Source organism: Rhinolophus sinicus, chromosome 16 (genome assembly GCF_057876585.1).
Source record: "Rhinolophus sinicus isolate RSI-liver-muscle chromosome 16, RSI-T2T, whole genome shotgun sequence".
NCBI lineage: Eukaryota > Metazoa > Chordata > Mammalia > Chiroptera > Rhinolophidae > Rhinolophus > Rhinolophus sinicus.
Window position 1 is genome coordinate 137719022 of NC_142516.1, and position 576716 is coordinate 138295737.

Sequence of the window (576716 nt, forward strand, 5' to 3'; positions counted from 1 at the left end):
TTTCCATAGGTCAGTTTAAAATAATTACATTTGTTGTGACTGAGAAATATTTGGACTTATTTCTTCCATCATCTCTTGTGTTTCTGTTCATCATGATTTTCCCTTTCCATACCCTCCCTTCTTCTACTGGATAGACAACACTTCTTTCTTCTCTACCTTTCTGGTTTAGAAGTTATCAATTGTATTCTTGTTCTGATGTAGTAATTTTACATTTCTTTTGTTACATTTACATTGTTGACATACATAAGCTTGTTATTGCATCTTCATCATACGTAGGCCATACTCACTGCCTGCCTCATTCCTGCTTTACCACATGCTTGCCATACTGTGCATAGATGAGCAAAATAAAACACCACAGTGCTGGGAACTTAAGACGTAAGGGATTTTGTGCTTTTACAGATGAAGGCAGATAGCGAGAGTTGCTGACATTTCTTTAAACTCCGTCCACACAATAAAGAATTCTGATTTTTAAATTTCATTTACATTAGCAGAAAAAAACACAGTGACTGAAACATGAGGTTTTAAAGTGCCTTTATGAGGAAGAGATCACGAGAAAAGGTGGGCAATTCCAGGCTGAGAGGGCAGGAATGGTGACTGAATAATCAATATATTAATTAAATTACAAGACACGTCATTTTTCAAATAACTTATACACCAGAAGGAAAGCTGCCAAGTCTTGCACATTTTCTGTCTTATTATCACACTCTAGAGAGGTCGGGCTGGCACGATGGCCTTGCATGTGGTGGTGGGTGAAGAAGTCTGTTGGCCTCGGGCTGTAGCAGGGCCTGGGGCTCATGGAGGGCTGTAAAGTGACACATTTCCAGCAGCATGGAGGCTATAAATAGATCCCTTACATTGGATACATATGTACACACATTGACATATATACATACATATAAAAATATCTGCCCCAACCAGATACAGAAAGGAAATGTTTCCAAAGAACAGAATTTGTTTTCTGAAACACAAAAAAAGGTAAAACAGAAGAATTTTCTTTCCAGTTCTGTTTTGATTTGAATAAAATAAACTCTGCACCTTTAAATGTCTGTATTCAGGATGATTCTATACAGTATACACAGGGTGATTTTACTCTGTAGCCAGGCAAATGCGGCTGGAAAGGAGGCAGAGGTGCCTTGAGCTCAGGTTTTCACTAAGCTTCTTGTGACATCATTGGTTCAGATGATACCCTGCAAAAACTACATCTTTATTTATTCTTTATAAACAATAAAAAAATCCTAATTCAGTGAAGCTTGTTAAAAAAACCAACAGTCCTCATTTTTTTTTTTTTTTGTAGAAAAGAAGGTTAGTATTTTAAATTATAGCTTAAATTTTCTTTCGAAAATTAACTACACAAGTAAAGGAATTTCCTTGGTTTCTAACTGCTTTTGTGTGTAGAAATGCTGCCTGATTTTATTGAGTGCTGGGTTTTCATTCACCTGTGACCAGGTGGGCTTCGGAGAGTGCCGTCGATTTCCACGAGAGAGTCCCCCAAATCATTCAGCGGTACAATAAACAATGTGCTGTAATGTAAACCCCGGTAACAAAAAAATAGTTTTATATCAAATGCAGTATCAAATTGTCATTTCATGTAAACACAGTGATTCTTGGTAAAGATTAGAGGCCAAAGTACCACAAAAAATGGCCGTGGGATTAATCTTTGCTTTAAAAAAAATTTGTAAAAGACAAAATAGTTCCCCACCCCCCCCTCTCTCTTCAAGCTGTTGGGTCAGTGAATCGGTCACTTCTTTTGGAAGCAGTCCCACAATATGCATATTCCTGCAGAAAGCACCGGACCAGAAATGTCAGAAACCAAAGCAGAATGGCTGGGACCGGCTCCTCCCTGGCTGCCTGGCAGAGGCTGGAAGAGACATCCCCGCCTCGGGGCCCTTCTGCACAGGTGGTCTATTGGTCTGCCACCCACCCTGTCCATTTCAATTTTCCGAAGAAGCTTGGTGTAGAGTCTTCCCACGGGAACTGGTTTCAGTGCCCTGGGAGGAGGCTGGCATGGAGGCTGGAGAGAAGAATGTTCCTGAACCTTTCTTCTGAATGCCCCCACATCCTGTACCTTGAGGTTCTGTGGGCAGCGGGCAGCTCCTTGTTTGGGTCTTGTCAGGGTCCTCCTTTTCCAGGGCTTCTTAGAGCACCGTCCCCTCACCAAACTAGGTAAGCCCAAGCAAAGGAAAACTTAGAGATTCATAGGCTGGTCTCCTGCACTGGGGGCCCGGCTGGTGCTACCCCTGCAGGTCTGCGAGGGGAGCGCCGCAGCTCTCGCTGCAGCTGGAGGAGTTGCTCAGCAGGGCGGACCCTGTGCTGGACTCTGCGGGAAAACCAGGCGAGAACGGCTTCGGCTCCATACTTGCACACTCAAGCCCCTCTTTCTTGTTAAATAGGCTCAGGCCTGTGAAAGCCGGTAGGCTCAGGGCACAGCCAGTGTGGAGCGGGGTGTCTTACCTGAGCTGCTCAAGCACTGCGCTGAGCTGGATTTGCCGAGGAGCGTGGACAGGCTACTGGCTGGCACCCAGCCCTCCTTGCTGGAGGTCAGGTTCCTGACATACCTGCAAGGGGTGTGGGCTGGTCAGTGGCTCCAGCCCACATGTCCTGAGTAGCCTGGGCATGTGGGCACCATGCGGCATCTTACCAAAGGCCGTCATCACCCTCCTGGACCACCTCCACCATGTCTCCGCTTCTCACAGCAAGCATGTCAGGGCCTCCCTTCTCATCGTCCACCACGATGGTGTATTTGCCCGGAACCTGTGAGGGGAAGGCACAGTGCATGAAATGCACGAAGCCCTTTGCTTCTATCCCCGAGGCACGGAGCACAGGCCACAGCGGCTATCCAGCGACAGGGAAGGTCCTACGACAGTGGGCTTCGAAGTGTCCGGCAACAGGAGAAGGACAATGAGCCCTTTGTCAGGACCCTGCCATGTGTGGAGCGTTTGGTGTGACTGTCACCTTAAGCTGGGAAGGTCTCCTAGTTATAAGAAGATGCTAGGTCTCCTATTGTGACCACACAAAAACACCTGCTCAGCCAGTGCCCTCAGCTTGTTCCTGGGGGTCTGGCCTTGCTCTGCAGTTCCCTCCACTGCTGCCACACTGGCTTTGCTCTGCAGTTCCTTCACGCTGGTCTCAGACACTCCAACCATAGCCCTTGGCCCCAGGATCTTTGCACCTACTGTTCCCACTTCCTGGAATACTCTTCCCTACTTGGCCTTCTCTCTGAAACGGCAGCCATCCATCCTCACCTAACACGCTATATATTTTACTACTTTATTATTATTATTATTATTATTGCTTTGCCTCCCTATAGAGGAGATTCTTGTCTATTTTGTGTCTTCAGTGTCTCACACAGTAGATGCTCAACATGTATTTGTGGACAAAGCTCCATTGTGGAATGTGGATCCTGGGAAGAGGAAGCTATTCTGACAGAGTGTGGGGGCAGCTCAAGCCTCACCTGGCAGTAGGAGAACATGTGACGACACGCGGCTAGACTGCAGGATGGGCTGCAGGGCTGCAGGGTTTGGAAGCTGGGAGATAGAGGGTGAGGGTCCTTTTTCCTCATTGCAGCCACTATGCCCTTAGGATGACCTGCACCAGCCCCTAACTGGCCCTGAGCAGCCAAGATCATGTCCTCCTGCTACACTGAGAACAGATCCAAACCCCCATCAGGGCCTGCCTGCATCCTGCCCTGCTCTTCTCTGCCCACCAGCCTCAGTTTCCCTCTGCTGGAAACGCCCAACACCCAGGCTCATCTGTGCCCCCCGTGTCCCCATGTCTGGCTTTTCCCACCCTCAGGCCTCCTTGAGAAAAGCTGCCCTGACCACACTGAGACTCCCTCTCTGTTTCATCCATTCATCTGTGTCTGCCCCTCCAGACTCTGGGATGTTCTGTTTGCTGCAATAACCCTGGTGCTAGAACAAGGGCAGCACTGAGTGTGCGATAAATATCTGTTGGTATAATCCTGACTCTAATGACTTAATATGTAAATAGCTTCTCCCTGCTGCTCGTTAAAACAGCACCTTGTTTAGAATGAAAAACCATACTTAGGACAGTGTTATTCTCTTAAAACAATGAGCTAGAAGTGTATACATAGCTTTAAGGAAACTTATGAGAGCACTGTATTTATCTGAAGGACAAATCAGGGTGTGTGCACTATTCCCTTTGAAGGACAGCCTCCCTCTGTGTGGTGGTCCGATGATGGTGAGCCAACAGAGAGGAGGGGGCACAGAACCACAGGGAGCCCTGGCCCCTGAAAGCCCTCCCCACAGTGGCCATGGGAGCTGCAGACCACCACAGTGGAGCTTCTAGAGCTCCCCTTCTTAAGGAACAGCAGCACCAGGCCCAACACCCAGTGGGAGCCAAGATTACCTACCAGCTTCCTGAGGCCCACTCCGCCTTCCTCCTCCGCGTCCGAAGAATTAATCAGCTCCTCGGCACTGGACCAGCCATCGTTGTCCTCAGGGGCCTCCAAGGGGTGAGACGTTTTGCTCCAACCTGAGAGGTGAATAGGTTCCAGTGAGGACCGCCCTCAATGACAAGCCTGTCCGAAGATGGTCTACAGAAGTCCCAGGAACCCCTGCAACGTGCTGCCTGTGTGGAGCCTACCCTTCCCAGGAGCTCATAAGACTTTGCAGGACACACCGCCAACTTCCGAAATGCCTGCCACGTTTGCTTCAACTGTGCAAACAGTCCAGAGAGATGGGATCAGAATACCTGCTTCCATTGCCAGGCCAACCAGGGGGAGGAAACGAGCCCCCAGCCCCTCCATGGATGGTTGTGCACTTATCTAGCAGGCCCTGCTCCTTCCCAGAGGAGGAGACGCACTCTCCCCCAGGCCCCCTGCCTCCCAGTCCCAGAGGAGCACGGAGACTATGAGAGACGACTAGCTGGAGACACCACTAGCCACCTATCTGTGTTGGAGCAAACATGGAAGGCAAGGTGTTTTCAATGAATGCTTGTACCATCAGATCAGGCCAGGAGAAGAGCTCCTCACACAAATGGCTGAGGCTTACTAACAGCATCGTGTGCCAGGCACACTCTTAGCCCTTGATGTGTGAGGCAAGGGGACTGTGATCCTCATGGAACTGGTGCTAATCACACATCTGAACTTCCGAAGGCCATGCGGCAAAGTTGGGATCCCAACCCAGGCCACTGGGCTGCAGAGCCAGCCCATGTGAGTTCTAACCACCTCCACTGGCCAGAAAACGAGGGGAAGAAGGCTTTCTTCTGGACTTTGCAATACATATAAATATATATTCCTTCAGCGGCATCTCTACTGCCATGTGTCCCCAACGAGTAGCAACTGTATTTCCCATTTGGGGGGAGAACGCAAGTAAGTGGTGGGGAGAAGCGAGATGATGAATAAATACAATAAATGCCAGTAATAAAGGAACAGGCCAAAGCCGTACTCCTTTGATCACAGCCATCACACAATATTAAATGTCATTTCAACAGGAAGCAAGCAGATCCGGGAAATAAGCAAACTACTTGGGCGGTCTGGGCTTGGGCACATCTAGTGCCAAGCTACATTTGGAAGCATGACTTTTCCTGAGAAAGAGAAGGTGCTGGGTGTGAAAACTATGGCAAGTCAAGTGCAAAATGCACAACCCCTTTTATGAAGTAGGGGATGCAAAGGCGCAAGCTGTCTAACGAGCCAGTTCCCAAGGCTGAGAATTTTTAAGGTTGGCAGTGAAACACTTGTGTTAAAGAGGCATTAGGAAGCCATCTTCATCGTCCTAGAAAAGGGAGCTGGAACCCAGAGTCCCCATGAGGCAGCAGAGCAGTGAGCCCCAGGAAGAAAGCATGTGTCTGCACATGTCCTCAGAGCTGAAGAAGCCAGCAGATGCCAGCAGCCCCGAGAGCCCCTTGAAACCCCCCCTGCACAGCAGGCCAGGCCCAGCAGGCCAGGAGAGCCTCGGAGCTTTGCTTGCCTGAGGCCAGGCGCTGGGGCGCGGGAGATGTGCTGAGCACAGCCCCGTTCATGCCACTACCAGGCTTGTGTCTGTGCAGCAATTGGGGACTGGGAGTTTCCAGCTACAAACCATCCAATCTCACCTGCTTTGGGCACGTCTGCAGTTGTCATACAGTGTGGGAAGCTAAGACTGAGCACTGGGCAAGGACCCTGGGGGTGCCAGTGCCAGGTAGACTGGCTACAAATGTCTTCCCCCACCCTGCCACCTACAGTAGGGTTTCTGACAAAAGAGAAGCAGAAGTCTGAGGACCCTGAGGACGGGAAGATGAGGACTGTTCTATGGGCAGAGCAGGCAGCACTGCCTGACCAACAGACCTTCTGTAAACTTTCACTTGAGAGAGCAGTGTGGCTGTGTTTGTGTTATGGGGAACTCAACAACTCTGCCCTCTGGTGCTTGCAGAGAAAAGAAGGTTTTCTAGACTTAGCAACGTTAGGCCTGTGGTTGCTCCCTTCTCTGCTGGGGAGCCACTGGGCGAACCCCCTTTATCAGGCTCCAGTAGCGCCCCTGCCTTAAAACAGTGTAACAAGAGAGCTAGTGGAAAACACTGAGACCCGACTGTGCCTGAGGCCCCAAGTGTGGAACAAGAAAATGAAAGGGTTTGGCAGCCTAACAACCACAAATCAGGACAGCATCCCTCTTGGTCCACGTAGGAGTGACTGCAGGACATTAGGCCAAGGTGGCCATGAATACGGTCACCTCTACTTCCTGTAAAATAGTACTTGATATTAATATTGAGTAAAACAAGAGGCTGATGACGTTTTTCAGGAAGCAAACACTTAAGCCTGGGCAAGAGCGCCAGCCAGGGAGGCCTGAGTTCATCGTCACCTGCTGTAGACTGAAATGATCAATGATGAGGGTGCGGACGACTGGCTGCTGAGCCCCAGGCACTGGGCTCAGGGCTTTCACACAAATCTATTGCGACCCTGCAGGGTGGCCTTATATTCATTTTACAGATGAGGAGACGAGATTGGAGAGTGACACAACTTCTAAAAAGCAGTAGTGCTAAGCAGCATTTGCGCTGCCTTGGGCCATGCTCAAGCCCACATTCGGTACTGCCCCTCGGCCAGCCTCTTTCACAAGGGAGAGGCCTCAGGCTTCTCTGGGTCTTCAGTAGAAAACATGTAAGGGACAAAAATAGCCCCTCCCAGGAGACTTGTCCATGGGAAATGACTCTTCCCAAGCACCAGGGGCAAGCCGGATGCCAGCCACATAAAGCCTGTGGGAGAGGGTCCGCAAGCCCCTGGGTTCTGAGCTGTCATGCCCAGGGGCAGCAAGAGGGTTGCAGTCTGGGTCCTCGGCAAACGGAGTATTTGAGACCAGAGCAGGCCATGGGTGACTGCTGGGTGGTCTCTGGCGGTGTGTGTGGATGTTGGTTCAGCCTACATCTCTCCTACAGCTCTCGGGAACCTTCACAATTGTTTCCAAAACTCAGGAAGATGCACAAAGTGAAATCCTCTCTGAGAACTTGAGACTCGCAACCTGGGCCAGGGAGTCTTTGGGTTTCCCTGGGCGGCAGGGGTGGGGGACTTCACTCTGCGCTGCTATGTTCTGTGTTTCCCCAAGAAACATCGAGACAAACTGGTGAAGTAGATGGTGCAGGGGACTTGAAGAGGGATGCACTAATGCCTACACAGCTGCTGAATAATAAGGCCCAACCCAACCCAACACAACCCAAATGCTGGCCAGGTGTTGGCGGCCTCTAGTGGCCAGTGGATAGTTCTGTAAGTTCTGGGCGGACCTGGCGAGAGTTCAACCGAGAAGCCTGACATCATCACGGTATCTGTTGCCAGAGCATCAAGCTTTTGAACAAAACAGTGAATTTGCTTCTGGCTAGTAGAGACCTATTTCATTCTGCATCTTAGATGACATGTAGTACCAAGACAGGCAGCGTCCCTAACTGGATGGGTAAATGGATGGCAGGCTATCTCCAGAAGGTTGAACCACTCTACCTCGTAAACCAAAAGGCGTTGGATCGCTCTTTACTTCATGTCGCTTAGCTTTTTTGTCAGGACTGGTAGGAGAGGCTGCAGAAGAAGGGAGAGGCAAAAATATAACAGGAGAGAGAGAGAGAGAGAGAGTGAGGAACTGCATGCAGAGCACCGAGGCGGCCATGAGAAACACTGAGTTCATGCTGAGATGGGACACAAACATTGAATGGCCTAATTTCCACTGATTCAAAAAGCAGCTTTCTGAGGAATCCCACAGGTGAAGGGAGAGCCCCAGGAAAAACACGATGACACCCATGTGCCGTTTATTCTAGCAATTGGTTATCATTGTTTTACGGGGCCACCCCTGGGTACATTTTCTGAGTTCTACATAAAAGTATGCAGAGTATACACACTTTCCATACTTAGCAAAGTATATAAACCAGAATTTAACCCTTTTTTTCAGTTTGAGGCCAACTAAAAAGTATTTCATAAATTAGGAAAAAAAAAACCCTCTAATTTTCTGGACCAGTGTCTGGACCAATGAAAAGAACCCGAGATAACACTGGGTTTTAGCACTTGGTGGGGAGTCCTATAACCCCACCTGGAACTTCAGGGTTTGCTTCATGAGTATCTTGGAGTGTTTCCCTCCCATGTAGTTCACTGCCAAGGAGCACTCAAAGGTGGTCAAGCTTTTAGAGATCACCAGCCAAGGGATCCTTCATCTGCCTGCCCAGTGCACTAGCAAAGACCCCTAGACGTTAGCTGACACCAGCAGGTTTGCACTCTGGCAGAGGAGAGTAATTGTAGCCAGAAAGGTAATGCCCACAGAGACCTGACTGGAAAAAGCAAGAAAGGGGGAGGGCGGCGTGGGAGGAGGTGGACCAAAAAAGCAAATGACAAGTCCAGTTTCTGAGCATCCTTCATGAGAAAAGCTCACCTCCATCTTTTCAAAGAAAAGAGAACTTGGGTCACATGGTATAACAGACACACCAGCGTCAGTAAAATATGAGGGATTCAGTGGAAAAATGCTTCTGAACAGCTGCACTTGGTGATGAAGCAGGCAGAGGCGCTTCCTGAGACCGTCCTCACAAATGATCACCAGACGAATGGATGACAGACATGCCACCACAGCGAGGCACATGTCCAGAAAACGATTTTCGGCAGGTGCCTTTTACCTTTCTGACCTTTGAGGTTAGCAAAGCCCTGCAGAGTAAAGCGCTTCTTGGAAAGTGCAGAGCTTTCTGAGGTAGAGCTAGTGACTGTGTCATCTACAAAGGAAGAGAAAGGGACAGTGCGGAGGGCATCCACAACCGGGGTGGCTCTGGGGAGGGTGCACGTCAGGTCACACTGGGGCTCATCGCTGGGGCTAGGTTTACCGGACTGGGGTACACACTGACCGTGAGGCAGAGGGGTTCCTCTGGGAAGTTCCAGTGCTCTGTGCAGGGCGGGTGGGAACCCCTGAACTCTTTACAAGTGCTTCTTTGTGCTGATGGGAGGCTGTGTTTCCCTGATGTGCTCTCTACACCCGGCTCGGTTGCTGCAGACACCCACCTTTGCCCTTCTCCGGGGGCTTTGTCAGCGACGCTGAGCTCACATAGCCTTCCAGGCTTAGGGGATCCGTTTTTCTTTCTTCCAACTTTTTGATGTTTCTTGTGTTCCCCTTCGAGGGACTAAAGACATCAGACACATTGAAAAAGAAATAGTATGTTGTCTGGTTAGTTTTTTCAAAACTCTTCCTGAGGATCTGAGGCCCCTAGACGTCCCTGAATTCCGACTCACCCTTAAAGCAGCGAGTCTTACTGACACAGGGTGGCCAAGCATTTCCTGATTAAGCCAAACAGACCCAAATGAGAACAAAAACCACCTTTCTAGCCATCGAGTAGGAAGTGGTTTTGTTGTGGTTTTTTTGGGGGGTGGTGTGGGGTGGAGGAGGTCTTTCTCTTTTAAAACTATTTTTCTATGGATTATTGATTTAGACCGTATCCTGTTCTAGGAATGATTACAGGTCGCTTATATAAGAAGCAGAAAAAAGTAAAGTAAAATAAATAAATAAGTGAATGAGTGAAATAACAAAAGAAAAATCAAGGCAGAAAGGGTACGACAAAGGTCACTTGAAGGCCAGTGTCAAACACGCCCTGCGTCTGTTGCATCGTGGCTCTGAGCCCCCACTGACTGATAGCCCCTGTCTGCGGCACTACTGCCACTGAAATGTCGGCGATTAACTGTGGTCTGGAGCCGCTTCGCATCATGCACTGATCATCATGGGAAATAACCCACAGATGGAAAGTAATGAGAGAGCTGTTGGTGACTGGTCTCCGCTTGGGCGGGGGCCGGTGACACCCATCTTTGAGGCGGACTCGCTCGGACTGACCCACCAGCCTGTGATTCCAGAGGAGAAGCACTTCAGGGGGCTCTGGGTGAATGCAAAGTCACCCCAATGATGTAAACTCGATGGCACCTGCAAATTCCTACTTGTGCCTCTTCCTGATACAGCGTGTGGTGTTTCAAGTGCATGAGTCCCTCACCTGGTGTTGGACGACGCTGGCAGAGGCAAACTCTGGGACTGCTCCAGAGCCCTGTGCTGGCTGGCTTCTGCGAGGAGGAACAGACCATGATTAGCGGAAGAACTGGGACCCGACACCGTTACTTCAAAATGCTATGGTATCTCAGACAACTAAGAATTGTGAGGTTGCTTTGAACATACGTAAAAATGCCCCTGGAGCAAAAGCAAAGAGAAAATAATGGCTGAACACATTCTTACCTCGACAAGCCTGCAGCTGGCTGGTCAGCACTTTCCGAATCTCATTCACCCATGCTGCTTTAATCTCAGGAGTTGGTGCCTATCCCCCAAAACAAACGCGAGGAGGTAAGGACTCCCATTCCCTAAAGACACACACTTTGGTATTTTACTCTTAAAACGTCTAAGGACAATCTTAGGAATCAATAATGAGAGCACTGCACATGAGAAAGGAGACGGGAGTAAATGCTGGCTCATCCCCTTGCTTCGGGACTTCCCCCACGGGCAAGGGCATGAGTGGACAGGGCCCAGGGCACTGCAACACCAGCCAGTGGACTGACTACCAGGCCAGTACCTTTGCTCAACCAGTGACGGCTGACTTAGTGGGTAAGCCCTGTGGCATAAGCTGCTCCTAAAGAGTAAGTTTCTCTGTGAAGTGGCCACACATCGTTTCAGGTGATAAGGACAGCGGGAGTCTGAAATCTCACAAGTAGACTCTCAACGTCCAGGGTGCGGGAGGCTACAGGAACAGGAACCACGGCCAGGGCTCTGTCCTGTCTCAATACAGTGTGTGGGGCCTGACGGGTAGTACCAGGTGGACAGCTGAGCTCTGAAGGTGCTGGGCTTACAGAAGCCAGAGCGCTGGCCCACATCCTTGCCTTAGCTCTGTGGGGCTCTGTGGGTGTGGCCGTGCTGGTGTGGGTGTTGAGTTGTAGACAACTAAGTGTAGTGTGCTACAGGGTTGCCAGAGAGCCCTGGGCCCAAACCATCAAGTGGGTCAGAATTTTGAAGGCAACCAGAAGAGGCACAGCCTGTGCTGGGTGACTCCTTCATGGGGCACCTGGGGTCTTGCACCTGGGGGCTCACGAATGCACTTATAGCCCCACCCACCTCCTGTCCTCACTGTGATGTGAGGATGGGGGAGGCCTCAGAACACACTTCCCACCAGGACAACCCATCCATGGGTGTAAGCATGGCACAGGCTTGCTGTGCTCCCCTGCACCGTCCAGGCACACAGAGGCAGGGGCTACAGGAGCCTGAGGCTGTTTTTCTGGAAGGACACTTCTAGCACCCCTAACTTGCGGTGCTTCCCTGTACTTCATCCTGGGTTCAACTCAGGTTAAAGACAGGCCAGGGCGTCGCCCCCAAAGGAATAGTGGTGCTCCTGGCCGCCGGGTGATAAAACACTGTGGAAGATTCTAGACACCAACTCTCACTAGAAGCTTTTCATTGCAATCTAAAAGAGACGTGAGGAGTCCCTATTGCCTGGGCAGAATGATCGGGGACCAACCTGTATGATGTAAACTTCCTCTCTGGCGTTGTACCAGATCTCAAACTTCTTCACATCCCCCTTCACATTCTCCGTTATGCCGACGGCTGTCATCTGAGAACACAAAATAGGGAGACAGGTGTTAGTCTGGGGCTGGGGGCTCAGGACACCAGAGATCCCAGACTCTCACATCCAAAGGTAAGAGGCATATGCCAGAAGGTGGACGTTGTGACCAAGGCTCAGCTACAACCTGGAACGGGCCCCTGGTCCGTCTCTTCAGGGCCAGCACCAGGAGGTCTGCAGCTGCTGGAAACAGGCCTTACTCACATTTAAGGACTGCTTGTAGCTGTAGGACGGGGCTTTCTCGTACCCTTCCCCATTTTCCTCCCTCTTCTTGCAGAAGAGCACGGCCTTCTCGTGCAGGAACAGATGTCGCTGCATGGGCTTGAACCTGGCCAGGTCCTTCACCTTGCTGTGGCCCTTCTTGTGGTCCGTCCAGACGCTGAAGGAGCCCTGCATCAGCAGCTTCCCCAAGTCACTCAGATTCCCCTACAACGTGTAGCAACATGAGGTGCATTTAAAGCACGGAATGAACATGGGGGGTCTTAAATGCACGTTGCTGAGTGAAAGAAGCCCGTCTGGGAAGGTTGTATGCCGGGTTCCAACTACGTCACATTTGGGAAAAGGCAAAATTATGGCGATAGTAAACATGTCAGTGGTTTCCAGGGGTTGGGTGGGAGGGGGGCAGGGAGGGGTGAACAGGCAGGGCACAGGGGACTTTTAGGGCAGTGAAACTACTCTGTAAGATACCACAATGGTGGACACATGTCATTACACATTTAGGCCAACCCACAGAACGTACAACACCAAGAGAGAACCCGGATGTACTCTATGGACTCTGGGTGATAGTGACGTGTCAGTGTTGTTTCATAGATAGCAACGAATGTCCCACTCTGGTGGGAGTGTTGATAATGGGGAGATTGTGAGTATGGGGGCAGGAGGCACGTGGGAAATTTCTGTACCTGCCTTTCAATTTGCTGGGAACCTAAAACTGCTCTTAAAATAAAGTCTATTAATTAAAAGAAACTGAGAATGATGCTGAATGGACTTATAGAGAGGTAAAAAGAATAAGTTGACCTGATAGGGGCTCACAGAGAAGAAAGTAGAAATCGGACATTTATGCCCACTTGTTACACATCGTCAGCCTATGAGCAGCATCAGAGAAGACAGATTTACACCCACTTCCCGAGTGATGCTGACCTCAGGAAAAGACCAGGAATGAAGAGGTCTTCAGAGATGCACCTCAAAGGGGTGAAAACTTCTTGGTTTTCTCTACCCGTTGGCGAGCCCTCGTGCAGGCCGGCCCCAACCCCTTGAGTCAGACTGGGTTTTAATGGATTCCAGGTGACACGCACGCACATGGAAGCTCAAGGGCGTAGCTCTGCACTGGTGATGGGCCGGTCCCAGCCCGCTGTGCGTCAGATCCCCCCACCAAGCTGGCTCGTTTGCACCACCTGAAAGCTGGGGGACGAAGGTGGGAGCACCCTCTGCGGTCCTTACATCGTAGCCTGTGATAGCAATGAGGTGCATGGAGTCGTTCACGGCCTTGAGGATGCCCAGGATGGAGCTCAGCGCCTCCTGCAGATCCTCCGCCCCCTCGCAGCTCTTGCTGTATTTCAACATTTCCTGGGGGTCGGGGGGGAACGAGGATGTGTTCACACACACAGCTGGACATGGACCCCCAGCCTTCCCTTGAAAGCTGCTGGAATCCCAGTGCCCTGTCCCCAGGCCATGGGTGGCCCTGAACATGGACCCTCAGGACACATGATGTGGTTTCCTGCTCAGTGGTCACCAGCAGGGACAAGAACACATACACATATGGACACACACCCTCCTGGGGCATGGGGTCTTCCTAGGGGCCACAGGCCTCAGAGCAGCTCAGGAAGCTGCCTTCTCACTTCCCGAAGCCCCTGTATCCCACCCCACAAAAGCCCGGATGCTGCATATCAGGGATGTCCCCTGAGCTGCACACTGAGCTGAGCTCAGCAAGTGCAGGCCCTTTGAACACCCCCACCAGGGTCAGCACCCTTGTTGCAGCTCTGACCCCGGCAAACTTAGACTGAGCCCCCAGTCTCATATCTCCCCACTTCTAAACTGGTTCCTTCTTCCTTGCAAATCTGACATCCCGAATGAACATCTGACTGTTACAGGCACCCTCTTCATATCCATTCAATTGCTCACTCTGGCCCATGAAGCTGCCTCTGCTGGGCCCACAAAGATAATGGACACAGGAGAGGCCTTGCCAGGAAGACCGGTGAGGGAGCACAGCCCAGTGTGGGTGTGAAGACCCTCTGAGCGTGTGCTCCGGGGGGTGGGGTCTGCCCGTATGCGCACGTCACTGTCCCTGCCCCAACAATGGCCAGTGCATAGTAGGTTCTCCACAAAGGTCTGTGAAGAGCCAGGCCCTTGCAGAGATGGGAAGAAGCTGACTCAGAGGCCAAGGTGTTAAGGGACGTCTGGGGCAGCTGAAACTGGGTGGGTGCGTGGCAGGAGGGGATGATAACAGTGAGGCGGCTGCAGGGCAGCCAGGCTGGCAGCAGGGCTCCAGGGAATGCGCGGCCAGGCATGGCTGCCCGGGGTCTCACCTTGAGCAGCAGCTGGTACTTGGTGATCCTCTGGACTGGCTTTAGCAGGTAGGAGTCCAAACTTAGCTTGTGATCCAGTTTCTTCTGGCATTCCTGCAACCACCGAAACCTCTGGTTTACACAGTTTTCATTATTCTTTGTTTGAGAGTCAATTAGTAAAGGAGATGATACTCTAAAGAGGGTTCCATAACATACCTGGAAAAATGGACAGTCGGAGCACTGTCTCCACAGGCTCTCGGAGCGGGGTTTGTTTTGGCAGTACTTCTCATAGATCTGGAACTCCTCCATCTGGACCCAGGACAGAAACCATGTCACAGTGCGCCTCCAAGGTGACCGTCATTGCAGCTCATGGAGGGCTGCTCCCACTCCCGAGTCACACCGCCCAGGGCTGGCCCTGCTGTGGAAGGACGCATGACACCTGGCCCCCGGCCCCTGGCCCCTCCGGGACCAGTCTGACCTCTTCCTGAATTCCTGTTCACCCCCTCCATCATGCCTCAGGGATGCATTAATCCTGATATCTCCTTTTATACAGATCAACTCAATATAGCTGGCTTTTGCCATAGGAATAACAGACTAAAATTAACACGGGGCTAACACAGACTTTCTAAAGAAAGAATCTCCAGAGTTTGGCATACACAGTAGTACTCAAACTTGCAAGTGCATGAGAACAGGCAGGCTTGTTAAAACAGACTGCTGCCCCCACAGAGGTTTTGATTCGGCAGGTCTGGGGTGGGACCTGAGAACTTGCATTATAACAAGTTCCCAGGAGATACTGATGCTGATGGCCAGGGGACCCCCTTTGAGAACCACTGACTGACGGCAGGATTGCGCCTCCCCAGTTCTCAAATAGCACTGGGAAGCATTACCGATGGCCGGGCTGGGCTAAACATCAATATTGTTCCTCCTTTTCCTCCCTTCTGACTCTTCATACCAATTCATTATACCAGTCTCAGACTCTAGGTTATTTTATAAAAGTGACTTAGTTTTACTGCTGTGAGTAAGCTTCACTTTCCACATTGTAAACGAGCAGTTCATGGAGGTCAACCTAAGAGGACCATGTGGACTTTGTGGAGAAGACAGGGGTCCCCTGCATCCGGCTGCCCTTCCCTGCTCCCTAAGTCTCTCCTCATCCCGTGCCCCTCATTTAGCTGATTGTCCAGCCCTAGAAGGAGGCAGACATCTACCATTTCAAAGAGGAGAAAAATAAATACGGCTTAGCGAGCACAGATGACTTGTCCAATGTCAGCTAGTCAGTGAGGGAGCCTTAACCAGGACGGGATGAAACACAAAACAAAATAGCAGCATGAGAAAAGTTCAGCTTTATCTAACACTTGTAATTAAAACTTAGATGCTTTACAATTTGGGCATATCTCAAAGTTTAAATTTTATAGTTTTTCTCCTTTTTGAATTAGCTATTGGGCTTTAGAAAAAATGGTATTCTTTCAGCCCTACCAAAAAGTGTCATGTGATCTCAGCCAAACTTGGAACATTGGTACTTTGTCATTTCAGTTGGTAAGATGGGGACTGTGATAAAATTTAAAGTTATGATTTTACGTAATAGTAATTTTAGGAAGTAAGGCATGGGAAAGTATACATTTAAAAAAAACACATACCCTTTCTAGGAAACACCTTCCAACCAGCTCTGGGCAGTCTATGTAGTTTTCTAGCTCCCTCAGGAATATTCTAGACAAAGAAAGTTTGCATTAGGTCGTATGATAAACAACCTGCATAAGATGGCATCTATAACAAATTAACAGCTGTTATTTTCCAGACAACTTTCATTCCTAACTCTGGACAGCTCAGGAGGTTTTGTGTGTAAGAATACCTAGTCTGATTTCAGGGACCTGCAGCCCACACCTGTCACTCCCAGGGTCCTGACTGCACCAAACTCTCCGGTTTAAATAGACGTGGCCCCATGCATCTCTTTATGCTTCTGATGTTGGCATTCGCACAGAAGTTAGGATAGCTCCTCTTTTATCAGCACAGACATGGTACAAAGAGTCCAAAGGCAGACAGACAGAAGCATCTCCAGGCTCTGGAATCCCAGCCCCTACAACCCATGTGCTGTGTCAGTTTTCTGCAGACGTCCTGCTCTGCCCCCAGGACCTTCCCGCATGCAGTACTGTCCCTGAGTCATGTGCCGAATTTCCCTACGTTTCTGACTTGCATCAATCCATGGGGTAAATCCCACTGGGAAGGTGAAGCTCCCTGGGGATCAGTTCACTACACGAGTCCTGCAACCAGTGCCCAAAGGCTGGCCAGAGCCACTAGCATGCCCAGGGACCAGGCCACCCACTCATTTTAATTCCCAAGGGAAGGCTCCTAGGTGGGGTTCAGTTGTAACCCGGTGCCTCCTTTATCAATGGGCAGTTGAGAGACACTAATGACAGTGGGGAGACTGGAGATGGAATTCCCGAGTGCCCTTTGAAGTCCAGAGGAGGGTGGGGCCTGAGTCACAAGCTGCTGGGCTCCCTGGCCCTGGACAGCACTGGGAAGGGGTGGGCTCACAGCTGGCCATTTTCCAGGACACACAGGCATTGAAATCCTCTGCTCACCTCCCTTCACACTTATGTCTGCCTGCTCATCTCCTTTCCCATGAGCTCCCGCAAATTTCGAGGAGACACTGAGGGTAAGCAGCTCCAGAAGGACCAAAGCACAAGGAGGCTGCAAATCTCTCTCGCAGGGAGAGAACAGGCAGGAAAGGAACTGCTAGTGTTGCCACCCTTTTCAACAATGGGATTGGGAACAAAACCAGCCTTGCTAAGTGGCGTGGCTTTAGGTGCCACCCCAATACGCCAAATGCACACACTTGGGGGTGGGGTGGGGACTGGCTTCTGCTGGACCTGAAGGACAGGGAGAGGCAGGAGGGGCAGGCTGCTCCCACACAGTCATGCTGTCAAAACTCTGAGGCATCTCCCCACTGCTGGTGGGCGGCCCATTTGTAACCTACCTACCCCCGGTGGAGAGAACTTGTCCCGGGTACATCCCACCAAACTGCTGCTTGGTCTGTGGCCCCTCTGCAAGCTTATCCCCCCTTGAGAGAGGGAGGACGAGACAGTCTCCATCAGCACAGCATGGCCCAGGGGCTGTTTTGGTTTCAGCTCCTTACAGGTGGCTGCTTTAGAGGCGAGACATCACTGAGTGTGATCAGAGGAAGGGTCTCACCTGTTATGAAAGTGGTAAATTTCTTCCATGTTTCCAAATAAAACATCCTTCTTGTTTTGCAGGCCTGTTGAGATGAGATGTGTCATTAAAGGATTATCCATCTCAGCAGCGTAGCCCTGTGGAAGAGGAGAGAAGTCAGGAGGGAAATCGTGAAGCGCTGCTGACAGACCTTCAGGCCTTTTTAACAGCAGCTGAGTCTCCACAGTCCCGAGTGGGCGCCCCTCGGGGTGGGTGATGCTGTCTTAGGTTTTGGAAAGTGAGTACATCTTGTACTTATTCAGTGACCATTTCTAAAGTGATCGTCTGGACAAGCACCACAAAATATGAATGAATTACAAACAGTACCATTTTTTTTCTTGGGGGGTGGGGGGGTGAGATTCTTTCTCCTTTATAGCCTTTTCAAAATTCAGGCATAACTTTTATGAAGCAAATCTTATGTGCATACCTTGGTGAATTATTTATATGTCTACTCCCTTGTAACCGACATCCAGATCAAGATGTAGAATATTCCAGCACACAGACGCGCTTCTGCCATTCTCAGGCAAAAACCCACCACCCAGCCTGCAGCCTGCACTCCAGCCTCTCCGCGCCAGACGGGCTCTGCTTGCCTTGGACTTCCTGTATAGGAACTGTACACGCTGCAAATCTGCTCTGATTTCTCCTGCTCACCATTATGCTCCTGAGGGTCACGCATAGTTCCATACAGGAGCAGCTCTGCTTTGCTGTAAATACTGTCCCTGTGCAAATCCACCTAAATCTACTTGTCCCTTGTCCCACTGATGGGTATTTGAGTTGTTTTGTTATGAGTCAAGCTGCCATGAACCTTCATTCACATGCTTTTTGGTGGACACAAGACCACAGAGGGTGGGGGAAGCCCAGTCCATGGCCCACTCCCAGCGGTCCCCCCCAGCTGCAGGCTCACCTCCAGGACACAGAGCAGCTCCTCCACGTAGACCCGCTCCGTGTCAAGAAGCTCGTTCATCACGTGCCTGTGAATGGGTTGCACGAACTTATTATCTAGAAGCAGATTCCCTGACCATCTTCCCTGATTTGGGGCCACCTACACAAAACGAGCTCTGATTCCTGACGCATGTCTCAAGCCTCCCTCTCTTCCAGGTCATGGCTCTGAGTCTCCTCACCCCTGCAGACTGAGCCTTGTTTGTTTCACCAGCTGCCCTTGTCTCTCTCCCAGGAAGAGCCCCTCCTTGCCTGGGGAAGGCTGCATCCCTCTGGGAGGCATCATTTTAACTGCTCCTGTGCCGTCACCACACTTTTGCATATAGTGTGGTGCAGTGGTGATGGGTGGAACTAAGTGCCGGTCATGTTATGGAGTCCCAGAAGGAGTGTGGGCTTGCAAACCAGCTCAGATCTCCTTTTATGGATGAGGACCACCTTTTAACTGCCTACAACTATGCATCCCATTTTAATACACAGGCACTGGAGCCCAGGGGGTTGTTCCTGGGTTGGGACCATTGAGCATGGTCAGTTCTAAAACAACTGTCAGCACTTAACAAGGCCTTAGGCTGTGTTCAAAGAGTCTGAGCTCCTCTAGGGGCTGGTGGGGGTCAGGGGCCTGGGGCCTCCCACTCACCACAAGCTGGAGGTGAGTGCTTCTCACTTGGGAGGAGAAAGCACAGTGGGAACACAGAGTGGGGGATGTCCCGGGTGGGGGACTGAGCGGGGCGCTGAGGTCCAAGCAGTGAGCGGGCCCTCAGCATTCTGAGTACTGATCTCAGAGTGCGTAGACACAGGAAGGTGACAGGGTGCAGGCCACCTTTGTAGAAAGATGAATGGCCCAGCTCGGAGGGAAGCTGGGGTTCTATGGTGAAAGTGACTACCAATCCTGGGAAGGATGTTGGAAGTGCCTTTCCTGTCAAGTCCAGAGTTCAGACTTCATCAAGCATTTGTGTTTGGGGACAGACTCAATTCCAGGGTGGACTGTGCAGGACACCCATGGTACCTGCTGTGAAACAGTCTAGGTGTGAGGTAAGAAGAGCCCCAGCCAGGGTGAGGGCTTGAGAGAAGAGCAGGGAGCAGGAGGGGTGACGAAGAGAGAAGTGACGCCCAGCCAGGAACCAGGAAAGGCTGGAAAGGCTCCTGAGCAGTGGGAGGGACCAAATCCACTGAGGGGACAGGAAGCTGGATCAGGGGACGGTTGGTTACGTAGCTGATTCTGCATGTGCGACCAGAGGGCCTGGGTGGGCTGAATCACACTTATTTTCTCACCCGGGCTTGGAGAAAGGAGAATACAAGCCATTTCAAATCGCTGACATCCTGCCTGAGGATCCAGGGGCAAATGTGGCTTTTCTAAGGAAAACCTAAATTTCTCTTGGTTTCAGATGTAGACATGCCAAATGGACAAGTGAATGCCGCGTCTGTCTGTACACTGCACGACACATGCACGTGTGTGGACCTCACGATGCCTGCTTTGCTCCCACTTTGTGGCTTTTGGGTAGAGGCTGGAATTTTTCACCAACTTTGGCTCGTTTCTATTCAGACTATCCTGGCCAAAGGCTGAGATCTGGGTGGGTCGTACTGATGTAGGGAATTTTTCTGTGTGAGTGAGTGCTGGGATCGTGTCTTGTGAAACCAAAGAATGGAAGCATGGACAAAGGAGAGGGGAGGAATTTTAAGAGGAGAATTTATTAAAAATTGAAGAAATGCAGCTCCCGCGCGGGAGGGGGTTCCCGAATGGGATGTCCCCTGACTGAGGCTAAAGCTCTTACTGTTATACTTTCCCTTGCCTCTTTGGGGAAGGGGAACTGACGCCTTTTAATGGAATTCATCTATTTTTTTGCCCATCCTGAAGGGATTAATGAAATAATCCATTCCTATGTATCAGAGCTGCTCCATTTGTCCAGCCAAAATTTATGAGATAATTTATTAACTTCAAGGTTCTGTTAACATTTTATCCTGGAGTGAATGAGTTACTTCAGAACCTGGGGTTTTAGGATATGGCTGTCTTTTGTTTATTCTACCAGGGACCTTCCTGTCTGCCTAACAACATGCTAACTAACCTGTCTCAACTGAGCCATTCAGTGGTGCCTGGAAAGGCAGCGCACCCACCTCCGCAAGATGGCCAGGCTCTCCTCCTCATCCCCCGTGGAGCTGCTCCGGCCCTGTCGGCTCTCACTCATTTCACTCTGGGGAGAGAAGAGCATGCATTGCATTTAGATTTCAAAAAGAGAAGGCACAGCCTAACGTCCTGACTTTAAGACCCGGGAGTCCACGCTCATTTCCCAACTGGGATCAGATCTGAAATCTGAGGTCCTGCAGGATGAGGAGGGGAGGATGGATGCAGCTCACTGGCCCATATGTGGGAGAGGGGCTGGGGAGAACTGGGCTGGGTGGCAGCCAAGGAGGGTGAAGTGACCAGGAGGCAGTGGGGCTTGGGGCAGTGCAGGGTTCATGCCAGGAACAGTGGGGCCTCACCTTGGCCCTCCTGTAGGGCCCTCTACGGACTGCGTTGCCCTCAGAACTGTTGTTCTCAGAACCTCTCCGGATGCCTGGTTTGGAAAAAAAGAGGAGAAAGCTGGGTGCAACTTTGTATTTTACTGCATCGACAGGGGAAAAGCATGTCCAGAGTGACCAGAATTTTTTTTGTTTTTACTTTCGGAGAAAAAAAGCAAGCAGCCTAAAGAAGGGTGAGGAAAGCACAGCATAAATGAAGAGCAAGAAGATGGGTCAGGAGGTGAGGTAGGGGGTACAGGCTGGAGTTAGTTCACATCCACAGAGGGGCTCCCAGCTCCCAGCCCACGGGTGGGGGATGCTGGAGGGAAGGGGGTTTAAGGGGTTAGGGGATGGCATCTGGCAATTGAGGGAAGAACTTTGTGACCAGGATGTCTCTGGTCCAGGAGGGAGGCCTCCAAACGGGCCAGAGAACGATGTCTTCTCAGACCCCGCATGCTGGGGGTGGGAGTGTTTGGGGACAGGGAGGGGACAGGAAGGAGTCACTGGGAAACGGTGCAGTGTCTGGCTCAGCCTTAAAGAAGGACTTCGCTGGGGGAGATGTAACGAGGGGCTGTAGCCAATTGACTGCAGTGCCTGGCGGGCAGCTGAGGCATTGGACACACCAGAGAGGCTTTGGGGCTGAAATTGGAATTGTGGGGGAGAGAAACTACTTTGGCAGGAGCACTGAGGACAAATGGGTAGGGGGAGAGAATGGAGTCAGGGTAAACAGGACCAGGAAAGTCCCTTGACCGTTATTCCAGTTCCAAGGGCCACACACTTTGCCACAACCACTCAGCTCTGCTGTGCTCAGTGCAGAAGCAGCATGATGAGAGTAAATGAATAAGCAGACTGACTGCTGATAAAACTTTATTTGCAAAATTAGTGATGGCCTCTGGACTTGGGCCCACTGTGGAAAGGAAGGAGGTGTCCCCCGGAGGAACAAGGTGTGCCTGCACATACCTGGGGAGGGGCAGGGGGACTTTGTGAGCGCCTCTGGCCGGGGGGCCACTGGCTGCACAGGCCTCGTCTGCTTGGCTGCCAGCTTCTTCAGGCTTGCCTGTCTCCGATGAAACATCTCTTCCATGCTCTCTTGCTTCTGGAAGACCTTCTGCACGTGTTTCTGAGGTGAAAGGGTATGGCGAACTAGTTAGCAAGATGCCTTATAATTGTCGGCGTCCCCAATTTAAAAACAGAAAGATCATGTGTAGACCAAGTGCTAGTGACGCAGCACCTATCACCAGTGCAGCAATCCTGCACTGGCTCCACTCGCTATGGAGAGGGAGGGGGGAACCCCACTACAGAATGAAGGACGCTAGCCTAGAGGAACATCGGCTGGGAGGGAGGGACATGCTGCCCTCTCCAGGCACCTAAAGGCGGTCTATGGAAGGGGCTGTAAGTACACTTGTGGGCTGCCCCAGGAGGTGGGCTGAGAACAGCTGGCCGAGAGTGAGGAGTTCTATTTCAGCATAATATTGAGAGAAGCACGCAGGAAGCAGGGCCCATGGAAATGGCTACTTCATCAAGAACATACCCCTCACAGGGAGTGATCCCGCAGGAGGTAAGAACACAACCTTTTAAAGGAGGCATAAAAATAATTTCCGCATTGAAAGAAAACTTGAGCCAGATAACCCCCCAACTCGACATTTCTCTCAAATGCCTAGTATCGTCTGAGAATTCATTAAATGCTTCTTTCGAACATCATCGGAGTAACTCCCCACCATTCAGGACAGGTGAGCTACAGGTGAAAAGCCCGAGTTGGCATACCATTAGATCTTGGGTGAGGATGGGTTCGTAGTCCTGGTAAATTTTATTGAGCTCCTGGATCTTATTTTCTGCACCGGTCTCCAAAAACTTCTCAATTTCTTGGAGGGCGGCCTCAGCCCCGTCCTGGGACTGGCACTTGTCCACAGGCTGCGAGGCCAGCAGGTAAATCCCCTCATCGCACCATTTCATGGACTGGACACGTGAAGCACAGCAGAGGGAGAGAATGGCACTGTTAGAAGCTGTGTCTTGGCTCTGTTTGCTGGGGCCTGTCAGCTGTCTCACATACAGTCTGCTGATCCCTACACGTTGGGAATATCTGCAACACTGCACCATCCTACTTCTGCCGTTATATGCAAAGGAGTCCCTTGGAGGGAATGCAGTGTTGTATAAACGCCAAGCAAACTGCCCAGGACTGGACTTATTCACACACAGAGAGAGGCAAAGTGCAGTGAGTTAGTTGCTGCAAGTGAACTCTAGAACACAGACAACTATGTCAGGACATGACCATCTGGGCCATAAGAAAGGTGTCCAGACAGCAGGGTGTGGGCCAGTTTCTAATCTATGACTGTGGTACACCCCACGTGGCGGGAGCTGGCCACTTGGGACCAAGAATCAGGCTGCTCATTAGGGGCGTTGGGGTTGGGGGGTCCTACCGCCTCCAGGAGACCATGCAGCTCCAGTGACTTGTGGAGTAGCCCCCTCCTCTGCCCAACCTCTGCCACAAACTGGTCGCAGAGGTGCTGCAGCTCATGGCACTTGGGGCGGATGGAGTCCACGGCGTAGTGCTTGTTGTCGATGAGCTGCTCACCCTCCAGGGACAGGGTGCGGGCCCGTTCCACGGCCACCTGCAGAGACAGCAGCCCCAGAAACACAGATCAGCTTATGTTCATTAAAGCAAGCAGGGCATTATTTCCTGAGTGATCTGTGGGGCATGGGGGCGAGGGTGGGTGTGGGGGTAGGATGTGAGAGTGAGGGTCAGAGGGGGTGGGCCAGGCAACCATCCCTCCACCTGCCAACGTCATTTGGGGCTGCGGGTTTCACTCAAATGGCAGGAAAGCCCAATTCCTGTGCCTTCCTAAGCAACTTTGGTGACACCACAAGTACCGCCTCACCAGGCCGTCTCCCACCCACACCAGTCCACGTCCTACTCCTTACACTGGACTTCTCCTCAAAGCTGGTAAGGTCCTTCAGGAGGTGTTCCACATGTGCCAGGCTGTTGCCCACATCTGTGAAGGTCGCTATCTTCTGGGCCAACACATCTAAGGCAGCTTTGACCTGAAACCCAGGAAGGTGGGGCGAGAGAGTCGGGCCCATGTCAGAATAGCCACAGCTGAGCAGTGAGGACATGGAGACAGGACCAAAATTGAGATAGAAGGGAGGAGAGGGAAAATCCAGATCTACCTCCAGAAAAACAGGACTAGAGGGAAACTACCTCAGCAAGAGCATCTACAAAAATCCTATAGGCAACATTATACACATACTGTTGGTGAAAACAATGCATTCCCCCTAAGATTGGGGACAAGACAAAGAGGTCCACTCTCACAACTATTATTCAAGTGGTAGAAGCTCTAACCAGTGCAATAAGGCAAAAAATAAAAACAAATAAAAATATAAACAAACAAAAGGCATAAGGATGGAAAAGGAAGAAATCAAACTTTCCGTTTGCCCATGACCTGATTATCTGTGTAGAAAATCCCAAAGACAAACAACTCCTAGAATAAATATGATTGGCAAGGTTTCGGGAGTCAACATAAATATACAAAAATCAATTGTACTTCTATATATAGCGATGAATACATGGGCACCAAAACTGAAAACTGAATACCATTTCTAATTGCTTAACAATGAAACATGTACGTGTGAATCAAACAAAACATGTACTGAATGAGTATGCTGAAAGGAAATCTAAATAAATGTTGATACATATTGTGTTTATTGATTGAAAAATTCAACTTAGTTAAGATGCTGATTCTCTTCCAAATAGAGGTTTAACATAATTCCTATCAAAATCCCAGCAATTTTTTTTGTAGATACAGACAAGATTATTTTAAATTTACATGGAAAAGCTAAGGAACTAGAATTTTGAAACAATTTTGAAAAAGAAGAATAAAGTGGGAGGAATTAACCTACCTGATTTCTAGACTTATTATATAGCTATAGTAATTAAGACTATATGATATTGACGCAGGGACAGAACACAGACCCAGAGATGACTCCCCAAAATATGCCCAACTGATTTTTGACAAAAGTGGAAAAGTAATTCAATGGAGGAAAGATGGTCTTTTCAACAAATGCTACAGGAGCAATTGGAACTGCAGAGACTTAAGAAATGAAACTTGACCTAATTCTCACACATTATACAAAAAGTAACTTGAGATGGATTAATGGCTTTAAATGCAAAACTATAATCTTTTATGAGAGAAAGCTTAGCAGAATATGTTTTAGATCTAGGGTTTAGATCATCCTTCAAAAATACAACCCTTCAAAAGAAAAACTGATAAACTGGACTTCATAAAAATTAAAAAGCTTTGCTCTGTGAAAAACCTTGTTAAGAGGATACAAGGAAAAGCGACAGACTGGAAGAAAATATTTCCAAACCACAAATGTCACAAAGGACTAGTATCTAAAGTATATAAAGAACTCTCGAAACACAGCAGTCAAAAACTAAAAACCAAAACAATCCAGCTGAAAAATTGGAAGTAGTAATAGAGACATTGCACTGAAGGGGATATACTAATGACAAATAAGCACATGGAAAGATGTTCACGGTCATTAGCCATTAGAAAATGCCAAACAGAACCACAATGAGATATCACTGCACACCTGTCAGAATATGTGCATAAAATAAAAAATACCACACCAAATGCTGGTAAGGATGTGGGGAAGCTGCATCACTGATACACTGCTGGTGGGAATGTAAAATGGTACAACCATCTGGAAACAGTATGGCATTTTCTTAAAAAGCTAAACATGCAACTACCATCTGACCCAGCAATTGCACTCCTGAACATTTATCTCAGAGACATGACAACTTATGTTCACACAAAAATTTCTACATGAATGTTTATAACAGCTTTATTCATAATAGCAAACACCTGAAAACAGCTCAGATCGCCTTCAGTGGATGAATGGTTAAACTGTGGCTTGTCTATATCACGCATACTGACTGTTTAGGAATAAAAAGGAACAAACTGTTGGTACATACAAAAACTGGAATGAATCTCAGGAGAATGATGCCGAGTGTAAAGAACCAATCCTAAAAGGTTATGTACTGTATGATTTCATTTGCAGAACATTCTTGAAATGACAACATTATGGAGAATGGAGACCAGATTAGTGGTTGCCAGGGCTCGGGGGTGGGGGTGGGAGGGAGGTGGGTGTGTCTATAAAAGGGAAACACAGGAGATCTATCTTTGTGGTGATGGAACATTCAGTGCATTGACTGTATCATGGTCACTACCCTACCTGGGATGCTGTGCTTTAGTTTGGGGAGACTTCACCACTGGGGGAAACTGGGGGAAGAGTACGTAGGATCTCTCTGAATTATTTCTTACAACTGCACTTGAATCTACAATTTTCCCCAAATAAAACATTTGATTGTCTGAAGAACCTTCCTCAGTCCCCAAAGTAAGGAAAGACCATCCTCTCCAGATGCTCCCAGGGTGTGTTGGTCACACTGGCCAGCTGGTGCTACTTCTCTGGTCTGAGTCAGGGAGGCTGCTTCACCTTGTCTCCTGAGCTGGAGCCCGTGCCCCTCTGTAACAGTGCTCAGTGAAGGCTGCTGAACTAGAGCCCACCTTTTCCAAAAGGTGATACTCATGACTCTTTGAGGAGGCCTGGAACTGGAGGCTGGCCCCCACAGGACTGTTCACTGGTCTTCCTCACCTGGCACGTAGATGCTGCCTCGCGACAGCTTTACCACTGAACTCAGTGCGGTCACTTATTTCCGTGTATTTATGATTCCTCCTTCTTGACCAGAGAGAAGTGTTCTAAGGACAGGAAAAGTGTTGTCATGACGTCTACGTTGCCCAGCACCAGGGCTAGACCACAGGGAAGTCTCAGCGTATGTATTCCACATAAATAAATGATTAACAGTCTTCTGGTCAGTCGGCCATCTCTAAGGCTCTAACACAATGATGGCACATGCCTTTGATATAGCCCTGTTGTACTGAATCCAAGGACGGACTGTATCTTTTATTTTTGTATACCCAGGGCCCATGCCAGCACATAGTAGGCACATGTTGGAGGAAAGAACATACAAATGACCATAAAGGGAGAACAAAGGCTCCTTGGCTAATTGACGAATAATGCAGAAGGAAGTACCTGCCAAGGAACAGATTGTACATAACCTTTTGTATGTAATGATTTACTCATCAATCACATATTTCAAGGTTTAGTTCAGCTTGATCTTGCAGCTCCATATGGCTTATCAAGACTATTCTGCATTGAGCCATAGTCCCCTGGGTAACTTGGTTTTCAGCACTGGGTGATCCGGCCACATAGTGGCTTCCTGCACCCAGAAAACCAGGTGCCCACCTACAGGTCTCTGCATGCTCTGGGCTACTCACCTCTCGGAAATCCTGCTCGAAATGCCGCAGCTGCAGACACTGTTCCAGTTTTTGCTGATGTTTTGCCCAAAACTCATCAAAGGCAGCCTCGGTTTCATTTAGCTGGGCCAGGAGCCTAGGAAGGAAGAGCGGAACCTGTGCTGTGAGTGGGAGTAGCATGTGGCGGTGTGTGAAGAATCACCCCTGCAACATGAAGTGGGGTGGGGCTCTGTCTTCACGCAGCCTTCCCAAGACCCTCACTTCCTCTTATCACAGGCACTGCAGCACAGGATTTGCAGGTGGGGTTTCTTTAGGTCCCGTTAACAATGAGAGGGAGAGGCATGTCAGAGGCATAACTGTAGTCTGTTTCCCTGCCTCACCAGGCCTCATCACGCTGGGACGTACTGACACAGCCTCTTGGGGAGGGCAGCTGGATGAGCTGCTTATTCATTTTTAAAAGGTCAAGATGGTAAAGGTTGGGGCTTATTGTTTATAACTTTGAGTCAGAGGTAAAGGAAGCAGCAAGTTACCACAATGCACATGCAGGTGAAGAGCTGCAGGCCCCCATTCACTGTCACCATGTCCAAACCTGAGAAGCTGTATGTACCAGACACCGTGCTGGACAAGTGTGAACTGATTTGATCCCACACCCATCCTGTAAGACGTGCTCAGGTTAGCCCCATTGTGTGGAATGGGACAGGAAAGTGAGCGAGTTCAGAAGCTCTACAAGCTTGAACAAGTCACCACTGTTCTCCTTTAAATGTCTCCTCCATGCTTGTGAAAAAAGAGCGATTGCTCTAAGAAACCTTCCTGCCCAGAAAAGCCGCTTTATTTGGCATTTGGAAGAAAAACATTTCAGTGGTAAGGACCCTGAGTTCTGCTTGCTTCTCTTTCGAATGAGGAAACGGAGGCTCAGAGAGGTGACAAGCCAGTTGGGGTGGGACCTCCTGCTCCTGCTTGTCTGTCACTCTGTCCTCAGCCTACGGCCTCTCGTTTCTGCAGAGACCAAGCACCTGAAATGCACCCCCCTACCCCCAGCAGCCCACGGCCCTCACCTCTGCACGGTGGTCTGATTGTCCAGCTGGTCCTGGTTCAGGCTCTGCTCTGGGCTCTTGACTAGAGGTTCTCGGATGCTCTCCAGGATGCTCTGCCCCTTGTCCAGGGCCAACCTCATGTCCTCCTGCGGGAAGATCACAGCACCTCTCACCCCAGGTCCACCCGCACCCCGGGATGCTGTCCAGGTCGGCGAGAGCGGTGGGCTTCATGGGGCATCCCCCCTGCGAGGGGAGTGGGATTGTGACGATGAGAAGGTGGGCACAGCATCAGCCAGAGCGAAATCTTCCTAGGCCCTCTGTGCTGACCTTTTGCATCTGTGTTCCACTTAGGACTGGGGAAGGAAGACAGGTGTTGGGGAGACTCCTTTCCCTGTGACCAGGGCAGAGCTAGGGTTACGGGTCACTCAGGGGCAGCAGGATAAGGTAAGACAGTAACAGGACACCAGACCGCTATATGCCTGCTTCTGCAGCTGTCCTCATTGCCAGCAGCAAAAGGGAGGGAAGGGTTCTCTTCTTGGCGTGGGTGGGGGGCAGTACCTGAGGACCACCAGCGGGTCACAGCCACTGCTTATTCAAAGCCTGCAACATGCAGATTGGGCCGGGGGTGTGACAGACCCTGGGAGCACCGACAGACCCAGGGAGCACCGCTCCCTCAGAACACATTTATCCAGGAAGTGATAGTACCTCCAGGAGTACAGTGACTACTGTATGAATTTCAACCTCTCCGAGTCAGTCCCCCATGTCTCTGCCTGCTGTCTATGGGATCCCAGGGGTCGAAATCCTTTTTTGGTTTACTAATAACAACAGAAACACCTAGATGGAGGGCCTTGCAATCCAGACAGCTCGGGAGCTTGTTCAGCGAGAAGCCGCCTGTGACGCCTTGCTTTAGTCAGCTTCCACAAGTTACTCAAGCCAACCGCGAGGTGTCTGTGTTTATACTGGTAGTATTCCTTACCCTGCTTCCAAAAAAGGAACATGTTTCAGTTCTTAAAACAGAGGTTCCCTGGCTCATTAGCATCAAAAGGCATCTTTGAGGCCTCTTCGATTCTGTCTTACCTAACGCCGCCGACATCGGCTTTCTCCCCCACTGTCTTGCAGGCGGGACGGCAGACACCCCCCAGAAGATGCACGTACCTTCGCTTTGTCCTTCTTCTCCATGTGTGCGCAGAGCACCGAGCTTGTCGATTGGACATCATTGGGCAGTTCCGTTTCGGCCAGCTCGGTCCCAAAGGACTGCAGCATCTGAGCCGTTTGTTTGACCATGAGGGCGAAACTTTCGATCGCCTTGGGAAGAGGGAAAACACCATCACCAAACTGCATGCACCACACCCTCCTGCTGCCTGAAAAGCACCACCAAGGACCAGTCGGGGCATCTTCAGAGGGGACAGGGCCACAGCAAGCCCGATCTACATAAAATAAATACCTTCCCACTGGTTTCTTAGCCTCACGACTTCTTCAGAAACATACCAGACACTCTTTACATACGCTTTCATCACCTAGAGTCATTCTATGCTTGAGGTCTCTCTCCTTGTTAAGAGAGGTGTGAGTGCTGCAAACTACAATATGGGGTTTCTCTTTCTTTCTTTTCTGTCTCTGAGCCTGGAGAAAGCCACTCCCAAATTTATTACTCATGTTATTTCTTTGGATGACTAAGGTCCACTGAGACCATCTTCTCATTCTTGGGGAGAAAACTTGGGTTAACATGAACATGTCTTTGGAAAAGGCAGCATCGAAACGCAAAAACAATCCTGGTAAATTAGGGATTATTAAGAAGCACAACCCCCACCAGAGAGTGCAGGGAAGACTCACCGTGCGGTGACACAACCACCTGGTGTGGCAATAATCCAGGGTCCCACCCAGGTCCTCGGTCAACTGGGATTTGTCGATGTAACCGTGTAATTCTGGTACTGAGCTCAGCATTATGACCTAGAGGAGAAAGAAAAAACGACCCCATAAAAAGAACGCCCAGCAGCTGGAGGGAGGAATTGTTCTCCTGCTGGTTGCTAAGGGTGGCGGTGTGGACAGAATTCACTGGCTTTGGATTGGGTTTAAATCCCAGCTCTACCACGTACTAGCTGGTTGACTTTAGGCAAGTTGCTTATTCTCCCTGTGCCTCAGCTTCCTCGTTTGTGAAATGGGTATGTGATGACTGATCTTGCCAGATGACAGCCACCAAAAATACATAAAACCCTTGACAGAGCTGGGCACGCAATGGACCTCGGGCATCTGATAGGCATTTAGATGTAACTCTGTCCAGGGGAGCTCAGCACAGTTATCAAACAGTGCTCTGACTCGAAAGCAGATCATTCTGTACCTGTTCCTGTTGAAACCACGTGAGGTCATTGCAGGCATAGAATCAGCTCAGCACCCTTAGTTGCACAGCTGCTTTTAGGGGTGAGCATGTGGTTGTGGTGACTGAGCAAGCTCTTCCACACAGGACAAGTCTTTATTTTTTAAATATTTTTCCTGCCCTTTCTGAGGTCATTCTGTCCATGAGTTTTGGATAAAAATATAGCCTTTGCTTTGTAAGCTGTCACACAGATACTACAAAATAGGTCTTCAGAGGTTTAGCCCAAATGTTATTCGAAACCACCTCATGTATTATTAAATACTGTATTAGTTTAAGGCAAGGTTCTCCCCTAGGTGATTCTGCCCCCCCAGGGGACACTTGACAATGTCTGGAGACAGTTTTGTTTGTCATGATGTTAAAGGTGGTGGTGCTGGCATTTGTTGGGTGGAGGGCAGGGGGTGCTGCTAGATCCCACCATGCACAGGACAGCCCCACCACAGAGAATAATCGTGTCCAAATTGTTACCAGTGCCGACATTAAGATCCCCTGATTAAAGCATAATCATTTAAAAAATAGGATAAATGTCAATTTAGAGTAGAAAGGGTTCTCAACAGAGATGACTCTGCCTCCATTCTCTCTTTGCTCTTCTAACAAAACTATTCATGTACTGCCAAACAGCCCTGCTTCATGACCAGCCTGACCAAAGACTGGTTGATTAGGCAATCTAAGGATTTAAGTCACCTTCCTTTATGATTTTTGTATCTCCATTAATGTCTTGTCCATGCTTCATATATATATTTAACCATGACAGAAAAGGTGCAAGGACTCACCGGTTTTCTTAACATTTTCTATCTAGCGCTGAGTTCAACACACAGCACCAAAACATTGAGCAGGAATACATTTTTAACAACAGCATTCAGATTGTGCTTTCTATAATTCTAAAGAATGATCTAAAATGGGTCAGTGAGTTGAAGATGCTGGCAATGATTTTTGTGAAACCGGTTTTTGACAACTCACTAATTTGGCCCAATAGTTATTTTGCTGGGCCGATGCCAGGGAGCTCCCCTTTGCTGAACCTGCCCTGTGTCTGTCTGGCTAAAGTAAGGAGATGAGGTAGGGATCTCCATGCAGAGCCGAGAGCCACCCAACGCTGCCAGCAGCTCGGAGTTCTCTCCACAGGTCTGGGAGATACTTGGACCCACTTCTCTGGCCCCTCTATTGTCCCCAGGGACTGGCAGAGCCCAGCTGTTCCTCATAGGAGGTGGGTGACGGTGCTCAGCAGGTTGGGCTCTCTTGTTTTTCAGCTTGACTTTGCTGTAAGAATGTTCTAGACTTGTGGCTCTGATGAAATGCCTGTACTTTTATGGGGTGATCCATCCAAGGTCATGCTTTGCATAGTCAACTGGAGGTGGAGTGTGGCCTGTGGGAATGAAGGCTCATACGGCTCCTGGTAGCGTAAGAGGGAGTACAATTTCCTACTGAGTTGCTTGGGGCTTTATTTATGCCCACAGCTCTGAGGTTAGCACCTTGACAATTTCGATTATCATAGATGGGCGAAGAATGCAAATAATTCAGTTCTGCCTACAGAGCTAAAGCAGGGTATACTTACCGGTACCTTCATCTTAAAGTCATCTCTATTGAATTTGAAAGCCAGGTCAGAGAGAGTCCTTTGGAAAAATCCTGTTGGGCGCAGAACAAGGACGAGCTGCAGGTTTGCTGGGAAGGATGCCTGTAAGAAAACAGAAGGACAGGAGCACTGACGGTGGACCACTGCAACTGCTGAGCGTGGGGTCCCTGCACACCTGCAGCTGATTGCACAGTCTATGTGGAGAAGACCCAGCTTACTGGTCCAGGCATTTTCAACATGGCAATGTCATACTAAGATAAAAATGGTTACAGAGACTAGACTCTGTGAGAGGCATCACCATTTCTTAAAGGAAAAGGAAAAAAGTCACAGTGCTTGGGACAACTATACTATGCTGCTTATAAACTTAAAAGTCAAAAGCTTATTATACTTGCTATAGACTGAAGTGTGACCCCTAAAGTTCATATATTGAAGTACAAACCCCCAGGGTCTCATATGTGACCTTGTTCAGAGACAGGGTCTTTACAGAGACAATGAAGCTAAAATAAGGTCATTAGTGTGGATGCCTCACCCAATATGACTGCTGCCCTTATAAAAAGGGGAAATTTGGACACAAAAAACGCACAGGGAGCGCACCATGTAAAGATGAAGGGAGAAATGGGTGATGTGTCTACAAGCCAAGGAATGCCAAATATTACCAGCAAATCACCAGAAGCGAGAGCATGGACCAGATTCTCCCTCACAGCTCAAAGGGAACCAGCCCTGCTGATGCCTTCGTCTGGTCTCCAGACTGGGAGGCAATATATTTCTGTTGTTCAAACCATCCAGGCTAGCAACTTTGTTATAACAGCCCCAGGGAACTAAGACGCGTGTCAAATAGAAACAAACTATCTAGACATATATATGTATTACCTAAAAGAAAGATAAAAATAAGCTTATACCCTAGAGCACACGCACACACAAACAGATAAAATTATATAAATATGTTTGGTTACCAGCTCTGCTTATAAGGAATGTGACCTTGGGCAAGTTACTTAACCTCCCTGTGCCTCGGTTTCCCCATCTGTGAAATAGGGAAAACAAAATGTCTTCCTCACTGCATACTCTTGAGGGTTAAATGCCCTGACGCATGTGCAGTGTTTAGTATAGTGCTCGCACAAAGTGCTAAAAAATGTGGTGATGACAGATATATAGTAAGAGGCTATTCTAGATGCCAGATTATTTCCAGATGTTGAAATCCAGGAAGACCCCATTACTAAAACAAGACATTTTGAAGCAAGTGAATTTGATTTCCAGAGAACTAGGCTAACTGCACCTAAAATATAGTATGTAGAAAAGAATGGCACAGCTCTAAGGCCAGAAAGGGATATGCCAGTACAGAATGGAAGACGAAAGCCAACTCACCACAGTATCTTGGCTAGCAGGTTATTCCTGGGTCACACCAGCATGGTCTCAGCAAGATTGGCAGAAGTGGCCCTCAAGAGCATGGAACTGGGGAGCCCCCCCCATCAGGTACCAGTGGGTGGCCCATCTGTACACCAGAACTCACCACATCTGTGGCTGTTCCTGGGCTACGTCATAAGGTTTAAAACTGCCACCCACTTACTGGTGATGCCCACACTGTCTGTGGCCTGGCCGCTCCCTGAGCTTCCATCCGAAGGTCCTGGATGCCTGCCAAGTACCTCCGCCATCCTCTAGGAACATTGAGGGTGGCGCTAAGACTTCAGTGAGTAGGGCACATACCCTTCCAGCCTGCAGCCCCCTAGACATGCCCTCCCTCCATGTTTGTGTCCCCCCAACATGTCTGTATGCCACTGTCACTGCCCGGGAGCACAGGGACCACGTGTCCTTGGTCGCCAGCACCTTAGCAAGTGCTTGCTAAGTGTCTACAGCTGCGTGGACAGGGAGGTAAGCTGAGCGCGATCATGGGGTGCCATCTTCCCAGCCATGATCTCCACATTCACCCACGATCACCTGCTGGCCCGGAGCTGGGCCTGGGTGGGGTTATTCTGAGGCAGACAGGGTGTCACTCGGCCTTGCTCCCTGTGTCCCACCATCACACTCTCTACTTGGACACAAACCTCTCTACATCCTGTGGGGAGCACACAGTGCAGCATGGACATGTGATTGCCCAACACCAGCCCAGGAGGAAACTGAAAAATGTACCCCAGTGAGCAGTGGTCTCTCCATTGGTCCTGCTCCCACTGACTCAGGCCAACACTCATAAAGTTCAACTCCTTTGAGTGGGAAGGAAACAACTCAGAGAACCACACGGAGGGTTGGAAGTCCTAGGGTAGATTCTGGGTCACTTATCAACAAGCAGACTATGCAAACCTGTCACCACCATTTGTGAAAGTGGCCACCACTATTTAAGGAAAACCTCTTTACGAAAGTCTCTTTCTGGAGGTGACAGTGAGTCATACTTTTCTAAATTTCAATATTGTTTTTATCGCCCTGATTTACACCTCATGGCGGATGTGCTCTGTAAGGATGACAGTTGGAACTTACGTGACAAACTACGCCCTTGTCCTTCTTCAGCGATTTCACTTAGATTAATTCAACCCAGGTGGCAAGAAAACTCACTGGCAGTGGAATTCACCCACCCCATCCCGACAGGAAAGGCACCAGCCTTGCAAAGCCTGGGGCTGGAGACTGATGCTGGAGGTGACAAACAGTTCATTCTCCTCCTTTTCTTTGCTTTAGTTTCCATTTCTTTAAGTTATTGCATCTTTATATTAAAGAGCGTAATTGTAAGATCCTAGCCAAGTGAGAAGGCCTTAATGATATACACAAACATGTATTTTGAATATAAACAACAGTAAATTAAAATTTCTCTCGGTTGGAGCCAACCATATGTATTAAAAGCTGGAGACAATTCCAAAATAAAAACTTTATTTTAAAAATAGAGGTAATTAGATGGAGGATTTGGGCTGAAGGCTATCAAACAACATCTTTTTGTGACTTACTCATTAATCGAGTAATCATAAAATGATTATAATAGGTTTCTATGTAATATGAAAGCAATATCATTTTCTGGGGCTGACACTGATTGACTTAGGGACCATGTGATAACCACATGAATATAATTTGGAGATAGAAAAAGAGGAGTTAACTGGCTTCTGAATTAATATTTTTGGAGGCTTGTACAATGAAGCAACAACACAACTAAAACCAATAAAATATAACAGAAACTGTGGGGCTGGGGAGCTTTGGGGGATGATGTTTGAAACCCTCCCCAAGTTCAAGTAATTTCCGTAAGTCTGCTCACAACCACATTTATCCAGGCTGACATTATATGCTTAATGTCAAACGCAGCAGCTGAAGCCTTACCAATGACTTCTGTCTCATAGTAGACAGAAAAAAACACACCCCACAAGCTTGTGTAATAAATATAAATCTGAAAGTTTGTGTTTTGGTGTTAAGAGATTAAAAAAAAACAAAAACACAAAACACAAAAAACCTCGGAGTCTGAATCGGAGAAGCTGAGCAGAGGCCTCCCGCTCCCAGGGCTGCTCCTGAGGAGGTTTGGACGAGAGCACTAAGGATGGAGCATCTCAGAAGACCCCGTCGGTGAATAACGGTCAGCTTATCATAACATCATTAAGAAAAAGACATTTTAATGAAAAAGAAGTGGGAAGGACATAATCTTTGGAAGAAGGACAATCACTAAACTGAATACGCTCAACATTACAAAACTCGCACTGCCTGCTCTTCGTTCTAGAATGCTCTGTGTGGACCAGCACTGCCCAACTGGTGTGCCTGGACCCCTGGTATGGGGAAGGAGTTCAGCCTTGGAGACAGACCCCAGCCATCCTACTCCATCAGTAGATGACAATAGCCCTTTGAAGCCCAGTGTCTCTACCTGCTGTGCAGGGACGATAAGCACAGGGAAAGCGGGAGTGAAACTGCACGTGTAAAAGCCTTCTCCAACAGAGCCTAGGATTCAGGAGGAGCTCATTATTACTGGACTCTGTTCCCTTCCACCAAAGTGGGTTCAGGGTGGTGCTATGCATTTCTGCTAAACTATGTAAGTATTTGTTCAAAGCAAACCCGTTCTGAGAAAGCTTAGCTATGCAATAGCTGGAGCTGGGCCTCCCGGCTGTGCACTATCCATTCTGGCTCCCAGGCCCTGCGGTGAGGGCAGTGCCATGACCCCTCCGCTCCGTTGGTAACCTGCGCTCCACCCCCTGACCCCTTGGAAGGATTCACAACCACTGGCCTCCCACCTTCACTGTGTCCCGAGGGGCATGCTGATCGCCCCCTCTGCCAGGACAACTCTTCCTTCCCTTCTGACTTTTGTTGGTGTCACCTCTGCCGAGAAGCCCTCCTGGTGCTCACACTGCCCCTGTCTTCACCTCCATTGGGTGCTGGCCAGCCTGTGCTTAGACCTCTGGTAACTGGCACACAGTAGGAATTCACTGGCATTGTTTAAGACAATATGATTTTGTCATATATAGTATATTTACTGGATGACCTGAAAATCCTGAGTCCTTCAGATACTTCATTTTGTTCCCTTTCTGCACACACAGACAGCTTTGACTCTGGGAAAAACCAGAGTTCTGCTCCATGCAAAACGACTTTAACCTCAATTTTCTTCAGCAGCATGTGCTAGGATATAGATTTAGCTTGAATTAGGCTAGCTCTAAACATGAATATGTACACTCTATTACAAACCCCTCCAGTGCTAACACACACACATACACACATACTCTCACATTCATACTTATACACATACATAGCAGATGTGGATTAAAATTTGAAATGGAATCCTAGAAGAGTACAGTTAAATAGTCACACAAGTTACCTATATCCCAGGAGAGTACAAACTTTGAACTGACTCTTGGACAAAGAGTGAGGTTTGAATTCTCAGCTTTGGGCCTTGTTTCTCCCTGTGTCCACTAGCTGAGAGCATGGTCTGTGACAGGTCAGCACACACATCTCCCAATGCCCTGTCAGAGCTGATGCACACTCTTCTTGACAAAAGCACGTAAGTCTGATTTTAGGGACATTGGACTTTGGCTCCTGCAATGTCCTATTTTTCTATTCCAAGCCAAGCTGAAGGCATCCAAACAAGAAAAAAGAACAGCCCAAATGAAGGGAAGCTCAGCTCATGAGACAGCCCAGACGGTGGCTAAAAACAGCCCCGAGTAACATGGCGTTATGTAAGCGCTGAGCCTCACTGGGGTGTCCAGACACATTGGAGACAAATAGAGCCTCTGCCACGGGCTTGCCTTTGTCACACCTGCAGCAAAGTGGCCTGGGCGCCCCAGGGAGTCACGTACGCAGCACCATCCATGCATGTGCGAGTCCTCCTGAGGGCACTGGCCCGGCTGATGCGAGGTGCTGGTTTTCCCAAAACCCCCCTTGGACGAGAGCACTGGCCAGATGAAGGGGCCTGTCTGGGCACACAGCCCAGGTGATGGCATCAGTGCACCAGCTCTGCCCTCCCCACTCCCCGGCACGGGGACAACTGTGCCTGCACTGTTTCCCGCCTCTTGGCCCCACTGCAGAGCCATGGTGGAGATTGGACCCGATCCCGGGCTGAGATGGACACGTGCACAAGGAGGGCAATAGGGCCTGGCCCACAGCGTCCTGACCACCCCTAGGACCTTGGCACTATCTCAGGCACCTCCTAGATGCTTGTCTGGCATCTCTGCGAATAACTCTTAGCACAATGTTCTGTCAACTGTCTGCACACACTTGGCTGTACACTTCTTGCTGACACCCCATTTATATGCCCAATGCTTTGCACAGTTCCAGCCACAGGCAACGTCTCAAAAAATATGTTGAATACATGAATAGAATTTTTGGCATTAATATGATCAGTAAATTCCTATAACAAAAAGTATTGGAGTTTAAAGAGAATTTTCGACAACTGTGCTAGGAAAATGCTAACTTCTGGGATTTCCAAACCAGTGTTGGATGACAGTGAGACTTACAGGAAAAAGGATCAAAAAACAAAACAAAACAAAACAAAACAAAACAAAACAAAACAGAACAAAACCCTATATTTTTATTATGTAAGACAAAACAAAAATTCATTGACCTAGATAATAGTTTAGGGGTTACCAGAGGGTAAGGGAGAAGGGGGGCTCTAGAAGAGGGTAAACGGGGTCTAATATATGGTGATGGAAAGAGAACTTACTCTGGGTGGTGAACACACAATGTGAGATATAGATAATGTATTACAGAATTGTACACCTGAAATTTATGTAACTTTACTAACAATTGTCACCCCAACAAACCTTAATTAAAAAAAAAGAATCAATGCAAACATAAAAACTCAAACACCAACTTTTCAGTTATGATTTTCGCAAAACAAAGTTTTCAAGGTGAGCCAGATCACTTCAGAAATGCATCTGATCATGAACTTGATGGTGAATAAAACTCTGATTATATTTGGCAACTCGAGAGCTTGACACAGACAGCTAGGACAGGATGGCCCTGGACCACACTGCTGAATTGCAGGGGGATCTGAAGGATTACTTCTGCTTTAAAAAATAATGTGTCTGTTTCTAAAGACGCAATCCTGCATGTGGGGACCCTCTTGTTTCTAACCAGGAGCCACAGATTGACTCGAGAGACATTTATGGCGAACGTGTCTCACACAGGGCCTGGGCTGAGTGCCCGGCCGCACGAAGATGGATGGGGCTTGGCCTTGGCTTTAAGGAACCCATGGTGTGCAAACAAAGAACGACTGTGCACCTCCATGAAGCAGAGGCAAAGCAGGAGACTCTCACGGGAGTGCTGCTCTCCTGGGAGGCTGGGAGAGGGGCTTTAGAAGAATGAAGAGAAGTCACTGGGGTGAGGGCATTCCAGGGAGAGGCATGTGTGCAAAGGCGCCGCCAAGAAGCACTTTCCAGCAAAGATGAGAGGCCTGGCCCCAAGCACGTCCATGACAAAGAGGTCCATGTGGTACCAGTATGTCTCAGCGGTGATTTAAATCAGTGGTAGGTAAATGTGACAGGACTGGATGGATAACTCAGATTTTAAAACATTTTTCTCATAACATTATTACTTTTTAAAACAACCACATACTTAACTAGGAACTTCTTGGTATCCAACCCAGGACATTTGTTGTAAATCCATTGTGCATCTGACTCAAGGTTTCTTACAATTTAATTCTTAATGTAGCCTGCCATGTGACATCATGTGCAAATTTATTTCAAAATTTAAAATATTGAAACTGTTACATCAGCTATGAACTGTTGATGGCATATCAACAGTGCTTTGCAAGTTTCTGGGGAGTTTAAAATAAAGGAAAGCTGATTAGAAAACAGATGTATTTCTTTTGAAACACTCTGAAGTGCTTTGATTTGTGTCACATAAATGATGTCATGAGAAGTGTGTGCCAGGTGGGAACAGGGAATAGGAGACATACTGGGGCAGTGCAGGCACAAGCTTTATAGAAAGACAAACATGGGACCCAGCAGCCCAGGAATAGGTTTGCACCCAAAATGATCTAAGTTGTAAGAGCCAGAGCAGATACTGAGCCTTTAATTATTGTTAAGATGCATGAATGAGGCAGCCCACAGGGAAGGAATCAATTCTTCCACTCCACCTAGAACCACAGCACGGCAGCCTCTCAGAGGCCAGGAACCAAAGATGGTTGAACGCAATACCCAGAACAAGAGGCTAGGAGAATTTCCCTGTCAGCGGTTAGGTTTTAAAGAAATGCTTGGGAACAGCAGAGCCACCACAGCCGAGGACCCCGGTCACAGTCACTCTGGGTAACTAATTCTGCTTGCCAACAATCACATTTTTCATGCCTTTGGCTCCCGGATGCGAGCGTGGGTGAAACTCAGCATGGTGAGAAGTGCTCCTCGGTGGAGCTCGTGAGTGGGGGTGGAAAACAAGATTCAAGGGCTTTCTGCTTACTTAACTCTTCCCCTTACATTATTACTGCAGGCTAAAACCAGCCATAGCGACAACCACAGACCAGCTGCTCTTCTGCCCTGGAGGGCAACACTCAGTCTGCAAACCAACCCTACAAATGTAAAGATAAATTCCTTGGCAGTGGGGATTAGTAAATGCCGGAATGGGTGACCAAGGAAGGGCAAGGCATCTGATTTAGTCATAAAACTAAAGAATAAATAGCCCATTTAGAAAGGAGAAGATCACTTAGAAAAAGCTATTCAATATAATTTCAAACTTCTAGCCTGAAGATTCTCTATAACATACTCTGCTGGTTCGGGACCTTGTGCTGCATTTGAGAACAAACACAGTGAAATCCTGAGCATCTCACACACTTGAGATGGTCAGAAATAAACCAGCTGCTGGAATTGTTTTCAAATTATAACAGGCCCCCTAAGAGTTAACTCATTTGAGCACACACACACACATGCACGCACGTGAGCACACACATGCCCTACCTCCTGGAGGAATCCAAAAAGGTGGGGCTCCCAACACCCCTTGGCCCAGCCTCAGGCCACCCCGGGCTGGTGCCCTGAGCTGGCTGCACACCACGGCTCTTTGCTGCCCAGGGCTACACGGGCCAGCCAGAGCCCAAATTGCCACCCAGGCAGACAGGTCACGAGAAGAGAAACGCTGCTGTCACCCAGCCCAAGAGAAGAGTAGGTGGGAGCACCACAGAGCCCAGGCACCGACACTTACTGCTATTCGCAGGACCGATGCCTTCACTGAGGTCCATTTGTCCTGCCTTCGGTCTATGACCAGTATGAATCCGATGCCAGCATCTTGTAAGCTGAAACGAGGAGGAGAGACATCTGCATTTAGTGTGTGCAGCAGGAAGACAGGCTTTCATGTAATCTCTAAGAAAACCTTATAATAAAACGATTCCTCCTATAATCCTTATTCCACTTCTGCACTGCAAGGTAAAACGCTTGCCAAGTAGGCGTCTGAGCAGACTGCAGCATTTCCATAAGCCTCATCCGGGCAATTTCCAGAACTTGCTCTTATCTAAAGATGGACAGATATTTTCTGTGTGTTGCTTATTTCCTTCCCAGCCTAACACCAACCATCTCACAAGGAAAAGATCAAGCAGAACCCTTCTTTCCTGGAGCTCAATTCTCGTTCTATATCAAGAGCCGAGTCATTTTCCTTTCTGGGTTGACCAGCTGGCTGAATCCTCCAAAAGAAGTTTTATGACCCACATATCACGTTACTCCTAGCATCTGAGGTCCTCGTGTTTGTCCACGTTAGAAAATCACTCTTGATGGCATCGCTACAACTTTGGGAGAAAATCCCCAAGACGTCTGAAGGCTCAAAAACATCTGTTGGAAATGGGAGGGGAGATATGGCTTCTTGCAACAGCAACATCTATGATAAAGATAACACTGAGTCGCTGTGTAATGATAACCTCCGTCCCGACTTAGCCTAATGCAGGAGCCTGAGTCGCAGTGCAGAAGCAAGGAGGTCCGCTTCCGTTGGCTAATCTCACATCCAAGCCAATTATGTAATGCCAGCAGCTGCCACTGCCAGCCAATCCATGCAGAAGCGAGAGAGGGGCAGCCTGAGGCACTGACTGGCATCGCTAATTTCCAAGTCTCTGAACCTATCTAAAGGAGCCACTCCTGGGTTTAAAGGAAAACCAAAATTATGTGGAACAAATATAAATTATGCACTCTGTGAAAGTGCAATGCCTGCTATAAACGTTATGTAATAAAGCCAGAGCTGTCATAGCTAACATCTTTTCCTGACTCTCAGATTTAATGATGGTGATGGCGACATACAAAATGCACACCTGTGTGGGTGTCTGCACACACCTGTGAGAGTATGTGCTGTTGATTCTCTGTTCTTGTCCACACTTGATGATGAAGAACCCTACCAGTTTATAGTAATCTGGTACAACGACAGCAAAGGACTTAGAGTAAATACACAAATCAACTTCAGCTTTCATTGAAAATAGCCGTTCTGCTGTTGATACTAGAGCCCACGGGTGCACGCACAGCGAGAAGTTAATGATTCTGTTTCATAGCTCTACGTGGTGCCTCAGACAGAACTGTCTTCTGAGCTGGCTTAGTTCTTATGGAGGTAAGGATTTTTTTGTACATCATTTGAGTTTCAGTGCCAGGAACCTAGAGTCACAGCTGTCTTGCTCCCCACTACACCCCAGCAGCAAGTGCTCAACACAGAGGGCCAGCCAACTTGCCTGATTCCGGCTGGGCAGGTCAGATAGGAAGGTGAGATGGAACAGAAACCCTAGTCCCTGGGCCCAGACTCTTCTTCTGGGAGGAGGGGTTTCTTTGTTCTTCAGTATTGCTACTGGCCATCCAACACACTAAAAGCTTGACAGCTATTCTTCCTTTTACCTCATCACAACCATATGAGGTAGCTGAGAGATGAGGCACAGAGGGGTTAAGTCTTTTGCCCAAAAATCACACAGCTGGTGAGCGCAGATCGGGTGAACCCTATGGTCTGGCTCTGAGTTAGGACTCTCAGCTGTCTGCACGCTGCCTCCCAGGGCAAGTCTACTCTGCAGAACAAAGTAGCTTCCTCCTGCCCCTCCCATCTATGGACTGCATTCTAACGCTGGGCCAGGCAGGGGCTTCCTCAGGAGACCCTGCACCACTTCTGGGTATCGGGGGACATGCTGAGGGAACCTGGCCCGAGAAGCAGACAGCAAAGATGCCCACACACCAGAACCCAGGAGAACTCTCCTCTGTGCCCCCCTCCTCTTGTCTCCTACAGCATTTTGGGAATGCTGACTCAGAAGCACATAGACTTAACAAACAGAAGGCATCTTATGTCAGGATGTAGAGACCCTTCAAGCTTCCCATGTGCTCTCACTGCAGCCTCAGAACAAGGCCGTGTGATTTGCCCCATTTCCCAGCAGCCCATAGGGTCCCATCGCTCCATCAGCCATCACACTAAGGGGGTTCTGGATCTGCCCACATGAGTGAAGGACCCAGAGCTCAAGAAGCCCTGCTTCTGCTACACCCCCTCCCCACTCCCACATCTGTGACCTCATATGCCCAGGGGACAGGGCGGCTCATGCTTGGATCTCAGCAGAAGCTGCCCACCCTAAGGTTCCTTGTGTGCCAGGCCTTGGGCGGATTGTGCTGAAGGTGGTGGCAGTAGAGTAAACAGGGAACAAACAGGGAGTTCAGAAGCTGGCAGCCACATCAAGCGTCCTAGTACCCTGGGCACACATGGCCTGCAAAACACAGATGTTGGCCTCTAATCTCGAAACACTTGGATTGGAGTGCTGCCCTGGCCAGCTGCCCAGCAGCTGAGTGAGGCCGATGAGCTCACTTTTGGCGTAAATCATCAAGAGGCACAGAACTTGAATAAAGTCTCTTTCTGGGATTCACCCTTTCACTGGAACCCTCTCTATCACCTCAGGGCTTGCTGGCCGTGGGCACCCATGGGCCTGCTAACTCCACCTGGGGGGCCCTCAGAGTCTGGTCCGCTGTGGGTCCAATCTCCCCATCACTAGGTGGGAGAAGTGAGCAGCATGAGAACAGTCCAGAAACAAGGGCTGGGCGTCCCTGCCAGTGAGTGAGGTCTTTTGTCACCCGGCATCACATTTGTCTAGCTCTAGGCTGAGCTGCATCTTGTTCCCTGGAACTGGTAGGAGAGTGTGGGACTCAGTCCCTCCTCCCCCACTCCGGTTTAGACCCAATTTATCTCAGAGCAGGGACAGGCGGAGACACAAAGAGAAACCAGGATGACAGAGGAGGAAAGGCATTCACGGAGAGAATAGCCCTAGCGGGGAGAGACGAGGGACGGAGGGGGTGTGAGGAAATGGGCCCACAACGTGCCTGCTTCTCCAACTGCAATGTGCATCCAAGACTCATGAAGGATTTGTGAAAACGCTGATTCAGGCTTGGGAGGCCAAGGTGGGGCCCACCTTATTGCACTTCTAACAAACTCCCAATGCTGCTGAGGCTGCTGGTCCAAGGATCCCACACCCTGAGTGGCTAGTCCCACAGACAAGCCCTGAGGACTTCCTGTGCTGGGGAGACATGCTATGTTTGAGTGCTCCGAGCTTCTGCCCAGAAGAAGAGCCGGGAAGGAGGCTGGGGCACCTGCGGTGGCTGCGAGACACCTGGCACCGTCAGCAAGCGAGGATGGGAAGGAGGGGGGTGGTGGGCAGCAACAAGCCCACTCAGGGTCAAGGCTGGGGAGACATTCAGGTGGAGTGGAGCAGGGCCCCAAGGATGCAGCAAAGAGGGCAATGTGGGGCTTTGGAGGTGGGGCATCAGTGTCATGCCGGAGAGCGGACAGAAGTGCTGACATTAGTGATGGGCCAGGGCTGTTTTTGGAGGAGAGGCCCATGGGAAGAAGTCTTGAGGGACTGGAAGGTCACTCCCTCTCCAGGCTGAGATAACTGGGGAGTGGGAGGTCATACCTTGCCCACACAGCCAGGAGGCGCCAGTTCAGGACTGGGCTTCACAAACCCTCTTGCTGGGCCTAGCCTCAGCCCCCACGCCTGTTCTCTTCCCCTTCTCAAGGAAGCAGGGCTTTCAGGAGACAAAGAAAGGAATCCTAGTTATAGGAATAAACAAAAGCACCAGTGAAGTACAGAAACAGGTGAACGCGTGAGGAGGAACTCGTGGAGCAGAATTTAAAAATGTGTTCTGACCAATGGCGCCCTCTTGTGGTTGGAAGTGAGTCCCACATGTGACGCAGGCAGGCACTGGGAGCCTTATGTGGGAATATGGAGGGTAGGCCAACTTTCACCAGCTGCAATGTGGTTACAGTGACTTCCGGGGAGGCTGCCACCCTCTCTGAGACTGGACATGGCTATATGTCCCAGTCATCTGTTGGGATGTATGTGTGGGAGTCGCGCCTGGCCCAGGGTATCCCGAATAGTCTGAAGGGTTGGGAGCCCGAGGATCTAACTCTCAATACACTAATCTAGTGCTCAAGTGTGCCTTTCTGGTTTCCTAAAAACCAGGATGACAAGACAGTCTTAAGACAGCCCTGCCCTGGGGCAAATCCTTTAATGCTGGGGTGTTTATCTTCTCATGAGCATGTGGCTAATTCCTGCTCAACCTGCACTTTTAAGCCTGGGAGGGACCGTCACACAAGAGGGCCTGACAGGCCGAAGGTATCGCAAGGGATTCACTGGTATCTGTGGCCACACTCTGCATGCTTCTGAGTCTTGGGCCCTCTGTGAGAGCCCCCACCCCAGGTTCCCCTGCCACCCCACTGCTGCCCCAGGCTGGAGGGTTGGGTGGCAAGCGGCTGACCCAGGTGTCTGAGGTTAGCTGATGCTGAGGCTCAGCGGGCTTTGAAGTTACTGCACTCCTCCTGAGCGGACAAGAAGAGGCTGCTCCGGAAAAGCGGCCATATTTAACCCCAAGTTACAGAGAAACCATGGGCTCAACTCTGCCTTTCTTTTAGAATTAGGAATTAGTGGTCTCACTGCTTGAAAGATCTTAGCTATGATTACCCAAACCTCACCGGAGAGACCCGGAATGGGCCTTGCCCTGGGTTCTGTAGCTGGTTTGGAGTATACCGGGAAGGAACCCTGTAACGCCAAACCACGTCTGTCCTTCCTGTGTGGCAGGGAGAGCTTTTGGTTCCCTCAGATCTCTGGTAGCCAAGAGATCTGATGTGTTGCTGCAGAAACTCTGATCTTTCCAGGAGTCAGCATCGCTCCAGCGGTCTGCCCTGAGAGCCGAGTCCGCTGACCCTGACCACACACCCCACGAGGGCTGCATCCTGTCTGCCTCCGGCCACGCCTAGCCCAGACCTACACACAGCATGCCCAAATGAATGAATGAACATGGGACTGACCAAAGCTTCAGCCCTCCTCTTCAGCGTGTCCACACCTACAAGGCCTCTGGTTTTGTCTCTGCCCGACCCTGAAAGGGAGCGTGCCACCACGGTACTGCTCTGCTTCCCAGATTTCTCCAGCCCCTTGAGGGTGGTGTCCCTTTGTTCCCGTGCTGAGAACCCCAGAGTCTGTGTCTCCCTGCTGATGTCAGCCAGTCCCTTGCCTGGGTTTATTCCCTTGATTCCCCATCTTCAAGGAGCATCCAAAGCCCTCCTTCCAGCCCCACTGGCTTTCCAATCTTCCTTCCATGAGCAGTGAAATGACCTCCTTCGTTGGAGTTACAACTATCCTTTAAAGAAGTTCAACTTGTTACTATTGCCACTGAGAGTTTGAACCAGTCTATAAAAATGAACTCAATCGCACAACTTGCAGCCACGGACTCAGAAAACCAGCCCAGGCAGCCAGCTTGCCATCTAGAAGTCACACTTATGGGAAGTTGACCACTATCTGCCACAACAATCCAGAAACAAAACAACTACCCCGTAGCAACTGGCCCCTGAGAATCCGGACGTTTCAATAACTGCAGCTTCGCCAACCTTTGTCCCTGTCTGCAACTCAAGGCCAATCAGAGAAAGCCAAAAATGCTCCCTAACCATGCTGTACCCATATGTCTTTTGCGGGTGCGGTAGCTGCTCACTAGGGCGGGACCGGCCGTCGGGGGGTGGACATGGACCTGAGGGTCCAACATAGCTAAGCCAGGTCCGTTGTCCTGGAATGATATTTTCTGGAATGTAAACATCAACAGGTAATAGCAAGCTAGGCAGGTGTGAACCCATGGCTCCAGGTGGGTCTCACTCCACTCTATGCCCAGAGCTCATGGCTCGAAGCTGGAGGACAATGAGGAAGCCTCTTCCCAGTGTGAAAGGACCATGGTGATACTGGGTGCCCTGGTGAGTGTTCTTGGAGCCACCTCTAACAAGACCTCTCAACCTGGTGCCGGGACCAGGACCGGAGGAAACAAGGCCAGTGATGGGGGCGAGCATCAGGCCAGGGTGTGCTCTTGCAGGAGGCAGTCACAAGCTGGCATCCATCCCAGACTATCCCTGGCAGGTGGTGGGACCGGCATCAGGTGGAGCTTGTCCATCCATGACAAGGTCCCAGGGTCCCATGGGAGGGAAGGTCCAGCTTCCCTTAAGGGCTGGGTAGGATGTCAGGGCCCTGGCCAAGCAGGTGGGTCCTGAGAGCTGGGCCAGCTCAGAAGGGCCAGGAGATGGACAGGGCCAGGCAGGCAGGTGGCTGGGTGGGGGTGGAGGCAGGAGGGGCAGCATGCAGGGGATGCTGCAGCTGGAGAGTGCGGTACACATAGACGAACTTGCAGAACACACGGGTTTTGGCTTTAGGCTGGGCCCACTCTCCCCTTCCCGGGCCTCCACCTGACTGTATTTCCTTGCTTTTCTCTCTCTTTTTCATCCCATATTTTGACACTGGTCTATAAAAGTTAGCAAATGTTAAAAAGACTTTCTTTTATTTCTTTGTTTTCCTTTTGTTAGGAAAATGCTGTGGCCACGTTTCTCTCTGCCCCTGTGATTTATCTGCCTGGGTTTAAATCCTGTGACCCTGAATATGTTTCCTGAGCATCTGATTCTGAACATTTCTTTACTGGCTCTTTCTTCTCTCTTCTTACGATTCAAACACTTAACCTATTATAATATCATTTGTGCAATATGTTTATCTTAACACTGATCAGCTTTCCATCCCAGAAAGCAAAGAGCAAGAGAAACATCAAATGCTTAGGGAAAAAAAAAGAACTCTCCCACACACGGTCATGTATAATATCTGTTCTCAAAGTTACTTGCAATCCCCGATGGGGCTGGCAAGTCAGATGCGTACAAGATGAGCTGCAGATGAGAGGGTACCAGCCAAGGAGCCCTTTGTCACAAAACAGTAGCATTACCTCTCTTCTTCACAACCCAAACAGAACAGTCCACTTTTTAAAAAACAAAACAAATACAAAGTGACTTCTCTAAAGAGCCTGAAAACATGCATTTTTATGTTCTTTATATTCGAGTTGTTTTTTTCCGTACCAATAAATATAAATTTGGGGGACAAAAACGAACGAAGAAAACCAAAACTATGATATCCAGGGGAATCATTATGAACGTACTTGGAATTTGTTTGAACCCATGAATGCAGAGTAGGAGTGATAATATTCGTAGCCAATGAAGAGGTCAACACACATACCTGGCCCTGGGCTACTCAAGCCTACACAGGGCAGGAGGAAAACGGAGTATTTTACCTATTTTTCAAAGACTTTTCTAATCGAGCTAAAAAACATAGCTTCCTCCACCAACAGATGAATGGATAAACAAAATGTGGCGCGTCCACACAATGGAATACTATTTGACTTACCAAGGAAGGACATTCTGACACATGCTACAGCATGGATGGACCTTGAGGACATTATGCTCGGTGAAACAAGCCAGTCACAAAAAGACACACACGGTATGAATCCATTTCTGTGAGGTCCCTAGAATTATCAAATTCGTAGAGACAGAAAGTAGGATGGCAGGTGCCAGGGGCTGGGGGAGAATAGGGGGGTGAGTGTTTAATAGGGACAGAGGCTCGGTTTGGGAAGATGAGAAGGTTCTGGGGATCTGTGCACAACAATGTAATATACTTAACACCACTGAACCACATACACCTAGAAATGGTTAAGATGGTAAGTTGTATATTATCAATATCGTACCACAGCTTAAAAAAATGCTATAAAAAACAAAACGAACCACCACATACATTCTTTAAATACGTTAAAAGAAATGAAAAGGTGCACACCACTGGCCAGTTCTTTGTAATCATGGAGTGGACTGCCCCCCGGGGGCATAAAGGCACCACCTTGGGAAGTCAGATCTAGGCTGAGGACCTTCTGGAATCTGCTCATTACCTGCTTTGGGTCCGTGCTCAGCCCCAGCTGTCCACCTTTAGGGCTCCTGCTCCGAGCACAGGTCCTGGACGTGGCAGCCCTTCCTCCTCCGTCCTGACTCTCCGCTGCTCACCTGCAGCCCGGGGCTTATCTGGCTCCTTCCTCCACCAGGACCCGCCTCAGGTGTCTCCTCTCCAGCTGGAGCTGAAACTCTAGCTGCACAGGCTTCCAGGCGAGCTGTGTTTCCCTCTCTGCGTCATCCCAGCCCCCGTGGCGTAGATGAGCTAGCAGGGGCACCCGGGGTGGCAAGGCAAGGGCTTCCCAAACCCCAAGCAAACACTTCCACAAGTTTCCCTCACTACATACTTAGAAATGGTTAAGATGGTAAGTTGTATGTTATGAATATTTTTCCCTCACAGCAAAATGTCATTGTTTCCAAGTAAGACAAGGGCCGTGGTTTCTCCTCCTGGGCAGGGGATCAGGTTAATAATCTCTTGGCCTTCCCTCCATAAATAAAGGGCATGGCTGCTGTCAATGGAATACCATCCTATCACAGCCCACGTGCTCCAACAGATGGAAACGTTCTACATCTGAGCTGCCCAATACGGCAGCCACTGGCCACATGTGAATTGAAATATGGCTGGCCCGACCCAGGGAACGAACTTTTATATTTATTTGGTTTTACTTGTTAAGTTTAAATAGCTATGTGTGGCCGGTGGCTCTCGTACTAGACTGCAGTGAGAGAGAAAGACCATTACACCAAAGGAAGAAGACTCGAGGAGATGGGCAGCTGCTGGCTCCCCCAGGAGAACATGAGCTGTAGAGACAGGACGTGTGTGCAGGAGGTCACCGCAGTGAGCAGGGTCACTGAGCTCCCAGAGGTTCAGACTACGTGGGGCCATGGGCTGAGCAAAGCCACTGGACAGCAAATGGCAAGACTGGCCCTTTACTTTCTAATTATATGGGCGGGAGGGGGAAGGATCACCCAGCCAGAGTGTCTGAGGACTATTACAAATGGGATCACTTTCAAGCCATCTGATCTCATAAACAGAATGCAAAACCCAGCTAGGCTGGGAACATGGCTGTTCATCACAGCAGGACCCTGAAGGGAGCCGGTGAGGGAAGGACCAACAGGCTCAGACTCGGTGTGGTAGGTCCATCTACACCAGAGGGTGTGATGCAGCCACTGAAAGAATGAGGCAAAAGGTGCTGCCTTGAGCGATGTCCATGAGATCCTGTGAGCTAAGAAGAGGAGGGTTGTCATGTGACGTGTGTGCTGCCCCGTTTTGGAGGAAGCATGTGAACAGGATAGAACAAAGTCATGATTTTTCCCAAACTGACAGAGTTAAGAGTTAATGCTCTGAGGGAAGGAGGCAGGAGGTAAGGTGGAAGCTCTTTTCCGTGTGTATATTATGAAATGTGTGCATTCACTCACACATTTTTCAATCTTTATATTGACAATTCAATTGGAGATCATACTGGCAGTGAAAAGTAAGGTGCTTCCAAGGGCTGAGGCCTGGCTGGCCTGAAGCTTACATAGCTTGACGGGCAAGCACCTCTTGGAATAAGCAGCTCAGGCAGCTGGCAATGGGAGAGTGAGTCAGCTTGGTTCTATGGTTAGTCTTAGAATTAATACATTAGAAGTGCTCAGAACTCTTGACTGGGAGTCAGACTACATTACATTCCTGTACCATTCCATGTGCATCTGCCTTTCTCTTTCACATGGGCCGTGCAACCTGGGTACGTGTGTGTGCCTGCATGTGTGTGTGTGTTTATGCACGTGTGCCAGTGCGTGTGAGTGTACGTGTGGCCTGTGTGCATGCATGTTTATGTATGTGTGTTGTATACGCACACCTGTGTGCGGAGGTACCCATGTGTGCATGCCTCTTATCAGGGTAAATGTGGCCTATCATTGAAAACCAACTGGGAGATGAGATACTGTCTCCCAAGCAGCTGGGTGATTTGAACCCTGTCCATGGAAAGTCAACGTCATTGTCAGCTTCAATTAACACAAGGAGCTGCTGAATTGTATTTTAATTGGGTTGAGGCGAGACTGCAGCAGTAGAGGAAGGTGATCCTCTTGATATTATCTCCCAAACCTTGGGTAGAGTAGGTGGGTGAAGCCCCCAGAACCTACCACAGGGGAAGGTTCCTGCAGGATTGCCGAGTGGAAATGCAAGGCCAGCGCTGCTATCGCTGTTTTGCAAAGAAAAGCCAGAAATCTACTATCTCAGTGTTGGCAGCCCTCTGCATGTGTGAGCGCACATGTGCGTGTGTCTGTGCGTGTCTGTGTGCACCATGTGTGCATGTGGGTGTGTGTATACAGGGAGGACTCCATTCACAGGGAGGGACAGGATCAGACTGAGTTTGAAACGTTCCTTTTGCCACCGTGTAGGGTAAGAGGAGATAGGGAGGTGGGGGGGGCGGTTGGAGGTTGGAGGTGGAGGAGAGATCCAGGTTCCCGGAGTGGAGGGACGGAGAGGTCCTGCAGCCTCAGCATTCCTGCCCACTGCACGGGCTCCGTCATCCCCACCGCCATTCACTGAGTACTGGACTCACACGAGGTGCACAAAGAAATCAAATGGTTTGTGTAAATCAAATGGCTAAGTGCAAAAGAAATCACATAGTTATTGCTCTTGCTTTTTTGTTGTTGGATAATGTCCATCAGCATCAACATGCTGTTATTTCTCTCACCTTAAAAGAAAATTGTGTCTGCCTCCCTCTCACCAGCTAACTGACCTATTTCTCTGCTCCTCTTGGAAGCAAAATCCTGGAAGGAGGTGTCTCATCTACTGTCTCAGATCGCTCTCCTCCCATTTTTATGGAATTTACTCCAATAAGCATTTTACTCCCCACCCTTCACTGTTAGCGTTCCCAAAGGCCTGTATGTCGTGAGAATCCCACTGAATTCCTCATTCTCATCTTATTTCACCCATCAGTAGCGCGACCATATAATGTACTAGGACACTTAAGAGGGAAGGGGGCCACAAGTAGTTGTAGGCATAGCATGGCCAGTGACCTCTCGACCTTTTGACCTATGGCATGCCCCCACAGAGCCCTACAGGATCTGGGTGGTACCCTCCTGGGACCCCAGTTGGGGCCAATTCCCCCTCCTCACCCTGTTGCATTTCCTCTTCCCACTGACTTCCTCCAGCTAGAATACCTGGGCCTCCCACTGCCCACCTCTAGGTCCTCACCCCCCAAATGCCCACAGTTCCCAAATCCATACAGTGGCTGGGGGCTCACCCCAGAGTTCCAGACCCCCCTCACATTACCCAGAAATACCAGCCCTCAACCCAAGACGTCTCCCTGGACATGCAAGTGACATCCCAAACCTAATATGACCCTCCTACCTGCACCTTCCTTTCTTGGGTGACCGTCCTCAGAAAACCATCAGTCAGGCCATCTCTAATTCCTCCCTCCCCTCCTCTTCCCTCCTCGGGGCGTTTGTGAGGACTTGTCCGTGAGGAGGCCCCCTCGACTCCTGTAAGTCAGCTTCTCATGGGGGCGTCCCTCTTACTGCCCCTCCTGGCATCCCTCCTTTCTCTCTCATGCCCCCTTTTTCACAGTCCAACCCCTGTGTACCTCTTATTTAATTTACTGAGAATGCAAGCAGCAGGGTTTTATGTATTTTGTTCACTGTTGGGTTTATATTGCCCAGCACACAATAGACAGAGACGGGAAGAACTGGCCAGAGCACCTTCCCCTGCCTTTCTCTCCGTTGTGTAACTGTCCGTAGGGAGGTCACAGGGCCGCTGTCCGGGGCCAGGCATGTGCTTCACTGTCACTTGTTCTCTCAAGTCCGTGGGGTTGCCCCCACCCAGGCCTGGCAGATGATGGCAAACAAGCCCCATTAGGAATTGCAAGGGTGTAGGCGTCTGAGCTGTAAAACCCAGCCCTCTAACCACGGCGAGCGCTCAAAGGGACATCCCCATCGTGTGGCCACATTGGCAGGACGCCAGCTGATACTCTAGCTGATACATCTTACAGTCCTTCCATGTTCCTTTTACGGAGTCGTTTTTCAAAAGACAATAATTTGCCTCATAGTCACATATGTCTGATACATCTGGATGAAGACTGCCTGTTTCAGTGCAATATTTCACAATGTTTGGTAACTACTAATCAAATGTAATGGCTAAAATTGGGGCTTCCGTCATTTGCATTAATAACAGAAGGCGAACTAAAATCAGCCCATAATACATTTTTTTAAAAGGATAAAATCAATGCTTGGTTAACAACTGTAAGAGTCGGTATCTCTTAGAAACAGTCTTCAGGAGAGATTTGTCCATTTAATGCGCATTGACATTTAAAAGCACATACCTGGTTCTAAATTTCACTCTTTCTACTGAGAGGTTGTTCGGGCTCAGCAGCAGTTTGGAATAAATCCTGTGCCAATGACCTGCCTGTGTGAGGAGTTTTTACTTTCTAGAAGAAGCCCGCCTAGCTCCTGACTCTAGTCTGTTTAGCATGGATATTTAAGAGGACTGGCTGCAATGCTGGTTGTGTCCACGAGGTGGCAGTCCTTTCTCCTGTAAATGAGGGTGTGTGTGTGTGGTGTGTGTGGTGTGTGTGTGTGTGTGTGTGTGTGTGTGTGTGTGTGTGTGTAACAAACCCCATTAGGAATCGCAAGGGTGTAGGCATCTGAGCTATAAACCCCAGCCCTCTAGCCACGGCGAGTGCTCAAAGGGACATCTCTTTCTCTCCACAGATTCCCACAGGAGAATGAAGGGATTGCCCCATATATGGGTGCTGCTCAACAGGGAAGCAGCCCGGGGGCCACTGCAGATACTTCTGGGCATGTCAGTTGTATCTTCACCTTGCAACCAAGCTGGTCCCTTGTCCTGAACACACAGATGCAGGGAACCCTTGCTTTACCTACAGATACAAGATTTTCTCCCCTACATTTTTAATGTACACTAAATTCTCTAGGAATGCTTAGCTGTGTGAACCGATGGAAGACTGCACTTTTGCCTTCTTTAGAACTTCACCAAAAATTATTCCCTCTTTCAGAGATGATACCCTCAATGGCACCTACCTCAAGGTGCTGTGACTGACACATCACCCTGCAGGGCAATGGACTCAGAGTTTTACACACAGGTGCGGGAGCCTGCCTGACCCTGGTGGCTTCTGTGTGGCCTGCCCGGACAGCTGCACGCGTAACACCTAATTCCTTTTCTCTGTAGGTCCTTCATGTTAGTTGGGCACTGCAGCTGTCTTTTGACACGATGGATGTATTGTCTACTTTTATTTTTTAATTTGGGAGTTTTATTTCTGGCTGAAAAGAGTGCTTTGGACCTGACAGGTACAGATCCATCACTCCAGCTTTTGGGCTTTTTAATCATTCTCAGTGGGAAATAATATGAATAAAACGCACATAAACGAAAGCCCAATCAATACACACACCCCTTTTCCTGGAAACAAAGCCCTTGGGTATAGGCTTCAAGTATTCAAACTTGCCTTATGGCCACTTTTATAGCACCGTGTATTATAAAGTAAAGATAACATGCAGTAATTCCTCAGCTTTCAAAGGACAGGTTGTGCTTCTTGCCCTCTGATCTTGCGTATATTTTGTACATGCATTCTTGGTATCAGGGTTTTGAAAGGCTCCCTTCTTTCTATTGGGAATAAGAACCCTTAAAAAAAATAGAAGAACAGAGAAACAAAGGCTGCTCATTCTAAGTGAAGGGAGATCAGTGTTCTCAGTGAGGGATCACAGGATAGCCTATATACCTCCCGAGGCAGCTTGGCCTCCGTGAATTTACTTTATTTACCTGCAAATGAAGTGTATTTATCCAACAAATATTTACCAAGTAGCCATGTACCCACTCTCAGGGACCTGCGTTCGAGGGCAGGCACAGAGCAAAATCAAGTTGGAAAACAATGATAAGCCCCATTTCAGATAAGCCCCATGAAGCAAACACGCCGGATGGGCAAGGGGTCTCGGGGTGGAGGAGCAGTGGGCTTGACGGAGGGCCTTCCTGAAGAGCTGGCTTGGAGTATGAGTGTCTCTGGAGACCAGGCAGAGGAACAGCAAGTACAAAGGCCCTGAGGTCAGATGGGCTGAGGACCAGCAAGACCAGCAAGGGTGGTGACCCCAAGGGGAGAAGATGGCACCAGCCTGGAAGATCCAGAGAGGGCATAGGGAATCTGGCTGCCCCTTCCCAGTGTCCTGTCTGCTTGTAGTCTGGGAAGAAGAAGGTGCACCTCTGCGTCAGGCGCAGAATGTTGAGTGTTGACATTTCCAGATATAGTTCCTTGACCTTTTGAAATGTAAGAGTGACCAGAAAACCTGAGTTTCCATCCATAGGCAGGGAAGGATTCACCCCCCTGAACCCATCTTATATGGGCAGTGGGAGAGCAGGGAGAGCGCCCTTGTAACCCCTTGGCTCAGACAGGTCACTGCAGCAAGGCTGCTCTCTCTGGGCACCGACTCCTGGGCTAGCCACTGCCTCGGCCAGGGTTCAGGAATCATGACTATAGGTACAGAGATGGCCGTGATGAATTTGAATCTACAGGATTTTTAGATGCCTAAATTGGGGTAGGAGAACAAGACAGAGAAAAATGAGATGGACAGTGAGGAGGCCCTGACAGGTTCTTGAGCCACTCTATAAAAAAAGATTGCGAAGCACGCGTGAGTGCTGAGCTCTCTCAGCTTTCATATATAGCCTCTGAATTCCTCAGATTCTATTCAGTTACCATTCAGCAAAAGTGAAGTATGCAGCTGAATGACTCCATGATGTTTTCTAAAAAGGAAATGAGTGGAAGGAGGTTCAACAAAGAGAAGATACTCCAACGTATAGCTCAAAGGTATAAGGACCAACAATAGCTTTGACACTTGAGAAGTTCATAAACTTAGCATTCAGTGTTCAATTGGAGATGTTACTCAGCTCCATTGCCTAGACTTTAGAGAGAGGCCTGGGGCCAAGGGGCCGAGGGCGGAGGGACAAAGGCCACTGCCTCTCCTGGATGTGGAACTGCCCTCCACACCTTGGAGATGGTCCCCATAGGGGAAGCTTAGGACATTGGTGCAGAAACCCACCCTCCAGAAGACCAGCCAGACTTCACAGGGTGTCCACAGTCAGCTGCCAACCACAGCCAAGATCCATTTTCTTTTTACATCAGTTCAACTTTTTCTTCCCTAAAACCACTGCTAAGTGCATCATTTCATGCTCAGATACTGCCCTTTCTTCTTGTTGGTTTCTTCCTGCTAGCATGTCCCTGCCACCAGGGGGTCCTATAGCATTTCAGCATCCCCCTGCTGGGCATACTGAGTGCTGGCGCATTGTCCTAGGTCCACACCCAAGGACACCCCTCTGTCCTACCACACGGGGGACTCTGAATCTTCTGGGCACTTTCTAGATAGATGTGTGATCTTACTTTAGTGATGTCATACCTGAGGTCCAGTGGCATCATCTATAGAATGGGCAAGACAACCTCCTTCCTGTCTCTATGATTTTGAGTCAAGGGAGAAGATAAATGGAGATGCTTTGCAGCATGGCAGGCCCCAGCGTGAAGCCCATCCCTCTGCCCCTAGAGGGCGCGTGGCCAGCCAGAGGGGACCTTTAAGAAAGCTGCTCAGCAACCAGGGCTTCGGCTGCCCCTCCTGCCTCAGCTGGGCTGCCCGGGGCCTGGTACACTGAGGTGGGTACTGAGAGAGAAAGGACGATGGAGATGGTGACTACAGACCCCACACGGCTGAGCCAGGGTGCATGTCGCCTACCTTTCTGCCAAGTGACTCACTGCCACGCTTGTCCAGAGGCTCTCCCAACTGACCTGACCTCCCTTCCCCCACAGGCCAGGTTGCTAGAAGAATCTACACCTCCTCCCCACCCCAGCACTGATTGGTGACCAGTCATTACCAATTGATAGTTTTTATATGACATGTAGTGGTTGCTCCAACTTGCAGTTTCAGTCTGTTTTCTAGATTAGACTAATTCAAAGAGCGCTAAGTTACCCAAATTCTGAAACTTGCCCTTACAGCTGGTGAGGAATGAAGAGTGTTCCTGAGTTCCTATGCCGCCATGCTTAGTTTTTGCTAGTTAATCTCCCCACACTTATGTCTCCTCGTACTTCACGCAACAGGAGGAAGGAAACATCACCTGCAAGGTTGTTCCCATCCTTACAGAGAGTGTTGTACACTACACCTAAACAGAAGCTGTAGCTCCTGTGTCAGAGCATGAGGTGACATCCTCACTACTTCTGAGGGCCGGGTCCCAGGCCTGGAAGGTCACGACCACCTCTGCAGTGAGGCCTCTCTCTCGTGGAAAAAGCCCCTCCCAGCATTGCCTTGCTCAGCTAATGGAAGGCTGGACACTATCTGTGAGGGAGGAAACGTCCCCTGGGTTCAGTTGGACCCTAGGCAGTGCAGGTTGGAGCTGGACACCTCCCCCAGGTGAGGGGAAGGATGCCAACTCTGAAGCTGGATCACCTGGATTCTGATCCAGCATCTTTCACTGCTCAGCTGCGTGACCTCAGGCAGGCTCCTGAACTCCCCTCAGCCACAACCGCCTTATCTGACAAATGCCTAGGCCCTTCAAAAAGCCACTGGGGGACTCAAGGAGACTCGTAAACCTCTGTAAAGAAGCAGCAACACGCACCTGGGGATGCTGGTGAGATAGGTCATGACATTCTGGAACTCCTTGTCTGGGACGTCACTGAAGGCTGGGTAGTCCGGGAAGGTGATGACAGGGCTGCCGTCCTGCCCCCGCCCACCTGGGGAGAGAGCAAAGGCAGCATTTGGCACCAGTGGGCATCGGCGCCCTCTCGTTGTCAGCAGAATGTGACAGCGAATATTTCACTTAAAATTGAGGATGTGTTCCTCAACGTTATATTTTTTATTATGAAATAAATGCATGCTTATTGGAGGAACTATTTGGATTGCACAAAAACGTGAGATGAATTAAAAATAATCACCCATCATTTGGTACCATGCCTGTGCCTGGGCTTCTGGACATGGACGATACTCTCTGCCATAGCATTCAGCACATTTCCTTTCATATCTTTTTCAGTGCATTTTTTACATAATGGAGACCATGTTGAATATAAAGGTGGCGTTCTGCCTTTTTCCTAACATTGTGAACTACCGTATTTCCCCGAAAATCAGACCTAGCCGGACAATCAACTCTAATGCATCTTTTGGAGCAAAAATTAATATAAGACCTGGTCTTATTTTACTATAATATAAGACCAGGTTTAATGATACAATATAATATAATATAACATAATATAATATAATATAATATAATATAATATAATATAATATAATTAATATAATATAATATAATACAGGGTCTTATATTAATTTTTGCTCCAAAAGACGCATTAGAGCTGATTGTCTGGCTAGGTCTTATTTTCGGGGAAACAGGGTAGTTTTCTGTGCTTTCTAAATGATTTAACCGTGATTTTAAATACTGCATAACATTCCATTCAGGCTGTGTCCTAAGGACTCCTAAAACCCTGTGTGTGGTCATTTGGTAGTTGCTCCGACGTTCCACTTGTTAGACTATTCCATTCTGAAGGGCGTCACCCCTTCAGCATTTGAAGGCAAAGCGAGGGTACAGGTGGAACCAGAGGGGACCCTTCCAAGGGAAGATGCACCTGAGGCATTTCAAGAGGAAAAATGGAAATGGTGCAGGAGGAATCAGAAACCGTGGCCAAGTGTGCGGCTTGGGACCTGGGAAGATGAGCGCAGCTGCAATCCAGTGGGGCAGTCGGGAAGGGGTGAGTTTAATCCCGTACATAGTTGATTTGAATTGTCCCACAAGGAAGTGAGAGAAGTAGCAGAGGCAGCAGGAGGTGAGAAGAGACAGGAGTCGCACAGGCTTGGGCTCCAGTCTGCCTGCTTGCCTGTGCCCGGGGCGGCTAGACATGGACGCTGCTCTCTGCCACTGCTGCCTCCAGGGATGAGGTCCATTTCTTTTCCATTAAACCCTCGCAACCTGTCTGGTCCATCGGATATGGCAGAATGATGGTGCATAACTCCCAAGGCTGGGCCGTAAGACACTGAAGAATCTACCCTCCCTGTTCAGAGTTCCCTCTTGGAGATTGGTCTTCATGTAAGCATCCAACAACCCTACATCCACCATGCAGGGACGAAGCCCAGGCACTGCCAGGGAGGCAGGGGCAGGCGATGTGAGGGGACCGAGGTGCCACATGTGAGTGAAGCTCCCTGACGTTCCAGTCAGCCCCGCAGGTGGATGCAACCAGACATCTCATCGTGGATTTCCTGATGGATGGGAGGTAAGATGGAGGGAAGGAGGACTCCCTCTGGGTTTTGCTTGAGCGTTTCCATGAGCTGTGATGAAAACTCAGGATGGTCCACGTTTGTTTCAGACATTTAAGCTTAAGATGTCGTGTTTGTTTTCTAACAAGTTCCCACAAACTTGGCAACGTAAACCAACACCCATTTGTTAGCCCGCAGGTACATAGCTTAGGAGTTGTGGCTTGGCTCATCCAGTTCTTGAAGGCTGAAATTCAGGTGTTGGCTGGGCCTGTGGTCTCACCTGAGGCCAGGCTCGTCTCCCAGGGTCATTCAGGTGTTGGCAGAATTCAGCTCCTTCAGTTGTAGGACTGAAGACCTGGCGTTCTTACTGGTGTTAGCCACTGTCGCTCTCAGCCCCCAGAAGCACACATTCCTGGCCAGGTGGCCCCTCCATCTTCAAGGCTGGCACCAGGGGACCTCTGTAAGATCAATCCCTAATACTTGCAGTCCCTCCTGCAGGAGGAGCTTGGTCCCTCTGAGGGCTCAGCTGATTAGGTCAGGCCCACAGAGTAAGATCTTACAGACAACTGATTTGGGACGTTACACCTGTAAATCCTCTCCCCAAGTCTGGACTGCGTCTGAATAACAAAGAGAAAGTGTGTCTGGGGGTGCGGGGCATCCTGGGGTTCTGCCTCCTCCCCAGATACCGAAGAGGTAACCATGCGATGCCGAATGGCTGTTGGGATTGCAACCTGGAGTTGGGTCAAGGTGATGAGGTTGGGTCAGCAGAGCACTAAAGCCATGCGCCTTCTGGGGTCTTGAAGGGGCATGAAGAAGCTGGGGAGACACGAAAGAGCTGGCAAAGAGACTGCAGCACCTTTCCTAAGTGTTTCGCTATTGTCAGTCATGACCCATACTGTCAGGGGATTTTCAGTTCTCCTAAGGATACCTAACGTTTTCTCTCCTTCTTCCACGGTGACCACTTCATGAAAATCAATGAGCCAACTCATTATCAACTCCCAGAGGCTCCATTTTCCTGCTCCCAATCTTCAGTTTTCATTGAGGCCCATAAACCCCAGAGCTATCCCTTGGGTCCGTGCGTTGGGGGACAGGTCAGCCAAAACCATATGGGCTAGCCTGAGCAGCAGCTCCTGGCACTCCGGAGGCCAGGGCAGCCCTTGCAGGGCAGGGCTGGTTCTAGGGATGCAGGAGGGAGCCGCAAACTGCTGGCCAAGGGGAAAAGGCCAACTGCAAGAAGGGAGTCAAGAGGAGGGCAGAGGTTGAGCACCTTCATTCTTGGGAGGCCCCTTAACCGCCAGCATACGGAGCATGTGCACGTCTTTCTCCCAATCGGCCTGGGCAGGAGGCGTGATCCACACAGCTCAGAGGATGACTTGCAGGTGGAACCATCACGCCCTTTGCAGGTTCGGTGCACCAGCACCATGGGGAAGCTGGGGCCAGGCACCAGCTACAGGCAGGCAGCACAGCAGGACGCACAGAGGACGGAGGCAGAACCTGGACCTGAGAGGAGGGCGGCAGCCAGGACAGGGCCTGGGGATGCAAAGCTACCTGGGACAGATCCGAGGGCCAGTGCCAGCCCCTTGCCCACGTTGGGCACACTACAGGACTTCTTCTCTCAGAGGATGGAGCTGCAGAAGCCAGAGTTGCTCAGTGAGGGAATACCCGAGGCTCTGGATGCAGGAAGAATGAGGTGAACTGTGCCACACCATCCTGTTCGTACTTTACCTGTCGCAGGAAAGTTCTGGATTCTAGGAGACTGAAGCCAGTAATTCTTGGGGCTATGCCCCTCTCAGCACCCCAACTGACCTCTGGCTGGCTCCTCCCATGACTGCTTGCCAACTAGCACTGAGCTGCCGGCTTCACGCATTGTGACCGCAACTCTTGGGCCCTCAGTGAAACCAAAAGCAGGCTGCATCAAACGGATTGTCCCCAGTTCCCACCACGTGGAATAGGACCACTTAGGTCATGGAGAACTGAAGGGAGGCCCACCAAGCGCTGTACAGACACCTGCCCCCATTCTTCCCAGCTTTCAGCACTCACCGGACAGGTAAGCGAAACGCTTCTTTAGCTGGTCCTGGATGTCGGCAGCGCAGAGCGGGGTGATGTCCTGGTGCATGATTTCATCTGGGGGGAGAGCAGATGGACACACCTGTCATTTGGTGAACACTCTTCCTCACCCGCTACAAGTCTGGATCAGCCCCGTGCAGCCACACACATTAGCAGATACCTGAGGGGCCAGCGGTCACATGCCTGGAAAAAGGAATTTCAGTTTCCAATATGCAGAAACCTTTGTTTCTCAGAGCACAAAAAGCTGTGTGCTGGGTGATTCATCAATATTTAAAACGTGGTGTGTGTCAGAGGCACAGAGAAAGGTAGAGAAAAAGGAGGGAGGGAGGGAGGGAGAGAGGGAGAGGGGGAAGGCAGGGCGGCGGAAAGGGACATACAGGCACAAGGGGAGGCATGGGGAAACGGGGAGGGCTGGGAGCTGGAAGACTGACTCCTAAGACCAGTAGTCAGTGAGCAGCACCGAGAACAGACACGCTTTGTTCACTGAGTCTCCACCCACGTCTTTTGGAAGTGGTCCAGGCAGCTCTTGGGGCCTCACCTGTTGCCTATGCAAACACTTGCTGATCAGCAAGGAAACCTGGTTACGTAGTGGGTCCACAGCCTCTGAACACACCTGTGCGTGGGGCCTCACCACCTGCCTAACAATGAGGCTGAGAAGGGTGTGGAGGCAAGCCCCTGAGCCTGACGCTGACAGGAAACACGGTTTAGCAGGCTGCAGGCTGCAAGCGCTACAGCAGGGGTCTGCAGTCAACTGGCGGCACCTGCAGTCACAGCCTGGAGCATCCACCAGAAGTCAGGAGGTTTTGTAAGACTCCAGGGGAAAACCCGGAGACGGACTGAAGATGTGAGGTCACTGCATAGCGAGCGACACTGGGGAGTCGGCAGGCAGACTAAGAAGATGGGTGTGCTCTGGGGGTCCTTTGCATTTCTGAGTCAATGCCAGGCTGGCGATCACATGAACTTAGAGCCAACGTCTTATGTCACCAGACTCCAGTTGTTCAGCAAAATCTGCAGTTGTGAACATTAACACAATTTCTCTAAAGAGACTCCCCACTCATGTTGATGCCCTGCAAATGGTTAAATTAAAAGGCCAATTTTTCTACCCCCACTTTAAGACCCAGGCCACGAACAGCCTGGAAATAAGGGTCATGTAGATCTTTTACCCTGAAAATTCCAGTGGAGGCAGCAAAATATTATCTGCACAGATCAGCCTTAAATCCTGTTCTTCTGGTCTTGCAAACGAGCAAGTGTAAACAGGTGACACAATTAAACACACAGGCAGCTCCCATAGATCCTGGCTGTGTCATCTGTGGAACTGCCAACCACAACTGGCTGGCCCTTCTACTCTATTTTGAAGAGGCAATGACCAGGGCCAGGGCCACTGGGCCTGCTAGGGGCCCAACAGAGTGATGGCAGCATTTGGGGTCAGGAAATCAACAATAGTAAATGCTCATCAAACTCAAAAAGTCAGGGACTGCGCTGGGCCTGCCAGGGACAGCTCGGTGGCACGGAGGCTATTCCCCAGTATACACTTAGATGTCTCGGCAACAGCTTTCTTTTGTGGGAGAAAAACAGGGTTAGAAACAACTGCTCTAAGAGAACCTGGAATATATATTTTAAAATTCCAGATGAGGTGATTTAAGGCTGTCCATACCTCATTTTTTTTTCTTTTTTTTTTTTTTAAGGAGGGCACAGCTCCTCCATGTGGGGACGGAACCGGCAACCTTGGTGCTATCAGCACCATGCTCTAACCAAATGAGCTAACCGGCAGCCCCCAACATCTCTTGTTTGTTTGGAATGCATGTTAGGTGTGATTCATACGGCAGCCTGGAAGTTTCGATTTTACATAGCTTTTTTCCTTTCTCAACAGGCAGGCAGGAAGAACGGCACTACCAAATATAAAACCTGTGCTACCTTGCCTCAAATCCAACCTCTGCAAACCTAGGAGAAGCACATTATTGAAACAGAGACCACTGGGAAGGAAGTAAGGACCCCCCTGAAGTCTGGAGACATTCCAGGAGCAGTGGAAACCAGCACAGACACTATGAGCAGGCAAGTTATTTAACAAGTGGGGACCCAACGTCAAAGATGGGCCGGAGAGGTTCCCCAGATCTTGCTGTGTCTTGGAGACATCTGCCTTGGATCTTGACATCTCTTGCCAGGACTCAACTTCACCAACTCATGAGGAAAGAAAACCATGAGGGTCAAGGCCTCTGACGGTGGACATTCCTACAGTACTTCTTAGATCTGATTCTGAATGGCAGAGGCTTCAAAGTAGCACTTCCTCTTATGAGCAATCTCTCACATTCCTAAGCTTGCTTACAGACACCACGGGCTGCGTGTTCTCTGTGCCCAGCTCACCTTGATGGTGGACAGCTTTCCCACATACTAGAGACAGAGGTGATATTACTGACCATTCCTATTGTTCTGTAACAGAGTGAACTCCCACTGGCTGGATCGTTGTCAACGTGAATTTGGTCCATTGTGGGACATCTATGAGACCTCCTCACCTACCCTCCTCTCTGGGTGACGGTTACCCTAAGATTCTTAGAGTTCCTCAAATGGACCAAGGTCCCTCCAACCTTAGGGCCTTTGCATGGCTCTGTCCCCTCTGTAATGCTTTTCCCATCTCTGTCTGCCAGTCTAATCTCACTCAATTCCCAGCCGAGAAGACACCTCTTTAGGGAGGCCTTTTGCCACCTGCGAGCCAGGGCATGGGTCTCACCGCATCCCACCAGCCCCACCGTGCCTACCACTCACAGTTGTCCTACGCCTAGGGCTTGGCCCAGGGGCTCCTGTGGAAGGAGCTAAACGAACATGTATTAAATGAATGTAGCAGGAGGAGAACGGGAGAAAAGACTTCCCAGATCATTACTTAGACTCTTACTAATTTGACAAAGTTCTTTCTGGCTCGCACATAGGCTGGTTCCAGATTTTCTAGTCAGATGCAGTCCGCGTGGGGTGCAGAGCCCACAGCCTGCTGACTACTGCAATGTGTTATCCTGCAGCCGAGCTCTGGAAACCAACACTTGTGAATTTTATGGGGCAGAACTAACTCTAATACTGTACCTTAGATCAAATGCTCCATTTTAGGTTTGAAAAATGGGGTTACTGTGTACACAGAGCCTGATGGAAACCGCATGACGGTATGCTCATACAAAGGGGCAATCTAAGTCATTGACATCTTAAATGGTCACTGGCCACTCCTCAGAAAGCTGAAAATAATTAAAAACATTGCCCACCTGGGATTAAGGCACATGATTTTTATTGTCTGTCATGTGATGATTTCTGTGGACCACAGGCTCTGAACATTTTTGTAAATTTTCATCCTTCCTGCAGCTTTATTCTCATTCAAGGACAGGGCAGTTTTGCACTTTGTGCTGACAGTTTTTCTTCAAGATCCTTGTCCACTGTATTTCATTTTGTAGGAGAGTTACACTGTGGCCACTGGTTCGGAAGGAAATGGAGATTCTTGGTGGTGACATAAGAGAGCCTCAGCCCCACAGTGTCTCCGTCACCGTGTGTGCAGGTCGCTGCTCCAGTGTCAGACGTCTGGGACAGGAAATGGGGTCACCCCACCCGCCAGTTCAATAAAAGGGTCAGGAAGGGCCCAGCTCCTCACAGACGGTCTCTGTAAGAGCACAATGCCTTACAGATAACTACCCGTTTCCAACATTCCTGTCTTGGCCCAGACATAAATGGAGAGACTCCCAGGCAATTATCCCATCACAAAGTCACTTTTGAGGAGAAAGGTTAAGAAGGGCCTTGAGTCAGAGGGGTACAGGGTGGGAGAGGACAGTGCTTCTCTTCCGATCCCTGACCCCCTGTGGTGGGGACAGGGGGGAGAGGCATGGGGGTCCACAGGCTGATGTGGCCTCTCAGTACCAGATCTGGGAGCCCATCTGGAAAGGCTGCTCTCTGGTGTGTGGCAGGGGACAAATGACCCGCTTACTCCTTCAGTGGGAATTACCCTTCAGCTCACAGTGTTTTAGCCGTCCTGGGACCCAGCTCAACTCTAGACAAGGACAAAGGAGGAGAAAACCCAACTGTTCAAATATATTCACACAAAGTCATTACCAGAATGCTACCTAGTTTGGGCAGCAATCTTAGAGTCCAGGGGTGGGCATTATACTTTTATCTTTAGATCTGTTCATTCTCACACAATTAAACGACTGCAGCAAACTTCCTTCCTCTTGCAAATTGACTCAAGGATTTGCTGTTATTTTAGGATAGCAATTTCCTAACGGAGAGTGGGCCACTTCTCTCCCATTCCTGTTGACTTGAACGGGCATTCTGAGCCTCTGCTCTGCTCACCAGTGGCCACCTGAGATGGAGACAAAACGTGGCAGTGACAAGGGCTAGAGCAGATGTGGAGCTTGCTGGGAATCTGAAAATCCACTTAGAGGTGGAAAATGGCCCAGGTTAAGGGAGCTCTAGTGCACTAGAAGGGGCCTTGAAATCAGGTTCAAAGGCTGGTCCCTGCTATTCACTAATGACTTTGGACCTTGCTCAAAGGTAGACAGGAGCCTAAGCAAGGCTCCTAAAAGGGGGCCAGCAGCTGGTGAGAGGCCCTGGGCTATGTAGTCTATTACGTGCTAATTTTCTTATTTATATCTGGCTGCAAGTCCACACCCAAGGCTTGGTTTATTTTCAGTCAAAATAAAACAGTGCTGTCGTTTCAAAGTCCAGGGTGGAGAGTCAAGTGGGGTTATTTCACCAATTTACTTGGGTGGGATTCCTATTTCACCAAGCCCACCCCAGGAATCTCCAAACCAAGAGCAACGTGTATGCAGAAGAAACAAGAGAGGCCACTGGCTCCAATCAAGCCCCATTTGGAGCCCTGTGGGTCAGGGTGGAATGGATGCCTCACCCGCCAGCTGTCGTGTCCTCGTGGTTGGGACAGGAGCGACATCTCCATTTCTATTTATAATCTACGTGGAGGGCCCTGTGATCTAGCCATTCGGTGTTTGAGATCTCTACTGATCTGCGCATCTGAATTCTCACAGCACATGCTGGATATTGTTGAAAGTGATTTGTTACTGAACTGGGCATATACACTTCACGTCGTGTACTAAGCATCGTTAACTCACTCAGTTCACCAAATGTTCTCCCTGATTTCCTAATCTCAGAAAGTGAGTCCTGACAAAGTTTAAAATAAAAGGCCCCATATGCTTGACTGAAATTGTCACCAGGGAAAAGCACCTCCGGTTCACACACATCCACTTGGCTGAAATCAGGAAGCAGAACAAAACAAGCGGGAGCCATCGGAACTCTCCTGTGTGGGTGCCGGGGGTCAGTCCACCACCCAGAATGGCTGGAAGCCCGGTGGGACCACAGTGTACACTACCGTGCGGCTGAAGGTGTGCACACTGGGGGCCCAGCGAACCTCCTCCCAGGAAAGTCTCCTGGCCTGCATCTGTCAGGGCTGTGTTCCCACACACTCAGTGCGCCTGGAGCTCAAGCCTGTGCAGGAATCACCTGGAAGCCTCGGTAAGGCACACACACAAAGAATCCTCATTTGGATGCGTTGGGTACTTTCTATCCTGTCCTGCCCCAGGCTGTCTCCAGAGAGCCTCAGCATCCTCCTTAACACAGGCTCCGGGCAGCCGGTCCAAGCGTGTGGAGATGGCAGGCAGGCTAAGGCCAGCACGCTGCCCTGACCTGTGTCAGACAGTAAGCAGTGCTCACAGCCCTCCTGCCACCCCAACCAGTGCGGAGCGTTTCTCAGGGGCCCCAACTCCCACTGCTGGGGGTCCTGGGCTCAAACTCTCAGAAGCTCATTTCCTGGCACATTCTGCAGAGCCCGCTTCCACGTGAGAGAGAAAAGGGCTCCGCAGTCAAACTTGGGAAGCACCACAGACAAACCTCCCAGCATGGAGGCTCCAGGAAGGCTGGCAGTGCTACCACCCAAACTTAAATGGTCACGGACTTTGGGGAAGTGGGGGGAAGGGTGCACATAACACCTTCTAACTCCTGCAGAATTAATGTTGAAAATAATGTACTTGGGGAAATGCTACTCTAGCTACTCCTTATCAAAACAAAGAAAGTCTTAAATGAAATTCCAACCCAAACACTCACTGAGCCAATGGCACAGATTAAAGTAAAACAAACAAAACAAAACAAACAAACAAGAAAAACCCCCAAACCCATCAAGGTCTTAAATCAATCAAGAAAGCAAGACCAAGACCAGTTGGCATAATGGAAAGTACAAGAGAAAGGTAAGAATTTCTTAAACTTCTGGGCTGTCTAGAGCAACTAAATTAACATTTTAATTGGTTCACATAGAAAATCTTTAATTATAGTAGAAATAGCAGTCATAGTACAACTATTACTAAAATACTTTTTATGACTAAAAAGAATGTCCCTTTTATGTATTAATGCATTTAATTATTGCAACAAACCAAGAAGTGGGAACACTATTATCCCATTTTTGGATGAGCGGACTAAGGAACAGAGAGGTCAAGTGACTTGCCTGAGGCCACACAGCAGAGATGAGGTATGGAAGGTGCAGCAGCTCAAAGGACAGGGCAAGGATGTCAGTCAATCTGAGGCAGCATCAAGGTGGGTGGCTCTTCGGGGGTGGGGCTTAGCAAATGGAGATGCTAAGAGGGGGCACTTCTAACTTGAGGGGAGGCTTGGCTTTGCAGGCAGCCAGCGTGGAGAAGAGCTCTAAGTAACTGGGAAACAGAAGCTGGGCATCTGGTGACTTACTCACATGACGTAGAGTGGATTACAGTGACAGCACATTGCAGGGTCCTCGCCGTGACATGTGATTTTGTAAGTCCCTCACCCTTGCGTCCGTGGTCAAAGAAATAGCATTTAGCAATAATCAGAAGCATTCTAAAATCATCTCATCGTGATTTTGTACCAATTCTTCATTATTAAAGTCTAAGTAGAATTCTGAGTCAAGATCGTAAGCTGCGGACAGAGAGGAGAAGGCTGTTGGTGAATGGGGATTGCCCTGGCCAAGCTGGTGGACTGCGACTGCTGCAGCTCGGGGTGGGGGCCCCACTGCCCAGAAAGCCAGCAGGACACAGACAAGCAAGTGAACTGTAAGTGTCTTTAAACCTGAACACTGACTGCACATTGTCCCATGGTTCACAAAGACATGCTGTCTGCAGAATTACTCTCGCCTCTGTGCAATCTTCTCTGAGTCGCTTTAATGAGGGATGGGAGCCCAGAGCCTGCATTTTCCTTTGCTGAATCAACTTTTATGCACAGGGATTCCTGGTTTCCCAGGAAGTGGGCCAGCACTATGGAGGCAGTCAGGGCTGTGTGGGCTTGGGAATGTTACTTAACCTCTCTGACCTGGTCTTTGTCTGTAAAATAGGGATAGGATAATCATGGCATCTAGCTCCTATGGCATCTAGCTCCTAGGGTGGCTTGTGCATGCAGTGAACACTTACAGCAGGGCATCTGGCAAATATTTAATTGTTACTAATGCCCGGGATGGACAGTCTGTGCTGTGCCCTGGCCAGCGTCATGTCACCACTGCAGTTTGACTTTGGTTTGATTTTTTTTTTTTTAAAGCCATTTCAATCCAGCCAAGGGCTTCTTCAGGACTCCACAAGGGGAAACCACGCTCATAGCACCACTAAGATCTTTGCCTTTTTCCTGGTCCCTTCATGAGTGTGCAGCGCTTTCCACTAATCACACACCATGCCGCACCAACGAGCTACAGGAAAGCAGTGGTGACTTCAGCCAACTCCCATCTTGTCAGAGATTAAGGACACATGCAAAATGCAAAACAATGCTACTTCTCTCACACATTTGTTTGTTCTGGATAATTGGGTTATTTTTCATTCAAAAATGCTAATTATGCTACAATAATGGATTTATCGTGGTTGTTTTTATGTAATATTTTTAAATTTTCTGTTTTAATTTCTAATATGGTAAATAACCTAACACAAAGCTTTTTGCAATCCTCAGTAAATACTCACAGAGGAAAGGGGCTGAGACCTAAATGTCCAAGAACTGCTGTCTGGAAGGGACTTGAAACCCAGGTGGGCTCCCTCTCACGGGAATACGAGACTGGGGAGGCAGGTCCTTCCGGAGTTTGGAGACTTTGGCCATCCCTCTGGTCTTTCAACTCCCTGCCTCTCCTGCAGTATGAACACCAAGCTGGTTCTGCTGCCTCTGGGCACAGTTCCTCCAGGGGGCTCAGCTCTAGCCACACCACCACAGGACTGGCTGCCACAGAGGGGTCATCCAGCCAGGGGACTTCGGCACTGTACATGTTCGAGGCAGTGGGCTTCAGGCTGCACCTTCTGAGCCGTGGGTGCCAGCAGGGAGCTGTGTACAGCTGCACAGGACGCTCATTGCACAAGGATCGCTGAGCAGGGAGGTGGGTGAGATGCAGCCCATCCCCTGCAAGGAGCATTCCCATGGGGTACAGACCCCGAGGACCTTTGACATCTCAGAGGCATCCCCAGGTGCCAGGAGGAGAAGCCAGTCCTTGCTGAGCTGTGCAGACGTGCAAGGCTTTCTCTGTCTCTTTCTTCCCCTCTTTTCCCTCTTTCCCTCTACCCATGGGCACTCTAATTCTCGGACTTCTAATGCTGGTCTTGCTCTGATGGCTGCTGAGTGAGCTGACACTGACCTGCTGCCGGCCCTGCTGGACAGGGACACATCAGCTGCCACATCCTGGACTAGACGGCTGCCCAGAGACGCAGGTCCAGAGTCCTGTGGGAGGGGCAGCAAGAGACCCAGAGGATAACAGGGTTTCACATAACCACGTTCTCCTTGGGGCCTTCCTGCTCAGTGCCAAGCACAGCCTGGGGTCACGGAAGGACTGGAGGCTGGCATGAGGCTGGGAGCCAGCAGCTAAGGGGCTCCTGCTCCCTCCTCGCTTTCCTGGGCAGGGTCTCCTGAGGCCAGTCCCCAGCCGGACGACTCTGCCCTCCTGAGTTTGATGTGGTTTCAGCTCTGCTTTTCTCTGTTTGGGGGCATTCTAAGGGGCTGCTGAAGAGTAAAGCTTCCGCATTTGAAGTTGAGGGAGCCGGTGCCTGTAGAGTCTTATTTAGGGAACTGGTTGTCACATGCTGGGACAGAACTGAGGTTGGATTTAGGACAAGCACGGCCATGTTCTCCTGAGCCTGAGGGTCCCCCGACCTTGGCTCCTTTTTCTCCTCAGCAGCTTCATGTCTGTTTCTTGGGTGGGCAAGACACGCTCCCTTGGCCCCTGGACCAGCCATGAATAGGCGCCTCTGTGCAGCTGCTGGAAATGGGCGAGTCCTCGAGGGGGAACATGGCAGCACTGCTGGAAGTACTTCTGTGAGCTCACTCCATCCTGTGAGGACCCTGAGGGGTGAGGCTTCCTTAGCCTGTTTCAGAAACTAGTAAGGTTGAGGTTAGGGACTCTCAAAAGCAGCTCAGGCCGTGCAGGTTGGAGAGTCTGGACTCGAGCTCACACCAGCTGAACAACCAAAGCCTTTGGAAGGCCACTCACCGAGGTTCTGGAAGCTCATCGGGCGGCAGTGCCATCAACACCTGACTGCTGGAGGCTCCCAGCTGATGGTGTCTCCCCAGCAGTCAGGACAGGGCAGGTTGGCCCAAGTAGGGTGAGGCTTCCCACAGCACAGAAGCTGCCATGTCCAACGAGAGAGATGTCCAGGGCGCTGTGTGGCCTGATTGTTTTTACTAAACCACCCCATTTATTAAACTTTTCCCTGTGTGGTCATCATGAATGCTGGGGCTGTTACTTCCTGAGCTCACAGTTTCTGTCTTTGTTTTAAAGACTCACAAAGGCAATCAGAGAAATGGGTGCAAACAAGGACCCAAGCAGCAATGTTAAATGCAGGTCTGTCTTGTACTTGGCACCCAGCACTAGGCAGATGGCGACAGAGAAGCTGCCGTATGTGGATGCTAGGCCAGGCCTGACAGCAGGTGCAGCTAGAAGCACAGTCCGGCCACCAATGGCCACAGGCTCTCAGAGCTGTGTCAGCCTGCTCAGGGCTGCAGCATCCCAACCCAGGGACTCCCCTGAGCTGTAGATGAGAGGAAGCTGGGCTAGAGGTGCACAGGGGAGAAGGCACCCGTGGGAGCTGGCCTTCTGAGATGCTACATCACTTACTCCCCAGTTCTTCGGTGCCAAGTTCCTTTGCAGTCATAGAGCCGGGGTTCTGGGCTGCGTGGGTACAGGGTGGGTACTGCGCTGGGCTGACTGAGTACACTTGGACAAAGGGACCTTGGGCCCATAGAGAACCAAGAAGGGACCTTCTTACCAAAGCCAGGGCCTCCGTTACACCCATACCATAGTGGCCCCAATCAGGCCACTGTCACATGCCCTATCCTTCCTGGAATGCTCCCCTGGCCAGCCCACAGGGTTTCAAGCTAGCCCTCACTTCTCTAAGAACCTCCCTGCATCCGGTGCCTGTCCCGCCCACAGGCCTTTCCGATCCCTTCCACTCAAACAGCACCAAAGGGAGAAGATGATTCAGCCAAGGATGGAAGACAAGGAATTTCATGGGAACTGTTCAGGTTGAAATTCCCAGGCCAAGGGTCTCATTTCTGTTTAGTTTATTGGAGGGCTGAGTTCCTTCCGTGGCTAGGGAGCACCGTGTACAGGTGTGTGGGAGCAGGCACTTGGAGCTCACTGGTGGCCCCCCACAAACGCCACACACGTGGCCAAAGAGAAGCCCGCTGAGGGACTTGGGGAACCTGATGTCCACACGGCTGCGGAAATGAAAAGTAAGTACAAAGAGGCCCTGAAAGGGACGGTTAAACAGGTCTGTTGGCCACGCTCGGGTGAAACATGTATCTTTAGTTTTCTGTAGCAGAAGACCTGAAGTCTGATGGTGGCATATTTAACACCAGACCTATTTTCATGTGCAAGTATTGGGGGAGACGGAGGCAATCATAAAGCTAAGCAGCACATCGTTTGCTTTTGGAATCATCAAAGCTCACCCCACCACAAAGCATCGCAGCAAAGTCCCAGCTAAACCAGAGTTCTGAGGCTGTGCACCTGGGAGAGAATTAGGTGCTGGCCCCTGGCCCAAGCCGAGTGGCCCAGGGAGGACAAAAGGCCAACAGTCAGGCCTATGAGCCCATAGCACAGCCACGGGGTGTCACTGAGCTCCCCCTGCAGAGGCCTCTCTGCAGAAGCAGCCCATGATGACACCTGCAGAACGAGGTGAGGGGTGGGGTGGGGCCAGGGAGTGGTAGGGCCCAAGGAGGGCACATCAGGGTTTGAATTTATTACAAGCTACTATGTATGGTCCATTTTCAGTGCCCAGAGCACGTGGAGATGGGAGAGGGTGGTTCACAGAGACCTGCCAGGTGTCCGCAAAGCTAGCAAAAAGCTGGGCAGACAGATGGGCCAGGTAATGTGGAAGGAGAACCAGTGGGACCGGGAGGGCACACACTCAGTTTGTGTTGACGAAAGCCCTCTCCAAGCTTGTGCATTACTTTGAGGGTCAGCACTGGAAGTCTCAGCATGAGATACCTATAAACCTTTTATTATCGACAACATTCGTCTCCATGAACTTTCTGCTCAGTCCCAGGAATGGGTTTGATACTTTACAGGAATCAGCTCACGAGGCCCTGACAAGCCCACAGACATGACACCATCACGAGTTTCTGGCCGAGGTCACAATGCAGTGGGGCAGAGCTGGCTTGGCTGACACCGGCTGCAGAGCCAGCATTCCCCACGACCCCCGAGGATCCCCCCCAGTCCTGTAAATGGAGCTGGGACCTATCTGTGAGAGAGGGGTTCCTGTGCATGAACCAGCCTTAGAATGCCAGACAGACAGTGGGATGTGTCCTCCTCTGCCAAGCCCCACATGTCACCTATCACACTGTTCTTCCAAAGGGCTAAATATTAACAGGCGACCTAAGGAATTAAGTCATGTTTCCAAACGTTCTTTCTCCTTAGGTCCATGGGCCTGAGAGAATCTGGCTAACTCAGTGAAACTGTCACTTAAATGCACTTGCCCACCAACTGAAGTCCCTGGAGAAAAGAGTAGACCTTATGAACAGTACGGCCAGACTTGCACAAAGCTGAGCTGTTTTGCTCACAGCCCAGGTGACAACTCCCTGCAGGGGCTCTGCTCCTCCTCTGAGCACCTCCCCTCGGTGAGCAATTAGGCGGAACCTGCAGATTACACTGCTTGTGTTTAGTCCATACGGGTGGAGACTTCCTGAACACGGCGCCTGCAGTCAGCCAGCAGAGGTCAAACATGCTATCCACAGGGGTCGGGGTAGGGTCCAGATAAGGACACCACTGTGGGAATTCCCGTCCCCAGACCGACGACAGGGAATAGGGTTGCCCACTGTGGCCGTTCCAAGGGCTCCTTTGGGCTCATGCTGGCCTGACCTCTCCACAGGGAGGAAATGCTAAGTGGCCAAGCTGGAAACAAACAGGCCCAGGGAATGAACCTTAGCAGACTTCTAGGGGTGGGAGGATGGAGAAGAAAGCAGCGAAGACACTAGCGCGATTCTAAGTCTGTCCCACAATCACCAGTACATACATGCCCTTCACAGTTAAACCAATGTCTCGTTCCCTCTTCAGAAGCCATACATTTTGGGTTGCAGTAAAAGCAAATAATGTGAGCTGTTGAGTAGTGTAGGCAACAGCATGGTGGCCACCCTCACTCTGGTTCTGGCCTGAGCTTCCTGCCATGCCAGGCCCCCAACAGCATGTTTTACCAGCTCCCTGCTGGGTCCCTTCTGGGGCTCAGCCAAAGTCTCTGAGTTCCACAATTTCATGTTCTGAGGTGTCTGCATTTCTGTTGCCTTTGAAGTAGCAGTTATGGCTTACACATCTCAGACATATACCACACATGCACACACTACATACAAATACCACATATACCACATACACAGACACATCAGACACACAAATACCATGCAGGAACCCGCTGCTGTTTTGGAAATAAAGGAGAGTTTTCTGATAGCTTTTTTCTTTTCTTACCCATTCTAAAAACAATCACTTGTCAACATTAAAAAAACAACTCCAAGATCAGGGAAACCAATGCAAACCGTTTCTATAGACGTCATTCCTTTCTGCTTCCGAGGGGCAGAAGGCATGCTGGGGCTGGTGTTCTTCCATCTAGATCTGCCCTCAGAAAGCCGCTCACAGAATACACCACACGAGGAAGAACAGAGGTTCCCATCACCAACACCAAGTTCCTTCCAGGAACTCCAAAAGCTCTCCGAAATTCTTCCCCAAACTCTAGGTGTGCACATTTATTCCCACGCTCTAAGTACCAAAAATTCTATAACTCTAAAAAACAAACAAGTTGCATTAACCTTCCTCAGAACATTCCCATGAAACAAAAACAATGCCACACAGTGTGGGGAAGGTCAGGCTGCTGGAGTGAAGGGGATGATGAGAGGGTGTGCTTATCTCATCCTAAGCCTCACCCAGGTGGCCCCCACCACCGGGTTCCTCCCTGCCAGCCAGACCGGTGGCACAGAGCAAAGCAGGGGCACAGGCCCGTCACGGATGCTGCCTGACCTCGGAGCCCCCACCCTGCTCAGGCACACGCAGGAGACAAGGAAAGACATATAGGGTATGAGAGAGGGCCAAAAAGAGGGAGAGAGCCCGAGCGAGGGAGAGAGAGACAGAGAGATAAAGAGAGAAAGACGAGACAAAGACTGAGAGAGGAGAGGGATGGAGAAGGGGCACGATGCAGAGGAAGCTGGCGGGGTTAGGGTTTGGCAGTGGCAGGTCATGCACCTCTGTCAACCTCATGGATTCCATGAGCGACAAGCCAGGGGACATCTGAGCCTGGAATGAGATCGTGGCTCAAACTTGCCATCTTACTCAGCTAGTGTTCTCGGTGGCCTTGGGCATAGTGAACAAGCCTGTGTTCTCACCCACATGACTCTCATCTAATCACTAGTGTGCTCTGGGCCCAGCTTTTGACAGGCCAGGTACCAAACTTCCCACCTGGCTCCCTCCCCCTCCAGCTTGAACAGAAGAGACTAAAGGAGAAGCCCACGAGCTTATTTGTAAACAGCAGGTGCTATGGAAAGTCAGTATCCAGTTACACAAAGCTCTGAACAGCCACAGAAAAGTGTCCCACCTCTGGAAGTATTCTACAGTATAACTGAAAGATTGAGTATCACATGCACCGACAACTCTGCTGCTTCATAAATCTAGGAATCATTCCTTTTTGGTGGGAAAATAGCAAATTGTTGTTAGAGATGGGGAGAAAGCCCTCCAACCCTTAATTAGACCAAACTCCTTCAGGACATTTATTCAAAAGCACATTTATCTTAAAAAAAAAAAAAAAAAGTACGTATTACAAAAACACGGAGAATTTTTAAAGGAAAGGGTTAAAACTAGTATTTCATTAGAAAAACAAATGGACATATAAAACGATGACATATGGCCACACTTAAGAATTCCCCACCATGAAGTACGTGTGATCGCTGGACGGGAGAAAGACATCTGGGAGGCTTTATAGAAAGTGTTACATGCTTGTGAAATTTCTAAAATTCCAGACAACAGCTATGTTTTGAGGAAGCATTCTTCTTAGAGGTCCTTCAGCATCGTCACTACGATACAGACTTCAGATACGAAATCAATCACTATGCACAAGTGCTTCTGCTCTGGGTTTAAACGTGAATGACCGAGATTTTCCAAGGGGCCACCTAAGTAAGCATTCATAATCTTCTGAATCTTAACTGTTGGGAAAATTCATGTGCTCGGCCATTATTCACACACTCAGTCTCTTCATCATAAAACTGGAAACTTCAGGTTGTTGCCACTGATGGCTAAGGTTGAACCAATTCATTAAAATTTACAAAAATAGGTATTTTATGAATTATTCGTCAATCCTTGGCAGACCGTCTGCTGGAAAATATACTTATGAAAAATTTCTTCAAAACGAGTACTACTCCATCCTTAGAAATGAAACAAGGAAACCCACGCTGTCCCCTCTCCTCAGGCCCAGGGCAAGGTCCCTGCTCCAGGGTCTTTGTTCTCGTTCTCCATGGGGGGGTGTGCCTACCCTTCAACAGAGATGGGAGCAGGGATGACAAATGAAGACCACACAGCACCACCCCAGGACAGGCCCCTCACTGTTCATGGGCTTAAACAGTCCAGTCCGGAGTCCTGCCACCCAGAGACCCCTTTATTGCTGAGCACTGAGGACGGGGAGCCGTGGGACAGTGCGCTCGAGGGGTCACTGCCAAGGACCAGTCCTCGCACCCCCCAGGCCCTCGGCTCCCTTCCTGTGCACCATAAGTCTATGGAAACGCCGGAACAAAGGAGCCCCCACGAGCGTTCGTTCATTCCAGCTTCCAGGGTGAGCATGGCGATTGTGTATCTTTATTCTAAGAGCAGGGACACCTCAAAGCAGGGAGGGAGGCCAGGTGGCCACAGCCCCAAACCAGCGCCCCGTCAGACACGCCCCCACCCCTTCTACCTCCACAGGCACCACTCCTGCCTGGATACCTCTTACAAGGCCAGACAGAGCCCTGATCCTCTCTGTAGCTTGTTACGTGGGTGACATGCAAAGCCATCCCCAGAAGGTCCCCCAGCCTCTCTCTCTGAGCACTATCAATTCGCAGTGAGCGCCAAAGCGCAGGCCAGACGCACCTGTGCTGGTCTTCAGGAGGAGCCACAGCCCGGAGATGTCCTGCGACAGCAAGGAGATGAGGCTTAAGGTCATGCTGTCGCCCGCCAACGCGCTGGCGTCAGGAGGCGGCGACCTGCCTCCCGGAACGCCCGTCCTGGGCGCACAAAGGAAGGCTGCAAGGCTCCATCTTTGGGCTGGCCACCCGCCCCGCAGAGGAGACTTGGACCCCTGGGGCTCTGCAGGGCCGTCTTCCCAGCCTGCTCCCCCAGGGCCTCGGGTTTGCTGTCCCTGAAGCAGGAGCTCTGCACGGCCGGCTGGCTGGCAGCTCACTGATTCTGCCAGAGGACGGTTAACTGTTGAGACCCCAGCAGAGCTTTGGCTGCTGCAGCAGCAGCTTGAGCCCTGAGTCGCCCGTCCAGACCCTCCCTGCAGGAGCCCCGCGCTTAGCTGCTGTCAGTCCACTAAGCCTGGCAAGGACCAAGGGGCAGGGTCTGGACCTTCTGGCCCCAAGACACCTCACTGGGGATGGAGACGCTGGAGATGAGCTGGAGAGCAGTGCGCTTAGGTGGCTGTGTGATGCTGCTCTTCCATGTCCGTCTGTCTGTGAGTGCCTTTGAAAGCTGTGTGCATGCACACATATCCATGAGTGCCAGCAGATCCTCAGCAGCCCTGACCACAGAGCCACCCTGCCCCGCGGGGGGCTAAGAACAGAGAAGATGTAATAAGGGGGGACCCTGCCATGGGTGGGGATCCCTGCGGAGCTCATTAAAGTACAGGTTTTGATTCTGTGGGAGGGATGGCACAGAGATTCTAACAAGCTCCCAGATGACACTAGCCTACAGAACCTGAGGGGCTAAGGGGTCCGGTGCTTGACTCCAGTGCTGGAGCCAACACACCTGGAGAGGACGGTCCTTTAAGCTCGACCAGGGATTGGTTTTGGCTTACGCATAAGGGCGGACACTGAGCAGAAGTGTTTGTATGCATTGCAGGTGTTGTTCCTACATCTGCCATCGGCATATAATGTTGTATACTCTTTCCTCCCTGCCTGGGCCCTGGGCAGAGACGCAAATGGAGTCCATCGAGTGGTGCACGCTCACGCTATTGGGGGCGCTTGTCACTGCAGCGGCAGCTGATATACACCCCAATCCCCACCTCCCCTCTTCATTCCTGTCACGTGGCTCTGGTTCTGACCTGGTCTTTGCTAGGTAATTACAATTGTTTTCTTTCTAATGGCTCCTCTTCAGCCTCCCGCCCCTAACGTTGGCAGATGTATTTTGCAATCACAGCTCTTACAGTTGCCTCAGGGATTGGGAACCTCTGGACATTCAAGCAGATCAGGGTGCAAGCCCTTAGGGTGGGAGGCAAGGCCCTTCACAGCTCCGCTTCTCCTTTGCAGCTTTTGCCTGCATTATCCTACCCTCCAGGTCCCCCAGCTCTTAGCACAGGTAGGTCCCTGTCAGGCTGAGCACAACCTTCTCCTGAAAACTGCTCAGGGATGGCCCACAGAGACCACGACAGCCCACATCCAACTCTGCCCTTTTGCTCGGTGGTCCTGGTGAGCCTTGTACCCATGGCACTGGGCAGGACTCCCAGTGCCAAGGGACCTCGAGCATGTAGCATGGTGGTAGCACCCTTGGCATGAGTCACGGACAGCCAAAGAAGATGACTGCTCTGAGAAAGATGTTATCAGACCCAAAGCTCTTTTACCAGAAGGGAAAAGGGACCTCACTTTTAAACACAAGGACAAGAGGTACCACGTGACAGAGGAAGGGCTATGGTTACATCCACTTAACCATACGTCTGATTCCTCCCCGATGTCCCCAACTCTGTCCCACTGTGGTCTGTCTGTGGGTCAGACCTCGTGTCCCCTGGCACACAGCAGACGCCCAAGTTGCATCAAGCCGCAGGATACGTTATGAGGAAGGTGATGGCAGCCGCAATGCTCACTCTCATTTAGACCAGAGGCCATCTGCACCCACGAGGGGAGGTCAGCCGATCTGTGTGCCACTATGCCTGCTCCTTGTGGAGGAAAACTCACTTGCACCGAGTCTGTGAAGCATTGCCAAGGTCCGGCTTAGTGCTCTTGGGGGGCTCTTCTGGTGGACAATCCAAGAGCACATCAAGCCTAGGCCAGAAAGCGGAGTCACACATGCTCCTGGGAAAGCCATGGGCTTGGGGCCTGGCCTCACCTGTTCTGGCTGTCCTTTCTTTCGCCTGTTCTAGAACGACTCCCTTGGAACACAGTAAGGTCTAGTCCTCCCAGCAGCTCCTGACTGCTGGTGAGCCTTTCTAACACAAGGGCTTGCTTAGCTGGAAAGAAATGATAGACAGTGTACTTCACGCAGAATAAGGCTTGTTTATTTATTTGAGGGAATGCAGCAATTGGTCAAAATCTGTGGTGTGTAGCACACAGTCTCGGCAACACCATAGTTTACACACACACCGTGCAAAGGACTAGTACAAGTTGGCCCAGCCCAGAAACCTGCAGCCTGAGGTGTGTGGCCTCCCCCAGCTGCACCCTGACTTCCAGCCCAGCAGAGCTCAAATATTTACAGGAAAAATCGCATTAACCCTTCCTCGTACAGAGATGTAACAAAAGCTAAGATATCAGTCTCCTCATGGTCAAAATGGTGTCCCCTCAAACCTTAGAAAAATATTTGTATAACTTTAAAATAGGCTCTGGACCCTGAATTATGCAGAGAGCAGAACCACAACATGGCAGTGCTGCGTGCTCTCTACGCATTCTCTGCTGGGTGACAAAGTGGGAGGAGCCAGCCTTGATTCACAAGGTGCGCATGCCCTTATTTGCTAAGGCTTTTCCTCACCACCTGGCCTTGTTTCATCGTCATGGAAACCAGGTGAGGCAATGATCACTGCTCAGCAAAGCCTCCCACAGTAGGAGAAGCTGGCCATGCTGGCCGCTTAGTCTTACCCAGGCTGTGGGCCCAGATACTACATCTTCCTCCCGCTTCCCCACCCCCATGTCCTCCCATGTCCTCGAGGACCTTCTTCAGCTTCAAGATCGTCACAGCTCTGGTCCTTCCTACCCCCAGCTGCTTCCCCTTAGATAGTGATGCTCCTTGGGGTTCTGTCCTCAGTTCTCGTGTCCTGCTGGCCCCGTTCACTCAGGGGCGAATGAATTGTCGCTGCTCCCAAGATCAACCCCCTGTCATAGGATAAAAAGCAGCCTTTCTGGGGCAACATGCAGGTCTGCAGGCGCTAAGCAGAGTGGCTGTCCTTCCACTGGCCTCGATCCTCCCCAGCTCCATCTCCCTATTTCCAGATGAGCTCCAGACGTGGAGCATGGCAGTTACCCCTAAGAGAGGTGTGTTGGTGCCTCTCCATCCTTGGGCCATGTGCCACCATGACATGAGGGACCCAAAGGAAGGGTGGGCGGCCATCACAGAGAGGGCTTGGTGGGGCAGTGCATCCCCAGGGGCAAGGTCTCAGCCCACGCAAGCACCTCAGTTCCACGTACTAATTGAGTAACTCGGCAAACCATATAGTCCAATTTAAACGAATGCTCACTGAAGAATCAAGTGGCCTAAGAGAAGACAAGATGGACTAATACAGCAAGCACAAACGAACAAAAGGTAATGGGCAGTCCGGTCGAATCTGGCAAGACTGTGCCCTAAACAATAAAAGTTGTCCAGGACAGTGGGTTTAATCCTAAGTGAAAGAGCAATTGCACTTTCCATTGAAAGCATCTTCCCAAATAGATAATATTAGCTGTGCCATTTATAAAAACGCATGCACGTGTTTTTTTTAAAAAAAAGAAAACTTCATTGAATAGTTGAGTGAGTTTTGAACCCAATAAACATAAACCCATTAAAACACAAAAACTTAACACCTCCTACTTTGCAAAAAAAAAAACAGATTAGCATTAAGAAAGATATACATTTCCTTGACATCAGGGAAAAGGGAAACTCACTAGCTGAATTTCTACATAATCTGCATAATTGCTAAAGGAAACTGAAAACTAAGAATCAAGGTAGAGAACCCAACCCATGGTACCTGCTCCCGTTTCAGCCATGATGGCTATGAAAACAATTTCATTAGAACTGAAACACGTTAAATGTAGAATCTGGCTTTGATTCATCGTATCAGATGTGGAAAAACTATGAATTTTTTTGAATCATACGACTCGCACTTAAAACATATTTTTGTCATGAGGGTAAAAATGTTTTTCCGTATTATTAATTGAAAAGCATTATTATTTAACCTCTTATCATTTAAACATCTTGGCTCTTTGTGTGTACAGTTGCCCCTTGAACAACATAACATGGGTTTGAACTGCTCAGGTCCACTTACAAGCAGATTTTTAAAAATAAATATGTGTAGTACTGTAAATGTATTCTCTCATCTTTATGATTTTCTTAATAACACTTTTTTCTCTAGCTTACTTTATTGTAAGAACACAGTATATAATACATATGATATACAAAATATGTCTTAATTGACTATGTTATCAGTAAAGCTTCTGGTCAACAGTAGGCTATTGGTAGTTAAGTTTTTGGGGAGTCAGAAGTTATATTTGGATTTTCGACTGCTTGGGGGGCTGAGGTTAGTACTTCTAATCCCGTGTTGTTCGAAAGTCAACTGTATTTCACAGTTAGCAGAGTAGTATTTGCACGTAATTTATAAGTCGTCATGCATGGATGGGATGTACACAGATAAGTTTTCCTGATAGAAACACATAGTCCCCAGATGTACAGACCAGCCCACATTCTCCTGTGCGCGCTTTCTCTGGCCTCTGCCTCTCCGTGCACTTTGCCTGGTGAGTGAGAGCCCACCAGCAGGGCACCACAGTGGTTACAGACCCCGAGGCTGGGCCTAGACCAACCTGCCTTTCTGAGAGGACCATCATGTCTTCTTTTTCTTGAAGAGGATTCAGGAATGGAAGCCAGGTCAAACCACAAACAGTCTTGTAGCACTGAGCGTTCTGTCTCCTCACTTTGCAGACTTAGTCCCCCATCCCTCGGAACCCCCATCCCCCCGCAGGTCCCTCCTGGCTTGAGGGTCTGCCTGGGCCCTGGGCTCCATGAAGCTCTTTCTTCTGGATTCCTTTACCTGCCCCCTGAGGTTTTTTGTTGTTTTTTTGTTTTGGGTTTGAAGTCTGGACCACAGTCTCCTGTAACGGCGGGTAGGGGTCTACCTGCCCTCCCATGTGCTCCAAACACATTGGCCCTCAACACCTGTTGACAGGCTCTGGACTCATGGAGGGGTTGTCACACCAAAGGCTAACATGGCTCTTCCTCATCCTCAAACCCAAGACAACTTATGCCCTCTTGGCCTCGAGTTTACAGTGAGCCTGAGAAGAAGGGAGCGTGGGCTTGCGGACCTGAAGCCCTCTCTTGTCCCATCAGAAATTCATGACAGGCCACCACAGCGGCTGTGTGCCTGGTTACATGGACAAGTTGCTGCTGTGGTCAGAGCCAGGACTGCAGTTGCCACCTCCTCTGCCCCCTGGGTTTCCCCTGTGTGCTTCCCCCTCTGCCAGAATTTCCAGACCATGCACGGCCTTGCTTCCTCTGAGCACGCACATCTTGGAGTCACAGACTTCCCGCGACACTGGGATCACAGACGGCTGCCTGGGGCCGTGCACTGGGATACGGAGCTCCATTGGACTTTTGTCTGTGGAGGCTAAGTGGCCAAAGGCACTGGGGAAGGTCTGAGCATCTTTTGTGCGAAGGGCTAATTTCTGTTTGGTTTCCACATCACTTACCATTATGGGTAGCCCAAGACAGGGACACCTGAAATCGACTGTCCCAGTCACATTATCCGCACAGCAGCAAAGACACATCCATCCACCCGCCTGGCACTGGCTGTGGCAGTGCAGAGTCTTGGTCACAGCACCAGGGCCAGGCAGAGCCCATGCTGGGCCATGCCCCCTCCCGAGGGCAGGCTTGTTCTCTGCTATCTAACTTCGAACTGATTCTGGTAGCCTAGCAAGTCTGGTGAATAAAGGCACTGATCAGCCTCCAAGACAGTGCAAACCCAAACTCCCCATCAGGTCTCCAGACACCTCGTCCCCCAAAGGACCCGTCCCGGCCCCCTCACCCTCGCCCCAGCTCTAAGCTGCCCCATCCTCTTACTATCACTCAGTTTTGTGTTTTATTGTACTTTTGTGTCCTGTTTCTCCCTTATTTTATGCATTAAGGTTTCCCTTCTTAATCGCAATAGTGATTAATGCTTTGGGATTGGCTAGTGTGGGGACTCAAAGTGAGCTGTGGGAATTATGCCACTTACATTTATTTTCTGTTTAGTCCTTGCTTTTCTTTTTGCTTGCGTTTTTGTATTGTGAATAAAAAATGTGTATGGAGGTTATACTGGGGGTACACACTAACGTATTACTTGGGGGGTACAGAAACATGAGGACTGAAAGATGGCCAGAGCGCGGCGGTTAGGCCCGGTATAAGCCAGTGAATACCTGACAACTTGGATGGAACTCAACACGAGGGGCCCAGGACCCCCTCCCACAGGTCCCAGAGCAGAAGCGTCACCCACAGGGGCTGTGAGCAGGGCCTCGGCGGCCCCGTCTGGGGGCCAAACAGAGCCAAACAGGAAGACTCTCTTTTGCCTGACTGGAAAAACAGACACACGAGCTCCAGATATCACCTCTGAACAATGAGCTTCGCTCTCCTTCCGGGCAGGGCCGGGCACCCAAGTGTTTATCGGAACCGACCCATCATTCCCCACCTCCCGGGCAGCAGGAACAACTGCTCCATTTGTTCCACACAGCTGCGACCTAGATGGAAAGGACCTGGGCAGGGAGCAGCGTTCTCCTCCTCCTAGATCAACAACTTCATGTCACAAACCCAACAAATCCAGGTGTGTGCTGTGGGGTTGCAGACAGCAAACACAGCTGGAGCCTTAGGTTAAATAAAATGCCACCATAGCCGGATTTAGGAGGGTATAGAGCAGTATCATTTGCTTTTCTGCGCTGGACCACCGTGATTTTGGTCTCAGGCCCCACGGAGACTCTCAATAGAAATTCTGGATTCTAAATCTACCACTAAGCTGTCTCAGTGTCCTCAACAGAGAGGAGTGGAGCAAGATGACCTCACACTCCAGGGCTCATACTTGTTGCTCCATTCACAGAAGTGGTAGGACTTTGGCCATTTGACACAGAGAAAGGTGGCCCCAGGGCTGGACCCTTGCAGGGGCCCCAGCCCACACCTGAGACATAGAGGTGGGGACTAGCCTGAGCCAGGGTGCCAGGTGTGTCTGAAGGTCTAAGCAGGAGTTTCGTGGGGGTGGTGGGAGAGGGAGGACCAGCTCAGACTGCAGGCAGGAGGCTCGCCCATGCAAGCCGACAGGCGGAAACACGGACAGCCCTGAGCGTGCAGGTGGGTGGGTGCCGCCAGGTGTCGGTGCTCGGGAGACCTGAAGGGAGGGGGGAACCAGATCTAGGTGCTGGGCTCAACAAGAAACCTGTGCCCAAGGGCCCACTGGATCCACATCTAGAAAGAGTTCGGGGACACCGGGACAACAGAGGGAGGGGACGGGTGTGGCATTGGGAAGACCCCTTAGGAGGGACATCATGCTCTCATCTAAAGCTATTTTCCAAAATGAGTTTCATATCACGGAAACAAGGGGAAATTGTAGTACAGCAGTGTCTGGTCCACGCACAGCTCTGCTGCACACACAAAGCCCAGCAGGAAGCAGCTCAGGGTCATCAGTTATGATCCAGGGCTGGTTGCATTGTGGGTACTTTGGAAAACTCCATCTTTATTTTTACAACTCTCCAAAGCAGACGTGTTATTTTTGAACATCATTTACCTTTGTGTTACAGCATCTACCGTGTTTTCCCGAAAATAAGACCTAACCCGACAATCAGCTCTAATGCGTCTTTTGGAGCAAAAATTAATATAAGACCTGGTCTTATATTATATTATGTTAGATAAGACCGGCTCTTATATTATAGTAAAATAAGACCGGGTCTTATATTAAGTTTTGCTCTAAAAGATGCATTAGAGCTGATTGTCAGGCTAGGTCTTATTTTCGGGGACACAGGTTAACTAAAAGGTGCTGAGAGGCTCGGTAAACTTGAGGATTCAAGAGACATCTGATTACATTGGGAAAGGAGGGAGGCATGACCCTGCAAGGAAAATGGGAGATTCCGTGGGAAAAGCATGGGAGCTCGATATAGCTAAGATCAACCCAGAGCCATGTGAGGACAGAAGAAAGCCTATACGGTGTGGCCGGATTTGGGGCTGTCTGAGATGCACTTGAGGGAATGTTCCGGTATTGCCTTGTTCGTGTGAGGTGTGCCCAGGTTTGAAGGGGCTGTGGGCCATGCCTGTGCTGCCTCAGAATCGCCAGCCCTGCATGTCCAACATCAGCACATGCTGCTCCCCATCCATCTCGGGTGACACAGAGAGGGTGTTCTCACCCTCTGATTCCCCCTCCCCCCCACCCCCACAACCCTAGGAGGAAGTGAATTGGGCTAGGATCTGAGCCAAGATGCCTCATGCCAGCTGGCAATGGGGTCGGAATCTGCTTGCCCCCTCTCAGCTGCCTGCTGCTATCCCTCCTCAAGTCACCAGGTGAAGAAACAACTTGGCCCCAAGGGGGGGGCTGCTGGCATCTGGTAGCAGCCCCAAAGTGACTGAGACAGAACAAAGCTAAAAGTACTAGTGGGCAAAATCTAGACCAAACAGGTGACCCAAGTTTGGAAATATGACAAGAGTCATGATTGCAGTGCTGGTGGTTTTGGAGCCCTGGCTGCAAAGGGCTCTGTCTTAAGCTTTCCGTGTCATTTTTCCTTCATTCCTTTAAGCACGCGCTCAATAGGCAGTGGTTTACCAGCACTGCCTGGAGCTGAGAGCCAAGTGCCTGGGTTGAATCCTAGCTGTGCACCTCAGTGAGCTCATCCGCAAAGTGGGGTGATGGTGCCCACTCACAGGGTTATGAGGATACAATAAACCTGGGCTTGGGGCACAGTGCTGGAGACCCAGGTGAGCAACCGAATAAAGCTACGTGCTGTTGAGGATGAGAAGAGCTGATACAGAGAAAAGCTCCATATATGTCAGATGATGTTATGTGAAATGGAGAGAAATGATGAGACCAGAAAAGCTGACCAAGAGTGAGGGACTGGGGAGTGTGTGTGTGTGGGGGGGGGACGGGCAAAGGGCAGGGAGCATCCCTGAGAACTGATCTTGGGCAAACACCTGAGGGTCTCAGCAGCTCTACAAGAAATGTGGCATCATTCCATTTTATAGATGATAACACTGAGCCCCTTGCTTCAGCTCACAGTGAGGAAGGGGCCGAGCCAGGATCTGAACCCAGCAGGCTCTGGAGCAACTTCCAAGGCACACCTGGCTCCATGCCAGTAGACCTGGGTCATGTGGGCTCTGACAGGCTACCTGCAGCCTCTTCTGGGCTGCATGCAGGGGGAGGGGGCACCAGACCTCAGGCCCCTGATGGAGGCGATCTCAAGGAGAGGGTTGGCACCTCAGAGAATATTCTATGTTTACGGCATGACTTTCTCCTGAGATGACAGGCACCGCAGTGGGTCTCACCAAAGGACTTGACCAGCAGGGCTGTGGGGTCCACTGGTCACTGAACAGGGCCTTACTCACGCCCCTAGCCAGCAGGATGAGACAAGTGGGGCTGCCATAGGTGAATTAAAATATTTTTGAAAAATGTCTCTGCCCCTCCGATGCTTTTACAAGTACAGCTTAGAGACTCACATTGAGAACCCCACCTTGGACCTCCTAGGCAAGACCCAGAGGCTTCGCTTATCTGTAACACTGCTGCTGCCCCACAAACCCTTCCAGTTCAGAAATGCACTTGATTCTCATTGTCCACACCTGGAACGCTAGTGTGCTTCATTTATCAGGGGGGAAAAAAGGTGGTGGAGAGCTGAGTATGCTCATCAGAAACAAGGTGCAGAGTTCTAAGGATACATCTCAATGCCAGGCCTGGTGATCGGTCTTTTCCTGTACCCCACTGGGGGCCACCAGGGCCCCAGACAGAGATTCCCCGATTTCAAAGATTCCCTCTAGACTCTCTAGAATCCCTGCAGTTGAGTCTATTCTGGGTCAGGATTCTTGTTTTGCCCTACCCTGCCACCCCAGTCTATATTTCCTCTTTCTCTCTCCGTACTGCACTCCTCTGGTCAACCATACACTGTATTTTCCTTCACAGACCTGATTCAACCCTTTAAAGACCATCCTAGTCTTGGCCCCAGACTTCTTTGTCCATATTATTTATTGTTGTAACCAGGCCAGCTTATCTTTCCTGGGAGTTGAAGCTTGCTTTCCCTTATCAGCGGTGACAGAACATGCTGGATAACTAGCAAGTACTAAGAGCAAGTACTGTTCCGACACTTAAGTACATAGAGTGGGGAATCTCGATCACCACGCTCGAGGTCCAGGAGACTGTCCCCACGAAAGGCATCTCATGCCCCATCCTGGGCGTGGACGGCCCGACCATAAACCCCGGCGAGGAAGTGACTCCACTTCTAGGACTGAAGGGATTCTAAGGAACCATCACCTCTAGAACATCCAGGAAAGGTTTCTTCAAGTTGGTTAATCACCTTGGAAAGATCTTTTATTCCAGCAAGTTTCAAAGGCTCTGCTTTTGCTTTCAGATACATGTGAGATGTGCAGATGTAGAGGCAGTTCAGGGCAGGGCTGGCCATCGGCCTCTAGGAAGTCAAAGGTTCCCGTGGTTTCCCAAGGCAGGTGATGGACAGACTGAAAACAGGCGACAAGGTAGTAGCTTCCAAATGGTCAGTCTGTCGTCTTTTTTTAAATCAAGCTTTTACTTAGAGATAACTGTGGACTCACACGTGATTGTGGGAAATGAGCAGTGAGATCCTGGGGACTGACTGTCCTTGGTGGCAACAGCTTCAAAACACAAACGTGTTGTCCTTTTATGACCAGCCCTTCGTCCCTCCAACCCCCACCACTTCCTTTGCCTTTTAAGTGAACTTGTGTTTATTTTGTTGCTGTTGTATTTTATGTGTAGTTTTATGTCAAAGGGAAAATCACTAGTCAAGCAAGCTGCTGGGCTCTCCAGCGTTCTCCACTGTCCTTATTCACCTTCAGCTCCAAAGAAGGTAAATACCGTATTCAGCCAAACAAACACATCTTTTGGATTGAAGCAACTTCCAATGCATTTGTAATGTCACCCGTGAGGCTGACCTTGTACCTGTCCAGACTTACATTCCAGCTCTCACAGACATTGCGGGTTCCAAAATGGGTCCTATCACCTAATATCCTCCTCTGATATCTGTCTCAGTCATGGCACCACCGCCCAAGCCAGATGTCTGGGAACCATCCTTGATGCTCTCCCTCCCTTCCCCTACAAAGCATTACCAAGCTCTGTCCTCACCCCCTAAAGTCTCTCCAGTCACTCCCTACCCTTCTCCTGCCACGGTAGTTCAGAACCTCATTATCTGTGACCTGGATTGTTCCAGCAGGTTCTAAGTAACTGCTTCCCCACCTCTCGTCTCTCCCCACCTCCACACTATTTCGACATTTCCTTGCCAAAAGAGAAGCTTCATTTGATATCTCCGCTGAAAGCCCTCAGGTCTCTGGTTAAAAGTCAACTTCCGGGACCAAAATCCCCCACCTGCGTATCTAGCTACTGGCACAGCCACTTGGAACCACGCCATTGTTCGTATTAACACATATGTTCCTTTACCTGGGATGTTCCCAACCTGCTGTCTCTGGGTCACCCCTCCCATGTCATACTGGAACCAGCAGTGACCACAAGCCGCTCCAGGACCAGGAGCTGCCCTGACCACTGACCTTTACGGGAGCTGAGCTCAGCCATGATGCTTCGTGCACGTAGGTGAAGCAGGAGCCCAGGCTGCCATGTGAGCGGTTTGGGATTTGCCCCGGGGCCCAAACCCGGTGCAGACAATGTGAAATAACCACCATTTGTTGGCAGAAAGCATTTTCTTTCAACTTGTTCAGAGGTCAAATATAATTTAAAACTCAGTGCTTTTAAAATCAGAACGTTTTAGATGTTATGCTGATTTATAATGAATATAGATGTCCTAATGCAGTAAAAAACAATTGATTAATGGAATGGCTGTGAAATGTTAAGGAGAGGGGTAAATAAAGTAAGTGCCATGTGCCCCCCACAAGCCCTGGCAAAAAACAAAAAACACAAAACACAAAAAACATAAGCCAGAACATTCTGTAAGAGTTTCATAAAGAAGGAGATGTGGCTGAGACAGTATCTTCCGCGTCACTATTCAGCTGGCTCAGTTAACTAATCAACACTTGCCTTCTTGCAGTTGTGCTTATTGCCAAAATCTACCCTCGGGGGACAAAGTCTCCACCATGAACAGAGGCCAAGAAAGAGCAGCTGGAGTGTGTCCCAAGGTGGCTCTATCTGACAGAAGTCTGACGGCCGTGTGCCCACCATCCTTGGGACAGAGCACTTAGGGCGTGTTCATACTTGGTCTGTATCACGCAACAACTCAGGTTAGGCACATTCCTAGGTACACTTGGTTTCTATTAGTAAAAAGGTAATACTTCCTTATAAAGAATTATTAATATTTTAAATACAATGAGAAGATGACTAAGGACTGTACAAAAAAAGGAACTTTTAACAAGAAATGGTACTCATGACCTGAAATCCCAAACACAGGCTGAGCACGGCGGAGTGGGCATGTGGCCGGGACCAGAACAAACCAAATCCTGACTTACAATAAGTTATTTCTGGTAACTTAAGACATGAGGAGGTCTCCTGACTCTGGAATTCCTAGCATCCCTCACAGGACATGGAGGGCAGTCTGCTGCAACTCCAGGTCTGATATGGCTGAAAGACTGGGCATGAAAAGCAAAAGTCTCATGAATGTTTTAGAACGTAAATTTCAATTGCATTCTAAACTGTAGTAGTTAGGACGACTTTTTCACCTAATCCATTTACAAAATCTGATAGTTTTTTGAATGCTTAACAACTTCTGATAAAATTTCCAACATGCTAATGAAATCATGCTTTAAAAATATTCTGGTTTTTTTCCTCCACAGAATGAGTAATGCCGGGAAAAAATGTTTGAAAGGTGATTGTGTCATCAGGAAAATACCCACCCCCCAAAAAAAGGGGAATTAGATGTGAACTCAAAATTAACTGAAGAGGAAGGCAGGGAGGCTAGTTTTCTTAGCAGCATTTTTAAGGAAGTTCCATGCAAACTCCCAGGCTCACTTTCAGATTTAGTTCAGACTGTGCTGCCTGGAGCAAACATACCTCCAACTCAGGTCTCTGCAAGAGAGCAGCACACCCCTCTCTGGGGTCAGCCATCGGGTGGGGTGGACCCAGGTGCCAGACCTTGTTGAGGGTCAGATGGCTGCCAGGGGTAGCTTCTCAGAGGGTTTCAAAAGCCCTGTTTCAGGTCAGGCGCTGTCCCATTGATTTCTCTCCCCAAACTTGATTAATATCCCAGACAGGTTCTCTTAGCTCAGTTGTTATCCATCCCAATTGTTCACAAACAACATAGATTGATTATTACAGTTTTCTCTCCAGCACCAAGCACAGCCCTGACATAGAGTAAGACACTCAGTACCTGCTTCTGAATGAATGAATGAATGAATGAACAAAAGCACTTCTTGGGTCCTTTAAATCTTTTGTTAATTCCTTTGTTCTTAGCTAAATACAGAAAATAGTTTACTTTTCTAAAAATTTTGTTCCTCTATATAAGTGATGGAGAGTACTCTGATCACCTCTTTCAGATAACCTTAGAAAATAAAGGTTTACCTGCAATAGTAGAAATATTTCACACGCATTTTGAATGAAACTGCAAATGGGGTATTGTCAGCCCACTGCTTCCCGCCTCATCTAGCCTGGCAGTGTATTTTTTTATATTTCTCGAGGCTCCATATGCAGAATGAGCATTTGTGTTGGTTTTATTTTAACACGTTCTTTACTTTCTCTTCTTGAAAAACCATTCTCCAGAGATGTAGAAAGAGTAGTTTTCCTGAACCCAACCTTTCTGATATTCTAAATATTAAATTTAGAATATAAATTTCACAACAGATTTTTAAATTAGTGTTGCCAACACATTTTAGAAATCCTAGTGGTCTTTCAACATAAGACAGTGATAAAGAAGGGTGTTGTCATTCGTGCTGTTTTCAGGATGGATAAGGTTTCCTACCAATCTGAACCATGATAAGATTGATAAATTAAAAGGAGAACATTACTGAATTATGAATCTCTTTGCATCTCACACAGAGCCTACAAGAAAGGACCCCAGACGTTGAGCTTTATCTCCTGCTCTATGTAGAACGTCCGATAAGGGTCTCCATGGAGACGGCTGCCAGTCAGTGTATACAGCTCTGCACACACATATGCAAAGCCATCAAGCATATTCAAAGCTATCCACACAGGGATGGCTGACACACACCTGTTACAGGCTCAAAGGAACAGATCCCAACTCCTGCTCCAAGACGCCAGATGCAAACATGTGGCCTTTCTTTCTTGTTCTTTCATTTTTTTTAGATACACATTTTTATAACAGTAGCACCGCACCCCAGAGGTACTAAACAACCTTTTCTTCTCACCATGTAACATCAGGGGGAAAAAAATATAGTAGATAAAGAATATAAAAAGTATCATGTGTCCTGGTCAGAATCAGCCATACCCACATAGCAAACAGTATATGTGCAGTCAGATGTTACTCATATTTTCTCTGGACCATAACAAACTAGGCAGTGCCAGTAAACAGTCACGGAGTGTCCGCTCAGCCTGGACACGAACCACACACACCTCCCTAAGAAGAAGCTTCCCACCCTCAATGCATTTTCCTGAAATTTTCTGCTAGACACAGACTCTTAATTCACAGCGATCCGCCTAGACCCAGCCCTGCTTAGCTTCTCTGAGGAACACAAACACAGTGCCAGCAGCCAGATTTCAACTAACTGTGGAAAGGGCTCACATTTGGGTGTATCCCACCCCCTACTCTTCAGCATCTCTCAGAAACCAGTTATTAGGACGATGACAACAACATAGCACTACTGGTGGCCATCCTGTTAGTGCTCCTTACACAGACGTCACACTTTCATCACACACTCACCGACACCTATATTCTTAATACGACCTCTATGGCATCACCTTAAACGGCCCATTTGAACAAGCACTTGCATTTGAGCAACACTCTGACTTCAGGCTCTGAGGCTCCTACCTGCTGCCGATGGAGGGTCCTCCTCCTGCCCTTCCAAGCGGAGCAGCTAAGCTCACTAAGATATGGGACTCAATCTGTGAGATTTCACAAGGTCATTTCACTTCCTTGTTTTGCGACTCTGACTCAATTTTAATTTACCAGTCAAGTATTTTTAGTCAAATGGGGAGAAAAGGGCACCCAGCTTGTGCCTCCTGGTCTTGTGGCAGCTGTTCTCTGTTGGAGTTCCCTGTCACGTGAACGGTAGTTCTGAGAGAACCAGAGGGGAATTTGGACATTAAATAAAAATAAAAGAAGAAAAAGATTGAGAATCAAAACAGAAAACTGTGTTGCCCAGTATTAACTTCATGCTGGGTGGGCTTGGGAGGACCCTAGTCTACGTCCTGGGGAGCCCATGACCCACCCTGGGGAGGCCGGAGCATCTGCCTGTTGGTGCAGGAGGGACAACATTCAGTTTAGGCAAAAGCACTTCTAGAAAGTGCTAGAAGAGACGGGCAGAGAGAGACTTCCTTCCAAGACTATCCAACCTGGACCAGATACATGTCAGAGCCCCTGGCCCCCCCCCCCCCAGACCACGTGAGCCCCTATGTTGGGCAGCACACTACTACACCCAGGGTCCTATTGGGAAGGGCAGGGGCTGTGGCCCAGAGAAATGGTTGGGTAAGAACAAATCCACCGAAGTGAGTTCACAGGTATCCAGACAACACCTGAGCACCTGTGCACCAGAACCAAAGGTAAGGCCATTGAAGAACTGTTCCTAACTCTGTGATCTTGAGTGTCTAAGACCACTATGGCCACAGTCCCGAATCCCACGGACAGGCTGTCCTTGGCTCTCGTTTGAGAGGATGAGAGAGCAAGTGAAGGGAGAACCTTTGAAAAGCCCTTTTCTAGTGGCCCCAGGCGGCGCCACAGCTTATTTTCTTACATTGACCACAAGCTCTTGCTGCCATTCATGGAGTCCCCCAGCATCTCTGAGAGGACCCACGAAGGCACGAGTGTGAGAGATGCAGGGCTCAGGGTCAGGGTGCAGGCATATCTGCTCCAGCTCTTGTCTCTGTGAAGCAGGGGAAACTTTTTGCAGGCCAGCGTAGCAGCGAGGGCCTGGGGCTGAAATGACAAAAAACTGGGGCTCAGCTGGCCTGGGGCTGAAATGACAAAAAACTGAGGCTAGCACTGGGCATACAGCCAGTGCTCAGACAGCAGTGGCATCTGTCTTTCAACAGGTGGTCCCGTGGGGTTGGGAGGAGCTGGCATCTTTGCTCTGATTTTCCCATGTACTCATCTCCCCTTATGTGGTTCTTTCCAAAAATGCTTTAGTACCAATGAAGTGTCCAAAAGATAACTGAAATGGTACATTTTCACAGCCCCCAAAAGTCCTTTCCATCTGTTCTTACATTTTAATGCACCTTTCAAATTCTCAGACTTTGCCTCTGAGAGGTGTGCTCAGTACAAAGTGCACACCCCGTGGAGACCAGAAGTGGGAGTCGGGGAGACCAGCCCCGCTCCAGGATAGAAGAGTGCATGGTGGTCCCCTCTAATGGGCTACATCCTCCAGCCCCCAACTAGCATTGGACCAACGCAGGAGAAACAGACACAACTCACTCCTCCAAGTGTTTCTATGGCGTATTTAAGGTTATTTTGTCCAACTGTGGGTTTAGCCCAATCACTGACTTCAGAACTTAATCTCCACAGAAGCTTCAATTTCCCTGAAGGGAAAAGCATGTTATTGTTTTACAAACAGATAAAGAGGCCGCCTCAGATCTCCTGGGCAGAGCCCAGGTTTCCACCCCTGCCCTGTGCTGAGGCCAAGCTCATTCCCCTTTCGAGGTTCTTCACCAGTGCGGGACCATAGGTTCCCGAGAATTCTCACCTGCCAGCGTTCCTCTCTGCTCTAGGCCAGCCATCCTGGCCCTCAATTTCTGCCCTCCCCTGGGGCTCCTCTGGTGGGCTCCACTGCCAAGTTCATCACCTTCCCTGCATCTTCCCCAATTAGCCGCTGACCTGGCTCCCATCCTTGGTGTCCTGTCACGGCCATGACAGTAACAGGAGCAATTGGGAAGCATAGCGAACCCACTGGTCTAAGCTGCACTCTTCAGTCTCCCGTCAGCACCCACGCCCGCTTGCCCAGTCACCATGGGTCACTCCTGACAACCCTCCAGGACAAGCCATGTGAATTCTGACAACTACTAACGGACCCTCCAGTGTATACAATGGGTGACACTGACATCAGAGAGTGATACAAAGCTTTATAAATGGCAAAGTTCTAAATCTGATGATTAAAACTCAGAACAAGGGGCCAAAATAAAATGCTGAGGAAACACCCACAGGCTCCTTTCCAGCAGGACCAAGTCCTGGCCACGATGACGTCAAGGTTCTTACCACAGAGAAGGTGGGATTCAACTAATAAAGAAGCAACATCCCCCACCACATTCCAGGAGACTTCCTGAATTTCAAGATTGAACGAAGGCACCCCTTGCCAGACAGGAGACTTGCTCAGCCTGCGCATGGTTGTGGGGCTCTGACAGGCCTGTGCCTGGGAGACCGCCTGGGATTTGCAGCTTCCCGGGAAGCTGACAACGGACACAGCTTTGTGTCATTGAACTGTGCTTAACCGTACAAGGCAGTCAATCTTCAAGTAAGTCACCAGGCTTGCGTCACTGTGTGAAGGGGATAATCAATACCACGTAGTAATGGCTTTTGTTCTGTTTTGCATTTTACACGTGATCCAGCTACAGCTCTGATGAGCTTGGTGCTGGCTGAGCTCTCCCCTCTCAAGTTTAGACTCGCCATGGAGCTTACACTTGCTAGCCAAAGGGAGATCGTTCGCCTTTGGTAGCTGATGACACGACTTAGAGTCATCTAATAAGTTTGGGTAAAAGGCTCATTTACTCATAATCCCCATTCCCTGAGCTATTCCAGATTACAAGGGGATACAGATTACACGTGAGGCATGAAGACATCCTCCCATGCCAACACAAGAAATCTATAAGAACCATCTCCACGTAGCACAACCCAAGTAACTATCACATCAAAGCAATGGCCATCGCAGCCAGAAGCCCTGACTGTTCCCAACATACCTCCTATGAGTGCCCCAAAGGGATGTTGCCTTTTCGGGACCCAAGGACTCACCCTCAGCAACAGAGAGCAGCCAGGAGCACCACTCAGAGTAAATGTAGTAGTTTTTCATTTCAGACACGGAGATTCGGGCAGCATTTCTGTCTCCCATGGCTGAGAAGCACACAGGGAGACACACTCCCCTGCATTCAATCCTGCTGTCATCCTCTGGTTACCCATTAGCCATCCTCCACTGAACTTTGCTCCCTAAAATGTGCATGAAGGACCAGTTGATTTTTTACTTTCGTTTTTACCCATGAACTAGAACAAGATATTAAACGGTGATTACTCTCCTGCAGGCTAACATCTGCTCACTCCACCCTGCTCATTTACATACAGACTCCGGCCTGGCTGGCCAGGTACTGCATGACTGAAAGGAAAAGGAATGTCTGGGCCCATCTTGGACTCAGTTCAAGGCACAAGGGACACCTCTGCTGGCATGACTTCCTTGTGCTTTTAAGCATGCAACGAGAAGATCAAATACAGCTATGTTCCACACAGTCTGGGGAGAGAAGCATATTTGCTCAAAACATTAAATCAGACAATGCTGTTTAGAATGACTCCACGTCACTACCTTCTTCCACCTGATAAAGTCTAATTCTCTGAAAAAAAAGAAAGTTCAATTCTCTAGACACAAGTGAATTTGTCGGAACAAACAAAGGTGGGGCCAGTATTTGTTTCAAGGAAGATGAGCAAAGTGGAGGTACAGGCACCATATTCTAGTGCCCCTCTCGTCCCTTCCCTGCTTTTCCTTCAAGGTCTATGTATCTCAAACAGGTTTAGGGTGTAATGCATGTGCCCCGACTTTCTTTCGGAGCCCAGAGAACTCTTGAGCCCCCTCATACCGAGTAGCAGCTGGCCCTGCCCTGCCCACCACATGGTCTGAGCTCTACGGAGACAGTGGGAAAGATTTCCTCTGACTCCAAGCTCAGAGATCAAAGCAGTGGGCAGAGTCTATAACCCCAACCGCAGGCGCCCAGTGATAAGTCCAGTTACACACTGGAGTCCAAGTTACTTAGACAATGGGGCCGGGGGGAGTGGGGGGAGGGTTATGGGGGATGGGCCTGCAGCCCCAGGGCTCCTTGGGGCTGAAACCCCACCAAGGCCAGACACCTCAGCTCCCCAGCTCTGTGCCTCCTCCAGCCTAAGTCAAGCTCTCCCCAAGCGAGCCTGACAAAACAGCAAGTTTGGGTTAGGAAACCAGAAGCAGTGACTTCCACTACACTGCCTGAAATTTAAAATAAAATAAATACAATAATATAACCAGATTTCTTCAGATCGTGAAACTTCTTCTTACAATCAAGTTGACTAGCAGTCCTAAGGAAATATTTCAATGGAAGTATTTCTCCTCCAAATAAGTGCACTTTAAATAAAACAGCATGCTCTCTTCTTGTCTTTTCAGGTCTCACCAGCTCATCTGGATGTTCCATAAAGTCAAAGAGAACAACAACGGTGAGGATAAGTACTTCCCCCCTGCTTTCTGTAGCTCCTGGAAAGATGAAAACCAAGCTTGCAGGAGTGAATGCTGTTCTGGGCAAGACCCAACGGATCCGATGGCCAAGGGTCAACACATGCTTGTGCTCACCTAAAGCTACTTAAAGGAAACCTGGGGCTTCTCCTCAGGCATCCTCACCTCTCCCTTCTGGGTTCGGCACAGACATGGGCCTCTGCCTCCCAAGATCACAGGAAACATCAGCCCCACAGCCTGTGATCTGGCATTCAAAGCAGGCCATGTGTTATATGGTTCAACTTGGCACAGACAGCAGCTCGTCTCGCTAAGTCGCAGGTCAGATCCCCACCTTAAGCAGTCAGCTGTCCTGGAACAGTCAGAGGAACCCAAGCAAATACTAGAACCATGCTATTGCCTTGGCCTACTTGGGAAAGGGCCTCACCAAAACTTAGTGTTATGATTTCAACATTGTTCGGTGCATTGATTTTCCAAAAGAAAGGAAACATTCCAAAGATGTCACCCATCGAGTGATCCAATGTTTCCAGTATGCACAACTGAGCTATTGTTTTCTTCCCGAATTCCTTCCAAAAGAACCTTTTCTTTTTTTTAAACATGCGACCTTGGAGCCAAACATTTTTCCTTTTTACATTAGCTACCAGGAAGCTCAAAGGGAAATTTCGTGCTTATCTGCAGTGATCAACTGACCCAGTTGCCTCAAATATATTTATTTGCTTCTTTTAATTAATTCTGGTTCTGTTTGAAATTGTTCACGCCAACTGGAAACATGTTTCTAAAAGGAGAATTTTTCAATTCTATGTAAAACAATCCATTTTCTTGGCTTGTTGGAACTCAGTCCCAAATGTACTGGGGCAGAAAAGCAGTGCCCACTAGGCATTTCAGCACCCACTGCAGGTAGTAATCTATTTCTGAAAGTATGGCAGCTCCTTGTAGGACATATCAGAGGTGACATTCACAAGTTATCCCAACTTCCACTTAATTAATGGATAGCACATCCCTTTCTGGTTATCAAAGAAAACTATTATCTTGCAACTATACTTTCTCCCTGTACTCTCCACTTGCAGTGGGAAGTCTGGCGGTTGGATCATCTCCTAACCTGAAGACGCTTCTTTCAATGTTCAACCCAAGGAAAATGGCTGCAGTGCCTGGGGAGGACCCAGAGCCTAGCTTGACACAGACATGCATGCACAGATGGGTTTTTGAGGAAGGAACCAGGACAAACTCACAGGCAGGGAAGAAAGCCGAGGCTGACTGCTTCTCTGGGAGCAAGGAAAAGTTAAATAGCAGGAACCTGAGAGCTTGGTCGCTGCTCTGCAGGTCGTGGGGATTTAACCAGGCAATGCCAGGCTGCACTGGTGCAGGGAGGTTGACAGGGCTGCAGGAGACACACTGACCCAGGGCCTCAAGTGTCAAAGTACTTAATTGCCCACAGTCCACATCGGGTCCTGATTATCAACAGGCAGAGCAACAGCAATAAAGCATCTAATAAATACTAATGAGTAAAAGAGAAGCCATTCAAGTCAGATACCGTGTTTCCCTGAAAATAAGACCTAGCTGGACCATCAGCTCTAATAATGCGTCTTTTGGAGCAAAAATTAATATAAGACCCAGTCTTATTTTACTGTAATATAAGACCGGGTCTTATATAATTATATTATTTTAATATAATACAAGACCAGGTCTTACATTAATTTTTGCTCCAAAAGATGCATTAGAGCTGATGGTCCGACTAGGTCTTATTTTGGGGGAAATACGTAGCACCCTCCTTGTTCATCATTTCTGAAGAGGCTCAGGAAAGACCCTAGCACTGTTGGCTCCCATTTCACAGTGAGGGGACACCTCGGGGGGGGGGCCCTATTTCTCCCAAGGGGACACCCATGGAACACTAGATCCACTTGCCCAGGCCACGTGGCTGATGAGTGGGGTACAGGCTCAAGCCCTGCACCCTCCCTTTCGAAGACTCTGGGCATCAGGATAATAATTCAGTCCTTTCACAATAAGGGGTCCTCGGTGCCACCCTAACAGAGCCAGAGCACAGCTCCCCCATGGCCAGGATGGGTCTGGTCAGGGGACCCCTGCCTAACGCGTGTTGAGTGCACTTCAGAAAGCAGGCTTGGGAGGAGGATGAGAGAGGCACAATGCAGTCTTCACACCCCTGGTGAGTACTGGGCAGGCCGAGGGTCCACACATGGCCCCTCCTAACCACTCCCCGCACTCTGCGTTAGGGCAGAAGTCAGTGGACTCCGTGAGCAGGTCAAAGCCTTGTTATTTTTAACCCTGAATCATTTGCACTGATGTAGCTGAGCTCAGAACCACAACCAAGGAGCAGAAGCAGTCAGGCTTCGTGTGTGAGCTCCGTCCCCAGCCCAAAGGGAAACTGAGGGAGGCTCTCCTGACCACGTCTGAGTCTACCCCTGGGACCGCCAGTCACACCAAGGCCACACACTCAGCCCTGCCCAGGAGGTGCCGCTGGTGAAGGCCTCAAAACGTGAGGGCAGGGAAGGTTTCACATAGGTTTACTGGGCCCACACCGGGCTTCTCTCATCCTCTTCTCAACGCTAAATAGTCAGCCCCAGGTGGGCTTCTCAACGAGAGAGAGAGAGAGAGAGAGAGAGAGAGAGAGAGAGAGAGAGAGAGAGAGAGAGAGAGAGAGAGAGAGAGAGAGAGAGAGAGAGAACGCCATAGGGTCCCCAAACCATGGAGACGCATGGTGCTGGCTCTAAGCTGTTATTTTTGATGTCTTGCACATCACAGACATTGAGGGCATCTGTCCAGGGAACAGATACCACCCTGTCACCCTAACAATTCCTGGGATCACAGATCAGCTGCTGCCCCAAGTTCAGCAGCAAGCCTCACATTTATAGGCCTGGGAGGCAGGAACAGAATGATTGACAAGGCTCTTTTCTCCAACTCAATCTACTTAGAATATCCCCGCTCCTTTGGAAGTTAATTTGTGAAAACATTATTTTGAGACCTGTGAGAATTTCCATGGTGCTGTCTGGCTGAGCAAATGCTTAAAACTCCAATGCCCTTCTTCTAGTAAAAACAGTGCCATTCAGAGAGACACTCACTCAGAGGCTGCCTGCGTTCCTTGGCAGGTAACCGCCTGCCTGAGCCTGGCTCACTGACGTCCAGCTGCAATGGCAGACAGGAGCTCAGATGCTGGGGCAGGATATGAGACGTCTCCATTCCAGTCCCCCACCCACAGGATACCCGTCCAGGCAGCAAAGGTGCAAGCCTAACTTGCAGAGTGTGTTCCCTTTACAAATGTGCTTTCCTTATGTCTGCTCCACTGTCATCCCAACCAAAGCAGGGACATTTAAGTCCAGATTCCTCAGAACCAGAAGACAAAATAAATCAGATAAAACTAGAGCCAAAGTGTGGCTCTAACAAAAACTGCCCAACACTTCATTTCTGACCTTTTAAAAAAGTCTTGCTGGTGGCACACATTTTTTAGTGAAAGAAACATACAGGGAAGTGCCCACCTGCTAAGAGGATACCTGGAGCCTGTCCCCAGGTGCCTTATGGATGGTACCACCCCACCCCGCCTCACCGGGTTGTAGGCGCCTTGAGGTCCCCCGGCGCCTCCAAGTCAGCACACAAAATCGACGCAGGAGGCTCCCTGTGGGCCCCCGTGATGCTCCCCTCTCGGCCATCACGTCGTCTTTCCACCAGGGAAACACAGCAGCAGCAGTAGAGGCTTCGATTCTTCAGGATGGGCTCATGCAAGGGCCAAATGCAGGCCCTGTGTCAGAGCGACGCAGTTTCCACTACTTTGCCGGCACCAAGGACGTGGCGAGGGCACCCGGGTGCTGCTCTGCACGCTGAGCTGGGCACACGACCTCTAGTGACCTTGGGTTTACCAAGGCCGGAGAAAGAACAACAGAGCGACAAGCCCGTTTCCAGGAGTCCCTGACCTCCAACTCCTCACTCCGTACTGACCGCCTGTCCCGACCGCCTGTACCAACAGTCCACTTGGGCAGCTCAGAACCTGCCTTCTCCCTGACCTGCCTCCTGCTACCTGCACCAGGAGAGACCTACTCCCTCTCCTGCGCTTGCCTGCCTTCCACACCTCACAGGACAGGCAGCGGGAGAAAATGCCTGTGCTATCAGGGAAAGACTCCTGCAGAGTGGGGGCAAGGCCTCACCCTGCCAATCTATTTGCAAGTTCTGGGCGTTTCCTTCCTTAGAAAAGGGGGCTTGTGCTGGCTGGATCTCTGAATGTCAAGGAGCTGCTTCGACTGCCCAAGCCAAAAACACCTTCTAAACGAAGGAAGTCTCAAGTTCAAACAAACAACTACAAGGGGGGAAGGAGGGAGGGGAAGCAGCCCCAGCCTTTCTTGAAATAAACTGGAAGTTTCAACGTCGGTTACTCCTGTCTGCTGTCCAGCTTGGGAGAAAGGAAATGATAACACTGCTTTGCTTGGCAAGCCGACACTTTCCACAGGGAGATGCTGAACCCACCCCAAGCCCAAAAGCTCCAGAGCCTGGTGTTCATGTCACTTCCCAGGGGGTGAGCATTCAGGACGGCCCAGTGACAGCCCAGGCTGCTCCTCTTGTCCCAGAGCTGCTGCATGCCAGCTTCACGCTGGGCACAGTCTGGGGTTGGAGATCCTCACCCCTAACTTGCCAGGCGGTCCATTTCAGTGCCTATGCTGAAGGTCACAGAATAAGAGAGTGACAGAGGGTTAGCATTTAGGTCTATCTGAAAGACCACGCTTTACCCCCATGCGCCAAATTTGCCCTTTTGTAAACCAGTGTGATTACAGCAGGCATTCCTGGTTGGCAGCATGAGAATGCACTTATTTAATTTCATTCTTTCAGGGTGCACCACTCCTCCCATGAGTGTTCACAGGCTGTGGGAACCCTGCTACACTGATGTGCCCTTCCCGCTGGAGGATGTGAAGCGAGGAGACAGTCTTGGTCCCAGGACTATGTGCTGTTTCAGCCCCTAAGAGGAAGCATCTCTGGTATCTGTTTTCAGCTTTCCACAAAACTGTGATTCCACCCAGCGCTTTCCTTGATTGTGGAGATTTGCATTTCTAAGCACTAAAGGTGTCAAGAGTGAGAAAGGGCAGGAAGACCAGGGGCTACCTCCACTCCCCCACCCTCCAAGCCTACCTGTTACCTGAGGGTACAGCATACTGGCCTCTGAGATCACTGCAAGAACTCAGGGACTGAAGCCAGCTTACTCTCTGAGCTGCATCTGTAATGAGCTACAAGAAGAAAACCATGCACAAAGCCTAGAAAGTCACTGTCAACACTTCCTTCACCCAGAAGCAAAGGAAAACCACCACAGATTCAAAGCATCGGCAGCCCGTGCTGTCAGGCACTGGAGTTTTCATTTCTGCGCCTCACATTGGCTTCCAAGCAGAGGCCAGTCCCAACACATAATCAGGAGGAAACAGATGGTGCCTTTGATGTGGCACATCCAGAACAAGTCCTCTTCCCAGACCAGGGAACCGACACTTCCACTTAATTCAATCCACAGAGCCCTAGCAAAAGACACCCGGAAACGTGATTGCTACATATCCACAGAGGCAGCTTGCCACTAGGGGATTACTAACTGCAACGAGCTGTCCGCCGTGCATTGTTTCTGAGGCTGGCACTGAATTTCTCTCTGTGTGTCCTTCCCTTCCCCCATGTAAGCGTTATGATATGCAGATAAATTTGTGAAAATTTGGAATGTCAGGGCCATTCCCTGAACAGCTAATAAGTCAGAACACACACATGTGCACACAGGCAGATGGTTTATGATTTAATGTGTTCTTTCCATCAGGTGGGTCTAGGTTAACCCAATTTCCCCTAAGTCTCTAAATATGTCTTAAGGATGTTACTAATTAAAACCGTTCCCAAAAGTCAGTTCTGAGATAGGAACCTCACTCACAATCTGTAAGCTTCTTCGTCTTGTACGTTCGCTACCTCCGGGTTTGGCAAACATCATGAAAACTCGATGGGATTTTCCCAACAGTCGGTGGGCATGGCCTCCTCTAAGCTGCTTGATAGCTCCCCAGTGGGAAAAAAACAAACAAAAGCACTTGAGGTCCAAGTTCTCCCTCACACACTGCTGGCCCACCCTCAGTGTGCTGAGTGAGGGGAAGCTGAAGGAATCAGGCCACTTGAGAAGTGGACTGGCTCTTTTTAGACCCCAGGAGTATATTTTATATGATATGGCCTCAAGCTATGGTTAATTTCATATCAATAAATGGCATGATTTTTGGCAGTAAAAGAGTCTTAAATCAATCATGTCAGGGGAGCAGGGAGTTATTTAGTGTAGTAAGACTACCAAATGAGATGCTGGGTAATTGAAAATTCAATTCTTCCGGGGCTGACACAGGCCGGGAAGCAGTAGCCTGCTGAAACGCTGCATTGAGGCTGCTGGCCATGCTTGAGGACTCAGGTACAAAAAAGCGTTTTCTCTCTTTTCAAAAAAACCATGTACAGGAAACAGTACATGGTGTGCACGTTCAGTGGAGTTGCACGAGGCCAGTGCACACAGGCGCAGAAAGCCAGCACCTGAGGGGAGCTGGCCCCGCCCGGTAGCCCTCCCTCCCACAAACAAGTGCTGCTCCGACTTCTCCTCACTGTGTCCTTTTCCTGGGTTTTTGGCTGGACCTGATGCCCCTGCCCTCCCCTCCTGTGTGTAGATGGTTTGTTATCCTTGTTGTATAGTCTCTCCCATGTCTGGTAAGCACTGAGGTCCACAGGTAGTCACACACCTGATGACCCCTCCCGAGTACCAGCCGTATCACCTGACAGTGCTCTCAGCTATAACCTCACAGTCCTACCTGACGGCGGTTCCTGAAGGAGCCACACTGCCAGTCACTCCTAAACTGTTCAATGATTAACAGGGGCCTTCGAGTTGAGATGCTTCTTCTCATTTTTAATGACAACATCTTCTCTCTAACAAAGACAGAAAGCTCTGGGAGCTGGGCAATTGAGATAACCTGTAAGATACCCTATAGTTCTAAAATTTTGAGGGCCTCTGTAATACAGGAATAAAACCACCAATGGTGAAACAGGTCTTTATAGAGTCTGGAACTGGTTACTCTTAAAAATGAACTTTTTAAACGATGGGCTTAATTTTATAAAATAAAGGATACATCCCACCTGACCAATCTGACAATCTCTAGAGATTATGCCGAAGACATTACGCATTTAGAAATCTATTAAAACATAGATAACAGATGACATGATGGTTTAGGTCTTTTCTAAACTGTGTTTGCAATTATCTTTCAAAGATACAGATTGGGACGTGGCTGGGCCAAATTTTAAATGAAGGTTTTCCCTATGCTAGGAATAAACATGGAGTATGTGAAATGTTTGCTTCTACTTTCCACGTGAGGTTCTAGTACTTAGGAAGTTAAGCAATGGTTAGTGTCTGGAGATTGTTCTAGATCCAGGCAGAATATCACTGTCACAGTCTACCAGGGTGGGCCCACTTTGTTTTGTTGGCCTGGCTTTATCAGGATGGCGCACAGCAGACTCTCCCTAAGTGTCCAGTGAATGAATGAATGAACACGTCCCTATGAATGAGTAATCCTGCCAATACTAAGGACTGGGTTTCAGAAGGAAAAAAACAGTAAAAATTTTAGTTCACTCAGAATTATTAGAGGCATAAAATCATAAAATTGATAAATCCGGGAGACCTAACATCTACATGCATTCCACAACTTTCTGTATTTTTTTATCATTTAAATATCACATGACATGTTCTCCCTTCTTAAGGATCCAGATATCAAAACACTTAAAAAAATTTTTGTCCGTATACATATAAGTCACAAGATGTAAAGTACGGCATAGGGAATCTAGTCAGTGGTACTGTAATAGCTATGTATGATGTCAGAGGGGTAGTAGACTTGGTGGGGGGGTTATCACTTTGTGAGGGGTGTAGATGTCTAATCATTGTGTTGTTTTGTACACCTGAAACTAATTTTAAAAAAAAATAAAGAGCTAAACTCTCCTGGAATCTGAACAATAGACTTGGGGCAAGAGGTAATTCTATTAAAAATGTAACTTTCAAAGAAATTTTTTTCTGTCTTTAAAAACAAAGCATCCTTACAAAAGTGAAGTCATACTTGGGACATTAGTTAGTTCACCATCCCTAAAATTTACAAAAATATCATCAATAAAACTTAATATTAGTTCTTTCCTTTGGTGAATTAAGTGCCACAGCCATGGGTATGACTATAAAGATGAGAAAATCGTTTTCATGCTTTGGGGATTGGATTCATTTCTTTAATACTATTAATAATGAAATAAAGCAAAAAACAACAACACCCCAGAACATTTGATGAAAACCCAATTTAGATAAAGAAAAACCACTTAATCTCTAAAATTAAGAAAGAACATCAACTCTTCTGTATTGTCAAATTTACAGCTTTACATTTTCTTGAAAGTCTCCTCCCAAAAGTTTGATTTCTCTCAGTATTTGTGTATCTCTCGGGATTTGAGCTGGGACAAAGGTTCCTCTGAAGAAGAGAAGAAAGCACTGTACTTTGAAACTCCTTCCTAAAGAGCTATGTGCCCAGAGCCAGCGGAGTCTCTGTATAATTTACCAGCTCCCTTCGGAGAATCCCATCTACATAGTGTATTCCCTCACATGTCCCTTCCTCTCCAAGCCACACACTCTCAGACACTTCCTTTTTCTTCTCATTTCCCTGGAAAATCCTCACATGCTTTGTTACTGGGATTTTTAATCAAATAATACAGTTAATATTATTTGATAATAATAATGGCAGCAACATGTGCTGAGTGCATGAGCCAGGCACTCACTAAGCACATGCATATGTGACAAAGGCATCAATAAGCATTTGCTGAGCTTCCTGCCTGTGGGCCACTCTAAGTGCTTTTCATATGCATTTAAGTCACTTGCTCTTCACATCAACCCTATGAGGTATGTACTGTCATGGATCCACTTTATAGATGGGGAAACAGCATGTCGGCACCACAGGTGGACAGATGGCAGAGCTGGGGTTTGAACCCAAGGTTGTGGCTCCAGTCGGTGATTTCAATCTTTATTTAATAGTCAAACTTGCTCTCTACAGTGGTGCTATTGTTATCCCCCAACGCAGAAAACCTCATTCCCTGTTTTATCTAAATAGTACTATACGTTTTAACTTTAGTATTTAATTAGAATTCGAATTTAGACAACTAGATTTTTGGATGTGTATCAGACAACTGCAATAGCTTAGAACATTTTGAAAAATACAACACATATTTCTTTCTCCAAAACCAGAGGTACAAAATGAATGTGACCAAATAACTTCTTAGTTGATCAGACATATAGGAGTGTGAAAATACTATTTATAACAGTACAAATCCAGCTTCAAAGATTAATGATATGTACTTACATAGAGATGATAATTCTGGCAAAGAGGTGGGTTTAGCCAGATAGAAAGAGCTTCCAACCATGGCTATCCCTGTACGTGGGTCATAGGAGGAAACAAGCAGGTATTTGATGAGCAGCCTTACCGTGTAGAATTAAGTTGCAGAAGCCTACATCTGGTTAAACTGTGAATCAATGGACCCTAAGGGACTGTTAAAATGATTCTCTTCTAGGGAAAATATGTTTATCAAGGATAGCACCCATTTCACTAGTAGCTGAGGCTTGGAACGCTTTTTGTTGCAATGTTTATTAATTGTTATTAATTATATCAAAACAAGGGTCTCTCAGGTCATGTTCTTTTATATTTACTAATCCCTGCTAGTCGGATTCTGGGGAGAATTCTCAGTTATTAAGCTGGTGCAGATGACTGACAGCAAAGGTTCTCTCTCCAGGAACGCCTGCCAAAGGAGCTGCTAAGAACACATGGACTGAGTAAAGCCTGCAGCAAACCTGCCACCCTGAGTGGTCTCTGTAGACGCAGCACCATGTGGTCCCCAGGGGGAGGCTCACAGGAGCCTAGAACATGGTGGTTGTTCTTGTGGAGCTCCAAATGTAGTTGGGGGGACAAAGCTGATCTGCGAAGCAATTAGCAGACAACTGCTGCGAGCAGCATAGAATGAAATGCCACACGAGGGTTAAATGGCAATAAGTGGAAGCCTGGGAGAGCTGACTGATCCAGGAATTGTTTCTGGGAGGAGGGAAGGTGTGTACTGAGCTGAGAGGTGGGAGGGCATTGACAGCATGACTGTCATTTGGAGACACTGGACATAGGCTGGCCAAGGAGGGCGACACGGCAAGAAGCATGTTAAGTGTATGGATAGGGCACCACCAACACAAGACCCACTTAAATCAAAACAGTTTTATGTTTGTTTGCTTGTTTGTTTGTTTTGCTTAAACAAAGGGATAATTAACAAGCAAAAGCAGAAGAATGAATGTGACTGATTTCTACAAATCCAAATTAAGCTTGGTCTCTTCAAGATGCTTAAAGCATGTTTTGTTTGGAATTGCCTTCAAGGTCCCCATTATGCAGCAGGTCCTCAAGCATATCACTGAGTACAACATAGGAACTTAACTCAAGATAATGTAGGAACTTAACTCTTATTTATATCCATAAAAAAAGTCTATGATAAAATTGGTTCCACTATATGAGGTGTGATCAAACAATACAGTGAATGTTTAAATAAAAAAAATTTATTATAGTAAAAGACACATTGCCATTAATCCCCCTCAACATTCTCCCCCTCACTTCAAACACACTTATCCCATGTTCTTGCCACTTTCTGAAGCAGTTCTGGAAGTCCTCTTCCGTGAGTGTCTTTAGTTGCACTGTCATGGCTGCCTCTATGTCCTGGATTGATTCAAAATGTTTACCTTTCATGGTCATTTTGACTTTGGGGGAGAGCCAGAAGTCACACAGTGTCATATCCAGTGAATAAGGTGGATGAGGACACACCATAATGTTTGACAGAAATTGCCGTACCAGAAGGGATGTGTGACATGGAGCGTTGTCATGATGGAGGATGATGTACGGCACACTTTCAAACACACCTTCTCTCAACCACAGCTCATACCCTACTGTCTATACCGAACAAGTTGAAACTTGTCACACACTGTTACTAAGGTTTGATGTGTCACTTCCCATATAGGAGATCCCTGCCTTTCTGTTGGATGGCACTCCACAGCAGCATTCACTGTATTTTGTGATCATAACAGAAAGGCTCCGTGTTACACATCACTTCTGATACGGCAATTTCTGTCAAATAAAAACATTACAGTGTGTCCTCATCCACCTTATTCACCGGATCTGGCACTGTGTGACTTCTGGCTCTTCCAAAGTCAAAATGACCATGAAAGGTAAAAGTTTTGAATCGATTCAGGACATCAAGGCAGCCACAACAGCACAACTAAAGACACTCACGAAAGAGGACTTCCAGAACTGCTTCAGAAAAAGGCAAGAATGATGGGATAAGTGTGTTCAAAGCAAGGGGGAGTATTCTGAGGGGGATTAATGACAATGTGTCTTTTACTGTGATAAATTTTTTAAAATTTAAATAGTCACCGTACTTTTTGATCACACCTTGTACATCATTTCACGTAAAGTCACAGAACCTATTGAGGACATTACGTGAGGCCTTACTGTACTCTAAAGTATACTTAGTGTCTATTGAATACCTCTCTTCAACCACCAACAGTCCTTTTAATGAACAGCTGATGCTCATTTTTTGTATGTTCATGAACATGGAAATCTCAGAGACATTCACAAAATATCTTGAGCAGGGGTAATAATTTTAAAAGCCACTGAATCTGAGCTTCCAGGGCCACTGCACGTTCCCAGCTGGGCTCCCTCTGAGGCAGGGACTCCACTAGGGCATACCAACTCCACTTCCACAGCCTAGGGCCATGCTCACGAGGTACTCCATTTTTGGAGTTCTCTGGAAAACTATTTCCTTTCATTCAAAAGCTACTCAATGATTCACTGCTCTTAACTCTACTGCGTGGATGCCAAGAGAACACCTCTAGTCCTACTCCCACCAGGCAGTAGCTTGCATGCTGAATGGGCACGTACGTGTTTCTGGCAGGTCTTCTGTTTCCCAAAGTCAAAAAGAACATTTCAATATCTGTTTTAAAAATGAGAAGACAATGGAGTAACCCCGAGGCCTGCCATTCTCCCTTTGGATGGCTGGTTGTCCAGCCAACTATTCAGACTATACTATCTGTATTAGTCAGCAAGTGCCACACTAATGCTGCATAACAAACTGCCCCCAACTCAGTGTCATATAAATAGTATTATTATCATGTTCACAGCCCTGTGGAGGTGGTTCTGCTCCACATTTCTCATTTGGGACCCAGGCTTGGGGTGGGGACAATGGCTGCCCTGAGCATGTTTTCACAAGGGATCACTGGGGAGTGGGAAGGGACAGCCCACTGTGCAAGCACATGTGAGCATCAGATCTGGCAAAGCCAGTCACATGGCCAAGTGCAAGTCAAAGGGGGACACATACTCTGCCCTTAGTGGAAGGGAGGGGAGAGTGAGTGCTTGCTGAAAAGGAATCCAAATAATCTCAGTATGCTACAGTCACTCTCCTCTTTGTTCATGAAGGTCAACATAGGATGTAAAGAAAGGCTTTCTTACACTCCAGACACCAAAATATGAAGTTCCTTTGACTTTCACTCTCACACTCTCATAAAAATAGTTACGTTTATTGTTAACTTTGTATATCTTTGTTGGTAGCTGGAGATAAATGCTTTCCTTTCTATGGATACACAATTTAGTCAACCATTTGTACTTTATTTGTGAAAGTCAAGGTAATTAATTAGTAGCTCCTCACGTACACATTTTCTCTTTGAAAATCAGAAAAGTATGCACAAATATTCTATCTTTAGGTGTTTCACCTACCTGCCACAACGCTCAATTCACATTAACACGTGCTTTCTACACCTGCTAGTTTAATACACAGGAGAACATTTATGTGCCAGGCCTGGGGATGTGAAGTCACAGGGCATTGTTTAGACTCAGTGAGCCAATGGATGTGGCAAAGGAGCCACCAAGTAGACAAGTGGGGACAGCACCATGCCCAGGGTTCTGGGTACAGAAGCACACAAATAACAGAACCATGTGGGCAACGGGCCAAGGTGACCCCTGAGCTGGTTCCTGAGGGAGGACCTAGCATTAGCTGAAGGGTGAGCACCAGTGGGCACAGGGTGCCCGCCCTCTTTCCCTTTTGATTCTGTCCCTGAAGTCCACCGAAGGAGGTGGGTGCCCGGCTTTCATCTTCCCACCAACCTGGGCCTTGGCACCCTCCCAGCACCTGTGCAGGCCTCAAGCTTGGGGCATCAGAGTCACCTGGCTGGGGTGGGCCCGAGAATCTGTAATTCTAACAAGGTCTCAGGTGATACCTGGTTGAGGAACCATAGCCTGAGAACCCTGTGTTAAATGGGGGAAATTAGACACACATCCAAAGAATAATTCTAAAGAGGAATAAATCACTAATTGCATCCCACAAGCTTCTTTCTGCTCAGAATCTCCCAAACTCATTCCTGAATCCCTGCTAACAAGATCCATAAAAAAATTTCCTGTGTGAGGTGCTTATTTTTAAAAGTTTTCATAGTCACACCTATCTAGAAATCTAAATGACACATTACAAAATATTCAACAACCCCTCACCAATGTCTATCTCACTTGTTGTATGATGTTTTTCCTAAAGGGCCTCAACAAGTTTTAAAAGTAGATTTGAAAAAAAAGTCCTAAGGATTCTATCACTGAGGCAGAAGACAGCAGGCATAGGGGCGGGACTAATACATCCAATGGAAACCATGCTGGACGGATTTTAATTTTGCTGGATGCTGTAGTCCCTGCATCTGAAGCTCTTACGTGCAGTGTCATGAACATTTCTGTGCAGAAATGCACATATCCCATGCCCCCTGGCTGAGTCACCCTGACAGGTGCAATCAGGGGACCTGACTGCTCTGCCTCCGAGGATGTCCTGGGAAACTTCTTATCTCCCAGGACTGAAAGCCCATTCTGATGCTCTGGTCCCTTAGCTCCCAGCCTGCTGCTCTGCTAAACCGAGTCTCAGCCACACACCACTTTCCCAGGAAGGGCTTATGGCCAGAGAGTGGAGAGCAGCTGGGTGGTTCAGGTGACAGCAGACAGCCAGCACAGTACTCTTCCTTTCCTCTCATTGCCCTCGTCCAACTTGGCCAGCCCGACCTTCAAAACATGTCCAGGACCCCAATGCCCACAACGCCTGCCACCTGCATGCCCACCACCCTGGTTCCGGTAGCCATCCAACTTCTGAACTTGGACTGGGCAATGGCCTCCCTCTCCCATGGCTCCCTCCGCCTTATCAACAAGCAGCTAGATGAGCCTTTAAAATAGGTGAGATCATATCACAAATCTGCTTAAATGTCTCGAAGTTTCCGATTTCCCTCAGAGTCTGAGCTGAGGTTGCAGCTGTGGCCCACAGTTTATGTGCAATCTGGCTGTCATGGGCTGAACAGGGTCCCTCCAAAATTCATATGTTGAAGTCTCAATCCCCAGGACCTCAGAATGTGACTATATTTGGAGAGAGAGCCTCTAAAGACATGATTAAGTAAAATGAGTTCATTAGGGTGGGCCCTAATCCCCTGTGACTGGTGTCCTTATAAGAAGAGGGGATCAGGACAGAGACGTGCACAGAGGGACTACCCTGTGAGGACCCAGAAGGAGGATGGTCATCTACACGCCAAGAAGAGAGGACTCAGAAGGAAGCAACCCTGCTGACACCTTGATCTTGGACTTCCTGCCTCCAGAACTGTGAGAAATAAATGTGTGTGTAAATCTCCCGATTTGCGGTACCTGTGTTACAGCATCCTGAGCTGACTAGTGCGCCGGCCCAAACCCCTCTGCTCCACTCCAGGCTCCGCCCCACCAGCCACCCTGGCCTCCGTGCTGTGCCAACCTCACACACCAAGGGCTTCCAGACCCCATAATGCAAACACGAATAGCTGCATTATGGTCAGAAGGATCTTCCAAAAGCTTGTATAAATATTACACAACATATTCTTAGGGTGTGTTTTGGCATTTCTGGGTTAACTGTTTTCATATATTAAACGAAGCAGACCCTTCACAGGACTGACAGGGGTGCAGGGTGGGGGCTGGGCTCCTGACAGAGCTGTGGGCCTTGGACTGGAGCAGAGCAGGGGAAGGGGAAGGACAGCCCCGGTGATGCCAGCAGCAGGGTGTGGACATCATGGGGGCCGGAGGGAGTGGGTGAGCATCACCAGCAGCCCTGGATGCAGAAGTGTCACAACAAGCCCTTCCAGGGGGAAGGGAAGGAAGCCAGATACCAGCGCTGTCCTAAGTATGACAGGAGCCCTCTGACAGGAGCAGGACACATTCTAACATGAGACCAGAGCTGACGAGAGGGCAGAACTCGAGGGCAGAGCTCTCCACGGGCCAGCGATGGGGGATGACACAATGACTGAGGTGGACATTTCTCTGGTGTCATTGTTACTGTCTTAACGGAACCCTTTGGGTCTGTCCTGTCCCTGGCGTACCCACAGAGGGGTTCCATTAAGACAGTAACAATGAACAGTTACAGAACTGAACAGTTTCTTTAGGAAAAACCCAGAACACAGAAAACAGAATCTCCCTTAGAAGAGCAGACTTACGCAGGGTACAGGCTCCCTAAATCAAAGACAAGAACGTGGCTATATCATCTCCCTCACAGAGTACTTTCTACATATTTGGGCTTGTTCTTCTATGTTCTTTCCCTTTCTATCCCAAATCTGTTTATGCTGCCAAGAATCTTCACCGATCAGGCCTGTCCTAAAAACAATGTCCGTTTTCCGACTTGAGAGTTTTCTAGCAATCTCGGCAACAGAGCTTTCTAAGTCTCACTTCCCCTTGCAATTGAATATGGACACGGCACACAGAGAACACCATTATGGGACGGTTCTGTTTTTTAACAGGACTGTGGCAGAAGGCTGAACACTAACGACTCAACTGTTGCTATAATGATGGGACGGGGACAACATCCCCATCTCCTCAAAGTGGCTGAGTTAGCAACTGGAAGATCAGTTGAAATTTGGCTTCTTGGATTGTGTTAAATTCGGTGTAGGAGATGAGAAGATGGGACAGAATGGATGGGAAGGAGGATGTTTGGTCCAAAGAGTATGAGTACCATGGCTGAACTGCAACCAGAGGAGTGAGGCAGGCTCGTCAGCACCCTTCCCCCACACTCATGTTTCGATGCAAACCCAGGATTTGTTCCTTCAGCATGTAAAGAGCTAAACGTTGTTAGTCTTCATTGGGGGAGGGGGTATTAAGAATTCAAAATATGATACAGCTTCCATTTTTATTGTCTTGTATACAGCCTCATCCATTTATCCCTCTATCCATCTATCTATCACTCATCCACTCATCCATCCTCCATTCATCAATGACAAGTGTTAATATTTTGTTCAAGGTCAATTAATGGAGAAGGTGACACAAGATTTAAAGACTCTTCTACTGCAGTGGTTCTCCATGTTGGGTTCTTGGACTAGCACCATTAGCATCACCCGAACCGTTAAAAATGTAAATTCTCAGGCCCTGCCCCAGACTCCCTGAATCAGAAACTCTGGGAGTGGGCACAGGTATCTGTGAGGACTCTCTCCAGATGATTCAGATGCTCTAATTTGAGGACCACTGTTTTGCATGCGGAAAATGCTTGAATCGACTAGATCCATTAGCATTTCACCCTCAAATATGTATTGCTTTTGCACCGACAACTGCAAATATAAAGAGAAAAACCCAAATCATGAAAATGCTGGAAAAGGAGCCCTGCCACATAGGAGAGGAGCTTTTGCCACTGGAAAGTGCTCCTGGCTTTGTGATTAAAGATTCCATTCAAGAGTATATAACATTTTAAATTCTCAAGGTCAAGAGATACTGGTTCACAGACCACATGGGCGGCATGCTTTATCCTCCTTTACGCGCAGACTAACCTAGATAATGAATGTTCTGGACGAGTGGGAGCAACATATAAACCTGAAGTTAAAATAAAGCAAGTGGCAGCATGTTTGGACAAGCAAAGATCAAATGCCTGTCGGTTCAGGGTGGAACCATGGAGGGTCTCGCTCTGTGCAGCCGAAATAGCCACAAAGCCCTGTACAAGACCACACCCTCAGCTTTAACCCTGTCGTAAACAGGCCAGGCCCCCTGCTCTGAATTACTACACCAACCTGTCGACCAACCTCCTGGTACCACCAGCCCACATCTGCCACTGATCCCAAATCACCCTGGAGGCAGAGCAACCCTATGACCTCCATGTAAACGCCATTCTGCTACAGATAAGGAATTTCTTCTGAGGAAGTAGTTTGGATTTAGACCTGAATCGGTGAGTAGGTTTCCATCGACCTACATCGCCATCCCCACATGAGAGTCTGTAACATGCCCCATGCTCAGTGTGTGGCACTGTGTCAACACCACCTGGGATACAGCCCTACAGCCCACATCATGTCTCACAGCCCCCACTCAGTCGTGCCTCACACACAGCATGAGTGAAAAATGGATTTGTGCCCAAGGAAGAGGCAGTGTGAACGGGAGAGAAGCAGGGAAGCTGGGCATGTTGACCTGGATTGAAAAGCATCTTGGTAAATCTGCAACTGCTCGTAGCACAGATGTGTCAAAGGACACACATCTGAGAGTTTCTGTTTAGAATGAGACCATGGTCAAGATAAGGACCTGGCTGGAAACACGCATTCAATGAGTGGTCAGTGTCATTCCTGCTGTTTGGAGATAGCCTTTTTACAATTCAACATGCACATGTGTCTTTTGGAGCTCAAGAAACAAAACCTCCATCCTTAAAACCTAGGGTATGACATCACTCTTGGAACAGTTCCTGCTCTGTAATTCTGACTCCAGGCCCAATGCAGAGAGTGTGAAGAGCAGGAGGGTGCTATCCCTGCACCCCTCTCCCCCGTAAGTGGGAGCCCTCCTGTGAATCTGCAGGCCTCCGTGCCTTACCTCAGCCATATGCCAAATCCTGCACCAAGCAAAACGCGACTCACGTTTCAGAAAAAGGGAGCTACCTTTCTAAGAATAAGAGGCCAGATGGCAAAAAATGGCTTTATTTTCTTTTGACCCATATACAATAAATCCAGTAGCTTTAATCATGAAAATCACCATTAAAAACTGAATGTCTCTAAAAGTCTTGGTTAGACCATCACACACAAAAGATGCTTATGCTGATATAATCATTGCTCTGGTCTCAAAATCCATTGGGGGTCTTCCACTTATGGAGAGAGAGAGAGAGAGAGAGAGAGAGAGAGAGAGAGGAAAGAAAGACTACCACGCCTAAATCAAATTACTGACAAAATCTAATCTCTCAGGAAAGTATTTAGACAACGAGGTAATGGTATATAACATAACATATGACAATATCAGACAAAAATTTGGCAACTTACTTTTAATGACATATGATTATTTCCTCTTCATTTCAAGGAAAACTAGTTAATGCCAACTGTTTTCCTCCTGCATACTGCAGCAGGAAAACTCAGATGTGACTGATTGAAAGCCAATAGCAAGACACCGCCAGCTCAGTATTTTCTTAAATCTAAACGAATCCATTCGCACTGCTCCTAAAAGCTTATTTTAAGTAATCGTTTAATTAATACAGAAAATGAATGTCCAATGATGCTATTCTCCCACTCCTTACCTATACCATTTTCAAACACTGGTCTTTAGGTGAAATTATATTTGGTGAAGAAAAGAACCACCTGATTAATCCAGATTTTTTACCCTCAAAATGAGCTTCTGGTATCTCTACTATCCCTACACCAGGCTCTCAAAGCCCTTGGCTCTCAAAGCCCTTGGCTCACATTATTTTTCAATCCACAAATATGCATGCTTTCTCCATTGCTATGGTTTCAAATGCAACTAAAATGCAGGTTGTATGAGCAGATTTCAGACAACAGCTCCACATACAAAACTGGGATCTCCTGGAAAGCCTGTGTCACCAATCTGCAATTATTTTAACTATCCTACGCAGAATAAAATCATGCTGACGGTCCATAGAAACCTATCAGCTCCCAAATGCCCATCATATCTGCTCTTTCCTGTTATCACTAATAGGGGAAAAAAATGAAGGCTGTTATACAAAAATTAGACACATTCAACACATGATGTCAAGCTTAAGAACATGTAATTCAAGGCCAGCAGCTCCTACCAGTGCGCTTGGAAACCGCATTTAATCTCTGCACCATTTCTTCCAGGGCCATCTCTTCATTTCTCAGCCAAAACCTCATCCTCCCGCAGAACAAAACGATTCTCTGCAGCTGCTTTCCTCTGCACCAGAAGGTGCTTCATGGGTGGGGTAGTGTGAGTGGGGAGGGGGCGCGGCTGCGAGGCTGGGGGTGGGGGGGTACGGTAGTGCCTTCCTTCCAGGGATTGGTCCCCAGCCCCGCCAAGGGGCGCGCCCTGCGCCAGGGTGGGGGCTGCTCGGCGGAAGCGGAAGCGCGCCCGCCACGCGTACTCCCGCGGCCACCAGGGAGCTCCGCGTGCACCCCTGCGGTCACCTGGAAGCCCCGCACGTGCATTTTCAAGGTCACCAGGGAGCCCTGCGTGTGCACCTACTCCGGTCACCTGGAACTCAAGTGTGTACACCCACCGATCGTCTGATAGTCCCGTGTGTGCACCCCTCAGAGACCTGGGATTGCAGCGCTACCCCACGCAGAGACGCAGCCCAGCCCACCCCTCCCACTCCCTGTCTCTGCGCCCTCCGGGAGAGGAAAGAGCAGCTTGGGGGGTGGGTGGCCAGGGCGCCCCAGAAACTGCCCGCCCCGCTTTACCTCCAGCCGTCCCTGGGCAGGTGCAGAGGCTGCAGCAGCCGAGCGCACCCTGCCTATGCCGCCGCATGCCGCCCGGGCCGCCCCAGGTCAGTGAGTCCGCTGGTCCGTGGTGGATCCTCGGGTGGCCCGGCCGCTCCCGCAAGGCACCGCCTGCCAAGGACGCAGGCGGCGAGGGAAGCGCGCGCCGCAGTCTCTGGCCCTCCGACCTCACCATGGTTGGCACGAAGCCACCGTGTGCATTCTACACCTCAGCGCCCTACCGATGCGACTCGTGTGTGCAGGGCTATGGCTGCCACATCCCAAGGACGTGCAAGAACACAGGTGTGCACACTGGGCCCTAGATGAGGCCTCGCCTTTTCCAGGGGGCTTGCCATCCTTTTGTGGTTGGCATTACAGGTAGCATGCCCTTCCTTGCAGAAGTATTTAAGGAAGAAATGACCATTTCCATGAATGGTTTGGGAAATTCAACCAAGGAGTGGCCGAGGTTCAAACTCTCACTCATGGCAATACAACGTATGTGCCCACATCCTGGTGTGGTGACTGTCAGGCCCTGAGCTGGGCCCAAGGGATGAAAAGATGAAGGTTACACAGCATTTGGTCTCAGAGAGCGCATGGGTCTGGGGGACAAGGAAGATCTGGAAACAAATCATTGCAACATGAAATGAATGTGTAATAACCATACATGGAAGGTGTGGGGTAAAACTAAGAAATTGCTGCCTTTTTTTCTTTTTCTTTTTCACATCAAAACCCATTCAATATCAGCAGTTTTGTATGATTCAAAGTAGAGCCCAATGAGGGGAGGGGTCTGGAAAGGTGTCACCACAGGGCAGACAGAGAGCCTTTCCCTTGTGGACAAAAGTCTGAGGTTTGCTCCTTGCTAAAGCAAACCCTAGCTTTGCCGATAGCCACAGGAGCCATTCACAATCACTAATCCCTTCCCCCCATCACAACCAGCTGCTTCCAACTTCAGGAAGGCCCATCACCTGGCAGAGTCCTAAAACACAGGCCCTCCCCTTCCCATCTGCCTTCCTCCTACTCCAGAGGCAATGACTCCCACACTTTTCCTTGACACCCACACTTGTCCTCCGCCAAAACTAACCCCAGGCCACATTCCCTCAGGCCTCCTCAGACACACCTGGCCAGGACATCCCCTCTCCCAGGCATCTCCACCTCTCTTTGCATGGTACCCACCTCTTGCGGCACAGAAGTATACTCAAGTGCTCAGACTTGGGGTGCACTGGAATCCCCCAAGGGCTTGTTAACCCAAAAGGCCAGAGTTTCCAATACAGTAGGACTGGGGCACCAGGAATGTGCATTTCCAACAGCACCCCAGGTGATGCAGCTGCTGCTGGCTCACACTTGGAAAACCATTCACTGTGAGAGTCTAACCCATCTCTAAACCAAAAGCAAAGCAAAGGCAAAACCTTCTACCCACTCTGCTCTAAGACTCCCATTCTCCACTCACACTCTCAGCTTCTTTCCTGTCATCCACTCTGTCCCCTCAAACACTTCTGGCTTGTGCCATCTCAGCCCAAGCTGCTAACTCCAGCGCAGCGTCAGGGTTGAGTCTGATGGCATCTGTGATGGTTGTTCATATGTGTCAACTCGGCCAGGCCTCAGTGCCCAGATGTTTAGCCAAACACTAGTCTGGCTAGACCCTTTGAGGGTATTTTGTAGATCTGCTCCCTAATGTGGGTGGGCCTCATCCAATCAGTTGAAGGCCTTAAGAGAAAAAGACTGACATCCCCAGAGGAAGGGGGAATTTTGCCGCCATACTGAATTCAGACTCCAGCTGCAACATCTGCTCTTTCCTGGGTCTCCAGCCTGCAACCTGCCCTGCAGATTTCAAACTTACCAGCACTCACAATTGTGTGATCCAGTCACTTAAAAATAAATCTCTCTGTCTTCCTCCCACCTACTTTCTCTCTCTCTCTCAAATCTTTACTCTCGCCTTAAATTATGGCACAAATGGTGCTTTCTATAAAAATCATTTAATATTTGCCTTAAGTATAACAATCATAAAAATACCACCAGAGTTTATTGAGCACTTACTAAGTTCCAGTGACCCTTCTAAACTCACATGGTATGAATTGATTTAATCTTCACAAGGATCTAGGAAGTAGGCACTATTTTTACCCCGTTTTACAGAATAAGGCACAGAGAGGTTCAGTAAGTTGCCCAAGTTTACACAGCAATAAGTGGCAGAGGCAAGATTCAAACTGAGATGTGTATAAACACAGACCTAGAATACAACTGTGTGCTTCAGGGAAATGTCATATCTCAATTGGAATGTCACCCCCAATGTCTCTTACAGCTAGATAGGGACAGTTAGGAAAGGTCCCAAAACTAACACAGCATAAAGAATCTTAGCCCAAGTGTCCCAAGGGCACAGGCCTGTTTTCCATCACTCCCTTGCCCCTTCCCAGAAAGGAGAAGCAGAACACGATTGTTCATCCCTCTGAATGAGGCCAGACGGTGCCCAGGTGGGAAGGTGGAACGTAACGTTATACCAGGATACCAAACACATCCTCTTAGCAACTGTTCCGGAAAGTTAGCCATGAAAGGGAGGTGAGAAACAGGAGAGCTGGAGGGGTATGCAGGTCAAGTTCTGAGAAACCAGGAGCCCTGGGGAGCCCGCCCTCATGAGACAGGTGGGGGAGCTCCGGAGAGGCAGGGAAGGCAGAGATGAGCCATTGTGAGAGGTAACAGGAGACAGCAGCATCCAGGCCTAGGTGCAGCTGGATGCTGGCCATGGAAAGTGAGGACGCATGTATTTCCTGCACGGCCTTATCCCACATCAAGGGCGGGGTGGTGCAGCAAGGAAAAAAGGGAGACTTGGAAATGACTCCCTGAAGAAATCTGCAACCATTAACAGCACAGCCTCACTCCTGAGCTGGGGAGTGGAGCAGGTGTCGTGTCTGACAAAAAGCTTCCTGGAGCGTGGGGAACTTCGGGAACGCACCTGTGACTCCTGAACAAGTTTGTCCTCGGTGCTGCGAGCCAGGCCCAGGCACTGGTTCCAGGGAGCAGGACCGAGCAAGGCAGGTGAGCTCCCTGCCTTCTTTGCGTTTCCACTGTGAATGGGGGCCGGCCACTAGCAAGGATGCACATCCCTGACGACAGGTGGTGAACAAGCTGGTGACCAAGGTGTGTCCACTGGCACAATTCCTTTGGGAACTGATGTGAAGCTGTATAACAAAGTCTGAGAGATGCACAGCCCCTGTTCCAGCAATGAGCTCTGTCACACGCACGCCCGTGTCCATAGATACCAACGTCTGCATAGTGCCACTTACAACTGTGGGGGAAGAAGGGGAGAGGAAGGGAAAGGAGGAAGAGCGATGTAATGCAGGGTCTCTGCTCCTGCTCCCTGCACAAGAACGCAGGATATGGTGAGGCCAAAAAGGAACACCCATGGAGCCATGGATGGGGGAGTCATACCACTATATTCTCGCAGGCGACTGGGTTGGAGACACAGGAAGCAGGAGCCACACGATCCGCTTCTCTGCCAACCTCACTTGCTAACTGCAATCCACAGTCTACTTCTCTGTCACCCCCCATAGTGTAGCCATGGCAGTTATATCAGTGGCTAATTGCCTAACTGGTTACAGCTGATCACCAACTAGTCACAGCTGAAGGCCATCTACTACTCGAGTCAGCACCTTTCCACCTGAGGCCAAGAGCCTGGAAACTGCTCTCTGGGGCTCTGTCCCCACAGCGGGAAGGGAGGAAGAGGAGATCCAGGGAGAAGCCAGGGAAGGGGAGGAGAAAGGGAGGGGGAAAATGAGGAAAGACAGAAGGAGGGGAGAGGAGAACTGAAGACAACACAGGCCCACCAACAGTGGACTGGATACATAAGGTGAGCTGTGGTCACGTGACAGGAAACCATGCCGCAGTAGAAACAAGTGGTTTACATCACTTGAACTACAACAGGGCATTGCAAAGAGTATAATATATGACCCCATTTACACCTAATTCAGGAACAGGCCAAACTAAGCTACATAGTCTTAGGGACACATGGCGTTGGTTCCCCAAATCCTCAGGCAGGAGGTGAGACGGTCTGAGGGGAGGGACTCAAGGGGCCGCAGAGACTCTGACTTCCCTTGAACAGGCATGGGGTACAGAGAGTCTAAGGATGTTATAATACATTTTTACATGATACAGAGGGAGCTGCAGGGCTCCTCCTGAGGGGGAGCAGGGAGTCTGGGCCAGGGGTCTTCATCCCTTAGTCCCTGAGGACACAACTTCAACTTCACAGAGGGGCGGGGTCTGGAGAGAGGTGAGGGGCTAGGAAGAGAAGAAAACGGACCAGGGACTTAAGTCCTCAGGTGTGCTGGGCAGTTACTCTAGTCTCCAGGCCACTGGCCATTACTTCCCACTCCCGCGAGTTGAAGAGTTGAATGCATATAAAACCCTGAAGAGCATCTGAAAGCAGATGGCTGATGAGGTTTAAAAAAATAAAAGCCAAAGAACCATTACCTCCATCTCCTCCTGTGACTATGACACTGCCAGGCATCAACCCCCTGAGCTGGAAGGAAAGCTGAGTCATATCGTACAGGAGAAAGCTAGGACTCCACTCAGAGGACAAAGAACTCCAGAACTTCACATCCCCCACAGCATGTCTGGGACGACAGCACTGCATGTGGACACATGAGACTCCACACAGCGTTTCACTCACCAGAGCTGCTGGGAGGCAAAAAGCACTTTCAAAGTTAATACCTGTGCCCTGGGCATAAGTTGGTGCTAGACGCTAAGGGGGGTACAGCCAGTGATCTGGCACCTGGCTGAGATGTTCTAGAACTTGGTCCCAAGGGCTCGCAGAGATGAATCCTTACACACATTCAGGATGGGATGGGTGAGTGGATGTATACGATAAACTGAATCTTAGACCCAATGTACTTGTTCTATGTAAAGTGACACATACCCTGCAGAAGGGAAAATTAACATCCTCGATGCTAAATTAGTGTTGGGAAACTTCCAGCCCACCCAGCTAATTAGACAGATTGCTTATTCATTTCCCAGACCTCTGTTTGCCTCTTCTCTCCAGGCGTGTTTTGACACCTTCCCTGGTTTGTGCCCTTGTGGGATGGCGGCCGGGAGAGCAAGCTGGGCTTGCGGCATCTGTGCAGCAGGAGCTTCCTTCTGTGCAGTCCTCTGGAGTTGATGTGAGGAAGTGACTTCTGATGCTCAGAGAGGGGGACACTGCATGGCTGTCCCTGTGCTTCACCAAGCCCACCTCAGTCCCTGACTGCTGGCTGCTGAAGAGACTAGGCCCCAGGACAGGTCACCCCTGCTGAGTTCCTACAAGCATCCCCTTCTCCTGCAGTTGCCATACACCCCGCTCCCACACATCCTGGAAGCCCCAGACCTAGGATGGACCCTCACTAGTGGGGTTCCTCCCCTCTTCTCTCCCTTCCAACATGCAGAGGACAGGGGGGAGCACACCCCCCGATGAAACATTTGCAATCCGTCTATCTGAAAGGGGTTACTACTCAAAATATATAAGGACCTTATACAACTCAATAGCCTAATAATAACAATAACAATAATAATAATCTAATTAAAAAGTAGGCAAAGACCTGAAGAGACATATAAATAGCCAACAGGTACATGAAAAGGTGCTCAACATCGCTAATCATCAGGGAAATGCAAACCAAAACCACAGTGAGATATCACATCACACCTGTTAAAATGGCTGTTATGAAAAAGACAAGAAATGACTAGTGGTGGTAAGAATGTAAAGAAAAAGGAACCCTTGTGCACTGTTGGTGGGAATGTAAATTGGTGCAACCACTATGGAAACCTGTGTGGAGGTTCCTCAAAAATTTAAAAATAGAACTACCATATGATCCAGCAATTCCACTTCTGGGTATATAGCCAAAGAAATGAAATAACTATCTCAAAGAGATATCTGCATCCTGATGTCATTATTTATGATAGCCAAGGCATGCAAACAACCTAAGTGTCCTTCAATGGATGAATGGATAAAGAAAATGTTACACACACACACACACACACACACACACGAACACACACACACATACACACACACACACGGCGCCAAAAAAAATGTATACAAATTCTAAGAAAGGAAAACACATTAAAATTGTAATAATATATACTGATAACAAAAGATGAATGCAAGTTACATGTATATATTTTTTTGGCACCGCCGATATAAATATATAAATATAAATATGAATATAAATGTAATGGAATATTATTCAGCCATAAAAAGACTGAATCTTGCCATTTGTGACAATATGGGTGTACTCTGAGGGCATTATGTTAAGTGAAAGAAGACAGATCTCACTATATGTGGAATATGAAAAAGCCAAATTCAGAAACAGAGAGTAGAATGGCAGTTAGCAGGAGCTGAAAGGAGGGGGAAAAGGGGAGGTGTTGGTCAAATGGAACAAACTTTCAAATATAAGATAGAAAAGTTCTGGGGACCTAATAATGTACAGCATGGTGACTATGGTTAGTAGTACTATACTGTACATTTGAAAGCTGCTAAGAAAGAATATCTTAAATATTGTCACCTTAAAAAAAAGAAATGGTAGGGCGGCCGATGGCTCAGTTGGTTAGAGTGTGAGCTCTGAACAACAGGGTTGCCTATTCGATTCCCACATGGGCCAGTGAGCTGCGCCCTCCACAACTAGATTGAAGACAACGAGCTGCCATTGAGCTGCTGGAGGGGCGGCAGGATGGCTCAGTTGGTTAGAGTGTGAGCCCTCAACAACAAGTTTGCTGGTTCAATTCCCACATGGGATGGTGGGCTGCGCCCCCTGCAACTAAGATTGAACATAGCAACTGGACTTGGAGCCTAGCTGTGCCCTCCACAACTAGATTGAAGGACAATGACTTGGAGCTGATGGGCCCTGAAGAAACACACTGTCCCCCAATATTCCCCAATAAAAAAGAAAAGGAAATGGTAACTATGTGACATGATAAAGGTGTTAACAAACCTTATTGTGGTAATCATTCTGTTGGACAACTAAGTTCGCAAACTCATCCTAGAAAAAGTGCTACACACCTCATTGCTGAATGTCACTATGGTCACCTTCAAAGTACTCCCCTTGGGAAGTTATGCACCGACACTAGCGCCTGGTCCACCCTTCGAAGCAAGTTTGGAACTCTTTTTCTGGAATGGCTCTCAGAGCTGTGGTCACATTACTCTTGATGTCCTGAATGTTATCAAAATGTCTTCCTTGCAATATTTCCTTTCTCTTCGGGTAAAGAAAGAAGTCAATGGGGGCCAGGTCAGGTGAGTAGGGAGGGTGTTTCAATACAGTTATTTGTTTACTGGCTAAAAACTCCCTCACAGACGGTGCCAGGTGAGCTGGTGCATTGTCGTGATGCAAGAGCCATGAATTGTTGGCGAAAAGTTCAGGTCATTTTCGTCTAACTTTTTCATACAGCTTTTTCAGCACTTCCAAATAGTAAACTTGGTTAACTGTTCATCCAGTTGGTACAAATTCATAATGAATAATCCCTCTGCAATCAAAAAAGATTAGCAACAGTGTCACAACAAGTTCACGAACTTAATTGTCAGAGCTTCATATATCCAATTATCATGTTGTGCACCTTAAATTCACACAATGTTACATGTTAATCATATCTCAATACAGCTATGGAGGAAAAGAGCACTCATGAGAGATGGCAAAAAAGGGGCAGCCGCCCAAACAGCGTTAAGAGTTCCTTGTTGATGAGGTTTAGGGGACACAGGTCTGTACAGGCCATCGGTCTCGGAGGCACAAGGAAAAGGTGGCCACCACCAGGGTCAGCCAGAATTGGGGTCACAGTGGGCAGGCCTGGCCTATCACCACACGTGGTTCCCACCCAGTGTAGCGCACAAGAGGCAGGACCGGGGAAGATAGCCAGGCATGTCAGTCCACATGTGTTTGCATGCTCGCACATGTGTGCACATAGAACGTGTCTTCTCTCCCTGCCCCAACAGGGAAGACACTGGAAGGAAGGTGGTCCGTGAAGAGAAGCCCCACCCCCCTATCCCAAGTCCTGTGCCCTGCAGGGGCAAATGGGGTGGAGGAGGAAGAAATCCAGATTGAAGATTTTTAATGAACAGAACTGAGCCTTAGAAACTAAACTGAAGCTATTTTAATGATGAAAAATAACAGACAAGCGATGAAATCAGAATAAAATATCACCAAGACCCCCTCTGTTAGGGTAACAAGAGGGGCTATTCTGGGCACGGCCACATGCTCTGGATTCCATGAGCGGTCAGGGAACTGGTACAGACAGTGTCCTACTCACGTTAGCAGGTCCCAGCTGTGATGTCGGAGAGAACCAGGAATGGAGGCCCCTCCTGACCAGAGGCCGTCCTTCCCCTTGCTTTGCTGTTTCAGGAGCCTGTGATGGGCTCTGAAATGCCATTCCTGAGCTCAGCAGAGCCCAGACCCCAGAGATGAGGAGTGGATGTGCAGATGGTGTCATCTTATAAAAATCCGTCATGAATTCTAAGAGGAAATGCAAAATCAGTGTATTTCCCAATGTGTCACAACACCAGTTATACAGGAGGAAGGCTGAGATGCAGCTTTTGTCATTTACTGGGGATTGTTTATGGAAATTTCACAGAGGTCACCTGGCAGGCCATAAATGACCTCTAACTAATTGGGACAAGGACGCTGCAACACAAGAGTGACCTTTCCAAAGGAGTGACCCTAACTGGGAAATAAAAAGCCTCATGAGTCTGAGTGACGCTCTCAGGCAGAGAGCGGGCAGGTGGAAGGGGGAAACCCATAACTGGGCTCCTGTTCTGCTGAGAAGAGGGGGGCCAGGGCCTCAGGAAGGGGCAGGGCCGTGCCAGGCCTGGGACTCCACCCCATTCCTCTCACTTTCCTGGGGTTCTGCATTTATTCTAATTACGCCACCAAACTGGCTGCAGCCCTGACACATCCCAGCTGTGCACCTTGAGCGAGTTTTTTGGGGGTGTCAGACCTGTGCACCTCCTTACGAGCAGACTAGCCTCCAAGTCAGAAAGATTTCACATGACAAAAATGCTCATACAAGCATAAAGCAGTAAATGAACACAAAGTGTAAAGTGACCTTTTCACACTTGCATATTAGTGCCCGTCATATTCTGTTCGAGCTGCTATAACAAAATGCCATCGAATGGGTGGTCTGTAACAACGGAAATTTATTTCTCACAGTTCTGTAGGCTGGAAGTCTGAGGTCAAGGCGCCCACATGGTTGGGTTCTGGTGAGACTCCCCTTTCTAGGGCCTTCTCCCCACATCCTCGCGTGGCAGAAGGGGTGCAGGAGCTCTGTGGGGTCTCTTGTATAAAGGCACAAATCTCATTCATAAGGCTCCATCCTCAGAACCTAATCACCTCCCGAAGGCCCCACCTCCTCATACCATCACATCGGGCATGAAGATTTCAACATGAATTTTGGGGAACACAAAAATGCAAATCATAGCAGTGCCTACATTTATTTTATGTTATAACAATGGAACAGTAACATAAAATTACTTCATTCTTTGATTTATGACTTTAAGCCATATTTTATGTCAAACATCTAACAGACTAGATCTTCGGAAGAGTCTGTAGAAGTTCTGCCACTTTTCTCACCTGGGCACACCTGAGAGCAGGGCAGCACCCAGCACAGCCAGAAGACCCCTTGGCAGGGACGGTGGGAGACCAGGCACTCCATTAAGGGAAGGGAAAGGAGAAGCAAAGAGAACTTTAACATCCCTGGAAGTTTAAAACTACGCGCCCAAGTAACCCCGGTCGTCGTAACCAAAAAGACAGCCAGCCCCTCCGGGTCCCCACCTGAGCTGCTGCCATAGCTTGGAACAAGACAGGAATAGCCTGTGAACCCAAGCCTGTAAATGACTGAGAAAACCCTTGTAAGGGGCTGAATGAAGGTCCCCAAAGACGTCCCCATCCTAGTTCTCAGAACCTGTGGATGTGTTAGATGTGTTACCTTACGTGGACAAAGGCATAATTCGTGAAGACATAATTCGTTGAGGATCTTAAGATGGGGAAATCATCCTGGACTATTGGGGTGGGCCTAATGTATCACAGGGTCCTCAAAAGAGGATGTCAGGAAGGTCAGAGGCAGAGAAGAGATGTACCCATAGAGCAGAGGTTGGAGGACTTGGGGCTATGAGCCAAGGAATGTGGGCGTTTCTAGAAGCTGGAAAAAGCCAGGAAATAGACTCTCCTCGGGAGCCTTCAGAAGAAACCAGCCCTGTCCACACCTGGGATTTGAACTTGTGACCTCCTGAACTGTAAGGTAATAACTGTGTATTGTTTAAGCCACTGTTTGTGGTCATTCATTACAGAGGCAACAGGAAACTGATGTAACCATGCACACAGAAACCTTGAAGTCCCTTCTACAGGACAGCGCCCCATCCCACCCCCTGGGAGAAGAGCCTGAGCGCCCACCCCAATCCAAGTTCCCTGTGAAGCGACGAGAATGAGCAGGGGGCCATGAGCACCCACTGAAGGGCAGGTAGCAGGAACAGCGGTACCTCTGGACAGGGCGAACACAAGGCCTGTCACACACACTGCGGCATCAGTAAGAAGAGCGAGTGAGTCTGCTGAGAGACAAACAGGCTAAACATTTCAATTGTTCACCTCCCACCATGTAAATATTTGTGATTATTCAGAAAACCTAGTGAGCGTGCGTGTCCATTCCTAATATTTTAAATCTGATTTTATAGTCTTGTCGGGGAGTGGAGGGTCTGACCCAGCGTCACATGTGTGCTCCTGAATAACACAGACCTGCTGCCCAGGTCACTGCAGCAGTGCGATGCCATCGTGCGTGTGTGAATTGTAAGGCATTATTCACTTTTTAGGTTCTGATGTCCCTCTTGCCAACGGATATTCTGCCCCTGTCTATGTTAGGAGAATGAAATAGTCATTCTCATCATGAGAAAACAAATGAACTGAAAACAGTGGCGAATGCCTTTAACAGCTGATATTTAAGAAAACAATGGGCAGCTTCCTTCATCATCTATTGTCCTGTGATCCTGCCTTAGAAAGCCCAGCAGCTCTTCCAGGGTGACTCATCTACCTCCTGCAGGAGCAAAGGACAGTCTGTTCTCAAGAAGGAACAGCCCCCCCACCCGCCCCGGGAGGAGACCCCAAACGTGTGAGGCTGTGCCAGGGGGCAAGGCATGTGCAAGCCCTCCTCGAGCCACATACTATTCTTAAACAAAGGATGCTCTGATATCACCTCAGGTCCAAGAAATTCTACATGAGAGCCCCAGATGACAGGAGACACACACACACACACGCGCGCGTGCGCATAATACGGGCCTAAAAACACGAAGCTCTCTATAATTTGGAGATATCATAACTGGACTGCTACTGATTCAGAAATGCAAGCATTAGGTCCATCTCTGAAAACAGCACGTTTTCGAAGAAGATGAGCACCAGGGACTCCTAGAAAATGCCTCTGTGCTGACTGGCTGTCCTGTGACACCTGTAAATCACATGGCGGCACATGTGTGAGCAGCAGGGAGCCTGTGGGGTGAAGGCTCTTCTCTTTGTGCAGTCCAGTAAGAGCTCTCCAGACTCACATTCATAGAAAATCACCACTGATCCTTTGCTCTTTGTTTTCCTTCTCTGGGAGGTTGGCTTATAAATAAGGCTTCAAATACATCACAAAACTGTCAGTCCACAGTGTATGATAAAAGGAAGAGGCAGGAGCCAGTGTCACTCGGCAGGCTCCGATGTGAGGAGAAACAGAGGCACACTTCTAAAATGTGCATCGAAGGACAGACCGTGACCACAGCCTCTGCTGTGAGGACCAAGGATCGGTCTCCACGGGAGCTGATAAAAATCCTGAGATGTTATATAAATGCATATAAAGTCTGATAATCTAACAGACAAGCACACTATGAAGGAAAACCTCGTGTGCAGCATGTCCTGTGCTCAGATAAATCAAAAACAGTGTGAGGTTTTAGGCAAAACATGCTTGGCTTCCCAGGAGACCTGGTCTGAAAGCCAGGCCTGGGACACACCTGGAACCCCGGATTCACAGGGATGGTCTCCTTTCAATCCAATGGCAGTCGATGCCGACCAACAAGAGTAGGGCAGCAAGATGTGAAATGCAGGGCTTGCCCTGGCTGTTTCCAGGAGCCAATGCTGGATCCCAAACATGGTGCCCTGAGGACAGTCACCTGTCCAGACCCCCACTTGCTGTGATCACAGGGGCCAAGTGCCCATAAACAAAGTGATATGATTGAACAGTGTTAGAAACATATCAGATGTTCTATTATATAGCAACTGACCCCTTCTAAAAAACTGAGGATTCAGAATGTCATTACAACTCAACTCTGTGGAAGAGCGTTTTCATGTGCCTTTTTCAGGCCATATATTTTGATATTTAGCTATCAAAATAGGGTCCAATGTATAAAACAAGCTTAGTCTGAAAATACAGTTTTCAAAAGGCAAAATGCTTTAAAGCTAACTTTGACTGCTAATATTCTCCTCACGTTATCTGAACACGAGTTTAGGTTTTCAGGGCAGACCTGTGCCTCCTCAAATCAGAGCAGCGACTTTTGCCCCGGGGTGGCCACACGGGCACGGTGCCACTTGCTCTCCATGTGTATTTGGTCATTTGGGTTCCTTGGTAATCATGCCTCCTGGGATGTAGGAAAAATTCATCAATACACTGTGGTTTCTGCACTTTATTCCTTCATTTCAAATACTTTCTAAGAAACCAGATGAAACTAGAGTAAAATGTAACCGTTGGCTTTGAAGGATCTGGCATTGATCCCACTGGGACTCAATGCAATATCTAAAGTCAAGTCTGGCAACCTGGGTTGATTTTATTCTCCACAAAGTGTCGGGGGATTTCCTGCATGCATATATTTAAAAGGCCCACACATTCAGGATGTATCTACGTGTTTACGCCCCAACAGCAAGTCTCTGATCCTGGGCCTTCAGGGTGACATTCACATACAGAATGCCAAGTGCTTGAAAGCACTCTCTGTGGCCCTCGACCAGGAGGCTGTGCCTCGTAATGGGGTTCAGAGTGTGGGTTCCAGAGTCAACTACCTGGGTTCAAATTCCAGCGTGGCCACCTACTAGGTGGGAGACTTTGACAAGGTTATTTAATGGTTCTCTGCATCAGTTTCTCCATCTGCAAAATGGGGGTCACAAAGTACGTAGTCCTTGGGTTGTTTTGAGGATTACATACGTGGAAATGATTATAACAATGCCTGGCGCATGGTAAGCATTTGGTAAATATTAGCCAATGTTATAATAGTCAGAGAATCAGCCCGTAAAAGCCAGAAGGGACCACACAGTCTAAACCCAGTCAGACCTATGGCCACGTCCCTAATTTTCAGAGTTTGTTCGGGACTTCCCATGGCAATCTGCAGGGACCCAGTCCTCCCTCCCACTCCTGACCTATGAGACCCAAAGACTTGAGGTTTTGCCGTTTTCGCTTTGCTGCAGATTTATTTATCCAGCACCTATTGGAGCCGCTATTTCTGTGGCTCAGATCCTAGCCATGTCACCCTTCATTTGCCCCTGACTTGCGAGGTCTGAGGGTGCAAGACCCCAAGACTGGCACTGGCCAGGTCTCCACAAAGATTACAGCAGGCAGATGTGACAGAAAAGCTGGGTCTCCCAGAATTGCTCCTCTCCTTACAGAGCAAGCCAGAAAATGCAAGTACCTGCTGTTTGCAAAGCAGTGTACAAAACACTGCAAAGCACACACAGAACACAGCAGACACCCCAGAGTATTGTTCTCCTGAGTCCCAGGGTCTCCACAACCCCCCTAATTAAACCAGAGTCCTGGGGGCCCACCAAGGGGGAGAGACTCAGCCCAAGGAAAACAGTCGTTCAGGGGTGATCATTTGGCCCCAGTGGATGCTTAACTTTATGGGATAATGGGGTACAAGAGAAAGTAAAAAATAAGTGGTTCTACTAACATCTTTTAAATTTTTTATTTCAATATTTTCTTTTAAAAATAGCTTTATTGCGATATAATGGATATACAAAGAATTGCACCTATTTAATGTGTATAGTTTGATGAGTCTGGACCCTCGCCACAATCAGAACAGACATATCCCTCACGTCCAAATGCTTCCCTCTGTCCCCCAGGTTTTGTGGCAAGAACATGAGGTCTACCCTCCTAACACATTTTTACGTGTTAACTAAAGGCAATATGTTGTCTGTCAAATCGCAAGAATTCATTCATCTTACATAACCAAAACTTCATACCAATTGAACATTCCCCTTTCCTCGTCCCAGCAGCCTCTGCAGTCACCATCCCACTCTCTGCTTCTATGAGTTTGACTGTTGAATAACTCTTAATAGAGGAATCATGCAATGCTTGTCCCTCTTTGTCTGGTTTATTTTACTTAACACAGTGTCCTCCAGTGTCCATCTATGTTGCTGCAGATGGCAGGATTTCCTGCTTTTTTAAGGCTGGACATCTTAGTGAGGCGTTGAAAGCACTGAAACCAACATAAGAATATAGCTGGGGGTTTTGGGAAAGGGCCACCTTCAAAGCAGTGGCCTTGGCCACCTCCCACCTCTGGGAGGTGTCAGCAGGAGGAGGGAGCTGGGACACTGAGAACAGTAAGATGACCCAGAGCCCCAAGGCCAGTCCTAAAGGAGCTGAGGAAGGAGAGAGGGAGGGAAGTGGGATTCAGCAACAATATGTGGGCAGAGGTGGAGAAATTTCATTCTTTTGTTGCCACTATGTTTGAGGCTTGGGAAAACTAGTATTATAGGAAAATAAAATATGATCCCTAGCTCCAAGGTACTTACAATCTCATTGGGTGACAAGACAAATGCAGAAAACATTCAGGGATGAAAGCAAACTGAAGTAAGACTTCAGTTACATTTAGAAGATTGTCAAACAATGTTCAGAGAACATCAGGGAAGAGGGCTCAGCCTCCTTGGTCCTACCCTGTCTTTGTCTGTTCCTGTCCCAGCCCCGTGAGTCTGGGTGCAGCTCCTCCAGCTGGAAGGCTTGGGCAGGGAAAGCTGCAAAACAGAGATCATGGCAGTCCCTGGTGATTGGGGCCTGGGTGGGCCAAAAAAGGGACATGTACCAATAGACCAGCTCAACCTCCCTCTGGAGACCACAGCTGGTGAGACCTGCAGGGGAGTCTCTCCCACGGCCATTTTTTATCACTGAACTTTGTGCAGAGAGAGCATGTCCTCTTCCTCAGAACGCCCACACCGCCTTTAGGGCACGTGGCTCAGTATATACGTTAGTGTGAATACCACCTCTCAGTCAATGGGCTCCTTCCCTTAGGCTGCTGCCTGCCGATCCTCTCCAGGGACCCAGAGGTGAGCTCCCTGAGAAGAGGTGGCCGCCTTCATCTGATGGAACCTGGGGGAGATGAACACCAGTGGTTAATACTTCCACAGATTGCAGTGTCAGATGGCCAGCCATTCACCACATTCCTACAGGAAATCAGTGCTGGAAAGGTACCTTCCGGTTCACCCAGAAAGCATCAAATAAGTGCAAACTCCAAAACAGGGCTCCCAGCAAAGTGTGGCATTATGTTTACCTCCTGCAGTGAGCAGAGATGATTTCAGCTGTCACTGAGAGGGGTTCGCTCGGAGCGCTAGCCCACAGGACAGAGATTCACCTGTGAGAAGCATACCCAAGTAATACCCATATTCATACTTGCCCCTCCTAAGTATTAACTGCTCTTTGTAAAAACAGAATTTATTTAAAAAATGGCCATGTAGCTGTCACCTGCCTCATTAATTTTCACACTGAGTGCTCTATGCCCCATCTCCCTCTGGCCAGTGGATTTGGCATTGAAGTGGAAAGGAAACTGGTAACAATAGAGCCACTGATGGGAATGATAACGCAGTCTGTAGCGCGGTGTAGTCCCAGTTCTGACGCAGATTGCTGTTTATAGTCCTGCTCCGTGTGACTTCAGTCCAAAACAGTAAACACTGGAGACCATGCCAATTTATAATTAGGAAGTTGACTTATTACTCTGTTTAGAAAATTAATAGTAACAAATTGAAATTCGATTTTATCAACCTTTTCAGATTTTCCTACCAATATGCCCCACAAACAATCCACAAAATGCCAAACAAGGTCAGGAGAAGGGAGGCACCATCATTGAGGTGCTGCAGAATTTGGCTTCTCATTGAGCCCAGAAGGTCAGGCGCTGGTATGTGGGAGACTTAAGTATTTTGAAGTAAACAGAGCTTCCTCCCTTTTCTCCCAAAGAGGGATGTGGTTAGCAGGAAAGGATGATGCGGTAAGTGCACCATCGCTGATATGTCCAGAAAATAGAAACTAGGGAACCTGGGTATGTGCAGGAAGCACACCCACCGATACCAACTGAGGTGCTGGTCACTCAGGCATGGGGAGAGGGCAGGCTTGGCTTACGTTAAAGCTCCAATTGATGCTCCAAAAGCAAGAGGATGCAATATGCATCTACTGGCACTCACCAGAATCGGTCTGTTGCCTTCCGCCTTCCTTAGCCTAGCAGCTGAATATTTAAACACACCTGATTTAATTTTAGAAATGTCATTTATTCAAGCTTTAACTTAGAGGCAGTATTTTCCAAGGCTCAACACCAACGTCACTGAAATTGAGTTAACCTACCTTGACATCTATTTAAACTTTTAGATCTGGACCTATAAATCTGTAGCAGTATTTATTTTAAGCCAGTCAAGGTCATAGCTATCTAAAAGGAAAGCTCCTTTTCCCTGTCTTTCCCACACAAACTCGATTCTGTGAATTGGTGAAACCCTTCCATTGCAGCCTGTATGTGCAGACTTGTTGGCAGTGAGCTGTAGCGCTTTTCAGTGATCTATTTCTTATTGATTGTGATGTGGACCAATTTGTCTAAGTTGTCAAATATGTGTATAGGGTTATTCATAGCCTGTCCCCTTATTATGCTTTCACTGTAGAGTCTGTGGTGATATTTCCTGTTTCATTGCTGATAGTAATTTTGTCTGCTCTCCTTTTTCAGACTTGCTAGATTTGTCAATTTTATTGATCTTTTCAAAGAACCAGGTTACCATTTCATTAATTTTATTTATTGTTTTTCTATTTTCAGTTTCATTAACTTCAGTTCTTGTCATTTATTTCTGCTTTTTCTTTGGGTTTATTCTCCTTCTCTTCTTTTAAGTTCTTGAGGTAGGAAGTGAGATTACTGATGTAAGAATTTTCCTATTTTCTGATGTATACGTTTAGTCCTATAGATTTCTCTCTCAATACTGCTTTAGCTATGTTCCACAAATTTTGATATGTTGTATTTTCATTCAGTGCAATATATTTTAAAATTTCCCTTGAAGCTTTCACTTTGGCCAATGGATTATTAAGAAATGTGTTATTTACTTTCCAAGTGTTTACCGATTTCCCTGTTATCTTTCTGTGCTTGATTTCTAGTTTAATTTCCATTGTGATCAGAGAACATACTCTGTATGATTTTAATTCTTTAAATTTATTGAGATTTGTTTTATAGCCTAGGTTGTGATCCTTCTTGATATATTTCCCGTGAGCTCTTGAAAAGAATGTGTATCAGGCTGCTTTTGGGTGAAACACTTTATGAATGTTGATTAGATCTTATTCGTTGATGGTGTTAATGAGCTCTTCTATATCTTGGATGATTTTTCTGCATAGTTTTATCAATTTTTGAGAATGGACTGTTAAAATCTCACTATAATTATGGATTTGTTGATTTCTGCTTTAAGTTCTATTAATTTTTGCTTCACATACTTTTCAGCTCTGTTATTTGGTGCATATACATTTAGGATTACTATGACTTCTTGGTTGGTTGACCTGTAGATCATTATACGATGTCCCTTCCTGTCCCTGGTAAATTTTCTTTGCTCTAATATCACTTTATCTGATATTAATATAGATACTCCTGCTTTCTTTTTATTAGTGTTTACATGATATATATTTTTCCATCCTTTTACTTTCAACCTGCCTAAGCTATTATGTTTGAAGTGAATTACTTGAAAACAGCATGCAGTTGGGTGATATTTTTTGATCCACTCTGCCCATCCCTGTTTCCTAATTGATATATTTAGACCATTTACATTTAATATAAGTTGATATATTAGGGCTTAAGGTTGTTTTCATTTCTTTGCCTTTCTGTGATTACTGTAACATATTTGAAAATTTAATTTTGATTTTGTATTGTTTTTGAGAATATCTTTTTGCATAGCTTTTTAAATGGTTACTCTAGATATTACATTGTAAATACATAACCTATCACAGTCTACTAGTGTTATCATTTGACCAGTTGAAATGAAGTGTACAACCTTTACTTCCTCTTATGTCCCTTTACCTTAACTGATTTATAAAATATTTGTCTTAAATATATTTCCTTTACATACATGGAGAACCATAACATATCAGTGTTACAATATTAGCTTTAGCCATCAAACATAATTTCAAAAACTCAAGAGGACAAGGAAAGTCTATTGTTTTTACCCATATATATATATATATATATATATATATATTTTTTTTTTTTTTTTCCATGTTCTTTCTTCCTTCCTGATGTTCCAAAGTTTCTCTTTTCATCTTTTGTGTTTATTTAGAAAATTTCCATTAGTCATTCCCTTTAGGGTAAGTTACTAGCAACACATTTTCTTACATCTGAGAATGTCTTGATGTCTCCTTCTTTCCTGAAGAATATTTTCATTGGATATAGGATTCTGGATTGACTGTTGTTTTCTTTCAGTACCTGAAAAACATTGTGCTCCTTTCTTATGACCTCCATGGTTTCTGATGTGAAACCTGCTGTCATTGAATTGTTTCTCCCCTAAAGGTAAGATATTGGTTCACTCTCACTCTGACCAATGTTTTTCCTTTGTCTTCAGCTTTCAGAAGTTTGACTATGATAAGTCTTGGTGTGAATCTGGGGGTAACTGATTCTAACTGAGGTTCTGTCAGGTTCTTACATATTTAGGTTTGTGTCTTTTGCCAAAGTTGAGCTATTTTCAGCCACTATTTGAGTACTTTTCAGTCCACCTCTATCTTTTCTCCTCCTATGACTCCAATAACATGACTGTTGGGTCTTTTGTGAGAGCCCAACAGGTCCCTGAGGCTCTGCTCTTTTTTTTAGTCTATTTTCTCCCTATTGTTCAGATTGCACAACAATTATTGTTTTATCTTCAAGTTTACTGATTCTACTGATTCTTCTGTCCTTTCTTCTGTTGTTGAGACTATTGATTGAGTTTTTTACTTCAGCTATTGTATTTTTCATTTCCAAAATTTCCATTCTCTTCTTCTCTATATCTTCTACTCCTTTGCTGAGACTTTCTATTTGTTTCCTTTTTGAAGCATGTTTGTAATTGCTCAGGGAAGCATTTTGTGATGGTTGCTTTAACATCTTTGTCAGATGACTCTACCACCTCTCTCATCTCAGTGTTTATTGTCTTTTTTCATTCAATTTGAGATTTTCCTGGTTCTCGATATGACAATTAATTGTCAATGGACATTGGACATTTTGTATTATGAGACTTAGGATCTTATTTAAATCTTCTGTTTTAGTTGGCTTCCTCTGGGAGCTACAACAGGGAGGGGAAGTAAGGGCACCACATTTTTACTGCTAGGTGGGGATAACAATCCAGGTGACACTCAAGGACTCTGTCACATCTGAGGTCTGTGGGAAGGGGGGATTCCTTGTTACTGCTGGGAGATGGTGGAAGTCTTGGCTCCCCACTTGGCAGCCACTGATACCTCCTGTTTGGGAGGCTTCGGGGTTCCTTTTTCTACTCCCCATGTATTTCCCCTGCCACAGTGGTAGGGGTGGCCTCATTACCCCTGGGTAGTGACAAAAGTCCTGATTCCACTAGGCCTCCTCTGATGTCACCCCAGTGGAGAGGGTGGGTGAAAGCCTAGGCCCCCAACATGGCTTCCACCCACCAAGTGTCAGTGTTAGGGGAGGGGTACTATTACCATCCAGCGGGTATGAAAGTTAGGCTCCAGACATGGTTTTCTCTGCACCGCTTTGTGGGGTGTAGGGGGCCTCATACATTCTCTTCATGGTGGAAGTCTAGGCCCCACACTCATCTTTGGGGCCTGAGTTGGATGGGGCTACAGTGTCCCTGTGGTGTTTGGCTAGGATACAGCAGGTATTATCTAGCATTTTTCTGTCTAGCTATGCTGCCCCTTCCCTGGTCCTTTGGCTAAGAGAGCAGGCTTTGGTTTGGAGTTTTGATTTTTTTTCTATGTCTATTGGTGTTCCCAGATTTCCAGCTTCTCCAGCACCCAGACTAGGGTGTGTGATGCAAAAGAAAATTCTGGGACCTGCTACTGTGAATTTCCTTGGGCCCTGATCCCTGGCTGGTCGCCTCCTTCTCTCCATCTCTCAGATTCTTTATATGGTTTCTTTTTTTCTTTTCATATATAAAGTTCATGGTTTGTTGTTTTACTTAGTGAACCAGATATTAGGGAAAAGTACATCTGCTCCCTCTTTCCAGAAGTGGTCTTTCTTGGATTAATTTTTAATGTTATATCATGGCACAAGTATCCTCTTAGCAGCTCTTCTGACTAAACGAGTTCTAAATATACACCTAAATCTGGCTCTCTGGTTGAATTCATTCAAAAAGAATTCCTGAGACCACAAAGGATGCTGGTGTTTCAGTTTCCCACATAAGAGGGAACTGTGACCTTGAGGAAAACTCTGACCATTTTCATAGCAAAAATCTCAGGAGGGTTGGAGGACACAGACACAGAGTTCTAACCTCCTCTGAGCCCTCTGGAATAAAACAGCAACTTGCTGTTCTTATTTCTATCTCCAGTGTATTGTCATGTTTGTTTTGCTGTAGTAGACAATGCACATCAACATAGGTTTCAATAATTAAATCAAGCAATATGTGGGATCATAAGGCATCTTGCCAGTAATTATGCTTATGTGGGTCACAACTATATCGATTTTATTTATTAAGAAATTAAAATTACTGTAGTTTTTATCAGAAAGGGAAGAAAAATTACTTTTAGGAATATCTAGTGGAAGATCTTGGCTAGTTTTAGTTCCAACAAGTGGGCTAGGTAACAAAATGTTGCCTACACAATATTTGACATTTGGCTGATAAAACCAAAAAAGTAATTAAATTTTATCAAGATTCATCAAAAGTGCTAGAATTTCAACAAATACAAATGGAAAAGAGTTTTCAAATTTCAAAGAGAAATCTCCCTCAAACCGTGATACCCTGGAAGGGAGAAGCTCACCCAGTGATGGATGAACTCAGGTTTTTTTTATAGTAAATAGCCAACAATTTTCTGCCTGGTAAAAACTATATGAAAGGCACAAGAAGAGTCCTAAATAACACCAGTAAATTTGAAGAATAAAATGCATGGTAAATATCTGTGTCGCAATGAGCCATGGCCTCATCAATTCACCCATCGATGCTTCATTTTTGTAAGTCTAAGGTGGATGTTAGTACCAACCCAATCATGGATTTTAACAGCCTCACTTACTGAGAATAAAATGTGCCAGACATGCAGTGGTGAGAAAAACAGTTTTGGAGTTGCTGCCTCAGCATTTTATAGCATGACCACCCTGCTCACATCCAGAGTCTGGATAGGCCCTGAGCTTAGGATTCCTGCCACAAGTTCCCACTTTGCTTTTTCCAGGGCACCGTTTAAAATACCCACTTGGAGTTGATCCTGTGAAAAGTTAGTGACCTCCGCCCCAAGCACCTTATAAGTAATAGGCACTCATGGCTCTCTATCTCCTGCTCACTTGTGATATAGGATGGAGGACTGCCCTTCCCTTGGCTCATTGCACCTTGTTCTGAGATTTGTAAGTAATAAATCTTGTGACTACTTCCTTTATGAGTGTACTGAAACTGTACCCTCAAGCAAAATGACTCACCTTCTCAAAGTGGGAGCTTCGATGTTGAGGGAGCTACCGACCAACCTAGTGTGCATGGCTTGTGTTTCCTCATTTAGCAGGTCATAATCTGCATATTCTTAATTTAATATACCAGCTATGGGCCCCCCAACACCCATGCTTTATCATCATCCCGTTGAAACAGGACCCTTACACTACACGACACCATCCCCAACTTACAGATGCGGTTTTACCTCCTTATGTTCATCACACGCTATCTTCACACTCGCCCCAGGTTCTTCCTGCTCAATAAGGCAGGCAGTATGCGCAAGGTCAAAAAGGTGGTACAGAAGGTGAGACAGTTCCATCGCTGCAAACCCATCACTACTTCTTCAAACAAATCTCATGGGAAAAGATCCCAAAGACAGTGAAGCAGAATCACTTCCTTACATAATAGGCACTTAAAAAAAATACACTTTAATTTTTAGAGCATATTTAAGTTTACAGGAAAATGGAACATGGGCCAACCTGGTGGCTCAGGTGGTTGGATGGAGCGCCATGCTCCTAATGCCAAGGTAGCTGGTTCGATTCCCACATGGGCTAGTGAGCTGTGCCCTCTACAGCTAAGATTGTGAACAATGGCTCTCCCTGGAGCTGAGCAGCTGGAGGTTGGTATGAGCTGCCGTGGGCTACTGTGTGCTGCCAGGAGCAGCCACTGGCCAGCGTGAGTGGCCGGCAGCCAGTGAGAGCGGGCCAGCAAGACCGGCCGCGAACTGCTGTAAGGCCCACTGCTGAGGCAGTGGGGGAGCGCAAGGCTCGTAATACCAGCATGGGCCAGGGAGCTGTGTCCTACACAACTAGACTGGGAAACAATGGCTTGAACTGGAGTTGGCGGGGAGGCGGAAGAAGGGGAAAAAATAAAATAAATAAAAGAAAATAAAGAAAAACGGAACAAAAAGTAGAGAGTTCCCATATATAACATTTCCCCCTCCTCCACACAGTTTCTCCTAATATTGCCATCTGGCTGTAAGTCAGCTGGTGCCTTCCCAGCCCTGCTCCCCCACTTTTCTGCACTCCCCATACTCGCTGCTTTGTATTCACTGAGCCCCAAGCCCCTGTGCCACTTGCCCTCACTGCTCCTTTACCCTCTTCTCACAGTATGGATCTGCCCTGCCCAGGGTCCCACTCCCCCCACCGGGCCCCACTCAGCACCACCTGAACCAGTGCTCTGGTCAGTCAGGGCACCACACCCTCCAGGGCCCCGAGTCCCTGCACACACCATTTTCCTCGAATGCAGTTTATAGTCAAGATAACAAATGGCTGTAATATGAGCATAAACGGCATCGCATCGATTTTCTTCAGAGCCACTTCTAATACAGAGTAATTTCTAGGCACCCTCGAGGACGCAGCTAATGATGACGCCAGCTGCGTTATGCACTAGGCCTAAGCCAATTTCACTAACGTCTTTGGTAACTCCATCTCTCTCACTAGTGTTTTTTGTAACCCCATCTTTTTGGATAAATCCTTAAATTCTTTGATTTTTCTCTCTTTCTCAACCACTCCTCTCCAAGATGGTGTCTGGGGAAGGAGAAGAAAGGGATGTTTGTGCTGCTGCCCTGCGACTTCTGAGGGTTCTGCACTAGACTCAGAGCCCTGGTGGACCCTGAGGGTCTGTGTAGTGTCAGGCCCTCCGAGACCCCTCTATGGAATGCTAGCTCCCACCCACTCATTTCCTGGTGGCCACCATCCTTTAAACAGCCCCACTCGCCCAAGTCATACCAGTGCACCCACTCAGAGGCCTTGGAAAACTTCCAGAAGTCACACTCAGGCTCTCTCGCTGCCTGGCCCTGTGACTGTCCTGCGTTGTTTGGGGATTCCTGTGATGTGGTTCTTCCCAGCAGAGGCAAGCTGGGAACCTACCTGACACGCAGGGAACTCGGCCTCCTGTCCCACTTGCTCCCTCCATCTCTTCCCACAATACCCTGATTCCACCCCACCCCCAATGCTGCCCCCAGGGGCTTCCTCCCACTCCTAGGGCCCTTTTGCAGACCGCAGCCTAGAGAAGCAGAAGACGTGTGCTGTGGGGTGCACGGGTCTGCAGGCACACGCTAATGCTAGAAATGTACTGTATTAGGAATGTACTGCCTCTCTTTCATGTTCTCCATGAAACAAATCTCCTGAGAAAATCCATGTTTGAGTTTACGTGCCCATGGGTACATTCGCATAAGCTGAGGGACATGCAGCTATTCACATGTGCAGGGAGGCCTGGTGCACAACCAGCACGTGTCCTGCATGTGTCCTTGGCACATTAGGATACTAAGCTCAAGCTGCTTTTCACCCAGGGCCATTCTGACCCCTAGGGGACGGTTTTGGTTTTCACAAATTGGGGTGCTACTGGCCTCTAGTAAAAGCTGGATGCTGTGGAACACCCCACAATGCCCAGGATGCCCCCCAGCAATGCACAATCCAGCCAAATACCCATCATGTGGGGTGAGACCTGAGCGAGAAGCCAAGACACAGAAGGGGCCTAGTGACATGTATCCAGGGCATACAGAGCATTCCCACAATTAACAATAACAAGATAGATGTCCCCACTGAAAAATGAACAGAAGGTCTGGTAGACATGTCTTTAAAGAAATAAACACATGAAAAGATGCTCAATGTCATTAGTCATCAGGGAAATTCATATCAAAACCATAGTGAGACACCATTTGACACCTACGAGGATGGCCTGGATGAAAAAGATGGACAATAACCAGTGCCAGCAAGGATGTGGCGAAATCAGAACCTTATACACTGCTGGTGGGAATGTGAAATGGTGCAGCCACTGTAGAAAACAGTGTGGAAGTTTCTCCAACAGTTAAACCACAGAATTACCATAGACAGAGCAATTCCACTCCTAAGTATAGACCCGACAGAAATGAAAACATACTTCCACATATAAACTTGTACATGAATTTCAAAACAGCATTATACATGATAGCAAAAAAAGTAGAAACAACTCAAATGTCCATCAACTGACCAATGGATAAAGGGTAGTCTAGCTATACAATGGAATATTATTTAGCCATACAAGGGGTGAAGTACTGATATTTGCTACAACGTGAAGGAATCTTGGAGACATATGCTAAGGGGTAAAAGCCATACACAAAAGGCTGCATATTATATGACTCCAATTATATGAAATGTCCAGAATATTCAGACAAAACCACAGAGACAGAACGTATATTAGTGGTTGTCAAGGGTTGGGGGAGGGAGAATGGGGCATGACTGCTAATGGGTATGGCGTTTCTTTTGGGGGTGATGAAAACGTTCTAAAATTAAATAGTGATGAAAGTTGCTCAGCTAGGTGAACAGACTAAAATTGTACATTGAAATGTACAATTTAAAAGGGTGAAATTTTATGGTATGTGAATTATGCCTAAATAAAGCTGTTATTAGAAATAAAGTGAATGGCAGACCAGACAATCTATCCACATACACAAACACACACACACACACACACACACACACACACACACACACACACACACCCCAGCCCCTCCTGGACAATACCAAGCTCTCTCACAAATCACTTTTATCTACTTTCCCTTCAATAATCCAGAAGCTGACTGAGATACACACGAGAACTCTGTGCTCATTGAGGCGTCACCCCATCTGAGAAAGGCAATAATTCCTAAACGGAATGTTCTGTGCACTTACTGTTTCTACACAAGCCTGTACCACAAGGCTTTCTGGAAATCTCTCAGGCCTGGACGAGCACTTTTCTAGATCTTCCAAATCGTATTCTTCTAAAATGTCCACATCATTTTGACATATCATATCCTTTACATTCTTCAATCCTAAATATAGAAGGGAACAATAAAACCTCTCTCACCGCTGTGCGGCCCAGACTTTGCCTGCTCAGCAGCACCACCTGCTGGCACATGGGCGTGGTCTCAATGGAAAAGACCCCGCCCACCAGGCAACTGCTCAGTCTTCCCACCCACATTAGGCTGGTGGTGCCTCACAGCTCAATATGCAAAACTGCATGGGGAGGGTCCCACGTGAATTTTAGGTTGTCCATAACTGCATCAAGAACTGCCCATCCTCTGCACCCCTCTAGACGTCACTGGAGGTAAAAATTTGGTCACATGTATCTGAGCCTGGAAACTCACTCCACTTTACACATAACCAAACAGCATTTTGCCCAATTATTAACACACACTGAATTTTCTTACACAGCAAATTATTGTGCCAATCAAAGTGAAAGTGTACCTTGATTCTTAAGACCTTCATCCAGAGCTTTCTGCCATTTTAGAAAACTCCATGGCCACATCAATTCTGTGTGTAGGTTTGGTCACCAACATCCACACTTGCCCAGCCTGCACCTGTGTTCATTCGCGGTGTTCCACATACACCTGAGGACTTCAGTACGCCTTCTCTGCCTGGGGGCCTGCCAAGCACTTACATACAGAAAGATGTTTTATTGTACTTTGCTGTCTTTCTTTCTATGGGTAACATAGATGAGGCATACTATTTCTTTTAGATTGTGTTTAGGTAGACATATAGCCTATGAATTAAATTTCAGAAGATGAAAGGAGACATTGCTACCAGGTGTGTTGTAGAAAGGGTGCTGGGTCTGATGTAGGGACCACTATGTAGAGCCCTCTGTCATACAAGGCCTTTTTCAATTCTTCAATTTTCCAGGTTTTGGACACACACTGGGGTTGTGCTTTTCAACCACCTCTTTCATCTTCGGAGCTTCCTAGAGGCGCCAGCTTCTCTTTCAGCTGTGCTACTGTTTCTTTCCAACACTTCCCCTGGCAGAGCGATTAGAGGCCCCTCACCCATGACGGCTTAGGGAATCTCACAGGAGGCAAGAAGGCCATAGGGGAGTAAACGTGCCCAGGCAGCCTGTTCTGCTCTGTTGAGATTTCCTGAGGGAGTGCATTTGCCTACAAGAAACTTGCAGCCACTGTAGTCCACTTTCTACAAGAGATTTATTTCTATGATCGAACAAGGACTCAGGTTGGTAGCCCAGAGCTGGTGAAGCAGCTCTACCTCAGCTCCTCCTAGCTTCTCACTCAGCCATCTCAGTCTCTTGCTCTGGTCCTCACAGCCACAAGATAGCTGCTGCCTCTCTCACCATCTTGATTCCAAGCTGGGGGAGAAAGAAGGAGGAGGCCCCAAACCTCTCCACGTGGGACTCTCCACATGGAGTTTTGCCTAATAGAGCTGTCACACGCCCCCTGCCTAAAATGTGGGTGGGAAGACTGAGCAGTGCTATTGGATGTGTAATCATCACCAACAGGAAAACAAAATCCAGGTGCTGCTGGAATGAAAAGGAGCGGATTAATAGGAGCAGGCAATTGCAGTTCTGTCCCCCCCACCACTTCCCTTGGTCCCAACCCATAGGGATGGGAGGACGGGCATATTTCGTGGGCACCCCAAGGTCATTGCCATTGCAAGGACACAGTTGTAGCTCTGCCCTTTTTTCTCCTAGTTAAAAATGAAGTAAAAGTCTATGCCTTTAAACACCGCATTTCAAACAAGTCAATATGTTTTGCCTAACTGTTAATGATAACAACAGTGAGAGAGTAGGCCCCCACTGTCTGCCCCGGTTAATTGTTTAACTTTGGTGCATGTGTATCACAGCACCAGAACTGCTGGCTCTATCCCTGCGGGAAACAACTATTAATAGCAACTAGAACACAGAGCGTGTGTGTGTTCCTTAGCCTTTGGTTTTATGGACTCCACTCATTCCCGAAGTTACCTAGGTCAGCAACTTTCCCCACCCCTTTCACTGAGGTTTTGTCATACAGCTATAATGAGTTAGTCTCTTGTCACAGTCTGCACTCCTTCCTGGGATCTCCTGAACTTCTAAATGATTTTTTTTTTAATTTGTACACATTAAGGTTCACTCTTTGTGCTATAAAGTCTGATAGGTTTTGACACAATGTCATGCATCTATCATTACAACATCATACAGAATGGTTTCACTGCCGTATAATCTATGCTCATTTCTGTTCAGCATTGAATAAAATCATTGTCTGGATGGACCACAGTTTATCTATCCATTCACTTACTGAACGGTATCTTGGTTGCTTCTAATTTGGGCAACTATGAATAAAGCTGCTACAAACATCCGTGTGCAGGTTTCTGTGTGGACATAAGTTTTCAGCTCCTTTGGGTACATACCAAAGAAGCACAATTGCTGGACCATATGGTACGAGTATGGTTAGTTTTGTAATAAACCACCAAACTGGCTTCCAAAATGACTGCACCACTTGTAGCCCCACCATTGCCATTCACTCCCAATGAATACGTTCCTGTTGTTCTGCCTCAACAAGTTTCAATGTACAATGGGAAGAACAAATGTCATAAAACAGGGGTCACCTGAGAAAAGGAAGGATTCACACAAAAGAAGGAAAACTAATTAAGTCACGGGTTGCGAGCTAAAGGACCGGATACAGTGACTGTGCCAGGCCCCTGCTCCAACTCACACCCATGCTATGATTCGGGTTCCCAGTTTCCCTTTGTACAGGTGAGAAAACTGAGGCTCAGAGGTGCTAGGCAGGTGCTCTGCATACCCAGGTGGTGACCACAGCAGGCCTCAGAAGCTTGTCCACTGCTGATTCTAACACTGTTGTGTATTGCCTGTGAAGCAGAGATAAACTGCTTACTTCCTAGATTTCATCAAGGAACATGAAGAGTTAACCTGGAAATGAGTTTCAAATCAACTCCTCCTTGTTTTTTCCAGAGTGATTTTGCTAATGTATTTAAGAGAAGGCGGAAATGGCAGGCTTACATCCCCGGTGAAAGATAAATTGCTTTCTCCCATTTCCTGGCCGCTAAGCGGTAGGGCTCCAATAAGATCAGACTGCTGACCGCATCCTGCAGCACGTTTCAAGTTCAGCACTCTGTTGAAAAAATAGCTGAGTTGCTGTGGTGCTACAAGGATCGGGGGAACAGAGTCATATGAAGGACTTCCATGAATCCAGAATAAACACTTCAGCTTACACAGAGATCCAGCTGCGATTCATGGCAAAACCAAAATCAACTAACGATGAAAACTCCATTCGGAGGCAAGAAAAATGGATATGGAAAGACTTCATTCCACTCACTCTCCTGGTGAGACACACAGTGGAAACATATTTCAGAGGAAAGACAGACTGAAGCCTTAAGACCAAATCCAGCTGAGCCTCTGGTTTGCAACTGCAGTAGCGGAAGTTGGGCAAGAGGATCTGGGCCGAGGTCTTTCCTAGCACTAACATTCTCAGCGTCCGTCCTGACAAAGGCTGGTTAGTGTCTCTTGGTTCTATGTCCGCGGGGGCCAATCTCAGCAGCCACCTTGCTGAGCAGGAGGCCAGGAGGGAGTGAGCATCTTCATCCTTTAGGTGCCCAGAAAGGCCACTCGACACAGAAGCCTTCCTGAGAGGGGTCTGACACACACACACACACTTCCACTGTGGGTAACAATCATACAGCTTCTTCTAGAGACTCTCTTTTTTAACATATGGTCCTTTCCCAGTGCCAAAACCATGCCCATTTCACTTGTGGCTCTGAGTCCTACACACGCCCTTACAACAGGCAAACTAAAGAGTTTCACGCTGCCTATTCTAGCGATTAAAAGAAACTAAAAATGTCACTACTCCTATAAAATAAATACTAGGAGCAGATAGTCATCATGACTTTTTCTGAGGAGGGTAAAAGCACCATATTTATTTGAAAGGTCCGGAAATAGTTCCTTTACATTCAGGTCACGTCTTTGCAAGCCATATTAACTGCTGCATGCCCAAACAGAAACAACCTCTATGACTATTTTCAGGGATGTAATCAGGCACATTCTCACACACAATTAATTCTGACTGTGAAGAGCAATGACACTGCAGCACTTAGGAGACAGAGAAACACAGTAAGTAGGGAGATCTCTACCATGCAAGTTACGTTATAGAAAGATTTTCTACAAATAATAGAAATGTCAAATACATACAAAAACAGCAACAACTATGTATAGTGCCAGGTGGGTACTAGACCAATTAGGGGACTCACTGTATAATTTATATAAATGTCTAACCATATGCTGTACACCTGAAACTAATATAAAATAATATTGTCACCTGTAACTGAAAAAAATAATTTTTAAAAGTCATATATAATTAAAATATGAAATATGTATATATACAAAAATAGCAAGAACACTGTAATGAATGACTGCACATTTCATCAGTGCACTGATTACTTATTACTTCATATGCATCCCACCAACCGCTGCCACCACAATTCATTTAAGGCAAAACCCAGCCATCACTGTATTTTCACATGTAAATCGTTCAGTACATATTTCTAAAAGGCAGTGACTTTTTATAAAATATGAACATAATACAACCAATAACACCATGGCCACAATAATTAATAGTTCTTCAGTATTAAATATCTAGCCAGTGTTCTCCTATCTGTCTTTTCTCAACTCAATGTACCGGTATTTGTTTGCACTGGATCCACATGCAGGCTGGTCCAGATACTGCAGTTGGCTACTGTTTCTCTGGGGGCCCTCTGGATTTATGGGTTCCCCTTCCAGTTCTTTTTCTTTGCAATTTTTCTGTTGAAGGAACCAGGTTGTTGTTCATGTAAATGTTCCCACAGTCTGGCATTTGCCAATTACACGCCGCCAGTGGTACTTATCGTGTACCTCTGTTCGCGGTATTTCCTATAAATTGTTGGTTAGATCTAGAGGCTTGTTCAGATCCAGTTCAGCTTTCTTATTTATTTACTTTTTTTGCAAGAGCACCTCACCTAGGAGGCATACCTTCAGACTCTCCCTTTGTGTAATGTCTTTCCTCCCCCACTCCTGTCTCCCTGCATCTGCTTTGAGGTGAACCTTAAAGCAATACCTTCTTCGTTTCCACTCATTTTTGAGGTTGTACTTTATCTGCCTGGGCAGAGAGCCACCACACACCGTACAGTGTCCCTCAGCCTGGATGGGGCTCTTTTCCCTCCATCTATTGAATGCTGTCCACCCTCCAAAGTCCAATGGAGTGCTGGCCATTGTACGCCACGCTCCCCCCAACAATTTCCCCCCGCCCCCTACCGTGAGGCTGCTTTCCTGGTGAACAGCTGTCTGTACTCACACAGCATTTATCCAATTCTGGCCTGTTCCTGACATCTGTCTGTAGGCAACTAGGCTGTAAGTTCTGGTCATTTTATTTAACGACACCCCAAGAATCTAGCTCAGCTCAGCCTAAGAGACACATAAGTGCCCATAAATGCTGGATAACTGACCACACACACATGTGCAAGCAGCAACATGCATATATCACTTTTTACAGCTAATTGCTGGGGTAAAGTTTTCTTCTGTGGTTTGTACCAAAACAAGAAAGAAAACATTATTTTTCCATTATCACCACAGAACTAACTAAAGAGTCAGTATTCTAAAGACTCAGTTCCCTCCTTTCTACTTCCCAAAGCACAAATCTGCATATTCTTTCCTCTGTAGGTCAGCGAGATACCACGGGGCTTATTTGCAGACCCCTTTCCCTTAAATGCCCAACTCTCCAGGTATTGTGATTATCTACCCATGTCTAACTTCAGAAAACAGAAAAAGTCGGAACGGTGAAAAAATTTATCATAGTAACTTCAGATAATGGAAAACACGGCATTTCATGGAAAGGCATGAAACTACTTGGCGTGTCTCTTTATCTAAGAAGAGAAGGAAAGAAAATGATTCAAAATGCATAGTTCAGCTAAGCCTTGGTAGTTGAGGGAGGAGAAATTATACAGAGAAATCTTCTGGTTGTTGGGTCATTCAAAGCAATGAGAAATATAATTATAATACTGCATCTCAAATATACTTCATGGTCTACTTAATTTAATAAATAAAAATTATATTTTAGAGTTATAGATGGTGCTAATAAAATGAATACTATTACCAAAGAATGCAAATGAAAAAGTTGTCTAGCTAAGTATTGAGATTAAATTTTCAACTAGCTAAAACAAGACTACAAATACAGATGGGAAAAACAAACACATATATGATAATGTTTACCATCAAAATTTGCATAGTTTATATGCTTTCTATTTTTTCAAAGCATTTCAAAATATTTCTTTTCAAAGTAAAACAGTGGCTCCTAACATTTTTTATTAAAAACTGTCATTTTAGTATAAATATTGCAAACTCTTAACCTGATAGTCACCTTTTAGAATATATAATTTAGAAAATGCCTGAAGACTAAAAGTTGTATTGCACAATTTCATATCTTTTAGATGAATTTGAATTAATCCAATTGTCTCTAGCACACTAAGCGAGAATCACAGAATCATACATGGGACATCGAGTCCACAACAGAAGCCAGCACAGAGATCTGAGATGCCTTTCACAGAGCAGGAGGGTGCGGAAATAGTCTGAGTCTTCATTCCTGATATGGAGATACTCACAGCAAAAAGGAGAAAGAAAAACCACATGTGAAAACAGAACCTACAAACTACAAATTGAATGAAAATACTTCCAAGTCAGAGAGAGGGAAGCGGCAAAGCTGGGCCTGGAAAAACATGAAGGGACACACAGCAGATCTTTCTCCCTCACAGAGGGAGAGAGCCAGGCCTGAGAGGTCACTGCCACCATAGGCTGAGGCAGAGAAGCCAGGAAGAAAGCCACAGAAGGTGCCAGAGGGGCTGGGTCATCAAAGCCCTGACAAACCACTTCAAGGACACTGGCTTTTGGCTTTTGACCTGAGTGAGGTGGAGCCATCGGAGGTTTTGGAGCAGAGATGGGGCCTGATCTAATGCTGTGGAAAACGCCCATCCACTGGCTCTTTTGAGAGATGGCAGTAGGGGGAGACGAGCATAGATGCAGTGTGGCCTATGAGGAAGGTATGAAGGTGATCTTGGTGAGACGAAGGTGACAGCCTGGGGAAATAGACCAGGGCAGATGGTGAAAAGGCGTGGATTCCACATCTATTCTGAAGGTGCCATCAACAGGATTTCCTGGCAAAGTAAATGTAAGTGTGAGAGAAAGCACAGTCAAGGTGATAAGGTTTATGGCCTATGGAACCAAAAGGAGTGAGCTGCAGTGAACTAAGACAGAGAAGGCTGTGGATGAAGCAGGTGTGGAGTGATCTATGAGTCATCCAGGTGGAGGTGTTCAGGGAAGAGATCTGGGCTGGAGATATAGACTTGGGCGTCACTGGATGTAGATGGTACCAAAAGTCATGAGACTATGAGATCACTAAGCGATTGAGTATAGACAGAGAAAGAAGGTTCTAGAACTGGAGGAATAATAGCACCTTTGAACTGATATGAACTCAGTGGAGAATGAAGACCTGATGATGCAGGGAAGATAAGGGGGGACAGCTATGGCAATAACCTAGAGTAGGAAGAGGGGGTATGGGGGCACAGGTGGAGAGACTGACATGAGAGAAAACCCTTGTAGCAACAGTTAGAAAGGCAGTGGTGGTACAGAGTGAAGGGGTGAGTCGATGGGCAGGAGGTGCTCTTATGACAGATTCAATTCTCTCTGTAGAGGAGGAAACGGGGTCATCCACAGGCGAGAGTGAGGATGGGGAAGAGGCATTGGGACTAAGGAGAGAAAAGAGGGCTGAGCTGCCATTTGGCAGAGTGGGGTGCTAGGCAGCCTGCAGCAATAGAAAAAGATTGCCTGAGGCGTTGAGGGCCCACTGAGGCTCATGATCATGAAGTTAAAATCAAAACAGTCTGCCTGGTCGTATATTTTGTATAGCTTTATTGAGACCTGATTGACACACATGATGTCCATCTTTGTTTCACCAGGTACAAGCATGGACTAGGCAGAGAGATGGAGTCAACCAGGGTCTGGTTTTGCCACGCTGGTGACGTGAAGCAAGAAGATGTGCGAGTTGAGGGGTACACAGGAGTGTGATGCCTGAAAACGGACTGAATACTGGGTAAGAAGGGGAGAGAGGACATTATGAGGGTGAAGGAGGGAAAAAATGGTAAGATCAATAGATTCATTCCATTATTTCCCAAAAGATTGAATGGAAAAAAAAAAATGAATCAAGCAGGAGCTCAAAAGATTTTTAAAGAAGAAATAAAGTACAAGAAAGAGAGACAAAAGCAGACATGAATGAATTAAAAATTGGAAAACTAGTAGAGCTAAAGTTAGAAATAGGTTTCTATAAATCAAAACAATAAGATATCCATTAGCTAACCCAATCAAGAAAAAGGTACAAATATTCAATTAAGAAATGAGAGGGGAAATATAGTCTTGAAAGAAGAAATGGCTTAAAATTATATGCAATTACTTTGTGTAATTGTGCAATTGTTTGAAAACCTGGGTAAAAAAGGACAATTTTCAGGGAAGATATAACTTATCAGCGCAATTTCCATGGAATAAAGTTGCCAAACAGCTACTCCTTCCAAAAGCACCAGACCCAGACGGTTTCAAAGGGGGATTCTACCAAATCTTCACAGAATGGGTCATTCTAACACTATTTGGAATTCTACCAAACCCTAATAGAATGGATCATTGCACTAACACTCAAGGTATAGAAAGAGGACAAATTTCAAGTTCTTTTTATGAAGAGAACAACGCATTGATACCAAAATCTGACAGACACCGAATAGAAGGAAAAAAAACTATAGATCAATCTTACTGATAAGTACCAATGTAAAAATTCGTAAATAAAATGGTATCAAATATTCCTACTCCTTATGTGTGGGCTGCACATAGCAATGTGGTTCCAAAGAGTACAAATTGGAAGCCAGGGGCAGTAACCATAGAGTGGAGAAACTGGACAAACACAACCTCAGCCATGTGATCAAGGTCAACATCCACAGTGACGAGTCATGGTGACAACATGCACCCCTGATCTGATGTGATGAGAAGGGCACGCTGCCTCTGTGGTCTTCCCCAAAAAGCTCATAACCCCAGTATAACCATGAGAAAACCATCAAACAAATCCCAGTAGAAGGGTAGTCTACAAAATACCTGACCAGTCCTCAAAGCTGTCAGAGTCACGCAAAACAAGGAAACTCTGAGAGACTGTTAGAGCCAAGGGGAGCCTAAGATAACAAAATGTCATGTGGGATGCTGGAACAGAAAAACAACATCAGGTAAAAATTAAGGAAATCTGAATAAAGTATAAACTTTATTAAATAATATATCAACATTGGCTCATCAATTGTAACAAATGTATCATCAAAATGAAAGATGTTAATAATGGGAAACTGGGTATAGGGTATAAGAGAACTCTGCACTAGCTTCACAATTTTTCTGTTAATCTAAAACTATTCTAAAATGTCTATAAAATAGAGAATTGTCAAATAGCTAATTAGGTTGGTCACATCTGAGATACAGAATGAGGTCAATATATATGAATGGACATGGAAAGACTTCCAGGACATATTATATACCAATATGAAACTGTATCGTAGGTAGGTAGGTAGGTAAGTAGGTAGGGAGGAAAGGGTATTAAATAGAATCCAGCACCAGATTAAAAGAGTGATATCAAGACTGACTGGGGCTTATGACAGGAATGCAGAGAGGAGTTTGCAGAAAATTAAATATGAAAAAAATCATTAATATATTCTCTCATAATATAATATCTAAATTAAAATGTTATGATCATCTCCACAGACACTGAAGAAGCACTTAATAAATTCAACATTTATTCTTGATTTCAAAAGTGCTCAATAAAGGAAATTGATGGATATTCTAATATGATACCTACACACACACATACATGCACATATTCATACACGCTAAAATACCCATCTTAGCCCAAAAGCCAGTATAATATTGAATAGTGAAATCATAGGAGGCATGTTCACCAAAACTTAACTAGACAAGGATGCTTCCTATTACCACTACTATTTAATATTGTTCTGGAGATATTGGACAATGCAATTAGACAAGGGACAGAAATCAGAAGTATAAAAAACTCAACAAGGAAGAAATAAAACAATGATTACTCGCAGATTTGTTTATACAATTATGTAATTAAACAGTATGAATTTTGGTTCATGTGAAAACAAAAAGGTAGCATGAATGGCCAGGAAAGCTTGGACACAAAGTAATAAAGGGAAATGATCAGGTATGAAAACATGCCACAAAACCTCAATAATTAGTGAGGTGCCGGAAAATGAAAGGCAGAGAGACCAATGATACAAAACAGAAATCCCAGAAACTGACTCAAATGCATATGGAAATTTAACATATTTTCATGATGATATCTCCAATCTGTAGAGTAAACACAGAGATTTTAATAAATGACATTAGGACCACCAGACTAGAAAAACAAAGCTGGATCCACACTTGACACCATACAACAAAATAAATCCAAATGGGTCGAAGGTTTAAGTGTAAACAAAAGCAAAAATGGGTGATTCCTTTATAACCTTGGAATAAGAAGGCCTTTTAAAATTATGACTCAAAATCCAGAAGCCACAAAATACTGAAATTCAACTACATTTTAAAAATAGCAAAAAGGAAAGTTAAGACAATGACAATCTGAGAAACAATACTTTCAACTCAAATCACAAGGGCTAATCTCCCTAATTTATAAAGAGCTCCGAGAAACCGTTAAAAAATTAACAACCGTTAAAAAAAGTGGGCAAACAAGAAATATAAATAACTTTAAAAAAATGAGAAAATACTCGATCTCATTTATAAGACAAATGCAGTTTAAGCCCAAACTTAGATAACTGTTTTCAATTCTCAGACTGGCAAATACAAAACACAGAAACTGGCTCCCATTGGGGAATCTCTACAGAGAGCCACTTATGACTGCTTGTGGGTGAAAAATGGTAACTTTGAGCAAAATTATCGGAAAGCATTTGCTCCTGACCCAGCTTCTAAGAACCTGAGATCCATATACCAGTACATGTACAAAATGACAGATACAAGGTCATTACTGCAGTATTGCATGCAGTAGCAAAAAAATGAAAAGAATGACAACATCCACCAATGACTGATGAGCTATGGTATATCCATGCAAAGAATTATCATGTCACTAAATAAAGAATAAGGATGGTCTTTATTGATATGGAACTATCTCCAAAATACATTAAGTGGGAAAGAAAGGTTCAGAACAGTATTTGTAGCATGCTACTTTTTGTATAAAACAGGAGAAAGGTAAAAATATAGCCATGTCTGCTTGTATTTGCATAAAGACCCTGGGAGGTACACGGGATCCTGAAGTGACTGCCCATGGGGCATAGAACAGGCATGTGGTGACAGGGTCAGAGCAAGAATTCTCATGTCATACCTTTTATATTGCAGACGCTCCTCCACTTATGATGGGGTTATGTCCCAGTAAACCTATCATAAGTTGAAAATATAATAACTCAATAATGCGTGTAATACACCTAACCTACCAAACATCATAGTTTAGCTTAGCCAATCCTAAACGTTCCTAGAAATTAGCCTACATTTGGGCAATTATCTGGAGTATCATCTCAAGAGTAATTGGCTTCCTTTTCTTCTTTGCACCAGAAGCAGGAGACGCATATGGGCTTTTTGTAGACATGATGAGATGCGAAAACACAACACCCAAAAAATGCTGGCAACATAGTGCACTGGGAGGATCGGCCGTTGACTCTCCTGATTGACTTGCTGACTGAGAGCTGAGGCTCACGGCCACTGCCCGGCGTCACGAGAGAGTACTGTACCGCATCTCGCTAGCCCGGGAAAAGGTCAAAACTCATATGTTTCTACTAGCACATTGCTTTCGCATCATCATAAAGTCGAAAAATCTTAAGTTGAACCATCATAAGTCAGGGACTGCCTGTATTTTGAATTTGAACCATAGAGATCTTTACTATTTATTACAAACCAAAACACAGGAAAAAAAAAGAAGGAAAGTAAACGGGAAGGGGGTACAAAGGAACCCAGTCTGGTTCCTAGGGAGAAAAGACTGGAAATGTTGAAAGAGTCAGTAAATGAATCTAAGAATTCAGTAAATGAAACTAAGGTTTGGACTTGGCATAAGTACTGAGTGGGGAGTCCTGACGGTCTCTCTCAGCAGCAGGAAAATAATACAATCCAAAGTTCTATATGTAGAGCGATTGAGAAATAATCTGCAATATTCAGAAAAGAGAAGACTTATTTTAAAAATAAATGTCTTAAAATTCCTACATAGTGTACAAAACAATACAAAATTACAATATACTGCAATACACTGTGATTAGCAGTTCATCTTCTTCCCAAGCTTAGGGGTCTGAAATGCCATGTGAAACCATTCTTACCTGAATGAACAAAGATCACATTTGTCCCCAGAACAAAGGTGCCGGCCACATTCCACAAAGGTCGGTATTAAGGTAATCTCAGGAGATCTCTGCAAATGAGACACTGTAAACCTCTGTGTATCTCTAGGCAGATTTTTGCTTTGCCAGGTGAGCTGAGCCATGTTAAGAGAGCTGAGCTCTGTTAAGAGAGCAGTGTCCAAATCTATCAGGTTAAAAGAAAGCATAGTGAAGGAAAGCATATATATTATCTGCCACTTATACAAGAAATGGGAGACATAAACATACAGGCTGATATTTTAAAAACACACACAATAGAATGATGCCTCAAAAAAGAAAAAGAAAAAATAGGTTACATCAGAAGGAAGGTGGAAGCAGGAAGGAGCAAAGGTCCTGGACGTCTCTAAATGTGCCTTATTTGGCTTTTGAAATGTGTTAAGTATCTTACATAATTACAAAACAAAGTAGAAATTTAAAACCACAATTACTGAAAAATAAAAATAAAGGAACTCATTTATAGATTTGGTAGCATAACCACACAGAGAGGATTTCAAGGGACTTCAAAATATGGTTATATATCTCCCAGGTGAGATATATCCCAAGGACCTTAGAGGCCAAAAATCTAAATTCCAAATTCCTCAGGAATCATGTTATTTGTGACAGAGTGGGTATTGCGGTTCTGATACTATTGGATGTATATGTGTGAAACAGCAAATGAACAAGTATGTTGCTGTCACTGGAAAATGGGATTTGGGACACAGGCACAGGAAGATAAAGATTCAAGATCTAAGCAGTCCTAAAATTGAATTGGAAGTATTAGAATGAACTCATATAGATGCTTGTCTTTTCTCGACCCTCTGTGAAGTATACCTTGCACATTGTAAAATGCACTCATCTAAGTGTGCAGTTGATGAGTTTTGACAAATGTACATATACACTTATGCATCCACCATCACTAAAGAAATAGAATATATCTATCCCTCAAAAAAGTTCCCTCATCACCTCTGCAGTCACTCTCCAACCCCTGTCTTTGACCCTCAAAACCACTGACCTGCTTCCTGTAAGATTAGCTTTCCCTTTTCTAGAAATTCCTGTACGTAAAGTCACACAGTAGGTACTCTTGTGTGTCACTTCTTTTACTCACAATGTTTCTGAGATCCATCTGGGTTGTCGCATGAATGAGTAGTCTGTTAGTTTTTGTTGCTGAATAATATTTCATTGTATTGATAAAAGTAAACTGGCATCTTAAGATGACTAACCATAGAGCTGGGAGGTCCATGGGCAGAGCTAGCCTCCCTATTACGCTCTAGTCCTGACTTCCTGTTAAAACTTTATGGTTCCAACTTCCAGGAGAGGGATTTATACAGGGGGCAATCTTGGAAGAAGTCACTTCTTTTTGCACGTGGGCAGCTGGCCAGAGGTGTGCGTCTTCACACTGCCATGGTGGTTTTGTCTCTTTCTTTTCCCGAAAAAGCCCTCTTTTGGTGGACTACCTGGAGAACTATTTTGTCTAGTTGACAGTATGAATTCATATACATGTAAAAACATATTATATATTCTAGGCCTGTCCACTGAAAAGGCGTAGAAGCAATGACCAACCCAGTGTCAGTGGGTGTTCAGGTGCCTCGCCAGTACACTTCTCAGAGTAAGAAGATGGCCTAGGTCTCCTGAACCACATCGAGTGTACTCAGAAGTCAGCATAAAGAGGTTCTCAAGGCCTTCAAATGGGACGATTTCAGCAATAAGAACAGCGGTGATGAATTTAAAACTGTAAAATATCAAAATAATTGATATTTAAAATGATATTTTAAAAAACTCTCAACAATTCCCTTTGGAAGTTGCTAAGGAACAATCTCATTATTCTGGAAACTAGTGAATAAAAAGGAAAAGAATCAAGAATTTATACTGTCTCGCCTATGAACTATATAACTCAAGGTAACAGTTAAGGTTTACTTTATTAGGTAAATTCCAGCTAATAAATAACAAAGGAATGATAGAATGAGAACGTGCACAACTCTTAAGAATTAACAGATCTACACAGTGATCACCAAGGGCTGCCAACATCCCCCAAAATAGACAAGCAAACAGTCACATACTTCTTGGATGAAAGGGCACCACTATGACATTGAAAAATAAGAGGTTCGGGTTCTCACAATCTACCAATTTATAAGAAATACAGGGAAAAAGACACATGTAAGTGCTGTTCTGTGGTGCAATAACCCCCAAACTCCACAGAACAAAGGACATGGTCATTTCAACAGTTGAATTACAAGGAGGGGTCACCACCAACTGTGTGGCACGACCACCTCCATGGCCACATGACCCTTGATGATGATGTGGTAGAAATGACTGTTGAAGGGTAGCAGACCATGCCACCCCAAAATATGCCACTTTGGTATAAGGACTATTTTGAGCTGAAGGCAATAGATAAGAAGCACATACAAAAAAAGCTCTGCCCTCTCTTCTTTGCACAGGTCTGCCTTCCCCTTGTGACTGAGGAGAAGCATCAGGGCTGCCTGTCTCCACTTTTCCACAGCTTTACTAATACTTAGCCCTTCCCCCACAGGCCATCAGCAAAGTTCCAGAAAAATTACCCTTGAGACATTTTCCCTTCAAAATTGCTGGGTGAGCTCCAGCCTTTGGGAGAAGTGTGGGTACAGTCTGAGGTTGTCGCTCACGATGGGGACAGTTCCTGCAGAAACAGCACCTGTGTGAGTAGCCTGCAGGGGTGGGGACATGAGACCTGTGAACAGGGTTCAGTTCAGGATAGGGGACAAGTCCTCATGCCTACAGGGTGCAATCTCACATCATGTTTCAGGAAACGTTTATTCTCACAGAGATAAGAAGGTTCCCCGAGCAGAAAAATGGAGAAAAACAAATTACAAATATATAGTAAAATATATTTATATTTCAGTCCATATCTTAAGTCTTTTATCAAAATGACACATAACTTTCATTTACAGAATTGCTATCATAGTACATTGTTTATGATACGATAATTGGCCGTTCCATTTCTTATAGCATAAGACATGGGAGAATTACCATGCTAACAACTAAATAATTTCACCAAACCCCTAATACTGTGATTTTGCTTTTCCCCAAATATTCATCATCATAAATAATGACTGTGATGAATATCTTTGTTCATGAATCTCTGTGACAATTTTTTATTAATTCCTTAAATTTCTACAAGTGGAGACTGTGATTGAAAACAAAATATTTGAAGATTTTTTTTATCCACATCAGCTGTTTCCCAATACAGCTATAAGGATTGGCATTCTTACCAGCCATGGGTTTTAAATTTTTGTCCATAAAATGGAGACAAAAGAGATCTCCTTGTTAAATTTACATTTCTCATTTCCATTTATTTACAGTATTTCTTTTCGTTATGGTGGTGGGTCATCTCTGCAAGCCTCGTAATTAACTTTCTCCTAAGGTGTTCATCCTGTTGATTTTGCTTTGTAAGAAAGCTGCATATGTAAAGGCCATATCTTTTGTCTTGTGGCAAATTTTTTCTAGTTTTTCATCTACAGCTAATCTTCTTTAAAGTGATGTCTGATGTACAGTTTTAATGTTCAGGCAATCAGATCTCTTCCTTTTCTCTACTTCCCTCAAATCATTCAGTAGAATCCATCCTCTTCGCTAACAGAATCACTTGCAAGCAACCATTTGGAAGGGATTGGCCACTCAATTTGGAAGTATTTGCTGTTCAATTTGACCTATCTATCAACTGCCCACCCTATGTGCTAGTGTAATCCCTCCCAAATATTTCCATGATGTGCACATGGAAGATGGAAACATCTGCACAGACATGCGGGTGAGCAGTCAGGGTTGTCCCAGGTGCCCGCAGAAGGCCGAGGGGATCAGTTCCTCCGTGCGGCCTAACCTATGCTGGGCACAGTGGCTAAGAAGTCTGCTGTTGTGGACACAGGGCGAAGGACATACTCTCTGTCCTCAAGCTGCTCAGTGATTCTAGACACGCAGGCACCCAGCTTGCTAGAGGTGAAAACAGTACGAACTCCGTCGGAGTCTAGGACACCCTCGGAGCAGTGACTGTGAACAGTGATCACAGGAGGACTGCTTCAGGAACTGGGGCTATTTTTGTCTATTTTGGACAAATGGGCCAGGTTTTACCCAGGAAATAGGCAAGGCAAGAGGGAGGAAGAATTTCTACACAGTGGGAATGGTTCACACAAAGCAAAGACCATCTCCCCAGGTGACCCGCTCAGCACAGCTGGGAGAAACTGGAGGAACAAGCAAACAGTGCTAGGGTTTGGCATCTTGTTGACTCCGCGTGTTCTCCACTAATGCTATACTGACAAACACGCTTTCTGTGGAGGAGAGTTTGGCCCCTTGATGACCTTAATCATACGGCCCATGTTATAAAGCACACAGTTAAGTTTTTTGATAAAACGCTAACAATATCACTGCTGCTCCTGGGCGTGCTGCAGAAGCAGTGCTGGTTTCCAGAGACGGGGATGAGAAGATTTAGGGCTCTCAGAGCTGAGTTGCTTTCCAGGCATCTTCAATTCACATGAGGAGTGTTTGTCCACTGGACCAAAGTTGTTATTTCTGGTTCTAGGTAATATGTCACATCCATTTTAATTAACCATGAGAAACACCAAGTCAATTCCACTGGAAGAGTCCATCTAGATCTTGGGAGACCAGGGGACTCCCTGGAATCTCCAAATGCCTTGCAGAGGTAATGGGGGGTTGATCCACTCTAAGCCCTCTCACCTGAGACCTGGAAAGTCGCAGCACCTATGCCCACCTTCTAGCCCGTCACCTCACTTGGCCCTGGCCTTAGCCGTATAAGAGCTGCTATGAGAAGAACACCATTCATGCTTCCAGCATAAACTAGTAACACACCAGCTAGTCCCCAGTCATTTGTAAATTCACGTGCAGTGAAGACGTATTCTTCAGAACTCCTACTAGCTTCCTTAACAATACAAAAAGTCCAAGTAAAAAAACCCAGGGGATGAGGAAAGGTTAAAAATTAGAATCATTTAATCATTTATAGCAATACTGCAAGCTCTGTTTCCACAAACAACATATTCGTCTTTGACAATGTCCCACTTGGGACTCATAAACCACAAAGACAAGACTGACCAAGTGCAGTCTGCCAGGGCTGTTCTTACTTTGTTCTGCCTTTCTCGTGTAGTGTGTTATTGGAAGGGCTGCTTCCCAGGACAGCTTTGCAATATTAGATGGCAGACAAAGAAAAGGCAATGACTCTCCCGAGAAAATGACATGTGCTTTGGAAGACAAAGAACTGGGGAACTACAAATGTAATATCTATCATATTATGCACAACTCGACCCTTATGAGGCCGCAATCACTGCGATTCATTTATTCTACATTAAGCTATGATTACAATCCATGCCAGAAACACTGAAGATAATCAAAAAGCCAATTTCCTTTCAAGCATCAGTTTCCTGTGGTCATTTCTGCCTTTCCCAAAATACGTTTCCAGCCCAAGATAATTGTTTCCGCCAACCCCCCTGTGAGAATCTCTCAAAATGTGAATGCTATCGCCACATAGTTTTCAAGTCCCCCTTTTCCTCCAGCTCTTTCCAAACCCCAGCTTTCTCCAGGTGGACACATCCACATCTCCCAGCCCCCTCCCCAGAACCCTGCCCAATCTCACATCATAATGCATTAAGGTATTAGGTTCAGCCACATGAACTTACCAATATACAAAGTTTTTTGACTTGTACATGTAAAGTTCATGATTCAACCTAATATTTCAGATGTTTTCGTTTACTTTAAACTCAAGTCAAGGACTGCATTTTATTTCATTTTATTTTATTCTATTTTTAACCACAGAACTGTGCCCAGTACCTCTTCAAGTGTGATACTCAAAGGTTTGTTGGGGAAAAAAAAGTGTTGTCCTCATTAAAGACAACATTGACTGGTTAGAAAAGATAGAACTTTTTAAAAATTAGACATGCATTGCAATGGAATTCTGAAAATAGAAAAGCGCACCTGTGCCACCTGACAGGCTGTCATAGCCACTGGCACTAGTTCTGTCCCTCCACCTCTGCTGTGACAAGGAAACTGCTAATCATTATAAGTACGTCTTCTTGATCTCTCACACTCAAGTCTTAAGATGACAAAGGGCATTCAGAAAACATGAACAAAATGTTCTCAGATGAATGCTTCCTTGCGTGACCTGTAGCTGCTTTGGTGCGGTGTCTCCAGCTGCTGCTGGAGGAACAGAAAGGCAAGCCAAGGACTGCAGTTACCATGGACGTCGGGTCTCCCACCCTGTCCAATGGGGGATGTGGACGCTTGTGGAGCCAGAGGCAGACCGGAGCATTCACCCACGCTAAGGTGCAAAAGGCACTGGTTACTCACCCAGGATCTGGCGTTCACATACAAAGCTCCACATGAAACCCAAACAGCAAGGAGTCTGGACAGCCAGACACCCTTTAAATCTCGCTGAAATGTACTGTGTGTGCATGTGCGTGAGCACGTGTGTGTGTGGTTCTGTAAGCATTCTGCTGGTTAGAAGAGAAAGAACAAATCACCGGATGGTGATATTCCTGAACCGAGACTTCCTGGGGCATGCTCTGACAGCACTGTCCTGAGCACTGTTTGCTTATGGGAACCTCACAGAAGTCCCACTGGCAAGGTGCCACTCTTACCCACATTGTGGGGAGGTTGCACGACTCGCCCATGCTCATGCTGTTGGTGAGTGACAGTGACAAGCCAGAATTTGAATCTGGGTGTTCTGCTCTCGAGTTGTGTTTCTCATCACCACACACTGATCCCATACTCCTCAGCCAGGGAGACACAGTTAAATTAAGAAATGATTCAGGGAGTCAGGTTGGTGATAGAGGTTTTCAGTTTCCACCACAGGTCGACTCCATCACAGCCCTCAGACATGATACCCAGGAGATTCACTGGGGCGTGGGAAAGCCGACCGCTGCTGGATTCCGAGTTGTCATGGGTGGTTAATGTCCAGCCAGGCTGAGCAATGGAAGACTAGATAATCTTCCAGCCATAAAAGTTAGTGATAAATAGGGATTTTCACACTTAAATCGTCCTCTTGCTTAAGGAAGCAGCATGCCTCCTCTGTAAGGGCAGAAGCACTCGGTTTTGGGCAGCATTTCCCTAATGACTCTCTCCTCTGTTGCTCTCCCAGGAAGTGATCATTTCACTACTCACTTCATTTCTCACAAGGAAGCATACCAGAGAACCCATACCTGTGCCTGGATAGTAAATGCGAATATTTGTTGCCGGAAAGATGTGGTTCTCCTGTCAACTTTATTTTTGGCTTTATTTTAGCCTTTCACTTGCCAACCATCACTGACAAGGGAAGTGACAAAAGTCCAGTTTCTAAATTGGCAAAACTAAACACAGATATTGGTAGAGTGACCACGCTGGAATGCAACCAGCTGCCCAGCCAGCTAGACACAAATAGCTAACGGTGTTTACAAGTTCAAGGGTCCGTCAGCAGAGTCGTGGCTCAGAAGCACAGGGTCTGGGGGCATTTACAAGACGCCCCACCAGAGCCTGCATACAAATACCAGACATCCAAACATGTCACACCATGATCCTTACCCACAGATGCACATAACAGGATAAAAACCCTGGACACAGCCCTGAGCGGGTGGTCCGGGGACTACAGCACACACAGTCTCACAACAATGCTTCTGCCCAAGAAACCCAACAGTCCAGGCTGATTATGGCAAATGCCAACTTAGGGCAAGGCCGAGAAAGGACCAGAGTTAGAGTGCGAAGGAGTGTTATGGAAGGGCCCAGAAAGCCTCTAGCTACTTAATGTCTTTGGAAGCCTGCCTGGTTCTGATCCAGACCCAAGTGGACCCTGTGGTACCCAGTCAGCACACTCACCATTGGATTCACACCTTTCCTCAGGTGGTTGGTGCCCGCGCTTACCTTGTCTAGCGAAAATAGTGCTCTCAGAGTCAGTTTGGGAAGAAATGGTAACAAATAATCAAATGCAGGCAAAACTAAGAAGAGGGAGCCAGCCACTTCCTTCCATTAAGAAATGTACAAGAGCTCTCAGATTAGCTGGGAACAGGGAGAAAAGCACCCCCAGACCTGGATTAAGGGGTCAGGCTGAGTTCTGAGGAGCTTGGAGTCTCTCACTACAGTATGTGCTGCTCATTCTGTCCTTTGGGCACGGGTGACTGATTTGGTGACCAATAAAATCTTCATCGCCATCTCAATATGACAATGCACCCAATCAAACAAAGCTCTTACATTTTTGAAAACTGAACCAAATGCTAGGAATAGTTCCCTTCAGGTGCATTGGGCTTTGTTTAAAACTCACTTCTCGTGATCTTTCACCAGCCAACCACATTTTAAAACACTCATTTAAATAACACCAGAAATGCAACTCAGCAAACATCTTGAGACTGTCTCACCTAGGCATGTCAGGTAACAGCTTCCTGAACTCTGCCCACCCTTAGCAGACCACCAGGGAGGCCGTGCAGCAAACTGTTTCCCCAGATCTAAAACACATCAATCTCCTATAAGGACCAGAACGGCTAAGAACAAGACTTTTGAATCCAATTAGTAGTAAGAGCTTCAAGATCAAAATGAGATTTAAAACTGGCCCCTACCTGTGGTTGTCCCCTCTAGTTGATCTTGAACAAGCCTGATGACATCAGATACATCAATCTGATGATCACTTTCTTCCGTTTTGGCCTCATTGGATCGTCTCAGGGAAGAACAATCATTGCTTCCAGTTTTCTTGCACAGGATAAATCTCCAACAGTCAAACATGAGTCTGTAGTGTGAAAAACAGATTTTAAAAAGAAAAGGAGGTCACACTGCCAAATGACATCAGAGTTGTTTCTTTGAACAAAGCAAAACTAGATAGAGCCTTTAGCAGCATTTCTTCTGAAATGGATCTAGTGTGTTTAAAATTAAATTCATTCTTCTTCAACGAATTTCTACTGTATCAATGTTCAATTAGACAAGCAACCTTTTTAAAATATAATATTGAAGTAAAATAAAGGGTTGCATAAGCAAAAATATTATTTACTTCTGCTTAAGAGAAAGAAAAACCTAGATTTTCCCCTTGACATTTAGGCTCTTGTTTCAAGGATATAAAAGCCCCTGGTTCTCCTGGTTTCAATGTCACAGTCTAATTCACTGAACTGGCAACCTTTCAAAACCACTGCTGATGGCTTATTCCGATTACTTAAGAACATTTTAAATCCTCTAAGTAAAGAATGTCCTCTGAGTTCCAGAACAAACTTTAAAGTCTTATTCCTCCAGTGAAAATTTGGCAAAGAAACTTAAATCAAGTTTTTTGGAAGTAATCTTGAATTTAAAGAGATAACTAGTTTATCTCAAACAGAGGCCATCTGAAATCATTTGCTGGGTAAACATTTCACCTTCATTAGGTAATTACTAACTACACTTCTTTGTACTTAGTCTTTTAGCATATTTATGGTTCATTATTATTTCCCCCTGTTGGCTTAATACCTGGCAGGGCCCCTTCTTTAAGAATAAAGATGTAAATAATTTGACTTGAATGAATTTGACTTGCAGCTCCATAAGCAATTTCACCTTTCCATTTTGCTGTTTACATTCTGTTTTATCCATTTCAGATTGGCTTTTGTCCCTGCCTCAAGCACCACCCTAAGGGGAAACCCTCTTTGCCCCTGAGAGGAGAACACTCTAAGATTAGAAACGCTTGCCCTTGGGCCACTGTTCCCCCACCTTCCCCTTTCATTCCCTTCAGTGGAAGCCCTTCTCTGTCCACTCCTCCCGCCAAGGTCCTCCCTGACCCCTGGTCACACGATGCCAGCCTGTACTGAATGAGGTTTGCAGGTCTGGCAGCCTTCCAGATGTCCTGGCAGCTTCATAAGCCCCCCAGTGCTGGCCGCCCCTAGGGAAGGGTTCCAATGTACCACCTACATGACAACTGCGGCACTGAGGCACGGTGATCATTTCAGGGAGGAAGGAGCCACCACAGGACGGGTGGACAGTAGTTCAGGTCCCAAACACTTTGGGGTGCCACCAACTCCACACCCGTCCCTAACAAAAAAATATCACATTTCTCCCACCCCCTCCTCTTCTGGCCAAAACACACAACTCCCCTGGACTTCACTGCCTACAAGATGCACCCATCTCTTTGTTTTTATTACTGATGTTGGCGGTCAATAACTTGTTTGTTACCCGTATGTATCCTTCATGTCACTTTTCCAGGCATTTCTTATGGACCCCTATAACCTTTCCTTAAACGTTCTTGCACAACACCATTCTAAGGAACCTTCACAGAGAAAATGGGAGGTGAGCCAGATCCCACACCCACTCTGCTCTGGCAGGACCTCGCGCCTCAGTGTCACTTGTCCTTGGTTCCTGCTTCATCTTTCCAAGAAAATCAGACCACGCCTGGTGCTCCAGGAAGGGCAGACTGTCGAGCACAGCCAGATCAGGGTCTAAAGACTTCTGATTGATGAAGTCTAGTTTTGACATTAAAAAACAGGAAGAAAGATTTCCTTGATTAAACACAAAACAAAAAGTCCTGTTTGGTCCTCTTTTCTTCCAAATTCTACTGGGAGAATTTCAAACACGAGCAGGCTGATTGTGATCTTAAACCTCCAGAAGGGAAAAAGAAAAGGCCCAGTGTGTGCTTGCACTTTTGTTCCCACTGGCCGGGATCTCCCCACAGGTACCAGGAGATCTGTCTATTACCTGAGCCCTGCCACCAACCCGAGAAGGGTTCCTGCTGTTTCTGTCCTCTACTCGGCAAGATTTTGCAGGTATCAGTATTCACTCTGTCTCAAGATATGATTGAGAAGATCCAAGGTTTGTTTTTAATTTAGTTTGTTCTGAAAAACAAAACAAACATGTCTTTCACCTCACTTGGCTGAGGCCATCCCCGCTTTGGACAGGACAAGGTCTAGGGCACCTGAGACTGCTGGGTTTTGCTGAGGACAGCTGGAGCCAGGGGCCTGGGGGAGGGGAAGCTCCTGACCCAGGCTCCCTCCTTCCACTAGGATTTTTATTTTTCTGTTTCATGGCATTCCAAAACGTGAAGGATGTCGGATTTAAAAGGGTTTAAAACAACCCTGACACAGGTGCAGGAGAGAGGGCAGTTTCTCCAACAGGGGGTTTTCCACAGTTAGTATAACCCCAAGGGCACAGAGCACAAATCCAGATGTCAGGCCCATGTGGGTTGCCGTTAATATCTGCTCACATTAAAAACTCTCAAGACTGGCATAACCCCAGAGCAGTAAACCATGTCAATGCCCTTTGAGTGTTCTGTTTTCCACTGAAAATGCCCTGCTAAGCAGCTAGGACTGAGGTGAAATGATAGCAGGCCCAAGTCTGGTCTTTGACTCTCTCGAGAGCGCCAGGTGTCTTGCACTAAGCACACAGGTGAGAACTCAGTCACTGGGTAGCTGAGACTTGGCCAAGTACAGTGGGAGATCCAAGTCAGCCAGCTGCATCAGTTCTTCCCTTTGTTCAGCCAACATTCCCAGAGCACCTGCTTAATCTACCTCGGTGCTGAGGGCTTGTGCATCCCCCCTCAAGAAGATCAGAGTCCCAGGAGAGCCGTCTGTACATAGGCCAGAATTCCACGCAAACAAACACCCGGACTCAGTGGCACGCATGCTCTCGGCGCAGTCACAGGGCCCTAGGAAAGTTCGATGAAGGGAGGCGTGGGGGCTGGTCCAGCATGGTGCAGACTTGCACTAACAGGAAAGGAATTGTGTTTAGTGTGAAAATCTGACTTTGCCTGCTTCTCAATTGGAGCTGAAATACTAGAGAAATGCATTTAAATAGAAATATCCCAACCAGCTGCATCGTTGGCAACCATAACCATTGCATTACCAGTTATGAATAGCCCAGATTGAAAACATAGTCTTACCATCCAAAAAAAAAGGGAAGGTGGCCCTAGAAGTAGAGCTCTCAGTGAGGGGGGAGGTGTCACTACTGTCTCTACTGGGGTGAGGAACCCAGCTGCTTTCCATGACTGTTTTAGGCCCTTATCCTTCCATCTCCACCCCTTCCCTCTATCTCCACCCCTGCCCCTCTATCTTCACCCCCACCCCTCCACCTCCCCATCTCCACCCCTCAGTCAATTCTACCCCTCACACCCATTTTGTGTGGACAAACAGGACCTTTTCCTTCAGGAGTCAGTCCTGTTCTGCGTTCTTTCTAACCCTAAATTCTGAATAAGTAGACAAGTAAGAAGGGAGACAAGCGACTGGGCGGTCCTGTGAAGATGTGAGATGCTTGCCAGCGGGTCCTCTCATTGGTGTCCACATCATTACTTTCTTATTAGATTTGTTCCGAATTTTGTTTCAACTCAGTAATTTGAATACCGTTCTTCACATTCTCAAGAGATTGGGCTGAATGGTCCCCAACAGTGAGCTACAGCCAATACTTCACCTGACTAGTCCCAAAGGTTACCTAACCTGGTGCAGGCTCTTCAGATGGACACTTAGCGGCTCCATAGTCACCTCCACGGAGCTATGTGGAGACTAGTCCTTTGGGTTCCTAAGAGATACTGGGAGGTTCTGGGGAGGGGGTGGGTTTCCCGTGGATTCCGGAGCTGACTAGGGCTGCCATGATGCTTGACGAGTCACTTTCAGGATAAGCCTCTAACCACAAAGTCAAGATGTCCAGCCCTCCATGAGTGGCCGGCAGCCAGTATGAGTGGCCAGCAGCCATCGTGACTGGCCGGCAGCCGGTGAGAACTGCAGTGAGCTGCTGTGAGCAGCCGACCGACGACTGGTGACCAACTGCCTCAGCCGGGGGGAGTGCAAGGCTCATAATACCAGCACGGGCCAAGGAGCTGCGTCCTACACAGCTAGACTGAGAAACAACAGCTTGAACCAGAGTTGGGGGAGGGGGGTGGGAAGCGGAAGAAGAGGGAAAAAGAAAAAGATGTCCAGCCCTCCAAATGTCCAAGAGTTCCTTGGTAACCCTGGAGTGACACGTCCCCCCTCACCTTCTTTTACATGAAGAAGCCAGGAGGAAGCATGGTTATGTAGCTGTCCCAAAGGGGAAAGTGCTACAGACAGGCTACACCAGCACAGAGCCTGCAAAGATGCTACAAGCGACTGGACGGTCCTCAGGAGAGTGCTGTCCAGGCCCTCTTCCAGCCACTCCACAATGACTATGCCGCCAAACTCCACCCGGCCTTCTCTGTAAGGCAGGCCCTTGTCCCTCAGAGGTTCTTTCTGTAGGTGTTTTGATAAAGACATATCTGTCCCCATCCTCTACTGCCCTTTCTGAGGGAGAAGAGTTGCTGAGTGTCACTGGTGCCCACTTCAGAAGCGGGTTCTGGGCCCACCTTGGTCAGGTTCTGGGCACTTGGGACGCCCAGGCGCCTGCATTAGAACAAGCAGCCTATGAGATTCTGCATGGAATTGCTGGCTTCTCCCTTAAAAATTACTACGAAAATGAACCTGCGTGTCCTAGGGCACTCAGCCCGGTCTCCCTGCCAGAAGAGGGCTTCCCTAACATTCTCGTGAACTTACATAAAGGGTGAAATGGAGGGAATTTAAGAGAAAGAAGCTAAGCTTTACACAGAACATTATATTTCTGTCATTGTTACTATTACACTTCTAACTACTTCTTCCTCCAGGAGCCTCTTAAAATCATACCACATCAGCTAAATTGGGGGCACATGCTGTCAATCAGTAGCATTCTAGGCCAGTTTATTTCCATCAGTCAAATACTCCAGTGTCCTTTATTTCAATTTCAGGCTTCCCCCCAAGTCATAAATGTTAATTAAATAATCTAACGACAGAGTCCTCTGCTTTCGAAGTGACCGTAATTTCTCTTTGGGTGGCCCAGATGCTGCCTTTCCAAGATAAGTGTCCAGATTTTAGTTAAAGTCTTCACTACAGGAGCCTCAACCTCAGAAAGGGTGCATGTCAACTAGAAAGTTGATCTTGGACCACCCAGTTACAACAAAGCCCAGCAGTGAAGAGGGAGGGAGGGGGTGGAGAGACTCAAATGCAAGAGAGAGACTGGATTTCAGGCTAAGATGTTCTTCCTGCACTGCGCTCTACAGATCCAGTCACCTTTACAAGTTACTGTCCCCTTCCTAATTGTTCTTACAGGTCTCTTGTAAGAAAACCTTGCTTCTACCACTCTTTCAAAAGAGAGCTACCCCAGAAATTGGGAGTATGTAACATAAAGGGGGTTTTAACTAAGCTTTCAGTTCCCTAAGCCCACCCTTTTAGCTGCAGGCCCCTTTGTACAGTACTTCACAGGAGCCTTTCACATAAACCACCTGTTTTCATAACTAAGGTAGCCAGGGTAGGCATTACCCCATTTCAAATAAAGCAAAACTGAGGCATAGGTGTTCTTGACCATAACTGCACCCAGGAGTGTTAGGTTCTGTTTAGTCAGGACCTGGAAGAATGCAGCCGGTCCAAAGGGGGGAGCTGAAAAGCTAAGGGGGTCCGAAAAAAGGGCCGAAAACCCTCTTTTCCTGTTGGTCCCATTTTACCAACTCATTCTCACCACCCCACCCAGGACTACAGGGCAGGACTGTTCTTTGTCCCCCATAGGTGTAAGGAGACGGTGGTGGTCCCTCTGGGGGACAGCTGGTCAGAGGAGGCTGGGGCAAACCTTAGAACTCAAGAAAATGTCAGTGTGTGAATTCAGGTCTCAAAGCCAGCTTTAGGCCAGTCGGCCCATCAGATTTGCATATTAGAAGACCCTCTAGTGCAAGGGTTTCTGGAACCGCCTGCAACCCCCCCACACACACCTACCTGCCAAGTGGGGTCTACTGCCTGTCTGGGAGGGGGCTGGGGACACTCCACCACCAGTAGCCCTGGAGGGGGGTGCAATTCTATTTTTGTGGCTGGGCCCTGCCACTCCCAGTGGTCAGACATCCTGGGGCCTCCCGGGCCATCCCCTGCACATCCTGCCTGTGCACTCATGGTCACCTTAACCCCTTCCCTGGCCAGGGCTGGAAACCAGTGTGTTAGGGGCATCGCCTGACCACAAGCCTCTGGATAGGGAAATTTCCAGTAAAGTTAAGACCACTTGCTGGGGGTGGGGAGGGGAGTCTCCTCTGGGTTACCCTCCACCCCGGTGGCTCATATTTAAGTGATTGGTGCTACACAGGAGCCAAAGGGATGAAGAGTGATTTTAAAATCATGGGGTAGGAATAACCTCGGAGTTGAATGATAAAAGCACAGTCTCATTTTTAAACTGCAGGAGTCTTCTTTCTTTGCCCTTTTGGAAAGCAAAGCAGCTATACTGCAGGCCACCGCCCTTCTCACTGCTGAGCTGGGGGACCTGCCAAGAGGGGCAATGGCCAGGTCACCTGGGAAGTAGACTGTCCGGACACCTGTCCCAACACCTGATGCATGAGCAGGCAAGATGGTCGGGAGAGCCTGGGGTGTGGCTGCGGGAGGTACCGAGGGGACCCCAGGAAGAGAGGGCCCCCTTGGGTGACAACCTGTCGGGGTGTGAGAGGACCCCCTGCCGGTGACCATGGAGAGGGGCGTCTGTGCACGTGGAGCCCGCAATCCACGGCCCGGATGGTTCCGGGACACCTTGGGGAGGCGCCCTCTGGTCCGGGGTCCCCCCAGCAACCAGGCGCAAGATGGAGTGGGGCGGGGGGGGGCAGGCGATCCGAGACCGCCCAGACCACACTCTGTCCGCCTCCCAAACTCCCTGTCCGCCCCACCTCCTCCTGCCACCTCCCACACACCCCTCCCGGCCCCGCACACCTGGCGGGGCCGCGGGACCGTCCTCCCAGCGGTTCTTGGTCCTCGGTTCTCTACGCCCGCAGGTGCCCGCAGGTGCCCGCGCGCTGACGCCGTCGCCTTCTCTGGCAGTGGGGCGGGGGGGGGGGGGGGGGAGGGAGGGGAGGGAAAAAGGGAGAGGAAGAAAGGGGAGGGAAGGGGGAATTCAGGGGGAGGGGAGGGGGAGGAGAGGGGCAGGAGCGGGAAGGGACAAGGGGGAGGGGAAATGGGGGGTAGGGGCAGGAGGCGAAGGGCGTAGGGGAGAGGCGGGGGCAAGGTGGGCGGCGGGGACTGAGTAGAGGTAGGAGGGGAGCAGAAGCCGGGTAGGGGAGAGGGAGAGAGTGCGGAGGAAGGGGAGTGTAGGGCTCAGGGCAGGGAGGAGGGGGAGGAGCAGGGCAGAGGAGAGGAGGAAGGGGTAATGGTCTGGGAGAGGGGCAGGATGGGGAGGGGTAAGGAGGTAGGAGAAGGGGGCGGGGTGGAGGGCAGGAGAGGGAGGAGTTGGTGGGAGGGGCGGGATCGGAAGGGTTGGGCAGAGAGAGCCCGTGACAGGGAGGCGGGAGGGGGCGGGCCCCCCAGCCCAGCCCAACCCTCCTCTCTCCGCCTGCCGGAAGACCCACCACCACCACCTTGTCAGCCTAGAGCAGCAGGGCAGGGGTCGTGCCAAGGGGCGGGTCTCCTGCCCCTACACTTGGGGTCATGCCAACCCCGGACACGGACTGCACGACCATAGAGGCACAGGCTGGACGTGGGGGTCTGCTCGGGATTCTCCCTGGCCCCTACCCCATATCCTGGGACTCACCTGCAAAATGGGGGCCCCACCCACCCTCCTAAGGGACCGGGTCAGAGTTGGCCAGAAGGGAGACTGTGAGTCCTCTCCGGGAACACCATAGGCCTCGATCTTCCCCTGCTCTCCGAGACTTCCCAGGAGGAGGAGCCTGCTCTTCACCCTCACCTGTGCGGGGTCCAGGCCACCTGGAGGGCTGTCCTCGGGATCTAAGGAAGCAGTCGCCACTACGCGTAGGTCAAAAACCGGGAAATCAGGGCTTCTCATTCTATTAGTACTATGGCTACCCATTTTCAAGTCCTCGGGCATGAGGTAGGCAGTAACTCACTGCACCCCTCGATATTTATTCAAAAGAACGTCCCTGAGAGAGAAGCACGCAGGACCCTGTGCCGCGGAGCCGCCGACTACTTGGATATTAACTTTGGAATACGTTTGCAAGACAAAGAGAAAAAAAAAAAAGATCCTTTTTACTTCTTGGGTCTTCCAAGATCCGGGGAAATAGAAGTTCTTGATTAGAACTACAACAAACAAACAAACAAGCAAGCAAAAAACCGCGGTGGTATAGAAATACTAAAACATTCAAATGTTGACCTAGATATAAACTTTATTTTAATTGGGTTTTTAAAATGTCTACTTTCCGTGGGTAAAAGTGGGCAGCCCTTTTGAATAAAACAAAAATGGAGTTCTGCCAAGAGGGAAATAAATATAAACCCAAAGGCAACTCTAAGTGCAGGACACACCACCTCGAAGTGTCACAGTGATGCTGAAGCCCCGCCCAGGGGATGCGCCGACAATAACTTGGAGGCAGTAACTGACCTGGTGGCAGAACTTTCCTCCTCATGGTGTGGTCCCTGACCGGCTGCACAGCGTTGCCTGGGGGCGTGCTCCCTGGCACCCGAATGTGCACAGTGGGGCAGCTCTGCAGAGCAGCCTGGGCTCTCACTGCCTGGGATGCTGTGTCCCAAGCACCATGCTCTCCTGCGGTGGAGGTGGCATGAAAACAGGTTCCTGAGTGAACAAAGCCGTCAGGATTCACTGAAGAAGGGGGCGTGCTGGACTGGAGAAGTGGGGTTATTTAAGGGGAACAGGAAATTAAAGAGAAGGGGAACTCCCTCAGCCCAATAGTTTCTCTCACAGAATGGCCCAGGAGGCACTTATAACTAGAAACACCCCTAAAAGCCTGGTGGGGGGCTCGGGGAGAGTAAGAACGGGCCAACGTGGTGTTCCTTACCTTTTTATTTAAAGACCAAGACCTCATTTCCCATGACAGCATCAAAGACCCCCTGGTAACACTCTCTTCAATGGGCTATATTAAATATCATTTAATGGAGCAATAAAGTCCAAAGGAAGGCAACCCATGGGGCCCGCCCAGGAGGCGCTCTCTGCAGGATGTGCAAACCGAGAGCACCACTGATGCAGAAAATGAAAGGAAGTGACCAGTGACTAGAGCCTTGACCCCAGGAGGAGACTGTGTGCAGGCTCCAGGCTCAAATTCCACAGGCATAGACTCCAAACTGAAACTCATTCTGCCACAATGTGAAGATTCCCACTCAGGACCGTGAATAATCATCTCAGCTATACACCCCATGAACTGCCACGGAACTGGCAGGCAGCTCCATGGGAACTAACAAATCACAGTGCGTCTTTTCTTCTCCATGAACCCTTATTGCTTTGGGACATGGTCACCAATGCAGTGAAAATACAGACAAAATCCCAAGATTTCTGTGCTGTTCAGAAAATGTTAGAGCTAATTCTAACGTTGGGGTAATTCAAGAGGAAATGAATTCCACCAAGAACAAAGCCAATTTCAGCTTATCACTGTCTTGAACAGCGCCCTGCTGGTGTCTGGCTTGTCATGGCCAGATGAACTCTTTGTGACTCTCTGTGGCTTTCAGGGTTACTGAAGCCCCAGTGAGGCTCAAGGAAATTACCATCACAAAGGGGGTTCTAAAAAGTGCACCTGAGGAGCAGAAACCTAAGGGACAATTCACATGAGGGTATCATGCTTGCGGAGAAGAGCATAGCTTTTCAGAGCACATGATGGGGGCTTGGCACATGTTCTGAGCTCTATCCTGAGAGGTGGAAATTGCAGTTTGCCTGCTGCATGTTCCATATCAATTGTAGAGACTTATAGCAAGCACATTGCATTTAGTACCACCTGGAAGGTTGTGAGAATGGATATCTGTGGTCCCTCATGGTTGGAGTCCTTCAAAGCCATCCCTGTTTGGTCACTGTGCCCAGTAAAAACAATTGAGGAAGATTCATTAGCCTTCCAAAGTTCCCCCAGTTTCTCTGACTTAGTGTTTGAAACTTTACCGTTTGAGATTAAATCCTTTTCGTAAAGCATTGCTCTCAAAAAAAGTCTATAGTAAAAGAAGTAATAACACCTTAGCTGGTAAACACCTCCCTGCTCTCCAAATGAGGCAAAGAAAAAGGGTGACAAGACACCCTTCCTCACCTCAGAGAACCTAAGGGGCACCCTTAGTGTGTCTCAGACTCTGCCCCACCATGCTGGGTCCAGGGTGGGGAGGGGACAAACTGGGACATGTGGGAAGCAAATTAAGGAGCCTGGTTGTCTGGAATGCTGAGGTGCCCTGAGGGGCCATCCCTTCAGGAGGAATTTTATTCAGGCAATGACATGGTCCCAGGCCCCACTCTGGACACAGGGCATTCACAGGGAGCAAAGCATAGTCCCCAGTTTCATGGAGCTTACCTCCTAGTATCAAGTTGGGCTGTGAACCCAGGCAAGGCAGGGGAAGAAGACAAGATGGGATCCTGGGTGGTGGGTGGGTCCCTGCCGCCCTGGGGAGGAGGAGATAAAAGCCTGATTTGGGTATACTGAGAAGAGGACGGCAAGCAAGAGAGACAGCAAACATAGCCACCTTTCAAAGATTTTTAAAAAGAGAAATGTGAGAAATGTGTCAGCAGCTGACAGGAGACTTGTTTCTGATGGACACTCTGGTGCTGACAGGGATAACTCACTGCAACTGAAGCCACAGCCCAGAAACGGAGAGATCACTTACCTACCAAAGAGCAACTCTTCTCTATTAGGAGACAGAGTGATTTGTGAGGAAATTGTGCAGCCATGAGAGACGGGTTACATCCTAATTTCTAGCCTTCAATTTCACATGAGGCAATTTCACTCTTCTTCCTCAATTAGGTTCTGCATGTCAACAAGGGGCCTTCCCAGGCTCGGGGACCCAAGGAGGACTTGCATTCCCAGGAGGGCCAGATGGAAGTCCTGGCGAGTAAGTACCCCGTGCAGCTCCCTCCAGGTGGAGGATGTGAGCCAAGGTGGAGTGGAACCTTGCCCCTGGTGAAACACCTCCCCACCCACTGCTATTCACCTCTTCACATGGACCCTGCAGGCACAGCCTCTGTGCTCGCCCCAACTGCCCTAAAGCTGGACTAAGTATCCCAATGATTCCCCCAGAACAGTTTTATGGGTTGAATTGTGTCTCCCCCAAAAGAGACTAACCCCCAGTGCCTCCGAATGTGACCTTATTGAGAGACAGGTTCTTGATAGAGACAATTAAGCTAAAATAAGGTCATTAGGGTAGGCACCTAACAGACACGCACAGGGAGAACACCATGTGAAGATGAAGGGAGAGATGGGTGATGTGTCTACACATCAAGGAATGGAATGTGTACAAGCCAAGGAATGCTCAGGGTCACCATCAGAAGCTGGGACAGAATCTCAGAAGGAGCCAACCTGCCAACACCTCGACTGGGACTTCAGCCTCTAGAACTGTGAGACAATTAATTCCTGTGTTTAAGCCACCCAGGTTATGGTGCTTTGTTACAGCCTCCCCAGGAAAGGAACGCAGTGAGCTAGCAGGTAGCTTGTTTTATGTCCCTGTGTCAATAGTGCTTGTGGAAGATACAGATTTATTTCCACGTAGGGTGGTTACTTCTGTGCTGCCTGATTATTCTTTTACACTGTACCGTTCACAGTAGTTGTTTCCTCTTGCCTGTCATACGACAAACTACACATGCTGACAATAATAGCAAGGTCTCAGGTTTGATATATTTAATGTCATTGGTCAATACTTTACCCTTCATTTGCCCCAAATCACATATATACTTTTTGCTTAACTAGTTTATAAAGATTGAGGAACTACAATTTTCATAAATGAAACAAAATCTTAGCTAATTCAAACATCATTTTTTTGATATTTGACTCATATTTTGAGGCTCTCTAGTAGGTCTTTTGAAAATTCTAAAGGTATTAAAACTGTCTGAGATTCTCAAGAAGACTTGTTTATTCTTACTTATCTTAAAACCCTTTCCTTTTCTTTGAATCTTGTAAAAAAAAACCACACAAGTGAATAAGAGCATTGATAAGTGAATTTTTCTCAAATTCTGATTTTGTGTAACGAATTTTAAAGGATAATATATACTTTTAATAAATAATACATCAAGGAATATATATTACTCACTAAAGTTTGAACAAATACATTAGGACAGCACCTGTCCAAAGGCCCCTACGTGATAAGGTACGATTGTTCTGTGGCTTCCAGGGTTTTGTGATTTCTCGGATCTTGCTGATGTGTCAGCACAGCAAACAAAATGATGTAAGGCTAGAAACAGGGTCCTTTGAATAATGTGCTGTGGATGTTGAGTGTAAATTTCTCTGGACATTGAGAAGCAAGTGTTTACTCCAGATGGACTAGCTTTAGCTGTGACACCTGTTTACTAATTGTGGGATTTGATGGCTTCAGTAAGTAAGAAATTCTTCATTTGAGTCATAGATGATGGGTTTCTCGGGTTTCTATCGGGCCTTTGTCAGGCTTAAGACTCATACATGTATCTCAATGATTGTTACTGGTTCAAGACTCGTGTGCCCCATACTTTGAAAGGCCAAAAAGTCAAGTTTTGGGACAAGGAAAGGTTTATTGGTTGAGAAGCCAGCAACTGAGAAGATGGGAGACCTAATAGTGCCTCAAATCCATCTTAAGAGAGCCCAGAATTCAGGTTTCTTTTATGTGAAGGGAAGGGAGAATGGGTGTGGCAAGGGGTGGGATCCAAAGAACGGGGTGGTGGTGGGGAATCTCCAAATCTGTTCCCAGTAAGTTCTTGATGTTCTTGACCCCTGCTCATCTGAGTTGTCCTGAGATTCCTATAAATCTTTGATAAACAGTCATGGCTTTGCATATCTCTTCCCATCTGTTCAGGAAGCTGTTTTGCAGAATTCCTCTAGTCAACTGAAGGATTTTCCTGAAGGCCCTGGGAGAAATGCAGTCTAGAATTTATGGTAAGAGTCAAACAGGGGAGAAGGAAAAGGATTCTACCCTGTTACATGATGATGGTGTTGGCTGTTTACACTGCCAAGCTTCGTGCCAATGTGCACTCGGCTCATCCCATTGGCCAGGATTAGTGTGGTCACATGTTCAAGTCACCTGCAGCAGGTGAGGACTGTGGACAACAACAATGTGCCAGCGGCACTGGACCCTGGATTAACCTGTGGCATTTACTTCCTGTTGCAGGCCTGGCATTTTGTAGAGTTCTGTGTTGGATACTGAGGTTTGGTCTGACAGCAAAGGTCACCCATTCAGCACGTTACTGAGCACTTGCTGTGTGCTTGTTTCATGGCATCCAAGGGCTGGGGAAAAAGTCCCAATTTAGAATTGCACATAGGGGTCTGGACTGGCCCCAAGGAGGCAACACCCCGAGCTGAACACAGTCAGCTTTCAAGGAAGGAGACAGTGGCAGCCTCGCCTCAGGGAAACCGTTTGTGGGGATGCTCAATCTAGCTCCACCCTTGTCACCCAGCAGAGTCAGAATCCCAGGAATTAGGACCTGGCCTCAGGTTTTGTGGGGTTTTTTTGAGGTTAGTCTTCAGACCAGACAAGGAGCTAGAGGGGGTGGCAGCCAGCAGGCGGGGAGGGAGATGGTTACACAAGGGGAAGAGGTGCTGGGCTGGGGTAGGGGCAAAGCCATAGACCCTCCAGAGCCAGGCGGGGTGTTCCTGGGGTGTTTAGGCAGCACCCAGGATCTGACTGGGTGGGGAGTGGTGGCTTACAGAACTAACTTGCTTTCTACTGTAATGGAGTTGGGTGTGACCAGCAGAGCAATGGAGACCCATGTAGGGCCTGAGGAGCTGGAGGGGAGAAGAATCTAGATGGAAAGGGGAATTTAGACCCCAGATACGTGGCTACAAGTGGGGGTCTCTGGCAGGATGGTCAGGGAGGGGAGGTGGGGATGGACAAAATGTTAGGAAATCTGATCCCGAGTTTCCTCTTCTGTGTGGGCCCCTGAATCCACAGCTGGGCACAGCTGAGTACAGGGGGACTCAGGGAGCCAGCAGCGGCAAGTAGGGCCCAGAAACCACCTGACCCCACACATTTCCAGGGGAGCTGTTCCCACAGTATGTATTCCACTTTATCCTAAACAGAAACACTGACACTTTAACAGTGCTTTACTCTGTAGCTTGTTAGCAGATATTTAAGTCCAACTTCTCTGATTTTCTTTCTTTATATAAAGAAAACTAAACCAGACATTTTTTCTTGTTTATTGCAAGCAGATTCAAGTCTCCTTAGATAATCTGCAGAAAAGTCCAATATAATTAATATTAACTCATACTTTATCTACAGAAATAAAAGTTAAAAACAGCATACAAAATAAACTTTACAGAAGTGTAAGATTTGGTTTAATTCACAATTTAATTTTTCAAAGCAGGTTAATGAACTATCATCAATTAAACATGACTGGAGGATGATTTATTACCTTAAATGCACCTACTATATTCAATAATTTAAAAATAAATTCCAGTATTTGTGATGATAATTATAGATACCATTCATATTAAATACATTTTTGAAGATTCTCATTTATTACATTACATAATCAATGGACATTTCAAACGGCGATGCAACACACATAATTTTAAGTCAGAGACAATATATGCATATTAAAATTCTGTATATTTTGATAAGGTAAAAAATAAAGCTATAGAAACTGATCTTTAGATTTTTTTCTGCAAAAGTAGAATCACTTTAATAATACTTCCAACACATATTCATTAAAGCTTTTTTATAGACAATATCAGAATGATTCTCATTCCCACTCATCTACCCTCTAGCTTAAAAAAAAAAAAGAATGCAATTGACAACAGATATTTTTTCCTATATTTAAAGTTACAAATGGGAAACTTCCAAAAAAATGTAGAATGCAAGAAACTGCATACTAAGCTGTTATATTGAGTTGTAAAATAAATAATATTAATTTTAAAATAAAGTTGAAGTGGTTGCATTAGGTATTACTAGTCAGTGCAAAACAGATGAACGTAGTGGTTTTTAAAAAAAGGCCAGAAGAAAACTTCCTTTAGTTTGCACTGAACATTTGATCGATGCCCAGCAATTTACAAATATTTATAACGGTACGTGAGAGACATTTTTGTAGTTAAAGCTACAAAATCTCACCAGGCAAAACTACAATCTATAAACCTGTTATTGCAGAAGCTGGTTGTTTTTGTTCTCCTTCCCTAGTTCACTGCCACCACCAAGTCTTATGGGACCATGCCCTTCCGGGTGTTACCTGGTCTGTGTTCACCCTATTGAATCAAATGCAGAGGAATGGGTTGATTTGGGTTCCAGTAGGAGATGCCAAAAGAAGGACGCCTTTTCTCTTAGCTGCCCTGGCAGAGACGCTGCATCCAGGAAAGTCCAGATGCTACGTGTCCTAAGGACTGAGCTTTGAAGAAGTGTCAGTGGGGGAGGGAGAGCTGGACATCCTGAAAAGGAGGAGCTTAGGCTAGGGTATTGCCTGTAGCTTGGGTCATCCAGCCGCTCTGCTTCAGATCCTGGGGCTGCCCTGTTAAGCTCCAGCGTCCTGCCTGGACACTGGACATGGAGGTCCAAGGAGGCTTATCTTCCCAGAGACACCTCACAGGGTCCCCTTAGGAAGGAGGCAGGGATACTTGGGGCCTAGGGAATGTATTACTTGTATGTGTGCATGCTAGTTGGCACACATGCACGTGTGTGGCTGTGAGTGGACATGGAGCTAAAAGCAAGAGAATGCAACATGGTCAGGACCACTCATCCTTGCCTTATACATGACTTGCTGTTGGGATGGAGTACAGGTGAGGAACCAGATATTCAAACCAACATGGGAAATTATGAGTTAATAATTTATTAATGTGTAGTCATGAAAAAGGTTTTCAAAACTAAGAAAAATGCTTAAAGTTGACATTACTTGCTTTAAAGTAAGATGAAGGCAAGTAAATACTAACTATTGTAAGGTGAAAAATCACACTAATACCTGAGTATCTGAATATCAGAGACATATCTGAAATGTCATTTCAGGGGGGTCCTTTTCTTCCTCCTTTTATTTTATTTTTTATCTCATGTCCCTTATCTATTTCAAGTGATCAGGCACAGTCCCTTCATTTTCCCAACAATTTTTTAAAAATCACTTTGGAGCATGTAAAGTTTTAGTGACTTTCATAATGAGACTTGAATTATCAGAGGTAAGTGGTAACTGTCAATATAGGTAGAAAGAAGATACTGAACCATCAAGCCAGAAGCTTCTGTTTTAAGGCTGAAGGATAAAAATTAAGAACAAAACAAAAAACAGATGAAATTGTAATGAACTGGGAAGAAGAAGCATAGCAAATTATCATACTCTAAACATGCCTATTAACTAATCACTGCCACCAGAAACACCAAAAAAACGAACAGGTGTAGAGAATAAAATCAAACCTGAAAATTCACATTCATCAGGTACTGAGACATTCAGCTAAAACTCTCAGCAGAATTTAAAGTGGCCAAAATTTCATCAACTTAAAAAAAAAAAAAGTTTTAAAAACATACTTTAAAAATTAAGTATGGTATGTTAACAAATAAATGAATAAAAGAGATATAAACAGCTATGAAAATACTTTAGTGCAAAGGCAATTTTAAGTTTTCTAAAAAAATACATTACAAAGAATTTGTTAACTAAACATACAGAGAATCTGTCCCCCTATAGGTATTACATTTATACCCATATTAGGTTCTTAAAAACAGCTGTAAAAATGTACACACCATTGTTTGCAGGGCCTATTGTGGAGCAGAAGGGCCAAGGGCTGCCACCACACACAGATCATGGGGACATGAGTGACAGGAGGACAGGATGGGTACTGCAGGGTATGACAAGGCGGACCCTCAGGATGGAAGTGGCGCCCGCCTCCTTCTCTGTCTTCCTCTAAGCCAAACATTCATTATCCTGGTCTTTGGTATGGCGTTTATACTTCACCTTATTTTATCCCAACTACTCTGTGTTCACCGTTCTTGCTGTTAATTCATCCCCTACTTCAACTCACTGTTTTAGCTGAAACATTACAGAATGAAATTGTGAAATTTGCACTTCTAAAAGTATCTAACATCAAGCATCTCTGAAGTAGATATTCATTGTTCACTTACCAAATTCCATAGCACGAAATCCGGCAGTGGACAAAGTACCTGCTTTTAGTTGAGCTTCGGGTGATGCTTTTCTCAAAAGGCATCAGTTTTAACATCTGAAGTTTGAATCTCAAACTGAAATGTCTTCATTACGGACCATTAAGGCTATGTCAAATAGGTTATTTCTAGAAATATAAATACCAGTACAGAAAAGGGACAGGAACTTTACAACATAGCAGCCTTCTCATGGTTTACCCACCCCAAAGAAAACACTGGACCGCACGCTAAGACAAGCAGAGATTTAACAGAAAACTCAGAGCAAGGTTTGGTCAGCGTTACGAGGATGGCAGCAGTCTAGGATGGCGATATTGCTTTTTGGAACAGGCCATCTCGCCATCAGACAAATGTTGGCCTGAAATAGATTTTGGAAGACGAACACCGCACCTAGAGGCCACCTCTTGATCAGGACGTTGAAAGGGTGTCTGACCATCACAGCCAGATATCAGTCTCGGACAAACCCATAAAATAAATATTTCCCAACAATAGTAAATAGATAAGCTTAATCCTTGGGAGTACGATGCAACTATCTCAAAAGTTGTACTGGGCAAGCTTAAATGGACAGTATTACCTATTCCTCCCATGTGAATACTCTTTTTTTTTCCCCCTCCACAGAGGCAGCTAGGAGACGGGAAAGGAGCAGACATTGAAACACTCAAAGATACCCCCAAAACATACAGGAGTAACACTTTCCTCAGAGAAACAAACTTTGAATCAGACACAACCCCTAAAATTCACTTCAGTATGTGGAGGGCTCTGAACAAAAGCAATAGCATGGTCTGCGACTCTAACGGGAAATGGATGCATGATTATTTGAGTGTCCGTGCCAAAAGCAGAAATACCAGAGGGCTCTGGAGAAAGGAAGTGCAGAGGCCAGACCCATCTGTCCCATGGTGAGGGCAAGTCACGTCTGTGCTTAAATGACGGTTGGTGGGTGTGACTTCCTCTCACTCGGAGCTAGACTGCCAATATCCAAGCAGATGTCCTCCTCAGGTGACGCATGTGGCGGAGATGATAACGGAGGGTCCAGACACAGACCCTGACCTGGGGCGAAAAGGGCCTCCATACATGGTCGGATGTACCAGGCCCTGTGCATGTCCTTGTTTTTAGTAGCCCAACAAAATGCACAAAGCTACCAGGCCTGCAAGAAACGACAAAGCAGTGCTCGATCCAACTGCCAGCCTACATGCTCCAGACAGATGCTGTTGCCCCTTCCTCCTCCTTTTGGGGGCAGAAGAAAAGCACACGCGTGCACAACACACACACTTGAGGTGCGGTTCTTAAAGGCTTAAACTGGTGATTTGTTCGCCAGCTGTCTCCCCACAGGGCCCATGGGAGCAGGGTCTCCAGCTGGGATGACAATGGTTGTCTGAGACACCGGCGATGGGAGGGAGGACCAAGCACTCCTTGCTCTCTGGGCACGGTACTGTCACCTGTTTGGAGCAGGGGCCTGGGTGCGCGGCCGAGAGGCTGGGGCTGTGCAGAGAGGCAAGATAGCTGACTTCTGAGAGGTGGTACTGACTCTGTGTGCACGTGCTCTGTTGGAGAACAGAAAAGAGAGTCAGTCCCAGGACCCTCCACGAGAATGCCATTAACACTGATCTAATGCAACCACTGCCATCACTGCTTTGGTCATGGACGCCCATTGCAGGACACCAGCCGGAAGGCATCCATCTCATCTGAACTGTGACACAGAGGCAGCATGTCAACCATGCTCGGGCTACGAACATCTCCCTTTGTTAGTTCCATCGTCAGGTAAAGACAATGTTCATAAATATGCAACGGTCCCAGAGATTACGTCAGTTTGATTCCTTTAATGTTGGAGTGCTAAACCACCCCCCAGACACCAGGGTCCACGTTGCACTGACGGGCTCACTGTCTCCAGCCTACACGTTTCTCTATTCACACAAACGTGGTCGGTGTGGTGTTTTATTAACAGCCCAAGGAGACCGGTGACATGGCCTTGACATTGTTCAATTTAACAGGCAGGGAGGGAATAAACTGTACAGGAGAAATCTATTTTAAAGGCATAACCATTCCAAGCATGCCTACTTTTGGGTAGAAAAGATGGACGTGCTTGTCAAACCTGAGAAACCTAGCTCAGAAGGCTTTGTGAACGTGGTTGCATTTGCTCTCCTTGTTTTTCAGGCCCAGACACAGCTCTATGTTTCAGCGGGTAGACAACAGTACATCCATACCAGACATCTGCCTGGGCCAATCGATGTTCAAAGCAAATCACACAATATTCCTTTTTTTTTAATTTCCAAATGTGGGCTTTCCTGATAGACCTTTTAGGTGAAACTTTTTCCACCACCAAGGACGAGGAATGAGATTTGTTCTGGCACAATAAGCACCGAACACACCAGGCGAGGATTGCCACATAAGTGCACGTGGAACCACGTTCATCACGGCATGTGTACATGTAGGGGATGTGCACACATCCACACGTGTGTGTGTGCATAATACTCAACCATATGCAGTCCAACCACTTTCAAGCAGGTCACTTACCTGGGATAGTAATACACATGTGTTTGCAAAAAGTGTTTCTTTAGTTTAAAAAAAAATGAATCTTTGTTATCGAAAATGGCACAGCACAGCAAAACTTTGGAGGAAAAAACAGACAGTTTGAAAGGATCACAGCACACCCAGGAAGCCTGCCAGGCGGCATGGTGGACGCTGTTACCTATCCTTGGGCTAATCACGCCTCGGCCCCGGCAAGACGTCCTTCAGAAGTGGCCTGTCCGTGCTCGGCGCGGCATCGACCGCTGTTTTGAGATTCGAGCTCTTCTGCAAGGCGAGGAAAAACACTGAGATGGCTGCCACATGGGGAACCGAGAGAGTTCTCCCAGCTGGCCGAGGGCAAAATCCAGCCACGCAGCTGGGATGTAGGAGCCAGCGCCCACAAGGGCCGCTCACCAGGCCCCTCAGAATGAATAGGGCACGTTGGATTGATGTGGAATCTGTGCAAAGCTCAGGGCAGCAGATTGGGCACAGGGCTCTCAGTGTGGGCACCTCCCAGGGGCTCTGCTGCCGGAAAGAGATGGTCTGCCTAACAGTGTCCTCCATGTGAAAAAGAGCCAGTGCAGAGAAGATGGGCCGGGCGGGAGAGCAGGGCCTCCGCTGGAAGGGCCTCCTGACACTTGCTCCCCACACAGCCAAGGCCAGTCTCTGTCAAGAGCACAGGAAGCGCTTCTAGAACCCTGAAGCTAAAAATCCTGCTGCTCATCTGCTCGAGTGCCACTGACGAGACAGCTGTGCTGCCATCCCCTCAGACAGCTGTGCTGCCATCCCCTCAAGGTTCCCTGAGGCGGCGACAGTGTGCCTGCCGACCTCCTCCTGCTGTCTCTCTCTGTCCTGCTGCCCGTCCCTTTCCTTGTGTTTCTCCCTCTCCCTCGGCCCCGTCCCTGTTCCTCTGTCCCCATCTCTGTCCTTCAGTCCTGTCTCGAGTCAAACAGAAAAGTCCTGCCCAAGACCAGGATCCTGATGGCTGTAGGTCAGCGGTGCTGGGCGTCTGAACACTGAAATTTTCTAGTCAAACCATATTAGTTTCTCAGTAAAAGGAAGAAGGGATTTTAAAAAGGTAAAGAACCACAAGGTCTGAATTGCAGAATGTCTTCTGCAGAGCAGAAGGAGAGCTAAACAAGAGGTGGAGTTGCTGCCCTTTGCAAGGATGGGATTATATGTAATTCAATTATATGTAAAAATTAACATAGGGATATATATATATATACTGGTGCCTGTGATGTTTTACTTTTCAATAGAACAGATTAAAAGGAAAAAAAAAACCCATCCATTTCATGTACAATATATTCCACATAAGGACTAGTTAACTGTTTATTCCTCCAAAGTTTCGCAGGAGTCCAGTAGTTTTATAGCAACACAAGCATTCACCTTGTGCATGCCAGGGGCATGCTGGCTGCAGGGACTTTGTGTGAAGGTATGGGTGTGGGGATACCTGTGGGTCACACCCCATGTGGCCATAGAACGCTCAGTGACAACCTTCTCCAAGCAGCTAGAGCCTGACTTCTGTAAAGGTACAGAAGCAAATTGACCCTTAATAAACTGCATCGATCATTAGAGTATTTATTTTTAGCCCAGAGCTGGCATGATGGAATGACTTTCATAAGCACCTCCTGTGACTTATTAAAATGTTCCTAATAATTCCATCCTAAATGTTTTCAAGTATGTAAACAGTGACATGAAGTTATGTAACTTATTCTAACAAGTTCTCATGACACCAGATTAGAAAAGTTTTGATTGCCAATAATTACTTGAACTGAAAAAAATATACTAGCCTGTTAGTTAAAAAATAGTATTCAAAATGTATAGAGGATGAGCTATTATTTAAAAAAAAAGAAAAGCTTTTTTTTCTTGCTTCAGGCATTTTCCTATTAAACAAGCTGCATTGGTAAAATAGTAATACCAAATGTGTTTTCAAAGTATCATTAATTTGGGGGCACACATAAATGCAGTATTTAGGTACATGAACATATCACTGGAAAACAGATAGAAAACATTCCCTAGACAATGCTTTGTCCCTGAAATCTTGGCTCTGGATGAAAAGGCTTTAATCTCAGGCAGCTGCCACAGAGAAAGAAATGCTGTGCAAATAGCCCTATATGGCTGAGAAAAAGGCCACTACAGCCAATTAAAGCAAAGTAGAAGGCTTTTTGTAAAAACAGTCAGGTTAAAGAAAAAAAAAATTAAGAGAATTTGGTAAAACATTTGACCCCAAATACATCTCTCCTGGCTTTGTCCACAGTCCAAGTGGCTCTCCTAAGTCTCGCCTTTTCTGCAGTGCTCTGAAGGGCCCTGTGCACACTTCACCTTGGAGGCCTCAGTTTCCCTGTCTGCAGAATGGATTTATAGAGGTGAGTGTGAGTGAGGAGGTCTTGCTACTCCTCCTCTATGGGCTGTGGAGAGAAGGACGGCACTGAGGTAACATTGCTCACTCAGGGGCTCGTGTGACTTAGGAAGGGCCACACCTACACCTTCGTGCGTAGGGGCCATGAATTTTAAAGGCAGCATAGCCTGACCCTCTGAGCAGGGCCTGAGTGAGGACGCAGCCGCCTCCTTGAAGGTGGGATCTGTTACTTCCAATGGACGCTGAGAGAGAAACACTGGTTAGTGGCATTGATAGAAAACACAACCCACGTGCCTTTTCCACCTCTCCAGGTACAAGTTATCCCTGGATTTCCTGGTGTGGTGCTGGTTATAACAAACACACGAGACATAAACCCCCAGAGTGTGTTGCGTTCAATAGCTCTTGATATTAAAAGTCAGCCCTCTGTTGTCCTGTGACTATAATCCCAAACATGCAAAAAGACAGAAAAGCATCACCTTGTTTCTTCAGAAACTCAGACTGCTGGAAGTCTGAGAAAGCATAAAGATGGTGGACTGCTCAACAGAAAGGCACTGGTTCTTAGTCTGCCAGTCCCAGAAGGTTCAGGAGGGACCATGCACATCATTAGACAAGGTGGTAGTGGTTATTTTGGCAAAGAGGTCGAAGATGGGAGGGAACGAGGAAAGGAAAAGAGAAACAAGAGGAGACTGTGAGTCTGGTTAAATGCCAACAACATCTTCCGCACAGGTTGAGCCCACACAATGCCAGCACATTCCTAACAGGCTTAGCGTTCCCGCCCCCACCCCCACTCCCTGTCCAGGGACTCTCACCTGGAGGGCAGTGCGCCCCTCCCATTCCTGCGGTATTTCTCCTCCTTGCCACCAAAGGGAAAGGCTAAAGCCCTGCAAACATCCCTGTCCCATACCACTTGTTTAGGGTGATAACTTGAAACAATTCGCCGTGAAGTTGGACATGTGCACTCTTGCTAATCTCCTCCTGAGTTTGTGGCAGCACTGACTTCACACACACGGCAGGTGCATAACGGAGGGAATCACTGGGAGCTGGTGGCACTGGCTTCCACATTTTAAATCAGTCCTAGAGTTCTAAGAAAGCTCACAACTGGATCCCACTCAACTGCTGAGATTGCTGGAGGTGGGCAAACGCAGTACTCGTTCCCTTTCCACTCAAACTCCAGTGGAGGGCCACCTGTCTTTCGTCCCTAACGCAGACCAACAGAACTTGGAGATGGAGACCTTTGGGGCCATCTGAGCTTTCCAGAGTGCCTCATCACTGCTCCCAGAATGTGACTCATCCTCTTCTGCCTTACACCCTCCCCACGACCTTCACCTGCACAACCACCTGTGCTCTAGGAGGAAGATATGCAACCTGCAGGAACAGCCCCTGCTATGGTTTCTGCCCCCATACCAGGATCCTTCATTCTCTTTACTGAGATTCTGTACCTTCATGGGCAAATCACAAGGGTGAGGAGACAGGGGATGTGCCCTGAGATTGCAGGGGTGAGGGGATGGGGATGTGCCCTCCCTGACATTGCAGGGGTGAGGGGATGGGGATGTGCCCTCCCTGAGATTGCAGGGGTGAGGGGAGGGAGGATACACTCTCCCTGACATTGCAGGGGTGAGGGGATAGGGATGTGCTCTCCCTGACATTGCAGGGGTAAGGGGATGGGGATGGGCCCTCCCGGAGATTGCAGGGGTGAGGGGAGGGAGGATACACTCTCCCTGACATTGCAGGGGTGAGGGGATAGGGATGTGCTCTCCCTGACATTGCAGGGGTAAGGGGATGGGGATGGGCCCTCCCGGAGATTGCAGGGGTGAGGGGAGGGAGGATACACTCTCCCTGACATTGCAGGGGTGAGGGGATAGGGATGTGTCCTCCCTGAGATTGCAGGGGTGAGGGGATGGAGGACCTGCTCTCCCTGACATTGCAGGGGTGAGGGGATAGGGATGTGCCCTCCCTGACATTGCAGGGGTGAGGGGATGGGGATATGCTCTCCCCGACATTGCAGGGGTGAGGGGATGGGGATGTGTCCTCCCTGAGATTGCAGGGGTGAGGGGATGGAGGACATGCTCTCCCTGACATTGCAGGGGTGAGGGGATAGGGATGTGCCCTCCCTGACATTGCAGGGGTGAGGGGATGGGGGACATGTACTCCCTGAGAACTCTGAGAAGGGCGAGAGTGGTTTCCAGAAGTTCCAAGTAACACCTTTGGGCATTTTGTATATCTCACTTACCTGAATCCAGAATTCAGCTTATCGGCCTCAATTTGGGAATGTGGAAAATAAGTAGCCCTACTAATGACCAGAATTTCCCAATATAAATGGTAAAGTTTTGAGCCAAATTCAACATCCTTAAAAATAATGCAATTTTACCATCAAAGTAATGATTTAAAAAATACTTTTTAGATTTACACAAAAATAATTTGTCTTTTGTATTGGCTTAATCTTTCTCAATCTTTTTCTTATTTCAACTGTCTAGCTGTTTTGGTCTTAACATTGGTCATCTTGAATTTGACCTAAGTTAATGTTTAAAATCATATATCGTGAAATCCATTTGTATTACTTGGACTGATGACATTTCCAACTCAAACCTTTTATGCTGGCCTTTATAATGATTAGTTCCCACTCGGGGCCTGGGGAGCTGCAGCGCCCCACGCTCTGGCGGGGAGCAGCTGGGTACCTGGACTCTCTCTGTGGCGCTGGGCCACAGCTGCTTGCACAGGACCTTCTTGAGAACATCAGGAAGGAGACTGACAGTGATGAGCAGGATGATGGCCAGCCAGGCAGGGCCACTGGACAACATCTGTATGAACACATAGTACATCCTTTGATAACTGAGGAATGGCCTGGAGCATTGAGGGAAGAAAAAAAAACAACACGATGGCAGGTCAGAGGTCATCAGGAGAAACACTGAAATCTACTGTTTTCTCTGTGAGCATGAAGGGCCCATTTATTCTGGCAGTTTTGAGTTTTGGCACCGATAATCACTGGACAAGCCATTTAGCCCGCCTTGAATTATTCATATAAACAATGGGATGTAGAGCTTCCCCTATAATACTGGGGTGTTATGAATGGGAAAAGCAGGGAGGAATTCTATGAAGTCATCCCAAAGGGAAAATAAGTCCATGAAGTTCAGTTTCAGAATAACAAAAAAGATTTAAAAAGATTAAAATAGGTGATTTTTAAAAATCTCAGAATCACAATGGCTATTAACATGAAGATATACAAGTGTTCTGATCAGCAGAGGTAGTTAACTACCTAAAGCTTATGCCATAAAACATTTAAAAATTTTTTTATAAAAATACAGAGCATGAAATGACTTCCCTACCAGACAAATCTAGAAATGAGAGACAATATCTAGATTGGGCTCCATGAAAGAAGTTGAAAAGGATGCAGCAAGTCATACGATGCTGAACTTGAGTCATACAGTTTCACAATTCCTAAACCCTATGGCCCAGGAGGTAGTCAGAAGAGTTTTCATGATGCAACCTTCCTCTTACACAGCCACAGCTTCAGAAAGTTCACTAGAACTTCAGGGATTTTTAGCTTGGGGCAGGGTTGTTGGAAACCCACCAACCCTTAGGTAGTTTTCCTGTATTTCCCCGTCTCAAAGAACATGTAATGCATGGCATTGGTCACTAGGGGGTAGTAATGGAACAAGAGCTTGAGTCATATCAGCTACTGCCCACACGGGCACAAGTGATTAGAGAGGTTTCTCCTTCGTTTTCAGAGGCTGCCTATGTTTCCCAGAAGCTGTACTCAATATTGGAGACACAAAACGGAGAGAACATTGTGTCTGGCCTCATGTCTGGCCAGGCCTAGGGCGAAGACAGCACACCCCGTTGAAGGGGGCACCACCTCCCAGGTCATGGTCCTTTGGTACCATGGAGAATGAACGAATGCTTAAGGGATGAGGTGCACCTGCCCCGCCTGAAAGGCAGTTTGAGGGAAGCATTCAAGAGAGCAATGAACCACCACGTTTTGAAGAATGAAGAAGAGCTCAAGAGGTAGGCTAGCTGGAGAGGGCATTCGTGGCAGAGAAAACAATGGGCAAAGGCATGCTTGTGATAGTAACAGAATAGATGTGAAATGCAGCCACTTCTTGCCCTCATCAGGACTGAGCAAACCAACATCATTTCTTGACTGCTTTATTGCAATAGTCTCTAAACTGGCCGTCCTGTTTGCTTTCTACTCAAAAGTTCATTTTCAACACAGCACCCACAGTGATCTTTCTAAAAGAGCAATCAGACTCTGCCATTCCTGTTTAAAATCCTTGACAGTGTCCCTCTGCTGTCAGGTTGGAGTTGAGGTCCTACATGGCCTATAGGCCCAGTGAAGCTGGCCCCTACTTACTTCTCCAGTTAGACATAGGACACACTCTCCAGTCCTTCCACCTGCCAGGGCCCTGCCTCAGGGCTTTGCACGTGCAGCCTGCCTCAGCTCAAGGCCAGCTCCACTGGCCTCTGTGTCCATTTTAACATTTATAGTGTGTAGAGAACGTGGTTGTTGGGAAGACTGAATGAGACATGCCGTCAAATACTTAGCCCCTGCCTCATCCTTGAAAGCATTTAATATAATGAGTGTGGCCTATGATGATGATGATGGTGCTTTTCTCCCAGGTTTTAGTTTAAGTAATAACTTTGTTGAGAAGGCTTCTCTGGACTTTGATCTGAAATAGGTCCCTTGCTTTATAGCATCTGGTCTGTTTCTCACTTGTCACAAGCCTGATTAGTTGTTACCCAGCATGTCTCCCCCAGTGAGTTGTGGGGTTAAAGGGACCACATCTGTCTTATCCCCCTCTTAGTACCACAGGCCCTGGCACAATGCCTTGCGCACAGCAGGCATTAACAAATACATCCAGGAAAGAGGCTGTACAAAAAATGTGTGTTTTGAAGCCTTGATGGAAGATACAGAAGGTAATAATGATTACATAATAGGATCAAATTCATACCAGATAATTCCTCCCCAGAGGAGGGAAAACACGATGTAAAAGAGCAGTGACCCCCAGATAACAAAATGGTTGATCCAAGTCCAGTAGTGTGTGTCTAACGCCAGCTAAAAGGAAGAAAAAGCTGGTTAGTAGTGGTATTACCTTGGCATATCAGTATGAGCCATGCCAACTAGGAAAGAAAGCCAGAAAATAACGAAACAAACAAACAAACTACGATCGCCTTAATTTTAGCCAAAATGCCCAAGTGAAACTGCTTTGGAAAAACAAAACTTTATTCTTCCAATGGAGACAAAGAATATGCGATGTCATGGTCCTTGGAATCACAACATTCCTAGTAACTCTCACCCGGATCCTGGGGAAATGCACCCTGGAAGTGTTTCTCCAGCAGGGAGGACTCGGGGGCAAGAGCTTAAGGTGTTGGCTATATTTTATGAAGGAAAGCACTTTTGGATTTCTTTTGTATCACTTTTTAAGACTCAGGTCGATAGGTTTGGGGATTTTCATAATGATATCTCATATAAAATATGACTTTAAAAAGCGCTGAATATTCCACAATACATTAATTTGTTTCAGTTAAAGTATATTTTGATTACACTAAGAGAGGGCTGCTCTTGCCAAATAAAAGAATTCTAATCTGAATTCTCTTGTAAAGAAAAGGCTCATTCCTTCATCTACCTTCTGTGTAATTCTGGAAGTTCCCATATTGGGTTGCCAGGGGTGCTGAGTCTGTGTTTGACCCCTTTAAATGGTGACCTGAGTGGGCCCAGGAGCTCACCCGGGCTGGGTGCAAGTGTGGATTTGGAATTTGGTATGGATTTGTAATTCAGGGGTGGGGAGACATACACACGCAGGGGATAACTGTCGCTAAACGAAGAAACATCAAGGTGAGAGAATTTACCTTTAGTGTGACTGTGAATACCATCACAGTGAACACCAGTGTCCCGAAGGTCCAGTTTCCAAATATCTGTGGGGACAGAGTCCAAGCAGTCCGTTAGTACATATTTTTCCCCTTTCGCACTCAAATCAAGAGGGTTAAAGAATATATCTCATTGTTCTTGCATGCCAATACTTCAAACCCCAAAGATACAGGGACTTTGTCTTGTTACTACAAAGTGAAAGGAGGTGGCAGTAAACACTCTGGGGCCCTCAAGGTCCCCTGGCTTCCTGGCACCACCCCCCAGGGCCAGGACAGTGACTCCATGGTGGGAACAGAGCCCTTCCTACAGTGACCATCCTGTCACCCTTGATATTGGTCCCCTCGGTACTCTCAACAAAGAGCGGTCCTAATGTCACAAACTGAGAGCAAGGAAAATACCGAAAAGCTGGTATTATAATACGCATGATGCTAGCTCTGTTCTATTTCACGTTTCATGGAGAAGAGACATTCACCCGATTACCTAGCCCTACGCCTTCTGTACATTCAAGAAGAAACTCAGTAGAGTTTGTGTCTGTTCTCTTTTGGACTCAACTCAAACACCCGCCTGCCCTGGAAGGAAAGCAACTGCAGAACATTTTGCTAGTAAGCAATGAGAGAAAACAACCGCATCACGTATGGGCACAGCAAGGATGGGGCTTTCCTAGGGAAAATCATAGGAAAGGGAGAAATGAAGACAGATAAGACAGAGCTACACGAAGGCTCCCCACAGCCAATCTGATGGCCAGAACCACAGACATGGCTACAGTCCCAAAAGAGGGGGCAGGGAGCAGGGTTTCAGGGCGCCCCCTGGGGACTCTGGCAGGATGCAGGAAATGGCCATGTGGTGAAAGTACACAAGAGTCAAATCATGAAAACGTCACATTTCTCAACTACGGACAAAGACACAAACAAAATAAAACACCTACTACTTGAGACTTCTTTCTCTTAGGGGAAAAAATCAGTTCTGTCTATAGATTTTATTCTATAAGATTCTTCAAGATTTCTACAATAAGAATTGATCTACTTCTGGGGCTTCAGATTCTGTGAACCATGCCTCTCAGAAAACGTTCCTTGTACTTCTTTAAAATAAAATAAAGCTTTATTTCACAAAGAATTAAAGAGACGGAATACAAATGGCTTCCTTTATAGTTAATTTTCCACCAGAGGAATACGCATAACTACATATAACTCAATTCCAGTGACTGTGTAGGCAGCCCATCTTATGACATGTTTAGTGAGGGAAGAACGACTACAGAATTCTAGAAGAAAAACTAAAGTTTTAGGACTTTGTAATAAAGACACACTTCTTAAGGACCCCAATCAACGTCTCTTTTTCACTTTTTACTTCATCACCATGATCAAAATCGGGTTTTCATCACTCAGATTCACATATACCAGTGACTCTCTAGTGTGGGGGTGCGGTGGGGGGAGGGTGTGTGGTGTGATTCTGTCCCTTGGAGACACTTGCAATGTCTGGAGACATTTTTGGTTGGCACAACAGGGGGAGGGGTGCTATTGGCATCTAGCAGGCAAAGGCCAGGGGTCTGCTAACTGCACAGGGCAGAATCACAACCAGGAACTCTGCCCCCCCAAAGGCCATAGTGATCAGGTTGGGAAACCCCCACAGAAAGTGTTCTCTCATCAGTGCTTAACTCTGGGGCAGGAAAATTCTATAACTCTGAGTTCCGTTGCAGTTTGGCAGGAGCCTACAAAAATGCTTGGCCAGTAGTGTGCTGGAGAACCAAGTGGCTGTTTTGTTTCACAGGAAGCTGATGAGCAGCTCTGAATCCCGTGTGGGCACAGGCAGAGGGAGCTGGCAGCAAGGCCCTCCCTGCCCTGCTCTCCACTTCCTCACACCCCAGGCCTGCCAGTCTGCCACCCTTGCTTGGAAGGAAACATAGAAATCTTTTTTAAAAATGTTAGACAAAGCAAAATGTGGGAATGGAGCATGCCTAGCAGAGTGGTAGGATATTACCTACAGCATCACAAATCAGAGACAAACTTTCAATCGCTCCAGTGGCTTATTTTTCTCTCTCCCTGAGGGCAGGGGGTGCTTCCCTAGGGCACTGCTGAGTTTCTTCAGATTTGGTAGATTATGGTAGACCTGGGATCACAAATCTGGCCTCCTAGTTCCTAGTCCAGTAAACCGCATGGGCCTCAGCTATAATTTTTACAAGTGAATAGTAACAAAGCAGTTGAACCCAGAACTGAGAATTTTGGTTAGAACCCTGGGCAATGCTCACTATCTGCTCTATTGTCACTTATGCCCTCCAGCAAGGTATTTCTGGCTCATGAAGATGGACAAACATGGTAACATTTCAGTAAGCTCCTCTTAATTTCCTCATTTGTTTTTAGGGAGTCCTCAGGCTAATTGCTAATAGTCAAGTTGTTATTAAAATCGTTTGCCATTATTTCTATGGATTTTCGTGGTGGGAGGTGGGATAATTCATTGGGACACTAATCCCCTTTCTCAAAGGGTTGTCCAGAGGGACTATCTTTTTTCCAAGTGACATCTGTTCCCCCCCACCCCCCATGAAGTTCTGTGTCTGATTTCCTAACCTAACAGTGTATTTCCAATGGGAATTCCACTAACTTGATAGCCTCATTCAGATGATAATGGGAATTAGTAGAATGTCTCTGGGACCTGCAACTCCACCAGATCTAAGCAAGTTTAACCCCCTCGCCTCACATTTCTTTCTCTCTCTTCCGAGGATGGATATTTTGCAATAAATTTTCCTGCTCATAAAAGCACTACAATTCAGGACAACTTAATTTTTATGTGTAAAAATATTCCGTGACAAACATGACTTGTGTTTTCTCAAAATTATGGCCATAATAAACACCTACCACCTTCCCTTCATACGCTGTTTCCATACTTCTCCCAAGTCTGCTGGAATAATTTGTTCTTGCCACAGTTGTGATTACTCATAGCTCCGCTATCTCGATGCTTACTTGACGTCTATTATAACATGCTCTAAACTTGCAAGTGTTCATTTAGGAATATCCTGCTGTTCAACAATAATAATTACTGTCTTAGTATTCTCATTTGAGGAATAATTATGGCTCATGATATGTGTGCAGAAAATGTCCCAGTAGTGAATTTCTCTTTTTCAAAAGTTATCAGTGATTCTATTGTTCCCTCAATACTGTGTTTGATCTACAAACGTTCCTCTAGAATGATTTAAGTCTTTAAAACCAGCGGTCCTCACATACTGCCGATCAATAATAGAACAATGCAATCTAAACTATACTACCAAGAAGATGCATTCTTACTTGTAAGGAATACCATCAGAAAGTGATAAATATTATAATCTCGAAATTGCCCTGCTACCTTAGCACCAAGGGCATCGCTCACCTGAGACTGCCTCTTCTTTATTTGCTTTTTGTAGGTTTATTTGAATTACTCCAGAACCAGCCCATGATACCATTTTTAGTTTTGTAGGTGATCTAACACTCTTACCCCCCACCCTCAAACAAATAAGAATTTAAGAATCAACAATCCAGAATGAGACAGGCTCCTTCTGGAGATGCTGAGGCACAGTGGGAGGTCTAGAGCTTGAACACCAGACATTGCTATGGAGTGGCCTTGGGTCATTCCAACCTCCTGCAGCTCCTGTCCACCTACACACAGGATGAAAGTATCCACACTGGGTCCTTCACAGACCTGTAATTAGGGATGCTATGAGTATTATTCATCTTGTTCTTACAACTCTAAGTTGTTAGGTTATTTAACTCCTAAAGAGCGTTAGTGAATTGGAGTAAATTTTACCTCTCAAGTGCATAACCATAGACAACACCTCACATTAAATACCTTATTTGGCACCAACTACCCCGTGTGCTGGTTCATAATGTGTCTCAGAAGCTTTTCCTATGACAAGATACACATGATATGTGTTGAATCTTTGCCGTGACAGGCTAGCAAGCAGAATGAGGGCTCTCAAAGCTCTTGTCCATGAGACACAAGGTATTCATTGGGCTTTTCTTAGCTGGAATGGTGCAGGCCAACTTGTATTTTTTCTATCATTGTTCCTCTTTCTGTCACTGTTTCAAATTCTAATGAACAGTTTTGTCCAATAACAGATGAGCAAAGGCATGCAAGTAGTAATTGTGGAGGACATAAAAGTGTCTCAAAAAAGTATCATCCTAGAAGTTAGCATTTAGGGTGTGTGGGGTTTCAGGGCACCCTTAAGGAAATAGGAGATAAACAAGGGATTGATGGAAATCCTTGGATCACGTGAAGGACTTCAAACCGCCACTGCTGGATGGAAGTTTGGTTGGAGATGCATCAGGGCTGCAGGAATTTGAGCAGGAGGAGGAGATGCTGCCCTCATCGCATTGAGAAGGCCTCACTACAGGTCTGCACCCCAAGACCACACTGCACCAATCAACCAGCACTCCCATTTCCATGGTGCACGGGTCAAGCATGCCTTTTTATGTATGTCCTTTTCCCCACTTACACAGTCTTCTAATGATACTTCTTGAGAAATACCTGTCATTTTACTATGTAATACTGAGATTAAAACAAGAATTAGCAAGGACTAAAACACTCTAAATTTTACAAACATCCTGGGTTTGAGTGATAATTACCTGACCTTGTACACATTCTTTAATCTGTCTGAACCAGTTTCCTTAATTTTAACACCATGAAAATGTTCAACTGAAAGGACGATTGTAATGAGAGAGGATAAGATTTGTGAATGTAAACTGCAAGTAAAGTGCTAGATGAATGGCACTGGTTTCGGTATTGTCATACTACCATCATCCTGGAATATCAGTCCTCAGGACACAAAATTTTAGTTCTTTTTAAGATACACGCAGGATGCTTACTCAAAGCATAACCTGCAAGGAAATCTTATGAAAGAAACACAAGAGTGATAAGATAGCGCTCTTTAACTACGTTTATGGCCTGGTGGCATCCAGCTATTATTCAATTCAAATAAACGAAGACGAAGAATAAACTCTGGAATAATGTACAGCTCGTGGAAGAGTGAAATAAGATTAAAAAATTATCCAGATCAATTCAGTGAAAATTGGTTTAAATGATAATGAAAGCCAACAGTACCTTTTAGTAATGAGAAGTAAGAAACAAATAAATGGGTGAGCAAATGGCACGAGACCTATAGCAAGACTTTCCTGTTTCAGTCCAACAGTTTGAAGGGATAAACAGTATAGGAAAACAAAACAGGGAAAAGAGAGGTGTTCTGTCGAACAGGAAATGAAATAAACTTCTGTTTATAAGTTACCCTTTTGCGTCAACGGTAGTGTTTATTTGTATGGCCAAGGTTAAATACTGTGACATTGAGGTAGGGAACAATTCGGAAGCGTACCCCATGTCTTTCACAATTCTCTCAGGTAGCATAGGTTTGCCACATTCAAAGCAATGCTCCCAGCAGGCCACACATGCCTGTGTATGTTGCCTCACATTTAAGGTAAAGGGAAGTTCAAACAAGCCAATTTAGAAAACATCAGTGATTCAATTGGCAATCCTGACATGGAAATTCAGAGAGAAAACACCAAGTACAAATGATCAAATGTACACAGACTTCTCTAATACAACTTTAGTTCTACAGGAGGGAAAAGGCAGCAGCAGCTAAGAGTATTTCTACTGACAAAGCACACAGAAGAAGTCACATTTGAAAATATTTTCGAGAAATATTTTATCTAGAATGCACTCCAAAAACATAGAGAGGACACACCCACAATTGTCTTACCATGTGTGTGTTGGTAGTCATTATCTGAGAGTGGGAAGGAAAGCAAGTCGCAAAAAGAAAAAAGCAAGATACAAATAAAACAAACCCTAGAAATTATGCAAATAACCAGAGAGCTGATGTCTATAAGAAACTATCAATCAACTTATTACAAAGGAAACAGGTAACTTAAGCACATGTGAAAAAATGCTAAAACGTGTTAAATACAAAAGTATTTCTCATGTTAAATAAGCCATGCCTGAACAATCTAACTGAACCACTAGACAAATAGCTAATGGTGAAATATAAGTTACAAAAATAAAGTCTGAAAACCCTCAGAAGGGTATTTTTTTTCTATAGTCAGCAGAGCTATGCAGAGCAGGGTATTTACTGAAATACCAAGCCCTTTAATTAAAGCAATTTGGTAGCGTAGATACCCAACTATTGGGAGTCCCACAGACTGTGCTGAATGACTGCACTGACCAATGATCGTACATGATTTGAGGTTTATTCCCAAGCAGCCAAGTCAATAAGATCCAGTTCGTACTAACCTGTCCATTGCTGGTCACTGCTGTATTTTCAAACAGGAAGTAAGCACCAAAGAAAAATACCAGAGCGTCAAATACTCCTAAGAATGTCCAGTAAATGAACACTCGCCAGCGGAGTAGAGCGTTCTTGGCGATATCTCTGTGTAAAGAAAAACGTGAGAACACAGTGGTTGCATTCCATTTAAACTTGCCTCCCTCAGTGACCTGGCCATCTCCACAGTGCTCTGCAGTGACCATCGTCGCCCCATAGGGGCCTCTAAGTCACTGGAGAGATTCTGTGAGCCATGATCTGGTTTCCCCCAAGTAGCAACGTCTGACAAAACATCCTACAAACTGTAGGACAGTATCACAACCGGGGTACAGCACCGACACCATCCACCCATCTTATTCAGGTGTCCAGCTTTACAGAATCTTTCTGTATTCTCTTACAATTACATGTGGATCTAAAATTTTCTGAAATAAGTTTAATTTAAAAAGACACACACAGACACAGACACAGACACACACAGACAGACAGACAGACACACACACACACACACACTCTGAATCTGCCAGGGATCCTGGAGTACAGTTCTGAAATAGCAGAAAAACATCTTTTCCTTATCAATAGAAAGTACCTTTTGGCAGAAAAGAGCCCATGAAAATCAGATGTGTTAGTTTTTTTTCCTCACTAAAGAGAACTATTTGATTTTAAAAGGATAATGTAGGCCATAAATCCACTGGGGTCACGAGGGGACAGAAACTCTTATCCCCGGTTCTTTCATAATCATCAAAAAGCATGCTAAAATACTAACTGGTTTAGTACGTGCATTTCAAATGCAACATAAATCTTCTATCTAAATTTGAAGTATATTCACTTAAATTACATTGCTTCTTGCTTAAAGAATCCAATAAAAGCAAGTGTATCAGCTGACACTGAACATTTCTAGTATTTAAATAATTCAACCATGCATTTATTTGAAGGACTCACACTATGGCTACCTCATTACTTTCCAAGCTTTAAAGCAAGTGTGTTTCGGAGGCTCAGTACCTGTAGAGGGACGGGTCCCTCTTGAGCGTCTCTATGCTGACGTGCTGCTCCATCAGGCTGTACAAGAGAATCGGGAGGGAAGTGAAACTGATGTTGTACAGTGTCAGGTAGGCGGTGTCATACAGAGTCTGCAGGAGGGGAAAAAATCAACTGAAAACAACACCCATGCATCCTGATAAACTTTTTTGATGTTTTGTTAAATGTATACATTTTTTAATTTGCAAAGATCTCTAAGCATGAGCATTCTGAAACATACAGAGCCATCTTTCTACAGATTTAGAAGGACCAGGACAATTTTCAAAGCTTCATGGTGTCACCTAGTCAGGATTAAAATCACAGCAGAGAGAAGGCTCGACTGTGACCCACCCCATTAGGCCACTGCAAACTTGCAACAAAAAAAGTTACATAAAAGTTTGCAATTTTGATCACCATCTTCAAGCTTCAATTTCCCCCAGTCCCAGACCCTTTAGATGAAAGCAGTTGGCCCACAGTCCATCTGAGCAGGACAGGAAAGCAAGTGAGTGATGGTGAAGGAGTGCTCTGAGGGGCCCCTTCTCTCATCTCCTGTCAGATGGCGTGCACTCCTCCACTCAGAACACTTGAATGTGTCAGAAGCCAACGGTGAGACACCCAGGAGTGGAACTCAGATGTAGATTCAACCCTTCCTCAGGGTTAGAAAGTCCAACACAGCTCTCCCATGCGGGGAGGGTGGAGAGGTGGGGGGGTGGCCGGGGAGGCAAGTACTGGGCACATCACTCACTGAGCCACACAAGAGAGCCTGCAGTCAGAAGACCTGGGCCCCTCCACACTGTTCCTTCACCCTGAGACAGGGTTGCTGAGGGCAGTGAGTGAAGGACACTTGGGCCTTCCTGGCCGTCCTGGCCTTACACCCCTGCAGGCTGCTACCTCCTGCCTCACCCCTCCCCCCCCCCGGGACTGCAGCCACCCAGATGTGGGAGGGAGCTAAGACTCGGGGGAGCTTCTGACATCAGACATTAGGACTCACCTGTTGTGAAAACCCACAGAAGAACTGGTATAAAAACTGAGGGAAAATGAAGCAGACATTCTGAAAGACAAGTCACAGTCCTGTTAGTTCAAGGGCACATGGTAGGAGGCATCTAATTCCCAAGAGGTTGTCCAGGTGACACTACTTTATTTGGGGAAAGTGACTCAAAAGTGTCCTACGTTCTCAGAAGGGCAGGCAACGGGCTTTGAAATTGTTCTCTCATTTTAATGTATCTACAATGCACATGTGACCATGTTCTGGTCACTCTGAGAACAGACAAAGTTTGTTAAAGAGAAATGAGGAGGCAATGTAGGTGTCAGTATAAACAGAAAAGAATCAAATTGCATAATGAATAAGGATTTATTTCAAGGAATTACAAAAGAATGCCCTTCCTCATTCATTTTACAACTGATATTTTCTTATTGGTTCCACAATAAATTGTGTGTGTGAGAAAAGTGCTAGAATTAACCCCTTCCTTGCTGACAATTACTTCTATTTTTACATAAATTGCTTTTATAGCATCAAGGCATCTGTCAAATGTGTCATTCCATCATGTCCCTTATGTGCCACTTAAACAGTGATAAGAGCATGGAAATCCTTCCTACCTTATAAAAGAAGTATTGCACAAGCTCAGATATCCTAATGTAGTAAAAATGCCCATGAACGAGTAGCATCTTCTTCAAATGCTTAAATTTAGGTATTGCATAGTCACTGTTCCTTGCAGCCTGACGACCTTCCTTTCCAATGATACCTGTAAGAAGGGAATAAATGTGCTGAGTACATCCTTTGTCAACACTACTCAAGTGAAAACAAGAATAAGCAAAACAAGGTTAGATCAAGTCATTATTGTGAGAGGTCTCAGTCATGAGTGTACTGAATCACAGATGGTGTGCTAAATGCACCATCTATGATCCTGCTTTGGCTGCATCCTCTTCTTGTCTAGCTGAAGCGATAAATCTCGGTTGCCAAAACATGCAGAGACTCAAAAAAGAAGAGGTTTACCTATGCCCACATGGGCTTCCAGAATCATGCTGACGTCATTTGCTCCATCACCAATTGCTAACGTAATAGGGTGCTCTTTTGAAAGTTTGATCAATTTAACAATCTGGAAAAGAAATAAATGGAGAACTTATCTTCTCTGTTTTATTTTTGCTCAGGCTATTCATTCATTAGAAATAATAACAAAAAAACGTAGTCAAGAAAATTGACTTGCTTAGAGTAAATTTACTATATTCAATCTATTTTATCCATATAGGATAAAATATTTTTTCATGTTGAAAGCAAAATAAAATAAAGTAGCTAAGGTATGATTAAAATGAGATAATTTGAAAAAGGCTGGTAGGCAAATTTTGAAGATAGAGACATGAAATATATAAAGTAGTTTTCAGTTACTGCTATACTGACGTATTTAAACATATAGGAGAAATACATTCAAATATATAGGGGAAAAATCTGAACACTGTATTCTATTAGAAGAAATTGCTATTCCAAACTATTTGGTATCAAGCGTCTACTTTTAAAAATAAACTGTTCTTAATGCTACTTTAATTTTCAAATTTGTCATGTATGCAAAAGTAAGTCTGACAATTCAATGGGATTAATAATTTCCAAATGGTCAGTCCAAAAAATATATATATTTTTCCATTTATGTACCTAAGTGTAATGGTTCAAGATATGATTGAAAAGATGAGGGAAAATGCATGGCTTGCCTTCTTGTTTCAAGATCAGAGATTGAAACGAAAATTAATTTGCATGAAAGGTTGCTAAACTCAGTTAAGAACATAAAAAAAGTACCATGTAGCACATGAAGATCAAACATAATATCCTGAAACTGCCATTCTGGACATAATTACATAAGGTTTATATAGAATCATACACATAAGAGGGAGGATAGGGAATAAAACCATTTTTGTCCCAGTCAGAATGTACGTGAATTTTGCAGTCTCGCCTTGTCTTCACTGAGAATTACCCAGGGCAGATCCTGCAGCTATATTTTTAGTGACAATGCCACTTAACAGATTAGTGTAACACATGTGCAGTGATGCTAAAAACAAGCTCTTTGTACATGGTTTTCACTGGGTCAGTCTGAGAAGTTATGGATTTCTTTCATAAACAATTCATGAGAAATTGGTCTAGGGTATCTAACATGTGGTTTAACAAAGTTGGAAGTTTTGCAGGTTTACTAATATCAGAAAGACAGCCATGTTCACGTACGTATTCCATAATGCTTTAAAACATGTTTTTCCACAAGAACATGGTCTAGTGGGTAGACTATGAGTTTGGAGTCCGACAGACGAAGCCAAATTCCTACTGTCATTTTTCAAATGCATCTTTTAAGAAAAGTTGTCCCAATTTTTTGCAACTTAGGTATACTTCTTTCATAAAATTAGCATAACGTCAGTCATCTAACAAGGTTACTTGAAGGTTCAATGAGCTCCTAGCTATATCTGTAACTCACATGCAATAGGTGCTCAATAATGCTAGTTGCCACCCCTTCCATCTTTACTATTGAGTCCTATAAATGATTATACCTGTGTGTTATGGTTTTATTTTACAAGAGACGTCAGACAGGGGCATGTCTCCTGGCCTTTGTACCATAAGGGTCTTCCATTTAATTCAGTTAACTCTTACTAATCACGACAAGCAAAATACTATCCAAGTTTTAAATTTCTATCCTTTTTGCTTCTATTTACAAAAGATGGTAACTTGTTAGATTTCAGAAAAAAAATAAATCAGAGGTTGTATGAACAAATGAATGGTTTTCAATATTTAAAGAGCCCTCAATCACTAGCTAATTACAAGTGACAGGAGTGCAGACCTGGGCCTTCTGCAGAGGCGCCATCCGGCAGCAGAGCACAGCGCTGCAGTTCCGGCAGATTTCAAGGAAGAGTTCTCTGTAGTTGCTGGAGCTTCCATCTTCTCTGGGTTTCATTATTAAAGACAATGCAGCTCCATCAATAATTAAACCATAGTCTTGCATATCTGTTGAAAGTCTGTTAGATTATACAAATCACAGAGATTACTCAATAACTAAATTTATAGATCTTAAAAGACTATATAATTTTTGTTTTGGTTATCTATAGATGCTACAAATCCATGACCAAAGGGTTAAAAAATGAGTACAGTAGCTCTCCTTATCCATGGGGATATGTCCCAAGACCCCCAGTGGATATCTGAAACCGTGAGTAGTACCGAACCCTACATACACAATGTTTCTTCCTATACATACATACCTATGATAAAGTTTAATTTATAAATGAGGCACAGTAAAAAATTAACAACAATAACTAATAAAATAGAACAATTATAGTAATATAGTGTAATAGGCCAAAAGTTACGTAAATATGGTCTCTCTTTCTTTCTCTCGCTCATGGATACACTGGACAAAGGGATGATTCATGTCTTGGGCAGGACAGAGCAGGACAGCACGAGATTTCATCACGCTACTCAGAATGGTGCACAATGAAAACTTATGAATTGTTTATTTCTGGAATTTTCTGTTTAATATTTTCAGACCATAGTTGTCCACAGGTAATTGAAACTGTGGAAATCACAACTGCAGATAGAGAAGGACTAGTGTATTTCTTGTTTCATCAATAAGGTCTTTTCTCCTTTCACTTAGGCAAAGCAAACACAGAGTCCTAACTATGGATTCACGTGCGGGTCCCAGTGCTTCTCAACAATAAGGAGAGCATTTATCTTGCAGTCTAAAGAGTTCAGTCATTATTCCCAAACTTCCTGGTCACACTGGGCAACCTCAGTTTTCACGTTTACATCTAATATCTCACATTCTGCCTGAATGACCAGAGTTGGGAAGAACATAGTCATAATATATCTCTTTGCTATGTTTCAAAATTACAAGGAATATTTCTAATCCCCAAAAGTAATGCTGCAGATCAGGTGAAGGGAAATAGCTCTGTACCAATTACAGATAACTTAAAATTTGCATATGATTAAAGAGCTGCTTGTGCTTTACCTACACTAATGAAAATCCAAAAGATTCAAATAAAATCTAATCTTAGATCATGCATCTAACAAGAACAGCATTGATAAAATGTATCAGAATACATTGTTGAATATTCTTGGAAAAGAACAACTCTTGGGCACATACTGTTTGTCTTAACAGCCAAACAACCATGCATTAATATTTTCCTCCCTGGTCTGGCAGATGCCCTGAAGAGTGTCTTAGAAACAGATGAGAATTGTCCCATCCACAATATTTTGTAAATCAATCAAGTCTTTCTACATTCAGCAGTTTGAAACACACACAAACACACACACACACACACACACACACACACACCCCTTTCTTATGCATACACTCTTGCGAAAAAAGACATGTTATAGTTCCTTAAAAAACAAAACAAAACAAAAAAAACTTTGCTCATGTTTCCGGTCACTCTAACATGCTGATAGAGTTACTGATGCAGGAGGACAGAACCACATTTCCAGCAAGGGTGCTGAGGCTCAGTCCTTGCAAATGGAGGTCACTTCAGTCCTTCTGAAAACATATTTTGCAGCAGGGAAAGAGGGTGTTGCCTACCCTGAGAGGTTGTCCCTGGTTAAGCTGCCACTGTAGCGTAGGACAGTTTTGCTCAGCTCAAACAAGACATCATGTAAACTCTGCTCCTCAATTTTCTTGGTGGTTAGCTCCAGCAGCTGTGTGTTTCTCCTAAAGAGTTTGCAGGCATAGCAGGTGGCTGCTGCTGTCTCCATCTTATCTCCAGTGAGAACCCAGACTTTGATCCCTGCCTTCTGCAGAGCCTCTATGGTGTCAGCAGCTTTTTCCTGGAGCCTAAGGAAAGCAAAAGCAAAACACAACATACATCAGGGCTGACAAAGGCAAATCAAAATAAACAACTTCAGAAACTTGTGATCTAGTAAAATATTTTAGCCCCATAAAATTAAAAAGTGCAATACCGTTTGCTCATGATTTTACTGAATAATGCCTGAACCTGTTTTCAAAATGTACTAATTTTTTACAAAAAAAAGTTTCCTAATACCAAATAGATAAATACGGATAAAATACTAAGAAGTAAATGGCTGGCTTGCATAATCGCCATATGCCAGCACTGCAGTTTTCTGTCTAGCTGGGACTCACTACCTGGAATGGATTTTAGGCAATTATAAGAAGGACCACACAGCCAACAACGAAAAAAGTCTTACTCAGGGAAAACTAAGATCTGCAAAAGAGGTGGTCAGTAATATCCATTATCTTTTCTTTTGGTATAAACTGTTCAATGTTGCCACTTATCCAATTAAAGCCCAGGTGTCTCTAAATAATGTAAAATACCGGTAATGCTATGTAGTTGTGATTCTGTGACTGGCTAACACACCTCACAGGCTGACCATGTGTCAGATGTTGAGTGAAGCATTCTGTGCACGACATTTCATTTTTACAACCAACTTAAGGGGTGAGGACTTTATTATCACCCCATTTTACATGTGGAAAACCCAAAGCTTGCAGAAGTTATAAAACGTGTCTGAGGATAAATGGCTCTCTTGACATTGGTCAGGTTGTCTCGCTATTCGTGGAAGTCTGGCGTCATATCCAAGCTTGCCTCATTTGGGGGACCTGCCATTTTTTCTTGATTTTTAGAGTCTTAGGTTTTGATAGGTGTGTTGGAGTAATGTCGTGTGTCTCTGCCAAGCATTGAATAAACGGAATGGATTCAAATTCTAACTGGAATGATTTTTAAATTCTTGGATAAACCTCCTACATAAAAGTCTGGAGATCACATAATCATAGTATTCTACAGATAGAAAAAAAAAATCTCTAATTTCATCATTTTTTTGAAAAAAAGGAAACTGAGGTCAAGAGTGGTCTGCAAAGATGCTGGCTAGAGATTTTTTAAAATACTGACAATTTCTGGTTTCTTCCTGGGAAAACATGAATTTCAGGCGTCTCAGTCATGAGAAGTAAAACATCATCCAATCACAAGCTCCCTGTGATATTCCTTCACAGACTGTCTCTTCCTGAAGCAAAACAAACCCCCTTTCGGTATAGTTGACACGTTTCCTCCTGAAGCATCCCCCTGTGGCCCACGCTGTCATACTGCACCATGCTTTGTTTCTGGAGACAAGGCATAGCGTTCGCTTTACCGGTCCTCCACGGCGGTAGCACCAAGCAGAATAAGATCTTTCTCAATCTGCTCATAGGCTTCTGCTAATTTCTTTTCTCGATCTTGAAGTGCCACCTTGGCAGCCTGCAGCAGTCTACAAATGCCTTCATATTCTTCTTGGATGAGCCTTTTGTAGGCAACACACAAAGTCCGAAGCCCCTCCTGTGGGTTACAATGCGTTTCACAGTGAATTCAAGTGTCAATTGTGCCGAAATGTTATTTTTCAACAGCTTTTTCAATATCTGCTTTCTTTAGTTAGAATGACTAACTAAAGAATTATAAAGCAACCTATCCTAAAGATGGTTGGTCAAATAAATGAATTATTTCTATCCACATTCAATGTAATTATTACACATTATAAAAAATTCAGAACAGTAGCAGGGAAATAAATAATAAAATCAGGGCCATCAAAAGGTAAGACTTTGTTCTTTTCGATTGACAAATAGTTACATTTTTTTTTAGGACAGTCATGTGCAATTTTATGAACACTAAGTGATAATTCTAAAGTAACATGTTTTCCACGGAGGTTTGTAATACAGTTTGATCTTATTAGTACTCACTGAAGGAAAACGAAGCAAGGTTATTTATCAAATCTATTGGATCCACAGAAGAGTGCAAGAAGAATCTAAGAATAACAAATTCTCTACTCTGTAGGATCCTAATTCTGGATGTCACAACACACAGAGAGTGTGTAACATCAGTCAGTGAGGCACAAGTAAATTGGACTTTCAGAGCCTTAAGGGGCCATACACGGAGCACATTCATTCTGTCAATGTATTACGTTAGTTTGGGCTTTTAATAATCGGAGTGTGCCTGTCCCTTCCCCCCTCTCTGGAGGGACGGTCACAGGGAGATGATCTTCTGCCCCCTCAAAGAAAGTGTTATCAGATTTCCAGGGGCCGAGAGGAGGCTCATGACATAATCTGAAAGAAATGAGCACCTTCCCCTCATGAGATGCAGGTAGACAGGACGCCTGAAGCCATCTTTAATGTCAGAAAGCAAGTCATTAAAAAGAGCTAAAAGACAAGTCTAAACCTAATTATAAGGGAAAATGACCACACAATCAGGAGACGTACCGTGGATTAGAAAGTCCGTGCTGCCTGTACCCACTTCTGCAGAAACTTCTAGATTAGGAGACATAATGCCATACTAATATGCGATGTAGAAACACTGAGTTTTAAAGTCTAGATTTTTCTGAGGCACAGGCAGCGGTTGTTTAGACAGCACACACTGAATTCCAGTGTTGGTGCATGAATTTCCTTTCGTTCAGATATGACTTTCCTCGGAAAGAATGGGAGGGGTGGATGGGAGACCCTAGGGGCAGAGAACATCCTCCCCCGTCCTGGGCAGAGATCCCAGGGGTCCACAATGAACATATTCTGTCTAGAGCCTATGCTGCTTAACTCATGTGGTTATCAGTGCGGCCAGTGTCACACAGCCACCTGGCGACAGTGGGACGAGGCCTCGCTGTCATTTCAGACGCTGTTTTGAAGTGACTTGTAGATGATTCAGGGGTAACCTTCTACACCCTCTCTTAAAACTCATCGCCTGTAAATGGACTACCTTCTGTACGTGTACACTTAAGTGCTTAAAAGAAGTCTTTCATCTTCCATGCCAACAGGCTCCTCACCTCTGTGGGTAACGGAAATTAGTGACATTATTACTTTCATGATCCCACACACAAAAGGTTCAATCATCTTAAACCTGCAGCTTATTTATTAATTCCTGCTCGTTCGACGGCAGCTGCTTTGTTTGACCAGTAGGTGTTACCAGGCATTTTAATAAGAACTTGAAGCCAAAGGATTTTCACTACAGCAACGTTTAATAAAGTGTAAAATTGTAGTAGCTGCTGCAGGCAGGCATGGTCTCAGGATAAAAAGGGTGCCTCTGGGACAATAGAAAATTTTAACGCTATATGTTTAGAGTAAAGCAGGGGACCGTGCCAATGAAGAGCCATACAACTGACTTAGGGGCTGATGTGAACGGGAGGAGGGTGGTTCTGTGTCAGAGATGCACACAGCCTGTCCCAAACCCACAACAGACCTTGAAGAGAGGAAGCTGGAGCCCTGGGGGGTCAAAAGCTCAGATGTGTTGACCAACTTAACAGTGTTGCCGAAGTTATAGAACAGACTCAGCTACATGCTTCAGAACGAGATGTGGGAAGAAAACCAAATAGGGAAAGTCACAACGAAAAGCCTAAGTGCTCACTGATATTTTTTAAATCAATCACTAAAAATCCTTCAGGATAAAGATCTAATACAATCATCACAAATGCGCTTATCATTTGAACCCCCTAAATGTCAACCATCCAACCTACGCCCCATCTCAAAATAAACACATGCCAATAGTCTTCTGAATAAATGTTCTGGAAGGCAGTGCACAGATCAAGAATACCACCTGTGTGGAAATCAACAGGGGACTTTTCCAAGCTCTGTACATGTGGCAATTCTGACTTCTAAGTGTATCTTAGGGAACAGAACATGGCATTCTCAGTCAGGAGGTTTGCGCGCCCAAAGCAGGAGAACAAGTATGATGTTCGTCCCCTCAGCCCCCCATCTCACCACAGCGTTGCGTTCCACTCGGGATCGGATCTGATCAACTTTGCCCTCTATCACTCGGGGAAATATTGAAGAATCTGCTCCTTTGCAAAAGAGATAAATTTCTCCTATAAAATGAGAAAAAAAAGTTGTTTAATTTAATCATAATATGGGGAAGACTAAATTCTTTTTCAAATTATGCTGTTATTAAGAAACAAATACAGGGTTACCAGTGCCGAGACTGTGGTATAGGAGATTTCAATTGACTGGTTAACATGCAAAGTCAGGAAAAAATTAAATCTACAGATTACCCCAAAGCTTCAGTTGATTCCTGCACCTTAGAAATCTCACAGGAAAGCCAGGAAAAACACTGGCTCTTGAGTGTCCTTTTGTCACATCTACTCTCTCTCTGGTTAGAAGAGGAGGAATAAAATGACCTTGGGACCAGGGAGGGGGTAAGGGAATGAAGGGTGTGGATGACCCAAAAGCGGAGACAAGAATTTGCCGAAATACTGGGAGGTGAACATCAGACCCCATTAGAACGTGATGCACCTTGATGCAGAACACGGCCCCTAGGTCACCCTTCGCATTAACGAGAGTTCTAGGAAATGTCTTTTATCATTTTTGCCCCACACCTCAAGTCATGTCCCAATTACTTCGCACGTATTTGTGCTGTAGAGGTGTGCTTGTCTTCCTCAAGATGAAAAGATTGTCTCTTCCAGATAAGTAGGGGGAGATTCTCGAGTATGTGACACATAGGAGAACAAGATGAAAGGCACCAGCAGGGACACAACAGGCCCCTGGCATGCAGGGGCTCCTTCTCTTTCAGTGAAGAATCTTCTTTCTGGCCTGCACAGTCATGTGGCACTTTGCCAGGGGAGTTTTGTTTGTGTTGGGCTCACACCACGGTGGTCCGTGACAGCAACTGCAGAGCCAGGAGAAGAGGAACTGCCACGGTGACTCACGTTGTATTCTTACTTTGTCTTCAGATAGAAAGCTTGGATGCTTGAATGCTGAGCTCCCTGGCCTGCGGCTGATTCCTAGAAACCCTAGATGCTGACGGCCCTCCGAAATATATCCCGGAAACCAAATCCAGAGGCACCGGGACAAGCTGGATATTGTTCCATTGTAGCCAACTCCCTCAGGTGGGGTGGATCAGGAGGGGCTGTTGGGAGGCACATTCCTGGGGCGATGGCTTGTGAAATCGCACCAGTTGGTCTGCACCGGAAACCTGGAACAAAGGTCCGGTGCAGGGGAAACGTGTGCAATTGTGTAGGCATCTTCTGGAGATCGTATTTCCTGCTCTGGTAGATTTCTGCTCAGTGTTGCTGGGCCATGTTCCCAGTTCTCTCCCAACCTTTGCTCAGCCATAGCTTACTTAGCTCTATGTCCTGGCGACACAGACATCACTGGATTCCATCTTTCTGGCCATATGTTGACATTACCCTTGGTTTAATTTTAGGACTTGCATGAGCATAAATGGTCAGCTAGCATGTGGAGCCTACCTTGGCTTATTTCCTTGATACCAGAAAGAACTAACTTCTGTGATATACACACAGTGAAAACATTTAAAACACAGTACCATTTATGCTCATGCAAGTCCTAAAATTAAACCAAGGGTAATGTCAACATATGGCCAGAAAGATGGAATCCAGTGATGTCTGTGTCGCCAGGACATGGAGCTAAGTAAGCTATGGCTGAGCAAAGGTTGGGAGAGAACTGGGAACATGGCCCAGCAACACTGAGCAGAAATCTACCAGAGCAGGAAATATGATCTCCAGAAGATGCCTACACAATTGCACAGGTTTGTGACCTGGGGCTCTTAGTCATATATCAACCAGTCTGATGTCAGAATCCATTCCCGACTATCAGACATTTTTTCTAGCCAATGCTCGTTAGTTATTAGATACAGTTTAGAACAAGAATTGTAGTCCAGAGAATGTAATGATATTATACATTCTTGAACAATAATACATTTTCTTTCCCTAGGAAAATCATGGATGACTCATGGTAATGGCTTGTAAATGGCTTAAGTTTCCGACTGTCTCAACTTGTCAATTCCTCTATGCCCACTTTAGATATGAGAGAAATTCAGCCTTAAGATGGGTGAGGAGAAGCTTCAGCATAGAAATATCCAGAGTATAAGACAAAATTTAATCTGCAAAGGACTAGAGCTGACAGTATTTGGCACCAGCTTTAGATTCTGCTTTTCCAGTTTTGTAAACAAGCAAAAAGCTACTCACCCAGGGCGGTGCACACATGGATGATGTTATAGTAACCTAAAACAGTACACAGGTGACGCAATCCCACCTACAGCAGCACACACAGGTGACGCGATCGCACTTACAGCACCACACACAGGTGACGCGATCCCACCTACAGCAGCACACACAGGTGACACAATCCCACCTACAGCACCACACACAGGTGACACAATCCCACCTACAGCACCACACACAGGTGACACAATCCCACCTACAGCACCACACACAGGTGACACAATCCCACCTACAGGAGCACACACAGGTGACGCGATCCCACCTACAGGAGCACACACAGGTGACGCGATCCCACCTACAGCAGCACACACAGGTGACGCGATCCCACCTACAGCACCACACACAGGTGACACGATCCCACCTACAGCACCACACACAGGTGACACAATCCCACCTACAGCAGCACACACAGGTGACACGATCCCACCTACAGCACCACACACAGGTGACACAATCCCACCTACAGCACCACACACAGGTGACACAATCCCACCTACAGCACCACACACAGGTGACACAATCCCACCTACAGGAGCACACACAGGTGACGCGATCCCACCTACAGGAGCACACACAGGTGACACAATCCCACCTACAGTGCAGAATGCTGTGGGACTGAGGCTCAGCTCTGACTGCTACGTGAAGAGCCCTCAGAAAGAAAAGCAAGGTGTTAACTGGCTGCAGCGGCTTATGGTTTCCAGGCTCCCCTAAAGGAGTCAACCCTCCATTAGGTTGTAAAACCAGGGCAATTTGTGTCATCTCTGGGGATGTGCTACTATGTAGTAAACAACTTGTTGAGTTGTTCAAACTTCTATTAAAATTAACTGATGGAGTGGCCAGTTCAGAAGGCATGGCAGTCCCGTCGTAAGCCCGGCAGTTCCTCAATGATGCCTTAGAAATATGTAGACTTCTGCTCATGGAAGGGATCTGCTAATGATGTGAATGCCTTGGGCGTAAATGCTCCTATTCCAGCTTTTGGGATGGACCTTTTTGATGGTAAATGGAGGTTGTTTATGAAGGTTCCTGGTATCTACAACCAGCAGTTCAGAAGAATGCATAGGTGGGGCAGAAGACCATGTGTGGGTAACTGATGCATCACTTCCTGAGATTGTAATCAGTACCGCAGGCTCAGGAAGGCTCCGTAAGCATGATTCAGCTCCTAGACTTCACATTTGTAAGGGGGAAGACGTCCCAAGGCAAAAAGATTTCCACAATTTAATGCCTTTCTTCTGGATAACTCTGAATGGCTTAAACTCTCAGGAGAGTGTTTCATCAGTGCACGGTAGAGTAACTTTCTGCATTTGGGTGTCAGCACATCTGAATTTGATTCAAATGCCATGGGGTATATGCTTCCTGTTGATCCTACAGGCGAAATCTCTGTTTCCATGTGTATGGGCAGCATTTATATTATAAATTATTTTGTGCCCCGTGACACTTAGTGCAAGTGTCATTGGCAGAGCCCACTCATGTTCACCACGTTTGATAACCTAGTTTAGAGGTGCAGGAAGCACACAGATAAGAGAACCAGCTCTGAGAGTTAGCACAGCTCCCAGAGCAGCCAGAATGCCTTTACCAGGCTCATTATGCAGCACATAGAACCCAACTCCTTGGAAAATGACTCACAGGGTGCTGCTGAAAGGTATGCCGTCAGCAACCTCACAATGCCTTCAATGGTTTTAGAAGAATGTCACGCCCGGGTGTCATGCGGGGTCTCTGCTCCCGCACCCCGCACAAGAACACAGGACATGGTGAGCCCAAAAAGGAACACGCACAGAGCCATAGGTAGGGGAGTCATACCACTATATTCTCACTGGCGGCTGGGTTGGAGACGCAGGAAGCAGGAGTTACACTGTCCGCAACCTGCCGTCCACTTCTCTGCAATCCGCAACCCACACTCTGCTGTGGTAACTGCAATCCGCGCTTGCTGGCTCAGCCACCATCCTCTTGCTAGCCCCCATTTTCTGCTAGCGTAGCCACAGCAGTTATACTAGTGGCCAATGGCTCACTGGTTACAGCTGACGGCCAACTAGCCACAGCTGATGGCCATTTCCTAACTGAGCCAGCACCTTTCCACGTGAGGCCGAGAGCCTGGAAACTGCACTCCTGGCTCTGTCCCCACAAAGAGAAAACAAAATATAGCTGGTTCCACCAGAAGAAAGCCAGAATGGCTCTGGTTAAGAAAAACTACATTGTTTACTTCCCATTGACATGAAAATCTCTCAGCGTGAGTGTTAGATAGCGGCTGACATAAAATTCCCCAACATGCCCTCAGATCACTATTTTAGGCTGAGTCTGTTTTGTTCCGGTGTAGTGGCTGCATTTGGTTGCTCACCAGGCAACTTTCCAAAGAGATAAACACAGCCTGGTATTGCCCGGTTTTAAGAAACCAAAAAGTATAAGATCCCACGTCTCTTGATAAAATGCCATTTTGAAATTGCATCAGTAAATTAAATTTAGCAGTATTTACTGAGCACTCAGTAGGAGTGCTGTGGTGAGTATATTGTCGAGAAAAATAATAGATTCTGCATTTAGGATGCTTTCAGACTAGCCAGGTCAGAAGACGAACAAACAGCTTATCTGACTGAGGCAACCAGGAAAGGCTTCTTAACCAGGTGTCCTTGGATAGGTGCAAACAAGCAAGAGGGCCTTCCAGGTGGAAAGTCCCCACCGGGTAGTAGGCCTCCAGGTGGAAAAGTTCTCACCAGACAGAGGGCCTCCACATGGAAAGGTCCATGCAGAGCACATTTGGGATGGCCTGGGAACGACAGATGGGAAGGCAATTCAGGGCCTCAATCAAAGACCCGGGCGAGGAGTGGCTGCCTGCTGCAGAACAGCAGCCCCCAGGGACAAGCAGGACAGTCTTAGGAAGGTAGCAGGATGGGAGAGAGGCAGAGGCTGCAGGTGAGAGACCTTCAGGAGCAGGTGCTGTGTGAGAAATGAGAGGGGGATAAAGGCAGACTGCAGGACTTTAGTGGAGGGGAAACCGAAGGTGACTAAACCTGCCAGCCTGAGGTGCGGGGGGGGGGGGGGGGGGGGATGGGACCAGGAGGCGCTAAGGGGCTACGTCACCTGTCACTGCTGTGAGAAGTTGTGTGACTTGTACTTGGGGCATCCATGCTTTTTTAGAAAAAAAGAATCAATGGTTCAAACCTTAAAGCTCCTAGAGAATGGAAGCGTCAGAATAAGACACAACCACAATGTATAATTTAAGATATGGAAAGAAAATTCCTACCTGTAGCAGATCTTACAATTACACTCATTCTCCTTCTTACTGAGTCAAAACTCAAAATTTCCAGCAATTCAAACCTGAAACAGAGATTAAAACTTGTTTTGAATACCCAATTGGCTCCTTACGTCATGAAATCTGGGTACTTCTCAGCCTTTCCACAGCTGAATGTCTGGGGTAGTCCTCTCCCTTCCACACACAGTCCTTAAAAAAAAAAAAAAAAATCCCCTCCTTCCACACTCTACCCCCCACCTCTCCCTGGAGGACATGGCTGTCAAGCCTCTCTTTGAAGGAGGAATCTGGAAGTAGGGCGGTTTACTCCACAGACAAGATGATGGAAAAGTCTGGATTCATGTGATTCGGTTCCTTGCTGCTGGCACCAGCACCCTGTGGGGAATGGAGGGAAGCCAAGCCCAGGCTCCCACCATTCGCATTGCCTGTCTTCCCCTGTCCCACAGCCCAGGGCACAGAAGCTCAGGGGGTTGGTTCACTAAAAACACATTTCTTATGCGCTAATTCACTTTCCTAAATTCTGCTGAACACAGACCCACAGGTTGTATCCGAGTCCTTTAAGTTGATAAAAATCATTATAAAAAGCAAAGAAGGCTGGTATTTAATCAGCTTGTGCAGATTCACTATCAGAAGACTCATGATTTCTGTCTGGTGTTTGAAATATTGAAAATAATTCAGCCACCCCTGACACTACCTCTGAAAACTCTAGGGTCTAGCGTCCCCAGCCGGCAGCTCGGAAGTGACTGTGCAACTTCTGCGATGTCAGTCCTCGCTCACAAGCTGGGAAAGGGGTTCAGAACAGGCCTCCCCAAGAGGTGCCACTTTGGCATGTGAGTTCTTTTGGCCTGAAACTCTTACCTCTCCCTTAAAGAATTTCAATTAGACGCCTTGCCCATAAAAACTTTATGGGCAAACTTCTAATTATTAAACATCTGCTCTTCTTATTGTCTTCAGAATGACCTTCCTCCCCTCTGAAGCCCCAGGGCATCTTATGTCATCCTGAGCTCAGAATGTCACATGTACCTCATTTTCCCTTTCTGTCTCCGAACCTCTCTTGGATGTGGGGTTCCCATATATACACATGTAATTAAATCCGGTCATTATCTCTTGTTAATCTGTCTCATGTCTATTTGATTAATAGACCAGCCAAAAGACCCTAGAAGGATAGAGGAAAGTTTCTTCCTCTCCCACACTGGTAACAGGGCTCCCTGTGAATTCCTCAGCACCACTGCAGTGTGTTATAATTTCAGGAGTGATCCCACCTGCCTTTTCAGTTGGAAACCAGAGCCTGACAGCAGTAGTCACTCTGCCGCACCCCTTCCCCCGTCCCCCGCAGTGACCTCATAGATCCTAGAAGTCCCCAGCACTGCAGGGAGGAGCTCTGGCTACGCCCCTCTAGGACCCAGCAGGCAGATCTGGATTCAAGGGGCTCACCACTCCCACTAAGCTAGGGGTTTATTTTTCCTAAGAAGGAAATTTTAAAATCTAGTTTTCTTGAGGCCATGATCACTAAATCTTATGCTCTTTACCACCTGTCCTTGCCTATATCTATTTCAGCATATTTATGTTTATTTATAAAGAAGAGATGGACAAGCTAATCATCTGAATCAAAACTCAAGATAGACCGTTTGCCTCTGGGAGCAGTACTTTTAGACAGACAGTTCCTAAAAATCAAAAGTATATGGGCAATAAAGACTTGAAAAGTGAAACCGTCCAATGTCCAGCTGGTTAGGCCACAGCGTAGTTCCTCACACTGGTTTCCAGAGGACACTGCTCCATGGCCTGGGAGCCGATGCTCTGAACACAGGATTCTGTGCTACCCTCTGGGGAAGGTACTTATTCCTCCGCCTCATGGAAAGTCAGAGTGGCTGGGGGCGTGTTAGAATGTACTAGAAACTTTGAGAGCTCATATAGTAAACCTGATTTTAGGTGGCTTAACCAAAAGCCTATTTGATGATGCAACACCATCCCACCGGCTGTATTCTAACTGTCCAACTCTTAAATTTCTCTAGACATTCTTGGGGTTGTTACTGAGAAGAAGTTATGGGAGGAATACAGAGAATATTTGGTTTTTCCCCCAGTGAAAAAAACTTCGTAAAAACAACTATTACCATCACAATTTAATGTATAGTAGTACCCTTACCTTTCAATGTCATTGTCCCTGTTTAATATCTCCATATAATTGTCCTTTAGTCTTAGGTATGTAAAACCAAGTCTGCAAAGAGAAGGCAAATCCAGCAGTTAATTTGAAATTCTGACATTCCTTTTTCATAGAATACTTCTGTTTTACATTTGGTAAAGCTTTCTCTTCAAAAAAGAAATATTTCTGGTAAAAGAGAGCTAGTAAACTAAATTGTAAACTTAAGAAATTTATTCACTATCTCAAAAAAATTCTCCAAGAACCAACAGAATTTCTGACTTAGCTCACCCTCTCAAGCACCACATTGATGACGTACATTCTTACTGGTAAGTGTTAACAGGTCTCAGAAAGACAGTAGCAGGTCTGTGGATTAGTCCCTGTCTTTACTGACCCATTTTTACTTACTGATCAGTGGGGGTTGTTTGGTAGACGTTACATGTCAGAATTAAAAGGACACAGAGAAACTGTTAATCTCCAGATCAATTCTCATTTTACTTAGATGGACTCTACAGCCCAGAGCAGGCAGCCAGTCAACCAACGTCTGCAGAGTACTTAATCTATAAAACACACATCCACTAGCATACACGTCAGGTGCTATGCAGGTATGTGCTAGTAGTGCAAGGAAGAAAAGGGCATGGCTTCTGGACTCAAGGAGCTTACGGATAATGGGAGGTGGAAACACATCCTTTTAATACAGCACGTAGCCATAATAGTATGAAGGCGCTATAGGACCATGTGGACAGGGCATCTACCTGACCCAGGCAGGAGCTGGTGGGGCAGCTGAGGGAAAGGCTTCTTTCTTGGAAGGTGAGTAGAAAGACAGGCAGGACAGCCTGCCCTAACTTCTGATACCTATGACTAAATGTGGTTCAGTTTCTGAACTCTCGTTTTCCAAGAAGAAAGAAATCTATCTTTGAGAAATCACTCCTATGCATGTGTGGATTTATACGTGTAATAAAGGCCCACAGCGATACAATTTACATAACTGAGGTCACTATTCAAATTGCATGGGAATCACATGTTAGTTTAGTCAACAATAAAAACATTGTTGTACTCAGATGAGAGGTGTTCAAAGTCCACTTATCCAGGATAGTAAAGAGGGAAGATTAGTACTTTTAGTATTAAATTAGAATTGTAAGCTGTGAGAATTGGAAAAACATTTCCCTGACTTGAAATTATGCCACATTCTGGAATATTTAAAGTATTTTTCCAAGTTTGCTTAAAATGTCATATGTCATGAGGCAGCAGGAACTCCCAATAAAGACCTTGAAAGAGGTGCAAGAAGCACATAGACTTAATACAAAGAAAGTGAAGCTAACAGTAAGGAAACCCCAGTATGCCGGCTTCATCCCTTTCCATGCTGTGGGACTTTGGGAAAGTTGCTTGACATCTCTGGGCATCAATTCTCTAGGATAGATGAGGAAGACTTGTTGTAAGGGTGGTTAGGATGGTTCGCATCTTTATAAGCCTGTGATTATTGAGAATGGCGTCTAACTTATCGCGGAGGTGAGGAAGAAAAACTACCCATATAAGACAGTGATAAAGACTCTGGCAGCAGGTAACAAGGTGATTCTAACACCATGGCAGATTGTGTTCAGGACGAACCCACCTCCACCAACATGAGGTCGAGGAAACACTGAGCACAAAGGCAGTACCTGCTTAGCCCACCCCTCAGCAAGCATCCCGGGAACACGGGACTGACTCAGGACACTTCTAGTAGGAGTCCAGCAGGAGTCCATGGTGGGGGTTTAAAAGGACTCCGAGATCAGATCAGCACACCCCTCTCATCTTATACAGACTTGCATGCAGCCAGAGACGTACCTCTGGACACCCTCGACTAAGGCCACCTCGTCAGGTGAGGACGATATGTACACACAGGATTTCCCCGAGTCTGGTGACTTCCTGGGCCCATCCACGTCATCGTCATCTTTCACCTGGATGGTGTGGCATAGACAAAGGGCCCGGAAAAACAGTTCTTCTCGCTCCTATAAAAATGCAATACAAAAACCCACACATCCATGGAATAGCAGCTTAAAGTAGAAGGAAAATAAACAGAAGACAATAAACAAACAATAAAGCAGGACATGCAGCTTTTAAGGGTTAGGAAGTTTTAGTTTTGCCTTCGGTGGTCAGGAGGTAGAGCGTAACTGTGGCTTTGGTTCATTCTTGAGCACTTCTGCAGTAATTGCGATCAAGACCACTGGGCTATGAAGACGGAAAGGAAATGAATGTTTAGGGAGGTGAGGCAAGGGGTTCAAGGTCACAAGAGGAGAACCCAGGGGTACTGACCTCAGACCAGCTGAGGCAGTACTGCAGGGCCTCTGGGAGCCTGGATTCCCTCGGGATTCCAGAAGGATTTCCCAGGGGTCCTGGGATGCCCCTGTGCCTAAGGGGGGCAAGCAGGGCCAGAATGGCATCACATATGCCAGGTGGAGAGAGTTCCAACAAGTGGCAGGAGGGTGCAATGTCTGTGGAACGCCTCCGAAAGGCCACTGACCACCTGCCCCTGCCCTCTGAGATGGGGGTGAAACAGTTTTTGTATCAAAATGACCTGAAGTAAACGTAGCTGGAGATACGGTGTACTGGGTCCCAAAAGGCTGTCACCACACAGTCCACTAAGGCAACCTACCCTTGGTGCCCTAGGCGACTCCACACAGGGCTCTGCAGCCACCAAGCGTTCTGGAATGGTCTCCTGGCTGACCACTGACGAGACTCACGGTCCCCTCCTGGAGACGCTGAGATTTGGAGTCACAGTGCTCCGTGTATGTGTGTGTGCACCCACGTGTGTGTGTGTCCATGTGTACGTGTGTGCGTGCAGTGTACGTGTGTCTGTATGTGTGCACACACAAGAGGGCATGTATGCATGGGGTACATCTATGTGTGCACATGGGAATGTGTGGGGCACGTGTCTCTATGTGCTCACACGTGTGTGAGCCATTGCACATGCAGTTCACTTTGCTCACAGCCCACTGTTTGCCTCACTTGTCTTCGTTTTTAAAGCTGTTCCGAACTCGATGTGACTGGCCAGATCTACTGGTGGGAAATGGTGGCATCTCACCATTCTTCTGACTCCAGTCTCTAGAAAATGTGTGTCTTTTCCCTGGATCCCAGAACAAGAGATGACACTAGGCTATCTTGTGAACTGGGACCCTGACACAGTGTGGCGGTGATGGCCCCTGAAGGGAAAACACCTGCTGGGAGAGCAGCCACCTACCCTCCCACTGACGCCCGGGGAAGAGTCAATCATGTCAATGCCGGAAGCACCAGGGAGGACCTGCCCATTGCAGATGACGTGCGGCACGTAGACGTGGCCCTCGATGCAGCACTCCTTGAACTCCATGTTGTTCTCCGTGAGGGTGCCAGTCTTGTCTGTGAAGATGTACTCCACCTGTGGACACAAGACTGGGCTGGGTGGTCTGGCCAGGAACTCGCTCAGCCTTCTCAGACAGGGAGAAGGAGCAGCTCACTGCCTCAGACCCCAGGGCAGCCATGATTCCTAACATGAATGTTTTCCCCATGAGATGGACTTCTAGAGGTCTTACCCCAAACATACTCGTTTGCTGGGCTGAACTATATGCGTGCTGGATGATCCATCCTCCCCCCGCTTTTGAGTGGCCCACAAAGCCTGACTCAGGGGGTGGAGAGGAGGCCTTTCTCGCATCAGAAAAACGGTGGTTTTACTTTTCTCTGGATGCGAAGCGCAAAGAACATGGTGTCTCAGTCACCTCCCCATGGAAGGAAATGCTGGGTGGAGCCCTGGGGGTGGGAATAGACCTAATTCTTATGTAACAGAGAAATCAAGGCTATAGATAGGATTAACTTATTCTAAAGGTCTGGGAGGTCAAAAATCACAATACCATTTAAGGTTTTGAAGCTAAAATCCAAACAAAAGAACAAAACAAATTTCAGATAGAAAACTGTGAAAAGTGTAAAAACTACATCTAATGTTAAACCCTAAATTTAAATAAACTTAGGTTACATATTCCTCATGGATAACTGAAAGAAAGTGGGGGATTCTGGAACCTGTGCCACACGGTGGGGAGGTGGTTGGGAGAGCATGTATCTCCCGCTGTCAGACACCCGGGGGCCTGAGGGGCGAGGGTGTTGGGGGCCCAGTGTGCCCGTCCAGGCTCAGCACCTCTAATACAAAACTCCAGGAGACAGAAAGGAAGCAGAGTTTAACAGGATAATACAGTACTGAAGTGTAGGAAGCAGAAAAGACCTCTCCTAAAACCAGCTACTTGTTTTTCAGTGTGTCTTTTCACTTAGGCCTCTCAGCAAAATGTCTTTTTTGTCATAAATCCCACAGCAGAAAATGCCTTTCCATGTGTGCTGGGGTCTAACAAGTAAATTATAAGTAGAAAGTAGTGCCCTATGAATTTTTTTTTAAACAAGCTGCCATCCAAAAACACTTGCCCAAAACTCTGCTGAGCCTCTCCTCATGGTCTGGGAAATCAGCAACATGAATAAAATCTGCATCCGTGATATGTTGTTTGAAGTAAACGACACCCGACTTTTTTCAAAGTGAGGATCCACAATAATAATGAATATGTCACAATGTCTCCTCCCCTAAAACAAGGCTTTCCACAGATCTTTGGAGCTCCTGTGTTATAAAGTCACTCTTAGATTTACTCTGAGTAAGAATAATTTGCTGCACTGACTATCACTCTACATTTTTCTTGTTACAGAAAAAAATTCTTTCCTCCACGAATTTCTCAGGAATACACAAAATATACTGTGTATTATTGCAAAGGATATGAAATCCACAGAGGTAAAAATATTCCAGTACTGAGCAACCAAACTATGATTTGTGCACTGCTGACAGAGACAGTATTCCTAGAGGAATGCATTGAAAGTCAAACTCAGCAGCAAGCAACATATTATCTTTTAGTAACAAATATGTTTGACCCAAGGAGACAAAAGCAATATGAGTATAACCACCTATTTACAGACTGCTGTTTTAGGACCATAAGGGAGCAGATTTCAGCTACTAGTCTAAAACAGCTGTTTACAAAAATACTCCTCAAAATTTCTTCCTGCTAAAAAAAGAATAAATCCGTGGATACCAAATGCCCTTTCCTGCAACATAAAGGCTGGAAAAGGGTTAGACTAGGAGTAGTGGGAAGGGCCCCACTAAAGGCCAGAGAATCAAGGCAAGATCAGGGGGCAAGGTCAGGGGGCCAGGCCTCTCCTTAGCTGAGTTTGGGGCCAGGAAGACAAGGGTGAGCGGGGGCTCTGTCCTTCAGCCAGGTGGGGACTCCCCCTCCCCAGGCAGTTCCATTATATACTATGGTGGGTGCCTCATTTCCATTATCTTATTATTATGCCCATTTTACAGACTGAGAAGCTAGAGGTGCAGAGAGCTCAGCCCACCTGCCCCAGGCCATGCAGTTGTGGAGCAGGATTTCAATGTAGGTATTTTGAACTCCATAATACAGCAAGCTATTAAACTCCCTGAGGTCTCACTTTGCTCATCTTTATAAGGGGGATAACTGCCTCTCTGTGAGAACTGAGAAGGAATCAGGCATCAAAGCCAAGTGCAATGCCTATGTAGTAGGTACTCAATAAATGTTAGCTCACTTTCACCCCTTCACCCCGATTCACAGTATTAAAACCCAGAATGAGTACCACTTAGGCCATGGATGAGCTTATACCAACCCGTCGACGTAATTAGTTTTGCAAAACTTGTAAATATAAAAGTATTACCAACTATCATACAAATAAAGTTAAAAAAGAAAAAAAAGGACTGCTGTTGTCTTTCACCAGTTATAGGTTATATCTCTGTGCATGAATTAAAATGGAAAAGTTGTCATTTCCCCATCTGGATGATTTGCCTGCATGATACAAATCATTTAGAATCGAGATACCTGGGAACATAAAATGGAGGGACTCAACTGTCAACGGATTATGAAAGACAATTCAGGAGACACACTGACCTGTCCTAACTCTTCGTTTAAATCCGAGGTGTTAACCAGAGGCCCTTCGCCCATTTCCTCGTCAAACATTTCTTCATCCCAGGTGATGAAATATGAGCCGAGGAACTTCTGCATCTCCACGGTGACATACATGGACACAGGGATGATGTAATTGAACAAAACCATGAAGGCCAGGAAGTCTGTGAACGCCCTGAGAAACTGAGAGAACACTGCATTATTTCCTGCACCCACGCACCAACACCAGAACCATTTAAAACTTAGGCACAAATACACAAGTGCAATTGTGAAATACAAGTATTTCAAATCCAAACATAAGGCTTATTTGGGGGTGGTAGCAGCCATGGGTTACTCGTCTGTCACCTGATTTTAGTGCTGTGATGGGCCTTACGCTGGGAGCAGGCCAGCATGTCTGCTCTGCAGGGGGTAAGGATTAAATCACCTGTTAGACAGGCACATTGTCAGGAGACAGGAGACCTCCCCAAGTGTAGGCCAGCAGGAAACTTTACATTTTGAGTATTCCAAGTTTCCTTTGAGACTCTGACAAATGACCAACTGACTTGGTAATAATCAATAGATGCCAAAAATATCAGTCTGTTACAAATGACTTTTTTGTGTAGATCTGTCCTTATCTTCAAGCCATTTAGTTTTATGGGAGGCCCAACTGAACAGAGGAAAGAAGCAGGGACCCTAGTCTGGATTTGCACAAAGCCTCACGCTGTACTGAGTGAACATGGGAGTGGGTTTGCACCTGGCACAGGTCTGGACTGTGGGCCCAGTTAGAAAACTGTTTTAAGTAGAGGAGATTCAATGAAATTATTTTATTAATAATACACTGGTTGGGGGAAATACTTTTGATAAACATGGCCAACTGAATGGGAATCCCCTTAAGGAAAAATGAAGCCAATTCTTACCCTAATTTCCATATTATCGAAATTCTGTTTTTGTTTTTTTCTTATACTTACCATAGGCAAGTACCATTTATCTCACAATCATTAATGAGCTTCACCAAGCATCCTCTAAATATGGGACACTGCACTGGGTTTTGGAAACACCAAAGCATTTAAGGGGTATCCTTCTAAAGTTACTATGGGAACCAATATCTTTCCAGACTTCTATATTCAAACACACAAAGAAGGCAAGAGCAACCACTATATACAGCTAGAGAGGCAACTGATACTTTCAATGTCAATGAATACATTATTACAAAAATTTAATCAATCACAACTTCATCATGTTCTTGTACCCCATTTTCACAATAATGGCCTCCGGGGCATTTGTGATCACTGCAAAGGGAATCACTTTCCATACCAGGTTCCTCTGTCTTTCTGATTCGGTTTTCTGATTATACCACGGCTCATCTCGGAATGGTTCACTCTGCCACACATATTTCAGGACTGTATTTATCAGTGCTTTACTGATTAGAATGCAGAGGTACACAATGAGGAATACATTCATGGATCTAAAACACAAGACAGCGATGGTTACTTAGTTATTGCTTCCTGAAGAATCTAGAACTGTGCCTCATGTGTCAAGCTGAACACATTGCGAAGAAGCAGGTTAGGAATCGCACAGCAAAGACATTTAAAGACCCACCCCTCCAATCCATGGACACAGTGAAACTGCAAGCTCATTTCTATCTTAGTCCACTCTGTGGTCACTGGTGTGTGATTCTAGAGGCCACAAGGGAAAGAGCTAAGTAAAGGGAAAGTTTTGTAAACAGGAGAGAACTCTACACAACAACATTGCTGACATGGGTTTCTGCATGGTCTAGGAGTCTATCGTTTAAGGAACATCCAGAAATCAATTTCTTCTAGTATTAAGCATCAACCAATGAGTTCCAAATTTAGAGATTACCGCCACATGAAGGAAAGAGGGAGGGAGGGAAGTTAACACTAAAGAAAATGTCCTCTGTATAAGAATAATGTTGAATCCTTAGCCAATATCTTAGTGTATTTTGTAAAGGGGTGATTTTCTAATACCTGTCTATGAAAACTATTTGCCAATGTAGGCATCTGGAAACAAAGCATTCTTGCTTATAAAGAGCCGAATCTCCATTTTCATATTTGATGCAGCCATAGATGGACAGTGATCCAAGATCACATTTCGAGATCAACTTACGAAGAGCAGGCAAAAGACACCTTAACAGTCTTCCCCCAAATTTCTAAGTAGAACATAACTCTTTGTGAAATAATTTGTAACCGCTCAGTAGCCACTTTGAGTCAAGGATACACTTTAACAAGAGGCAAAGATGAGAAAATTCCAGGCCACGTTTTCTTACAAATTCAACTCTCTCCTTGACTTGTTATTATAAGGATTTTACTGTTTAATAAAAGGGAGATTCTGTGCTCTCTGCTAATGCTTTCCTTAGTAAAACACATGGTATTCAACACCCAAAGTTCAGAGTGACCCTATTTTGACCTTTTCAAGAAATGCTCTGAGGAGCTGCTGGGCATCTGCAAATGACTTGGAAGCAGGACTTTGGGGTGTCCACAGGAGGGAGCTTCGGAAGTGGGCTGAAGATGTGTGGCCATTAACATCCCCAGAAGGTAGGAGTCGATCTAAATAACCAGCTCTACTGTCTATCTAGACACCATGAAGAAACTGTTAATAAGGCCAAGAGGAAAATGTTTTCATATCTAGAGTGGTTTGTGATAGTTTTAAGTCACAGATTTTTCTACACTCTTCAAAAAATGGGGGACTGAACCTTACTTTTCTACAGCAGATCGTTTCTGGGATTTTGATTGATAATTTAATGCCATCTTGGTTTCCATGCCCGTGTAAATAGCAACACCTATAAAGTAGAAGATTAAATGTCAGAACAATAACACAATTGTATTTTGCCTTTGCATAGTAAATAACACACAGCTATGGTGAAAATGGAATTTTCAATAAAACAAATCATATTTTTCATTTCACTAGGCTAGCTAGCTGTTCATAAAGAGCTACACAACAGGATTCTTTAGACTAAAGAAATTCTTTTTTATTTCCTGCATAGAGAACAATCTGTACTTTTTCTAAAGTTCAGATTTTAATAAGTTGGGTTTTCCAACAATAGGACACATTTGTATATTTTTAAGTTGTCTCATTTTAATTAAAACATCAAAGATAACCCATCCCCAGAAGGGAGACACTAGCAAAGAAATACACCCTCTAAATGAAATTTGCTACAAAATATACTGTGTGAATTCTTCCATGGATTAACTTTATAGGTACTTAATATGCAAGCAATATCCTCAGATGCCATTGCTTGAATGGATTGTGGTTATACATCAATACTGTTTTTCTTAGGCAGAATTACCTCTGCCATGAAGTCCACAGTACCTCAAAGCACAAGAGGTGCTTTCATGGTACCACTGTGGATTTTAACTACTTAATGCACCCTTAATTTTAAGGCGATTTTAAAATAATTTACTGGTTAAAACATTTACCGAAGATTTTCTCGGTGTTCTTTAGCGTGGCTCCTCTAAGAAGCAAGTTTTCCGATCCTAATGGCCTGCAAAGGTAAAAATGACCAGAAACAGGGCAATGGAGAAATCAGGGGGAGGCATACCACAAGGCGAAATCAAGTCATTTGCCTAAGAAACTTCATTTTAAGAGGAAATCATCTAAACGTACATTTGCTTATATTTAGATTAGAAAATTTATCCTGGGTCCAGGTAAAGATGTGTAGTCTTTGCCTGTGGGAGCATAACCTGCTCTGCTGGAAGAACTCTGCAGAGTTCCAGGTTTGCGAGCACCTGCTATCCCGGGGCAGCACCTGTTAGGAATACAGGTTCCACGCCCCACCCCAGACCTACTGAGCCAGATCTGAAGGTTTTAATAACATTTTACTAGTGATCTCTTGTGAGGGTGGTGGGCTGACAAGTGGGGTCTCTGAACAGTATCATCAACAGCACCTGGTAACTTGTCAGAAGTGTCACGATGACAGATAAACCAGAAACCCGCTCCACACTGGCCTCAAGTTTGAGGACTGCTGGACTGGAGGACCCCCAAATGTTCTGGAAAATTGAAAGAGTGGTGTCTTTGACACATGTGGCTTCAGCTGTTTCTACCACATCCTCAAGGAGACCCAGGGCATCTCATGTAATATAGTCATACTTTAAAGATGAAGGCTGGGATACTCTGTATGCATTTATAAACACTGGCAGTCAAGTCCACAAAGGCCATCTGAATGCAGGCGGCCTATAAATCTGAAACAATCCATGCATTGCTATTTTGAGGGGAAACAGGCGACAACCGAGGAATTTCTAAATCATTCATGTAAGAACAAGCACTGCCCTAAACACTCACTTAACACTCACTACTAGTGAGCAACAGACAAAAATCTCTGCCTAGGGGTTCATATTCTAGTGGTTCCCTTTGCTGATGAGGTCATAATTTCTTCTCATTTCTCAAGAGTAAAAGAGTAAAAGAGAAATGAGAAGCAGAATTCAACTGTACACATTTTGCTATTGGAATGATTTCCCTTGGAAGGGAAAGGAAAAGAGTTGATAATGTTTACTGAAGTTTGCTTTTTTTCTTCGTTAGTATATTTACCTTCCTTTTACCATAGGAGGTTGAGAACCTACTGAACGCCAGAAACTTAGAATGTGTTCAGTACATTTAGCTGATACAGCTCAGGACTGTGCTCAGCAGAAGACGAGAAAGAAGGGGCTGCTCAGAGTGGAGAGTTGCCCAGGTCACACCTGACCTGACGTGTCTGCCCAGGGCCATCCAATGGTCTGTCTCCACACTCATTCCTCAGCCTGACAACCATGAAAGACAGAGCTACTGGGCCTGCACACTGGCTGTCTGGTTGTGTATAAGTACTGTCAGCCTCTATGAGCAACACTCTTACCATAATTTATGTTGAATGTGCTTATGAAAACAAATGGCCACTTTAAAAAGTGGCTCTGGGCAGTCTAAAAATAATTTACTTAAAAAAGTACTTTGCTTCTAGTTTGGACAAGAGGATGAAGAAATATGACCCTCAATGGATTAAGAACTTGGATATATAATTCATAACTGTCCACACCATAGATTTATAAACATCTTTAACTGCCAAAATACTGAAAGTGTGCTGAATAGTATAAATACTTAAAAAGTGAAACTAGAATTGCTATCAAAATACAAAGTATATTAATAGTTATCTTCTCAAGCTGCTCAGCATTAAACTTCATCGAAATATAAAGCTGAAAAGTCTGCAGTGTTTCCTTTTTCAGATTCATCCCATCAGCAATATGAATCAATCTAAATCTACTTACTCGTTCAAACACTAATTCTCATAAGACACAAAAATGCAGGTTATTTCTCCAAAGTAATTACAAATTACCTGTAGACTAATATGTATTTAGGAAAGACCATGGCAATGCCTCCATAAATTCTGAAAAGCACCTACTAACTAGCTGATGGATAATGATAAAATCATGCTAAGAAATGCACAAATTGTTTCCTTAAAACAAATCATTTCAGGAGGCTTACCTAAGTCTAGATGAAATCTAGAGCCAAAAGTGTGTCCCAGTAATGATTACGAGTAGATTCATACATTCTAATAAAATGGCCTCCAAGTCAGAAATCTTCCAACTTCATAGTTGAACACATACTAGTCTATAAATTACGAAAGTGTATCTCTAATGGGGGAAACCACACCCTCTTCCTTTGCCTTGGAATTGTTTGATGGGCTGCTGATCTTTCTCTGGTTTGAAAAGACCCTCAGCAAAATCTTGTGAGAGCTTCATTAGTTTGTTAACATGTACAGCTGTACACACAAGAGAAATCAGAAAACACTAGATACTGGACCTCTGGGAAAGCTGAATTCTACTTACACAGCCCAACAGAACAAGACCAATGAAAAACTCTTATCAGTAAAAAAAAAAAAAAAAAAAGAAAGAAAGAAAGAAAGAAAAAAAAAAAATCACTTTTAATTTAATAATAAAGAAATGACAATCCCCCAAAGTGTTTAGAAGAAGCACGGCGGCTCACCTCACCGCGGGGTCATTCTGATCGTTGTAAACATTTATGCGGCCCACAAACCTGGAAATAGAAATGTGAGGTCACTGACACGGCAGCAGCATGGGTGGGAGAGGCAGACCAGAAGTGCCCTGTCCTATACCCCCGCCTTCCTGTTTCTAAGAAATAAGAAAATGTGCACCCACGACCTGGGATTCTTTACTCAAAAGTACATCGGTGTGTGGCTAAGCCACTCTACCGTCCTCCCCCTTTTCTTCTTGTGCTTTCTGTTCTTAGTAGCCCATGACTTAAAATGATTTTCCTTAAAATCACTTCCTCACAATACAGAAAATGATTTTTTCTTCAACAAATTTAGTTCCATTAAGCCACTTCAAAAGTTTGTATAGATAGCTACAGAACTAAACGTTGCTGGACTGTGAAAATAGGTTAAGTAACATATTTAACTCAGTCTAGTTTTTAAGCAGTGGTGTACATTTTCTTCCAAACAATCATGCTGCGAGACTATTTGGGGTGGAGAGCGAGAACAATGTGTAGGGGACACCAATCCAGCTTACTTGTAGAGGTCGGGCTGGGGCTGTTCGCACTCAATGGTGGCATGCAGGCCATCTATATCTTCTTCAGTATGAAATCCCTTTGTGTCTTGAACTGCATAATGTGTCTACAGATTGACAAGAAACATGAATTCACAACAAAATGAGCAACACAAATCTAACAGCTGGTACCTCCAAGCCTAGGGCAGCAACAGCATCGAATTTTTTGTGCATCTAAATAAGTCCAATTACAAAGCCTGGTTAGCATATGAGAGAAGTGGTATAATAAAGAGATTGCAAATGTTAAAAAGTGATAGAATTATAGATAATGACTGTTCTTCCTATACCTACTAGGTGCCAGAAAGTTTTCCCATTCTCACCTAGTGTTCGCAACTCAAAACTAACTGCAATGCTGGGAATTCTTCTTCAAAACTGGACACTTAGACTTATCTGTCATGGTGATGACTATCAGTTAAGGGAGCAAATTTTAGGAGCTAAAATATTCCTTTTTGTTTATACAATGCCCTACTGCTTACAGAGAGTTGTCATCAGCATCGGAACTGCCCTCGGAGGACACTGTTTGGGGTATATGAGCTTTCTGCACAGCTACTCACTTCAGCTGAACCAAGGCCCCTCAAACCTTAATGTTCATCAGAATTCCCAGGAGGGCTTGTAACTGACTCCTGGGCCCCACCGGGGATCATGTTAGAAATGCAATTCTCAGGCTCCAGCCCCGAGTTTCTGAGGCTCTAGTTCGGAGGTGGGGCTCGAGAATTGCATTTCTACATTGATTCTAGGTCATGGCGCTGGCTGGGACCCTGTTTGGAGAACACTGGCCCAGGTAGTAGGGATAAGCATGAACAGGCCAGCTCGTCTTGGGAGGAGGAGAGAGGAAAAAAACACTCACGCATGAGGACCGGGTGAAGGAGAACACATCTCTAAATCTCCTCTAATCTTTCTGTCTAATGATCAAGTGTTGGACAAAGTGTGTAATAAATCAAAACAAATACGAGATATAATCAGGGTAGCAACAGCAGCAGCAGCAGCAGCAGCAGCATTTATAACATTTCAGGAGGCATTATTGTACATCGAGCACTTTGGGGAATTTTCTAACTATACCCTCACAGGAGTTCCTGGAAGACAGGCTTGCCCCCATTTTAGGAATGTGAAAACTTCAGAGGGGTCAGTGCCTGCCCAAGGTCACACAAGCAGAGCAGTGAACGTGACCAGTGCAGGAGTCCAACTCCCCCACTCTGCGTTTGAGGACAGAGCTCAGATCAGTCCAGCCCCTAAACCACACCAAAAGCACAGAAATGCCGTCAGAGGGCACACATTTGAGATGCTGAGCACCACACACAAAGGGCTGAAGTGGAACATGGATCCTAACATCTGCCAGTTCTGGACCAGGGTGACTGCCGTACACTTTCACCCTGAAAACAGTGATACACCTGGAGGCCTGGAATATACGTTCACTAGTGATGTAGGGACATGGTTGAGCTGCAACATCCCTCTCGCAGGAAGGGGTTCAGAGGGCAGCCCACCACCAACAGCGAGGGTATACATGGCTCTATTTATTTTGATTTATTATACATTTGATTTGTCCGACACTTGATTATTAGCGAGAAAGATAAGAGATTTAGAGATGTTTATTGTCAGGAAAGACGGGAACATAACCTCCCCACACTCCAGAGACCAGCAGCAGGTTACAGTGAACACGTGACAACCAAACCAAGGATTTCCATTCCCAGAATTACTGGTGCTTATAATTGATTGTGCCAGAACGTTAACTCTCTTGGGATATGCTACATAGAAATTGTGAAAGTAAATAACTCCGCCCCAAAAAAATCCCACAGGGATTTATACAATGATATCATGAATTATCCATAAAAGATTAACATATCTGGTAGTGTTTTTGCAAAGAAAATTTCTCTTTCCATCCTAGAAATTGTCTACAGTCATAGGTATTGCTAAAGCACTGTTTTAGAGTTGCAGTTTTGTGAGCTAATGCCTTAGAAATGGTAAATTTGAGTCATGCTCACTTTTAGAAACTCCTTAGAAGCTTTAGCTTTTTTAAATAATGAAATCCTTAAAATTAATAGTGATATAGTCTATTCTTTCATGATTGTTAATTAAAATTTTGTAGCATGAGCTACCAGTACAGAATTCCATACTGAATGTCAGAAATTAATTATAATTTCAGATACTAAGATATTTTAACAAAAAGACACTCATTGAAGTAACAGCGAGGAAAAATCCAGACTCATGTGTGACTTTTCACATAATTCCAGGGTAGTAAAGACACTAATTTTGACTAGTAAAATGAAAACTTTCAAAATTCTAACAATCTATGCATTATATCCTTAATTTGGTACCTCTGCTAAATGACACAACTAAATAAACTACATGAAGTTATTTCTGTTAACCTGAGATGATAGTTTGTTACAGACACTGATAGTGGGAAGAGAAAAGGAAAAAATAAGGAGAAAGAAGCAAAAGTCAAAAAACAATTTGGCCGGCACAACGCCCTGGGTTTTTTACTGTAGTCACTGAAAATACTGAGCTTCCAAACATGGTATAGTTTCTGGCCTCCCAAGCACAGATGGGGATGGAAAGTAAGGCCCTGTACGGGGTCTCCACTAAAAGGCATATTACTTTGTGACTCGATTCTCCATCTAAGCTGGCAGTTGTCACGTGGCAGGTCCCATCTCCATGGCTGCTGGAGAGGAAGATCAAGTCACAGGGGAAGGTCTCATCCTCCTTGACCATGACGATGTCCCCAACCTGCAGGACAGACAGACAATGCCATTACCTGAACACTTCCTCTGTGTAGTGGCGTTTTCTTTGCCTAAAGTATCAGTCAATAATGACATATATCATTATGGCATTTATTAACAGGAGGATATATGGACGTAAATAAGACTCTAGAGAAAGGTCATTTCCCAGGCATTCCGCCCAAACAGAGGACAGACCAGGTGAGGTTTCAATGTACCAATTTTATATCCGGGAAGCATCAAAGTGCTTTATGATTGAATATTTTGCAATGGAAACATAGACAAACAACCATAACAGGATTATCTTTGATTCAGCCCAAGCAGGATGAGTTCAAGTGTCTCATTAACCTGTCTGAGTGGAAATTATTACTGCACGGAGGCACTGAACAAAAACTAGGTGTTCTATAAACCAGGTATGGGAGTTCTAAGAGCTGGCCAAACAACAGAACCAAGACACCATCCAGATGACTCGAGCATGACTAAGAATAAAGCAGAAGTGGCAATCACATTGCAAAAACTAAAGTAAAAAAAAAAGTAAAAGTGAGTCACAGGATGTTTATCATATGGATTTTTAAGTAAGATGTAATCATCACAGTTTTTGTATTATCACCAAAAAAGGCATCTAAACAACCTCCCAGAAAGGCTTTTTTTTTTGTCTGGTCATGACTTTGGACTGTGTGTCTGGAAGGTATTTAAATGACCATCAAAACTCCAGAAATCAGGGTGACTAGCTAGTGGGTTCAAAATCCTTCCAATCACTTGGATGGTCTTGCTGCTATTTGCAAGACCCTCCCGGAATCAGGACATCACCATGCTTCTGTCTATACAAGTGGGGTTCCCTGTCACACCCCATTATGGTTCCAGCTGAGTGTCTGAGAACTTAAAATCAGAGTGTTCTTCTCCAAATAGACCTTTGGGTTTAGTGACATTTCTATCAAAATCCCAGCAAAGATCTTTGTAAATACAGATGGGCTTATTCTAAAATTCATGAAGAAAGGTACAGGCCCTAGAATAGCTACAACAATCTTGGAAGAATGACATGGGGAGTCACTCTGCAGATCTGAAAGCTTCTTATGCGGCTGCAGTAATCCGGCTGTACGGGTACTGGCAAAGGACTGGCCCAGAAACCAGTGGAACAGAACAGGGAACCATGCAACTGACCCACACAAATATGCTTCCTGACTTTTGATGAAGGTACAAAAGCAATTACATGGAGGAAGGATGGCCTTTCCAACAAATGATAGTAGAGCAATTGGGCAGTCATAGGCAAAATAGGAACTTTGACCTAAAGCTCACACCTTATATAAAAATTAATTCAAAATGGATCATGAACTTAAATGTAAAATGTAAAACTATAAACCTTTTAGAAGGAAACCTAGGAGAAAAACTTTGGGTTGCAAGGCTAGGCAAAGAATTCTTAAGCTTGACACTAAATGCACAATCTATAAAAGGAAAAATCAATAAATTGGAAAAATTTTGCTTTGTGAATACCCCATTAATGGGTTTCTGAAAAAGGACTAGTCTCCAGAATATATGAACTGTCAAAATTCATCAGTAACAAACCTCAAATAATACAGTTAGAAAATGGGTAAAAGACACGAAGAGCGTTTTTCACAGAAAAGGATATACAGGTGGCATATAAGCACATGAAAAAATAATCAACATAATTAGCCACTAGAGAAATGCAAATTTGAACCACACTGAGATATCAGAATGTCTAAAATAGAAACCAGTGCCAACACCAAGTGCTGGTGAAAATGTAGAGAAACTGGGTCTCTCACACATTGTTGACAGGAATGTAAAAAGGTACAGCACTCTGGGAAATTGTTTGGCAATTCCATTGAAAACTAAAAATGGATTTACTCTATGACCCAGCAATTCAACTCTTGAGCTTTTATGCTAGGGAAATAGAAACTTTATTCACACAAAAAACTGTACACAAATGTTTATAGCTTTATCCATAATAGCCCCAAGCTGGAAAATACCTAAATGTCCTCCAGCTGGTGGATGTAAGCAAACTCTGGTCCACTCCGCACCATGGACTCAGCAATAAAAAGAAGGAGCTACTGATTCACACAACTCGGGTGAAACCAAGGGAATTAGGTTGAGTGAAAGAAGTCAGTCCTAAAAGTTTGCAGACTATAATTCCATTTATGTAATGACATTCTTGAAATTACAAAATCTTAGAGATGGACGAATTAAAGGTTTCTTTTCTAACATCCTCCAGCACCCTCTGTAGTCATGAGCCATTAGGGGCCACGAACGACCATGCCTAGTGTTGCAGCGACAGCCTGATCTTTCTTCCTCGTCTCCCATGGTCAAGTTAGACTCCTGTAGTTAGAAGAGGCCGGATACAGAGCAGACATCTCCCACAGGAGATCGATGCATTAAAAATTCAATTTTCTGCTGGTAGACACTGTTTAGGTCTATTTTTAAAGAAAGAGATGTTGATTAAAAGTTACAAATTGCCAGTTATAAAAATAGTTATAGGGATGTAAAGTACAGCATAAGGAATATAGTCAATAATATTGTAATAACTATGTATAGTGCCAGGTGGGTACTAGACGTATCAGGGTGATCACTTCACAAGGTATATAAATGACTAATCCCTACGTTGTACACCTGAAACTAATATTGTATGTCAACTGTAATTGAAAAATAATTTAATTAAAAAATGTATGGAAGACTTTGCGAAGGAAATATAGTTGTTCAAGGAAACTGCATTTAGGACCTGGGGTCTGAAGCAGCCTGGTAACATGTGCATGGGGTCCCCACTGCTATTCCCACAGCCATGAGGCCCGTGCACCCAGCCCCTCACCTCCCTGACCCCAGGACCACTAGGAAAATACTGCCAATCCAGGCTAACCAAGGGGAAGCTCATTCAGAATTACTAAAACACCTAGACAGTAAAATTTATAAAGCAAAGAAAATGTTGTTTAAAAAATTAATAATACATACAATAGTGTGTATATACACATAACAACTGGAACTAGGTTCATAAAGATGGATCACACAGTGATAACATGTTATCAGGTTTCCTGGTGGGTCCTGGTATCCTGGACCCTGCCCTTCTCCTGAGACACCCACTGATCCTCAGACTACCCCCTTTTTCATGGCTTCAGGGCTGTGCTTGGAAGCAGAGGCCCACTTTTCTTTCACTGCGCACAAGAGCTGGCGACCTTCCCATAGCAACTTCCCGATGGCCCCACCACGATTTCTGGCCAAGAAAGCAGCCCGGAGAGACAGCGAAGCTGCCAGATAAGAAGGGAAGGTGCGTGGGGGAAGAGGTGTGTGGGGGAAGAGGTGTGTGTGGGAAGACAAGGGCAGGAGAAGGTGGCAGGAGGAGGGCGGTTGGGCTCTCTCCCTAGACTCACAGATAAACGTTACTCTGGGATAAACTGTGAAAATCACACTTATCGTTTGTACACATATAGGTACTTCTAAATGGCTAGTGAAGAACGTATGAAAGTAATCCACTTAAATAAACACACATTTAAGGACAAAATAAAATACCAGTTATGCCAATAATTCATCGGAAAAAAATGAAATTGCAACCTTCAGTGAGGTTTCTGACCCAATTTCCATAAATTTCCAACTAGTGGAATTTATATTAATGTGATTTTGCCTTGTTCTAAAAGAGAAAGTTGTAGCGATTTCCCTGTCTTGACTGGTTGGTATAATCGCATAAACAACCTGGGTAGGGGTGCTGACAGTGAGAAAGTTCGTGTGTGTGGAGGGAATAGGAGGTGTATGGAAATCTCTATAATTTCTGCTCAATTTTGCTGTGAACCTAAACATGCTCTAAAAAATAAAATGTACGAAAACTTTAAAAATAAATAAAAATTAAAAGAAAAAAAAAGATAGTGGTAGACTCTTGCCCGAAGTGAGAAATATTTGGGGGAGAGGAGGTTGGGCCTCAACCCAATGGAAAAACAATGATGGACAACTGTTTTGCCAAAGAAAATAAAACAGTTACATTATTGTTGTTTTTTAATTGGTTTTGGTTTTAAACCAGTTAAATGTATCAGTTATTACTTACTCTCAGCTTTCGGCTCTGCTTCCGAACCAGCTTGCCATGCTGGATGAAATGCACAGGGCACTGGTTCATGGCATTGTCTGCTTTATGGCGAAGCCAGTCTTCATAGCCCTAAAAAATAAAAAGTAAAAAATTAAGAAGAATCTCATGTGATGGAACAAGAGAATCGTGGAAAGTCCATCAGCTCTGAGCCAATCCCTCTGGACTTTGCTGGAATGGAGAGCGACTGTGGGGAAAGTATGGCCAGCCTCAGCTTCTTGGACAAGCACGGTGGCCAGAAGCCCCAGAACCCCAGCCATGCCCGTGAGTAGGTCTAACCATAGTAAAACTGTGTCCATGAGAAGGAATAGCCACAGTACAACCAGAAGTCACCTTTAATTCTTCTTTTCCTCACACCCAGCAGCTACCCACCGGGAAGTCCTGGTGCTTTTCCCTCAGTGCATCCTCAGTCCCCCACTTCTTCATGTCCCCGGGCCACCCTTCTGTGGGCCTCCAGAAGGCCAGTCCTCCCTGTGTTCTCACACTTGGACAGAACAGGGACATGACTAGCCCTGCCACTGCTGGGAGCCCGACTCCACACCATCTAATGGAGGCTTCCCAAATTTCCTCCTGTCAGGATATGTGCAGAATGGCCATTCTCAAGTCCATGTGGTGACCATGCTAGGATGCTCACTGCCAGGGCCATGGCCTGGGGTCCCTGGGGAGCCAGGACCTGCTCATGCCCTGAGGTCTGGGGTAGGGGTCTTCCGGTTCCCCTTCCTCTGGACTCAGGCCCTTGCTTCACCTGGTTCTCGGTTTAAGTGAGTGTGTCAGAGAGGCCCCAACTACCGGCACCCTGCTGCCCCCCAATGCACATGCATGTACATGTATGTGCGTACGTGTATACATGTATGTATGTGTGGGTACACATGCGGATACACATGGGTTCTTGGTGTCTGCCTCCCTCACTGGAATGTCTCTTGTTCAACATTATCATCTCTAGGGAGTCCAAAAGGGCTTAGTGTATGGCAGACGCGCAATACTTATCTGTAGAATAAATGAATAAAGGATATGTGCAATGCAGGAAATTCGAAAAGAAACATATTTTCTAATGATCTGTCTGGACTGTGTTCCACCCAATTTTTCTCAGTCTCCTGGCTGGTTTTCTCCTCTCTACTCTGCAACTCAGTGCAGGAGGATGCATTTTTGAAAACAAAATTAAGACAGAAATAAAAGAATCAAAAATAACTTTTCAAAATTAGTTTTTACCAGTTATATTACAAAATATTATATGTTCTATGGACAAAGGAAATACATGTATCACTCTCCAAAAAAAGAAACTAAAAAAGTCCTAATCCTATCACTCAGTAAAAACTCTTAATATGTAAATTATTAATACATAAATATAATTATGTATAAATATAATTCTAGTCCGTTGGGGTGCATTTTTGCAAAATTAGGATCACACTGCACATACTACTCTATTTTGTACCTTCGATATATCATGGATGTTTTTCCAGGGCAATTTGGATTGCTTTAAGGTTTTGTAGTTATAGGTATACTTTGATAAACATCTTCACAATTATATTTTTGTGCAAATCCATGATATATATTTAGTATAGATTCCCAAAAAGAAAATGTCTGAGTCAAAAGATGAATAAGACTTTTAGGCCTTTAATATGAACCAAGCAAAATTCCTCAAGAAACCTCGAACCAATTATATTTCCACCAGCTGAACTTAAGTGTTCTACCTTGAAAAGCACAAGACAGCCTACATATGTTTCCTGACTATGTCTTTTATTGGATCTGGCAGCCAGAATCTTAGCAAACAGAGTAAACTGCCTGATTCATTTTGTGACACCCATTATAAGCTTTACAGTTCTCCACGCACATATGCATTTTACGAACTGCAACAAACATTGGAAATTACCAATATTGGCTGTTCCTATGTCAACTCAGACACTGGCTCAAGCCCTGGAAAAGCAGCCTGACCCAATTCTCATAACTAACAACTCTGCTAAATCCTTTTGGTCTTAAATAGGCACAATTTCAAATTCTTTCAAATTTTAAATTCTTTCCCCATACTCTTTCTGCCCAAGACTTTGGAGTTTTCTAGATTGATTAACATGCCTTTAGGGTTGGGTTTATTTCGAGGTGATAGTGCATTTGAGTTAAGGTTGATGAATTATGTCTTCTCTGTAATGTTTTCCAGCACATGAAAGGGAAAACCAGGTGCCTGAACAGCTGTCTACATCTCCAGATGTGATCACATATCTGTACCGTCTGTAGGTAGCAGATCCTTTCAGTTAAGACAGTGGAGGACATAGACAGGGTAAGCAACTCTTCTAAAATCAGACACCAGCTTTGGTTGATTCAGCATGAAAACCATAGTTTCTTCCTCAAACTCACAGGGCACCAAATTAATAACTACATTATACAATCTCTATTATTTTAACTCAAGTGTCAATCTAAAATAGTTATAAAAATGAATTTCTAGAACTTAGGTAAATTTTCTGTGAACTAGCTGAAACAAACCAGATTGCTTTGGAGAAGAGGAGGTATATATATATCAAACGTATATAACAAAGGTAACAATCTTCTTTCTTTGTGAAATTCTTACCTGTTTGATAGCTGTGACAGTAATGACAAAGAACAGTGGAAGTCCGCTTGTTACTGGACTGGTGGGTGTATCAATAATCAACTGCAATTAAAAGAGAATTGTGGAGCCATTTTCAAACACATGTATTAGTGACTTCAGACAGACTGGCTGGAATGTTACACCACCACCCAACATTTGCGTTTACTTATTTTGAATTGCTTTACTGTTACCCCACGTTATCCCACCGCTAGAGATTAATTAGATAAGAAGTAAATCATCCTATTTTACTGTGGAAATGAGGACAGTTCTCTTTAATTAAGGGACATGCTTAAGGAAACCACACTGACATGGCAAAGACATAAGTCTGACACCAGTGTGCATTTATTTTAATTTACTACTCTGCTTCTGGTGCCACACTTTAATTACATTATTTGGATAAGTTAATCTTGGGGACATTTTAAAAGTCCTTCAAATATATTTTGTATGATTGAGAAAAAATAGATCGCTGTTCTTAAAAATACATCTGACCTATTGTTTCCTCATTCATCCATCACTGTGGTTTTCACTCTTTCTTTCCTTCTCTCTCTCTCTCTCACTTTATGCTTTCTCTGGAGCATCTACGCATACTTAGGAAGAGGATAAATGTAATAGTGCTTAGCTTGGCGGGTGAATTTCTCCTAAAGATTAGGAAGGTCCTGACTGCCCCTCCAGAGCTAGAAGATGGCCAGAACCAACTCAAAAGCAGAATGTTCATGTGCATGTTTTAGCTTACATGTCTCTCTGAACCCACACACTTGTCCTTGAAGGAAATAAATGAAGGAACTGTAGATAAGGGGCACCCAGTCCTTGCTCCTTCTTAGCAGCAAACCATAGTTAATCACCTGAGAGGAAAATGTCACTTATTTAGATTTATATTTGAGGCGATACAAAAAAGATGACTGGCCTTACCTGTACCAGAAATATGATAAGAAAATAAAAGTTGGCTATTCTTCTGAATTGTTCAAATAAATTCTTGGGTATGAAGTTCCAAAATGTGTACTGTATAAAAGAAAAACAAAAAAGTGTCATTTTTATCACGTTTGACTTCTTGTATTACTCTATTGAGTGATCTCAAAGTACAAAATGTTTAGTTTTAAAAACAAAGCCCATAATTCAAAATTTAAAGTGTTTGTAGACATTTTATCAATTTGTTGACCACAAAAACAAACTTGTAACAGAGACTGTGTGTGCCAAAAGTAGTACATGTGGGGTACCTAATTTTAGATAATCCAAGGTAATGCAAAGTAGCTTAATAATAGTTTTATTATTAAAATGTCTTTCATTAAATATAAACCTATTGTTATACTTAACTCAAAACATACATGTTTAGTATTTTTTCTTGGTTGTAATTTCTTTGTGGAAGGCCCATGCTGTAGCTTCAACATTAAGCTTCGTAATTTCCACAGAATAAATTACCACAGTAGGTTATTCCACTGATTATTGATGTGGTCAAAAAGAGTCTTATAAATTCCTCATGATGTATGATAAGAAAATTGAAAACCCAATGAGATAATTAAACATTCATGACTGTACTGATATATCAGTAAAATATGGAGAGAATAAAATAAAGTGAGCATTTTATTACATATACTGTATAAGAGCTGAAAAACTGATAATGGTGTGCCAATTGTACATTTTGCATTTTTGTTAAAAGGTAATATCTATTTGCTTAGACATGTGGGTCACAATAGAATGTAATACTCTGTGTATTACAAAGTATAATGTAATACTTTGACCTATATTCACCTATCAAGTCCTACTTTCTATTGTGATACAATCAGTGGAACAATGCGTAATACTGGAAATCACTAGTATTGAGCCACAGACGTGGAATAAAATGGGTTTTCTTTTTGCTATAAGGAAACTGAGCAGTTTGAGTCGACCAGAGAATCTCCTTTTACTGTAACAGACATTTTGAGGAATGTTGAATTATATAAGACAATTACTATTCCTGGCATTTCTTTCAGATCACAGAAAACTTGAGCCAAAGTCTTTGCATTTGTTCTCTGTGTTTCAGCCCTGAGGTCAGAATACCTCATGAGCAGCTGAGCTCAGTTTTGCCCACTCTCTTCTTTCCTGTGTATAAGTCACCCCTGGTTCTAGGTTACTTACTAGGGGTACGGCTCATGACAAAGAAGAAAGCAGTCTCGCTTGGTCTACCTTTAGTCATGTGGTGAAAGAAAAACTCTTAAGAAAAAAGCCCTGGGCGCCGTGCTTCTTTGCCAGCTGCCAGAAAGTAAAATGAGAGCACCTGGAAACCGGCCTGAGGCCTCGGCTGTGATGCACGTGAAAGTGGATCCAGTACCACAGTTGTGACTGGGACCGTCCTGAAAATGTGCTGGGGGCCGGTCATGATCTCCTGGGGAAAGTAATCAACTCGCATGGAGTTGAAGTTTCTCTTTCATTTCTAATTAGGAAATGAGGATGTGAAAAATAGAAAGTGATGCCTATGTGCTGGATGAATGATGTTAGCAAGTGAGGGAGCATCCTGACGATGGGTTGGTAGGAGAAGGTGTGCGGGCACGGGAGAGGAAGTGCTGGCCTCGGGGTCAGACCCGTGGCTAAGGATCAGCTCAGCCCCTTTGTTCTGAGGCTCAGTGGCTTCAGGACGAGGCTGGATTGAATAAGTAATCGTGGCCTCACAGGGTTGTTTTAGAGCGTAAATGACATGATAGACTTGAACACCATTAAGAATACTGCCCATATCTACTTGGAAGAGGTTAATTTCCCCTCGCCAATATTCAAAAGTAATTCAGCTTTTTGGAAGGTATGGAGTGACAGTACTCTTTGAGATTACTGTTTAATTTTGTAGCATCCTAGGGCAGAGCTGGGAGCCACATGAATTTTGTGCCCAAAAGTACAATTCTGTGAAATCGATCAAACAGGGCTCCATTGTTCTGGAGTCCAGGATGTGCCAGCACCGTGAGCTCAAGCAGGCCTGGGGTGGGGAGCTCTGCGTGTGGCCAGAGGAAAGGAAGGGACCTGCTGGGGAGTAATTTCTTGGGTTTTCCTTCTTCTACCAGACACCCGCCTAGTGTGTCTCCCCCCAACAGGAAATGGAACTCAAATCAATCACTGATCAATACTGTGCTTCTATGGCACAGGTCAGACGTTTAACACAGTTAGATTGGTCTTTTCATCCCCCAGTATAACTACACACATGATAAATGCTTTCACAACCCTTTGATTTAATAAAATCAGATTTACTGAGCATGGGCTTCTATTTCTTATCTGGCAGTCTTTTCTTTTTAGGTAGAAATAAAAGTTTTCTTCCCAAGAAAATATAGATACGTTACCACAAACATATTCTCCAAACCTGCTTGTAAACTTATGTTTCACAAATTAAATCGTATTTTTCATATATCCTGAGCTGTTTCTTAAATGAAAACAATAACAGGCTCCAGATTTCCACTGCAGTTGATCTAAATCAATGCCACTGTCTAACCAGCTACCACTTTAGATTTGAAATCCTTAGCTTTCTGAGGGCCCCTTCCGAACTGAATTTGGTAAGCAATAGAGGTGATATTATACATAATTTTTCCTTGAAATTACACACCATCATCTACTTGGAATGATATTAAGCCACTAATCCCGCCTTTTTGAGGAATAAAGGTCACTGCCCGCACACACATGAATTCAAGAGCACGGTCCCCTCTCCACTCTGAGCTGAAATGAAAGTCGATGAGTGCTTTATGCAACATTCAACCCCTCTTTTGTGGAGACTCAGCCTGACCTGCCACCTGAAAGGATATTGACTTAATTCTCTTAGTTCCTCCTGTAGAGCCTCCTGGTACGAAGGGAGTTTTCCTGAGAAGAAACCGTTTTGAAAAGGCCCTGCAAGTCTGTAACAAAACCCATCCTTACAACCTCCCCAGCACGGGGTTTCCTTTGTGAGAAACCCAAGAGGCTCTCGGGCTCCAGATCATGTAGGGCAGCTGGAGACAGGAAGGTGCCACCGCAGGAAGAGAAAAAAAGATACTCCAGACAAAGGAAGAGAAAAAGTGGTGAGTTGCAGCATGAGGAGATACGACAAGGCATCTCAAAATCAGTGTTGGCTACTGACTGTGGGAATATTTGAAAGAAAAATAGGAAAATAATAAATTGGCTCTAAAACTTGAATCAGATAACACAGAGGTCAGGAATGGGATCTAGAAATCACTGATTTCATTTATCTCCCCCAGCATTGACAGGGGCTTTAAGAGTAAATAATGCATCCTTCAGCTTCCAGCTATATTCTACCAAATATGTACATCAAGAAGGCCCTTTGACAGCTGCAATCAACCAGGTGCTTTGTGTTTCAGAAGTTTCCTCCATGAAGGCTTGTATAGAACTTCCCATATCTGCCTGAAGGAACTGCAACTGGGACTTTCAAGGGCCAGGCTTTGTCCCCAGAGGTAGAAACCCACTCCACAGGGATTTGTATCAGTGGCTGAGGTGCGTTTGACAAACGTCCTACCCAGTCTAGACATTGGGCAGTGTGGGGAGGTTTCATACCCCATCACCTGTACCCAGGATTCCCGTCCTGAAAAGTTCACACATAGCACAGAATTTTCCTGTTTTTCAGTGCACTTCTCATTTCTTGATGCATTCGTACTGCACAGGAGTAGATTTTTAAAAAATGTTTTTCACAGAAACAAACTCATAGATACAGAGAACAACTGATAGGTGTTAGATGGGAGGTCGGTCGGAGGGCTGGTTTAAAAAGGTAAAGGGATTAAGAAGTACAAATTGCCAGTTATAAAAATAGTCACAAGGCTGTAAAGTACAGCATAGGGAATATAGTCTTAAAAAAGTTTTTTTAAGAAATGCTTTAGAGATTTGTTTCCTTTTCGGCTACACTAGGGGGTTGACAAGAGTACCTGTTAGCATAGAAATCATCTTTAGTGAGCTCTACTTGAGACTATCTGAAATCTATAAATGTCATTATTGGACAGACCTGTTTTTGGATGAGGAGTTCCTCCTCATTTTATTTCTCCTTTCATTTATCGTATCTGGGTAACCACGAACTATGTTTGTTTGGTTGAGATTTTGTTAATGAGCAATTTACTTACCCACGTTGCGTTTCTGGAGATTAAAGCAGCTATTATTATTATTTTACACTGCAGTTTTAAAATAAAATAATTCTGTTTAGAAAACTGCCTTTTCAAGTATTTTTAACAAACATGAAGCACTCTTTGATAGCTCACAGAAGAATGAGGTAGGTCTGGCACAGCAACCTACACATCCCAGCCACTCGCGTGTGAATTAAGTAGGTCCATCACAGATCTACACACGTAGTAGTGACCCCAGGAATGTGTGCATGCCTTCATGCACTGAAAGGGAAAGTTCTCCATAACCTGGAAAGCCATCATTCACCATTTTGTCAAAGCCAGCTACTAAATTCTCCACGCTATTCTCAAGAAGGAGTTACCAAGTCACTCTTTAAATGCGTAAAATATTCACACTCATTCCCATTCTCCTGTCAATGAAAACAAAGCACTTTGTTGAAATGATAACATTCTAATTACATTTCTTCCTCTTTGCATCGATTGCATCTAATTGACTCTGACATGTATTTGGTGTTTCTGTTTATACACACCCTCTCACTGGTGATATCTAGCATCATCTTTATTTTACAGATGAGGAAACCCCAGCCTGGGGTGGTTCATGACGGGCGCGTGGCCAGACAGCAAATAAATAAGTAGTAGTAGTAGGATTTGAATGTCCTAGAGTTCAAATTTGACACTGTGTCCATGACATAATTAAAAGAGAAGTGAAGAAAATGTGCTGTGACATCTTGGCAAGTTTGAATAGTGTTTTGGGGGATAATGACTGCATAAGCCCCAAGTTAATTGTAATCACAGCCATTAGTTGGGAGTGGATAGTGGCCACAGCAGCAGTTCTGGGAGCAGTGTTGCTCACTGCTATCAGAAAGTTCCAACGTTCCCCAAAGGGGTTCTGTTAGGAAATTAATAAACACTCAGACAGAGGGTTACCTTGGAGGAGACTATTCTGTTGTCTGGGTACCTCTGTGGAATGTAGGCCTCAGCACCTGGGGGCGGCTCCTTGTGTCCCACGTAGATGGTCCGACTGTCCACCCAATTCTCTTCTCCAGCACACTGTGGAAAACAGAGTGGCGTTAATCCAAGTGCCTGAGACTCTGGGTGTGAAAGTTCTTCCCTGAAGTGTTGGCTTTAACACGTGTCCTTATTACAGAAACCTGTGCTGGCCGACTTACAGTGGAGTCATGGGGAAGAGCTGGGCCCCACCTTCCAAGGTCAGAGTCACCCTAACTTTACTCAACCTTCATGGCTTAAATTCTTCAGATCCCTGACCAATTCTTCAAGGAAACAGTCTGAGCGGGCTGTATGTACTCCCAGTGAGAGCTGAGGGGTAGCCTTGAAAAGCTAATTTTCAGTGCAAACAACACAGGGTGGGTTCGTATGAAAAATAGTATGCAGTAGCAAAACCTTAAGACTTCCAAAAGAGAAAAGACAATGATGGTTACAAATTTGTGGCAAGGTCTTTAATGAAAGAAGAAAGTAAAACCTTGAGTTCAGAATAGAAAGACTATTCAACCATTTCAGGTATCTTCATCAATAAGGCTTTCCTAGAAAGAGAAAGGACATCTTTGTTCTACTCAGAGTATTGTACACATGAGGCATTAAGTAAATATCTTCTGACTAGAAGAATCTTTTAAAAACACTCAACCAGACCATAGGCTATCAGCACTGAAGTGTCCAAGACACTTTAGTTACTGATGAGAAAGTAAAATGCAGCCTCATATAGCCGCCCCAGCATGGGGTCTTAGGCCCTCTCAGACTGGCAGCCCCAGCACGGGTGCTGGGCCCCTCTCAGACTGGCAGCCCCAGCATGGGGTCTTAGGCCCTCTCAGACTGGCAGCCCCATCACGGGGTCCTGGGCCCCTCTCAGAATGGCAGCCCCAGCATGGGGTCCTGGGCCCCTCTCAGACTGGCAGCCCTGGCATGTAATCCTAGGTCCCCCTCAGACTAGTAGCCCAGCATGGGATCCTGGGCACCAGATCTCAATTCTTCTAAAAGAACACTGAGGACATCAGTTTGTCTGGGGTCTAATAAGCAGTGCTGAAAAGGAGACAAAAACCTTCGTATTTGAAGAGAAAGTCCGTGTGAGGGAACAGGAAGAATGGGAATCGGAGCCAAAGATCTGGCTTATTGTCGCTGAGACAGTCACGTGCCTCAGAAACGTTGGCTTTTCTGAACTTTAACTTCATCATCCACGAGGGAAGTGACAACACTTTACTCAGAGTTATTGAGAATGAACTGAGGCAACAAAACAAAACACGTGGCGCTGCTCCCAGCCTGGCACAGCTTCCTTCTTCCATCATCACTGTGTCTACACCTTTGTAGCCTCAGGGAACCCTCATTTTTTGAAGCCAAATAGGGAAACAAACAATCCAGCATTTCTATTGTTTTAAGTTATTATAAGTCTCACATTGCCTTTTTTTTTTTCTTTGTTGTTTATACTATCACCTCCTAGGCTCATCTACCACCTTCTTTGGGGATAAGAATGCTTTTCATGTGTGTCCCGACCCCACATCCCAGGCCCAGCACATTATCGACAGTAGCTGCATTTTTGCATATTTCCTTAGTAAGTTGCACCCACATAAAATTTTGTTAGGGTCTAGCTTTGCGAGACAGTCCATGTAAACTAAAGAGCAAATCAGTCTTTGTAACTCTACCCATGCTTCAGAGATGCCCGGCAGGGACACAGGAAATGGCACAAGATCCCTGGGACAGAGCGGATATGGCCACTTCCTGCCTCACTCTACAGGAGCCAATGCTTCTTTCCCGGCACGAACTTGGCACAACAGGCTCCTCCAAGGAGGCTGTTGCTCTGTGGTAACAAGGTGACCAGCTCGGGTCACCAGCAAGCTTGAGCCATCCCTCCTCGGCTGTCTCACTTCCCCACGGCCCTGCCCTGCTGCCTTCCCGTTTTGGATGAGGCCACCAGTGAGGGATGTTGACTTAAAAAAACCTGCGTAAGAGCTTCATAAATAAACCTCTGGAGACGAAAGTTAAGAAAATAGAGAAAGTCCTTGACTTCCCTTTATTGCTCAGAACATAGCCAAACATGTGCTTCTCGTTCTTGTGGATTCAGGAAGTTACATTGAAAAAGAACATATAATAAGTGAACCAGATAAGGCATAAAAATATAAATTTTAATACAAAAATAGAAAATGTTTCTCCTAAACTTCAAAGACAGCAGTTGGCTTTTAGCCCCAGTACAGACTCTGGAAGCGCAAATCTGCCTCCGGGCCAGGCCGTGCCCATTCCTGGGAGCTGGTGCTTCACGGGCACGTCCGACCCACGGCAGAAAGGACCCCTGTCTCTATGGAGGTAAAGTCAGAATGAATTTTATTAAGTCCAATTTATATTTTTGATACTGTCTAATAGATGCTTATTTTTTTTAATGTAATTACTTAACACCTGAAATATAACTCAACAGCGCAGTGTCATTTTAGTAATATAAGTCAGAACACTATTTCTGCCTGTGGGACAAGATCAGAAAATAAACTGGACACCAACATGCAATGGGACTTGCCTAAATCATCACAACAAAAAATTCATTTGGGAATGAACCATGTACTCACTAAAGGAAAGCTAAACCCTGTGTAAGAAAGCTGCCTTCATATTATTCGTTGAGGATAAAAATAGAAGCAATAACCCAGAGGCTCCTTGCTTCTAGGTATTAACTTGTTACCACTCAATGAACTGAAATGTCAGGGAAGCCACGTTTCCACCTGACTTCGCTCACTGCTTAGTCAGCATAACAGAGCCCAAGGAGTGAGAGAGGAATTATACTTTCTGAGGTCCTAAAGCTACCAGATGATCTTCCACATGGCACTGACAGGCAGGAAATGTCTTTGGGTTTAGATTAAGACCAAGGTGAGTGCTGTGTGTTGTTCTCTGCACGAATGTTTGGTTCTATTACATTGTTTTGTACACCTGAAACTAAAAAAAATATATCTATGCAAATAAATAAATAAATAAACAAATAAAAAGGCTAAAATTCAATATTCAAAAGGTATAGAAAATGCAACAAAAAGAACACTCCTGGAGGATGCCTGGAATAACCACCAAGGTTATAATTATGCCTACACAGTTGTGCGTGTGTCCTGCTGCTACTGACTGGCTCTGCGACTATGGACAAGTGACCCAACATTTCTGTTAGAATTTCATCAATAGTAACGTGGAGGGATTAGTCTTGATAAACTTTATGATTCTTCCAGCGCTAAGATTCTAGTTCTCTGCACACTTAGCAGTGAAAACAAATTTATGAGCCCCTATTATTCAATTTCTTAGTCTAGCCAGTCTTGAACCAAATATCAATGAGACTATCTGCTCGCAACCTATGGTGCAAACAAAATGGAAGTTATGCCACACATAGTTCTAAGAACGAAGATGTGGGTCATCATGAAATCTCCCAAGGGCAGGGAGTTGGAGATACCAGCCTCTCTTTCTACGTATTTGTCTTGGATAGTATGGGTGATACTGCCCAACGAGCCCAGTGTGACTCCCACTGTCCGATGGCCAGAGATGTTCACCAATAGCGCAAGGCTGACACCAGGCTCTAACTGGTCTTCCTCAGCTAGAAGACTTCCTAAGGGCTCACTATAGCACAGGTGTCCAGACCTCATCAAGAAGGCACCTGACATGCGCGCTGGAAGGCTGGCATCAAGTTCTAACCTAAAGCACAAGTCTAGGCTGTGGGAATGAGGCTGAGCACTCAACTGCTTCTAAGATTCAAATTTACCTATCAACACACCCTGAGCTATTCCCAGAGGAGGTGGTGGAGGGGTTCCCATTGGGATTGACCAACCCACCCTTGGCTAACATCGTTAGTTGGTGGTGAAATGCAAATCAAAACCACCAGGGGACACACTTCATACTCATTAGGATGGCTATAATAAAATATAATAAAAATGATGGACAATAACGTGTTGAGGAGGATGTGGAGAAATTGGAACTCTTATATATTGCTGAAATACAAAATCGTGCAGTTGGTTTGGAAAACGACTTGGCAGTTTCCTCAAAAAGTGAAGCACAGAATAACCATATGACACAGCAATTCTACTCCTAGGTATATACTCCCCCAAATGAAAACATATTTCCACATAAAAGCATGTACATGAATGTTCATAGAAATCTTATTCATAACAGCCAAAAGAGGGGAACAACCCAAATGTCTATCAACTGAAGAATAGCTAGATAAGGTGTGGCATATCCATATAACGGAGTATTATTCAGCCATAAAAAGGACACATGCTACAACATGTGTGAACCTTGCAAATGTACGCAAGTGAAAGAAACCAGACAGAAAAGGCCATATGTTTTATGACTCCATTCTTGTGAAATGTCTAGTTTAGGTGAATCCATAGAGACAGTGTTTGCCAAGGGCTGGACAAGTGACTGCTAATGGTTTCTTTTTGGGTTGATAAACATGCTCTGGTTTGGAGGGTGGTGATGGTTGCACAACCCTGTGAATATATTCCAATTGAGACCAATGAATCATATACTTTAAGAGGGTGAACATTACAGCATGTGAGTTATACCTCAATAAAAATATTATAAATATTTTTGCTTAAACGAATGGCATATGTGGTTCGCATGCATGTGAAGTAATTATTTCTCATTCTAGAAACATAATGGGTAATGTTTACACCAAAAGATCATATAACTCACTTGTATGACTATCATTAGATAATTCCTCTCATTTTTAGCTTGCCTTTGGTTCAGTTACTTCAGCATTTTTTGTTTGTTTGTTTGTTTGTTTGTTTTTCTTAGAGGGAGACGTCATTCTTAGGTATCCAAACTGCTAGAAACTCAGGCATAAAGCTCTTCCTAAAATCTTTTAGAAAGTGAAATACCCATCAGGAGACATGACCAGATATAATCTCAAACAAAAGACCTCTTGTCCATAGTGAATAGTTATTTTTCTTATCTATTAATCCATGAGCAAATGAAAAATTACCTCAATGAAAAATGAGGATGTGTTACTGACTAAATCAGTGACTTTTTAGTCTAACTCTGAAAACGGTAGGCTTTGATGGGGTCCTCTTAACATTTCTTGCCTAGTAGAATTGGATGGAAGAACAGTTTGCAGGGACTTTGGAAGTTACCAAGCTGGACCATCTCATTTCCTAGAATGACTGAGCGTGTAGAGACTTTGTCTTGCCAAAGCTCAGCCCTGTTACTGACAGGCACGAGCATGTTGGTAAAAGGTCTTCCCAAGCTTCTGGGTGAGCTCCACCCACTTCACCACCTGCTCACTGCCCACAGAAACATACATTTTTGCTAAAGGTGTATGTGTGGGGGTAGGATGCTAAATATGTCCATATGTTTCATTTCCATAATACATACAAAAGATGCAGTGCCAAAGAACTGGGGGACAGAAAAATGAACCACAGCGAGCCTTACAGGCAAAAGGTCTATGACATGGACTCCATCGTGTCACCCTGCCTTCTTGGCCAGGGGAGCCTCCTGGAAGAAATCCATGCCTGGAGCTGGGCAGGGCTGGGGTGAAGCTAGTGCACAAGAACGAGGTCGCTGGAGAACCACGTGAAGAATAGAATGAGGTGGCTCACACCACACGAAGGGCCAAGGAGGAGGACGTTACCCTCTACCTCCCCTCTCCTAACTAGTGTGTGCTCAGGAAACATGGCGCCTCATGGGATGCCCACGGCAGCCACCTTTCCAGAACAAGGGAGGATAGCTGCAATTGCGTAAAACAGGAGCTGGGGAGAAAATGTCACTATAACTCATGCTGACACAGCTACCCGTATAGCCTTCAGGGTTACTGCCCTTCATCCTGTTTTTCTAAAGATATTTTTGACATTTGGGTTGATCCATTGCTGCCTGAAAAACAGTCTTCCTGACAGGTAGGGTGCATGTGTTGGTGGCCGAGGAACTATTCGGAGTACAAAGGAAGCATCAACTGTGAGGGAATGCTCTCTAACATTCCCCATGTCCCCCTCTGCTCCAGTGACACTCAGGCTCAGAAGATCTATGGCGTAATGCTCCAGTGTGTGCCGAAGTGTTCAGTTAAATATTAATTCCCGCTCTCCCAAACCTCTGAGACTGGGACTCGGAACTGCTCACCCTCCAAGTCACTTGACTGATTTTCTCTCTTTAAATAGACTTGGTATAAACTTCCTCTTGACAGAGAGTAATACCAAACCAAGAAGCACCATCAGGGAGGCCTGAGTCATAACAGGAAAATGTCATCAACAGTTAACTAGCAAAGTGGCTTAAACAGGGTCCAGTGTCAATCAGCTATTTTAAAAAATGAGTGACGATGCTAGTCTAGGCCACCACGTGACCTTACCCACAACTAATAATAAAGTACTAACAGGAGCAAAGCAGTAATTCTGGGAGGACAGGAAAAGCTGAGGGCACTAAAGACTTGGCTGTAAGTAAGCGCTTAATCCTGGTGGATAAATGGAAGGATCTAGGCTCTGTTCTGTCTTTAATGTAAATCATCCTTTTGTCCAGCATATCCACACTGTACACACTACCCGTCCATTAGTCATTTAGTAGCTGTTTTGGTTCTCAGATCAACTGCTGTGGTATTACAGTGCTTGTAGTCAAGTAACTCTTACTTAATAATGGCCCCAAAGGGCAAGAGCAGTGATGCTGGCAATTTAAGAGAAGCTGTAAAATGCTTCCTTTAAGTGAAAAGGTAGGTGTGTAGGCAGAAACATAGCATATACAGTGTTCAGTACCACCCATGGTTCCAGGCAGCCACTGGGGGGGAGGGGCTTCTTGGAACAGGTCCCCCTTGGATAAGGGGGGACTACTGTATTTGACTGTCTGGCCGGTCCCATGTGAGAAGTGAGGGTAAACTATAGGTGGTCAGTGATTAATCCTGACCTTTCTGGTCTGGTGGAGGGTGTGGGTGAGAGCTCCACTGTTGGTTCTGGTCTGGCAGGTGTCAGCAGTTATTTTTTCTTTTTTTTTTATATATTAGTTCCAGGCGCACAAGACAAAGTAACACTTAGACGTTTATCATTTATATCCCTCACACTGTGTGAACCCCCCTCTCCCATCCACTATCTCTCCAGGTGTCAGCAGTTTTTAAAAGTAAAGGTAAATCTGAGAACCAGACAGGAGTGAAATTAGCTTTCATAAAAGTTCTGTTAAAAACGAATCACATTAGGATTGTTGTGTTCTGTTTCTTGTAGGAGGCACTGCCGCTGCCTGGAAGCCCGGGGACCCTCAGCACATCGTGGATAGGCTCTGACCTCTCCAGGAGTCGGGAGGGAGTCCCAGGCTCTCTGCTTAGAGCAGGAGGAAGAAACGACCGGCAAACACGGCCTTTGAGAGTCTGCTTTTCCCCGTGCTTCTATTGTCTAACTTGCAGTGAGGAATATTAGTTATATCATCCCAAGAGATATTATTAACACTCTTGACAAATCTTAATGTTTCAAGGGTATTTGCATCCTGCTCTGAGCCAGACAAAAAGCAGATCATGTATCCAAATTATAAATGCAGGGTTATTTCAGCTATTTAATTTTAAATCTACAAACTGTCAAAATACATAAAACTGCCTACCCATTTCTCTCAAAAGTAGTGTCCGAAACCAGGCAGAAATCTCAACAAACTGTTTCTATCCTGTTTGCTTTGATACATGTACAGGTAAGAAAAGATCACTGTCAGGGCACAGACTGGACTTCACAGAAAAAAGTACCTGAAAGGTGCTAAGCCAGCAAGTCTTTACATTCGCAGGAGTTCAGAGTGATGAGGGAAATACTGCAAAAGCTACAGGGCAGAAGAGGCCACTTCTGCTTTGCCTGGCCATCTCTCCTCAGGTATGGAGAGAAGGGCAAAATTAGGAAAGAAATGGAGTGGCCTGGAAAGGCTGGACTGGTCTAGCGCAGACTGGGGCACATGAGCTGAATCGGAGAATCTTGTAACCATCTTGGCCCCGTTCACCCAAGCACTGGCCCTGATGCCCTCCTACTCACCTTTCAGCCCCTCTTCCACCCACTCTGTGAAACCTCCCTTTCTCCCCAGAGCAGTAAGTCACCATGCAGTGCTTCCCCAGGGGAGCATGCATAGGGAGGAGGTGTTTAGAATCTCCACATGGCTGTAAAAGGGGGGTACAGCACTCTACCCCCAACATGCATCATCTACAGAAGTTGTCCTCACTGTGCAAATACATCTAACATCAGCAGCTGCGACCCAGAGAGCTCTGCAGATGTGAGAGATAAACTTCCTCCCACTGTGGAGTGATGCAGATTAAAATGTAGAAGACAGACTCATTAACCTAAATGCTGTCTCCCTCTTCCAGGGCCTTCTCTAGGATCCCATCACCCAGTTCTGCAGGGAGCTAACTCCACAAAGCATCAGTTTCCCAGTACCTCAAAGGGCTCTAATCTGGGGGTCGGGGGAGCAGAAGGAAGCCCCGTACCTCAATAAAACCCAAGAGGTGATGAGAAACTGTGCCTGACACCCTCCCAGGAGGTTAGGGGGCTCGGGGGTGGAGATGGCCCTGCAGGCCTTCACCTCCATGTTCCTGGGGATCACAGATTTCTGCCAAGACACAGGGAAGCTATGAGTTAAGGCTTTGCCTATGTGGTCCACAAGGACATGTGGAAGGTCCCTGTTGTTCCATGGGTAGAGCTAGTCCCCAACAAACATACTCTAAAATAATATTGCTAATAAGGGATTTGTAGCTGGGATATATAACAGACTGTCACAATTCAATAATAAAAAGACAAATAATGAGAATTTAAATAGCTATTCACCAAAGTTCCACAAAGGGCCAATGGCACCTGGAAAGATGCTCCACATCAACAGCCGTCAGAGAAACGCTCACCACACCTGGCTGAGGGGAGAAGCCAGACACAAAGGGTCAGATACTGTTTGATACCAGGCACATCCACAGACACAGAAAGTGACTTTTTGGTTGCCGGGGGCTGGGTCGGGGAGGGACTGCTAATGGGTACTGCGTTTCTTTTGGGGGTGATGTTTTAAAATTAGATCATGGTGATGGTCTCATAAGGTGGTAAATAGACTAAGAACCATTGAATTGTACTCTTCAAACAGGAGGATTGTATGAAATACAAATTATATCTCAGTAAAGCGGCACCATAGCTCTCTCTCTGCCCATCCGTTAGGTCCAAGCATTTCGCATCATTTGTTTCTGAGGCCTTACAGCCCCCACCTCACCCTGGGTCGGGGCAGCAGCACCTCCCTTCACTGAAGCTGCTTTTACCTTCCTGCTTCTCTCCCCACAGCAAGGCATGGCTTTTATCAGAATGCAGGAGTCTCTCCATTTTAGGGAAACCTTATAGCATTTTGAAGGTTCGGTTTTTAATATAGAGCATTTCTTAATGGATAAAACTGACTTCAAAGCTTTTCCAAAGGAGTACGCCCAACAGTGGAGAAACTTGAAATTTTTACACCCAAAGTACCATGGGATAAATACAGCTGAGAGCAAACGTTAATAATATCCTCACCTCACTGTGGGTGTAAGCCGAGGGGAATAGCGCACTTCTGTTGATAGACCGTGTCTATCAATTGTTTTAGATGCAATGGCTGTGCTCTCCCCCCTGAACTGCAAAGCCAAATAGTCAAGAGACGAAGAAAGAGGGATTTCACAGGTGTCTCCCCCCTTTCTCTGCCTCTCCAGGAAGGACAAGATTCTTCAGAATTTAGAATTCACTCAGAAAATGGCTGTTACCAAAAGGAACCAAGTCTCAGCAGTCATGGTTTCACCAATTTTGCCATCAACCTTACCAGGATTTGGGGGATGGCTGCCTGAGCATAAAGTTAAAAAGCACACAAGGACAAAAGAGACTTTTAAAAATATGTCTGAAAATCCATTTTAGCCAGTGTTAGTCACCTAATGGAAGTTTTGCATTTCAGCTGAAACAGACAAAACCTATTAGCTGTATAACATTGTGGGACTGGAACCGGAACACAAGCATGTAATCTAGCCTCGAATTACTAGATCAATTTTTATAGAGGTGGTTCCTCCCAACGACCATTTTTCAAATTTACAGAGATCCAATGACAAAGCAGTCCCTTGTTCTGGTGTCTGTTTATAGCTTTAAAAGGCAACATTTCTTGTTCGATGGGTAAGAAGACAATATAGGGCTTAGGTGTTTCTAAAAATAGGCCTTTTTCTGGCTCCCTTTTCACAAACAGCTCCAGCATTCTCGTGATGAAGACAGAGGTGACGCTGGCTCCTTTTGTCCTCCCAGCCCGCATTCCACACATGTTGTCTGAGCGAGGGGGGGTTTTATTATACCTGAGTGAGGCTGCTGTAAGCCTCACTCAGATGTAATAATATAATACAAAGGGAAACCTATGTGTTGATAAGATCAAAGTTCTCTGCCATGAATCATCAGCCTTTCTGGTGTCCAGTAAACAAGGTCTGGACTTCAAGGCTTCGAGGCCTCCCATGGAGAAGCCGAAAGCCAGGGTGTGCCCTCCCTTCTGTCCTCACTGGACCTGAGCCCCTGGCATCTGCTGGTGCACAGGAAGAAAACCTCCCCGCACTCTACTCACTCTCACCATAGTCAATGGTTAACAAGTGGTTTTTTTCTTCCCAGACAAATCTGGGGCATTTCCAAGGCTCTCGGTGGCATTTTTCTGCCATGAACATATTTTTAACACACAATCGTTTGGAACACACAAGCACAAGTGGTGGTCCACTTCACTTGGAAACAGTGACTATCTGGAAAACATGAAACACCAGCTGATCTAAACTGTAATTTACTGGGTCCAGAACCAAAATAGAAATATAAATTCTCACCACACATGACCTTTAGCTGATTCTGGACTTGCCTCGTTCATGGTAGTAGGAAGAGACTCAGAGCTTCATAGAAGGGTTCATGGCCAGGGGGCGTGTAGAGATTAGAGGAAGGGGAACCTACGACTCAAGAAACTGTAGAGCCCGGAGCTGCTTGGATGGGTAAGAAACACTGAAAACTGACTCCCCCAGTTCTTGTGAAATGCATCAGGAGCAAAAACAACACCAATGTCATCCAACTCAATCTATGTTTTTTGACAAAAATAAGTTTCCAGATGAGGCAGCATATGAAGAAGCTGCCATCTTTCGTGCAACTTTAACGTGAAAATCACAGGGCAGTGATCAAAAGGAGAGGCTTTTCCATCCTGGGTTTCCCACTGCGGCTCTGAGCGACTCCCTCACAATGGGCTTTATCCCTGCATTTCCCACTGTGGCTCTGAGCGACTCCTGAGCGACTCCCTCACAATGGGCTTTATCACTGCATTTGCAGACATGGAGACACCACCGCCTTTGCCACAGGTTATCAGAAGGGCTCAGAAGCCTTGCCACAGAGAAGGCAGCCTTCTGCTAAACTCTGTAGGTAAATCACCTTTCACCAGCTACTCTGCTTGTTCTACCGAGGCTCGGCTCAGCTAGAACACCAGGGACAAGGGTGGGATTCATTGTGTGCTGGCTCAGTCTGGGGTGGGTCATGGGTGGGGAGAATGAAGAGAGGAACGGGGTAGTACCCCTACGTAGGAGGGGCAGCGCTGAGACTAGCTCAGGAGACCAACGAACCTGAGTAGGGGGCATGTTCCCAAGTCAGGGAACCAGGGCCTGTTAACAAGAATCAACAACTGAAATCCAAGCTGACATTAAAAAGTGGGGGTAAGGGGGAGAAGATGGGCCAAAGTGGGTGACCAGGTGGTAAAACAAAAGATTCTAGGAGGGGAGACAAGGTTTACAAATATTGAGAGGCCTCTAGAAAGAACCATACAATGAGGTATTAGAACTTGAGGCCAGCTCCCCTGCCCCAGGGGTCAGAGAGAACCCAGCTGGGCCCCAGCCACAGAAGAAAGCCCAGCATGGAGGCCACAGTGCCCAACTCCAGGCCCAATATCAAGGACACAGGCCACTGCTGTCCAACCCTGTTGGTTCCATCCCCAAAGAGAAAGGGACATAGAATCATGAATCATGATGAAATAATTACTATTTTTCCATGAGCCAGAGGCTAAGGGCTCCATGGCCCATAAGGCATCACTGTGACCCTGTGTCCCCAAGAGCTTCAGAAGGGGCCATGGAGGTCGGAGTCTCAGCAGTCCCACACTGGTGGTCAGCAGCAGTGTGCTGGCACTGGGGGCATCAACACTGGTGCTGTTTGTGAAGAAGGAAAAGGCACGGGGACAGAGACCAGGTTCCAAGGAGGACAGCGGAGTGGGGTGGGCAAACTACTGGGGCCTCCTCCACTTCCTACACCTCCCTCCACCACTTGCTAACCTGCACCTAAAGCTGTTCACTCCTCTCCACGTACCCACCCCCCAGTAACACCCCATTCATTATGACAGAACTATATCCTGGTGTGTCTCCAGCTATTAAAATTGCAATGCAAGTTCAGTAGCTTCTCAATAGTAAAACGTGGATAAAGATACTAGAACACTGACAATCCAAATAAATTGGCACAGGGGTCAGCAGAAAGCATCGCATTTAGGACGGTGGATTTACATCACTCAGCAGGAGAGATGCTCAAATAACCAAGTATCCAAGCCCGCAATTCTTCATAAGGCGCTATAAAAACTGTCACCCAGGAGGTCGATGCGAAAACCATGTGATTTCTATATTTACTTCCCACTAGTGATTCTCTCTTTCCAGAGATGAATTAGCCAGAAACTAGGCAAACTTAGCCAATTCACAAACAAGAATATGTTGGTATACATGTAGGCTTTTAACAGCTGAAATTATATACCTTCAACTGCCTTGTAGGCATATTTTCTAAATATTGAATATATATCTAATGAAGGCAACTGCAGGACTGAGTCAGGAATTACGGCACACTGTTTAGTGAAAATACTGACAAATTGGATAACAACATACACAGAACAGCTTCAGCAATCGTGGTTCAGCTGGCTGGCTACAGGGAAACAGGCTGCCTGAAATCCGGCATGAATCTCTGAAATCAAAGCTAAGGCTCCATTTGGGGAACATAACTGCATTGGAGCCTGAGGCTAAAGTCAACCCCTCGTCACCCAACCCCACAGAGGCCTGTGCCTTGGGACTAGGAAGGTGACCAGCCAAAGGTCACCGCAAGTACTCGGACCACGGCTGTGCTGATGGTGGCAGAAAGCAGAGGTGAGAGCAGAGGGAACTACTGGAGGAGGCTCTCCATGCGACCCGCCTCTTTTGCCTGAATGCGGCTCCCACCGCGGTGCTGTCATGGGCCATCCAGGGCCAAAAGCCAGAGTGAAGGGAAGGACAAGGGATGAGGCAGAAAGGGACAGTCCCAAAAAGCAAAGCTGGGTCTGGAAGGGCTGAGACTCAGACAACGCTGAGGGGACAGGGCTTCCTGAAGCCACCTAAGTCACCCAGAGAGCAGTGAGCTGAAATGTCATGGCAAAATTACAGTGAATATCTGCCAGAGTTAATGTTCATTTTATTAACATAATAAAATAGTCCATGAAACATTTCCAGGCCTCAAAGTTCATAGATTTCGACTAGATATTAACAAAATACAAGCTCACTGTCCTCAAGAACGTACTCTGGTCACTCCCCCCCCCCCCCCCAGGTCAAGTGCTCCCTATGGCCTGCAGAGAGAGACCGGAAGGGTCAGTGAGAGAAGCTTCCAGAACAGGAAGCTGCAGGCCTGGAGGGATGGTCAGCAACTGTCCCCTTACCTCCGCAGGAGGTGAGACTTAGTACGCCACCTCACAGACAGGTGTCAGGTGATCATAACAAAAGTAGACACCTCACAGAGAAAGAAAGCCGAGTTCACTCTCCCCACTGTTACTCAGTGATGCTCTAATCTTTCTGGTCATCCTGGGGAGGCAGCTGTCCGGCCTCCAGGCAACAAAAGATGAAAACAGGTAAAGCATAGTCAGAATGGCTCCTGGGTCTCAGCTCGGACAGAACTCATAGGCGGAGACAGAGATGCGATGCTCGCCATGGGGCCATCCTAGACACAGCAGCTGGGGCCTGCACTGTCTTCCTGAAAGGCCATGGGGGCAAATGGGGACCACCCGTTCCCGGTCAGCAGGTCCAGAGGGACAGCAGCAGCATGAGGAGTCGTTATGGAAGCCAGGGTTTCGGGAGATGGTGGAGCAACATCCTCACAACGGGCTCCCACAGCCAGTTTCCTCAGCGCGTCACAGTCCTACCAAGAGCAGAGCTCTTTGGGATGAGGGTGACGACGCACAACCTACAGTCTGGCGCTCCCCATGAGCAGGCCTCCCTCCTGTGGGCCCCAGGACAACTGCTTCAGGGCTGGCCCCACTCGTGGGCACTGATCCTTAGGAACAATGGGGTTGGGATGCAGGGGGCACGTGTAGCTGCTGCCTCTCTGTTGGGAGAAGCCACCCCTGGGCCTGGGAGCCATGCATCTCATGTAGGCCTCCAGCCCACATGACAACAATGAGTAAAAATGTATAAAAATGGTGGTAAATGGGTGGCCACACAAAGATCCCCCCATCCCCCATGCCCCAGGCTCTATTCCCTGGTGCTACAGGGGCAAGTCCTGTGAGGAGGGGCCATGAGAAGCTATGTACTGCAGAGCTGGCCTGACATAAGGTTAGAGTAAAACGCATCTCTCCCCTGACTAAGGCCAACGCTGACTCGCCACCACAGGTCTGGAGCCACACCGCTGCCAAGTACCTCAAAGAGGCATGGTTAGCCCCGGGTGTCCCGCCAGAGTCAGCAAGTGGCTGGATTTCAAAGCATATGAACACAGGAAACAAAAAGCATGGTTAATGCACTGTGTTCCTAGAACCTTCAGTGTACTAAAAATCATTGAATAAAACTTTGTGTTTACCTGTGAAGTGGAGTTAGGTTCTGGGTTTAGATAACTATAAAGGTGGGGTAATTTTCATTATCTGAGCAATCCCACACACTGCAGGATGTCAAACATCCCTGCCCTGCCTGCTCATTGCCAACCACTGTGACAACCAAAATGCCCCCCAAATAACTAAAACTCTCTAGGCAGGGAGGTCTGGCCTTCTTTGAGAACCGCAATGGCGGTTAGCACCTGGTTCTCCCTCCCCAAATCACAAACAAATATAATTAAGAAGAACAGCACATGTGCACTCACTGATTGGCATTCCTGCTGTGTGCTCCCTCCTTCTGGACTCTTCAGTGACCATGGGAAAATAGTGATGGAGGCCAGTGAGAGGCCAGCGATGCGTTTCAGTCCCGGGAGCTAGGACACTCTCAATGTGAGTTGTATAGTGCTTGCTTTCCTAGCTGCCTGTTTTCCCACTTCATAGACCTCCTACCAAAAGGCTGAGGGAGCCAAGACCCACAATGCTGCTTGGAGAGTGCCCACTTCACCCTGGGCACCCCACAAAAACACCCCTCAAAAGGCAACATCCTACTGTCTCCTGATGGGGACTGGCTCCTTGGAGAGCTGTTTACTCAAGAAAGTAGATGGTGACACTTACTTCTGGAGGAAATAAGATCAACGAGAGTGAAATTTAATGCTCCGATCTGAAGTGAAAATGGCCTAGACATTTGTATGTGAATTCACATTTGTTTATAACTATTGAAACATACTTATTAGGAAATGTTTTAACTAAAATAGCAAATATAACCTCAAGATTAGAATCAATCCCAAGGCAGAGAGTCTGCTGTCATTGTTTCTAGTGAATATTAGAATGTGTTAAATCTGGATATGCTACTATCCCGGGAACTTAGAAGTAGGAGTAATATTGCTGGCCAAAAGAAACCAAGACAGGTGACTCAGAGAGACTGGCTCCCTTGGGCCTGAGTGGCAGGCGGTTTTAAATCTGTACCTGTTGGTACAGACTAATGGCACAGCAGAACAGGAGCAGATGTAGAGGTGTTTGCCACGAAACCCTTCATAGCCCAGAGACCTGCTATGACTTACGAAGATTTCAGGACTAGCTGGCAAAGACAGGGCTAGCACCCAGGTCTCTACACAATTTTTAAAGTGATTTTCATGATACAGTTTTTCATTTAATCTATAATTCCTCTGATGGAGGTGGCTGGCTGCATCTCCTACTTTCTGGCACCTCCCTTACAATGATAAGAATGGTTTCTTTTCGCAATACACATCGTAGATTTAAAAGTATACAAGACTTTCCGAAATACTTTTCTGGCTATGTGCTGAATGCTTTCTGAAGTTATAGGAAATAAAATGGAACCAACTGAAAAATGCTTTCATTTTTCTCTCTTAAGAAGCTACCAAAGTGGGGACTCGACAGGGATTGGTGACTGTCATCTCTGTTCTGGTAAAGATGGGGAATTGTGCAATTTGTCATCCTCTTCAATTAAGAACCCACCCTTCCACTCTGCCCTGGGGGACTATGCCTGGAATGTGAGCCCAGGCAGGATGCAACAGCAATACTGAAGTGGAAAAACACAGGGCAGGAACTGAGTAAGAGTGGTGAGGATGTGGGCAAACATACTGTGGAAATCTCCTACTAGTTAAGGCAATCTCAGCAAGAGGGGAAATCAGAGGAAAGCAAGCTTCAAAGCAAAGTGAGAGGGGAGGAGCTGTGTACGGCCCTAGGCAAGTCACGTGTGCGTCCTGGACAGAATCACTGATCAGCTGCCTTCAGGTTTGCACATTCTGTTAGACCGTGTTTGTAGGCATATCCTTTTGCCTCTGATATTTTGAGTTTTGTGATCCTAAATCAAATTATTCCACAGGCTGTGTCATTTGATCATAAAATGGGTGTGAAGTCCACTGCGTTACAGTGATGAAAGTTTCCAGAAAAGGACCCAGAAGTTAAGCCAGACTAACCACTCCTGGATACTCCGCTTGTGTTACACGACCCAAAAGATCCCATCTGTGGCTTTCTCTTATCTCCAGGTAACAAAATTACTGAACAACATGATGAAAGATTTGAACTACTGTGAGAGACTGAAGAAACACGTTCTCAGTTTTGCTGAATCGAGTGCAGCGCAGTTGTACGGCTCTATCTATCATGTAGTTGACTCTGATGAAGACCTGGCAGTTTCTTGCATTCCAACTGACAATGGCCTTTCGAGTCATAACCATAATCTCAGAAACGGCCTTTCAGTTTTAGCAGCAACAAGAGAAGGATTCCAAGGCGGGAGGGGTGCAGCGATCACCACTTCTGCTGGGATTTTATAAATGCAAAAGTAGACATGACAGGAAGAGGCTTGAGGATTTTCCATGCATTTAAATTCTATGGTAATATACTTTTTTTTTTTTAAATAAAGAAAAGTACCTAGGAGCATACCCAAGTTGGCGGATGTTAACATTTATGACGTCTGACTTAGTGTTCAAGAACTAACACATCACAGAGAAAATCCCCGATTTTCCTTCTTCAGCCCCTTCTTGGCTGATTTGGTTCACTCTCGTGAACCATGAGCTTCATGTCATTTAACCAGTTGTTCTGTTGGTTTTCTTTTTCCCACAGATTCATTGTTCACTATAGGTGACAGACATTGATAATTTAGGTAAAGTACTGCACATACCTCGTCCCTGTCCGTCACTTCTCTTTTAATTTTCATAATCTTATCACACAGAAGTTTTACACTGTGATGCAAATTTACCGATCTTTCTGAAAACACTTCTTATACCTGGATATTTTTAAAGGACATATTATCTGACTTCAGCTTCTAGGTGATATGACTTTGATGCCTGATTGTCCAGAGGAGGTGACAACTCTGAGAGAACAATAAAGTCTCAGCAAGACAAGTGACTTGCCCAAAGTGGCATGTCTAGGGCAAAGCCCAGGGGTCTGATTCCCTGTCCATGTCCCACTAGTCAAGGATCAGATGTACTGTCCCAGTTGGTCAGGTCCAGGAGTGCTGAAATAAGATTCTAAGGAGTCTAGCTGTGAATAAATAAATAATTAGGGAAGAATAAAAAACTTTCATAAGTGTTAGTTTTCATGATCTTGATTAGATTAAAGCTCCTTGATAACAGGGATCATATTTAATGTTGGTATCTAGCTTCTACCAGAGTCAGAAACTCAAATACCTGCAGGGCCAGGCAGGTAGCTAAGTGAGGGAAATGGGTGGGTGTCTCCAAAGGCCAGCAGCAGTCCAGGGGCAGCTGCAGGGCCACCAGCTGACCCAAGGAGTTTCAAGGCTTTTTTGAAAACACAATAGAAGGAGCCATGATATTTGGCCTGTGGGCCACACCTGGCTGATGAGCCAGCTACGTGTCTAACATGTAAGATACTTTGGTACCATCCCAGCACCTGTAACTACTAAAAAGACCTGTGGAATGAACTGATAAAACATTTACTACATAAACAATTAACTTTCATGCTTCCCAGGCCACAATATTTAATTCTCAGGTTGATTTTATCAAATTTATCTCAAAGCAATAAATATTTATTGGCAACGCTGGGATCACTACCATCACAACTATCTTAAGCAAATGTGATTCCGAACCTGGAACTTTGAGTCCCTGAGTGAGAAGGAGTAACTGTTCCAGTTTTGAAGGTGTGTTTAATGTGTGTGTGAACTGGCTGACCAAAAATTAGGCAGGTATGTTTGAAATAGAATCTTTGTAAAAAGGAATATTGGAAATGACAACTTAACAACCTGGTTGTAAAGTAACATTGATACGAGTTGTGCAGGTTTCCATCTGAAAAATCTGTTCTACTTAAACACCCAAAGCTCTGGCGGCACTGAATGAGCCCACGGGGCAGCGTGTAATTCTGCACACACCGGGGATTCTGCGGTCAGTGTCTGCCCCACTCAGTGCCCAGCACTTGTGGGTCTCAGTCCTCATTTGTGAAATGGATGGAAGCACAGAAGCTCACACTGAGAGCAACTTCCTTTGACATGACCCTCATGAGTTCTAGATAATTAGATAAGAAGTGACTTTGTTCCCACCTTCTGGACCGCATACGTGGAAGAGATTGAGAAATGAAAAGGCTTGTGCTCTGATCACAAAACCTTCAATGGGTTCAGGCTCGGGGATGACCTACTATTATTCAACATCATGACATCTTTACATTTCTCTTCCTTTAAAACCCCAAGCTGCATCTGTCACAGAGGCGTATCGACAGACGGCTTACTGTAGTTCTTACCAAGCTGATGATGACAGGAATTAGTACAGCATATCGATTGAACAAGGTTTTGTTTTCCGTTGTACACATCTTTTTAAGTGAAAAGCAACTCACATAAAAAATGCATAACTTGTTCCAAGTAGGTTATTATAGTCCTCTAAAAGAATAACTTATGCAAGATTCTTTTTTCAATTGACACGCCATTAATTAAGAATTTGTCATTTCAGAACTGATGACATTCTGTCTGCTTGACAAAATAGAAACAAAATGAAGTTGCTCCTAAAAAACATAAAATAAAATAAAAGCTTACAAAGCAGGTTCCAAAACACTTCCAGATAATCTTGGAAGCATTTAACACAGAAAAAAAAAAAGATAAGGAATGCCTATCTCTGATTTTCACGTCAATAAATCAAAGTAAGTTCTCTGAGCCAACTTACTTCATGATGACAGAGACATTTTATTGGTATAGAAGTTCAATGAACTGTTAACATCAACTGAGAAATCGGAATCATGCCTGGCTTGAACTTCCGCGTTTCATGAATCAGGTAACTACATCCATAAACTTGTGTATGTTAGAATTTCAACCATTTTAATACATTTTTGCTATCAGTTTACTGTAGGTCTCTTGAGTGTATCATCAGAAGTAGCTATACTCCACAATGAGGTACCACTAACATAACACAGAAGTTACAATATGTCCACCCAATAGAGTATTATTCAGCCATAAACAGGAATGAAGCCCTGACACAAGCTACAACATGGATGAACCTTGAAGACATTACGCTAAGTGAAAGGAGTCAGACACAAAGGCCACATATTATATGATACCATTTATACAAAATGTTTAGAATAGGCAAATCTACAGAGACAGAAAGCAGCTTAGTGGTCGGGGACTGGGGGAGGGGAGAATGAGGAGAGACTGCTAATGGATGCAGGGTTTCTTTTGGGGGAGATGAAAATGTTCTAAAATTAGATAGTGGTGACTTTCGTACCACACTGTGAATACCCTGAAAAACACTGACTTGCATACTTTAAAAAGCACGTGAGTTTTATCTCAATAAACCTGATATATATATATATATAAAGAAAGAAGTGGGTGTACTATAAATTCTGGAATAGAAATGAAAACCCATCCTTGTTTTTTGCAGTCTATCCAAATTCAACATACAGGTAAACTTCTCGTCATATCCTTCTTAATTTTGTAGAATTACTGAACATTTTGGCATGAAGAAGGCTGCTCATATAACAGTAGTTACGTGAGCTTCCGGTCACTGAGACAGCAATACAGCATGCCTCTTAAAGGAAAGAAGCAGAAGGCTTCCCTGCTCACCCACTGCGGACATGCGCTCCAAAGGCTACCCTCAGCTTCAGCTTCCGTCTGGATTTAATCTCTCCCTGGGCAGCAGCTCTTCTCTCCTCCTTATAACATCCATCATCTGCTTCTGCTCCCATTACTTAACCACCCGCTCAACTTTCCTACAAGACTTTAACTCTTTGTGGCAGCATTTGGGTCTAATTCTTCCTGGAACAAATCCTCAACTTCCTCTCAGGACCTTACAGAGGATAAAAAGGAAAAGGTGTGAAAGTACAAACGGCATATTTTCATTTTCACTAGAAAGAGAAGCATCTGGTATTATATTATGGGGGAGGAAGAAACTTTCCTCTACCCTCCTAGGTTCTTTCAGCTGATCTATTAATCAAATAGACATGAGACAGAGTAACAAGAGGAAATTACCAAGTTTACTTACATAAGTATGTGTGGGAACCCAACATACATGAGAGAATCCAAGACCCTACATACATGAGAGGTTCAGACACAAAATGGGAAAATGAGGTGTACGTCATATTCTGAGCTAACGGTGAGGTAAGATGCCTTGGGGCTTCAGAGGGGAGGCAGGTCATTGCAGGATAATAAGAAGAGCAGAGGTTCAGTAATTAGTAGTTTGTCCTGCCACAGAGATAGGTCAAAAAAAGTTATTTCTCGTGATAACTCTTATCATGGGCAAGGTGCCTAATTTACATTTTTCTAGGTAGTTAAGGAGGGGCAGAAGTTTCTCCTGAGCCTGCAGGGCCTCTGTTGCCTTTGACTCAAAATAATCCGCATACCACAGAGGCACATCTCAGGGTGACTTGTTCTGAACCCCTACAATGTTTACTCAAGGAAGTGACAAAGCATACATGTTTTGTATTGAGCGAACGAATTTGTTTAATGATTTGTTTTGCATTTTAGCCAATAACTTCTGATGCCTTCAACTAAGGGGTTAACTTGACTTGAGAATCTGAATGAAGGAAAAAAGGACAAAGGAGGAAGAGAAAGAAGGGAAAGAAAAAAGAGAAGCACTTCATCACGAGAATGTCGTGGGTTATAAGGGACAGGAGTGACTTCCTTGAAATTTTCTTCCAACTTCAACTACCAAACTGAACATTCTAAAGCCCATTTTTTCACCAATTGCTGCCGCTGAGTCAGTTTGCTTTTATGAAAACCATGCACCTAACATAATGAGCCATTTCAAGATAACGCATGTGAAATTTATAAGATGTTCTTCGAGTGTAGTTATTAGGGTGATTCTTTGATTTCACATATGAAGAGCTAGCATGACGGAGTTCAGAAACGTGAAAATGTGTATTGATCAATTCATCTCATGTCATATGTCTGTAGAAAGCAAAGGCTGAAATTTAAATGAGTTCATAGTGTGTGTCCATGTTTGTCCAGCTCTGATGAGAATTCCAATGAGTAATGTGGAGCTGGCTGCAGGAAACACTTGTACGGTAGCACTACTACACTGGAAAGATTTACAAGCCAGTTCTCTGGGAAAACCACCAGTGTCCAGCTGGTTTCTATCTACCCTAACCCAGAGCTGTGAGAGCTACACGGCAGCCCATCATTATATTATATTTCTACATACAGATGCAACAGACGCCCCCAAGAGCATAGGTAACACAAAACATAGTAAAAGAATTTGGAAGCAATACATTTTGAGTGTTTACTACCTTTCTTTTCAATATAACTTATTTAAATATGTTTGTATTATTTTGTAATAACAGTTCCTAAGACTCCTGAACACATACGTCAGCCCAGGCCAGCCCCAGCACGCCTTGAGCTCTTTCCATTGTGGGGGATCTCAAGACTAGAGGATCTCTGAGAAGTTTACGCTGCTCTGAAAAGGCTTCCATGAGGGCACATCATTCCTGGGACGCTGTAATTGATGACTGTCAACTTATATGACAATACATAGGATTGATCACCTGGAAGGTAGAATCCGCAGAGCGCACAATTTTAATCCCTCACACTTAAAATAAAAAGGAAGCCACACAGTACAGATGAGTTGAATGAGTAAGGATGTCTGGCACAATGCCTGGCGCATGGCGGACGCCCGACAATTATTTTCTGAGTGAATAAATATACACATACTGCCTCAATATAGACAAATTAATGCTTTAACTATACTGGACAACAATCCCATTGTGGAAATAAAATATTTGAGAGAGTTTGGGGGTCTTACTCTAGGTATTAACTCTAGATTTAAATGAAGGGTACTCACAAGTAACATTAACACTAATAATAACTATACCAGACATTTACAAAACATTTTACAGTTTGCAGGGCATTCCTATGCATTATCACATCTGCACCACATAGTAACCCTGAAAGATATGATCTTGCTTGCTGACAGGGGAATTGACAAACAATCTAGGAAGATGAGCCAATAATCTTTGTTACCATAAACTAACATCAAGTGCTCCAGCCTCACAAGCTAAGTCAGGAATGCCTTCATCACCCACCAAGACTCATTAAACAGCTGAGCGTCTGCTATGGAATCCACACTGTGTGGACAATACATCCATGTTTAGCCTTGCTTTAAAAAGTCACACCGAATTCTAAAATCATAACCAGAGCTGCCATTTTGAGTGCCTAGTAGGCAGCCAGAAACTTTAAATTCCAACCTTTGCAACAATCCTGAAGGGCAAGTACTTCTTGTTCTTATTACAGATAAGAATCTGCGGTCAGAGATGATGTACAAATATTGCACAAGCCCCTCAGGGAGCTGCTTGAGTTAGATGGTAGGTACATATATGTTTATTATATCCTCTGTATTTTAACTTTTTATTATAGATATTTTCAAACATAAACAAAAAAACTTTTGCAGGGTATAGATGAAACAAGACGGGCCATGAGTTAATTACTGTTGAAGCTGGATTAGATTGGGTTCATTATGCCTTTCTCTTTTCTCTCTCTCTCCCCCCCTCCCGCCCTCCCTTCTTCTCCCCCTCCCCCCCTCCCGCCCTCCCTTCTTCTCCCCCTCCCCCCCTCCCGCCCTCCCTTCTTCTCCCCTCCCCTCCCCTCCCCTCCCCTCCCCTCCCTCCCTCCCTCCCTCCCTCCCCTCCCCTCCCCTCCCTCCCTCCCTCCCTCCCTTCCTTCCTTCCTTCTTTCTTTCCCTCCCTCCCTCCTTCCCTCCCTCCCTCCCTTCTTTCCTTTCTTTCTTTTTAAGGAGGGCGCAGCTCACAGTGGTTCATGCGGGGATCAAACTGGCAACCTTGGTGTTACGAGCACCACTCTCTAATCAATTGAGCTAACTGGCCACCCCAGATATTATTTCTATATTTGAATTTTTTTCATATTAATATTTTACCTGTTATTTTAACTGCTGTATGACATTCTATTATATTCCATAATTTGCATTTTAATTCAAAATAGTAAAGAAAAACACATCTCAAAAATTACTTCAAAATCTAAAATGCTTTTCTACTAAGAGCATAATGTTCAATAAGGCATTGTCAACACCAGCACTAGAGACATTTTGGCCAGTATAACTCTGTTGCGGGGTCTGTCCTGTGTGTTGTGGGATGTTAGCAACGTCCCTGGCCTCTGTCCACTAGACGCCAGGAGCATCCCCCAACTCTGACAGCAAAATGCCAGATGTCCCTTGGGTGGCAAAATCTCCCTCCGTTAAGAACGGCTATGTTAAATATGTGAGTATTATGAAAACTTTTAGATGATGGACCATGTAACCTACATGTTTACAGAATATAATTTTACTCCTCCATTTGTTTTTTAAAATTTGGTTTAAAAATTTCAGCCACATGAACAAATTAGTCACTTTTCCTAAAGCATTTCTGCCTCTGGATCCATGCATGATTAATGAAAGCTCCATTTGATGATTATAGTTCCCTTTGTACATATATTAACAAACTAGCTTCCTGATTGTTTTACAAGAAAATAATTTTGCAATTTGCTATTCAATACTATTCAACAACTATTTACTGTACAAACCTATTATGTTTTAAGGACTACCCTTACTTCTAGGTCAGCTCATTCTCAGCCACAAAAATTGCAGCCCTTCACATACTCTGGTATTTCCTTTCTCCAAACAAGTGTCTACAAAAATTAATTTTGAAGAAGACAAAATGTCAATGGTGTTAAATTACCAGTTTTTGCCAAACTGCGTTCCTCAGACTATTTGTGGCCCACAAAGTATTTTTCACGACCGCCACAGGAATTCATCCTAGTCCTGTTGTTTTATTTTCTATCTTATCGTCTATCTCTTGTTACAAAACTTTGGGTGAAAAAATGAAAAGACAGGGTCTTAGCTTCAAGCTTATCAGTGACCAGGACTTCTAGATCATCTAGTATATGTAAATAATACACACTGTTTCTCAATCTGCCTGACTAACTCCAAAGGAAAAGGCCCCCAGAGAACCCCTAGGAAGGCAGCTGCCAAAAACCAGGTGGAAGAGTCCCAACACACAGCAACATGTCAGATGTTCCTGGAAATCCTTGATGTTACACTGGCAACTACTACATTTCTCTTTAGCAGTTTTAGGATGGCGAGAACATATTGTGGTTATCTGTGATGGAAAGTAAATGCTAGCATTCTACTATTATTTCAGACGATTATACTACATTATGGTATTTTGTTTGGTAGAGACATGTGGTTTATACCATTCAGAAGGCAATTAAATCTGTATGATCAGAACATCTGACTAAAATTCCTCATTAGTTTTCTCACATAAAAATACACAACGATTCATCACGGAGGGGTGTTTAACGATGCACATGATGCTAAGAGGAGGGGTGGGAGAAAGGAGCCGACATGGAAGGGAGAGTCTGCATTCCAGACATGAAGCTCTGCCTCTGACACACAGGGGCTCCACAGCAAAGGAGATTTTCCTAAGCCCCCACTCCCTACTTCTAGGAAGGTTGAGCAGATTTAGAAACAACATGGTACTGCCATCCATGGCCTTAAGACTGCTGACCCCCAGCATTGAACATTCTGGAAGACTGCTGTAGGGCTGGCTTCTTGTTATTATTCAGGTCTTTGCTCAAATATTTCCCTTTTCCCAAATGCACTATGTAAAATGGCCTTTCCCTCCCTCCCTACAAGCCTACCTTCATTATCCAGGCTTATTTCCTTCTCAGTGCTTACCATATCGGATATAGCTGTGGTTGTTGATATTTTTACTTATCTACTGCCTGACTGGCCCCGCCCGAATGAGTGAATGAAGGCACCTGATTATCCCCACTGACCAGCACACAGCCAGGCACAGCAGGCTCTCAAGTAATACTCGTTGAATGAATGAAACCAAAAGACAAATGATAACTCACTGCTGATATAATTAAACACAGAAACAACCATTATTAATGACAAATATTCCTCACATTTGGACATTATGTTTATACATAGCACTTCTTCAGATTTGTTTTCCTGATTATACCCTGTTCAATTTGAAGACCAGTTCGTAGAGCGCTGGCTCTTTCACCAGCATTACAATAATCGATGAAATCTACACTCCTCCCAATCAAATAAATCCAAACACGTTCCCATAATAAAATGGAAATCTAACCAATCGCCTTCAACCACACCATAGGGAATGCACAGCCATAGGGAATGCTGTGCATGTCAGTGTATAATAAAAACCAACAAAAAATTCTCCCTTTACAGCCCAGCCTGACATCTGACACCCCCTGGAGAAAGGCGGCCTGCCAGAGTCACGTACAGGCTACATCACCAAGATACAGGGAAAGGCCTTAACACCTAGCTGTCATCCATACCATAGACATAAAATTCCTCTGAGAGGAGTCAGACCTTTTATGACATAATTAGACACAAGGTTCAAAGTAAAATGCCCTGGGAAAGGCATTAACGTATGTTAAATATCTTCCTAGATAATGAATGACTTTATGACTGTGGAAAGGAAAATGGTCCCATAAAAGCATGTGGCCCCCCAGGGGTCATAAAAAGGTTATTATTTGGCCACATTATTTTAAAACTAATATTTCAAACATATATTCTATAAATTTTAAATATTTTTAAAATATACATACCATGAAGTAGTATATATTGTGTATATATTGACATATGTATGCTACTTTATGTATATTAACATATATACATACATGTTCAGTTATACACCTACATACACACCATAAAGTCAAAAGACAAATGAAAAATTGAGAAAATATTTGTGACATGCATATTAGCCAAAGGGGTAATTTCCTTGATACATATAAAAAGAGCTCTCATTAATCAAGAGGGGAAAGAAAACAGCCCATTAAACCAATGATAAGGCATATTAACAGGCTATTCACAGAGAAAAAAATACTGACATTCAACATTAAAAAAAAATGCCCACACGGTTCATAATTACAGAAATGCTAAATCATAACATCGTTGGTGGGAGTATCCACCCATCAGCCCCTTGGGTGGGAGTTTAGCAGTAAACCAACAACAAAACCCACGCCTTTTGACACAACAGATTCACACTGATACATGTGCTGTATAGATATGTTGACAGACATGTACTAGGGAATGAATGGCCCATTGATAGTGGAGAACAAGCACCCTTGCTTACATCAGTAAAAAACTGTCCATCAAAGTAGGTGGGAATGGACCCTGGAACTGTGCTCCTTCTCTGAGACTCACTAGCAGTGTCGAATGGGTAACTTTCTTCTTTGTTGTGCCTCAATTCCCATCTGCAAAATGGAGCAATAAGGCTACTCTACCTCACAGAGTTGTAAAGATTAAGGACTAGAAACATTGTGGTACAGAAACAATCACTTTATAAATGCTAGTTGGATAATGATAAATAATAACAGTTATCATCATCCTCATCATCTTATTTGTTATAAAAAAGGCAAAAGCAGCACAATGTCCTGACAGGCAGCTTCCATTTCCAGACACTGCTCCAAACTTAAAGTAGGTCTCAGTATTCCCCCCAAAGAAAACCTAGTCCACAAGATACCAGATAGCAAAGCAGATTGCAGTACCAAAAAATTCACCAGGGGTTGAAGGAGGATTGCAGTTTCCTTCCTGAAAGCACGGCTGTCCGTCCCTATTGCAGTTGTCTCCTCTTCCCATCCACAGTGTGGGAGAATGGGGGGTCCTCTTCTCCCTTCCTCACAGAGTGCCCATCTCCTTAGAAACCAATTTCTCCAGCTTTCTCTGATTAAGATCTAGGTTCCGTATTTTCCCCCAAAAAACACACAAATTTGGTGTGTTTGTTTTCCTTTTTGACTTCTGTATATCTCCTTTGCCCATTTTTTATCAATAGGGCTCATAATACTTTCTCAACAAGTTAGAACTCTTTTCATGAAAATTTTATTAAGCTTTCGACCAATATTATATTTTATGAGAATACTGTTAATTCAAGAAATAGTTATTCAATGGTGAAAGATTTTTTAAATAAGTGTTATTAAAAATGCTGCAAAAGGAGAAGGGAAGGGACGTGATCAGGAAGGACCCCCGGAAGCTGTAAAAGTATTGATGATAATCTATTTATTAAGCTGGATGTTTGTGCTATTGTTATTCTTAAACAGTATGTATACATTACATATACTCTTTTGTATGCATGATATATTTCATAATAAATTGCTTACAATTCCTGCCTCCAAAAATGCTAAAAAAAAGTATTGCATCAGATATAGAAGGCTAGGGTGACAAATTCCAATGTGCTCGTAACTGTGATGCTGCTGCCATGCCGTGGGGCTTCCAGGGGCTGGGGGCACGGGGCATCAGCATCTTCGTACCTGGCCTCACCCACTTACCCAGGACATTGAACAAATATCACCACTCTTGAAAAGCACTGCCACAGGGGGCAGTAACGGTTGTCCTTAACAAATTTAAAGTTTAAAAAGAAACGACCTTGAAGCTCTTCTAGCAATTAGAGCTGACCACATACTGAAATTTTTATGGTACAAATACCGAAGATACTGACCTAGGGGCAGTATTTTCTGCCTGATAAAATGGTTTAAAAATATTTTTTACATGATCATTGTAGCTGGAGAGCTGACAACACAATTATTCATTCCGATTAACAAAAATAAGCATAAATTCCCATAATTTTTAAATCGCATTCATACTCATGATTACTTCTCAGAATAAGTATGTTGACTACATGACCATCAAAATTAAAAGGAAGCAAAGACCCATGTTGGTTTGGGAGTCCTGTAATAGCTTCTAGCCTCTACCTATAAATGTTTCATATATTCATCCTAGCCATTCGATTTTGTCTTATCCTTTCTTTTTGCACACAGTTCTACTTTTTTTTTTCATTTGCAAAAAGCTACAAAGGCGCTGTGAAATGCGCACATAGTGCACTCTCTAAGAACAGCATTGTTTCTTTGCAACACTGCCAAAAAAACGATTTGCCTTTGCCGTATCTTGGCATAATCGGTCCACATACTGAGTGGAATGAATCCTTGCCAAGCAATGGCGTGGTGCTCCAGGAGTCTGCATCAGCCTGCCGTCTGCGGGGACGGCCTGCACAAAGGCTTCCCTGCCACCATCACCCTCAGTGTCTCCTTTTCTGCCGGCCCCTAATCAGGGACTGGGGATCAATAGACCCTTCCCTTGCTCCCGGACCAGTTGCCTCAAAGATCCATTTAGTCTCAAGCTTTAAATATCACCTATAAGTGAATCACTCCCAAATCCACACCCTGGTCCTGACTTTGAACTGAGCACTTGTTTGCTAAGCGTCTCCCTGTCAACATGTGTGGCAGGGATCCAACTTCCTACAGTCAATCCATCCAGAGATAGTCTCGCACCCCTCCCCCAATCTTGTGAACACTCGGTGCATCTTACAGCACGTAACCATAATCTAAGACCAAACTTATTACTTAGGTGCTTATTTTACATCTAGATCAGTGGTTTTCTAACTTGGAGGCACATCAGTACCACTTAGGAAGCTTAAAAACAGAACAATATCAATATAATTCAACAACAAAAAAATTGCCTAATCAAAAAATGGGCACAGGACTTGAATAGACAGTTCTACAAAGAAGATATACACATGGTCAATAAGCACAAAAAGATGTTCAATAGCACTAATCATTAGAGAATCCAAATCAAAACTGCAATGAGATGGCATCTAACACCCTTAGGATGGCCGCTATAAAAAACAAACAAGCAGAAAATAACAAGCGTCAGCGGGATGTGAAGAAAGTGTGCACTGTGGGTGAGAATGTAAAATGGTACAACCACCATGAAAAATAATATAAAAGTTCTGCAAAAAATTAAACATATAATTGCCGTATGAGCCAGCAGTTCCACTTCTGGGCATATATCTCCAAAAGAGATGAAAGCAGGATCTCAAAGAGATATTTGTACACCTATGTTCATAGCAGCATTATTAACAATAGGCAAGGTCTGGAAACCCAAATGTCCATCAATAGATGAATGGATAAAAATGTGGTCTATCTATACAACAGAATATTATTCATTTTATAAAGGAAGGAAATTCTGACACAGGCTACAACGTGGATGAAATTTATAGACATAATGCAAAGTGAAATAAGCCAGTCACAAAAGGACAAATATTGTATGATTCCACTCGTATGAGGTCCCTAGAGTAGTCAGATTCATAGAGACAGAAAGTAGGAAGGTGGATGCCAAGGGCAGGGGAATGGGGAATTTAGTGGGGCGTTAGTGTTTAATGGGTACAGAGTTTCAGTTTTACAAGATGGAAAATTTCTGGAGATATGTTTGTTGCATACCAGTGTGGCTCTAGTTAACACTACTGAACTGTACACTTAAAAATGATTAAGATATTAAGTTTTATGTTATGTGTTCTTTACTACAATTTAAAAAATTATTAAAAGGAAAAACAATGCTTGGGCCCTGTTTCTCAGAACTTCTAATTTAATGGGTGGGCCAGGGCAGTTTTTTGGTGTTTTTTTTTAAAGCCTCTTATATGATCTTAATGTATAGCCATAACTAAGGACATCTGTAAATCATAAACAAAAATTTTAAAATGTCTCTTTAAATAAGGGATATTTATTTACTGCATATCTTTTTATCCTCTGCATATTGGGATACACACTAAGTGCTCAGGTCTTATTAAACATTCACAGGATTCCACCAACTCAATAAAAGAATGAATGATTAGCTGGGCAGTAATGACAGTCTATGTTTTAAAACACTGGGCTAAAGTCATAAATAGCTAAATTCTGTGGCCAATTTACCTCAAGACCATTAAATGTTTTTTTGGTTATCCAGTGCCCAATTTCCCCATCGGTAAAGTAACAATGCTGATCTGTTACTAGTCTGTGCCGGGCGCTGATTCAAGCACGCTCGGACATAGTCTTCTTCTTTTCATTTCATAGTTAAGGAAACAGAGGCCTGGGGAGCCGAAGTAGCTCATCTGCAGGGGCAGTATTGGAACTCGAGTCTCCTGACCACATGCTTTAACTTGGGGTCATAGAACAGTCTCAAGAAACAATAAAGTTTAACAGAAATTAGCCAAAGCCAGTGCTACGTAAAAGCTCATTTTTGTTTTATGTCCTTTTTGTTTTTAATTAAGGAGGAAAGAAAATGAACCTAGAGAGGACAATGAGTGTGCGCTGTGATCACAACCTGTGTGTCCAGACCAAGGCAGGCCATACTCCTGGGGGACAGAGCTGACATGGCCACAACCACGGGTGTGTGGTTCTGGAGGAAAGGCAGACTAAGATGCTGCTTGAGGGACAGCTGAGGGGTCACAGCACCTTGCCAGCACCAGGGCTGGAGACTGCCGATGCCACAGTCTTGTGTTCATGCACTGTGACATCGCCCGGACACGTCCCTTTAGTAAACAGCTTGCTGGACGTCAGCTATCAAACCCCCCCGCAGATCCTCTGTAGGCTTCTGATTAGGCAATCTTAGCTTCCTAAGTCTAACCCAGTTAGTGTTTACTTCACATCCAAGTAAAATATCAAAAAGAGATTTATATCATCACAGCTTTTTCATAAATTTAACCCACTGATTGTTGTAAACATGGTTCAAGGGGAGGTCAAAGGAAAGTACTTGGAAAATAGTATTTCTGTTGTCCTTCTATCAGCTTAACAGTAATCTTTCCTCCAGATTAAACCTGCCTCTTTATTACTATTTGATAAATTACCAAAATCATACTTTTCAATCACACTCCTTTCATTTGGTTTGAAACACTGCAATTTAGGATGACTGTTTCAGGTGTAATCTTACTTATGTTAAAGAATTTTAACTTAGACTCTACCTTAGGCTAAAGCTGATTCTATATGTTAAAATTCATCTTAAATTTAGCAGCACCAGGCATGTCCCTTACAGGGTGGACTTAAAGCTCTATGCGTATTGGGAAAAGGACAGCCTGGCCTTTGTGTTTCCTGCGATCATTTAAATTTAAAATGGTTCCTGATGTTTTCTGTAATTTAACATGTCTCTAACCATAGCTGAGTATGTGGGGGACACATCACACTGCATTTTATTCACCAGAAGGATGACTAAGAGTCAGCCAGGTGAAAAGGTGTGGAGAAATGCGTATTCCTGGCAAAAGCAAAATATCTGAACACAGGGATATGAGGAGTGACTATAGTTCAGTGAACTTCACAAGTGTGGCAGGTCACTGGATGAGGGCAGGAATGGTAAGCAGGAAACCAGCTAGGAGTGAGGGCTGTAAACTATTAACCACAAGGACACTTCATCACTTTTATAATCCCATCAAATGGGGAGACTCAAGATTAAGGTCTTTTATGTCTTGAGACGGACTGTACAAAAAACTATCCCTAGTTTTTCAGAGGAAAGCATAATAAATCAAAACAGAAAAGAAAAAAAACAACATGCAAATTATACCCAAATCAGGTTAAAGTATAGAGATACTTCCTGGTTCTACTATTAATTTTCTTGCCAATTGACAAACTGTGCCTAAGAAGAAGGCATCTTACTTGAAAGAGGCAAACAGCAAAATTTTCCTTGTTTGGAGGTCTGGTTCAGTTTGGTAGTATTATGACTAAAAAGACCACTTTCCACACCAGCCCAAACATATTTTTAAAATGTGAAAACTCACTTCACCCATAACTTGCACCATTGGTGCAATCATCCCTAAATACTCTACAAACACACCACCCCCTTTCTCTTTTAGACACCTGGTTAGAATCCTTGGGAAATTCCCCCCAATTAAAATAAACCCTCTGGATGATTGATGGGCCTATTTTTAAACTCCAGGATAGAGGGAGCGGGGGACATCCTGAGACTACAGTAGATACACAACTACTCATTTTTTTCCTTACACTATACAACTTAGCTTAAACTATTTTCACAGGCTCCTCAGCAGGAAGGAACCTGCAGCATAGGTAGAAGTAGTCATGCTCTGGAAACATCTGCAGGGCCTCCTTCAGCCTGTTCCATTTTCTGACAATGGGCATTATTAGCACATTAGTATGTAGTGGTGAAAACACAGTCACCTTCATGAGGCAGACATCCCACAAAATCTATGCACTTCACCAGGATGAGCAAACGGCAAAAGGATGAGATCACAACCACGGTTGTGTTCCTTTGAATCTTCTCCCGAAGAGCCAGAGCCAACTCATCACTGTGCTTCTCCAGAAAACCTACTGCATTTGTAAAAACTGCCGGTAATCTCTCCGTTATTTACTATGCTACTTAAGCTTAAAATCTAATCAAGTTTAGTAAGTTGTATTTATCAGTCAATTCTTGAATGAGTTTCTTTCCCCCTCTCCCAGTATACACAATGAGGATTTGAAACAACGCCATGTTCTATAAACAGAAGGCCACGACATTCTCCAGGATCAGAATCCAAAAATGTTCCTTGTGATTTCTAGGCTGAAAACATGCACTGGAGCCTCTGAGATGTAGCTACAGGACAGGGGCACATCATGAAGGCCAGCCATTATATGTGGAATATGTCATCAAAATAAAATAAAATAAAACAAAGTGAGTCTGGTAGTTCATGAGAAAGGAAGTTGTTATTATGCCCCACGGGTAATTGGCATAAATAATAGGCTTCCTATAAATTATTGTAATTAGCATCATTTTTATACCAGCAAACAAAGTTTTAGTTTTTCCTTTTCTCACTTTTGGTTCTCTAGCATGTAAAATTAGTGCTAATGTCAAGTTTACCCTAATACCCACAAATATAAACCAGACACTGCAAACTGCCATAAGCCTCTACGGCATGGGAACCTCTGACATCTCTGTGCTAATGCCCCGAAACCCCGAAACCCGCAGGGCTTCTGCGCCAAGACTGTCCCCAAAGGAGAGTCCCAGCAAAGGATGTCTTCCTCCAACTGATCCATTTTCTAAGCATAAACAAAGTGCTGAAGCTGGTGTTTCAGATACGCCCTGACGTGGGATGCAATGCCAGAGTGCCATCTTTTGCAGAATGTGGCTGGCCCAGTCAGTGTGACTCTGATGTCAATGCCACATACGACAGTTGATAATATCTAAATGGGCCTGCAAATATTTTTTAAAAAATCTCTCCTCCGCCCTAACACCATCGAGATCAGGAATGAGTATGTCTGCTTCCAAAGTGAGGCTGAATTCTGTGCATAATGAATACATGCTACATCCTTGTTCGCAGGACAGCTGGGAGGGACTTTGCCGGGAAGGGGACATCTTCATTTTTTCTCCCGTGGACCCAGAACAGCCTCTGGGACAAGAGGCTCAAGTGTTTGTTTAACTATTAAAAGTAAGACACCACCCTCTAGCTTCTGAGGCTGCCTTCAACCCTACAAAATCCTACATGCTATACAAGTCAGAGGGAGAAAACGTGCGCACAAAGCTGCGAGAACCCCACCGCCTCCTCTGAATGAACAGGATGGACAGGAGAAAGCACAAGGAGCACTGGGGATACCATGACCTTAGGAGCAGGGCTCCTGCTGCTTTAGGAGGGTCACCCCGCCCAGCTGGATGCTCCAGGAAGGGAAAGCAGAGGCCGTGCAGGGACACAGGGCTGTGCTCGGAGGGTGTGAGGTGGAGGCCCACAGGCTGACAGTCTATACGACTGGCAGTGGCTGGGAGCAGAGGGGACTCAGAGGTCTGACTCTGTCTTCCCGAGGAGCATGAGCATAAGAATCAGTTGGAGAGGACCTTCCGAATATGTCCACCCTGGGCCCTGGATAGTACCAGGCCGACTAGGGCACGTTGTCTGTGAACGACCGGAGTCCATGACCAGGGTGTGTGCGTGCACACTTCTTCACAGCACAGGAGAAGGCCAGGCTGACTGCTGGGGCTCAAGCAGGCCAGCATGTGGATGGGGCTTCCTGCCTGCTCAAGAACGCTGGGCCACCGAAACCCTCCTGCTGGCTCCTCTCCTCACCTCTGCCAGCCTGGGCACCTGAACGGCAGGACAGGACTCCAACCAGCACCCACTGCCCTTCGCAAGTGGCAGCCACCCCAAGAGCTCTCACCTGCCTCAGAGCCTGGCGAGGCTACCAGCCCCCCACAATAGCTCCTGTCTCCCTCCCCACTACCGCTCCCTCCCCACCCCACCGCACCCCACACTATAGCTCCCAGTCCCTCTTCTCCCCAATCCCGACCCTCCAAACTTATAAGTCCTGTGGAAACATAGTCCAAACATTGTTTCGGCTTGCTATTCTTAAAAACACTGACAAACAAAAAGACAAACTCCCATGTAAAAATCATTCAATCCAGTGCCCTCTTTTCCTTATTTGGTTCTCAAACAAGTACAAAATCTAGAAAACACACTTAAAAATGCATCAAACCCATTTTTGATAAATTAAATTTCATCCTTGATAATGTTCAGTGCAACATGAGGCAAGCAGCTGGAATGGGGATTGATCAATAATACATCAGGTGATTCCAACAGTAAGTGCCTTCATTAATAAAAGCAGCTCATCTTTCATAAACAACCAGCGAAACTTGGGCTTCTGAGCAGTATCTCTGTGTGTTCTACGGTAACAGGAAGTCATACTGTGTGACATATGGGGATGAGGAGACAGGTGGTGACAACATAACCCACTTACGCTGAAAATGAGTTCCCAGGGAAGCATGCCTTATCTGCTGAGATATACAAAACCATTTCTTCTCTGTGGAAATCTTTTCCTGCAGCTCTGGGCTACGATTCACTTTAAAAGCTCCTTCTAAAAGGTTACTGAACGCCCCAGTCATGCAAAGGATAAAGTGGTTTTATCTTAACTTTACAGATATTTCTGTTGGAGGCCAGAGTCAACTCAAGAAAGATTCACATTAAAGGTAGTTTTATCTGATATTATTAGAGCTGAAATTTATTTTACTGTACTTAGCCACAAAAAACTTGCATTTCCATGATAAGAGTATAAAATTTGCTCATAAAAATCCCAACAGCATTGTCTTTTAGATAACTGAAACTTAGGGTAACGTTATTAATACAGTTAATGCTTAGCAATTATAAGGCACTGTACATGTATAATTTATTTAATTTCTTACAACTTTGTGGAGTTTTCAAAAATAATAATTATTACTATCACTATGCTACTCTTAAAAGAGGCATATTAAACATTTTAAGAGCTTATTTATGCAAAAATCTGGCCCCACAGCCTTTACCACCAACTATGCTGCCAGAAACATAAATGATGGTATCTTTTCACCACTTTGCTTTTAAATTATTCTTATAAAGATAATAAAATCTTATAGAAAGTCTGGATATGAAAGGCAAATGACCCATAACACTATACTAATATATATTTATTTCATTTTTGCATATTTCTTTTGTCTTTGACTATATTCATACATGATATAAAGGCAATTTTGCAGCTTAGTTTTTTAATGCTACTGTTTTAGAATAAACTTAATAGCAAATTGGGAGAACAAAGCTTAAAATACCAAATTCATTGTATGTTGAAATACACAGTGTATAGTAGGTTTTATAGCTTCAGTTTCCATCTTTATTCTCATCTCAGCCCCATAGCTGCAAATTCAAGAGTGCATGTGTTTACCTGCTAAACCTTATCCTTACATCTTAAATAACTGCAACAACTTAAATTTGTAAACGGCAAAACCCACAGGGAATGCGATAAATCCTAAGAATTCTTCTCTGGAACGACACACAGTGAATATGATGTTATTTTAATTCTAAAAATCCCCCTTCTTTGGATTCTCCAAGAAAATGAAGTATTAGCTAGCAAAAACTTCTAAAGTTAAATAAAGTTCAATATAAATAGAGTTAAATATAAACCACACAATTTACAGATAATTTCTGAGGGACACATTTTTTTTACTTAAGTAGTGCACTGCTTAGTTTTTCCTATGAAACGTGTGTCATGGGGGAAACTAGACTTAAAGAGATGGCAGTCTTTTCCACATCTAGAACAGGCTTGAAAACCTTAGCAAGCGTTCGGGACCTTCCTCCAGCGAGCCAAACTCTGGAATATCTCCTCAACATGGTGGGACGGAGTAGGCAGCATGCCAGATTGTTCACGCAAGGCTTCTTTCTCTCCCAAGGCCTTACGAGCAGAGCTCCAACCTTGGTGGCTGAGATTCAGCGCCTGGTCGGGGGCACCCAGCCTGGTCCAGGACAAAGCCAGCACCCATGCATGCCGGTGGGTTGGCTTCAAAGCGATTCCTGCCTTTCCCACTCCAGCAAACACACTCAGTGTTCCTGGCAAACATTCTCCTCCTTCATCTGAAAACCTCCTCCAGGACCAGGCCAGGCCATCTGCTCAGCTAGCCTTCTCCTCCCTCTGTCACCCGAGAAGACGTTCCTACCAACAATGGCAGGAGTTGTTTGATGGCCACCTCTTCTCTCTCCCTACTCTCTGTTCTCCTCATGTTTCATCATCCCTTTGTTGATACACAATGCAAATGCCACACAAGTTTGTTCAATGCTCAGTGAAAAGACGACTGAATGCCCTTCTGAGTTGCTAATACTTTGAGTCACAAACGGACGTGATTGGAACTATTACCTCAAATCACACATTTTGGAAAGCTGGCCCTGACAAGCTGGGAGAGCTCTGAAGCGCTTGGACGGCCATTTGGTTCCAGGAAGAAGTAGAAATGGCTGACAGTGAGTACCTCTGAAGCTCACGCAATAGCTTCAAATGGCCAATCTTAGGCCATTTAGAAAGTTCTTAAAGATCGTACTTGAAGCAGCATTTCCTGGCACTGCAGTAGCCCGGTTATGGAGAATATATTCAGGAGCCCCGCTGATCACTGTAGAACCAAACCAGTACAACACTAGAAACTGCTGCCACCTGACCCCTGCCATTATTCTCAACACCAACCAGAGTGATCTTTTAAAATTAGATCTTTTACAGTTCTACTCATTTCATTCCTTTCCCCAAATCCCCAGGGTTTCCCATCCACTCAGAGTAAGAGTGACCTCCCTGACCTCACTGCCCATGGCTCTCCTGGTCACTCACTGCTGTGGCCACATTCCTCACTGCTCACCCTCCAAGGCCATGGCACATGCTGTTCCTCACCTGTACCACCCTCCGCTCAAACGTGTCCAAAGCCCTTGCCCTCCCCTCAAGTCTTTACCACCACATCAGCTCAGTGAGGCCAGCCCTCACCATCCTCTTTAACACTGCAACAGCCCCCTAAAGCCCAGCATTTCCCAGCACCTGTCCCCACTGGAGGTCTCTCTATAATACTGATCACCATATGGCTTACTCTATATTTTAATGAACATTCCATTGAAAAGTTACTTACATACAAGCACCTGTCCGAGCTGTGCAGCCCAGCCTTCAGCTGGGTACCCAGACCCGGATCAAGAAACAGAACATCACTTCTGCTCCAAGAAGCCCCTCCTACTATTCCCAGCCTCTCCCACCAGAAGGATTGGCATCATGACCTCTGCGCCTGGTTGAACTTCATATAAACAGGGTTGTATAATGTGTATTCCTTCTGTAGGGCTTCTTTACTTTAATCCTAGGTCTGTGAGAGTCATGCGTGTTTTTCATTCATTTTATTTCATGTGTATATGCCACTGTATGAACATGTCATGGATTATTATCTGTTAACAAATGTCTGGGTTGTTTCCAGGTGTGTATTTAACTTTACGGGATAGTGCCAAACAGTTGGCCCAGTTTATACACTCGCTATGTGTAACTTACATAACTCTCTCTATGTAACTTATATGTAAGTTCCAATGGCTCCACATCCTTGCCAACACTTGGTATTGCCTATGAGGTAATCTAAATAATTGACTTGTTTACTGTCAGTCTCTCTCTAGAATGAACACTCTATCAGGTGTACACCATTAGGGCACAGATTTTCAAAATATATTTCCAATTATTTGTCAAGTATACTGATAGAAAACGTGCACACTCAAATGATTATAAACATTGTTTTAACATGCTAGAAACCAATCAAATTGTAATTTAATTTGTGTTGCCAGGTTAATATCCTTTTTTTGTACACATCTCAGAATAGAAATTTTTTAATTGTTTGTAGCTTCACACTGATTTTTTTCTTTTTTAATTCCAGTAAACTACTTCAAATCTTTCCTGGAAGGAAGAAGACTAGAACTCCTAATTAGCAGGCTTTTTTCTTTCACAGACTGCCCCTCCTAGCTGAGTGGTATTTGTGGCTTATGTTACTTATATATTTTTTCTAGAAATTGAGGAGAAGCTAAAATAATGCTCAACTATTGCAGTTGCTATCTCAGGAGGAAGCCATGATATCCCATAAAACACACTCTTTCCTATAAAATTAGCTAATACTTTTTGTGTTCTTACTATATGTTAGATACTATTTAACTGTTTTACACATATTTTCTTATTTAATCATTTTAAGATTCCCATGAAGAAGGCATTTTTATAATCCCCACTTTACAGACAAGAAAACTGAAGCTAATAAAAAACTAAATAACTTACCAAAGGTCAAACATTTGCTAAGTGATACAGTCAAATTCAAACTCGTTAGTTGGATGGGGCGCCAAGTCTGCCCTCCATCCACACTGCTCTTACAACCAGCATCCGAGTACCATGGTTCTCATGGAAACAACTTGCAATGCAAGGTGTGGTCCACCTGCTCTGTGCATGCTTCCATCAAAGTGCAAGGACAAACATACAACAAGTGAATGGATGCATTCAGGCAAAGGCAAGCTTCACCTGCACATATCCAATTTAGCAACCATCCTAACATTTGGGTACACTGTTTACGTTTAGGAATAAAGGCAACTGTTAGGTGATTTCAAGCAGCTGTTAGAGAATTAAACTCAATGCTTCTCTCAAGGTTCTGGAACTGTTTGGACTGCATTTACAACTACTCATCTGTGTCAGCAAAGATTTTCTCTATACAAGCAACCAAAATAAAGCCTAGAAATAAAGAGACTGACTCCAACAGGTGTCATAACCTCTGTTTACAAATTTTGGGTTCATTAAAGTCTCACTTCCCCCACTGAATTTATAGTAAGCAAATGTTAAAACTTAGAATTTATACATTGATACAAATGCAATAGTTGGAGCAGAGGTTCTTTGCCAAAAGCCGGAGGAAATGACTGCTCTAGGTTCTCTAATATCTAGCCTTGCATGAATTCAGAGAACTAGGAAGCAAAGTCCAACAGTCGTGGAGAGGGTGCCATGACTTTAGCATACTCAGAGAAATCAACTTTTATCTAAAGAAGAAAAGCTCAATCGGAACATTTTGGTAACATTAGCAAAATCACAGTTTAAGATATTTGGATTTCCCAGTGTCCTTTTATAATTAAATCTCCCTTGAATGGAAAAGTTTGTTTTGCCAAATAAGTGTATAGAATGTCTCATCAGACCCAGACGGACATTTTTTTTTTTTTAACCATAACTGCCAGAAAACAAAGAGCTAATGTTAGCAACTGTCTGCTAACATTTTTTTCTTAAATGTCCTGCTTTATGTTGCATTTAATTGCATGAGCTACTTCAAATTCTTCCTGGAAGAAGGAAGACTAGAACTCCTCATCAGCAGCTCTCTTTCCGCAGTCTGATCTCCTTGCCAAGCAGCATCAGTGGCTCATACCACTTCTACCACATTCTGAAACTTGAGGTCTATTTAGAATAATGCTCAGTGATTGGGGTTACTAGCTCAGGACGAAGCCCGTACTATCCAAAAACACTCTTGATGATGTTCCCACATTCAACAAAAGGGGCAGAGTGTGCCAAGTGCATGATATAGGAGAGTTTTTGTTATGTCAAGAAAAACAAAGTGTCATTAACAAAGAGACAAGTACATATTGCCATTCACTTTGAAAACCACAAAATTATAAAAAGGAAACTACATAGAGAAGTATTAAAGTCTTGGGTCCCATTTCTTACTAATATTTACCATATCAGTAAATTTACTTTTAGTGCAAGACAGCCAGGGTTTGGCTGTTCAAACGGCCTGAAGTTGGACCCATGTTTGATGGCTGAGGTTACAGACTAGGCATTTGAAACCTCTTCTCTGCACAGACTCACGTTTTTAGTTTGCAGATTAGAATAAGGACAAGAAATTGTACTTTCATCTTAAACTTCTGTTTACTACACATTCCTTGAAGACAAACCTATTTCAGTCCAGTCCAGATATATATAATATATATCTCAGATTTTCTAAAGTAGGCAATTGATTATGAACTACAGAAACCTCAAATGGCTGGATGAGACATAGGCTGAGAGAGATTCTGGCTGGGAAACAGAGCTGTGCGTTAAGTAACTGTATTGTACTGTTGTGGTAAGAATTCTGAAATACAGCTTCCATCTTTGCTCAGAAGGCATTTCTCCTTTATTTTGTGATAAAGCTTATTTTAAACATTTTATTTAAGTAGGAATGTATAATAAACACAACAATCCTCCCATGAGAAAATATTGTTTAAAAGCCTACCTACTTCCTACATTTCCTCACAACAGCAACCAAATTTAGAAAAATCCCCTGTAACACGAGCTTGCGCTACTCAGCTCTGATTCCAACCCTTCATTGAGTTCCCAGGCTTATTAATCTCTTACCATTTGACATATTAGATTTTTTTTCCTAAAGAACTCTGCTCTTTGGATGATGCATTGAAACCCCAATGGTCTCTAGTATCAGATAAAACCCTGTTGTGAGGGTTGGTTTGTGAATAGCTACTTATCCTAATGGAAATCTGTGTAAACAAACCAAGAAATATTTATAAACTTCTACTTGAAAATTTTACAGCAATTCCCCTCCAAATATTTGAAGCCCCCCCTCCCCTTATAGAATTACTTACAAATATGTGATCTGACCCAAGCCTGGGTTTATCAGCTGGGTCCAGAGGACAACTCTGTGTTAGGAAGAATTCCAGTCCCCTGAGGGAGAACCTAAGCTGACTTCCCCCATTGTGAGCCCACCTCTGTAACTCCCCACCCCAAACCCACCTCTATAACCCCATCTACAAATGCCCCACTGGGAACTCATCTCTGTAATCCTGTCCACCCCATAGCTGCATGTGGGCTCTCTCCAGTGTCTTCGCTATGTCTAATCGTCTGGGAAATGGTTGTGCGCTCCATCCCTCTTACTTTATTACTAGAGACCAGTGATGTATGAAGAGTGAATTTCTGCATCTCTTGACGGAGGATTTAGTCGACATCACACTTATTACATGGTGGGACCAGTACAAAATTATGAAACATGTGCTCTTGCTCTGAGAATGAACTGTCATATATCAGAAATTTGCCATCCTCATCTTCCCTCAGCAATGCTTTTCCTCCCACAGGCTTCAGTGGGCATCCCAGATCTATGCGTGTAAAGACAATATAATCCAGTAAAGAAATCCCAAGACCTCATTAGGAAGGCTCCCAAGGTTGCCATTAATGCAGAGACCCAGCAGATTGGACCCTGAGGCAGTGCCATTTTCCTGCAGTGTCCTTCCGCCCTGGTGTGGCCGGCTGAAGGACAACCCCACGTTCCACTGTCCACGTTTATGGCCACTGAGGTTTCCCCGCAGATTATCTTATTTCGCACGTGGGAACACTGCTCTCCACAGCCCTCAGGAACTCACGCTTCACATAGAAACAGAAGATGAGAAACGAGATGGCCTCTGTATCCTGCCGCCAGAGACCCAAATCTATTAGAATTAGGCTTTTCATTTTCTGAAGTATGAACGTTGACCAATGGAGAAGCATGGATTACTGTTTTACCTAAAGTATTTGCCAAATCATACTTAGGAGCTATTTATGAGTGATCATTTTTTCCCAATTTGCTTCAAATCAGATTCTTTACTGATCAAAAGAGCTGTTCACAAGAGTTTCCAGACTAGCAGCTTCCCAGGTTTCTTTTGCTGCCTTTCTAAGAAGCGGTGAGCCAGCCTCACAATTTCCTTAAACCTCCTGTGGAAGGGCGGCCTGGGGCCTCACAGTGGCCTGACTACATCAGCTAAAGATAGCAGGATAACTAAGAATAGCTGAGTGCTGTGGCAGTCCCTTCTGACGTTAGTCACTCATACACGCACTGGACTCTCCAAAGGCGGGTGCGGCAGGAGGTGAATAGACTCATGTGCCACTTCAGTGAGATGAGCCCAGGTGAACCCATGAAAGCTGCAGAGAGGAAAATGTGAGTTATGAAAAGTGGCATCTGATTAATAACGGAGTAGCGTGCCACAGCAAGTCGTGCGCAGAGACTGGAGGAAGAGCCACATCCTGGACCATCCTAGATGCTACCCTAACAATGATGTCTTCAAATCTTAAGATCTTTGTCACTCAGGGTCTTAAGATGGTTGGACTCTATCCTGGACTTCAAAAGGGAAGAAAGTCCTTGCTTTAAATCTATTAAATAACATAGCACTCCAAATGCTGGCAGTGTGAAAACCTGCTTTAGCCAAATCTCCCCATCACTCAAACATGTGTGTGTACCTGCCCATCCCTTGGCATCTGGGGGAGGCTGCGGTAGAACCTGGAGCACAGGCGGCCTCCGGAGGGAGACTGGGTGGCTGGAGGACAGAGGCGAGAGGGAGACTTTCACTGTATGTTCTTTCACATTTGAATTTTGAGCCATATGTATGTATTATCCATCCAATTAATCCAACCAATCAATATGGATATCAAGATAAAAGATGAAGAAAATGAATACCAGAGGTAAGCGATAACTAATACCCATTTCCCCAAAAAATAAGACCGGACAATCAGCTCTAAGGCGTGTTTTGGAGCAAAAATTAATATAAGACCGGGTCTTATATTATGTTAGATAAGGCCCGGTCTTATATTATACTAAAATAAGACCAGGTCTTATATTAATTTTTGCTCCAAAAGACGTATTAGGGCTGATTGTCCGGCTAGGTCTTATTTTTGAGGAAACACGATATTTTTAGTTCAAGCACCACGGACACTGATGATGTTACACAGGTAACAAGAAGGGGGGTGGACTCACCAAGTTCATGGGCCAACAGCCCCCCCTTCAGTTTAGGACAAAAGCAGGAGACTATTTTATAAATACAGTTTATTGGCACATAGCCACACACACTTGTTACATATAGTCCATGGCCACTTTCCTGCAAGACAGCAGAGTCGGTTTGTTGCACACTTAGTCTTTAGGGTCATTAAACCGATGGAGCAGTTACTATATGCAAATTATTCTATAAGGCGCTTAGGTAAACTGAGGTAAGTGCAGATGCAGATGGTCCACTCCGGTTGCTGCATGGGGGGTATGTGAAAGGCAGCAGGTAAGAAATAAAAACAGAAAGGTAGATTGCAGTGAGACGATGGAGGGAGGGCCTTGATGCTTAATGCCAGCCTAAGGCAGCTGGTAAGGAGGGGGAGTAAGAAACAGCCCTCAATGTGGATCTCATCTCCTCCCCAGGAAGCCTTCTCTCACCTGCTCCTCTGTATTCTTGGGCTTTCTACACTCACCATGACCCAGAAGCCCACATGTATTGGAATCACAGAGGTATCTGTCTGCCCCAACCTGCTCCCTGGCTACCATCTTTAAACAGGTCAGCTCCCTGAGACGGGTGGGGGTCCAAGTTTTCTATAACGGTCAGTGGGTTGAAGCAGGGGTGGAGTTCAAAGCATCCACCAGAAACCACGACTGCCTGGTAGGAAGGGATACTGACCATCAATTGCAGACCAACTGGAGCCCGGGCCCAGAGGTTATGTCACAGTCCAGAGCAGAAGCAGGACCCTGCCTGGAGAAGGATAGTGAGAAATACAGGAGGGCATGAATGGCCTCAGAAGGTGGCATGAAATAAGGGAAAACAAATAATTTTTGGCAACAGCAAACCTCGGATTTAGTGCTGTCCTGGTTCCTAGCACAATCTTCAAAGCCCTTGGAAGTTTCTGTGTGGCAGGAGTGTCTTTTGTTATTCATAACAGGACCCTTTGAGCACACCTCCTCGGGTAACTCACGTGGGCCCCTGGACAGTTTCAGGGCAGGGGCTCGCCACACACTTATTACAGGGTGGAACTATCACCTCGTCTCTCTTGGAGGGCAGAGGGTGGAGACAGAGCTCAACCAAGTGGCCAGTGACATGCTGAGACCCTAGTGAGAAGTGTGGGGAGCTGCCTGGTACATGGACACATCAAGAGCTGGGAGGGTAACAGCCCTGACCCACCCACAGGGAGAGGGCAGGAGCTTGCACTCCTCCCAGAACCTCCCAGCATTGCTTCCACTTGGCTGCTGCTGACTTGTCTTTTAAAACAAAACTAGAATTGTAAGGATTGCACTTTTAGTGAATTCTGAGAGTTGTTCTACTAAATTATCAAACCTGAGGTGGTCATGGGAACCCCAAATTTATAGCTGGTCGGTCAGAAGTACAGGTGCCCGAGACTTGCAGCTGGTATCTGCAGAGGGGGCAGTCTTGTGGGACTGAGTCCTAACCTGTGGACCAGATCGGTCTGTGCTAACTCTGGGTACTCATGTCCGAACTGAATTAACTGCAGGACACCACTGGTGTTGGGGAATTGGTGTTAGAACAGGCTCCCCTAGGTATGACACCAGATGCATGACTCTGGAGGTGCAGCCAGTTGGGATCACACCAATAGGCCACATGATGGGCTTTTTTATTATATTAAATGGCACATCCCCACAAAATGCTAAGATAGCGTATGTAAACGGGATTCTCTTGGAATCACAGGGACTTGGCAGCCTCCGGGTGGTAGGCTGCCAGAGGTCCCTGGTTCCTCCGCAGTTCTGGAAAGCAGTGGCCACCTGGGATAGGGAGCTCAGGTGTATGCCAGTTTCAGTTAACCCAGATGTCAGCTGCCTAAATATTCTCAACAACTCCAGACTTTGGGGTCAAATTGTCCGAGGACATTTGAATTAAAATGACTCAATCTCCCACCCTTTACATGGCAGGAGGTCATGGCGGCCCCTCATCACCTTGTAGGGTCTGGGGTGGGGGCAGGCATCACACCACTCCCGGCAGCCCCCACACTCTTTATCACCCTAGACTCTTAGCTCTAACCGGTGACTCCTTCTTCTGCTCACATTAATCTACATTTGCAAAACAACCTTTTCACCACCACTCATAAGGCAACACCATTTTGGGGAGATCTGGAGATGAAGTAGGGCGGAGGTGGACCTGAGGGCATGTACCCGATGTCTGCTTTATGATGTCTTTCCGCCATAGCTGACCATGGGACTCGTCTCGGCCACCTCTGCCCCTCCAGCCCACTCTACCATCTTGTAGAACCCTACTCTCCACCCCTGCAGCCTGAGTCCCTCATTCTCAGGTCTTACCTCCTGTCCTTGACTTCAAGTCCAAAATCATGGAAACTTGTTTTAAACAGTGACTGTCGTGGTGGGGTGCCAGCCTGGTCTCCAGCCTTAATCACCATTTACTCCCCGTTTACGCCCCCTTCACTCCAATGTATGTAAATGCACATGTGATAAGATTTCTGTCCTCAGTCCACAGGGTTGTCTCTGTCCAACTTCCTTTCTGCTTGTTTTCCCTAATAGTGATTTGAAGTTGTTCTAGGGGGGACCTTTTTATCAGATTGATTCAAAGACAAAAACAACAATAATCCACAATCTTGATATCCACAGACGATTACTAGCTGACATTTTGGAGTATAATTTTCCAGATTTCTTTCTATGCCTATATTTACATGAATCCATAAAAAAAGCATTACACTAAAAATGGGATCAGGTTATACATACTCTTTGTAATATTTTTTTTTCACCCAACATAGTATGAACTTTTTTCCACATCAATAAATCTAAAGCTACACCACCTTTTTTTTAAAATTAATTATTTATTTATTTTTTATTAAATTTATTGGGGTGACAATTGTCAGTAAAATTACATAGATTTCAGGTGTACAATTCTGTATTACATCATCTATAAATCCCATTGTGTGTTCACCACCCAGAGTCAGTTCTCCTTCCATCACCATATATTTGATCCCCCTTACCTTCATCTCCCACCCCCCACCCCCACCCCCCTTACCCTCTGGTGACCACTAAACTATGGTCTTACACCACCTTTTTAAAGGACTGCATAGTATTCCCTTGTATGACATTTCAATCCCCTATTGATAGAGATTTGTTGCTTTCTTTGCTATAGTAAACAATGCTGCAAGGAACATTTTAATATGATCATGTTAGTGCACTTGGGCCATGATTTCCTGAGGTTAATTCCTAGAAATGAAATGGAAATATTTACTTTGAATCAAGAATATATTTTTTAAAAAATAAATGGAATTATTACCACAGCCTATGTGTGAATTAATCTTAGATTTTTAATAGTGTTTCAAAACAAAGTAATAAATAGGAAAATTATTTAAGAAAAAACAAGATAAGAGTCTGTTTATTTTGACTGTCTTTCTGAAAGTTTATACACCTGAAACAGATGATCATAAAATGACCTGGCTGTGCATCAAAAGGACAGACTCAGGCCCCAGGCCTGCTGGCCCTCCCACCATTTGCCAAGACAGCACATAGACAAACACAGATACAGTTCAAATAGGCTTAGGCTGGCGACACAATGTCTTCTCTTCTTCTATTAAAACCAATGTCCAAGTTTTAAGCCTCTTTCATCCCTTAAAACTCTACTCTAACAGACCAGCCTTTCATCCACCTGCTCTTGAGTGCTGAGTGCTAATTCAAAACCCAGAGAACAGGGTCCCCTGATAAGCTCCTGGGAGGAAGGTTGCAAGAGCCTAAACAGACCCAACATCTCCCCACTCCCCAAAGTCTACCACACACAACTTGGAGGTAAGACCCTGGCTAAAGGCAGTGTTAGGGGTTCAGAACAGGCCTCCCCAAAAGGTACCACTTTGGCATGTAAATTATTTTGAGCTGAAGGCAACCAAGACCCTGCAGGCTCCCGAGAAACTTCTACCTCTCCCTTAAATAATTTAAATTAATATCGTGGCTCCCTCTGAGTGTTCCTGAGCTGTGGTGGAACGAAAGTAGGGTAACTACCAGGGTCACACACAACCACTAGTAATGCCTTCTGTGGGCTCACACTTCAGCTCCCAGAGCAGCATACAACCCGCAGGAGGGGCATGGTTGGGAGGTAACCTAAGCCCTCTTCCCATGAGATCTGGGGCCTTTGGGCACTGCTGTGTGTGTGCTGGTGCAGGCAGGGCTGCGGGGCACAGGGAACGGCCCTTGTTAGCGCTGCCAAATAATTCATTGCAGGGATATTAGGGAACGTACAGCATCTCCAGGAGGTTGGAGAACCAGGCTAAGAAAACAGAAAGGCCATGGGGAATTCTGGCTGGAAATTATGCCCAGTCTTTATATCATCTACCCAGTTTTCGAAGTCCAAAGAAACAGCTCGTGGACCTCCCTCCAAGGCTCATCCTGCCCCAAGGCTGCTGGGGAGAAAAAACCCAAACACTAGGACACATCCAGCTCTTCCTCCATGTACATGATTTCAGTACGAACAAAGGGACATGCACAGTATTTCTAAGAAGAGATGCTTTCCTGTTCTGCATTCTATCTCTCACAGATGGACACCTCCCTCCCAAAGCCTCCAAGGTAAGGAGCAATAACCAGACAAGGAGACCTTGGAGTTTCCAGTCCCTTGGGCACCAACCCAAATTTCACAAAGCAACAGAAAGCGAGCAAATTAAGATGCGCAAAGCAGCCACACTTGTGCTGAAAGAGCACACACACAGATTAAGGTTGCATTTGGAGAAAAATTAATCTGTAAAGAATTCCCAGAGAAAGAGAGATTTTAATCAAGTGTAGGAAGAACAGATGGGGCAGTGCTGTGGGGAGGAGGAGAGCAACCAGGTGTGGAGGACACACAACCTTACAAAGCTAAGACGCATGGACCCAAGTTTTCCAAGATCCTGCCTCTTTCATAGATTTAGGGCTGTGCCAACACATTCTTCTCGGGTAGTTTGGGGCAACCTGAGGGCACTGGTCCTTTCAGGAAGTTTTGGGTCCGTAAAAATTGGTGCAGGGAACAACCCAAGTGTCCACTGATGATGATGGATAAACAAAATGTGTGATATACATACAATTATTTAGCTTTAAAAAGGAAGGAAATTCTAAAACATGCTGTAACATGGATAAACTTTGAGGACATTATGCTAAGTGTAAAAGACCAGTCACAAAAAGGATAAATAGGACAATAAGGACAATAGTGTTATATGACTTATATGATGTACTCGGACTAGTCAAAAAAATCACAAAGACAGAAAATGAAAAAGGTTTCCAGGGGCCCTGAGACGGGGATTAGGGAGTTAGTGTCTAATAGGGACAGCGTTTCAGTTTTGCAAGATGAAAAAAGTTCCGGGATGGGTGGCAGTGATGGTTGCACAATACTGTGAACGTACTCAATGCCATTGATTTTTATCTCATAAAATGGTTAAGATGGTAAATTTTATATTATGTATATTTTACCACCATAAACAAAATATTGCTGCATAATCATGTGGTTGGTCAGAAACTACGGGACAAACAGCGTCGGTGGTCTGCAGCCGTCCTTGTGGTCAGGAGTATTCCACGTTCATATTCTCTTGTGTCTTCATCAAGGCTTTATCACACAGAATGCTTGTTGTACTATAAAATCATGCAAAATAAACATAGGAAGTGAGGCTAGGAAAGCTACTTGCCCAAATGAGCAAGCCAGGCCTTCCTTACCCCCACCTCTGCCCATTCCTTCCCATCACCACTGCCCCTGAGGGCTTAGAGATGGAGGACGGGGAGAGGCTGTCTCAACTACATCCATCAATGCAAGAAAACCACCACAAGCATTTCGTCTGGTTGAGATGAGAACATTCCCCGGAGGATCTCTAAGGCTCCTGTGGGACAACTGAACCCAGAAGATGCTCCCTAATGAGTCAGAGATGAGGGCTGGAAAAGGCAGGGGAAACCAGACTTATCCTGAAGGAAGAAGGGAAATCAAGGGGAGAGGAAGCAGGGGGAAGAGCCAGAGAGAACGCACAGCTGAAAGAATGAGATGAAATTAAAACTACATCCATCTCATTTCGCTCTTCCACTGTCCTATACCAGCCAGCCTGGCTATCACTTTTTCATCAGCATCCCTGCCTTTCTTTTTCCTCTGTTGGTTATACCCAAACGGATATCTGATTTCATTTCATCCTTATCAACAGTTAGCTGTCAGCAAAAGATTAAATGGCCAGAATGGGATCTTCCCACAAGCTGAATGGAGAATGAAATTTCCATTCTGCCTGAAACAATGGGAAGCTTCGAAGCCACAGCATTAAACAAGAGTGAAAAACCTAGATGGGAGAGGGGTGCGGATGAGGGAGAAGGTGAGGGGATTAGAAAGCACAAATCGGTAAACACAATATTGCCACGTGGATATGAAAGACAGTTTGGGGAATATAATCAATAATGTTGTAAAGATTTTGTAGGGTATCTGATGGACACTTGTCTTATTAGGGAGACCACTTCATGGATGGTGTAGATGCCTGATCACTGTGTTGTACACCTGAAGCGGAAGCTGAACAATAATGAATGTCCACTATAATTTAATATATAGTCACAGGATATGAAGCACATTGTAGGGAATAGAGTCAACAGAATTGTCATAGCTATATATGATGTCAGAGGGGTAGTAGATTGGGGGAGAGGGGTTATCACTTTGTGAGGGGTATAAATGTCTATTACATTGTTTTGTACACCTGAAACTCATAAAAAAAATTTAAAAGGTAACAAAAACAAGAACACTATCGTCTTCTTCTAAAAGATAGACATGACAACACTTAAAGAATACTACAAAATGTCATTTACATGGCACACAAATTCGTTTTATTTGAATATGCCCAATAATGTGAATTCTTACATTCACAAGAACCATAAAATTTTTAAAAATCGCTGCACTTCACAGATATCCATACAGCTTTGTAAACTTTGTGTCATATAATACTACGCAGAACACTAAAACAGATGAATTTATCACTATTATAAGTTCACTGAAATTCCATTGACCTTGTTTTGAACTTTCAAGCATCCACTCACATTAACCAAAAATATGCCTCATTCAGATAATCAAACAGATGCCAACTCTGGGTCTATTCATGCACTGAGTCGCAGGGTGGTACCAGAAAAACCACCCACTTCTGACATGTTACAACAGTAAAGGCACACCTGGGTGTGTGTTTAACACCAAGCCCCAAACAAGACTCAGTGATAGGCGCCTCTTTGTTATTTTGTCCAGTGGACATAAGAAAAAAGCAGAAGTGGTCACTGTCTGGCCAGAACCGGTCTTCAGCCTGACTGATTTCACTCCAGCCATAGAGGCGAGTGATAGAAAAAGGGTTTTAACCTCAGTTGGGACATTGGGCTGGTCCATGAAGGGGGGCTCCAAGGAAAAGAAAGTTGGGGGCCTGTGACCCCCAGTTAATCAGCAGCAGCATTTGCAGCAATACAGATAAGGCCTCTGCTCTGGGCCTGTTCTTGTGTATCCCTTTCTTCCCAAATCACTCTTTATTGGCCAAACTGTGGAATCTAGCTGAGCTTTCTAATGAAGGTTTATGCGGTGTCCATACAATGAAGGGAAAAGGACCTGCCCTGGAGACAGGCCAGCCCCTGCCCCCCTATTGCCCATAGGTGACCTAGAGCTGGTGGGCTACGCATTCTGGGCCTCCCTTCGCTAAGTCAGTGGTCTACGACACCACCAAGACAGGAGAGCTGCAAGAAACCAGCCTTCACACCCTGATCCCCAGCTAAACTGTGAATGAAGCATTTCATGCATTTGGTTATATTTAGAAAGCAGAGAAAGAAATGGGAGGGGACACATACACACCCTCCCTTTCAGTCTGTTCCTATCAATCCAAAAGTTGTATCTGACTTCACACATTTGGGCTGTCTCCCAGTTCCTGGAGACTCCACTCTCTAGTAAATTCAAGTCTGGAATTCCATAAAGCCAACTTCCAGCTGCTTCAAAAATGAAAGTGAAACCTCTAACCCCCGAAACAGGAAACAGGATGCAGTGACAAGTCATTTATGAGCAAGTTCGGGGGAGTTTTCCTTTTCCTTTCCTTCATTGTGTTTCATCAGGCAGAGTTGAAATTTAACGTAAGTTAGCTTCTGTCCCTCTGAGTTTTTATTTTAAACCAATAACTAACTTAGGGAAAATTTTCCCCTTGACTACTTCAAGTCACTTTTAAACCACAAAATGTTACAGTGAATACTAAATTCTAAATTACAACAGTATGGGAAAAGCAAGGGGCTCTGGTTTAGGAAGAATTTTGAGAACCCCAAGTCCAAGGCCTGCTTACAACCTACCATTCTTAGTCTGGGTGCCAGGGTCCTTCGAAATTCCCACCTGGCGCTGTGGGTCAGGTTGTGTGAGGACCACAGGAGGGGAGGCGGGAGGAGAGCTGCTCCCCGCTACAGGCTAGCGTGGGCTGGCGTCACACGCTCCTGGCCCCCAGCCCCAGCCTCCCACCACCTGCTACGGGCCCACGGCAGAGCACTCAACCCGGACTGCAGGCGAGCAGGATCAGGCTGTGACACCTGGAGGGAAAATGGCCAGCGCTGGCTGAGCATCAGCCCAGGGCTGGGCACCGAGTCAAAGGCGCCATTATTCCGTGTGGCCTGCTCTGTGTGCTGGCATGCTGACGTGGCACACTTCACCTGACTGAGCATCTGTTGGGTACCTTCTCCTTCCCCGAAACACAAAACGAGCCAAGCTCCACTCTCCCAAATCGCAAGCCACAAGTGACCTCTGACCCCAGCACATTGAGAACTGAGTCCTGCTTGAATGACGTGGGTGCCTCAGCATTCCTGGCACAAAGCAGCATGACAGTGCCCACCCTCTGCGTCTCCTGCTGTCACCCCCAGCAAGGCCTCCTGGCTGCCCTCCACCTAGTCACTGCCCCCCGAAGCCCCAGCCTCCTCTCTCAGAGCTCCACCACTCCAACTGCTAATCACCAAGCATCACCAGGGTTTGTACCAACAAACCATAAGGGTGACAGCTGTGCATGACTCGGTGGTAATCAAGCTGCCATTTTGACCAAACATTAGAAGCAAAGACGCGTGTAGGAATTACCCTTATGAAGGAAGAAGACTCACTCCACAAGTCACGCGTATATGTAGACCGCTTGTTCCCAGTGCTAAATATAGCTAGTCTAGCAGATATAACTTGAATGGCATGTCCCTGCATGTCTGCAAAGAAAGAATCTGGAAAAATCTTTGCAAAATGATGACCGTTGACTACTGATTTAAAGCTGGTCTGCCCCATTATGCAGATGAAAATGTTGGATGCTGAGCAAGCAGAACAAATGCTGCCCACGTCCCTCTTATTTCCATGTCTCCACGCCACCTCGACTCCCAGCTCAGGGGACTAGCACAGCGCCCAGGACAGGAGGGCAGAGGGCAAGGTGTGCCGTCTAGAGGAGTGGGCCAACACAGCCTCCAGTGGGCAGCTCCAGCCAGGAGGGGCACAGAGGCCTGGCTGTGGATCCATGTGGGCCATGGTGGCAGCAGCCACTTGCCACAGAGCTATCAGGGGTGACCAACGACAGTCAACTTCTGCCCAGTTCCACCCCCTCTTCCTTCCCTTTAGGTATTTGATCCTAGTAAATATTCTGCACTCTGAACTCCCTCTTAGGATCTGCTCTTAAAGCCTGGCCAGAGGGACTTGAGGTTAAGACATGAACCAAATTGCTCTCTTCCTTGGCCCAGCCCATTAAAAAAATAAAATAAAATCCAATATACATGATCCTAAATTCTGGACATGACCCCGGCCCCCAGGAGTTCACAACACAGACAGGAAGTAAGTCATTCGCTGAGAAAATGACCAAAGGTACGTGAATTGTTTGTGGCAGGGTTGGGACAAAAAAAGAAAAAAAAGATCAGTGCTATGTGCCAGCCCCATAGTGAAAAGACCACACCCTGAGTGAGGAACCAAAGGTTCTGCATGTGCAAGATGCTGTCTGTGAGACGTAAAAATATTTCTGAATTTGCAAGGATAATAAATTGATAAAAAACCAATGTCAACCCATTTTTTTAATGAACTAAAATTATGAGGGTGCTAAAGAAAAGTCATTAATACTCTTTTTTATTTCTAACTTTTATTTTTCTGTCAACTCCAAAGATTACCTGCCAAATACGGCATCTAGCCAACTCACTTTTAAACTGCTTTTTTTTTAAATGAGCCAAACTACTTAAGAGCTATAATTATTCAAGTTACAATTGAATTTCTTGTTAATAAGTCAAGAACTTATAAAAGGGACTTGCAGCTTTTGAAACCATGCAGTTTTCTGAAAAGCAACAGCACAATTTATGAAATCAAAGAATTATTTCAGTTTATGAGCAAAAAAACCCTTCATATCCCCTTTAGAGTAGAAGTAACAGGAAATCGCTCCTCACAGAACCAACAATTTTACAGAAAAAAAACATTCGCAAATATAATTTTAAATTTAATTAATCTATTTTTTAGTGATTTTTTAGATACTAAAAGAATATATGTTATAAATCAACTGAAAATAGAAAACGTATGCAAACCAGTTAGCAGAATAGAGCTTCTGGAAGAAAATGTCACATAAAATGCTCTAATTCTTATTTCTTATAAATGCACTTAGGAAAAAGCCAATGCAACTTTATACAATCATTAAACAAACTTATCATCATGACTGTATTATTTGACTGCACTGCCAACTAAACATAACTTTTATGATATTCTGTCTCTTATTGAAGAATTACTTAATCTAAGACAAATTTTTTCAAAGATTTATTCTCTTGTTGCTCTCAGACAAGCACATATTAAGTAAAACATAAAGCTCAAATGAATCCTCACATTCAGGTATTTAACGTAATAAAACTTACCATCACCAATTATTTAAAAGAAAAAAAATCCCTCCCACACGGGTACATTTTCCATTAAAATTTAATTAGTGCTTAGGTTTCAATAAGTCTTCTCATGACCCTGTTAAGGTCTTTTTCATTGATTAAAAAAAAAAAATGGTTCCAAAAAAGCAAGACATACAATATCAAACATAGAATAAGCTACTTAAAATTGCCCATAAATCAGTTTCTGTTTGGGGAAGATGGAAAAGTTCTGGAGATAAATAATAGCGATGGTTGCATAACAATGTGAATGTACTTAAAGCCACTGAATTATACACTTACTTATAAATGGTTAAAATGGTAAATTTTATGTTAAGTGTGTTTTACCACAATAAAAAATTTACCAATAAACCAACCTATTGTATATTCATTCAATAAATCAGCACATCTTTATAATGTTATAAATCATCCTAATTTACCTATTATGCAACATTTTCTTCATTTGGCCATATAATTTTAAAACAAATTTAAAACTTTATCAAAAAGCAACACATATAACATAGACCATATTTTAAGCAATGAAATTTGAGGGGTGGCAATGTGCTCCTATTACACAAGATGTTAAGTCACACCTTCCCCCCCATTTCTGTGCTCACATCCCCTCTGGCCACCAGTCCCCTGGCCCCTCAGGCCCTGTGTCCTCCTCCATCAGGCCTCAGTGGGCCCAGCCCTCAAGTTTCCTCTGCCTGGCATCATTCCCCTTTGCCCCTGGGCCCCTCAGGACCTGGCTCCTGTCACCTTCTCAGGGAAGCCTGTCCTGACCTTCTCTACCACCCCCATACTTCTCCTGATCCCTCTTCCCATCTCATTTTTGTCTGCAGCACTTCCTAACACCTGGCACGCTGTGTGCTCATTTATTCTCTAATCATCTACCACCAAAATGCAGTCTCTAAGAGAGCCAGGATGTTTGTGCATCTTGCTCCCCACTGAATCCCCAGTGCATACAGCAGGCACTAAATAAATATTTGATGAACATCAAATGTGGATCACCTAGGATGCACTAAGTACATCAAATACTTTTCTTTACAAGACACTTGATGGGTTTACCCCTACACAGGTTCTTCAATGCCAAGAGGTAGCATATTTTATTCCCATTTTACATTAGAGGACTGGTGAAATGAGTTAAGACACATCAGCAATGAGGACTCAAAGAAACTAACCATGACAATCACTCCAGCTTTCTTCATATGCATGTTGCTTTCAGGTTTATACAAAAGTTGGTTATTACGAAAAAAAATGCATGTATATACTTCAGGATTATCTAATATTTTAATGGTTTATATATATTTATTTGAATCAAAACAACTACTTCCTAAAGAAAAAAATAATTTAAATTATTCTACATGCATAGAATGTATCTGTTACTTCCAGATATTTTATCAGGTATTTTATCTAAAAGTGACAGATAAGTCTAGGTCTGGTTACCCTCAAATTACGTATCTTCTGCACCAATGATGTGTCCAGGATTTTGTCACCATACTTAGGCTTTAGTGGGCAATCGCTGAGACCCTCTTGAAAAAATCACACAAAAATCTAGATGATATTCTAATGGCAGAACTTCATTGTCTCTAATCCTTTGCTGAAAATAGGTTGGAGGAAATCCTCTTTTCTCTGAAGCAGGCAGATTATGTAATGCCCAGGAAGTGGCTAACTCCTTCCCAGATAGCCTGAGGTCTGTCCAAAGAGAAGGGAGGAGCAGACAAGCTGCCCCTGTGCTTGGAGCAGGAGTAAGGGAGGGAGGACACCAACACATCAATCTCAGACTCACATTTCCCAAAATATGAACTTGAGATCTTCAGTAACTGCATCCTCAACTTCAGGATTTCATTTTGCACAGACAGTTCAGATAGGACCGTTCTGTGAGGTAGAAGAACTCCACTGGGTCCTGTGGCTTTAAATAGTGTCATGATCATTTATGGTTTCTATTTAAGGCTGGAACCACTCCGTCTTGCACTGGTAAGCAAAGTGAGCGAAAAGTATCTGGAACTTTTCCAACAACCATCAGAGGCCATACTCCTGAAAAGGTGATAATACCTTAGGATCACTTCTGATATATGCTTATAACAGCACAAGCAATTATTTCATGGAAGATAATGACGCTGTGATTATTAAAAATAAACAAACAAAACCCTGACATGGAGAGGAAGACAACAGTTGGTTTGGGAACTTACAGACTGCCATGAAAATCCATGAAGTTACAGATGTGTGGGTAACAGAGTGAGGATATGGCAGGTTTTGGTTCCACTACCAGAGATAACTAGAGAGATTAACAACATCTTTCTATTATTGCAACTAGTAGTTCAAGTTCAACTTCCTAATTTTGCCAAAAGTAAAATGTCATCCTGTACAAAGGCAGGCCAACAGAATAGGAAGTACCTGAAATGCAATTCCATTTACTAGAATTGGATCACTACCCAGCAGCTTCCTGTTTTACTAAGCAGACATGTCCAATCCAGTTACATGTCATACACTGTGACATCTGTCCCATCAACAAACCAGCCACTATGGATTTGGATTATAATAGAAAACCCCAAACAATATGTTATATATAGCCTTGTTTTAATACCAACCACCATTCTCCTACCAGCCCCCACGTAGGGGAAAAAAGAGAAGGATCAAAAAGAAAAGAAAATACATACAAATTTAGATCTGATCAAATCATGGAAACTCTGGTCTATTATACTTAATAATTGTCCAATCACCTAAATCTGCTTCACAATTTAAAAAAGCAACCCATTCCCATGAAATATTCATTTCATTTTACTTTTGTCTTCCCAGATTTTGTGGAACATCTGTTTTTGTATTTATTTCATAAAAAAATAAGGAAGCAATGTGCTTTTTCAAATCTCCCTCTTTGATATTCCCCACTTGTTTGAATATTTACAATCTAAATAGTTCCTACTTTAATTGTATACTATTATGGACTGAATTGTGTTCCCCCAAAATTCTTATGTTGAAGTTCTGGCACCCAATGTGCTGTACATGGAGACAGGAATTTTAGGAGGTAATTAAGGTTAAATGAAGTTATAATGGTGGGGTCCTAATCCAATAGGATTGGTGGCTTTGTAAGAAGAGATCTCTCCCTCTCTCCTTCTCTCCCTGCCTCCCTCTGCGCACACACACATCTTGAAGCAGATGATGGTGATGAATTTTAATTTCTCTATATTTCACATCTTAAGGCGCCAAAGAACACTCCTTCCTGAGTTTACCACTTGTCCATTAACTTCTGCCTTCACATCCTCCGAAAAAGGCTACGGCAATTTGAAGGTAGGCTGCTCCCCTCAGCAGTTTACCTAAATCTAATCTCATGAGGGGGAAAAGCAGGTCCATACAACTACACCGGGGGATAAATTCCCCAGCAAAATAAAAGGGGTAGAGGGATTTTAATATAAAGTGAACAGTCTAGTGAACTGTGAGTGAAAAGGGACACTCTGAATTAGTATACTAGGACAACAGCATAAACTGGGCTGAACTGGGCAAACTGGGCATATGATTGTCCTCAGCTGTAGATAAACCCTTTACAGGATGCAAGCCAGAGTGGACAGGACAAGGGTTAGAGTTGGACAAAGGTCCACCCCCATCCGCTGCGTGGAGATCATTTCCTTGGGCAGAATAGCCATGGCGCTCCTTCACAGGGTTGTTGTGAGGGATTAAGTGAAAGATTATGGATGAAACCCTTGGAAAGGACCCAGTGCATCAGACACCAATGATTACCAGTTCCCTTCTTCCTCTGAAAGGGCACCATGATGTCCCCGGCTGCTTCGGGGAGGTACCTGTAAGCACAGTAATCAGGGGCTCTTCCACAGCAACCCTTTGCTTCACTCCCTTTTGGGGGGCACGGGGAGAAGGGCCAAGTAGACCAAGGCTAGAGATGCTGTATTTGCCAGGGTACACATTCCCCCTTCTATGTTAAACACAATTCACTGGTCAAAGAGTCTTTTTTACAAGTAACAATACCTTCTCCTGAAATTCTGTTGTCTTCTAAACCAGGAAGAATTACCTTCTTTTCATTCCCTGAGCTGAAAAAAATTACCTTTGTCACAAGAGATACACAAGAAAATGACGACCCCTTCTTGAGATATTTTTATGGCCCTTTACAATGTACAAATTATTTTCATGTACATGAGTTCATTTGGTCCTCATGACCCAAAGAAGCAGAGACAACAAATGCCATTAGTGTCATTTTACAGTTGCCTCTGGGGGTTAAGTGAATTGCCTGGAGCAGAGGTGGATTAGAGGCAGGGCTGCCATCCAAAAGGCTGCTGGCGCCCCAATCGAGAAGACCATCACTGGACTGAATCTCAAATAAGGCACTGGTTAACTCTGGCCTCTACCAATGGTATTAGCCATGAAACAGATGTTGGTCACAACACAGCAGAAGTGAAAATTTGGAAATAGAGCTATCTAAATTAGCTTTATCCTTAGAGAATGTCGAATTCAATTGAGTTATGAGTGCTAGAAAAACTGAAAGGAAAGACAATTGCAAATAAGTATAAATATGTTACTAACAAATTCCTGATTGTAAACATAAAGCGAGAAGTATATCATTTTTAGTCATAGAAAATGAGTTTCTCCACACTCCACTTAAAAAGGTGGAAAAACTAAAGGATTAGTGTGAAGAGGCAACTAATGACTAACTTGCCCACAGTGCCCACATGTTTGGATCTGGCTTTCACCCAGGTTACAAAGGTAACAGTTGACAGAGGAAACCTAAAATCCTCTCTTTTGACTCTCGGTCTAATGTTTTGGGTTTTTTAGCGTGTCCCATCATGCCAGCATAAGTAAGGCAAACTACCCTCCTGTACATACTACAAAAAAGGGCTTCCCTCCCAAAATATGGTATATACCGGAAGAAACAAATCTCTGCTCTTGGCGACCACAGTCATGTACATTGTAAATAAAGACAGTACACCCAGGAACAGAAGCAGGAAGCAGGTGAAGCACATTAAGAAATCTGAACAACAATGTGAACAGTTTGCCTTAGGCTCCTCAAGTATCCAGCCAAACCGGTAGAGCCTGTATGCTTTCTGAGGGGAGGGGGGCTGTCACAAGCAGTGGTGACAGAGGAAGCCACAGGACAGCGCTGAACTCTCTGTGAATGGCTGTGAAATCGCTCCAACAGTTGTGGTCATGGGGAAGCCATACAGTGCAGCATTACCAGATCATGCCATTTTTGAAACACTGGGGAAATTTATTTGTACTCACCTGTATTTAAGTGTTGACAAGAAATTCAAATAGTTGTGAAGCCCCTGAGTGGGCGGAAGCCACCACATCAAAGGTGGGGTTTCCTGCCTCTGTTCTTGGACAAAGGTTCTTAACCTTAACTAGGGCAGGCACTCCTCTGAGAATCTAACAAAAATTGGGAAACTCCTGAGGAGAAACCCAAAAGCATGAATGTAAAAAGTTCTGCACACTTGGAAGGGAGCTCAGGTCCCATCAGGAACCAGTTAAGAGCACCTATTCTTGACTGGGCTCCGGGAGAGGGGCACTGTTGCTAGTTTCTCCTTTCCAGGCCCTGTGGTCTCAAGAATGAGATCAAGAAAAGAGGAAACAAATTCTAGGGACCCTGGATCTCAGAGGATCATCCCATCATCCACAGAGAGCTCTGTGTCAGGACACAGGGACACTCCACACCCCGAAGCTACTAACTTAATCAGATCCACCCAGTGGAGGTGCAGGGACCCCAAGATGTGACTTAATTTCCTCCATCTTAGTGTTTATTAAGTAAGGGGGTTGAACCAGATGCCATCCCTGTCTCGTCCCACATTTTTATGGCTATGAAATGTACCAAGAAACCAGAAGTTTGAAGTAACAGTAAACATGATTTTTAAAAACTGTCATTAATCACTCAAGTCCTTGGAAGTACCATGAATTTTCCTTCTGAATTGCGTAAGGGCAACGTCTTCGGTGTTCTCATTAACAATAATGATAAGAAGCATAATCACTCATTCAGCAGATGTGTGTGGAGTGCCCACTCTGCACCAGGAACTGCTCCGGGCACAGTGGGGAGAAGCTGGGATACAAACAGCATGGGATCCATGGACATAAAGACGGTATCTGGGGTCTCCTCCTAGGCAGAAGTGTTGATGGAGAAGGGACAAGGGTGACCAGAGATGGAGCACTGGTAATCAGGAAAGGCCACAGGGCTGATGCCGCTACTGCATGGCTTTTCTCTCTGCCTGGCACGCACCTCCCAGACACCAGCACGGTGGATCCCTCACCCCTTCAAGCCAATGCTGAGTAAGGCGTGCAAACCTCAACTTACAGTCCCCCAATTCCACTCTAGTGTTTCCAGCACTGATCACTTTCCAACACACTCTAACATTTATTTATGTGATTTGTTTCCTGCCTGCCATCCCCCAATCCAAAGTAAGTGCCACAGGGATGAGCCTGTCTGGCTCACAGGTATGTCAATAAATACATAGGCACTCACAAAAATGTATGCTGGGAGTATTTAAGTACACCGAGTGCCGCTGAGGTCCAGCACGAGGGCAGAAAGGTGACTGCTGGAGGGGGCCACCTGGGAGGTGACAGACATGGTGATCAGAGGGCCACCTAGAGTCAGGTACAGATGCAATAGGAGGAAAGAAATAAGTGTCAGACACATTAAAGACATTTAGCTGTGAAGGAAACAGAGAACTGGGGGGTGACATCAGGAGGGGAATGTGGGGTCAAGAAAGTTTGTTAAAAAGGGGTGATATGAAGGCATGATTACATGCCATGGTGACTAGAAGCAATCACCTTAAAGAGGGAGACATTGATGATTCTGGAAAAAGAGGGATGGGGGTGCAGGGAGTGCGTAGGGAGGACCCAGAGTACAAGCTATGGCACAGGCCTTTATCAGAATGAGGTCCTTGCCCCAAATCAGAAGGGAGGTAAGAACATGAAAAGGAAGGGCTGGTGGGGTGCATGGGGAAAAGGGGTGCATCCTATCTGATGACTGCTGTTCCCCTGTGAAGTACAAGGCAAGGTCACCCATACGAGGAGGAGGTGTAAGAGGTCTGAGAAAGCAAGTGAGATATGAAGGGTCGCTGAGCAGCTTTAAATCCACATTTCAAAGATATCGACTGTCTGAGCACCTACCTATGCAAACACTGGGTCCCATTCAATCCTCACGGTGACCCCTCAGGAAGGTACATTAAACACTTCCATTTCAAGGTGAGGAAACTGAGCATGAAGACACCAGCCAGCCCGCCCAAGGTTTCATAATCAGGGTCTGAACCTGAGTCTATTATGCTCTGATGCTAAACATTGACCTCCAAAATCTATTTTGTTTTTCTCAGATACCAGCGCCCAAGCAAAAGCAAAAACAACCCCTTGTTCAACCTTGTTGAATTTCTAGTGCTGTAAAAATTGCTTTTCATTGATTTTCATTGCAAATAAAGAGCATTTTCCCCTACATTTAATTTGGTTTTAAAGAGCATTTATAAGTCTGGGACTCGGGGAGTCTAACCATCTCTTACTAACCTTGTTTCTATTGAAACATACTGCCCAAGCACCAAGGAAAAATTTGTGCCGTTTCCCTGAAAATAAGACCTAGCCGGACAATCAGCTCTAATGCGCTCTTTGGAACATAAATTAATATAAGACTTGGTATTATATTATATTATATTATATTATATTATATTATATTATATTATATTATATTATATTAATTATATTATATTAATTATATTACATTATATTAAAATAAGACCGGGTCTTATATTAATTTTTGTTACAAAAGACACATTAGAGCTGATTGTCCGGCTAGATCTTATTTTCGGGAAAACATGGTATTTAGGTTTCAGAGTCCAGCATATCTGCAAACAGAGGACTTCCTGTGTAGTTAAGCAGTTAGGTATGTTCATTGGTGGGTTTAATGCAGTTTTAGCCAACTGTAAACTAGCGACAGTATTCTCATCCCTGGGAATTTAACTGACTATAACAAAATCCAATAATATAAACTCCTTTTCACCTATGTTATTAAATTTACTCTCCAGCATGAAATAAAAGCATCTCAAGATCACTTATTCCTCATAAGCAGACATTAAATAGGGTTTGAAAGAATGGAAGGAATTTAACTTAATAGCTAGAATGTCCAGGTTAAATTATACATCTAGCAGACTGCTTTAAGATGTCCATTTGAAACATTTGAACCCCTGAAGACAGGTTCCGGGCTTAGTAAACTCGTGTGTAAACACTTTACAAGGCTGTACCACAGCCCTGCTTCACAATGCCACAGCCAGACCAGCTACTAGTCTTGGAGAAGATACCTAAACGTCACCTATTTCAAATACCTGAAGGCCTTGGTGGCTGAAGTGGCTTAACTTAGAGGCCCTGTGGTGTGGACTCCAGGAGCTGAACAACAGGAAGGCCCCATTCTCTCATCTGCAGCTGGATTAGAAAAGGCAACTCCAAAATTCTGCAGCTTTTTAAGTTTTTAAAACAAGGTGGTGTAACTGAGTCACACAACTAAGTCTGTCTTTTAGAACAGGCAACCTCCCAGGTGAATACTGATGTTCATGTCACAAACCATTTGGTGATAAAAAATAAACAAAAGCAGACACATGTGCAGGTATAAAAATTGTTGAAGTTTTTAGAACGTTTAAAGCACTCTAATATAATCATGCTTGAAGTTCTCCAGGGACCCATAATATTTGTTTTTCCCTTATAAAGAAAATCCTAATGTAATAGTTTGTTTCAAAACAAATATCTACATCTAATATAATCATGCTTGAAGTTCTCCAGGGACCAATAACATTTATTTTTCCCTTATAAAGAAAATCCTAATGTAATAGTTTGTTTCAGAAACAAATATCTACTGTCAGCCAGGAAAACCTTTACATTTTTCAGAAGTTTACTATCTTAAAATGTAAGAAATGTCCTACAAACCAAAATTATAAGATAAAAACAAGTAGCAACTTTGACAAGCAGAACAAAACTAGTAAACAAGATCCAGGCTGAACTATTAAAAACAAACTCCAGAGACACAACAAAATTAAGCTCTTGACCTACAGAACTTTAAAGTCAAATCTCCTAAATGGGATGCATGGAAAAGCGGGAGAAGAGGAAGTGTCCTGCCAGTGAGGTTATCCTGGCCTGGGACGCTCACCCATAAATAAATTTCATGGACAAATGTAGCCTGTAGACTTTTGTTTGGTCTGTATATTTTAGCACACCTTGTTTTAAACTTTGCCAAATCCCCTCTGAGCCCACCCTATACACTGCTCAATAGCAGGGTGCCCAGTTTACCTGTCCACTGCAATCCTGGGCCCCTGCTGGCGGGGACTGACTGACCAACAAAATTGCTTGCTCTCTCCTTACCATCCTACCCCAAGACAAAATTATGTTAGTAACTAGTAGTGACAAATTTATTGATCACTTCCTCAGAGCCAGGCACCATTCTTAGCTCCTGACCTGTAGTAACTCATTTAATCCTCACAATAACTCAATGAAATGGGAACTATTATTAGTCTCAGATGAGAAAACTGAGGCAGAAAACAAGAAGCAACCTGCCCAAGGTTACACTGTAGGATCTGCAGGTAACCCAGGAAGCTACACACTGGTTTCTCTCAGAATTTAAACTACCTAAATCTAGGCTTCCCACCTCACATCTCTAAAAAGGAGATGACATTAGCTCTTTACCCACGTCACTAAAAACTTCTTTAAAAAGTAGATTAAACTACTTCATGGTATATAAGCACTGTGCCATTTATAAACACAAAATATCTCTACATAGCTATATCCACCCAAGCATCCAAACTACCAGTAATACATGCTTTGTATATATGGCATATCTTGGAACAGAATACTCCCATTCATTTGCCTATTGTAGCTCTCTGGAATTAACCCAGAATAAAATACCTATAGCAACGTTTTCCAAAGCCATCTTTATCTTTTGGCAAACCTCATGAAGGAGATGAAAAGTTTTCTTTGTCCTAGAAATTCTGACTATGTGAACACTAGAAAGGAACAGGGTTTAAGCTACTTACTCATGTTTATAAAATAAGTCATATAAGGAAATGGCAGGAAATATGAATATTCAGTCCCAGACTTTTTTTCCTCTAGCAAAAGAAAACATAATTTGGTCCTACATATTGAAAGATAACCAAATTCTAAGAAAACAGATCCTGACTGTTTCTGGAAAAAATCAAATTAGTTTAATAGTATAGACATGAGTTTAATAGCATGGAAATTAATGATTTTGTATGTGAATACGGTGAGGTAGCCAAATGATCAGACTGCAAAAAAGAAAAAAAGATGTGGAATAAGAAAAATAGAAATAATAATAGTATCACATAACTTACAGTCCAGGGACATTACCAAAAATGCATATGCTGGGAAAGTTCATTAAGGAATATTTACCACTTCGATTTGAGAGAAAATTTAATAAATTTAATAACATACCAAAATGGAGTTTTAAAATGCAAACTACATTGAAATTTATATAGATTGATATAACATGAGACAGCTGAAGGCCTGGAGAAAGTAAGGGAGTAAAAGACAAAAATTAGACATACTGTGTTTCCCCTAAAATAAGACCATCAGCTTAGCCAGACCATCAGCTCTAATGCGTCTTTTGGACCAAAAATTAATATAAGACCCAGTATTATATTATATTATATTATATTATATTATATTATATTATATTATATTATATTATATTATATTACATTATATTATATAAGACCCGGTCTTATAGTAAAATAAGACCGGGTCTTATATTAATTTTTGCTCCAAAAGACACATTAGAGCTGATGGCCCGGCTATGTCTTATTGTCCGGGAAACACTGTATGTCTGCCTCTCAAAGAAGGGAGGATTCAGGCACTGGTGGGAAGGTCAGACCCACCAGGCAGTGAGCCTGTCAGGTCAGAGGAAGAGGAAAGATGGCCCTTCCACCCTCCTATCTCTCATGGAGACAGACTGCACATTATTTCTCACAATTCAACTATCCTTTTTATTGCAAAATGTTAGAGTTGGAACAGAACAGAAATTATTAATAACTCAAAAAATAGTTGAGCACATTTTAAGTAAATGCTAGTTCCACTCTCCCTTTCTTCATTTCCCTTTGAGAAAACCAAGGCAGGAAAATGTCTTGCCTAGGGACCCAGACCTCCTGAGTGATACAGCTGAGAAAAGAATGTCCGTGTCCAATAAAGCATGTCTTATAAATCTGGTTACCTACCGTCACTGTTAGTGGGCTCTCTAGATCTTATTACTGTACAAAAACAAAGGTGTCACCTGATGTTTACCACTCACATTATAATGTGGACTTTGAGGAATAACATGAGCTTTTACATCTCTGCTAAGCCTTTCCCCACCCCTTACCAGAATCAGAGAGAAAAGTTCTCTCCACTTAAAAAGGTAACCCAGACTGACCTTCCTAAGGGAGCAACTACGGAAGGTGCATGCAAGTTCCCTAGACTCTTTCTTGAGTCTTCTGTTTAGTGAATATACTCAAGAGAAAATCATTGGTTTGGACAAAAAGAAACACTTTCATCTTCTGCCAAAGTCTCCTCAAACAAAGCTCTTAAATATGAAAGACTGCCTAAGGTAATTCCTATACCAGAAAAAAACAAAGTTCCCATAATAACGCCTTCTTCTACTCTCAGACCTCAGTACCCTGGACTCAAACCTGTGACTAACCAGGGGAAGGGGCCGTCAGCTGCTCAGGAACAATGAGCCTTTTGTTAAAGACAATGGCAATGAAAACAGCACCCTCCGGACAGTTTTCTTTCTCTTCTGCACACACACCCCCTTTTTATGCCCGGTGCCAGTGATTAATTCCGCACGGTTTCCCCTCTGTCTGACGTGAAAAAAATGACACAATTTTCTCCCCCTCCAACCTTCCCCCAGATCTCACCACCCCGTCACCACCGAAGGTGGATTCCAGAGGAACTTCAGAACACCTCGAGCCTCTGATCTGATTAGTTACAGTCGGGGGTTGGGGGGGGGGGGCGGAAAGAGTCCAAACTTCACTCCTAAATCCTCCAGTGTGTGACAAACAAGCAAAATGACCGCCTTTTTCTCTATAAGTGTAACACCTCCAACCTCCTAATCCTCGTGCATAAGTGACAGGAGGCCAAACCTGAACATCCCTCCCAGACCTGGGCCCTACGCTGTGCCCAAGGAAGATTGCTGGGACAGCTGCATCCCAGCCGGGACTCCAGGGAGGGATGCAGCTGTGGACCCGGAGCAGGTGGGCGCCGGATCCGTCGGATGCCCGAGGGGACAAACTCCGCAGGTCCTCCCTGAGTCCTGCTCGTCACCCAGGGGGCGACCAGCGTCACGAGGCCGTCCAAGCCCTCAGGCTATGCAGCCCCAGGCTGGCGGCTGCAGCAGAATCGGGGGCTGTAGGCGGGGGTGCCTGGTCCCCAGGGCCGGTCCCCGCCCGGTCACCAGTCCCCCTGCGAGCAGCACTCACGTATCTCTGCACAAGCGTCCGCACGAGGCTGCAGTCCATGGCTCCTTCGGCCGCGCCCGCCCGCGCTCAGCGCTCCGGCGCCCGGCTCAGCGCTCCCATGGGCCCGGGCCCGAGTGTGGCCGCGCGCCCCCGCCCCGGTCACGGCCTGGGCGCGCCGCGCGGTGCGGGGGGTGGCCGCGGCCCCTCAGTGCTCATGCCCCGCCCGGCCCGCGGCGGCCGGCGCAGTGGTCCGCTCGGCGGCAGTGGCCGCGAGCCCGGGCTGCTGGCTGTGGTGCTGCGGGTTAGGAGCTCGGCGGTCCGGCGGGTCCTACCGCTGCTCTGTTCCTCTGCTCTGCTCCTCTGCTCTACTCTCCTCCCCTCTCCTGCCGGGTCCTCCGCCAGCCACCCCTCTCAGCCCTGCCTCCCGCCGCTGGGTCCCAGCGCTCACGTCACGAGCGCGTGTGAGCATGCGCCCCACGGCCCGCGGCCCCCGCCCCGGCACACTCGCCCTCGCACACTTATGTACGCGCGCGCTGGGGCCCTTCCTCCCTTCGTTTGCCGGTCCCAGCTCCCGGAGCCGGGGAAAGGAGAGGACCCAGGGGCGGAGGGCGGGGGCCGGCAGGTAGGGACGACTCCCTGTTGCTTCTGCCTCCGGGGCGGACTCTGTGCTCCCTGCCCTGGGGGCCGGAGTGGCTGGAACTGTGCTGCCTGCATGGAGGAACAGGGACTGTGTGCCCTGCGGAAGACTTCCTGGGCCGGCGTACCAAAACTCTCTCACACTCAGCCCCGAAACTTCAATCTCTCCTCTGAAGGCCCGACCGAGGGCTCGAGATCGCGGGGTTACAGCGGAACGTGGGGGCGGGACTCTGGGTCTAGTTGGGCTGGCGACCCGCTAACCAGGGTCTGCGTCGCACCTCAGTGCAAGTCAAGCCTCTACGAGCGGCCCCTCCTACTTTACAGGTGAGGCGGGGCGGAGGTGTGCCTCAGGTGGCTAACAAGGGTCGCGCAGCTTTTCTGCGCTGTGGCGAAGATAAGCACAAGGTCTCCCACCTGGGATCCGTGCTCCTTTCTGAAACCCGGAGGATTCCCTAGCCCGGGCCTCCTGCCCTAGGTCTCCAAAGCTGTAACAGTCGCAGACACTTGTAATCCAGCGGGGGTGAGGGGTTGCAATCAGCCTTAGAACCTGTTACGCCAGCCGCCAGCCCCAGCGGGCAGCCCTCTCCCGGTCCTGCCGGTCCAGCTTCTGCCTCCGCCCCTGGCTCCGCCTGGGCGGGACACCAGGAGGCTCAGCCCGGCCCGGGGTAAGGAGCTCCAGGCTCGCCTGGCCTCCAGGTCCCAGGAGCACGCACTTGGCGCTGCTAGCCCTGAACCAGACAGGAGAACTGTTGCACAGCATAGACACCAAGATTTCAACTCCAGGGAATATTTCTGTTTTCCCAACAGTGAAACAAACTATCTCTTCTCCAACTGCACAGACTTGAATTAATTGATGTATAATACTGTTTCCAACTTCTCTTCTCTCTGTCACAGGTAATCACTTGTGAAACCAGAGAGACATGACAACACTTTTAGCAGCCTGTAAGGGGCACTGCCCCTGACCCTGGCAGGAATGTAATTGTGAGTGTTCCCCTGACTGACTGTGGAAGAGAAATGGTACGGGACAATTTTTGGTTTAGACACTGATGACTAGAAACGAATACCAGTGAATGGTAATAGTGACTGTGGATTCTGAACTACTTTTCTTCAGTAAAATGCTCCACTTTGGAGTTAATTAACTCATGTATTCTCCACTTTCTATGCAAATCAACTATCTGCCTTATCTGTCCTGTTCTGTGCCCAAAAGGCCATGGCCATCATCACTGGATCTTCAGCAAAAGAGGTGCCAGCTGCAGGCTGGGAGAGAGGCTGTGCTATTTCTTCTCTCCTCTCCATCTTGGCCACACACTGGGCCTGGCAGTATCCATGTCCCTCTCTGACGACAGTTCTTGTGGGCTTCCTTATTCATTGCATCAACTCATGTCAGGCTCCAAGTTCTCTCCTCCACGCCTCTTAAGGCCTGGGAGTGGTGTCTGCCTCCCACTATTGCTGGTCCCTGGGAAACAGCATCCTTTGATAGGTAGTCGAACCATGACTGCACTGTAGCAAATGGTCCCTTCATGATACTCTCTTCCAAATCTCTTCCCGAGAATGCTTTCTGCTTCCTACCAGGACCCTGACTGCTAAAGCTAGATTTTCACCAGCCTCTACCTTGCAAATTGTGACATTTGGATGGGGGTGGGAGGGCATAAGCAGATCACACAAGGCCATTGGATAAAGGTTGCAAGTCTTGCAGGAGTGTCTGTTTCATTCAGTGGTATGTTAATTTCATATTGCAGTAGACACCATGGTTGCCAGTAAAACAACCATGCCCCTTTTTTCCTTGCTGGTAGAAACCGACCTTGATCCAGGTATCCACCCTCTACATGGCTGGGGTAAACTGGTTCATGCAAGCTAATGTTGGTAACTCCATTTTTCTTCCTGCAATTGGTTTAAAACAAGTTTAAGCCAATGAATCCTGCTGTTGGGAAAAGTTTCCTCACTCTTAAAAAGGTACATAAAGAGGAAATGCTCCTTGTTTACTGCTGGATATTGTATATCTGCGTGTGATGTCCGACACTTTACAGCCTTCTTGCATCCATGACTGGAAGTAACCTGAGGAACATCCTTACTCTGGGTCTGGCAACATGGAAAGATGGGGAGAGCATGGGTCCTTAACGACACCATTGGGCTGTTATCAATCCTGCCACTGTCCTAACATTGAATTTCATATCATGAGAGATAATAAATACCTTTATTCAGCCATCTGAATAAGGGTATTTTTTATTACTAGTGGCTGACAGCACCTTAACTTTAAACCTATGGAAACAAACCGGTTAAGACTCTTTATTAAAGTGACAGAAAAATCTAACTCACCCTGTGAAACAGTTATTTATTTCTGTATAACAAACCACCACAAACTGAGGAGCTTAAGCAGTATGAATTATTATTTCTCAGGAGTCTGTGATTTGGTGGAATGGTTCTTCTGCTCCACCTGGTGTTGGCTGGGATTGTTCATGCATCTGCATTGGGGGGAGAGGGGCGTTCAGCTGGGCCTGGAAGTTTCAGATGGCTTCAGTCACATGTCTAATGTCTCAGCTGGATAGATGGGAAGCTGGGGCCAGGTTGGCCTCGTTCTCCATGTGATTTCTCATCATTTAGTGGTCTAGCCTGAGCTGCTTTCACAGACAGCTGGATCCCAAAAGGTCAAAGTGAATATGGTACGACCCCTAAAAACCGGGGCTCAGAACAATACTTCTGACACATTTTATTGGGGAAAGTAAGTTCCAATGCCAGCCCAGATTCAAGGGGATGGGGCAGAATAGATTTTACTTCTTGATGGGAGGAGAGCTTTGTACATAAAGGGATGAGAGAACTGTGAGTAATCACCTTTGGAAATAATCTACCATAGACAGACTTAAACGATAATGGAATGTACGCATTGGAATACATTGGCAATATTACAGTAAATTCAAAGTGGAATGACTGCAGGAAACTCCAGGGTCTACATGTTTCTTCATTCATGTAGAAGAGGAAAGAATCTGCACTCTGATTGGGTCAGCTAAGTCCTGTGCCCATTCCTGGCCAATCAATCATGAGACTGGTGGGATGCTATCAGATGATTGGCTTAGGCCTGGGTTAAGGGCAAAGGCCTGACTAATACATGTATAAGGAGAATGGAATGGTCTTAATCAGCTTTGGGTTATCAGGACCTACCCCTGACCTAGTAACAATATGCTTGCTTCACTATGGTAAACTGATGTGATGAATGAGGTGGAGGCAATAAGTAGGATGCAAACCCCAAAACCTGAATCAAATTGTGGGTCTGCAGCTGGATGCTCAGGCTATACCCACACTCACACCTGTATACAGACTAATGAACGTATGCTCTCATTATCCTCTCCTTCACCTTGGAGAGGACTAGGATGGAAACCAGGATTCTTGGGTTCATTGACTTCTAAGTGAAAAGCCTTTTTGGAAATAAGGGAGGGCCAAAAAGTGGGGCCTTCTTATAAAGACAGTTCAAAACAATTATTGTTACTGGTCCCTTAAATCACAGACCTGAAGCCAAAAACTAATTACTGAAAACATAGAACAGGAAAGTATGAGTTATTAACATGTTTCTATTGCAGGTGAGAGAAAGGGCAAGTACCGTACATTAGGGGTCATGGCCTCAGGTAGGCAGTCGTTCTCCTCTGAGCTGCTGGAACATTCTGTACACCTCTCTTGGGTCACTATTCCTACAGGTCCACAATTCTTTCAGTGCCATCTTTCCATGGACTAGTTTTAGAATTCTTTAATGGCAGAAACTCCTACAGGCTACCCTCTCACCTCCCTCATCCCTTTTGTCTGGAATCTTTCACCTTACCCCTTGTTTGTCTCACAAAATCCTGCTTGTCTTTTGTAGTCACACTTGAGTGTCATCTTTCCCCTACACCTTCCTCAGTTCCCTCCTAGTCATAAATAGTTACTCCTTCCCTTACCATGCTTGATGGCACCACTTAGTGTCACTTATTTGTTCAAAACAGTATTTCTAAACCCTAGTTGTCAATTAAAATCACCCAGGGAGATTTGTTCTTTCCCCCCCCCCCCCAAATAGCCAATCCCTGGGACTCCCTACCTCCAGCCCAGATATTTGTATTCAGTTGATCTAGAATGGGATCCAAGCATCAGTGTTGTTTAAAAGCTTGCAGATGTGGCAAGTTTGAGACCCACTAGTGTAAATATCTATCTCCCTGCTTGATTGTGAACTTGTTGATGTTGATCTCAATTATTGATTGTTTTTTACTCCCTGGTGCATAGCACACAGTCCCTTGTACATAATAAGTGCTCAATAAATGATGAAAGAATGAAATGTACTCAAACTGCAATTTCAGCCACTGAGCATTAATATGGCAGACTAAAAGGAGGGCATCAAGTTTGAGCACATGCACAGAGAACAGTCACTCCAGAATGGGTACCTGTAACCCTGTAGGAATGCGGTGGGGGAGCAAGGTCTTTGGTTCAATATGTCACTGAGGTTATATTACTTTACCACACTCTGTCATTCCATTTCTCCTGGAATGTGATGATGAAATGTTTTCTCTCCACACCTGGGAGGAGCTTGTGGGGCAGTGCCACTGAGTTACTTTTGAAAGTCTAGTTTAATTTGATCATTACACAGTGGTCAAAAAATGGAGTAAGTTATATTTCATTATCATTCTTTATCCAAAATGTATAAATAGCCATGACTGGCAATCACAAAGAAATAGCAAGATTTAATCTTCCAGACGATGTTGGCATGAGCTCTACCATGAAAACTGTCACCAAGTCCTGCGATTCCAGGTCATGTATAGATTGGACATGCATGTTTGATTGGCAGGGGATCTCATGTTTGCCATTTTAACATTCATCCTCAGAGAGGATGCATTCTTTTATTCCACATCTTTGAGATGATTTTCCTCCTCTGCCACTCCGAGCCTTTTTCTTCTTAAGGTTTGCTCCTTCAGGTGTTCAGACACAGGTCAGGAGTCCCAAAATGATTACAGTCTCTAGGTCCTTTCCCTCCACAATGAGGTGTTCATTGTACTAACACTGAGGGGACCCATTTCACGCCTCACAATGGACAATCATGCAAAGGAGTTTCTTGTCCCAAAATGAGCCTAATCAGGATTAATGTCGCTTCTCAGTTTGCCATTTTCTCTTATTTTTCAGTGAAACTATGTGAAAGGAAAATGTGCTAAGAATTCTTTTCTCTTTCCTTATTTTTTATACTCTCTTTCCCACCTTATTTTTCTCTAAAGAGATCAATTCTTTTAATTCCAGTTTTCTACCAGGGGAAAAAGACTAACTTCTGAGATGCTTAAAATTACCAATAAAGCCATGAAAGCAATTTGTTGTTCTTATTTATTTGAACAGAAACTTTAAAATATTGCTTCTCCCAACAAAGAAAATCATAGGGTTTCTGATATATGAGTTGGACAATGATTAGACGGTTAGCATTTTTCCAGGTACTTTGCACCTTTGCTCCCGAAGGTCACTTTGACATTATATAACATCACTCTACTGCATGTTCTATTTATGGACACTTTTTAGAAAATGAGGAAAATGCTTTCTCTTGTCCCTTTGTTTTTATAAACAGGAAGATAAAATGGTTCCCTCAAAATATCATTTACTTATCATAATTTATAAGAATATTTATCACTTTTAACTGGAAATGATCTAATTCTAATCAGAGGCAAAACTATATTAAAAATTTAATAGTTTTGAAGACATTACGCTGAGTGAAATAAGCTAGACACAAAAGGACAAATACTGTATGATTCCACCGATATGAGGTCCCTAGGAGGGTCACATTCATAGAGTCAGGAAGAATAGTAGTTTCTTGGGGGGGTAGGGGTGCACAGTTAGTGTTTAGCAGATGCAGTTTCAGTTGGAAAGATAAAAAGAATTCTGAAGAACTCTCCCACTTGGTGAAAGGTGCTGAAAGGTCAGATTGGGATTGAGAAGCACCTGGGATGAAGGTGCTTGGGTTCTGGCCCGGAGAGGTTCACCCCAGCACCACATCCCCTTAGGCCCAGCTTCCCCACACACCAAACAGCGATGTTGGGACAGGGCCAGGACTTTGGAAGGTAGAAGACATGGAAGTATGACCATGATTGGTTCCCCCAGCTTATGGGAGACTATCAAGAGTGCACCATCAGCATTGAGTGGAGAGAACATTGCTAATTGTCATCATTTGTGTAATTTGACATGCACTAGATGCCCAGCAAGTACCTAGTTAACTTTCTTTCATCTCTACTTGGTCGCCTCTAGTGGATGCGGTAGCAGGGGTGTGGGGTGCCACAGTGCTATTTCCTTGCTTACTTATCCGATGGCAGGGACCTTACATAACTCATACTTCCCCTTCGAAATTGCAGAGTTTTCATGTTGCAGTGATAACACAGAGCCCTGACTTGCCTCACAGCCTTAATGCATTCCCCTTTTACCGCCACTGTCGCACTAGGTCACTCCTCCTGTGATATTTACATCATCACTAGACCTGGCCAACTAGGTGTGAGCTTGTCACAGTATCTGCCACAGTGGACCTTGCTTTGGACCTGTATGGGAGAAGCCCAGGCATGTACATCTTTTTTTTCCTTTTTTTTTTTTTTTTTTTTTTTTTAAAGAGGGCATAGCTCACAGTGGCCCATGCGGGGATTGAACTGGCAACCTTAGCACCACACTCTAACCAACTGAGCTAACATGCCACCCCCAGGCATGTGCATCTTTAAAAGGTTGATCCCCTGGTTAAGGGCCACTGCCCAGAACAAAACCAGCACACCTCTGGCCAGCACATCCTAACAAAGTCCCAGAATGCACTGATGTTCAGGGCTGTCTGGAAAGCATCCTCAAACCTTGGCTCAGCTCTCAAACAGACTCTTTGAGGCTGCTGCATTAGACTAGAATCTTTTGTGGCGATGATGTTTGGATCAATCAGAAACAACGTTCCAATGGGGAATGGAAGAAGAAAGACATAAATTGTTGGTTTTCTTTTATGTAATCCTGTAGAGGTGCATCAAAAGTTTATTTTCTGAATTACAATAAATACTTTGTTTATATAAAAAATGTATTTTAACTTTAACAAAGACATACATTTGCATGGCTTTAAAATCAAATAGAATTAGTTGGTTTTTAATAATAACCAGACATCCTCCCCTCAAATCCAAATCCTTTTCTGTAGAGGAAATCACTCACAACTCTAATTTTTGAAATTTTAGAAAGTATCAATTGATTTTCTACTAGGGAAGATGAAGTATTTACCTCTTTTATACTCCTATGCACACCTCCCCCCACTACTACCTATCCCTATAGAGTTTTACCACAAGTTTTCATTATCTGTATATTAATAATATCATATTATTTTGATTGGGTAAATGTCATGCATACGCTATATGCTACCGCTGTATTGTGTTATGTACTTTGATGGTATTTCCTTTCTTATACAGCTTTTTTTCCTCGAAGGTCACCAGTGCTTCCTTTTCTCGTGTTTTTTTTTTTTTTTTTTTTTACTTTTATTTATTTTAAGTGTGTTTTTCCAGGACCCATCAGCTCCAAATCAAGTAGTTGTTTTACCACTAATGCACGATCAACCCTAACCAAGCAGTAAGACTCCTCTCAGTGGGAGTAATCATGTCAGTATTTGTGGGCTCCTTCTTTTCCCTTGGAGACACCTCTCGGTCACCCTTCGATGTCCTACCCTCAACCTGGAACAGTGCCTTCCTAAGCGTGGTGCCTGTGCCTGTCCTCTAGCTTCACTTCACCAATGTCTTTGGAATCCCCTCCACCTCCCTCACCTCTTACTTTCTGGATCCCATGATATCTCCTTTCATGATTTGTTATTATTATTATTATTATTATTATTATTATTTTGTTTTGGTGAAATATATTCTTCCTTAGAAAAGGTGTATGGAAAATAAATGTTAAAAAATTTTTTTCCCCTGACATTATACTTCATGGGTAATTTGGCAGGGCATATAATCATAGGTAGAAAGACTTGTCTTAAAAATGTTGAAAGTGGAAGATGGTGGTGGCATAGTTTCTAATCTTTCCAAATCCCAACATTAAAACAGAGCAACTAGATAGCCAAACAAACAAACAAACAAAACCCATGTAAACCCATGTACCATATTTACAAAATAATTAGGTGGCAAGGTATCCCCATGAACCCCCAAGTACAAGTGGGTGTACAAGTACAAATAGATGTTGCTAAGGGAAGCAATCATGGTCCACCATAGGTACTAGAATTTTGCAAATTAGTTACTAAATAAACAAGCAAATCAAGCAAACTGCATGTGGAAATTTCTTAAAAATGATTTCTTACTTGGGGAATCTCATTTTAACTAAAAGAACTCATTGTTAAAAATAGCAAGTAGATTTAGTTTAAACCAGTAAGTTTTCACTGTAAATTGTTTTTTAATAATTGACTCTTTTTTTTAAAAAAAAGTAAGCTATAAATGGAGGGAGGCTTACCAATGTTGGGTAGAAATGATAAGCTTCTGGGCTAGCATAGCAGGAAGTAGTAAGAATGTAGTGCTTCTGTCGGTGTGACATCTCTTATGAAAAATGAATGTCTGAAGAGTCTATGCACTGGGAAAGGCTACAGCAGTGGGTGTTTTTTCCATCTACTTTTGGGATCCTGAATAAAATGAGTGTAGTACAAACATCTTCAGCACAAAGTCAAGAATCCTGAGCAAACCCTGCTGCTGTCTGGGAACCTGACATGATTTCAGGGTTTGAAGATAAAAATAAATTCTTTTTGCCCTGAGTGGTAAAATTAGAAACTTATTTAAAATTTCAAGTTAAGCCACAAATTCCATGTACCCAATCTGAAATGTTATAAATCATAATAACTTAGTACATGCATCAATTTCCATCTTCAAAGCCCTTTTTAAACACCAATTTTTTCCAACTGTTCAGGGGGAACAGTTGCTAAGTGGCAAAGGTAAAGTCACAGAAAATGAATGTGCAGGTTGTCTATAATTATGGCAAGAACCTTACATTATTGGATAGGTAACATGTGAGTCTCTATGGGAACTTTACTGGAGATCATATAGTTTACTATTTTAAGCGCAATAGGAAATTTTGGATCTGTCCTCAAGTCTGTAGGAATGTTAACAAGCTTCTTTGTCACTTGTTTGGGCTCTGATTTTTCATTTTTCAGAATTTCATGTAAATTAAGAATGGAAAAATAAATAAATTTAACTTCTTATTGTTTTTATTTTTGAGAATTTGGAAACTATGTGAGGATAGACAAGGCAGATGAAGTCGTGAGAACCCTTAGTCTGCAATGAAGAGAACTCAGAACCTCTTGATATTTCTTGAACCCTGCAGTGACCAAATGTCCCTCTTTCCCACTTGTGTTTTCTCTCTACTCTAGTCACCCACCTCATTTCCTCCCACTCTCGCTTTCCATATTCCCCTTCCCAATCCACTTGTTGAATGGCTATGCCCAAGGCTCACTGGTAAGCTCGGGAGGCCTGGGTAAATGGACCTCATTACAATGTCATTAGATGAGTGGGGGACAGGTAGAATAGAAGAGATACCCTTTATTCATCTTGTTATCTGCTGTATAAGAATCAATACTACCAAGACTTCTTAGTAACAGATAAAAAGATGCTAACAGCGTTATGACTTTCTGGTCCAGCTGAGTATCAAGTAGCTGCTTAGGGCCTATTTTTAAACTCTATTATTTGTTGTAATGCAATCATGGAACCATTTTACTTTTGTGAATTTTACTGTAGAGAATTTGATCCTATTACCCAATTTATGGTCATTATATTAACAATTAAATATTTGTTAGATCTGATTGCTTTTTATGGAATGAAACCTAAGCTTCTCCATCAAGTTTTCAGTCTCTCATAATCTGGCTGATCCCACTCTGTTTAGCTAGATTTTCTTCCTTTAACCTACATTGCTCTTTCGTCCTTCTGGAACATTCCTCTTCCTCCTATGTGCTGGGCAAACCTCATTCAATCTTTAAGATGACTGGTGGATTTTGGCCTCACAAGACCCTGAGCAGAGGATTCTGGTAAGCGTACTCAGTCTCCTGATAATAAATTTGTGTTATTTTTAGCACCTAAGTTTGTGATAATATGTTATACAGCAATAGAAAGTTAATACAGGTGTCCTATGGCACTTAGTATGGTCTTTTCTCATAGCACTTTCCCTGCTAAATTAAAATTGTTTGATTTTATGCCTGTCTTACACTGCTTTTGTGAATTCTTTAGTGAAGGCCATCACCGCCACCATCATTTTTGCACCTGGACAATAATTACCAGAGCACATTTGGCATGTGAAGAAGGACCTGCTCGGACAGGCCTTTTGGTGTGTTCCACACCCTCCATGCTCATTCTGACTGTAGCAGCTCCTCTCTGCCTGCCAAGACTCAGCTCAGATTCCTCCTTAGTGAGCCCGCTATAGGGCATGTTGACCAGTTTGGGACTATGCAGCATTTGTAATAAGCACCCTGCCTGCTTCCTACAAGCCCTAGTCTCCCTCCTGGCACATCCCATCATGCATGGTCTTGGATGGAGGATAATTCTCAGGAGTCCTTTGGATAGGAGGTTGTTTTCTACTTTATTCCCTCGACAGCGCCTGGTGTGGAAGGGGCAACTTAGAGTGGATGGAGCATAATGGGATCTCAGACCACAGGAGATCGGGGAGAAAGACTTTCCCACTCTGCTCCCTGGTACAGCCAGTGGGTATATTGCTCTTCAGCTTTATCCTTGAGCAAAGGACCCAAAGGCAAAGGGGGTGTTTGCAGATGGGATTCCTCACAGCAGAAACACCCAGCCCAGGCCAACCTGTGCTATGACCACCCTGTTCCCAAAATGCATGGTAATTTTCTGAGCCCATTTTCTAAGCCTGGCCTCATTTTCCAAGCCATGCCTCCAATTCTGTGAGCCATGTATCTTTCCAATGAATTCCCTTTGTCCCATTAGACAATATGATTCCTACCAAGAGCTCTGGTGGAATCACCTTCCCCAGTTCTACTGGCCATCACTAAGCATTTCTCCATGAAACATCCATAGCTGTCACAGTCTCAGTAACTCTGGGGGCAGACTATGGGGTTCACATCCTGCCACTTACTAACTTTGAGACCTTGGAAAGTTGCACATGCTCTCTGGGCCTTGTCTGTATAATGGCAGATAATGACAATCCCAATTTTATGAATTATTGTGAGATTTATGAGTTAATGTATGTAAAGCTCTTGAAACTGTGCCATTATGTGTTTTGCTATTATTCCATCCCATTCTCTTTGACTATGGACAATATTATTTTACATATTATTTTATTTTTGAAACTAAATTGTAGGGTCCCTCAAGTAAGAGGCTATTTTTCTTTTCATTCCTTCAGGGCACCAAGTATGGCGGGAGTGTACGGTATGGCATGGTGTCACGGGACACGTGACCACAGGTACTTCCCCACATGGGAGATTGCACCTGCCCAGGGATCAAAAGACTTACGGGTGGGGGGGGGGGTGTCTCTAGACAATACTGTGACAGGTGCTCTTGTGCATTTGGTGCTTTTTTTCAGAGGAGGCTCTGGATTCTGATGATTCTAACCTGCGTATTTATTACATCACTGCAGGGAACTGATTGAAGCCCGGTTACTTCTACCCCACCTCCTGCCTGACCCAGCAGCTCTTGCCCACCCCACTAGCCCTCTTCATGTATAAGACATTTCTCTGAACCTCAGGGAAATAGTTTCTGCTCCTTCTCACACCACACAGTGGCTTGGGTCCAGACTTATAGCTTTCCTATTTGACCTTAAAAAGTAGGACTGTTAACTTGTTAAGACTACATTTATGGGGAACACTTGCCAGTTAATATAGCTGCAGAGATATTCAAAATATTTCACAACACAATGGCATTAGCATAGATGTCTGCTGTGATCACATCAGATGGACAGTATCAGCTCTGAATACAGCACTTGCAGCCAGAATAAAAGAAGGAAATTAAACAATTGTAAATGACTAAATTTGGTTGTAATGTAATAAATTCATACAATGGTGAAACAGATACTTTGAAAAACATAAGGTTGGCTGACATGGCCAAAGAATGAGATGGGAAAAGAAAGGAAGGGGAGGGAAGGGAAGGGGAAGGAAGGGAAGGGAAGGGAAGGGAAGGACAGGGAAGGGCAGGGAAGGGGAAGGTAGGGGAGGGAAGGGGAGGGAAGGGGAGGGAAGGGGAGGGAAGGGAAGGGAAGGGAAGGGAAGGGAAGGGAAGGGAAGGGAAGGGAAGGGAAGGGAAGGGAAGGGAAGGGAAGGGAAGGGAAGGGAAGGGAAGGGAAGGACAGGGAAGGGCAGGGAAGGTAGGGGAGGGAAGGGGAGGGAAGGGGAGGGAAGGAAAAGGGCTAATGGAACTCGATGAGGAAATGAAAGTGATGTTGAGGAATCATGATGGTAAATCAAAGCAGGGAACATGTCATAGCCATGGTAAACTTGGACTTACCGTTCTGTGAGAGGGTTTGAGAGAACTCAATTTATGATAAATTAGGCAGAAGGCATAATGTTACATTTTGGTGACTTGGGACCCTTTACGACCAGCCAGACATTCAAATCATGCCATGGATGAGCTGTTTGTGCTGTGATGTGAGGAAATAGGGTCACACGCTGAACTTTCTATATGGCCTGAAGAGTGGGGAGCAGAAGATGTCTTAGAGAAGGAAGAAGAATTAAATTGCCGGCAGGTGGAAAGACCAGGATTGTAAGCTCTGTGGTGAAACACTAGGGTCTGTATAACAAGCAGTTTAGATAAAGAGATGAGTTAACTAGGAAGTAGAGCAGAGGCTGGAGTGAAAAGAGGGGCTCAGGACCCAGGCTGGCTAGGTCCTACCTCTCCTAGTTACTAAACCCTGGGGCAGTAGTAGTCCCTTCCTCAAGGGATTTTTGTTCAACTAGTTAATCCTCACAATTATATTATTAAAGTGCTTCAAAAAGCACCTGATTGCTAGTACTTGTTTAACAATGACTTAAATGGTTAGCTGTTACTACTTGACACTGTTTTTACAAAATGACATTTGACTTAACAATTAAAACCACCAACCTGAGAAAAATTCCTCATGATTGTTATAAAAGGCAGCACACATGACACATAGTTTCTGTGACTGTGGCCAGGAGTTCTCCACAAAGCTCGTGAACTTCTGCCCACGGTGTGCTGCCGTGCTTGCTAATAACAATGACATCAACAGCTTGTGTGGCTTCTGCTAGGACTGGTTCGCGTTTCCCATCTTCGTAAGAGAAGCAGTGTAGGCAGTGGTTCCCCTGAGTCAGATTGCTGAGATTTGAATGTTGCTAGTGGCTTGATCTTAGGGAAGTTCACTTCCTTCATTTGTAAAATAGGTCCCACCTCATTAGCGCAGCCTCCATGCAGAGTAAGGACATTTGAATAATTGTTAGCTCTTATAATCTTAATAGTATTACCACATCTTTAGCTACTTGACCTTCCTGGGTTTCTGTCTGCCTTGGAGAGTTGGCTCTGACTGTTGTTTTCAACTTTGGCAAGCTCCTGGTTGCCACATTTTGGCCTGTACCCTCTAGGTGGGCGTGATGCCTACCCTCTTCACACCTTTGCACATTGACTGAGCATGAAAGGTGCTCAGTGTATGTCTGTGTAATGAATGAGTAGTCATTAGCCCTTAACCCCTGCTCTACTATGTGCTCCCTGATTCCAGGACGTGAGAGTTAGGGGAGAATTAACCACTGATGTCTCTGCTGAATCTGTTTATCATCGTCATAATTAGGCTGGGGCTAACAGAGGTACTTTCCCACCCCCTTTCTCCATTTGCCTCCTATTAAAAGGATTTTTAACCAGGGACATGTCAGAATCTGGTTCCCGCTTCCCTAGCAGCTCGTGACCATGTGTTAGATGTAGTGTGGCAGGTTCCAGGAACCTTCTTAAGAGGTTCCTTTGCTCCCTTCTTTATCCCTTTATCCATCCTACCTCCTGGACCATGAGGTTGCAGGTACCTGGGGATGGAGGAGAGGTAAACTGGAAGGAATCTGGGACCCGAAGACCTCCCGTGCTGGGCTGCTTACCTCTGGACTCTGTTTATATGAGAGAGAATTATGAATTCTTATTTTACTGAAGCCAATAACACGTTGAATTATGTCAGTGTCAATTCCTAAACCTAATCTCAATACTCTGGCCAATGTGTTCGTTGTCCTCTACACCTGACATGCAACATAGACTGCATGAGATGGGTTATAATTCAGGTCTTTTCCTGTCATCCCACTTATTTGGAATACAAACAAATACTAATGCATTATTAACAAACTGGCAGGCCACGTAAAGCACAGATGGCTAGATATGTTAAGAACTATATGCATTTTTCATGAAGCATTTTTAATCTTCTGGTACTCGCTCACGTCATGACAGTACAAGTTTTTATATTTTTCTGGTAAATCTACTGATATACTGTAAATAAACAGAAGCTTTACTGAGAATTCCTGAGATAGGCATTTTAAATTTAAACCAATTTAATAAAATAAATATTACAAATGAATTTTTTTTTAAGGTTCTGTTAAATGTTTCAATAAACTCCTTTCTATACGGACCAATATATATATATATATAAAATTTAATAATGCGGCAACCAGGAGCTTGCCAAAGTTGAAAACAACAGTCGGATCCAACTCTCCAAGGCAGACAGAAACCCAAGAAGGTCAAGTGGCTAAAGATGTGGTGGTAATATTAATAAGATTATTAGAGCTAACAATTATTCAAATGTGCTTGCTCTGTACCAGATATAAAATCATATATATAATCATACACATACACTAGTGTGTGTGTGTGTGTGTGTGTGTGACATAAAAAGGAACAAAAGATAGTTCTAGTTCAATGGGATTCTACTTTCATTATGACAGGAAATGATCAGAAAGATGAATCCTGTAATAGATCCTGAATAAAGATGATAAACAGACCATCATAAACCAAAGAAATAAGTTCAAACGTCTAAATGTGATGTACTTTATGAAAACACTGAGAAGCTATTGAAAAACATTAAAATTTCATTTTTTTTGTATTATAAAGTCTAAAATAATGATCGACCAGAAGTTGGTAAATAACAACATCAGTGAATTATCTATTTGTTCATCCATTCTTATATTTACTCATTCAACAACTCTGTATGTAGCACCTACGTGTGCCAGACACTGTACTAGGGTCAGCGGGATGGTGTCAAGTAAAGACAGATGCAAACCTTGGGCTCATCAAGTCTGTAGTCCAGTGGGCAGATAACAGCAGTTATCTCATCTTGAAAACAAACTTATGGTCAAAACCTGAGTTAGAGGATCCAAAGGAAAGTGACAGGGTCTCCCATGTGTTAGCCCAGCCTGAAAGGGCCCAGAAAGCTGTCCCTGAGATGACATGTGAGCTGAACTCCTAAAGCTATTAATTCACTTTTGCAAAGTGGAAAAAAAAAAAAAAGAAACAATGATTTCATGTTTTCTGAGATGGCCTCCTGCATTCCTCTCCCTTTGTCTTACCAGGATCTTCTTTTTTCTTTGCCCTTGGTGTCTCTCTTCTGCTCAATTTGATTTATACTCTCAACACACTTTCCCCGGAGCAGAGCTTTGCTCTGAAAGGACACTTCTCAACAGTTCATAGGGTTCAGACATGCTCCTTCAGATTTTGCTATGGTTGCATTGCAGCCATCTGAAAATTGGACTCTGCAGACCCCATCCTAGTTTGGTCTTCTGTTCTGTTTGTCTGCTGTGCCTTTTGGTTAGGACCCACAGCCACTTTAGCTAACCCTTCAGATGTCCCTCTGTCTTCCTCCATTGTTTTAAACACAGATAATGACACCACACGAATTTTCTAGATCTTGGTGCTTAATTCTCACTTGCTCATATTTCGGAGGTTGTGGAAAGACCTGGTCATTTGGTTTTGTTATAGATCTTCTCTGTGGGTTTGAAAGCAAATTACCTAATTTCTTTGGGACTCCACTTTCTTCCAGTAAAATGGGATAATACATAAAATAAAGCGGCTGTAAGGAAATGCCACATGGAATATACTTCACTATAATATTTAATGTGGAAATGCTACAATTTCAACATTGCATAATTAAATTTTCTACTCAATTTATAAATTAAATTAACAGTACAGTAATTTTGAGTGAACTGAAAAGATGTATACATACAAATTAAGTTTAAAATTTTAAAACTAATAAAATTAGGAAAATGCAAAACACTAAACATCACATATTTTACCAGCTAGCGTGTGGCTGTTTCTCTGATGTAATGTGGGACAATATTAAGTACATCTGTCTGCTTAGTTTTAGAGTATAAAAAGTAGAAATAAAAATTTTTAATTTAGGCTATAAATATTTAATTCTGACAAATTATCCATTAGTTTTTTAATAATAAAAGTAAATCAATTAAACTTGTATTACATAAGCTAATGATTATTTTCCTCCAGTAAGGTTTGTTTATATTGACTACCTGACTGGCTGTGATAAATTGTTCTAATAGTTTCTTAAGAAACCCCCAAATTACATTTTAGTCTTCATTATGATGGTATTGATCAAACCTGATTTGGGGTGTCCTATAACCCTTGAGCTTCAAAAAGACATACATATGGTGTTATTTCTATTTCAGATATGTTCCTGTGTTGGTTGAGAAAAATCATTTAAAAAAATAGCTAAATCAATACATTAATAGCTAAACTAATATTACCCAAACTCATTTACAAAGCAATGATCAATCTTAGTTGTAATAAAGGAAGAAAAATAAGCGTTTTTCCTTGGTCAATTTTCTTGAAGTAATGAGAAAACTTTCATGGCCTCAATATAACAATATCTGGCTTTGTTCTATGAGGATAACTATAGCTCCTATATAGCATATTCTGTTTTTTTAAAAAGTCACTAAATGCATTAATCAGAGACCAAAGGAGGACATTATATAGCTTACACCAGTGGTTCTCAACTGGAGCAGATTCAGAGGTCTTTTGGCAATACCTGGAGACATTTTTACCTCTCATGACTGGAGATAGGGGTGCTGTTGGCATCTAGGGAATCCTGCTAAACATCCTACAATGCACAGGACAGCCCCCAAAACAAAAAATTTTCTGTTCCAAAATGTCAATAGCGTTGAGGCTGAGAAACCCTGTCTTATCGTGATCGCCTATGCAGGAATGGACTCATAGACCTAAATCAGATGTCAGAACGGTCTCTTGTCCTGTAGCATCCCATTTTAGAGGCCAAAGAGCAGCATCGGTCAAAATTATGGTCAGGGTGGCTTATGTGACATCACCAGAATTTACGGACACAGATAACCCTTATGACTAGGATTTTGTCACGCTCAAGTCTAGAATTATGTTGAACCAATTTTAAAGAAATCAAGAGGGGTTAATTAAAAAAGAAAGTTACTATTAGTTTGTCACACTATTGCCATCCACTGGGCAAAAAAGAAATGAATTAAGTTTTGCTTGAAGATCATTGGCAAAATGCTATGTGGAGCATATTTTGACTTGTTATATGAAAGAACTTTCTAAGAGACAAAGCAGAGTGAGTGTCAGGCTGCCTGGCAGGTTTTGAGGTCTTTCCACCAAAAACATTCAGATGTAGGATGGACGTTGCAAAAGGCACGCCGACCTAGAAGGAGTGTTGATTTAGAGGATCTTTATGGCTTCTTCCAATTTCGATATTCTTGATTTTAAAGTTGAGGTAGGGTGGTACTCAAGGCTACTTGAGGAAATGTACTTCCATGAGGCCTCTGAAAATAGTAATAAGCATTTATGGAGCTCTTCAACTGTTTTGGAAGCATCACCCAAATTTCATTTTGTTTGATTGTCTAAAGCTGTCGATGTTCCAGTTGTATCCTTAGCAGATAGAAGATGTGGAAGAGGACGTTTGAAAGAAAGAAGCCGTGAAGAATAGAGATGGAAGTGAGCAGCCAAGGAGAGGGTGGCAGGTGTGTACAGGGCACATATGAAAAGGGGCAGATGGTGTGCCGCTCTTGTAGCGTAAGCCTTTATCTATCCTATAAGCTTGTTTATTTGGAAATATACATTTTAGTAATTTGAGTCATACATGAAATGATCAAAGTATATAATAATTTCATAGCCGTACTATTCTGAGCAATAAATAACAAGATGAAGACGATTTTATTTACTAAAATTTTTCTTCAGAAGAATGTTTTCAGAGAAATACTTTAATTAGCGGCTAGAGGTAGTGTATCCAAGCAACCAAAGAAGATTGTTAACCTGTTTTGCATGTGGAAAGGGAAAGACAAAATTTGCTCCTAAGGGACACCTGGCCACTGCACTCAGCATAGAATGTGGTTTATCCCTGTTCTGAGGGACAGTTGGGAGCAATACAAATGTGAGACAAGGCAGGGAGCCCTGTGTTTTTAATCCAAGGAAGAATTTTAAGCAAAGATCACCAAGGTTTCACGATCAAGGAAGAGGGGAGCTTTTCACTGAGCTCAGAGAAACAAGTGTTGCGACTTCACTCTTCAATGTGCTCCATCACCTGGGCTCCTGTGAAACACTATGTCTGGATCCTTTGGGTCCGGGTGAGATCTGTAGTTCTAAAAAATTCCCAGCTGGTGCTGCTGCTACTGCTGCTACTGGCACCCTGAAGAGCAAAGCTCAAGGTATTTCTTGGGGGGGCAGAGGGGGGGGTGAGGTGGACAGATTCCTTTTCATGGCATTGTTTATTAACCATTACCAACTGATTTTCCCACAACCTTTTTTAAGTTGAGGAGAACAAAGTGATGGGTGCAGGGAAAGTGGCTCCATGGTTGGATATGACTTTTAAAAATGATGACATTGAAGAAATCAGCTCAGATACATACTCATTTTACCTTTTGGTGAATGACAGTGACCACCCGGGGCCCGTGTGATGTGGGGCTGTGTGGCGTCCACTCAGAAAAAATGGTCAAACAGATAAAGGTCATTAACAACAATTTCAGACTTTACTGGTGCTTCTTGGGGAATGTCAGAAGGGATCCATTTCATAATACATCACTTTTTACAATTTACTTTCTCTGTGTTTCTCACTGCTAATTATGCCTCCATTGGGCTCTTTCTCCAGCCTAAGTCAGAAATCCCCACCAAAAGACACCCTGGTTTCTTTGCCCTCGTCCTACGTGGCTTTTCCTTCTCTCACTAGTAATTCTTTACTCACCCTCAGAGGTAAATCTTCTCAACAGAAGAGGCGGTGCCTCCCAGCGTGTGTTTTGGAACTATGTGGGGCATTCACACTAATTGAAGTGGTCCAGTGATGCTGCATTTCATTCAGGTGTCTTTAACGTCAGCCTTGATGTTCACACAGGTGAAGAGCCTCTTTCTACTTATCTGAGTCTAGAATCTAATTCATTTTACACATGAACCCGAGGTAGTTGTGTGTGGTTTTAACATACAAATTATCCACATGTTTTTTAAGTTCTCATGTCTGCTTCTACCACTGTTTTGCCATTTTCCTCTACTTCTTGCACAGTATTGCTTTTGAACTTTCTTTTGAAGAAGTAAGATGAATACATTTAAGTGTCATCATCTGACTACTTTGTTTTCTACTGTAATCGGGCTTGAGAATTTACATACTTAAATATGTATTATTTTATTATCTATTACTCTTGGTTTCTCCTTTACATTTCTTTGCGTAGTAATTTGGGCACTACATAGATTTTATAAAAAATTGTGTGTGATGGTAGGTCATATCATATGTGAGTTTCACTTCAGGATAGTGAAGGTCGCATTGGAGACACGTGTTGGTTTGAAAGGGCTGAGAACTGTTGCGACATTCCTAGCTTCTCTTTTCTTCTGCTGATCACGTAGCCTGCATGAGAAGGTCCAGGATGGGGCAGAAGACCAGCGATAAAAAGAGAAAGAGATAGATTACAAGCACAACTCAACATTTTTTTTCTTTTATCCTTGTCACACATGTATGTAGTCACTTCTAGATAAAATATTAAATACAATTCATATTGTGGGGGCGGAGCCCCAGAGAGTAGTTTCCAGGCTCTCGGCCTCACATAGACAGGTGCTGGCTCAGGTAGTAAATGGCCAACTGTGATTGCATGGCCATCAGCTGTGGCTAATTGGCCGTCAGCTGTAACCAGTGAGCCATTGGCCACTAATATAACTGCTGTGGCTGTGCTAGGAGGGAGAGAGGAGAAGAGAGAGAGAAAGAATGGGGGCTAGCAAGGAGATGGCGGCTGGGCTGGCAAGCGTGGATGGCGGTTTGAGGACAGTGTGGATCCAGCCTCCAGTGAGAGTATAGTGCTGCCAGAGAGAATATAGTGGTATGACTCCCCTACCTATGGCTCCGTGGGTGTTCCTTTTTGGCCTCACCATATCCTGCGTTCTTGTATGGGGAGCGGGAGCAGAGACCCCACAGGCCGTCCCGCACGACACATATCATACTCGAATTCTCAATTCTTTTCATGCATAAAATGTAACGTCTCAAACTAGTGAATCTGGTCCCAATAGCTTCGTATTATGTTATGTGCTAGGGAAATATATATGTGTATACACATATAATGTAAAGCTATGTATATATGTATTCCTTCCTTCCTTCCTTCCTTCCTTCCTTCCTTCCTTCCTTCCTTCCTTCCTTCTTTCCTTCCTTTCCTGTATGGCCACAAGTATCAAATTTTCACTTTATTTCCTACAATCAACTCCAAGTAATTTCTGTCAAGCTACCTGAAGAAAAACCACTAATTAAGGTGAGAAAACAGCCTGAAAGCCTATGCCTTTTAACTTTATAGTTTCAAACCAAGTTAAGAAAAAAAACTAAAAACTCAACACACTGCCATTTGCAAATGTAACTTCTTAAGTTGCTCGCCAGTGTCGTAAATTATTTAACATGTGAAATTAAACCTTCACACAGAAGTCTGGGAGCTCTGATCATGCAGGCACTGATAAGTCAATAGTGAAGTTTTTCTCAGTGTTTGAGCCCCACTAATGCACATTCCAAGAAGCACTTACAGCTATAAATACCCCCAAATGACAACGGAGTTTGAGGCCAGCCCCTTTTAGGCTAGTGGTATGAATCTTGGCAGGCAGATGGTGACTGGAAGTTACCTGCACCCCACCCTCCCACCCCCCACCTCCCCACCTCCACCCTGCCTTCTGCAGGGCACATGGACAAGGAATTTTCAGTTGATGACATTGCCCTTAGTCTGCTGGGGTTAGTCCAGGACCACTGTGATGTGACTTGAGAGTCATGGGGTTTGGAGCCCTGGGCCATGGGGTGACCAGTCGCCTCAGCTTCCCAGCACTTTCCTGGTTTAGCACTGCAAGTCCATCTACTGGAAACCCCTCAGTTTGGGGCCAGTGGAGATGTGGGTCACCCTGTACCTCTAAGTCACTAGTAGGCAGAACACTTTCAAAACATAAGGCCTGCCCCTTGCCCCCATCTCCTACACATCTACTGCAGTCTTCCGTTAAAAAGGAGGGTCACCCCACTTCATGGAAGGTGTAGATGCCTGACCACTGAGTGTACACCTGAAGCTGAAGCTGAACAATAATAAATGTCAACTATAATTATATATATATATATATATATATATATATATATATATATATATATTCATAGGATACGGAGTACAGCATAAGGAATAGAATCAATGGAACTGTAATAGCTATATACAATGTCAGAGGGGTAGTAGATTGGGGGAGGGGCGTTATCATTTTGTGAGGGGTATAAATATCTAACTATTACATTGTTTTGTACACCTGAAACTAAAAAAATTTTTTTTAAAGAAATAGAAACCTATGAACAAACATCACAGCTCACTAGGCTTTCCCAAATGATGTAACTACTTAAGCTACAGCCAATCAAATAATTTCCTTGATTTGCTGTGCCTCTTCTCTAAAAAGGTCTTTCCCTGAGCTTCTGCTGATGGAGTGCTTCTAACACTTCTGGTTTGATGCTGTCCTATTCAAATCCATTTTTGCCTACATAAACTTTGTAAAACTTAAAAAAATAGGTCTCCCCATCATTGCCATGTCTCTGACCTTTGTCATTTAACATTTTGGAGAATGCCTGGGTACTCGTGAGGACCTGGGGTCTCAGCCCTAGACCAGGATTTTGGAGATAGAGGAGTAGGGTGCTGTTGGGGGTGTGAGGATTGTGGGGGTACAGGGAGAATAAGGACTCATGAGGTAGGACAAGAGGAGTTAGTGCAGAGACTGAGCACACACTCCTGTCACTATGAAAATGCCCATGGCTGACAGAACCAGTCACCCCTCTTATTTCCTCTTCTATAATTAAGAGACTTCTCTACCACAAGGCCCAGAGGGTTTCTGCAATGGTTAACTGAAATAATATATGGAGAGTGCTTATCGCAATTAATGCTTGGCACATAATAAATGCTGTCCAAAAACATCCCAGCTTTCTTTCCAGCTGAGCCAGAAAAGGCCTCCCGTGTCCTACCCACCCAGCCCACACCTCAATCAGTTTTGTCCTCTAAGCGGAAATACATTTACTGTTCCTGATCTTGACATAAAACTTTGCATTTGAAGAGAAATGACTCCACTATCTGTGAGGACCAACATGCTTCAGATTTGTAATTAAGCCTATTTAAAATTTTTATTTTTTATTTTTACTGTACTATAATGGTATAGGGGGACGTGTCCTTGGCTCCTGAAAGTTCTTATCTGACACTGGTTGGGAGGTAACGGAGAGGGGCCATGGCAAAACATATGGTCAGAACCTTCTTAGAGAACGTTTTCTCTTGGGGGCAATTCCATAACTTCAGGGAAGCACTGAGGAAAAAGCTGCCTCCTATCTACCGCCTGCTGTAGGTCCCGTGTTCACTCAATATTTATTGATCAGGAACAAACAACAGGCCTTCCCAGCAGTTGGTCTTACCTCAGGAACTGAGATAAAGCTGGTGTTGGTAGAAGCAGAAAGTATAACTTTCTGCATAATTTCAGCCCCAACAAATAAAAGTGTACAACTTTTCTCTAAATGAATCAAAAAATAGAGTGAGTCACCAATACAGTACTTTGCAGGGAAACAAAGAATTTATTTCCCCAAACATCGAGTCTTAGGTCTTTCTGAGAATAATTCTCTATAACTAGTGTAAAAAAACTCTTTGATTTCAGGAAGATGTTTAAAATAAATCATGTGTTTTTCCCGCCCTCTGGAGTTGAAACAGTACAACGGTACTACCCTATATTTTCAAGCTCAAAGCTTCAGAGCAGTAGCAAGCCTTATGTTTATGTGATGTTTAAGTGCTTTCATGCTAAATTTTTATTATTAAGTTCTTTCATATGAATAATCTCAAACATCCTGCAAGACAGGGCTGTGTAGGCTCTCTCCATTTCATACTGGGAGAAGTGAGACACACAGAGGTCAGCTGATGCAATGAGGTCCACACAGCTACTAGTGCCAGAGCCTGGCAGAGTCTGACCTTCCTCTGTCTGCTGAGGCTTTATTGTGCAGTGATGGAGGGTGCAGCTTCTGACAGACACGTGAGAAGGAATCTAAAGGAATCTGCCCTCCTTGTGACCAAGGAGAGGCCGGTCAGATGGCAGCTATTTAAGGGAGGGGTCTGAAATTTTTGCATCCTCTTCTAGATTGCTAAATTGACTTCTGCAAAACCACTATAATCTTGAGTTTTGCCATGTCAACATAAGAATATCGATGCATTCGTAGGGTTATTGTGAGTAATGTCTAAGGGGATAGATTAGAAAATATTTATCTGACATGTATGAAGGGCTTAACAATGGTACCTGAGAATAGAATTTTGTTTCATGCCCAGAGAAAGGCAATACATCTCTGGAAACGATTCTAGACAAGAGTATATTGAGATCACTTCAAGTCTAACTTGCTAGAGATCCATAAATAATGCTGCTTTGAAAATGAAAAGGGGATAAATAGGGAATCAGACATTTCCATTCTACTATCAGAGTCTTCTATTTTCACAAATGCACTGTCCAAGTTTTTGCATTTTTTCCAACAGAAATTCAAGATGGAAAACTATTCAGTTGCATTTGGTCACTACTTATACAACATCTGATTCAGTTTGGCTATGTTCTTCTTTATATTAATTAAAAAGTCCTTTTTATCTTGAAAAACTTGAAAGTAAGATTCTTACATGGCATGTATTCTTTGAGGTTTGTTAGAGACACAACCCTGGACACATCTCTTAGCAGGTAGACCAACATGGCGGAGCCCCTGGAGGGAACTCGGGTCATCCTTCTGCCCTAGCAGAGGCAGTTTATTTTTTGAGGCTTTTATTTTTCCCTTCCTCTTATAAAAATAGTGTACATTTCCTTGAGATTGAGAAAATCATTAAAGAGCAAGAAGATAGGAAGCAACGAAAGCAATTTATCCTGTCAGATAAAACAAAAGATGACATCAAAACAGAATTTGTTACTATTTTAAATATGGGACTATATAGAGATGAGCCCTCTATCCTGACAGCCCAGGAATGAAATGGAGAACAGAGTGAAGGACACGCTCTCAGGGTGGTATGTTATACTCACTATAGGTCTGATAATACTGTCAGCTAACTGTTCATTTAATCTGTATACACCTCTGCTGTCTTGTTGGTTCAGAGGGCAGCCTAAGATGCACAAGGGCCTGGCAGGTTCAGGGACACGGGTGAGGGGTCCTGAGAGGTCCTGGTACCTCGGAGAGGCTTTGCTGCAGAGTAATTCTTCAAATCCACTCTTATAGCATCAGCAAGGTCATCCCATGGCCATGCCAGCTTTGCCAGCTGTTCCAAGAAACAGCATGAGGGGAGCTGCCCCAATTCACTCCACATACACTTCTGCCATGTGCTGCATAGTGTTTTCAGAGCCTCCTTAGAACAAGGTAGACTCTGCCCTCATGGGACTCATGCTCTCAGCATCTCTTGGTTTGGAACAAAGCCAAGTTGTCTTGGAAAGATGGCATCCCAACTGATGGGAACTCCTTCCAGAAAGCCTACCTGAAGAATGCTGTATTTATAGTCAGGTTCTGTCTACCCCTCATGCCCCTCATGCAGTTGCCATAGGCTGTAGAGCATCAAGGGGTGTGAAGAGACCACCTGTCCCTTCATTTTACAGAGGTGCACCAGGTCCCTGCGCCAGGTCAGCTATTGGTAAAGACAAGAAGGGAATCCAGGCCTCTCCTTCCCACTGAGAGGCTCTTGCCACTAAGCCCAACTCCTTCCTCTGCAACCAAGTTCTGCATCTACGAGAGATGCAGAAAGGAGGGGCTGTGTGTCGTGTATTTTGAGGATCCCAGAGAGTAATATTTATGGCATTGCTTGTATTGAAATTCAACGTTGAGGTAATTAAAGGGTAGAGAGGTGGGAGATTCTGTTTCCCTAAACAGGAGACCCTCAGATAGATGAATTTTGATAACCTTTGTTTTGAAAGATGAATAGATTTGGAATCTTCTCTCACATATGATGGAATCTGTGGGGGTCCTAACCTCCTCGCACTGCACATTCTCTCTGGGCAGCCTGGTTCACTCGTTGGCTTCAGTTACCATCCAAATCCTATAGGTGAATCCCATAAGGTAACTGGCTGAGACCTTCCCTTTTACAGGCTGAGCCAGGATAACAAATGCCTACAGATACCTATGGACAACTCAGTCTCAAATTCAACGTCAAAAACTCAGCTCCATCTTTCTACCAAATTACTCTTTCTCCTCATCTTCGTCTTGATCAATGGGACTGGAAAGCAGGACATTTTGGTGGGGGTATTTTTCGTGGGAGAGATATTAGAAAATATTTATTAACTAGTTTTTCATTATAACACACATTCATGTTCCTAAAAACGAAAATAATATAGAAGGGTATAAAGTGAAAATTGAAAGTCCCTCCCCCCATAACGTTCCTTCCCTAACACCCTAATCTGGCTTCCCAGATGTGTGTGTGTGTTTGTGTGTGTGTGTGTGTGTGTGCATGTGTGTGTTCCCTTTGTCTCCATAATATCCTGGAGCTTGCCTTTTCACTTAATAAAACACCTTAGACAATTTTCTATATCAACATGTGTAGCTCTACATCATCATTTTCCAAATAGCTGTACTGAATTTTATTCTATAGCCTGATCATATTTATTTTTCCAATTTCCTAATGGTAGATGTTACTATTGTATTCATTTTCTGTTATTACAAAAAAAATCTAGAGTGAACCTTTGTTCATGTTGTGACCATTTGTCTGAGGGTAGAGTTGTAAGTGGAATCTTGAGTGTGCATTGTAAATTTGATTCATGTTGTCAAATTTCTCGCCTAGAGAGTGTACCCCTTTATACTCTCCCTTGCAGCATGTGAGAATTGCCCAGTTTCTCTTCATACCCTCTCCAACGATGGAAGGCTCATTTAACAGGTGAGAAATACTATTTAATCATTGTTTTAGTTGATACTTTTCTAATACACTGTGAAGTTGATCAGTTGTCCATTTATATCTATCTTTTTGAACTGCTTATTCAGACAGTTTTGCTGCTGTGCTTTTTCCTTGCAAAACTTCCTTGCATCAGTAAATCAGCTTTTTGTCATATGTGCAAATATTTTTGCAGTTTGACACTTGTCTTTTTCTGTCATGCATTCTTTTTTCTTACTGCTTAGACATGCTAACTTTCTGTAATCAAATTTATCAGTCTTTTTTTGTGTGCGACTTTTGGATTTTCTGCCATCCTTGAAAATGCCTTCCCTACTTCAAAATGATGTACCCTTGTTTTCTCCTAAAGTTTTTGTGGTTCTATTTTAAAATTTCGCTTCATCTTGTATTCATGTGGCTATATGGAATGTTGGAGGACTACAGTCCCCCCTCCCTCACTACCACCAGTGGTGTCTTAAGACCACTCATTGGACAACTCAAATCTATCCTTCATTGACCTGAAATGGTACATCTGGGTTTATTTTTGGATTCTATTTTCTCTCTAATGACCTGTCTGCTTACACCCACACCAATATCAGATGGTGTTAAGTACTGTGGCTTTCTTCTTGTTTTGATAACTCCAGTTGATTGCTGAGCTCTCTTCCTAATAGACTGCTGTGTCGTCGCTGTCACTGACTCCTGTGTGTTATACAGGGATTTGTGTCTTTGTCAGATATCACATCAGAATTGTACTAATAGTTGCTTTGGTGGCGCAGTGGCCTGGTTTGCTGAGGGCATAAGTCAGAGAAGGGACTAGATATAAAGTCTGCGCCGAATGATAAGATGAGCACATCCAGGTCCTTGGTCCTGTGGCCCCGAGCGACGCGGTTCGTAATAACCCTAGAGGACAACCACTCCAGGGGTGCGTGGCCAGTGGGATAACAAGCCAAGGAGGAAGCACAGCAGCCTTGCTCTGCCTTTTCTTCACACACAGCCTGCAGCCTGCACACTTGCACAGCCAGCCTCATGGGGGCCAGGCTGCTCTGGGCTTTATGGCATAAGCCACAGGGTTATCACTAAAACTCCATGAACTGGCTGTGTGGACCCTTCCACTCCCAGGTTAATTGTGCTGAAGTACTTGCTTAATATGGCTTGTAAATAGTCTGCGTAAAAGAAAAAGCACATCAAATTGCAGTTTGTCATGACCCAAATCTCCTGGACAAAGAATTCTAGGGCTGAGATCGAAGCATATCATATTTCCCACAAACTAAATTGTTCTTGCTCTGTGCCTCAAAGTAGAGAGCCTGAGGGTGATGTTTTAATTTAGCCATGTCCGAACAGCTCTGTAAAATTATAAAATGTTGTTTTTGTTTTGGTCAACCATTAATATATGCTATTAAAAAAATAATGTTAACTCCAACCCTTAAAATATGTTATAAGTTATAATAAAGTCTAATAAAGCAATGTAGAGTCAAAGGTAAAAAGTCATGTTGTGACATTTATATCCTCTCTTCCAACTAGTGTGTTGTTTATCTTATAAGGTGAGTAGAATCAGGAAATCTGTCTCTACCATGTTTCTCACATTTATAAGTCAGGCACATTTTTGATAAATAGCTCAGAATCACCTTCCTAGTGATTTAACAAAAATGACCAGCAAGATGATTTTGTTGAACCTTATTTTCTGCACTTTACATTATAAAATTTTGGGTGCTTTTTCCCCCCCTTGCCTAAATATAAACTTTTATATTGTTCATCTTTTAGAAAAAACATTTTTTATTGAGATATAATTCATATATCATAAAGTTCACTCATTCAAAGTATACAATTCAATGGTTTTAATATACCCGTATTCACAGAGTTGTGCAACCATTATAACAAAATTTAGGACATTTTCATCACCCCTGCATGAAACCCCCATCCATTAGCAGTCACTCTTCCCTACCTGCACTCCTCCAGACATAGGTAACCACTAATCTACCTTTTGTCTCTATGGATTTGCTGATTCTGGACATTTCATATACATGGAATCATATGATATGTGGTCTTCTGTGACTGCCTGCTTTCATGTAACAATGTTTTTAGGACTCATGCATGTTATAGCATGTGTCAATACTTTTTATGACTGCATAATATTTCTACATTTTATTTATCCACTTGTCAGTGGATGAACATTTGGTTAAAAGTTGTTTCTACTTTTTGGCTATTATGAATAATGCTTTTACAAACACAATTGTACAAGTTCTTGTGTGGACATATGTCTCATTTCTCTTGGGTATACACCTAGGAGTGGAATTGCTGAATCATATGATAACTCTATATGTAACCTTTGGAGGAACTTTCAGACTTTTCCAAAGAGGCTGACCCACTTTATTTTCCTACCAGTAATGTATAAGCATTCCAATTTCCTCACATCCTTGCCAGCATTTGTCATTGTCTATCTTTTTCATTATATCCTTCCTAGTGGGTGTGAAGTGGTATCTCATTGTGGTTTTGATTTCAATTTCCCTAATGATGTTGAGCATCTTTGCATGTGCTTATTGGCCATTTGTATATCTGCTTTGGGGGAAATGTCTATTCAAATTAATTTCTTATTAAACTTGAATTGTGTTTTTATTGTTGAATTGTAAGGGCTTTTTGTATAGTCCAATTTTCTCACCAGATATATGATTTGCAAATATTTTCTCCCATTCTATGGGCTATCTTTCTGATTTCTTAATGGTATCATTTGCAATACAAGGTTTTTAATTTTGATGAAGTCCTATTTATCTATCTTTTTCTTGATTACGTCAGCTTTTGGTGTCATATCTGAGAAATGATTGCCTAATGTTATATTTTAGGTCATGAAAGTTCAGAGGGCAAAGATGATGTCTGTCTTGTTTACTATCCCTAAACTTAGCAGTGCCTGGCACATAGTAGGGTCTCAAAAAATATTTGTTGAATGAATACAGTGCAGCAGGATCCATGTGTCCTGGGGCTCATCTCTGGATGTAGAATCTCATCCTGCCAACCCCTCACTCATTGCTCAGTGTCCAAGGTTAGAGACTTTCTTCGTGAGTGCCTCCCTCCACATTTATTTCATTGAGCTTCATGCAAAGATGATATTTCAACAACAACCACTCTCATTCCATGAGGCAAGCAATACATTAAAACATTAAAGGCTGTGGACCCCTGACACAGAGAGTATAAGACTGTGGGCCTGAGCCAGAGCTGACCCCCACCAACAACATATTAGGTCAAACTATGTGAAATTGCCTCTATTTTACCTACAAAAATGGCAGTTGCATATGGTTCAACATTAAACAAAATTTAATTAGGCTCGACCTGAGAAAACGAAAATTAATTTAATTAAAAATTTATGTTTGGAACCTACAGAACTTCCTTTGCCTCCCTCCTCTTGTCCCCCGTGATTTCCTCTTTTTCTATTTTTTTTTTTGTCCAGCCAAGAGAGCACGTCCTGGTCCCACGCTTTTCGCACCCGCGGTGGAAAGACACAGGGTCTTGGCGTCGGTGCAGCTCCCTCCTCCCCGATAGAGTGAGACAGCCATTAATGGGCACACGACGTGCTGGTGCCGCTCCTCACCCTCCTTTCTCTGTTGTTCACTGTCACCTCACCTTCCAATTCTAGTCCCTGTTCTCTCCTTACCAGGTGACCAGGGACTGAGGTTTTCATGAGAGTAGCTGAGACCTGCCAGTGGCCATGACAGCTGCGGGAGTGGTGGCCTCTATCCCAGTCCGTCTCTTGGTGGAAAGGAGCTGACCAATTGCGTTTTCCATATGAGGCCTGGTGCTTTGCAGGCTAGAGTAGAGTCTTGCTCATGGGGACTCCCAAATTCCCCTTTTGTCCTAAGAGACTGGCAGATGTTTAATTTCTGAGGCAGAACTTCTTTGGCCTGCCAGACTCTTAAAAGTTCCCTGACTATTTCTTCCAGGAAAAATGTATCAGACAGCTGGAAGAGAGCCTGTGGGGGACCCTGAGCCCCTGGTGTCAGGACAGGGGCTGTTTCACACACAACAAACCAATGTCATTAAATGGAGCTCTACATAAATTATGATGCTTTCATTCTGCGTGTACTAAACAACTAAGGAGGACTTTTTCTTGGTCAGTTTCTTTTAAGTGCTTGTAATATTTTGTCGTTACTGTAGATCTCAAGTACTTGAATGATTTGAAGTGTTTCCTTTTCTTTTTAGTTCACTAAGTTCACTTTCTTATTTTCTAAGTCAAACTTGATAAGCATTTGGATAGTATGATACATTATTCATAAAGAGCTGGTTGAAGTAAGAAAATTTAAGCTAGCCACTGTCTTCAGAAATTCTACTTTTAGTAGAAGATGTATGGTCTCAGTGTTGATGAGGTATATTCATGAATAAGACGTGACTATCAAGGAGTGTATTTTGTGCAGTTTTCATATTCATTTTTGCGCTTCTAATTCTCCTTTCATAATGGCTGTGCTTTTCTTGTGTACCATACAAGGTCCAAGACTTCAGCAGGACAGCGAAGTTTTACAGTTGAAGAGTCTGTATGATAATAAACTTCAAAGGCTGATGTCTTAAAATTGGAGGTCATTTAAGGTTTAGAATGGCAAAATGCCAACGATTGTTCTTCTAAATGCTCTTGAGGCCTTATCTGCTTGACAAGTGTGAAAATCAGAATTGGCAAAGTGCTGTGTAGTGGGTTACACCGAGTCTTGGAACATTCATGAGCATTTCATGACTTTTAAGGCCTCACAGTGGATGGAGCACAGGGTTAATAATAAGACTGAGCTCATAATCCAACGTGCCACCTCCCAGATTCGTAGGGTGCTCTTGTGCACTTCAGTTTGTCTTGCTTCTCTTGCTATGAAATAAGGAAATTTAACACACCAGTCCTCCTTCAAGGGTATCATATTCCCTCTCATGCTTATAAGGTCTGTGTGGTCAGTCTGAGGTACTTCACATGCATGCCAAAGATACTGTGGGGAGTTATCGTTATTAGTATCTGTGAGTTCTAGCTTGGATTATTCTTTGAATTTCAAAGCTTTCAGAGAAACGCCTTCTGATTTATTTGCCAGCCATGACTCTGACCTTGCCCAGAGAAGATCTGTGGTGTTGTGTTTCCCCGAAAATAAGACCTAGCTGGATAATCAGCTCTAATGCGTCTTTTGGAGCAAAAATTAATATGAGACCCCGTCTTATTTTACTATAACACCGGGTATAATATAATAATATAATATGATATGATATGATATGATATAATATAATATAATATAATATAATATAATATAATATAATACTGTGTCTTATATTAATTTTTGCTCCAAAAGACGCATTAGAGCTGATTAGGTCTGCCTAGGTCTTATTTTTGGGGAAACAGGGTGGCACCACAGAACAGCGTTCATCTGCTTGCTTTCCCCCACTGCTAAGCTCTAAACCAGCCATCTCTTGCAATGTCCACCCCCAAACAAACACAAAAACATCTACAAAAATGCAGGGATCTTCACTGTCCAGCATGTGACTTAAGTAGGAGGAATGATGGCAGAGTCAGAGGAAAAGGGAACAGGTATTGACTCCATGTAGAGAATAGGTAGCTGACCGTGAACTTTTGGAGGATCACAGTGAGCAAAGGGGTAAAATCTTTAGTTTGAAAATGAAGGCTCTGCATGAAAACTGAATGGGGGGCAACGTCCCATCACCTGCTCAGCTGTCTCTTTACTTGGCCTGGTACATCATAGAAATTCAGTCTCTTTCCAGATATTTTCAACCAGATGACATAGAGCATAAGGGGCTTATTCTGCTAATGGAAGTCCTCAGATGGTTCCATGACACTGTTGGGGAAAATGTGGCCTTTGCATGTCTCTGTGTAAATGATATTTTTTCTGTGTCACACCCTGGCTGCTGCAGACCTAGTTAGAACTAGAGGTTACCAGTCCAATCCTTACTTTTATACATGAGGAAACTGAGACCAGGGAGGGTACGTGACTCAGTTCAGTCAAAGGTATAAGGCAAGATCGTGGGACGATCCTCAGCAGTCTAGAAAGTTTGACCTCATGATGTTATGGAGAAAACCTTTTCTTAGCAATAGTATTCCTACCGTGGACAATTCTGATGGATTGATTGCTTGTTTTATTTTTGTCAGTTGAAATAGTTTGATGATCTTGCAATCGGGTGGGGTTTGGGGGCTGAGACCACCAAGGGATGGTCGTGAAGCACAACAGATGATCGCAAGGTGAAGGTGGGACTTTGTTTTGGCTGAATGGGGCATAGAAGATGAGCACAGAGGTAGATTATTCACAGTGATCGAGAGAGCAGGTGCTTCAGACACCGACATGGTCGGGATGAGCAAAAGGAACTCAGGAAGAGGACACAACTGCCCCAAAGTAATTATGTTAAATTTCTGCTGTGTGATGAGAAATGTAAGTTCTTTCCCCATTAAGTTTTCTGTAAAAATGTTTCTCCTTAAGGAGTGTAATGTTGGGTCTGTTGATGGGGGAGGGAACCATGCAAAGGGCTGGGTATGGCTTCAAGGTGGGGACAGGATGAGAACAGAGCAAGCTCTGTCTAACCCTCTGGGCTACAGGAAGAATGCAGCCACACAGGCATTTCTTGTTTTACTGTTGAGCTTCATGCGGGCCCCAGAAGAGAAATGATGGCCAGGAGTTTTTCAGTAGCATCTGGGAGGTATTCATAGAGGTGAAGACCCAACCCACTAGCTTCCAGAGGGGCATAGCATTTCTAGGCCATTATAGGCTGAAGCAGAGGATGGCTTCTCAGAGGCCGTCTTAGGGACATCTCACAGTATCACAATAAAATGTAGAAATTCAGTGGCTTTGTGGCTAAATAAATGCTTCTGCAATTTTAGACCAGGCAATTCTCAATGAAGTAATGTCCAGCCTGCTCACACCTTGTGTTATGCTTCAGTAACAAATGATGAAACTCCCACCACAAAACTAAGAGAATCAGGTATGTCTCAGAGGAGCATCAACTGACACAGCACAGAGTAGGAGGTGGCACTGACTCATCACGAAGGCAGAGTGGGAGGGACCACTCAGGTGCCTCCAGTGTTGCGCTGCCCTGGGCCCCCAGTGCTTGACACAATGCTGGACTCTTGGCTGGTGCTTGAGAAATATTTGTAGAATAGATAAATGAATGAATGAATGAATGAATGAATGAATGAATGAAGTGTTGCCTTCCTTGGTTTCCTGGACTAATGTAAATTATATTCAATATTCTACTCACATGAATCCCAAAGTTCCAGCCAAATTTGAATATCTATGCTCCTTGAATCTTGAACGTCACCAATTTAGAGAATAATAAGATCAAGACCAGTGAGTAGAGTGCCTAGTGGTCTTTCTCCTTGCCTGGCCTGGACCCAGCCCTTTGTTCCTTTAAGGTCCTAATGGTCATCTTTGTTCACCATCACGCCTCACTTTGTAAACTCACGTTCCTCTTACCCTTTCCCAACCTGCTGGATTAGTCTAAGTCATCTGAGATAAGCTTGGAGGTCAGTACTACCAGCTCTACCCAGGCTCTAGCACCTTTGTAAAAGTGCTGAATCACTCTGACATCCACAGCTGGTGTCTGCCCCTCTCCCCTCCTAAGCTGGGAGCTGGCCATAAGGCCTGTGTGTTTACTGTGAGGCCTGACAACTGAAACAGGGAAAGGAGACCAATCCTTCTCCAATCCAAGTTATGGAATGAGGAAATCCACCATCTCTTTGTAAATGTTTAGTAAACAGAACAAAACACAAAAACACTGAATAATCCAGAGCTCTTCCTGTTGGCAAAACCTTTACGCAAGATTATTTTCCCCAGTTTAACTGTTAAATCTGTAGCTTGATCAGTCCTGGTAAGAATTAGGTGAGACCCCAAGAAATAGAGAGCCTACCTCTGTCACAGTGCTGATGACCAATCACGTATGTACACAGCATTCCCTCAGGTTTGATCGCAAATTCTCAGTGTGATGTTCCACATAGTTGGATGTGTGACACAGGCCATATCTCAAAAGAAGTGGAAACACAGAAATGAGACCAGTATTTCTGGTTTATAGCATCGTCAAAACCACTGAACAAGTGGTGAGGACCTAGTGTTATGATAGAAATGACCTTCAAGCCAATCTCACTTCCTTATGACAGTGTCCAAAAGTAATTAGGTTGAAGCAAAGCCACAGAAATCAGCCATAACCAAAAATTCACTAATACCCTTTTAGGCATTCATTTAGTTTTACTATGATGCTTGAACGGGCCATTTATTAGACAATCTTTAGGACGATCCTGGGTTAGTCATCCTTTTGAGGGGAAAAACAACTTTGGCCCCCCCCTTTTTTTTTGCCCTGAGAAGAGATATGCTTAAGAGCTCTTGCGTTGGTTAGTATGCAGCAGAGACAGAGATGGTTAGTTCTCTTTATTTTTGCCCCCACACTAGCACTCTACTTACGATTTGAAACACCAGATGAAGACTTTTGAGCTGCAGCCCCTTTCTCAATTGTTTGTGGTGCTGAGGAATAAACAGAAGGACATTCAAAAACTGAGGTGAGGGAATTAATTATTCAACAGCTTTGCACAATCAATACAATATTGCTGGTGTGTTTCCTTGTAGATATTTCTGGAGTTTGCTTCAATATTTAATTCAACCCCAAACTGTAGGTCATTAGAAAATGTATATTCCAAGTTGCCACTAGATCTAGCTTGCATTATGTGGTCACACCACAGAAGGACTGAAATTCTGGATGCAGATTTTGGGTCTGGTATCTATCATTTTAAAGACCTCCCCTTAAAGGAAAGGTTAAGAAACAGTTTCACAGGCTCTATGTTTTTTGTCCTGCCTTTTAAAAGATATGTAGGTGGAGTTAATTCATTTGCAAATTCTTCTTAAACTAATGAATGGCCAAAGAGTGTGATGTGATGTGGTCTTCGTTGAAGATTGTAAGAAATGAAGTCACTAATAGCAAAGTACCCTGTCATGTGTGTCTTGTTATTAGTATATAAACAATGACACCAAAAGGGGGAGAAAAAATTTTGTATTTTTGGTGTTATTGATGATGTGGCAGGGGAATTCTACCCAGGGGCATGTGACTAGACTCAGCTGCTTTAGAGTGAAGGCATTTTTCACTTGGCCTAAAAAAACAAACAAAAATACCCACGTTTAACTTTCACCTTTTTCAAAGTTATTGAATGATTAAATGAATTTTGCTCCTCCCCAAGTCTTTCCTCAGCCACGTCTTTCCTCAGCAGGGAGGACTGGAGGAGGGATGGATGAGGAGTTTGGGGATGTCTGTTGTGAACATTATTTGCAAATAAAAACTTAGAATTTCACAGGTTGACATGGTCATTGTTTAACATAGTTGCTCAGAAGTGCAACCTCAAAATGTCTGTTTGCTTCAAAACATGCATGTCAAAGCAGTTTCCTCAAACGTTCCTTTATTCTGAGATGTGACAGGAAAGCCCCAGGAAGGCCCTGTTCCCACACCTTTTCTCACTATTGCGTCACTGATTCTACACTTTCACTACCAGAGATTTTTCCTTCTGGTCTGAGCTCTTATTCTCCTTTTAGAAAGGGCAGCCTTTACCAGTCATGAATGCCTCCTGTATTAGCTGCCTGTGGCTATCAGAACAAAGTACCACAGACTGGGTAGCTTAAGCAACCGAAAGCTATTGTCTCACAGTTCTGGAGGCCAGAAGTCCAAAATCTGTTGCTAGTTCTGAAACAGGATACATTAAGGAGGCATGAAGGTAGTTTTGATAAAATCCAATCAAATTTTAAGAGTAAATTATTTGTAGCAGTGATAGAAACCTGTGGAAAAGACCTGACTTAGGGAATGACTGACCAAACACTTAGAGTTTCATGATTTTTAGTTCACACAATTGTTGTTCCTTTTCTAGTTGTTCTGAGGGCCTAGAGGTTTTACAGTTGGAAGAAACTTCCTTCTACTCTTCTAGGTTCTTTCAGCTAGTCTAATAATCAAATAGACATGAGACAGATTAATAACAGAAAATGACCAAATTTAATTACACACATACATATGGGAAACCCACATACATGAGAGGTTCAAAGACAGAAAGCTTAAATGATGTATATGACATTCTGAGCTAAGAATCACTCTGGGCTTCAGAGGGGAGGAAGGTTATTCACAGGATTATAAGAAGAACAGATGTTTGGTAATTAGACGTTGGCCCTGCCCTGTAAATAAGCCATAAATAGTTATTTCTGGTGATGACTCTTATTACGACCCCTAATTTAAATTCTTTAAGGGAGAGGTAAGAGGTTCTTGTGAGCCTGCAGGGTCTTGATTGCCTTCAGCTCAAAATAATTCACATGCCAAAGAGGACATCTTGGAGAGGACTGTTTTAAACCTCTTTAAAGTCAAAAATAATGAGACAACAGAATTATCATTGTAAAATAAACTACAAACAAAAATATCTCTTTTAAGAAATGTAGAAATGTTATGGGAATCTTCTTTTCTACTTGAAAGTAAAATTAGCATTGAATTTACTCTTTCCAATTGGCAAACACAGTACGTTTATAGACACAGTATGGCAGGGTGAAGAGTGTCAGTATGCTACTAAACTGCAGTGAAATAAACTCTCAGTGGAATAATTGAGGTCACACTTGTTTTACTAATATACCTTCAAAAAACTGGAGGGATAACTTGAGTTTTAGCTTGTACTAATAGGTAAATTCACTAATAAACCATGTTTCTCTTGATCCACCATTTACCATTTTTTTTTATCTTATTTGCATTTCCTCATGAAGAGGAAGGAGAAAAATGTTCAAATATTTAAAAATAAAACATGCTCTTATATCCAAATCTAGAAATGAAATTGAACACATTATTCCTAGTTTACAGGAAATACATGATAGAGAGCAAAGAATAACAGAAGGGAACAATCAGATAAATCTAGAATGTGTAATATTGTGCAAGAAAACTGGTCCGGTCTCTCCACAAAGCTAATGTTGTATAAATAAAGGAGGGAGAAAGTTTTGGGAGACTATTCTGGATGTAAAGAAACATAAAAACAAAATATAATACATAAATCTTGACTGGGTTCTATAATAAAAGTCATTTGTACTTGATATTAGAGGATACTAAGGTATTATGTGTGTGAGAAGAGTATTGTGGTGGGAGAACAACCTTACTTTTCAGAGACACATGCTGAGTTTGTTCAGGGTGAATTGCCATGATGTCTGTATGAAATGGATCAGAAAAAAAGAAAGATAATGCAAATAATTGTCTATGCAATAGGTTGTTTTTTTTAAACTAATTTTAGGTTTGAAACTATAATTAAAAAAATAATATGATAGGGGCCGGCCCGGTGGCTCAGGAGGTTAGAGCTCCATGCTCCTAACTCCGAAGGCTGCCGGTTCGATTCCCACATGGGCCAGTGGGCTCTCAACCACAAGGTTGCCAGTTCAACTCCTCGAGTCCCGCAAGAGATGGTGGGCTCTGCCCCCTGCAACTAAGGTTGAACACGGCACCTTGAGCTGAGCTGCCGCTGAGCTCCCAGATGGCTCAGTTGGTTGGAGCGCATCTTTTCAACCACAAGGTTGCCGGTTCGACTCCCACAAGGGATGGTGGGCTGTGCCCCCTGCAACTAGCAAAGGCAACTGGACCTGGAGCTGAGCTGTGCCCTCCACAACTAAGACTGAAAGGACAACTTGAAGCTGAACAGCACCCTCCACAACTGAGATTGAAAAGACAGCAACTTGACTTGGAAAAAAAGGCCTGGAAGTACACAGTGTTCCCCAATAAAGTCCTGTTCCCCTTCTCCAATAAAATAAAAAACAAAACAAAAACAAAAACATTGCTCCTTTAAAAAAAATAATATGATAAAAAATGATATTAGCAGATGACTTGATTATCTGCTTCTGTTTTCTTGGTCCAGATGTTTTCAATATACACCCATGCCTTTGCAGTTGTTCTGTTTACAGGTTTGGGAGTGATCAGATACATGGTGGTCTAGGGCTGAGGGCAAGCAGTGATGCCAGCACTATTCAGTGATAGTACTCAGGCACATTGGGACAATATCCTGTGTAATTTTTCTCCTTAATCTTGCATCCTGTTTGTGAAATGACATCCATCCAACTGTCCTTCTGGGGAAACGTTGGTTTGCAGACCATTACTTTGAAACAGGGATGTGAGTCCTGCAGCATCTCGATTATCTGATAATGATAGCTAACACTTAGTATTTGGTGCTTCCCAGGTGCCTGACCCTAAATGCTTTATGTACATTAACTTCCCAACAACCTTATACTGGTGGGTCCATTCAGTCACAGCTTACAGATGAGGAACAAAGAGAGATGGATTCACCCAAGATCACACAGCTAAAATGTGGCAGGAGTGTGCTGAAGAGGAAGTGTGCCGAGGTCTGAAGTTTAGTAAATAACAAGATGGATTGATGACCAGAGGATTGGCTAGATGGATAGATGTGGATAAAATGTTGGTTGCACAGAATCTAGGTGATGGGTGATATGAGTGTCTACTGAACAATGCATTCAGCTTTTCTGTGTTTAAATTTTTTCATGACAGAATGTTGGTGGAAAATATTTAAAAGCGGCAGAACTGAGATTCAAAGCAAGACACAGCTTTACTCCGGAGTATAGGTTCTTGGCCACATGTGCCACTGACTTTCAAGCAGAAAGAGTTAGACCCTAGAAGCTTAAGGGATTTGATCAAATTCTACGACAAATTCAAAAACAAGTCATAGGACTAGATGAAACGGGAGAAGTTATATGGTCAACCCCTCTCCTGGGAGATGAGGCTCAGAGAGGGGTAATCTGCTCAAAGCCTAGAGAATGATTAGGACCTTGCCTCCAACTTCCCATTTCTTGATCTGTCCCCCATTCCAAGTTGCCATGTCTCCTCTTCAGAGCAGCTGAGCACCTGAGGTGTGATCCTGTTTATTATCTATTAGGCTGGTGCAAAAGTAATTGCAGTTTAAAAGGTTAAAAATAAGCGCAAAACCCACAGTTACTTTTGCACCTACCTAATACATGTTTTGGCCAGAACAGGCTTTGTTATCAACGGTTGGCATTTAACTATTGTGTTGTCTTTCCTTTTGATGCCTCATAGACTGCCACACTTCCCAGTGCCCACATTAGAATGCTGCCCTTCACCTTCAGTTGTGCCATATGCTCCCATTGGAGTACACAGTTTATTGAGCTGTACAGGAAATTTTTACCCTTGAGTTTAAACTTCTTCTGGTTTCACTTCTATTTTTAATACCTTGGATTCGTAGAGCACTTTCCTTCTATAAGGTCGGCACTTCACAGACATTATCCAATGAATCTTCCCAGACTGATGGGTGACCATTATTGTTAGTCAGAGGCCACAGATGAAAAACAACAACCTTGAAGAACTCAGGTGACTTGTACATGACCTCTGGGTAGATGAAAAGGAAAGAGAGCTGGTCATCACACCTGAAATAGAATCTTTATCTTCTGATTCCTCTTTTAGGGGTTTGGGAAAAGGATAGATACCTGCATTTGGTACAAGGGAGTGATGTCGAAGCGTAGAATTGTAGCATTTCTATGCAAGAAGGGACCATACAGATCAGCTGCTTCAATCTCCTCATTTTACTGATGGGGAAGATCAGAAAAGTCGGGAGCCTTGCCCAAGATCACAAAGCTTATTAATGGTAAATCCTCCAGCAAGGTCCTAGGTTTCATGGCTCTTGGAATTCCACTTCTCAATGATTAATATTTTATTTCCTATTAAGTAGTATTAAGCCACACACATAAGTCCTTGCTCTGGGATCAGAGAAGCGTTTCTCAGCCCAGGGCAACTCTGCCTTTCAAGGAAATTAACTGGAAAGATTTACTTCAAGCCTCGAGACCCGGAAAAGTCTATAAATTTGCATCCCTTTTCCCAGTATGTTAACACAGCATACAATCTGGGGGAAGAAATGATCCAGCCTGAATGGTCAGATCCCATGAATGTCATCCATGGGCAGAGCACAATTAGAGGCCAACTCAAACTTGTGCTTCATTCAGCAGGAGGTGACTGGCTGGTCTGGACCAGTGGCTCAGAGCAGGTCTGGTACAGGCTTCCAACTGCCATGAGGGTACTTTATAATTCGGTCTAAGCCTCCATGAGCACAGCACATGTGTTCTCCACTGTGCTACGCCCAGGGCTCAGTGAACACTCTGAAGGACTAAGACTCACAGTACAAACTAGATTAACCATAATCCTTGGTTCATAACACACTTTCACCATTGGCCAATGATGATTGTGGGTGAGTTACAAGTTATTTTTTTTAATTTTTAATTTTTTATATTAGTTTCAGGTGTACAAAACAACGTAATGATTAGGCATTTATACCCCTCACAAAGTGATAAACCCCCTCTAAGTCTACCACCTGTTGACATTGTATGTAGCGGTTTCAATATCATTGACTATAGTCCCTATGCTGTACTTTACTTCACGTCGACTATATATATATATATATATATAATTATAATTGACATTCAATATTCTACAGTTTCAGGTGTAGAGCACAGTGGTGAGGCATCTACACAATTTATGAAGTGATCTCCCCAGTAAGTCCAGTACCCATCTGGCACCCTACATAAACATTATTGATTATATTCCCCATACTGTATTTCACATCCCCATGACTATTTTGTGACTATCAATTTGTACGTTCTAATCCCTTTACCTTCTCTCCCGCCCCCTCAACTCCCCTCCCATCTACAACCATCAGTTTTTTCTCTGTATCTCTGTCTATTTGTTTTGATTGCTCATTTATTATGTTCTTTAGATTCCACATATAAGTGAGATCATGTGGTATTTTTCTTTCTCAGTCTGACTTATTTCACTTAGCATAATATTCCTGGGTCCATCCATGTTGTTGCAAGTAGTAAGATTTCATTCTTTTTATGGCAGAGTAATACTCCATTTATGAATGTACCACAATTTCTTTATCCCATCATCTATTGATGGGCATTTCAGTTGTTTCCATATCTTGGCTGTTGTGAATTGTGCTGCAGTGAACACCGGCGTGCATATATTTTTTTCAAATTAGTGTTTTGAAATTCTTTGGATAAATATCCAGGAGTGGAATTGCTGAGTCATAAGGTAGTTCTAGTTTTAATTTTTTGAGAAACCTCCATAGTGTTTTCCACTGTGGCTGCACCAATTTGCAATCCCACCAACAGTGCATGAGGGTTCCCTTTTCTCCACATCCTCGTCTACAATTGTTGTTTGTTGTAGTTAGTTATTTTTGATAATGTAATAAACATCTATAAAAACACCACCTCAAATGAAAGCTAGGACTTTGACAATAACCTGCTTTTAACTATATCATTCCACCTCACCCCATGCCCCCATCCCATTCCCCTTCCTTTTTTCAGCCCAGGAAACCATCATCCTAAATCTTGTGTTCATTGTTCCCTTGTATTCATTTTTGTATGGTTTTGTGTCCATATGTATTCTTTAAAACTATTCGTGTCGGTATAGTTGTTTTTAACTTCATAAAAATGGTAGTGTACTTTCTGTGGTATTTCCAGACTTACTTTTTCACTTATTATTAATAAATTGCTATTTCACCATGGTGCTATGTCTTGCTGTAGTTCATTTGTTTTGACTGCTATATAATAGCCCAATGTATGAATGTAGTGTTAAGAACTGTGAAGTGACTGAGATATTGCTGTATTTGTAAGCTAATAGTGAGCCTGCCAGTTTCACAGATGCTAATAGGAGGCAGGAAAATCCTGGGTCAGGGACAAAGGGCTTTATTACTCATGGCACAGCAGGCAGCATGGGCATCAAAATAATTGTGTTGGTTCCCCTTGTCCTCAAGTCCCTTGGGGTGATACAGATGTGTCCAAGTGGGGCCAGCACACACAGTAGGTACATTACAGAACGATCTTTGAGCTGAGGGAACTTGAATCTTTTATAACAGGCAGTAAGCATGCCTACTCTCTGCTCCAGAGAGAGACACCATCTCTATCTTTCGAGGCTGTTAGCTGTACAGACCTTCTGGAAAAGACAGTTGGAGACAAAGAGCAGTTAGTGCCTTGCTTGCAAAACATGCAGAAATGTGAGAGACCTGTGGGGAATTGTCTCTCAATATACAGCACAGATTATGTAAGGTTTTAAATTTTAAGATACTCTTGCTAATGGAATAGAAACATCTCTGAGACAATAAACATGTTTCCTCGAAAATAAGACCTACCCCAAAAATAAGCCCCAGTTAAGATCGTCAGCCAGAAGGATGTATTTAGTACATTATGACGATGTTCCAGAAGAAGATGACATGACTATATTTGAATAAATGTAGATTGTTGTACATGAGAAAATAAGACATCCCCTGAAAATACACCCTTGTGTGTCTTTTGGAGCAAAAATTAATGTAAGACCCTGTCTTATTTTTGGGGAAACATGGTATCTGCTTTTTACCACCTTGAGAAGTAAATGAACTAAGTTTTATAATAGGGGTCGGGGATTGAGAGGACGTAGGGTTCCCAAGTTACAGGATATGAAGAGTAGAGGTTACTGAAACGGGGTGGGGTGGGGGGTGAGCTTTGCTCCACTTAATTTTTGCTTATTGGGCAATTTTATCCTGAACTGACCATAGCCATGTATCTGATGGGATGGATACCACTCACCTACACGGCCATAGCATTGAGTAGCAATTAATTGATCTGGTGGCATTTTTATGCTGTGCTGATTCAGCAACAAAGTAAGGACAGATGAAAGGGAACACAGCTCTAGAAAAAGAGATTGCTTGGGACTGCCAGAGTTGTGCTGACATTGAGCTAAGAAGACTCTGCACTTTAGGACTCTCTCTTCCTTCTAAAGATTTTCCCTCTCCTTAACAGTACACTTACTCTCTGGGGTGACTAAAGAGGTAGATACACCAGGAACACCTCATAGGAAAAGTCTGAAGGTTTATATCCCTGGCAGAGTCACTCTCAACCTCGACTATGCCTGGAATTACCTGGGGAGTGTTAACAAATCCCCATGCCAGGCAATGGTTAGACCACATGCAACAGAATCTCTGGGGTGGGGTCCAAGCATCAGTATTCCTTACAGTCCATTGTGCAGTCAAATTTGAGAACCTTTACCCTAGGACCTTGCTCAGGGCTGAGTACAAAATAGGAGTTCATTGACTCGGTGCTTAATTGAATTGGACAGATGCTTCTACCACAGACTGCAAGACAAGATCCAAAACAGCACTTTCAACCTGGCTTCACAGCAGAGTTACCTGGCAGCTTGTAGAAAACACCAGTGTGAGGGCCACGCCCTAAATGATGGACTCAAGACCTGGAGGTAGAGTCTTGCCCGAAGTTTGTTTTGCAAGCTCCTCAGGTGAGAACTGTGGCCCCAGGGCAGAGAAATTAAAACTTGGACACTCACTGTCTGCTTAGAGTGTCAGCCTCAGGAGCATCACAGGAATACAGTGAAGGTCAGGGTCATGGGTGACAGATTATCTGGTCCACCTCTCTTCAGTGTCTCCTCCAAGACTTTTACTGAGCCAGAGAGTTAGCTCAAGGAGTTGCCTCTCTTCGCTGTAATTGAATGAAATATTTTAAGAGCACCTATAGAACTCTACCCAGTTTCTACAGCAAGATATTTTCTACTGTTTAGCTGGCAGCAGAAGCTTCCTCTAGCAGAGGTGGACAATGAATTCGGAAGTGTGAGCCACATTTAGGAAACTAGGATTTAGCCAAATCTCCAGAGATTCATCCTTGGGGCCGTGAGGCTTCTCAGTTTGGAGTTTCTCTGATTCCACAGCAGGAAGGGGAAAGGCTGGGGTCTCTTCCCTCCACTCCAGCCTCTTCCCTGGGCTCTGGTTCCCCGGCCTCCTTCCCTCCCCCAGCCGTGGGCTTTTCCTGCACCATCTCATTCCGGGTCTTTGTTGCTAGGTGACAGAGCCTGGCTGCTTGCAGGCTGTAGAAGCATGCATTTACTTGTTTTGGCAGTTCTCTTTTTGGCCCTTTCCCATATTTTTACCATCTTCTTATAAGGTGATGCTTCTTATTTGGAATAAATAGTGTTGATTGAGAGAAGAACCCTTAAGCTGGGTTTAGTGAAAGAATTATGTCACAATTCTGGCCTGTTGCAAACCTGTTCGGAGCCCCGAGCCTCACCCAAGAAGACTAATGGGAACTGTGGTCTCAAGAAGGACAGGGCCATGTGGGGATGGATCATCACTGGAATGCAGTGAAGGTCAGGGGAGCGGATGACCGAATCATCGGGTCCACCTTGCTCTTCAGTGTCTCCTCTAAGACTTTGTGTCCCCTCCAAAGGTCTCACCTGTGCCCTTGTCATCGACAACCCCAAATCATTTGCCTTTGGCCTCCTGATGCCATGTGGAAGAAAACTGGGAACCATAAGCAGAACCAGATAGAGCTTAGGAAATGCGTAGATGACGGCAGACAACCATTATTGTTGCTGGTCCTGGGCCAGTGCTCATACCAATGCACGGAACCTGACAGATACCTGTGAGGCACAAACAGTGGGGAGCGGTGGGGTGGTCGAGGCTGCTGGGGGTTCACACCCCAGCTCTACCATTAACTCACTGGATGGTTCTGCATTCCTTGTTTTCTCATCTGTGACGGGAGAAGTAGTCATAGCTCCTACTCTGCAGGGTTGTCATAAGAACTAGTGTGTTGGAGCCTGTCTGGCACATGGTGAGCACCCAACAAGCATTAGCTGTTCTTACCTCCATTCTCCAGGGGAGGAAACAGGGCGTTGATGAAGCCACTTGCTCAGCCCCACAGCCAGGGAGTGGTACAACCCATCTACTTGTCAGGAGTCGGGAAGCCTGGATTCTAGAGAGATAGAAAGAACTGTGGTGCTGGTGGCCACCAACCCAGCCAGCCTTCAGCTTACTGATATGTTCCCCTCATGTTAGCCAGGTTTACTGTTTATTGCAGCTGAAAGCGTTCTGACTGACACAGCTGCTTTTTCTTTGTACTCCATCACAATCTTAAAATAAAAAGGGAAACCCAGTTCTTCTAATTCTGTATTGGCAACTTAGTTAATTTGCATCACTAATTGACAAACTTTGAGCACTGGCTTAACAGAGACACAGAATAGAAACCAACGCCTGCTGGTGAATGAGACAGAAAAAGAACCAGTTTGAAAGGACGGTAATTTAAATGCTGAATTAAGGAAAACACAAGATCTTGTCTTTGAAAGAGATGTTGATTTTTTTTTTCCATCAGAAAAAAGTAAGAGCAGAGTGTAATTTGGAATCTACCATAAGTGAGTAATCAGTATCAACTAGACCAATTCTGATTTAAACATATGATTTCTTAAACATTTTTTAAAATTTATAAAATGTCACTCATGTTCTGTTATCGTGCCCCATTAACGCTTCGAGGGCTTTTCATTTTTTCCTTTGAAGATTTCCAAATTCTGAAATAACTATATTTAGCCTAGAGTTCCAATAGCCCGAGAAATGGAAATATCACCTGAAAACTGGTCTTGGATGTTTTCATCTAGCACAGCCCCCAGGGTTCTGTCTGACCAGTTCAGATAAGCCCAGGAGCGGGTGTCTGAATTCCGTGTATCTTTGTCAGTGATCACAGGACACAAGAACACAGGAGAGTGGTGAGGAGCAGTTCAATCCCTTTTTTTTCTCTGTGACCCTTGGCTATCAGGGTGACATTTTGTCAAGTGTTGCCTCCTCCGGGCCTGGGGTGGGAGTTTGGTGTCCCTGAAGACCTTCTGTCTTCCTCCCTACCTGTCCTCTCAGGGCAGAAAAAGAAGACAAAGCAGAGGCTGTCCAGGGCCTGAGATGTGCCCCTTCTGCCTGCAAGCACTTGCCCAGCTGCTTACAGAGCAGAAAGAAGTTGCAGAAATTCAGGAAAGAGCAGAGACCTGGTGAGGGCTGTTGATGCTCATTGATTCTGCCTCGATGGAGAGAGCAGGTAGGCCCCTTAGCCATGTGCATCCCTCCCCAAAACCTCTGTGGCTTTGTGACTGCAGCTCCCCCTCCCACCAGACAGTAGCACCAAACCATAGCTGCCTCATCACTGTCATTAAAGCCACAGCCTCAGAGAGAGGCCGGGGATGGTCCAGATTAACGGAGACTACGGGGCCAAGAAAACCAGAAGCAGTGTATTCCCCTAGAATAGACCCTATACTGAAGGAAAAAATAGGATGAAGGACATTATTGGGTCAGTGATAAAATTGGAATATAGGCAGTAGATTAGATAAACATATTGTGTCAATGTTAAATTTACTGAATTTGATAGCTGCACTGTGGTTATGTTAGATAATATCATCTATCTATCTATTTATCTACTTATCTATCTATCCATCTATCATCTATCTCCCTATGATTATCTATGGGAGAAAGAGAGAACACAAACCAAAGCAAATGGGGCAAAATGTTAACAATAGGTGAATCTGGGCAAATGATGTGTGGATGCTCTTTGTACTATTCTCGCAAATCCTCTGTAAGGTTGCAAGGTTTCCAAATGAAACGTTTAAGATCTCTGGACTGACTTGTAACATCTTGGTGAGAAACCTGTCTGTTCTCTGGTCTGTGACCATTCCTTGGTCTATTTTTTGTTGTTGTTGCTGTCTTTCATGACCTCAGCAGTTTTGAGGAGCGAGGGTCATACACTGTGAAGAATGTCCTGGAGGGCGCGTGAAGCTCTGCACGCCTTTCCCACCTCCTTGTCCTACGCGTCTCTTCCATGTGACTCTTCCCTCCATATGTTCCATCTGGCTGTTCCTGAGTTATATCCTTTTACTACAAGCCAGTCATCTGATGAGTAAACTGTTTCCCTGAGTTCTGTGAGCTGCTCTAGCAAATTAATCAAACCCGAGGAGGGGTCATGGGAACTTCTGATTGATTACCTATTAGTCAGAATCATAAGTGACAACCTGGACTTACATTTGGCACCTAAAGTGGGGGCAGTCTCGTGGGACTGAGCCCTTAACCGGTGGAGTTTGACTCTGTGTCCAGGTAGATGGTGTCAGAATTGACTTAAATGGTAGGACACCTGGCTGGTTCCCAGAGAATCTGAGAATTCCTTGCTATGGGGATCCCGCCCTCACAACACACACACATTTGGTGACTGAAGGTGTCAGAAGTGAAGCCCTGAAAGTAGGGTAGATGCACGGGAGTGTGTTTCCTTTACGATCAGTCATCATAATGACCACACCTCTTATCTGGGTGAAATGCGAATGAACAGCCTGCCATACAAGCACCCTTTCTTGTTTTCACCTAGCTTCTTCTGTCCAAGGATAGTTTCCTTCCTTCCTTCCTTCCTTCCTTCCTTCCTTCCTTCCTTCCTTCCTTCCTTCCTTCCTTCCTTTTTTTTAAGGGTTTAAAAATGTTTTTTTTTTTTTTCCTGACATGTTTGTTTATTTCTACTTCTGTGTCTTATGCTGCCACACATCTGGCATTCTCTGCCCCTCAAACTCCTCTAGTCCCCAAAGCCAAGTTACCAGCCTTTCCCGCTGCCACCGCTACAGACACCTAACTCCCAGATAGTTTTCCATCTGTAACCTCCGAGCCTGTCCTCAGGCCCTGAGCCTCCCTGCCCCTCTCAGAATTGCTCCGAAGCCCAATAACCAAACTATAAATCACAGAAGTTTTAGAGAGTGGCCAAAGGGAATGTTGATTGAGTACCTAACCTGTCTGGCACCGTGCCATACACTTTTCTTTCCTCCAATACAAGAAAAATGGTATTGCTTATATACTTTTAAATTATTACTTTATAATTTTTCATCCAACATTTCATGCTCTGTCTCTTAATGGCCTAATTTTTTAAGGCGCTAAGAAAATGGGAAAATAACTTGATTTGAATTTCTCATGATAAATGTTTCCAGAAGATATTAGGAAATATTCCTTCAAATGCAGTTTGATAAGAAAAGTTCTTTTACTCTTGAATTTTTTAATTATGCCAAGAAATCCATAATATTAAAGCAGTTTTCTTATTAAACAACTGGTTATCAAAAATTAGTTCAAGAGGTAATTTAATATAACCTTTTATCTTCACCAAAGCCACGGTGACATTTCACTATGGCACCTTTATTTTTTCATGAAATTATCTCAATTGCACAAATCAACAACCCTAGCTTGATTATGACGTTCTCTTGCTTCTAGAAGAAATTTTAAAGCCAGAGGTGCCTGGCTTTGTTCAGGTAACAAAATGCTCCTGGCTTAGGGCAAAAGGCTTAATGAGAGGAGAGAAACAGTGAGCCCCGTGAGAAACGGAACATTCACTCCACAGAAGGAGGGGTGCTCACTGCTGCCCAGCCCTCTCCCTCCCAGAGTCAAACACTGTCAACAGGATGGATTAGATGGAGTCAGCCGGCACCTCAAGTGCACAAAATTTTCTTTGTGGCTGTACCTAGGTTTGTTTCTGTTTTCTTAGCCAGAGCATATGAAAACATGACTCTATCAAATAAATGCGGGCAAAGAGCAGATTAAGAGAATCATTCCTCTTTTTTCCTATCTTTGCTGTTTTCTAGTTATTTGTTGGAAGAGTTCCTTCAGCCACAAAGTAGGTGACACACTTAAATCAACAAATAAGAAATTACTATTCTTACTGTGTTGAAAATGCTGAATATATGTCATGTCTACAACTTATTTTAGAAATAAGTTCTCTCCCTCCGTCTCTCCATTTATAGTAACTAGATCTTACTTCTTCATGAAACTCATAGAGCTTCATGAATAAGTTAAAGAAATTCTCTCCTCTAAACATTCATTCATTCATCCCATATTTACTGGGTGTCTACCCTAGGCACAGGGTACCCTAGGCACAGGTCTGCTCTTCCCGATATGAGAGGTGAAAACTCCTGGTGGGCCTAGTGAATTTTCCTTTACCTATCAAGTTTTGTTTTTGTTTTTTGGCCTAAGGAGCCAGGATTGTCACCTGAAATAAGAGAGCCTCTTACTTCCACAGTGCTGAGTATACATTGGCATATACTTTGTATTCCAGATAAAACTTTAAGGCTGTCACTTCCTTCCTTCCAAGCTACTAGACTACATAATATTCGGCAGGATATATACACTCAAAACCAGGCATCTCTTCCTGGGAAAGTCAGAGAAGAGTCATGTGTGGCCTGCACTGGTTTGCTCAAGGGTGACTCTTACTGGAACTCAGAGATCAAGATCAAGAGAAAGAATAGAAGAGAGAGCAAGACAAGGGCTAGGAAAAACAGTTTTAGTTTCAGGATGGCCCTAGAGGCCAGGTGAGCTCCAACCTCCAGCCGAATTTATAGGGATTAGGGTTGAGTTTGGGAGTGAACTAGACCTGGCCCAAAAGTTGTAGGGGCAAGAGCCTTACTGGAAAGAAGGAGTCTTGAGGGAAGATGAGGGGCCCAAAAGTGTAACTGAGGGGCTGCCTTTACATAGCCCACTTGACTTCCTGCCTTTCCTCCTTCCATCCTGGCAGCAGGCCCAGAACTCTTATTGGCAGCCATAGCCCTGACAGAGATCTGGTCATGTACCGGTTCTTCCAATACCTGGCACCAAGTCGGCCTGGCTGCCACCCTGCTCTGGCCCCACACTTCAGCATCCATAAGTGTTTTTAGTCCTTATGTCCTCGTCATTTTCTGAAGCCCCTTTTGGTAACTGGGGCCCAGTTTTGGCTTCCTGTACATTGTCAATGTCATTGACTTTGGGAGTGGGTGCTACCTGCCCTGCATTCCTCACTGGGGAGCAAGGATGAGGCAGAATATGTAAGGGCTCGCCCCATCTTAGACTGCTAGACATGTGTCTAGTTCCTATCCCATCCAGGACAGAGACTGTTGCTGTTGTCCCGGTGATACTGGGGGAGAATGCAGATTAGTTGGCTGAGAATCACAGAGACATCTTCCCATCAAATGTGCTCTTATAGCTGGAGACAAGGGAACAACATAGGTTTTTGTAATTATAATTGGAGCTTGACTTGAGCTGCCAGAGTATAGGAAATGTATATTCTAGAAGTTCAACTGTTTCTATGCCTTTCTATTTTCTTTGTTGTTATGTTTTTCATTCCTTAGCTTTCCTGAAAATCTCAACTGTGTCTCTTGAAATTCAAGAGGACAGGAGAGTTGTCCAGCCCTGGGCCATCAAAGTCAGAAGAAGAGCAACTAGCCTTAGAGGAGAGGAGGACGCTGGAAGTGGAGGATGTGGCTGGAAGAAGGGGACCAGCAAATGAGCCAGTTCAAAGAGGTAACAAGAACACTCAACAAAGGAGGTAGGTTATGCCAGGAATTGCAAAACCTTGCCAATTTCGGCATCTTCCTTATGTATGAAGTTGATTTTCTTTGCAAAGCTGTGGTTACTCCCCCCAACTCCACCAGATCGATGCTGTCTGCCCACTCAGCACTCTCTTCTGCATCCAGAGAGCCCTGGTGTCATGCTCTCCCTACCCACCAGCACATCCTCTTGCTACCTGCCTCCCCTCAGGCCTGCTCAGACTTCCTCCTGTCCTTCTTGTGAAGCTCTTCCTCAGTTCCCCTTCTACATTTTTGGAGAAGTTGATCTAATTTCGGGCTGTCCCAAGAACAGCCAGATCCATTTCTGACTGAGCCACGGTTCTGTTATTCCTAAGGGTCACTGCCAGGACATTGTTATAACTAGTTGCACGTAACCTCTGCGATTCCAGGAAGAGGCAGGCTGATGACGTATGTCTTTCAAAGTTGTGTTCTCACCATGCTGATGGATTGAGTGAGTGTGACCTAGAGGCAGACATGGCTGGGTTCAAACCTCAAGAAGCCACTCACGAGATACATCCGCTTGGGCAGGCTCTTTACCAAGCTGAGGTCTAATTTTTTCCTATACAAATGGGAAATCAAATATTCACCTCACAGGTAATGTGAAGATTAGAAATAACACATGTTAAGCGTCCAGCGAAGCCTGAAGAACACAGCAGGCCTGTGTTCTGATATGATGCATCTGATGGAGGTGGTAGAATATGATAGTAAATGATAGTGGTATTAAGCTGCTTATTGCTGAAAATGAATAGCAGAACAACATAGAGGTAAATTACAGGCAGAGTGTTCACATTAGCCTTTTGTCAGTAGAACGTTACAATGTTATTTAATATTTTGATCTCCTCGAAACTTTTCATGATATTGTGTCTTATGTTCCTAATGAGATGTACACTCTGTGAATAATAATGACAGCTAACAGGTATGGAGTGCCTACTCTGTGCCAGATAGTAAACCCTTTGCACGCATTATTTCATGAGATTTAATTCTCACAACCACCTCATTGGGTCAGAACTATTATTATCCCAGTTTTGCAGGTTAGGTAAGTGGGGGCAGATTCCTGTGTCTGTGTATATTTTCTGCCTTCTCCCTCTCAAAGTTTCCTAATACTTGTTATATCCTCAGGCATCAACTTTTCTGGGAAGAATTCTTTGAACAAATCAAGCTAGTAACACTTCTTAGCACAGCTACTGGCGCCTTCTGCACACTTGGTATACCAGTTATCCTGTTATTCAGGGTTACTGAGCTATGGTTCTGTCATTCCTAAGGGTCACTGCCAGGACATTGTCATGACTCGTTCCACGTAACCTCTGTGATTCCAGGAAGAGACAGGCTGATGACGTATGACTTTCAAGAAGTATGACTTTCTGTGGGTCATCTTGCCTAACTCGTGACCTTGAGGACAGACACTGAAGTGTACTTCTCTTTGGATTCCTAGCACCAACACAGTGTCTGATACATCACAGATACAAAATAACCCTTTTGAATGAATTGATGGATGAACTGGAGGGGGGGTGAGGGTCTAGCAATGAAAGTGAAAAGAAAAGGGTGGATTTGGAAGGAACTTAGAAGGAAGAATGGATACATCTGGTGATGAGAAGTGGGTAAGGAGGAATTACAGGTGAGCCCAAGATTTCTGGGCTGAGTGATAGGAAGGATAAAGGTATAAATGTAGAACAGCACTTGGGAGAGATGATGAGGCTGATTTGCAGACAGGTGGAGTTTGAGGTTACGAGAAGCATTTAACTGAAGTATTCTAGCCCACGGAGATGAAATTGAAAGCCAGCGTACTGCTGTGGTCAACAAAAATGTCAACAAAATATTGCTGTGCATCATCAAGAAAGATGTTGGAATCAGGGCAGAAAATGTCATCCTACCAATTTCTGCACCAGGAAATCTATATATTCTTTTGGTTGTCAAACTTGAGAAATAAATAATAAACCTTGGAAACTCCTAGAAGGCAATTAATACTCTCAAGCATGCAGAAATTTTTGTAAAAAGACTGATGGAGGAAAAAGTTTTACTTTCCAGTTAAAATAAGCAAAATAAAAGATACATGTTGGGAAAATGTAACGATTACTAGGTTAAGGAGATTCTTGTTTAACTAATTTCAGAACAGGAAGAGTAAAGAGCATGCCTACAGCCTATAGACTGTAAATAGTTAAGTTCAATATGAATGAGTTTAATTAAAAAATATACATGTACACACAGAGGGAACTCACTCTATGCCATGACTCTGGAACACTTTCACATCCATCACAAAATTCAGTGCTCACAACCTCCCCATGACACAAGCATTATTGGCTCGACATTACCCATGGCTAGACTGAATCCTAGGAAAATTAAGTTGTGTTAAACATCCAATTAGTGGAAGGCAGAACTTTTGAAACAAAATAAGTATTAATTAATACATTCAGCGATAGAAAAATTGAAATTTGTTAGCCCCAAGAGATGGATTAGAGCCAGCATTTCAAACATTTACATATAACATATTATATATAATACAATATAAAATATTTCATGATACCTTTTTCCAAAACTTGAAAAGTATACGGATCTCACTTGAAAGAGAAAAATACTGTGGCTCCACAGTTTCAACAAAGTATTTTTAAATGATCTTATTACTTAAATATGTACAAGTGTAAAATTATGTATGAAATTAAAGAAATTAAATAAGACAATTATAAAATCAATAACATCTTAATTAACATTTTTTTCATAATAGATGAGTTCTTTTGCTTTATGTAAAATACCAATATATTTGCATGTTTTGTGTTTCACTGGTCCATCAAATTGTTTTGATTGTGAGCATAACATACCATCATTTGAGTCATCATGATTATATTTTCCTTTTTCCCAACAAATCCATTTCACCATGATTCATTATTTATATGAGCAGATCACTTAATAATTACCATCAAAATACAGTGTTGAAAAATAAAAATAACTGCTGTTATTAATGTTAGTATAAGGAAAAAAAACCCATATAAGGTATCTACTTATAAAATGAACATGTTACAGAAAGTAAGATTCACTTTTTTAAACTTTTGCTATTCCTGTCTCACTATTTGTGACATAAAATGAGTTGATTCTCTATCAAGTTCCTGTGAAACCATATTTCATATTATATACCTTGAAGCTTTTTGGCTTTTACTGGAGTTTATTTCATTTATGTTTAGTTTTATCTGTGTTCCTTTTTCATTATCCGTTGACATGTAAAGAGGTATATTATTCTGTCATACCACTGTCTCTTAGTAGTGTCAAATTAAGTTTTAAGTGTCAAATCAACATTTGTTAAATACACTAAGATGACAAAGTCTTACTGTAAGCAAGTGTCTTTTAACAGTAAAAATCAGTTTTGACTTTTCAACTTGTCAAAGATTTAAACACAAACACAATGAAAATGGGATCACCATTGTTTACAATTTAGCACGGCTAAGCCTAAGGTGGAACAACCTGCTTGGTTCATAGAAGCAGGGAACACTATCTTTCTAGGCTGCTGCCTTCTTGGTCAAAAGCACAATCGTGAGTGCAGATGGGGCAGGGCTGCAGTAATCCTCATTGCTAAGGTGGCCATTCACTGGTCCTCAATATGCTGTGTGTTTTCAGATGAACATGAAAAAGAAGCACAAAACTGTGTAATAAAACTCTTGGACCCTAAAAAACATAGCACAATCTCTCTCTCTCTCTCTCGCTCGCTCGCTCTCGCTCTCTCCAATATTCATCTTAAAAAAGGATTTAGAGAACCTTATTAGGAATGGACCCATAGTTCCAAGAAAGATCCATAATTTCTAAGCAGGGAGGCATTGATTGCTACCATGGACTCTGGACCCAGCCTGCCTGGGTTTCACCTCTCCAGCTGTCTGACCTTGGGCACTCAGTTTTCTGTGCCTCAGTTACCTCATCTTTAAAATGGGGATGATAGTACTTATCTCCCAGGATTGTTGTGAGGGTTAAATAAGTTAATATCTGTAAAGCATTTAGAACTGTGCTTGGTACATAAAGACATGCCTAGTTATAATGATTACCTATGCATTCTCTAAAATATAAGAATCTTTATTCTTTACTTTTTAGTAATAAAGAATACTGAATCATTGATGCAAATACATTCCTTAAAATGACTCTCATTAAAATATGGAATGCCATAGAGCCATATTCACTTCATTATTATCACATAATTCAATCAAACTCAGCTATTTTATAAAGCAACAAATCCAATAACTATAAACCTTGAAGGTTTAAGAAGACCAGGCACTGACAGCACAGATGTATCCAGAAGGACAATCACAGCACTCAGCCTTAAATAACCATGTTCACAGGATGCTAACCAGCATCAAAAGGAATCTTTGGAAGAATAGTAGTAGAAACCATTAGAATTTGTCACAACCCTGTGACGTCAAAACTTTAGAGTTGAGGACACTCAGTTCGGGAAGATAAGTAACGCACCCAGGATGAGATAGCTAGAAAATAGTGGGCCCGGACTTCAAACCACCACAAGTCTGGCTCCAAGCCCCTTGCTCATTCATTGCCATGCTGTCTCGGAGACTGAGGATTGGCAGGGATAGACTGTGGGTTTGGTCTGGGGGACATGCCCTCTAGTATCCCATTGCTGAGACCAGCTCTAGCCTTTAGGGAAGCTTTGGATGCATTACCCAGGAGGTAGCATGGGGATGCTCAAAGAGCTCTGAGGGAGTTCTCCCCTGGGCTCAATGCCCTGCTGGATTTCTCACGATGCCTAAGTTAACATAGTAATGACTCATTGGCTGACTGTTCCGTTCTTGGGCTCACATCTTAGTAGGGATACGATAGGCAGAGAGTTTGTAATGAGCATAGTTTCTCATGAGAGTTAAAGAGAAGCATTGCGTTTGAGGATGAACTACCTGAGACACTCACTGGGGATTGCTTGCCAACAGCGTTGTCCTGTCTTGAGATGGTCCTTTTGCATTCCTCTAAGAGAGGGCCTCTTGGTAGAATGTCACCAGTGTGGAAACTTAGTCCCTTCCTGGGGTGATTATATCTGGAGACGGCAACAGACAGGCAACTAAGTGAAGTCCTTAGGGCTGCATCTTCACTTGCGGGGGATGAGGAGCGTCTCCAGACTCGGAGGCACAAATTCTCCATTTTTCCCAACCTCAAGCATGTGGAGACTGTGGGTGTAATGCTTCTTTATCATGTAGCAGAGTCTGGGCTCCCAGGAGACTTCTACTGCCACCTGGCTACTCTGGGTCTTCTGTTCATTTCTTCTCCTCTACTGTTTCCTGCTTTAGAAAGGGTCATGGATGTTCCTGCAGTGAGGGGCCGGTGCCTCGGGTCTCTCTATTTCATCCTGAAACTTGAGGCCTGAGGGAGGCGCACACATGTGAAGCAGGAGTGGTGTGCATACATTCAGCCCTGTGTACCTGCCAACAACGACAGACGGGGTGGTGGGAATTCAGGCAATTGATGTCAACTCCCCACCTCTGGGCTTGATAAAGCCACCTCACATAGACGCTAGAAGACATTGGCTCTGAACCTTGACTTAGCAAAGGACAAAAGGACAAGTGGATTCAGGTTATAGTTAGGGAGAATTTTCCTGGCGAAAACAATTCTTAAAGATAGGCTTGGTGTATCCAGGTCACATGAAAGAAATATTCCAGTAACAACTGGTTGCTGGGGGAGAGTGGAATCACCTTCTCTGAAGGACTTTAAAGATAGGATTAATTCGCCCCTGTCCAGGGGGCGGGGTGGGTGGATGGTGGTGGTGGTGGTCAAATAGTTTTTCCTGAAGAGTAGAAAATGGATCAGAGTGATTGTCAAAGTCCTTCTCAGCCCTAAGATTCCAGTTTCTCCACCGCATAAGACAAGAAAGATTCAACTCTGAATGCATTTTGGAAAACTGAAAATTCCAGATGGGCTTTCCCAGGTCTTGTATCTGATGTGTTTGGATATGTGGTGGGAAATGCAGATTATAGAATACACTCTGTATTTGATCTCTTATAAACAACAGTTTATGAAGTACAGTGAGTACAGCAAAATGCCATAGGTCATCCAAAAAGGTATTAAAGATAAATGTAACACTTGAGCATATTCTAGGACAAATCATGTTAAGTCCACTCCAGAAATGCTAGGAAAAGTTCTACATTTTTCCCTGAAAATAAGACCTAGCCGGCCAATCAGCTCTAATGCATCTTTTGGAGCAAAAATTAATATAAGACCGGGTCTTTATAATATATAATATAACATAACATAACATAACATAACATAACATAACATAACATAACATAACACTAGGTCTTATATTAATCTTCGCTCCAAAAAACACATTAGAGCTGATTGTCCGGCTAGGTCTTATTTTCGGGGAAACACGGCAGGCACAGAGGAAGCAAGAGAAATATTGATAGAAAACCAATTGCAATAGTCACTTCTTGGAAAAAAGTTAAACCAGAAAAACAGAGCTTTGGTCTGGAAATAAGCAGCATCCAAGGGCAACACTGAATTCTGTAAAATTAAGGTTGGAGGTAGAGTGAACAGACTAATTGCTAAACTTGGGTTCCCAGAATTGTGGGGAACCTTCCTTTAATTTGGAAGAGGCAAATCTACTATTTAAAGAAGGCATTCCTTATCCTATAAAACTCCTTATCCTATAATTAGCAATGAGAAGATTTAAATGACTTAAATGATTTGGTGGTCAAGTCATAAAATATCATGAAGAAAAGCGAGGACGTTTAACCATCTGATGTGAGCAGTCACAACAGTTGCACTGCATGCAATGTATTCTCATACTGTCGTTGGAAGAACATGGAACCGTGGGCTGGTGGACCTTTGCTCTCTGCAATGATGACTTAAGAGACCTCACAGAGAGAGGCTGCCTCCATCTCCAGGGTAACTGCATGCATTTGAGACAGTTTGAAATCCTTGTCAATTTGAAGAAATAACCATTTTCAAGTTATTGGTTTTATGCCAAACAAATGAATATCACACATTACTTATGTTATTTCACGAGGCCAAAATTAGGGGTAAAAGTATCTTTTCTTAGCCTCATAAAGTGCTTAAGTACGCTTTGGCCCTTCCTCTGAATATTTATGATTCACGAATGGTATTTCCCCTAAGTGCCTTTTGACTCATATTTAATCAGCATTCATTTATTTATTCATAGTGAATGCTTATTGAATGGCAATATATCGATATTGGGACATTGGTATTAATAAAATGTGGCCTCTGTCCTCCTGGAGCTCACAGTCAAATGGATAAATAATACGACCAGTGGTGAGGACTGTCTAGAGGGTGCTCTTAGCACCTGGCCCTCAACCCAGCACTGATCATTCCTGCGCATTTGAGGCCCCTTCCAGAGGTTGATGAAACAAGGAACCATTGAAGGAGACAAAAACAATGATCAACTGATTTCACAGAATTGGGAAAGAACTACGTTACTGATCCCAAGAAAAGAGGGTGGTCCAGTAATGGGGAGAGCTCACATTGGATGAGGTTTCTCATCTGGCCAACTAGGAGATCACAGGTGACCTGGATAATGACACTAGGGTGGCTGTCTGAAAGGATGAGAGCAGGCTGAGAGTTGGGAAAGTATCCCACTTATGGACATCTCTGCTGTGAAGCTTTTAGTGAGTGCTAAAACTCAGTTATTTAGCATTCTAGCATTTTCAAAACCATTTTGTATTTACTGTACCATATACTCATCACCACCCCATGAGCTAGACAGTGTAGTTATTCATATCTCCAGTTTCCATGAAGGTGGTCCATCAAAAAAAAAAAAAAAAGAGTGCTGAGTTAATAAAAAAGATTGCTAGATATCATTTTAGTTGCATTTTCTATTTGTTTTCCTGGTGAAATATCAATGGCCTACCCAAACATAAGGGTGAAGTCGTATTTGAGGTATGCAGTCATCATGGGGCGGGTAATGGGCCTCACAGGGAAGATGGGCCTGGGGAGAGCATACCCTGGGTCGCAGGTGGTGCAGGGAGATATCAGTGCTACAGGGCTCGGGGGTGACATCTAGGGACACTGCATAGCAGGTTCATGTAGACAAGAAGCATGCAGGCTCTGCTTTTGCAACATAAGTCAGAGACGAAGAAGAAGAGTAGAATCCCAGAGGCAGGTAAAAGCAAAGCCCCGTTTATGAAGAAAAGCAATTAGGAAAGAGCCAGAAAGCCTGAGGCTATGATAGGGATGGAGGGATGGAGGGTGGGTGCATCCCTGTGTTATCCCAAGATATGAGGCCTTGCTGCACATGAAAATCACTTGGGGGAGACTTTAAAAACACCCATGCTGGGCCCAAACCCAGAGATCCTGATGGTATTTGAAAGAACTCTTCTGGCAATTGTGCAGCCAGGATTGAGAACCATAGATCAAGGTGTCAGCTAGCACATTTTCAGGGATTGTTGTGAGGATAATTTATGTAAAGTTCCTAGCACTTAGTAGGCACACAACAAATTTTGGTTTCCTCTCCATCTCTTTTACCTTCTTGTATATTATTTAAATATATGACAATGGCTTTTCTTTTCAACTATCTCCCATATATTTTGCAAGTCTTGCAATAAATGTGTCCTTGATTTCAATGTTGTGACCTATGAGATCATTGCAAAGAAAACCATTTTTTTAACCATTTTATTTATTTTGCCAAAATTGCACTTTTGAGGCTATTGTTGGCAGGGGCTGCAGCATCATTGTTAAGCATTATCGCATAGTCAACATTGGCATTATGGAAACCTGATATAAAACACTCTTTCTATCCTGCTTTGATATTGATTTAATATCAGAAGGCCATTTTCTCTTCATCTCAACCAGATGCTAAAAGGAACTTGAGGTGGAGATGAAAGACATTTCCTGAGCAAGATAATGCTCACCTAACCTAAAATAAAATAAAACTTTTTCCTTTCATTTGATATATTGCATATTTTAGATACAGAAAGGAGCATGTAATTGTGTGTTAAGAGACAGCAGGATTCTAAATAATAAAAATAAATTCGAAGGACATATTTTGCCTATTTAATTTCTGCATATCCTTAATTTTTTCCAGTTTTATTGAGATATAATTGATAAATAACATTGTGTAACTTTAAGGTGTACAATGTAATGATTTGATATACATAGATACTGAAATGGTGACCACATTACGGCTAGTTAGCATATCCATCGCCTTACATAGTGATGTGTGTGTGTGTGTGTGTGTGTGTGTGTGTGTGTGTGTGTGTAACATTTAAGATCTACTGCTTTGCATTTTTATTATGGTTCCTTTAAAAACTTTGTTAGACAATTTCACTCTGATTTATTTTGGTGTTTATGTGTGTTCATTGTCTTTCCGCATCAAACTGTGTTTTTCCCACTTCTTGTTATAAATGATTTTCACTCGAATCTTGTACATTTTGGATAGTATATTAGAAGATTCTTGATCCTATTCAACTCTCCTATTTTATCAGGCAGTCACTCTTGGTTATGTTTAGTGTGGAAGGCCTGATTTACTTTTGTGAACTATAATTACAGTGATGATTTAGTTTTCAGGGCCTTTTCGATGCTATTCTGGTGTGCTTCATATTTAAGCAAGGTTTAAAATTTTACTAAGCACGTATTCACTTTGTAATTAGAAAAATTAAAACTCAATATGTACATGTATTTTATACCTCATGTATTACCTTGGAAGACAATAAGATCCAAGTGAACACCAGAATCAAAGTAATGACTGAGAATCATGGCCAGGAAAAGAAAGAACAAACGAGCAGCTCTGGATCAGAGAAGGAGAGGCGGCAGTCTGACTTAATGCCAGGTAACAATAGTTTGCTGACAAGAGGTCTCTTTGTACCCACCGGGCTAAGACGTATCCGTCTCAAAGATATTCTCCAGCATCTGAGAGATGTTTGCCCAGTAGCCAGAATTGGATTCAAATTTAGGAATTCAGGCTCTGAAGCCGAAATTCTCTCTTTCAGAAAGTAAGATGCAAGACATCACAATCTTAATTAACTAACAAATTAGTTAACTTTACAAATTAAAAAATTGGTTATAGAAATTTTACCTTATATATGTGATCTCATTTGTGACTCACATATTTCAAATGGACAGTGATACGCTAGACACATGTAGATAAAACTCTCTACTTACTGAATCAACGAATCTCTGTAGACTAGGCCTTTGATCACTGATTATTACTATTGAAATAATTTCACATATTTAGACCTTTTTCTACTTTTCAATTTATCTTTAATTTTTAGTACATGAAATAATACAATATTCACCTATGTGAAATGCTGAATTAGGTTTCATTTTAAAATAGATTTAGTGTGCTAAAACAAATCTCTGTTGGTCTTTTTAATATAATCTTGAAAGAATTCAAATATTAAAGTCAACTACAACTAACAGACATTTCATAACCTCTTTTACAGCTATGCTTTTCAAATGCTCACCACAAGTTTTTTAAATGTTAACTTGTTGAATTTTCTCAAAATCTTGCAAAGTAAATATGTTCATTCAATTTTAGGGATTAGAAAACTGAAGTTCAAAGAAATGACTTGCTCAGAGTCACACAGCTAGTAGTAGGATTTGACCCAAGACTTTCTGAAAAACTCTGCAATACACTTGGCTACCTCCTGCTTTCTCTGACTAATAGCCAAGTGGAACAGTTTTACAACCATTCTGAAAATTAGACAAACTATTCCAACACTACATTTTTTCAGTAAGGCAAAAATTATGGACTTGTATAGAAGACACTTATTTGTAGAATTATGAAAAGTCTGTCAATGATGTAATGCTTACTATTAATAGATTTATTCTCTAAAACCGGTTGATATGATTAAGCTGCTGTTCCCAAGTCTCAGCGTAGCAATTCAGCCCCTCTTACCGGCAGAGGGCAGCACTAGCCTGGCTCATGGAGGACGGTCATCACTTGGCGTTGTTCTACGTAACAACCTGGTGAAGCCCACCTCATGTCCGTGAGGGGCAGTGGTGGCCTGGCACCATTAAGTCACGAAGGACCTCGTGGATATGAGGGTAGAAGAGAGGTGCCCTTTCCTCTCCGGTCCTCTGCGTGTTTACAGAATGGAGCAAAGAGTTGAGAAAATTCTGGACCAAACACGCATGATCTCAAGTAATTCATTCCACAGTCATCCTGTCAGTAATTGGGAACGTGTTTCTTTTCTGCATCAAATGTACTGATTTCTGGCATCAAAAATATTTCTGACTCTATGTCCTGTGGCAAGAATTCCAAATGATTTCCTGGGAGCTAGATAAAGAATTACAAAGAAACTTAAATTTCCACGCAAAATGCCAGGGACTTTTTTGAAGAAAACAGTGCTCACTGGGCAGAAAAAAATGTTGTTTTTTTTCTTCCCTAAAAAGATACAGAAATAGCAGCTTTGTGACACGGTAGAAATGAATTGGTAAAGATTTTTTAAATATGCAATTTTACATTGAGGTTTTATCTCCTAATTTTTAATAGTGCTAAAATTAGAATTATTAGTACATTTTATAAACTATCATTATTCAAATAGGGATTTTAAAATTAAATTCCAATTGGCAACTTAAAATTACAGACTTACTATTAGGTAGTGAGCTAGAGGGCTATATATAGCAACCAGAGCCTGCCTGGGAAACATGAATTCTAGCCTCTTAGTCTGGGTCCGGAACTATCTTTAGAGTGGCTCTAATGTTCTTTATATAGATGAATGAAAATTTTGAAAAACAAATGGATGTCCAAGAACATGAAGAGGGAAATTAATCACATAAATTGTGATATATCCATAGGACAGAATATTATGCAGCCATTAATAGTCAGGCTTTCGCCTATTTGATAAAATAAAAAAAAATGAGACATAATATTGAGTGAAATGGGAGGTTACAAAACAGTGTGTGTAGTACAATTTTATGTATATGTGTATATACACAGAGGGAAAAGACTGGGTGTGTAGATACTAAAACATTAATGGTGGCTATCTCTATGGGTGCAATTATGCCTGATTTTTATCTTTCAGGGGTTTTTGTGTGTGGTTTCTCAGTTTTTCAATGTACATTTGTTATCTTGGAAACAAAAAGTTTTTAAAGATTTGTGTATATAATATTGCCAATAAAATAAAAACAGTTTTGTAGGTTAATATATGGAGACAGTTTCCCAAACCAAAAGGTGCCAAAAGAAAACCTTAGAAATCTAAAAAGAATGCATGAATTGAAAATAAAATCCATAATGCCAGGACACCAAGGAAAATGGAGTAAAACCTAGTAGGACCTGATAGAAATTAGAGCAAAGCTCTGAATTTGATTGAATTGTGTTTTCACAGGAATATGGTAAATCCTATTAGTTTATCACTAAAATGGTTTTTGGAATTCTGGAAATAGAGCTTAAGCAGTGACCTTTTTGCCTGGAAATCTGCTAGAAGATTCTAGGGAGAAATACTAAGGTGAAATGAGAGGTGGACAGTCTTATAATTTAAAAAAAAGAGAGAGTTGGAGTGTTCATTTGTAGCAGAACAAGCAAAACAAAATTCCAATCAAGTGAGGAAAACCAACCTTTCTTTTCCTCCCCCCTTCTTGGTCTTCTTTCCTTCCTCCTTATTACCTGTTTTGCTTTCCTTTCTTTCTGTACATATTACCTTTGACTCCATTCTATATACCAAAGATGAAAGAGTTAATCGTGATAAATGTATAGATATTATTAATATTTAGGTTGTTGCATTGCATTATTAGTAGCTTCTAAGTTTAAAAACAAAGCAAAAGAAAGCTACCAAACATAGAGAATTAGTAATTAACTACAATTATCAGAAAAGAATAAAGACGTACCAAGTTTTGGGTGGAGTAAATTCTGAAACAACCTGTTTATAACACAAAGACAGTCTTGGAAACTGCAAAGATGAAACATAGTAATTACCTTGGTGTGCAAATCTGTGATCACTGATGGAAGAGTCTGAAGTGTAACAATGTGGTGAGATCAAAGTTTATGGGACATGATCCATTTGGCTTTTTTATTTTTAATTTTTAAAGATTTTTATTAAAATATAGCTAACATACAATATTATATTAGTTTCAGGTGTACACCATAGTTATTCAACATTTATATACCTAAAGAAGTGATCACCATGGTAAGTCCAGCAGCCATCTGACCCCGTACCAGGCTATCACAATATTATTGACTATATTCCCTATGCTGTACATTACATCTCCATGCCTTATTTGTTTTATACCGGAAATTTGAATCTCTTATTCCCCTGTATCTTTCTCCCCCCTTTAAAATTTTTTCAATTACAGCTGACACTCAGTATTATTTTATATTAATGTCAGGTGTACAGCATAATGGTTAGACATTTATATAATTTAAGAAGTGATCTCCCATTAGTCTAGCATCCACCTGGCACTATACATAGTTGTTACTATATTATTGACTATATTCCCTGTGCTTTACTTTACATCCCCATGACCATTTTGGTAACTACCAATTTGTATTTCTTAATCCCTTAATAGTAGAGCTTCAGTTCAGCAATATTTCAGGTGAATATCAATGATGGTTGTTTAGTAGTTTACTTGTAATGTTAATATGGTCATGAGAGAAGGATAAGCACAGCATTTACCTACTCTGCCATCTTGACTGGTAAAAAAAAAATTCCCATTTGGTTCTTTCCATGAGAATCTGAAATTAATAAAATACAGTTTTTTGTTTTTTAGATCTGAAAGCAGGCTAAAGGAAATTAAATGACTTGCCTTTATAAGTGGTAGAACCACCTTGTCATTAGTTTCAGTGTTCTTTCTGTACTTAATATTAAGTCAGTTGGTTTTAAACTGTAAATTGAATTTGCACACATTGAGACTTTAGAATACAGATCTTGCCTTGGGAATATCTACATGGTAATTTTATATTTACGTTATATACTGAATGTTAATGTTCGTGAGGAATTGTGTAAGAATGTAATTTGTGTAAATGAAAGAGTTAATGTGGGAAACACAGAATAGGGACATTTGGTTTAGATTCTGTAGTTCATATTCTATAGACTTGCCTTTTATATTCCAGCTGTATCTTTAAAAATACATTAAGCTAATTTTATGAAAAATGAACAAACAGTAGTGGTTGTGCATGATAGGTCACTAGTCCATTCAGTTGTTTTGTGAGACACAGCAAATATAAGAACATGACAAAGAACAAATGTTTTTCTCTATTATGCAGAGATGAACTGAATCCTGCCGCTGCCAAGGTAATTTATAATAGATATTTATAGAAATAAATGAGCCATCCAGTCATTCATGCTTCAAATCAATCACTGAGCACAAAGCTCTGTGCACAGGAAAAAGAGTCTTATTCAGAATGCCTGAGAGGCTTCAGCCTACCACGAGGGCTCCTGGAAGAGTTTGCAGCTGAAGGTTTTGTGGTTGAAAGAGGCTCCCTATCGCCACATTATTAACTCGGGTGAAGCATTTGTTCAAGCAAAAGGGGAATAAGCACTCTAATCATCCGGAAAACTAATTAACTTCTTTTTTTTTTTTTTTTTTCAAAATGCCTTATCAGATTTTCCCTTTGCAGCTTTCCTCAAATTCCTCAGAACTAAAGGGCTGAAGACATTGGAAAGTGGTTATCAAAACATACTAAGCAATCAAAATGTCTTTGAAGGAGAGCTGCCTTTGTAGCCCTGAAAAGCTCAAGTATCAGGGGCATGCAGCGTGGATTTGAACCCTGTGTCTTCCCCCAGCTGTTATCTTGGGCAGGTTATTTATAATTTCAGATCGCGGTTTTCAATTCTGTAAAATGGGTGAACAGAAGTGACCTTGTGGAGCTGTGAAGATGAGAGATGTGGATATACTGTGCTTGACGCAAAGAGCGGTACATGGCAGCTAGCACAGCAATGTAAAAGAGCAATGATCCACCAAGTAGCGCTAGTGGCCTGATGGGAAGGCTGTGACCTCTTGCAGATGTGGCCCTGAGGAGCGTGGGAGTCAAGAATGTGGAGAGAGATGGTCTGGGTCCTAGAATCTTAACAGACTTATTGATACATGGAATATTCTGCTATGGAAATCAAGCAATGTTTCAGAGAAGCCTGGTCCACTGAGATTTTGAACAAAAGCTTATAAGCCCCTAAAGGAATAGACACTGAACCCCATTTCATATGCCTGTGGATGATGAGGTGAGGGTGGAGGGGATGGAGGGAGCTAATCAGGAGGGCCAGCCCAATTGTCACCTGAAGGTTGAAACCTGACTTGAAAGGTTGTCCTGTCCTTAACCTTGGAGGTAGACTTAATCTTCCAAACGATCAGACCCTGGCATCCCATGCCAACCTCAGACCCCTCTATTCCAGATGTTATTTACCACCTAGAAGAATGCAGCATCCTTTACCTTTAGCTTTCATCTCAAACTCTTCTCATGACAGCTCTTTTTAGACTTTAGGAAACCCTAAAAACTTGTTCAGTCTTCTACCAAGAGAATACATCAATCCCCACCTTATCCCTAGACAATAGAATAAGAGAATTCAACCAGTTTATGAATGAACTGTGAAGATAAAGTTCATGGTAAGTGCATTATTAAATGGGACAAATATGTGAAGCAACAAGATGATGCAAGGATTAAAATATTAGTAATAGAATTCTGTACCCAAACAAGGATATTTCATCACCATTATTAAAAGCCATTTGTATTCTTTTTATATGTTTTAGAATTAATTTAAAATACTTTTAGAATCAAAGAAGCAACATTCCAGTTGCTTCTTACCATACTAAAAAACTTAATATGCTTCAAAAACTGTAAATATGTAATCCTGAGTAATAAGATGAAAGAATACAAGCAAAAACAATTCTAGGAAAGAGGGTTGTAGTGGTTTTTGCTTGCTAATGTGGAAAGACAAGAAACAGCAATATTCAACCCTAGTGATATTTATGGTAAAGCCTTGTTAAGTATTAATTTTAGAAAATCAATTCTAACTTTAAAAAAGTATAAGAAGAAACACTACATACAAAAAAAAAAAGATAACAGAAAGGACAGTGGTTCAAAAGACTTCTGGACTTCTCAGGTAATTTATCCATCTGCTTACAACCATTAAACGACATTTTCCTGAAACATGAGTTTTCAAAGTGTAATTGGAGTTTCTTTCTGTTGATTTCATGTCAGAACAATAAATCATTATGATCTCAAAATAGAAAAGTGAATATCAATTTATAAAATCATTGTAATTTGAAAGGTTGTTCACTAGTTTTAGTCAATCAATCAGATCTTTATAATAACTGAGTTGGGTACTGATAACCTCATTAATCATAAAACTGCTAATTTAGGCAGCTTGAATGCATTTTCCCCTACAATATCAAATATGACATGAAAGGTAGAATATATTATAAAACAATGTTAAATCTGGCCCACATCAAGGAGAAGGGAGACAGACCTGCCCTACTCTTGTGAGGAGCCGGGTACTCAAACCGGGATGGAGGGATTCAGAATAACCAGAGGTAGAGGCTCTCTACCAGGGTATCCCATGCAACTTTGCCTCCGAGGAAGAGGCCCATTTTATGGAAAAGATGAGACAGTGGTGCATGACCACAGAATCCATAGTCTTACCACAATATTCCATCACCTAGAAGTACTGGACTAATGTAAACCACAGATTTTTGTTAACAATAATGTGTCCATATTGGTTCATGAATTATAACAAATAAACCACACTAATACAAGATGTTAATGCTGGGGAAACTGCATGCCAGGGACAGATGGGTATAGGGGACTTTCTGTACTATCTACTCAAATTTTTTTTTTATAAATCTAAAATGGGACTAATAATTAGCTTTTAAATAATGTTAATTAGCTTTTAAATAATTACACCCTATAGCAATGTCACCTCTCTCATTGATGTTTTTGATAATTTTTCTCTTTTCTCTTTTTTCTTCTAATCATTCTGGATAGCAGTTTATGTTATATAAAGTATTATCAAACAACTATCTTGGATTTCACTCACTCTCTCAAAAATTACCCCTATTTTATTGATTTCTGCTCTGATCTTTATTTTTTTTCCTACTTACTTTGGGTTTCATTTGCTTTTCATTTCCTAACATGTTACATTAGAAGCTGAGGTCATTGTCTTGAAAACTTTCTACTTTTCTGATCAACATATGTGCTTATTTTAATAAATTTCACTCCATGCACTGCTTTAGGTGCATCCTACACATTTTGATATCTTGTGACTTCATTTTTATCAATGTCTAGATTCATTCTATTTTCCTTTTTGATCTTTCAACTGTGACCTATACATTACTTGTTTCTTTTTTTAATCCTTTGAACATATTCATAATAGCTGCTTCCAAGTCTTTTTCTACTAAATCCAACATCTGGGCCTGTTCAGCATGGATCATACTTCCTGTTTATTTACAAGTTTTGTAAATCTTTTTGTAGGAAATGAGAAATTTAAGATAGCATGGTATAGCAACTTCAAATTCTGAATGTGTGTCTGTGTGTGTGTGTGTGTATGTGTGTGTATGTGTGTACTTAAACTGTGTAATTTTTCCCCCATGGTGAACAACTGCTGATGTTTCTGCTCAGTTTTTTAATTCTCATTTTTATATTTTTTGGCCTGGTTTGTTAGGGCTTGGTCCTACATAGGGTTTCCAGGAAGGAATTCCCACCCGTTCTCAGGAATTTTTTTCACTTTCCCATTCCTGAATCCCGAGATATAAACTGTTTTCTGTTTTCCATGATGAATCGTTTCCACAAAGTGAAGGCTGACACTACCAATCACCTGGGTTCAAGGAGCCGATTTTCCCGATTTCCCGACAAACTTTCGGGATTCAGGAATGGAAAAGCGAAAAAAATTCCCAAGAATGGGCGGGAATTCCTGCCCGGAAACCCTAGCAATAAATAGGAAAAGTGTCTAAGAGATACATTGTGAGTAGTACGTTTATTTCCCAGTGTGGGTATTACTGGGTTCAAGGAGCTGATTTTCCCGATTTCCTGACCAACTTTCTTTGGGATCCGGGAATGGGAAAGTGAAAAAAACTGAGAACGGGTGGGAATTCCCACCTGGAAACCCTAGTCCTCTGTCTGCATAACATAGCGCTCAAGCAACGATTTGTAAGAATTTCATCCTCTGCAGATGGATTCCTATGGGGGTTGGAAATATACTCAAAAAGTTCTCATTGCCTCCCTTGGACTTCACTCCTTCACTAGGAATCTCTCAAGTCTCCACCAAGTCTTTCCCACATGGTTTCCTGTCAGGTATTTGCTCTCTCCATTTGTTTGCTCTCTCCATTTGCATTAGTCAGGGTTCTCGAGAGAAACAGAATCCACAGGATATCTATCTATGTATGTAGCCCTCTCTCTCTCTCATTTGTCTATCTACCTACCTACTCACCTGGTAAGAGAAAGAGACTGATGTAAGGAACCAGCTCACATGACTGTGGAGGCTGGTAGATCCACAATCTGCAGGGGATGTTGGCAGCTGGAGACCCAGGGAAGAGCCAGTGTTGCAGTTCAAGTATGAAGGCCATCAGCTGGCAGAAGTCCTTCTTGCTTGGGGGAGGTCAGTCTTTTTGTTCTATTCAGGCTTTCATCTGAATGAATGAGGCCCACCCACAGAAGAGAGGGTATTCTACTTTACTCAAAGTCAACTGATTTAAATGTTAATCTCATCTAAAAACACCCTCACAGAAATGCCTAGAACAATGTTTGTCCACACCTCTGGGTACCGTGTTTCCCCAAAAATAAGACCTAGCCAGACAATCAGCTCTAATGTGTCTTTTGGAACAAACATTTAGTAAAATAAGACCGGGTCTTATTTAACATAATATAAGACCGGGTCTTATATTAACTTTTGTTCCAAAAGACGCATTACAGCTGATTGTCTGGCTAGGTCTTATTTTCGGGGAAACATGGTACTGTGGCACAACCAAGGTGACACACAAAACTAACCTTCACAGCATTAAAATCCTGGCTAGTCTGCCACTTGCACAAAGTTGGAACACCAACCTTGGCCTACTGAGTGTCACTCTATTGATTTCCTAACAAGCCCCCCTTAAATGGTGACCCATGACTTTTTACCTCTTGCCCCACATAGAACCTGCCCTTTCTGGGGAGGCAAAGCCAATGGGTTGGGCAGCCAGTCCTATCCTGGGTATCCTGCTGTTTTCTCTGATCAAGCTGTGGAGTGGGGACTGGAGCAGTCCTGCCAAGAAGACCACACACACCCTTTGTTCTCACTGGGGGCTTGATCATTTTTTTCAAAAATAAATGTGTCTCGATTTGTGGTTTATCTTTCGTTGATTTCCAGTGCCCTGACTTGGTTCATTTTGACAAGTTTGTCTAGTCTTATAGTTTGTTGTTTGTTTGTTTGTTTGTTTTTTTCTGGAGAGGAGTTGCTTACATCTTCACCCACCATCTTTAGAAGTCCCTCCAGCTTCATGTGTTTAGAAACTCTGTCATTAGGCACACACACATTTACAATTGTTGTGTCTTCCTAATGAGCTGACCCTCTTATTATGAAATATCCTTCTTTATCTCTGGCAATACTCATTGTCTTGAAGTCCATTCTACCTAATGCTAATGTAGTGACTCCAGACTTATTACACTCATTGTTTTTATGGCATCTCTTTTCTCCATTTACTTTCAATCTATTTATATCTTTATATTAAAATGTCTTATATATAACCTGTAAATAGGGCCTGCTTTTCTTATACTCATTCTGATAATCTTTGCCTTTTAATTAGAATGTTTCATTTACTAACATTTGTTGTAGTTCTTAGTGTGGTTGGATATGTGTCATTGAAAAAGTTTGTTTTCTGTTGTCTTCTTTGATTTTTGTTTTCTCTATCTTTCATTCCTTCTGTCCACTGGCAAAAATAACTCTCCAGATAAATCCACAAGAAAAACGGTTTATATGGGAAAAAGAAACAAAACCACCACCGCAGTGTGGGAACTCACACCTCCAACATAGGCCTCCAACCAGCTACCCACCTGAAGAAGGAAAAATAATGACCCCAGTTCCAAGATGGCTATTTTATTTATTAGCATCCCTCCCCCTGAAGTTACCACAAAGTTCAACAGGCAGTCAGGGCTAGAGAGTTGACAAGGGGCTCAACTCCACCCACAGTCCTCCCAGCTCCATGGTTAAGCATCCTAAGATGTCAGTTCACTTTTATCACTTCTTTTGGATTATTTTCATCCTTTGGAATTCTGCTTTATTTGCTGAGGAGAATAGCCATTCTGATTGCTTCGGGAAATCAAGAAAAGGCCAGTTATTGCATACAGAGAAGGAGAGGTTCTGTACTCTGTTTAAGAAGGTTCAGGTGACTTGGAATTTCATGTTTTACCCAAATGTCTCCAAATGAAATCTCAGGATCCCACTTCTCAATTAATGACTCACCCTTAACATAAGAGACTTTGGCAGGACTGTGTGTTCATCTTGCATCATTATTTACATCTTGAACAATTAGGTTTAGAGTCTGGACCTCAGTTCTGACTACTCTGCAGGTATAAAAATAAGAGATTTATTTTAGGGCTGCTATAGGAGCTCCGTGGTTCTGTGGCTATAACTTGAAATGTAAAGACCTGAGCTTTCTGAATGTACTCCAGTACAGTCCATCCTACCCTATAGTATCTGGAGTCATCATTACTGCCAAACTATCTGACTGTAGCAGCTACTTAATTTCCCAAGGTCTTGCTTGCTATCTGCCAGTGCTTTGTTCCAAGCAGCCACACATAACATAAGCTATTTTGGTGCTCCAACATGCCATGGATTCCATCTTCAAAAAGACCCCAATGTATTTGAGTTCAGACACGTGAACAACCCAATCTTGGATTCCTATCTGAGGATCTGTTCCCTGGGATCACTCCTATTACCAAGGACAATATATGAGGGACCAATCTGCAAAACAGAAACCACTCTAACAATTTCAACATAGTTACATGGGTGGTTGAAACAGGTGTGAAGAACTCAGAGATTAGCAAGTGCAGAAAGTGGCTACTTTTCATAGGGCTGAAGGTACAGCAGTTGTTACTATAGCCCGTATTCGAGTAAGATCTGTGATGGGAGTTGTACAGAGGAGGTTGGAACCAAAGAAGGGGCTGACTGTAGCTGTGTGGCCTGGACACCTCCTGGCTGGCTGCCAGGACCCTACACCTAGACCAATTGATGTGTGGATTGGGTCATTTGTTCCCAGATTGGGCAGTTCTCCTCCTGCATTAAGTGTAAGCGGCTGTTAATTGTCTTTAAAACGATTTGTAATTACCTGTTTGTTTCTCTCCAGGCCTTTCCCCTTCTTTTACTCTTCATCTGACTGAGTGATGACCATAGTCATCTAAGGAGAGAGAGGTATAGGGCTAGGGGATGGTAAGAAGCCACACACTGCTTATGAAAAACTAGATGATGTAGCAGGTATCGGTGCTCAACCAAATGTTAAAATCATAAAGCCCTTGTATTCCTTTAAAGACTTCTTCTACTGAAAGTGTGACTCGAACCAATGACGTTTTTTAAAAAATGATGGACTATAAAGGTGCTACTGGACACCAAGCACTCTCACAGCAAGTCAGTGGCTGTCCGACCCTCGGGGACGTTTGGGGGTCTGCGTCTTCCCGACCCTTGGGGAGGTCTGGGAGCACCTGAGTACCGAGAACAATCCGTGCAGAGAGCGGCTGATGCGCTTGGTGCCGGAACTCTCACGGCCTGGCGGCGGTGATCGGGGGAACGCGCGCGAACGCGCCGGGACCTCTTAGGCCAGCGCACGGGAGGCCCCGAGCGCCCGGAAGAAGCGGGGCATTGTGGGAAGGACCCGCAGTTTCGGCGGGTTCCGTTAAAATGGCGCCCTTGTCATCAGTGATGCCCGCGGGGCCTTAGCCTATTGGGGACAGCGGGAGCCCGCAGGGCGCGGGGCGGGTGACGGGGCACGGCGGGGTCTCCTGAGCGCGCCAGGCTCGGGGCGATCGGGCTAGGGCCCGCGGGTCCACGGGGTCCCCGTGGGCAGTCCCGGGCGAGGATGACGACCCCCGACCAGAAGTCGCCGAACGTCTTGCTGCAGAACCTGTGCTGCCGGATCCTGGGCAAGAGCGAAGGTAGCGGGGTTAGGCCGGGCAGCTCGAGATCCGAGGCGTGTCCTGGAGGCTGCTCTCTGCGCGTGCAGCTCGGAGGCGTCCCAGGGACCGGCGGGGCCGAGGCAGGGTGGTCCCCAGGTTCTGCAGGCCGGCGGTAGTGGAACCGCCGGCCAACGGCGTGCTGCAGCCTGTGGAGTGGAGGGATGGGAGGGTCGGGGTCCCCCAGGGCGGAGGGAAGGAGGGCAGGACCTGGAGCTGAGTCACCGCTCCCTCCGCGCTCCGGTTCGGAAAGTGAAGCCCGGGAGGACATCAGCTGGCGAACGCGTCCACCTTCCCTAAAGTCACAGGACTCCGCAGGAGGCTTCCGCGCTGATTTGGGTGGAGAGAGCGGTGGACTGGTTCCCAGGCAATATGCTGAGGGTGACGCTGCGGAGGGAGATGCCAGGTGGTGGCGAGCCACATCATTTTCCTTTCTCCGTTAGGAAAGTATAGCAGATTTGCATATGATGCGAAGGGATATTTACGACTTGAACTTGCTATGTTTTTCTGCTGTAAAGAGCTGAGGGTTGGATGTGGTATAAAGCTGTTCCTGGAGAGGTCACATATCGAATACTGCTACCAAAACCCAATCCTGCGCAGTATGTAAAGCCATTCCGTTGTGGTACTTTTGAAAAATGGCACTCCATGTCGTTTCTTGATATTTGCTTTGGCGGGAGGTGTGGGGAATGGGGATGCACCGTGAAAGAATTTTCTGGGTAATTGAAGCAACTGGATTACTTACTCCTTGAGGACCACACACAATGTGGAAAAGAAGTTGTGCAGTTTTGCGGGAAGACTTTAAACAGAATTACATTTAAAATATTTATGCTGTATTTTGACCTTTCATAACTCATGACAATTAGCGTGTATGATTTATTTGATGTTGTGATAACCTTAGGAGAAAAGATAAAAATTTTTTGTACTCCGTTAAATGACACTGGTTTCACACAGTTCTTGCTACATTTGATGAAGTTTCACTGTTACTTTATTCATCTAAGAAATCTTTGGACACTCTCACCTTCCCCTCCCCTCCAGGCACAATGCTAGGCGCTGGTGATGGAGAGATACACAGACAAATCATTCCTCTAATCTTATATTCTAATGGAGGAGACGTGATAAAGTAGGTGAATGTTTAATGTTAGCGATAAGTGCTGTGATTAAAAAGAAAGTAACCTTAAGGGGATATTGAGGGAAGAGGTAAGGGAAAGCCTCTGAGGGGATAATTTAAACAGACCGTAATGGAGTGAGGGAAAGCCTTGTGAACATTGGAGAGGGTACAATGACCTTAAGGTGGGCAGGGACGTGGCATGCTGTCATCTGTGTTTGTGTCTGGCTCTTCTGTATGTGTTATCTGTAGCCCTCTGAGTTACCTTTCTGATTTGATGTTCTTAACCATGGGAGAAATCAGAGAGCTAAGATTGTTATGCACTCTTTTTTGAAAGTCTTTTAATTGTTTTTATTAAAAAAGATTTATTTATTTAGCTTTCTAACTCTGTGCTTGTGCCTTCAATGCTTTCACGACGATTTTCTGCTCCTCGATTAGGAAAGCACACTTGATCCTGTCATGGACACATTTAGCACACATGGATTCATCATAGGCCTTGCTGACATGTTTTTTCATTGTAGACAACCTTATTAGAACTTTAGTTCCAACAGCACCAACGCCACGAGGTCGGTCTGGGCACAAGCCACATGCAGATTTTGGTGCTTTCCCAACCTTCTTGGTATAAAGGTAAACAATTCTGTTGCCAGGAGTTCTGGACAGCCCAGTTTTGTTAGAGGCTGTATTGCAGGACAGCCTCTGACGGTATGTCAGACTCTGGACCATTCTGAATGCCTGTAGACACCGGTCCTGGAAGAGCAGGGCACAATTACATTCAGATCAGGGTTTTCATTATACCAGTGGGTTCTAAATTTTCCTCCAGGAATAAACCACACATCCATTCCCATTGTCACACCTGGACTTTGCAGACCATTCATTGTGATGTTTCTCAGTGAAGTGTGTGTGTGTCTGTGTGTGTGTTTTAATTTTAAGCTCCTTTTGATTTACTTAGCTTCACCCCTTCTAGGAGGTTCAAACATTCTCTTCAGCAGAGTTCTGTACCCTCCTATCCCTATTTAGAATTATGTCTAAGTTAAAAGTAAATAGGTTCTCTGAGATCCTGAGGGGATCTCTCTGAATAACATATATCATGAAATCCATTAAAGGTAATGCTTTTTTTGCTCTGTTGTGGACAGTTAGGACTAACAAACAATTATGTTCATAGTTCCAAATTATGCTACTGTTTACTGAAGAATTTATAAGTCATAGCTTGCCTTGTTCTGTTTTAATTTGTTCTACCTTCATGAGCGAAGGAACAGTATCCATTGCTGCCTTTAGTATTTGACATTTAAACAAAAATTTATTAATGGGTATTTTATCTGATAACTAAATAGAACATTTAATTACTTCATTTTCTAATGACATGTTACAAACAATTGGCCTTACGCTTTTGCAATTTTAATGCTTTTTTGTATTATGAAATTGAGGTGTAATAGATACTTGTTACTTTTGATCTCTTAATGTGAATTTTCTGTGAATCAATTTTTCATAAAGTATTTTTAAAAAATATTTTACAGTTGAAATTTTTCAATGGGACCATCAGAAGCAAAGCACCTAATTATAATGGTGCTTGACATTTTTATAAAGTTAGTATAACCATTATTTCCCACCTTTCCCAGCTTATAACAGCTGTGGATTTGCAACACATACTGCCATCCAGTGACAGTAAAATTCTCTCTTCATATCCCTGCTTCTCTCCTGGAGCACATTTTACTTATATTTTTGAATGGTCATTATTTTTGTCTTTGGAAACGATGTGCTTGATGTTATAGTGTTTCAAGTCTGTCAGAGGCAGCACTCCTTTACATACTTCGTAATCCTCATTCTAGTTGTGAGGAAAGAAGAAATAAAGGAGTTTTCATTAGACAAGTATTTCAGCATAAAGGTTTAGCTCTGACTACATATTGAAGCTACGTATTGAAGTAAGATGATTGCCCTAATCTGTAACACCTCTGAGTGCACTATGAGCCACAGTGCAGACAGATAAGGGAGTGTTGTCTTGGTGATTCGTGGGCCAGAAGTGGTATTGTTGGTTTCATGATTTTCCAAAATGGTGAAGAACTCTTGATGAAGCTTTAAATATAAAACAAGATCTTCCCTTGATTATATGCTTTGGAAAATCAATGTATATTAAACGTACATTAAAACTTATATTAAATGTATATTAAAATGTTCACTAAATGTCTATTAACATGTATATTGAAATTTCAGTTTTAGGCTTCATGTGAAAGTTGTACTTAACGGGTTTTTTATTGTTGTTTTTAAATGAATTATATTTTTAATATAATTAACTTTTCTAATACAGTAAATATTGATAGATGTGACCCACATAAATAAAAACTTTTAGGGGTCCTCAATCTTAAAAATGTAGAGGGGTCCTGAGACCAGAAAGTTTGAGAGCCATAAGTCTACAGCAGTGTTTTTTATTTTGTTTTGTTTTAGAGTATTGCTTTTCAAATAGAGCTGTACATCAGGGTCACCTGTGGTTACATAAGAAACAACATTGTTTGCTTGGGAGGGGAACTGGTGACTAGGCACATGGCTTGAGGGAGGAAGATTTTTTTCTTACTGTATCTAACGTTAAGCCTTTTCAGTTTGAATTCTCTAAATATGATACTTATTCAAAATGAATACCGTGTTTCCCCGAAAATAAGACCTAGCCAGACCATCAGCTCTAATGTGTCTTTTGGAACAAAAATTAATATAAGAACCCATCTTATAGTATTATATTATATTATATTACATTATATTATACCCGGTCTTATGTTATATGAAACCCGGTCTTATATTGAAATAAAACTGGGTCTTATATTAATTTTTGCTCCAAACGATGGTATAGGCCCCATCTCCAGAGATTCTGGTCCTGTAATTCTCTGTTGGCGCTTGGTGTCTGAAATAGTAAATACAAAGTCAATCGTTGTCATCTGGAGTGGAGAATTGCTGGTTTAGGTGCTGGACAGAGCACTTGTGGTTTAGCTGGCCAGACCGCTTGTCCTGTCCTTTAGAAAGACAGCATCCTTTTTAGGGAGGGGGGCACGCTGAGATGGGGGCAGCAGCAGAAGCGGATCGCACTCTCTTTGTGGGCAACCTTGAAACTAAAGTGACAGAGGAGCTCCTTTTCGAGCTTTTCCAGCAGGTTCGGCCAGTAATAAAAGTGAAAATTCCAAAAGGTAAGGATGGTAAACCAAAGCAGTTTGCATTTGTGAATTTCAAACATGAAGTATCTGTTCCTTATGCAATGAATCTACTTAACGGAATCAACCTTTTTGGAAGGCCCATCAAAATTCAGTTTAGGTCAGGAAGTAGCTGTGCCTCAATAGGATGTTAGTTTGTCATATTCCCATCATCATGTTGGAAATTCAAGCCCCACTTCCACATCTCCAGCAGGTATGAAAGGACTGTGGATAACATGATTCCATCAACACAAGTAACTCAGAGATCTTTCTCTTCTCCAGAAAATTTTCAGAGACAAGCAGTGATGAACAATGTTTTGAGACAGATGTCATGTAGTGGGAAATACGGTTCTCCACGTCTCAGTCAGTCAGGATTTTCTCCATCAGGTCAGTCACATAATCATACGTTTAACCAGTCTTCGAGCTCCCAGTGGCCCCAAGATACACCTTATCACAGCATCAAGTCAGACAGAATTCTCGTCGATACATAGCAGATAGACATTATAACCGTGAATAGCATTACACTGATCATGGGTCTGACCATATTACAAGGGGAAGCAGAGGTGACTTCTATGAAGTTAGGAATCACGATGGCTGGAGCCAGACTATGATAACAGAAGAGACAGTAGTAGAGCTGGCACATGGCACTCATCTCGACACTAGCACGTGTTCAAAGGACATTGTTTTTATAGAGCCATTCTAGGCCCTTTTTGGCTAACTTGGTCTGGGAATGTTTTGTTAAATCTGTACAGAGCAGCTTTACAAGTTGCTACATTTCTTTATAAAAATTTTAAAACCTATAGCTATAGTCTAATACAGAAATGAGAAGAATTGTCATTCTAGTTTTTACTTTAATAACCTTTCACCTCAGGGTTTTATGAAGAGGAAAGGGTTTTATGCCGCGATTCCTAATTGTTTTAGACAATTAAGGGAGGGATGTGTTATGGATTGGTTGCATTGGAATGCACGTATTTTCATTATCTGTTATCTTTTTGCAAGAACCTGCTTATTAGTGAATCAGATTTGGGTGTATATAATACAAAACATTCAAGTTGATAGTCTAAAATGACTGTCAGTATTTTGTTAATAAATGAGAAACGTAATTTCAGTGATTCGTTTCACTGACATTTGAGAAAGTTTATTGGTAAAGTTTGGAGATAAATCATATTGTTTATCTTCTTAGAGAACTTCGATGTAAGTTCTGTGACTCGCTCTTTGAGTTTTGCCCTAATTGAACATACAAGTGTAAGTCTACACGTGCTATTTCATTCTAAAATTTTAGAATTTCCTGATTAAATCATGTTTGATGTATGACTGAAGTCACGCAGGAAGTTAAACTTCTCTAAACATATTTTTTAACATTAAAAATAACTTAATGTAAAACCCCCTTTTCAGGAAAAACAAAAATCTAAATGTGCAGTCAGATAAAATGGTAAAATGTTTTACTGGAAATATACTTATAAGGAAAAAGATTCACAAAGCCTTTAAGTGTTGCCTCTATCACTCAAACTTTAAAAATTTATCATTTTCAAAGTACCCAGTGCATGTGTACAAGGGCACATTTTATTATGAGGATTGTACAGGTTGATTTTTTTGTCTGAACATTTGAAAGAGTTTAATCTTAAACACTTTCTGATTAAAAAATTTTTTTTTTATTAGGGAAGGGGAACAGGACTTTATTGGGGAACAGTGTGTATTTCCAGGACTTTTTTTTTTTTTCCAAGTCAAGTTGTTGTCCTTTCAGTCTTAGTTGTGGAGGGCACAGCTCAGCTCCAGGTCCAGTTGCCGTTGCTAGTTCCAGGGGCACAGCCCACCATCCCTTGTGGGAGTTGAACCAGCAACCTTGTGGTTGAGAGGACACGCTCCAACCAACTGAGCCATTCGGGAGCTCAGCGGCAGCTCAGTCCAAGGTGCCGTGTTCAATGTTAGTTGCAGGGGGCAGAGCCCACCATCCCTTGCGGGACTTGAGGAATTGAACTGGCCACCTTGTGATTGAGAGCCCACTGGCCCATGTGGGAATCGAACCAGCAGCCTTCGGAGTTAGGAGCATGGAGCTCCAACTGCCTGAGCCACCGGGCCGCCCCTGGTTTAAAAATTTTTTAACTCTTGTTTAACAAAACTTTTATGTGTCAAGATACTGTTTTCTTTCATTATAGAACTTGTTTATAAAAGTTAATTTTTTGAAATATTTGGATCCTTTTTAATATTAACTATAGCATTTGTACTGTTACTTTTTAACATACTGAAAACAAGAAGAAAAAGAAAAACAGCATCATGTACACACAAGCCAGTATATAAAGGCGATGCAGGAAGGCAGAAACTTAACATCTTACCAAACAATTCAACTTATTCCCTCACTTTCTGAATCTCCAGAAAGCACATAACTGTAGAGTGTTTGTATTCACTGGAACTGTACTAATTTTTTGCATCTTGAAGTTCAGTTGTCTTCTTTTACCTGCATGTGTGTATAACCCTTTTGGGATACAAAAGGCAACTATCCTTCGTTTAAAAGTTTTGGGTCCACACGAAGTGTTCTTTGGAGCCTTCGCATTGGGAACTGAGATCCTTCAGATCCACTGTGTTTCTTGCCCTGGTTTTGCACCACCTCGTAGTTACTCTTCTACTCTGCAGCCAAGAGTCCTTTCTAGAAAACAAGTCAAGTCAGATCTGTTGAAGGGACTTAATTTGTTCCCTATCTGTAACCTATAGGATAAAGAGCAAATTATCTTGCTTAAAGTTAAAAACTGTGGGTGGATTATTGAGTTGTGATTTTAGTGGCTATGGTAGACATAGCATGCATTTAAATGATATTTTCAGTTTAATAATAAAAATAGCTATCATCTATCCAGTGCTGTATGCCAGACACTATGCTTACACTGTGAGGTGGTGTATTTAATTCTCAAATGACTCTGGGAGATTGGAATAATTCTTCACCTCATTTTATAGATGAGGACACTTAAGACTTGGAAAAATTAAGTAATTTGCTTCCCGTCACCGGCTAGTGAATTGCAGGGCCAAGATGGCCAGGTGTCTGATTCCAGAGCCTTTTATCTTGAATCAATTCATTCCTACTCTTCCGTCTAGAATCTGATGGCTTTTTTCTCTGTGCTGAGTGCAGGTGGAAAAGTCATAATCCTGTCCGAGGGATGGCCTCTTACCTGTGCCCTCACCTGCTTGTCTTTGGAGTCTTTGTGTCAGCACCATGACATCTGCTCTCTGGTGCTTGACAGACAGTATATCCTTGAATTCATTGGTGTCCAGTTGTCAAATATTTTCAGAGACTTGGCAGAGGAGTGTTACCTCCCCTTCCATGCTCCTGATAACAGCCCACTCCTCACACATGCCTAGAACAGATTGGAGGTGAGAGTATAATGCATTCCTTTGGTACTTTATGGTCAGAAATTTGAATACTCTAATCTTGGATTGAGCCAGACTATTAGAGAGCTATACAGTCTGGACCTCCTCACCTGGGACTCTTGATGGAATGACTTTGGCTTTTAGGACTTGGATTTTAGAATCCAATGGTATTGGCCTCCTTTGAGGAGCAGTATCCAAAGTAGCCCTGTGAATCTCATTATTGTGTCCTTTCCACCTGTGTCTAGCTTTTCACATGGCAGGCTTCCTACCTGTCTCAGAGGCCACTTCCTCAGAGAGGCCTTCGTAACCAACCTATTTTATGAAGTCTTCCCTGTTATTTGCCATTATGGTGCCCTGCTTATTTTCTTAATAGTGCTTAGCAAAATCTAACTGCCTTGTGTAGTTATTTGCCTCATTTTTTTGTATTCTCACTAGGCTGCCTTGTTAACCACTATTTCTTTTTTTCTGTCCCATTCTTAGGGCCTGTGATGTTTGGCATATACTAGGTGCTTAGGAATTATTCATTAAGTTTAGTTATACTTAAAGTGAACAATATTTGGGGAGTATTAAAACAGAAATTTATAGTTGATGTTGTTTGATATTTCACATTTTAATTTTTGATGGTAGGTTTACTAAATAATAGTTACCACTGCTGCTTTCTTTAATAGTCCAGATTCTATGCGTCTACCTTTGAAACATAGGATAGGAAGATTTGGTTTAAGAAATAGCAGGTGGCTTTTTCAAATTTTGTAATCAGCAAGAAAGACTGGAAATTTGGTTGGCAAGCAGGTAGGGAAATTGAAGTGTGCCTGAAGAGGTAAAAGTGAAATAATATACATACCACAGGTGTAGAAAAAAGGTGGAGACAAAGGAAGAGGAAAGTATTTCTGGTGTTGAGGAGTTTTGAATTTTGGGTAAAAGAAAATTCAAAAGTTTATAAACTTTTCGAATGGGGATTTTTGTCTGACATACTTGAGTATGTTATTAATGAACTATTTTTTGTAGAATCCAGGATCGTGGTCATCTAAAAATAATTTTTAACTAGAATAAATAAGTAATAGTTAATAACACTTTTAACATTTGTAAAATTAATATATACTCCGTGTAGAAAATTTTAGAAATACAGAAAAATAGAAGGAAGAAAATAAAAACTATCCCCCCCAATCCTATGATTTCACAACACTTTATTTCTTTTTGCTCTTTTCCCCCTGTGTATGCATTCGCCTTTATTGAACATTCTGTTGATACAGTGGTGTTTACGAAAGACTGTGTGCGTGCACTTATGTGTGGTGTGTCTGCTTAAGCGAGGAAGGCATTCTGAGGAGGTACCATTGAAGTAGAGAACCAAATGAAGTGATGGAATGAGTCCTGGGAAGATGTGGGAGAAGAGTGTGTCAAGGTTCTGAGTTGGAAGTGAGTGTCGTATGCTCAAGGCATGGCAAGACCATGACGCGTGGCAGGTGTGTAGCAGGCATAGCGGGGCTGGGAGAGGCAGGAGGTGATAGTGGTGAAGGCGCGAGGGACCAGGTCATCTCACTGTCCTCAGGAGTTTGCATGTGATTCTGAGTGCGATGGGAGGCTTTGAGCAGAGCAGTGATACTAGTCATGTCCTAAGTAGATCATTCTGACTGCTCTGTGGATAATTTAAGGGGGCAGAAGGAGAAGCAGGGTGACCAACTACTTAGAGTTATTATTACTGGATAGTAACTATGGAATGATCATATTGGGGATATACTTTTAAAAGTGGAGTCAACAGGCTTTACTGATATGAATAATTGCTTAATAGTCTGAAAATGGCATTATTTTCCCTTCTCTCTTCTATCCCCATACTCTTGAATTATCCATCAGATATAGACGTTTTGGTTTGAAGTTATTTTCTCTACTTTGAAGTTTTTACTTCATTGCTGAGAAGTCAGATGTTAATCTAATTCTTACTCCTTTGAAGTTACATCTGACAGCTTTTAGGATTTTGTTTATCTTTTATGTTATGAAATTTTGCTATATATATAAATTTTGTTATATAATTTTGCTATTACATTCTGAAATTTTGTCTAAGTATGAGATTTAAAAGTTCATCTTACACTTGGATTAACCCTTGGTGATCCATCAATATGAGGACTGTCTAATTATGGAACAATTTTGCTATGAATTCTTCCTGAATTCTGTTGTTTTTGCTGTGTTTGATTTCCCAGTTTGCATTTAATTTACCCTTAAGTAGCCACATTCTGCTATCAGCCTATTTTTAAAATTTTTATTAGTTTTTTAAAAAATTTCACAATCATTTCCTTGTCCCTATATTGTGCGTTTTCCAGAATATCATGTAGATGGAATCATACTGTATACAATCTTTTGAGACTGGCTTCTTTACTTAGCCTATTTGAGATTTATTCATGGTATTGTGTGTATCAGTTCATTCCTTTTCATTGCAGAGTAGTGTCCATTGTATGAATGTACCATAGAGTTTATTTATCCATTTTCCCATTGAAGGACTTTTGGGTTGTTTCCAGTTTGGGGCAATTATGGATAACACTGCTATAAAAATACATGTACAGATTTGTATGTGACCGTAGTTTTTATTTCTCTAGAATAAATACCTACAAGTGGGATTATTAGGTCATGTAGTAAGTGTAGGTTTAACTTTTAAAGGATCTGCCAAACTGTTCAAGAGTGGCTGTACCAGTTTCATTTCTCAGAGTAAGGAGAGCTCCAGGGGCTCTGCGTGCATCCTCAGCAGCACTCCCTGATGGTAGTGTTTTTTATTTCAGCCATTTAAATAGGTGAGTGATGGTATCTCATTGTGGTTTTAATTTGTGTTTCCTTAAAAACTAATGACGTTGAGCATCTTTTCATATGTTTTTTTGCTGTTTGTATTCTTGATGAATTGCCTTATTCAAAACTTTTACTTATGTTTGTATTGGATTTCCCCCCCCTTTATTGAGTTTTGAGTTTTTTAAATATATATCTGGATTCAAGTCCTTTGTTGGATGTTTTTGGTTTTTTTGTTTGTTTGTTTTTACCTTTAAGAGTAAAGGTTTTATTTAAATCAGCTTAAAAAGATATTGGGGGTGGCGGTTAGCTCAGTTGGTTAGAGCACCGTGCTGATAACACCAAGATTGCTGGTTCGATCCCCGCATGGGCCACTGTGAGCTGCATCCTCCTTAAAAAAAAAATTGATACCTTGGCCCCACTCCAGATCAATAAAATGATGATTTATAAAAGGTGGTTTTTGGAATCAGTATATTTTTTAAAAATAAACTTTTAATTTTAGAATGATTTCAGATTTACAGAAAAATAATACAGATTTCCCGTATATCCCATAACCTTTCCCCTATTATTAGCATCTTACATTAACATGCTATAATTATTACAGTGAGTCAATAAAAATACATTAATATTAACTAAACTTCATACTTTATTCAGATTTCCTTAGTTCCTTTACTATTCTAGGGTTCCACCCAGGGTAGTGTATTACCTTTAGCTGTCACGCTATCATGTCTCCTTGGGCTCCTCCGGTGGCTCTGACAATTTCTCAGACTTTAACAATTATTAGTTACTTTTGATGACCTTGACAATTTTGAGTATTAAAAGTCAGGTATTTTGTATAATGTCTCAATTGGGATTTGTATAATGTTTTTCTCATGATTAGACTGGGGTTCTGTGTATTTGGGAGGAAGACCCCAGAGGTAAAGTGCCCTTCTCATCACGTTGTATCCAGGGTACACACTCTCAGGGTGGCTCATCACCTCACATCCTGACCTTGATCACCTGGCCACAGTGGTGTTTGTCAGGTTACTGCTTTGCACAGCAGACCCCCCCCCACACACACACACACTCTTTGGAAGGAAGCCACTGTACAGCCCACGCTGAAGGAGTGGGTGTTATGTTCTTTCCACCTCCATGAGGGGGGAGTATCTACGTAACATTTTTAGCCTTTATTTTTAAAAAATTTCTGTCAGATTTGTGGTAATGTCCCCTCTTTCATTCCTAGATTTGTATCTTTTCTTGTTTTTCTTGGTCACAAATTTATGTTTATCAGTTCCTTTTTTTTTTAAGAACCAGCTTTTGGTATCACTGATTTTTTTTTTCCCTGGTTTTTAAATTTCATTGATTTCTGCTCTTATTTTAAATATTTCTTGATGCTTTGAATTTATTTTGCTTTTCTTTCTAGATTTTATTGTATAAGTTGAGATTATTGATTTGATACCCATCATCCTTTTTAATAAAAGCATTTTATACTGTAAAGTTTCCTCTAAACACTGCTTTAGCTGTATCCTACACATTTTAATGTGTTGTATTTTCATTTTCATTCAGTTCAAGATATTTTCCAATTTCCTTTGAGACTTTCTCTGGCCAGTGTGTCATACAGTAGTGTGTTGACTGACTTCATAATATTTGAGGATATTTCAGATATTATTCTGTTAACTGATTTTTAGTTTAATTCTATTATTGACAGAGAGCATACTTTGAATAATTTCAGTTATTTCATACTTAATAAGGCTTATTTTGTGACCTCCCCTCAAATGTAGTCTGTCTTCATGAATGATCCATGTGCATCCGAAATGAATGGGTGTTCTTTTGGTGACAAATGGAATGTTCTGTAAGTCTCACTAGGTTTAGTTGGGTGGTGGTGGTGTTGAAGTCTATACCCTGGCCCACTTCATCTTTGATTATTTTTCTGATTATTGAGAAAGGCACTTCTCTCAGTGGAGCCTGTGAGACTGCCTGGGGTTTTAGTTTTGTTATTGGTTTTTGCCTGGTGTAGGATAGGGCAGCATAGCTGCTTGCGGTTGTGCTTTAGTGCAAAGGTGGAGGGCTGCTGCGTTTGGCCAGCATTCCCTGGGGTAGGAATTTTGACTCCCAGTGTCTGGCAGGAAGGACTGGCTCCTTAAGCTCAGTCCTCTGCTTTTACTTCATCTTCTTTGCTGTCCTAGAGTTCCATCCAGACTCTCATCAGTTTGCTTGCGTGGGGCCTTCAGTAGTTGTCTGGTTGCATGAGATGGGTTAGAGAACCCAGGAGTCTGTTTTCCATCCAGATTTCCAGCCAGTCCTCGTCCTTCTGCCCGACTTCATCCACTTCTTCCGAGGTACCAAGTTCCCTCATTCTCTGGAGCCTCCCTGGGCTCCTGCAGTGGGAACTGTGTTTCTTCTTGGCCTTTGTCCTCAACCCTCTTATCCCGGATGGCATGGAGCTTTAGGTTTCACTGACCTCCTGAATCGGTTCCCACCAATCCATTTGCTTTCCAATTTCTCACATTATGTTGCCTTTTCTTTGGCGTTTCTGCCGTTTTCTGTGCCCTTGTTGGTTTATGGTTTTCTTAAAATCTTTTATTCTCAATTTAGTGCGTTTTATGAATGGAGTGGAGGCAGAAATCGGGTTTAAGGCATCATTAACTAGAAGTGGAAAACATAGTTTGTAAGTTAATTGCCCATTTTGATTGCTCCGCTGCCCACTTCTGGTTTTTTGTATTTGCCGATTTAAACCTTGGAACTTCTTAGAGGATCTCTAAGCAGGCTTGCTTCTCATGCATCATGTTTTGTGACTTTTCCTGCTGCTTTTCTTACAGTTAGCAGTGCAATTTGTCTTTTATCAATTAGGATTTTTCAGATATTCTGGCCTGTTGCTGTCTCCCTTTTTTATTTTATAAAACTATCATTTTATTCATTATTTTGATTCGATTTCTTAATAGCTTTTCCATTCTCTCAGTTAAAACCTTGGGAAGGTGGATGGTAGGTACATGGGCCCAGTCCACTGTTGTCCCCTGGAAGCTTCAGGTGATCAGAATTTAACCTGATTGGCAGTAATTTGCATCCTTTTCTTTACCTTCCAGCTGATGTCGCCCAACAGTTCCAGTACGCTGTGCGCGTCATTGGCAGCAACTTTGCCCCGACTGTTGAAAGAGATGAATTTCTAGTAGCTGAAAAAATCAAGAAAGAACGTACGTATTTTTCCTAAATGTTGTCATTGTTGGTTTCTTAAACTTGTTAAAGCTTTAAAAAATATATTTGTATACACATATATGCACACACACATATATAAAGTATATATATGTAGTTCATATATGAAAATATATATTAAAAATAAGGACAACTCAATTCTGTCTTTTGTTAGAACATAGTGCTAGAGGATGGTTTTAAATACTATTATAACAACAATTTGGTTTAAGAATGAGGAAGATATTAGGCTGGTGCAAAAGTAGTTATGGTTTAAAAGGCTAAAAATTGCAAAAACCTCAATTACTTTCGCAACAACCTAATAAAAGAGCTTAAATAACTTCTTGCTTATCTTGTGACTTCCAGTATTTAATATTATACACCTTTTGACCAGATAACATAGAACACTTACTGTCTTGGCAGTGAACAACTCTCAGTGAGTTGCTTATTGATTGTGAATATCCAAACGTATAGTACTTTAGAATTTACTGTCTGAACATGTTAATTCTGAGATGATACTGAAAGCTTTCTTAAATATGGTTACCTTAGAGAAGACAGATTTCCATTGATTATCTCCCGGTTGCTAATGCATTCTGTGTAAAGTGGGGTTCTGCCACCCCTCTGTACCCCAGAAGTGTCTAACGGAAGGGAGGCTTTGAGCATAGGGGCCCACGTATGAGAATTGCTCTGGTCTTGGTTGCAGAGCTGTTTTTCTCCAGTGGCCAGTTCCCCTCTCCTCACAGTTTTCTTGGCTCTATGAGCCCAGCTCCAGCTTCCTAAAAAGCAGCCTTACCATGAAGGTCAGTAATCTCCCTGCTGGGGCCTAACTGTTAAACTGCACAAATGAAGTGGGCGTTAGCCTTATTTCCACTTTGGCCAACTGGTAAATGACACCTAGGAGATCTGTTCTTCATGGCACAGTTTCCTAACCCAGCTGTTGCATTATTAACTGTATTTGGCCAGTGGTCTGTGGATGTCCTGTATCAGAGCTGTGTGACTGAGCTGGATGGTGAGGTAGCTGGTGGTAGAGTTGAGACTGTGGCCTGAGAGTAACTGGATCTGGCCATGGCTACATCTGCATGTTTAGAGCTTGATGAGCAATGTAAGTTTGAAATGATGAGTCTGCTGATACGAGTCTTGGTGTTCCTTAGTGTGTGTGTCTTATTTAAGGTAGAGGGGCAAAAATACAGTCTTTATCCTGTAAGGGCTTGTTTTCCGTTCTTGTCTATAACACTGAACACAACACTATACTCTTTTCTTGAACGCTGGTGATTATTACATTTTAGATTATTTTTATATTTTAGACTTTAGATTACATTACATTTTAGATTATTAGTGAGAACCCCAACTACTAGGTACTATTAATACATTAACAGACCATTCTCTTTACAGATTTACAGTTTAGGGCCTCCTGGTGAGCATATTACACATACATAGTGGCTAAAAGCAAAGTTTGTCTAAATTTAGAGTTAAAGAACTGACAGCTACATTGTTGCAGTGAATATTGCAAGGAAGTCTTGGAATTTCTTTTTTTAAGAGAAAAACTGTAACACTATACAATCTTTTTCCTGTGTATCTTCTGTGTTTTTGAACTAAGACTTGCTATATATTGACGCAGTTTGCCTCTTGTGCCCGTTCCCACCAGGTATCCACAGCTTCTCTTGGGTACCCCTGCCAGCACTTCTCCCAGAGTCCCCAGCACTGATGTGGCCCAGCTATAGTTGGTAGAGTGTTAAAGTGATAGTCCTCTTGTGTGATGGTCGCTATTGAGCTATCATTTTTCAATAATTCTTAGACATAGTTTTTGTAGTTTAACATTTTTGAAATTTGATAACAGTTTTTGGTATATTAGTTGAGTTATGGTAGTTCCGCCTGCTGGGCTAATACAAAAAAGTTAATTTTCCATTTTATATTGCTGACTTCAGGTATAAAATGCTCGTGTTGTTATACTGAAACAAGTTGCAAAACTCACCATGAGTGATAACATTTAACACCTATTAGTTTCTTAATTTTCCATGTCGGTGAATGGGGTACATTATAACTCAGGATTTGTTTTGCTTTGTTTAGCAATCTATCAGATGAAACTTTTTTGGTAAAAATTCCATGTTCATTTTTATTTATTTATATTATTTACTATTTTATTGCCCTATGACAAACTTTATTTTTATGAATTAGAGTCAGTCTCATTCTATAGGAAAAATACCACTTAATTTCATGGTTGTGCTTATTTGGAGTATTTTTATATAAGCTTTAAAAGATAGTGTTTTAAATTTTAGTTGCACTAGATTTATTGGATGCATTTTGTGGTGGTACATTTAAAGATAGCTTTACCTTTTGGCATAGGAAAACTCAAAAGTGCAGATATGATTAGGATAATGTAACCTCTGGTTTGTGGTTCATACAATCGGTACATGATGACCAACGCCCTTTCCTAGCTGATGAATGTGAAAAAGGCTTGGCCGTCAAGTCAGTCATTGTCTTTCTACAAATGAATTTGAACTTTTACAGCTAAGTGAGCTTGGTTGATGAAATTTTAAGAAAGCAGCCCTTCTAAATTGGGATAAATCAACACAAAGATTCCTTGGAGACTACGGTACTGAAGCTGTAAGTTAGCTTTTAAAAGTGGTGTACCAGGGTTTGTTTGACAGGCACCTGTGCACAGATGGTGTGTGCAGTGCTGTAGGTGTGGACAGCGGGGTCCCCTCCCTCAGGGGGCCCAAATCCTGTGTGTAGTCTCCTCCTTCACGGGACAGAGCAGAGCATGGACTTCTCATTTGTAACCAGGGCAATCCTCTGAAGATATTTGCTGATAGAATGAATTAGTGGGTGCAAATTAGCTAATATGCTGTTTTAATTTTTATTTTCAAACAGTATTTGACTATTAATTTTGCTGTATATGTTAACAAAAATGCTTAGAATGTGCAATTTTTTAAGTCAAACTATTACGAATGGTATAGTTTTTGTACTGCCCTTTGAATTGAGGATTCCAAACATATTTTCACTTCTTATCCCTCCTTCCAGGTAAGTAGCCATTATTAACTACGTAGTTAAACTGATGGTAGAGTGTTTCACTGGACTCTTTAATATTTGTAGATAGACTCTAAAGGACCCCATCATTTCTATTACTTTAGTTAACTTTCACATAAACTATTTGATTTCAGCCAAAAAGTGTCCATATTTTACAAATGTCAGAGAGATTACACGACTTGACCAAATTCATGAAGCTGAAATGTCACTCACTCATTGTCTAGTTGTTTTGATTCTTAGTTAAGCTCAGGGTTCTTTTCAGACATCAGAGTTGTTGGTTGTTGTAGGTGAAATAGTATCATAAAAGTGAGTTTTGGTGTATGTGATTAACACGCTTATTTTCTTTTCTAACTTTACAGTTATTCGACAAAGAAGAGAAGCAGATGCTGCATTGTTTTCAGAACTCCACAGAAAACTTCATTCACAGGTATCACGAGCATTCTCAAAGCCATTCCAGAGGCTACTAGAGTGATCTGTGAACATTTGAACAATTTTTTGTGGTATCATTAAACTTTTCTATATCGAGTAGCGCTTTTAATTGTAGACTTTTCAAAATATTTTTTAATGTTAGAAGTAGGTTTTAGCTGGATTTAATGCTCAATTAAATGCTTATAAAGCTGAATGAAGCTACATTGGGAAAGTAATCAGACTTATGTACACACTAAGTGTGTATTACAGAAGCCTTGATTCCATTACTGGGAAGAAGCACGCTGGTGTAACAGCACAAACTTATCTTGTTGATACACTTTATTGTTCATCAGGTCCTAACTTATACTGTTATAGTGAATAACTTAAAATTGATTTTGAAGACTTTGTGATTGGATGTTGATACTTGGACACAGTGGTTTTTCGAACCTGTTAATTTTACAAAAGACTGGCAGCCTATACACCAATAAATTAATTGAGTCATAGGATGAGATTTTTGTGATTTTTGACTATAAGGGAACTTAGTTCATCTAGCTGTCTCCCGCCTTTTATAGAGAAGAAAGTGAAATCCAGAGAAGTTGAACACTTTGCTCAACATATGTTAGGTTGATGTTACAATAAAAATCACTGAGTTTTGCCAAATGCTGCTAGTAATTAAACTCATTATTTTTTCATGTCTTCCTCTTTATTCAGAAAAATAAGCTTAAATTTATTTGCTGCCCATTTTGACTCGTTAATTTAACTTGCTATACTTGGAGTCACTGTTTTAAGTCTGCTTTTTCATCTTTGCTAATATTTCCCTTGCTGGTCCTGGCGCCTACCTGCTCTCCACCTCGTTTCCCTGTCCCTCTGCACAGTGACACACACTCCTCACGGTCCCTCTATCAAACAGTCTTGAGCAGACTGATCCTGGCTCCTATGTGAAAAAAAACGTTGCCACCACTTTTAAATATGTCATTTGCTGATTCTTTTGTACAGTTTTGTTCATTTTTGTCTCCACTCGCCACCCCGAAAAATCTTTATTTTTCTGAAACAGCTGAGGATCTAACCCAGGACTCCTGCTGCACAGATAGAATGGCTGCCATCTTCCTGATGCCTGCTAGGCATTTTTATGCAGACACCTCTTAGGAAACTGTCACAGGGGCTTGCAGCTGGCATCCTGGAAACTGAAAAGAGCAGACAATTTAAATTTCATACCTCGAGGCATCCATTCACGTCCACCCACAAACAAACTGTTTTCCTTCTATGTTCTCCCTTTTGGTGACTGGTGGTACCATTCATCTATTGCCAAAGACTAGAAACTTGGATGTCATCTTGACTCCACCTCTCTCCCCAAATTTGGTCTGTCCCCAAGTTTTATTGATTCTTCCTCTCATGTATGCCTCTCACCTGTCCCTTTGGAGTCAGAAAGACCTTGATTTGAATCCTGTCCTATAGCTTTGTGATTAAGTTATGTAGGTTTCCCCTCTTTTTCTCATTTATGGAATGAAGAGAATAAAGCTTGCATCTCCGTGTGGTTGTGATGATTGCAGGAGATGATGTATGTAAGGCCTTGCTTGGCCCAGCAGGCCTCCTTGAAATGGCAGCAGCTGCTGCTGCTGACTGACTGCACTCTAACGCTTAAAGGAAACAGGGTCGGTAGAAAGTAGCTCTTTGGAGACAAACAGACAAGGTTTATCTCCTTTGTCCTATACCCCAAGGGACTCACAGCCTCAGAGGTCCAGCTTGTGGGGGGTTGTCAGGGTTACTTTAGTAGGTATGCAGGCACTGAATCCCAGCTCAGCCCCTGGTCATGTCCCCTCCAGATGACTGCAGTTTCCTAAGGAGGCCCTGTGTGTCTTGTTTTGTCTCCCCTGTAGTCCATCCTCTGTGGGACTGTCAGTGGGCCTAGTCACTCCCCTGCATGGAATCCTTCAGAGACTGCCTGTTGTCTTCAGCTTAAAATCCAAATTTCTTGGTATAGCATACAAGGCCCTTTTTGATCTGATCCTTCATTCCATTTTCAGTTTCCATTCCCATGCTTAGCTTCAGCCACATTTAGCTGTTTTCAGTTCCCTGAAGAGGCCATGCCTGTCCCTTCTCTGCCTTTGCACCACACATCCTTCTAAGAGACTTACTGTCTCCTTTGGGAGTCCTTTCCTGAGCCTGGAACACCTGAGTGGTCCTCCTGTCTGAAATGTAATTTAGCATAGCAAAGTGTTTTCCCGTTTGTCTCTTATCCCTGAACTGAGAACTTTGTCAGGGCTGGGCCTCCTTCTTACCTTGTTGCTCCAGCTGGGGAGTTTGTTGTTTCTGCAAAGTTCTGTGAAAATCGATTTTTTAAAGTTAGACCATAATTTAAATACGTAGAATGAACTTAATCTTTAAAGAAACTTTCAAGGAATATTTTATATAATGAAGAACTTACATAATGTAAGTAACTATCCCATAATTTGTTTTGTAAATAAAGGTATTTATATATTCTAGCCTGTGCATCCAAAAGGTAATGCTGTATGAATAGAGTAGAATGCTCTGTAAATTCGGGGTGAAACGTATTGAGGGTGGGCTGCTGTTAATGGTTGTGCATCAGGGCAGAGTGATAGGCAGTTGGAAATTAATGACATCTGCAGGTTAACCTTACAGAGAGACCTAGGGCTTAGTTATCCTGGCAACTAAGAGCTTGAGAACCTTGAGTTGAGGTATGCATGATGCCAAAACTTACATCTCACACTTTAGAATTATTATTATTATTTTTTAATATAATATTTTATTTTGTGGCGTAAATGGGACATTGATAAAGGGAGGAGAAAAGCATCACATATTTTATGATAGCGTTTTTCTTATAATCACTATATTTGGGAAGTTGGTTATTATAAGAATTATTTCAAGGGGGAAATACTATTATTCAGGAATAGCATAATTCAAAAGTACGTCTTATTAGGGACTTCAGAGTTAGTTTTCAGGGGGTTCAAGGCTCCAAGGGCGTTAACCTCTTGAGAACATTATCGCTAGCCTTCTGATGGGTAGTGCTATTTGCAATGCCTGAAAAATGGACACATTTAGACTTGATGTTACCATGTGAATTTTAAAATGCAATTCTGTTTTGGAAATAAGGATAATTTAGGAGAGAGGAGGATAAAATAGGAGAGTAGTACTATGTTGTTCTATTAATGCTTTTTTCCCCTAAACAGGGAGTTTTGAAAAATAAATGGTCAATTCTCTACCTCTTGCTAAGCCTTAGTGAAGATCCACGCAAGCAGCCGAACAAGGTGAGAGGCTCTATTTTATCAGCTCAGTGCCTTTGTAAAGGGCACTTTGCATCTTTGGGTTGGGACAGTCATGCCCAATTTTGATAGGAATTGGCTTCTATACTTAAGAAAATAATATGAGTAAAACAAGGAAACTGGTCTAGTTTTCTGGGCAGTCAGAAGGCCAAGAGATTTGTTTGTTTCTTTTGTCTTAAGGGCAATTTTAAAAGTCATTGTGCTGTGTTTTCTTAAGATATTCTTCAGAATTGTTTATCAAATATGACAATATTCAGTTAAATAGAGCATAAACTATCAGTGTTCAAACTTTTTACTGTGAGAAGTTCGTACTGTCACCACAACTGTATAATTCTTTGTGAGTCAGAAGACTTTTTAGGATTTTCTTGTGTTTTCAGATATCATGAACATTGATTGTTTTTACTCCAGTGAAAACTTGTTACATGGGTTCAGTTTTTGACCCATGTAGTGTTTGAAAAGCAATTTGGCTTCTCCGTGAGTCAGAGAGTCTGTTACAATAAAATACTGCAGAAATGTCAGTGCTTAAAAAGTTGAAGAATGTGGGTGAAAGAGTCCTATTTATCTCTAAAGCCTTATTCTGAGTAATGAGCATGCTTTCATTATATAAGAATGCCAAAGTTTTAAAAATATTTTAGTAATTATTTGAGTTTTAGTTTGTATAGATTTTGAATAAAGTGTTCGTTATCAGACCATGTGGGAGTTTTGGAGTTCAGAAAACTTTCTAAAATTTTATCAGTTCTGACGTATTTTAAAAGTATAACAACTGATTTATTTTTTAATAAGTGCAAAATCCAATTACAGAAATAGAGCTAAAACCTGAATAGAAATTATCTTCGTTGATCTGGGAAAAGTGTTCTGTAATTTGCTATCCCTGTGTGCTTAATTCATTTTCATTTGTTTGCAGTTTTCTAGCTACGCCACGTTGTTTGCTCAAGCATTGCCCCGAGATGCTCACTCCACTCCCTACTACTACGCCAGGCCGCAGACTCTGCCGCTGAACTACCAGGACCGCGGCTCCCAGTCGGCGCCGAGCGCTGGCAGCGTGGGCAGCAGCGGCATTAGCAGTATAAGCATGTACGCCCTCAATGGCCCGGCCCCCACACCACAGTCTCTCCTTCCGGGGTAAGTCAAGCTTACAGGCATAGGTTCCTGAAAAAGCAGACACAGGAAAATCCCCAGGCTTTCCACAGGCATTTTGTGTTCACTGAAACTGCAAAACACAGAGGCCTGTTATGTAACAGGAATATCCTGGCCCCTGTGTCTGATATGCTTTCTCTTTGGATTTTACTCTTCCTAAGAACCCCGTTTCAGATAGGAATTCTTTCCACTTCTAATCTTCGTTGACTAGAGATGTTTGGCCAACTCTGGAGCTATTAATGCACATGGCAAGGACCGGGTTCAGAGGCTGATGTGCTGGGCCCGTCCCTTGGAGGGAGCTGATTGACATTTCTCCTGCTGTAGTCTCATGTTTATCTCTCAGTGAAGATTGTCTCCTTCGTTGATGGATGTTGTTCTCTTCATTGAATTACTTTAAAATAAAATAAAGCTGTCATCCTCAAGTTCTGAGATCTTTAAGATTTAGGGCCTCTTACAGTGCAAGTGAATTAAGATGCGGAACTACACTAACACACCAGTAATATGTTACGTACTTAGCAGTTCAACCTGCTGTCAAATCTCATTACGTTTTGAGGAAGTACAGAATTTATGATTGAGAATAAACAGGTACCAGTGTATTAATGGACTTAGAACTTTGTTTTTCTGTTTTTTGTTTTTTTTACATACACTTTTCTATGCATAATTCATTCCAAGAAATCACGGGAAAGCAAACTATCACCAAGTAGATATTTTTCCAGAAGAACACTGACCAAGGACTCACCATCAAATGATATTTTCCACATAATCATAATATAATTATAAAGCATTGTGTAACTCAATAAAATTATGTTCACGATATTAGAAAATGGGATGTGTTTACCACACACCTGCATTACAAATGGTAACAGGAGTTCTAGAAAGACAGCATAACATTCTACAAATTTAATCTCAAACTCGTATTCTAGCTAAGAAACAGACTTTCTCATTTTCACCTTAAAATTTGACATAATTATCATGATATAAAAAAAGCTGTATAGAGAACTTTGAGCAGAAGTGATCTCTTAGAATTTTTCTCTTAAATTTAGAGCTGTATTCAAAGACATAATTTTAGTAGTTGTTGTTGATGACTTTTTACCCCATTGAAAGTGGAAAAAAGTTGAGAGCTGTTGCAGGTTTTTGCTTTCCACTCTTACTTCATCAATGGATTATAGATGGACCCACCAGTATTATACCAGTGGGAAATCAGAATTATGCCACTTGGAAGCAGTAGTGCCATTGAGATTCTTGTTTTGGGGTCTTGCAGTCCCAGGAGGTGATAGTTCGTTATAGTAGTGAAAACAGAGGTCATTAGAAATCAGCTGTCAGGTTCTTAGATCTTCAAAGCGTATCTTTGACATAGTCTCCAAATTATTAAAAGCAGACTTGTCTTGGATGTGCTTTTGCCTTAGATTTTGTTTCTACAGTTTTGAAATTAATTGCAAATCAGGTATTTCTTTTCAGACTGAGCACCATGGAGGCTGGGAGACAAGTGAGGACCGGGAAGAGGGACAGTATTTCAGATTTTTAACTCCCGTGCTCAGCAAATGTTAAGTGAATGATAGGTGTTAATATTGAAGTTAAAATTAGTGAATTTCCAAGTGGTTTTAGATGGGACGTATATGTCACGTGTTCAAAAGAAAAGTCAAGTAAATTTTGATTTTTATGGTAAGAAATATGTGTGGAGGTGGCAGTAAGAACCTGAGTGAGTGCCAGTTAAGAACCCCAAGGCGGCCTTGGACTGATCGTTGTTGATACATGTGGGTACGGGTAAGTCATTTGCCTGCCTCAGATTATACAGTTCAGTATAGTAATACAAGAAACATTTCTGGAAGTGTTTTTGTATCTTCAGTGAATAGCCTGGATATTTGATGATACAAAATGCTCCTTTTTTTAGACAGTCTCATCAAACTCCAGGAGTAGGAGACTGTCTTCGACAGCAGTTGGGGTCACGTCTTGCATGGACTTTAACCACAAACCAGCCTTCTTTACAAACCACTACCTCAAAAGGTATTCCCAACACTGCTTCTCGAAACGTGACAAGGCCAAGGAGAGAAGGGGATACAGGTGGTGAGTAAGGATATGCTTTATTATAGCTTTTCTTAGAACACTTAGAATTTAGGCTTCTCTTATTTCACAATATTAGGAATCCCCGCTTACTATAATACTTTTGAGTGGCTTCTTCTCATGATGAGGTTCAGAATCCTAAATATGGTCTGTGACACCTTGGGAAGTCTGGCTTTCTCAACCATGTCACCCTGACCTTGTATTCCCTACGCCATCCAGTTTTCAGATCATTGTCTTAGTGGTTTCCTCCATCTGGATTTCTCTTCTCTGCTTCGTCACGTGCCCCTTCTCTGTTTTTATTCTGCCTTTCTTCCTGGGAAAGTATCTCCAGGCTGGATCAGTCCCTCTAGTATAAGTTACCGTCTCCCACCACAGTCTAAGTTCCATGAAGGAGGGGCTGTTTCTGTTGTGTTCCCTGTGCTAGTAGCTAGCATAGTGCCTAGAACATTGAAAAAACTCACTGAAGATTTATTTGATGGTTAAATGAATGCTTCATTGAGAGTTTTAAAATTGTGTTTGAGTCCAAAGGAAGTTTGGGTTTCTTTCATGAGAACGCTATGAATAGCAGTGTTTGGACCATGAGTATCCTGAAAATAGAAGGGGCTCTATTTGGTTCATAATCTACTGATTCTGGAATTCCTCTAGCTTTTTTCTGTCCTTGCGTAGGATGGGAGGATGAGAAGTGTCATTTAGACTTGTGAGGACATGTCATATATAGCTTGGCCTGCCTCTTTGTAGCTGCACTTAACTAGCCTCTGTCTGTCCTGTGATACGACAGCTGTGTGCGCTTGGGCTTAGAAGCTAGTTTATAGACAGTCAGAGTACTGCTGTCTGCTTCTTTCTTTTTGTTTACTGTGACTCTTGATCCCCAACCAGTGCCTTTAAACCTATACACTACACAAAGCTTAGAGATAAAATAGGACTTGAAAATATGCTTGATTAATCCAGAAGAGCATTAGTACAAAGGAAGAAAGAACCAGTGGGATAAAAATGGCCACTAATGATAGGTAAGAGTTGAGCAACACTGCTCGCAAATTGATGCAATTGTTATTTATAGAATATTATCCCCATGACTGAAATACAAACCTGTCCTCGCCTTCTGACTGTGCTGGCCTGCTTCTGAGAATGCGGATCCCCAGCTGTATACTCTGAGTAACTTTCTCCTCTTGCTGATATACTGGATTTCTGGGCATCGCCTCCTCATCATTATTTTGAATAGTACCTAAAATTTTGACTTGGCTTTTGTTCCAAGGCTTATGGAAATTATAAATAACTTTGCTGCTACATTATTAACTCCTTTTTATGTAGTGTTGGGAATGGATCAAGGTTTATACATTTGCTGTGTAATAAGCCACTTTTTCCAAACACCATCTATGAAATAATTATCCATACCTTTGTGATAGATTTGTGCTGCTTCTTGGTTATAAATTTCCACATATTGCATTGTCTTTCTAAAAGAGTTTTTGTATAAGAAATTACATGACTTCCATATCCTTTTCAGAAAATTCTTGTTTCTAATAACTTCATACTCTATTTTCTATCTTAAGCTCATGTATTTAGTTTTTAAATTTGTCCTGGTTGTAAATATATAATCTGAAACTAATTGTGTCATAATATTTATTTCATCTTAAAATGTGTCGTTCAGTAATTAATCTCTTATAAAAACCATTTTACAGGTACTGTGGAAGTTACTGAGGCAGCCCTTATCAGAGACATTTTGTACGTATTCCAGGGCATAGATGGCAAAAACATCAAGATGAGCAACACTGAGAACTGTTACAAAGTGGAGGGAAAGGTATAGTTGCTAAAACCCCATCTAAAATATTCAAAAAGAAAAGATGAAAGTGATTAAGACCAGATATGAGCTATTAATTTGTGAGGTATTACTGGGGTAATGAGGCTGGGATTTACAAAATCGTGAGTACCAATCAAGTTGCACTCTTAAATTCTGGTTTATATTTCCCTGTGGACTTTGTCACTTCTGTAATCTTGTGATGGGAACCTTTGTCAGCTTTTCCGACTTTTTGCTTCCTTTCCCTTGCATTCTTTCCTTGTTTTTTCCTGATGCAACCACCCATTTAGCTGATTTCTGCATCCTGTGATGGTGATTTCATAGGTACCTGAGGGACAGGTATGGCTTGGCGTCTTTGCTCTTGACACAGGATTTCACATCAAACGCGTCTGCTTGCTTTTGCTTTCAATTTCTAGAATCTGCCTTTCCCACAGCCCCTGCTTGTTGATGTCTTGTCTCCTTCTGAGACTCTCAGGTGTTTCGCAAGGTGGCTGACATCACAGACAGTCCCTGCCACGCTGGGGACCACGGCCATTCACTCTTAGGGGTGATGCTGCTCAAGCTTAACATGTCCTCGGAAATGTGTTTTACTTCCCTGCCTGTTACATGATGCTTTTTGTTTCCCAGAATCTCATTGTTTCACTTTAATTATGATATTTTTAAGTTTCATATGTTGAAGTCTAAGAATTATAATATTAGAAGCACACATGGTTAAGAAAAATAATAATTAAAATTCTTGTGTTAATTTTTAACTCTTGATATATTTCCTTTTTAGGCAAACCTAAATAAGTCTTTGAGGGATACAGCAGTCAGACTTGCTGAGTTGGGATGGTTACATAATAAAATCAGAAAATACACGGACCAGAGGAGTCTAGACCGTTCATTTGGACTTGTAGGTCAGGTATGTTCATTATTAGTTGAACATTTTAGATGTCAGTCACTGTGAGATATGCTTAATCTACTTAAAATCTTAGAAAAATAATTCTTAAGAGGGTCCTTTTTAAATAAGGTTTGATAATGGCTGTTGTATCAGTCATGATCCACTCAAGAAAAAGAAACCACAGTAGGTATTGACAAAGAGAATCAAACAGAAAATTCTTTAGTTTATGTAGCTGTTGGAGGACTATAAAAACAAAAGAATACAAACACGAGTTAAAACAGAGGTAAAACTAGAGAGCAGAGGGAAGGTGTTGGGCTTGTCAGACGCCAGTAGCTCAGAAGAGGGGCTCCCAGCGGGCACAGCCCCCTGAGGACGGGCCTGTGGGGACTCAGGGCTGTGGGAGGGACGCTCCCAGCTGCTGGGCTGCCCTGCGCAGCACAGTGAGACTGGATTTGCGACTGCTCCGGAAGCTGGAGAGGGGACCCAACCGGGCTGGCCTGAATGGCCAGAGCTGGGGCAGTGCCCCCCGGCCCACCGCTCCTCCTGCCTCTGGAACCCGACAGGAGATGCTGACGAAGAAGAAGTGAGGTTTACAACGGCCCGGCTCGTTTTGATGGTTAGCAGCTCCTGTTGATTCTTGGGCAGGAGTTATTTCTTATGAAATCTTCAAGAAAATGACTGAAGGGGAGAGAGAGTCAGAAGGAAACTGCACTGTAAGCGCTGCACAGCACAGCAGCACGCTGGCGGGCAGGAACATGGCTTTGCAGTGAGAATGCCCAGGTGCACACTGGCGTTACCTTTAATGGTTATGTTGTCTCGCACAAGTTACCTCCTCTTGGCCGTAGTTTCTGTAAATGGAGAATGGAGGTGATGACAATATGCAAGGTGATGAAATCCACAAGGTGATGAGCAATAGGAGACAGTGCCTACAAGGCTGCTGTCCCGAGCCTGGCACTGCCGTGAGTGCCATTCCCCAGTGCAGATGGGCAGGGGCGCTTCCCCCTCACTGTAATGCAGATGGGGTGAAGCCGGCCTGCAGGACTCTACCTGGCGTTCCGCTTAATGGTGTGTGGCGTTTGCAAGCGAGGTGAGCCCGTTGGCCACCCTCCCAGCAGTGCAACAATTGCTGTGAGTCCTTGCACTTTTCAAAGGGGACCATTTTATCATGTCTTTGTGTCATTCCCTCATGAACGCAAATTCCACTGGTATGTTATTAGATGTGAAGCAAAACAAGCACAAACTATTATAAATACAGGGAAACTAAACTATTATATAGGTGTTTTATTCCAATAAGTTGATTGATAATCACTATAGTATATACTATATGTTATGTAGTATTTTATAGCCATTTTAAAGCCAGTTTTAAAGCCATTTCTCTGATATTTTATTCTGGTAACAGCCCTCTAAAATTAATAGGGCAAATGTAATTGTCGCCATTTTTCAGATATAAAAGTTGAACCTCGGAAAGTTTAATTGATTTGTCCCTGTTGCCCTGACTAGTAGATGGCTGATATGGGACCAGAATATGACGTGTAATTTCTACTCTGTCGTTCTTTCCATTCCACTCTCATTTTCTGATTTTTAAAATCATTGCTCTGTACTACCTAGTTACTGAAGAAGTAGTGGTTTGCTTATTAGAAGAACGATTGTGTGCTCTCGTTGGGGTAGTCAAGTGTCGCAGTTAGCACGAGTACTACTGATTTGTGCCTGTCATTCCAGTGTAATTATTATTAGCCCCCTTTACTCTCAGAACTGTCCTGTCTCTAGATACTCTAAATGGAACAAAATCTTTTTTATAAAGGAAGATATTATTTCCTAAGCCTGAAACTTATATTTGCTTTTTAATAAACCAAAGTAAGAACAGCCTCAGTTGACTGAAAACCTTTCATGTTTGCATACACAGGGTGCTGAAATGCTCAGATTGTAATTTTGTTATTTTGGTGGGAGACTACTTATAGGCTGATTTTTATACTCCTGTATATATTTATGTTCTATGTGATAGATTATGATTTGATTATTTCTACTGATCAGCAGTTTGGTTTCTAACTTTTATGTGTATATCTATTGTGGGCACTGGGATGGGGTTTTTGTAAAAAGTGATGCTATGCCTGAAAAGTTGCCATCTCATTTCTCTGAATATTATTAATACTTAAGAAAACTGACTTTTGAAATATTCCTTTGAGTCTGCAAAATTAGTATGTTGTATGTTCATTTTTATAGCTTATAAGGATGTGAATGTTTGTATTAGATCAAATCCACAAAACATAAATACAGTAAAAATAAACCTATAGATGATTGATTATGTATTGCCTTAAAATAAGCAGAAAAGTGTGGAGCTTAATACTTAAAGAAAACAGGTTTTTATCCTTTGCAGCTTCTGTTATAGGTTCTCTTGGAAACCAAAGCTTCCCACTGAGTATGCCTGGGTTTACGTCCCAGAGTTCAGAAGGACTATGTGAAGGTCCTCCTTACAGCTGTAACCCCGTTTTCAGCATGTATCATTGGAGAAGTACAGAGAGGTTTTTAATAATATGGATGGGGAAAATGAGCAGTACAAATCAAAAACTAATTGGGGCGAATTGTCATAGAGTTGCCAATTGAAAAAAAATTTCCAATTAAGGACGTTAAAGAAAATTATAGTTTAACTCTTAATTTAGAAGGGACATAAATTTTAAATAAAGGATCATTGTCTGAAGTGAATATACTTTTAGCTTCATTTTTTTTCATTTCCCTTCTGTAAAGTTCATGCTAAGGGACAACACCTCCCTAATTATCAGATATATATGTTGTGGTGGTTAAACCTGCTGGAAGGCCATTGACAGAATGAGAATTTAAATCATGCAGAACATGGGAACTTTGTCCTGAAGCATTGTGCCTGTGCAGTTCACATGAGCTGGTGTGCGATGACTGTTGGGGCTGTCGTGCGTTAATTATCTTTCCCCTTTCTGCGCAGAGCTTTTGTGCTGCCTTGCACCAGGAACTCAAAGAATACTACCGATTGCTCTCTGTTTTGCATTCCCAGGTAAATACCTTGTTTTTATTCTCTTTTCTTCATGATTTGAAATATTGCAAAATTGCAGCTATGTAGAATTTTAAAGGTTTTTCGTACATTACTTTTAAAAAGTAGAAATATGTCTGATAATACTGTTTGTAAGGTGTGGATATCTATAGTTTTACTGTACCCTAGAACCAATTAATTGCTTATTTTCAGGGTCCTCTCTACCATTTAAACAGATCACTTGTATCTTCAAGGAACTATTCTCTCAGAGGGGACCTTTTGTTTCGTTTTTATGAGAATAATCCCTTCTCTGTATTCACTTTACATGGATTAAGAAATGATTGACATAGTTAATGACCTGTACTTACACATTTATTTTTATTGTTTTTCAGCTACAGTTAGAGGATGATCAAGGTGTGAATTTGGGCCTTGAGAGTAGCTTAACACTCCGGCGCCTCTTGGTTTGGACGTATGATCCCAAGATAAGACTGAAGACCCTTGCAGCCCTAGTGGACCACTGCCAAGGTTGTTTTGCATCTCATGGACTTGCTTTATTTCAAAGCAGGTCTTAGGGAATATCATCTAGGTTTACTTTTGTGCCTGTTCTTTTGTATCCTTAATAGCCATAGTATGCTGATTAAATACAAATTAATAGATATGAACTTATAGGGGAAAATAACTAGTTACCAAACTGGTCCAGTATTTATAGTTGTGGAAGGTCAGGATTTCATTGCAATGAAGCAAGAAAGGAGGATGTTTTTAAGATTTCTCCTTTTTTGTAGTCCTTGGTATTGCAGCTATTTATCTGTATTCCTCTTTTACTTGTCCCTTAACCAGCAGCCTTTCCTGGAGTTTCATTCCTCACGAGATTATGGTCCATGTCTGGGTTCACCAGCTATATGTTACAAGTTCCCATGTTTGCATTCTGGCTTAGGCCTCTCCTGGGCTTTTGGTCTATATTTCTAGTTGCCTTCTGAACTTTTTTTTCTCACTGTTTGTACTATCTTAGCCAAAAACCTCTCTTTTTTCTCATCTGTAATGTTGGGACACTAATAGTCTGTGCCTGTTAGGATAGTTGGGACTAAATGAGATGTGAGAAGCCAGTGGTCTGCCCATAATTCATGGCTCAGTGTTTGTTGCCTTCCTCCTATTGGATGATTCATGAAGACCAGAACTTCATCGTTGAACACGGTGAATAAATATCTCCTTTTTCTCCAATTACCAGCGTCTCCCACAACTGGATTCCTACCCGACTCCTTTATACACCTTCTAATCGCCCCCTCCCCCACCATCTCTTTCAGTGTCCAGCTGGCCACTCAAGTCCTGGTAACTAACTCCGTCAGAGGTCTCAAATCACTGCCTCTCCCAAATCAGTGTCCTCACACAGGACTCTTTGAATCCTGCTCTGTATCTTCTCTGCACATTGTAATAACCTGCTCACTGGCTCTGTCTTCTTTCTCACCCAGCTCCATTTTTATGCATACTTACCAGAAGGATCTTATTAAAATTAGATCACATTAGTCCATTTTTTAAAATCTTGCAGCAGCCTAATGAAATCCTGAATTCTTAACATCAATTCTTCATGTGCTTATATTTTTGGACCTGATTTTTACCATTCCCAGTACATCTTACTGAGCTATGCTCTCCAAAGCTACAGCAGACTATTATGTCCATGCAGAGCAGTGTTTTTCAAACTGAGTTGTAACCAATTAATGGGCTATGAAATCAGTTTACTAAGTTGAGACTAATATATCAAAAGAAAAAAGGAAATATTAAGGTAAGTTTGTTTTGGAAAACTTTTACTTTTTATATGTAATTATTTGTATACTGGATTGCAATATAAAATGTGAATCCTAATGTGTGTCTCAGTCAAAAAAGTTGAAAAGTCATGTTCTAGATCATATAGCGAGTCACATTTTTTGCTACTGCAAAATTCTATAGTGGTTATAAAGGGATGAATGACTCATTCTGACACATGTAAAACCAGGGGTGGACTCTTACTCTCGTGGTTCCTGATCTATGACATGTTTATTGCTGCTTCTCCGTCCAAAGTGGTACTGAGAAAACAAACACACTTTATCTCAATTACTTGGCCATTTTGGTTAGTGTTAAGTTATTGGTTTCTACTGGGAGTGTAAACTTGGGTGTTTTTCACGTCTTCCCCCTCAGGAAGGAAAGGAGGTGAGCTGGCCTCAGCCGTCCATGCCTACACGAAAACGGGAGACCCGTACATGAGGTCCCTGGTGCAGCACATTCTCAGCTTAGTGTCGCATCCTGTCCTGAGCTTCCTTTACCGTTGGATATATGACGGGGAGCTTGAGGACACCTACCATGAAGTAAGAAATGCTACTTGATTCTCTGACTTGGATTTAAGGAGCATGGGCACTCAGTTACTCATTTTTTGGGTTTTTTCCTGTGATTACTATTTTCTCTTAACAGTAATGCCACCACACTTCATCTGAATGCCATGCATATTTTGTACACTACTTTGAAAGCCAATTATATCATTGATCAGGAGAGCTGTATTTAGTTAGTAGAAATTTGTTATTTCAATTTTAATGGTGGGAAACTCAGCATGGTCAAATCACTTGTCTAAATTTACTAGCAATAGCAAGTTGATGGCAAAACTAGGACTAGGCCTCCTAAGTCCTAGTCCGGTTTTCCTTATACAACAGTGTTACATGTTCTGTTGCTTTGCATGAATTACTGTATAAACTAAACTTACTTTGATTATCTATGGTACTGACAATTTTAATGAAACAAGTTAATTGTATATATACTTATTGAAATAGTTCTGCTATAACGCAACATATGTATTCCTAAAAGAACACTGCTATGTATACAAAATTACAGAGTAAAGAACCACAGGACTTCTGACAAGATGTAGAGTGAAGGAAGGGGCACCACACTCAAAATTCTTGTCAGTGACATTAAATTTAAAAAGTATGGGGATTGATAGAAGTTATAGCACAATTTTAAACATGTTAAATTAAGAAATATGTAAATTTTAGAATAAATATGGCATTTACTTTGACAAAGCCCTGATATTGGTGATGGACATTTACCAAAGGAGGCTTATCTAAAGTGGAACAGAAGGTTGTGGCTGCTGACACACACGATGGATTAAGGTAGCTGGTGGGTGTGAGGTGTGTCTGTGTGGGCAGTTTGTGGATTCTCATGTGGCTGTGTTGCTGTGTTTACCTACCGTGTTTCCCCAAAAATAAGACCTAGCCAGACCATCAGCTCTAGTGCGTCTTTTGGAACAAAAATTAATATAAGACTTGGCGTTATGTTATGTATGACCGGGTCATATGTTATATTTTAATATAAGACCGAGTCTTATATAACATAAGACTCGGTCTTATATAACATTTTATATTAAAATAAGACCGGGTGTTATATTAATTTTTGCTCCAAAAGACGCTTTAGAGCTGATGGTCTGGCTAGGTCTCATTTTTGGGGAAACAGTAGTTTCTCTTGGATGGAATTACACTTAAGCAATCATGAAATTTGTGTTATACTCAGATTGTTTTCTAATTATCAGTTGTGCCATCACAAGTTGTTTTAAAAACAAGCATGACAGCGGAACCAACCGTATATGGGATTGTTTTGTGGGTGCTTTAGAAACACATACGTGGCATTCTGCGTGCATATCGTATGTACTGTGCAAGTTGCTCAATGTCTTGTAGCTCTTTCCATGACAGTATTATAGTTATACTTTCTTACTGCATATTATTTCACTGTGTGGACATACATTTTATTTAGCAACTCTCCCATTGATGAAGATCGTGTTCTCTGTAGTTTTAAACCTTATGAACATTATTAAAATGAACATCCTTATATGTGCCTCTCTGTGCATATTTATGAGTTTCTCTAGGGTAAGTGCTGCGAGGTGGGATTGCTGGATTGTGGGGAGTGCATACTTTAAAGTTTGATTCTGCCATTTGAGCTCTGCAGTGGCTCTACCAGTTTTCTCAACGATAGGCTTTCTGTTACAGTTCTCATTCTTCCATCCTTGTCAGCACTTCATATTACCCAACTTTAATGAAAGTGTTTTTAACCTAATATAGGAGATGCAGCATCTCCTGTGGTATTTATTTGCATTTCACTGGTTACTAGTGAGATTGACCAGCTTTTCATGTTTATTGGTTATTTTTATTTTTTTGGCTAATTACTATGCATATCCTTTGTCCAGTTTTCCTCTGGATTTGTTTGTCTTTTTAGAATTGAATCATGGGATGGTTTTACACTTTTGGGTATCTTGTATCTGTAATTGCACTTTTTTCCTTTATTTATTTATTTTTTAAACTATTTTCATAGTATTTCAAACTTAGAGTTGTAAGAATAGTACAAAGAATCATAATCTTGACCTAGATTCCCTAAATGTTAGTTTAGCCACATTTTATCGTATAGTAAGTTTTCATATATACCAGAGTCTGCTTTTGGACAGGTTTTTATGACTTTTATATTTTGTTTGCTATTTATTTTTCAATGTTATTTAAATAACCACAACTTTATGATTTCATATCTGATAGGAGCAGTTCTTTTCACAATTTTTGTTGCAGTTTTTGCACATTTCTACTTAAATATGAATTTAGAATCAGCTTGTAAATTCTCCCAAAAGTTCTTTTTTATATTTATAGGGATTGCACATTGAATTCATAGATTAAGAAGAAATGTTTTTATGCTTTTTATGTCCCTTTTGCTAAATGAGTTCTTTTAAAAAAATATGAATTGAAAGCTTTGAAAGGTATTATATTTTCATTTTATTAATGGTTACCTTTAAGTTTTTCAGAACTTTCTTTAACCTGTATCTTTCCAAATGCTCAAGTCAAGAATAAGCCAGTTTTCTTTAATCTGCTCCTGTCATTAAGATAAGGAATTTTGTATCTCCCCCAGGTTCTTTTCTGCCTTGCACTTAATCTCTTTAGCTTTCACTATGTTTTTTCTTATTTATTATTTTCAATTTTTTATATGCAATTTATAGAAATTGCCTTGTCTTTCAAGATTTTAATTTTTTTTACTTTGCCTTTAGATTTGTAACATTTAGACTTACATCTCTTATGTTTAACTGGTATTATTCCTTACACCAAGCTCAATTATAATTCCTGTTACTGACATAGACATAAGGAAAAGTACACAAATCTTAAGAGTAATGCTTGATGTCTTATTACTAAATGAGCCACCGTCTAAGTCAGGATGGCACCTTATTAGTATGCCCATTGTGCGTCCCTCCCCAGTCAGTCACTGCCCACTTCCGTATCCCTAAAGGTGAACGTTTACCTCACTTCAAACACCGTAGTTAGTTTTGTCTTATTTTAAATTTTATGTAAGTGGAGTCAGATTTTGTATATGCCAAAATACATTTTACCTGCCATCTGTAGGGAAGTGTCTTTTGTATTCATTGTAGTTAAGTATGTATCTTTAGTTTTTGATAGTATTTCTGGAATACTATTGTTGTCAAGTCATTTATTTAATTAGAACTTTAAATCAGACTTAATTTTTCAAGATTAAATGGGACTTTAATTCTTATACAATTCAATTTTTTTATCCATCATCACTTTTATGATAAGGAAACTTTTAGATAACGCTTTTTCTTTGATAGAGTGAAACTTGCCTTTTTTAACTCATTTGATGTCTGTTCTATACTTACAGAATGAGGTGATTTTTGGAAGCTGGTTAAAAACCTGTTTAATTGATTATTTACAGTGCTTATTAAATATCCTGTTATAATAGGAAAAATGATGAGTTTTAGGAATTTGTCATTTATGAGCTTCAGAGAGTAAGTGATCTTGTGGTTGTTAAGAAAATGAAAGAAATAAATATTCTTTTTAGGAAGTATGTTCTTTTTATATTGTAATTTGTGTATGACGAGCTCTGCTTACTATCTAAATTTATGAGAAATAGCTTGACCAACTTGTAAACCCAAAATAAAAAACTCTGTATATTATTATTTTTAGTTTTGAGCCTTACCTATTTATATCATCTATTAAAATTGTAACTACAGAATTAAAAAGGATAATCTTTCAAAGTAACCTTAAAAAATTAGGATTATTAAAAGATGAAATGTACCATTTTGTTTAATAATCTGTATTGCAACTCCTCCCTCGACCAATGATTAGTATGTTAATTATAACATGAATGGGTGATATGAACTTTTTTTAATAGCTGCTGATTGGTTGACTTGATGAACCTGGTTTTCCTCAGAGGTTGGGGTGGGAATTGTCTGGGATATATATTACTACCACTTAAAAAAAAATTAAAGCCACAACTGGCTAATTGTCTTTTTTAAGTATAGTACCTCATTTCCTCTTACGTCTTTTTCTTGAGAATAATTTAGTTTGCATTTGCTAACCATGTTTTTAAAGTAGTCCTTAATTATATCACTAATTCATTATAAGCATCTGTGGTTTAAAAATAGTTTTAAAAATACTGCCAATTCTTTATTGTGCCGTGTGTGTTATTCAGGCTTATTTATTTATTTATTTATTTTGTTGATAGTAATTATAGGACTTGAGAGTTGATGGGAAATGTAGAGAGAATTGGTACAAACTTTAAAATTGATTTTCTTCTAGAATTTTTTCTTTACATTTTTGAATATTGATTCACTGAGGTGAAACAAAAGGAAACTCTTTAAGACTAATATCGCTTAGATTTGGGAAAGAGTTTTTTTTATGAACTCTTGTGTCATACAATATGTATAAGGCAAACTTTCAGGCTTTATTTATTTAAAGATAAACTACTAAGTAAGTATCTGTGTCTGTTGAATACAGTGTTAGCATTAGTAGCTTAAATGATCACTTAACAAACTTTCTCAGATCTTGCCTCATTGGTAAAGTTATTTATTTTTAAATGTTTTTATTTAACTTTAGACTTCTGGAAAAGTTGAAAACATTAAACAAAACATCCCCAGGTACTCTTTCCTCAGATTACCTGGATGCTAACATTTTACTACAATAAATTTATCTTTATTTAAAGGTTCTATATTTACTGATATTCATACTTTGGGTCTGAGTTTAGATGGGGCCATAGGAAATTCAAGATTTGTGAATTTTTTTATTTGCTAGTATTGTGTTCAAATAGTCCTTTATGCCCCAGATATTCCTGTTTGCTTCACTAGTTTTGCTTGTGGGATTTTTCAAAAATGCATTTTGATTAATAGAGGTAAAATTAATCCTCTTGACATAATGTATTTTATATTTTTTGTTACGGGCCTCCCATGTTTAGTGCTGGTATGCCAGTGGTCTTATGCCACTTAAGAGTGTGTCTTGTTATAACTCATCTGCTTTATGGGATAGAGCTTAAGAGCTCAGGTTCTGGAATGACATGGCTTGAGTTTGACTCTTGACTTCAGTTTCCAATGGCTCTGTATCCTGGGCGAGTTATTTAGCCTTTATTAGCCTTACCTTCTACATCTTTCATATGTGCAGAATAGTAGTGGTAACTATTTCATGGGATTTTGTGTATGTGTGAGGATTCAGTCAGGTAAATACTAAATATGCGATATGGTATCTCCTGTTAATATAAGAACATTGGATAAAATTTGAATATCCAATGGCCCTAAGATATGTATCCTTTCTCTTATTTGTGTTGTTCTGTGACTTCTCTGTTGTCTGTTGAACTCTAAATTTACAAATATTCATTTAAGTCTTTGATTAATTTTGGGAAGCTTTTCTTTAATTTCTTCCAAATAATATATTTACTATAAGAATTTGGTAGTTTAGATGATTGCATTGTGTGTTTGATCCTTAAGTAATTAAAATTTGGGAATATTTATTTCTTCAGTTTTTACATAGGTTAATTTTTCTTCAATCTGTATGATGAGTTATAACTTGGTTGTAAAATTGTATTTTTTTGAGTGTACATATGGTTAACTCTGAATAGCTAGCTATACATGAGCTTTATAACCACTCATTTAATAGTAGCTTATTAAATATCTGTATAAAGATGTGCTACACTCTATAATAAAAAAAAAAAGCACAAATTATAAAAAAGAAACAAACAGAAATTCTGGAGTTGAAAAGTACAATAATTGAAATGAAAAAAAAATTACTAGTGGGTCTCAATAGCACATTCAAACAGGAAGAAGAAAGTAAGTGATTTGAAAATAGATCAATTGAGATTATCCAGTCTGAGGAACAGGAAAAAAAAAAAAAAAGAATGAAGAGAGTTTAAGAGGCCCATGATACATTTGATGAAAAACAATCTATACATTCAAGGAGCTCAGCAAACTCAAAGTAGGAAATACTGAAAGAGATCCACAACAAGACATTTTATAATCAAACTGGAAAGACAATCTTGAAAGCATCACGTGAGGAAAACATCACATAAAAGGGCTTCTCAATTAGATTAACAGCTTATTTCTCATCAGAAACTATGGAGGCCAAAAGGCAGTAGGATGATATATTCAAAATGCTGCAAGAAAAAGGCTTTATCATTCAGGATTTTGTATTCTGCAAAAACTTTTCTTCAAGAATAATGAAGGAGAAATGAAGGTATTTCCAAATAAATAAAACCTGAGAGAATTCCTAGAAACACAAATCATCAAAACTGACTCATGAAGAAGTAGAAAATCTGAATAGACCTATAACAAGTAAAGAGATTGAACCAATAATCTAAAAAAACTTTGCAGTAAAGAAGAACCCAGGACCAGATGGTTTCACTGGTGAATTCTACCAAATATTTAAAGAACACTAATTCTTCTCAAACTCTTCCAAAAAAATAGAAGAGGAAGGAACAATTCTTAACTCATTTTATTAGGCTGGTGTTACTCTGATACCAAAGCCAGACAAAGACAACATAAGAAAACTACAGACCAATATTCTGTATTAATATAGATGTAAAAATCCTCATAAAACACTAAAAACTGGAATTCAGCTGCATTGTACACCGTAACCAAGTGAGATTTATCCCAAGAATGCAAGAACAGTTCAACATCATCACAATCAATGTGATGCACCATACTCCTAATAGAATGAAGGAAAGAAACCACATGATCAACTCAGTTGATGCAGAAATGGCATGTGATGAAATTTAATACTCTTATGTTAAAAACATTCAAATAAGGAATAGGAAGAAACTTCCTTTCTCATCTACGAAATGACAAGTATGAAACACTAACAAGTAACACCATACATAGCAGTAAAAGAATGCATGCTTTCTCCCTAAGATCAGTAAAAAACCAAGGGTGTCCATTTTCACCAACTCATTCAGTATTGCACTGGATGTTCTATCCAGGGCAATTAGGCAAGGCAAACAATTAAAAGACAAAGACATCCAGATTGGAAAGGAAGTAAGATTATCTCTGTTCACAAGATGACATGAGCCTTATGTATAGAAAACTAAAGTATCCACACTATATCTCATAAACAGGTTTGTCAGATTAACTGGATGTAAGATCAATACACAAAAAATCAGTTGTATTTGTATATACTTGGAATAAATAATCTAAAAATTAAAAAAATTAAGAAAAGTTTCATGTACAATATCAAAGCCAATATAATACTTAGGAATAAATTTAACCAAGGAAGTATAAGACTTTTACACTGAAAACTACAAAACTTTGAAATATAAGAAAGAAGAACTAAATAAATGGAAAGACTTTTTGACTTCAGGTTTAATATAATCTCTATAAAAATTCCAGTGGCCTTTTTTATTGCAGAAATGGGAAATCTAATCCAAAAATTGATATGGAAGTGCATGGTGCCCCAAATAGCCAAAATATTCTTTAAAACAAAGGACAGAGTTGGAAGACTCACACTTCCTAATTTCAAAACATATGAAAATGCAAAGTAATCAGATCAGTGTGCTACTAATATAAGTATAGACCAATAGATCAACAGAGTAGAATTGAGAGTCCAGAAAAAAACTCATTGATTTTTGTTCAGTTGATTTTCAACAAATGTCCAAGACCATTCAATGAAAAAATAATTGCCTTTTTCACATATCATGGTGGGACAACTGGATATCCACATTAAAAGAATGAATTTGGACTTCAATTGTATACGATATGTAGAACTTAACTCAAAATAGATCATATACCTACAGTTATAAAACTTTTAGAAATAAACATAGGTATAAATTTTTGTGACTGGATTGGGCCATGATTTCTTAGATATGTCACCAAAAGCATGGGCAACAAAAGAAAAATTCTATTTCATCGTTAAAATTTATGTACATCAAAGGACACGTTGAGAAAGTAAAAAGATAACCCACAGAATGGGAAAAAAATATTTGCAAATCACATATGTGGTAAAGGTCTACTATCCAGAATATATAAACAACTATCATGATTTAACAATAAAAAGATAAACAACCCAATTAAAAAAGACAAAGTACTTGAGTAGATATTTTTCCAAGGAAGATATACAGTTGGCCAATAAGCATAGGAAAAGATTCTGATCGTTATTAGTCCTCATGGAAATGTAAATCAAAACCACAGTTAGATACCATATCACACTCACTGTGATGGTATTAAAAAAAAATAACGTAACAAGTATTGGTGAGGATTTGGAGAAATTGGAACCCTCATACATTGCTGATGGGAATAAAGAATGGTGCAGCCACTGAGAAAAACGCATTGGCAGTTCCTCAAAAGTTAAACATAGACCCAAGAATTCTAGGTATATACTCAAGAGAAATGAAAACATACATTCATGTAAAAACTTGTACATGAATATTCATAACAGCATTACTCATAATCATAATAGTCAAAAAGTAGAAACAATACCAGTGCTCATCAACTGTTGAATAGATAAGCGAAATGTATATCTGTACAATGGAAATATTATTCAGCCTCAAAAAGGAATGAAATTCTGACACGTGCTGCAACATGAATGAATCTTGAAAACATTAGGCTAAGTGAAATAAGCCAGGTCACATATTGTATGATTTCATTTATATGAAATATGCAAAATAGGCAAATTCATAGTCATAGAAAGCAGATGAGTGTTGTCAGTAGTTAGGGGAAGAGAGGGATGGGGAATCACTGCTTAATAGGTATGGAGTTTCTCCTTGGGTGATGAAAATGTTCTGGAATGAGATACTAGTGGTAATTTGATTGCACAGCCATATTGTGAAAAATGCTAAAAACCACTGAATTGCACATTTTAAAATACAGAGGGTACCAAAAAATATGTATACACATTTTAAGAAAGGAAAACTATTAAAATTATAATAATCTATACTGATAACAAAAGACGTATACAAGTCATGTTTGACGTCTGCTATTACAAGAGGTGCTGAAAGTGGTTACCATCAGCATCCAGACAGACACTTCTGATTACGGCAAACAGCTGCCTGAGCAACGTTGACCAAAGTGTCCACTTGTATACATTATTTTGGGTACCCCCGGTAGTTAAAATGGTGACTTTCATATTATGTGAAGGGGTGCCAGCTATGCCTGCTTCCTAAGATTTAGCTTTCTGGTTCATTTGCTCAGTCTGCTGCCTCACTGCTGGTTTAGGGAGTTCTTGGTACCCACCTCTTATTCAACATTCCTAAGAAGAGCCCCGTGGTTCTCAATCTGCGTGTCCCTTTGATTGCACTTGGGAACCTGTGGGTGTTTTAACGTGGACTGTGATGAGCGCATGAGGAGTCCCAAAGCCCACGGTGTTTGGGATATGCGACAAGCCTCTGATCCCCTGCAGTACCAACTACAGACTCCTGTAGTTTTCCCTGAAGGTTGGAGGTGATGAACGGGAGATGAATTCAGAGTGCCCCCTTATTCCACACCAGCAGTCCTTTGTAGACTATTTTCTTGGGAGTTTTTCTGTGAGGAGAAAAAAGTTTACTAGTCAATTAAGAATAGAAAATACTGCATACAAGAGAAATTCTATAGTAAAGAACTCACCTCCTTTTTCTAATGTTTCCACACTTAATGTTAACTTAGTAATATAGTAATAGATGTTTTTATTAACTTTTATTAAGAAGGATTAGTGGCTATTTCAAGATACGTGCAACAACTTAACAGGCGATGTGAAAATGCAGGATTTCTATTGGTAATAAACTCACATAAAGTGTGGTTTGTTTTTTGCTTTTATAATCTAAGAAAAACTGAATTTCAGATAGAGGATAATGCAAATAGAAGTGTAATTGCCCTCCTTCCGAGCTCACAGACCCCTCTGCATTTTGTGCCGTGGACCCCAAGTTAAGAACCCCCCAGTTAGAACAAAACCTACAAGAAAAGTCAAACTGGTCCTGACACCATGGACCATCTTGTTTTCCTGCCTTAGAATTGGTGGAATACAGGTCAGATGTGGGACTGGGAACCATCTCTGCCCTTGTCTGCCCTTGGCGGGGTTCTTGGACCTTCTTTCTCTGTTACCCAGCCTTGCTCCTCAGTAACTTTCCTGCTTTAGGCTGTCTTTGCTGATGGCTACTCAGAGCTCACTTTAGGTGTAAAGTAGCTTTGTTGCAATTGTCCTTCCAGGAAGCTCTTTCAAATGCCCAAGTTCACCTGTTTCCCCGAAAGCTTTTCTCTGCCTCTCCTGCTGCTGAGTGTACTCAGAGTCCTGCCTTAGCTGCCTCTGGGCTTAGCTGATGAGTTTTTGCTCCTTTTATCTGAAACAAAAGCTCCCAGGTGGCCTCTGAGCTTTGCTCTTTCTGGAATGGCATCGTTAAATTCTGTTGCTGGATGCACTGGTTGCAGTTTAACTTTTAACTGTTAAAAAGATATGATCCCTTAGCCCAGTGGTGTCCAACTGGTGTCCAACTTTTATTTTATCTTGTGTCATGAAATGCAAAAACAGGTGAAAATGGAGGGCTACAAGAATTGAAGATATCCTGAAGGATTATGTAGAAGTACTTTTTAATACTGGGGGAGAGGTTTCTAATTATTTTTGGCTTTTAGAAAGTAGTACTATGAAAAAACCCTAATTTTTTTCATTAAAAAACCCTAATTTTTTTACTATCTAGGGAAACTATCATTAGGCCTTTTAGTAGCTCACATGGGTTCTCTCCCAGGTAAACTGAATAAGGTAACAAATTTTGCCAACATGTTCAATGTAAGAACAGGATAGCTTGATGTTATGACGTTGGTGCAAAAGTAATTGCAGTTTAAGAGGTTAAAAACAGTTGCAAAAACTGCAATTTCTTTTGCACCAACCTAATCATTTATTTTACGTTTTTGCCTTTTAGATAAACTTGCCAGAGATGTAAAGGATAAGGGCTCCAACTAGGAGCAGAAAAAGAAGGGGGAAGTTAAAAATAAATTATCTTGCTTTCAAAATTCAAAATTTTTCAGACTTGCTTCAGATGTTTACTTAAATGCTCTAATAATGCCCTGAAAATCTCCATCCTTGAATTGGAAGGTCAGCAAACTAGAGATAATTCAGGGACTGCTTTTGGGAATATCTATCTCTGTGGATCCATTCAGCAGTCTTATTAATTTGTTCCTTTTATACGTTGGCTGAGAATAATTGAAATGTAAAAGTTTACCTTATAAATATGTTGCAGTTTTGGTACTTTTATGCCCCACACTAAAGTATTGGTATTTACCAGTTTACCTGATTATTTCCCTTTTCACCCGTTCCTCTGGTCCGGAGCCATTGGAGCTTCTCTAGGTGTGGAGCTCTTGGTATTTGCCTGTGGGATTGACAGGTTGAAGTTGGGGGCTTTCATGGCCTGTATTAATGGATCTGGTTCTTAGAAACTAAGTTGCTTGCTAATAAAATTACCCTCTTCATTTCTGTTTATAGTAGGGAGGCCTTGGCATTTGTCCAACAGTTAATGAGAAATCATGGTACAATTATGTTTTATTTTTTCCCTCGGTTCTTTCTGTGTTTGATATAATGGTGAAAATTAAAGAACCTTGAGTGGAAAATGCATCAATAAAATAAAAGCATATTGCAATTATATTCTGACCTTGATTTGTACTCTATAACTATGTATTTTTCGTGGGATTAATTAAATTCTAAGATGTACCCATTCCTTTCGGTGTTCGCTACACGATGTTTGCTGGTGGAGTAATTGCATGCTACTTCGCCCTCAGATGAAGTGATGCTTTCATAACTTCTAAAGAAGACAGAATTGTCTGAGGTTTTTATCTTTTAAATTAAATTTTCTTATTGTTCATACTGATAAAAATCCGGCTGCACTCCATCTATCAGGATAAATTAGTGTGTTGTCTATAGAAACTAGCTTTTCTGTTTAAGTGAATAACAGATAAATACAATTTATATGCGATTAATCTGTTGAATGGCAAGCTGCAGCGTAGTCATATTATGGTGATAGTACCCTACTCCTGGTGGGCTTATTTTTACTTCTATCAGGAATGACTTAAGTGTATGTTAAAGTGATAGTCTCGTTATAGTAGTACTGGTTATCCCTCAAAGTAGTCATTAATTATGTGCTTAAAATCAGAAAAGGACCATAAAAACTAGAAAATAAAGATCAATTAATACTTTAATAATTTAAAGTGGTACCTAAAGATAAAAAATTTGAATTGAAAATAAATGTAGTGATCTCATCCTGATGGTCATAAAAATATTAGCATTTATTCAAATACCTACTTATAAAGGAGGTTGTCTGTATATAATTGATACCATCTAGCCCTGACTTACAAGGATCATCTTTAAAAAAAAATTTTTTTGTATGTTTACCCTTTGTAGTAGAATTCTGTTAACAGAAGGAAAATCTTTTTTAGTTGGTTGTGCTGGGAAAATGATGTTACTGAAAACATTCTTATTGGTACTGTATGTTCACTCATTGGCTTGAATTACTCAGTTCTTTAGAACAATGTTTTTTCTGATTTAAAAATACTTGTGCACTAAAAAAAATTTGAGCACAGAAAAGAAAATTAAAATTTATTAGTAATCTCATCCTAAAACATAACCTCTATTAATATTTTTATATCTTCCCCTTTTCAATGTATTCTTGTATATTTCTGCATATGTACCATACCAAGCATAGTATTTTGTAACCTTTTACTTTTTTTATATGAAGTAAATAATGAAAATAATTTCATGCCATTAAATATTATTGTTTTATACCAAGTCTTCTTACAATGTGATCTCTGAAACTCCTGAACAGTACATAAAACTGTGTATTTGTGTGGCTATATGCATTTTTTCCTGGGAAAAGAATATCTATGCTTTTCATCAGATTCTCAGTCGGGTTTGTGATAGTTAAGAACAAACTTTATTTTCAGTGACTACTTGATAATATTTTATAATTCATTAAATATTCCCATGCTTTTAGACATTTAGTAGTGTATTAGCAGTATAATGTGAACTGACCAAAAATATTTTATCCTGGTAATGCAAGGATCATATTTTATTCAGAATTTATTCATCTATGTTCTTAAATGAAACTGGCCCATAGTTTCCATTTTGGGTATTTTTTCAATCAGGTATTGCTAGTGTTACTCTAGATTCATAAAATAAACTGGAGTATTCTGTATAATTTTCTGTAGTCTAGCATACTTTAACATAAGAATGATATATTTTTTAAAGTTAAATTAGGCCCTCAATTTGTTTTCATTATATTTTGGTTTTTAAACTCTGGTTTTTAAATGCCTTAGTGATAGTTAAAATTTTACATTTCTGATTTCTTCTAAAGATACTGCTCTTTTTAGAGTCCCCTCTCTTTTCTTGATTTAGTTTTGGTTATTTACGTTTTTCTAGGAAACCATTAATTTTGTATTGCTATATAAATGCTAAAAATACTTTTAAAATTCTTTAATCCATTTTGTATCTCTGGACACACCATTCTAGTCAGGGTTGTGTGCTGTTCACTTATTGGTGATTTGGAATTTATGTAAGATCCACCAAAAAGGCACTTTAGGTATGTTATGATTTAAATAGATTTTAAAGTCCGACTGGGGAACCTGCTGCCACATGTAACATAGCCAGTGCTGAGCCTCAATCTATCCAGCTTCTGGCCAAAAATACTACCAGGTACTGAGTTTGCGGTCCAAATGCCATTACTCCCTAAACGGAATTAGGGCTTCTTGGAAAATTGGCTGATTCTGGGGGAGAAATGAACAAGATGAGCATAGAGTACCTTCCAGACCAGAAGCAAGGAAGACCACTCGGGTGAAGTCTGAAGGACTGGAGCTAGCTTACAGATGCTCCCGTCATCCCAGAACGGGAAACTTGGAGCACCAATAAGGATAATAACTAATGGATTAAAACACCAGATACATTTAGTTCCATGTTCATGATGATAAAACAAGAAAACTAACGTCACGGTTGGAGGATGGTAATAAAGACATTATCAAATACCTCCTCTGGATCTCTTGATATAGTCACTTTTCCCTCCTTTTACTCTTGATGTAATTAATTATAATGATAGTTTTTAATGAGGCATATTAGCTTAGAGGAAAGAATGGTATATTAAGAAAAGGTGCTGACTTGGCTGATAAAGAGGAAATGCTGTCCAAAGGGAAACACAGACCCTCCTATATCATACTATGTCCAAGATAATTCCAAAGGGATGAAAGATCTAAGTAATAAAAATGACACAGTAGGAATACTAAAAGAAGATTATGAAGAATATTTCTATGATCTAGGAATGGGAAGATCTTAATCTAGGAAACTCCAAAGCCGTACAGGAAGACATTTACAACTACGTGACACAAAAATAGAACAAAATATTAACATGGGACATACTATGAACAGTGGCAAATGAATAACTTAGAAATATTAAGTTTATAATACTTAATGATTCGCAAATGGTAACTATCCCTAATATAGCAGAATATATTGATAAGAAAAAGACAAAATCCATAGAAAGGCAGGTCAAGGATATGAAAAGATAATTCACTGAAGAAAAGCAAATGGCAGTCAGCATTACAAAAAGAAGCCCAACTTCTTTTGTGGTCAGTAGAATAGTAGTACAGGCAACCATGATTTCATCTCACTGATTGGCAAAACCTAAAATGAGCAAGGATGCAGAATACGGAGCATCCTGCTGGTAGTAGGATCAATGAGCTATTTGGAAAGGAAATCTGGCATTGTCTATAAAAATGAAAAAAAAATTACTTTGATTCAGCAGTTCTGCTATCAGAAATTGAGTTTATATAGAAATAAAAGAACAAGTTTGTTAGGACAGAAGACTGAAAAATGAGAATGGCCTCCTTGGAATAACAGGTGATCTAGAAAAAATAGCAATTTAGTTTTCTCCTTACCACCATGTGTGCTTGCTGATGTCAACGATCAGGATGGTTTGTGGGGACAACAAAGGGGAGAAGCACATTAAACAAGGGAGAAGCATCTGAGCACAGGTGGTTTTCGGGGACAGCCAACAAGAGAAGGTCACTTCTTTGGTGCCACTTGGTAGACTGGTGCTAGTCATTCCTACATCATGGTCTACATGTAGCCAACAGTCCGTAAGCAGAGTACGTTAGTTTCGGCACCTCTGTGTTTAGACTTGGGGGCTCTGCAAGAGAGAACCTACAGAGGGCAGGCATACTCATAGAAGGAGACATAGCTAAATAGATGGAAGAAATGCATTTGGAAAAACTCTACGAAGGAGGCATGAATTGAATATTCAAATAGCTCAAGAAGTCGGTATGTTTTTACTAAGGTCCAAAATGGATTAGGTAGCCCTCACACTTAGATCTCCAGTGTTACATAAAGATTATAATTGATATTCATAATGAAGATCATAAGTCTTCAAGAAACAGCTTCACTTATTTTCATTGTACTTTGGTTTTAAAAGCCTGGGAAACATGTAATTACATTTAGAGAGATCTGTCCAAAATACTTTTTAAAACAAGCTTTATTGTATAAATGTTAAGTGTCCCTGTATCTGGAGAACTTTGCTTTATAGAATAATTTATTCTTTGATGTTGCTGTTGCCTAATATTTTGCCATAAATATTACTTTTTAATGTTTCAATGCCTCTTTGTTTTCAGTTTTTTGTAGCATCAGATCCAACAGTTAAAACAGATCGACTGTGGCATGACAAGTATACTTTAAGGAAATCGATGATTCCTTCATTTATTACGATGGATCAATCTAAGAAGGTAGAGATTAGAAGAGATTTTTGTGGTTTTGACTTTTTAATGCTATATCTGCCTGGATCATGTGACAAAACTAATCCTCTTCATTGCATTTTAGGATTCACATTCTAGAGGTGAAGTTTATATTCATTGAATACATCAACATATTAAGGTGTTTGTTAATAACATCTTTTCAATTCCTAGAATTTACTTCATACTATCCCACATGTTCTTGTTGTTTAGTTTTTAATCAATAGTAAATTTGTTGCTTTTGAATAATTGTAGTAGTTGGATGATTTATCATTTTAACTTTATATAAAGGTTAACTATAGGATATTTTCCTTTTTTAGGTCCTTTTGATAGGAAAATCAATAAATTTCCTGCACCAGGTTTGTCACGACCAGACGCCCACTACAAAGATGATAGCTGTGACCAAGTCTGCAGAATCACCCCAAGATGGTAGGATGGCAGTGCTGACTATGGTGGTGGTGGTGGTGGTGGTGGTGGTGGTGGTGATGGTGGTATATGAGTTCAGACAATTAAGTTCACGAACTCATCCTAGAAAAAGTGCCATATGCCCCATTGCTGAATATCACTATGGTCACCTTTGAAGTACTCCCCTTGGGAAGCTATGCACTGATGCCCGTGCCTAGTCCACCCTTCAAAGCAATTTTGGAAATCTTTCTAGAATGGCCATCAGAGCTGTTGTATTACCGTCGATGTCCTGAATGTCATCAAAATGTCTTCCTTTCAATATTTCCTTTATCTTCGGGTAAAGAAAGAAATCATTGGGGGTCAGGTCAGGTGAGTAGGGAGGGTGTTCCAGTACAGTTACTTGTTTACTGGCTGAAAACTCCCTCACTGACAGTGCCATGTGAGCTGGTGCATTGTCGTGATGCAAGAGCCATGAATTGGTGGCAAAAGGTTCAGGTCATTTTCATCTAACTTTTCACGCAGTGTTTTCAGCACTTCCAAATAGTAAACTTGGTTAACTGTGTGTGCAGTTCGTACAAATTCATAATGAATAATCTCTCTGATATCAAAAAAGGTCAACCACATCGTTGCAACAAGTTTACAAACTTGTCAGACCTCATATATTGCTTGAAGTAATTTTCATTCAACAGGACTGACACGTTATTATATACTTTAATACACAATATGATAATATATAAAATATCTATTACTATGTTAATTTTGAGTTCCCTTTTTTATAGAGTTAGACAATAAGTTTTGGAATAGGTATAGCTATTTTATTGTATTACTTTTTTTCATGATATAGTGACAGTATGCCAAAATAAAAAAATAAAGGAAAACATGTTACTAATGATAGCCATACTTTGGAACTTAAAGGCTCGTTCAGAAATCAAGGATTTACAAGTGTTTATTGTATTCAAAACGCTGCATAAATTTTTGCCTGCATTAAATGATTTATGGTTTTTCCTCATTCACTGCTATCTTCTCTTCTATTTTTTCCATTTGCTGCCTGCCCTAACCTCAATAATTTCATGGTATTTTGTATGTGGCTGACTTACATGTATAATTTTCCGGTATTGGCCGTATTTGCTATTTATATTGTCCTCTTGCTTCATTCAAGTTTACTTTACATAGGACATTGTGGTAGCTGTAGGGGAGATAATCTGAATTCACCATAGCTATGCCTTTCATGAGCTTATAATCTAGGTGTGGAGATAAGATGTACAGTAACAAAATAAAAAAAGTGATAAATGAAATGAGATATACAGATAAAGTGCTTTAAGTATATAATATAACATTGTTATCTGTAGGCACTATGCTGTATAGTACATCACCAGAACTTGTATAACCAAAACTTTGTACCCTTTGACCTATACCTCCCCTTTTCCTCATTCCCCCGGGCCCTGTAACCACCATTCTACCGTCTGCATCTATGAGTTTAACTATTTTAGATTTCACATATAAGTGATACCATACAGTATGTCTTTTTGTGCCTGGCTTATTTCGCTTAGCCTAATGTCCTCCAGATCCAATCATATTGTCACAAATGGCAGAATTGCCTTCTTTTTTAAGGCTAAATAATATTCCATTGTGTGTATATATACCACATTTTCTTTACTCATTCTTCTGTCGATGTAAACATTTAAATTGTTTACATATCTTGGCTGTTGTGAATAAGGCTACAGTGAATATGGGAGTGCAGATATCTCTGAGATCCTGATTTCAATTCCTTTGGATAAATATTCCAGGAGTGGGATTGCTGCGTCAATAAAGTAGTTCTGTTTAATTGTTTGAGGAACCTCCACACTATTCCATAGTGGCTGAACCTATTTACATGTCCACCAACAGTGTATGAGGGTTCCCTTTTCTCCACATCCTCACCAATACTTGTTATTTCTTGCCTTTTTGATAACAGCCATTCTGACAGGTATGAAATGATACCCGAATGTGGTTTGATTTGCATTTTCCTGGATAATTAGTGATGTTGAACATCAATTCTTGTACCTGTTAGCCCAATTTGATTTTCAATATCTGATAGGACTCACTAGAGGAGATTTCCAGAATGTATTGGAAATGCTGTACTGAAAATCCATATGAGGTCAGGGCAGACTTGTAGAGATTTGGGAAGCGCCTGTATCACCATGCAGGTTCAGCAGAGGCTCCATGGCATAGTGGTAACTCCAGCTGTGGAGTTACCTCTCATCTGCATCCCCGTCCCACTTACCTCCACAAGTGCATTTCACACAATTTGCATATACATTTTAGGGATCCACAGACCCCAGGTGAGTTCCTAGAATGGAGAGATATGTGATTCAAGTACAGAATTTTGGGAAACAATCTGTTTGAGAGGTAGAAGAAGCAAGAAGAGCCAGGAAAAGAGTTGTATTGACAGATTTTGACCATTCCTTAGTGCTAGAGAGAAGATGACCAACCTGAGAGGCCAAATAGTGTATCCCTGTGCTTGCTGTGGAGACATGTAGGCACGGATTGAGCTGGTGAGGTGAAACAACATTGTAAAGCAACCAGTAACTGCCTAGCGTGCAGGAGGCCTCCATCGAGATGGCTGCTGCTGTTAATTTACTGCCACAACCTTTTCTCAATTACAGCACCTACTGCTGTGCCTGTCTCCCTCTCCACTGCTGCAGTCTGCAGAATAAGGTTTATTTTTGCTATTAAGCTTATAGTACAGTTGGGAAGATAAAAGATGGAAACGCTGAAGAACTGCTAATAATTAAAAAAGCAATGGAAGAAGTAAAATTTGCATTTTTTATGTGTGAAAATTTTTGAAGATTTAAAAGTGTGACTAAAGAATAAGGAGCAAATTTTTACAAAGAGCAGCATAAGATATGCCTAAGTCATCAAGGAATAAGAGTGTATGAGGAAGCTCTGAACCGTATGTCTTCTGATAGGCCACTTTGGGCTGAAACATGGCTAATTTTAAAACGTTTCTTTGGAATGAAAATTCTTAATGACTCAAACAATGGAATAGTAAAAACATTTCTGGGGGGAAAATATTTATCTTTTTAAAACTATATAGATCAACAGAAATATACGCTCTCTCCCCTTAAAATGTGATCACAGCACAGCTCACTAGTAGTGTCCTGATGTTACTGCATCATCAGACTTCCCCTTCTACAGGAAACGGTGCATTTTCCTCACTATGGACACCCTGGTTTTCCCATGTTAATGTGTAATTGGAATAACGGCAATACTAAAATAGGTTTTTCTTAATGGGACAGTTCTGAAGAACAAATGAAAAAACATCTTAAAAAGTCTTCTGATATTTTCAAATTGGTAACTGAGGTAGCGGAGACTTAAATTGGACTCTAAAGACCTTGTCGCTTGCTTAACCTTGAATAAGTATTTTACCTTTTCTCAATCTTAGATTGTTTTTTGACATTGAGATTATTTTTTAGTTTAAGTGTTATGGTTGTGAAATAAAATCAAGTATTTAGATAAATTTGATGAACCGTTTTGTGCTGTACAGATGTAAATTAGCATTAAAAAGCTCTATTAATCTCCACATGCTATTTCTTCTCAATATGAAGCTATGGAAATACTTTTTTTTTTTTTTTTTTTTTTATGTTACTGCTTAGAGTTAGGCTTCTTTGTTAGTGACAGTCTGCTCTTATTACCTGTGCCCTAGAAAATCTCCAAATCTTTCCCTAGAGATGACTCTCCGATGCTGTACTATGGCTGCGTGATAACCATACCTAACGTTTACACTGAGTTTCACAATTCACAGAGCTCATTGCATGTGCTGTTTGGGTTTATTCCTGAAACTAGTTTTGGAAATATTCTGTAGGCATGTGCAGGCAATGCAACACTGACCCGCCCTACCAGTGTTTTAGTGAGATTTTGAGTTAGTTTTATTATAGAAGGTGATTTGACCTTAAATCCATGAAATGATGAACAGTGTGGTTAGGGGTCCCTCCCGTAGGTCACAGTGCAGATGTCTGCTGTAAATCCAGCCAGATGTCCTTGTTTTTGGTTTCATGGGATAAAGACCCCTGTTTGCCTTCCTGACCAAGCATGTGACCTGTTTGGGCTGTCACTGATGCCATTTGCAGGCATTGGCGATGACTCATGCCTGTGCACCTTTAATTTGTCCTTTGTTAATAGACAAATTATATATGTATATGTACTTTTCTCTTTTGTTCTTTACAGCTGCAGATTTATTCACAGATTTGGAAAATGCATTTCAGGGAAAAATTGACGCGGCTTATTTTGAGACCAGCAAATATCTGTTGGACGTTCTCAATAAAAAGTACAGCTTGCTAGACCACATGCAGGCCATGAGGCGGTACTTGCTGCTCGGTCAGGGAGACTTCATAAGGCACTTAATGGATTTGCTCAAGTAAGAAAATGTTCTGTTTGTTATAAGTACACAATAGCTTTCAACATGATAAAGGGTCTTACAATTTTTGTTTAATAAATGGCATTAGAGGAAAATTTGTCAGAATTCTTATAGAATATATTGGTAAGATAAAATTGGAAAAGATAAAATTGTCATTGTCATGTTAAAGTCCCTTTATTTCTGCTTGTTCATAGGAGAAGCTTGTGCACTTTACAAACACTGGCACTGACAGTCTAGTGTATGAGGAGCACACAGCATAATCACAATTAGCTTTAGTTTGAAAGTAGTCAGAAAAATAAAAACGATGATTTTAAAACTGAAACTTTCAGTTTACGTGGTTTCTTATTTAAAAAAAAGCCTCACAAAACAACTACTATTCTTTTTGTCTTGTTCTGTGTCCTTCCCCTCCATCAGTAAGTAGAGATGCAGACAGCTCCTGGCTTCAACAGTAGACATTTAGACCCCTGGGATCCAATCCAGGGTTGTGTTCTTAACGCGGTCAGCTCTTGGTCATAGAAATGTTAGCTTCCTTTTAGATGTTAGTATCCTTTCAGGAATGTTTGCTGATAATGCAGTTGTTTTTAGTCCTTAGAATCATCCACAGATCTGATTGTTTTGATTTAATGAAGACCGGTCCTCCCATTGGACCTGTGTAGGAAATTACAGTAGTTCATGCTACTATAGGCTAGTCGTAAGTTGTACAACTTTATTTGTTAACATGTATGGTACATTTAAGTATTTTCATCTTAAGCTGAATCAAAATTAATTTTTGTGAGATTTTAAGGCAATGTTTTACTTCCCTAAATACTTTGTGAAATCCTATTTACAGTTAATTTTGTGAAACTTTTGTTGCCATGTAGTATTGGTTCCATTTGTCTTTTTAGTTTTTATAATTTGAACTCTTTTTATTATTTTAAGTTTTTACACAGCTTATTAAGAATTCAAGTAACATTTTCTTTTATTTTTAAAATATCTATTAAGACCAGAACTTGTTCGTCCAGCTACAACTTTGTATCAACACAACTTGACTGGAATTCTTGAAACTGCTGTCAGAGCCACCAATGCCCAGTTTGACAGTCCTGAGATCCTCAAAAGACTGGATGTGAGGCTGCTGGAGGTACTGCAACTGTGGGATATATACAATCTGCACAAAGCAGTGAGCTCTCACTGAGGCCAGCGCATTCTCGCTTAATGTTTTCCATGTTGTTTAAGGCACACCTAGTCTGGTCTGGTAGGTAAGAGTCATTACTGAAAGACTGGACAACCTGAGCTCCCGTCCCTACCCTGTCGCCTGTTGTGGTGTGATCTTGACAAATCACTGCACCTTTAAACCACACTAGGTATCACTTCTCACCTTACAAAGGGGGCTCCTCACAGGGCTGTTGGCAGAGAACGTGCAACACTTGTCACAGCGCTTGGTGGCACATGTGGAAGCCTAGTAAATCCTAGTTCCTGTTAACAGTAATGTTGATAGGAGGCACTGAGATGATATATAATATAATAGTAATAATAACAATAATAATTATAAAAAATAGGTGTTTTTGGTGTCAGTTTGATAGACGACTTTTAGGGGAATGAGTATCATAAACAGTAGAGTTTGTTTGCTTAGTTATGATGAAAGGCCATTAGCAGAACCTAGTGGGGTTTTAAAAATGTTGACTTAAAGACTTCAAACATTTAAGGCAGCTGGTTTTTGTCGTAAAGAAATGGTGATGAATTTTAAACACATTTTACAACATTCATTAAAAAATACTTTTAGACTGCCTGCTATGTGCCTGCGTGGTCTAAATGCTGAGGATCCAGATGACAAAAAGATGCAATTCTCTGTTTTCATGTAGCTAACACTCAAAACTATTGAGCAGTTTTTAAAAATTTTACTGCCTTTCTTTGAGAATTTGACAAGTTCTTTAGCAATAAGCTTAACAAGGGTGGAAAGTCCTTCAGCTGTTTGTGTTTGCTCTTAGGTGTCTCCAGGTGACACCGGGTGGGACGTCTTCAGCCTGGATTACCATGTCGACGGACCCATTGCAACTGTAAGATCATTCTGGGTACTTTTTATAATAGTCATAGCTATTTACTTTGCTAAACATTTTGTTGTTTTAGAATTGGCTTTCTTCTCTAAGAGCTTCTAATTAAAGTGATCACTTGACGTCTGGGATATACCTATTGATTGAATACTTAAGCCAAAATTGTGTGCATGTTTTTAAATAATCATTAATGAATACTGAAATGCTCTATTTTAAGAATTCTTAAAAATTTCGTTTGTTCTATCATAGGTTTCAGCAAGTTTTTGATCAATGGATTATTCATATTGTTCCATTATTCTTGGACTCTAGCGACTAATTTAGGATAACTTGAAAGGAGCTATGAAATGTATTTTAGGGGAGTTGTATTTTTCTTACTCAGATAAAATTTGATATTTAGTATTCATTTCAACTGATGAGAAATAGCTTCAGTTTTATTCATAGTGCCTTTACCATGCTTAAAGAAAGGTACTACCATGTTTCTCCGAAAATAAGACCTAGCTGGACAATCAGCTCTAATGCTTTGGAGCAAAAATTAATATAAGACCCGGTGTTATGTTATGTTGTTATGTTATACCTGATCTTATATTATATAAGACCCAGTTATATAGTATAGTAAAATAAGACCAGGTCTTATATTAATTTTTTGTTCCAAAAGATGCATTAGAGCTGATTGTCCGGCTAGGTCTTATTTTCAGGGAAACACGGTATTTAACAGTTACCAGATCATAAAAGATTGACAGCAGAGTTATCTTTTTTTGTGTCTACAATTAAAATGCCCTTTCTTAAGTGCTCATTTTTTTCTTAATTCTTCAGACTTGCATAAATTCTCCTAAGATCCCTCTTTGAACTTATTTCAATCATTTTTATATCTAAAATATTGAGGAAGAAGATGCATTTCTTTTAATTATTGGGGAAAATAGTCTGTTAAGAAGTAATATCATTTGGGTCTAAAATTTCTCCTCAGTGGTTCTTGTAGAGTTTGACTCCATTATTGTTCCTGCTTCTCTAAGTATTAATATAAATCACATCCCCAGCTAGAACACTTTCATCAAAACCTTAGTCTCCATCTTTTCACTTTCAGGTCAATTGATTTACTATTGATGGTTCAGTGTCATGTCTACTGTGAAATGGTAGCTCCTGGTACAGTTCTTTTTACACATAAATTATTAATGGATCAAAGCTACCATATTTTAAATGAATAATTGCTCTCTAATTTTTGGTCATATTTAAATTAGTTTTTTCACCTTTGACTTATATCCTAAGCACTTTTAAATAATTATAGTGTATAAAACAAGATATTTTAACAAATTGTTTAAATTAGAAATTTCCATATGATCTACCTTGTTAATATTGTATACATTATATATATTTTTTTCATAGTGTAAAAGATACTATAGTGAAAGCAATTGCACTGATTACTTCACAAAATGTTAAGTGCTTTGAGTAATAGATAAACTGAATGTAGTTTGTATATACAACTACTTAATTATTTCATAATATTGCAGAGCTTACTAGGAATATCAAAGTTATGCATTGTGTACCTTATGTATAAAAAATTGATTATACAGTGTTGTATTTTTAAATTTTTAGATTTTAAAAAGCTCTAGTAGAAAGACTTAAATATCAAATAAATGATATTTTAAAAACAAATTTAGGATATATTCCCATCTATGGACAATATGTGTCAGTCTGTATACCTACTCCAGTAGGTTGATGGTGCAAGCTTGGGGGCTGAATTGGGAAGGAGAAAAGAGCCTTGAGCAAAGTCTGCCAGGGACAACACATGGGAAATGATCTCTTGCATGGCTGGTATTTGCTGTTCTAGTCTTAGGATTAGTTTATGTCCTAGATTAGTATACTTACAGCCATATTGTTGTACAACTGCAGGAATTCAGACTAATATTACAAATTGAAATAATTTTTAATTATCAGAGATTACATTTTATGCAGTTGTATGCAGAAGTCACTAGAAAGATAAAAAAGAGCACTAATACACTGCATACACTTTTAGAGTCAAATTTTGGGAGAAAATGGATTTTCTGCTCTTTCCCTCTTAAATTTAATTTACCATATTATCTGTATTTCCTTTTTATTCTCATTAATTGAGATTGTCATTTTTGTACAGAATTTAATTATAATGGGTACATATCTTATAACTAATATAACAATTTTAGCTTCTTACTCTGTGAAGAAGGATATGGAAAGATTATATCTTTAATCTCCCCCTTTTTGACAGTGGGCAGGATAAAATCCATTAATTTCTGTCCTTCATCTCCAGGGTGTTAGATGAGGTGTCAGAAGCTTATTTATTTAATTTTACCTGAAGTTTATAATGGACAATGAACCAAAAGACCATCTACATAGCAAAACTAAAATGTGGAGGATGTCATTCCCTGTATAAATGCAGTGGAACATGAGTGTCATCCTCTTAAACAGTTTCTAGACAATTGTGATGAAACTGAATTTTTATAAATCAGGTCATGTTAAATGTGCTCTGGGAGCTTGGTACTTAAAGGACTCCTATAAGATATCATTTGTATAGCAAAGAATCCTTTGATTTATTTGTAAAATTATTTAATTTGGTCACTCTTCATTTCTATATTTGCAAGAATGTTAATAGTGTAGGCAGCACAGTAAAATAAATAATCTCCAAACACTCAGTTGATTTTGGATCTCTTCAAAGTGGCTCCTCACCACTCCTATGCAGACATGTAGTCATCAGTATTGAACACCTACCAGATACCGGCACACAAAGGCTTACAGAATAATAAACAGATAGCCCTTGTAACAGGTGAGAGGTGCCAAGAATGTATGAAATCAGAAGACAAGTTAAAGCATTCTACAATTAAGTGCTACAATTGTAAGGGTCAAGCAGTGTCCTAAGTGTGTGAAGAGGGAAAGTGGTGAGACCAGGGAGAGGTGTAGCCTTTGTCCTTGAGGGATTAGTGGGATTTGGGCAGAAGAGAAGGATGGACTAGGGCGTAGAGCACTACAAGAATGTAATGTGAGTCAAAGCCCAAGGGTGTGAATGGACAAGACTAGCCTCAAGGGCAAGAAGAAGCAAGCTCTGCAGGAGCAGACCGTGTGCTCCACAATGCCCAGTCTAGACGTGCTGCTTCGTGTGCAGGCCCTGCTTGGACTGACTGTTTTCAGTAACACATGTAAATGGATTCTCTGCTGGAGGCATCTAGAAAGGGATGAAAGTGTACCCACCTCTGTGCTGCATACACATATGTGTAAGAAAAGAGTTTGGCTGAAGTCTGCAGAAAACCCTGTTATCTGTATGCATGGGACATACTTATACTAGAAAATTATTTGTGGTTTATCTGACATTCAAATTTAACTGGGTATCCTGTGTTCTCATTTGCTAAATCTGGCCACTGTAGGAGGGAGGTGGGCATAGAAAGCCAGCCTCACTCAATCCCTACCCACAGGGTCCCCTGGACATGAAACTGTTGGCCATTTGTAGTGAAATGGCCTTCAAAAGCTCTAAGTACATGTGTTAAAATAACCAGAAGGCCTCATTTCAGACAGGAGATTCTTACAGACCCTCCTTTGGAGTTGTAGTGAGGAGTCCACGTTTTAGACTAGGATTAGGCTAGGTTTGAAAATTCCAGTACAGCATTTAATAGCTGTGTTACCTTAGGCCTCTGTTTCCCCATCTGTAAAATTGGCATAAAAATATCTATCTTCTATTATTATGGTTTGCTTGACATGCTACTTAGCAGTTAAATAATCAGTGCAGTTGATATGTAGTGATACTTTCCTAAAATGTGTCATATTAGTTACATACTACTTAGTATCTATTAGAGTTGATTGTGTGTTCTCTGGCTTTTTGTTCAAAAAGGTAAAAAAAGATTGAGACCTATACTGTGAGAATCCTTGTGTCACAGAATACTATCAGCCTGTCTTTTGCTGTTCTTTTCAGGTGTTTACTCGAGAATGTATGAGCCACTACCTAAGAGTATTTAACTTCCTCTGGAGGGCTAAACGGATGGAGTACATCCTTACTGACATTCGAAAGGGACATATGTGCAATGCGAAGCTCCTGAGAAATATGCCAGGTAATCCCCCATCAGAAGGCAGGGGGAGATGCGTGTCCCAGCCTGGCCTATGCTTACCAGCAGCTTAGCGAAAAATAAAAAGTGTACTTAAAAGTAATTGAACTGAAAAGAGATTCATCATTGGGCTTTTGGATTGGGCTTTTGTGATAAGGTGCATTTGTAATATTGCTTATCTCCAGTGCACATCAGAAAAAAAATTGAGTCAAGTTAGATATTTTTAGACCATGAGGTTTCTTTTAGAATTACATTTGTTTTTCACTCTAGTGTTCATATGTGTACTTTAAAAAAAATAACTTTTTAAAGAAAGAAAACTGTTTAATAAATCACTGGCTCATTTAACATTCACTTAGTGTTTTAATTAAAGTCTGTTTGGGAATTGCTTTAATGATTTGTTTTGGTTCGTAAACCAGGACATGGAAATATTTTATAATATTATTTTACAATTAAAAGCTATACTAAAAATTCTTGTGTCAGTCAGTTTATTTTAATGTTATAAATATTGAATGACTGCCAATTAGGAATAATTTTGAAATCTTTATATTGATATTGAGTTTGGTCAAAACCTTTGAGAAATACTTCAAATATGTCTCTAAAGGAGAATTAAACTGTTATACTCTTAATCCTTTGATTGGTGAAAATAATTCCTTTAAAAAAGGAGCAGTTGTTTGAAGAAAGGCACATGTGGGCCTTATTTGTTTCCTGGGTCAAGCCTGGTCCTTGAGCAGCTCCCAAAGTTCCAAAATAATGGCACCCCAGCAAGCTGGGGGGCCTGGAGGGTACCTTCCCCGTGTGTTGACATACGGAATCAGCAGTATTTACTAAGCATCCATGTTTTCTCTATTCCCTGCTGGTCTTTTCCAACGGATCGTGATACTCTTATGCTCCTGGCCTACCTTCCTTGGACTCATTTTATAGAAAATTAATCATAGGGATCCCCTGAAATAACTGAGAAGGGAGGAGGACATTTTCTTTTAAATACTGTAATGGTTGTAGACAGTAAATACTGCCTTCAACATCCACTTTCTAGTAAATGTGGGTTGACTAGCATGTGGGTATCTTTTGAAAGGAGGTGGGAAGAGGAATCAGAGGACCTGGCATTTTCTTCCGGGTCTGCATCTGTCACTCTTTCCCATGATTTCATGAGCCTCTGGTGGTGTTTCACAGGATTACTCACTTATTACACTGGGTGTGCACTTGTACGTTATTCAGTTTACCTGCAGTTGCTCCTCTGCATTCTTCTTAATACTGTTGAGTAGAGTAGTTCTTAGCTGTCACTTCTCTGTTTCAGCATCTTATTGTCTGATTTAGATCAATTCAGTGTGATGCAAATAGTTCGTCATTGTATCACTTTTTTCCTTTCAAAATAAGAATCTGTGATATGTTTAGCCCTGGGAAATCTGAGCTCTAAACAATTTTAAATATTAGCTGATTGTGATACATTTTTCTGGTTTGGGTGTCAGCTTAGCAATGTCTATATGAATTTGCTTTTCTCTTGTATTTAATAATCAGCAATGATTTTTTGTTTTCTACCTGAAGATAACAAATACATTTGTTTGATCAATTTTCTATATATGGAAAAAATATTACTTTAGTTTTTATAAAATTAATAATTTTAACATAACTTGATCCTATTATGTAGAGTTTAGTTTTGGTTTCTTTGGCTGATCCTTTTTCTTTGTCATTAAAACTTCCTCTGAAATATTTTTAATAGTATAATATTGCCTCATGTGTACATATCATTTTATCTTTTCTCTTTGGTTGTAGTCTTTTTATTGTTGTTTTTACTAATATAGATAATATCATAAGTTTTTTGTAAATGAATATTTCTTTAGAATAGATAAGTTGGAAATGGACTTGTTGGGTTAACAGGTATGAAGTTTAGTTTTACTTTGTATTTACTAATACTTAGTATTTATATTTTAATTTTGTACATATTATTTGTTTACTTTTCAGGAAAGTTATACCAATTTAATTTACATCCACATAAGCACAGCTCTCACTGCTTAAAAGTTGTCTGCATTGCTGTATTTTTTTTTTTTTTTTTTTTTTTTTGGCTAACATTGGATATTACATTCAAACAAATTGTCAATTTGGTAGGTGAAAATGGAAGTTCATTGTAATTTTTTTAATGCTTTTAAAATTATTGGTCAGTGTAAAAACTCCTTCTTTTTCTCCTGCTCCTTCTCCTTTTCCTTCTTCTCCTTCTCCCTCTCTCCTACTCTCTCTCTCTCTCTCTCTCTCTCTCTCCTTCTCTCTGCCATTTGTGTTTCTTCAAGAAAAAAATTTTTTTGTGCTTGTTTTTATTGGGGTGTAATGTTCTTACCTTTAGTTTATAAGGAAGTGTTTTAAAGTTATTAGTGGCCATGTAACTTAATGCACAGAAATCAAACAACAGGTAGTTAGTCTTGTTAATGTGGCAGATTTAGAAATGTCCCACCAACCATTTATCTGAGGCAAAAATATAAAAAGTTTCTATAAAGTGCTCCTGTAAACAACCTTTGGAGTTCTACACATATGCACAGTGTGTATAGATGGTTTGGTCATATGTATGGTATCAGTAATTATCACTCTATGACTCATTTTAGTAATATTCATCAAGATAAATGGGTTGGAGTAAATAATTACACTTGAAAATGATTTGCTTAGCATAAGAGTTGTGATAATGGTCTGCAAGTTGTGTGGGGTGGGGTCTCAGGGAATCACCAGTGCAAGGTGAACAGTGTTGGCCAGGTTAATGAAGACTCAGATATGCTGGCTGCCTGAGTCTGCATGTTGGAAGGGGGAGGGCTCAACAGTGAAATGTGTTCTGTAAGCGCTTCTGTCTGGGAGAAAGCTGCCCCTTCAGCCCTTGCCCTAAAGCCAGACAACTTAGTTCCTCCCCATATGACCCTGGTGCCTTTTGAGCTGCCGCCCCAGCACTGGAGCTCAGAGCTAGTGAGTCCATCAGAGAGTAAGTCTGTGCGTGGGCCCTTTAAGAGGAATGTCTGGGACTCCAGCTGCCTTCTGTCACGCACAGCCATAATGTCCACTGGTTTTCACAGCCATAAGTTGTGGGGTCTTCTCTTTCCGTTACTGGAACCCTGGGCTTGGAGCCTGGTGTGGCACTTGAACCCCTTGATCCTCCGGATAGATCTCCACAGCTGAGATAATGCCTCCCAGTTTTTAACTGCTACACGTAGGTGTCGGACCAGCCCATCCCGTATCTTTGCCCCACCTGCCAGTTTCTAGGTGGCTTCTTCTGTATGTCCTTAGTCATAGGACTTCTGTTCAGCTAGACTTCAGGTCTAAACTTGTGTTTCAAATAACATTTAACAAAGTGGAATAGACAAATATAGGTAAGTGAGTTTGTTTTTCTCAATCTTTGTGTATTTGGGGGAGGAAGTGAATGGAGGTTCCCTCTCCCCAAAAGAGTGGTATTAAAATAATCTCCTTTTTGGTCTTTATTAGAAATAAAATTGAAAGTGGTGGAGACGAGAGAGCTGGTCAGCTTGTAGGTGACATGTTTTTATGGGACTGTTATGGCATTTTGCTAGTTTAATTGGTAGCTATTTTTCCTTTCTTGATGATTAACGTGATAGTGATGCATCTTACATTGATAGTTTTCCAGACTTAGTGAAATAACTTAAAGGTGAGCAGACATTCTTCTCTTTAAGAGTTTCGTTTTGTGTCTCTCATTTTTGTATGTATGGATGAGTAAGTAGTCCTTACTAGTTATACATTTATAAGTTCTCTCTGCTGGACTTTTAAGCTGAATGGTTAGTTTGTCTGCACTAATGCTGGACTGCGTTGCCTGGGTTAGTCCCCACTCCACCAGCATCAAGCTATGACCTCAAGCTGATTTTCTAGTCTACTGCCTCAGTGTCCTGATCTGGGGAATGGCGATGATGACAGCACCTACCTCCTAGGGTTGTCACATTCAAATTTGTGTAAAGTGTTTAGACAGTGCTGCCTTGGGAGAACGCCACGTGTACAGTCGTTCCTACTTGCCTGGTGATGCACTAGACACCAGAGATGTCTGCAGCAGGACCTTAGCAGTGAGCAGAGATTTTTAACACAGGAGATATGAAAAATCCTGGCTCTTACCAACAGCCTTTGAATCCTTAGTCTTGAGAAATAAATCAGATGGGTAATTCGATAAAGTCACTTTTAAATGTAGTGACATCCACTATAAATACAGGTTGAAGGAGGTGATTATGAAATTGTAAAGAAAATGTTTAGAGTATTTTTAAAAAAGAAACTTTTATAATTTTTAACAACACTCAATGCTGTTTATGGTGCATCTCCACATGAGCATATGCTTCTGACCAAAGATGCCTAAACATGGTAAAGTCCTTTAAGAGCCATTTAAGTGTTTTTAAATCAAACTTGAAGTTCTTTCAACAACCTTTAGAGGGCAGTAAAGAATTACAAATGATTCTAACACATATTCTAAATAAACTAAAGAATAGTCATTCTTGATGTTGTGTATAAAACTGTCTACTGTTAAGTTAGCCTAATGGGAGATGTACTCTGTTTATGTATTTATTGGACCTCAGTACAAATGTTGCTTTGCTTTTGGGATTCTTAGAATTATATAATTATTTGTGGGTCAACCATAAAAACACAAGTACTTATATTTTAACTTTGTTTTAAATGCATTTTCAAGCTGCTCACCAAAGAGAGTCAAGGAGTGTTTCAGGTGTAAGTTGTTAAGTTCTATTTTTTAGGAATTAAAGAGCCAAATTATACCTTGTGAATTCAGTCTACTTATGATTTGAGTTAATAGTCAATCATTAGAGCCTTAACTGGCCAGTGAGAAAAAATACTGCATATAACATAGTTTCTCACTCTGGGAAGAGAAAGAATTGTAGCATTACAGGGATTTCATACTTTTATTATGTGGATTATTTTATCATGTTCCTTTCTAGGCTTACATCTTCATTCTAGGCTTACAGATGAAATGTGAAGTTATAGTAGGCAGTGTCTTCAGAGCAGCAGCCATAGGTCTCTTCATTCTCAGAGGCTTTATTTTAGGAGAGTGACATTAAAGACGCCCTCTGTACTCACTTAAATAATTTTTGAGAGCCTACTTTGTGCTGCCTGTTCTTGGTATCCAATGACAGATACGACAAACAAGGTCCCTGTTGTTAAGAAATTTATCGCCTGTTAGGGCAAGATGGACATTTAAACAGGAACTTATGATACCCTGTGATAAAGTGTTGGATATGGGAAAGATCAGGTGTTACAGGAATGCAAAAAGCAGACACTTGACAGGTGTGGATAGGATAAAAAAGGCTTCCCAGAGGTGGCTGGCATCTAGAGAGGAGTAGTATGTTGGTCAAGGGAAGAGTGTAGGAGTGGGGAATAGGACAGTAGTCTTGTCAGAATCACGTATTCAGAGAGGGGGTGAGGAGGTTGGGCAGGAGAGCTAAGCAGGGACTAGGTCTTGAGGACCTTGTAGGCTGTGTTAATCAGTTTGATGTTAATGGCAGTGGGAGCCATTGAAGTTTTTATATGGAGGCGTGACATGCTAGATTTGTGTTTTTTGAAAGCCCCTCTGGCATCATTGAGAAAAATGGATCTGCTGGGTAAGAGTGGAGGTTGGCACACCAATCAGTTGTACTGATGTGTGAGGGATGACGTTGTCCCTGGTGAACACAGCAGCTGTAGGGTTGGGGAGAGTGCGTGGATGTATGTGAGAGACGTGGGAGGCAGGGCTGGTGATTCAGTGTGCAGAGGTGAGAAGTAGGGTGGCAGCCAGATTTCTGACTTGAGCTGGTGGGTGATGGTGACATTCATTAGGCCAGGGATCGCTGGAGGAGGAGCATATTTAGGGGGAATGCTTCTGTCTCAGGTACATTAATTTGAGATGTTTTTAAGGATATATGCCACGTATCTGGTTAGATTGACCTGAAGCCTAGGACAGATCCAAAGTAGAGAGACACTTTAGACGTCATTAACTTAGGTGATACTTGAAGCTGTGGAATTAACGAGGTTGCCTAGAAATAGAGCGAGAAGAGAAAAGATGTTGGAGTAAAGAGAAGTGGAACAGGACCTCCTAAAGGAGATGGGGAGGAACAGCCAGAAAGGTGGGCAGAGCTGGGAAAATGTAGTTGCTCTAAATCCAAGTAAAGAAGTATTTTAAAGAGGAGGGAATATCAATATGGCCATAGTTGTAAGAAATCAACTAAGGCTGATGACTGTTCCTGTCATTTAAGGATGACTGTGGCTGGGGCAGATCAGTTGTGGTCACTCTGCAGTGAGAGGTTAGTGGGGCCGAGGAAGGGAAGATAATGGACAGTAGTCACTCTCGCACAAAACAAAAGGTGGTGGCTGGAGACCTTTGTTTAAAGAGTAGTTTTAAATGCTGATGGGAAGGAGGAAGTAGAGGTTGATAAGTCCTAGAAGGAAAGGAAGAGATGAAGAGGACATTCAGCACGTAGAGGTGGGGCAGGGATTAGCTTTAATGTATGTGGGCTTGATGGCCAGAGGGTGGCGAGGTTCCACATGACCTGGGAGGGAGAATGGAGAGAAGCAAATGGGTCCAAGATTTGATGATAGTGAGGACTGAAACAGCTGTTTTAAAATAAGGGAGAAAAAATAAAAGGATTCTGGGCAGCATGGAGCACTAGCTGAGGTTGAGTGCCATAGACACCAACATTACATGATGATTTTTTTATTTTAGTAAATGTTTTGTTTTCTGGTCATTCGGTTGCATTTTCATTTCCAGGTGTGGGTAACATTAAAGACTCTAGAAGACAAATCAGCAGTGGAGAAATTGTACACTCAAGTAAATTAGAGATTATAAAACAGAATTAATGACTTAATCACTGCATATCTATTTATCAGACTGTCTTAATGCCAGAGAAAAATTCCTGCTTTATGAAGGAGCTTGAAAATGAAATGTGAACAATGTTAGCAAAAATGTGTGACCTGCTACTAAAAACCCAAGTGTTATCTAAGTGCTGCTGGATTGATTGCTGGTGTGACTCCAGTGGGAAAACTCTAGAGGAAACCCTAAAAAATATAGACTAAAAGGAACAATACAAACCTGAGTTTTCATAGAATTGAGTTTCCTTTATTATGTATAGAAAACTGACTTGGTGCTAGGCAGTGGAGAGTAGGCACAAAAACTTTTTTTATGTTTCTGTATTAAATAGAGGGTCCTGCAGAGGTAGTACAAGAGGAGTCAACATTTTCATAAGTCATCTGTCAGGAGTATGTGAAGAAATCTATAATTTTGTCAGTGATGTTAAACTTTCTCTGGTAGAAACATGTCAAGGTGGATACGTGTAAACTGCATAGTCATTTCACAAGGCCGGAAAATAACTGGATAGCATTCACTGTGAATACGTGCAAAGCAGTATTAGGAAATGTTCAAAGGGCACTAGAAGATGGATTCAGGGACATTGGATATCACAGTCAGACCTGAGTATCATTATGTGTGATTTGTAAAGACGTTCTCAATTTGTTTCCCAATAAAAAAGTCCTCCAAAATTCTGTGATAAAATTAAGAACATTAAAAAATAAACAAACCTCCCACAAACAGTATCTAGACTATTTTATTTAACTTGATTTGCTACACTACAAGGACATCAAATCACACTCCAGAAAGACCTTGAGAACCAGTATGTATTGTGCAGGCAGGCGTGTTGAATGTTTGAAATATCCACCGCCAGTGCTTCAGGTAAGACGGCCTGGCTTCAGGGGGAAGGCACAGTCCTGTCATTTCAGCTGTGGGTTAAAATCCGAAATAGAGTTATAAATGGTAGTTACTCCCTGAGAAGCTTGCTTAAGCCATAATATAGATGAATATCACTTAAAACAGCGTCTTATTATGCTCTTTTACATTGAAAAGTAATTTCAGTCAAATACGCTCTGAGTATTAGACTAGAAATCTTAGCCCCATATGATAGGTTTAGTAGAAAAAAGTACATCTTCATTCTAGGCTTACAGATGAAATGTGAAGCTTATAACCTGTTCTTTGGAAGAATATGTACCATATTCATGGGTTACAGATTCCTAATGGCATGGAAGACGTCAGGTGTATTCGGAACATGTGCTGATCTTCTGAAGTGGTCATGCTGTTTCTCACTGGCCAAAGAGTACATGTTAAACCAGGCCAGCGAAGTCCCCACAGTGTCACTTAATCCTTACCTCATAGAAAAGAGTATTTTTTTAAGTGTATGTCATTATTGCTATTTTTTTCACACCTGTTTATATATTTCACTTCCTTAATCACTCTCTTAAGAAGGGACAAGAAAGATTTCTTGAATAACTGCATACAAATCTAGGTATCCAGGTAGCTATTTAAAGGCATTTGGAGCAGTAACAAGAATATGTCAGGTCTGACCCATATTAAAACCTCGTTGTAGTCCTTCCTCTGATGGACCCATCTCTGATTGAACCCTCATGTACAATAATGTCCCATGATGCTCTGGTGGAGTCTTCGAACGAGAAATTAAAAGTGGAGCAGAGAATGGCTGCTTGCTCCATGGTGACCTTCAAGCCTTTAGATGGGTTTATAATCTCGTAAAGAATAGAACAGAGTCTGGGCTCAGGCTCACCTCGCTTCTCCCTTTAAGGTTCATGTTTTTTCTCAGGTGACAAGGTCACATTCAGGTCCTTAAGGAAATGTCACTTTTGTCTCCAAAGAGCTAGGGAATAGTAAATGGTTCATGTACAATAGGCAGACTAATTGTAAAGAAGCCATAAAATTGAGCTATATTTAGTCAGGATATTGCATTATTATAAGATAAAATTTTTCTATTTAATTTTCAAATACAATTATTTTGTGTTATGCCATTTTTATTAGGCCCTTATATTCTGTAAAGTAATGTAATGCCACTTGATTCGGTAGCTAAATCCTGGTGTTAGCATGAACATCACAGAAATTGATTATGATGATGTAAAGGTTATTTCCTGTTTTACGGGATCACGAGTTAAAGCTAGTAATTTTTTTTTAAAAAGATATACTGCAGATATATAGGAGGGAGGGCATTGTGTTGGTTTTAAGTGTATTTCCCAGTGGTGTCTAACATTCATTTTTTTACTCTTGCAGAGTTCTCTGGGGTGCTGCATCACTGTCACATTCTGGCATCTGAGATGGTCCATTTCATTCATCAAATGCAGTATTACATTACCTTCGAGGTAGGTTCTAATCATCCGTTCATATTAGTTTAAACAAGTCATGTCTTATGACTCGTGCGTTATTTGTAAAAGGTACCATACTAGGAAGAACATAACCATATCCCTAAATTTTGCCTTGTTGTTTCCTAGGTGCTTGAATGTTCTTGGGATGAGCTTTGGAATAAAGTGCAGCAGGCCAGAGACTTGGATCACATCATTGCAGCGCACGAGGTCTTCTTGGATACCATCATCTCCCGGTGTCTTCTGGACGCTGACTCCAGAGTAAGGCCGATGTGAGGTTTAGAAACAAAAAATCAGAACTAATCATGGTCTTTTTTTCTTGGGTTCCTTTCAAATGGGGGCTTTTAAAAATTGCCTGATGCCCACATTAGTAGTGATTAAGACAATACTATTAAAAGTTTAATGTTCAAGGTGCACTTTTTCTGAATAGAATTGGAACAATAGTGCTGAAACAAGAATGTGCTCTAAAATGGATATAAAAATGGTAAAGAATATAATGCCCATTCATTTCCTAGGTGTAATGATGTCCTCCTGTGCTTGTTCAAAAGAGAAAAATTAATCATGCGCGATGATTTTGAGTTGTGGAGGGATGATATCTGAACAAAATAAACCAAACAAGCAGTGTAAGAACAAAATAATTTACGGGAATCTGAAAGTTCCGAAGAATGGTGTGAGGAAACACAGGGACCTATAGGCCACACACTCCGTTTTCTTTATCTGGGAATAATGGTCTTCTCGCTTTCTTGCCTTGAAGTCAGTATCTGGCTGCATGAGGTAGAAAATAGGCTGTCTAGATAAATCCTAAGTATTCCCAAGGCTCCATGCTTTTTTGCTAAAATTCCTTACCTTTAGACCCCTGTTCTGAAAGTTTCATGTTCCATGTGGCAAGTCTTCCTGCAATTTTGATTGTAGATGTGGGGAAACATGGAACACTTTGCTTTCACTTGAAACAAATATTTTGTGGAGCAGGAGGCAAAATTTCAAGTGCATTTTTGACATTAAACGTGCAACTTCAAAGACATTTCAAACTTACAGAGGGCTGATTCCTACTAAACCTCCACTCTCGTCAAGGGTCCTCCTGTGGGAAACGCACTGCTTAAAAGAGCTTTCAGTTTGTCTAAATTTTTAGTACATCTGGGTTAGCCAACCATGGCTGTGAAAACAGGTATTTTGATTAAAGATTTACTGATCATATGTGTAAAAAAAAAAAAATTGTTCAGATCAAAGATGCTGCTATACAGAATGCTTTTTATAAATGCTTTGAAATAATGGCACAATAGTAATTTAAGATACTTTAACTATAATTAATAATTTAAGAAATGCACATCTCAAATCTTTTAGCCTCTCAATATTAACTCTCATCTTTTTCAGGCTGAGATCATAGAAAGTTTCACAGTTTCTGTGAATTGTATTGGTTGATACATTCATTTTTCAGTAGCTGTAGGTGAGCATCGTCATACACTATTGGATAAGTTGATGTAGTGACAAATAGGACGTCATTCCTAGACTCTAGGAATTCACTGCCACATATGTCCTAGGTGTCCTGGTCAGGTAACACGGGCTCTGCTGCCAGAGAACCGAGGTCACCGTCCCATGTCACAGCTTTTGACCTCGGTGTTCTCATGTTTTAAAAGGGCGTGATACTCGTCTCGGTTTCATAGATTTGTGAGAATTAAATTATGTAATTCATTTAAACTGTTCATCATAATCTTTGGTGCATAAGTGTTAGTTGCTACTGTTTTTAAACTATTAAAAGTCATCTTGTGTGTGAGTGTTTCAGAAACTGGGTGAACTACTGAGGATTATATCCACACTGAAATCAATCTAATTGTAAATAAGGCACTCATGCAACTGATAATATAGGAGTTTTAGCCCATTTACATACATGAATATTCTGTATGAAACAAATTAAGTAGTCACACTTCTTGCCTCTAGAAGATTTCCATTGATATGAACAGATTCCAAGGGAGAAAGTGTTTTTCCCTGTAATATTTTCTCGTGATGATGGAATGTTTACATGTGAGTTGGCCCTGACTGACTTCATTGAAGGAGTCATTGTCCTAAAGGCTTAATAATCATTTCTGAAATGATTGCTGATGCTTTTACTTTTAATTTGATGGTTTGTTTAAAATAATTACTAAAGGTTGTTTTTTTTTTTTTTTAAGAAACCAAATATATAAAACTGATTGAAACAATGTGTTAATCTGACATAAATTAAGTATATTTTTATTATATCACTTAGTAAGAAAAACAAGGGTGTTTGGTACACATAATTTTAATGTTGGAGGTTGTGGCATGACAGTTACAGATGTGTGTGTACATTTTTGTAATTTTTGTTTGTGCATTGTTGAGAAAAATCCTGAGTCAGACAGTAAATTGTTGCAAACGGATGTCACCACGGAAGACACTTTTGCAGTTAATCCTGTGTGAACAAATTGCTAACAGAAGCCCATTTTGCACCCTTGGCCTGAAGTAAACAGCAGTAAATCACCTCATAGATTAATGAATTGCTCCATAAATAATAAATTTTTATTTGACTACAATAACAAAACAAATTAGAAGAAGTAAGTCATTATTAAAAATAAAATGTTATACCATTTTCGTCTTTTGTTTTGCCTTATTGTTATGAGGCAAGATCCCTCCAAAAGTACAAACAACTTTTAAGATAACCACAGTGTTTACTGTGTGAATTTCATAGTTGCCAACTGAAGGAACAGCGGTACTTGGTAAGGGCCTTCTGCTTACCAAATCGAGTCTGCATTATTGTTTCCCACAAGTACATTGTAGTAAATGAACAAGAACGTGAACTGTTATTTTGCAATATCTGAGTTCTCTTGAATTAGGTTGTTCTGGAAGTTATTTAGCAAATACTAATTTCAGTTTTGTTTTACTTAAGTGTCAAACATTAGCTTAACTGTTAACGGTGCTGCTACAACTTAGTAAATGAAATTTGGACCCAAGTATTACTATTCCTTCGTGAAGGGAGATATTTTAGCAGGATAGAGCACGCATCCATCAGATCACGGTAATGGGAATGGCATTGCAGATGTCTTCACTAACTCTGAAATTGTTCTAAACAACAGCGTTAGCCAAAGGTATCCATTTCTCCCCAAATCAACTTTATTGCATCTTCCCATCCATGAACTTGGAGCTTCTTTAGTTTTCTAGGTTTCTTTTATACTTCTCAATAGTTATACCATATTTATCCCATAAACATCTTGCAAATCTTTTGTTAGGTTATTACTACATTTGTGGAATTATCTGTCTATAGGAATGCTATTAATTTCTTTACTTCAATCTTTTATTCATTTTTTTATTCCATTATATTCTAGACCCGCTTAGATCCTGTTTTTTACTAGGAAAAAGTTTGTTTCTTTCCACAGGGTATACCTTCTGCTGTTTTTTTCTCGCCTTGGGGTATTAGCTGGGTTGATTAGGAGCACAGGTAGGACTTCTGGTCTTACTGCAGACGTTAAAGAGATGTTTAATTGTTCCAACGTTGACTGCGGTGTTTGCTAAGACAGCTGATCGGACCTTTATCAGACTGAAGAGGTCCCCTTCTAGTCCTAGTTTGTTTAGAAGTTTTATAAATCATGACTGGGCATTAAATTTTAACACATGATTTTCCCCCCTGCACTATTGCAATTATCTTTTTCCCCCTTCAAATTGTTAATAGCTTTCTGAAAAAGTCTGAGATGGCAGAAATTATTGATGGCACACTGTTATCATCAGCCCATGAAAGACCTCTCATATTTGCTGGATTTGATGTTATCCCCTTAACCAACTCCCCAGTTTCCTCCCTCGATCCTTCCCCACCATTAACACCAGTGTCAATGTGTTTGCTGTATGACCTCGGTATATATGTGGTATTTGCATGGATGTGTTTTTCATTTACATAAATTATTTTATGCTGTAGATCTCATTCTGTTTCCTTTCTGTGCTGCACTAGGGGAAAGAAGAACTAAAATATGGTAGCTGTATACCGAAAAATACTGTGTAACACTTACATGCAGTGAACTAGAGATATGTACTGTGACACTGAAATGTTTTCAGAACTGTTTCTCCCCCAATGTTAAACCATCATTTCATTCCTGGTATAAAATATGATCCCTTTTTTTAAAAAACCTTGCTGAATTTGTTTTTTATATTTTATGAAGAATTTCCTTTCTTACAGTCTTGATGTTTGGATTTGGTATGTGTCATCAAAAAAAAAACACAAGAAAAATCTTGAAGTGCTTTCTATTCCTTTTCTCTAATCCGTAGAATAGTTCCATTCCTCACACAGCCACTTAACTACTAGCTTTGAAACTTGGGGCAACACTCCCAGTTTGTAAGATGGTTGTTAGGATTGGAGGTAACTTGCGTAGAGAGCTTGAGGTCTGTCAGACTGCTTTTGCTATGGTGATACAGAATTATGGGGTTTTGGTACAGTGCTGTCATAGTAGGTGTTCAATAAATGTTTGATAATGAATGAATGAATGAGTGAATGAACAACTAGTGAGGACTTTGAGAATGTGAGTTGATATCATTTTATAGTATCTTTTTACTAATTATCAATATTTATTTGAAAAACTTTGTAACAAGCATGCTCTATACTTACAAAACTGTCTTACCTCTTCAGGCACTTTTAAATCAACTGAGAGCTGTATTTGATCAAATCATTGAACTTCAGAATACTCAAGATGCAATATACAGAGCTGCTCTGGAAGAATTGCAGAGACGATTACAGTTTGAAGAGAAAAAGAAACAGCGTGAAATTGAGGTATGGTTTTATACTGGTGGATTTGTCAATTTAAATAATGAATTTATTGTCATAATAATCACAAATACAACAAATAATGTTCCTGCTGAAATGTTCATGAAGTTGAGACTGTGCTCACATTTGGAGTCCTGAGGAAGTGCTGTTTTAAAGGGAATGGTCACCATCACTATCATAATGTTTTTTAAAAATGAAAATAACAATATTCATGAGAATCACAAATCTCTTGCCACTTTTCATTAATAATTGTCGAGTTGCTGATATCCATCTGTGTTGGTATCCCCTCAGATTGGTACCCGACTATATCGCTTTATTATTTGAAACTGGTTGGTACATATATACATATGGGAACCAAATTTCTGCTCTTACAGCTGTGTTCAGTGACCTTACTAAAGTGTTTTATGTCTTTTATGACCTTGAATTATGAAGCTTTATTGAGCAAGCTTGTCTGTTTATGGGATTTCTTGTATTTGACATAATCTGTATAATCATTTACTTTGTGAAGATGCTTATTCTTGGGATGGTAACAGTTTTTTCAGCTAATACAGTTTGATTAGTTTTATTTTTGAGTATTTGTTCCCTTAAAATTAGTGATAGAGGATCATGGTTAGCTTGGAAAATTCACAATTTAGAGCACAAATAGTTTCTTCAGGATATGTTGGAAAGAGGGGTACTTGCTCCATTCATATTGCCCAGAGTGGCTGTGATTCATACACACGGAGGCAGCTCTAACTACCAGACAGACTGAGTTTAATCCTGACTGTAACTCACTGGCTTTGTTCCTTCCAGTGACTTAACTGCTCTAACACGTAGTTTCCTTTTTGTAAAATAAGAATGAGTTACTTATTTGCATGTGGTAATATATGTTAATTATTGAACACTTATTAAATATTCAATAAATGCTAGCCATTGCTCTGATTTTCAAAACTGCTCACATGCCTCAGAGACTCTGCCCTTCTGGAGAAATACTAAACTATATAAATCGGCCAAAATCAGTCTTTAGGATTCTTACACTGATATAATAGCAGGGTGGCCGGTGGTGTGGGAGATGATGGTTCTCTCTCCAGACTGTTAACCATCAGTGTCGAAGTAGGACAGGTCTGCATAATAAGTCAGGTTTATTCAGTGTGTTTTATTCAGGTATGCTTAGGGATACAGTAGGAGATCTAAAAGCTGAAACTCTATCTGAAAAATTATTTAAATTCAGTAGGCAAAATAATTGGTGAAGCAATCATTTAGACCTAAGGTCCACTGAAGTTTTAAAGAGATTATGTAAGAAGACTCATAAAAAGATTTCAGAATCCTGATAGTGCTGAGTGTAATGAATCCTGAGTGTGATGGAAGTTGGCTCTGCCTGCTTCACTCTCAGCATTTTGGGTTTTTTTTTCTCATGCTGCTTTTGGGCAGAGGGTTCCCTAAGGGTCCTCTTCCTCCCTCAGTCCCTGTCCTTATTTCTCTTCTTTCCACTTCTCAAAATCCCTACATTTATAGTGATATTTCCGATTCAAATTTAGGGTTAAAGCACTTTTCTTTATTTTTATATCTTTTACGTTGGAAATGTTGGTTTCTAACATTGACGTACTCAGTTATTTGCTATCTGAGAACACTTGCTCCACCCGCTCCCGTCCACACACGTACATCTATACACACACTTCTTTTGGAACAAGAATCCTGGTGCTGCCACCACCAATCTAGCCCCAGTATAGTTACTAAACAGTATGTCCACTAGGTATGTACATCCGATTCCATGTTGTAATGCCTCTTGAAATAGTTACTCCCTTATGGTTATGCCACCAACTCAATACACAATTAGATTAATTGGTTTCATTTTTGCTTTTAAATTTTAGGGATAGCTTTTATTTATAAAACCAAATTGAATTTAATTGTCTAAATAGTTACCTGGTTCCAAAGTTAAATCTACAGAATAAAGCATCTAGACAAGTCTGGCTTTGTACTAGTTTCTGTCATGAATGTGGGTGTAAAAGTCCAAATAGAATATCGCTAAACTATGATATATCAAATGATAGGACATTACGAACAAGTTTCAGTTTATTCAAAGAACACAGAGCTCTTCTATCATTCTAATAAAACTATTATAATTCACCAATTTACAAACTAAAGGAGAAAAATTATGATGAATAGATGGAGAAAATCGTTTAATGCCAAGTAAAGTCTGATAAAAGGGTTGTCTGAAAAACGAGTTTATTGCTACAGTATTGGAAGTGTCTCCCTGGTTGTAGGAATGAGACATGGTGCTGTCACCACTTATTCAGTATTGCATTGGTGGTCTAGCCAATGTTATAAACCAAGAAAAAGAAATACGATATGAAAGAACGAAAGCTGTCATTTCTTTCTTTTCCCTTTTTTTTGGTAAAAATCATGGTTGTAAATGTAGAAAATCCAAAATTATCTTTAGATAAATTTCTATTAGATTGGTGCAAAAGTAATTGCTGTTTAAAAGGTTAAAAATAATTGCAAAAACTGCAATTACTTTTGTACCAACCTAATAGAATTAATAACTGAATTTATGAAGGTAGCAGAAACAAGGTCAGTGTGCAAAAATCAATTCTATTTCTTCCTATCAGTAACAAACAAAATGAAATTTTAGAAGAAATGACATTAAATGAACATTGAAATGTAATAAAATATATATGAGACCTCCATACAGAAAATTATAAAACAGAGCGTGGCAACCTAAGATTTGCAGGCCAAATTTGGTCTCTTACCTGTTTCTGTCGGTAAAGTTTTATTGGAACAGCCATGCTCACTCATTTATATATTGTTTGTGGTTGCTTTTGTGCTACAGAAGTAGAATAATTGCAACAAATACTGTGTGGCCTGCAGACACTAATATATTTGCTCTCTGACTCTTTATAAAAAAAAGTTTGCTGACCTGCATCACTGAGAAATATTAAAAGGACTCTAAATAAATAGACAAATGTATCAAGTTCATGGATGGGAGAACTGATACATAGAGTTAGTGTGATCCCAGTTCTAATCACAGCAGTTTATTTTATTTTTGGTAGAAAATGATCAGCTAATTCTAAAATTTACGTGGACATACATAGAGCCTAACATAGTGAAGAGAATATTGAACAAGAACAAAATTAGAGGATATCCATTTATAATTCAGTATACATATATACTCAGGACTCAAAATAGAATTACAGTAATTAATGGCGTTGGCTCAAAGAAGGACAAATCAGTGGAACAGAGTAGCATCCAGAAACAGCCCCCAACAATTAGAGATCATTAATTCCTGTCCTAGATGTCACTGAAAACAGTGGGGAGTGGATAAGCAACAAATGGTGTTAGGTAACTGTATCTTCACCCTACCTTACACACACACACACACACACACACACACACACACACACACTATGGGGTGGGTTGTAAATATGACATGAAAGGTGAAATGCTAAAGCTTTCGGAAGGTAACATAAAGAATAACTATAAAAGGAAGTAAAAATTAGTCATGAAAAAGCAAGCCTACAGAATGGGAGAAGATATTTATATACAAGTAAGTGACAGCTCATCCAGATGTATAAAGAGCTCCTACAAATCAGTAAGACAACCCCTTGAAAATAATTCTTAAATTTATGAAAAGGTACTCAGCTTCATTAATGTCTGGTAAATAAAGATGAAAAACCCCAGTGATATACATTAAACCCTCAACAGAATGACTAAAATTTTAAAAACAGACAACAGCGAATGTTGGTGAGGATATGAAAAATGAGAACTGCCATATCCTACAGGTAGAGGTTAAGATTGTATAGCCATTTTGGAATACTTACTGTTTGGCAGTTCACTAAAGCTGAATTTAGGAACGCTCTGACCCAGCATCTTCACTGTTAGTATATATTCAACAGCGATGCATTCTCAGATACCCCTCCCCGCCCAAGGCATCATTCCTTATAGCGATAGTACCTTCAGGAGAAGAAGGGAGTAGTAATTGGAAGGGGCCACAAGAAGGTCTACTCGGGCACTGGCTGTACTGTATTTCTCCATCTGGAGGGTGGTGCTTGCGTATATTCATCTCGTGACAGTTGTCATGCTGTCCAGTTAGGATTCTTCCACTTTTTATATGTATTATACTACAATAAAATGGTATACTTAAAAAATTTGTTTAAAAAAATAAAAGACAGAAGTTGTTAGGGGAAGAAGAAGAGGTAGGAAGTAATACAAGCTTTGTAATTTCATCATCTTTTAAAACCCAGTGTCAAAAGATTTTTTAAAAAACACATAAAGCAAGTAAAACAAGTATAAATATATTAAAAGCTATAAACATGAAAATGTCTTCTAAAGTCAGGTGGAAGAAAGAGAACATAACTATTGCTCAGGTTAGGGTGTTAAATCCATCTAAAGTAATAGATGAGGAAAAGGATAAGTTTTATGAAAGTATAGTTAATTACAGAACAAAAATATAATAAATCTTTCAGGTTACAGAAGAAACACAGTCATAGTTACAGATTACCACCCTCAGGTAAACCAGAAAGCATATCATGATAGAACTAAGACCAGATATACTATCCTATTAATCCATCCTATTAATAAAGGTGACTAGGTTAAACCCACCTAATAAAAGTACTCTCAGGAATAGAGTGTTTGTCTGGTCCTCCTGGGTAAGTGGACTGGATTGCCTGTCATGAGGATTGCTTGTTAGAAGACTAAAGGGCTCATTGTCTGGGCAGACCTACTAGTTGGGAAGGTCTGATATAGAAAAGATATTCAGAACAAAGTGACATGGAAAGAGTGAAAAGAACAGACAAAGCATACTGAGCAAATTAAATTCTTCAAAGGAAAGCAGGTTGCAGTTTGGGGCAAAAGGCAGTAAACAAAACCAAGGATACCTTGTGATAAAAGGTGCAAGTCACAAAGAAGATTGAAACAATATAGAATCCGTATTCATAAAACAAAAGGTAAGAAATACAAGAAGAATGGATCAGAACACATCAATATTAGAAGTATAATTCAATTTCTCTCAGACCATGAAAGCTCAAATGCACATAACTAAGGACATAATTATGAAAATCCATAATCCTCAATGCTTATATTAATAAATTAGAGAGAATGACAGTAAGTAAACTGAAAACCCCATTCAAGATGTTAGAAAAGCAGCAGTAAAAGAAAACAAAGAAGACCAGAGGAAATATTTAGACAAGAGCAAAAATGAATAAAATAGAAAACAAAAAAGGAATGATTAAAATCCAAGAGCACGTTCTTTCTGGGAGTCCAGTAGCTGGTGGGGAAATAAAATGAGCTATTAACTAACCTAATAGGTAATGGGAAGAGAAACCACAAATATACAGAATGCGTGAGGAAAAAAAAAAATCGATGAATTTTCTCAGTTTGGTGGAAAGAAATCTACATACCTGAAGGAAATGAATGATTTTTCTATAGATTTCCAAAATTGACCCCAGAAGAGAAAGTAAATTCTAAAAAGAACAGCTACTAAAGAAGAAATAAAGTTGTTGAGTAGCTCTGCCACTTACAAAGTACCAGGCCAGACAGGGCCTAGAGATCCTACCAGACCATTCAACAGTGATGAACTCTAGTACTCTCTCTTTTTTTTTTTTTTTTTAAATTAAAGTTTATTGGGGTGACAATTGTTAGTAAAGTTACATAGATTTCAGGTGTATAATTCTGTAATACATTGTATCTCACATTGTGTGTTCACCACCCAGAGTCAGTGCTCTCTTATTTTTATTCTAGTCATAGGAAAGGAAATTTTCCAAATTCTGTTTATGAAGCATTATGAAGTTGACACCAAAACACAAAAAGAAAGACCAAATCTGGATTATAAATATTGATGGAAAAAAATCTTACATAAAATATTAATGGAAAATATTTAACAGAATATTAAAAGGATAATTTGCCAAGACAAGTGTTCATTTCAGGAATGCAAGGGTTCAGGAAATCTATTAATTCACTGTGTCAGTTGATGAAAAGAATCCTTTGATAATTTCTATCTATGCTGGCTAAAAAAGTATTTAGTCAAATTCACCACTGATTGAGAACAGTCTTTTAAAAATAGAAGTAGATGAATGTATTCCATTTCAAAACAATACGTCTTGGTTAAGGGAAATAGTAAGAAACATTCCCATTAAAGAGTTAATGCAGGGTTTAAGGGGTGGCCAGTAGTTTGAAACATCTGGTTCTACTTTTATGTCTACTGTCTATTAGAAATGTGTGCAAAATAACAGAAAGATACAAGGCTTTATTATAGCATTGTTTGTAATTGCAAAAGACTGGTTAGTTTGACAAATTATCTAAATTGTTACGTGTTATACAGTGTACTACTATATTAAAAACAATGAAAAGTTCTATGTTTAATCATATCTATTGATATAAAATATTTTCAAGGTACCTTATTAATTGGAATGAGTAAGCTGGAGAACAATTTGGCATCAGAAAATTATCATAAAAGTTCTTAGTAGGACAAAGGTGCATAGAAAGCATACATCTCCCCACTCCTAACATTTCATCTCAGTCCCACTCTGACAGTTTCTTTCATTTGGATTTTAATTTAATTTGGTACTTCTGATTCTTCAGGGCCAGTGGGGAGTGACAGCAGCAGAGGAAGAAGAGGAGAACAACAGGATTCAAGAATTTCAAGAATCTATACCAAAAATGTGTTCCCAGTTGCGAATATTGACACATTTCTACCAGGTGCATATTAGGGTAACAAAACGTCCAAATAACATCACTCATTTTCTCTAATTGACAATTGGCTGTCAAAATGGTTAAAAAGGAACCATTTCAGTCAGTGTAGTTGTGAGTAACACCTGCAGTGGTTCCCAATCTTGGCTGTGACCCTTCCCACAGATTCTGATCTGACTTCTCTGTGGTGCAGGTCTTGGAACCCTTGCCTGGGATGATTCTAGTGTTATCAGTGGTGGGGACAGCTTTGCAGCTCAGACTTCTTTGTGAGCTCTGAGGTGAGGCAGCAGCGTGTGACACGCTGGAGAGGGAAGTGCACAAGGAGGTACATCAGGGTCATAAGTGCAGGAAGCTGCTTTTGTGAGAAGCTCAGTAGCCAAGCCAGGCAGGCTGTTAAGCTTGGGGAGAAGAGATCTGAAGTTGCTGACAAGAGAAGCTGATCAATAGAGTCCATATGCTCTGCTCTTTATTTTGTGGGTTTTGTTTCTGATTTCATCTGCTTCTCAATGTGATTTTCGTATTGGAAATATAGATGAAAAGAATTTTATGAAGCATTTTCTCATTCAATTGCTAATAACTAATTAGAAAGACAAATGAAGCATTGACCCTCAAACTTTTAAAAAATTATGTTTGTGTGTGCTAGTGTATTCATGTGGTTCAGAATTTTAAGTGAAACATTACCACACTGTTCCATAGGCATGTAGTTTGCTTCCTGGGAACCTTACATTTTTTAATTTTATATTTTTCTTCAACATAATCTAAGGGAGAAATCTGTCCCTTTTGCAAGTGGTCTTACTCTCACATTGGCCTACTATCACATTTTTGTTCAAAACATGTTTCATAAATGGTGGTAATGACTGGTTTATATTCAATGCAGAAGTATCTTTATTGGATAGGTGTTTTGATAATGAAATACTATCTCAACCCTGTGTTCTATATATAGTATGGATTCGTATTTCTTAAAAGTGGACACCTAATGGTGAGTTCCATAGTATTAATTAAGATAGTTGTATAGCTGCAAAGGAGTAATATATAAATTAAAAATGAGTCCATATGATTTCTAAAAGAGACAGTGATGGTTACATATTTTCTTGATAGAGTTAATACATTTTTATTTTCTTAATAATTGTTTTATTTTTTAACTACAGTTGACATACAATATTATATTAGTTTCAGGCATACAACATACATAGTGATTAGGCATTTATATAACTTACAAAGTGATCACCCGATAAATCTAGTACCCATCTGACACTATACATAGTTATTACAATATTATTGACCATATTCTCCTATCCTGTACTTTACATCCCCATGACTATTTGGTAACTACTAATTTAATTTGTACTTCTAAATCCCTTCCCCTTTTTCACCCACCCCAACCCCCCAGCTAACAACCATCAAAATGTCCTCTGTATCTATGAGTTTCTTTCTGTTTGGTTTCTTTGTTTATTTTGTTTTTTAGATTCCACATATAAGTGAAATTACATGGCATTTGTCTTTCTCTGTCTGACTTACTTCACTCAGCACAATTCTCTCTACATCCATCCATGTTGTTGCACATGGCAAGATTTCATTCTTTCTTAAGGCTGAGTAATATTCTATCGTATATATATACCATCTCTTCTTTATCCATTCATCCATATATGGACACCCAGGTTGTTTCCACATCTTGGCCTTTTTAAACAATGCTGTAATGAACATATGGATGCATACATCCCTCCGGAATAGTGTTTTGGGTTTCTCTGGAAAATACCCAAAAGTGGAATTACTAGGTCTTTCTTTGTTTCTTGTTGTAGCCTTTGTTTTAAAGTTTATTTTGTCTGGTATAAGTATTGCTACCCCAGCTGTTTGTTTTTTTGTTTCCATTTTCATGAAACATCTTTTTCTATCCATTTACTTTGAGTCTCTGTGTGTCTTTAGATCTGAAGTGAGTCTCTTGTAGGCAGCATATGGAAGGGTCTTGTTTTCTTATCCATTCAGGTACCCTATCGCTTTTGATTATTTAATCCATGTATATTTTAAGTAATTGTTGATAGATATGTAGCTGTTGCCATTTTATTATTCGTATTTCTGATCTTCCCTCCCCTTCCCCATCTTCTTAAAGAAGTCTCTAAGATTCCCTGTAGCTTTTTTTTGTCTGGGAAGCTTTTTATCTGTCCTTTGATTCCAAATGATAGCTTTGCTGAGTAGAGTAATTTGGGCTGTAGGTCCTTATTTTTCATCACTTTGAATATGTCATGGCAATTCCTTCTGTCTTACAAAGTTTCTGTTGAGACATCAGCTGATAGTCTTATGGGAGCTCCATTATAGGTAACTAACTGCTTTTCTCTTGCTGCTTTTAAGATTCTTTCTTGTCTTTAACCTTTGGCATTTTAATTATGATGTGTCGTAGTGTGGGCTTCTTTGGACTCATCTTGTTTGGGAATTGCCATACTTCTTGGGCTTTTATGTCTATTTCCTTCACCAGGTTAGGGAAGTTTTCCATCATTATTTCTTCAAATAGGTTTTCAATTCCTTGCTCTCTTCTTCTGGTACCCCAGTGATGCAAATGTTAGTACACTTGATGTTGTCTCAGAGGTCCTTAAACTGCCCTCATTTTTTTTTTTTTTTGGATTATTTTTCCTTCTGGCTGTTATGATTGGGGTTTTCTGCTACTTAACTTCTAAATTACTGATTCGATCTTCTGCTTTGTGTAATCTGCTGATTCCTTCTAATGTATTCTTTATTTCAGATACTGTATTCTTCATTTCTGACTGGTTCTTTTTATGTTTTCTCTCCATTTTTATGTTTCCTTTCTCTTTATTGAAGTTCTCACTGAGTTCATCTGCTCTTCCCCTAAGTTCATTGATCATCCTTATAACAGTGTTGTGAAATCTGCGTCTGATAGATTGCTTGTCTCCATTTTGTTTAGTTTTTTTCCTGGAGCTTTGTTCTGTTCTTTCATTTGGGACATGTTTCTTTGTCTCCCTATTTTGGCTGTCTCGCTGTGTTTGTTTCTGTGTATTAGGTAGGGCCACTATGTCTCCCGATCTTATAAGAGTGGCCTTATGTAGTGTTCTGTGGGGCCCAGTGGCACCATCTCCCTCTTCATCTGAGCTGGGTGCTCCATGTGTGTCCCTAGTGTGGGTTGTGTGTGCCCTCCTGTTGTAGTTGAGCCTTGGTTGCTGTTTGCATGTCAGTGGGAGGGACTGACTCTTGAGCTGATTGGTTTTGAGGACTGGCTGTGTCTACATTGAAGGAGTCACTGTAATGACTGACCCAATGGGGGATGACTGTATGGAGCAGGATTTGCTTTAGCAGGGCTCTGGTGCCTGCCCAGTCTGTCCTTTGTTTGTGTCATCTTTAGCAGCTGGGTGGTGCTCCAGCTCAGTCCAAAGATGGCCACCAGGCATGAAGAATCCAGGGCCTCCTGGGAGGGGCCCTGCCAGAGGCCAAGTTCTGCCGCAGCCTGTGTCCTGCCTGGGGCCACCTAGAATGACCTATAAAGCAATCCACAGATGGCCTCCACCTGCTGTGGGCCTGGAGGTGCCTGGGAGAGACTAAGCTGACAACACAGGCCAGCTGCCACTAGTGCCTGGCTTGGGGCTGCTCAGCATGAGGTATGCCGAGGCCGGATACTGCTTGTTTGGGGTTTGTGAATGTTTGAGAGATTTTAAGAAAGTCCCCATCATAAGCCAAAACAGGCTGCTTGTATGAAAAGCCACTGGAAGCAACTTGTGGGGTGGGACCACAAGTTGGGTGGGTAAGGTCTCAGGAAATCATCAGGGCTGGGTGAGCAATGTTAGTCAGGTTGGTGGAGACTCAGATATGCCACGTTGGGAAATGGGAGTGCTCAACAAAGAAATACTGGATTCTGCTAGCACTTTTGCCTGGGAGAAAGCTGTCCTTTGAGCCCTTGCCTTGAAGCCACACAATTAACTTCCTCCCCGTATGTACCTGGCACTTTTAGAGCTGCTGCCCCAGCACTGGAGCTCAGAGTGAGTGAGTACATCAGTGAGTTAGTACATCAGTGAGTTAGTCTGTGTACGGGCCCTTTAAGAGGAGCGCCAGGGACTCCAGCTGCCCTCCATCTCACTTAGCCACAATCTTTGAAGGTTTTCACAGCCAAGAGTTGTGGGGACTTCTCTTCCCGGCACTGGAACACTGCGCTGGGAAACCTGGTGTGGGCCTTGGGCCCCTCATTCTACTGGGGGAACCTCTGCCGTTGAGATGTTCATCCCGATTTTTAAATGCCACACATGGGTATGGAACCTGCCCGTTCCACATCTTTGCCCTTCCTGCCAGTCTCTAGATGGCTTCTTCTGTATGCCCTTAGTTGTAGGACTTCTGTTCAGCAAGACTTCAAGTGATTCTCAACGATGGTTGGTTGTTTGTAATTTACTTGTAATTTTGATGTGATCATGAGAGAAGGTAAGCACAGCATTAAGTATTCCGCCATCCTGACCAGAAATGAGTTAATCCATTTTTAAAAAGTAATCTTAATCAGTATAATCTTAGTTTTTCTGCTGTTACAGTCTTAATCTTTGTAAATCATTGCCATTCAGATTCTTTTTTCTTATCCGGAAAAGTCCTTTTTTGTTGTTCTCTTTGTATCATTGCTTGAAATGGTTTGGCATTAACAGCCACTCATCACTGATTATGAATGAACACTCAAAATCCCAAACTTGTAGAAAGAAGTATTCCTAGGAATGTCTTGTAGTGAGTTTCACAAATGATCATATTTCATCACTTAACAAGAAGTCATTGTCTATATTTTTAGCAATGTAATTCTTTAGGAACTTTCTCCTAAGTCTTCTCTCACCTAGAAAGACAAAGTGATATTCACACACATGCATGCTGTGTACTTGCTTAACTTTAAAATTACTTTGTATCATATATATGAGCCTCCCATATACCACCTCTTTAGGAACTCCCTCAGAAATAAGGAGAGGGAAAGTGATAGCTACTAGAACTTGGAGAGGATTATCGGGTTTTGGTGATTTTTTTTTTTTCTCTGCAGATAAGAACTTTTCCAAACTGAAAGTACGGAGACAAACAGCATTGACCTTGAACAGATAAAGTCTGTTATCTGTGTGATAGGTTGTGGAACCTGGCAGGGATGGAGTTGGTACTTATTAAGTGACTCTTTCAATCCTAAATACAAACAGTCAATAATTTTGTCATGTTAAATTTTGAGTAAATTCTGTCACATCTCATCATCTTTACAAATTCCCCTTGATAAGGAGGTGATAATAGCTGCACTCTGCCCCACCCTGCAGGGTGACAACTGCAGCCCAACATCCACAAAAGGCATTGGTACCCTGAAAATATGGCTTAGAGCCTGTGTCCATTTTTTATGTTCTCAATTTGTTTCCCATCAGGGTTTTATGATTAAATAAATACTCTTTCATAACGCAAGTGAAAGATGAAAAGTGTAACACTTTTTTTAAGATGAAAAGAATAGGATGTTTTAATATTGATTGCTTTGCTGTTTTGATTATTCTTATAGAACTTAGGGAAAAATGGAAAGATCTTTTGGTTCTTTTAAATGAAATTTATTTATTGCTAATTTGTGTTTGTGAAAATGTGCATCTCTTCTTAATATGGGTTCCATCAGGTGGGTGAACTAGAGTTCCTGAAGCAGTTCTCATCACCTAGGACACCTGCCATGGTGGGTGTTTATGTTTGGAAGGAAAAAGAACCCCAGATAGGATTAAAATGGGAAATAGGGGGCACTGTTTTGTGGATAGTTCCTTTCTGAAATGAATGTTGTATTCTTTTTGTTTCTTTTTAGGGGATTGTGCAGCAGTTTTTGGTGTTACTGACGACTAGCTCTGATGAAAGTCTCCGGTTTCTTAGCTTTAGGTTGGACTTTAATGAGCATTATAAAGCCAGAGAACCAAGACTTCGCGTGTCCTTGGGCACAAGAGGGCGCCGCAGTTCCCACACCTGAAGCGTTCGTTTCCTAACCTCTTATGGAGCTGCAAATGCTATAAATTGCATTATTTGACATAAACATTCACATTTAAATTCTCAAGGTCACTGGCATGCTGCGGGCATCCACCATTTCTGCCCACAAATACTTCAGTGTTTCAATGGCATGGCGTCTGGTAGAATCAAAGTCATGTTTTTATACATTGGAGTTGAAAACATTTGTAATAGCACTAAGTTAAAATAGGCTGGTTTGCACTATTCACATTTCTTTTTAAAAGTCTTCATATTTAAAGATACCACACTTTGTTAAAGCTTCTTAAGCTCCCCATGATATAATTTATATTTGTCACTTTTTAAAAAAATCAGATTCTTTTAGAGAAAATTACAGCAATGGATATTCATCAATTAAGATGGTAATGTCATTTTTATTTTTTTTAACATCCTCTTTAGAGGCAATTTTTGTTAATATAATCAAATCAAAACAAACTGTCCCTACTAAGAAAATATATAGAGCATTTCATTTTGGTTTTTAGGATTGTAAAATATTAACCTCTGTAAGAACCTTTATATCTTAGTTCACTTACATGTTTATTCTTCTTTTCCTTCAAAGTTTACATTTTTATATTTAATTTACTCTTTCAGATAAGTTATAAAATAGTGTAGAACAAAGTAGGAGTGATGTGGAACAAAAACATCCTTAAGCTTAGAGTTTTTGAAACCATCAGCTAACGCAGTGTGTAAATATGGATGACCAGAAAGTTAATGAAGTATTTTATTTTCAAAATTCTGATAAGCATTGGAAAGAAATTGACTTGAATAATGAAGATTTCCTTTTTCCTTGCCTATTTTTTCATTGTAAATATTTATATACTACTGACCAGATGTTGGAGGGAAACGTTTTTGTAAAAATGTCATATCAAGTTACATAAATCTGCCTTTATTATGTTGCATAAGTGAAAACTTAGAAAATTAAAAGCAATTATCTTTCACATGTATTGGTTGTTTGTTGAATAGTCTGTTCACTTGCCAGGTTTGGGGGGCAGGGGTTGACAGAGTTTGATTTAATGTGCTTCAGTATATGAATTACTTCATCAGTGAAACCAAGAAATTAGACCGTGTGCAAATTTCAGTATAGCGGGAATACCACCACTCAGTGCTTGCACGATACTGTCAGCCCTCAGTATCAGCAGGTTCCGCATCTGCAGATTCAACCTACCTCAGATCAAAAATACCAAAAGTGAGAAAAAAAAGGCGTTGCTGACAGGCACTATGTAGGCAGGCCTCTGGACTGAACATGTACAGGCATTGTTTTCTTATACAGCATTTGCATTACCTTAGGTATTATAAGTAATGTACAGGTGTTTTAAACTGTATGGGAGGATGTGCATAGGCTATATGCAAATACTATGCCGTTTTATGTGAAACACTTGGATTTTGGTACAGGGGAGGATTCTGGAAACAATCCCCTACGGATACCTAGGGACGACTGTATATTTTAGTTATCTGATATCCATATCTGATTACTTTCGGCCTAGAGTCCCTTTAAAATAAAAAGGGATATCAGGAGTCCTGGCTATGCCTAAAAGAATCCATGGTGAAGGTCAGAACTTCTTAAGGTACAAATTTAATTGTAGTTTAAAAATTCATCAAATCAGAAATTTGAAGCAGTTTTCTCCATGCAAACTTCCCAGAATGAGTGTATAATGTGCATCTCTAAGAGAAATTTCCCAAAGATTTTTGACCTTGTAGCCTGTTTTTATTTTATTTGATGTTTTCTCCAGATATTAATCCTCAGTAGAAACCACGCTAGAAAATTGTACTTTGGGGACTAAAACTCTATCTGAATTCAGGAGCCATCAAGTGATTAGGCCGGATTTGTGGGTTATGGAGGAGCTTCTGAGAAGGGACCCTCTATGGAGCCAGGACAGTCCTCACAGGGCCAGGCAGCAAGTCTCACCTCAGAACAAAGCAGTGGGGCTGTAAGACGGAGACGTGGACCACAGAGGATCAGGGCAGCCTGGGGGTGATGGGGAGATGAGGCCTTGGAAGGACTCATTTCAGACCCACTGGAGACGTCACTAATAGACAGGCCTATCACAGAATCAGCAAATGGTTTGATGAGTAGGGGGACCCACACTGGGTTGTTACGATGGAAGACCCTGCCCCAAGGGGTACAAATTGTCTCAGGAGGCAGATGGCCCTGGGATGGTCACTTCATCCAGAGAGCGATAATCATTCTAACCTTTCTGGGTTATTGTAAAGATTGGAGATAACGATGCATAGAGTCTAACTCATAGTAGGTTCGTAATAACTGGCTCCCTTGAGTTCTGGTAGAGTGAAGTCTCGGCCTCCTGGGCAGCTCAAATAAGCTTTGACCCAGCTTTTCTGTCACTGGTCATGCCTCTTACGCCCAGGAAGTTCAGTTACAGCGGCCGAAGGTAGTTATTCTCAGGTTGAAAGGACTAGTCTCCCTTGTGTCCTGTTGTGTTACTAGGCTTGACTGAAGAGTGGAATAGGCCTGCCTGTCCTTGTCACCAGCAGAATTCATGGCTTTGTGAGTCCCATCCCTGTGGACAATGTGTCCTGCAGACTTTAAAATATAGAACAGAAGGATACAGCCAACTTGAAAGTCCCACTTCTTAGGAAAAGAGCACTTTCATCAAATAGCCACAGTCGTACTCAAATTGAGTGACAAGACACAAAGTCTATTGGAAGGGACAAGTGTTACCAGAAACCACCACCTGCAGACCCTGTGGACAGCTGGAGCTGTGGATTGAGCATGTGGGCCATGGTGAACACGGGCTGCTCGCAGCTGTAGCTGCAAGTAGCGGGGACAAGCCTCCTATCCCGGTCTTCCCAGAAGAGTTCTGTAGACCTGAGGATGGAGGGTCAGCCCTAGGTGAGCAAAGCCAACAGATTGGAGTCTGGCGTCACAGAGGCCTGGGCTAGATGCTCACTTGGGGAGCATCAATGTATAAGGAGTATTTGAAGGCACGGGATTCAATGGGATTGCTTAGGAAGAAAGGACAGAAGATTCAGGACCAAGCCTGAAGTACTCCCAACATTCAGAGGCTGAGCAGGAGCGTGGGAGTGTCACAGGAGCCAAGAGAACGGTATTGCACAAAATCAATGGTCAACTCTTCAGAATGCCGCTGAAAGGCAGTTCGATTATGATAGGGAATCGATCATTGTGTTTGGCAAGAAGGTGGTTTTGACAAGAACGCTTTCATTGGAGTACTTGTTTGTCAGCTTTATTGATTTGTTTGAAAGAAGCAGCTTGGGTTATATGGATATTTTTCTATATAATAATTTTTGAATGTTTTTAAGACATGTGGAGTTTAAAGATTAATTACAAAGCCAGCAGCCACGGTCCTATCTCCTAGTTTAAAATGTGGAGTATTCCTAGTAACCTGGCAGCTCCCTTTGACTCTACTGATTATATTTCCTATTCTCTCTGTGCAAGTAAGTCATCCTGACTTTTGTGGCCGTCACTCCCTTGCTTTTCTTTATAATTTTACCACCTGTGTATACACTTCTAACTGTAATAGACTGTTAGATGGAATCTTTATTTCAACATTTTACATGTGGAATCATATTGATACCTAAAATTTGTGTCAAGTTAATAACCGAACCCTCCAGTTGTAACCGAAGTTCACCCATTGCTATGTACTAAAGGCATACTTCATTTTATTGTGCTTTGCTTTACTGAGCTTTGCAGATACTGTGTTTTTTATAAATTGAAGGTAAGCCCACCAGCTGCAAAAATATTAATGACTTGCTAAAGTCTCATGATGGTCAGCACTTTTAGTAACAAAGTATTTTCTAATTATGTGCATTGTGTTTTTAGATATAATGCTTTTGGACACTGAATAAACTATAGTATAAAGAGAACTTTTGTTCACCAGGAAACCAAAAAAATTCATGGGACTCGCTTTATTGCAATGTTCACTTTATTGTGGTGGTCTGGACCCAAACCCGCAGTATCTCTGAGGTATGCCTGTGTTTCATGTTTTGATCATACCACAATTTTCTCAGCCATTCTATTGCTCATGGGTATTTGGATTGTTTGCAATTTTTAGCTATTATATAAACATGGCCGCTGTGAACATTCATAGACATGTTTCCTTGGGCACATAGTGAATAATTTTTTCAGAGTAAACCAGGAGTGGAATTGCTGGTCATAGGATAACTTCAACTTCATTGCATAGGGCCACAAACTGTTTTAGAAAATGGGCCAAATTGCATTCCTACCCCTACCCTATGAGTTTCCTTTGCTCAGTACTCTGGGACACTTGTTATTGCTAGACTTTAAGGTTTTGCCAGTCTGGCTGCTACGTGATGGTATGTTGTGGCTTTAATTTATATTTTAAAAATATTGCTGAGGTTTGGATATGTTTTAATATATTTACTGGTCATTTGAATTTTCCCATTTTTGAATTGCTGGTTCCTATTTTTTGCACTTTTTGAAGGGTGGTTTGCTTTTTGAAGGGTTGTTATTGATTTATAGGAGTTATTTATATATTTTATATACTCATCTTTTGTTAAGTTATATATATTGCACGTATCTTCTTCAATTTCTGGTACTCTTTTTTTGTGTTGTCTTATTTTTAATTTCAGTATAGAGCTATCTACCTATCTTTATGTTTTTAAAATTTTTTGGTTAGCAAGTGTGTTTTGTTTAAGAAATACTTCTCAACCCTGAAATCATGGGAGATAGTCTCTTATATTTTATTCTAAAACCTTAATAGTTTTGTCTTTCACATTTTCTTTTTAATTTGCATGGAATGAATTTCTACACATGGTATGAAGTAGCAGTCCAGTTTCATTTATTTTGCATAAATGTATCCAATTTCTAGGCACCAATAATTGGAAAGTCTAATCTGAAATACTATCTCTGTCATAAAGCAAAAATCTATAAATTGATGTTTTTTTCTCCCATTGGTCAAATTTTCTCTCTTTGCATCAATATAAGACTGTCTAAATTTTTATAGTTTTATAATTGAGATTGGTATATCTTAAGGAGATAGCTTCAAATTTCTTATTTTTCTTCAAGAATGTCCTGGCTGTTTCTGACCTTTTTTTCTTTCATGTAAATTTTGGAATCCAGTCTCCACCATCAAAAAATAAATAAAAACATAAAAATGGTATTTTGATTAGGATTGTACCATATCAATAAATCAATTTGGAGAGAGGTAAACTATTTATAATATTGATTCTTCCAATCTATGACCATAGTATTTCTCTCCATGTTTACTTAGCTCTTTCTTAATGTCTTTCAAAATTCTATAAATTTCTTCATGGTGGGTTTGCACAACTTTAGTTAGGTTGATTCTGAGGGGCTTTATTTTTTTTTAAATAAATGGTGTCTTTCTTTAAGATATAATTTTCTACCTGTTACTGATAACAAAATGCAAACACTTTTTATGTATTGATTTTGTATCCTGAAGTCTTACTAAATTATCTTAGCAATTGTCTATGCTAATAGTTTCTCTGTAGGTTCATTGGATCTCCTGTTGTACCTGTGTCTGGATCCTCCAAGAAGCAGGCAGCACATGGAATTAGATTTGTGGAAGATTTATTGGGAGGAATACCTGACAGGGACAATGGGGAGGGATTCGGTGGAGCCTGGGAAAGCCAACAGGCCTTGATTCAGGTCAGACCCTCGTGAAGAAGGGCAAGAGGGAAGGACAGTTAGGCGGAAGAGTCTCCCACCACAGTCTGGTCAGAGGACATTTGGCAAAGCATCAGGGAGGCTCTGAGCTAGAGTTGCCTATCAAAGGAGTCCTATGTCTCCAAGGATGGATCTGTACTGAAACTCTCTGTTGTGGACTGCTAGAGGCCCATGGGAAGCATGACCACAGCGTGAAGGCCGTGGTGGGTTTCAGAGCATGGCATCCAGCCCTCAGATCTGATATTCCCATGGGTGAAGATCTGAAAGGCCCATTCTCATGGCCCATAAATCTTTTCCCCCCTTCACAAGTTTGGGGAGTTCCTTTATGATCCCTCGAGCCTCTCTTCCTGAGGGAAATCTCGGAAGAATGTGGTGAGTGAGGTGAGCCCCACCCATCACCGTGTGCAAGGCTGTGACTGGCCGTCCTCTCCCTCCACTGTTTATTTTCAATTCTCTACCCTCAGGCCTCACTTTGGCTGACGTTGGTGGCTTGCCTCGCTATGTGGCCCCAACCTTCAATCCTGGGGGTAGAGGGATCTGAATCTTTAGTCCTACCCCTTTTGGGCCAGGATGGCAGCATTAAAATGGAGGTGCCCGTGTGGAATCCCCAGTGTCGGTGTGCCATGCCATCCCAGCCCTCTGCCAGTGTGGTAACTCCTCACGTGGGGTCCCTGCTCACAAGATGCATAGGCTGTCAGGCAGCAGCTATCCCCACAGTCCTAGGAACCTTGGTGTTGGGGGAACACAGCGCCACAGAGTGGCTACCACTGTGTGCGCTGTGTCCTGCAGAGCAATGCCTCTGAAAGGTGCTTCTCGGAGGCCCAAGCCCCTGTTCCAGATGGGGCGTGTGTGGCTCAGCCAGCGAGGCTTCTGGAGGACAAGATCAGTGGTGTTGGAGAGCTTATCAGACGCTGGAGTGGAGGGAAGTCTGCAACTGGAAGGGTGCTTGGAATCCCCACGTGTTAGAGCAACAATATATTCTGGGATGTTCACGCATTCAGTTCAGGTCATATCCTAAGCTGCACTGAAGAACGAGTAATATTTTTAATTTGTGTGTGTTTTCAGCTTGTCATCTTTCCACTGTTTAAAAACACCACAAGCTCTCCACAAAGGGTCCTCTATAACACAGTCGGTGTGGGGATATTTACAGACACATTTGAAGTGTGGGGATCCAGTTCTGTGAGCTTTCTTTGTGAGTCAGTGAGGCCTGAGCTGTGGCCCATCTGGGCAGGCATTGCTCCACCGGGAGCCTTTCCCTCACTCTGAGGAGTAAGAGGCACTAACTCCAGCTTTTAAGAACCTATTGTGTCAATGGCCAGACACTGAGTGTCTGAAGACACCTCCAGTATCACATGGGGACCCAGGGACACAGCCTCACCTGAGACCTTTGCGCCATGGCTTCCCAGTGTGCGAAGGTCTTGTTCCAGGCTCGTTTGGCTGCAGTGGTCTCTGCACAGGAGGGACAGTTTCCAAAGTAGTCACAGCACTGATGTACACCAGGCACCTCCTGCAGTTTACCTTTCCTTGAATAGCCACCCCGGAGGGGGTTTCCATTCCTGTGTAATTTGGGGAGACCCAGGTTTAGGAGGTGAAGTGGCCTCAGGTGACCTGGCCCAGCAAGAACCGGCCACCAAGTGCTAAATCCTCTTCGGCCCCACCGCAGCCATCAGAACTACCCCTAGCTGGGCCGTGACCTCTATGGGTGTCCAGCTGGGGACAAGCAGGCTGAGATCCAGACCAGCTCCTCCTACCATGCCGGCCTGCATCAGGAGGGCGTTGCCACTCTGGCCTCCTCCTCCTCTGCTCCGGGGCCTCGGCACCCTGGGCCGCCCAGCCCAGCCTCTGACCTGCTCAGAAGCACTTCTCCCAACTCAGGGAGGGGAACACATGGATGCAGAGCTCCAGGAGGAGAGGAAAGAGAAGTGTAAAATCACAGATCTCTCTGCACTCCGAAAATACACCTCTGCTTTCCAGAAAATTGAGTTAAATGGTATGGAAATTTGGCTAAGTGATTATGGATATTGTTCTGTGGACGTGTTGCCAGGTGTCTCTTCAAGAAGAGAATTTGTATTTTTCTGCCTTTATCCTGGGCTTAAGGATTTAATAAAAATGCAGTGAGGGAATATCGCATAGCACCATGCCTGGGGCGGAGATTAATGTTGCTGACAAAAGCTTCAGACTGTCTTCTCTCACAGGAGTTTGCCAGCTTCCACTGATAATCTGACCCTGTCACCCTGAGGGACACCAGAGAGCCTGACAGCCTGCATTTATCCCCACCAGGGGATGCAGGGCCCAGACCCCTCCATCGAACACCTTGCCGTCCTTCTAGTCTGAAGGCTCAGAACTTGTACTATGTTTCAACTATAAACCAAAATAAAAGGCATACTTTGTTAATATTTAAAATATAGGTTGACACCGGTGGTATGAATGACACAGTCTGTATGTTGGAAGAACACAAGTCATGCACAGTCATGAGTTGTCCTAAGAGAAAAGGTGTGTGTGTGGGGTGGGGTGGGGAAGGTGTGCAGGTGGGAAGTTATGGCCCTTAGAGGGAAAAGGGCACCACTTTGATGTGCTTTCATTTTTGAAGAATATTTTTGCTAGATATGGAACTCTAGGTTGACATTTTCATCACTCTAAACATCATGTTTTGTCATATTCTGACCTCCTTTATTTCAGCTAAGAAGTCAGTGGTAATTTTTTTTTTCTTTTTTAAAATTAAAGTTTATTGGGGTGACAATTGTTAGTAAAGTTACATAGATTTCAGGTGTACAATTCTGTATTACATCATCTATAAATCCCATTGTGTGTTCACCACCCAGAGTTAGTTCTCCTTCCATCACCATGTATTTGATCCCCTTTACCCTCATCTACCACCTCTCTCCCCCCTTACCCTCTGGTAACCACTAAACTATTGTCTGTGTCTATGAGTTTTTGTTTCTCACTTGTTTGTCTTGTTCTTTTGTTGTTTTTGGTTCATATACCACATATCAGTGAAATCATATGGTTCTCTGCTTTTTCTGTCTGACTTATTTCGCTTAGCATTATATTCTCAAGATCCATCCATGTTGTCACAAATGGTCCTATTTCATCTTTTCTTACCGCCGAATAGTATTCCATTGTGTATATATACCACAACTTCTTTATCCATTCATCTATTGGAGGACATTTTGGTTGTTTCCATGTCTTGGCCACCGTAAATAAAACTGCAATGAACATCAGAGCACACGTGTCTTTATGGATAAATGTTTTCAGATTTTTTGGGTAGATACCCAGGAGTGAGATTGCTGGGTCACACGGTAATTCTATTTTTAATTTTTTGAGGACCCTCCACACTGCCTTCCATAACGGCTGCACCAGTCTGCATTTCCACCAACAGTGTATGAGGGTTCCTTTTTCTCCACAGCCTCTCCAACACTTGTTACTATTTGTCTTGTTGTTGATAGCCATTCTAACTGGGGTGAGGTGATATCTTATTGTGGTTTTTATTTGCATTTCTCTGATGATTAATGATGTTGAGCATTTTTCCATATGTCTATCTGCCATTTGTATGTCCTCTTTGGAGAAATGTCTCTTCAGGTCCTCTGCCCATTTTTCAATTGGGTTGTTTGTTTTTTTGTTGTTGAGTTGCATGAGTTCCTTGTAGTCAGTGGTAATTTTTATCTTCATTCTGCTATTCTGCACTGTCTTTTTTTTTTTTTCCTGGCTGTTTTCCAGGTTTATTCTTTATCCCTGGTTTTAGGCAGTTTGACTGTGATGTGCTTTAGAGGGTTGTCTTTGCATTTTTCCTACTTTGGGTTTACCAAGCTTCTTGGATTTTTGTTCTCTATTATTTTGTCAATATCCTTGACCATTATTTCTTCAGATATTTTTGTGCCCCAATTCTCTCTCTCCTCCTGCTGGGATTCCAATGGCATGTATGTGGGGTTGCTAATATTTACCCAGAAATGTTAGAAGCTCTATTCTCTTTCTTTCCCCACTCTATTTTATCCCTTATGTTTCTGTTTGGATAATTTCTATTCACATATCTTCATGTCAGTGATTGTTTGCTGTGTTGCTTCCAATCTTCAAATAAGCCCATAAAGAGAGTTCTTCTCTGATATCATATGTTTTATTTCCAGCATTTCCATTTGGTTCTGTTCATGTGTAGTGTCCACCTACCTTTCTACATTCTTTAACATATTTGTCAGTTATTTTAAAGTTTCTTTCTGAAATTCCAATATCTGAGTCATTTCCAGTTTTGATTCTATTGACTATTTCCTGTCTTGGTGGTGGAACACATTTTCTTGCTTTTTGATGTGTCTTGTATTTTTTTTTAATTGACTTCCAGAATTTAATTTGTCTGTGTAAAAGCATAGTAGAAATTAAAAATGATAAATATGTGAGGTGACGGATGTGTAAATTAACTAGTTGGAAATCCTTTCACAATGTATATATATGTCAAATCATCACGATGTACACTTTAAATATCATACTTTTATTTGTCAGTTATACCTCAATAAAGCTGAAAAAATATAATAAAAAGAATAGTAGAAACTGAAGTAAATGATATGCACACTCCTCTGTCAGTCTGTGTTGCAGTGGACTGTTAGCCAGCTCTGTAGTTGCCCTGGATTTGAGTTTCATGGTTATTTTAGTTAGATTCAGTCCACCGGAGGCTGCAGATTATCCGAGGGCTGGGTCACAGCTTTCCCCTCATCAGTGTGGCTGTGGGGTTCATCTCAGTTCTGCTGTTTTATCCTCAGATTTCGTCTGCTGCTGTACCTGCACCTCAGGGAGCTACCTTCCCTGTGGTAAACACCTCTACTTTGTGCTCAGGGCAGAGTGTGGAGTACTTCTGGGGTTTCTCTACTTTCCTCACCGTCCTCAGACAACAGCAGGCCCCACGTGGCTGCACCTGGCAGCTGGGAGTCCCTTTTGGCTCTCCTGCCCCTAAAGACGGGGTGGGGGTCCTCACGTGTTCCTCTTAGTTCTCCTGCATCCTCAGTGTTAGAGACCATGTCCCTGTGTCTCAGAGGCAGCCCCTCTGCTGTCCTATAGTTCCCCTAATGTTCCTCCCAGGAAAGATGGCTGGGGGGTAGGAGGAGAGGGGTGGTTGTGGATTCTCTTTGCATCCTGGCTGTACGGGCACTATAAACTCATGTTCCACCCCTGCCCAGCCTTTACACATTTGTCACAGGTTTATCTCCTTCCTTCTTTGTACCTGGCAGCTTCCACCCCCACTGCTCCACCAAGAACGACAGCTGCGTGGGCACCCCTCACCTACGATTGTGTAGAGAATCTGGATTGTTCTCACTTCCAGGGTGGGAGTAACATTTCTTCGTGACCTTCTGCAGCCTGAGTGGAAGCAGAAGTGTCAATTTATTATTGTAATTTGTGAAATATTTACAACATTTGTAAGGAGATGGGAAGTGATCCTGAAACTCTTTTGTGACACACAGAGATTTGCCAGTTACTTCAGGGCCAAGCACTTAGAGATATGAAGCTTTTACAATAGGTAGACATTGTAGGTGTCAGGGGGATGCTCCGTCTCGGTTGGAAGCTGGCCCCGGGATGTGCCAGCCCTGAGTCTCCTGGGAGGTGACCTGCTGTAGGCCAAATTCAGCTGCAGCCTGAGCCCTGCCCGCAGCCACCTGGCATGAGCCACAAAAACAATCCACCACCCAAGCTGTGCTTGGAGGTGCCTCAAGAGGCTGAGCTGCAAACCAAAGATGGCTATTGCTAGTGCAGGGCTTAGGGCTGCTCAGCCAAAGGTATGGGACATGCCAAAGCCAGATGCTGCTTGTTTGGTTTTTGTGAACCTTTGTGAGATTTTAGGAAAGTCTGCAGTATGAGCCAAAGCAGGCGGTTTATACATAAAAGCCACTGGAAGCGGCTTGCCTGTCCCTGAAAGTTGGGTGGGGCAGGGTCTCAGAATCCTCAGGGCGGGGCCAGGTTGATGAAGACTCAAATATGGCGGCTGTCTACGTCTGCCATCTATGCCAGGAAGGGGGAGGCTCAACAAAGAAGCAATGGTTTCTGCCAGCTCCTCCATCTTGGAAAAAGCTGTCCCTCCACCTCTTGCCCTGAAGCCAGACAACTCAGTTCCTTCCAGTACATCCGTGGTGCCTTTCGAGCTGCTGCCCCATTGCTGGAGCTCCGAGCGAGGTCCTCTGTCAGTAGGTAAGTCTGTGCGCGGGCCATTTAAGAGGAGCACCTGGGACTGCAGCTGCCCTCAGGCTCACTCAGCCACAATCTCCATGGGTTCTCAGAGCCAAAAGTTACGGGGACCTCTCCCCAGCACTGAAACTCTGGCTGGAAAGCCTGATGAGGGGCTGGGACCCCTTGCTCCTTTGGGGGATATCCACAACCGAGATAGCCCCCCTGATTTTTGATGATCACACGCAGGTGTGGGGCAAGCCCGTTCCGCGTCTCTGCACCTCCTACAAGTCTCAGAGGTGGCTTCTTCTGTATGGTCTTAGTTGTAAGGTTTTGGTTCAGCCAGACTTCAGGTGATTCTCAGTGATGGTTGTTCTGTTAGTTGTAATTATGATGTGGTTGTAAGAGGAGGTAAGCACAACATTTACTTTCTCCACCATCTTGACCGGTTACCTAAAATTATTTTAAAATACTTTATTTCATGCTAGCTCATCCTTCTAAAATATCTACTATTTCAATATCAAAATTTTTGTTATATAATATGCATAATGTACTAATACTTCTTGTGTACAATTTGTAAATAACTGTACGTGTTCGTTGGGATTTGTGCTCGAATTTTAAAATCCTAGTTGTTGTTTGAAGAATGTTAGTGTACGCTATTTTAGATTGGTTCTTAATTGCACTTGGAAGAGCACTGGCAGAGTTAGGGTTTGGGGGAGATGTCGCAGACAATTTGTTAGTAACAAAGTGCCAAAGGCAGCACGTGATTCATTTTCTTAATATAAATAGAACAGATTCAAAGTTATCCTCGTGGCTGCATTTCGTCCACTGGCCTCTGAAAGTTCCTCGGATAGAGAGAAAGAGGAGGAGGAAGCACAGAGGGGACAGCATCTGTCCTGTTGCTGCTGAGAAAAAGAAAACGTTGGAGAAGCATGTCCGTGGCTCCATTTACATGAGGGTCACTACTGCTCCATTACATGAGTTCTCTGCACCATCTCATGCAGCCTTCATTTTCCTAATGCTCCTGGTACAATGCAGGCTGCTTTATTTTGTGTTCAGCAGATTTTAACAGAGAGGGGCCTATTCTATTAGTGCAGAGGGTGGGGTAGGCTGCAGGAATGACTAGTTCATAGTATTGATTTCTTTCCTTCCAGGTATAAGAATTCTCTTAGATCATTTTTTGTGCCTCTAATGACTTTTGTATAGTTTTATTTCTGGAATTGAGAACTGGAGGAAAGGCCATAAGACAGTAAAGTACCTTGGTCACCAGTGCAGGGAGGCCTGGGGTTAGGCAAGTGCAGCTGCCGGGCTGGTGTCTGGTCCACGTAAAGAGCAGAGGGTCACAGCTGAGCTGGCTTCTTGAGGCTCTCAGAGTGGCACCCAGAACCCTGCTCACCTCAGCAGGACCTGGTGATGGTTGTTAGCACAAATGGGGGGCCCGACAGCCTAGATACATAACTTTAGACTAATATTCTCTCTCCAGGAGAGCATTTTTATTTGTTTTAGTTTTTTTAAAAATTAAAAGATTAGGTAACAGGATAAGCAAGTTTAGTCCTCAAGTTAATTTTCCTGTAGCCTGACACTTCGCTTCGCTATTTAGGATGGATGCAGAATTGAGATGTGTACTCACTCCCATCAGGGCTAACCCCTGCCGTCCCTCCCACTCCTCCCACCCCATGTTCCATTAGCATCAGTGGCTGCTCCATCTTGATGTGCTGTGTCAACTGGATTCTCACAAATAATATTTTAAATCATCGTTCCAGGAGTTAATATATATATATATATTTTCATAATAATCTACAAATATTTTTATTAATTTCCTCTGGAGAAGGAAGAGAACCCTTGCTTCGATTCCAAGTGAGGATATAGCTCCTGGTTTTGCTCAAGCCGATGTGTTATCAAACATGTCATTAGCTGGCCTGCTTTATCTGCCTGTCCTTGCTTAATATTTCATGCCACTCTGTGGCCTTTTGTGCCAGGATCCAGGAGGCTCTGAAACATCCATTCATTGTGTCCCCAGAAATTCATTGTTGGTGTTGTTACTACTCAGCAGTTTATAGACAGAGAAAATCAGAGACACGTTGGTTAACTGACCTACTTGTAACCAGTCACCTGGCCAGGAAGGGAGGTCAGCACCAACCATGGGGCCGCTGGCTCCAGCACTTTCTTGCTTGCTGCTGCCTCGGCTCATCATTCAGGGCCTCTGTGTGCTTGTATCCGATGGCCACGGCTGGGTTCTCCGGGAAAACACGCTGACACGAGTGTGCAAACATTGCACTGAGGGTGAGGCCTTCAGGGCCTCGGGCAGGTGCAGGGCTAGACAAGCAGTGGCCTCCTGAGGAGCTTGGGCTGAGCCTGCTGGTTGGTGAGTCTGGCGTCAGGCAAAATGGCCAGACCCCATGCCACCACCTTGCTTGGTCAGTGGTAGGTCATCCCAACAGCTGAGGCTGATGTGAAGTCGCTGAGAGCTAGAGGCTGTTCCTGGAGGGGTCTGAGCCATGCTCTCCTGTGGTCTGAACCGTGTTCTCCTGTGGGCCATAGTCCATGGCTGCTGCTGGGTGCACCTCCCCATACAGTGCAGGGAACACCTGTCTTCCTGAGGGGAGCTTACAGAGGGGGCAGTGGGAGGAAGCAGCCTTGTCAGAGCAGGTGGTCCCGGGGCGACACTTGTCCTCACCTCTGACCTGCAGCATAATTTCTAAATCCTGCGCTCTCAGCATCGCCTCCGCTGGGTTTGGCAGCTTACCTGGTGGTGTGACTGCAAAACCACATTCCTGAGGGGCTGAGACGCAGTTAAACACAAACTTCTCAGGCCAGGTTGCTGTGCCTGTCCATTCCAACTGCCCCAGGGGCACGCACCGTGGCCTATTGGGTCCCACATGTTCCCCCCCCCCCCCATGACAGCAGCCTTCCATCCGTGCCATGCAGGCTGGTTCTCCTGGTAGATGGTGGTGTCTGCTTTTGCCTGCTCCTCCCTTGACACCAGAGCTCAAAGAGGCAGCTGCCACTTGAAGTTCAATGTCACAGGTGGGAGTAGGATTGAACTGACATTATCTGGCAATGATGCACTAACTGATGCAGATGGTATTCAGTTAAGGTTCTTGAGATGAGGAGATCATTCTGGAATATCCAGGTGGGGCCTGAATCCAATAGTGTCCTCCAGATGGAGGAGGTGGACACCATGTGAAGACAGAGGTTGAACCTGGTGTGAGGCAGCCACAAGGCAGGTGATACCTGGAGCCACCAGGAGCTAGAGGAGGCCAGAAGGATCCGCCCTGAGAGCCTACAGAGGGAGCCTGCCTTGTGACATCTCGATTTCAAACTTCTGGTCTCCAGAATCACGAGAGAAGAAATTTCTGTTGTTGTGAGCCACCCACTTTGTGGTAATTCATTATGGCAGCCCCAGGACACTGACACAGGGTTGTATCATTCTTATCCATTAAAGGCATGAGTGAATGCTGAAGAATAGGAGAGATGGGCTCTACTGCATATCTTTGTTTGCCCCTCCAGACACACTGTTTACCCGTGTCCAACAGCCCCAGCCCGGGGACAGTAACTTTCATAGGTTGATCACATGAACAGACTCCCGTGCCTCGTCTTTCCTCCTGAGTGTCTCCTTGTGGATAGTTGTTCCTCCACTAAGGACATACCCTCCCAAAAAGCCCTCCCTTGTGCCTGGAGTCCTCTGAGTCCTGCCCGGTGGTGACAGGTCCCTGTTCCTGCTCACCACAGGGTGCTTCTCCATCTCCGTCGCTTCCCTAGCCAGCGTCCGCACTTGCCCTTGTGTTGCATTCTCGGGGACCCAGAGTCGAGTCTGCTTTCTGTTTCCTAATGAGGTCCTGACCGATTCAACTTTCTTGACCACTCATGATTAAATGGGACCTATGCTTATGGACACACTGAATGTAATTGCAGAATAAGTTGCATTATCTTCTTGTCTTCCTTTCTTTTATTTTAACCATGATTCCAGGTGGCAATTAAAAACTGGCACAGCATTAACCGATGAATGAAATACAAAGTCTTTCATTGACTTGTCCTGGTCCTGTGGGAAGGCTGACGTGGAGAGGTGGCCACCCCCATTCACTGGGCACTGCTTTCTTGGTGATTGCCAGAGCTCTCTGGTGATCAGGGTGGGTCAGATGATTCTTCAGAACCAAGTGAGGCAGCGAGCATATGCAGAGACGCAGGTGGTCCTGTCTTGCTTTTAAAGTCTTTCTCTCCTTTCTGCCACTTTCAGGGCTTGAACTTTTCCTGTTTCAGAGGAGAGAGTGGCAGGGACTGCACCTCTTGGGAGACTTGTACTAGAAAGGACATTTCAGAGATAGCAATGCTGGTCCCGTGGTAGCATCTAAATACTGCAGTGTCAAAATCAGAGGTGTTTGTGGGTGGGCAGTGGGCGCTCCAACTCTCACTCAATGTGGAGTCAACTCCAGGTTCTGAGGGGCGCGAGGGGAGCTGTCCTTCCACCTGTCCCCAAGAGTGTGTGTGCCCAGGGTGGAGAGTAGAAAGAGCTGCATAATTTCCAGCTGCGACTACAGCATATGACTTACATCCTAAGCTCTCTGTGCCTTTCAGTGGCTGCTCTATGTCTGAGCCCTCACACTGACCATTGAGAATAGCTACTTCAGGCATTAGCACCTCAGTTCCCTTCATGGGGCAGTTTGGGGGCCAGGCGTGGTGTAGGCTGGCTAGGGCAATGGGCCCCGGTGGGCTCAGGCCAGTAGAGACATGTTTCAGTATTATAACAGGCAGTGCAGCCCAGCTGAAGGTCAGCCCTGCCTGCCTTTCCCGAGTGGCTGCATTTCTCCTTCCGCTCTTAGCTGTACTTCCCCTTTCTTCTCTCCACATCATTATTCCCACCCGTTCATTCCACCAGAGGTCCTCCCATTGCTTCCTTATCAGCCAGTCTTCTCCAGATGCGCCCATGTGGGAGCACGTCTGGTCCAGCCTGGGATGGCGTTTGGGCCCATGGGGAGTAAAAGGAGGCCCGCCGTTCCTCTGCCTTCTTTCTGGGCATCTGTGCCACGTCCAGGGGTTGCATCAAGTATCACTGGGGCTCTGCTGGAATAGTTCAGTATTCTGTGGTCGCCCTGCCAGCCCAGACCTTCTTGACCTTCCTATTACAGGCCTTGGGCAGCCATTCCTCACCTTTCCCCTCCTCCAGTGGCGAGACAAGGAATGGCAGCTTGGACAAGAAGATTTCCACTGAGTTCTTCGATTCCATACATGCAGCTTGGGTTGCAGTGTTGTGACAGTTCGGCCCAGGATAGGCATGATCTGATGGCTGCTTCTCTTATTTTTACTCTCACCTCCTCCCCAACCTGCTCCCCCTTTGCTTCTTTCATCCGGTGTTTGGAAGGTTTGCTACAATTTAGGAATGATGTTCTTGCTTATTGAATTCTAAAAGTGAAGCAACACAGCTGGTTCGTAAATCAAATTTAGTAAATAAATAAACCATTCTCTTTTAGTCTTGTCTCTAGGTCTTATTTCTCATGTCTTCCTTCATTAGAGGTTTTTATTGTCATCTCTTCAGCTCAACAAAGACGACAAAATCTGCCCTGTTAATTTTGTAATTGAGGTCTATGCAAACATATTGCCATAGCCATGGAAAAATGTTTACTCTCTTTCAGCTGAATACACAGTGCATTTTTAGTTGAATAAGATCCAACTGAAAGGCATAAATCAAGGGTTTAAAAATAGAATGAGGATCGCAAAAGCTTAGTATGTCAATATACTAGTCGAGTATTAAATGACAACAAAGCGGAGATTAGACTGCCTCGTGTTGCTGGTAAAACTCAATTTGTCCTCCTTACTATTTCACTGTGTTTACAATTCACTTCTCATAAAAACCTATGGAAAGTTTTCTGGCAGGTGAGTCAGCATTTGGAGGTATAGAGTCACAAAGGAAATAAGATTGTAAATTGGTTACGTTCTTCTTTATTCTAAAGCTAAAAGCTGGTGTATCATTGGTGTATCTCGCGTTTGTGGAAGGAAACAGAAATACTTACCTGTGCTCGGTAGTGAGGCTTCAGGCAGACTTCAGGGGTGGAGCCTGGCAGAACACGTCTCGGCTAGGACGATGCTACTGTCAGTGGAAACTAAGACACCTGGGGAGAGAGAAGCAAAACATCGCTGCCCTGAAACACTGTGATTAGCTTGCACGTACTGAATTTCTATGTCTCTGGAGACAGGGTGGAAGTCAGTGAAGATAGGATTGGCTAAACGCTCGATTAAGTGCAGAGAGAAGAAACAACAGAAACCTTGAAGTGCCTTTCAGATGGGTTACCTGTTCGGAAGTACTAGCACAGAACTGCAATTGAAGAAACCCACCTTCTTTAATCAACAAGTATCTATTGTTTTAATTACAAATGTTCATTTTCAAAATTGCATTTTGCATATGAAAAAAAACCTGAAGTTTGTAGACATTTAATAACTTGTCCAAAGGCTACAGAACTATCCAAAATTCAAACCCAGGTCCTTTCCTGGGCTTGTGGGGCTACAAAGATGAATAAGACCTAGTCCCAGCCGGGAGAGACTTCAGTCTAATTGAAGAGATGGGAAGCAGGTGCGATAATTGTAATGAGGAGTCGATGGTAACAGCCACGTGATGCAAAGTGAAATAGAGGTTCAGGGGAGTGAGGTTTGCCAGGTGCTGGGGAGACTGCATCAGACTGGGTTTGGAAAGAAGGGACTGGCACGGCTGGAGAGGGGGGCAGGGCTCGAGTGCTACTGAGGGAATGTATGGGGCCTTTTCAACAACAAGGATGACGACACAGGAGGCTTCCTGAGTTTTTAGTGCTCTGCATTATGACTGTAATACCTTGACTGACAGCATCAGGGTCCAGAATCATGAATGATAGAAACTCATTTGTTGAGCATGGTTTCTACACTCCAATCACATGCTACATGCTTTAAATTCATCGTCTCTTTGAACTCTTCCAACAATTCTATTGTTTGCCCATTTTGCAGATGACAAGCACAAGCCTTACAGTATCCACCTTGTGTACGGTGACATGGATCCTACGGGGAGGGGCAGGGCCTCACAGCCTGGTCTGTCTGACTCCAAACCCAGGCGCTTTGTCATCACACAAATCTCCAGTGTTTCCAGACCCCTCATTGTGAGCTCTGCTTGGTGCCTCTGCCACCCTGATGTAACCCAGTGCCTTGGTGCCTGGGGGCTGTCTTTCCCAGCTTCGACGCCTCCATCTATTAAGGGGTGTCCCCCTTGGCCCCACCCCTGGGGAGGAGGTAGCAGTGATCTGAGCAGTCTCATTTCCCAGTAGAGCTGGGAGGCACTGGGGGTGAGGGCTTTCAAGTGGAGGATGCATGTCTGGGCCAAGCCCTTGACCACCACTACTCACTATATGGCCAGATCGTAAATGGAGGGTGACAACTAATTAACCCAGCCTGAACTTTCTGAAGGGCACAGTGGTTGTGATTCTTTGACGAGCCATGGAGAGGCAGTGTAGGACAGTGGTTGAGGTCCTGGACCCAGGAGCCAAGCCCCTGGTTCTGCTTCTGGTCCCATCCTTCCTCAGCCTGAGCCTCGTGCCTCCAAACTCCATTTGTTCAAGGGGGTGATGGTGAAAAGATGTGGGGTGTTTGATTTTATGTGTCAGCTCAACCAGGCCATGGACCTAGATGTTTCATCAAACACTAGTCAGGATGTTGCTGTGAAGGTATTTTTTACATGAGAATAACACTAAGTCAGTAGGATCTGAGTAAAGCAGACCACCCTCCAAGATGTGGGTGGGCTGCAGCATTCCTTTGAATCCTTAAGAAAAACACTGAGTATCTTGCATAAGAGGATTCTGCCACCAGACGGCCTTTGGAATCAAATGTTCCATACTCTTCCAGCTTGCTGGCCTGCCCTACAAATTCCATACTCACCAGCCTCTCAATTGGGTGAGAAAATTCCTTAAAATAAACCTTTCTCTCTCTCTCAATCACACACACACACACACACACGCACGCACGCACGCACGCACGCATGCACGCACGCACACACACACACACACACACACACACACATGCACACAAACCCTATTGGTCCTGTTTCTCTGGAGAACCCTGCCTGATACCGGTAATGAGTGTGTTACTGTGTGCCCCTTGCAGGGCTACAGGGAGGATGGAATGGGTGATGGCAGTGAAGTGATGGCAGTAGGTGACTGTAGTGTGTTCCTACAGGTCTGTTGGATGGAATGTGCTAATCCAAATAAAAACCCTTTGGACAGGGCCTGCCACATAATTAGCTCTTGATGGTGGTAAGGGCAGTGTCAATTTTATTATTATGGCCATTATTTTCTCCAACTTGTTTTTTCCATTTTCTATAAAGGCCTAAATTAATTCTTAGAACTTCCCATGAGCTGTGCGCCATAGTCTCCTATTTTGAGTTAAAAACCTGTGATTAACTCTGGGGATAGGGTGTTGCCGAGGACATGGGGTGGCTTATGGTGGGGTTAGGTTCATCTAGCTGTTCATGTCTCTGGGCCATGTCCTGTCCTCTGGCCTGCTGGACGCGGTGACGGGCTTCCCTGCTGGGTGCCGTCTGCAGGCCTCCGCTGTGCAGAGCTGTCAGAGCCGCCTTTATAAAGCTCTATTATCAGTGATTTACAGTCGAGCAGTAAAAGCGCGTTCTGAGTTGAAAAACATCATGTGGGATCTTTTAGCTGAAAAACATTTTCTAACAAATATTTTTAAAGTCTATTTGGCCACTTAAAAAGTAATGTCTTTTTAAAAGATTGTTTCCTGGGCTTGCCACTTTTAGCCTCTTAGAGGCTCAAATGAAAGTTTTTTCTCTTTCACATAAAACTATGCAGCAATTTAGCCTGTCACAAGGAGCAAAGCTTCTTTGGGTTTTAAAGGAATTATTAAGGATAGAAGGGGCCCCTGTGCACACATGGAAATGGTTCTAACGGAAGTTGCAGAAGAGCTTGCAATCCCCTACAACAGATTTCAGTCACAGGAATCTGAGAGCCTCGCTCAAAGCTGGACTGTGCAACATGGAAGACACCAGCCACATTGGTCATTTACATTTAAATTACTTAACATTAAAGAAATTTAGAATTCAACTCTTCAGTCGCGCCAGCCATGTTTCAAGTGCTGCCAGCCCTAAGCAGCTGGTGGTTCCTCCACGGCACTGCTCACAGAAAACATTGCCTTCACTGAGAAATTCTGCTGGATGTTGCTGCTTTAAGCAGCCCAGCAGTGCCCACGGGCCAAATCTAGTTCCCTGCCTACTTTTGTAAATAAAGTTTTATTGGGACACAGCTACATTCATTTATATCAGGGGTGTCCAAACTTTTTTCAACGTTTTTCACCAAGGGCCATATGCGGTAAAATACACAAACAGTCGGGCCACTCAGTGACTCGAGGTGAAGTACGTATTGCCTCACCTGGTTTATTTAAGTAAACTAAACATATTTTTGGAATTTGCTGCGGGCCAATTAAAAATGGATTGCGGGCCACAGTTGGCCCGTGGGCCACAGTTTGGATACCCCTGATTTATATGGATTGTCTCTGGCTGCTTTTGCACTGCTGTCTCACAGTTCCATTGTAGCAGAAACCCTATGACCTGCAAAACCTAAAATATTTTCTATCTGGCCCTTTACAGAAAGCGATTGCCAACGCTGCTCTAGACCACAGATTTGAGGTCAAGCTGGGCACGTCTGCAAGGTCAGCATGACACCCTGTCTTACTCTGACCACATGGGGCTCGTGGGCACTGGTCTCATCTGTGGTGTAAGGTCCAAGGTGTGCCAGAGCGGGAGACATGGCGCTTTCTGTGCACAGCAGCTGAAGCACAAATCATAGAGCACGCGGGGGGTGGGGGCATAGGGATAGATGGTCTCATGTGTACATGCGCATGTGCACGCACGCATGTTTACGTATGGTATTTGTGCCGTGTACACATGTGTGTGTGTGTTGTTTGCATCATTGCACGTGCACATGTGCACACGTATGTGCATGTGCTGTCTGTGGGGTGTGTGTCCAGCTAGCTTGGGAACAATTTTTCTGTGGACAATGGCAGGAAGGGTCATGGGGTTACCTAAGGCTGTTTCCTTTTCTAAGGAAGAGGGAGAGGCAGACAACACAGAGCAGAAACTACCGTTTCTCATAAGAAAAAGGCCACCGGATTAATTTCCAGGAGACTCTGGGAATAATAGGCCTCCCAGCTCACAGTCCCATGGGGAAAGAGGCGCTTTATTCCTGATCACACCAGGAGGCAGATTTGTCTCTGCAGGGCTGTTTCTAGAAAATGCAGTTCACTGTAGCAGTACAAACTCTGGAAGAAGAGAGAGCTTACCCTTAGCATCAAATTGATGATGGTGCCAGATGCTGACAGCAGTGTCCTCTGGACCAATGGGCGCACACAGCACCATGTTGAGTTTGGGGCTAACTCGGGGTTGTGAAGGGCCTGTTTTAGTCACTTGAGGCTTGACTGAAGAGCGAAGATGCCAGGCTAGTGAGAGACAAAGTGAACCGCTGCAGTCAATCTTCCTCCTTGTGGGAGAGCCTTACTCTGGGGTCCATGAAGGAGATCATAAATGGCAATCATGTCCTGAAAGGCTCTGATGGAAACTATGCAAAAGCAGCATCTTTTTGAAAGGTGAAATTCCTGGAGTGGGTTTAACTGCAGAGCGTATTCTTTGTTGAATAAATTAAAGGGTGTGCTGGCGTGCATTCAGTTAAAATACTAGAGAAGACAGACACTCTAGAGTCAACTACATGTAAGCAGATTATCTAAACTCTTTAAATAGCTACCTGGACTACTTACTTTTTCTAGTTTTTTTCTGCTTATCTGGACTTTTAAATTTATCACTAGTATCCCTGCAGGGTGGGAGTTTGCTTTGGGTCCCTTGACCTCTGAAATATAATTCTCGGAAAATGCAGGATTGAAATCCATTCATTTAAGCACAACCATTGGCCTGTGAGGCTGACTTTACGATGGAGGTAACTTCCTCTGGAATCAAAGTAAGAAGTTGGGGACATGTTGGCCAAAAATTCAAATGTATAACTTTCCATCAGCATTTCATCTTGTTTTATGTTCCAGAAATGTAACAGCCTGAGGCAGTGGCTCCCAACTTGTGTGAGTGCCAGAGTTGCCTGGAGTAACATAGTAGGACAGGACTGAGTATTTTTGCTTTCAGTAAGTTCTCTGGAGGTATGGATGCTATGTATCTAGGAAAACTTCATTTTGAGAACCACTGGTCTGAGAGAGACAGAGCTGCCAGCTACATCCTGACACCTGCAAGGAAGGTGGGGTTTTGCTGCAAACAGGCAAAACCAGGGCTTCGGGACTTCGGGCTGGGGAGGACATAGACCAGAACAATTCCAAAGGGAGATATGTTTGTGCGTGGCAGAGAGTGTTGCAGGAGCATCAGGAAGGGCTGCAGCGGCTTAAAGGTATTTGCAGCCTTCCCAGCACATTTGCAGGGAGTTATGCCTGAATTTCTCACCATCCAGAGGTTCAACGCTACATGGATCTGGGTAGTACCATCTAGGAGCCAAACAGCGAGAGCAGTGATCAGTCATGTCCTGAACTCTGTGTAGTTTAAGGATTGAGTGTTAATGTGTTGCACCAATATCAGTCAATGGTTGGAAGCTCATGTGCCAGGAAAAGAACAATAAGATCCAGGTGATGGAAGAATAGAAGGAAAATTGAGGGAATGGGCTCAGGACCAGGGCAAGACTAGTACCCATATGACCTTGGCAAGGTGTTTGCAGAAAGAAACTGCTCAATACATATATAGTGAATGAGTGAGTGTGTATGAAAGAATTGTTGGGTAAGGCTCTACCAGTGAGGAGGTATTGGAACTTAGTACCAGAATCACAAATCATTATACCTGTACATTATCTGGAATTTCTCTTCCGTGTTTATGGGTTAAGTTACCTACCAGTAAACTACATATTGTTCATTCTGTAGTTTGGGTTTCTTAACCAATTGTTTTATTGTCCTTATAAGGGGCTGATTAAGAATCCATTCCCATACTGTTAAAAATAGATACCAGAAATAAGAGTAAAATTACTTGACATTGCATTTTTCTCAGATGTACCTGGGGAACCACTTTATTTTGCACATAGCAGGAGAGAAAGCTCCTTACCTGCTTCCTCATAGTTCCTTTCATTATTCTTAGGGGATATTGCTAGTTAATAACAAATGTCCTGTATTTCAAATTAAAATAAATTCTTTACTGTCTTTTTCATTTTTTAAAAATTTCTTTCCTTTCAATCTCCCTCGCATTCTTAGCTGTCACACACATTAGTAAAGGCAACTACCTTTCCTCCTTTTGGGGGGACAAATGCTGAGCAGATACTGACACACATTTGGATTAGAGTCTAGTGATTTTACAACTTTAAGACTCTTAAGGGTGTTGCCCAGTCTAGAAGGGGGTTGTTGGATAGACTGGTCTATTGTGAATAGGGGACAGTGAATGATTCAGAAGAAATCTCCCAATTCTGGAAAATAACTAAAAGCATTCCCTCATGATAGCCAATACTTTTGTTCTTAGATCAGAAATTACAAAAAAGGAGTACTATTTTGTGCTATTTTCCTAAATATAAAAATAGACAAGTCTTGTAAATCTTTCCCCATAGTATTTTTTCTTTCATTTTGTATTCCTACTGCCCTGGATAGATCAATGTTTCTCAGAGTTTTACTTCTGGAAGTGGTGAACTAGTATGTGGCAGGCCAATTATCCCACTTAAAACAACTAGAAAACCTAGATAAAATATAAATGTGTATTTTGGAAAGCTACCATGAAATTGAGGGGTCATGATTCCAGAGAGAAGGAAAATTAATTGATGTGAGTTTTATACTCTAAGCCCATCATCCCCTTGAAGCATTTGTTAATTCTTATGCAGTCACAGAGAGGCTGAGAATTATAACAGAAAGCAGATGCTAAGAGGCTTTCAGTAATTTCCCAGGGCTGGGAAGACAAAAATGTGAGTTCAGGGCTTCTGAAACAGGCAGGACTTGAGGTGCCAGGGAGAAGTATAGTGAGTCTAGCCACCTGATCTGCTTGTTCCCTCAAAGCATTCTCTATGTCCTTAGCTGTGCATGCTAAGATAAGGTGAGCAGAAAGTGGTAGCCAAGAGGATGAGCAGCGAGAGTTTTCAAGAAGTCTCATAGTGTAAAAATAAAAGTGAAATTCAAGGGGCCTGGTAAACTTTCTGAGATTTAAATTGGAACTCCTATAGAAATAAAGAATAAGAGAAACTAGAAATAGATCAGATCTTACAAAGAATGAAACCTGGTGTTAAAACGACTTGCAATGATGTGTCCTTATTCGAATTAGATGCCAGAACTAAAGCCTCTCTAGGATCTCTGTAGTTTTTCACAACACAATGTCCAGCATTCAGTCAAAAAGCACCAATCATACCAATAGTCCAGGCAATAGAAACAGACTCTGACATAATCCAGATATTGGAGTTACTGAATACAGATAAAAAATAACTATGATTAATATGATTCAATAAAATGGATGACAAGAGAAGTGGAATCTATACAATAGAATCAAATGGAAATTTTAGGATTAAAAAACACAGTGATTAAAATTTAGTACAAAATAGATGAAGAGAGTAAATTATTTGGAAGTGGGTCAGTAGAAAATATCTGTATAAAAGCCAAAGAAAACAAAGAATAGAAAAATAAAAGAATTATAAGAAACATATGGGACACAGTAAAAATATCTAACATGTACAACTGAAGAAGAGGGAAGTGAAAAAAAATGGTGCAGAATCAATATTTGAAGAGATAACTTAGAATTTTCTAAAACTTAGAAAATCAACCAACCCACAGATTCAAATATCACTATAAACCCCAGGCATAATAAATACAATGGAAATACACTCATGCACATCATAAATCTGCTGAAGTCAAGAGACAAAGAGAAATTCTTAAAAGTGCAAGAGGGAAAAACGACACATTGCTGTCAAAGGAGTAATAAGTACACTGACAGTGACAGCAGACTTTTCCATGGAAATGATGGAAGTGGGAAGACAGTAGAAATCCATCTTTAAAACACTAAAAGAACTTCTAACCTACAATTCTATATTTAGTAAAAATATTCGTCAAAAATAAAAATGTTTTCAAATAAAAATCTGGTAATATATCTACCAGACCCATACAAAAATACTAAACGGAGATCTTTAGTCATAAGGAATATATTGCCAGTTGAAAGCATTAAAAATGCACAATAGAATAAAAATCAAAGGAAACGGTAACTATATTGGTTAATTTAAATGAATATTAACTGTATAAAATTATATTTATAATGCTTTGTGACATTTAAAGTATATGTAGAATTTAAATCCATGATGAAAATAACACAAAAGATGGTTAGTAAATGGGGTTAAATATTCTCCTGTCCTTGCGTTTCCCAAGAAATTGTAAAAGTATTAATTTATTTTATACTATAGTAAATCTAGGCTGTATATTGTAATCTCTGGTATAACCATTAAGTTAATATTAAAAGAATGTGTAATTAACAATCTAATAGAGAGAAAAATGAAATGAAAAAAATACTTGATTAATCAAAATAAAGTGATGAAGGAGAAAATTTAGCTATGTGAAACAAATAGAAAACAAATAGTAAGATAGTAGGTATAAATCCAGCCATATCACTAATTACATATAATATAAATGGATTAAATAACTAATTAAAAGGCAAAAAGATAGACTGAATTAAAAAATGTGTTCTCCTACCTAAAGATACACTGCCTAAAAAGATATGCATTAAATATAATTCACAGAAAAGTTATAAGTTAAAGGATAGAAAATGATACACCAGGAGAAAATTAACCAAAAGAAAGTGTGGTTATATTAGTATCAGACAAAGTAGATTTAAGGCAAGAAAAAATACTACAAATAAAGAGGAATATTTCACAACAATGAAGGATTTGGTCCACCAGAAAATATAATGATTTAGTCTTTATGAACTTAATAACATAGCTTTGAAATACATAAAGCAAAATTGACAGAACTATTGAGTACTAAATCCCTCACCATTTTGGTTGGAGACTTTAACACACTACCCTTAGAAATTGAGACCAAACATATAAAGGTCAATCAGTAAGGAGAAAATTTAAACTACACAATTCACTTTGTAGGACACTGCACCCAACAACTTCACAATACATATTCCTCCCAAGTTCCAAATGGAATAGTCACCCAAATTGGCCATGTTTCATAAAACAGGCCTCAATATATTCCAATTTCACAAAGTTGAGATCATACAGAGTACATCAGTATTCTTTTAAACATTTTTTTCCAACCCATAATAGTGGATAACTCTGGCACCAGGGTGGCAGTGCCCGTATTCACCCACCTATGATTCTTACCTTGGGAGGGTTACATCTTCTCCATGGAGCACCTATCCAATTCAACTCGGGACCCAGCAGAAGGCTCACTTCCAGCTCAGAAGCACAGCTTTACCACTTACTCTCTATAAGCCAATTCATGACTTGATTTTTCCTACCTAATACCAACATTTGATTTTGCTCATAAATTTAGTTCCTCAACTATACATTAAGCCTCTTGAAAGTAGTGACTATACATCCCCTTACAGCATTTAGAAGCAGTCCTGGACACTTTATTACTCTCAGTGACATTGAGAGCCAACATTTGACTCAGCTGTTTTTGATGCCATCCCCAAGAAGAGATATTTGATGCAAACTATCAAATCATTAACTTTCAACGTTTGAAAATCACTGTAATCAGGGATCCCACGAGATTAGGAATGGAATGAGGGAGAGGGAGAAGTTAAGTTAATGATGTTTTCATACTTTGTCTTATCTCGGTCAGTCCTGCTCTGTCAAAGTTCCCCTAGGGACAAACACTGGAAGGTGCTGCCTGGAAAAAAATGATGCTATTTACTATTAGAACATTTAGCAGGATGATCCTGGCCTGGAACAGAGCATCGGGTCCATCATGGACCAGGTGGCAGTATGATGATGACTGCCACCTAAAATCTCTGAGAAGGGGTAATGCGAAATTGAAACCTCCCTCCCAGCACTGTGGTGAGGTTTCAGTGGTATTATGTCGTGGAAACAATTTACAAATCACATAGTACTCTGAAAATATTTTGTGAAATTTGAGCACAAAAACAGAAAAATATCAACTCTGAAATATCCATGTTAATGCAGAATAGTGTTATAGCAATAGGATAGGGTTGGCCATCAGAGATATTTGCATCCTTCCCCGCCACCGACTTACTTGGTGACTAACAAGCCTTGTGATGACCTCTCTTTACCTCAGTTTCCTCCTCTGGGTTCTCGGGATTGGATTAAAGGCCTCACTTTCCTTATTCCAATCCCCTAGTCCTCTGTTTTACAGTTGACTCGATAACATCAGGGAAAGAGTTCTCTCTTGAGAAGAGTGTACATCCAGCAATTACAAATAAAATGGTTCTGTTTAATTCAATATCCCACTGCCTTTAAAAAAGGTGATTTAGATTGGATACCAATCCATTGTTAAGACTGCAAAAGAAACAGAAGTTTTCTATTCATGAATGTCTCCAGACATACCTTTCTGAAAAAATGAGACAATGACATTTTGTCCTAAGTAATTCTTTGTAATCTGGTCACCTTATGAGTCAAACAGAGGAACCACCTGTCCACAGTCAGAATTGGTTTTGATTACTGCTGAGAGATATGTTCTGGTGGCCCCATAGATAATGCTGTAGGTCAGATTCCCCACTTGGAGCACAGTTTCACCACGGAGACTCAGTTTGCATTTTCCCAAGCCTCGTAAGCATTACGTTTCAATGAAATGGTGTGTGTTTTATACATGTGTGTGCACGTTGCAGAGTACTACAGCAGGATGAAGGCGTGACAGTCAGGCCTTCAATAGACTCTGGCTATTCATGTATAGAATTCCCAGAACCTCTGAGGTTAAGTTTCCTTAAACCGTATCCTATTAGAAAAGAGGAACCGTTCATTGCTCTTTTTAGACTCGATAATTCTTTTTCTTGTTTCCTTTAAAAGAAAAGAAACTCACATGCCCTCTAGCTTAACATTTAAATAAATGAACTCCACCTGGGATTACATGAATAAAACAACTTTCATTCTATGGAATGGTTAATGATACATACATATGTGTATGTATATATATGTATATATATGTTCTTTATTCCTAAGGACGGGGTGGGTGGCTGTGTTCTCACACAGTCTGGATTTCCTGCTTTAAGGAGCTCTCTTGGAGCTGACAGCCATGTTGACCACTCTCTGCTCCTTGTCTGAGCCTCACTCCTCCTCTTCCATTTACTGGAAAGAGTTTCCTGTTTGGAGAGAGGAGATTTTCTTGAGAAATGTGAGGTGTTCAGCCATTCCCAGAGTATGCATTTGAGAGCCTCTCGTGGAGGCCCCGCAGCTGCATGGACTAGAGAAGCCCCAAACCAGCTTCAAGCGTCCCTGTTGTTGTGTGGACTAGAAGGAGATGGAAGAAGAGTGCTGGGTGGGATAATGAGGCCAGTCTGGGGCCTTCCAAGGTTAAGGTGTTAGACATCCCCTTAGAGATGCTCAGGGGTTGTTAAAGATGCAAGACGGAAACCCCAGAATGGTCAGGGCACACATGGGTGTTATTTGCATGGAGGGAAAAGAGGAAATGTAGGTTTAGGTGAGGTTGGCAGTGAGCAAGGTAGAAGAGAGAACTGGCAGGCTTTTGGACCAAGAGGTCCAGATGGAGGAGGGGCCAGCAAAGAGGTGGGAGGAGCCATGCAGAGGCAGTCACAGGGAGAGGAGGACATGGTGAAGAGAGGGGAATCTGGCCAGCCAGGCTGCAATCTGTTCTCCCTAATTAGTGTGTTTGACTTAATATCTCATTTCCATTGCATTCTGCCTCAAAACCCACTAGGGGACTTCTCTGAGCTTTGCTGGACTGGGCAGTCCCCTCCTCGCCCCAGGGGCAGCCAGCTGTAGAGACCATTCCTGTGATGTCATACTGGGGAGGTCAGGGATTTTTGGTCCTTCTTGTCCAAGCATTGCTGGGGACTCAAGCCCTGTCCTGTCATTCAAGGAGCTTCCATCGCCAGTTCCCTAAACATATAGGTGCTGGGCTAACTTACAGGAATTTCATCAAGTGGAGAGGCCCCTGTCTTTAGACATTTAAGTTACAGGAGACTTGTCTGTCATTTATATCAGAACACTTAAGTCCCAGGGAACTGGGAATTTGGCAAAGTCTCTCTTGAAATCTGAATCTAAAGTTGCAGAAATCGGCTGGATGACAGCACAGGTTGGTAAATTTGCTGGTTGAGCCACCTCCTTTCTGCATCTGATCGTGTGGGACTGGTCCTACTGTGGGAGGAGGTGCCGGCCATGGGGCCTGGGATTTCAAGGCCCCAGGACTGACTCTGGTTCCACAAAGTCTGAGGTGGGGAAGGTCCCACTTCAGAGCATTTTCTGGCCTGTGCTTGACGACAGCTTGTACAACTGGGAGGTATCTAGTGACATGTCTGTGATTCCATTATTGACAGCATTTAAGCAAAGGACAAGATGGCAGGCTTGCCACGTTGAGGATGACCAGGGGTTCGAGGATCAGTTAATATGAAGAGTCAGGACCCAGGAATTTCCCAACAGGTGGGAACAGTGAGGCCCATCTGACCCTTGCCTAGAATGTGAGCTCCACGAGGGCAGGGCTGTCTGTGTCTACGGTGATGAATCCCGAGAACTTAGAACAGGGCCTGGTGCATGGTGGGTACTCAATAAACATTAAAGGTTGAATGAAGGTGACCAGGTTTAAATGTGTAGTCCTGCTCTTGGATCTACAAAAAGTCAACTGCATGTGGCTTAACAATAGCCCATTTACGAAACTTTTAGAACTTTTCATTAACATTGGCTTGAAATTAATGATGTGATGTGTCCCCAGAACCAGTGCAGTCTAGGGCACATGTGGTATGTAGAATGCTGGAAGTGTTGAACTATGAATGTGCTATGAAGTCTAGTTAAGAAAGACTAGGAGGACTGACCTGGAGTAGAGGTGTTCTGGAAAGTTCTGGGGAGAATCATGGGGCCAGGGACAGAAGCCATGGGAGGAAATGTGTGGACCACTTTAGCAGTTAGGAAGTCGTATTTGAAAAGGCAGTGGGAAAGGCCAGAGGTAAGGGGCTCCCATCGATATGAGACTCATCCCCAAGTGGGAGGCTGCCTGCAGTGAGGGACAGGTCTGATGGGTGGTTTGGGGACCTTCCTGGGGCTAGTCACAAGGGACAGGCAACTGCTGCAACATGGGTAAGTGACAGCAGCCTCATGTGTCCCAGTTATTCCTGGGAAAGAGGAATAGCCTCTTGCACAGTTTGGCTGAGAAAGAAGAGGGGATACCCATATGTGGCCCTCCTTGAATTTGGACTTGATGGGTCAGGTGTCCCCACATTGACAACCACCAGGAAACTCCTTGGGGCTCACAGCTGGTCTATCCAGAGACTGAGTCACGTGTTCTTTCAGAGAGCTGTTCACAGAGGCACATGTGACCCTTGAATAGGTGTTTTGCTTCTCTTTACACCAGGAAAACAATCTCAGAACTAGGATCCACTTATCTAGTATTCCAGTTTACCTGAAGAGTTTTCAATATTTTGAAGGATTTTGTCCAGAACTGATAGGTTTTCGTATATATCATTTTTTGAGTTCTTTTTTCCTGTGGGGAAAAAAATAAGTACAATGATCAAGCTGTGGTAAATATTATGGCATACTTCCAAATGTCTTTTCTTTTCAACTTCAAAAACCCATTAACTTTGAGGAAGCATCGTCCTGTTTACAGATATGCAATGTTGGAACAGCCTCAGGTGAGGCCCTCAAAGCATTCTTTCCTTCTGTGAGCCCAGAACCAAGAGCATGTAACTTGTGCTCATGCACTGGGTGGAGACTTACATGTCCGTACTTTCTCTGTGTTTTCTCTCTATGCTCAGAGGGTGTGCTAACGTGGAACTACTTTGAATCGTGTGTACTAAGGGCCTGTCATTCCTAGTGCTGAGCACTGCTTCCTCCTTTGCAGCTAAGGCTCCTCGTCGCTTGGATGCCATGCTTGGACCTACACACACATTTCACTCCTCACTATCCAGCACTTTCTGCCAATAATTGCGTGGGACTGGTCCTGCTGTTAGGGAAGAGGAACAGAGTGACGGGTTGCATGGGGCTGGGAGGGGCTCTGCATGTGACCTGGCCCCCGGGCCCACTCCAGCCTGGCAGAGTCAGGGTGGGGGTGGGCTCACTTCAGAGTCACTCCCTCTTCTCCGAGTACGACCTTCGCTGTGCTCTGTGGGGCACTCTCATTCTTTTCCTTCCCACCCTCCTATTCTCAAAGAGTAGCAAGAAGAGCTACTTCCATTTAGTTTCCCCAAAACTCCATATGAGTACAACATAGAATGCTTAAGAAAGACCTTTAAGTTTAGTACATTTATATTTGTCAAACATGTGACTAATAACCAGTTATTGGCTGGTCTGGCTCTCCCTTTTGTCTGTGGGTTCTTCAAATAGAACAATTCCTTGTTTCCCCATCAGCACCTAGCAGGCACTTAGGAGATATTGAGTGAGTGAATGAATCTTTTGTTAAAGCTAATGTAATAGGAAATTAATAATTACGGCATAAAATTAGGTGTGATCCATGGGAAACTTAGATTTTTAACAGAGCCCAATGTCTTAAACTGAAGTTCAGGCATAGTCAAGATGTCAGGAATGGTCTTATGGACCATGAGAACTTTTCAAATATCCTGAAATCACACAGGGGAACTTGGCTATTCAGACAACAGGAAAGGGAAGATGTTTGCAGATCCACTATCCTTCAAGCTGCTTCAGGCTTTTTAAACAATAATCCAAAATAATTTACGGTATCAAATTTATATTTTTAATAAGTCTTACAAATCCATGGTACAATTTTTAAATTAAAAAAAGACCATCTGTGAAAAGTAAAGCTGTTTCCAAAGAAAAAATAAACAAATGGGACTGCATCAAACTAAAAAGTTTTTGCACAGCAAAGGAAACCATCAACAAAACGAAAAGACATCCTACTGAATGGGAGAAGATATTTGCCAATGATACATTTGATAAGGGGTTAATATCGAAAATACATAAAGAACTCATATAACTTAACACCAAAAAAACAAACACCCCCTCCCCAAACAATCCAATTAAAAATGGGCAGAGGACCTGAATAGACATGTCTCCAAAGAGGACATTCAAATGGCAAATAGACATATGAAAAGATGGTCAATGTCACCAATCATCAGAGAAATGCAAATTAAAACGCCAATGAGGTATCACCTCACACCTGTCAGAATGGCTATCATCAATAAGTCAATGAACAACAAGTGTTGGCGAGGATGTAGGGAAAAGAAACCCTTGTGCACTGCTGGTGGGATTGCAAATTGATTTAACTACTATGGAAAACAGCATGGAGGTTCTCAAAAAGTTAAAAATAGAACTACTATATGACCCACCAATCCTACTTTTGGGTAATTATATGAAGAAATCCAAAACAGGAATTTGAAAAGATTTATGTATCCCTTTGTTCATTGCAGCATTACTAGTAATAGCCAAGATATAGAAGCAACCTAAGTGTCCATTGATAGACAAATAGATAAAGAAGAAGTGGTACATATATACCATGGAATATTACTCAGTCATAAAGAATGAAATCTTACCATTTACAACAATATGGATAGATCTAGAGGGTATTATGCTAAGTGAAATAAGTCAGAAAGAGAAAGACAAATACCATATTATTTCACTTATATCTAAAAAACAAGACAAATGAACAAATAAAACTGAAACAATCTCATAGATACAGAAAACAAAATGATGGTTGCCAGAGGGGAAAGGGGTTGGGGAGCTGGGTGATAAAGGTGACTGGATTAAGACATACAAATTGGAAGTCACAAAATAGTCATGCGGATGTAAACTTCAGCATAGAGTATATAGTCAATAATATTGTAATAACTATGCATGGTGCCAGGTGGGTACTAGACTTATTGGAAGACTTGACAAAAGAAGACAAAAAGATGGAAAATAAACCCATGAAAAAATGTTCAATATTATTAGTCATTAGGGAAATGCAAATTAATACTATAACAAGATACTACTGCAAACCTATTAGATGGCTAAAAAAGAAAAACAGAAGAAAATATCAAGTGTTGAAGAAGACCAAGGGCAACTTGAATTCTGCTAGTGGGAATGGAAAAGTCTGTTTGACAGTTTCTTATAAAGTAAGACATAGTTATCATACCTCTAGCTATTTGCCTAAATGAAATAAAACTTTATATTCATCCAAAACTTCTATGCAAATGTTTACAGTGGCTTTATTTTTAATTTCCAGTCTTGGTAACAAGTCAATTGTCATTCAACTGGTGAATAAATAAGCTGCTTACAATGGAATACTACACGACAATGAAATGAAATGAACAACTGATAGACACAACAATATGGATAAATCTCAACTGTGTTGTGCTAACTAAGAAAACTAGACTCAGAAGTCTACATAGTAGATAATACCACTTATATGACATTCTGGAAAAGGCAAAATTATTGGGACAGGAAACAGGTCAGTATCTTTTCGGGCTGGGGATGGTGGAAGAAATTGACTATATAGAGGCATGGAATTTTTTGGGTGATGGACTGCTTCTATATCTTGTGGCAATAGTGACATGACTCTGCATTTGTTACAACTTGCAGAACTGTATACTATAAAGGATGAAATTTACTGTATATAAATTTTACCTTAATAAAAAACAAAAAGTCTAGTAATAATATCTAGCACTTCTTATGATTAGTTCTTTACCTGTATCAATTTGTTTAATCCTCACAATAATACCATAGGTTAAGGTATATTACCCCCAGCTTACAGATGATGAAACAGAGGTTCAGAGAGGTGAAGTAACGTAACCAAGATTGCACAGCTAGTAAGAGGTGGAGCTAGGATTGGACCGGAACTTAGCGTCCACTCCTCACTGTTTTCCACATCTCCATGTCCCATAGAAACTTCCATTTCTATTCCCCTTCAGCAGAAGAAGATGTCAGAGGGTTAGTTGGATTTCCATTGGAATATGAAGATTAAGAAGCCAAGTTATGGTTAAGCTGAAAATGATCAAGCATTAGGGAGAGATAATATATTACATGGTCAGTGGCATCATACCACTTAGCAGTATAAGAGACGTATTCCAGCCCAGGAAACAGAGTGAGTTAGTTTTCAAGAGTTTCCCCTATTGTGACGGCTGGGATTTCACATTAGAGACTCATTCCTTGGTTTCCTACTTTAAAACCTCTTTGCCTCATAATTCTGAGGTGTATCTCCTAAGGACAATGTTATGGAGCCTATACTTTTATATCTTTGAGGAAGTCAGTGGTAGATCACAGTGTAGCCTTCAAAAATGAGTCCAAAAACTTGGGTTTGCCTGCTTATGGAATAAATGATCACAGAACTCACTGTTGTGAGCCAGCCTGCACTGGGCATTTTGTGTGCACATTTGGAGAGGAGGCTGGAATTTCAAGGAAGATTGTTCAGCAAAGGAAATGCTCTGCTTGTGTGATAGGAGCAGGAGGGTCCGCCTCTGCTCCCAGCAGAGCTGGGTCGTTGTGTGAGAACTGTGGATGAAGAGGAGAGGGTGACACCTTCCAGAGGGAAGCCTGAGGGTGGGTGAGCTGCTCTGTGGGGCAGGGCCCTTGAAAGGGTTCTGGGATTGGGTTAGACTAATGAAACTGAAGGTATTGGAACCATTTTTGATTTGCACGAACAGTAATTTATAATGGTTCAAACTAATACATTGGTCCTCAGGGAGATGTTATAATCTACTGATTCCTTCCATTTTGAGGCTCTCAAATGCCTCAAACCACTGTTGGCCAGAGACAAATAGGATGACTGTCTTCTAAGGTGATCAATTGTCTACAAAGAATATGGGGTTGACTTCTAACCTAGTTTAGACGAATCACTGCAAACTTTGGTGGTCTTGGATGAGGATGGAGCAAAATCCCATTGTGTTCTTAAGTCAACACTGAACATTGAGACAATTTCCTGGAAGAAAAGAGAAAATCAGGAAAACTGGCTACCCAAGAGCACTTGAGCAGAGATGATTTTTATCTTTGGTGACATGAGAAAGTTCTAGATAAATCTGCCCATAGAGGCTGGCAGCAGTTATGCTATGTTTCAGGGGAGCCAAGCTCTGCAGAGCACCAGGGCTCATGGTCCCCTTTGTGTCACAACAGGGAGGCAGGAAGCGCTTGCTGTGTGCTTCTTAGATGGAAATCTTTTCATACAGAGAGTGCTTGAAATGTAAAACACCACCGCATTGTTCTCTGGAGACAATGTTTCCAGCATATTAACATGCAGGTGGAATCCGCCCACTGAAAGAGAGGAAGGTGGAGGTAGGGGTGCTGGGCAGCCATCAGAATTAGAAAAACCAAGAACTAGTCATCAGAGCTGCTCATTACTGCTCTGGGTGGCCTCTGGGAAACTCAGGGACAGGCTTCTCCAGGTGTCCTTGAAAGGGGCATGAGTCACAAGTAGGGTCTCTCAGTAAGTCCCTGGCCTCACTCCCCGGGGCTCACTTGTGGTGTGTTATTCAGTCTCTCAGCCTCAGATCCTGCATCTTTAAAATGGGCATAGGATTGCTGAGGGGTCCAGTGGCGTAATTCAAACACAACTGCCAGGCACAGAGCCAGAGCTCCAAGGGGATAACTTCATCATTACAGTAATGTTTACCACTGCTACAGGGGAACAATTCTTATTCTTCCTGGTCATACATTATGGAAAATTATGCATTTATTGTTCATCTGCTCACTCATTTATTTAGCAACCATCAGTAGCTACTGTGTGCTAGATACTAACTTCTAGGCCTGAGGGGTGGGGACACAAACTAGTGTTTCCTGGTGCCTGTCCTGGAGGGGTTTACAGTCCAGTGAATATCAAAGATATTTATTTTTCCTATTGTTTTATGTCCACTTCCACTTACGCACACGGAGGAGGATTAAGAGCAAATATAGAGAGGAAAATGGACAACCGTAAGCACGAGAATTCTTTGATTGGAAAATGTTTGCAAACAACCACAAGTTACTCTGGTTCTTCCCAAAGGAAGAATAAAAACTTGAAGAAACAGCTTTTGAAGTCAAAACATCGTCTGAGACCATAAGCTTTCTTTTCTTCAAATTAAATCTATATCTATAGCTATGTCTGTATCTTTAGCTGTATCTATCATCTCTGTATCTGTCTCTGTGTCTATCTATCTATCTATCTATCTATCTATCTATCTATCTATCTATCTATCTATCTATCTATCTATCTATCTATCTATCATCTATCTATTTACCTATATGGCATATAAGTTTCTTAGTATCTGCTAGTTCTTTGGAGAGGGGTAGATTTACATAGCTCCTTGGGAGAAAGTAGGGAATTTCGCAGATGTTAGGTTCAATCATTGACTCTGTCACCCACTCATTCAGGAAATCTTTATTGAGTGCCTGCTGTATGCAGCTACCCTGGGCCCAGCACAGCACCTTTCTGAGCAGTTCCTGTCTCGGGTCCTACTGATGGTACTTCAGACCTCCAGGGAGTGTGGGCTTTGTAGAGTTTCCTAGAACGTGCCACACTTGTTGTGGTCTGAGTTTCTGAGTTCTCACGGAGGAGTCGCCCTCTGGGAGATGGCTATCCTCTCAGTGATTGCAGTGTGGGTACAAAATCTTTACTTTTCTAGAATGGAGAAAACAGCATCTGTGGCTTCTGACCCTAGTGGTCAGGACTGCTAATCCAGTTCCTTAAACAACTTCCTGTTATATAGAGGTCACACACAGCGCCTAGTTGGTGAGCTTGTTGGGAAGATGGCATAAGATAATACACATGACAGTGTCAGGCCTGTCTATAAGTCTGTTCTCACGGTATACATCCACACGTGGCCAGAGGGCAGTCGCACAATCCACAGATGTGTGGGGTTGATTCTCCTAATACAAGATACTGAAAACCATGTTGAGGCAGTATTATTATTATTATTATTATTATTAATCATTTTTATTACCATAACTTGCAACAATGTGCTAGTTGAATTTCTATATACACTTTCTTGTACAGAACAACCAGGTTCAGGGCAAAAACACACTTTCAGTCCACAAATAAGAAAGCTGAATGCTCTTGTCATTACAGCACAGAAGCAACCTGACAAAACTGAACAGATATCAATCTTGGCTCAGAAGTGGGAAGAGTCTGAAATGTCACTTTCTTTACCAGACTACAGCCTCTTCAGAGAAAAGCCTGAACGATAGATTTGATATTCTAATGGGCTTTGGACACTGATCATGCAAAAACAAACTTCCAGCCAATCAGGTGGGTCTTTGACATGGCAGCAGTAGCAGCAGCCATGGGAGCCACATTTGCAGTCTTCTCAGAAACATGGGCGCCACCCTCACTAGCCACGGCCCAGGAGTCAGGAGCTACATCTGACCACCTGAGAAAACAATACTGGAAAAAAGACAAGGCTACCCAGAGCCTTTCTCTACTTCTTAATTAAAATAAAATGGCAAAGTATTTACATTTTAAAAACATAAATCAATATTCAATGGGGAAACTCCCCTTGGCCTGACTATTTCTTGGGTGCTAGCTTGAAGGTCTTCGCTAACAGATGGTGTTATGGGTTGCCTAAAGTTCATGTGTTGAAGTCCTGACCCCTAGTACCTCAGAAAGTGACCTTATATGGAATTAGGGTCATTGCAGATGTGACTGGTTAAAACAAGGTCACACTGGAGTAGGGTGCCCATAATCCAATATGATTGGTGTCCTTATAAAAATGGGAAATTTAGACACAGAGACAGACACACACAGGGAGAATGCCATATGATGACAAGGGCAGGGAACAGTTGATGCATCTACAGACTTAGGAATGCCAAAGACTGTGGGAGATCCTCAGAAGCTGGGGGCACGTATGGAACAGATTCTCCCTTACAGCCTTGAAGGAATCAACCAGCTGACACTTTGATCTCAGTGTCTCCAAAGCCCAGAGATATTAGTCAGTTCCTGTTGTTTAAGCAAGGCAGTCTATGGTTCATTGTTATGGCAGCCCCAGGAAACAAACACAGATGGATAAATTGATCATTACTGCAGGCAATGGGTCTCATTTTTACCTAGGATAAAATGCTGAAAGCAAAGAGTTCCCTGGGAACACTGATAGGTGAGGAAGAGAGGCTTCCAGCATAGACAGAACACTGCTGGGAGCCCACCCTCCAGGAAGTCTGTCTGGCTCCAACTACAGCGCAATGAAGAGACTTACAATGCACACACACAGCAACGTGCAGCAAACTTATTCTCCCGGATCTCAGAGACTTACAGAGGAGATGAATAAGTCACCTGAAGCAGTGGCTTTCATACTCTTTACATTTCCATCCACGTAAGGAAATAATGTTATATCGTGACCAAGTTCGTTCTCTCTGTCTCTCTCTGTCTCTCTCTGTCTCTCTCTGTCTCTCTCTCTCTCTCTCTCTCAACAGAAGTTGCGGTCTATTTTTATTATCCTTCTGTTTCAAAAGTTTGTGCCATCCCAATAAATTGATTTTATGATCCACTCATGGGTAGCCACCTGAAGTTTGAAAGCCACTGGCTAGACAAAACCCCTATTTCCTTTGGAAAGGAGTCTAACTAACCCAGCAGGGCTGAAGGGAAGTCAGCTCGTGTCCTAATCACAGGAAGGAGATGGGTTTCTTTCCACTTGTAGCCATTTTATTATCTGATCTTTTCTCTGTTTCTGCCAGAGTTTATCTTTGTCATTTGTCTTCAGTGGACATGGAAATAAGATGTCCTTATCTTTTCTTCAACTGTTCTGCCAGTTCAGTTCCTTCGTGATCACACACATCTGTTTCTAGTAGACTGTTTTCCTGACAAGGCTGTGAGCACCTTGGGGCAAGGTCCTTGCTGGTTCATTTGTGAACCAGCACCTTTTGTGACACACAGCAGCTCTGTCAAATTGCATTTGAGTTGTTTTTAAAGTTAATAGAACATTATAGAATTTTATATTTTCTCCATGTTAATTAATATGTTTTCTCCACACATTTCCATAGAAATATGTTTGCCAGTCCTTTGCTCAAATGAACTCAAGGTTTCATGTTCCTCTTCCATTGTGACACGTCATCCATCCATCCATCCATCCATCCATCCATCCATCCATCCATCCATCCAGTCAACAGATACCTGGCTCTGTACAAAATGTTGGTGACATGGAGGACACAATATTCTCCTCAGAAGGCCACATTCTACAAGAGGAAGGGGGGTGGACATACAAAGAGATTCTTGCAATCCAGTGTGGTATGCCCTGAAACAAAGCATGACTAGTGCTCTTCCCTCAAGAAACCAATGCCCCCACCAGCTTCACCTCACTTTTTAGGACCTAAGCTAAATTGGGAGCTGTCTTAACACTTCCATTTAGCTTTTTCTAAAAATTAAAAGGTTGAGGGAAGCTGTAGGGGGAAGTGAGAGGAATCAAAGCAGTAATTGCAGATATGGGCCCCCAGGGAGGTCCTTTGTCAAGTCTCAACTCTTTCTTTGACCCTTCCCCCTGGAGGGACGGCTTGGATTTCATGATACAGTTTTCTTTCCATTAAAAGGGCTAAACCTCTAACACAATGTCACTAGCCATCCATTGGCTATGTGTACTACTCTGCCATTCCATTCTTCTCTGACAGCTAGTTTGTTCTGGTGGACCATCTAGATCTCTCCTGGCATTCCATTATCCTAGATGCCCCACAAAATCCAAAATAAACTGTTGCAGAGCAAAAGGAGAGGCAATCAATGCCTCATAAGGAAGTATAAAACATTATATTAGTGTAGTGAAAAAGACTAAACACAATATAAAAATGGTGGGAATGTATCAGGGGAGAATTTGTACCAGCTCCTCATCATGCAGACACACTTAAACTTGCCCCGACTATGGCCAGCATGCAGAATTGTTTGTTTAAAACTAGGGGAAAACCAGCGCTCATAGTATGTTGAATAAATTGCAGTAAGGTAGAAATTGCTTCACTATTATTGTTTGGATTTACTTTCATATTTATCAGTTGTTTTTTTCACTGTTACTTCTTACATCTCCCTTCTCCTCACTTCTCCATTCATATTGCGTTAAATCTTTTATGAATTTTTGATACACACACACACACAGACACACACACACACACACACACACACATGGTACCAAAAAAACCGTATACACATTTTAAGAAAGGAAAAAACTATTAAAATTGTAATATATACCAATAACAAAAGATGAATACAAGTCGTCTGTGTGTGTGTGTGTGTGTGTATAAAACTTCTATCAATGTGAAACTCTCAGGCTCTTCTACCAAATATCAGTAACATCAATAATGTAAATGGGCTTAACTTATCTATTAAATTTATTTTGCGGTTCTTAGAAAACAAGACCCCAGTATATGCTTAAAGTGATGCTGAATAATTAAAAATAAAGAAATGGACAAAGATATATCAGGCAAATTTAAATAATAATAAAACAGATAGTAGTGATTCTTTTATCAGAGAAAGTAAAATTCAAGCCCTAAAGCATTAAACGTGACAAAAGGGCTCCTTTTAATATAAAAAGCTGGAGTTCTCAATGAAGATATAATACTCATGAAAATCTATGCAGCAAATAACACAAGAATCACACTTATAAAACAAAAACTACAGGAAATGCAGGGTACATATACAGAAACACATTTATAATAGAATTTATAGACAGTTCTCAATAAAAGACTGAGGGGATAAAATGTAGATAAGGAGAGAGGAGAACTAAATAGCATAATTAGTAAGATAGATATAAACATACACCAAGTACCTTTTACATCTTAATAGTAGAGAATACACCTTCTTCTCAAATGTTCATGAAATATTCACATAATTGATTATATATTAGGTCATAAAGAAAACAAACTCTATTTCAAAGTATTAAAAACAATACTTTCTGATCACAGTACAATAAAATCAGACATTATTAACAGAAACAAAGAGAAAAGGCCCTACCACCTAGAAATTAGAAAATATTTTGTTACACAATGTCTGGTTACAAAGGAAGTATTAGGTTGGTGCAAAAGTAATTGTGATTTTTGCAATAATTTTTAACCTTTTAAACTGCAGTTACTTTCGCACCAACCTAATACAAAATAAAATTATAGAATTTCTGGAAAATAATGTTATTTAAAATACTATGTATAAAAATCTATGGAATACATTTAAAAGAGCATAGCACTAAATTCTTATTGGTAAAATAAAAGAAAATTAAAATAAGTGCTCAGCTCTAAAAAGTAGACATAGGGCAACAATTAAATAATAAAAGAGACATAAAGAAGGAAATATTAATTATAAAGACAGAAATTAATGAGGTGTGGAGTGGAAATACAGTGGAATTAGCTAATATATCAAAACTCTGGATCTTGGAAAAAATAATAAACTAGAAGAACTTCTAGTGTACCTGATCAAGGAAGTGAAAAAAGCACAAATTTACAAAATAAGAAATGACAAGGGGGAAATAGCAATGGAAACAAATGATATTTTTTAAATCATGAGACAATTTGAAGAGCTCTATACAAATACATTTGGAAACACAGAAGAAATGGATAATTTTCTAGGGAAATATTCATTGCTAAAATTGACTCCATTTGATTAAGAAATCCTAATGAATCACATGCCCTAGAAAAAATAAAGTTCTAAGTAAGTACCTCAGAAAAAGCACCAGAATGTGATGGATCCATAGGGCATTTCTAACAAATCTGAAAAGACCAGATGGTTCCAATGCTCTCTAAGTTTTCTAAGAGAATCAAAAAAGAAGAAAAAAATTTTGTTCTAAATTGAAAAGCAGGTATAACACTGATACTTCAACCTGATAAAGATTGTACAGAAAACTACAGGCTAATGTGACTTGTGTGTTTGGGTGCAAAAATACTCAATAAAGTATTGACAAACAGAATCCAATACCATTTTAAGAAAATTGTCAACATGACCAAGTGGGATTTATTCTAGGAATGCAAGGTTGGTTCAATATTAGAAAATCCTAACACATCAGTCACCATATTAATAGATCTTAAAAACTGATTATTTCTAAAGATGATAAAAAAGACTTTGACAGAATGTGAAAGAATTTATGGATACATTCTTTACATGTTAAAGTATGTATACTTCTGTCCTAAAGCCAAAATCTTACTGGAAAAACATTAGAGTCATTTCTACTAGTCATGAATAAGGCAATGATACACACTAACTCCACTATTAAACATTATCCTATAGATTTTCTGTCAGTATGGTGGAGTGGGTAAATTCTGTGCTTGCTTCCTTTCACGACCACATCAAAATTATAAATAACCTACAGAATAAATATCATTGAGAATCACCTGAAGTCTAGCTGAACCAAAGCCCTACAACTAAAGACATACAGAAGAAGCTACCTCAAGACTGGTAGGAGGGGCAGACACACAGAACAGTCTGGTCCCACACCCACATGTGACTATTAAAATTTAGGAAGGATATTTTGGCTGTGGAGTTACCCCCCCAGAAGACCCCAGCCTCATACCAGCCTTTCCCAGGGTTACAGTGTCAGGAAGAGAAATCCCCATAACTTCTGGCTGTGAAAATCAGCAGAACTTGTGGCTGGAGTCCCAGGTGTTCCTCTTAAAGGGCCTGCACATGGACTTATTTGTTAATAGACTTACTTGCTCTGACCTTCAGCACAAGGGCAGCAGCTCAAAACGTGCCATGGACATACAGGGAGTAACTGAATTATCTGGTTTCAGGGTGAGCTGAAGGGGCAGCTTTCTCCTGGATGGAGGAGTTGGCAGAAGCCATTATTTCTTTGTTGAGCCCTCACGTCTCCCAGCATGCAGATGCAGGCAGCCACCATAGCTGTCTCAAATGGTGATCACCATTTATCTTCCTCATCCTGGTGATTGCCTGAGGTCCTGCCCCACCTAACTTTCTGGTACACCTAAACCTTGCAGACCCACCCAAGCTACTTCAGAGGGTTTTCCGTACAAATGGCCTGTCTTTGCTCATTCCTAAAATCTCTTAAAGATTCACAAAATCCATACAAGCAGCATCTGCTTTGGTGGGTCCCATACCTCTGGCTGAATAGCCCTAAGTCTGGCACTAGTGACAGCCTGCCTCAGTTCATGGCTTGGCCTCTTGAGGCACCTCTAAGCCCAGCGTGCATGGTGGCCATCTGCACACTGCTTTGTGGCTCATCCAGATGACCCCTGGCAGGGCACAGGCTGCAGCTGAACTTAGCCTGTGGTGGGACCTCTCCCAGGAGTCCCTGGGGCTGGCACACCTGGTAGCCATCTTTGGACTGAGCTGGAGCATCACCACAGCCATCTCGAAGGACAAGGCACCCATAGGGCAGACTAGGCAGCCAACAAAACCCTGCTAAAGTGAATCCTGCTCTGTAGGGTCAGTTCCACAGCTCCTCCACTATAGTCACAGCCAGTCTTCACAGCCAATCAGTCTGAGAGTCAATCCTTCCCACTGATGTGCAAACAGCAACCAAAGCTCAACTACAGCATGAGGGTACACAACACACACAAGTGACACACATGGAGCACCTGACTCAAGTGACCAGAAAGACTGTGCCACTGGGCTCTATAGGACACCTACTATATAGGGTCATTCTACTAAGACTGGAAGGCATAGCAGCCCTACTTAATACATAGAAACAAACACAGGGAGGCAGCCTAAATAGGGAGACAAAGAAACATGTCCCAAATGAAAGACCAGAACAAAGTTCCAGAAAAGAACTAAAGAAAATGGAGACAAGCAGTCTACCAGGCACAGATTTCACAACACTGGTTATAAGGATGCTCAGTGATCTCAGAGAGAACTTCAACAAAGAGATAGGAAACATAAAAATGGATATAGAAAACATAAAAAAAGATCCAGTCAGAATGAAGAATACAATAATTGAAGTGCATAATACAATGAAGGGAATCAACAGCAGATTAAATGAAGCAGAGGATTGAATGAGCAATTTAGAAGATAAAGTAGCAGAAAACACTCAAACAGAACAGCAAAAAGAGTCCAAAAAATTGAGGATAGTTTAAGGGGCTTCTAAGACAATGTCAAGCATAACAACAATAACATTATAGGGATACCAGAAAAACAAGAAAGATAGCAAGGAATTGAAAAGGTATTTGAAGAAATAATAATGGAAAACTTCCCTAACCTGGTAAAGGAAATAAACACACAGACCCAGGAAGTGCAGAGAGTCCTAAACAAGATGAAATGAAAGAGTCCCACACTAAGAGACACCATAATTAAAACGCTAAAGGTTAAAGACAAAAAGAATGTTAAAAACAGTAAGAGAAAAGCAATTAGTTACCTATAATTGCTTTTATGGGAACTCCCATAAGACTGTCAGCTGATTTCTCAAGAGTAACTTTGCAGGCCAGAAGGGATTGTCATGAAATATTCAAAGTGATAAAAAGCAAGGATCTATAACCAAGATTACTCTACCCAGCAAAGCTATCATTTATTAATAGAATTGAAGGACAGATAAAGAGCTTCCCAGACAAGAAAAAGCTAAAGGAGTTCATCACCACCAAACCAGTAATACAAGGGAAGTTAGAGGAACTTCTTTAAGCTGGAAAAAAAAAAAGAGAGATCAAAAATATAAACAATAAAAGGACAATAACTACATATCTATCAGCAATTACTTTAAATGTAAATGGATTAAATGCTCCAATAAAAAAATAGGGTGGTTGCATGGATAAGAAAACAAAACCCTTACATATGCTGTCCACAAGAGACTCACTCTAGGTTGAAAGACACACACAGACTGAAAGTAAAGGGATTGAGAAAGATATTTCATGATAACGGAAATGGGAAAAAAAAAAAGAAAGAAAAGCTGGGGTAACAATACTTATGCCAGACAAAAATAGACTTTAAAATAAAGACTATAACAAGAGACTAAGAAGGACTCAGTAATCCCACTTCTGGGTATTTATCCAAAGAAAGCCAAAATGTTACTTTAAGGGGACGTGTGCATCCATCCATATGTTCATTGCAGCATTGTTTACAATGGCCAAGATGTGGAGTCAGCTTGGGTGTCTGTCAATGAATGAATGGATAAAGAGAAGGTTGATATATACAATGGAATATTGCTCAGCCATGGAAGTAATTGGGCTCTTGTCATCTGCGGTGGCATGGACGGACCTGGAGGGTATTGTGCTGAGTAGAGTATGTCAAACAGAAAATCAGATGCAATGTGATTTTGCTCATACTAAATCTAAAGAACAAAATAAACAAACAAAACAGAAACAAACATAGATACAGAGAACATTTTGATGCTTGCCAGATGGGAGGGGTGTTGGGGATGGGTGTAAAAGGGGAAGGGATTAAGAAGTACAAATTGGTTGTTACACAGTAGCCATGGGGATGTAGGATATAGCATAAGGAATATAGTCAATAATATTATAACTATGTATGCTGTCAGATGGGTACTAGATTTATCAGGGTGTAGATGGGAGGGTCAGGGGTCAGGGTGAAAAAGGTGAAGGAATTAAGGGTACAATTTGTAGTTGCAAAATAGTCATGGAGATGTAAAATAAATCATAGGGAGTATAGTTAATAATATGGTAATAACTATGTATAGTGCCAGGTGGATACTAGACCAATCAAGGGGATCATTTCTTAAATTATATAAATGTCTAACTACTATGCTGTACACCTGAAATTAATATAAAATAAAATTGAATGTCAACTGTAATTGAAAAATAAAAAAGGGAGGAAAGGCAAAGGGGAATAAGAGGTTCAAATTTTCAGGTATAAAATAAGTCATGGAGATGTAGTGCATAGGGAATATAATCAATAATGTTGTGATAGCATAGTATGGTGTGAGATGGTTGCTGGAATTATCATGGTGATCGTTTTTTTAGGTATATAAATGTTGAATAACTATGGTGTACACCTGAAACTAATGTTTTATATTAGCTATATTTTAATAAAATTCTTAAAAAACATTATCCTAGATATACTAGCCATTGCAATTAGATAAGAGAAATTAGATGTATAAGCATTGGTTAAAAAAAGAAAATTCTATTTGTACATGATAATATAGTATATCTGGAAAACCCTATAGAATCATGATAAAGCAAACTCAAACAATAAAAGAATTCAATGAGATAGCAAAATAAAAATATTAAACTATAGAAATCAGTAGTATTCATATACACAAATAAAAACCAGTTAAATTACATACTGATAGAGACAATTTTATTTATAATAGCAACAGAGAAGATTGAATACTTAGCAATAAACTTAACGAGAAATATAGAACAAAGAAAAGTTTTTAATTCTCCTGAAAGACATAAAAGTAGATTTGAACAAATGGAATGACATCACCTCTTCTTTAATAGACCAACTCAACATCACAAAGACATCATGCTTCCTAAGTTATTTTAGAAATGTGATGCAGTCCCACTAAAATTACAAGTTAAAAACAGAACTAGACACATTGACAAAAAACATGCAAGAATAATCAGGAAAACACTGAAAAAAAAACAAAAACAAAAAAAACTAAAGGGGGTACTAGCCTCCCAGAGATTAAAATACACTTTAAGTGAAACAATGTGGTTCAGGTGCATTAATAGACAAACACAGCAATGGGATAGGATCCACAGCCCAGAAGAGATATCTATACATATAGACAGTTTAAAATAAGTGTGGTATTGCATATTATGGGGGCAAATATGGACTTTTTAAAAACAAGTGGTGCTGGGATAACTGGGTAGCCATGTATAAAATGACAAAATTGGAAACACACCTGCACCACACCCAAAGACAACTCCGTATAGATGAGGGTTCTACATGTTACAGAACAGATGACATCAGGTAACCAGTAGAGAAATCATAGTAAATTCCTCTAGCAACAGTATAAGGAAGCTTCATAGCTATGCCTCAAAAGCTAAAGGCAATTAAAAATGGCAAATTTTGACTACACAAAAACTGAAATTTTTTTTGTATGAAAAAATTATAAACATAGTCAAAGACAGCTGACAAACACAAAAAAATGTTTATCACGTGTATCTCAAAGGTGTAATATTCTTAAAACATAAAGAACTCAGAAATTGAGAACAAAAGACCAAAAACCTAGTATAAAAATGAGAAAATGACATGAACAGAGCATTCAAAAAATGATACAAAAATGAACAAGAAAAAAATGAACAAAATTAACAAAAATGACATAAGAGTCCTTAAACATATGAGATAGTCAAACTCACTCATCATTAGAGAATTGTAAATTAAAACAACACTGAAACACTGCTCCTCACCCATAAGATTGGTGATAGTTTCACAGTGTGACCACACACCGTTGGGGAGGCTGTGGGGAAACAACCTCCCATGCCCTCTGTCTCTGTGCAGAGTGTAGGCAGGGGTAATTACCAAGTTGCATTTACCGTTATTGGAAATTCTGTCCTGTCTGTTGGAAGGGAGAGGTGATTCACGATAACCCTCAGGACCACCGACTTGGTAACTATCGTCAGCACCGGGTTCTTTGACGAAGAACATGGAAAAACATGGAGGAACATATTCTTGATTACATACTTATGAACATTTTGGCTCATACCTTATTTTAAAAGGTTAAGTTGAAATGCTAATATTGTTTTCCAGTTTCATTGGAAAATGTGTTTTGGAAAGTTATTATGTAAATATAGAGTCAGCCATCATCTGACTATTAAGATTACATATTCACTCAATTTTTGACCCAGCCATCCCAATTCTAAGAATATACCCTGGAATATGAAAATACTTAGGTACCAGGTTATTCATTGCAGCATTGTTGGTAAATACTCAGGTACCAGCAATATGAAAATACTTAGGTACTAGGCTATTCATTGCAGCATTGTTGGTAAATGCAGAAGATTAAAAATACATGAAAAGACCATACCCAGATAATAGGGCTCTAACTAGGTATGGTTCATTCGCACTGTGGAGTACTTTGCAGCTGTAAAAATAGGGAAGCTCTCTATTAACTGATGGCAAGCGATTTCCAGTTTACTTTAAGTGAAAAGAGTGAAGGATGTGCCTGTGTGTTTGTCTGTGTGTGAGCCTGTGTCTGTGTGTCTGTATCTGTGTGTGTATCTGTATGTGTATGTCTGCATCTGTGTGTGAGGCTGTGCCTGTGTGTGCATCTCTGTATGGGTTTGTGCACATGTCTCTGTGTGTATGTATTTCCCCAGCTCCGTCTGCTGAGAGAGACTGGAAGCAATGATATTCTACTGTATTTACTCAGTACTCAGTTCTTGGTTTTTAAGTTCAGTTCTTCAATAAAAAGAAACCAGATTCTAGGACTGGGCAGGGAAAATACAAGGGGCCCTTGAGCATCTGGTGGTGCCAGACAGGAAGGAAGTGCTCAGAAAGGATGGGCCATGTCAAAGGACAGAGAAACAGATTGGAAAGAGCTCCCAAGGCAAAGCTACGGTAACTTGGACGAGAAAACAATGACACTGGTTTTCATTTCTGCAAACTCATCTTTTGGAGGGATGCTTTTTCCCACTCCTGGAGATGTCTCTAGTCTCTTGCCAGCTGCCCACCTTAGGGGAGGAGCGGTGACTTTACTGAAAGTTTGGGAAGGGATGGGCTGTGTGACAGCAACTTCCTCGCCCTTCTGGCATCCATGTGACTGCAGGGACAACATTTCTGCCAGCTCCTCTAGGCTCTAGTTTTCCAGGGACAGCCCCACGGGCAGGGGTGAAGGCTAGTGGTCCTTCAGCCTCAACAGAGACAGGAAGTCTGCCTACCCCATGTGAAGCAGCCGTGCTCTCTAACCAAGCTTTTCATCCTCTATCAAGGAGCTGTCTCCATCTACATCTGTCTGGCCCCTCTGTACTCCCCACTATGCTCTGGACTCAGGCAGGGGAATTATCAGGTAGCACTTACCATTATTGACAATTTTGTCCTCACTGCCAAATGAGAATTGTGAATTATCTGATAGTTCATGATAACCCTCAGGACCACCGACTTGATCATTTTCATCAATGCCGGCATCTTTGATGCAAAGCATGGAAAAAATGAAGAAATGTTTTCTTGATTACACACTTATGAACATTTTGAGCCACACTTTATTTTAAAACATTAGAATGGAATACTAATAGTTTTTTCAAGTTCTATTGAGAATGTGCATTGGAAAGTTAATATGTAAATGGAGAGTCAGGAATCATCTGACTGTCTGTCGCCTTGAACCCAGCAGTTTGGGTCTTGGCAGATGTTGGGTGAGCTAATCTGAGGAATTGGAATTTACATCTGGATGCAAAATTTCGAGAAAATGCCGAACTTCCCTGCTGCTTTCTGCATTTTCACATAGACTTCTGGTACCCAGCTTTTTCCTAAGCAAGTGTCAACTGAATATTCAGTCTTAGTTCTAAGTGTGCTACTTTATTTATGTATATATGTTTTGAACAACTTGAAGCTGCATTCTGGAAAAGCACCTTCTTTGTCTTATTCACTACTAGTTGTGTGGCCTTGGGCAAGTCCTTTTTCAGACCTTCCTTTGATCCCCTGTTGAATGGGGTCAAGGTCGCTGCCCTACTATCAGAAGCTTAAGGGAGCATCACACGTGCTAGCTCATTGAAAGATCCTATTTTCCTGTGCCCTGTGTTCCTGCAGTGGCTGAGCCCCATTTGCATTCCAAGTGCAAGACTTTGCTTGCACATGCATCCCAGAGACCACCCCAAACTGGAGAGAATTTGTCTCTGCCAGTCTAGGTTTGACCTTCCTGGTCTAGGGCAGGTTATGGACACAGTTTGGGACAACTGCTTCTTTCATGTCTCCATTTGCTTTTTCCCCAGAAGAAGCTGGGCTTAAGAAAGCTAAAATGATGGGATTGTGCATTTCATACCATAACCCCTAGGAACACATGCAATTATGAGTTTCAAAATGTATACTTGCTTTGTTCCTTGAATAATCTTGTTGATAATGTTGCTCCTGTCCTGTATGGTCCAGCCTCTGATGACTTATTCGGCTCCAATATCTCTTGGACTAGAATTTCATCTTGGGAAAAGCACACAGGACATGTTAAAGCCAGAGATGCAGGACCTGCACCCTTTTGCTCTCTGCAGACCTAAGGCAGTCTGTGAATGCAGGGACTGCAAACAAGAACTCAGGAACTCCATGGATGCAGAAGCTGGCTTTCTAAAGAACCTTGTCTGAGGTGGGGACACCACTGCACACCACTGCCTCCCTAAGTAATTTCTGAAAACCTGAGACCATCCAGATCCCCCGGACAGTAAACATTGCCCCCCCAAAATTCGAGGCTAGAAACCTGGCCCTGGGAGAGTCATAATTCTCCCTCCTGCCCCTGCTGGCATTCTGTCTCCTCTCTGAGACTTTCCCCAAGCTGACTCCATGTATGCAAGAATGTAGTTCCTGATTTCTACATCATGTGGCATTGTTTTTTCCTTTAAATCCTTCTGACCTCTCCCAGGAAGTTTTGTCTTTTTAGGATACACCCATAATTTTATTATAAAACCATTCTTTTGGCATTAGTTGGTTACAGTGATAACAAGATACTGTGAGTGTGGCATAGCAGCTCTAATGTAACAATTGCATTCCCTGCTTCCTGAACCGAAACGTAAGTTACCTCATAGCCATTACGTACAAGTTACCTGCAATCATTAATGCTGCAAGCCCTGAGGCAGAGACCATTGAGGGAGGAGGTGATGCTAAGGGGTTAGAGTAAATGTTGATAAGACTACGAAACTTCTTTTATGGGATTTTCTGTTTCTTCTTCCTCACCCCGAATTACTTTGCTCTAAAACAGTAGAACTAGTCTGAATAGCAGCAGCACCCCAGGGGCATTGTACTTAATTCCAGTTAAAAAGCAATACCTGTGCAATGGACGTTTTACACCACAGGCGAAGGGAATGATTGCTCTAGTTTTAAACTGCGTTAGGTTAGAGTCTCCTACATCAGACTTGCAAGTGGAGCAAAGCCCAACCTCTTGACAGAGGCTCTCCTGAAAGGGGGTCTGCGTCACCTGGCAGGTATCTGCGTTCAGAAAATCATCCGAAATCTGAGACTTCTAAGCCTGGAGAGCAGTGTCAGTGTCATACCTCCCCTGGGCTCCCTCTCAGATGCTGGGTGACCTAAAATCCTTACTCCTGATCCCATGAACAGGTAGCAGTGAGCAGAGATGTCCTGACGTGAGCTGGGGGTCAGAACTCCATGCTCTAGTCCCAGCTTTCCACTCAGAGGCTTCAGTTACCCCTAAGTGTAAAATGAAAGGTTGGACCAGAACTGTGGGCACTCTGGCTCTGGCCACAGGAGCTCACATGGTACATGGCTGCTCCAACTGGGATGTCCTCTAAGTGGGAAGTACATTTTGATGACTCATGAGATAAAAAGACTTGAAATATCTCATAAATAATTTTATATCGGTTGCATGTTGAAATGATAACATTAAATAAAATATTATAAAATTAATTTCACCTATTTCTTTTTTTAAAACTATGGGTACTACCGTGTTTCACCAAAAATAAGATCTAGCCGGACAATCAGCTCTAATGAGTCTTTTGGAACAAAAATTAATATAAAACCCGGTCTTGTTTTACTGTAATATAAGACCAGGTCTTATATAATATAATACCAGGTATAATATATAATATAATATAATATAATATAATATAATATAATATAATATAATACCGGGTCTTACATTAATTTTTGCTCCAAAAGACGGATTAGAGCTGGTTGTCCAGCTAGGTCTCATTTTCGGGGAAACACGGTAGAAAAGTTAAAACAACATCTGTGGCTTGAGTTGCATTTCTTTTGGACAGCCCTGGATTAGATCAATGATTCCCAGCCTGTCTGTGCTTCCAGGAGGGGTGGGTCCTGAGCATTTCTAACAAGTTCCCCAGGTGCTGCAAGCAATGCTGGTCCATGGACCTCACTTTGAGAAGTGAAGCTCAAAGACCCTCCTTAGATCTAATGGCCTAAAATTCTGTATCTTTCTTAATTTCTTGGGAGTTTGACTCTTAGTTGTAAGCACTAAAGCTATGGGCCATGGGAATGTGATTCCAACCTTACGCCAAATCACGTTCCTCCACCTTGTGCAATTTGTACCAGGTTATCTGGGAAACACCCACTGACAACCACCCACCCCCTCCAGATACAGACCAGAGGTTTGATAGGAGGAGGCTCCTTACCAAATATTCCAGGCATATCCTCCTCAGTTTTTGATGTGGGTGCAAATGGACCTGGGGGGAGATAAAAACCCTAATAATTTAACAACGTTCTTTGAATTTGCACTGTCTTCTCTCTAAACAGATTCAGTTTCGCATTGCCCACCAGTCTGCTCTAAGGGACAGAACCCTGCAAGGAGTTCCTGGGACTTGGTTCTTATCTGGAAAGTGGGGGGCAAGGTGGCTGTGAGGATGGAGTGACACGTTTGCCCATGCGCTCTGAGCTGACCCCTGAGCTCCTGGGCAGCGCTCACTGGTGCTGTCTCTTGGGAAGAATAAAAAAATGTCCCAGCTCCAAGGACAACTGCTTCTGTTCAAGTGCCTGAGGAGAGCAAGTAAAGAGGGACACACGTGTCCTTTTGTAAAAAGCACACTTTTACCCCTTTTATGAACGCTTCCAGCAATAAATGCACCTGGAAGCTTAGGAATATGATGTGGAGAAATGGAGAAAGTGTGAAATGCTATTGCATTTTGGGGTTCTCTGTTAGGGAGGGGAGCACCCAGAGGGACTGGCCACCTTGCTTCCTCCTCTTTCACAAGCAGAGACTTTCTGGGGCTCTCGTTTACAAGTAAGAGCAGAGAATCATGGGGAGCTGACCATGCTCAGATGTCAGACCTCCGAGGGACCCCTGGGCCCCTGACCTCACGCTTTCTGGGTCTCACTGATCTGAGTTACTGCACAACACTGGGTACCAGGTAGTGTGCGGAGACTCTGGGTGCTGGTTTCCCCTCAGCAGCTCCCACCAAGGCTTCCTCCCACTCTTCTTTTGTAGAGCTGGGATGTCCTGGTCCATTCCCTTGATTCCAGGTCAGGGTCAGCCTCTTGCTCCAGCCCCCAGGTACGGCAGGCTGACCAGAGAGGAGATAGCACCCCAAGGACCGGCTGGGCAGGGCCATCTTCCCCTTGCTGCAGCACAGAGCATTCAAGTGGCGTCTGCAGACGCTGAAGTTCTAACACTAAACCAATGACAACGCTGATTTTCAAATGGGTTTAATGATGGACAATCTGCATACCAATTGACTCATCTGCACACGCCAGGGCTTAGAACAATACAAGAAAACGATGTAAAAAGGTCTGTGCATTGATGACAATCGCTTCCCAGTGTGCTGACCTTCGGTAAATGAAGCAAACAAAAGTACAGTTCTCTTTGGAGGAGACATTAATGCGTCATTAAGAATGGGTACAGCTGCGTTGTGCAAGCACTTTGTTAAAAATATTCTTTTCATTTTGTGTCTGTCCCGTAATTATAATGGAAGTATTGTGCAAGTCAGCCAGTAAGCGTATGCAGAAAAATATTTATGTTTTGTAATATCCTCACGGTTTTTAAAGTACATTGTCAAGTGTATCTGCTCTACCGTATTTTGCCTGTTGTCACCTCTTACTGACAGTCAGTTTGAAATGTCCCGGAGCCTGTGTTATCGTGATAATTGACTGCCCTTTCTCCTTATTTGCACGGTGCACATCCTCGCCACCAGGAAATTCTCACTGTTGAGTTCCGCAGTTGTGCTCTGGTAATTTGGGGAAAACAAGGCTGTAACCAACTCCATCACAAGGCCTACGGCTGTTGCTCCCCTTCCTGTCATGGTCAGGCCAAGCCATGTGGCCAATGGCCACAGTGCCCACCAAGGCAGTAAGACTCCAGGAGCAGAGGAAGGAAACCCAATGTCCTTTTGAGAAAATGACTTGGAAATTGCCCTTACCCAGTCTTTCAAGCTGGGGAAGACCTTACGGGTGCCTAAAGTTTTCAGTGTCTGACAAGGAGAGGCTGGCTGAGGGCTGCACCAGGAGCACTCACTTAATGCCTGTGGGTGGAGCAGTTCCTGAGAACCTGTGAGCAGGACAGTTGTAAACAGGAATGAGCAGGCTGGAGGGATGGGCAGCAGCACGGGGTGACCACATATCCCCCACCTGCTACAGACCCTGCAGCACCTCAACCACCCCAAAGGACACTGTCCTTGGTAAGTTTCCTCAGGAAAAGGAAGCTGGAAATGTGAGCTTCTCTCATGACACTGTCAGGCCCGGGGGACCGTCTGCCTTCTCACCCAGACCAAGGTCAGGCTGGACTGGCCCCCAGTTAACTCCAGGCCAGCGTGGGCCAGAGGGAGAGCGCACTGCTGCCAGGCTCGGGGCCAGGACCCCTGTGTCCTGCTCTCAGGAGAGCTGCAGGAACCCTGTGTGTGACTCTTTAGGGCCTGTTTGCCCAACCTGGGGAGCTGCGGCGAGGGGACACTTTCAGGTTCCTTTCCTTGAGCTTCCATCTTTGGTGACCTCTGACGAAGGTGAAAGGGGGAGCATATAGTCTGAGCGTGCAGCTTCCTGGGCAGGAAGAGGGGGTCATGGAAGCCTCCCCTTTCTTCCATCTTCTGACCCCTCTACCAGTAAGTCACATCCCCAGAAGGCCATCCCCTGTCTACTGACCTGTCTCAACACATAAGTGGTCAGGACAAAAGGGCCGGAGCCAAAGGCACATGGGCCCTGCTCGGGTCTTGATTGAAACCAACCACCTGCACAAGGACATTCTGAGACCGTGGGAGAGACTTGGATACGGGCTGGGTATTAGCCCGTAATCAGTCCTGTGCAGGAGTTTTGTTACTCGTGTTAGTGTTTAATGACATTGTAAGCATGTAAAAGAGAAATGCCCTTATCTTAGCAAGAAAATGTTTTCATGACATGATGAGACTCCTAATAACAAGTGTGTGTGCGTGTGTGTGCATGTGTGTACAAAAAGACAAAATAGCAAAATATACATAATTAAACCAGTGATGGAGGTTCTTTATACTATTCCTCTACTTTTAGGTAAGTTAGTAAATTTCCATAACAAAAAGTTGAACTATGTAATGTACGCTACTCTCCCATGAAGTTCTGGATTTTAAAAAGGGCTTCAATTTGTTCCATTCCCCCAGGAATAAATGGTAAATTCAGAAGGGGTGGGACCTGTGGGAGAAGAAGCCCTTTCCTGCCTGACTCAGGCCCCAGGGAGGAGCATGTTTTCCACCTGCCACACTGATCCACTGTGACTGTACCTGAAGTCATGTTTATTGGCTGGAGCTCAGCCTCTTGCCGGCAGGACAGCAGCAGGAAAAAGAGAGTCACTTCTCTATTCACTGCCATGTTCCCTCCAGCTGAAGGAGGGGGACCTTCTCCTGAAGCCTCTCTGCTCCCCCACCTTGGTCTCCAGGATACTTTGGAATGTCCAGGGACCTGAGACCACAGCAGGAAGTGAGCTGGGGCCTGCCCTGTTTGTGGGAAGGTGTGCCCAGGGTCTGTGACATCATGACAGGAAGTGAGCTGGGTCCTGCCCTGTGTGTGGGGAGGGTTGGGCCCAAGGTCTGTGATGGGAAGAAGTGGAAAGGCTGGTAGGGTCCCTAGGGTAATGGAGATCACCTCCACTCATTCCAGTTGCCTGTTTAGTCTTTCCTTAGTTCTATAGACCCTGATGCCTGAAGGGGTAGGATATTAGTCAGGACTCATAAGCAAAAGAGGCAGAAACAAACAAAATCTGCTTAAGTGAAAAGAGATGTTTTGGAAGGAGGCTGGAGAGCTCATTAAGTTACAAGACAAATGCTGGAGCCATCAGTCCCAGGTAGTCCTTGAAGAGCAGGGCTTGATGCCCAGGCCTCCCCATTATCCCCTCAGACTCCTCTCCTCATCATCCCTTTATCTCTCCGTCAGCTCCAATCTCTCTCTGATAGTAGACTCTTATCACAAGAAAGGAGCATGACTGCGTGTCTGTCATTATCCTCCCAACCCCATTCCCTTAAAGATTCTAGAGTTTCCTCCATCGGTGCCAGTGAGAAAATCCCAAAGGAAGTACTCTGGTGGGCTCACCTCGATCACATCCCATTCCAGGACCAATTTCTATATCTGGGGCTGAGAGTCGGGCAGCTGGTCTACCCAGGCCAGGAATTTTCTGTGAGCAAGGGTGCAGTCCCAGGTGGACAGTCCTCAAATCACAGAGAAGTGGTCCTAGATGCAGAAGAATAATAGCATCCCCCACCCCCAAACTAGGTAAGGACCCTAAAGATGGCTGGCCCACCAAGGATCTTTTGACTTTTTAATTTTTATTGCTGACATGAGAAACTACTACAGATTCTTGTTTAGGTTTTCTTCCTGATAGATGTAGTAGAATCCAATCTACCTCAAGAGATGATCATGGAGGAGAATACAAATGTTTTCAGTGTCCATTAAATATATTAAGCATGGCTTACATTTGTAGGTGACATGGTGGGTTCCATGTCCCACTTGAGTTAGTGATCTGATGACACACAGACCAGTCATCTGGACTCTTGTTATTTAAGTATGATCTTTGCACCAGCAGCCTTAGCAGAAGACAATGAAACTACAAATGTACAATTGCACATTAAATGAAAGTAGAACTCTGACCCCACTATCTACAGTGACCATTTAGGAAGTAAAACTACCATCCATGGTAACTAGTCCGGGAAGTGAAACCACCTAGGAAATGAAACTACCATCCGCAGTAACCATGCAGGAAGTTAAACTACCATCTACGTTAACCAATCCAGGAAGTGAAACTACCACTATAGAAACCATCCAGGGAGTGAATTACCATCTTTGGGGGAGCAAAATTTCTCCTCTATCATTCCACTTTCTATTGGCTGTTCTAATAATTAAATATACATGAGATTAATGAGAGAAAAATAACCAAATTTAATTACATATGTAGGCACAGGAATTCTACATACAGGAGAGAGTCAGAGACCCCACATACATAAGCGGTTCAGAGACAGAAAGGTAAAATGAGGTATATGTAACAGCTTAAGTGAAGAAATGAGATAAGTTGCCTGAGGCTTCAGAGGGGTGAAGGGTAATTCACAGGATGATAAGAAGAGCAGGTGTTCAGTAATTAGATGTTTGCCCTGCTATGTAGATAGGTCATAAAAAATTAATTCTGGTAATAACTCTTATTATGGGCAAGGCCCCAATTTAAATTCTTTAAGGGAGAGGTAAAACTTTCTCTTGAGCCGACAGTGTCTTGATTTCCTTCAGCTCAAAATAATCCACATGCCAAAATAGCACATCTTGGGGAAGCCTGTTCTAAGCCCCTTCACATCCACAGTAACTATCCAGGAAGTGAAAGTTCCATCTATAGTAACTAGACCGAGAAGTAAAACTGTAACCCTCGAGGTAGTTAAACTATAACCCCTACAACAATTGGCTGGCCCCAAATGGCCCAAACCTGACCAGTAACTGACAATTTTCCTATTTTTCTTTTCCCCTACTTCCAATTTAGGAGCAACCAGAGAAATCTGGGATGTTAGTCGAAGGGAGCTCTGGGCATTTTCTCTAAGGGTGTGGGAAGCAAAGCCAGGGAGATCCAGCCTGGCCAGGTGTGTCCTAAATAGCCACTTAAAACAACACACATTTATTATCTTACCAGTTCTGGAGGCCATAAATCCAAATTGGGTCTCATTGGGCTAAAATCAAGGTGTCAGTGGTACTGAGTGCTTTCTGGAGGCTCTGTTTCTTTGCCTTGTCTAGCTTCTAGAGGCCACCACATTTCTTGCCAGCAGTATATCAACAGGACAAAGTTTGTCCTCCATCTTCAAAGCTTGTATTCTCTCTGACTCCCTCTTTTCTGCCTCCCTCAGCCACTTATATAGACCTTGTGATTACATGGAGCTCTGTGATCATTTTATGTGTCAACTTGGTTGGGCCATATTTGCCTGGACATATGACCAAACATTTCTCTGGATGTTTCTGTGAGGGTGTTTTGATGAGATTTATGTTATATTGGTAGAGTTGAAGTAAAACAGATTACATTCCATAATGTGGGCAGGCCTCATCCAATCAGTTGAAGGCCTGACCCCTGAGCAAGAGGGACTTCTGTCAGCAGACGGCCTGCAGACTTGAACTGCAACATTGGCTCTTTCCTGTGTCTCCTACCCTGCAGATTTTGAATTTGCCAGAATTCATAATCAAGTGAGACACTTCCTTCAAGCAAATCTCTCTCTCCATATATACAATCTATGCACACACACATCCTGTTGGCTCTGTTTCTCTGGAGAACCCTGACTAATACAGGCCCACAGGAATACTCCAGAATAGTCTCCCCATCTCAAATTTACATGATTAGCAATCTTAATTCAATCTGCAACCTTAGTTACTCTTTGCCATATAGCTCAAAATATTCACAGGTTCTGAGGATCATAGGCCTGGGGACATGGATATCTCTGGAGGACCATTTTTCTGCCGTCAATAATGTCTTCTGCCCATTTTCCAAATAGATTTTTTTTTTTACTGTTGAATTTTGAGAGTTCTTTATATATTCTAAATATGAGTACTTTGTCAGATACGTGACTTGGAAAAAATTTCTCCCAGTCTGTAGCTGTCTTTTTATCCTCTTTACAAAGTCTTTTATAGAAAGACAGTTGTTTTTAATTTTGCTACAGTCCAATGTATTGATTTTTTTTTTTAAGTGTATTGTGTTTTTGGTGTCATGCTTAAGTACTCTTCACCAAGCCTTCGGTCTTGAAGATTTTCCCCTATCTACTAAAAATTTTATAATTTTACATTTAAATCTATGATTGATTTTAATAAGGTATGGAGGTTTACCTCAAAGTTAATTTTCTTTTGCTTTTAGGTTTAGAATTGCTCTAGCACCATTTTCTGAAATGGCTATCCTTCCATTGAATTGCTTTTGACTTTTTGTCAAAAATCAGCTGGCTGTAATTGCATGGAGCTATTTATGGGTTCTCTGTACTGTTTCTTTTGTTTCATTGATCTATGTGTTTATGCCTTCACCAATATTATATTGTCCCAATTACTGGAGCTATATAAAAAAATTGCTGGGATTTTGATGGAAATTGTGTCAAAACTATACATCAATTTGGGGAGAATTGTCAAATTTTTTTTTTTTACATGGATTGATAATGATCAGGTGATTCTTTCTTCATTAGCTTGCTAATATGGTCAATTACATTGAGAAATTTCTACTGTTTTACCTTTTTCTTCCCCACTGATTCTGTTCGGTGTTTTTCATTCTGCTATTTAAAACTTATGAGTTCTACATATTTCAGATACAGTATTTTTTAGTTCTAAATTATCCATTTCGTTCTTCTCTATATTTTCTATTTATTTGCTAAAACTTTCTATGTCTGTTGAGGCTTTCTATTTTTTCATTTTTTCGAGCATATTTGTTAATGCTTGTTGATGACTTTTTATGATTACTGTTTTAAAATCCTTATCAGATTATTCTAACGTTTGTGTTATTTCGATGTTGGCATCTGTTGATTCTCTTTTCTTGTTCTATTTGCGATTCTCCTGGTTCTTGGTATGACAAATGGTTCTTGGTGGAAACCTGGACAGTGCATGAACTATAAGACTCTGGATCTTATTTAGGCCTGTTCTTCAACAGGCCTCTGACATCAGTCACTTTGGTGGCATCATATTACGACTGTCAATTGGGGTGGGAGTCCAGGCTCCCAACTCAGCCTACTCTACCACTACCCGAAAGGCTGGGTTGGGAGACTTTTTATAGCTCAGTGACAGTACAAGTCTAGGCTCCCCACTCAACTTCTGCCGGCAGGCAGGTGACAGGACTGTATTGTTTTCCTGTGGTGTTTGGCTGGAATAGAGTTGTTACTATGTAAACGTTGTTTGTCTTGCAATGCCTTCCCTGGTCCTTTGGCTGGAGAGAGCAGGCTTTTCTTATCTGGGTCTGTGGGTATTTCCTAGGTGCTTCTCCAGCACCCTGTTGGGATTCATGAGGCAAACCGAGAACTCAGGGAACTTACTACCACGCTATTCCTTGGGTCCTGAGGTTCTTCATCCATCTGCCTTCTCTGCACCTTCTGGCGACTTCTCACATTTGTTTTGTATGTTACGTCCAGGGCTTCTTGTGCTTAGCTACAAGAACAGGGAAAAGGATATCTGCTTCAATTTTCCCCAACTAGAAGTCCATGCGTGCTCTCTTAAAAAACATTTCAGGGCATGTGTCTAGCTTGATTAAGCTTTGGAGAGGTGATGTACTGGGTAGCTAAGAGGTCAGCTCAAGTCAGATAGGCTGACTTACTTCCTAGCTTAGCCACTTACTAGCTGTTGACCTCAGACACGTCACTTACTCTCTGAGTCTCAGCTTCCACATAAAGCCACAAGGAGAGCCATTCTATCATGTCTGAGTCATTTATTAATACATAATGTCGCATAGCCACCCACTTGCAGGGCTGTGTAGAGATCCCTGGGGCCATTTCTGTTCCCAGCTGGCGGCTGTGCCCTTATCTGTTCCTGGAGGTCCTCGTAGGCTGGCTCTCATCCCAGCGGTGTTTTGTCTCTGGGCCTCTGCTGTTTGCAGCTGTACCTTGGCTTCAGACATGTTTAAGCCCAAAGGAAGATTCCATGCTGGCCTGATGTTGAATGGCTGGGGTTGGCAAGATTTGGGGGTTCTGGTAGGGAAGATTTGTTTGAGGCGCTTTTCGGCTATAGAATAAACCCATGGGGTCACCCGCTAATGGTCCTTCAATGTGGTGTGACAGCCTGAAAGGGCTGGGGTCTGTAGAGAGAACCCAGGGTCCTGGGAGGGAGCTACAGCAGATGCACATTTTTCAGGTTTCCAAGCCCATAGACCAAAATCTCTACTACCAGAAAACTTGAGAGGAAAAAATAAGATGTTTCAACCCGCTAGGAAGCCTCGGAATAGTGGGACCAGGTGACCATTAGACAGTACATCTGTGCACCACCAGACGCCCCAATTAAAGATCATTTTCAAAGCATGTTTGTAGTTGTTTTCACTTATGAAAATATCCGGTAGACCCATAATTTGGCAATATACATATAATCAATTGTTTCAAAAACAGAAGTGATGCTGGCTATTATAATGTAAACTGTTTTCTAAATGAAAGAATTAAAGGAATGTAATTGGAGAAGTATACAAACAGTGGTTAATATGCTGCTTCTTGCAAAGACATATTACAACTTATAATCTTCCCTTATGGTGTATGTTGTCAGTGTTTAATCAGGCGTGCGAATGTTTTCAGGTGTTGAACGTTCTATTAGCTGGGACGTTGCACTATTATTTGCTGAGCTGTTTATGTTATATTGTTGTTGGCTCTCTAAGCTTCTCTTTTCTCTTGCTCCTCTTTCTCTGGTCTCTGCAATCTGTATAATTGTCTTCTTACTTTTGTCTTCAGAAAGCTTTAAATAGCGTTACTGGGAACGATTCACTGTGTCAGAATCACGAAGTTCTGGTGCTTTACAGATTAATTGCAGGGACTTCTTATGCTGACGCTTTAAAAAGCAGGAAGAGACGTAGGTCTAGCATGGAGGTCACCATGCAGTTGTGGCCAGTGGCTCTTCCTACCCACCAATCTTGACCTCAATGGGCCATAATAACTCTGCAGTCCCGAGATCCCTCTACTGGGAATTCCAAGGGTGAGCAACAAAAGGGAAATGCCAAAGTGAAATTCCACCTCTTCTGAGGAAGCAACAGGGAAAGGTTTGCCAGAATAAGAAAATCCTTTAATACATTCATTCATTCATTCATTCATTTATTCATTCATTCATCTGTTTTGATTTCTCGTGGAGTGTGTTTTCTGGGAGGATCATGTTTCAATGTTGCTGTTGTAGGAAATCAGACTGGTTGTAAATTTCTACACACAGTAAAATCCAATCTCTCCACTATGGCTGGTCAGTTTAGATGCCCAACTGTGAGCTCCTCAAGATGGCAAACAAAATCCTGACAGATGTGTTCACTGAGACCAGTTCCATATTTTCAGGTTCTGTTTTATATTAGTCTCTTGAATTTAAATAAGAAACCCAATATTGCTTTAAGAAATAATTTTGACAAAATCAAATATAATGTACAAAATTAATTGTTGTGTGAGGATGGAATACCTTACAATTAGAGAAAAAAAGTTGCTTACATAAGATTAAGTATTAATTAAAAAATTAGGAGAAAAATCTCAAGGGTTAGATATAAAAGTGTGCTAGAAACGTTTATTCAGACCTAGTCCTTGCAAAACATATTGCTATGGAGTAGGAGGACCTCTGTTAGCTGAGCTTAAATGCAGGTTTGTTTGTTGTTGTTGTTGTTGTTTTAAAGAACATCACTATCTGGAGGGGATGAACAGGAAAACAGGGTAAGGAAAACTTAAAGACACCGGCAACACCCCTACTAATACATGTGCTTAAGTCTAACTGCTGTTTTCCCAGCCATTGCAGAAAACAGACAATGGTTAAATACCTCAAGCATTCTTTGTGGAGTGCATTCATAAATTCACAGTTGTCAGTCTTACAATTATTGAGACCGAGGATGACTAAGAATTAAAACAGGGAATCCTAAATGTCTAGGCTACATGCCCATCTTTAAGATTCTAAAACCATGACTGGAAATACAATGAGTGTTCACACCCAAGGCTCTAACAATGACTATGTGAGCTTTATATAGTGAATGGCATGGAAAGAATTTTTTTCTGACACTTGACCGTTTCAATTACTCATCACTATTACCAACAGAGCGGGGTAACAGCTTCCTCTTAATGAACTTCTAAAATTGTGGCGATGGAAATAAAACTCAGACAACCCTAAATGAACAGAGCAGAATCGGGGCGTGCTTTGGGCACCCTATCACCCAGTGGTTTCCTTCATAAAAAAGGGATAGTGTTAGCTCATGACAAAGAAGAGAAAATTGGTGCTATACCCCGTAGTTAATGTGACAACATGCAACTAATGAGCACTTAATGATTCCCAGTCTGCTCATTTTTGTCACCCATTTGAGAATGTCACTTGTTTTATACTTAGTCCTATGGTGTAGGATTAGCTTTGCGCTAAAGTGAATTAGTTAAGGTTTTTTAAAAATCAGAACAAAAGTGCTAGAAAATGTGTACAGATATGCAGAAAATGAATGTGTATATACTTGTTCAGAGAATGTATAATTAACTTAAAAGAATTTTTGGTTGAACATGTGAACTGGCAGTAAAATTTTATTTTACATATGGTAAGACCTTCATCTTAACATGGAATATATTTTTTAAGAAATCATTCCTGGATAATTATTAAAGGTCCTGCCAGATCAATTATTACTCTTCATCTGGGCACAGAAAGAACATCACTTTTGAAATGGCATTAAGGAATTCCATTTCAAAACATGCAGACCCCTTGGGCAGCCGAATGGCTCAGTTGGTTAGAGCACGAGCTCTGAACAACAGGGTTGCCTGTTCAATTCCCACATGGGCCAGTGAGCTGCACCCTCCACAACTAGATTGAAGGACAATGACTTGGAGCTGATGGGCCGTAGAGACGCTGTTACCCAATATTCCCCAATTAAAAAAAAATGCAGACCCCATCATGTATTTATTTGTTACATATATACATACACATTTTTCCTTTTTTAACACCACTTCTCCATTTGTTTTGTTTCCACTCTGTCACGTTTCCCCATAGAGGTTCTCTTTTCTGTCCTTTATTTAGGTAAGTTCATCCTAGAACTCAGAGGTTTCAGAAAAGAGGTAGAAACTGTCATGATTTTTTAAAGTGTAAAGATCTCTTTATGTCATTCTAATGTTCTACAGGTAAGATCAACTTTGCAAAAAAAGTTCATTCTGACTGCTGTTAAATTTTGCAATGAATGAGTAAAATCTATTTTTCTCATTTGCTGACTTTCTGAAGAAGACACCCACAGCCTCGAAACAATCACTGGGCCTATTGTTTCCTTTCACACTGAAATTATACATCCCCAGCACCCACTCAAAAATTTTATGCTTCATTGTAAGTAAGAATTCATGTTTCCTAAAATAATGCAGAATAAATAAAAGCCTACATGCTTTAGAAGTAAGAGAAATTGTGGAAGTAAAATGAGTATCTTTTGACTTATACATGTTCAGAATAGAACTGTTGTTCGACTGTCTTTTATGGACTCGAGTTGACCACTGCAAAAATTCATCAGGGAATCTGCAGTTCACAGAACCAACCATAGAGGTCGACACAGTACACAGCTCCTTAAAACTATAAAAGCACAAATTGTCTTATTGGCTCAGGTGGCTGAATATTTACCATTAGAGAGTTCTTTCTTTGCTTAAAATATTATGTTATTGAGGGTACTATTTAAAAATTAAATACTTTTGGAAGGGATCACAATAATTTACCAGCCATTGAAATCCAAGAGCTAATTAATTTAGAAAATGGTTTCCCAAATGCTAAAGGGTTGGCAAGTCTGAAGGCATAGGATCAGGGTGCACTCGTAAAGATGGTTGAAGATCCCTACCTGATGTACTCTGCTGGAGGAAAATCTAGAGTTCTTGAAGTGGTTGTCTTGGAGGGAGGAAGGGCTGGCTCCCTAAAGACACCTTCTACTCAATTCTAAATGTGCCTGTAAGGCTTTCTTATATTTCCCTCTGTTTAACGGAGAATGTGGTGCATTTAAAATTCATATGAACATGAAATTCAATGGTAATCTGAGTCTGGAAGCAAGGAGAGGCCGCTGAGACTATTGCAAGTGCAGCATCTCTTTCAATTTGAAATTGAACACTTAGAATTCAAAATTTTCTAATTTTGTTATCTAGTATTTCTTGGAGGTGAATGAGCCAGACTTATAATTCCATTTTAATAGATCTCGTCATTAATGTCTACTCATAAAAGTTGCTTCATTGCATTAGTGTACCTGAAACTGGAGTGCAGAGTTGTTCTGGAGTCTCCAGGTGGCCCAGAGCTTCAATGCAAAGTTGTTTTGCACAAAGACATCTGCAAAAATAATTCTGACCTTTTAGTTTTGATTTCCTTTCTATTGATTTACACGAGGTACATTTAATTCCAAATCTTGGAGATGGCTGACATGGTCATTCAATTGAGGCTTTGTAGTGAAGAAACCATTAAGAAAGTGGAGAGGGAAGACCATACAATTTCCACTGGGATGAGGAATCAAGGGCTAATTTTATTCTGAGATCAAATTCGTGCCAAAAGCTTACGAGGTCACAGGCCAATGCCATCTCTGAAGTATAAAGAACCTGACGTTTAGAGCATGAGTGGAAAGATGCACCGTCTGAATCTCTATTCATGCAGCACACAACTTGGGAAATGTAATTCTGTAGACAACAGGAAATGGAGTTTGGGCGACTGCTGCCTAAAACGCTGCCCTTATCTATTGCAAGTTGAACAACAACCAATTGTTCCATTTGTGTGTCTCTTCAAGTTTTTATTTGAAAGAATTGAGTGCAATTTTTAAAATTAATTTTGATCTTAAAAAAAATGACGCCATTTTCTCAGATGGACAAAATCTGACAATCACATAATAAACACTCTGCTTCCCACACTGTCATCATCTTCATACGGAGAAAGAACATTGTAAGGACAGGAGAGCGGATGGCCCTGGCCATGCTTACAGGTTCTTTCTTTGCAAGTGACCAATTTTTCAGTGGATAGCCTGCCCCCAAAATAAAGATAATCTTGACTTAGCATATTGATGCAAATATTCAAATTAATAAAAACCTAGACCATCTTACAGGGTTATTTTTTTTTTTTTGCGAACTTGAAAGTTTTCTAATTTTACTTCACTTTGAAGGGAGTGAAACTTCATCAAAGTTGGGTCTTGTTATGTTTCTAGATGTATTTTTCTGCAGTGCAAATTTCACATCAGGATGCAGTGTAAAGCATCACGGTTGCTAAGCTGCCTGAGCTCCCAGGAGGACCCACCCAGCCATGCATGTGAAAGGCTGCTGGCTGCTGACTCCACTGGCTTTGGAGAAGCTTCAAGTGGCCGTGTAGGTGTCAGGGGGCAGCTCCTTATACACCTGGGACCTGAGGCCAGGTGATCCCACCCTCAGAGGGCCTGCCTCGACTCCAGGCTAGTAAGCATTCCCTGTTAGAGAGGTGGGCTCTCCTATCTGGGTGTATGCAAGCGATGAGGAAAGGGAGAGAAGGCAGGAAGGAGACCAGGAGTCAAAGGAGCACTGAGCAGGCAGGAGACAGAGGAGGGAGCAACCAGGATTTCTTAGCTCATGGGTCACCATTGAGCTGGGCTGCCATGATGGCAGAGCCCCCATGGTGGTGGTGACGATGATGACACCTCCCCATATCACCACATGAACCTTGAATAACACACCTGATTAGGTGCTTTAAAATAGAAACTCCTGCAGCTTCTGAGAACACCTCCACATCTGACCTCACATCCCAGGGCATGGGCTGGTGCACCATCCTACTTTCATTTTCCTGAAGTCCTGCTTCCTCCTCCTGCTCTGTACCCCTATAGCTCCCTTCATCACTTCTTGACCACTCACTGCCTCTGTGAGTGGAAGAGTCAGGGAGTGCGATGGTTAGGTGCCAGAATGCCAGGTTTAAAACCTCTGCAACCTCAGGCAAGGACCTGGGCTCCTTTTGCCTTGGTTTCCCCATCTGTACGATGAGTCCACCGATAACCTACACACCTGCTAGGTGTGCAAATTAGACAAGTGTCAACCTCAGTGTTGTCACTGGGTAGCCAGGTGATGGGGAAAATGGTGGGGTCAGAGGTCATGGTCACTTCCTCAGGTGCCATTTTTGGCAGCTCAAGGAGCAAGACATGCTTGATCAAGGCCCCTATGAGGCTTGGGACTGGCACTCCCCATCAGGTTCTTGGGTCAGGGTCTGCCATCTCCTCCACCTCTCCCCACACAATTCTCTGACCCTAACCTGACTCCAGGCTGGCTCTTTGGCCAGGCTTCAGTGACTCTCGCGTCGGGCCCGCCCTGAATGGGCTCTCTCAGATCACCAGGCCAGGTTTTAGTGTTGAAACTTCTGGCTCAGCTTCCTGGTGCCACCTTAGGCAGGGCTCTCTTTCAAAGGACTTTTACGAAATGTTCAGAGCTGTAGAAGAACTGGGTGCCATCTACCTTCTCAGTCTCTAGAGAGATGATGTGCTCTGCTTGTGTTGCCTTCCCGTTGGCATAGAAATTGTCACCTCCGGAGCGTATTTCAAATGACTTTTTGATATTCTGTAACCTCTATGTCTCTTTTAGATTTAACTGAAAACATCTCTTCTCCTTTGCCCACTCTTGTCATTCTTTTCTTTCCATCATTTTTATTCCATCTTTTTGCCCACTCATTTGACTTCTGAAGGCGTTTTAAGATTTTCTCTTCTGAAAACATGACCTAGAATCCACCTTATTGAACCATGAAGTCCTGAGAGCCGAGCAAGGTCCACCTGGCTCCCTGTGAGCGTCTGAAAGAGAGAAAGTCAATGGAAGTTTCTGAGGTGAAGTGTCCTAATGAGGTGAGGCTGATAAGAATTGCTGAAATAATTTTGTTATCATTTTGTTGAAAACCATGAATGTTTTGGGGGTGAAGCAACAAGACTGATGCCTTTTTTCAAAAAACAAGTAATCCTTATGAACCTGTCATCTGACGGACGCAGTGGTTCCAAGGACAAGCGCCACAGGGGTTGGCTCCACTTTGAGGCCTCCAAGAACTACTTGTTCTGAAAATGCTGCAGCTTATATTAAAAGTCAAAATTCTAGCTATTTACTGTCCTTGTGTGGTCAGGTCAGAATGCAAAACCTCTGATGGCTTTATTAAGCCAGCAGCTTTTCAGTGTGGGCATTAGCAAACTGTAGATGGCCTTCTCGCTTTATCAAAAGGGTTATTTATTTATTTTTCATAGAAAGCATGTGTGAATAGAGAGCTGCCTTATTGAACACATAATCTATTAGCTAGTAACTTGAATGTGTGACAAAGCAAGACTGTGCCCTTCAGAACTGCAGCTGCCAACCCCATCAAAAACCAATACCACCATTTTTAATAAGAGGCATGTCTAGAAGGAACATCATCACTAATACGACTAAACCACCCACCTGCAAAACAGTACATGTTTAACTTTAACATAGCAAATGAATCCAAATGAACTATTAAAAAAAAAAGGAAATCAATTTATAACAGCGTATCTTTCAAAATGTAAATCCCTGGGCAACGTGCAGCAGACAAACCCTTGCACTTCCTTTAAATGAATCCATTTGAGTTTAAGAAAAGTAGAGCAATATTCAACTGACAGTTGTTAACAGTCTATGTTTGATACCAGAAGTAAGGGCTAACCACTGTAGTTGCATTGATGCACGCATACATAGAAGACGCCTAGCAATGCACTCTGATACACACATGCATTCTACTGGTGCATCAGATGTACCAACAATGGTGGGATTTTCCTATCTGCGGCATGATTTTCCAAACTGGCTGGCTTGAGTGAACAAACTCTTGATAACAACGTGAATAAAATAAAGTACCACCTTCCCTTGATTTACAAAGTCATTGCATCACTGGAAAATTCAGTTGATACTAAAACCATACAACAAATGTTTTGCGTTTATGGAAAAAAACAGAGTTGGGTTAGGTAAGATATAGTCAGGGATTTAACCCACGAGTTATTCTGAATGTAAGCAGAGGCCCCACCTTGGCCCTGGGAGGGGCTCATGTCCCTGGAGCCAAAAGCCCAAAGCTGTTGTCAGCTCAGCAGTTTCTTCATTCACACTCACTACTTCACATCCATAATATTTCTCAACGTTTGTGGATTTTGTTAAGCTATTATAACATCTTTGAAAAATAATACCTTAAGACTTGAGCAATTCAAAATGCTTCACAGATGTGCGGGTGAAGCTCTCAAGGGACATTGGAGCAAAGTGGCCTTTCAGGCATTTGAGCAGTGGACCTCTTTCCGCTGCTCCTTGGGGACTCAGTGGCCGGGTCAGCATAGACCTAGGGATTTTTGTTAGGAGGACATAGGCCCAGTGGTTAAAACCTGTCATTCTGTAGCCTGAGGCCCTTTTCTCAAAGCCCTGCTGTGCCTCTCACTGGCAGTGCAGCTTATCTGTAACATCTCAGAGCACCTCCCTCCCAGAGTTGCGGGGGTTAAATGAGAGAAGCTAAATAAAGTGCTTAGTGTGGTCTCCAGTCCCTGGTAAGTGCTCAATGAACGTTAGTTACAATCCTGTTTATTTTCCCTCAGTTATTGGCAACTTTGTCCAACATAAACACCGTCTCTAACAAGAGTCTTTCAGCAAAAACTCCTGTTTTGTTCAAATTGAGTAAGAGCGCACATCTCTGCAAACTGGCCGACGTGTGTGCTCAGAGACGGAGCTTTCATTGAGGTACATACCAGGGTATGGAGACTTGCTGTCTTCTGTTGAAAGGAACTCCTCAGACTAGAGAGAAGTATAGCAACCGTTTAATGAACCCCAAACTTCCATGCCAGACTCAACTAAAGTTTTAATTTTACCAACAGACAAGAACTTGGAAAAGTCGCCAGTGCTGTTTCCTCAAATCTGATGGTGGACTCATCTCAAAGATGCTGACATCTATCTTGCCCTCCCTGTTTGAATCTGGGCTGGCCTGTGACTTCTTTCACCAGTAGAATATGGCAGAAGTGACACTCCCTGACATCTGAGGTTAGGTCATGAGAAACATCTGACTCTCACTTGGGTTTTGGAAATGCTTGTACTGAGACTGCCATGCTGTGAAGAAGCCCATATTAGCCATGTGGAGGTGAGAGATAGATAGAGATAGAGATAGATAGAGATAGAGATAGAGATAGAGATAGAGATAGAGATAGAGATAGAGATAGAGATAGAGATAGAGATAGAGGGGCCAGCCCTTACTGCCATTCCAGCTCAGGCCCAGAAAAGCAATGAAGCAGCCTTTGGACAACTCTAGCATCTGATTAAACTGTGAAAGGGTCCCAAGTGAGAACCCCCCAGCTGAGCCCATCACCCCCAGGAGTTTGCAGATAATAGTACACTGTTATTTTAAGCTACAAAATTTGGGATGGTTTGCCATGTAGCACTAGGTAACTGAGTATGAGATTTGTGATGAAGATACAGCATACAGATTATGGCCAACTTGGGGAAATACAGTGTTTGTAGAAGCTCATTTACCTGAAGTAGGAAAGGTGAATGCTGTTCACACCAGAAGACCTCTTAGAACCCTTCACAACTTTGCACAACTATTGCAGCCCTGTACAACCATTGCAACCATATACAACCATCAACAACTACTGCAACCATTCCCAATCACCCACAACCATGTACAACCATGAACAACCATTTACAAGTATCCACAACCAAACAAAACAAGCCAATGGGCCCTCTCAGGTCCTGTGGCCACCCTCATGTGATGAGAAGATTCGTAAAGTTTGGCATCAATGGTTGTGTTTGTCTCTGCCATCAGAACCACAGAACATCTGCTAAAACCCTGGTGTGCCTGCAGGTACTTCCAGCTGTGAATAGAAGCAGAGGAGGCAGGAGCAAGTACCATAAGACCAGGAGGGTCCCAGAAGCAAGGCTGACATATGAATATGCCATTTCTGTCACTTTCATTCAAAAAGAGGCAACAGCTTGGCAGAGCTGGGGTTTTCTCCATGTCAAAGCACCCTGTGACTACCCCGGAAAGGGAAGGTACTATTTTGTCAGAGGGTTGAAGTAAAGTCTATTTACATAGCTTAACAATGTAAGGTCCAGTTTAACAAAAGAATGCATGCAACCCTACAAAAGTGATGAAAATTTAATAGTTCAGAGTTTATTCCTATTTTTCTGCCTGAAATGACAGGTACATAGACTGTTTTCCTGAATTACACTTTTTAGGTAAATAATTCAGACTCTTAATGATCACAGTTATGAGTTACTAAAACAGACAATATTCTGACTTTTTTTTTCAAGATGCTTGGAGATCACCAGACTGAAAGTGCAATTGAAATACGTAAAATACCATTATAATTGTTCCTTTTCCCTATTAGTGCCAATGCTATGGTTCAGTTCAATCTAAATGTTCCATGAACACCTTATACTAGAGCCAGAGACAATACTATCGCAGAGCCACTAAAGTAAAATCTGAAGACGCTGAACATCTGGTTGGAATTTCTTGCCATGGGTTATGCAGAAAGGGATGGCTATAAAAATGTTAACACTACGATAAAAGAAATAAGGAACACATTTCCCTTTCACACCTATAGTAAGAAATATTTGCATACTGTAAGAGATAAAATACACCTATAGAAGGGTGATTTATTTTAAAAATTCTTAGTTTTGTAACATTGGGAACCAGAGCGGTACCTGTTATACAATAATTGTATCAACTGGTGCTGTTTTGCCTTATTTCCACTTGAATAAGAACTGAAGAATGCTTTTTACTATGTCAACACATTTTAAATAATGACATATTACTTTTAATTTTCCCATTTGATCTTAAAGTTTTACTTTGCTCAGCATTGGTGTGTCAGTTATTTCTGCATGCAACTTTTACTAAAATATACAGCAAATTCTGAAATAGTGTCACAATCCCAGTTTAGCTGTCACCGACGTCATACCTGTCAGTAATGGCCGGCAAATGCATGGGGTTTGTCTTGGCACCTTATTTTTATTTATAAATTCCACTTCATTATTGCAACAGGACACCACAGGTAGTGCATTTGTATGGAATTACTGCCTCCCTTTCTGGTTAAAGTCTCTGAGCCGTTAGCCATGGGGTGCTTAATACCTCCTGATGTGTTCAATAATCACCCAGAAATGCACTGCATGCTGGGGCTTATGGCTTCTGTATATTTACTATGATCATTTTAGGGGGAAAAAATGACCATAATGAAGATTATGTGTGGGGAGAAAAAAAAAAATTAATTATGAAATAATGTAATTGCCCACAGGGTTTTGAACTTTAGTTTTTAATATGCAGAAAAATTCAAGAAGTTATTGTATCTTGCTGGATACACTCACTCAGGAGATATTAAACACCGGCTTGGAAAATGCATTTTGGCTTGTTGCATCGGAGAGACCTGGGGCTAATTTCTTAAAAGGGTTAAGCTGCCATGTTCCGCATTAAATTACCACTGTCATTCAATTCATTAGAAGAGTTTATGGAGTTACAATATGTCTGTAATTTATAGCCTGCTTACTGACAAAGCTTAACGCTAACATATGCCTAATTTGCCAAGGTTATCTCAAGTTCCATTCATCTCCCCCACTAACAATACGCCTCTGATTCCATGCTTCATGGATGAGGTACATGTGGTTTCATATTTAGCGCTATCAATCACAGGGAATTGCCTCTAGCTCCTCGCCTCAGTGTTCAAAGTGATTTCTCTGCAGCCTCTGATGAGTGATGAGAGGGCAGCTCAGCCAGTGGAGGGCGTGCTCCAACGTCCCCAGAGGGGACTGGCAAGCAGAGAGCCCTGATCTTTTCTGACCCGGTTCTTCTGGCATCTTTGGGGCACCAGAGGTGACTTAAGGAGGCCATATGTCACTCACGTGACACACTCGTGGCATAACCTGGATGTCTTGGCATCACCAAGGCATTTCTGCCTAGTGGGGCATGGCACCCTGTTTATAGACTGTCCATACACATTTCACAACTCTTGGATGTGAGAGGGGCAGGGGTGAACTCTCCTGGTGCAATAAGATTTCCAAATTCCTGTGTGTGGAGCTTTGCCCCTGCAGGCATTCTGCTGCTTGCAAAGGTCTCTGCTGAGGACTTTTGACCTGAGCTCAGTGCTGGGGTGTCCACCTAAAATACCTTTCTCCAGGCTGCCACGTTCTCCCTGGAGGAGTGGTTTTGCCAAAATGTCTGCTTACCTTTTGGATTTTTTGGTGAGAAGTACCAACCATTCGATATGAGAAATACATAATGAATATGGCTGTTTAGTTCTTGCTGTGTGGAAAGAATACCAAACAGTATCACATACCTTCAAAGTCGATACTCCAGATAGAAATGAGTCTGCAATGTCAGTTCCAGAATGTGTAGGACCTTCAGCATCTCCCGGCATTGTTGTGACTGTGTCTGTGCTCACTCTGAGCACACACCTCAAACGCAGGGAGAGGACCCCCGGCCACGGGTGTGGGTTTGTGAATCTGTGTTATCCAATTGCTGAACATTTAAAGTATCAACTCGAGCCTGTGAGTGATGTGGGAGCAATCCAACAAACAAAAGAAAATTGTTCTAACAAATTCGGAACTACTGGGGAGACGGCAACTTGATTTAATGGAAAACGTGATTTTACAAGTATTTTAACTTTTTGTGCAGGAGACTAGCAACAACAGTCATGAAAGACAAGCTTATGGTGGTGGGGGGAAGCTCTCAAGTTCAAGGACGCAGTGCACTCTACCATGTTTCCCCGAAAATAAGACCTAGCCAGACCATCAGCTCTAATGTGTCTTTTGGAGCAAAAATTAATATAAGACCCGGTCTTATATTATATTATGTTAGATAAGACCCAGTCTTATAGTATAGTAAAATAAGACCGGATCTTACATTATTTTTTTGCTCCAAAAGATGCATTAGAGCTGATTGTCTGGCTAGGTCTTATTTTCGGAGAAACAAGGTAGTAACACAGCTGCCCTCCAGCATCTGGTGGGCTTGCTGCACAGAGCCCAGAACCCTACCTGGAGCTTTCCCTCCCCAGGGCCGACCCTTGTTCTTTTTCACAGCCCCCAATTCCTTTGGTCAGAATTTTATTTCTTTCTATATTTTTTTAATTATTTCTTTATTGATATTTTTAAAAAACCAAAGTCTGACATTGTTGGCAGGGACTGGGGAGATGTTGTTCAAGGGGTGCAGAGTGTCCATTTTGCAGGATGAAAAAGTTCTAGAGCTCTGATAGCCAAAAATGTGTGTATAATTGACACTAGTGCACTGTACGCTTAAAAATGGTTAGGATGGTAAATTTCATGGTATGTGTTTTTTACCACAATTAAAAAACAAACCTGAAGCTTGGATTATCAGCTCACAGGACTGTGATCGTGATGTCATTACAATGACGCTCCAGAAAACAAGCGGAGCCTGTGGATCCCAGTGGACTGATGGATAGGAAACTCCTGGTTTGAAATTAAATTGGTAGTCCATTGTGTTCCTGAGGAACTAGTGTCCAGTTCCCCCACAGGAAGGAAAAGCACATTTGTTGATGGTCTGATAGAAAAATCTAAGTCAGGAGACATGAGGGATATACATCATGGACATCTGGGAAAGACTTTTACGTATGTCTTTTTATTCAGAAGTTGGAGGCATTTTAGGTGTTTTTTCCCCCCCCTTTAACTATTGCTTCAAGGGCCAGAGGCCCTTGATTTCTTCCCAGCATCGATAACACAGGCATGGAGAAGAGAACAGTGCTGAGATCCAGTTTGTGAGAAGAAGCTATTTCAGTTCTGGTTTGTTACATGGCTGATTAGGCAAGGTCACTGAGCTCCTTTTAGAGCCTGTCAAGAGAGTCATCAGTGGTACTTTAACAAATTGGTTTATTATCTTTTGCGATCCTGTATGTGAAGCCTACCCACCTGCAGCAGCTTGCTCTCGGTGAAGCACCCCGAAAGCATCTTCTTTGGGTACAAAACAGGTATCAGCAGTCTCGTCCCTCTTCGAATGAGCATCTCTGCCCTGGGGAATTGAATTAGTACCAGAATCATGAATATATGCAAGTGCTATCTCGTTATGCTTTCCTAAAGTGATACTGAAAAACGGTCTTCCATTTGCCCATTCATTTGCTTGGGATGGTAGAGGGACATGTGTCCTACAGAACCGTCTGATCTGTGATGACACCTGATTCAGGCATCTTGCCCCTGGAAGAAAATAAGAGAGGGTGCATGCCTGCCTTGGCCAAGTTCATGTTTTGGATGTCTGAGGATCAAAAAAAAAAGAAAGAAAGAAAGAAAGGGAGGGAGGGAGGGAGGGAGGGAGGGAGGGAGGGAGGGAGGGAGGGAGGAAGAAAGGAAGGAAGAAAGAAAAAAGGAATGCTTTGTAGGTGACCTCTATGGCAATAGAGTCTCATTCTTTCTGGATCCTAAAAGAGAGAAATTTTTAGTAAAATGTATAAAATAAAAATGCACTTTCACCAAGAAGGAAATCTATGACATGTTGAGTGGAAGAAATCCTTTAGAAAGTTTGCTTCTCTTAACCCATGTACAAATTCAGTAACTAAGAGATTCTCTCTCGATAGATATTGATAGATAGATATAAGTCTAGATATATGTATATATATTTGTATTAGGGTCCTCCAGAGAAAGAGAATCACGAGGATATATAGAGATGTGTAGAAAGAGATTTATTATGAGGAGTTGGCTGGCATTATTATGGAGGTCAAAAAGTCCCCCGAGCTGCCGTCTGCAAGCTGGAGACCCAGGGAAACTGGTGGTTTGGCTTCAGTCCTGGAGGCCTGAGAATGAGGGTCTAGTGGTGTAAGTCCCATTCCGAGTCCAAAGGTCTGAGAACCAGGAGCACTGATGTCAGACGGCAGGAGAATATGGATGTCCCACCTCAAGCAGAGAGCAAATTTTCCTTCCCGTCTTCCTGTTCTATTCAAGCTCTCAGTAGAGTGCTTGATGCCCACCTGCACTGGTGATGTCAATCTTCTTTGCTCAGTTTACCGATTCAAACGCTAATCTATTCCATGGACAACCTCACAGACACACCTAGAAATAATGTTTTACCAACGATTTTGGCATGCCTTAGCTAGTCAAGTTGACATATAAAATTCACCACGACAAGTATAGATACAGCTATTTATTGGTATCTACCCCACCCCCGACACATACACACAGGGGTTGGTAACAGCAGAGTATCCATTGTGCTGGAACTATTTGGCCAGCTGACATAACACCCACAAACACCATTTATTAAACACATTTGAAAAGCAAGGCACCGTGTTAGTTTCTATACATGTATTATTTCTAATTTCCACAACAATCCTGCAAAAGGATTTTATAAATGAGGATGAAACTGAGCTGTGGAGGTGGGAAGTAACTTGCCCAGGGTTTGTAGCTCTACCGTAGTAGAGAAAGCCAGCATCGAGAAGACAGTCTTGCCGTAGGTCTCAAGGCGGCTGCATTGCACAACTCCAGGGGTCTTTTGGCAGCTATTCCCCGGTGTACATGGGACATTGTTGGTGCTGCCTGCACACAAGCTAGACTCTTTCTCTCTCTGGTGTATCCTCACTGTGAAGCTGTAATGAAAGGGATGGCCCTCTTCAAGGCAAGCCGACCTAAGGCTTTGGGTCCTGCAGGTTTGGACTTCTTGGGACACATGGCTGAGGACCTGGGGTCCTGGCCTCACCAGCTTGCTACAGTGACCAGAAATTGGGATAAAGATGTGGCTAGTGAGCTCAAAGGTCTCAGACACCAAGGAGTTTGGAATTCAGCCCATTGGCAGGGGGAGTCATGAGTTGGGAAAACCCCAGCAGTCCTCTGTGTCTGGGGGAGAATGCTCCTGAGACCAGCACGTTACCGTAGCATGGATCGGCCTGGTCAGTCGGGAGGCACCAATGTGAAGCCTGGGAGAGATCGTGGGGCCTCGCCAGGGAGGAAGCCACAGGATTGGAGAGAAATGGTTTCAAAAAATGGAAGCTATCATGGCAACTAAATCTGTATAACCTAAAAAACTGTGTGGATGAGGGGACAAAGGGAGCTGGATGGCTAACTATTGTTCTAAGGTGTCCACACTTGGTAACCAGAATCTCAGCGGTGCTATTTAGACATCAGAGGCCAGAGGAGGGAGGAGCTCCCGAGGAAGGCAAGTGGTCTGGGACACACTAGGTACGCTGTCCTCTGGAAGGACAAAATCTTGCAAGGCATGGCCAGAAGCTCTGGGATGAAGATTTCGGCCCCTAGTGCCCAATATTTCTTTCCCTAGACAACCTGGAGGTTTTGCACATGTGCAGAGTGGGAAGGAGGATGGGACATGATCCCACTGGATCCCAGTATATCCCGCTGGATTTATTGCAGCCGGTCTGAAAGTCCTGAGGGCAACCTGGAAGCCCAGAGTCTCCCAGGTGGTTTAGTAAGGACCAGGGAAGAAATGTGCAGGTGGATGAGGTGATAAAGCCAGGGCCCTAGGCCATGTGGGACTGAGCAGGTATGAAGCCGCTCTGACAGCTGACTGCTAAGCCCGGATTTCAGGCCATATGCGAAGCTCTTTTTCATGATATTGTGACCAAGCACGTTGGCTCTAATAAACAGGGAAACATTTTTAATTATCCTATTTCTCAGTGCATAAGGGCTCAAAGCTAGAATTTCAGCATGTCTGGGCTGCCTTCCTTAGAACCAAAAACATGATTTCTCCCACAAACAGCCTTAGTGACAGTACACTTTTTTCCTCTCAGACCATTTTATCTTTAAATGATAAGGAGGAAAATGTACTGTGTGTGCGAACCTGCCGCATGGAGTGAGGGAGAGTTTTTCAGAAGATGACAGTAGAATGAAGAGGCAGGGACTTCGGAAGCCTAGCACTAGATGTGCTGAAACCCAGAAGCTTTGGGAAGCCCATGTTTACGAGCCTAAGTTAGTTCAGGACCTCTTCCTGGGAGCAGATCACAACCAGTCTCACGTGTGTGCCCCTTCAACCCAGCACTGACATTACAGTGTCCCTCCTCTACAAACGATGGTCGAAAACCCCAGCCTCCCCACAGAAGAACAGGCTACACAACATCTTTCACTTCTACTTGAGCGGAGAGAAGATTCATTAAAAAGAAAAGAAGGGAAAAAAAAAAAAAAATCCCCATCCAGTGCCTTTGACCAAGCAGCCCTTGATGACAAAAGGTGGCCTCTTGTTTCACTCCCCCGAGGGTGAGGACCTAATCATGGGCTGCGAGGCCGGCTGCTGGGTTCAGGCTGCCAACTTTGCAGTGAGCACAGTCGCTTAATTATTGGTAAATTTTCCTGCTTGGGGCGCGTTCTTTGGCAGCCTCACGCCAGCACCTGTGCGCTCAGACCTGGGGCCCGGACGTCCCCGCAGATGTCGCGGCTCTTTTGTTGATTTCCTATTAGTGGCACTTAATAGGCAGGGGCCGGGACAGCTTTGCTAAGCGCCCAGCGATGGACAGAAAACATTGTTCCTGTGGTGGGCAAAGGGTCAGACTGCTTCTCTTGCTTCCATAGCTGCGCCAGATAATTGCTGGTGATTAGCAATTTTAATTACCAGGTGCGAGGGGTCGGGGACCCCCCTCCTGTAATTGGGTAGGTTGTTAACAATCATGTAGATGTGACCAGGGAGTGTATTTTCCCAATATGCTCTGGGTCTTTTAAAGTTAATTAAATTAAAGCAACTAAAATCACCAGAGGGAGCCTGGAATTTGATGAGCCAGAGAAAACAAGTTTTCGGTAAAGCTTCTGCTTTCAATGAATCTTGAACACAACCCTGTAGAGCATCACTGAATCCCCTGGCAAACACGGCATCTCTGTGGCTAGAGGGATGGTGATGCTAACGTTCTTGCCTGCTGGACCATCCTGTTGGAACCAGTTCATTGGTGGTAACTGACTTGTGGGAGTTCCTAGGACCACAAGGAGCAAGGTACGAATGTCTTCCTGGATCAGCGTGGAAGGGTTGAATGGGATCTCACAGTCCCCAGAAGATCCTTTCCGTGTTCTCCTGTTTGTCATTCATACCTAACTGTTTATTTGAAGTTGATAAATGTCCCCCCAATCCTTGCACAGAGACCCGGAAGCCTGTTCCTGAATTTCAGAGTCTCTACCGAAGTTGTCCTAGGGCCTCTATGGCCCCAAATGCCATCTGCAGTGCACACCTCTCTCTGTCCAGGTGACACTAGGATTTAAAAGCAGGAGAGAACTTGCACAGCTGGCATTGTTTTCTTATGGTGCGTGTGCCAACAGGGGGTAGATAAGGTAAAATAGGAGATGGCAATCAGGCAGCTAAGAACACACCCTTTACTCAGGTACCAAAGAGGGAAAATGGAGCGAAGATAAAACACTTTGGCAGTAAATTAAGAACAAGAATATTCAGGATAACACAGTCTCATTCATTGACCCCTTTACCAGGGTCTTGGTAGGGAGGAGAGGGCACGCCCCTCCCTTCCTGTCCAGCTATGTGGAGGTCCCTGAGCCCCCACAGCCCAGACATCTTCTGGGCCTCCACACCCATTTACCCCAACCAGGAAACAGAAAGCAGGTGTGATCCGAGGCTTCAGCCATGTCCCGTTCCAGCCTTGGTTTTCTTGGCCCTGTTCTTAGCAGCTCTAATTAAAACTATTTTCCTTTCACAACACACTTATTATGCTCCTTGGCCACAATACAGAACGCTTGCTGCAAGTGCTAACAGGAGTAATTCATTAATGACGGTGGGCCTGTAAGTGCCCTGCTTCAGCTTCCCACAGAAGGCTTTGTGGTTTCCAGAAAGAAAAGACCAGCTCCCCAGCATGTGTGGGAGGGGCCCCTCGGGCGTAGGGGGCAGGCCCTTGGAAAACTGTGTGGCACAGGGACAATGTCCCAAGGAGGTTGGGGGGTACGGTACTCATTGAAGATGACGTGCTGGAAGGTATGTGTGCTAAGGGAGGCTGGCCCAGGTGGTCCGGGGAGCAGCCTCAACGCTCTGCACATGCTTATAACAAAGAAAGGCCAGAAGTATGTGCATTCTGTTGTGTGTGTTATGTTTGTCCACTACATATCTTATGTATGCAGGTTATTTGAGATGTGTATGTTATACATTCTCACATATTTGCATTACGTATGTTATGTTTGCATGTTATACATGTTTTCCATGCATGTTGCTTGTGTGTGTTATATATGTGCATTATGTACATGATATGTTATGTATGAGTGTTATTTTGCATGCACATTATATGTGTTGCATGTGTAATGTTCATACTTTATGCTATCTGTGCATGTTACATGCATATGTGCTGTGCACTATGTGTGTGTACATGACGCAATATGAACACATGTTATTTACATGTGTATATCACGCATATTACACATATATATTATGCATGTTATATTTGCACATTATGCACACTACCTGTGCCTGTTATATGCATGTGTGTTATGTGTGGATCATGTACGTTACACACACATTACATTACCCATGTATGTTATATAGCATATAGGTACATTATGTTGTGTGTGTTAAGTTAATACTAATGTTGACATAAGTTTACAGTCCTCTTGTGATATTCATGAAATTGAGGAGGGGATTGGAGGGTAAAGATATGTGCCTGCTCAGCAGAGTACAAAAATATGAAACATTGGTCCCTATTTATGTGTCCCTTGCTCCTTTAGTTTGTGATTTAAAAAGTACGTGCTTTTAGGTGGAATTAAGTTTGTGTATCTTTCCCCCAGCCAGTTCAGCAGCAGAGGTTTTCCTGACGCCCCCACTGCTCAGGCCATTGGTGGCACGTGGACCACGATATGTCTCTTAGGTGGCTGTGTGAGCCCCAGGCCGTTTGCCCCTCACCCCAGACCGACTCTGGGCCCAAAACCTGTGCTGGGTGTGAGAAGTGTGCCCAGGCCGCTCTTTCACTTCCTTGTCAGAGCGGAAGCCCAGCCTCGCCACCCTCTCACTTTAGAAGCCAGCGGGAAGCTCTAAGTATCACCCCCGATAGCTGTCTCAGGCAGACTGAGACCATAGGTCAGGGGCCCCCTCTCTCTACACCTGCCCCCCACATTCAGCTCTGTCCCAGCCCTCCCCTGCTACCTGACCCCCACCCCCTGTTCTCTTACACCTGCCCTCCACCCCCGAGTCCAGCTTTGTCCCCTGCCTTCCTCCACCCAATTTCATGGTGGACTGCAGCCGGAAGTCATGCTTATGTCGTCCTGTGAGGACGCTCACTGAAAACACCCTAAGATCTTGCAGTTCCTATAGGAGCTTGCATTTCAAAGAGAAAAACCTCCGAAAGTCACTGGATGCCATGCAGGGGGCTAGGATGTGTGGGAGGGAGTGAAGCTTTTCAGATGGGAAGTCTCTCTTCCACCCTGAAGTCACAGCACAGAGCTAGCACGTGAGCTGGTGTTTGGGCTCCCACAGCCTCACCCAGGGCCACTCTGCAGCACACTTCTCCCGCCAGGGAGAAGGGCTGAATCAGCCTGTGCTCTCCCGGAGTCAGAGCGCTGTGGGGTCGAGATGAGGGATTTGGAAAAAACAGCCTGTCAAAGTAACCAAAAGTTTCTGCATTGTGCGGCCCAAGCCATCTGCTGTTGTGTATATTTTCATAAACTGGTGGAGAATGGTCTCCAAGGTTTAAATATTTTTTTAGAAAAGTAAAATAAGTACCCATTCTTGTAAGGAACATTTGTTTATTTTGTGCAGGAAATTAAACTGTGAGGAATTAAACTGAAGCATCATAAAGAACATTGCCCTAGAGAAATTTGAGCCCAGATGGGAAATGAAACATGCATATCTGGAGACATACATTGAGGGGAAGTTGCCATTAAGTGGTTAAATGCCCATATCAGGCCCCATCTAGGATATACTATAAGGTCATGTCTGACTGAGCCCACACTGGGGAAGGTGGCAGTGAGCAGGTGACAGAAAGGTGGGCTTGCAGGAACTTGAGGCCTTGCCAGCAGATGTGAAAGAAGGAGGAGGGGCATGGAAACTGTGCAGGATGGAAACAGCACCAGGTGTAGGTCTCAGAGCAGGTGAGGGATGTTGGGAAAAGGGAGGTCGCTTGGGGTCTAGTGTGGGCAGGGAGGGGAGTGCAGGTGCCGTGCTGTCCTGGGAACATGGACGTGTGTCTGGAGCATAGAGGAAGCTTTTCCCAGTGATTTGCAAGCACATTAGCATGGGCTTCCGGTGGGCGAGGGGCCATATCTTGGATGCAGGTGAGGAAGCCCAGGGGAGACTGGGTTCAGGGGCAGACAGAGGTGAGACAGGACTTGCAATGGGTCAAGGGGTTTTAGGTATGGCGCAGAGGGAAAGCCTGGTGCTGTGGCTCTGGCCCCCATACAACACAGGACATTCCAGGCTTCAGGATGGTCCCTCAGTGAGGGAGTGGGGCACTGGGGCTGCAAGGCTCCTGAACCTTGTGGTCCCCTGACCTGTAGCTGGAGGACTTGTCTCTGTTGGCCTCGTCCTGCCCGTGTGGTCTTGAGAGCTAATGACAAAGGAGCCTCATGTGGGCGTTTCGAGAAGAAATGGTGGACCCTCAGGTGGGGCTTGACCAGTAATACCAGGGATCTTTTTTAGAAAAGTAAAATCCCACCTGCCCTTTCCCCACCCTCCCTGGACCCTCTTTGAACATCCCCTCTGCCATGAGCATGACCCCAGCTGGCTTCGGAGTTCAGTCCAGTCAGTGTTCTCCAGCATCTGGGAAGCCCAGAGCTGAGTTTGTTTGAAGAAAGGAATGGTGCTCTCTACCAAGCAACAGCGAGGTTGGGTATAGCCCCCCTTTCAGGGGCTGGCCAGGCAAGACTACCGCAAGTGGTCTAGCATGGGCAGTCAGGGTGAAGGGCTGGCAGGATGTCCTTTCCCTGGGACATGAAGGGCACTGGTGGGATAAGCTGATGTGTTACCAAAGCCCAGCTGAACTCTGCCCACTGGGCTCTGTGCTGCTCTGGAATTCGTTTCCACGTGGTGGGACTAAGATTAGTATCCCACACGCTCTTTATGAATGGAGAACTACTGTCTCTGGGGCCAGTAAATGACCAACCGTGGCCCATGTCCACCCTGGGCACTCTCCAGAATGGCCTCAGAGTTCCCAGGATGAATGAAGGGAAGGCCAACAATGGCTGTGGTCAGAGAGGCCCTGGCCTCACAGAGCTCTCCTGGGCCATGCAGGTCCAGGGGCCCCATCAGGGGCGGTGAATGATGGTGACACTCATACAGGCTCATCTTGCCTGGAACAACAAGGTAAGCAGTAGAGTTAGTCCTCAGAGCAGCTGTCGTGATTCCACTCTGCATGTAGTTGGGGCCCAGGCCCAGAGAGGCCAAGTTCCCCTCCCAGAGTCACCAGCAGCCTAGAGGGACTGGGACTGCGAGTCTGTTCAGTAGCTCTCCATGCCTCTCCCATGCCTGTGTGGACCTCAGAGTGAGATCTGGATGGTCAGGGTGTTGGGAGGCCGGGGTGAGGAGTGCTGTGAGGTGATAGGGAACATGGACTCTTTTGGAGTGACCTGAAAACCAGACCACTGCATTTCAGGGCTTTAAATCCCTTAAGAATGATGGAAATCCTGAACGATCTCTGAGCCTCAACTCCTCCCCACCATCACCTTAAGAAGGAGGAGGGTCCTTGGGGGACATGGGGTCAGAGGTTGGCTTAGAGGTGGGTGAGCACTCAGAGAAGGGTAGAATACAGGTTGGAAGTACCGGTATTAGTGATACCTAGAAATGCTCAGATATTGGTAGTAACAATAACAGTAGTAGTAGCCATGGTTGGCCAATGTGCTGGGTGAGGCATGAAGCACAGGCTTTCATTACCTGGTCAGTTCTCACCATGAGTCCCAGGGAGATAAGACTTGGGAATGGAACAGGCATCAAAAATGTCTGATTTCTAAGGGAAAATGCAAGTACTCTTACATGCCAACATGGTGGGTTGATGCTTACACATCAGAATTTCCCTTGGGGCCAGCACCTTACCTTCACCAGGCCTCTTGGACCCACCACCTGGGAGATCAGGTGGGTGAGTGCCGTGTCCTCGGGCTGGGCTCTGTCTACCAGCCATGGCACCTCACAGGTGACTTGATGGGTTTGGAGACATCTCCCTGTGTTTCAGGGTAACCTGGCATCTGCCTGGCTCACAGGCCAAGGCACACACACTGCCCGTGACTCATGTGTCACTGGCTGCTGATGGATGGCCAGTGCATTTGAAGCTTGGCCCTGAGCACAAACTCACACGTAGCTGCCCTTCACACCCCAAAACTGGGTCTTTTCAGGGAATATTGTGAAGATTCATTCATTTGAAAATGGTGTCTTTATGTCCTAAGACATAAGATTAAACTCTTGTAACCTCTTATGACAGAGACATTGGGCTTATAGCCTCCTCTTGTGTGACGTCACTAGGGCCAGGCTCCTGTCCTGCTCTTTGGGAGGTGGGATGAATGGTGAAAGGAATGGACGCCTGTGTGCATGTGAACACGGTGTTTTTTTTTGGTCTGAACGTCAGCCAGTGCTTACTTTAAGACTTGCTTGGTAGGCAACCAATAAAATGTTCTATATTTTGGGGTTTGCTATTGACTCACTGTAGGAAACTTTGCATGTAGTTTAAGATCTAGAGATAGTGTTCTCTGGAAGCCAAAATAGACATAAAATTTACATTCAAATTATACGTATATTCAGTACATTCAGTAGTATGCTTAAATACCGCAAAGTATTGCTTTACTTGTGTGTGATTGGGGTCTATTCTATTCTGTTATAAAATTGTTTCTAGAAAAGAGATCATCAAAATGCCAAGGCCGTAGCAGAGAGAGACAGCAGGCACAGAGAAGAAGAAAAAGAGGGCTGTAAGGTGGTGGCGATAAGGTGGGAGTGAGCGACATTGAGAGAAATGGACTTTTAGACAAAGGTTACCTGAAGCTGTTTACATGGTGCCTGTGCCCGGTTCCTGTCCCTGCTCCAGAGAGGAAGTTGGTTATGGTGAGTCGATTTGCTCCTGCCCCTACACAAATACTGGTCTTTCTGCAGTGCAGCCATGGGCACGAGGAGGGGATGCTGGGATGTGTCCCCACAAGGCAGTTGATCTCCAAGCTGCAAGGTGAGTTTGGGGGAGGACTTTGGCCTTAACTCTGCTTTTCATCACTTTTGTGGGTTGAAGTTGGACCCCTACCCTGTTGTTGGAACACAAATCTGGGCTACTTTATTGATATTAGTTACCTGCTGTGCCTCTGAGCACCTACCAGCTTCCTTGCTGTGCTCTGAAAATGCAGGTATTGTGCACCTGAATTATAATCTTGCTGTGATAATACGCCTGTATTGATTCAACAAAATGAGTTGTCTATTTTGTTTTCCCTTCAACATCTCTAAGAAGGAAAGACTGACAATCAGGAACATAAATATTTTGGACTTCACATATCTTGTGGCATGAAGAAGACTAAAAAAAGTATAATAATTGCAAAATAAAATTTTACCAGGAAATGCAGTGTTTGAACCTGGAGGATGAACTTCTCACAAAAAGCACTTATTCCAGAACAGTGTTAAAATGTTACAATCGTCTAAGCACCTAAAAGGCAGAAAATAGACAGCATTACATTAAAGCCACAGCAATCCAAATATAAATATGTAGAAACTACTGCCTGGAGTCAGGCTTGTTTTTATGCTTTAAAAATTATATAAAAGGTTGTATTTCTACATTGCTTTATTCTAGAGATTGTCTTTGGGCTCTGAGGGGTTTCTCTGATTTACCTGGCATTATTACGAACAATACCCCGTAAGGGATTGTGGAAGATTCTAACCTCACATTTCTACACGAGTTTGCTGTTTTCTTATACGTTTGAGTTCATTAAAATAGGTTGGTTTGGGTTGGATTTCAGTGCTTAATTATAATTACTATATGTAATTAAGTACATTGTAATTGTTTTTTGATAAAACAATCCCATTGACCAGGCTTGTTTTCATTTTTAAAGAAAAAATAATTATTTTTGTAAACAAATAGGAAGAAGGTTTACTTCAAAAAGACTATGACTAAATTTTCCCAAATGATTTTACCTCTTTCTATATGAGGTCCCATCACTGGTTTGAAAGATGTTTACGAATCACAGATTTTTGTTAATCCCATGACAACTTGGGTTGGAATTGCAGATTTTTTTTCTTCTGGGAATCACGGTCTATTGCAGATTTTTTTACGTATGGTAATTATGGTCTATTGGCTTTTGCTTAACAGACCAAGAGAAATGAAAGAATGGCAGGACACTTGGGTAGAATTTCAGGGGGAAGATGATGTGAAACTCTTGTTTTTATCTCTTGGCCAGTATCCATGTCCCCTCATTTTGGCAACAGAACCCCAAATTCCACTGCCAGCCACGTGGGTTTGGTGAGGTTGACCCCGTGTAGCTCCAGGGTAAGCTGGAGGCCAGGAGAGCCCTGCATACCTTGATGGCCAAAATTGACCCAGAAGGGTCCAAGAATCTAGGCTTCCCAGGAGTCTTGCTGGGGTGCTATTGGAGCTTTCAGGAAAGAGGTAGTTTTAAAATCATAACATCAGTTTCATTGAAAATCTGCAAGAGGAGTATAAGTAAGTCCTGAATTGCTTCACCTAGACCACTGGGATTCCTCAAATGACATTCTGCCACATGTGCTTGATCCTTCTTCCCTCTCTCTCTCTCCATATATGTATGTAATATGCACATACTCATACACACATACACACATACTTTTTTCCTGAACCATTTAAGAGTAAGCAAGGCACTCTGTTTTTCCGAGAACTGCTTTAATCCTGGAAATGCTGGTGACCATACGTGGGGCAGCCGGCCTGAGAATAAAGCCAACACAGAAGACCGCAGAGCAGAGGACAACTACAGAGGTCAGCACTGTTTGAACACATCCATGCCTACAGCTGGGCTTCGCAGTTCCACGAGCCAGTGCATTTCCGTTCTTTCTTAACCCAGTTTGAACTGGATTACTTTTGCTTACACTCAAAGTCCTACAGCCCAGGAATTGGGACTCTAGGGTGCTGTCATCACAGGCAGAGTCAGGGAGGTGAATCCAGGAATGATGTTGAATCCATGAATCACTTCAACAGAAATCCATTTTCACAAACTACCATTGACAATGGGCCTTTCTAGGGCAGACACATCATACCCGTCATATGATTCCCAACATTCAGCTTTGAGCAGAAAAGACTCTCAATAAATCATTGAGTCAACATTTTTCTACTGGACAAACAATCTCAGTAGGTCCATCCCTGCCTACAATCTGGCATGGAAATTTTCATCAAGATAAATTCAAGGTTGTTTTTTTTGTTTTGTTTTTTTCTCTCCAGTAAAACTTTCGACCAAAACGAGATTCATTTTCTGGATAGATACAAGTTGGCTAACACGCAGTCATTTTCCTGGCATCTGGCTGGCTCACCCAAACAATGGTCACATCAGGAAGGTCACACTGCTTCATTCTCATAACTACAGCCTGGGTGCTGCCCATGGAAGTGACCGACCAATGGCTCCAAGTCCTTAGATGTAGATTGACTTAACCTCAGCATCTTCTTTTCTTCACTCACATCGCTACAAACTGAAAACCAGACACAAACCCTGCAGGTAATCTTATTGACCAAGATCTTTCTCAGCCATCATTCATTCTGCCATGGGCTGACCCACTGCTCTCTGTGCCACCATCTCTGGTGATAAGAAGCTCAAGCACTGTCACAGACACCTCATTTATTCCAGAAAATGGAGCTTTTCTGCATTTAATGACTGAGAGCAGGATTCTTCCCCTTCTACCCGAATAAAATGTGGCTCATCCTGCTCACCATCTTTGCTGTGATTTTGATACCTGACTTTTCTCTGTAATAATAGCCCACAACACAATTAATTCTCGGGCACAGATAATATCGAACTCAATGTTTGCAATCAATTTATGTCTAAAACGTAAATCAGTAGGTTTGTTGTTTTGGGTTTTTATTTGGTTTTGGTTTTGGTTTTGAGAAGAAGGGGTTGTTTGGGACAAGAACACCTGTGTTGGTCCAGTTAGTGGACGGAATAAGCAGTGTGAAGAACACTTTGGTTCAAGCACCATCTGTGTGTGAATGTATGTGAGTGTGTGTGTGCAGTCTAAGCCTTCAATACATGAAAAAAGATGGGCAGGTAAGTTAAGAATAGGAGGCAGCAAGCATCACCTCTGCCCCTCATGCACATCTGTGAAAAGAAAAAGACCACTTATGTCTACAAAAAATGGAAACAACACCAAAATATATGTGTAGGGGCTTCCTAAAGGCTGGCCTGGATTTGTTAAAGGAATAATAAAATTCCTTTAGATATTTTTTGTTGTTGTTTCTTGAATTTTAATGAAAAGATTGATTTCTAGTCATTATTTATCTATTGTCAAATTTTAACAAACAGCTGTAGTGATAATTGCTGAATTTCTGCTCTATGTTTAGAGGAAACTGTCAATTCACAAACATGGAATTGTGCTATTATCTATGTCTAAGGCATTTTTCTGTAAATATACAGATTTAGTGTTGGTTCTCAATAAATATACAAAGATGCTAATTATCACTAGAACTATTTGTTAACACTCAAAAATACATAAAAATAAATAAAAGAAATGCCATTTTTCCATTAGAAATTGAAAAATATTTGTCTTGAGGCTGTCTCTCACATAATATTTGGCAATTGCACTATCATTACACTGTGTTAACTTCACCTTTTGTTTCCTGGTCCATCGAAACAGATTTCTTCATCTAGTTTTCTTTGGTTGTCTCCTCTTACTTTTTTGGGAGAACTCTTCCCTCTGCCCATGGGGCTCTCTCTGAGGCTGCCCGAGTCTTGGTGAGTCATGGGAGAAAAGGAAGAACTATGAGAACCCCATGCCTCTTGGATTTGAAGCTCTCCAGATATTGCTATCTTTGCAATATCCATTTTCCATGCAAAGTTCATAGAAACACTGAATTTCATAATGGACATGCAAGCTGACCCTGAGAGGGTTTGCTCAGGAGATGATCCCTGGTCGGGATGGAAGGCTGCTCAGTGCCTCTGGTTTCTGAGGCTGACCTGGGAGAGGGCTAATTAAGTAAAAAGTAACATTTTTTTAGTGGTTTATGTCTTTTCCTTGTCTCTGCCATGTCACCAGTGCTAATCAGTGTGGGCTGTGTATGCCATAGGTGATTTACGTATTGGCTCTGACCCATACCTCATATTTTATACAAAAATTAGATCAAAACGAACAGAAAGGTCTAAAATAGATATGCTATGCCTGTCCCACCATTATATGGTGTGTGTGTGTGTGTGTGTGTGTGTGTGTGTGTGTGTGTGTGTGTTGGGAGAAAGGGAGCAGATAACTGCCTTTTTATTTTGCAGGTCTTCAGGTCAAAAGGAACTGTACTCAAGGTGATAAACTTAAGGAACTACATCTAAGGACCATCATCCGTACCTGGACCTAGTTTAGGTGATGGCATTCTGGACTTTGAGCTGAAACTGTAATGGGCCTTGGAAGGAAATGAATGTATATTCCATGTAGGAGAAGTATGAATCACTGGGGACCACAGAGGGAGACTGTTTCCAGTGTGGCCCCAATAATTCTTCCTTCCTTCACTGGTGCGTTCTGTAGTCCTCTCTAGCATTGCACAGTGCTGGCCTGAATACTTGGAAGCAACCAAGATGCCTTTCAGGAGGTGAATGGATAAATAATCTGTGGTACATCAAGGCAGTGGAATATAATTCAGTGCTAAAAAGAAATGGGCTATCGAGCCATGAAAAGACATGGAGGAACTTTAAATACATATTACTAAGTGAAAGAAGACAGTCTGAAAAGGCTACCTACTGTGTGATTCCAACTACATGACATTCTAGAAAACACAAACCATGGAGACAGTAAAAGGATCAGTTGTTGCCAGGGGTTCAAGAAGAAGGATGAATACTTGGAACACGAGGAGCTTTAGCCCAGTGAAACTACTCTTCATGATACTATAATGATGACATATGTCAGTACGCATTTGTCTAAACCCATAGAATGTACGACACCAAAAGTGAACCCTGTGGATTTTGGGTGATGATGATGTGTCAGAGTAGGTTCATCAATTGTAACAAATGCACCTCTCTGGTGGGGCATGTTGATAATGGGAGAGGTTGTGCATACGTGAGGGAAGGGGGCATATGGGAAATAGCTGTACTTTCCCTCCATTTTGCTGTGAAACTAAAAATGCTCTAAAAAGTAAAGTCTATTTAAAAAAGGGGAAGCTGGCTTATGTAACCAATAGGATATTGCAGAAGTGATGGCGTGTCGCCTATGAATCTAGGCCATAAAAGACAAGCAGCCCTAGGGAGAGGACTGTGTGCAAGAAGCAGAGGTTTCCTGCCCACTGAGCTTGTGAAGTGATCCTCCAGCGTAGTCCAGTCTGCAGATGATGCAGCCCCAGCCAACATTTTGACTGAAATCCTCTTCAGAGACTAAGCCCCAACAGCCACCCCACCCCACCCCGGCCAGAAGCTCCCAGCTAAGCCACTCTCCAACTCGTGATCCTCAGAAACTATGTCACATGAAAAACTTGTTGATGCCACTAAGTTTTGAGGTCATTTGTTTCCGAGCACTGGATAACAAGACTATTGATACCATTTTAAAGTTCAAACCCTTTTGTTCAACCTTTCTTTCCAGGCCAATTATTTGCTTACATTATTTGCTTATTGATACAAATGAGCTGATATAAGGACTGTGTCAAAATTTTGAGCAGGAAAATATAGGATAGAAACTTCCCTGCTGTCGTCTCAGGGCAACAACGATAGATCTTGGAACGATGTCATCTTTATTTTATGCGTAGTCATTAAGGGAAAGTGCTGTAGTCAAAGTGCTCATGTCATGGCCTTGCTCAGATTGCTCTTCATTTGGTCCATTAATTTCTGTCTATTTGTCCTAACACTCTGCGTGGTGCTGTCACTGTCAGCTTACAGACATCGGTGGAAGGGTGTGGCTCTTAGGAAACAGTTTTACTCAACTTGAATTGACTCTATTTCCCTCACTTAGATGCTCTCAGCCCCATTCTTCACACCTTGTACATAGTAGGTGCTCAATAGATGCTAGTTAAATGAATGGTCTAAGAGCCAAGGAGAGATACACGAGGACACACGTTTCCTTTTGAGTCTCTTAGAAATCAAATATGGAGAAAATTTAGAAAAATCAACTCACTCTTTTTTCCACAGAAGTTGCGCAAGCTCCTGACTCTATGGCATGGGCAGGGTACGCCCACTCTCCCGTTCTGGCAGATGGAGAACAGAGAGCGGGCTGAGGGCCAAGCAAGAGTAAGGAGAGTTTGCCTTCCCCGTTTTCCTTTCACCTGCCTTTCTGAGCATTTCAAAGGCAGGTGAATACAGACTGCTTACCTGAGCACTGCTGACCCTCCGTGGCCATTTCCCCACAGAACCACTTCTTTTCTTCCTAGCCCCTAGATTATGCAATAAGGTTCAGTGAGAGCCTGGGAAGAGTTCTCCTGTCCCCCATCTTGTCACTTGATCTGGGATGAGAGAAGCACCTCTCCTCCTAGCAATGCTGAGTGAGCAGGCCCGCCAGCACCAGCCTTGCCTTCTCTCTGCGTACTGCTAGTTAAAGCCTCAGCGACATAATTCTCACTGAAGCTCTAACAGTAGTAGGGAACAGGGGCAGAAAAAGAAAAGCTGTTTTAAAATCAGCTCCAGGTGGAAGAGAAGGGAATGAAGCCACTGCCTTTTCTGTCGGTTTTCAAGCAGGTGTCCATTTAGGACAAGGGTGGCATTGCCTGGCGAAACACTCAGCCTTCTGAGGAGAGCAGTAAGAGGCAGTGGATAGACACTAAGAATGGTAATACGTGAGTGCTGACTTGCGGGTGTGTGATCAGCGGCATGAGAACATGAATGCTCATTTTCATTGACATAGTTGACAGATGAGAAAGGTAAGTGTGAATTTCTCCGGGCAGCGAGAGCTTGCTCTCTCTATTCAGCCAGGAAAAATAATGTAATGTGCCTATATGGGCTTAAGTAGCCTCTGCAATCTGGAGCCATGCTGACTTGCTAATCCTTGATCTTAGCTGGCGGTGATCACAGCTGCTGCCTGGGTTCACCAGGAGTCGGTTTACTGCTAATTGGCAGGCATTGGCGCTGTGAGGGGCCAGGTGGAGGAGATAGCATAGACAGCAGCAGAGGCCGGTCTGTCATGTCAACTTGTATAAACCGCTCATGGACCCACTTGCCAGGAAAACATTTCTAATTTTAATTCTTGCTATGCTAAACGTGTTATTAAAAATAGTTGTACAATTTTACAAAGTTATGAACACCAAAGTTACAGATATCTAGAGCACATGGCTATTAGTGGTTCTTTCCTCTAATCCAGCAGTTTTCAATCTTCAGATCCTGTGGTGGATAGTTTGGGGAACTGACCCCAACCCCCCTCCAGGGTGAGCTGCCAGGAGGTCACCTGTTGAGACCTCACTGCAGGGCCCTTCCCAGGAAGTTCCTTGGTTGCAGGGGCAGCTGTGGGACAGGGTTGCTGGAAGGAGCCCAGGCAGCTTGCACGCTGAGTCTGAGGGCTCAGAGTGAGAATCAAGCTCCAGCCATGTGATCTTACCCTGCAGTGCCAGCCTGTCCTGCAACCACATGTGTCACCTTTACCAGCACCTCCTCTCTCACCTCGGAGCTTGGGTGGGTGTGAAATGGCTCAGAAGTGAGGCTCTGGGCTGCTGTAGCCTGAAGGACAAGTACAAGTGCCAGACAAGCAGAGTTGTGGCGTGTCGCTTTTGTTTAAGCAAATTGTGCCCTCGGTTAAACTCGGGAACTTAGTGTCCTCATCTATAAAATGAGGTCTCATTAGACTGTGAAAATTAGTAATTATGTATATATGGTGTCCAGCACTTAATGAGATTAGGTAAATGTTAACTTATCACCATCATCATCATCATCATCACACATAGACCTTTGACCAGAAAACATGGAGTGACTCAAAGAAAAAGAGAATGTTGTGGAGCCCCCAAATTTAACCAGCAGTGTTTCTGCTCTGCAGAACTGATTAGAGGAGGGCAAAGCCTCTTTAGTAATTGATAGAGATGTGGTACTTCATGTGAACTTGGAGTAATTGCAGATAGAGAGGCCAAGAATTTTATGCAGATAGCAGCAAGGTCCCTGACACAGGAGAGCAATATCCCTGCACACACCAGCTTAAGACAAGATTAGTGTGGAGCATAGGGGGATCAAGAGGATATGCACAGTGCAGATAAGAAATCTGGACCAGGCCAGAAAAGAGAGGATTCCCCAGATGCCCTGTGAGAAACTGAGGATGGAACCAACTGCCAGTCAGAACCTCACAGTGCAGTATTTATAGTTGTTAGCATATTATGATGATCGAGGCATCTATAATGAAAAGTGTGCCTGGTTTACAATTATTGGGGTTTGGGTTCTTCATGGAAAACTCTGGAAAGGAATTTGAGCCTCACTTGATTTATTGAGAACAAGTTTTTGGTGCATAGAGAAGGCCAACCAAGCAAATGGAATTCTACTTCCTCCTACTTGTTTCAATTTGAGGGGTCATAGGTTCCCCATCCCTATGTTTTCCTCTGCTTTTTGCCCCCACAGAGGGTATAATCCCACCCTGCACCTTCTCTTCTTACATAGGTGCACACTGTCTTTATTTTCTTTCCTGACTTGGCTGCCCTTGCCCCATTGATGATCTCCTCCCTCTTCTTTTCATTCTTTCTTCACCTGTTCCATAGTTGAGTGGGGGAAAAAATTGTCCGTATCATGGATGGTAAGTAAAAGATGCTAGTGATATTCCTGTATTGAGGAAAAGGAAGACCGCCAGTTTGGAAGTGATTTGGATTTCGAAAATGTTAATAGAATCAACAAACCCTTTGGTGCTGATGAAAAAAGAGCATCTCTTATGAAAATTACAGGCCAGTTTTGCTCATGTGCGTAAGTGCCCCAGTGCTAAACAAATACCAGCAAACTGAGCACTGCCGCACAATAAACCCACAAAGGCCCCAGCCAGGTGGGGGTTTTTTTGAAGTTGGTTCAACGTTTAAAAAATCCTACTTATGTCATTTGCCACACGATCTCAAAACTCAAAAGCATTTAATAAGATTCATTATATAGTCTTCATAAAAATCTTGTTAAAATAGGAATGGAAGAAGATGTCCTTAATCAATACATCTCTAGAAGAAAAGGAAGGGAGGGAGGGAGGGAGGGAAAGAAAAAAAATCCCAAACTACAGCTAATCTCATTATTAATAGTAAAATATTGAAACATTTTTTCCTGTAAAATTAAGACCATGTCTAGAATGCGAACTATCACCATTTCTATTCAATATTGAATTAACATAAAAGATTAAAAAAAAAAAAAAGTAACAGCCTCTGTGTAAATCAGGCTGTGGGGCTGAGAGCGCGCTTCTTCCCGGGGTTGAGTGTTACGTTGTTTGTCCTTCTGGCTGCCATCTCGCAGCTCTGCCACGTTGTCTGTCTGCTGGGGCTGCCGGCGCCCAGTAGGAGCCAAGCCTCGGTGGAGACCATGGTGAGCCCAGGGAGGGAGAGTTATCGAATGAAGAGCTATAAGAACAATGCCCTAAACCCTGAGGAAATGAGGCGAAGAAGAGAAGAAGAATATTCAGCTCCGGAAGCAGAAGCGGGAACAACTTTTTAAACGGAGAAATGTGAAGATGATTAATGAAGAAGGCGCCACGTTCGCTAGTCCTCTCATAGATTCCTGTGTGAGCTCTACCGCTGGGGAGAGTGTGACCACAAGAGAGATGGTCGAGATGCTCTTTTCTGATGCTTCTGACCTGCCGTTAGCAACACACAGAAATTCCGGAAACTGCCCTCCAAAGAGCCTAGTCCTCCAAGAGATGAAGTTGTCAACACTCCAGGAGTGGTGGGTCGGTTTGTGGCGTTTCTGAAGAGGAATGAGAATTGCACATTACCGTTTGAAGCTGCCTGGGCTCTAACGAACATTGCCTCTGGAACCTCTCAGCAGACCAAAATTGTCATTGAAGCAGGGGCTGCCCCCATTTTTATACAGTTGCTTAACTCGGACTTGGAGGATAATACAGGCACAGGCAGTCCAGTCCGGGCACTGGGAAACATAGCTGCAGACAGCTCTGTTTGCAGAGATTACATCTTGAACTGTTCCATCCTTAATCCTTTGTTAACACTCCTTACAAAGTGCACACGACTGACGATGATACGGAATGCAGTCTGGGCACAAACTCCTGCAGAGGGAAGGACCCACCCCTAGAGTTTGCAAAGGTCTCCCCTTGTTTGCCTGTGCTGTCTGGCCTACTCCTCAGCAGCGACTCAGACTTGCTGGCAGATGCTTGCTGGGCCCTTTCTTATCTGTCTGATGGACCCAACGAGAAGATCCACGCAGTCATAGACTCTGGAGTCTGCAGGAAATTGGTAGAGCTTCTAATGCATAATGATTACACAATGGCTTCTCCTGCCCTGAGAGCTGTGTGTAACATCGTCACTGGGGATGACACCCAGACCCAGGTGATTCTTAACTGTTTAGCCCTTCCTTGTCTCCTTCACTTACTGGGCAGCCCCAAGGAGTCAATCCGGAAAGAAGCTTGATGGACCATCTCAAATATCACTGCTGGCAACAGGGTTCAAATACAGGGTGTCATAGGTGCAAATATATTTCCTGTGTTGATTGAAATCCTTCAGAAAGCAGAGCTCCATACAAAGAAAGAGGCAGCCTGGGCCATCACCAATGCCACATCAGGAAGAACCCCTGAGCAGATCAGGTACCTGGTCTCACTGGGCTGCATCAAACCCCTGTGTGACTTGCTGACTGTGATGGACTCAAAGATTGTGCAAGTGGCCCTCAATGGACTGGAGAACATCCTTCAGCTTGGAGAGCAAGAGGGCAAGCACAGTGGCTCAGGGGTCAATCCCTACTGTGTCCTCATTGAGGAAGCCTATGGCTTGGATAAAATTGAGTTTCTCCAGAGCCATGAGAACCAGGAGATCTACCAGAAGGCCTTCGACCTCATTGAGCACTACTTTGGTGTAGAAGATGATGATAGCAGCCTACCCCCACAAGTGGATGAAACACAACAGCAGTTCATCTTCCAGCAGCCTGAGGTCCCCATGGAGAGCTTCCAGCTATAATGTCTGCCTCTGGGGAGGGGAAGGGATGGGAAGCACCACCAACCAGCAGAAAAGCAGCCTTCTGGTGGGCAGGAAACCATACCCCCACCATCAGCCATTGCATACCTCCGCTGCCCTGGAAACTGCTCTTGACCTGTTCCGCCCCCTTCCCTGGAGGGAGCACCCTCTGGACAGACAGAACCATCTGAGGCTCACATTTGGGTTTTGTGACAAGAAGGGGACATGTTGGGTTTTTATTCCTTACACTGCATTTTGGCTCACATGTGTCTTTAACCCAGGAGCCCAGGGACAAACAAAGGAGGACTGAGGTAATCAATTTTGCACCTTTTTATTTTTATTCTTTAGTGGTGACCTCCTCCCCTTTTATCTTCCTTCATCCTTCCCAATTGTCTGCCCTGATCTGTGTAACTTTTATCTTGGGTACTTGCGCAGATGGAATATTCCAGAAGTAGGGGGTGGGAGAGGAGGGGAGAAATCCAAAACAAAGTGTTCTTGCTCCGACAGAAAAACAATGTAAAAGCTACACGTATTAAAAAGAAAAAAGAAAACTGTCATATTTTGATGACTAGGTTATAGAGATACATAAACCCCCACAAATACATAGACTCTCTTTGAATCCACAAGATACTTGTAAATGTTGAGTCACATGTATCAATATTAAAAAAACAAATTGCACTCTTGTCTACCAGTGACATTTAGAAAATTTAGTTTATAAAAACTGGCTAAATTTCATTTCTAGTCAAGATGGAAAAACAGGAACTGCCCTCCAGCCCAAAAACAACTAAAACACCAGACAAAATAAAATGTTCAAAACATTGGGTTTACCATTGCAGTAAGCTTTACAACTAATACATCATTGATAGATAGTTAAACTGGACTATAAGTTTTACTGTTTGTTCAATATCACATTTTTCTATTTTTTTATGTTAAGTTCTTCATTCTGATTCATTTTTCATTTGTATGGAGTATCTCCTTGAGTAATTCTCTTGGAATTAGTTTATTGTTTCTGAGTTCTTGCACAGCAAAATATACCTTTTATTTGCCATTACATTTGAACCATAATTAAATAATCATATACTTCATAATCCTTTTACCTTAGAACTCTGCTTTATTGCTATTTTGCATTCAGTGTTACAGTTGAAAAATCAAATACCAGCCTGAATATCTTTCCTTTACAGATAATTTATAAATTTATAAAATGTCTCCCTCTTTTTCATTGCAGTTTTAATTGTTTTTCTTTTTACCCTAGGAAATTAGCAATTTAATCATGAAATACAAAGATATGGATCTTATGATCCCATCTAACTCTCTGGGACCTACTTTGATTGAAAACAAGATTCTTTCCTGAATCCAACAGGATGTCTCACTGGTAATGTAGATGGCAGTGGGCTTCCAAGCTGCCTTCCTTCTTACATGTGCCTCAAAAAGTAGGTGGTTTTGGGATTTGGGGGTTGAATATGGCAGAAATACATTTCCTCACCCACCCAATGGATAGCTCAACACTCCTCTACGCCTCTCCTCTCTCTACAGTCTCCCCAAATCCTCCAGGCTCTGCACACATGGGTGGGCCTTGTAGAGAAAAACTGGTTTTGATTTGACCACCATGGCAACATCACAGAAGGATTATTTATCTAGACTGTAGGAGGGAAATACTTATATTGTTTATGTTACCTTGCGCTGGTACTACTTTCAAGGAAAACAGCAATAAAAAACATTTGCCCATCCACATTATATACTTGACAAGGTGGCATATTGGCTAAGATGTTAGGGCAAAGCAACCAAGTTCACCCAGAGTTTTCTCAAACACAGGTCATAAAATCAGCTATTAGGGAACTTCCGGGTCATCTGCAGCAAAGGGAATGGCTGTTCCTTGAGCTAGCTCGGGCAACTCCACACTATTATGCAGCTCATGCTTCCTGGCAGGCAACCTGGACCATAGGCACATGGCCATAGAGGCACCCTGATTCCCAAGGGGAGGGCACAGCTGGCAGGGTCCAGGGTTCCAGAAGAATTCTCCAATCCCCAACACTCTAAGCACACATCTTTGATCAAATTGTTGAATCTGTAATACCAGTTTGGTGTCTGTCACCAGTTGCCCAGCAAACTGGGATGGTACCATCCTCCAATTTCTCATTTGGGGGCAAAACTTTTCCTTTCTTATTGGGAATTTAGAAAAGGGTGGGACTAAGCAAATGCATTTAAGTTACCATTTTAGTCTCATTCTTCAAAAGAAGCTTTGATTCCTATCAAATTTGCAAATGTTTAATGACAAAATGCTGCTTAAATATATACATTTGGACTGTTTCTCCAGGGGTGGGGGTGGGGATTTTTTTGAGGGAAGCATGTTTTTTAACCTGCTTAAATTAAATAGATGTGCCTGTATTTAAAGATAATTGCCACAGGTCCCTCCCAGGGATTGTGCATTACATAGAGTTGAAACCTGATATTTAAAACAAAACAATGCCCCTAATGACAGACTTGTACACATTTGTGTAATTGTCTTGATGTTAAAATTCTCCATCAGTCACTGCATCCTTTGGGTTCAGGTCAGACTCTAGTTGGAAGTGTTTTGGAGTGTTGAATTTTGTGAAAATAAACTTAATTTTCAGCTATAGAAATTCTTTTAGAATTTCCCTAACCTCTCACCTGAAAGAATCCCAAATCTTTCTCCTGAGAATCCTCAGATTTCAAAAGTAATTAAAAAACCTTTAATAAGTAAGCTAACTCCTTCTACTTTATTACTTACTATTAGGATAAAGTAATATATTTAATAATAAGAAAATGAGATGATCAGGGAAATTATTTTATTTGTTTTTGAACTAAGCAAATTTTCTTTTCCAGTATTCATACACTTATGAAAAAAAATGGCACCATTTATGGGACAAAGATTTGAACAGATCTTTAAGAAGGTCTTAAAATACAGAGGCTCATGTATTCTCTCAGAAAACTCTGTTGAGTATATTATAAAGCACGTTCTGATTTTCAGTCAATCAAATTTTTCTACTGGTTAAACAGCCTGAACCCTATAATTTTTTCATAGAGAGAGTGCACTGTACTGTTGAGAAACTATTCATTGACTTATTTCAAGGAACTAACTGAGGAGAGAGAATAATTTGAATCTTAAAGCAGTTGCATGCTTTTCCTTTTGTTTTTGAGGGGAAGATCACAGGCTGGGAGAGCTGGAACCTCACTCAACGGGATATAGTGTTTCACAGAAATCGAGGAACACACTGCATAGCTCATTACAGAAGTTCTGGTTTGGAAAGTTTTTCGTTCCCCTTGTGCAGAATGTAGAAAGGAAAGATGATTTTCTAGGTGGCCATTCCTTCCTCTTGGGTTAGTTCTAGACTGTCCCAGGTGGGTGGGTAGGAACGGGTAAGTGTAGGAATCACATGGATAGACCATTTGAGATGCTCCAGTCTACTAATAGAGAGGCCCCTGGGACTCTGGGCCATGTCTTTGGACATCTGAAACTTCTAGGGGCCTGGCATCAACCCTGGGGTAACTTTTCCAGGGTTAGGTGATGGGGGCTCATTAGATTCCCTATCTTGGGATCTGTCTCCAAGCTGATCCATTTGCTCCCATCTTTTAGCAGTGAAATCTACAGCCATTTTTCTTCGTGGTCTAATATACGTACTTTTCTGCAGCACTCACTTATTTCATCTATTAAATTGGAGAAACGTGTGTGGGTTGGTCATGAGCCAGGAGAAGGAGAAGCTGGGGTCCACAACTCTGGTCAAGGTCTGTGCTGTGCTGGGCAAGATGTGCCAACTCTGAGAGGTAGCTGACTGTTGGTTTAGGGTAACATTACCTACAGTTCCTATCACAATTGGCTGCAATGGGGTCCTTTTCCAGGGCTCTCGGCTCATATATCATTTGCCTATGTTTTCTCTCTACAGATGTCTGGTAAGCATCTCACACTTAATATGTCCAAAACAGAACTCTATTCCCCATTTCTCCCTGAAAAAAATCCTTCTATCTCCTAGTCTTTCTCATTTCCCTAAATGGCTCCATTATCATCCTAATTGTTCAAGCTCCAAATTTAGAAGTTATCCTTTTTGTCTCTCTTTGCCTTCTCCACCACATTTAACCCACCAGCATATCGAATCAATCCTATATCACACCCAAATATGTAGTTCACCTTTGTTCACTGCCCCTCCTCAGCCCAAGCCTCTGAAAACACATAGGCTGCTAAGTGGTGACCTGTGTTCACTGTTGCCCATACACAACTCATTTGCCACATTGAGAATGGCCTTCTAAAAATATAAATCTTATAGTCTGACTTCCCAGCTTCCATCTCAATGGTTGCTGTCCCTCTTGGACTGAAACTCAAGCTTCTGCAGCTTTCAGCCTTGTCTTCTATCACACAGCCTTTGCATGTCATGCTCTAGCCATACTGGCCCTCTCTGAATCCCTCTAACTTTCCAGTATTGTTGGATGTTAACGTCCTTCCCCTAGTGCTGGCTCTCCCTAACATGCTCTTCTCTGCCCTTGGCTGGCTCCTTGGTGCCGCTCAAATCTCAACTTGAATGTTGCCTTCTCACATCACCTTATATTAGTCAAGCTCTATACTTCCACTCTTACAATTCCCTGAGAAGCTTTACTTAGTCTCTATTTCTGACTCTACCCACTGCAATGCAAGACCACAGGAGAGACCTGGCGAGATGAGTTCTCCACCATGCCCCAGTGCCCAGAACATTGCCTGATGCTAAGCTGATGCTCACTCTGGGGAGGCTCAGAAATCTGCAGTGTCTCCTCATCAGTGGGACTGGGATCCTGCTGGAAATGCTCCTCCAGGACTTCCTGCAAAATGTCACTCATTATATACATTCCTTTCCCCACTTTTTTTTTTCCAAAGCAAATGAATGAAAGTTACAATTAAACAAGTCACTCTCCAGCATCTTTTTGTTGTGCTCTGCTGCAATGGAGTTGACACGGGTGGGATTGGGGAGTGTGCTGAGGCCATAAATAGAGAGATCAGGCACTGGGTTTGGCCGGGGTCCTGGGGAGAGGAGTGGAAGCCAGGAGATCAACCAGTCACTCTAAAGTCTTGGAGGGTGCAGTGGGATTACAGAACAGGATTCTGCAATCCTGATGAATTCAGCCAACCCAATTCTCGTGCCGCCTTCACACACCCTTACAGGGTAGTTACACATGAGCTGAGTCTGGGGCATCTCATGAGGCCTGTGAAGAAAGATCCTGAAGGAAGATTTTGAGACCCTATTGGCCCAAAAGCTGCTAAAAAGGACAGTTACACCAGCTGCCATTTTGTTTAGACCCTATCTCACCAAGATGAGGGCCTGCGGTTGAGTCTGATGAGAGTTACACTCATGCACCTTGAACATGGCATGGTGCAAAAGTAACACAGAGAACTGGGAAAGCTGCATGCAGAGAAGGGAGAGCGTGTTCAGTGCTGCACACTTGTTCCTCTGCTGCAGAGCAGCGGCGGGGGTGTTCCACTCACCACAGCCACGCCTCCAGCCAAGGGTCCTTCAAAGAGTGAAAACAAAGCCTGCTTCCAGCATGCCTTACACATTTATAGATGATTCTGAAAGGAGCCAAGGACAGCAGTATCTCTGAGGAGCAGGACATGTGTCAGAAATTCTCCACACCTAGGACCACACCAGGGCACACACAGTGGTCCTGGGAGGAGCCTTACCTGCCGGGAATGAGACGTCTGCCAAAGGCCTGGCTGTGCCTCAAAGCCTGGATTGCTCTTAGTTGAAGGCTCCTCTAGAGAAAGAGAATATTAAGCCATGCAGTCATAATCTTTCATGCTAGAACACATGTGTCTGCTAGGGCCAGTAGCAAGGCAGCTACAGCAGCTCAGCCGAGGGAGGAAGTCCTAGAGTCTGAGAACTGGGCCAATGAGGACGGATAGAGTATTGCTGACAAAGTTCCGGTTGGGTGTACATTGATCTGAGTATTTGTCATCCACGGGGTTTATCAGAGTCCGCGTGTGCTCCTTGTCACTGTGCCCAGCTTGCAGATTTGTTGCATGGCCATGGGATGAAGAATGAATTGAGAAATCCTTACCTTCCTCCTCAATTGGCATTTATCATTTTGTCTAATATATTACAGCTTGTTTGACTGTAATGCACAATGAAACACACACACACATACAACCCAAACAAATGTTTTTTAATCAATACATGTGATACACATTGATATTTTCAGCTCTGTTCCATTTATTCTACTTCATTTACCTTTTTTTTTTTTCATTTTTAGAAAGATTTGTATTAAAAATACAGCTAACATACAATATTATGTTAGTGTCAGGAGTACGCCATAGTTATTCAACATTTATATACCTAAAGAAGTGGTCACTATGATAAGTTCAGCAATGGTTGTTTACTGCCTGTGCTAAACCTGGAGGTATGTGGGAGAGGCCTCGCTGTGAATTGAGAATGACTGCCACCAGTATGAGTCCTGAGGTAACTCTGCAAAAAGCCAGGACAACCAGAGGCCTGCTGCCACCTTCCGGCTCCCTTAAGGTTCAGTCACTGATAAAGCCTCATGCAGTATGCAAGTTGGGTGAGGCAGAGTCTCAGGGTGGGAAGAGTTGTGGCCCCCAGGTTCATGTAGACTCTGGTTTGGTGCCAGTGCTGAGCCTGGAGCTTCTCAGAAAAAGTCTCAGAGCACACTAAGGCCAGTCGCCACCCACCTGTGGCCCATGGACTCTGATAGTTTTCCAAGAAAGAGTGCAATGCAGGAAGGGCTGGCTGCTCTTGGAGAAAGCATCTCCAGTGTTGAGTGAGTTGGGTGGATCAGAATCCCAGCTGAGTCAGCAGGGCGGAGCAGCAGAGCCCAACAGGCCAGTCAAGTTCAGATTTGGCCTGTGGGGGTGGGATCAACAAAGGAAAGATGGCGCCTGTCTGCTGGCTGCATGGGAGGATGACTCCTTAGGAAAATGCTAACTGTCCTCCAGTCCTCCCTCTGAAGCCATATACCTCAGTCTGCGCCTCTTATGTCTCCAAGGCCCCCTACCCCCACCCTGAGTCACCATCCCTCCACTGGAACCCAAGGTGAGTGCCTGCAAGCAAGTGAGTCTGTGTGTGGGCCCTTTAAGAGGACAGCTGAGTTTCCCACACCTTTCCGTCCCACCTGAACAGTCAGAATTCCCCTGGTTTTTCACAGCGAAATGTTGTGGGGGCTCCTGTTCCTGGCACCAGTACTCTGGGCTGGGGAGCCTGGTGTTGGGGGCTGGGGTACTTCACTCCTCCAGGGGGAACATATGTGGCTGAGATACCCTTCCTGATTCTCAACCACCACGGGAAGGTTTGGGGCCCATTCTGCATCTCCCCGCCTCTTACCAGTTTCAGTGTGTCTTCTTTATATTTTTAGTTATAGGACTTCTGTTCGGCTAGACTTCAGATGGTTCTCTACGTTGATTGTTCTATAATTTAGTTGTGGTTTTAATGTGTTCACGGAAGGACTCTGGCACAGTGTTTATCTAGTCCATCATCTTGGATCTCTCCTATTATTTTTAAAATGTATTTTTTCTCTAAAGTCTGCTTGCAGCTCACTAAACTGATTTTGGCAGATACGTGAAGCCTGAAGAGCATTGATCTGTTCCAATATTTGTCATTGGGGAGGAGTGTCCAGACCAGCCTTTGATTTGTGCAGGCTCTACTTGAGTGGAGAACAAAGTCAGGTCTGGATTTTGGACTCCTTACCGCCCAGTCAAGCTCTTTATCCACTGTGCAGTGTTCACTCTGCAGGGTCTTCTTGAAACTAGTCAATCCATTTCACCACTTCATGATGCATAAAGCAAGCAGACCGTAAGTTGATTTCTTGCAGCCTCATGAGCTACAGAGAGGGTTGTTTTTCCAAGTGCTTCACCCACGTAACATTCTGCTTGTAGCCCACTGAATGCACCAGTGTCAATATTGAATTCCCAATACTAACTGAGCAGTATTGGGTTTACAGATCCTGATATACTGTTTTCCTTCCATCCTTACATTAGAGTAGCTCTTTTGGAACAATAACAAAGAATGACGCCTTTTCTGGAAATTCTGCACTCTGCCCCTGTTAGACCTTGACACAAACTATGCTTGCTAGGATGTTGTGTGCAGAGGTATATAATTCTGGTTTATGCTGTATATTTGCAGTATCTAGACATTAGCATGCAGAAATGTGGCACCTGCAATCATATGTCAGTGCACAGGGAAAAACGCTCTCCATTTCACGTAGTGAGTCTGTTCTCCATTATGACGCAAAGTACAGCTACTGTTAACATTGTGAAGCTGTCAGGGGACAAACCTTTTATCGCTCACAAGCTTAGAATTGAGTAGGAATCCTAGACACCCCAAGAACACAATGAAGCTCTGAGGCTGTTCTGAAGTCAGCACCAATCAGGGTAGCACACTGCCTTTAATACACTGGTGAAGAGATTACAGATCATTATTTCTCACAGAAAAAACACATTCGACATTATCCACTTGATTCTTATTTAGTTTTTAAACATCTAGAACTTTTCAAGAATTTGACTTCTCCCAGGCCTTGACATAAAGTTACCTAAACATGTAGGTGGGAGATGCACTTCCTGCTGGGTCAGCTGGTGTGTGCATCAAATGCAGAGAGCTGTGCCCGGTGAAGCCCAGCCCTTAGGTTGGCACAGGGCCACATGCTGTGTACTAGGCCCACTCCTTAGGCCTACTTGAATGTTGCACTAGGCTGCTGAGCAGGGCTAGGAAGACCCGAGGCTGCACGCCTGTCCTGCGTAGTGTATGTGTGTGTGTTCAGGGGCGGTTTAGAGTATTGGTGAGGGAGTGGGAGTGAGGTTGGGAGGAAATAATAAAAGTGCTCCATGTGTGGCTCACATGTGCCTGGCACTGGGGTGGATCGCCCCCTTGTACAGATCAGGAAAGTAAAGCCAGCACTTGGATGAACCTGCCGGGGTGGAGGTGGGGGTGCTGTGAGGATGTGACTTGATTAGGATGTTGAAGCAGGAGAGAGACTCCACAGCTCACCTGTGCCCTGGGGCTGGAGGCTTCTTCAGGGGCAGGAAAGCCCCCCACGTGCCTCATGAGCTAGCGGGAAATGCATCTGGGAATATCTGTGCATTTGTGCATGCATGTGTGTGCATACATTTGGGAACACACTTGTGCATGTTTATGCACTGTGCATGTGTGTACATGTGTGCACTTGTGTGTATGTGTGTATTCTGTGTGTACTTTCGTGTGTGTATGCACTTTTGTGTACGTGTGTGTACTGTGTGCATGCATGTGCACTATGCGTGTAAGTGCACCGTGTGTGTGTGTGCCTATCCATATTGATGTGTGTGCCGTATGCCTGTGTGTGCTCCTGTGCATGTGTATACATGTGTGCATATTCATGTCTTATGTACTATATGCATGTGTGTGCGCATAAATATTAACCAATTCTGCAACTGTAGGGACATCATTTAAGAACATCAGGCTGAGTATCTTTAAGACCAATATGAGGAAGTTGAGCTGCTCTTGCTGAGCTGTGCTACCAGGGCCTCTTTGCCCTTGGGTCAGGTCTTGCCATTCCCCTGCTCATGCTCCATCCACAGAGGGGCTGCCTTCTAGGGGCAATTTCCCCAGCTCCCTGCCCTCCACATCTGGCTGGAAGGAGACTGGGGAGGGGAGGCAGGAAGCCCGGCTTCTCTACATCAGTGTTTCTGGCAGGGATTTGTCTCCTCCATGTTCCACTCCCCCAGCCACCCAACCTGGTCAATCTTCCTGCTCATACCTCAGTTCCCCCTTTTGGCTTCTGAGCTCTTCCTTCCCCTACATTATGTTCTCTCTGTGTCAAGTAATTAAAGTAGTTATGTTTTCCTTCAGGATCCTAACTGGTACACGGTTTTTCCTCATCTGTTCCTCTCTTCAAAGACAAGCGTTATTCAAATAAAGCTTCCTATGAGCAGATACATGCTGGAGATCAACACACATCTCGTGGGCACACGCTCTGGTGTAGCACACCCTCAGGGCATAGCCAGTGCCTCGTGTGCTCTTAAACGTGGACCCTGGGGAAAGATGGGCAAGATGTGCCTCACACACCCCATTGTCACAATGGCTGTGGCGAACAGTCATAATAGTAACAACAGCTGCCATTTCATCAGATGTTTGGGAGGGTCCAGGTGTCCTTCTAGACCACTTGGCACATATTTTCTCAGTTAATCACACTTCTGAGTTAGGTGATATTTCACTTTCAGCTTACAGATGAGAAAACTGAGTATCAAAGTGGATAAGAAAGTGCTCCAAGGTCGCACAAGGTTGGGACATGGCCCAGCCGCAGTTAATGCCAGTGGTTTTATGCCCTAGTCTTTTTTGCCACTGCTTTCCCACACCAGGACAGAGGGTCCTTCATGCCTCACCTGTGTTTCCATGCCCAGCCTCCATGGTGTCTTCCCCACTTGCCCTGTTCTTAACCACACGTCATCCCCCTCAAAGCAGCCTTCCGGTCTCACCTTTTCTCCTTTCCCACAGACATCTTGGGAAACACTCTCTCAGCCTCCCACGTGGGCTTGCTCCCGGGTCCTGCATGTTCCCTGGACACATTTTCATGTCCTTCCACCACAGCTCTCACGGCTGCATACTGTGATGTTATACATTACGTAAGTGTAGTGTACGTGTGTACATCTCCCACACAAAACAGTGAGCTCCTTGAAACATCGAGGCCAGACCTGGAAGCCAGGATTGACCCAGACCTGTCACTATATTGGTACTCGGTAAATGCCAGTGGAATGAACTGATGAATGAATGAATATTTGGTAGAATATTTGCTTACAGATTTCCACATATGAATAATTATTCCTCAAGGTTGGCTGGCATGACATAGGTACCATAAGCCCCATTTTGAGGATGAAGTAACCAACAGGCCAAAAGCAGGATTCACATGTGGACCCACGGAGATTTCCCCCAAATTGTAATAAGTCTGGATGTCCTTGATGCAGAGCTGGGATTCAGACCACTGGTTCCACCACCGTCCTTCCCAGCCAGCAGCCTCCACAGTAATCAGCGTTATTAGGCAGGAACAAAAGGCCCCATTATCCAGGATTGACATTTTGGGAACATGGACCAAAGCAACAAAAAGTAATATTTCTTAAAATGAACACTAGCTGCCCCTGACAATCAGCCCAGTGGAACAGTCCAACAGGCAGTTAGCGGTGGTGTGCGGGCCCCCTGGATGAAAGATTACAGGGTTAGGGACGTGCGGCCAATCAAGGGATCTGATTGGCTGAGTCGTCCTAAGTGCTTTATAATTGTGTTTCAGAGGACTGTGGTTTAATGCCAGCCAAGGTCCCCTATTTTAAACTGTGTCACACAATTTAAAAGGACTGCCTTACGTCCTCCTCTTCAACCCTCGCATTATGTAAATTGTTAAGACTGTTATCCTGGGAGTTTGCCTTAGTTGCTGGCTGTTTTAAAATTCCATTTCTTAAAAAAAAAAAAAGGGGGGGGGAGGGAAAAAGAAAAGAAAAATATCGCCCTTCTCCCTCTACAACAGATCAGCAACCTCAGGCTTATAGAAAGACAGTTGCACTGATGGAACAGTCCAAATGGAATAGCACACCACAGCCCCTCCCGATAGACGACTGTTCACCTGGCTGGAGAAGGTAGGTGGGTGGCTACCCCCCTTGCAGCACGTTTTTTCATGCACGTGCATGGGCTTTTGAAAAATTAGTATTTGTGGTTGAACAGAAGCCCTGGTGCCCATTCTGGCCTTTTTCTCTGGAGGGGAGATGTGTAGCCAAGTAATTAAGAAACTTGGAGCAACCAACCTGCAAAGAAAGAAGAAGGGAGGGCTTCCTTGTTTGGGCCCAGCACATGTCTCTCCAGGGTCAATGGAAACTCTACAGTGCCTCCCCTGGGCGGGGTGGGGGTGGCTGAGCAGCACCCCTGCAGCCGCTCGCCACTCTGCCAGGCTGGGGGGCCACAGGCTGGTCTTGCCTGTTCACATCCACACTCCTTTCCCAGCTTTTCTTAAGGGGCCACCTCCTTGCATTCTTGGTACATGACATTCTTAAGAGATAGACTCACCTGCAGATAGGCCAAGGCACATGGCCAGGGGACACTCGTCCTCTGGGCCACTCTGACTGGCCCAGCCAGTGTCATGTGATCCAAAGGACCATCCGAGGCCTGGACCCGAGGCCTTTGCAGGACGCAGGAGGTACTTGCTCTTCCTGGTGGCCCCAATCAGCCAGATGCAAGCCTGTGTTCGGTAGTCGCCTTCCACCATTAAGGGAATGTTTGATGGAGCACAGGAAGCACGCCTAGAGACGAAGGCAGTACCCCCATGTCACTGCAGTACCCAGGTCCCTCCAGCACCTTTTACATCTGCACGGATGTGAATCTTAGAGACCACTGGGCTGGGCTGCAGTCACTTGCAGCGCGAACTCTCCTACTTCTACGGCTTCACAGTCATCCTCAGCAACAGGGTCGCTCACCGCCCCACCTCCCGGCAAGCCTTCCTCCCAAAGCAGTGTTTTCATTCCTCCTCACTGGGCTGGTATTTCAGAAACTGATTTTCTAAATAGCAAGGGAAAGAGATCGTGAAAGAAATACCACTGGCACCTGAAGAGTCAGTTCTGAGAAAATATTATTAAAATGTGCAGATGACCCTGAATTTCCATCTGCTCTCTCTGCCCTAAGCCCTGCCACATGGGGATACTAGGGACTCTGGACTGTTTGATTTCTACTGCAGAGAACAAGACTCAGAGGTGGGAGATAAAAACCTATGACGTAGAGACAGACAAGGGGACCAGTGGGTTGTGGTGGCTGTGTGGCCACTGGAGGTTGCAGCAGAGTGAGACGTGACATCCCCCACTCTGTGCCAGGCCTCTGTTATTCCTCCACACCTCCGCCCAACCCACCCACCCCGCTCACTCCATGCCTGATGCTCTGTTCTGTTCCTTTGCACAGCAAAG

At 43.3% G+C, this 576716-nt stretch overlaps 4 protein-coding genes, 1 long non-coding RNA gene and 3 pseudogenes across 32 annotated transcripts; 5 read left to right on the forward strand and 3 right to left on the reverse strand.

Moving 5' to 3' along the window:
* Nucleotides 1-514: 514 nt before the first annotated feature.
* MCF2L (MCF.2 cell line derived transforming sequence like) lies at nucleotides 515-170050 on the reverse strand. 23 transcript variants are annotated; one of them, XM_074329533.2, is made up of 33 exons: nucleotides 169898-170050; nucleotides 162800-162966; nucleotides 61275-61358; nucleotides 57610-57724; nucleotides 41019-41109; nucleotides 32430-32549; nucleotides 30340-30456; nucleotides 29665-29814; nucleotides 28531-28655; nucleotides 27497-27611; nucleotides 24084-24203; nucleotides 23582-23773; nucleotides 22929-23120; nucleotides 22125-22284; nucleotides 21147-21220; nucleotides 20781-20857; nucleotides 18637-18703; nucleotides 17715-17830; nucleotides 16163-16232; nucleotides 14745-14837; nucleotides 14550-14642; nucleotides 13465-13590; nucleotides 12232-12453; nucleotides 11926-12018; nucleotides 10659-10737; nucleotides 10423-10489; nucleotides 9449-9567; nucleotides 9073-9165; nucleotides 7919-7993; nucleotides 4370-4491; nucleotides 2639-2751; nucleotides 2452-2555; nucleotides 515-2317 (listed from the first exon to the last, which is right to left on the reverse strand). In XM_074329533.2, the coding sequence occupies exons 2-33, from the start codon at nucleotides 162960-162962 to the stop codon at nucleotides 2232-2234; spliced, it is 3633 nt and encodes a 1210-aa protein (XP_074185634.2). In that variant the 5' UTR covers nucleotides 162963-162966; nucleotides 169898-170050; the 3' UTR covers nucleotides 515-2231. The 23 variants fall into 23 exon arrangements, with proteins under 23 accessions (XP_074185634.2, XP_074185635.2, XP_074185633.2 ...); XM_074329534.2 differs by lacking the exon at nucleotides 169898-170050 and adding an exon at nucleotides 164886-165013; XM_074329532.2 differs by lacking the exons at nucleotides 162800-162966; nucleotides 169898-170050 and adding an exon at nucleotides 116252-116480 and having other exon boundaries at nucleotides 9082-9165.
* Nucleotides 170051-170524: 474 nt separating this feature from the next.
* On the forward strand, nucleotides 170525-175950 carry LOC109455185 (uncharacterized). Its single transcript, XR_002138585.3, has 3 exons — nucleotides 170525-170929; nucleotides 173857-173944; nucleotides 175871-175950. It is a non-coding gene; the product is annotated as an uncharacterized LOC109455185 (long non-coding RNA).
* A 1243-nt stretch (nucleotides 175951-177193) lies between these two features.
* On the reverse strand, nucleotides 177194-310367 carry ATP11A (ATPase phospholipid transporting 11A). 6 transcript variants are annotated; one of them, XM_019746568.3, is made up of 30 exons: nucleotides 310033-310366; nucleotides 243261-243383; nucleotides 238195-238284; nucleotides 237268-237348; nucleotides 234672-234779; nucleotides 230514-230642; nucleotides 227886-227989; nucleotides 227344-227394; nucleotides 224811-224875; nucleotides 224092-224173; nucleotides 222691-222841; nucleotides 221383-221580; nucleotides 218661-218834; nucleotides 217268-217431; nucleotides 215450-215521; nucleotides 213301-213374; nucleotides 207814-207917; nucleotides 205233-205414; nucleotides 203674-203925; nucleotides 201949-202123; nucleotides 200133-200235; nucleotides 199736-199881; nucleotides 199131-199190; nucleotides 198125-198252; nucleotides 197098-197233; nucleotides 190842-190907; nucleotides 189944-190047; nucleotides 187673-187838; nucleotides 182817-182920; nucleotides 177194-181671 (listed from the first exon to the last, which is right to left on the reverse strand). In XM_019746568.3, exons 1-29 carry the CDS (start codon nucleotides 310069-310071, stop codon nucleotides 182828-182830), a joined length of 3420 nt encoding a protein of 1139 aa, XP_019602127.2. In that variant the 5' UTR covers nucleotides 310072-310366; the 3' UTR covers nucleotides 177194-181671; nucleotides 182817-182827. The 6 variants fall into 6 exon arrangements, 4 of the variants coding, with proteins under 4 accessions (XP_019602127.2, XP_088649796.1, XP_019602124.2 ...); XR_016019502.1 differs by having other exon boundaries at nucleotides 181535-181671; nucleotides 182642-182920; nucleotides 310033-310367; XM_019746569.3 differs by lacking the exon at nucleotides 182817-182920 and adding an exon at nucleotides 185474-185560 and having other exon boundaries at nucleotides 181535-181671; nucleotides 310033-310367.
* LOC109455189 (uncharacterized) lies at nucleotides 310070-315958 on the forward strand. Its single transcript, XM_088793436.1, has 2 exons — nucleotides 310070-310971; nucleotides 311542-315958. The coding sequence occupies exons 1-2, from the start codon at nucleotides 310070-310072 to the stop codon at nucleotides 311543-311545; spliced, it is 906 nt and encodes a 301-aa protein (XP_088649562.1). The 3' UTR covers nucleotides 311546-315958.
* Nucleotides 315959-382709: 66751 nt separating this feature from the next.
* TUBGCP3 (tubulin gamma complex component 3) lies at nucleotides 382710-468475 on the forward strand. Its single transcript, XM_019746596.3, has 22 exons — nucleotides 382710-382985; nucleotides 396464-396571; nucleotides 399953-400020; nucleotides 403190-403267; nucleotides 404187-404404; nucleotides 406311-406483; nucleotides 408157-408275; nucleotides 409048-409173; nucleotides 412106-412174; nucleotides 412543-412675; nucleotides 414320-414486; nucleotides 430008-430118; nucleotides 430445-430553; nucleotides 434736-434925; nucleotides 435907-436042; nucleotides 436890-436958; nucleotides 440881-441016; nucleotides 450057-450145; nucleotides 450275-450406; nucleotides 454767-454907; nucleotides 461457-461573; nucleotides 467341-468475. The coding sequence occupies exons 1-22, from the start codon at nucleotides 382910-382912 to the stop codon at nucleotides 467497-467499; spliced, it is 2724 nt and encodes a 907-aa protein (XP_019602155.3). The 5' UTR covers nucleotides 382710-382909; the 3' UTR covers nucleotides 467500-468475.
* On the reverse strand, nucleotides 384380-384930 carry LOC109455198 (large ribosomal subunit protein eL34 pseudogene; annotated as a pseudogene).
* LOC109455197 (RNA-binding protein 7 pseudogene) lies at nucleotides 386897-388816 on the forward strand (annotated as a pseudogene).
* A 93748-nt stretch (nucleotides 468476-562223) lies between the features above and the next one.
* LOC109455174 (importin subunit alpha-7 pseudogene) lies at nucleotides 562224-563849 on the forward strand (annotated as a pseudogene).
* The last annotated feature ends 12867 nt before the right edge of the window (nucleotides 563850-576716 follow it).

Excerpts from the sequence above, each read along its gene's own strand:
- MCF2L (XM_019746586.3), bottom strand. The coding sequence starts at position 116,465 with ATGGTGAGGTCGGAGGGCCAGAGACTGCGGCGCGCGCTTCCCTCGCCG. Across the intron at positions 21,221-22,124 it reads GTCCCCCTGCCCCTCCCCAG|GCATCCGGAGAGGTTCTGAG; the intron begins GTATGTGCAGGC and ends TTTCCAAACCAG. Across the intron at positions 10,490-10,658 it reads CCAGCTGCAGGCTTGTCGAG|AAGCCAGCCAGCACAGGGCT; the intron begins GTAAGAATGTGT and ends TCCTCCTCGCAG.
- LOC109455189 (XM_088793436.1), top strand. The coding sequence starts at position 310,070 with ATGGCTCCTTCGGCCGCGCCCGCCCGCGCTCAGCGCTCCGGCGCCCGG.
- ATP11A (XM_019746565.3), bottom strand. The coding sequence starts at position 310,071 with ATGGACTGCAGCCTCGTGCGGACGCTTGTGCAGAGATAC. Across the intron at positions 243,384-310,032 it reads GGACGCTTGTGCAGAGATAC|TGTGCTGGAGAAGAGAATTG; the intron begins GTGAGTGCTGCT and ends TGTTTTCCACAG. Across the intron at positions 202,124-203,673 it reads ACCAGGGACAACCTCTCAGG|ACTTTCAACAGATATGCAAG; the intron begins GTAGGCAACACC and ends ATAATCTAACAG.
- TUBGCP3 (XM_019746596.3), top strand. The coding sequence starts at position 382,910 with ATGACGACCCCCGACCAGAAGTCGCCGAACGTCTTGCTGCAGAACCTG. Across the intron at positions 404,405-406,310 it reads CCACAGTCTCTCCTTCCGGG|ACAGTCTCATCAAACTCCAG; the intron begins GTAAGTCAAGCT and ends TCCTTTTTTTAG. Across the intron at positions 430,119-430,444 it reads CGATGGATCAATCTAAGAAG|GTCCTTTTGATAGGAAAATC; the intron begins GTAGAGATTAGA and ends TTCCTTTTTTAG.